General features: G+C 42.1%; 3 protein-coding genes and 1 long non-coding RNA gene across 5 annotated transcripts; 3 read left to right on the forward strand and 1 right to left on the reverse strand.

The window, feature by feature from the left end:
* Nucleotides 1-55,466: 55,466 nt before the first annotated feature.
* On the forward strand, nt 55,467-372,832 carry LOC124790031 (nucleolar protein dao-5-like). Its single transcript, XM_047257586.1, has 3 exons — nt 55,467-55,517; nt 344,052-346,570; nt 370,006-372,832. The coding sequence occupies exons 2-3, from the start codon at nt 344,138-344,140 to the stop codon at nt 370,486-370,488; spliced, it is 2,916 nt and encodes a 971-aa protein (XP_047113542.1). The 5' UTR covers nt 55,467-55,517; nt 344,052-344,137; the 3' UTR covers nt 370,489-372,832.
* A 110,667-nt stretch (nt 372,833-483,499) lies between these two features.
* Nucleotides 483,500-484,642, reverse strand: LOC124789081 (craniofacial development protein 2-like). Its single transcript, XM_047256372.1, has one exon. The coding sequence runs from the start codon at nt 484,640-484,642 to the stop codon at nt 483,500-483,502; it is 1,143 nt and encodes a 380-aa protein (XP_047112328.1).
* A 38,476-nt stretch (nt 484,643-523,118) lies between these two features.
* LOC124789308 (ribonucleoside-diphosphate reductase subunit M2 B-like) lies at nt 523,119-540,264 on the forward strand. Its single transcript, XM_047256620.1, has 7 exons — nt 523,119-523,296; nt 523,387-523,464; nt 523,547-523,732; nt 523,991-524,226; nt 524,312-524,540; nt 524,621-524,839; nt 539,734-540,264. The coding sequence occupies exons 1-7, from the start codon at nt 523,225-523,227 to the stop codon at nt 539,884-539,886; spliced, it is 1,173 nt and encodes a 390-aa protein (XP_047112576.1). The 5' UTR covers nt 523,119-523,224; the 3' UTR covers nt 539,887-540,264.
* A 29,986-nt stretch (nt 540,265-570,250) lies between these two features.
* Nucleotides 570,251-575,174, forward strand: LOC124787620. 2 transcript variants are annotated; one of them, XR_007015976.1, is made up of 3 exons: nt 570,251-570,293; nt 570,824-570,891; nt 574,938-575,174. It is a non-coding gene; the product is annotated as an uncharacterized LOC124787620 (long non-coding RNA). The 2 variants fall into 2 exon arrangements; XR_007015977.1 differs by lacking the exon at nt 570,251-570,293 and adding an exon at nt 570,421-570,718.
* The last annotated feature ends 1,542 nt before the right edge of the window (nt 575,175-576,716 follow it).

The following is a 576,716-nucleotide window of genomic DNA, read 5'->3' on the forward strand; positions in this document are numbered from 1 at the left end:
CGACGCAGCGTCAGGAGACGCTGCCTCTCTTCGTGGGTCCCGACGCCCCGTCGCGTCCAGTACCAGAAGCTGCGCCCGTGGTCACAGGCGTGCACCCTGACCTCGGTTTTCAGTCGGTGTTTCCCGAGGCCCCGCGCAGCCAATGCTGGGGTGCGGACCGGGGACTGCCACCGACAACAGTCTCCGCCCCGGTCTCTTCTGCTACGCCTGCGGCCAGACCCCTCCCCCGCCGTCGACGCTCGCCAAGTCATTATTCAACGACGGTGCGGCGATTTGGGGGGGAGGAGTGTTATATCCTAGCCAGTAATGCCACCCGAGCCCGCTGCCAAAAGGTTGGCAGCATCAAAGTCCGGACGCCGTCCGCATAAGCAGCGCCAGCGAGACAGCAAATCGCCGCAAGTCTGCGCGCGCCACCGCTGGCTTCTGGTTTCTTAAGCGCTGGAGTCGCGAGCGCTAGAACAGTTCTGTATTCGCCGCTCAGTTGTATACTCGCCACCGAATTGTGTACTTGCTAGTCAGTTGTGTGTTCATCGCAGCAGAGTTGTTGTTTGTCGTCAGCCGACGCTGACCTAGCCGCTCCGACTCGAACTAGACAGATCTCTGTAGACACGGAGCTCACTACTGTGTTTCTGTATCTTCGTTAATAAAGATAAGTACCGACTTTTATTTAATCAGAGTGTTTGGGTTTTCATCTTTCTGTTCACTGTTCCAGCGGACCGGTCGGCCCGCTATTAAAAGTGTGGCGGTGACTTCGTAAGCCGTTTCTACAGCGAATTGTTTGTCGCTACGAACGCCGCCACAAAACAGTTGAATTAAAAGTTTGATTTAAACTGTGACGCTGACAGAAGCATAGACGAAAGTCGTTCACTTAATTAAGCTTACTCAGCTCAACAATACAGATGCCACCAGACATGATAAGTCAGCTGCTGCACTTGCTCCTACAGCTGTACTTCTCGTTCATGATCAAGCAACGACCAACAATAACCTACGACTGCTACTAATAGGAATTGTAGGACGTTACTGGGGCATGATTAGGCAGCCCCATATTATTCCTTTGGAAAAGATCAGTGGGAAAGACCCGCACAAGAGGAAGACCATTACATTAGTGAGAGCGCAATTGTGATTACCCTAACTGTGACAAGATTTATTAAAATATTGAACTAGGTGTATGTTTGCACCAGTGGCCTAAGTGTCTCACAGAGAGGGGCATATACACACAACCTCCATCATAGTGATTCTGAGTCTCACAGTACAAAAGTGGTGGCGTTTGTAAAAACATTGTAAGAAGTTTTTGTAGAGGACAACGCGTCTCAAGAATATACGTCATTTTTACCACTACTTAGTTATTTCTTTTTAGTACTGGCAAACCTTCACTTCCCCACATTAGGCCTACTCTTACGATTTTGTTGAGGAACAGAATTCGCAGGTTGGTGAACAACGCACGAGTGGCTGCACTGCAGGTAAAATCAGATAGGTTACATGTCGAGAAAGTGCGGAGGGCTGACTGCTGATAATGTGCATGTAAGTCATAGATATGATCCTCCACGCACCCCTGTAACCTTATCGCATACTATACCAGTCAGCTGTTCCAGGTGTGTTGTTACATAGGGATTGTCGTTCATCACTTCTCCTATTGGAATGTCAATGTTAATTCTTATTTTGTTTTTAGCCAACCACGAGGAGTAGGGTGTTCTACTTCAGAGGCCAGGCCATGATGAAAGTGTGAATGAATGCAGTCCCGGACTTCTCAGGTTATGCAGGAGGGTATATGATGCCTGGTGGTCCCACAGACGCCGGCGTGGCGGTTTTAATGCATGAAGGTATTGAAACCACTCACATCACGTATATCCACTCCGCTTGAAGATTAGCGATCAGAGCGCTCAACACACGATTCATTAATGTTTCTGCACCATTCAGCACCACCAAAAGTCGTGACCAGGCCAGGTTCTACTCCACGGACGTTGTCCCCCCTTTTCCTAGTATAGTATGAACACAGCGTCTTCGCGGGTGATTTTAACTGCGTCCTTCATCCCAAGGACCAAATCCCGCGCTACATGCCTTTTCCGGAACCGCATATGGTGATTCGCGATCTTCATTTGTGCGAGACGTGGGAAAAGTTACACGATAGAAGGTCTCGACACAGGCATCTTACCAGTCATTCGGCAAGCCGACAAGATCGCTTCTATGTGTCACAAGGCCTTGAGTGGTAGCCACTGAACGATGGCCTTTGACCTTCTCTGATCACAGTGCCTATATCTGCAGGATGCATCTTCACCCGCAGCAAGCCTGGCGTGATAACGGCTTTTGGAAGATCAACGCAACTCATTTCCAGGACCCAGACTGCCATTGGCAAGCCGCCGCAACAAGGGCCAACTGCGAACAACGTCACTCCCGATACCACTCGACCCTGGCGCTGTGGCTCCTCTGCGCCAAACCGACAATCCGCAAGACGCTTATGTTGTTTGGCAAGGACATATCTGCATGACACTGGACATTTATCACGTGGTACTCAGGGACCTCGACGATGTACCCCGTCACCAGACAGACAACGAAACAACGCCGAATCAAGGTCCACATAATATCTTTGACGAAGTGTCAGTTAGAAGAAGCAATAGCCCGCCCATAACTGTCGTTGCTGCAGTACTTTCTACCAAGCCACCCCAGCCAAAAAAAAAATAAATAAATTAATTAATTAATTTAAAAAAATCAAGTGGGAAACAACAACCGCAGGCAAAACTAAGAAACAAACCATCATACCATGTCGACATCATTCGACCTGACGGTTGTAATCAGCCTGCTTCGGAGGCAATGGAATGTGACGTCTGTCCAGGGCAACCATCAAGTCCCATTCTTCCCTTGCGGCCTCCCCACCCTGGCAGAGAGACAGGATGAAAGTGCAACCTTCTGTGATAAATGGATCACATACTACGTGGAATATGAATGGGTTCAGAACTCTTCTGCAGGATCTGAAACTCCTAGAACAGGCACACCCCTATCCTTATATTTACAAGAAACACATTTTAAAGCCACTGATGCCCCTGTGCTGCGGAGCTATATCATCCATCACAAGAATGACCTGACTGAGGAAAGAGCCGAGGGAGGGGCTGCTACGTTTGTTAATAATGCACATCACTCCTTTCTCTCTGTGGTTACTAACCTACAAGTAGTAACTGTTGAAGTTCTTATGGGCAAGAAGATTATCATTAGCTCCCTGTATTTACTTTCATTAGACTCTTTACATTAGACTCTAAGGCTTTCACAGGCCCTATAGAAAAACTCCAGCCGGCCGGAGCGGCCGTGCGGTTCTAGGCGCTACAGTCTGGAACCGAGCGACCGCTACGGTCGCAGGATCGAATCCTGCCTCGGGCATGGATGTGTGTGATGTCCTTAGGTTAGTTAGGTTTAATTAGTTCTAAGTTCTAGGCGACTGATGACCTCAGAAGTTAAGTCGCATTGTGGTCAGAGCCATTTAAACCATTTTTTGAAAAACTCTGCAGCCCATTTCTCCTACTGAGTGACTTCACTGCACATAAAGTACTATGAGGCTCAACCTCAACTTGCCCTAGTATTCGAATTCTGGAGAACGTCATAATCTCTTGCAGGATACATACATCCTCAAAACAGGCAATCACCCTCATTTCTCTCTTTTTGCTCTCCAGCCCTTACAGACTCTGCTCAGTGGCAAGCAGCTGATGATCTTCATTCCACTGACCGGATGGAGAACTACTTGAAAGGAAGATACAAACATGGATGGTCAGCAGAGTTAAATGGACGCTGTTCAGCCACCTGGCTGTGTTCAAACACCGAAGCAGCGTCCAGGAATGGGCGGACTACATCACACGAGTGACCCACCAAGCTGCTGCCTTACCTATCCCGAAGTCCTCAGGTCATCTTAGGAGGCAATCTGTAGCTTGGTGGGCCGATGAGTGCCGCTCAGCAATGTGGGTCATGTGTGCGGCACTACGGCGATTTAAATTCCGCCCAGCTGCAGACAACCTCGCAGCCTTTCAAGTAATGAGAGCCAAGCGTCGTCGCTTGATTAAGGAGAGCAAGAAAAGGCTATGCCAAGCATTTTTGGTCTCTATCAACCATTCTACTTGTTCCAAAAAAGTATGGAGGATTTCTGGTAAACACAGTCGTTTACAAAGAGCAGCAGTGCTGAAACAGTGATGTCTCCAAACAATGCCCAGTGAGGTCGCTCAGACGATGACGGAGCATTTTCCAATGACTACTGCCAATGCCAGGCAGGATCCGGCGTTCCGGCGCTACAGTCGACTGTAGACACTGTCATGTTGGACTACAGATCTAAACTACTGAGTCTTAAAACTGGCCTTTCCCCGAGTGGGAGCTGGATACAGCAATGTGCATTTTCAACGTTTCGCGGCGTAATGAATAGTCCATTAAATTTCGGGCATGCAGCCGCGCAAATAAAATTTCTTCCACTGATATTTTTGCCGCGTATCGTCCGGCCATCTTCTGAGTGAGTCGCAAGACTCAAGACTCTTGCGACTCACTCTGAGAATGGCCGGACGATACGCGGCCGAAATATCAGTGGAAGAAACTTAATTTGCGCGGCTGCATGCCCTAAATTTGATAGATTCAGCAATGTCTGGAGCTCGCGATACTGCACCACGCCACGATCAAATCCTGACCTGCATGCTTCGACAGTTGCAAGCAGCGTCAAAGGAAGTCCTCCTCGAATGTTTTAATTGATATGGGAGGCTGGCCACTTTTCCAGCTCGTGGAGAAAGGCCATCTTGGTACGTCTTCTCAAACCAGGAAAGGACCGAACGTGTCCCAGTAGTTAATGGAGTGTCGCCTTAACGGGCTTTGCAAGAAAGATCCTGGAACGAATTGTTAACCGTCGTTTAGTCTAGATGTTAGAGATGTCAAAATTTATTTATTTAATTATTTACACGTCAAGTTCTGTAGGACCAAATTGAGGAGTAAATCTCCAAGGCCATGGAACGTATCAGTACATAAAATTACAACATTAAAGTAACAACAGATAAAAATAAATGTATACGAACCCAAAAAAAGTCAGTTCTTAAGTTTAAGTAAACGCAGTCAACGATACCGTAAAAATCACCTTAATATTTCATTGAACTCCTCGACAGAATAGAAGGAGTGACCCATGAGGAAACTCTTCAGTATCGATTTGAAAGCGCGTGGATTACTGCTAAGATTTTTGAATTGGGGTGGTAGCTCATTGAAAATGGATGCAGCAGTATACTGCACACCTTTTTGCACAAGAGTTAAGGAAGTCCGATCCAAATGCAGGTTTGACTTCTGCAGAGTATTAACCGAGTGAAAGCTGCTTATTCTTGGGAATAAGCTAATACTGTTAACAAGAAATGACAGCAAGGAATATATATATATATATATATATATATATATATATATATATATTGAGAGGCCAATGTCAAAATACCCAGATTCGTGAACAGGGCTCGACAAGAGGTTCGTTAACTTACACCTCTTACTGCCCGAATGCCCGTTTCTGAGCCAAAAATATCCTTTTAGAATGGGAAGAGTTACCCCAAAATATAATACCATACGACATAAGCGAATGAAAATAAGCAAAGTAGACTAATTTTCGTGTAGAACGATCACTCACTTTTGATACCGTTCGAATAGCAAAAATGGCAGTATTAAGTTTTTGAACAAGATCCTGAACCTGGGCTTTCCACGTCAGCTTACTATCTATCCGAACACCTAGAAATTTGAACTTTTCAGTTTCACTAATCATATGCCTGTTCTGTGAAATTAAAACGTCAGGTTTTGTTGAATTGTGTGTTAGAAACTGTAAAACCTGAGTCTTGCTGTGATTTAGCGTTAGTTTATTTTCTACAAGCCATGAACTGAGGTCATGTACTGGACTGATTGAAACCGAGCCATTGTTGCACACAACATCCTTTACTACCAAGCTAGTGTCATCAGTAAACAGAAATATTTGAGAGTTACCATAAGACTAGAGGGCATATCATTTATATAAATAAGGAACAGGAGTGGCCCCAACACTGATCCCCGTGGCACCCCCCACTTGACAGTACCCCACTCAGACCTCACATCACAGCCGTTATCAACATTGTGAATAATGACCAAATGGTTCAAATGGCTCTGAGCACTATGGGACTTAACTGCTGAGGTCATCAGTCCCCTATAACTTAGAACTACTTAAACCTAACAAACCTAATGTCATCACACACATTCATACCCGAGGCAGGATTCGAACCTGCGACCGTAGCGGTGGCGCGGTTCCAGACTGTAGCGCCTAGAACCGCTTGGTCACTTCGGCCAGCGAATAATGTCCTTTTGCTGCCTGTTGCTAAAGTAAGAGGTGAACTAGTTGTAAGCTACTCACATATTCTGTAATGATCCAACTTCTGGAGCAATATTTTGTGATCAACACAATCAAATGCCTTAGTTAAAGTAAAAAATATGCCAAGCGTTCGAAACCTTTTGTTTAGCCCATCCAGTACCTCACAGAGAAAAGAGAATATAGCATTTTCAGTTGTTAAACGACTTCTAAAGCCGAACTACATTTGATAACAAATCGTGTTCTATAAAATGATCAACTGTCCTTACACCTGCAGCCTTTTCAACAATTTTTGCAAACAGTGATGGCATATAAATAGGTCTAAAATTATCTACATTATTCCTTTCTCCCTTTTTATAAAGCGGTTTTACTACTGAGTACTTTAATCGTTAAGAAAACTGACCATTCCTAAAGGAAAAATTACAAATATGGCTAAATACAGGGCTAACATATGCAGCACAGTCCCTTAATATTCTGCTAGACACTCCATCATAACCATGAGAGTCCTTACTCTTCAGTGGTTTAATTATTGACTCAGTCTCCCACTTGTCTGTATCACAGAGGAGTATTTCAGACATCAATCTCCAAAAGGCATTTGCCAAGAAAGCTATATGATTTCCTGCAGAAACTAAATTATTATTTAATTCACCAGCAATGCTCAGAAAATGATTGTTAAATACTGCACATATATCTGATTTATCAGTTACAGAAATATTTTTATTGTCAACTAACTTTATATCGTCGACCTTGTGCTGCTGACCAGACACTTCCTTCACAACTGACCATATGGTTTTAATTTTATCCTGTGAATTAGCTGTTCTATTTGCATACCACATACTCTTTACCTTCCTAATAACATTTTTAAGTACCTTACAGTGCTGTTTGTATTGGGCTACTGAAGCTTGCTTGTGACTACTTCTAACGTTTAGATATGATTCCCACTTTGTTCTACAAGATATCCTTATCCCAGTAGTCAGTACTGCTAGTACTGTACCCCACTTAGAACGTTCTAATGGAAAGTAACTCTCAAATGTTGAAACGTCCCCATAGAAAAATTTATAAATGACTGTGCTGATAAATCTCTTACATCATTTGATTTTCAAACAGCTGAGCAAAACGGAATGTACTCAGACATTTCTTTATTTATTCTGATCATCACTAAACTGCCACACAATATTTTTCTTTTAGCGCAACGCAATCTGACTTTCAATAATCCCCACAAAAGAATGGCCCTGATTGACAACCTATAACTTTCATGAATCACTTACCTCACAAAAATCTTCGTTACTCGAACTGCTGCAATACATTGAGTGCCAATAGCGCCAACTAAGTAAAAGATTCTAACTATTGAAGGCACTAACTACTGATAGGCATAGTTAGCAAATGAAAGATTTTGCTAGAGAACAAACAATGTATTTACCTTAATGATGTTCAAAAGTCATCATATATATCAATTCATGACATCCATCTTTACAAATTTCCTTTTTCTGGCAGACACACGTCCAGATTGTCCGCTCTTAAAACTCTGCCATCTCTCTCCCTACATCCACCACTGCTGGCGGCTCACCTCCAACTGCACAACGCTATGCGCTGTTCCCACCCAACAGCCCAACACTACGCAAGCGAATATTCCAACAATGCCAACCAGCCACAGACTTGGTTCAAATGGCTCTGAGCACTATGCGACTTAACTTCTGAGGTCACCAGTCGCCTAGAACTTAGAACTAATTAAACCTAACTAACCTAAGGACGTCACACACATCCATGCCCGAGGCTGGATTCGAACCTGCGACCGTAGCAGTCCCGCGGTTCCGGACTGCGCGCCTAGAACCACTAGACCACCGCGGCCGGCAGCCACAGACTGCACACAGCACAGTCTGGTTGGCATACAGAGCGCTATGTGGTGTTACCAACATAAAAACCTAAAGAGCCATACTTACATAGCTCCCGTGCTTCCCACAACGAATTTTACAAACTGTTTTGTGCAGTGGCCAATATAAATTTGCTAAATTTATTTTATATTAACGCTAATAAATATATCAAATGCACACAATTATTGATCCACTGTTGGTCAAAAGCAAAAATTGTTCTCATAAAGACAGTCCTTTTCATTTATCACAGCAGTAATCTCAAAGTCTGAGCAGTAAAAGAAAATGCACATGGAAGTAGTGGATTTCCATACAGTCTTGAAGAAGTAGTGTTGTCATTCCAACGGAAAGACAGTGCTGACCCTTGACATACAGACAGGTAATGGACCACAACAGAGCAAACCCACAGAAGAGTCAGTTGAAGTTTTGAAGAATATTGGTAAGTAGGTCATCACAGAGCAGACCCACTGTAGTCCTGGTAGAGATAATGTTATTGGTGGGCCACCAGAGGTGCAGACCCACTGCAGTCCTTGTAGAAATAATGGTATTAGTGGGCCATCAAATGTGTAGACCCACTGTAGTCCTTGTAGAGATGGCCAGCAGTCATCTGTTGCGACTCTGTGAGTGCACAATCACCACAGAAGAGTCTTGTGAATAATGTAGCAAGTCCATAAACCACCACTTGTGCGATCACAAATTTTTTGGAATATCCTTACAACCAGCAGTGCTGTTATCAACACATGTGCGAGCACTAACAGTCCCCCCTTTTTTTTAACTTCTCACTTATTGTGCATATACTATGACCAACAGAAATGTGTGCAGTGAAATGAAACTTAATTTGAAGAACTGGTGTCTTTACAATTACAAATTTACGGCACGAGAATACAATTACAAAGGTACAAAATACATCATTACAGAACATAATAATACAGATAACATCTGTAGTAATACAGGCTTTACAAATGAATAGAAATACACATACACATCAGTGTTACAGGAATTATGACGTAAGTAAATACATAAAAGATGAGAATAGCTTTCGAAACATTTACTTCAAAAATGAGCATTAAAACAGAACGGAATAAATAATGTCTAAACATCTTTACAAAGTGATTAGCATATTATTAATGCAAATTATATTTGAGAATAACACAGTGAATGTAGCTTAGTATTAGAAAAATTCTAAAATAACTCTTATCAGCTAAATACATAAAGATAGGAAGAACACAAATACACAAGGATACAGAAACACATGGGGGGATAACACAAAAGGAAAGGATGGGGTTTGTTTTACTGCAGTACTTATGGTATTTGATTTGCAAACAAAATTTTCTTTATTTCTCCGAGATCTCCCTTAGTTCATCATTTGTTTCCAAGAACATCCTACCTAAACCTGTTGTTCCTAAACCCTACTTTTTTTGTTCGTATCCTCTTTCAAAATAATTTTTCTTCATTGTACACTACTTTTTTGGCCAAACCTTTTTCTGATAGATTCTCAATGCATTTCTCCCAATTCATCACAACTCATTCTCTTATATAGTCTACCCCCTCTTAAGTCAACTTAAATCTACTAAGCTCAGATATATATACTAGAGAACGTGGCAATGCAGCAACACAAAACAATTAACACAAACAGCAATGACAAAAAAATGCAAACTGGCAAAGCAAGCAGTAGTATCTCTAAATTAGCAAAGCAAATGCAACATTACAATTAATATGAGCCAATGTGCAGCAACAATAAAAGTGAATCAGTAGTAAAACTGGCTTAATACAACGTAAAATTCAGTAGAACTATGCCTGGCAACAGCAGCAGCAAATGCAATAACTTATACCTAAATATGACAAAGCTCAAGCAGAAAAAATACTGCAGTAAAGATAGGAAATGTCTAATACTTATGTCAGATTTTAACACTAGAGTGATGCATCATAATAACTTACTCTACCAAACAAGTTACCAAATCGTTGAAAAAATTATGTATGCAATTCCTGTGAAGGGAAATATCTGTTTGTGCTCTCTTTTTTAAGAAAGTAGTTCATAAAATTATTATTAAATTTCATTTTAACCAATCCTGCATTGCAGCTAGAAACTAGATATTAAACAAAATGGGCGAATATATACATAACCAAAGCATGAACCGTCATTCACTAGCCATATGGCGTCTCCTAAGACAGTAAAAAAATCTCTCAGTTAGAAAGACAATAGACGTAAAATTTTTCTCATCATTTCAGTAAATATCAGAAATTTATGAGCTCCAAAGTGTAATCATATGTCTTCAAGTATGAGCGTGTCGTATTTGCGAAGCTTTCTACAAAGACATGTCAACAGCATGGTTAATGGCCTCATTTTTCTCCACCTAATGGCTTTTTTCCAGGCGACTGTCATGCAGCTGGGCACCCACGATACATTGCATGAAGTGCACTTACCTTCCTCACCGAAATACACTCCTGGAAATAGAAATAAGAACACCATGAATTCATTGTCCCAGGAAGGGGAAACTGTATTGACACATTCCTGGGGTCAGATACATCACATGATCACACTGACAGAACCACAGGCACATAGACACAGGCAACAGAGCATGCACAATGTCGGCACTAGTACAGTGTATATCCACCTTTCGCAGCAATGCAGGCTGCTATTCTCCCATGGAGACGATTGTAGAGATGCTGGATGTAGTCCTGTGGAACGGCTTGCCATGCCATTTCCACCTGGCGCCTCAGTTGGACCAGCGTTCGTGCTGGACGTGCAGACCGCGTGAGACGACGCTTCATCCAGTCCCAAACATGCTCAATGGGGGACAGATCCGGAGATCTTGCTGGCCAGGGTAGTTGACTTACACCTTCTAGAGCATGTTAGGTGGCACGGGATACATGCGGACGTGCATTGTCCTGTTGGAACAGCAAGTTCCCTTGCCGGTCTAGGAATGGTAGAACGATGGGTTCGATGACGGTTTGGATGTACCGTGCACTATTCAGTGTCCCCTCGACGATCACCAGTGGTGTACGGCCAGTGTAGGAGATCGCTCCCCACACCATGATGCCGGGTGTTGGCCCTGTGTGCCTAGGTCGTATGCAGTCCTGATTGTGGCGCTCACCTGTATGGCGCCAAACACGCATACGACCATCATTGGCACCAAGGCAGAAGCGACTCTCATCGCTGAAGACGACACGTCTCCATTCGTCCCTCCATTCACGCCTGTCGCGACACCACTGGAGGCGGGCTGCACGATGTTGGGGCGTGAGCGGAAGACGGCCTAACGGTGTGCGGGACCGTAGCCCAGCTTCATGGAGACGGTTGCGAATGGTCCTCGCCGATACCCCAGGAGCAACAGTGTCCCTAATTTGCTGGGAAGTGGCGGTGCGGTCCCCTACGGCACTGCGTAGGATCCTACGGTCTTGGCGTGCATCCGTGCGTCGCTGCGGTCCGGTCCCAGGTCGACGGGCACGTGCACCTTCCGCCGACCACTGGCGACAACATCGATGTACTGTGGAGACCTCACGCCCCACGTGTTGAGCAATTCGGCGGTACGTCCACCCGGCCTCCCGCATGCCCACTATATGCCCTCGCTCAAAGTCCATCAACTGCACATACGGTTCACGTCCACGCTGTCGCGGCATGCTACCAGTGTTAAAGACTGCGATGGAGCTCCGTATGCCACGGCACACTGGCTGACACTGACGGCGGCGGTGCACAAATGCTGCGCAGCTAGCGCCATTCGACGGCCAACACCGCGGTTCCTGGTGTGTCCGCTGTGCCGTGCGTGTGATCATTGCTTGTACAGCCCTCTCGCAGTGTCCGGAGCAAGTATGGTGGGTCTGACACACCGGTGTCAATGTGTTCTTTTTTCCATTTCCAGGAGTGTATTTACGACAGCAGTTTCTGCCACACTGACAGTCTCATATACATACAAAATTCACAGGTTGAAAACGTACGTTACAAACGTGTAGAAACAAAATCCCATAAATATAACAGTGTTCAAAGATTTCTGCTGGCATTGCGATACATTCACAGATGTACACACATATTATGTAGGTAGGCTGTTTAGGTTTTCTTATTGGTAACGCCACGTAGCGCTCTGTATGAAAATCACTGGCTGTGCTGTGTGCAGTCTGTGGCTGGTTTGCATTTTTGTTGGCTATTGTAGTGTTAGGCAGTTGGCTGTTAACAGCGCGTAGCGTTGCGCAGTGGGAGGTGAGCCGCCAGCAGTGGTGGATCTGGGGAGAGAAATGGCGGAGTTTTGAAATTTGTAAGACTGGATGTCATGAACTGCTATATATATTATGACTTTTGAACACTATTAGGGTAAATACATTGTTTGTTCTCTATCAAAATCTTTCATTTGCTAACTATGCATATCAGTAGTTAGTGCCTTCAGTAGTTTGAATCTTTTATTTAGCTGGTAGTAGTGGCGCTAGCTGCATTGCTGTAGTTCGCGTAACGAAGGTTTTTGGTGAGGGAAGTGATTTGTGCAAGGTATAGGTTAATGTTAGTTAGGGCCTTTCTTTTGTAGGGATTTCTGAAAGTCAGATTGCGTTGCGCTAAAAATATTGTGTGTAGTGTTGATCAGAATAGGTAAAGAGCGAAATGTCCGAGTGCGTTCAGTTCTGCTCAGCTGTTTGAAAATCAAATAATGTAAGAGGTTTATCAGCACAGAATTAATCAATTTTTCTAAGGTGATGTTTCATATGTCGCCCCATAGCCGAGGATACCTCACTGGAATCTTCTGATTTTTTCTTGTAGTTTGTGTTATTAGTGCAGCCTTTGTTTATTGCTAGCGCTAGATTGTAGAGAGAATTTCCTTTGTAGTTGTAGTTTTTCATTCACGTACAATTAAATAGCTGTGGCATGCATGTAGATTTGCACCAAGTATTTCGCAGCTGCACTTGCAATTAACGAGACGTTATTTTCAATGGTATGTTAATGTGTCTTCTTATTTTGCTCTTCAAATTGTGGTTTTCTGAGTTGTCGTGTGAAATATTGTGACAATAATGGCGTGTGAAAAACGTAATACTAGGCTCCAAAGTAAACTGAGAAATGACAGTGAAGACGAAAGCAGTGTGTTAGCGCCACCGTGTAATGAATTAATTAATGTTCACAAAAGTAATTTGGTAATTGTGCATAGGGAAACGGAGCGGGCTGCAAGTAATGGTGTAGGCAGTGAAACAATTAGTGAATAGGGAAGCATTATCGATCGATCGGTCGGCAACAGCTTGCCTCAGAAATCCGAAATGACAGGACACAATCTTGCAAATACTGTAGATTCAGGTTTTGCGTCCTCGCCGTTTTCTCAAATAAGTCAAGACACATTTTCTGCTTTTCAAAATGCTAATAATGCCGGTTCAAATGCATTGCCAAATAGCACTGAGGAACATGTTTCAGACACCAGTGCATTGTTATTACGATTAATGCAACAAAAGGGACAAAAGCTTCAAAAGTTAGACACAATGGAACAAAATCTTCAAAAGTTAGACACAATGGAACAACACCAGAGACAAACACAGCAACAGTTAGACACAATGGAACAAAATCAGAGACAAACACAGCAAAAGCTTCAAAAGTTAGACACCACACTTGAACAAACACGTGAAGATTTAACTACTGAGTTACATAACATTGAATCGAAATGTCAAAAAGTCTGTAATGACGTAAAAACACGAATTTGTGAGCATTTTCAACCTATTTTTTCGCGGCATGAAAATGCATTACAGAATCACGAAGCAGCCATAAAAGAACTGCAAACCATTGTTCATGAAAATCATGAGACCTTGCAAGCTAAAATTGACTCAGTTGCATCTACCAATTCGGTTACACAACTTGCAAAAACTCAGGAATCCTTAAAGGACACAGTAGATACGATTTCAACACAAATGGACACTCTGAAACTTGGTTCAGAAAAACACACTGAGGAAATAAGTACACTATCGGAGAAATTAGCCGAACTTTCGGATCAGTTCACTAACTTATCTGCAAAGGTAGATGATGATCTTAATGACACAAGACCTGTAGCCATCTCTGACACAGAATAGTATGAACAAATTAAGCAATTCAAACAAAATCAAAATCAAATTAATACGCAATACAAAAGCGAAATCCGGGAAGTACAAGATCAGTTGCCACAAGTAATACAAAAATTACATATTTCAGAGGACACTCCCGCTCCAACACGGGAAGAGGAACTCAGAAATACGGAAAAGCCACAAAATAATAACACAGGGCATTTCGGAAGTTATGAAAGATATTGGCAATGTGCACCGAATCAAAATTCGGAACCGCCGACACGACGTAAGAATAACCGATATGCGACTCGCCGACACGATGATTTTGACTATAAGCTGTTCATTACTACACGTAAATTCAAAACATTTAAGAATTCTGGCAACGACATTCATCCACAAGCGTGGCTCCATCAATTCTCTCATTGTTTTCCTCCCAACTGCTCATTAGAGCACAGATTAGAATTTATGTGTGGCTACTTAGAGAATAAACCAGCTGAAAGAATACGATCGGTCATTCACGATTGTCACAGTGAAGGAGAATTTTATCATGCCTTCCTCTCAGCATATTGTTCTCAAGCTACACAAGACCGAGTAAAACATAGCATCATAATGATGAAACATATCGAACAATCTGAATTTTCCAGTCTTGTGAAATATTTTGAAGACATGTTGCACAAGAATTAGTACCTGTCAAACCCATACAGCCCCTCAGAACTCATCCGCATTTGCTTAATCAAATTGCCTGAACATTTACGACATATTATTTTGGCAGGACGCTGCAAAGATGACACTGAAGCTTTTCAGGGACTGTTACAAGAATTGGAAATTGACACTGACAATCATGGAACGCGTAAACAGGAACACAACAATTACAGGTCACATCGTCACAATTCCGCGATGAAAGAAATAATAACTGGACACGACAAGGCTATTCTCACAACACAAATCGTGACCAAAACAGACACCTCCCGTATGACAACCGTTGGCAGAGTAGTAATAATTACAGGGAAAGATCACCTCTCTGTGGTAGTGACTATCACAGAGACAATCAGAGAAACAGACAATATGGGAACCAAAATAATTATTATCAAGGGAGACAGAATAACTTTAGACGCAACGGTCCAGCTCGCAGTTACGATTCAGGGAGAAATTCTCCACCACGTGACCGACAAGAAAGAAACTATGGAATCTATCGACATGACGACAGACGATATGATCGTAACGACAGACCTGAATTGCATTAGAACTGGCGGGATTCAAACAGGACAGTGCCCTCTCGACAAGGTGAATTTGTAGAAGTTAGGTCTCCTAATCCTAATAACGACGTGCGCCAACAGAGAAACAGACAATGACTCGCACTGCAGGTAGCCACGTGTGCCGTCTGGGCTTGAGAAAAATAACATAAGCTAACCTTGAGAAAAATTTTAGCATTCCTTACGGAATGCATGATAACTGCTTTGAAGTTGAAACTCTGCGTGCTAGGAAGAGTAAGGCATTGCACCACATTTCACATGTAAAACCGTTTATTGAAAGATAATCTGCTTTTTAACTTTGTCTTTGCCATATAACTTTGTCAGACTTAGAATCTGTTAACATGCAACAATGTTCGAAGTTAAATATCCAGTCAAGAACCAAGAGAACTTATTTAAACAGAAATTACGAATGCATTGTTATTGTGAACAGACGACACAGTGTTATTGTGTGTGTACATTCTTGCTTGTTAGTTGCACGATTATGTAACGTCTATAAGGCTCACATACTTATAACATTTGCCAGTACTGCTAATGAGATTCTAATGCAACATTTTGGTTTACTTGAAAATACATTCTGGATTTAAAGTACTTTCTGTGAGATACCAGATGACGCAGTGGTTAGTTTATTTGACAGCTGCACGATTTTATCACGACGCTACTAATGAGTGACAACTTACAATGTTGCTTTTGCAGTGTTTCTGTTTTATATCTGCACAGTTTTTCTGAATTATTCTGGAAAGTAAAACATGTTTTAATAGTAACTTTTGTGCTATAGCTACAATGAGACAGCGCAACAATACGTTACAGCACAGTACTTTCTTCATCACGGCAATAAGCGTAATAACTAGGATATCTATACACAAAGCATTTCACTTTTGTTTATCATGAGGTAAGTACATTGACTTTTGCAGAACTTAGCTTTCAGAGGACGATAACTACGACACTTCCACAGAGATTATCTTACAACAAGATGCACAGCTTAGCGCTACAGTACACGTATTTGAGTGATTAATTTTGTACTTAAAACATTTATTTTTAAAGACATTTGAAGTACAATGATACAAAGGTTTTCCGTGGTACATTTCATTCCATTGCTGTAATCTGTAACACCTGAGGGTATTTTTACATTAATCCTCAGGGGGTACACGCCTACATTGTGAACTATGTGTTTGGCAAACACAAGGAGCCCTAGCTAATATGGTATTTGCATATACAACTTTACACATCAGTACCATATTTCTCTAACACAGAATTACACAGCTATCTGATCATTTAACTGAGAGACAAACATTTTTTTACTACATCAGTAACACATGTTTACACAATGACACAGTTGGATAACTTCACACTTATGATACTGTATTTTGACTGTACTGTGAGAACTGTTCATATTTTTCGGAACCATTGTGATACTATGAGAGCTTTGAATGTCGTATTTGGTATGGGATCATGATTTTTAAAGTACGTTTGAGGTAGATAACACTTTTGAAATGAACAGAGAATTTTTTTTTTTAGGTTTTAAAATATTGCAGAAAGCTACAACGTTTTTGAGATTTGGCTGAGGTGTTATGGTGTTATTATTACAACGATGATGTGTATTAAGCTGTTGAGGTACGTTTATGATCAATGAGATGCTACATGAGGAATTTGATTATGCTCTGTATTTATTATGAGGAAATTTTGAAGACGTGTTGATGAATATGTATATGTGTAATAAGATAAGGAATAAGGAGTAGTGGTTAGGGACTCTGACTTGTGAAAAAGGATGATGGAAACCAAGAATCGTACTTTAAAGAGTTATGAAATGTGTGAATGTATCACAATGCCACTGAAAATTTTTTGGACACTGTTGTATTTATAGGATTTTGTTTCTACACATTTGTAACGCAAATTCTCGACCTGTGAAATTTTTTATATGAGACTATCACTGTAGCGCAAACTGCTGTCGTAAATATTTCGGTAGGACCTTCACGTAATGCGTGGTGGGCACCCAGCTGCGCGATAGTCGCCTGGGAAAAAGCCATTAGTGTGTGCCTTTCAGAGACACAGGTGGAGAAAAAAAAGAGACCATTAACCTCGCTATTGACATTCCTTTGTAGAAAGCATCGCAAATATGACACGCTCATTACTTGAAAACATATGATTACTCGTACTTTGTGCTACTTACTGAAATGCTTATGAATTGATGGGAAATATTCGTACATCTGCATACCTGATTATGACAAGTGTCTTTCTACAAGAAATACCTCATGACTTCTGAATGATTATTTTATGCTTTGCTTTGTACATAGTTGCTTATTTCATTTGATATCTGGTTTCCAGCTGTGTTGCAGCATTGGTTTTATAAAATAAAATTAAATGCATTTGCTAATGTGAACACTTTCTGTCAACAGATCTATTAATTAATTATTTTATGATCCACATTCTTCGAAAAAGGAGCACTTGGAAAGGAAAGAACAATAAGAAGGGATTAATAACAGTTACTGCATACATAATTTTCTTTTCAACTACTTGGTAATATTTTTGGTAGAATAACTTCTTGTGGTGCACCACTTTAATGACATAGATATTAAGATGTGAATAGACATTTCCCTTATCTGCATTGTTGTCTTTAGTCTACTATTTTTTGTGCTTGAGCTCTGTCATGTTTAGATATAAGTTATAGCATCTGATGCTGCTGTTTGCCAGGCATAGTGCTACTGAATTTCACTTTGTATTACTCTGTTAAGCCAGTTTTACTACTAATTTATTTTTCTTGTTGCTGCACATTGGCTCATATTAGTTGTAATGTTGCATTTTCTCTGTTAATTTAGATTTACTGCTGCTTGCTTTGCCAATTTGCATTTTTTGTCATTGCTGTTTGTGTTAATTGTTTTGTGCTGCTGCATTGCCTCGTTCCTTAGTTAAGCATCTGAGCTCAGTAGATTTAAGTTAGCTTAAGATGGGGTAGGCTATATGAGAGAACGAGTTGTGATGAATTGGAAGAAATACATTGAGATGCTATAAGAAAATGGTTTGGCCAAAAAAGTATTTTGAAAGAGGATATGAACAAAAAAGTAGGATTTAGGGATAACAGGTTTAGGTAGGATTTTCTTGGAAATAAATGATGAGGTAAGATAATGGAAAATAAACAATGAGGTAAGAAATGTGTGAACATATAAATACAGGAAGCAAGCTTGGATTGGATTTTTTTGGTGGAAACAAATGTTGAAACAAGACGGAAGATCTATGAAATGAAGTTTTGGGTTGCACTGCAGTACCAAATGTTACCCTGAAAACGAACTCTGTCTTTCCTTTTGTATTATTCCGCTATGTGTTTATGTATCCCTGTGTATTTGTCTTTTTCGTGTCATTATGTGTTTTGCTAATAAGATTTATGTTGTAGAATTTTTCAAATACTATGTTTTTTCTTGGTAAAGATGTTTAGACATTATTTATTCTGTTCTGTTTTAATGCTCATGTGTGAAATTAATGTTTCGAAAACTATTTTCATTATTTTATATATTCACTTGTGTCATAATTCCTGTAACACTGATGTATCTGTTTATTTCTATTCTTTTGTAAAGCCTGTACTACTACAAATTTATCTGTATTGTTATGTTCTTTAATAATGTATTTTGTATCTTCGTTATTGTATTCTCATGTTATAAAATTGTAATTGACACCAGTTCATCAAATTTCTGATGGTAATAGAATACGCTAAATATGTGAGAAGTTGGGACTGTTAGTGTTTGGGCGAGTGTTAATAATTCAACAAGGGACTGATTAACAGCATTGCTGGTTCTAAGGACAATTCCAAAAACTTTGTGAGTGCACAAGTAGTGGTTTATGGAATTGCTATATTGTCTGCAAGACTTCTAAGGACAATTCCAGAAACTTTGTGAGTGCACAAGTGGTGGTTTATGGACTTGCTATATTGTCCGCAAGACTCTTCGATGGTGATTGTGCACCTGCACAGTCGCAGCAGATGGCTGCTGGCCATCTCTACAAGGACTACAGTGGGTCTGCATCTTTGATGACCCACCAATACCATTATTTCTACAAGGACTACAGTGGGTCTACACCTTTGATGACTCACCAGTACCATTATTTCTACAAGGACTGCAGTGGGTCTGCACCTCTGGTGGCCAACCAATACCATAATCTCTACCAGGACTACAGTAGGTTTACTCTGTGATGACCTACCTATCAATATTTTTCAAAAATTTGACTGACTCTGCTGTGGGTTTGCTCTGTTGTGGCCCATTATCTGTCTGCATGTCAAGATTCAGCACTGTCTTCCCGTTGGAAGCACAACACTACTTCTTCAAGACTGCATGGAAATCCACTACTTCCATGTGCATTTTCGTTAAATGCTCAGACTTTGAGAAGCACACTGCAATTTTACTGTGATGAACGATCAGGACTTTCTTTACGGACTGTGAGAAAATTTTAGCTTTTGACCAACATTGTATCAATAAGTGTGTGCGTTTGATTTCTTTGTTATTGTAATTGTGAAAAAATGTTAACAAATTTGTATTGGCCAGTGCCCAAAACAATTTGTAAAATTTTTTGTGGGGAGCATGGGGGCTATGTAAGTAGGCTGTTTAGGTTTTCTTATTGGTAACGCCACGTAGCGCTCTGTATGAAAATCACTCGCTGTGCTGTGTGCAGTCTGTGGCTGGTTTGCATTGTTGTTGGCTATTGTAGTGTTGGGCAGTTGGCTGATAACAGCACGTAGCGTTGCGCAGTTGGATGTGAGCCGCCAGCAGTGGTGGATGTGGGGAGAGAAATGGCGGAGTTTTTAAATTTGTTGGCTATTGTAAGACTAGATGTCATGAACTGCTATATATATTATGACTTTTGAACACTATTAAGGTAAATACATTGTTTGTTCTCTATCAAAATCTTTCATTTGCTAACTATGCCTATCAGTAGTTAGTGCCTTCAGTAGTTTGAATCTTTTATTTAGGTGGCAGTAGTGGCGCTCGCTGTATTGCAGTAGTTCGAGTAACGAATATTTTTGGTGAGGTAAATGATTTGTACCCGTGGTGTACGGGTTGCGTCTTTGATTCATAATCAAAACGTCTTCGATCCCGGGTTCGATCCCCGCCACTGCCTAAATTTTGATAAATAATCAGCATTGGTGGCCAAAGACTTCCGGCACAAGAAGTCAGCCTCATTCTGCCAACGGCCTTGTCAAAGAGGGTGGAGGAGCGGATAGAGGTTTAGGGCACTCTCTTGTCCTAGGGGTGGGAAATCGCCCCTAAAGGCGGAAGAATCAGCAATGATCAACGACATGGGGATGCAGAAGGCATTGGAAAACATTGCATTAAAGACACGTAACGTGTATCCACAGGACATGTGGCCTGTATTTGAAGAAGTGTCATGATGATCTCTCCATTGGCAAAAGATTTAGGAATAGTCCCCCATTCGGATCCCCGGGAGGGGACTGCCAAGGGGGAGGTTACCATGAGAAAAAGATTGGATAATCAACGAAAGGATAACGTTCTACGAGTCGGGGCGTGGAATGTCAGAAGCTTGAACGTGGTAGGGAAACTAGAAAATCTGGAAAGGGAAATGCAAAGGCTCAATCTTGATATAGTAGGGGTCAGTAAAGTGAAGTGGAAGGAAGACAAGGATTTCTGGTCAGATGAGTGTCGGGTAATATCAACAGCAGCAGAAAATGGTATAACAGGTGTAAGATTCGTTATGAATAGGAAGGTATGGCAGAGGGTGTGTTACTGTGAACAGTTCAGTGACCGGGTTGTTCTAATCAGAATCGACAGCAGACCAACACCGACAACGATAGTTCAGGTATACATGCCGACGTCGCAAGCTGAAGATGAACAGATAGAGAAAGTGTATGAGTATATTGAAAGGGTAATGCAGTATGTAAAGGGGGACGAAAATCTAATAGTCATGGGCGACTGGAATGCAGTTGTAGGGGAAGGAGTAGAAGAAAAGGTTACAGGAGAATATGGGCTTGGGACAAGAAATGAAAGAGGAGAAAGACTAATTGAGTTCTGTAACAAGTTTCAGCTAGTAATAGCGAATACCCTGTTCAAGAATCACAAGAGGAGGAGGTATACTTGGAAAAGGCCGGGAGATACGGGAAGATTTCAATTAGATTACAATATGGTCAGACAGAGATTCTGAAATCAGATACTGGATTGTAAGGCGTACCCAGAAGCAGATATAGACTCAGATCACAATACAGTAGTGATGAAGAGTGGGCTGAAGTTCAAGACATTAGTCAGGAAGAATCAATACGCAAAGAAGTGGGATACGGAAGTACTAAGGAATGACGAGATACGTTTGATGTTCTCTAACGCTATAAATACAGCAATAAGGAATAGCGGAGTAGGCAGTACAGTTGAAGGGGAACGGACATCTCTAAAAAGGGCCATCACAGAAGTTGGGAAGGTAGACATAGGTACAAAGAAGGTAGCTGCGAAGAAACCATGGGTAACAGAGGAAATACTTCAGTTGATTGATGAAAGGAGGAAGTACAAACATGTTCCGGGAAAATCAGGAATACAGAAATACAAGTCGCTGAGGAATGAAATAAATAGGAAGTGCAGGGAAGCTAAGACGAAATGTCTGCAGGAAAAATGTGAAGACATCGAAAAAGATATGATTGTCGGAAGGACAGACTCAGCATACAGGAAAGTCAAAACAAACTTTGGTGACATTAAAAGCAACGGTGGTAACATTAAGAGTGCAACGGGAATTCCACTGTTAATGCAGAGGAGAGAGCAGATAGGTGGAAAGAATACATTGAAAGCCTCTATAAGGGTGAAGATTTGTCTGATGTGATAGAAGAAGAAACAGGAGTCAGTTTAGATGAGATAGGGGATCCAGTATTAGAATCGGAATTTAAAAGAGCTTTGGAGGGCTTACGGTCAAATAAGGTAGAAGGGATAGATAACATTCAATCAGAATTTCTAAAATCATTGGGGGAAGTGGCAACAAAACGACTATTCACGTTGGTGTGTAGAATATATGAGTCTGGCGATATACCATCTGACTTTCGGAAAAGCATCATCCACACAATTCCAAAGACGCCAAGATCTAACAAGTGCGAGAATTATCGCACAATCAGCTTAACAGCTCATGCATCGAAGCTGCTTACAAGAATAATATACAGAAGAATGGAAAAGAAAATTGAGAATGTGCTAGGTGACCATCAGTTTGGCTTTAGGAAAAGTAGAGGGACGAGAGAGGCAATTCTGACGTTACGGCTAATAATGGAAGCAAGGCTAAAGAAAAATCAAGACACTTTCATAGGATTTGTCGACCTGGAAAAAGCGTTCGACAATATAAAATGGTGCAAGCTGTTCGAGATTCTGAAAAAAGTAGGGGTAAGCTATAGGGAGAGACGGGTCATACACAATATGTACAACAACCAAGAGGGAATAATAAGAGTGGGCGATCAAGAACGAAGTGCTCGTATTAAGAAGGGTGTAAGACAAGGCTGTAGCCTTTCGCCCCTACTCTTCAATCTGTACATCGAGGAAGCAATGATGGTTCAGGAGTGGAATTAAAATACAAGGTGAAAGGATATCAATGATACGATTCGCTGATGACACTGCTATCCTGAGTGAAAGTGAAGAAGAATTAAATGATCTGCTGAACGGAATGAACAGTCTAATGAGTACACAGTATGGTTTGAGAGTAAATAGGAGAGAGATGAAGGTAATGAGAAGTAGTAGAAATGAGAACAGCGAGAGACTTAACATCAGGATTGATGGTCACGAAGTCAATGAAGTTAAGGAATTCTGCTACCTAGGCAGTAAAATAATCAGTGACGGACGGAGCAAAGAGGACATCAAAAGCAGACTCGCTATGGCAAAAAAGCTATTTCTGGCCAAGATAAGTCTACTAATATCAAATACCGGCCTTAATTTGAGGAAGAAATTTCTGAGGATGTACGTCTGGAGTACAGCATTGTATGGTAGTGAAACATGGACTGTGGGAAAACCGGAACAGAAGAGAATCGAAGCATTTGAGAAGTGGTGCTATAGACGAATGTTGAAAATTAGGTGGACTGATAAGGTAAGGAATGAAGAGGTTCTACGCAGAATCGGAGAGGAAAGGAATATGTGGAAAACACTGATAAGCAGAAGGGACAGGATGATAGGACATCTGCTAAGACATGAGGGAATGACTTCTATGGTACTAGAGGGAGCTGTAGAGGGCAAAACCTGTAGAGGAAGACAGAGATTGGAATACGTCAAGCAAATAATTGAGGACGTAGGTTGCAAGTGCTACTCTGAGATGAAGAGGTTAGCACAGGAAAGGAATTCGTGGCGGGCCACGCCCAACCAGTCAGTAGATTTGTGCAAGGTATAGGTTAATGTTAGTCAGGGCCATTCTTTTGTAGGGATTTTTGAAAGTCAGATTGCGTTGCGCTAAAAATATTGTGTGTCAGTTTAAGCACAGTCATGTATAATTTTTCTAAGGGGACGTTTCAATTATAACTCTTAAAGTACGATTCCTGGTTTCCAACATCCTTTTCCACAAACCAGTGTCCCTAACCTCTTCTCATTATTCATATACATATACACATAATCACATTCCTCGTATAGCATCATCTTATTGATCATAAACATATGTCAACAGCATAATACACATCGTCGTCGTAATAATATCATCATAGCACATCAATCAAATCTCAAAATCGTCGTAACTTCCTCCAATGATCTCAAAACCTTTAAAAAAATGCTCTCTGCTTGTTTCAGTAAAGTCATCTACCTCAAACGTACTTCAAAAATCATGATCACATACAAAATACGAGGGCCGTTCAAAAAGTAACCTCCGGTTGATTTAAAAAATACACCAAGTTAAATAAAAATATTTTAATATATACATCTTACAACTACATCTTTGCACTATTTTTCTACATAGTCTCCATAGCGATTGAGGCACTTATCGTATCTCTTCACAAGCTTTGAAATTCCTTCTGCATAAAAATCACCCGCTTGTGCCTGGAGCCAGCCTGTGACCGCATCTTTGAGCTCTTCGTCGTCATCAAACCGCTGTGACCCGAGCCATTTCTTCAAATGCATGAAGAGGTGATAATCACTTGGCGCCAGGTCTGGGCTGTAAGATGGATGGTTGATAACGTCCCACTTGAAGAACTCAAGAAGGGCCGTTGTTCTGCGAGCAGAGTGAGGACGGGCGTTATCGTGCAAAAAAACGATACCGGAAGTCAGCATACCACGGCGTTTGTTGTTAAATGATCAGATAGCTGTGTAATTCTGTGTTAGAGAAATATGGTACTGATGTGTAAAGTTGTATAAGCAAATACCGTATTAGCTAGGGGTCCTAGCGCTTGCCACACGCTTAGTACACAAATTAGGTGTGTACCGCCTGAGGATCAGTGTAATTATGCCCTCAGATGTTACAGATTACAGCAATGGAATGAAATGTGTCAGCGAAAACCTTCTTTCTATCATTGTAATTCAAAAATCTTTAAAAATAAATGTTTTAAGTACAAAAATTTATCACTCAAATGCGTGTCCTGTAGCGCTAAACTGTGCATCTTGCTGTAATATAATTTCCGTCATTACTTGACAGTAAAAATATGCCAAGAGTCGTAGTTATCGTCCTTTGTAATCAAAGTTCTATAAAGGTCAATGTACTTACCTTGTCATAAAAAATAGTGTAAAGCCGTGTGTATATATGTCTTACTTATTATGTACATTACTGTGACCAAGAAAGTACTTTCTTGGTACTGTAACATATTGCTGTGCTGCAAAAAATTCCTATCTCATTGTAGCTATATCACCAAAGTTACAACTATAATATCTTTTACTTCCACAATAACAGAGAAAAACTGCGCAGATATAAAACAGATACAGCGCAAAAGCAACAATGTAAATTGTGTCACTCGTTAGTAGTGTCGTGATATAATCATGTAGCTGTCAAATAAACTAACTACTGTGTCATCTGTTATCTCTCAGAAATTACTTTAAACCCAGAATGTCTTTTCAAGTAAACCAAAATGTTGCATTAAAATCTCATTAGCAGTATATGTTTTAAGTATGTAAGCCTTATAGTCGTTAAGTAATCGTGCAATGAACAAACAAGAATGTACACAGAATAACACTGTGTCGTGTGTTCACTACAAAAATGCATTCGTAATTACTGTCTAAATAAGTTCCGTGGGTTCTTGACTGGATAGTTAACTTTAAAACATTGTTGCATGTTAACAGTTTCTAAGTGTGACAAAGTGTACTAGTAACGTGAAGTGAAAAATTTTATGGCGAAGACTAAGTTAAAAAGCAGATTATCTATCAATAAACGGTTTTACATGTGAAATGTGGTCTAAACCTTTACTCTTCCTAGTAGGCGGAGTTTCAACTTCAGCGCAATTATCATGTGGTATATGTCTGTAAACAACACTGCAATTTTTCTAAAGGTTAGCTTATGTTATTTTTCTCAAGCCAACGCACGTGGCTACCCGCAGTGGGGGTCATTGTCTGTTACCTTCGTTGTCGCGCATCGTTACTGGGATTTGGAGATCTAACTTCTACAAATTCACCTTGACGAGAAGGCCCTGCCCTGTTTGAATCTTGCCGGTTCTGATGAAATTCAGGTCCGTCTTTATGATTGTATAGTCTGTCGTCATGTCGGTAGTTTCTGTAATTTCTTTCTTCTCGGTCATGTGGTGGAGAACTTCTCCCTGGGTCGTAACTGCGCAGTGGAGCGTTGTGTCGGAGTTATTCTGTCTCCCTTGATAATAATAATTCTGGTTCCCATATTGTCTGTTTCTGTGACTGTCATTGTCATTACTGCAGAGAGGTGATCTTTCCCTGTAATTGTTACTACTCTGCCAACGGTTGTCATATGGGTGATGTTTGTTTTGGTCATGATGTGCGTTGTAAGAATAGCCTTGTCGTGTCCAGTTATTATTTCTGTCGTCATTGAATTGTGACGGACATGACCTGTAATGATTGTTTTCCTGTTTTCGCATCCCGCGACTGTCTGTGTCAAAAAATGGCGCTGAGCACTATGGGACTTCTGAGGTCATCAGTCCCCTAGAACTTAGAACTATTTAAACCTAACTAACCCAAGGACATCACACACATCCATGCCCAATGCAGGATTTGAACGTGCGATCGTGGCAGTCGCGCAGTTCCAGACTGAAGCGCCCAGAACCGCATGGCCACATCGGCCGGCGACTGTCTGTGTCAATTTCTAATTCTTGTAAGAGTCCCTGAAAAGCTTCAATGTCGTCTTTGCAATGTCCTGCCAAAATAATATGTCGTATATGTTCAGGCAGTGATGAAGCAAATGCGGATGAGTTCTGAGGGGCTGTATGGGATTGACAGGTACCGATTCTTGTGCAACATGTCTTCAAAATATTTGACGAGACTGGAAAATTCAGATTGTTCAAAGTGTTTCATCATTATGATGCTATGTTTTATTCGGTCTTGAATAGCTTGAGAACAATATGTTGAGAGGAAGGTATGATAAAATGCTCCTTCACTGTGACAATCGCGAATGATTGAACGCATTCTTACAGCAGGTTCATTTTCCAAGTAGCCACACATAAATTCCAGTCTGTGCTCTAATGACCAGTTGGGAGGAGAACAATGAGAGAATTGATTGAGCCACGCTTGTGGATGAATTTCGTTTCCAGAATTCTTAAATGTTTTGAATTTACGTGTAGTAATGAACAGCTTATAGTCAAAGTCATCATGTCGGCGACTCGCATATTGGTCATTGTTACGTCATGCTGGCGGTTCCATCTCAAAATTCGGTGCACCTTGCCAATTTCTTTCATAATTTCCGAAATGCCCTGTGTTATTATTTTGTGGCTTTTCCGTATTTGTAAGTCCCTTTTCACGCTTTGGAGCGCCAGTGTCCGCTGAAATATGTAATTCTTGTATTACCTGTGCCAACTTATCTTGTGCTTCCCGAATTTCCCTTTTGTGTTGCGTATTAATTTGATATTGATTTTGTATAAATTTCTTAATATGTTCACAGTCTTGAATATCAGTGAAGACTATGGGTCTTGTGTCATTCAGGTCATCATCTACCTTTGTAGATAAGTTAGTGAACTGATCCGAAAGTTCAGCTACTTTCTCCGATAATAAACTGATTTCCTCAGTGTGTTTTTCTGAACCAAGTTTCAGAGTGTCCATTTGTGTTGAAAGCGTATCTACTTTGTCCTTTAAGATCATTGAGTTTTTGCAAGCTGCGTAAGCGAGTTGGTAGATGCAACTGAGTCATTTTCATGAACAATAGTTTGCAGTTCTTTTATGGCTGCTTCGTGATTCTGTAATGCATTTTCATGACACGAAAAAATAGGTTGAAAATGCCCACAAATTTGTGTTTTTTTTCCGTCATTACCCCCCCACCACATGAACCATGGACCTTGCCATTGGTGGGGAGTCTTGCGTGCCTCAGTGATACAGATAGCCGTACCGTAGGTGCAACGACAATGGAGGGGGTATCCGTTGAGAGGCCAGAAGAGGGGCAGCAGGCTTTTCAGTAGTTGCAGGGGCAACAGTGTGGACGATTGACTGATCTGGCCTTGTAACACTAACCAAAACGGACTTTTTGTGCTGGTACTGCGAACTCAAAAGCTAGGGGAAACTACAGCCGTAATTTTTCCCAAGGGCATGAAGCTTTACTGTATGGTTAAATGATGATGGCGTCCTCTTGGGTAAAATATTCCAGAGGTAAAATAGTCCCCCATTCAGATCTCCGGGCGGAGACTACTCAGGATGACATCGTTATCGGGAGAAAGAAAGCTGGAGTTCTACGGATCAGAGCTTGGAATGTCAGATCCCTTAATTGGGCAGGTAGGTTAGAAAATTTAAAAAGGGTAATGGATAGGTTAAAGTTAGATATAGTGGGAAATAGTGAAGTTCGGTGGCAGTAGGAACAAGACTTCTGGTCAGGCGAATGCTGGTTTATAAATACAAAATCAAATAGAGGTAACGGTGGGGTAGGTATAATAACGAATAAAAAATAAGAGTGCTGGTAAGCTACTACAAACAGCATAGTGAACGCATTATTGTGGCCAAGATAGACATCGCCCACGCCTACCACAGTAGTACAAGTTTATATGCCAACTAGCTCCGCAATTGACGAAGAAATTGATGAAATGTATGATGAGATAAAAGAAATTATTCACCTAGTGAAGGGAGACGAAAATTTAAGTCATGGGTGACTGGAATTCGACAGCAGGAAAAGGAAGAGAAGGAAACGTAGTAGGTGAATATGGATTGGGGGAAGAAATGAAAGAGGAAGCCTCCTGGTAGAATTTTGCACAGAGCACAACTTAATAATAGATAACACTTGGTCCAAGAATCATAAAACAAGGTTGTATACATGGAAGAGGCCTGGAGATACTCGAAGGTTTCAGATAGATTACATAATGGTAAGACAGAGATTTAGGAACCAGGTTTTAAATTGTAAGACATTTCCAGGGGCAGATGTGGACTCTGACCATAATCTAGTGGTTATGAACTGTAGATTATAACTAAAGAAACTACAAAAATGTGGGACTTTAAGGAGATGGGATCTGGATAAACTGACAGAACCAGAGGTTGTAGGGAGTTTCAGGGAAAACATTAGGGAACGATTGACAGGAATGGGGGAAAGAAATACAGCAGAAGAAGAATGGGTAGCTTTGAGGGATGAAATAGTGAAGGCAGCAGAGGATCAAGTAGGTAAAAAGTCGAGGGCTAGTAGATATCCTTGGGTAACAGAAGATATATTGAACTTAATTGATGAACGTATAAAATATAAAAATGCAGTAAATGAAGTAGGCAAAATGGAATACAGACGTCTCAAGAATGAGATCGACAGGAAGTGCAAAATGGCTAAGCAGGGATGGTTAGAGGACAAATGTAGGCCCTAAGGATGTAGAGGCATGTCTCACTAGGGGTAAGATAGATACTGCCTACAGGAAAATTAAAGAGACTTTTGGAGAAAAGAGAACCACTTGTGTGAATATCAAGAGCTCAGATGGAAACCCAGTTCTAATCAAAGAAGAGAAAGCAGAAAGGTGGAAGGAGTATATAGAGGGGCAAAACTCTACCATCTGGGAGCAAGATGTATGAGATAGGTGAAATACCCTCAGACTTTAAGAAGAATATAATAATTCCAATCCCAAAGAAAGAAGGTATTGACAGATGTGAAAAGTCACGGTTGCAAAATACTAAAGCGAATTATTTAGAGACGAATGGAAAAACTGGTAGAAGCTGACCTCGGGGAATATCAGTTTGGATTCCGTAGAAATGCTGGAACACGTAAGGCAATACTGACCCTACGACTTATCTTAGAAAATAGATTATGGAAAGGAAAACCGACATTTCTAGCATTTGTAGACTTAGGGAAAGCTTTTGACAATGTTGACTGGAATACTCTCTTTCAAATTCTGAAGGTGAAAGGGATAAAATACAGGGAGCGAAAGGCTATTAACAATTTGTACAGAAACCAGATGGCAGTTACAAGAGTCGAGGGGCATGAAAGGAAAGTAGCGGTTGGGAAGGGAGTGAGACAGGGTTGTAGCCTATCCCTGATGTTATTCAATCTGTATATTGAGCAAGCAGTAAAGGAAACAAAAGAAAAATTCGGAGTAGCAATTAAAATCCATGGAGAAGAAATAAAAACTTTGAGGTTCGCCGATGACATTGTAATTCTGTCAGATACAGCAATGGACCTGGAAGAGTAGCTGAACGGAATGGACAGTGTCTTGAAAGGAGGATATAAGATGAACATCAAGAAAAGCAAAACGACGATAATGGAATGTATTCGAATTAAATCGGGTGATGCTGAGGGTAACAGATTAGGAAATGAGACACTTAAAGTAGTAAATGAGTTTTGCTATTTGGGGAGCAAAATAACTGATGATGGTCGAAGTAGAGAGGATATAAAATGTTGACTTCCAATGGCAATGAAAGCGTTTCTGAAGAAAAGAAATTTGTTAACATCGAGTATAGATTTAAGTGTCAGGAAGTCGTTTCTGAAAGTATTTGTATGGAGTGTGGCCATGTATGGAAGTGAAACGTGGATGGTAAATAGTTTGGACAAGAAGAGAATAGAAGCTTTCGAAATGTGATGCTACAGAAGAATGCTGAAGATTAGACAGATAGATAATGTAACTCTTGAGGTGATACTGAATAGAATGAGGGAGAAGAGAAATTTTTGGCACACCTTGATTAGAAGAAGGGATCGGTTGGTAGGACATGTTCTGAGGCATCAAGGGATCACCAATTTAGTATTGGAGGGCAGCATGGAGGGTAAAAATCGTAGAGGGAGACCAAGAAAGATTAATACACTAAGCAGATTCAGAAGGGTGTAGGTTGCAGTAGGTACTGGGAGATGAAGAAGCTTGCACTGAATAGAGTAGCATGGAAAGCTGCATCAAACCAGTCTCTTGACTGAAGACCACAACAACAACATCATTACAGACTTTCTGATATTTCGTTTCGATTTTAAGTAACTCAGCAGTTAAGTCTTCACGTGTTTGTTCAATCGTTTGCTCAATTTCGTTTAACTTTTGTAGCTGTTGCTTTGTTCGTTCCTGATTTTGTTCCATTCGTTGCATGAATTGCAATAACAATATATTACTGTCTGTAACTTGTTCCTTTGTGCTTATCGGCAGTGCATAACAGGCAGCATTCGCAGCTTGAAAAGCAGAAAATGTGTCTTGACTTAATAGAGAAACGTGTAATGACGCAAAACCTGAATCGACAGTATTTGCGAGATTGTGTCCTGTCAGTTCGGATTCCTTGGGTGGGCTGTTGCCAACCGATCGACCGACAATACTACCCTGTTCACTAGCTGTTTCACTGTCTATACCATTATTTGCCGTCTGGTCCACTTCCCTATGCACAATTACCAAATTGCTACTCTGAATGTCTGTGCTGATAAGCTACGCTCATCGTCACTATCTTTCCTCAATTTACTTTGGAGCCTAGTGTTACGTTTTCCACACGCCATAATTGTCACAGTATTTCACACGATAACACAGAAAAGCACAGTTTGAAGAGCAAAATAAGAAAACACATTAAAATAGCATTGAAAATAATATCCAATTCATTCGAAGCGCGGCTGCGAAATACTTGGTGCAAATCTACATGCGTTTCACAACTGTTTTACAGTTAAACAATGAAAAACTACAACTACTAAGGAAATCCTCCTGCAATTACGCGTTAGTAATAAACAATTACGACACTAACTACAAGAAAAAATCAGAAGAGCCTAGTGAGATATCCTCGGCTACGGGTCGACGTATGAAACGTCCCCCCAGAAAAATTTATGGATGACTGTGATGATAAACCTCTTACATTATTTGATTTTCAAACAGCTGAACAAAACTGAACGTGCTCAGACATTTCTCTCTTTACTTATTCTGATCATCACTAAACTGTCATACATTTTTTTTTCATTTTTTAATTTTTTTTAGCGCAACGCAATCTGACTTTCAATAATCCCCACGAAAGAATGGCCCTGACTAACAATAACCTACTTTCATGTATCACTTACCTCACAAAAATCTTTGTTACTCGAACTGCAGCGAGCGCCATTACTGCCAGCTAAATAGAAGATTCTAACTACTGAAGGCACTAACTACTGACAGGCATAGTTTGCATTCTAGGCGCGCAGTCCGGAACCGCGTGACTGCTACGGCCGCAGGTTCGAATCCTGCCTCGGGCATGGATGTGTGTGATGTCCTTAGGTTAGTTAGGTTTAATTAGTTCTAAGTTCTAGGGGACTGATGACCACAGATGTTAAGTCCCATAGTTCTCAGAGCCATAGTTTGCAAATGAAAGATTTTGATAGAGAACAAACAATGTATTTACCTTAATAATGTTCAAAAGTCATCATATATATCAATTCATGACATCCATCTTTAGAAATTTCCTTTTTCTGGTGGACACACGGCCAGATCGACCGCTCTCAAAACTCTGGCATCTCTCTCCCAACGTCCACCACTGCTGGCAGCTCACCTCCATCTGCGCAACGCTACGCACTGTTCCCATCCAACAGCCCAACGCTACACAAGGGAATATTCCAACAATGACAAACAGCCACAGACTGCGCACAGCAGTGATTTTCATACAGGGCGCTACGTGGCGTTACCAACATAAAAACCTAAACAGCCTATTTACAATGTTTTAAGGAAAGCACTGTATTTATCATCTATGTTACTGGCACTATAAACATGTTGCCACTCTTTTTCCTTGACAGGTTTTAAAAAACTCTCTGTTGCTGTTGGATTAACTTTTCGACATAGTTTGTAATTAAATGTGACATCGGTTTGAGTACAAAAGACTTTTAGTGTCAAAATTTGTGCATCATGGTCTGAAAAGCCATTCAAGCTTTTACTAACAGAATGCCCATCTAGTAATGAAGAATGAATAAAAATATTGTCTGTTGTTGTGCTACTGTTCCCCTGTACCCTAGTTGGAAAAAACACAGTCTGCATCAGTTCATATGAATTTAGGAGATCTACCAACATGCTTTTTCTTGCACCATCATATACAAAATTAATATTGAAGCCACCACATACAGCTAATTTCTGGTACTTCCTACAAAGTGAGTCAAGAACCTTCTCTAGCTTGAGCAGAAATGCTCTGAAGTCGGAGTTGGGGACCTATAAACAACAAAACTTAGAAGTTTAGTTTCACTAAATTCAACTGCCCCTGCACAACTTTCAAATACCTGTTCAGTTCAGTGTCGTGATAAGTCTATGGACTCAAATGGAATACTGTTTTTTACGTACATAGCCACTCCCCCACCCCAGAAGGAACTCCTTGAGAAACAGCCAGCTAATCTGTATCCTGGTAAAGTAAGCCTCTGAATTGTCAAATTATTTAAGTGGTGGTCTGATAGACAAGTAATCTCAGAGTCTACATCTATAAGCAGTTCACTAACTTTATGTCTAATACCTCTTATATTTTTATGAAATATGCTAATTTCTTCTCTACTTGGAAACATTACATCCTCAGAAGCTGATCCCTTTGTTAGAGGGACTTCCTTAAAGCAGGTATACCTATCAGCTGACTTCAACCTCAAAAAGGTGCAGCTCTAACACCAACTACTACAGGAATTTTTCCATGCGTGACCCCACCACCACCACCACCACCACCACCCACTACACTGTCATCTATAAGTTTAGCCAGCCTTCTGTTCCCATCCTTATTGACGTGCAGGCCATGCCTAGTGAAACCCGATCTACTGATAGACCCAACTGGCACCACAGAGATGTGACCCATGTCCGCTGTCATCAGCATCCTCCCCAGCCCCATCTTAACGCGCTTAACAGCCGCGTTAAGGTGAGGCAGATCATGATGCTGAAACAGTTGCACGAAATGCACATTCGTGCCACTAGTTTGAGTAGCTATCGTTACCAGGTCACCACCTACATCATATTCCCCGTCCCTATCGAGACTGTTCCCTGCTCCACCCTCAACCACTACCTGATCCTCCTTCGTAAAATTCCTACATAACTCCCCTATGCTGTTAGTCACTTTAGCCAACCCTGCACTAGGCTTCACAATGCTGGTGACATGGTACTCACTCCCCAAGACTTCCTGCAACTCCTGGCCCACACTTCTACCGTGAGAACTACCTAGAAGCAGAACCTTCTTCTTTCTGTTAGACTTTGAAACAACCTATGTCTCCTAATTGCTGAGGAATGCTGCATGTTCCCTGCATCTACAGCCACACGAGGCTCCTCTCCACTCAACTTTGACAGTTGGTCAAATCTATTGCATATACGCAAAGTAAAACTGTCTGAATGCCTCCTCTTCATAGCTGCCTTCTTGCCAACTGCCAGTTCCCATTCCACACCACCCTTCACGCTCCTCAACCTATCTAGTTTCTCCTTTGCGCGTTGTAACTGCACCTGAAGGGCACAGATCTTACGTTCTTGGTCCTCCATCAAATTATTTCTATTACAGATTCTGCATTTCCACAGCACTGGCTTCCCCACTGCATTCCCCCCAATGAAAATACTTTGAACAAATCCCACACCGTAACAGACTACTCACAAACCTACGACAGAGCCCACACTTCTCACTCATGGTAAAATTTTACAGTTACTGAGAAAAACTATACGTCTACGTTACCAAAGTTCAGTTACACCAGTAGATCTATTTATAGAACTAACAATAATAACTTTGGAAAAGAAATGGGAATGCAATAAACCAGTTCATCATCTTTTCATAGATTTTACAAAAGTATATCATTCAGTATTTCAATCAAAATTGTACAGAATTCTTTTGTAAGTTGGAATACCAAAGAAGTATGTTAGACTTGTAGAAGCGAGTTTGAAAAACACAAAAGGTAGACTACGCGTGGGGAAATTGGAGTCAGAAGAATTTGTAATAAAGAACGGACTTAAGCAGGGAGATGCGCTGTCTCCGCTACTTTTTAATTTAGTCCTAGTATATACTGTAGGAATGGCAGCAGATAATTCAGAAGGTGTGGAGTTAAATTGAGGTATTAAGATATTAGCGTATGCAGATGATCTAAACTTCATTAGTGATAGGAAAGAATCTGTAACAGCAAATGCTGTTATATGTGTGTGTGTGTGTGTGTGTGTGTGTAGCTTTGTTTCCTGTAGTTGAGTAATGGCGTAAAGTCAAGCGCGTTTAAATAATTCAGGAACCGTATGAGACAGGACGTAGTTCTCTGACGCTCTTGCTCGCTTGGTGTATTCATGTATACGAGGGTCGTTCAATACGTAACGTCCCACCCTTTTTAAAAATAGCCATTAATATATATAGACAAACGTCTTTGTTGGTGGTTCACATTTGATGTTTGTTCTGTGCGCCGGTGAAGTTTCTAACCGACATGCCAGATAGCAGAGCAGTGGTACAGCGTCAAAATGGTGTCTACATACGACTCACGTCACAAGCAGCGTGCTGTTATTGAATTCTTGTGTGCAGAAAAAGAAACCATGGTGAACATCCATAAACGTTTGTTTGCAGTGTATGGTGATGCTGCAGTTTATAGGAATACCTCTGGGCGATGGGTAAAGAAAGTTACAGCCTCAGGAAATGTAGAAACAGAGTTCCATGATCAGCCACGCTCGGGACGTCCTGTCACAGTCACTGCTCCAGACATGCAGAACCGTGCGGATGCCATTATTCGTGCCGACCGGCGCATCACAATTCGACAATTACAGTCGACCAGCGTTGCAAGTGTGTCTGCAATGATCGAGACTCTCGGACATTCAAAGAGGTGCTCACGATGGTTTCCACGAATGTTCACAGCGGACCACAAGATTCAAAGAAATGCAGGGAACACACTTTCAAGATATCCAGTGCGTCAGTCATGCAGTGAAAACATCGTTACGCCCACAGAACAATAGCTTTTAGCAACAGGGAATACATCCTCTTCCACAACGAACGTTGGCGTACGACCATAGAACATGGTGCAGACTACGAAGAAAAATAGGACACGGACAAGACATGTTGATATGTATTGTCACCAAATTCTGACTCTTAACAATAAATATATGTTCTGAGAAGAAATGGTGGGGTATGTGGGGCACTACTTATTGAACGACCCTCGTATATATATATACTTCTGGCCATTAAAATTGCCACACCAACAAGAAATGCAGATGATAAACGGGTATTCAGCCAGATGCTCGGCCACCATTGACCAACCGTTTTCAATTGGTGAGAGATCTGGAGAATGTGCTGGCCAGGGCAGCAGTCGAACATTTTCTGTATCCAGAAAGGCCCGTACAGGACCTCCAACATCCGGTCGTGCATTATCCTGCTGAAATGTAGGGTTTCGCAGGGATCGAATGAACGGTAGAGCCACGTGTCGTAACACATCTGAAATGTAACGTCCACTGTTCAAAGTGCCGTCAATGCGAACAAGAGGGGACCGAGACGTGTAACCAATGACACCCTATACCATCACGCCAGGTGATACGCCAGTATGGCGATGACGATGACGGATGTGACCATCATGATGCTGTAAACAGAACCTGGATCCATCCAAAAAAGTGACGTTTTGCCATTCGTGCACCGAGGTTCGTCGTTGAGTACACCATCGCAGGCGCTCCTGTCTGTGTTGCAGCGTCAAGGGTAACCGCAGCCATGGTCTCCGAGCTGATAGTCGATGCTGCTACAAACGTCGTTGAACTGTTTTTGCAGATGGTTGTTGTCTTGCAAACGTCCCCATCTGTTGACTCAGGGACCGAGACATGGCTGCACGATCCGTTACAGCCATGCGGATAAGATGCCTGTCATCTCGACTGCTAGTGATACGAGGCCGTTGGGATCCAGCACGGCGTTTCGTAATACCCACCTGAACCCACCGATTCCATATTCTGCTAACAGTCATTGGATCTCGATTAACGCGAGCAGCAATGTCGCGATACGATTAACTGCAATCGCGATAGGCTACTATCCGACCTTTATCAAAGTTGGAAACGTGATGGTACGCATATCTCCACCTTACACGAGGCATCACAACAACGTTTCACCAGACAACGCCGGTCAACTGCTGTTTGCGTATGAGAAATCGGTTGGAAACTTTCCTCATGTCAGCACGTTGTAGGTGTCGCCAATGGCGCCAACCTTGTGTGAATGCTCTGAGAAGCTAATCATTTGCATATCACGGTAACTTCTTCCTGTCGGTTAAATTTCGCCTGTGTAGCACGTCATCTTCGTGGTGTAGCAATTTTAATGGATAGTAGTGTATATATACGGACCAATACTGCTGTTAAATATATACACATGTCTCTTGTTTTGCTCTACATTACAATGTAATCAATGCCGGTAAAAATCGAAATGTATCCCATGTCCCTTGGGTAGGTTTACTAGTGAGCAGTGTTGCACGGAGTCGCGGACTGGGAGGCGCCTCCGTCCTTCTTCTCGTGCCTCGGCGGCTCGGCGGCTGAGCCACGGAGCCGATCGACCCCGACCTGACCCGGCGCCTGCGGCCGGCGCCCAGCTCGCCAGGGGGCGCCTGTGACGTGCCTCGGCGCGCAGTCGAGCGGCAGGACGCGGTGCGACGTGTTTACACTCGCGGCGGGCGGGCGCGTCGCTTCACGTCGGCCACTCAGCTCCGCTCAAGCGAGGAAACCGCGGCGGCCTGCCGAAAATTCAGCGATAGCGGCCCGTGAACTACCCGAGACGACGAAATACACTGCAAATTGGCTTTGGGATTGGCTGCTACGAAGCAAGTAGTGAGGTGAGCCTAGCGCGGAAAGCACAGTACGGATTCCACCGATCGCACGAGGCCTGTAGCCGCAGCAATCATCCGTGGTTCCCTAACCGTCAATCCTACCACTACAACACCTGCCGTTTGCTCTGTACTTCAGGCTCAGGCAGCTTCCTGTGCTGTCAAATTCTTCATCGTGCCCAGTGATTTTTTGGTTTATAATGGTTCCAATGAGCTAATATTTTGTAGGCAGTGTAATATCTGAATCAGTTCTGCAAATGTTATAAATGGAAACGTCTGACGTTGTTCGCTCCGTCCACGGATTGGTGTACTAGTCAATCGACAGGAAAGACTTGTGTGTTACGTGTTACTTCGAGAGGAAAGAAAAGAGACAGAGAGAGAAAAAAGGAATGGAAATCCGTGTACGTCTCTTAACAAGGAGATCAGAAGAACTGCTCTGGCCGGCCATTGTGGCCGAGTGGTTCTAGGCACTTCAGTCTGTAACCGCGCTGCTGCTACGGTCGCAGGTTCGAATCCTGCCTCGGGCATGGATGTGTGTGCTGTCCTTAGGTTAGTTAGCTTTAAGTATTTCTAAGTCTAGGGGACTGATGACCTCACATATTAAGTCCCATAGTGCTCAGAGCAATTTGAACCATTTGGACTGCTCTGACTTCATAAACTCCAACACAGTTGTCTCTGGACCAGGAGAACTATGTAAATTCACCCTATTCCGTCATCGATGAAAATATTTACATCATAACATAAACACCTTGAATACATCTTTGTAGAGTGAATAAACAAGCACTCACAACTCCCAAACGCAAATTATATTTACAGTAATCTCAAAGAATAGAATTCTAAAGTAAGACATGGCATTAGACTACGCAAGAACAAGTATATCGACTATGTGCTTCGCCAGCCTGTGTGGCCGAGTGGTTCTAGGCGCTTCAGTCTGGAACCGCGCGACCGCTACTGTGGCAGGTTCGAATCCTGCCCCTGGCATGGATGTGTGTGATGTCCTTAGGTTAGTTAGGTTTAAGTAGATGTAAGTTCTAGGGGAATGATGACCTCAGATGTTAAGTCCCATAGTGCTCAAAGCCATTTGAACCATCTGGCAATTGCTTTATATTGATGATCATCGAATTATCGTTTTCTAAAATGAAGAAGATATTCAAACAACGCTTTAGTAAGAGCGTCTACTGTGTAACGAATGCAACACAAGTCAACAAACCAAAAAAAACTAGAGGCAAACCTTAGTGCAGCTATAAATACAAGCCACTCAGATCCTAGCAGCAGACTGCTATTGCCGATGCCGTGACATACTCCACGGGCAAAATCCTCTCGTTGTACTAAACCGACACAAAAGTTCCTCAGTACAGCCACGATTCCGCAGAAAGTGGAACAGGTGACGTAGAGTACAACGAGGTGACAAAAATTATAGTATAGCGATATCCGCATATACAAAAGGCGGTACCATCGCGTGCACAAGGTATAAATGGGCAATGCATTGGCATAGCTGCCATTTGTCCTCAGGTAATTCTTGTGAAAAGGTGAATTAACAGAACTTGAATCCTAAATGTTGGTTGGAGCTAGACGCACGGGGCATCCCATGCGGCAAATAGTTAGGGAATTCAATATTTCGAGATAAACAGCGTCAAGAGTGTGCCGAGAATACCAAATTTCAGGCATTATCTCTCACCACGGACACAACGCACGGGCCGACGGTCTCCACTTGACGACCGAGAGAAGCGGAAACTGCGTAGAAAAAAGTGGTTCAAATGGCTCTGAGCACTATGGGACTTAACTTCTGTGGTCATCAGTCCCCTAGAACTTAGAACTACTTAAACCTAACTAACCTAAGGACATCACTCACATCCATGCCCGAGGCAGGATTCGAACCTGCGACCTTAGCAGTCCCGCGGTTCCGGACTGCGCGCCTAGAACCACTACACCACCGCGGCCGGCAACTGCGTAGAGTTGTCAGTGCTAACAGACAAGCAACACTGCGTGAAATAACCTTAGAAACCAATGTCGGTCATTCGACAACCAAATCCGTTAGGCCAGTGCGACGAAATTTGGCGTTAATGGGCTGTGACAGCTAAGGACCGACGCGGGTGCCTTTGCTAACTGCAGGGCATAGAATGCAGCGCCTCTGCTGGGCTCGTGACCACATCGGTTAGTTCCGTAGCCTGGTCAGATGAGTCCCGATTTCAGTTGCTAAGATCTAGGGTTCGAGTGTGGTGCAGATCCCACAGAGCCATGGACCCAAGTTGTCAAAAAGGTAGTGTGTGAGCTGATGGGGGCCCCATGATGGTGTGGGCAGTGTGTACATGGGATAGACTGGGTCCTCTGAGCCAACTGAACCGATCATTGACTGGAAATGGTTGTGCTCGACTACATGGAGACCATTTGCAGCTATACATGGATTTCATGTTCCAGAACAACGATGGAATTTTTATGGATGACTATGCGCCAGGTCACCAGGCCAACATTTTTCGTGGTTGGTATGAAGAACGAGCGAATGTTTGGCCATCCAGATCGCCCAACATGAATCCTATCGAACACTTATGGTACATAATCGAGAGGTGAGTTCGTGCACAAAATCCTGCACCGGCAACACTCTCGCAATTATGGACGGCTATAGACACAGCACGGGTCAGTATTTCTGCATCTTACCTCCAAAGACTTGTTGTTGAGTCCATGCTACAGCTAGTCGCTGCACTACGTCGGGCAAAAGGACGTCCGTCACGATATTAGGAGGTATCCCACGACCTTTGTCACCTCAGTGCGTGACTGGTCATGCCTTCCCATTCGAGACTGCGCTAGTTAAGCTAAGCCTTTCGTGGATTATCTTAAAGAACTAACACGTATCATTTCGTCCTACCTGTTTTCTATGAATCTGTCGTAGATGTTGTTTCTTGAAGCAGTTGGTGTAGCGCATAGTATTCTTCAGAGGATGCAAGCAGGCTACCTGTGATTGTAAGTGGACATGCAGATACTTATATACTTGAAACAAGTCCCGGGATGCCATTACGAAGCGTTTATTAGCAAACACATGTTTTCTATGAATCTGTCGTAGATGTTGTTTCTTGAAGCAGTTCGTGTAGCGTATAGTATTCTTCAGAGGATGCAAGCAGGCTACCTGTGATTGTAAGTGGACATGCAGATACTTATATACTTGAAACCTGTCCCGGGATGCCATTACGATGCGTTAATTAGGAAACATCGTAAAACAGTAACAATTTCGAGAGCATGGTAAGATCAACTGTCAGACAACAATAGGCTCCTAATAAATTGTATCGTCGACTGGCGAGACTGGAGCGCGGACGAAATCTGTTGCTTATATCGAAAAACTGTTCGTTCATCTTCGGTAATTTAACATTATTCATTTGTATACTGAATTAACTTGTTTACCGCACAGAGATATCACGGTATTAAAGCTCTGATGACACCTAGGCTTCTCCTAGTGTCTGCTGGGTCAAAGGTGGACTTTAGTAACTAATATTTAATAAAGAAAACACTTGTGGTTTCCCTACGCACTGACTGGCAGACAAGATACGCTCTCAGACCTCACGTACTTCTCCTCACTCCTATGATTCGCTACGTCGCCATATGGTCCAATCGTCACCAATACCGTCACGAGAACCACCTTCCTACTCACCACCATCATATTCTGCAGTGCTGCATAAGGCAGTGAATTATTCATACTATCTGTCGAGTTCTAGTAAAATTTAGAAAATAAGATACTTTCCCAAACAGGAGGGGCCACAGCCATCAGTTCCATACAGCCCACCAGATTCAGCTATGTCTACTGGCATCATCAACTAGCTTCTAGTCTACGAGCCACTGCCGTATTTGATAGATCTGGGCCCCGAGCCAGTGTCACCAAAGGAGAACCTGTTCCATGGTGTACTCAGCTGGCCACTGGACGTCTTCAACGGTCCTGGCTTCGAATCCACGGTGCCAATATGCTTGACTTACTGCCTGCAGCGGCGGGCCGTTCAGTGTAAGCCACCGCCTTCCGAACACTCTGACAACCGTATGCTATGCTGAGGTATCAACTGCTGCCTGGGAGACTACACAAGCCAACGAGCCCTCGTCACGAACACTTGCATTAGCTTCTTGCAAAATAAACATGTGACTATAACGTAATTGAATCTAATCTTGATTAATACATCATTTTGATGCAGCTGTTGCGGTTTTCATCACCTGAAATGTATCGTCACAGTTGCAGTTGTCCCTCATACCAAGTGACTTGTCGAATAAAGAATGTAGCTCCTAATTGAACTCATCTGATTCCACTGCCGCCGAAGTGCTGCTACTACGCAAACATCGGATATGCCATCTGGGACAGAAACGACCATCCTGACAATTAATGGAGTCGGTGCCCTCGATACCATTAATAATTATTATTATTATTATTATTATTATTTACTTGCATGTCTGGATGAACAGACATTAGTGGCAATTGACAACCGCCCGAAATTAATTTGAAATAAATTCGGTGAATGTGAATATCTTGACATTTGTTGTGTCAGGTCTGGATGTACTACCTATAGATATGGAGACGTGCACGGATAGCCGAAGTAGTTAAGTCGACTGCTCGTGATAAGCGGGAAATTCGGGTTCTAGTACCACTCTCGTACAAATTTTCATGTGTCACTAATAGGTAGTACATCTATATCTAACACAACTCACTGCAAGATATCCGCATACGCGAATTTATTTCTAATTTATTGTTATTACGAGAGGCATTCAATAAGTAATGAAAGATATTTTTTCTGAACCTAAGTTGGTTTTAGTCGGGATTCCAATACACCATATTTCTCCTCACTCTTTTGGCTACAAAACCCTATTTTTCAGCTGCTCTCCGTTCAATACGACGACCTCATATCACCTCACTGGGAGAGTCCGTACAGCTGCATGGTACCACTCTTCTGGTCGACGTCGGAGCCAACGTCTTGCTGCATCAATAACCGCCCAACGTCTTTCTGCATCAGTAAGTCGCCATTCATCCATATACTGCTTCCGTCTTTGCACCAAACAGAAGGAAGTCCGAAGGCGTGTAGGCGGCACACATCTTTAAGTGCCCCAACTGGCGGAGAATGTGTCAGTACTGCCAACAGAGACCTCCAGTTGTAGAACAAAGTGTTTGATTGTGGCCTGTCGATGACGTCAAGTGAGAGTGTCCACACGTTCCAACATTGCAGGAGTCACAGCTCTGTGCGGCTGGTCGGCACGCGGAAGAATGGACAGGTCTGCACGATCTTATTGCTGTGATACAGACGCCTCGCCCAAAGACTCAACAAGCCTTTCTTCGCTACCAGGTCTCCGCAGACATTCTCCAAGTGCCTATGACTATCTGCGATGCTCTGATTTTCCGCCAAAAAGAATCAATGACAGCTCTCTACTTGTAACGCATCTCTGTTACAGACGCCATTTTGAAGGGTACGTATAGTGCCGCCACCTATCAGAACTTCATGAGACTATTGGGGGTGAAGCGGGAATATTCCACGATATCCTACAGCAAATACCGCATTTTTCAGCTGAAACTGGCCGAGAAAAAAATGTGTTCCATTGCTTGTTGAACGCCCCTTTTGTTATTATTCATAGTGTTTATAGCAGTAAACACAGCAAATGACTTCACTGCGATGGATTTCGTATTTTGTCGCTAGACGGACACTACCTAAGCGTCTAGGACTGCGTGATGTATCAGTGGATAATTCACACAGTCCCAATAAAGTGGCATTTTGTACTTGGCAAATAGATATTTTATCAGTTATAATAATGATAATAATAACAATAATAATGGCGTTTCAACTTCATACATAACTAATGGTTGCAGATGAACGTTGCGTTGGCGTCGATGGGACAAGGCTGGGGCAGGAAACAGAAGACTACAGCCATTTTGAAGGAACTTTTCTGATCTTGGCTTCGTGTTCTTTACAGATACAACGGGCACCTAAGTCAGTACAGCTTGACGGCGGCTCGAGCACGCCCATCCCGAATATGACTGCTGCAGCTTCTTGATGGCTTTCGAGTGATTTCGTAGTGACATATCCTGTGTTTTAACAGACCTGTTTTAATGTAGATAGGTCGATGCATGTGTTAGGCCATCTGGAGTTTTATTATTCGGTCTTGGAAATCTATACTCACTTCGTTTTTCGTGAAGATATCCATAGCTTACTTAAATTTAGTTTCCCTGTTTATATCTCCGTACTTCGTCGCGGGTTTTGTGGAAGCGTCTTTCATTTTGGTGGTTACTTCAGTTTTCGTAAAGGCTGATTGTCCGGCGATTTATTTCCTTAATTCTATTTGAGTCGTAATACATTCTACGAAATTTCACAATAAGAGGATATTATCATCAACAACTAAATTTGTTGTTCTCCCTTTACATTTGGCTCTTTTTCTCCGTGGCCTTTGGTTGAGTTTCCGTTAACTTCAGTCGTGTGACACAGACGATTTTTCAAAGGCACCCCTAGACACCAACGAAGAAAGCCCGTAGCGTTGTACTGTTCTGATCTCTTATCAGTTTATTTTATATTTTACATTTAGCTCCTCAATGGATTTTGGTGATTTCCGACTAACTTAAGTCGCGTGGCACAGATAATTTTTCAACAGCGCAGTTAGTAATGGTGAAAGCGAGTGACGACGCAGTTTCTAATCTCTTATTGTTGTTGTTGTTGTTGTTGTTGTCGTCGTTATGATCTTCATTCCGAATACTGGCTAGATGCAGCTATTTTAGCCTGTACGAGCCGCACACACACACACACACACACACACACATACATACATACACACACACACACACACACACACACACACACACACACAGGCCCGCGCGCTCAGACGCACAAACACTTTCCTCTGTTACCAACCTGATGATTACTTGATGTCTTAGAATCTGTCCTACAAACTGGTCCCTTCTTTTAGTCAAATCATGCCATAAATTTCTTTCCTCTGCAATTTTATTCAGTAGTTCCTCATTAGTTACGACCTCTATCCATCTAATCTTCAGCATATTCTTCTGCAGCACTACAGTTTAAAAGTTTCTATTGTCTTCTTGTCTGAACTGCTTATAGTCATCATTTCACTCCTGTAGTAGGCTACATTCCCGGCAAATGCCTTCAGAAAAGACATTCTATCACGTTAACTGAATCTTCCATCGATTCTTGGTAGAACAACATTACAATAAATAAAAAACACTAGCTTGCTTTTGATCTACAGTATACTGTAGAAAAAAAGCAAACTAGCGCTCTCCATTTATTACATTCTATCACATTTATATTCGATGTCAACAAGTCTTTCTCCTACAGAAACACTTCGTTACCATTTCTAGTCTACATTTCATATCCCCTCCACTTGTGCGATCATCGCTTATTTTACTGCACAGATAAGAAGGTATCTACTATTTTTGTGCCTCATTTCCTATTTCGATTCCCTCAGCGTTGTCTGATTTAATTCGACAGCATTCCATTACCATTGTTTTTTCTGTTCTTGTCAATCGTCTTATATCCTCCTTTCAAGGCACTGTCCATTCCGTTCAATTATTCTTCCATGTACCTTGTTGTCTCTGAAAACAATTACAATATCATCGGCAGACTTCAAAGTTCTTATTCCTTGCTGCTGAACTTTAATTCTTTCTCCAAATTTTTCTTTGGTTTACTTTACTGCCTGCTCAGTATACTAACTGAATAATGTTGGAGATAGGCTACAATTTTGTCTCAGTTCCTTCTCAATCACTGCTTGTCTTTCGCGCTCTGCTACTTTTGTAACTGACCTCTGGTTTCTGTACAAGTTGTATATAACCTTTTGCTCCAAGTATTTTAATCCCTGCTAGCCGGCCGCGGTGGCCAAGCGGCTCTAGGCGCTTCAGTCCGGAACCGCGCGACTGCTACGGTCGCAGGTTCGAATCCTGCCCCGGGCATGGATATGTGTGATGTCCTTAGGTTAGTTAGGTTTAAGTAGTTCTAAGTTCTAGGGGACTGATGACCTCAGATGTTAAGTCCCATAGTGCTCAGAGCCATTTGAACCAATCCCTGCTACCTTCGAAATTTGTAAGAATGCATTCCAGTCAACACTGCCAAAACCCTTCTCTAAGTCTACAAATTCTGTAAACGTAGCTTTGCTTTCTTCAACCTATCTTCTAGGAGAATGTGTAGGGTCGGCATTGCCTCGCATGTTCCCACATTTCTCCGGCATCAGACTGATCTTCCGAGTTCGGCTCGTACCATTTTTTCCATTCTTCTGTAAATAAATCGTCTCACTATTTTGCAGCCATGACTTATTGCTCTGATATTTCGGTAATATTCACATCTTTCAGTGCCTGCTTTCTTTGGAATTGGGATTATTACAGGGCGTCCACAAAGTCTCTCACCAGTGGCGAGCTCCGCTTGTCTCGCCTTGCGGATCACTTAAGGTTGGCAGCACATTCATGTCGCTGTATAAGCTAGGGACCGGGCTTCACTGCTAGTGGCTAGAGTTGTGTTCGGAAATGGGATTCAACAGTATTACAGTTAACAGAATGAAATTAATTAACTATATTAATTACAATTAAATGCACTGTATTTACCAATGCTGGATGTGTTTTCCCCTTTCTTGAAGGCATGGTTCAATACGTTTCCATTTATTTGCAAACACCTTTGCCATTGTTTCACCTGTAATCGAATGCAGATAATCAATTATCACTGTCTTCAGTTCATCTATTTTCTTTGGGTCATTTTGATACACAAATCTTTTAGCGTCACAGTAAGAGCAAGTGTCGGACGCCGGAAGATCCGGTGAGCGCAGGAGTCAGCGATCTGGAAAAATGAATGATTGATCTCATTTTATTCAGCATGGCAATGAATGGATAACATCGAAGGTGAGGGTGGTATCGAAAATGATCGGCCCTATAATTCGCGCTCACGTAAAGGCAACTCCCACTCCGATTTTCTCTCCATACAATGGCGTTCCTCTTAAGGCATATGGATGTTCTAATGAGAAAATTCGTGAATTTTGGGAATTAATGTAGCCAGATAGGTGAATCTAAGCCTCATCAGCGCAGAAGGTTTGACCTAAAACCCCAACTCCATGTCGGTTAACAGGTATCTGAAACCACTCTCAATATGCTATTTGTTTTGCATTGTTGCACAGCAGTAATTTTATACGGATACGTGCCTAGTTCTTTGGTTACGCCCTTACGTGCTATGGTACGAGAGACCTTAGCCTCTGACGATAATCTCTTCACTGATTTTGTTGGCCTACGCAACATGATATACGAAATGTCGTCAAGCTTCCGTTCTGTTAAAATAGTGGGCCTACCAGTTCGTGGTGCATCATGAACCGAACGTATTGTCTGGAACTTGCGAATTAAATCCCGTACATTGTCACGATGCGGACACCTAGAAGCACGAAAACGCAATCTCAGTTGGCGCTCGTATGCTCCCTGAAGTTTCCTCCTGCACGGAAAACCTCTTTCACTAAAAATGCTCTTTCTGCAACAGTGAGCATTCTCACTACACTCAGCTTACACTCAGAACTAATAACAGCAAGTCTTCTGGTCCAGACTATAAACCAATTAGTTTCCTTTCAGTGTATGCTGATGTAACAGCTCCAAACCTAACAATGATATACAACCGTTTGCTCGACGAAAGATCCGTACCTAAAGACTGGAAAGTTGCACATGTCACAACATCAATATTCAAGACAGGTAGTAAGAGTAATCCATTAAATTACAGGCCCATATCATTAACATCGATATGTAATAGGATTTTGGAACATATATTGTGTTTGAACATTATGAATTACCTCGAAGAAGACGGTCTATTGACACACAGTCAACATGGATTTAGATAACATCTTTCTTGTGAAACACAGATAGCTCTTTATTGGCATGAAGTGTTGAGTGCTATTGACAAGGAAGTTCAGATTGATTCAGTATTTCTGGGTTTCCGGAAGGCTTTTGACACTGTACCACACAAGCGGCTTGTAGTGGCATTGCGTGCTAATGGAATATCGTCTCATTTGTGTGACTAGATACGTGATTTCCTGTCAGAGAGGTCACAGTTCGTATGAAAGAAAGTCATCGAGTAAAACAGAAGTGATTTCTGGCGTTCCCCAAGGTTGTAGGTACTTTGGTGTTCCTTAACTATATAAACTATTTGGGAGACAATCTGAGCCGTCTTCGGTTGTTTGCAGATGACGCTGTCGTTTATCGACTAATAAAGTCATCATAAGATCAGAACAAACTGCAAAACGATTTAGAGAAGATATCTGAATGGTGTGAAAATTGGCAGTTGACCGTAAATAACGAAAAGTGTGACGTCATCCACATGAGTGCCAAAAGGAACTCGTTAAACTTCGGTTACACGATGAATTAGTCTAATCTAAAAGCCGTAAACTCAACTAAATACCTAGATATTACAATTACGAACAACCTAAATTGTGGGGAAGGCAAACCAAAGTCTGCGTTTTATTTGCACGACACTTACAAAATGTACCACATGTACTAAGGAGACTGCCTACACTACTCTTGTCCGTCCTCCTTTAGAATACTGTTGCGCTGTGTGGGATCCTTACAAGACAGGATTGACGGAGTACATCGAAAAAGTTCAAAAAAAGGCAGCGCGTTTAGTATTATCGCGAAATAGGGGAGAAAGTGTCACTGAAATGATACAGAATTTGGGGTGAAGATGACTGAAACAAAGGCGTTTTTCGTTGCGGCGGAATCTTCTCACGAAATTCCAATCACCAACTTTCTCCTCCTAATGCGAAAGTATTTTGTTGATGTCGACCTACATAGGGAGAAACGATGACTGTGATAAAGTAAGGAAAATCAGAGCTCGCACGGAAAGATATGTGTGTTCGTTCTTTACACGTGCTATACGAGATTGGAATGATAGACACTTGTGAACGTAGTTCGATGAACCCTTTGCCAGGCAGAGTATCCATGTAGATTTAGATGTAGAACTAGAGAACGACACAGCTAGCGGCTGCAAAACATACGCATCACTACTACACCCATCCTGCCACTGCAAGTCCACAGAAAAGATGCAGGACCGAGCGAGGAGGCGTAGTGGTCAGCACACTGGACTTTGCCTTCGGGAGGACGACGGTTCAAACCCGTGTCCGGGCATCCTGATTTAGGTTTTCCGTGACGTCCCTAAATCGTATCAGGCAAATGCCGGAAAGGTTCCTTTGAAAGAGCACGGCCGACTTCCTTCCCCATCTTTCCCAACCCGAGGGGACCAACGACTCGCTGCTTGGTCCCCTCCGCCAATCAACCAGCCAACCAACCAAAAGGTGCAGGCGAGACCTGAATGTGCTGCCAACCATACGCACGCCACAAGGCGAGACACATGACGCTCGCCGCGGCGAAGAGACTTTGCAGATGCACGATAGGTTCATTTTGAAGTCTGCTTCATACATCCTGTTCACCACGTACTATAGTTCTGTGCTCGCTGGCTCTCCCAAGGATGTCAGTAGCTCAGAGGGAGCTGTGCTCTTATCTCAACGAACTGTGACTTTTACAATTTTATCGATTAAAGAGTATGTAGCGTTATTATAAAATGTATAAAATTACTTGATAGTTGACATGTGTCACTTGTTTCTACAGTGCTGCCACATCGGCCGCCGGCTGTCACTCAGTTACTGGTAACACACAAACACAGCAAGTGATTTCACAGATGCTGTTAATGTGTAACGAGGAGCAATGTTGGAAGTGGCTGCCCAAGATATCTCGGAAATGCTAGATGCTCTGTCGATAGCTGACTTTAAGACACCAATGACTGAACTGCGACGGAGAACGCCTTTTGTGACCCCGAATTTAAACTCATGACCTAAGCTAACCACGACCTCGCGATGGGCAATATATCCAAGAAAGCGGTGGTCAGCCATCTGTGACAGAACAAAAACCACGATCGCTTTGTTCACAGCTATTAAAGCTAATTTCTTCGAGCAAACCATGATATCAAAAGTTCTGTTTCAGCACTAACCTAACTTCTTGCTATCAATGGTTACCTGGAACTAGCCTCTCACTGACTACACGAGCAGCTGCCTTACTAACCGATGAGCACTTCTCGTTGGCTCTTGGTTTCAGATTATAGACAACATAGACACATTCCAGACGAAAAAAGATTGATAAATAGAAAAACAAGAGGAAATAAAAGAAGTCAACGCGATGATGAAAATTACAAACAATTAATTGAATAAAAATGATAATGAACATCTTTTGATTGGATATGGAAACAAATATCGTGACATCCGAACTACGACCTACAACATTGCAAGTTATTACGACAACCATTGCGCTAAAGTACGATGCCAGCTGTAGCTCTTAAATTTTTGATTGTGTCACCAGTCGTAATGACGAACTGCAGCCTTCAAAAATTCGTTTTCACCTGCGAAACTCATCTAATGTAAACCAGCTTTTTGATTATGATAACCGCACATGTGACGCTGAATCGCATTTCGTGAGAGAGTACCCAGTAGTTTTTAGTTACTGCTGTGTGTAAAACGAGCGTATCTCGTTTGCATCGTTATGTGTGTGTGTGTGTGTTATTTGTGGTGTGGTGCATCTCGTGGTCGTGCGGTAGCGTTCTCGCTTCCCACGCCCGGGTTACCGGGTTCGATTCCCGGCGGGGTCAGGGATTTTCTCTGCCTCGTGATGGCTGGGTGTTGTGTGATGTCCTTAGGTTAGTTAGGTTTAAGTAGTTCTAAGTCCTAGGGGACTGATGACCTAAGATGTTAAGTCCCATAGTGCTCAGAGCCATTTGAACCATTTTTGTGGAGTGGTTGTAATGTATGATGAAATACGAAATAGAAGCCCCGACACATGCTTCGGGATCCAAACACGTCAAGAAAGAATACCGGACAAGGAACTGAAAGCGAACTGACCAACTGTTGTGGCACCGCGCGGGATTAGCCGAGCGGTCTGTGGTGCTGAAAAAAACCGCTCGGCTAATCCCGCGCGGCTAGGGTGCTGCAGTCATGGACTGTGCGGCTGGTCCCGGCGGAGGTTCGAATCCTCCCTCGGGCATGGATGTGTGTGTTTGTCCTTAGGATAATTTAGGTGAAGTAGTGTGTAAGCTTAGGGACTGATGACCTTAGCAGTTAAGTTCCATAAGATTTCACACACATTTGAACATATTTTTGAACTGTTGTGGCAGTTTGACAACGGCGAACTGTTCGGACGTGACGTTCAGCGCGTCGACTGGAGGAAACCAGCTCCAACGCGTGAAGTGGCAACTATCAAGTAATTTTCTACATCTACATCTATACTCCGCGAGCCACCTTACGGTGTGTGGCGGAGGGTACTTATTGTACCACTATCTGATCCCCCCTTCCCTGTCCCATTCACGAATTGTGCGTGGGAAGAACGACTGCTTGTAAGTCTCCGTATTTGCTCTAATTTCTCGGATCTTTTCGTTGTGATCATTACGCGAGATATATGTGGGCGGTAGTAATATGTTGCCCATCTCTTCCCGGAATGTGCTCTCTCGTAATTTCGATAATAAACCTCTCCGTATTGCGTAACGCCTTTCTTGAAGTGTCCGCCACTGGAGCTTGTTCAGAATCTCCGTAACGCTCTCGCGCTGACTAAATGTCCCCATGACGAATCGCGCTGCTTTTCGCTGGATCATGTCTATCTCTTCTATTAATCCAACCTGGTAAGGGTCCCATACTGATGAGCAATACTCAAGAATCGGACGAACAAGCGTTTTGTAAGCTACTTCTTTCGTCGATGAGTCACATTTTCTTAGAATTCTTCCTATGAATCTCAACCTGGCGCCTGCTTTTCCCACTATTTGTTTTATGTGATCATTCCACTTCAGATCGCTCCGGATAGTAACTCCTAAGTATTTTACGGTCGTTACCGCTTCCAATGATTTACCACCTATGGCATAATCGTACTGGAATGGATTTCTGCCCCTATGTATGCGCATTATATTACATTTATCTACGTTTAGGGAAAGCTGCCAGCTGTCGCACCATGCATTAATCCTCTGCAGGTCCTCCTGGAGTACGTACGAGTCTTCTGATGTTGCTACTTTCTTGTAGACAACCGTGTCATCCGCAAATATCCTCACGGAGCTACCGATGTTGTCAACTAAGTCATTTATGTATATTGTAAACAATAAAGGTCCTATCACGCTTCCCTGCGGTACTCCCGAAATTACCTCTACATCTGCAGATTTTGAACCGTTAAGAATGACATGTTGTGTTCTTTCTTCTAGGAAATCCTGAATCCAATCACAAACCTGGTCCGATATTCCGTAAGCTCGTATTTTTTTCACTAAACGTAAGTGCGGAACCGTATCAAATGCCTTCCTGAAGTCCAGGAATACGGCATCAATCTGCTCGCCAGTGTCTACGGCACTGTGAATTTCTTGGGCAAATAGGGCGAGCTGAGTTTCACATGATCTCTGTTTGCGGAATCCATGTTGGTTATGATGAAGGAGATTTGTATTATCTAAGAACGTCATAATACGAGAACACAAAACATGTTCCATTATTCTACAACAGATTGACGTAAGCGAAATAGGCCTATAATTATTCGCATCTGATTTATGACCCTTCTTGAAAATGGGAACGACCTGCGCTTTCTTCCAGTCGCTAGGTACTTTACGTTCTTCCAGCGATCTACGATAAATTGCTGATAGAAAGGGGGCAAGTTCTTTAGCATAATCACTGTAGAATCTTAAGGGTATCTCGTCTGGTCCGGATGCTTTTCCGCTACTAAGTGATAGCAGTTGTTTTTCAATTCTGATATCGTTTATTTCAATATTTTCCATTTTGGCGTCCGTGCGACGGCTGAAGTAAGGGACCGTGTTACGATTTTCCGCAGTGAAACAGTTTCGGAACACTGAATTCAGTATTTCTGCCTTTCTTCGGTCGTCCTCTGTTTCGGTGCCATCGTGGTCAACGAGTGACTGAATAGGGGATTTAGATCCGCTTACCGATTTTACATATGGCCAAAACTTTTTAGGGTTCTTGTTTAGATTGTTTGCCAATGTTTTATGTTCGAATTCGTTGAATGCTTCTCTCATTGCTCTCTTTACGCTCTTTTTCGCTTCGTTCAGCTTTTCCTTATCAGCTATGATTCGACTACTCTTAAACCTATGATGAAGCTTTCTTTGTTTCCGTAGTACCTTTTGTACATGATTGTTATACCACGGTGGATCTTTCCCCTCGCTGTGGACCTTAGTCGGTACGAACTTATCTAAGGCGTACTGGACGATGTTTCTGAATTTTTTCCATTTTTGTTCCACATCCTCTTCCTCAGAAATGAACGTTTGATGGTGGTCACTCAGATATTCTGCGATTTGTGCCCTATCACTCTTGTTAAGCAAATATATTTTCCTTCCTTTCTTGGCATTTCTTATTACACTTGTAGTCATTGATGCAACCACTGACTTATGATCACTGATACCCTCTTCTACATTCACGGCGTCGAAAAGTTCCGGTCTATTTGTTGCTATGAGGTCTAAAACGTTAGCTTCACGAGTTGGTTCTCTAACTATCTGCTCGAAGTAATTCTCGGACAAGGCAGTCAGGATAATGTCACAAGAGTCTCTGTCCCTGGCTCCAGTTCTGATTGTGTGACTATCCCATTCTATACGTGGTAGATTGAAGTCTCCCCCTATTACAATAGTATGATCACGAAACTTCTTCACGACGTTCTGCAGGTTCTCTCTGAGGCGCTCAACTACTACGGTTGCTGATGCAGGTGGTCTATAGAAGCATCCGACTATCATATCTGACCCACCTTTGATACTTAACTTAACCCAGATTATTTCACATTCGCGTTCGCTAATAACTTCACTGGATATTATTGAATTCTTTACTGCTATAAATACTCCTCCACCATTGGCGTTTATCCTATCCTTGCGGTATATATTCCATTCTGTGTCTAGGATTTCGTTACTGTTCACTTCCGGTTTTAACCAACTTTCCGTTCCTAATACTATATGCGCACTATTTCCTTCAATAAGAGATACTAATTCAGGAACCTTGCCCTGGATACTCCTGCAGTTTAGCAATATTACGTTAACTTTTCCTGTTTTTGGTCTCTGAGGACGGACGTTCTTTATCAACGATGATAATGTCCTCTCTGGTAAGCCGTCAGGTATTTTATCGTTTCGCCCAAGGGGGGGTCCCTCTAACCTAAAAAACCCCCGTGTGCACGCCACACGTACTCTGCTACCCTAGTAGCTGCTTCCGGTGTGTAGTGCACGCCTGACCTGTCTAGGGGGGCCCTACAGTTCTCCACCCAATAACGGAGGTCGATGAATTTGCAACCATTATAGTCGCAGAGTCGTCTGAGCCTCTGGTTTAGACCCTCCACACGGCTCCAAACCAGAGGACCGCGATCGACTCTGGGCACTATGCTGCAGATATTAAGCTCAGCTTGCACTCCGCGTGCGATGCTGGTTGTCTTCACCAAATCAGCCAGCCGCCGGAAGGAACCAAGGATGGCCTCAGAACCCAAGCGGCAGGCATCATTCGTTCCGACACTACTACTATCTGCAGCCGGTCACACCCAGTGCGTTCAATAGCTGCCGGAAGGGCCTCCTCCACATTACGGACGAGACCCCCCGGCAAGCACACCGAGTGCACACTGGCATTCTTCCCCGACCTACCCGCTATTTTCCTGAGGGGCTCCATAACCCGCCTAACGTTGGAGCTCCCTATAACTAATAGGCCCGCCCTCTGTGACTGTCGGGACCTTGCCGGAGAATCGGCCACTGGCCCAACAGGCGAGGCATCCTGTGGTGGCTCGGAAACGATGTCATCACCACTAGGAAGCACCCCGTACCTGTTGGAAAGGGGTAAGGCAGCTGCCACGCGGCCAGATCCCACCTTCGCCTTTCGGCCAGGCACGCGCGAGCCCACCACTGTCCGCCATTCACCCTGGAGTGATGGCTGACCGGTAAGATGCTCACTGCCGGAAGACGCAGCGACATCAGGGGTTCCATGTGATTCCAAGGCCACCGAAGTATGCATAGGTCTCACCACAGTTGCCCCAACGCCACTACGAGCCGACGCCGCGCCTCGAGCTCGATGAGCCTAACAGACAAAGCCTCCACCTGCCCCCGAAGAGTGGCCAATTCTCCTTGCGTCCGCTCACAACAACCACAGTCCCTACACATGACTATGTTTACCCTACTCTATACGGTGACAAATTCCCAAGATAATCTTCTGATGAGCTACTCTGATAATCAAGAAACACTCACTGAAATACGAGACGCGAAAACTACGCTAGGTTTTCCCAGAAAAACTATTTAAAAGCTAAGCGCAGCAAATAAGTACAAAAACGCTTTATACAAACAGTACTCGCTGCTGCTGGTGCTCTCGCTCTGGCTGTCACAAGACAACTGCTGATTCTAGTGACTAGTGGCTAACGGTCGCGAAACAAACAAAAGACGGTTTTAGGGCGCTTTCTGTTCTAAACGATCAAGAAAACACTAAGAAATCTAACACGAAAACTACGTAAAGTTTTATCAAGAACTGTTAGTTACTATGCAGAGCAGATAAACACAAATAGAATCCCTTCCTTAGTGGAAGGTCGTAAACAAAATGCAAAATAAACGCTTTATACAAACAGTACTCGCTGCTGCTGGTGCTCTCGCTCTGGCTGTCACAATCAGACTATAGTTTATTAGTACAGCTTTTATCTGTCGAGTGAAATACAGTAGCAATAAATGCTACAGGCACTCGTTTACGCTTCCACGAATGGACGCTCCGTGCTAGCGAGTGTTCTCCGAAGCAGAGTGGTTTGGAACATAGCCGATCCGCAGCCCCTGCGCTCCAGCGCGGCGGCAGGTGGCGCGGCCGGCAGGCAGGGTGTGTGCGCGCAGGCGCCGTGGCGCCGACGCCGACGCCCGTTCGGCCAGTAGCGATGTGATACGCAGACAGGCAGCCCACCACGTCGACTGCAGAGGACGCCCTCCGGAGCAGGTGAGCGCGCGGCCGCCGCCGCCGCCGCCGCTGCTGGCGGCCGGCGCGATGCGTTGCGGGCTGCATACTCGATGGGGGGCCAGCCAGCATTTCGCGCCGTCTCCTACGTTTGCTCGTGATTATTCTATGTACGGCAAGCTTCCGCTCATCCGAGCGATTGCGGACCCGAGACTGCACAGATAACCGGAAAACTCGGATAATTCAAAACACACATGTTTTTACCGGAGACTGCTATTTTTTGTGTTTACAAAACAAGCTATATTTCGCACTCAAAAACCCACTGCATTATTTACTCGCAACTCGCCGGAAAATGTTTTTCGTAAGACGTAACACCGCTTACATTTCGCGAACGGTTCAAGATAACTACTCGAGGTTTTCGGCAAATTATAAAACTTAGAGGATATATAATTTTGTTGCGTGCTCAATCCTCTTACAGAGATTTTGGAGCAAGTATTTTTTAATGGAACTTATTAACGGCATTCTAAAGCTCTTGGAAAGACGAATGCAGTGGTATAACGCCAGTTAAAGTTGGCGTCGAAATTTTTTGCAACAATATTCCTGAAATGTGCCAAAGTTGAAAATCTGTAAGACCCTAGTCGACTGTTGTGATGGAAACACAGCCAACAAGGGCGCCCATTGTCTTTGTTTCAAATCTTTCGACTATTCCCTTGATTTCACAACCGCTCTTCAGCACAACAAACATATCAGAAATAGCCTTCCAAACGCCTTCTGATACACAAGAAGTTAGTACATATTTCTATTTACTAAAATATTGGCTACATCTGTAACTATGTTGTTTGAAGAAGGTCCAAAAAATTATCTTTAATCTTAGTGGGCCTATCTACTTGTCTCAAGAAGAAATATTGCCGCCCCATTTGGTGGTATTTCCACCGCAACAACTGACTACGGCACATTGGCCTTCAGTTTTGACATATTTCACGGGTATCTCTTTGCGGAGTGTTTCAACGCCCTCGTTAACAAATATTATAGCATTGTATTCGTTCTTTTTTTCAAATGTCTTTAAAAGTTCTATCGTTGCATTAAAAAAATATTTCTATAAGTATCTAGACTGAAACAAGAGGTAAGAATATTAAACGTCCAACAAAACCGCGCGCTCTTTTTTTAATATAACTATTTGATGAAAATCTCATTCCGGTATTTTGCACCGTTCACGAAACAAAAGAGGTGAAAGAGGGTTTTACGTCATTCAGCCTGTGTACGGATGGCGGCTAGCATACCTATTACAACTGAAATGCTCCCCTCTAAAGTGTCATTTTCTTTTTTCCTGAAAGCTGAGAGCAGCAACAAAACGTTGTTTTTTTTTTTGTGTGAAAAAACTCACATTTTCTGCCTCGTACCGTCTTTTTGAAATTCGCTGTTACGTAAACATTACCGCCCACCTATTTACAGTCAATAAATATCCGACCAACCGAAAATTAAAGCTATTCGAGCACACTTCGTGACTAATTTAAAATTAATAAATATTCAGCTTGCAGTTCTCAGTCAGTTCGGAGATTCATTATATTCTCAGTGACAAAATTATACTTCTTCTTTGTCTCTGTCTATGTGTGAGTTTATGTGTGTGTGTGTGTGTGTGTGTGTGTGTGTGTGTGTGTGTGTGTGTGTGTGTGTGTTGTTCTCCTCTAGAAGTGTTTCCACCCGATAATTGCTTGCCTGCATTTGTATGCATCATTATGAGAGATTTTCCCAACGAAATCTTTCATTAGGAGATGCCCCGTAACAAGCGAATGGTTACATGTACGGTTTGATCCGATTCGATTGTTATAGACATGTAGCGACAGGCAATCACGAGACTGCTTTTCATAACTGAGTATTCATCACGGAGAAAGCTCAATTCTCAATCTACCGAAACCCTCTTGTACCGTTTAAGTAGTACAACTTTCTGAATCAATACGTTGTCAGACAACGAACGATCAAAAAATAAGCACACGTCCTGGTACGTGTATAAGTTGTGTTTCAATCAGAAACATACAAGACCATTTTTAAAATAAGTTATACTGCTCAGAATTTACATATAATCTGTTACTGCTGGTTACTATATTCTTACAAAAGTAAGTTGCTAACGAAGTGCTATATTCTGAAATATTTTTAATTATTGCCACGCTTGAACAATAAACGTGTCGTCGCCATACAGCAGTTTCTGACTGCAGTAAAATGAACAGTCGAATATTATTCCTTTCTGTAAGTAAATGACTACTCACCCATAACAGAAAGAACCGTTAAGCACTCCCTAGCGTGCTGAATGGAGATTGCCACAAAAGATTTAATGTGAAGCAAAATTCAAATCTTTTAAATTAACAGTACAAAAATTTCTCATTAATCTACGATTAAAATTTGTTAGTAGACATGCTTCAGCTGTTTTCTTCAAAAAGAGATACAAGTTTGTTTTTTATTAAAAATCTTGTTTTATTTGCACTTAAATCCTTAGCATTTGAGTGATGTAGTCATTAGCAACACGCATTTTATCAGTGACGGAGATACACTACATGCATAGTAATCTTCTGTCAAGTAAAATTATGTTTTTCAGGATACCCGTTATGGACGACGAACTGCAACTGTGAGTTCTGTTGGCGATTTATTTGGGCATAAATATGCAAGCAGTTGCTTTTTTTTATTTTTGATGTGATGCACTTTCGAAGCAGTGCAGACCATCATCAGACCGAGGTGTTACAGGAACATCACATTATGGACCCAGTTTGGTGGGACATTGTGGTGACGATACTGGCGGAAACGACGTCTGTTCAGTTATGAAACGTTTATGAAACGGAAAGATTGTTATGTTTTGGGTACTTAGAGTGCACTGCATCATGATATCCATAAAAAATCCGTTCCATGATTTGTATTATCAGGTTCCACATATAAATATACATGTATTACCTGGGAAACGGATTCGCTATGGATAACTCGATCCAGTACACTGTAAGTACCCAAAAAGTAACAAACTCTCCATTTTATAAACGTTTCACTATCGATAAGTAAACTGCCGTCATTTTCGCCAGCACCATGACGACAGCGTATAGCTACACTTGGTGTACGATGTGTTCATGTGACACTTCCATCTCATGATGAGACTACACTGGTTCGAAACCTACCCAGATTTAAAGGATAACTTTTTCGAAACCCTGTAACTGTCTACGATTCTGAAGCATAAGTTTGAAATTTGGCTCATAGATGCCTACAACATTTCTCTGCAATGGTGCAAAACCGTGGCGCCCTGCGTTGTCACCCTTGAGCTCGACGACACTTCAAACGGCGGGGTCTAGACCCATGCAAAACAAAGACCAGAGCTCAGAACTTCATGTGACGTATAAACTGAGTTAATGAGGTCACACTAGCATCAAATTTTACCACAGTTATGGTCAATTACACCGTGTCACACCCCCTCCTACCATTTTTTACCCCTTCTTTTGACGCCTCCACGATGGAAGTCAGAACCGCAACTTCCAGCGTTGAAATCACTCAGCTTTCTCACGGGTGGCCGAAGAAAGCATTTCAGACACACCACCACTCAGCACCGAAACGAAAAAGCCTCAAGATGAGGCATAAATTGCCTCAATGGAACCACACCTTTCCTTGTGACGTTGATTCCCACACATTACGTGTTCGAAAACGACAGTTTACAGAGCGATGTGCGATGGGAAGACGTTGTTGACAACCTCCTGGGTGATTCAACACATCTCTATGGACGTCATGGGGCTGCATCCCGATTGAAGTTGCTCTCCCTCCTTGGGAGAGCAGTATGACTGCAGTTATTGCTCTGGTGTACAGGGTGGAACCACTAGGGAACGTTCAAAACCAGTCGAGCAAATTTGGAATTGATCTGAAGCAGCAAAGGGTTCTTACGCTTTTTCAGTGTTTCTCTTTCTTGCCCTCCCACGACGTGATCATGGAGAGGTGTGTCATTGACACATGCGTAAATAAAATGGCAAAGCGTCTCCCTGAGAACCCTCAGTTTGGTAAAATCTTCGATGGCACCCATCCAGATTTATTGAATATTTTCAGAATGTGCCTTTGCAGAAAAAACCTGGGAAATATTGCTTTACGCTTGCAGGCAGACCACTGGCGTCAGAGGTGTGTCATGTAGTTGCCTACTAGCAGGGCTACTTTGCAAGTTTTGTCTACAAAGGAACATTTTTTAAATTCTCAATAAATGTGCGTGACTGCTGCCTAGAATGTTACAGAACTGGGGTTTCTTAGAGCGACCCTTTTCCATTTTATTCATAAATGTGTCAGTTTTGCACCGCTCTGTGATCCGGAGGGCATGAAAGAGATACACTGAGAAAGCCTAAGGACCCTCTGCTGCTTCAGTTAATGTTCAGATTTAGTCGAAGGGTTTTAAACGGTTCCTAGTGGTTCCACACCACACACCAGAGCAAAAAGTGCCGTTGCAGTGCACTCCAAATGAGTGATATCACGTCCAATGGAACTGCTAGCCTGTGGTGTCTGGCGCATGGGTCGAACCGACCAGAAGGTGTTAACAGTGCCAAATTTTGTCAAAATCGTCTTTCTGTTGCTCACTGCACTGCAAGCTGTCGTTCTCGACCACAGAATGTGTGGGAATCAACGTCCCCAGGAAAGAAGTGGTTTCATTGACCTCTTTATGACACCCCCTTCTTCGTTTCGATTATGAGCAGCGGTATGTCTGAAATGTTTTCCTCTGTAGCCCATAGGAAAACCACGTGACTTCAACACTGGGCGTCGCATTCTGATTTTCATCGCAGAGGCGTCAAAAGAATGCGTGAAAAGTGAAAAGACTGACTATGACTACCTCCCTATCGTTTGACACGCCCACAGTGGCACTGGGCAGAATTGTGGTGAAATCTGATGTCAGTGTGACATCACTAAACCAGATTATACGTCACAAGAACTTCTGAGCTCTGCTTTTTTTCTCTTTGTGTTTACACCATGCTGTTTGAAGCGTCATCAAGACCGATATTGACGGGTCACTATTTTTCCACATTGCAGAGGAAGGTCGTAAGCACCGTTGAGACAAATTTCAAACACTGCGTCCAAAAGTCTCGAAAAGTTCTTGACTGGTTTACTTCCTACTTTTACACGATGCTCTAATAAAAATTCGGATTGACAAAGGCTATATATTTTTCCAACATATATATAAATAAGATACAGGAAGAAACGTTGTTAGCAAAAATCTCGAAAAGTTCTTGACCGATTTACTCCCAATTTTTACACGACGTTCTAATAAATATAGAGAGGCAATAGTCTATATATTTTTCGAATGTATATTATATATAAAGCGTAAACGTTGGTAACAAAAATATCGAATAGTTCTGACCGATTTACTTCAATAAACATTCGGATGGCCATGGGCAATATTTTTTAAACATCAATGCACAGATTACTTGCTAAAACCAACTGCCAGAAATAAAATGCTGTGTTGTTCCGTGCTGTGGAAATGTGTGGTTCCGTTTTTTTCCTCGCAGTCTGTTATAGCTACACTAGCATTGCATTTGCACTATTAGATAAATTGTTTTCCAGTGTATATTATTTTCGTAATACATAATTTTAAACAAATTTTGTACACATAAGAAAGTGCTGTTTTTTCCCTTCCTCACAATCTGTTTTAACAGAAGTGAGAAAGGCTTATTTATGATTTACCGACTTATGATTAGAATACTGCAACGGAATCAGAATCCTCCGAAACTTTGTAATCCTACCTATTCGCAGATAAGAACTATGCGGAATGCTCTCATTGAAGGTATCATGCAGATGCAGCAGCTAGAGAGATCTCTCTCATACCCTCTTCTATACCAACGATACCAACCATATTACCCATTCATGTTAAGTGGCTTCATTTCCCGATCAAGGCTTCATTGCCAGTAAAAATAAACAACGTTCCCCACCAGAGAGAGGTGTAATGAGGAGAAGATGAGATTGACAGGGTTTGGGGGAGGGGTGGAGAAGGTGGACATACCAGGGTGGATGGGGGAGATGCAGAGAGACAGGGTGGACGAGATGACTGACAGGGAGGGGCGGCAGGAGAGAGAGAAGGACAATGCTACGGGCAGGAGGAGATTAAGACGTATATCCAGTTACTATACATATTTAGCAATTGTAAAGCACTACCAGGTTCGCCAGTTGCTAATAAAGTAAGCAAATAACTCGGTAAGTATTAAAAGCAAGGTTGTAATAAAAAAAACAATACAAAATTGATTAAGAAAAAGTTATCATGAACACTGGGGTTGTTGAATACAAATTCGTGGAACAATCGAATTGACGTTCTGAGAATCATTGCCAGTTACATCAAGTACCTCAGTGTGGTGTAAAAGCATTAGTGTGGTGCACAATTTGTCCAACAAAAATTGATGGTAGTGTGAGGATAAACGGTTCATCGGAAATGATCATCAACGCTACCATTTGTGCGCTGTTGGTGCTGCATTCTGCAGGAATACAAGGTCGGTTGACAACCGCCAAGAAAAACAAAACGATTGGGGGAATCTCTCAGACCGCCCTATATCTCTCATCGACAATCGTACCTCAAGATTCATTGGCTAAACGGACCAGAGTCACCTGTGTGTTGTACGGCATTTCGCAATCACCCCATCACACACAACTCGTAAAATAATGCGTACGACAGAAGTACATGGGACAGCAATTTTTTTAACCTGTACTGTGGCGACAACGCTATACCTTTGAAATAAGGGGTATGTAAATGGTGGGACGTACAGCAGCATGAATTGTCAAATGCCACATACACGTCATGTTGAATTACGGTTGTGTTCAGTGAAAATACATTGTTGCGAAGTATGTTATACGTCGCCCACACAAGAAAATGATATCACTGATGTTAAAAATGTGCTTCTCATGTCAATAACATTACAACTCCTGCCCACAGCATTGCTAAATGGATATAGAGCACTCTATCATATGTACTTGCCCACACACAGTGAATCTTTTGAGCACTGTGATACGCTGAGCTGATATGCGATTTCAAAATAAAGATCCTACCGTGTACTCTTTTACAAATCGCATTAAATTTTATAGCACCTCAAAAAGTTAAGTGGCCGTAATGTCATCGAAAGTTCCCCAAATGTTTATTGTTGGACTTCCATTTGATGAATTGAATGTTACACTGCATTTTACTGCTTGGGGATAAAGCTGTATAAAGATCATAAAAAACAACTGATATCTCCGACTATATCAGTAATATACTTCCACATTCTTTAAATACACTGAAGAAATATTACAAAGCGACATTAAACTGTACGATTATGTGAGGAAAGTATTACGGAACGTGCATGAAAGATAGAGTAATAGAAGAAATCTTGAGAAAGTCAAGTGCATCTATTACGGAAATGTCTTCCTAGGTCGACCTATTCTAGAATGTTGTTCTATGTATAGTAGAGAGTCAATCTGACCATAGCCCGCTAGCATACTAGTTGACTATGGTCTAACGAATGGAGGTAGCTATTCGAGAATGACCTCCGTAGCAATTCAACGTCAACAACCAAACATCTCAAATACAGAACAGAGAACTAACATCAGACCTGTCAGGCTGCCTAAGGAAACGTACAGATAGGCATCTGTCGCTAAAGCCATATGCGAGTGTTATTGTGCGAATAATATTTGCAGCGTAAAATAGTTTGCGGAGTGTATGTGTAAATATGGTTTAAGTTTAGCGGCGTGGAATACGAACGTGCTAAACCAAAGCAGCTGATGTTAACAGCGGTCCTAGGACGACGTAGGCACAATAGTCTCTGCTAATCGTTATGGTGGTCATTGGCGTGATTGCGTACTGATCCGTATCGGGGCAATAAACAGCCCCCTGTGTCTCCAGTAAGTGATGTCTTTATAATGTAATTTGTTTTAGAGTCATTAGAACTAAGAACCACCAACCCAACCTCAGGAAAATGTCATGATTGAGCATTACACTTGACACACTTTTTTGAGAAAGAAACGACACTCTGTCTACAGACAGGAATGATTGACATATCACACACTTGTTTTTATTTTAGACACAGTCACATAACGCGTTACCAGTCGCAACCGTTTTCTACCATATATTGACCGTTTCAGATTCTACGAAAACAAAAGAAGAAAAAGTCTACATTAGAATCTTAATATCAGTAATTTTCTTTTTGTCAGTTCTACTTGTAAGTACATAAAGAAAAATCAAAACACATAAGATTCACGCCTATACGCCATAGTCGTTATCTGGCGAATAAATCAGTCGCGACTTGCGTTGTCATACTAAATCTAAGAACAAAAGGGTGGAATTTTATAAGCATAATCAAATGTTATCTCCCTTTCCATACTCTTTGCCACAGACGTGCCCGTTCTCTATGCGACAAAGCAGAACCTCATTATACAAAGAGGCATAAAACAGTTACACGGAAACAGATTTGAAAAACTCATTAGCTTTCATTCTACTAGCCTAGCTTTTGTGCTTCATCTTCAAATAATTTACTATGTTTATTTGCTGCAAGTGTGAACATTTAAATGTTCGTTGCGTATCAGTGAAGAGCGCAAGTAATAGAAGTAATAAAACGATATGTAAAAAGTGCTTCATTTTTAATAAAAGGAAGGTAGGAATGACAGACTTTTTGACAATAGATTAAATCCCCCGACAGAATTTCGGAGCTTGTTCGGGGATATTTTCATTATGCTACAAGGGACTGGTAGTCTCCAGTGGCTCATTATACAGTATTTTCATTTCGTTTGATTCTTTATCTCCATTTATATTTGTACCTGTACTGAACTTAAAATTTCGTCGCAACCGTGCAAATGTCGACAGTAGGCGCTGTGTGTCTTGCTTGGAAACAAACCTGTTCGTTCTATTTTCTCGCGGTATATGCTGTTGACAACACTAATGCCCGTTTTATTCTACACCCTCAGACTTGCATTCAGTACCTCTCGACGCTGTCTAGGATTTCTTTTTCCAGCAGCGTTTGTTGTACGTTAACAGTGATTCACAGCTTTGTGGATAGGCTTATTGATGTAGTGGTGGCTGAATGCACATCATGTACAGGTTCACTAAATGGAACGTAAGAGCTTGGAAACGATGCTATGATGAGCTTGCTCACACAGCAACAGCAACAACACCATAGTGATAAAAGCGTACCGTACGTGTTTTGTCTGAGGACTGTTGGTTTACTCAGTATTTTGTGTTGTTCCTTTTGGTGATCGCACGTTATTACTTTCTCACTGTTGCGAAAGTATTTTCACAAAAACGAAGGTAACTTAGGTAACTAACTGAATAACTGATCATTACAATATTACTCTGCAACGAGTCGCCGGAGATCACAGGTCACTTACAACAAAAAGAAAATATCTTTGAACAAAACATTCTCCAAAATTTCATGGGTGTATTCTCATTTCCTCCTGCATATTATCCACGACTGGTCGCTTTTCCACATCTGGTTGCGAGGTATTCGCATCAATGGTCCGGGCCCCGTCGTCTATTCTGAGCATATGGCCTATTAGCTAAATTTCTCCCTACCTCACAACTGCAAGTGAAGACACCTCAGTCTTCGGGTTGGGTGTGCGTAAGGGTGAGGGGAGGGGAGGTGGTGGGTGAGTGAATTCCTTGTCTCTCCTCACTATAGAATCTGGCGGAAGGAGTTTTTATTAGTTGCGGGATTCTCGTACACCATCAATTCTCTTGGACAAAGTTAGTTCTTTCTGTCAGCTTGTGACGAAGTAGAACCCCCTCAAATATAAATCTAACTAGAAATGACAGTGTTCATCTAATAACTTCGAGGAGAAGTCACTGGAAACTGAAAAAAAAAAAACAGGAAAATTTGTTTCAGCTACGTATATGATAAGTTTTTTTTGTGGAGGCATGGCAGAGAGGAATAAGATTCAGTTTACCATGGAGCAGGAGGTAGATTTGGTGACACAGGTTACCGAAAACCCGCGAGCACAGGCCATTACCTACACCGAATTCGAACCACCACCCATTACAGCGAAGCACCGTAAAAACATTGGTGGATACAGCGGAGAACATTTGAAAATCCGAGATGCTTGACGGGGAATTGAAACACCTTACCAATGCTTTGCTCAAGACTGGTTATTCGTCCGCTGATGTGAAAAGAGCGTCAAGGCCGGCGAGCAAAAATCATAGCAGTGCACAAACGCCTGTGGAAGTCTTCCTCACTTCAGTTAAGGACTGCATAGCAAAAATCTAGACAAAGCGGAACATCCTGGTAATCTACAAACCCTTCCAGAAGATACAGAATTATCTAAAATTGGTAAAGGATGGTGGCAAACCGCTGAAAAAGTAGGAATTCATAGAATTCCGTGTAGTTGTGGGGAGGTTTACGTGATTTACTATATAATGAACGTTCAGAAAACGACTAGAACGGCACAAGGCAAACTGTGGAAGGTGAGGGGCTGACAGATCAGATGTTGCGGAATGTGCTTTGCTGCCAGCAGACCACCACATTAATTTTGATAGGATTCAAATGCTGGCAGCCACATGCGGATATCATGAAAGGCTATACAGAGAGGCCATACACATTATAAAACACCACAGAAATTTCAATAGGAAGGAGGAGGGATCGAAACTAAATAAGATTTGGAACTCAGTGCTGACCTAGATGTGTACGAGTCTTCCACATGAGGTGGTAGCAACAGTAATGGCATTTATTGGCCAGGATTTCCCCTTCGGGGTTCGGCCGCCGTATTGGAAGTCTTTTTCGTTGACGCCACTTCGGCGACTTGCGTGTCAATGATGATGAAGGGCACACAACACCCACCCGCTGAAGGGAATCAAACCCGGGCCCACTTGCGTGGTACGCGGTAACGCTACAGCTGAGTTACGGGGGCGGACATAGCAACAGTGGACGACGGCAACCAACAACGACCATTTGCGCTGAGCGTTCAAAGCATGTGACGTCACTCCACTGCGCGGAAACTCGCAAAAACGAAATTTTGCTGCTTTCAGTAGGGAGCCAGGATGTGAATCGGACGCTCAAAGAAGCTACGATCCCCCTTGAAAATGTACCCCGCAGATGTGGAAGACTCGTAGGGTTCTAATGTGAAATCCATCCGACCACGACATAGCAGTCCGGAACATTTTGTTAATAGTGACCTCTAATAAAAGTGGAGGGGTACCTGATACGTATCACCTAATATCTCGCATACTGAAGTTTGGAAATAACAAAACCAAGAATTTTCCTGTATTAACTGAACATAACGCCCACACAAGGAAGCAAGGCTCAGAAAACTATAACATTCCGGGTATTCACACATCTACCAAAATAAAAAATTTCCCCTCCTACCAAAGTACTTCACTGAACACGGTGGCTATTCGTGGTTGGCTGCTCTGTGCTAACGTACTGGTGGAAATTGCACAACGCACCTATTTGCTCAGCATACGACGATAATTAATATGAAAATTTGCTTCAAAACAAGGCAACAATCAAATGCCGACAATAATACTCGCAAACAACACAGATAAATATGCACTAGCGAATAAAAGTAAATGAAAAATGAAGACTAAATAATGTTAGTGTTACTGATGAAATAGCAGCTACATGCGTCTGTTTCCGCTGCCGTTGTCACTGTCAACTCTGAAGGAGGCAATATTTGCAACAGTAATTGAAACGTCGGAGAATTTTAAATATTGACTATGCCGCCTCTATCTAGAAGAATTTTATTGAGAATAATAGCAGTTATTTGAAATGTGAGGGCAGAGTCGCAAATTAAAGGGTTTGCAACATCATAACGTCTATAATAAAAAGTGGTTTAATGAACGAAACAAATTTTAATTATAATTCTGAAAGTTACTGAAGACTGCTTATCAAAGCAGTTACACGAAAATCCGTGACAGTGTGAAACTAACATGGCCTTTACAAAAATTCTTTGCAACATTATTTATAATAATAGTCCGCGAGAGTTCAGCTTTTTACCATTTTTCAAAGACAGTCCCCACTTAGCTGCTGCTGTCATCGAGTCGTCGACGTCTGCGTTGTATGTCCATAGTTATTGAGCGAGCAATCCAGTAATGATCGTCGTCTTGCTGACCCTCATGATCGTAGCCGTCCGTGGTGGATGCAACAGGAAAGCGCCGTATTTGTAGAATCGTTCCAGTTTATATATCTACATGCAGCAACGTAGGTCAGACATACTTACTCAATTTACACGTGGCTTATCCGGGAGTCATCATATTCGTTAGCCTTTTATTTTCCGTTCGTTCGGGGAACATTTCACAGTACATCAGTCTGCAATACGAAAACACATTAATAAGTTTCTAAGTTGATTTAACAGTCGTGCTACTCGCCAAATACTGCGTACTGTGCACAATAGTCACCTCAACACTAGCATCAAATGCGCAGCGATCGGCACCCCCAACCCCCACCCTACACACACACACACACACACGCACACACACACACACACACACACACACACACACACACAACAAGATTAATGAGTTGAATGTCAGTTCACGACGGGGAAATTCACTACTGAACTTCCAGTTTAATATGACAGTCCGCGGTCTGCACTAGCCAAGTGGTACCCAACCTTTCTTAGATCATTACCCCTGAATGCAATCGGATACTAGCTACGACCCTCTCCCTCCCCCCTTCCCCCATATTATCACCAACTTTAGCACATAACTAAACTGTAGAGTGGAAAGCTTTCCTTGGAACTATTTTTTTTAATGATGAAAAATGAATGATATTTAGTTTGCGTGCGTGTGTGTGTGTGTGTGTGTGTGTGTGTGTGTGTGTGTGTGTGTGTTTTGCAATGAATGACGAAGAAATTCGTGGTGCATCGCAAGTGCTACCCACAACTTCTTCTCAGAAAAGAAATCTAACTGTCCACAGTAAGTGTACACACTTGTTACAAAACACGCTTTCCATGCATTACTCCTCGCCACTGCGGCACTTGCTTGACCTGCACACAGCAACCCCACTCAAAATCAAACAAGTTCAGATGTGCCCATTATACTCACTGTTCATAAATCACTTCAGTGCTGCACTCCTTACTTCTGAACTGCCAGAAACTAGACGACTTCAGGATGTTAATGCTTTGTGTCTAACCACGCTAATAATAATAATAATAATACGAGGGTGGTTTGAAAAGTACTCGGAACGGAATAGAAAAAAAGTACTTACATCACTGAAACTTTTTTTTATTTTTCAATGTAGTCTCCTTGTAGATCAATACATTTGGTCCAACTATGTTCCAGTGCCAGAGTCCCATCTCGAAAATGAGTTTCCTCCAGGCCTGCAAAATAGTTGTCAACACCGGCTATCAATTCTTCGTTTGAAGTGAGTCTTCGCCAATCACGAAAAATTTTCAGTTTTGGGGAAAGATGGAAGTCTGACGGAGCCATATTAGGTGAATAAGGCGGGTGTGGCAACAATTCATACCTTAGATCGTGTAATTTTGCCATGGAGACGGCACGTGTGAGCGGGTGCGCATTGTGTTGATGGACGATGACTTTCTTCCTTGCTAAACCTGGCCTTTTATAGCGAATCTTCTGTTGCAATTTGTCCAGGACGTTAGCATAGTATTCTCTAGTAATTGTTAGCCCAGTTGGGAGATAATCTACTAACAGAATCCCCTTCGCATCCCAGGACACTGATGCCATGACCTTTCCCGGCGAAGGAATTGTCTTTGCTTTCTTTGGTGGCGGAGAGTCAGCTTGTTTCCGCAGCTTTGACTGTTGTTTTATCTATGGGGTATAGTAGTGCACCCAAGTTTCATCTGTGGTCACAAACTGGCACAAAAAATCTTGTTCGTTTCTCCTAAAACAGACCAAACATAGTCCCGATATGTCCATTCTCATGCGTATTTGATCCAGTGGAGTCGCGGCACCTATCCTTCAGATAATTTTTTTCATTTCTAATTCTTCAGTTAAAACTTGATATACCCTTTCAGATGACATCTGGCAAGCGTGAGCAACTTCACGCACTTTCAATCGGCGATCCTCCATGATCATTTTGTGCTCTTTTGCAATGATTTCTGGAGTGGTGACACGTCTTGGCACACCACTGCCCGGAGCATCATCTAAGCTCTCCCAACCAAATTTAAATTCATTTGTCCACTTGGCAACAGTTGAATATGAAGGAGCAGAGGAGCCCCAGTGTATTCTGGAAATTGGCATGAATGTCCTTTGCTTCCGAAGTACTTAATCACTGCTCGAATCTTGATTTTTTTCCGATTTCGCAAATCACTACGTGGGAACAACAACAGAGCGCGTCACAGCCACAGCTCTCTTCCAAGAGCAGTGACGTGGCACGTGTTTACAGGCAACAGTCCAGGGAATATCACGCGAACAACTCGTTGCGCTAGTGCTGACGTCTCGTGGTGATTCCGAAAACCTTTCAAACTACCCTCGTAATAAAACTGTGTACAGCACTATAGTAGCCGTTATGTAGTTACTGCTGTTGGTGCTGTCAATTAATTTATTTATCTTCTTCGAAGCGAGTAATGAAGCAATTTCTGGACTACTGTAGGTAATCTATACAATTTCTATTTAAGATGTCCGACTTTTGTCTTCACATTTGCACGGCACAAAGCACAGCATACGTGTATAGGGCGGACTATGTGAGGAACCTGTAGCCTCCACTGCATTAATGCTACTCACTGAGAAAAGTAATTACTGATAACTTATATAATCAATATTAGAGTCTTACAAAATTGGGGTAATAGTAATGATATCTTGAAATTAATTTAGTTTCATTAGTGAAACGGAATAGAATCGTTTTGCTTTTACCCAGTAGAAAATTTCATTTTACCCTTCAGGGGGTAATTACTCACAGGTTGGGAACCACTGCACTAGACAGTCCGCGCTACCTACAATCAAAACCATACACGTACAAGATACACTCGGTTCGGCGATCTGTATCTCATACGTTTAACATTATGTGTAGAGCAGAAGTTCATTATCCATGGTACACACCTATATCACAAAGAATATCATTCATCAAACAGTTATTTAACATCAGCCAATGACACAGTTCACGACTTACACGCCACGACAATCACATTGTTTTTGCTTCAGACTCTTTGTTGGTGTATTTCTCTGTCGACCCCTCGATATGTTTCTACAGCTCTAAGTATTTCGCTTAACATGGCACTTTCAAATATTCCTGTTGTTGTTGTTGTTGTGGTCTTCAGTCCTGAGACTGGTTTGATGCAGCTCTCCATGCTACTCTATCCTGTGCAAGCTTCTTCATCTACCAGTACCTACTGCAACCTACATCCTTCTGAATCTGCTTAGTGTAATGATCTCTTGGTCTCCCTCTACGATTTTTACCCTCCACGCTGCCCTCCAATGCTAAATTTGTGATCCCTTGATGCCTCAAAACATGTCCTACCAACCGATCCCTTCTTCTAGTCAAGTTGTGCCACAAACTTCTCTTCTCCCCAATCCTATTCAATACCTCCTCATTAGTTACGTGATCTACCCACCTTATCTTCAGCATTCTTCTGTAGCACCACATTTCGAAAGCTTCTATTCTCTTCTTGTCCAAACTGGTTATTGTCCATGTTTCACTTCCATACATCGCTACACTCCATACAAATACTTTCGGAAACGACTTCCTGACACTTAAATCTATACTCGATGTTAACAAATTTCTCTTCTTCAGAAACGATATTCCTAGTACATCGATTTACAGTTTAATAAAAAGCCATAGCTTCACATTATTAGGTTCATGGGAAATAAATTGATAACTAGTAAACGTACAAACACACATCATCAGGATAAATGAAATGATGTAAACAGAAACAATGGTGCACAAAGAAATGTGGTTACAAAACTCATCCTAAAATAAATATTGCAATGTGCCAAGCGAACAGAGCGTAAACCAAGGAAAAATAAATAACAACGTAAAGGGAAGGAAAGAATCTATATCACACTGTAGGGTTATCTTCAAAACCTGTAAAATTTACTTGTTGAGGCATGACACAGCTCTACATTGACCAACTCATTTGTATTTTAAAAAATGGCAATTTTAGATTCTTTCCCCTCCCCCCCCCCCCCCCCCCCCCACCACCAGACAATTTTCTTCACATTTCCACGGTCGTTAGCAGTGTGTATTAAGAAGTACATCGTTCCTGTTTACTTTTTATTGAAAACAAAACGCTTACGCATTTGTTTTTATTTGTTTTACGACTGGTGCTCTTCACTGATGTGCTATGAATGACTAATTTTCAGAACTTAGTTGTAGCAGTAAATAAATGTTTAAGTTATTTTAAACCATTAAAAAAATCAGATAAAAGTGCTAACTTACCGGAACAGAATCCACAAGATGTATGACGACAACACGTGTCAAAAAATATGAGGTATAGGTATGAATTTCACATTTTTGCATTTTTAGTTTTTGCTATTTGTAAGTAGGGCTAGGAACATATTTTACAGATTTAATGTACACCCTGACTTCTTTTCCTACTGTATAACCTGAAGATGGTCAATGTATAGCTGAATTGATTATTACTGTTATCGCACACGATATTGTGTCTAAAACAAAAATAAGTGTATGCCTTACACGTGTCAGACTGGCAACAGCAAATTTGTTGTCCGCGTGAGTTATGGACTGCAACTAAGCGACGATAGCACGAGGACAGCTCCCTCGGCCACGGCCCAATGTTTCCTTGATGTCTCCGGGGAATTTCTGCCCCTCGATCAACTCTGTCAGCAACTCTGTCTCGCGCCCTCAGAGACATTTCCCAATTTTTCACACAGCACACTGGCCACCGCGTTTCCAGGCTTCCCGTTGTTTCTACAGATGACTACGCTACAGGCGCTTTCCGACTTTGGCAATATCGCCCTCTCTACATCGTTAACAGATGGAGCTCTGAAATTTATAAGGTCTTATTGTCAATTTATAGTTCTTGACTTATTCGTGTATCGGACGTTTGAGCGTGTATTGGCAATAAGCTGAATGTCATCTAACAATTCACACTTCGTAAATGGTGCGACCAGCTAGCCTAAGGTTAGTGTGTATCTCTTGTGCTGGAGGTATAAGTTTATACTAATTTGCAACGTTTTTTTTATTTTCAATTCTCTTAATTTGTTATCACATTCCTTTGTAACAACTAAATTATTCTCCATAGACTTTATCTTACTTCTAGGTTCTTTTTACGCCGATTCGTATCGTAAATTGTTCTTCAGTAACTTCTGATAGTTCTCACGAAATTTGTTTCTTAACTTGTTTTGCCTGAAGTTATTTTCATCCCCACCAAACAAACTCAACATCAGCTACTGTTAAATGAAACTTTTCTCAATGGTTTGTGCTATTTCCTAATCAACTGATTCTGTACCTTGATATTTATTAAAATGTAGGTTTTCGTTATCTGGAATAAATGAAGGATATTAATTATCCCGAAATCATGCTAAAGACAGTGTTTTTGGTGTGGACGAGTTGTTTGCTGCGAAAATCTAATACAGTAAATCTCACGTTAAAATTGCTTTCATACATTTTTCAAGTAGTGAAGAGCAGCTTTTCTTGAAGTATTAAGGCAATTTCTGCGTAAAGTAAAATATGTAAAACACTGTCTTTTGATTATATGAAAACCTCTACATTTACTAGTGCGTAGATACATAGTTTACAAGTAATAATGATACCAGAGACTTACGTTGTTCTCCATTATTTATTAAAATTTTATCAATTCTTGTTTTATGTGCGCTTCCTATAATACTAGATTCTCTGTTTAAGTTTTTTGTGGCTTTTATTTTGAGCATTTTTTAATTATTGTCTGATTCACCAGAGGAATTAACGTCAGACCTCCACGAACCAAATACTTAGCATAATCATGCATTTCGCTCGTATCGAAGGAAGTTATGGAGCTCAGTCACAATGATATCTTGATACTGACGTTAGCTAATTTTCAGAATGTACAACATACGACATTTTTTATAAGCACTACAGTTTAAGTTTCAATACACAAAATTTACAGCTACACTAACACATCTTTGGTGACATTTCATGTTCTCTGTAAACAGAGTGTTATCTCCAGATGGCTTTCCTCGAAAGTGATTCTCCACTTGCTCCGAAGCTGTGGTTTGTAATAGCGTTCATACGTATCCTTAACGCTTCTTTTAAATGTTAAGCAGTAGTCTGTCAATCTTACTTACTGATATTCGCTGTAATTCCACTACTATATTGGCTAAAAAGATACGATCACTGGGCAGACATCACATCTGCTGTTAAAATCTGCTGTTAAAATCACATCTGCTGTTAAAATCGGTTCTACTGCAATGTCCGTATGCTTCATAACGAAATTCAGTTAGTGGCTCTGACTTGGTGAACGAGGAATCAACGTATGTATGCTGGAATGCAACTTGTTTACAAACAGTTCAGATTTTCTGGTATAATTAACGAAAGATATGTGTAAATTACCAAAGCGATGGCGTAATTTATCGTCGGCGACAGTATTTGATGCCAGACGAATGTAAACCTTCCACCTAAAAACATCAGCTTGAATTGACTACTTTCTTTACGTTGAAGATATTAACGTAATTTAGAAGTTTATTACTTAACTCGCACATTTGGGATAAATTGTTTATGGGTAAAGTAACAATTTTGTAGAACACCTGTACTATTGTTAACAGTAAATATTGTTTGCTTTATACTGATGTTGACACGCTGGGCCAATATAGTCCTTCCCAAACAAAACTGCTCTTAGCTTTTCAAATCGTGAATTTTGCTTAGTTGATCTTAAAGTATACAAAACTTAGTGAGGTGACATTTGTCTGTTGGATCACAGTGTCATTATTTCCCCCCTACCTATCCGCAGACACTTCGCCCCCACCCCCCTTACCACTCCCTACCTAGCCACTTACCACCACCGCAGAATTACAGACTTCACGAGGGAAGTGATGGTGGAGTCATCACTATGAAGTGTGGTTGCTTCCAAAGATATTCATAAATTGATACTGTGGCGGGGATCTTCTGTTCTCATGAACAATATGGGGCAATTATGACGTCGAAAAACGTATGAAATACGTCGAAAAACATATGAAATCTCGTGGGGATCAATGAATACAAACACTCAATGACATCGAATGGAATGATTTATGTGATTTTTCGTAAAAAGAGGGTTCCAGTCCGTGGAAAGATGCTGGAAAAACGTGATGGGCACTGGACAGTTTTTCTGATCAGAATACATCGACTGTAGTGAAGTATTAAAATTGAGGGCTTGTCGTGGCCAGAGAAGACATATTATTTTACTCTCTTGCTCAACCAACTAAAATGGAGCCGTGTGATTCGTATAGTTGTATTTTTTGAAGACGGGTCCCATGTTGGGGTAGTACAGGTGAATGCACAATAGCCGAGAAAATTCTGGTCGTGCGTATGACCACAAAGCGCGTCGCAGATTTCGATCCAGCCACTCGCTGACCAGTTTGGTGTGGTAATAGAAGATAGTTAAAGAAAAGCTAGAGTATTAAATTTCGCTTTAAAAAAGTAATTCGCGCAGGAGGATATTACTGACGTTCCACCGTTTGACAGTCGCACAGACTCCCATGTGGAGGACGCAGGAAGAGGGATACCTGGCGTTGGAAGGCAACTGTTAGAGGTAAAAACAAATAACTCGACAAGTCCGGATGGAAACTCATTTCAGTTTTACAGCGTGAACTCTCCAGCGTTAGCCTCTTACTAAACTTGCACCTTTGGTTAATCTTTCGGCCAGTACAAGGTCCGAACGATTGGAAAAAAGCGGAGGTGACTCCTGTATACAAGGACAGAAGAGCGGTCCCGTAAAATTACAAACCAGTATCAAAATGGGAGACGAGATACTGGTGCAAGGAAAGCTGTGATTACGGGTTGTGACTGGTGCTCTGGAAGCTCAGTTAGTAGAGCATTTGCCCGCGGAAGGGGAAGGTCCCGAGTTCGAATCCTGGTTTCGCTCATAGTTTTAATCTGCGAGGAAGTTTCAATATCTTTAAAATTGGGTTTTTGTATGTCGATCCTTGTTATTGGAGGTCTGAAGGACTTCAGCCGTTGATATTTGATAGTTGGAGAGACCTCGTCGTTGTTACAGGTAGTCTGCGAAAACCAGTTATTAGATGTTGGCCACTGATGAATCGTGTGTATGGATGGTGTTAACCGCCTCAGCGTCAGACAATGCCTGAAGATGGTGCAGTGAAGCACCGAAACTGGTAGCCATATAATACGAGGGTTGGAAATTTAATAGTGGCAACTATTTATTTAAAGCTCGTACGAAATAGATACGTGGTTCAAAAAATTACTGACCTTCAAAGTAATCACCAACATTGTGTATAACCCGTTGCTAGCGACGTGGAAGTCGTAGGATACTCTTAGCAGTGCCAGTTATGTTGACAGTTCGAGCGGCGCGGTCTATTTCCCGACGAATTTGTAGCACTTCTGAAGCGAATGCCGTGAAATGTTCCCTTCAGTTTAGAAATCGAGTTGAAGAACTTACGAGGGCGTAAGTCAGGGAAGTGCAGTAGGTGGTATAGCACTTAGCAACCCCATCAGTCAAACACATCAGTAACAGCTTGCACTGTACGTGCTTGAGCATTGTCTTGCAAAATGATGGTCAGGTCTGCAGAAAATGTCATCACTTCTGCCTCTATGCTGTTCATTTTTGGAACACAACCTACGACCAGCTTAGAGACAGAAGTGATCACACTTTCTGCAGGACCTGACCATCATTTTGCAGGACAATGGTCAAGCACGTACAGTGCAAGCTGTTACTGATTTGTTCGACTGATGGGGCTGCTAAGTGCTATACCACCTACTGCACTTCCCTGACTTAAGCCGTCGTGAGTTCAACTCGATTTCTAAACTGAAGGAAACACTTCACGGCATTCACTTCAGAAGTTCTACAAATTCATCGGGCAATAGACCGCGCCGCTCGAACTGTCAACACAACTGCCACTGCTAAGAGTATCCTACAACTTCCACATCGCTGGCAACGAGTGATACACAATGCCGGTAACTACTTTGAAGGTCAGTAAAACTTTGAATTAACTATTTATTTTGTACGAGCTGAAAATAAAAAGTTGCCACTATCAAAGTTCCGATCTTTAACATCGGTTTGCTGCAGAAATTTTGTGCATAATCTAAGTTCGAATACAAAACAGTTTCTTGATATGGAAAAGCTGTCCACAAATAAGCACAGATTTAGAAAGCATCCTTCGTGCGGAACTCGGCTAGCCCCGTTCTCATACAATGTGCTGCGATCCTTGGATGAAGGGCAACATGCAGATCCCATATTCATACTTTTCAGAAAGCAGTTGGGGAAGTGCCACACAGCAACCTATTAACGATGGTCCGAGCATACGGAATATGTTTCCAAGTATGTGAGTGGCTCAAAGATTTGTTAAGTAATAGAACTCGAAGTACGATTCCTGGACGGCTAGGATTAGTTACAGACAAGGGTATCACCGGCAGTGCCCCACGGAAGTAAGATAGGATCGGTTTTGTTCTCTATATACGTAAACGATCTGACCCATTGCGTGAACAGCAGTCTGCGACTGTTTGATGACGACGCTTTAATGTATGGGAAAGCGTCGCCGTTGTGCAACTGTAAGGGGCTACGGGATGACTTAGATAAAATTTCTGTTTGATGTGATGAGCGAACAGCTTGCTCAAAATTCAGAAAAATATAAATTAACGAAGATGAGTAGGAAAAGCAAACCCGTAATTTTCGAATACAGCATTAGTAGTATGCTGCTTGACACAGTCATCGATTAAATATGTAGGCGTAACGTTGCAAAGCGATATGAAAAATGGAACGAGGACGTAAGGCTGGTGGTAAGGAAGGCGATCAGTACATTGCGGTTTACTGGAAGGATTTCAGCAAAATGCGATTCATATGTAAAAGAGACCCCTTGTAGAAAGCTAGTGTGGTCCATTCTTGGGTAATGAATCAATTCAGATACGTGCTGCTAGATTTGTTACTGGCAAGTTCCATGAACACGCGATTATTATGGGAATGCTTCGTGAACTCAAATGGAAATCCGCGAGGGAAAGGCGACCTACTTTTCGCGAAACGCTACTGGGAAAAATTAGAGAAGCAGGATTTGAGGCTGCCTGCAAAATTGTTCTACTGCCGCCAAGTACATTACGCGTATGTATCGCGCAGACAAGATTAGGATTTGTAAAGAGGAATACAGACAGTCGTTTCTAGTGGTACCAGGAATCTTCCGCCATGCACCGTATGGTGGCTTGCGGAATATGTATGAAGATGCAGATGTGGGGTGACGGAAGTTAAAACGGTCCCAAATCACTCTTCTTTACTTTGACAGATTCCGATCACCGCTACTGTTCGATTAAGACTGTGTTATGAAAAGCTGAAAGGAAAGTTATTCGTTTAAGTGTTTTATAATGATTTCTAAAGCGTCTTGCAAGCGAGTATGCAGCTGATGCGTTCCCCCCATCTTGACAATTAGCTTGTAATATTAGAGGGTGCCTTACTGAACGTAACAGATCAAGATTCTGTAACAGAACGTTCACCAAAATACCTCCTAAAATGTTGTGATTAAAGCGCCACTCACATGTCAATTTAATCCAACTACTCAGCAGACTGTTTCTATCACAACTAATATGTCTCTGATATAATCTGGTAGACAGCGTCTGTATCTAAGAACAACTGATTGAGATCGCAGATACGGAATACAAGCACACTTCAATCAAATGCTAAAGAAATACATACGAGTAAGACACATTTACAGATAAAATATACACAAATATTATTTAGCAAGTGCTGCTATAACAATAAATAACTTAAGTTACTGTTTCCTAATGAAGGTGGATATGTGGGCTGCCAGTGCACAACTTTGTTATACGAAAAATTCTTTCACCAAGCAAGCAAGTTTGACGCATATTTGCTTATTACTATTAGCAACTTGGATCTGTTAGCATTCAGAACGTCCTTGTGGGAAACTTTAATTATTAAGCAGTGCAATCAATGAACAAGTACATGATACTTGACTGGAATAAAATTAATGTCAACACTAAAGAATGAGTGATGACCTGGCTTGAAATGAAGCAGCTGTAAGCAGTTTCGGCTTCACGTCGTTATTAACTGATTATAAATGCCTCTATTGCTTCACGAGCACCAGGTTTAATTGTTCCGGCGTAACGAAAATGACGGCAAGAAAGAGCAGATACCATCTTCATATATATAAGGCTCACCGGCTATTTGACCATCTTATTCTGTGCAGATGCACAAACAATGCCCGAACTCTTACGGGAATCGGCAAAAAGCCGCGAGTAATGAGTGTAACGGGCAGGAGTACTATGATATAGTGCGGGACAATAAGTTGGGAAAGTAGGTCTGACGGGAGGCGTGCCAGAGATAAACCCCTACAGTCGCACTGTCCTATGTGTCCTCGGTGGCACAGATGGCTATAGCGTCTTGCCATGTATGCAGGAGATCCCGGGTTCGAGACCCAGTCGAGGCACACATTTTCGACTGTCCCCGTTGACGTATATCAATCTCTGTACGCAGCTAAGCGTAGTGATTTCATTGAGATGACGACACGAAGATGAAGAACGCAATAGAAGAGAAGGCTGTGAGACGACGTCACCCAAAAGTGCGCTGACTAGGACCGCACCTCTACAAGAAGAGAATATAAGCGCCGCCCATGCCAACTTCGGCCGGCCAGTAGAAGACGGACACTAATAGACTCGCACTAGAAGAGCTTTTACACGTGATCGCTGTACATTTCTTGCATGGACATTCTATATAGAGTAAGGTATTGATTATTTGCATGCCGCCAATAGCTCGCGACACGACATTGTAAACCAAACCTAAGTATTGTCACTCTACTTTATTGTGATAAAAATCATTAATGTGATTTGCTTCAATTGTTGTATAGCTACCCGAGAAAGCAGCATCCTTTCGGCACCCTACAAGCGACGAGTGGATAGGATCCCACATTAATAACATGAGTACACGGCATCATTATATCAAAATCGTTCAATCTTTATCCCCAGCGTGTTCAAAATATCTTTACTTGAACTATGGCTTTGGAATTTCCACTAATTAACAAAGTAATAGGAGACTAGTGTTCTCAGCGTAAACCATTGACACACTTTGTTATGAGGCAAGTACGTACATCTCTGGCACTCGAAATAGCCTTTTACAACGTAGAATATAATTTTAATTTATGGCGTTACTGGAGGAGAAATGTTGGAAGGTAAATTGATAACTGACTTGAATGTACGTAACGCACTTCAATAATATTTGTGGATGAGAGTTCGTATTGACATTCCGCAGCTATGAAATGTCAGTTGACAGTCGACAGTGTGATTGCAGAGATGTGCACGACGTAGCTTCCTACCTGGGACATTTGCTGTAGAATCTCCGGTGCCGACGTTCTTTTGTCTCATTGATAGATGATCTGTCAAAATACACCATAATAAACATCTCCTGTTTCTGTAAACGGAATGGTTCAAAATGGCTCTGAGCACTATGCGACTTAACTTCTGAGGTCATCAGTCGCCTAGAACTTAGAACTACTTAAACCTAACTAACCTAAGGACATCACACACATCCATGCCCGAGGCAGGATTCAAACCTGTGACCGCAGCGGTCGGTCGGCTCCAGACTGTAGCGCACAGAACCGCACGGCCACCCCGGCCGGCGTAAACGGAATGGGACAGGATTATTAGGGGTAATTTAATACTGAGAGTATCAATTTTCAAAACCGACAGAGGACGGCTGATCGAATATCAATCCTGATGAGCAGTCCTCCTGTTTATTTGCACATCACCAAAATTGAACTGTTCAGAAGCATAGTCCTTGCATAAATTTCGATACAGTCTTGAGCATACCCGAGCACACAATATACAGTTTATTGGCACTCGTACAATACGTTTACATGCGTCATATTTTCCGGAAGACAAAGACCGAATTTCGGAAACCGTTTTTTTGCTGCCGTGTTTACATGTTAAGGCCTGTAGCGGATTTGTTAGCCCAGCCATATTTGGCGTCTGGAAACCAGCTGTTCTAGTCTCTGATTCAGTCGGAACAATCGCTATTTCTCATCAATTAAATATTAAAAGTAGACACCTTCACGCTCAGTGTAATATTTCTGTTTCTGCTTCACAATGCATCGGCACAATCGCTATTTCTCGTCAATTAAATATTAAAAGTAGATACCTTCACGCTCAGTGTAATATTTCTCTTTCTCCTTTACAATGCAAAAAGTCACTGCGTCTATATTAGCCGAAACTTTTTAAAACAAGTCTAACCTCAAGCCCCAAGCACGTTTCAAAAGCTGTTGTGCGTTTACTTGGTAGCGAAAATCGATTGTGGAAGTGGAAAACTGGCAGCAAGAAGCGGATTTACAGAATCGATTTTGGAGTGTTTACATGACCAACCAAAAGCAGTACTGGGAAATCGGTTTACGAAATCCGGTTTTGGCAGCCGCTTGTAAACGGAATGATAGTTGCCACTCCACATCGCTGACCATCGCTCCTCACCTGGTTTTTCGTAACACTATTCACAGCTATTAATATTCCTAACGATCTGAAACTTCTAAAATTACAACAAAGTAACATACATAGAGCCGCGCGGGATTAGCCGAGCGGTCTGAGGCGCTGCAGTCATGGACTGTGCGGCTGATCTCGACGGACGTTCGCGTCCTCCCTCGGGTTTGAGTGTGTGTGTTTGTCCTTAGGATAATTTAGGTTAAGTAGTGTGCAAGCTTAGGGACTGATGACCTTAGCAGTTAAGTCCCATAAGATTTCACACACATTTGAACATTTTTTTGACATACCTATATTGTAATAACATTACCTAATAAATAACTTTATTGATTTTACATTATACATTATATTGCATCTGCACACACAAAGTCGTTATAATCCAAGATACGCAACGTTAAAAAATACTTCACACTTTTTACTATCTTACAGAACTGTAAACGATTAGTAGTAGTAGATGTACTATACAATAATAGATGTCAAATAAGCTCGTTAAAAAGTGAAACGTGGACCAATGGCTATCCAAAATAAAAAAAAATAAAAAACTTAAAGCATTTGATTTTTGTTGTTCTTGAAGAATGTTAAAAAAATCAGGTGAACCTACGTGGTGAGGAAAATAAAACTGGCCCCGAAAATATGTTATGCACCTTAAGATAAGCAACCCAAATCACAGCTGGTGTGGATGATGTAGATTGGATTGCCGATCTTAAGATCTATGAAAAAAATTATCACGAGATAGGAAAAGATGGAGGTCAGCATAAAACAAGTCGAAAGACCCTTAAAAAAATGTTGTTTTTTTCTGATGGCAGTGTGTGGCACCTAGGATAAACGACTTTCCTCCCGACAGCCAGCAGAACAACAACACGAGCAGCAGGGGTTGTTTGTGCGCCGGTGGTGTGGGGTGGGGTGGGTCCCGGCGGGCCGGTGGCCCAGTTTGTTTTGCAGCTGCTGGCGCCGCCCCCAGCCGCCCCCAGCACAAGCATAACAACGGGCTCCGCCTTCCCGCCTCTTCCGGGTTCTCTGCCCTGCCGTCGCTGCGCATGCGTCCGCTCGCCTGAACGCCGACGAGCCAGCGAGCTTATACGCCGACTCTCACAACATCGCTGGCGTCTCTCTAGGGGAGACCGGGTCTCGTTTGCTCAAAGGGCTCGTTTACGCAGAGTAGTCCTCTCGGGAAACATTCCTGCTAGAGTGCTACCGACAGTGGAAGACTAGTACTGCCATCTACTGAGGACTTAACAAACTTCACGGCGTCAGCTGAGTGAACGTCTCAGATTCAGAGTACAAACAACCATCAGCTGTATACGTTAACGGCGACAAAGAAAATTTGTGCCGGACCGGGATTCGAACTCTGGTTTCCCGCTTTACGCGAGCGGCCGCCTTAATCACTTTCGCTATCCGAACACGACTCCATATGTCGTCGTTCCTGAGTAACAAACTGTATTCGTACACACATTACGTAATTCCTGTACTACATGCATGTTCAAAGGGACATTGTCTAGTTCTACGTAACAATACAGGCTGCTATACAGGGTGGTCCATTGATCGTGACCGGGCCACTCATCTCACGAAATAAGCGTCAAACGAAAAAACTTCAAAGAACGAAACTTGTTTAACTTGAAGGGGGAAACCAGATGGCGCTATGTTTGGCCCGCTAGAAGGCGGTGCCATATGTCAAACGGATATCAACTGCGTTTTTTGAAATAGAAACCCCCATTTTTGATTACATATTCGTGTAGTACATAAACAAATATGAATGTTTCAGTTGGACCACTTTTCTCGCTTTGCGATAGATGGCGCTGTAATAGTCACAAACATATGGATCACAATTTTAGACGAACAATTGGTAACAGGTAGACTTTATAAATTAAAATACAGAACGTAGGTACGTTTGAACATATTTCGGTTGTTCCAGTGTGATACATGTACCTTTGTGAACTTAACATTTCTGAGAACGCATGCTGTTACAGCGTGATTACCTATAAATACCACATTAATGCTCAAAATGATGTCCGTCAACCTCAATGCATTTGGTATACGTGTAACGACATTCCTGTCAACAGCGAGTAGTTCGCCTTCCGTAATTTTCGCACGTACATTGACAATACGTTGACGCTTGTTGTCAGGCCTTGTAGGTGGATCACGACAGCAAATATCCTTCGACTTTCCCCACAGAAAGAAATCCGTGGACGTCTGATCCGGTGAACGTCCGGGACATGGTATGGTGCTTCGGCGACCAATCCACCTGTCATGAAATACGCTATTCAGTACCGCTTCAACCGCACTCGAGTTATGTGCCGGACATCCATCATGTTGGAAGTACGTCGCCATTCTGTCATGCAGTGAAACATCTTGTAGTAACATCGGTAGAACATTACGTAGGAAATCACCATACATTGCACCATTTAGATTTCCATCGATAAAATGAGGGCCAATTATCATTCCTCCCATAATGTCACACCATACATTAACCCGCCAAGGTCGCTGATGTTCCACTTGTCGTAGCCATCGTGGATTTTCCGTTGCCCAATAGTACATATTATGCCGGTTTACGTTACCGCTGTTGGTGAATGACGCTTCGTCGCTAAATAGAAAGAGTGCAAAAAATCTGTCATAGTCCGTAATTTCTCTTGTGTCCAGTGGCAGAACCGTACACGACGTTCAAAGTCGTCGCCATGCAATTCCTGGTGCATAGAAATTTGGTAAGGGTGCAATCGATGTTGATGTAGCATTCTTAACACCGACATTTTTGAGATTCCCGATTCTCGCGCAGTTTGTCTGCTACTGATGTGCGGATTAGCCGCGACAGCAGCTTAAACACCTACTTGGGCATCATCATTTGTTGCAGGTCGTGGTTGACGTTTCACATGTGGCTGAACGATTCCTGTTTCGTTAAATAACGTAACTATCCGGATGATGTCGTCCAGGATACCGAGCAGCATACACAGCACACGCCCGTTGGGCATTTTGATCACAATAGCCATACATCAACACGATATCGACCTTTTCCGAAATTGGTAAACGGTCCATTTTAACAGGGGTAATGTATCACTAAGCAAATATCGTCCGCACTGGTGGAATGTTACGTGATAACAGGTACTTATACGTCTGTGACTATTACAGCGCCATCTATCACAAAGCGAAAAAAGTGGTCCAACAAAAACATTCATATTTCTTTACGTACTACAGGAATATGTAATAAAAAATGGGGGTTCGTATTTTAAAAAAAACGCAGTTGATATACATTTGACCCATGTCAGCGCCATCTAGCGGGCCAACCATAGCGACATCTGGTTTCCCCCTTCAAGCTAGACGAGTTTCGTTCTTTGTAGTTTTTTCGTTTGATGCTTATTTCGTGAGATATTTGACCCGGTCACTATCAATGGACCACCGTGTATAGCATTTATCAGCAGATACCAGGCAGCGACTTTCAGTCAAAATGCCCTCCCTCTACGGGACTTACAAAATGTGTGTACGAGTACAGGTTGTTACGCAGGAACGAAGACGAACGAAAGTTTGAATCTGGTGAGTCGTGCACAGATAGCCAAAGCGGTTAAGGCGACCGCTCGCGTAAAGCGGGAAATCCGGCTTCGAGTTCCGGTCCGGCACAAATTTTTACTGTCGTCCCTCCCTTATACAGCTGATGATTGTTCGTATTCGCAACTGCGAATACATTTCATGTATTTCATAATGGCTATAGTCGCCGCAGTTCCTGCTCTTTCGAACGTGCATGCATGTTCGACGGATCATGACATCGTTCTTCTTCTACACAGGCACTGCAATATCGCAAACATATTTGTGTTTTTGTGCATAATCTGAAAGTTACTATTGTAGATTCGAAACTAATTCAAAACATTGCAATGGGGGACGTTTACATAGTTCTATTGGCGCACGTCTACGTGTTATTTTGCACTGTCATTCTGACTGATACTCCAGTCAACTTTAAGACAATAGCAGATGGAAACGCAATGTAGAAAACTGAAGACACAGGAGAATAAAAGGCAGAACTTGCAAAAAGAGCTATTTGAACCCAACGAATCTCAAGTAGAAAAAAAAAAATTCTATGAGAGCAAGGACTGCTGACGGCGAGAAATTGCTAAAAGCAAGAACAAAGAAAAATGTTAGTAGGCATCCTTCTGGTATCAATAATGTTCTGCCAAAAGGCAATATTTCACACGGTACTCTCCATGCTCTCCTGTCTTCTACCATCCTTTGTAATGGTTCACACACAGAAGGCCACTGTAGCCGTACCCGATACGTTGGTATCATTAGTAATACTTTTCTTGACTATATGAGGCGGTAATATACCCAGAAAGCCGGCCGGGGTGGCCGAGCGGTTCTAGGCGCTACAGTCTGGAACCGCGCGACCGCTACGGTCGCAGGTTCGAATCCTGCCTCGGGCATTGATGTGTGTGATGTCCTTAGGTTAGTTAGGTTTAAGTAGTTCTAAGTTCTGGGAGACTGATGACCTCAGAAGTTAAGTCCCATAGTGCTCAGAGCCATTTGAACCATTTTGAACCCAGAAAACTTTCACGTCACTTTTCATCTTTATTTATCATTTGGCTTTGGAGAAAGGTCGACTTGAATTTATTACGCAAATGTGAAATTGAGCAAGTGTTGAGTTATCTACGCCACATATATTCTGCAATCGAGCCATAATCTCGAGAATTGTTAATGTGGAAGAGGGTATTGATCGAGAATACTTGCTGAACGTAATTCCTCAGCAGTTTCTGAAGAAGAATTCTCCTACATACTGCGCAGTTTGAATATGACTCGTGTTTTCTTCTGCGATACCATCATAGTCACCGAACGGCGAATCCATGAGGCGAAGCCTACGAACATGAACTCGAAAGGTGCCATGTCTCTCTCTCTCTTATATCCCTCTCTCTCCCTTTCTTATATCACTCTCTCACTCTCTCTCTCTCTTTCTCTCTCTCTCTCTCTCTCTCTCTCTCTCTCTCTCATACTTTCCGCCAATGAGTACGTTCACACACCGCTTCTCGAACCGTGATCAACGACTGCATTTTTATCGTCGAGGAACTGAGCTTTTGGTAGAGTGCTCAGACCGCTGTTTGCAGAGACTTAGTGACTATATTGAAAAATGGTGTCTTGTATCTGTATCACTTTGAACTGCATTTCAATATTCAATAAAAGTTTCTTGGGGTGCCATAATGTGCAATTTCCGTTTTGAAGCATCCTCGTAAAAGCGAAGTGAAAGCTCTACAGAAGTATGGCAGTGCATGAGAGCCACATAAAGCTGAGAGTATTACCTAATCCTATTTCTTTTGTGTCAGCTCTGATTATCCACTTGATGAATCGTCATTTTATTCTTGCTTGTCGCTGTCAGTTAAGACTGATCTCACATCCAATCTACGTCTTCTGACGTTCATGTACTGCGTACGCTTCATTCCAGACAGGATCGTTTTAGAATGCAATTTCATTAAAGGTCTAATGCCTCTGCTTACTAAATAGCTCAAAGCAAATGCCTGGACGGTTTCTTTGGAAAGGACACAGTTGATTTCCTTCTGCCATTCGAGCGCGTAGGGAATAGGAAGAACTGTTGAAAACACAGGGAGCCACACTGATACCCCACAGTGCCGAGATATATGAAAATACGCTGGAGAACAGGAACCTAACAAGAGTCGAGATCAAATTGTGAGACAAATAGCATGACTTCAGACCTGGGAGGTCGACCGTTGTCCTCATATTTTCAATGCCGCAGCTCCAGGAGAACTATTATGAATTCGGGGAAGATGTTTTGATAGCCTTTCTCTACACAGTAAAGAAATTCGATAGCATCTGTACAAGAAAGTTCTGGGAAGCACTACAAGAGACGGGAGTGGGGAAAGAGACAACAAGCAGAGTGGAGGAGATGTTCTGTGGAAGCCTGTGTTGTATGATAGTGGGAAATGAAAGGACGGATTGGTTCCAGCCAGCAAGTGTAGTGAAACAGGGCTGTTAATTGTTACCCCATCTATTCATTGTGGTCTTCGATGAGATAATGACTATGGCGGCAGAAAAAGCTGGGGAAGGCAAGATGAAAGCAATGGTGTTCACGGATGAATTGATGACCTAGAGAATCAAGGAAGAGGCGATTCAAGAACAGCTGGAAAGATAGACAGCTGGAAAGATAGACCAACTAGCGGAATAAGGAATGGGGGGGTGAACAATTGACGAAAGTGCAAAGTGTCAAGTACTTAGGAAATCTGATAGAGGAACTTCGAAATAATGAGAAAGAGATCAGTGACAGTGGCAGATAGGCAGACGCATTCCTGCTAAGTGTTAGGAACCTGGTTTGGAAGAAAAGACGTTCCACAAAAAAAAAAAAAAAAAAAAAAAAAGGTAGTAATATCATCTCAGTTAGACCAGTGCATCTGAAACTCAGGCAATAAAGAAAAGATATGATCAGATTACAGGCATACGAAATGATGTTCTTCAGAAGCAGGATAGGAGCAAGAAGGAGAGATAGGATGAGGAAGGAAAGGGTGAGGGACATAGTGAAGTAGGAACAATGTAGAGCAACTGATAAAATTTTCTCGGGCTTCTAGCAGCGTCCAGGGTTTAAAATCCACAACTTTCGGCCGAGTTCTCCGAAGCCATTGTCAAGTGGTGACTGTCGAATGGTTGCTGCTGCCGTCCTTATATATCCGCGCTGTCTTCAGTGACGTCACTGGTGCTCGCTCCAGTGCCATGTATGGTAATGTTTTCATTGCGCGCTTGCCGGGCCCTCTTCAACTTTCTGACCGTCGAGTTCCAAGCTGCTCTTAGCTGCAGGCCGCCGTCTTTATTGTGGGTGTTGTCAGAAATTTTTAACTCGATCGCTTCGTTTATAATACTATCCCAAAAACTACTAGTCAGCGTAGTAACAGATATCTCTGTTAATGCAATAAGGTGTCCGTTTTCTAAAGCACCGCTGATTTCTCAGGGTACCGTTAAAAAGAACTGGGTACAATGGTCGAGGGAGTTAAAAATAATGGGGTACATTGGTCGAGGGATTTAAAATGAATTGGATACAATGGTCGAGCAGCTCCTCATAAGCAACACACTTGTGCAGTCAATGTTAACTGTTGCTTGAGGTGGGGTAAAGAACGACGCCATTGGAAAGTAATGGACTGGAAATGAGTGATTTGGATTGATGAATCACACTATATTCTGTGGCAATCCGATGGAACGGTTTGGCATTGGCGAATGCCTGGAAAATGTTACCTGTCATCATTGTGTGGTGCCAACAATGATTTACAGAGGAGGTGGTGTTACAATTTGGGAGTGTCTTCCGTGGTTCGGGTGCGATCTTTGTATTGCACTTAAGAAAACGCGGAAGGATATGAACACAAAATGGTTCAAATGGCTCTGAGCACTATGGGACTTAACATCTGAGGTCATCAGTCCCCTAGAACTTAGAACTACTTAAACCTAACTAACCTAAGGACATCACACACATCCATGCCCGAGGCAGGATTCGAACCTGCGACTGTAGCGGTCACGCGGTGCCATACTGAAGCGCCTAGAGCCGCGCGGCCACATCGGCCGGCGATATGAACACATTTTTAACACTGTATGCTGCATACAGTAGAGGAACAGTTCGAAGACGATAACTGTTTGTACTAGCATGACAATGCACCCTTTCATAAACCAGTACCTGCGAGGCAGCAGTTTACGGGCAGTAACACTCCTGAAATGGACTGGCCTGTCCAGATTCCTGGCCTGAACCCAAAGAAACGCCTATAGGATGATAATTTTAAACTTGTCTGACAGCAGCAACCATAAATGAACTTTCAATAAGTGATGTATACAGCCAAACGGTTGCATAAAGTTTATTGTAATAAACCTTGACCAGTGTTAAATACCGCTAAGTATATCTTCTTCAGAGGGAATCAAGTCACATAACTTAGATTACGTTAAAATTATAAGCATACATTATGAGCTAAGACGCTCAAGTCAAACAGCAGAAATTATGGATAAAGTCCTCCATGAAAAAACAGTAAAAATTATTACAGCTTGTTATAAGAGCACCCAGTGACCGAGTTCAGTCTTCCTTCTGGAGACGATACCCTTAGTGGTATTGAAACCGAGTTAGAACTTTGACGTCTTTTCAGACTCCAGCGTCCAACGTAACCACCTCTGGTTTCGGCTCTTGAAGAAGAATGGGCCACCATTCCTCCACAGACACTTGAAAAACTCACTGAAAGTGTCCCCAGCAGAGCTGAAGCCGTCATAAAGGAAAAGGGCAGACGCACCCCATGTTAATGACCACTAATAGGTGTTCGGACGTTTTTGGTCAGATATTGTATGTTCCAGCGGATAAAACGGATCAGCATATTTAATGATAGATACTAAATGTGTGTGTATAAGCCAAATTCGTGTGCGGCCAGGAGAGACAACTGGGAACTCCAGAGCTTTTCATGTGAATTTCCGGTTTCGCCACACAGTGATCTTCCCAGGCACCTTTTGCTACCACATTACCACATTTCACACAACATGAAAACCAGCTGTGACACCGCAGAGGAACTAGAATTCCAGACTCCGAGGCTACGTGCAAAAGCGCTCTTTTAAAACTGTTTCCATGAACAATTCTGTCATGTGTCATGAACATGTCTCTTCTCCTCTCATACGAAATTTCATTTTCGAGCTTACGAGACAGAGCCGCTGTTGGAATATTCCAAGCTTTTGACAGTTTATTAACACGTCGGAATATATGAATAAACAACTTACATAGAATGAAGACATTAGTGGCATGTGGCATTCATTTCTAGTGACAGGATCATACACTGTATCATCTCCTGTGTTAACCGACAGTTTATTTTGCAGCAATATGTATTCGTCTTATTCGTAATTTCAATCACCCTCAGTGCACTGAACTGCCACGTAACATAATTTCACCTACCAAGACTCTTTCTACAGCTTTGGCTGCGACTGTGGGTTTACGGAATAGTAGGACGAACACGTGACTAAGATATATAACGATATTATGAGAAGGAAAGTTGCTACTCACCATATAGCGGAGATGCTGAGCCGCCGATAGGCACAACAAAAGGACTCTCACAATTACAGCTTTCGGGCGGTACAGCTTCCGTGAACAATAGACACACGTACACACACGCACTCACACTCACCCAAACGCAACTCACACACACGACTGCAGTCACAGGCAACCGAAACGGTCGTTAGCGAGTGTGTATGTGTGTCTATTGTTGACGAAAGCCGTAGTGGCCGAAAGCTGTAATTGTGAGAGTCCTTTTGTTGTGCCTAGGCTTCCACGGCTTCCACAGCCAGTCTCATTTTGATGAAAATCATTTTGGGTATAGGGCTGCTTCATAATGAAGAACTAAAATTACTTTGTATCGATCGTCTTTACAGTGGTCCTAGTCAGGGCGACTAATTGCTGGGTTTTGGTGTGAAGAGTACAGGAGTAATCGCTCTGAAGAGAACCGCTGCAAAGATGGTCGAAACGCCGACATTTTAGTTCTTTTAGTGTTTCCTAACGACGCGGCCTAATATGCAGAACGATTTTATTGAAACACATGATTAAATCTGTAGATGACTTGGGTGTATACATGGTGTGCAACTTAGTATACAGGTCTGCCATCTCTGACAGACACAATGGCTCTAGCTCTATGGGACGTAGAGTCAAATAAAACACTAACATACTGATTGAATGATAAAAAAAAATACGTTAATGAAAATCAGATTTCGAATCGGAGACCTAATTGCATCGGTATATCAGCGTCTTTAAAATTGCTCTTCACATCAATATAAATCTGAAAGAAGGAATTACGACAAGTTATGGGATAAACGTTAACGCATCTAGCAGTAAACTGGACGTAAATACACTGAAACGCCAAAAAAAATGGTACAGGCATGCGTCTTCGAATACACAGATATGTAAACAGGCAGAATACGGCGCTGCGGTCGCCAACACCTATATAACATAAGTGTCTGGCACAGTTGTTAGATTGGTCACTGCTGCTACAATGGCAGGTCATCAAGATTTAAATGAGTTGGAACGTGGTGTTATAGTCGGCGCACGAGCGGTGGGACACAGCATCTCCGAAGTAGCGATGAGGTGGGGATTTTCCCGTACGACCGTTTCACGTGTGCAACGTGAATATCAGTAATCAGATAAAACATCAAACCTGCAACATCGCTGCAACTGGAAAAAGATCGTGCAAGAACGGGACCACCGTCAACTGAAGACAATCGTTCAACGTGACAGAAGCGCAACCCTTCCCCAAATTGCTGCAGATTTCAGTGCTGGGCCATCAACAAGTGTCACCGTGCACACCATTCAACAAAACATCATATCGATATGAACTTTCGAAGCAGAAGGCCCACTCATGTAGCATTGATGACTGCGTGATATCTCGCCTTGGTCCGTCAACACCGACGCTGGACTGCTGATGATTGGAAACATGTTGCCAGGTCGGACGAATCTCGTTTCAAATTGTATCGAGCTGATGGACGTGTACCGCTATGGAGACAATGCGTGGATCCTGCATGTCAGCAGGGGACTGTTCAAGCTAGTGGAAACTATGTAATGGTGTGAGACGTGTGCAGTTGGAGTGATATGGGAGCCTGATATGTCTGATACCACTGTGACAGTTGATACGTACGTAAGCATCATGTCTGATCACCTGCATCCATCCATGTCCATTGTGCATTCCGAAGGACTCGGGCAATTCCAACAGGACAATGCGAACCCCATATGTCCATAATTGCTACAGACTGGCTCTGGGAACACTCTTCTGAGTTTCAACACATCTGTTGGCCACCAAACTCCTGAGACATGAACATTATTGAGTATATCTGGGATATCTTGCAACGTGCTGTTCAGAAGAGCCCTGCAGGATTCATGGCGTCAATTACCTCCAGCGCTACTTCAGACATTATTCTAATCCATGTCACGTCCTGCTGCGGTACTTGTACTCGCTCGGGGGGATACTAGTCTTACCGTTCCTATTAGTGTCATATTGCGAACGCGAGTAAGGAATGAACGGCAAAAGCTACTTTTTCAGGTGATTGTGTAACTCAGGAATACTATACTAGGTGCTAAAATAATATATCTTCCTTTTCTTGGTCTTTCAAAGCAAACCGCGTGTGAACTAACAAGTAAGTTCATATTTGTTTGTCTCCAATATTTCTGTTTAAGCAAAAACACGTTCAGATTTAGAGCTCCAAAATTCTTTTTTCTTTAAAAAAAAAATACAGCAGTTACTTTTCAGAGTTGCCAGTGTCAATATTAAAGGGACAAAAGATTTAATTCTGTTGCAGTAACGTTAAGAGTAGCAGTTGTTGTTTTTGATAATTCTGAATTACTGAAAAGTGTTGCGAAAAGCTTCCCCCACGTTTAAATGTGTTCTTTCGAAATAGCAAATGTCAGTAATAGAATTATTTTTCTCTCGACGTTTCAGTAGGCTACGAAAGTGAATTAAAGTTTCTCTTTCAAAATCTACAACAAAACTGACAGTTTGTTTTCGAGTGAAATAACTGCTCATAACATTGAAAAAAAAACTGTTTCCTTTCCCCACTAGTTTACGATTAAGCTGACGTAGATTAGGCATAAAGCCTACCCTGAAATAAAATAATTAGATCCAGGGATCGTTCATTACTTCTCAGTAATGAATCCCTTCTCAGCGATAAATGATATATAAGATAGCGGAATGTTACAGAACTCTTACTCTTGACAGCCAACGTATCTTGTTCTTCTTCTTAAGTTGCCAATCCTAAGATTGATTTGCAGCAGCTCTCCATTCAGTGCGATTGTCGGCCAGCCTCTTCAATTCCGTGAAACTTCCGCATCCTAGGTCCTGCATTATCTGGCTTATGTACTTTCTTCTAGGTCTGCCTCTTGCCCTTTTGCCCTCCACAAGGCCTTCCGTTATAGTGTGGAGAAGACTTTCATGTCTCAGAATTTGTCCCATCCATATATCTCTCCTCTTCTTGACCGTCTTCCAAAGAACTGGAACTTCCTCCGCTCTCTGCAGGACTTCTTCATTTGTCATCCTGGCCGTCCATGGAATTTTTAACATCCTTCGCAGACACCACATTTCGAATCCTTCAATCCTTCTTCTTTCGTCCTCTCCAAGTGTCCAGGTTTCGCTGCCGTAGAGAAGCACACTCCCAACAAAGGTCTTTATTAACCGCTTCCTTAACGACAGACTTATCATATTTGATGTGAGGAGTCCTTTCCTTTTATAGAATGCAATCTTTGCCTGATTTATTCTACTTATTACATCTTTCCTACTACGACCGTCTGATGTTATTCTGCTTCCCAAGTAGACAAAGTCTTGTATTTCTTTCAGCTTCTCTCCATTCAGCCTTATATTCGTAATTGCTTGATTATTTTGTTTGCTTGCAACTAAGATTTTTGTTTTTGACTTATTAATTTTCATGTTGTACCGTGTAGCAAGAGTGTTTTCCGTTTCCTCCAACACTACTTGTAATTCTTCCTCATTTTCCGCTAGGACAGCAATGTCATCCGCAAAACGCAGCATATCAACTATTTTTCCCTGGATCCTGATTCCATTAGCTTGTCCTAACTTTTCTCTGACCTCGTCCATTGCTTTCTGTATGTTCATATTAAAGAGGACAGGGGAGAGTGCACATCCCTGTCTCACACCCTGTTTAATTTTTGCTTGTTGTTGATGTTCCCCACATCTCACTATTGCCACCTCTTCTTTGTATATGTTCCATATCGTTCTCCTGTCCTTGTACTTAGCTCCAGTTTCCCTCAACATCTGGAATAGTTTTTTCCATTCAACCTTATCAAAGGCTTTTTCGAGGTCAATAAATGCTATGTAGGTGTCCTTTCCTTTTTCCATTCTTTTTTCTATTATGAGCCTTAGGGCCATAATGGCTTCTCGCGTACCTCTCCCTCTTCTAAAGCCAAACTGGTCTTCTGTGAGCATGCATTCCACGTATCTTGTTATGCAGCGGAAAATCTGCGTACTCGCTCTCCATTCCAACTAAAAATTCTTCGTATTGGCGATGATCAAGGGTTTTAAACCGCATGTGGTGTTTCGTGGAAGAGCCACACTCAAGGGGCCGAAGAGCCGCATGTGGTTCGCGTACCGCGGTTTCTCGACCACTGGCCTAGAGGTGTAGGTGTAGGTTTTGCAGATACTACTGCAGTATAGATAACTGCCTCGTCTACAAAAATACGAGATTATTACGTACAATGCATGATAAAAAATGTGTAGCACACAGAAAGAGAGGAGGAAACGAAATGAAACGTCGTGCCATGAAAGTGTACGAGTCAGTATGACGTTGCATCCCCTCCTTCTGGGAAACACGCACTGATTCGACTGGGCGAGGTGTCACAAAACCATAGTATTCTCTCCTGAGATAAGCTGGCCCACAGTTTGTAACTGGTCCTTGATATCCTGGATACTGCAAGTTGAGCGGAGTTGATGTCCCAGCTGGTCCCAAACGTATTGCATTGGGGACAAATCTTTGGATCTTGATAGCCGCGAAAGTACTTCAACACGGTGCAGACAGTCCATAGAGACACGTACCATGTGTGGAAGAGCATTGTCTTGCTTAAGATGACACCACGTCATTGTTGCATGACAGTTAACACATGGGGATGCCGTACCCGTTATGCCGTCAGCGTTCCCTCAATCACTACCAGTCGTGGCCTGAACTCATACTCGATGGTTCCCCACACCACGACGGTAGGAGTAACACCACTGTGGCACTCTAAAACACTGGAAGTATAGGACCTCTCCCCAGATCGTCATCATATTTGCCGACGATGGTCATCCAGGATAGCGCAGGACCTCATTTCAACACTGAGCACATTGCGACGCCATTCGTCAACATTCCATGCTTCCTAGTTACGTCACCCATCTAAAGGCAGCCGTTTGTGTTGTGGTGTCAGCGGCAGCCTATCCATGGGACGTTAATTGTCTAGACCGGCTCTGCTAGTCTGCGATCAGTGATGCGGGATGACACAGAATATTGCAGGGAGTCCATCACTTCTTCACTTATGTCAGGCACATACGTGAACGGTTTACAGTAAGCTTGATGCACCACTACTCTCCCTTGCGGTGCTAGGAAGTAGTTGACCAGAACTTTAACAAGTATGGGATGTCAAATGAAACGTATTTCAGCCGTCTAGTTTCGAAAGTTATTTTATTTGGCTACTAGTTTCGGCTATTTACAACGCCGTCTTCAGGCCTCCGCCCGACGTGTAGGAAGATTCCATCTCGGTTCTGGTCGAGACAGGGGCTACCAGTACTTCTATTAATAGATTTCTGCTTGCTATAGCGATCACTTCAACCATCATCTGCCGACCATCTGCAGATGGCGTAGTAAATCACAGAAAATGGTAGCCAAATAAAATAAGTTTGGAAACCAGCCTGCTGAAAGGTGTTCTATTTGACATCCATTATCGAACAACCGAGTCCTGCAACTATCCCCTACTGTTCCCACGCAGCCCAGCACCAGGCCACTGGCACATCAACTGGAACAGTTAATGGCAACCGTTCCCAAATGCAGCCATTCAAGCTTTCATTAGGATTTCGTGTTTTTGCGACGTGAACATTTTTTTTAAAGGAGTTTAGAATCTGGAAGATCTCTGTATACTGGCTTTAGTTCAACCATAACAATTTCTCGCAGGGGATGTGCGTGTGTATGTTTCTCTTCATTTGTTTCACACCTATTATACTTGCACCAGGAAGTGTTTCCTTTTGGGTAGAGGCCATGGTGTGCTTGCTCATCAGTGTATATTCCGTGAAACGGAGTTGGTCAAATTACTTTTCTGATTTCACTGACGTTTTCGCTGTTTCTCCTAACCTCTAGACCATAATACTTTGTGAGGTATTGGGTAGGTCTGCTTTGTCCACCAATTGCTTTGCTATCAGAGTGTTTTTTTGGTGTCACGTCCTTGTAGAGTTTCCTAAGCCTTGCCCTCACGCTCTTCTGCACATGTCCGATACATTCACTTTTTAAATTTCAGTTTCACCATATAGTTTGGCAGCCACAACACTATTGAAGTCACCATCACCAAGATAGTGAGTGTATCGCACACTACGTCTAGCAGCTGACCTACTGCAAATAGAGACGTCGTGATGACTGGGTGTTGTGTGATGTCCTTAGGTTAGTTAGGTTTAAGTAGTTCTAAGTTCTAGGGGACTGATGACCATAGATGTTAAGTCCCATAGTGCTCAAAGCCATTTGAACCATTTCCCGGCAAATAGAGACGACCCCCTTGCCGTCCATACCACCACGGAAATCTTCAAAGTTATTATCGAATTTGTGTTCGTTTATCTTATTAGCACAATCTTTTCTGTATTTTGTCAAACATTCATAGTCTAGCACCTTGCCTGTATCAACAGAGGTAACTGTGACAACTCCATTCAGCGATGTATGGCCTGTCTTTTGCCAGGAATTGTCGAAGCAGCAGTAGTATCAATACATTGACAATACTTTGAGCTACAGTTTCGTTTGCTGCTCTCTGCATCGATGCTACACTGACTTGTGTTAGGGTTTTATGCAATCGTTTGTAATACTTCTCATATTTGACATGTGGCAGTGGGAGATCCATCATAACACAGAATGTCTGGGTCTCTTTTCTTCTCTTCACAATGCAACCTCACGGAACAAGCAAAGTGAATATTCACTGTATTTTGTGCATGTTACGGGCGATGCCACTGTACATTTCGTTACTTTACACACTACACTGCACTACAATTTTGCTCTTAATTATGTCCTCATGTAAGCGATTTTTCACTCTTACAATATTTAAATTTAGCACCAGGCAAAAGCAATTCTAAAGGCTTGCACTAACTAATTAAAACGTAATCGTTATGTTCACTATTTACAACACCAACATCTTGTTCATTTTCGGTACGTTGTTTCAACTTGCACTGTCTGTGGAAGTTTTATGCCGAACCTCATTTCGCTACGGCGTAACATTTTCTTCATTTTTTTACGACTTCCAACAACATATAACACTCCCCGTCTGCTAACTACTGTACCATAACCTCAATGCCAGAAGCAGGTTGTAACATAAAACAATTTTGTAAAAGTAACTATGGCACAAAGCAACAGAGCAGTGTTACCCTCTGAGAGGAATTTTGTTAAGTTGACCGTATTGTTCCTAATGGAAGTGGCTTATCGGAAATGAAAGTCAGAATTACGTTAATATTGGAATAGTGACAAACAAAATTTTGCCTAGCTATACTGTTTATAGAATAAGGGAAACGGTCGCCAGCCTAATTAGGCAAGAGAAAGATTAACATTCTCATTTATGAAAGTGAGTATAAGTAACTATAATGGACAACACAACAGACACAACCTAGACTTAGCAACACGCGAGTGCAATGAACTCTAACACACATATGTTTTAAGACTGAAGCTAACAGTTAGAGCAGCAGGAACTATTTTCAAAATTATAACAGGTACAGAAAAACACTATCACTTTCAGGGTTTACACAAACTGAGTGGTCTTTATACTGTTAATATGCACACAAGAGAGACAAACACTTGGCATACATGAGAATGTAACGTTTCACAACTGCAGCTTTCTCACTTTTACTACAACGAAACACAATGTTGACAAAATTGCAAGGAACTGACTCTCCTTTTTAGAATTTACTACAGGCAACAACGTGATCATTTACTTTATAAGACTCAGCCTAAAGTTTGAAGTTGGTAACAGCACTTTAAATAACAGTTTCAATAGGAAAATTATTATTGGACAAATAACATTTGCTTTAACTCACTCTGTTACCACATTAGCTTTAACTATCTTTCTAATAAGTTCAAGAGGCATTATTTAACAAAGCTCTAGGCTTGAACGTACTTTCAGTAAGGACACTCGGTAATCACTTTACTTCAAACGGAGAGGACCCTGAGAGGTGTTATGATGAGGAGTAAAATCAAGGTAGGTAAATAAATTCCGATATGAATTACCTTATATTTCAGCACACTAACACATCCATTAGGCTGATCCTTCACTGTACATCAATATAGTATTACGTTACAGTGATTGCGCAATGTGGTGGCAACTGCATGTTGGTAGGTGGAATTACAGGTAGAATTGCCGGACTTTATCGCATCTTCATGGCGATGATTCATACAAATTCCAGAATAGATCCAGCTATTTATCCACCCATCCGAGGCATTGGAAAGAAGCAGTAAAAGCCTCTCTCTGAATCAGCATGATATGCACCTTTACATTGACAGTGCACAGACTGGTAGCTCCTTTCCGACTGGTGGCTCGTCCCCGACTCGTAGCTCGCCTCCGACTGACTATCAGTTCCACCTTTTCCACCTATGCCAACCACAATTTGCGCGTGCTACGCATTTCCGTTCCAGAGGGGAACCACTACACCATTTACATACAAACCAACTAAGAACCCTAAGTGAGGATCAGCAATTTACATAACAGCAAACAAATACATTAAATAAAACAGAACATTTTCACATATTGACACTTCTACAAAAAATTATTCACACAAAATTACAATTACATACAATAAGTTCTGTTCCCTCCAAATGGGACAAAGAATACAAATTGCAGATACACTACTTTGCATAGAATCAAATCACGACATCAAAGGTTTGACAAAGAAAAGAATACACAATTTTATGCTATCGATTTGAACACATTCACAGGCGATCAACAATGTAACATTAAATAAAGCAAAATGAATCCATACAGCATAAGAGCTGTGGTGTTACAAACACACGAATGTTGATTAACTTAAAGTACGACCCTAATTAAACTTCTTCGTCTTTGGCATTTTACAATGTAAAGTGACTGAAATACGCAGTCACAACAAGTTTGCAACGCGAATGCACGCGAGCAATTTAAGTAATCTCAAGTAATCTACTCGTATCGACAGAAAGACCGACTGCAATAAAGACCTGCTCATAGTACAGTTGATTTATTCTTCAATGAGATGGGACAAACGTGTGGCTATTGAAACAGCGGCTCCAGAATTAAATAACGAGACATTGTAGGCAAGGTCTTGCGTTTGGCAGTAGTCTGTCATCTAGGCTTTCAAGCGCCGCACTTGCTTTAGAAAGGTATTGAAAGACCATAATTACAAGGTACTATCCATAAAGCATATTTTTTTAGTAAGAAAGAATCACAGGATTTTGTTAAATAAAAACCTTTCCATTTTTAGCCCTCATGACATCCAGGTCCCCTTATCATTCTACATCTACTCTACATCTACATCCATACTGCGTAAGCCACCTGACGGTGTGTGGCGGAGGGTACCATGAGTACCTCTATCGGTTCTCCCTTCTATTCCAGTCTCGTATTGCTCGTGGAAGGAAAGATTGTCGGTATGCCTCTCTGTGGGCTCTAATTTATCTGATTTTATCCTCATAGTCTCTTCGCGAGATATACGTAGGAGGGAGCAATATACTGCTTGACTCCTCGGTGAAGATATGTTCTCGAAACTTCAACAAAAGCCCGTACAGAGCTACTGAGCGTCTCTCTTGCAGTGCCTTCCACTGGAGTTTATCTATCATCTCCGAAACGCTTTCGCGATTACTAAATGATCCTGTAACGAAGCGCGCTGCTCTCCGTTGGATCTTCTCTATCTCTTCTATCAAACCTATCTGGTACGGATCCCACACCGGTGAGCAGTATTCAAGCAGTGGGCGAACAAGCGTACTGTAACCTACTTCCTTTGTTTTCGGATTGCATTTCCTTAGGATTCTTCCAATGAATCTCAGTCTGGCATCTGCTTTACCGACGATTAATTTTATATGGTCATTCCATTTTAAATCACTCCTAATGCCTACTCCCAGGTAATTTATGGAATCAACTGCTTCCAGTTGCTGACCTGCTATATTGTAGCTAAATGATAAAGGATCTTTCTTTCTATGTATTCGCAGCACATTACACTTGTGTTCATAGAGATTCAATTGCCATTCCCTGCACCATGCGTCAATTCGTTGCAGATCCTCCTACATTTCAGTCCAATTTCCCATTGTTACAACCTCTCGATATACTACAGCATCATCCGCAAAAAGCCTCAGTGAACTTCCGAATTGTGAATAGCAACGGTCCTACGACACTCCCCAGTGGCACACCTGAAATCACTCTTACTTCGGAAGACTTCTCTCCATTGACAATGACATTCTGCGTTCTGTTATCTAGAAACTCTTCAACCCAATAACATAATTGGTCTGATAGTCCATATTCTCTTACTTTGTTCATTAAACGACTGTGGGTAACTGTATCCTACTGAGTAGATTTCTAGTCTCCAGAAAAGTCATTATACTCGAACATAATACGTGTTCCAAAATTCTACAACTGACAGACGTTAGAGATAACATCTGCACATCTGTTCGACGTCCCTTCTTGAAAACGGGGATAACCTGTGCCCTTTTCCAATCTTCGGAACGCTACGCTCTTCTAGAGACCTACGGTACACCGCTGCAAGAAGGGGGGCCAGTTCCTTCGCGTACTCTGTCAAAAATCGATCTGGTATCCCATCAGGTCCAGCGGCCTTTCCTCTTTTGAGCGATTTTAATTGTTTTTCTATCCCTCTGTCATCTGTTTCGATATCTACCACTCTGTCATCTGTGTGACAATCTAGAGAAGGAATTATAGTGCAGTAGTCCTCTGTGGAACAGCTTTGGAAAAAGACATTTAGTATTTCGGTCTTTAGTCTGTCATCCTCTGTTTCAGTACCATTTTGGTCACAGAGTGTCTGGACATTTTGCATACTTGCCGGTGGTCTGTGCATGTACGAAGTTATACTGACATCTGACCGTGCCTTCTGCGTGCGTCACTTGTTTTGCCAGCCAGTGTATATTGTAAGCAACCAATAGACTCGTACACGGGGGTGTAGCAACCAGTGCCGATCACGGGCCTTCACAGAGGCAATTGGCTGATTAGCTGGAAATGCAGGCCGCCGGATAACGGAGCGGCGAGGTACGCTCCGCGAGGCAAAACAGGTTCCCGGCGCGACTAATCCGGCGCTCGACGCGCGGGACGGCGCCGGTCCGAGCGCCCCGCTGTGTGCACAGTGATAAACGAGTCCACTCCCGCATCGACCCGGCGCCGCCCATTTCCGGGCTTAAAACGTATTACACACACTCCCGGCACTCCGCTGGCAGATCGGTAGGCGGGCGCGTGTGCCACTCGCAGCGAAATTGGTCCACGGCTGGGCAATTGGAGGGGGGGGGGGGGGGGGGGGGAGGCGGAGTGGGCAGCGACTCCGAGCGCTGCTGCGCCTTTCACCCTTATTTCGGAAGTTTAACATAGCTTCAATATCGACATGTCGTAAACTCCAACTGTGAGGCATTTAGTAATGGACAAAGTTAATATGCAGAGATCGATACCATATTCGTTTGGTCATATTTGATACATTTTCAGAATTGTTGTTCGCGACACATGTTTACTGATGAATTAAGCGAATGATATGAACGTATACAGAAAGAATATTAGTTCAGTTCGTCAGTAATTAATGTATTCGTGTCAGTCACTTGGTTGTAGGCCGGCCGGAGTGGCCGTGCGGTTCTAGGCGCTGCAGTCTGGAGCCGAGCGACCGCTACGGTCGCAGGTTCGAATCCTGCCTCGGGCATGGATGTGTGTGATGTCCTTAGGTTAGTTAGGTTTAATTAGTCCTAAGTTCTATGCGACTGATGACCTCAGAAGTTAAGTCGCATAGTGCTCAGAGCCACTTGGCTGTATACAGTGAAGAGCCAAAGAAATTGGTACATCTGCATAACATCGTATAGAACGCCCGCGAGCACGCAGAAGTGCCGCAGCACGACGTGGCATGGACTCGACTAATGTCTGAAGTACTGCTGGAGGGAACTGACACCATGAATCCTTCAGGCCTGTCCATAGATCCGTAAGAGTACGAGGGGTGGAGATCTCTTCCGAACAGCACGTTGTAAAGCATTCCAGATATGCTCAATAATGTTCATATCTGGGGAGTGTGGTGGCCAGCGGAAGTGTTTAAACTCAGAAGAGCGGTCCTGGAGCCACTCTGCAGCAATTCTGGGTGTGTGGGGTGTCACATTGTCCCGCTGGGCTTGGTTCAAATGGCTCTGAGCACTATGCGACTTAACTTCTGAGGTCATCAGTCGCCTAGAACTTTGAACTAATTAAACCTGACTAACCTAAGGACATCACACACATCCATGCCCGAGGTAGGATTCGAACCTGCGACAGTAGCGGTCGCTCGGTTCCAGACTGTAGCGCCTAAAACCGCACGGCCACTCCGGCCGGCTGTCCTGCTGGAATTGCCCATGTCCGTCGGAATGCACAATGGATATGAATGGATGCGGATGATCAGACAGGATTCTTACGTGCGTGTCACCTGTCATAGTGGTGTCTAGACTTGTCAGGGGTCCCGTATCACTCCAACTGCACACGCCCCCACCATTACAGATTACAGAGCCTCCATCAGCCTGAAAAGTCCCCCGCTGACATGCAGGGTCCATGGATTCATGAGGTTGCCTCCATACCCACATACGTCGATACAACTTGAAACGAGACTCGCCCGATCAGGCAACATGTTTCCAGTCACCAACAGTCTAATGATGCTGTCGACGGGCCCAGGCGATTACCTGCCATTGTGGAAGCAGTAATCGATCTAACAACTGGGCCAGACACTTGTTGCCTTATAAAGGCGTTGCCGACCGCATCGCCGTATTCTGCCTCCTTACACTCTCTGTATTGGAATACGCATCCCTATACCAATTTCTTCGGCGCTTCAGTGTAATCCATACATACTATAAAAATGTATGAGCGCGCGGTGGGCCTGTGACACATCTCCTCGTAAACCACTGGACTCATTTTAATGAAGCTTGTTGCATATATCTGTACTGTCAGGCAACAATCGCTGTGAGAGTAAAAAATGGTCCAGACAGTATCCGCGTATGCCGCTTAAATCACCTGCAAAAATATATAATGTTACAACACACCGTTCAGGAGATATGACGTTAGAAATACTGAGATGCGTCAAAAACTGCAGTTTCATGCGTGACGCTCACATTTATTATTCCTGTGCTACTAATTCTATTCGCAACGTATTCCTCAGACAGTATCCATATATGCCGCTGAATGTACCTACACAAATATATCCGTGTACGACTCATAGTTCAGGAGATACGCTGTCATGGACACTGAGATGCGTGAAAAATGCAGCATCATGCTTGAAGTTCTAATACGTTTATTCTTTACTGCTAAGACACTCCTACAGTCGAGTTAACTTTAAGGAAATCCCTGATAACTGGCGGCGCTTTTGACAGCTTTCGACTGAGAAACGCAAACGTTGTAGGCGAAAACAATAACCATCTGTAGAGCTACGAAGAGACGTTGCCATAGAAACGTTTACAAAATCGCGTCGTAGACACGTGAAGCAGCTGTGCCCAGTGGACAAAAACTATCCGGGATCTCTTTATGACTGTTTCATATTTCCAGAGGCGTTTTCATGAATACACGGAAATGATTTTTTTTTTTCATTTTGTCAGGAAGTTTAAATTTTTGTTTTCTTTTCTAGTAGAAAATTGGCAAAATGAATTCCCGGGTGTGTAAACAAGTAATTAATATTTCTCAACCATAGTTCGTCATTCTATTATTTCAGTTGGAATAAGTAAGCAGCAACAGGAAGATATAGTTCATAATTGTATAAATTAGTATTAGTTTTCTTTTATAATTACTATTAAATGCAGAATGACCGCCCGTATAGCTGCGCGTTAGCACACCGCTTCCGGGATCTGAGGAGGCGCACAGGTAGGCGAAAACAATAACCATCTGTAGAGCTACGAAGAGACGTTGCCATAGAAACGTTTACAAAATCGCGTCGTAGACACGTGAAGCAGCTGTGCCCAGTGGCCAAAAACTATCCGGGATCTCTGTACGACTGTTTCATAATTCTAGAGGCGTTTTCATGAATACACGGAAATGAAATCCGCCAGATGGATTAACGACGAGGACCAGTGTGCTGCCCAGTCTGGATGTGGTTTTTAGGCGGTTTCCCTCACCCGACTAGGTGAATACTGGGCAGAAATCGACGTCCCACATCAGTTAGGTTATTAGTCAGGTTATTAGAGAAGGAGTACAAGCTCGGACTGTAAAAGGCCGGGAAAGGAAATCGTCCGCTCGCTTCTTACAGGAACCATCCCGCCATTTGCCTGGATCGATGAGGATGCAAATCAGGGTTGCTTTAAATACATGGGCCTTAATAACGGCCTTGATACGCCTGGGCATTGAGTCAAACTGAGCTTGGATGGCGTGTACAGGTACAGCTGCCCATGTAGCTTTAACACGATACCACAGTTCATCAAGATTAGTGACTGGCATATTGTGACGAGCCAGTTGCTCGGCCACCATTGACCAAACGTTTTCAGTTGGTGAGAGATCTCGAGAATGTGCTAGCCAGGGCAGCAGTCGAACATTTTCTGTATCCAGAAAGGCCCGTACAGGGCATGCAACATGTGGTCGTGCATTATCCTGCTGAAATGTAGGGTCTCGCAGGGATCGAATGAAGGGTAGAGCCACGGGTCGTAACACATCTGAAATGTAACGTCCACTGTTCAAAGTGCTGTCAGTGCGAACAAGAGGTGACCGAGACGTGTAACCAATACCATCACGTTGGGTGATAACGCCAGTATGGCGATGACGAATACACGCTTCCAATCTGCGTTCACTGCGATGTCGCCAAACACGGATGCGACCATCATGATGCTGTAAACAGATCCTGGATCCAGAATGAGAATTTCCACACTGCAGCGGAGTGTGCCCTGATATGAAACTTCCTGGCAGATTAAAACGGTGTGCCGGACCGAGACTCGAACTCGGGACCTTTGCCTTTCGCGGGCAAGTATTTTACCAACTAAGCTAGTCAAGCACGACTCACGTCCTGTCCTCAGAGCTTTACTTCCGCCAGTACCTCGACTCCTACCTTCCAAACTTTACAGAACCTCTTCTGCGAACCTTGCAGAACTACCACTCCTGAAAGAAAGGATATTCCGGAGACATGGCTTAGCCACACGCATTATTTCCTTGAGATTTTTTTAAAATTTTGACTATATTTCAGAGAACTATCTCATTGCTTTCGTCGTATAAAAAGTAGGACAACTGCGAGTAGAGCTCGCGGTGTGATGGTTCTGTATAAACTTGATTATCTATATAGATAGTTCATCTACAAGTTTTGATGAGTTTGTGAGCATCAAAACATGTGACATATATGGCTGTATCTTTAGACTGCATTGATTCAGAAGCCTACCTTATTTTTTACACCGCCAAGAGATCGTAGACCTTACTATTTAACATATGTTTCACCTTGATACCTCTAATTGTTCTTGAGAAAAATGGGTCTTAAAAAACGGGAAGTTGGACGGATAACCAATGTCAAAAAAATTATTTTTATGTTATATAATTACAAATAAACTATTACCGGACTTTTCCTTCATTTGTACCGTGAAATTTGCTTTCTACCAAATTTCATGATACTAGATTATCGGGAAGTATCATACTGTACAGGTTTTAATGGGTGAGTTCGCAAGTATCAAAATATGTGATTTAAATGACCGTATCTCTTCACTGAATTGACTTAGGAGCTTACATAGTTAACATCGCCGAGAAACCGTAGACCTTACTATTTGAAATTAATTTCAACTTTATTCCTCCAACCGTCCCTGAGAAAAACGGGTATTAACAGACGGAACCTGCAAGAGCTCCGTTTCCAACGACGGAGCTACGGGACCCTAAAAACATATTAAACATAAGAAGGAGACATACGCATTGCGAAATATAGGCTAAAACATACTCGTACACTGATAAGCCAATCAAACTGGTAAACGTTCCTAATATCTTGTAGCGCCCCCACGAGCACGCAGAAGTGCCGCAACAGGACGTGCCATGGACTCGACTAATGTCTGAAGCAGTGCTGGATGGAATCGACACCATGGATCCTGCAGGGCTGTCCATAAATCCGTGAGAGTATGAGGGGCTAGAAATCTCTTCTCAATAACACGTTGCAAGGCAGTGCTCAATAATGTTCATGTCTGCAGAGTTTGATGGCCAGCGGATGTGTTGAAACTCAGAAGAGTGTACCTGCGCCAATCTGTACCAATTCTGGGCGTGTCGGGTGTCGCATTGTCCTGTTGGAAATGCCCAAGTCCGCTGGAATGCACAATGGACATGAATGGATGCAGGTGATCAGACAGGATGCTTACGTGCGTGTCAACTGTCAGAGTCATATCTAGACGTATCAGGGGCCCCATATCACTCCAACTGCACACGCCCCACACCATTATAGAGCCTCCACCAGCTTGAACAGTTCCCTGCAGACATGTAGGGTCCATAGATTCACGAGGTTGCTTCTGAACCCGTACACGTCCATCCGATTGATACAATCTGATACGAGACTCGTCCGACCACGCAACATGTTTCCAGTCATCAACAGTACAATATCACTGTTGACGGGCCCAAGCGAGGTGTAAAGCTTTGTATCGTGCAGTCACCAAGACTACACGTATGGCCCTTCGGCTCCGAAAAGCCATATCTACGATGTTCCGTTAAATGGTTCGCACGCTGACACTTTCTGACGGCCCAGCATTGAAATCTGCAGGAATTTGAGGAAGGGTTGCAATTCTGTCAAGTTGAACGAGTCTCTTCAGTCGTCGTCGGTCCCATTCTTGCAGGATCTTTTTCCGGCCGCAGCAGTGTCGGAGATATTATGTTTTACCGGATTCCTGATATTTACGGTACATTCGTGATTTGGTCGTATGGGAAAATCCCCACTTCATTGCTACCTCGGAGATGCTGCGTCCCATCGCTTGTGCGCCCACTATAACACGACGTTCAAATTCACTTAAGTCTAGATAACCTGCCATTGCAGCAGCAGTAACCGCTCTAACAACTGAGCCAGACACTTGTTGCCCTATATAGGCGTTGCCGACCGCAGCGCCGTATTCTGCCATGTCCGTACCAGTTTCTTTGGCGCTTCAGTGTAAAATATTACAGATAATAGTCTTATTTATATTGTCGGGAATCCTCAGTCGTTTAAAACATGAGAGAAAAATTTAGTCTCAAAGAACTACTTTCCATATTTCAGTTTCATTATTCTGCCAAACCGCTGTAAAATATAATTATACAAAGTTGAACGAAATCTATAGTGTAAGACGCATTTCCCGGTTGTATCAATGTAAGGGAATGACAAAGCAAGTAACTCACGATAATATACGCTCACCATAAAAAGGCTACTGCCGCAAAACGACATTCATCTCCATTAACCAACAACGATAGAAATCAGAAGCAACCGTTTTCGCAAATTACTGACGTCGTTCCCATATTCATCAAAAGCCGTTGAAATATTTAATAACGGCTTTCGGTGGCGGTGGTTAAACTGTAATAGCAGGCTGACAAACATGGACAGATAATTATACAAAGATAATTATACAAAATTAAAGTACAGAAATCGCAATTTGGTTACATGGCGATTACCGTTCATTAATGCCCGATCAAACGGATGTAGATGTTTGCTCAAAGTTCTAAACACAGCTTTCAATTAGGACCACATAAAAGCGGTTCAATATATATTATCATTAAAGATTTACTCCATGCTAAAAGCACACATAGTAATTAGATAAAGTAGTATTCGCTCCTGGTACAATGATAAGCGAGAAATAGGGCGAATAAAGACATTATATTGATGACATTACCTACTCAACGTTATTTCGTGATAGCAATGCATTCTGCATTTGTTTATGATTTATTATTCTCTTTGTGCGGTGTGGTACTTCTTGTCTAGAGCCATCTCTCTATACAATCTGCAAAAATAACGAAATACATTTGAAAGTCTTTGTAATTTTCTGCGTGTCATACTCATTTAATGTGTTCTTCAAATCGTGAAACATCTATGAAACTGTAGACTCTCGGCGTAATGCTAGTTTCATTTGTAATTATCTATCTTAAGTCGCCACACACGTATGCTCTTTGTAGGAAGCTGCTACTTTATGGTGCCGGTAAATAGCGCTGCTGCCCATACGATACTCGTAGCCGAATAGGTCCGAGATTCTCGATAAGTTTTCAAACACTGCTCGAAAGTCATGTGACAATTGTCTCCAAGTGGCGTGAGAGTATAAATGGTACATCTAAACATCGAACTAGCCACAACAATAAGCTATCACTTCGTTTAAACTTTGACAATATCGTTGAACACAGAAGGAACTAGATTTAAATCCCGACACAGACGTACGCAGTACAAATTCCATTTGTATTTGAACAAACCTGTAGTGAGACATTTCGGGCGGTATTGAAGTGTATATGGTTATCTATCGTGATTTTTAAGTACAGCTAATAGACAAAAAAATATTGACCTACAAAAAGTATTACTTGACTCTGAACAAAGGATGAGTTTATAAAGTCATCTCCTGTCCAGAGTCACGTAATATTTTTTGTAGGTCAACTTGTTATTTGCGGATTAGAGAATACTGCGATTTGCCAAGTGAGTGGCAAATGAACATTTAGATCTCTGATCTTATTTATATTACTAAACGGTAAACTTGGTTCATGGTTCGTGGTGCACATTGCCAGTTGGAGGTTGTCTGCCTAGCCACTTCCATATGTAACAAAAATTTGGTTTTCAGTATTTCATGCAGTTACTGACCGAATAGAAACCTTTAAAATGCTGTCACAATTTGCACATAAGAGCTATAATCTTGTGTTAGGGTTTAATACATTAAACATGTACCACAGATGAGGGGGTCAGAAGCAAAGTGATATAAGTGACATTTTTTAAGAAAATGAGATAAGTACACATATATGTTCTAGAATATTAAGTCTGTTGTGGGGGAAAGTAATATACGTGACGCTCCACTCAGAGCTGCACTCTGACGTCCAAGTACGTGTACTACTTCGACTTTGAGGTTTTGGCTCCAAGGAAAAGTAATACAAGTGCATTATTTACGTTCGTTGTGTTGCTCCTTGTTCTTGTTCGTGCATTTATTTACCATAATGAACCAAGGTGGGTTATTGTTGATTTAATTATTCGAAGTTAGTGTCTTACAGAGTGAACTTAAGTGTCTTACAGAGTGAACTTATTTGGTAAATAGATTGTGAATATGTAGGAAAATCGGTACAATGATGCAAGTTTGTTTTGTGTGGTAGTGTTTGAGGTTATGATTCGATTTTGGACAATGTTTCTTGATGTACTGTGTACATCTGCGTATCCAGTACAAGAAACACGTACTTCTTTTAAAATACTGTGCTGTTATACGGAAAAAGCGTGCTTTTCCTAGGAAGTAAAGATAGTTGTGTCATCTTGTGATGTACGCTAAATTGTCATATTACATGAGTTATTGTGTAATTAAATACCAGATGAAAATGATGCAATGGTGTTTATTTTATTGTAGATAGTCTAGTTCCGATTCTTCGCATGTATCTGCTGATGATAGCGACCTGAGGCCATCGGATTGTGATCGTAGTGATAGTAATGATGAATCACTAATAAAATCAGCATCTTTTCAATCGTCAGATATTGTGCACTCTAAAAGTATGATAAAAGAAGAAACATTTATCGCTTAATATAGTTTTGGTATTCATGTAGTAAAACTGGCACATTTGGCATGATGTTTTAATTTGTTACCTATTTACTACTGATCCTATTCCCAACCAGTTTTGCACACAGGATTCACATACAATGATCACTCAGAACTTTATGACCATCTGCCTAATAGCCTAATCTGCTACCTTTGGCATGGCTAACAGTGGCGATGTGTCATGGCATGGAAGCAATAAGGCGTCGATAGGTCGCTGGAGGCAGTTGACACCACATCTGCACATACCAGTCACCCAGTTCCCGTAAATTCTTGTGAGGGGGTGATGAGCTCTGATGTCAGGGTCAGTCTCACTCCAGATATGTTTGATTGGGTTCAGATCTCACGAAATGGAGGGCCAGCACATCAACTGGAACTCATTAATGTGTTTCTCGAACCACTCTATCACACTTCTGGTTTTGTGACATGGTATTTATCTTGTTGAAAAATGACAATGCCGTCGGGAAATATCATCGTCATGAAGTGTGCAACCTCCCCCTCACTTATCGACCTTAATGACAGTGAAAAATTAAGCCGCGTGTACCTAATGGAAATTTGGGAAAAGCAACCGTCACCGAAGTTAATCTGACGGTAAAGAGGAAGGAAGGGTTATATCTAAATGAAAGGCAAAATGCAAATGAAATTGGTGGAAATTAATTTTGAAAAAGGGTAAAGTTAATGAAGAAAGTAAATGTGCGGTCGCTACATTAACAATTAACTGGCGCTAATTAGATATTTGAGATTTGGGGAAAATTACGGTCGCCAGTCCTATGGACAACTACTATAATAACTGAAAAAGAAAGGTTATTGCACTTGTAATTAGCACTAAAAGCGTGGCAACTGAAGGTTGACACGTGTTGTGTGAAAACTGAATGTTTGTCGGAAGTAATAAATTTCGCTATACTCTGACTTAATTTAGCAAAAGAATTAATAAAACCGGAAAATTGAAAGTTAATTTAGTGACTGAAATTAATAGAGCTATGAATACTTTAACTGAACTTTGAAATTAAAGCAAAGAAATGGAATGATATTACTTTAATGCTGGCATTTGAATTTCAGCGACACTCGGGTTCATTCCAGAAAAGGAAGGGACCCTGCTTGGTAATGCAATTGGGACAATGAGCAACAAAAGTTCATGCTAAGCTGCTGAATTTTTGTGATGCAAATGGAACAGTTTCGAAAGCTGAGGTCTGCCATACAGTTCTAAAACTTAACGTGCTATCAGTCTCCCTTGTTGGTTGATTGAGGGTTTGAATTCGTCGATCGAGGAGGTGGCGACAATCACTTATTGTCTGCCGTCGCTGTTGCAGAAGCTGGATGTTGGCGCGCCTTCTTCTCGACACGGTCACCAGGCAAAACGGGCTCTTGATGTGCGCCAGCTAATGCTTCCCGCCGGGACACCGTGTCAGAAACTATCGTAGCAAGTCGAGCGCAATTACATGCTGCCAAACCCCGAAAGCGCGGTAACTCGCGGGAGTGTCACCACACCTGCTCCACCGCCCTACTCCAGCCAGACTCTGCTCTGCCCGCGCTCCACGCGGCAGAGTGAACACTACCAAAGATCCTAAACACTCCACACGACCTATCGATGTAATCGTTCGATAGCATTGTTTTCCCTAGGTCACACCCAGCGAAAAAATACAAATAATATTTACAAAACAAACCAATTATACATCGACATAAATGCATAAATATATATATATATATATATATATATATATATATATATATACAAATTGTAAAACAATTACAATATACAAAGACACCGAAATGTCATGTCTTCAGGTAATAAAATAAGGAAAAAATTTATAGTACAATGGATGGAAATAGGTGGATGTGCGTTTCTGGCGTTGCAAGTGGTGTACGTGGTCTGCAACCAGCATACGATGCTCTTTGGCCATCATGGTGCCTTGCACAAGCTCCACTGGACCCTTGGATGCTCACGTATATATTCCTCAGAGCACAATGGAGTCGCCACCAGCTTGTCAAGGAGCTGTTCCCCTGAAAGAAGCTGGATCCATGCCCTCCCATCAGCATGATGAAGCAGTTATCTAGATTCATCAGATCATGCAACACTCTGCCCTGCACCGCGGTCCAGAGCTAGTGGCCATATGCACATCTCAGTCGCAGTTGCCGATGTCGTGTTTTTAACACTGGCACATGCATGGGTCGCCAGCCGGGGTGGCCGAGGGGTTCTAGGCGCTACAGTCTGGAACCGCTACGGTCGCAGGTTCAAATTCTGCCTCGGGCATGGATGTATGTGCTGTCCTTAGGTTAGTTAGGTTTAACTAGTTCTAAGTTCTAGGGGACTGATGACCTCAGAAGTTAAGTCCTATAGTGCTCAGAGCCATTTGAACCATGCATGGGTCGCTGGCTGTGGAGGCCAATAGTTAGGAGTGTTCGGTGCACTGTGTGTTCAGACACACCTGCACCCTGTTCAGCATTAAAGCCTAATGTTAGTATCGCCACAGATCACCCTCTGTCCTGTTTTCCCAGTCTGCCCAGCCCACGACGTCCGACATCTGTAATGCAAGGTAGCTGCACAATCCTATGACGTCTGGACGTCGTTTCTCATTGGTTAGGCCACGTGTTGAAGACATTCGCCACAGCATTCCTCGAAGACCTGACAAATTGTGCAGTTTTCGAAATCTCCTGCCGAGCCTCCGGGCCATCACAACCTGCCCTCAGTCAAACTCAGATAGATCGCGAGCCTTCCCCATACTACACATGGACAGCACGCTCCCTGAGACTACGTGCACTGTGCGTGTGTCTGACTAGCAGTCATTCATTGCTAGGCAACGGTGTTACCACCTGGATGGGTTTATATTGACAGTAGCTCAGCGAAACTAAGAAAATGCTTCAGAAAAAACGTATGTAGATTTTAATCTGCAATAAAAAGACGAGGGTTTCCTTTGAAGATTTCGAAGTTGCTCCCCGCGATCCACACACTAGTGGGGTGGTGCGTGGAGTGTGGTATCATTGGATGTCCCCCTCCGAGACTAACAAATTGCAATTATAGCTTTTTTTGATTCTATACGTAGTTTTCTAGCTGTTTCAATGTCTTCGGTTAAAATGAACATCCTGTATGTCGGCGGACGTCCATGGTTAAGCAGTAAAATCATCCCGGTCAGGTAGTGGTCGTCCCTACCCAAATGACATATTTCTTCACTCATAGATAGATAGTGTAAAACCTTATTATATGCAGTAGGGATTGGCTCTGTCATTCTATCGACTGCCTTCATCCTTCATCTCTGTGTTGAACTTTTCATTTCTGTCTATTGCATGCAGATTTCCCAACAATGTGTTTCTCTGAACCGCCAGACAAACAGTTACAGGCATGCATATTCAAATACAGAGTTATGTAAACAGGCAGAATAAGGCGCTGCGGTTGGCAACGCCTATGTAAGACAACAAGTGTCTGGCACAGATGTTACACCGGTTACTGCTCCTGCAATGGCAGGTTAACAAGTGTGAGGATGAGATTTTCACTCTGCAGCGGAGTGTGCGCTGATATTAAACTTCCTGGCAGATTAAAACTGGGTGCCGGACCGAGGCTCGAACTCGGGATCTTTGCCTTTCGCAGGCAAGTGCTCTATCAACTGAGCTACCCAAGCACGACTCACGCCCCGTCCTCACAGCTTTACTTCTTCCAGTATCTCGTCTCCTACCTTCCAAACTTTACAGAAGCTCTCCTGCGAACCTTGCGGGACTAGCACTCCTGAAAGAAAAGATATTGCGGAGACATGGCTTAGCCACAGCATGGGGGATGTTTCCAGAATGAGATTTTCACTCTGCAGAGGAGTGTGCGCTAATATTAAACCTCCTGGCAGATTAAAACTGGGTGCCGGACCGAGACTCGAACTCGGGATCTTTGCCTTTCGCAGGCAAGTGCTCTACCAACTGAGCTACCCAAGCACGACTCACGCCCCGTCCTCACAGCTTTACTTCTTCCAGTATCTCGTCTCCTACCTTCCAAACTTTACAGAAGCTCTCCTGCGAACCTTGCGGGACTAGCACTCCTGAAAGAAAAGATATTGCGGAGACATGGCTTAGCCACAGCATGGGAGATGTTTCCAGAATGAGATTTTCACTCTGCAGCGGAGTGTGCGCTGTTTCTACGGGTGAGTGAGTTTGAAGGTGGTACTATAGTCGGCACATGAGCGATGGAACACAGCATCTCCGAGTCAGCGATAAAGTGGAGATTTCCCGTACGACCATTTCCCGAGTGTACCATGAATTTCGGGAATCCGGTAAAACATCAGATCTCCGACATCGCTGCGGCCAGAAAAAGATCCTGCAAGAACGTGACATACGACGACTGAAGAGAATCGTTCGGCGTGACAGAAATGCAACCCTTCTGCAAATTGGTGCAGATTTCAATGCTGGACTGTCAACAAGTGTCAGCGTGCGAACCATTCACCGAAACATCGTCGATGTGGGCTTTGAGAGCCGAAGGCCTAGTCGTGTACCTCGTGTACCCTTGATGAGTGTACGACACAAAGCTTTGCGCCTCGCCTTGGCCCGTCAACACCGACATTGGAATGTTGGTGACTGGAAACATGTTGCCTGATCGGTCGAGTCTCATTTTAAATTGTATCGAGCAGATGGACATGTACGAGTACGGAGACAACCACACGAATCCATGGACGCTGCATGACAGCAGGGGACTGTTCAAGCTGGTGGAGGCACTCTAATGGTGTGGGGCATATGTAGTTGGAGTGATGTGGGACCACTGATACGTCTAGATACGACTCTGGCAGGTAACACGTACATAAGCGTCCTGTCTGGTCACCTGCACCCATTCATGCCCATTGTGCATTCCGGCTGACTTGGGCAGTTCCAACAGGATAATGCGACACCCTATACGTCCAGAATTGCTACAGAACGGCTCCAGGTACACTATTCTGAGTTTAAACACATCCGCTGGCCACCAAACTCCGCATTGAGCATATCTGGGATGCCTTGCAACATGCTGTTCAGAAGAGATCTCCAGCCCCCCGTACTCTCACAGATTTATGGACAGAACTGCAGGATTCATGACGTCATTTCCCTCCACCTCTACTTCAGACATTAGTCGAGTCCATGGCACGTCGCGTTGCGGCACTTCTGCGAGCTCCCGGGAGCCCTACATGACATTAGGCAGGTGTACCAGTTTCTTTGGCTCTTTAGTCTAGTATACTCTTTTTAGTACGTATACAGTTTTATCCTGTACCGGTCCTTGAAGAATGTAAGATTTACATCCAGAAACGATCTGTGGTTTCTTTTTAAAAGGTTCCATCGCAGCATTTGCCTTTCATAGTTCAGGGAAACTACAGAAAACCTAAGTCTGTATGGCTGAAAGCGGATTTAAACTTCGCTCCTCTACATTTGCATCAACATTTACAAATACATCGATCCTCAGCAATCCACTGTGAAATAAATGACCACATATTAGCGTTTCTTCCTGTTGTACCCGGATACGGAGCGTGTGAAAAAAGGTTTCCTTATATGCCCCTGCGTGCCTTGTAATTAGTCTTTGTCTTGGCGGTACCTGTGGAAGCGATACATAGTGGGCTGAAGTATATTACTACATCACTCATTTAGGTCTATTTCTTGAAACTTCGCAAATAGGCTTTCACGTAATAGTGGACTACCATCCTCAAGCATCTACAAGCTCAAGTTTTTCAGCATCTCCACGATGTTTTCCAATGCGTCCACCAAACCTGTGGCCTATTAAGCTGCCATTCTTTTTGTACAGTCAATATCCCCTGTTAGTCCTATTTGTTTGAATTCCACGCACTTGATCAATGAAGTAGGATTGGCCGCACGAATGTACTGTAAGAAACTTCCTTTGCAGATTGATTTCATTTTCCCAGCGTCACACCAATGAATCGGAGGCTGTCACCTGTTTTACGCATAACTGAACGAACGTGAAACCAGTCAGAAGTCTCATATTGTAATACGATATTATTTCATAACTGAAGTCATTTCATTGTGTTCCACTCCAGTAAAACGAACATACTTGGCTTTATTTCACGCCCTTGGGGATCCTATCTTTTGTGGCGGCGTTCGTAGCGACAAACAATTCGCTGTAGAAACGGCTTACGAAGTCACCGCCACACTTTTAATAGCGGGCCGACCGGTCCGCTGGAACAGTGAACAGAAAGATGAAAACCCAAACACTCTGATTAAATAAAAGTCGGTACTTAACTTTATTAACGAAGATACAGAAACACAGTAGAGAACTCCGTGTCTACAGAAATCGGTCTAGTTCGAGTCGGAGCGGCTAGGTCAGCGTCGGCTGACGACGAACAACAACTCTGCTGCGATGAACACACAACTGACTAGCAAGTACACAATTCGGTGGCGAGTATACAACTGAGCGGCGAATACAGAACTGTCCTAGCGCTCGCGACTCCAGCGCTTAAAGAAGCCAGAAGCCAGCGGTGGCGCGCGCAGACTTGCGGCGATTTCCTGTCTCGCTGGCGCTGCTTATGCGGACGGCGTCCGGACTTTGATGCTGCCAACCTTTTGGCAGCGGGCTCGGGTGGCATTACTGGCTAGGATATAACACTATCCGTGGAAATCACAGAAAACGACTAACGCAACAGAAGAAATGCCGTAATGCTCCAACACTAAAATTAAATGCAAACTGTTTAGCGCTCATCGTGAGATGCACACAACAGCAGGAATCGATAGGAGAACGTATTGGCCTATGTGTTTGAGGGGTTTACTGTTTGTAGTTGCCGTGCAATACTCACCGTGCTGGCACCGCATTATTTACTTAGTGTGTACTTTTTTCTCTTTTAATTAAGAGTGCCCGTTTACGTGGTACTCTCTGCACTGTTACACTGCTTTTAGCGGTTATTTCATGCTCTAGACGGGGCAAGACGGGATGTGCCGGGGGGGGGGGGGGCGGGGGGGGAATGGAATGGTGGGATCGGAGGGGGCGGGAGGTGGAGCTGGAAAAACACTCGTAAAGGAAACCCAGCAGAAGAAGTGGAGAGGGGTCCCAGAGGAAACTAGGTCATACATCCCATTATGGCGCTGGTTCAATAACGGACACGACTATCACAGGTCCTGCTGTTTCCCGCGATCGTAAAAGAAACTTTGCTAGCTGTTAAACAGTGCAGTAGACTTTTTTGTCTGCGTTCCGAGAAATAGCCGACAAATTGCGTCGTATTTTACGATCTGTATTTGCTCACATATATTTCGTAGGTACATGACAAAGGCTAGGTTTATTATTGCTGTACAGGCATAGTCATTATCATTCCATAGTAATCATCACTGCAGTGCCTGCTTGTGGCGCAGTTCTGGATACATTTGAGGTACTATTGTGTGAATAATTATAGTTACCAGTGGAAATAGTAATAGCAGACATTCAGACATAAGCCTTATTCAATATCACGAGAAAGAGAAGGACCAATGACAGAGAAGTCTACAATGAGAGTGATAGTAGACTTAAAAGAAGAGAAAGCCTACTGTGATATTGCTGCACATCTTCAAAAAACTACCGAAACACCCTCTTCTCGAGGACTCTGTAGACGTGAGCGAGAGGTGGTGAGTGGGACGGGAAGCTTTCGAGAAGATGACTGTGTTAGATAGAAAGTATTTTGCTTTGCTGAGAAGAAATAATTCTGATCTGCTTTTCAGATGGAAGTGTTAGAGTTGAAGATAAAGTTAGTTCATATTGCAGAAGGTGCAAATAGCCTGTAGAGTGTAGCAGGCACACAAACGGATGCACAGAAATGCATTCCTGTGTAGTTCACTAGTGCGAAACTAAGTTAGACGTCTCATTGAGCGCCATTTAACTTGTTTAACTCCTGCATTAATATAAACTAACACTTTTGTAGCAACTTACTTGTTAGTATATATATTTCTTCAACACGCCTTCAAAACTACGTGACACTCAGTTTTCCGAAAGTGCGTTGCATGAATAGAACTGGTGACAGCTTGTTTGAGCACTTGTGATGTCCATGACTGTCCTTTTCATGCTGCACAACGTTCTTTAACATCTTTCCATCTCAAGTATTTTTCGGATACCATATGCAGCTATTCCTCACACATTGGCCCTTAACATCTCTACCTCGTGAATTAATATAAATGAACATTTATTCAGTAACTTATGTGCTAGTATGCACAGGCTGGGCCAAAAGTCACGATGAAGTTACAAGTGTGAATGACGTTTTTATTTTATCATTAATTTCCACTGATATTTCACATAATTAAAAGACCAAAGACGGTCACTCTCCCGTCCTTCCTCCGCCAGAATCTGAAATAACTGAAAGGAGAACAGAACAAATAAGAAAGTTATTCACAGGCAAAACCCCTTCGTGACTTTTAGCCCACCCTATACATCCTGACTGACTTCTTCAACACCCTTCAAACATTCATTATGAGCAGTCACACTAGTGCACATAGCTTAGCTTCCACGAGATATGCACACCACCAAGAGACAGGCACGGCTATTTGTGTAAATTTCCTGCTTGTGCTGCATACACCGAGTAATACTGCTGACGGTAGCGAAGGCATGGAAGCTCGCCATTCTGTTCGCGGATGAATATGTGACGAGGATACATAAAGGAATCTGTTATTTTCGTTTAAATTTCAAACCTCACTGAGCTATCGTTTCTACATAAAACTGCGATTTTGATCTATTTCAGCGATTGTCCCAGTCACTGACTATTTTGACAACTTATGAAAAACTTTGGTTTGTTCATACCACGCAGGCTTTCAATTCCAAGATTTATATCTTCGGTGGTATTGGTTTTATGGTCCAGGGTCTAAGTGCCGAACGTTTCGTCTCCCACTGTGGGGACATCCTCAGAAACTATCAAGATGTAGTCTATTTTCAATAGAAAACTTATTTATCATGCCGAAACCGCTGAACTACTGTTAGGCAAACACCCAACGGTCGAGTTGTGACGTCTTCCAATCGCTGCCTAAGATCGCTGAGTAGCGCCGATGTGTGCTGTGGAGTTTGTTCAGCGGAAGATGTTGACGCTCTTTGCTTTATTCAGCACTAGGAACACACTTGTCTAGTTTCAGTCCTCTTTTCTGTTAAAGTTGTTTTTCGTTTTCGTTGGAATTGCACCTAGGACAGTAATAATTGGGCCTTGACAAAACTTTAGTGTTAGAGAATGGAATTCGGACGAGGGCGCAAACGGTGGTGCGAGTCCCCGAATTTAGTCAGCGGTCGGATGACATCACAACACCATCATTGCGCGGTATCAATAAACAGTTCCATAGTTTCAGCTTGCTAAACAGTTTTACATTTGAAGTTTAACTGATCACGTCTCTGAGGATCTCTCCCGTTGTTGGATATGAAACGCTAGGCACAGAGACGTGCCACAGACCACCGCTTACTACCCATACATTTACATCTACATCCACACAGATACTGCGCCAGCCACTATGTGGTGCGTGGCGGAGAGTATCCTGTGTCACTACTAATCATTTCCTTTCCTGTTCCACTCGCAAATAGAACGAGGGAAAAACGACTCTCTATGTGCCACCCTATGAGCCCAAATTTCTCGTCTCTTATCTTCGTTGCCTTTATCCGCAATGTATGTTGGCGGCAGTAAAATCGTTTGGCAGTCAGCTTCAAATGTCGGTTCAATAGTGTCTCTCGAAAAGAATGTAGCCTTCCGTCCAGGTGTTCGCATTTGAGTTCCCGAAGCATCTCCGTAACACTTACGTGTTGTCCGAACCTACCGGCAACAAATTTAGCAGCCTGCCTCTGAACTGCTTCGATGTCTTCCAACAATCCGACCTGATACGGATCCGAAATACTCGAGCAGTGCTCAAGAATGGTCGCGCCAGCGTCCTATATGCGGTCTCCTTTGCAGGTGAACCACTCTTCCCTAAAATTCTCCCAATAAACCGAAGTCGACCATTTGCCTTCCCTCCCACCGTCCTCACATGTCCGTTTAATTTCACCTAGCTTTGCAAAGTTACGCCCAAATACACTCCTGGAAATGGAAAAAAGAACACATTGACACCGGTGTGTCAGACCCACCATACTTGCTCCGGACACTGCGAGAGGGCTGTACAAGCAATGATCACACGCACGGCACAGCGGACACACCAGGAACCCCGGTGTTGGCCGTCGAATGGCGCTATCTGCGCAGCATTTGTGCACCGCCGCCGTCAGTGTCAGCCAGTTTGCCGTGGAATACGGAGCTCCATCGCAGTCTTTAACACTGGTAGCATGCCGCGACAGCGTTTACGTGAACCGTATGTGCAGTTGACGGACTTTGAGCGAGGGCGTATAGTGGGCATGCGGGAGGCCGGGTGGACGTACCGCCGAATTGCTCAACACGTGGGGTGTGAGGTCTCCACAGTACATCGATGTTGTCGCCAGTAGTCGGCGGAAGGTGCACGTGCCCGTCGACCTGGGACCGGACCGCAGCGACGCACGGATGCACGCCAAGACCGTAGGATCCTACGCAGTGCCGTAGGGGACCGCACCGCCACTTCCCAGCAAATTAGGGACACTGTTGCTCCTGGGGTATCGGCGAGGACCATTCGCAACCGTCTCCATGAAGCTGGGCTACGGTCCCGCACACCGTTAGGCCGTCTTCCGCTCACGCCCCAACATCGTGCAGCCCGCCTCCAGTGGTGTCGCGACAGGCGTGAATGGAGGGACGAATGGAGACGTGTCGACTTCAGCGATGAGAGTCGCTTCTGCCTTGGTGCCAATGATGGTCGTATGCGTGTTTGGCGCCGTGCAGGTGAGCGCCACAATCAGGACTGCATACGACCGAGGCACACAGGGCCAACACCCGGCATCATGGTGTGGGGAGCGATCTCCTACACTGGCCGTACACCACTGGTGATCGTCGAGGGGACACTGAATAGTGCACGGTACATCCAAACCGTCATCGAACCCATCGTTCTACCATTCCTAGGCCGGCAAGGGAACTTGCTGTTCCAACAGGACAATGCACGTCCGCATGTATCCCGTGCCACCCAACCTGCTCTAGAAGGTGTAAGTCAACTACCCTGGCCAGCAAGATCTCCGGATCTGTCCCCCATTGAGCATGTTTGGGTCTGGATGAAGCGTCGTCTCACGCGGTCTGCACGTCCAGCACGAACACTGGTCCAACTGAGGCGCCAGGTGGAAATGGCATGGCAAGCCGTTCCACAGGACTACATCCAGCATCTCTACGATCGTTTCCATGGGAGAATAGCAGCCTGCATTGCTGCGAAAGGTGGATATACACTGTACTAGTGCCGACATTGTGCATGCTCTGTTGCCTGTGTCTATGTGCCTGTGGTTCTGTCAGTGTGATCATATGATGTATCTGACCCCAGGAATGTGTCAATAAAGTTTCCCCTTCCTGGGACAATGAATTCACGGTGTTCTTATTTCAATTTCCAGGAGTGTATTTAAACGACTTCCCTGTGTCAAGCAGGACACTAGTAATACTTTGTCCGAACATTACACGTTTGTTCTTCCTACTCATCCGCACTAACTTACATTTTTCTACATTTAGAAGTAGCTGCTGTTCATCACATCGACCGGAAATTTTGTTTAAGTTGTCTTGTATCTTCCTGCAGTCACTCAACTTCGACACCTCACCGTACACTACCGCATCATCATCAAACAACTCCAGATTGCTGACCATCCTGTCCGCCAAGTCATTTATGTATATAGAGATCAACAACGGTCCTACCTCAGTTCCCTGGGGCACTCCTCACGATACCCTTGTCTCTGATGAACACCTGCCATCGAGGACAACATACTGGGTTCTACTATTTAGATAGTCTACGAGCCACTCACATATCTGCGAATTATTCCATAAGCTCGTACCTTCGTTACTAGCCAATAATGGGTCACCGTGACATTTGCTTTCCGGAACTCTAGAAATATGTACTCTGCCAGTTGCCCTTCATACGTTGTTCACAGTATATCATGTGAGAAAAGAGCAAGCTGAGTTTCGCAAGAGCGATGCTTTCTAAAACCATGCTGATTCGTGAACATTAGTTTCCCAGTCTTAAGAAAGTATTACGTTCGAACTGAGTATACGTTCAAGGATTCTGCAACTAACCGAAGCTAGGGATATTGGTCTGTAATTTTTGCGGGTCCTTTCTTCTACCCTTCTTATGTACTGGAGTCAATTGTGCTTTTTTCCAGCCACTTTGGACTCTATGTTGGGCGAGAGATGCACAATAAATGCACCAATATTATAAAGAATATGCCCGCCCCCTCGGTAGCTGAGTGGATGCCGGCACGGTAGCTCAGCGTGTTCGGTCAGAGGGCTAGCTGCCCTCTGTAATAAAAAAAACTGAGTTAATGGATCAACAACGAACTGGAACGGGTGTCCTTCGACGTCCGCCGAGAGCAGATACAAAGAACGAAAACGAACAAAATGAGATTAATAAAAAAAAAGTGGTCAGCGCGACAGAATGTTAATCATAAGGGCCCGGGTTCGATTTCCGGCTGGGTCGGAGATTTTATACACTCAGACAGTGGGATATGTGTTGTCCTAATTATCATCATTTCAACCCCATCGACGGGCAAGTCGCCGAAGTGCCTTCAAATCGAAAGACTTGCAGCCGGTGAACGGCCTACCAGACGGGATGCCATGGTAACACGACATTTACATTTGTTTATTTACAAAGAATATGACTAGGTTTTGTATTAGTAATAGATTACTCTATTAATTTGATATACAGGGTGTCTCACCTACCTCCATCACCTCACCTCAAATATCTCTGCAACAACAATAGATATTCAAAAACGGTTTTTACCAGCATGGCCGTACGGCAGGGGCTTACGAAACCAAATACTATGCGAAATTTTAAAACGTAAACAAATGCTATTTTCAACACAAACTTGTATGTTTTTAAATTGACACCCCGTATTATTTCGTAGGTAATCAATAGCATGAAAAATCACAAAAATAATGGCGTTGGTTGCATCATAATACGTCAATTACATCCCGAGAAATTGCGAAACGAAGTTGACGCTTGAAATAAATGAAGCGCACGTCCTGAGACTCAAGCGTGCACCTCACACTGCCGGTAATCGTGATGTGATTGACATATTGCGTCAGTGGAGTGTTAATGTATGGTGTGGTATGTATGACAACACATCATTGGCCCATATTTCATTGATGGCACTCCTAAAGGGGGATAATTTAGCCCCTTCTTGAGCGGTACTGGTCCACCTCTTATAACGTGTCAAATAATGCGGTATCAGAATGATGGATGTCCTGCGAATAATATTTATTGTTGCGAAATGACAACTAGAGGTACAATTAGTGATAACACACTTGGTTTCAGATTTCTAAACCTCAAAAGTTCTGAAATATGTGACTTGTAAAGGACAGCAACAGCGTCACAGTTTCTCACATAAGGCATCGCATGTAGTACTTTGCTCAGAGCAGGGGTTGCCTGCACTGGCGCTTGTATGCTGCCGTAAACTTACCGGTATCACCACAGCACGCTCTACCTTCAGTGTACAAGCGTCTCCTAATCTGGTCTGCTGAACTGCTCTCATACTGTAACGTAACTCACGTATGTTGCCACATTAAGACCTGTTTTCTTGTGGCTAATTACATTTGCCGTCATCTAGTCGATATACCAGCCTTCAGTAATGAAGAAAAACTAGATATTATTTTAATATATTGCTAATGTCACAGAAATGCAACCGCATCTGTGACACTGTATGCTGAACGCTACCCAAATCGGCCGTTACCGTCGCGTCGAACCATTGGCAACATCTGCAAGACACTCACGGAAACAGGAAGCTGTGCTCCCACAAAACGTCGAAGTACAACGCCAGCGACTGGCAATGTAAACAAAACTGCTGTTCTGGCTGCTATAGCGCACAACCCTCAGGTGGGTGTACGAGAAATTGCACGAGGTGTAGGAATAAGCCACAGAAGCATGTGCAGAATCTTGCATCGGCATCGGTTTCATCCATTCCATGTCTCACTGCACTAAGAACTGTACGGGAATGACTTTGAATCCCGCATTGCATTCTGTCGTTTTGCACTTCAGCAGTTTCAAGGTAATCCAGTATTCCTAAGCAATACGTTGTTTACGGACGAGGCTTCATTTACAAATCATGGTATTGTGAATCTGCGGAACATGGACTACTGGTCCGTGCAAAATCCCCACTGGTTTAGCCAAGATGCTCATCAACGAGAGTGGAGTGTCAATGTTTGGTGCGGTATCATTGCTAACTGTACTGTAGGTACCATTTTTACCGTGGAACGTTGAATGGACAGTGATATGCATCATTTCTTCAACACACACTAGCGCTCTTCATGGAGGATCTAAGATTGGAAACTCGTCTATCAATGTGATTCCAACATGATGGATGTCCCGCACACAATTCAAAATTTACCAGAGACGTTCTAGATCCGACATTTACAAATGGTGGATGGGGCGGGGAGGTACTGTGCGATGGCCAGCACGGTCCCCCGATTTGACGCCACTGGATTTCTTTCTCTGAGGCGCAGTGAGAGGCAGAGTGCATCAAGAACCCCCAACGACAGTAGAGAATATGCAACATCGTATAACTGCGGCGTGTGCGGCCATACCTGTAGAAACCCTACAATCTGTGCAACACTCTCTCGTTACCCGTCTGAAAACGTGTATGAAGGCAAACGGGGGGCACTTCGAACAAATGTTGACGGCACACAGTTTCATTAGTCAAGATATGGGTGTATTTTCTATGCTGGATGTAATGCACAACCGTACAATTTCTGTGGACGACAGAGCACTAGTAAATGTGTTTAGCAAAGTGAATTCAAGTGTGTTATCTCTAATTGTAGTTCTAGTTGTCATTTCGCTAGAATAAACATACATTTACAATTTGAAAAACGTAACTTTGCGTTGGACGTGTCACTTGTTTATTTTTGTGGATTGTGCACATCTTCCCATTGTGTGAGCCCCTGACAGAGGCAGAGTGAGGTGCACGCTTGAATCTCAGGACGTGCGCTAGCTGTGCGCTTCATTTATTTCAAGCATCAACTTCGCTTCGCAATTTCTCGGGATGTAATTGACGTATTGTGATGCAACCAATGCTATTATTTTTTTAATTTTTTATGCTATTGATTGCCTACAAAATAACACGGGGTGTTTACTTAAAATACACAAGTTTGTGTTGAAAATAACATTTGTTTACTTTTTAAAATTTCGCTCAGTATTTGGTTTCCTAAGCCCCTGCCGTATGTTCATGCTGATGAAAACCGTTTTTGAATACCTGCTGTTGTTCCAGAGATATCTGAGGTGGCAGAGTTATATATTATTGGAACACGTGAGGCAATACTGACCTTACGACTTATCTTAGAGGAAAGATTAAGGAAGGGCAAACCTACGTTTCTGGCATTTGTAGACTTGGAGAAGGCTTTTGACAATGTTGACTGGAACACTCTCTTTCAAATTCTAAAGGTGGCAGGGGTAAAATACAGGGAGCGAAAGGCTATTTACAATTTGTACAGAAACCATATGGCAATTATAAGAGTCGAGGGGCATGAAAGGGAAGCAGCGGTTGGGAAGGGAGTGAGACAGGGTTGTAGCCTGTCCCCGAAGTTATTCAATCTGTATATTCAGCAAGCAGTAAATGAAACAAAAGAAAAATTCGGAGTAGGTATTAAAATTCATGGAGAAGAAATAAAAACTTTAAGGTTCGCTGATGACATTGTAATTCTGTGAGAGACAACAAAGGACTTGGAAGAGCAGTTGAACGGAATGGATAGTGTCTTGGAAGGAGGATATAAGATGAACATCAACAAAAGCAAAACGAAGATAATGGAATGTAGTCGAATTAAGTCGAGTGATGCTGAGGGAATTAGATTAGAAAATGAGACACTTAAAGTAGTGAAGGAGTTTTGCTATTTGGGGAGCAAAATAACTGATGATGGTCGAAGTAGAGAAGTATAAAATGTAGACTGGCAATGGCAAGGAAAGCATTTCTGAAGAAGAGAAATTTGTTTACATCGAGTATAGATGTAAGTGTCAAGAAGTCGTTTCTGAAAGTATTCGTATGGAGTGTAGCCTTGTATGGAAGTGAAGTATGGACGATAAATTGTGTGGACAAGAAGAGAATAGAAGCTTTCAAAAATGGTTCAAATGGCTCTGAGCACTATGGGACCTAACATCTGAGGTCATCAGTCCCCGAGAACAAAGAACTACTTAAACCTAACTAACCTAAGGACATCACACACATCCATGCCCGAGGCAGGATTCGAACCTGCGACCATAGCGGTCGCGCAGTCCCAGACTGAAGCGCCTAGAACGGCTCGGCCACCGCGGTCGGCGTAGAACCTTTCCAAATGTGCTGCTACAGAAGAATGCTGAAGATTAGATGGCTAGATCACATAACTAAAGAGGAGGTATTGAATAGAATTGGGGAGAAGAGGCGTTTGTGGCACAACTTGACAAGAAGAAGGGACCGGTTGGTAGGACATGTTCTGAAGCATCAAGGGATCACAAATTTAGCTTTGGAGGGCAGCGTAGAGGGTAAAAAATCGTAGAGGGAGACCAAGAGATGAATACACTAAGTAGATTCAGAAGGATCTATGTTGCAGTAAGTACTGGGAGATGAAGAAGCTTGCACAGGATAGGGTAGCATGGAGAGCTGCATCAAACCTGTCTCAGGACTAAAGACCACAAAAACAACAATATATATATATATATATATATATATATATATATATATATATGTATGTGTGTGTGTGTGTGTGTGTGTGTGTGTGTGTGTGTGTGTGTGTAGACGTTTCCTGTTTAGAAAGTAGTTAATTCTTCCGTATTGTATTACAGTCATAGCACAGGTACTGCAGACAGCGGCTGCCTACACCTAAAATAAAAAGCGGAAACGACCCTGGTTGAGCCCTGTGAGGCAGTTCTAACATGAAGATCAATACGTTAGAAGCTATGCGGGCCACGTATATATGTCAACCTCTTCATTGAGTTGATGTACTTGTTTCAGCCTGAAGCTTATAATTTTGGCACTCGCTTTAGACCGTAATAGTGTCCTAACGGCGTACTTTACGATTTGACGTAGCCCTCAGTAACTCGGACGGAATATGGTCTCAGAACGTCCGAAGCAGATACCATCTTTCATGTCTGAACCGTTGTCGTGAGGTAATTCGTCTGAAATATACATGGTGGCAGAAACTGCAGCTTGTGTTAAGTTTAAAAACTTCCCAGTGTTACGTTGGACTGGTCTGATATTTAACTTTAAATGAAACAACAAGTTTACCGTTACGAGTCACTGTTTATTTATTCCCACGAAGCGTTTCAAAGGTTTAAACCTCCATCATCAGGTGGCTTTACATTTGTTAGTATGACATTTGTGTTTGTGATGTTTTACGATTTTTTGGAGAAACTTGTGGCACTGTCTAAATGTTCGCATTTAAAGTGATATTTAACTTACCTCCTGTGTCCTCATACCGCTGATCATTCTTCCTCTTTTAGGGGCACCTTCCTACCCCAACCACAAGAGTGTGCAGTGAACTTGTGTCCGCTCCTCCACCATCTTTGACAAGGCCAATGGCAGAACGAGGGTGACTCCTTATGCAGCAAGTCTTCAGCTGCTATTGATGAGTTTTACTTAAAAATTCAACAGTTGCTCCTTAGAAGCCGCTACATTTGACGTTCTGGTGACCAGTCATATGTTGCACCGCTAGATCACAGGTTTTAGTTTTCTCTGCATATACTGCGAGAATTAACATATGACGTTCTGATGACCAGTCAAATGTTTTACCGCTAGATCACAGATTAGTTTTCGTTGTTGTTAGGGGCTCTTGATTCATATTCTGCATGAAAGCTATCGGACTTCCATGGAAATAAATTAAATATTTTACCTCTTGCCTCGTTGTCGTCGCTTTCTTGCTGGTAGGAAACATCCGGTCATGCTCTGCTCTATGCTAGTGATAAAACTTTAGGGCTACAGAGTTTTGTTTACTTCATGATTCGTCGTATTCGTAATTAGGAAGTTAAATTTTTATACAACCACCTAGTTTATATAAACAATGATTAAATCTTCACGAGAGCAATAATATACCATCTAGCGTAGAGCACAAAGATATGTCTGTCTACCACAACAACCACTATCTCAGACGGCACTGCAGTCTTGGCACTGTAGACTTATGCAGTACGTTGTTCTGAACCCAGAATGGGCGGGTCGTGCCGCCATCTTAAATACCCCAAAACATGCCAGACTACTGTTTACGAATGATTCTCATTCATTATTTATGTTGTGTGCAAGCAACAGCACTTTAAATATTAACGATTAGAGTACCTACATGAATAACATAGTGTCAGGAAGGCAATTTCGAACATTGTTCTGTTCTTGAATGCATGTTTGCTCTAATAATAGGATACATTTAGCTTCGTTACTGTGACTTTCATTTGTTGTTATTTCGGATAACCCAGGAGAGAAGGTTGTGACGCGAAAATGATGCTTTCGTAATCCATGCAATTCCATTTTTACTGTATTTGTATCGATAACAAATAAAGCTGGAACTCCGAAACCAGTGCTTGTTTGCTTACAGGTACTCCTTGTTCGTTACAGTTTCATCTTTCAGCTGACAGCGACAAAATTTTTAATGTCCACGTTTGCAAAAACGTATCTACGAGTTCTTTGTTAGCCCATAAACGCGTGCAATGAGGAAAGAAGCAAGTCATACTATCGTATCTACGCATGTCAACAAAGTGAACTATTATTGAAACGTCATTTTTTATGAAACAACTACGTATCCACACTATCAAAGCATCAGATGTTATTTGGGATACGACCACAAAAGTCGATAGTTATTCCCAATGGTCAAAACTAGGCATGGTCACGTCAGAGTGACGTCACGGGAAAGCATCACCGCGGCGAACCATGGAAGTACAAATGCGGTGAATCTAACGTTTTTGGGCTACGTACGATGACGGACGTCGACTTCAAGTTTATGACGTAATGACAACTCCCTTCTTTTCTTACCTCCATGCGATATAGTCTGTAACAACGTTAATTCGTTTAAAATTAAAGCCAAGCAAGATAGCGTTGTAAAATATTGATACTGCTGCTGAAGGCTGTTCCATACGTCTTAGCTTTGTTGTGTTTGCGTAACGGAAAAGATTCGCCGCCTGACGACGCTACTGCTTTCCACATAGTGCACCGCGTAAGAAAGTTTCCGTTGTATGTCTTATAATCTTTGTTCAAACCACCAGCGTCCAACAAGAATTCGATCGATTTAGCGTATTATTGATATGGACTGTAAATCGACAGGCGGTAAGAGTGAGATGGAGGTGTGGAAACGACCGTGACAATAAAAGCACGACTCCTTTTAGTGAAACTCGAATGCAGCGATTCTGTAAGTCCTACACCGAACGGCGTAACAAAATTCGGTTCGTGCCTCGCAGGCTGCGGGAGGAATTTGCCGGCACCGCCTTTTAAAGCTTTCGGCCATAATGTTACATATCGTTGACGCGTAAGTGAGCCCCCACAATACTTCAATAAACATTGAATTGATTCATGGCGAACTTTGTGCTGAAAAATGCGCTTCTATATAGGACAGTTTATAAATCACCTAGTACAGTAATGGAGAAGTGCTACGCGAAAACTATGTTACTAATATTCTTTTTGTAAAACTTCATATTAGTCAACAAAGGAGCCAACACCACTGTCAGTACGAAACATTTTCATTCAACAGTTTTTGTCGCTCGTATAATAACTGATGAATTTTTCGGTAGTCAATGCCATTTTCACGTCTATGGGGAATTTAATGTTATAGTAATGGTCTCGAATTCATAAATAAGCATGCAAGGATTATTATTTTGACGGTCAATACTATTTTATGAAGAGTGGTTTTATGCAGTTCATAGCAGCATTAAAAATAATTTGTTTATGGTAGTGAATCTTGCTAACTGATGATTCTACCAAACCGCTTCCTTAAATTCTAGATATTTGTAAAAACATTTTAATAAATACTGAGTACATAATGAACTTACTAAACTTCTTTGACAATTGACACAGCCAGTGAATATTTAAAGACGTAAGCTGAATACGCCACAACAGCTTTATAAATTATCATTTCATTTAAATTAATTGAAACTAATACAAAGCTTATGCGTGAAAACATCATTCAGTTACTCCCACAGGTAATGACTGATTTTGAAATCTTATAACTTTTTTCAAAAATTAGAATCATGTGTAACTAACTTCAGCTTGCAGGCCCCATGAATATTGAAGTACAGGAAAAGTATCTATTACAAACGTTAAATTAGATTTTAATCTAGCAATACAGTAATTTTCAAGCAAGAAAAAAGCATTTTAGAATTTATGTGCTTAGCGATGAAATTTGAAATACCGTTCCATTTTTTAAAATCTCCTCAGAAATATTGTCAAAAGGGTCTTTACACTGCAATCAGCGAATGGTGCAGAATCACATAAATATGACTGGTTTATGTTTGCTCGACAAACCGCAATGTGTGGGCAGTACGCTATCACTAAACAGCTGCCGCACGAGGAACATGTGAACAGCAAGCGAGTAGACGCGGATCGATCATCGAGGCTGCGGCGTGTGCGTTTTACGATCCCTCGAACAAAATACAGGCCACCGCAGTGGTCTGCCCACAAACAGACGAGCGAAACAAAGCCAATGCACACTCATCAAATGTGAATCAATAGCAAACCAGTTCTGATAAATTTCGTGCTTCTCTCATTTCGATTGTATGCTTCCCTACATTTACGCTAAGAGTAATCAGTGCGACTGAAATGTGATTCCTCTAAACTTTAGATTATGATCGGATTGATTAGTACAGCCGTAAACAACGCAGTCTGACATGTTTGACGAAACATCTACGTCTCCACATAATCAAAGCACCCAATACGGTCGATACTGGGCACGGGCACGTCTAAGAGACGTCACAAGGAATTATCAAAGTGGTGAACCTAATGTTTTTGGCTACTTAAGATGGCGGACATTGGATTCAAGTTTGCGACATAATGACAACTCCCTTTTTTTTTACCTCCATGTGAACGTCCCCCGTGACCAATAACATCTCTGAGTCATGACATAGAGTAGAAATATTTCCGGAGGGAGCATTACGTTTTTTGCATCCTGTTCACATTAAACTGGGACTGTCACCTGATCTGGGAATAACGCTGCTTCTTTATACATTCTGCTGAGTTCGAAACTTTAATATTACTCGTAACTGCTCCAGTTGTACCATTTGTTTATTCGTAATAATGGTGAATTACTGTTATTTGAACATATGGAATGAACAGCATTTATTTTGAATTCACGCACGCAGTATGTTTGTGTTGGTCGTATCAGTAATTTGATGTATTCTGCTATTTTGGCTGCATTTTGAATATATGCTTTACATCATTTATTGTACCAATGCAGAGTATGTAGGATTGTCTTTCTCTACCTGCAGCAGTTATTTCTAATGGTGAATTCCGTCTTGCTGTTCACACATGGAATGGGCTGTTGAAGTCCACTATTTGAAAAACATCAGTTTCTTTTGTGGGTGCCGAACACCCAGTGAGAAAAACCATTGTGTTTAATTCTAAAGCAATAACTTTCTGCAATGTTTACGTTTGCCTCAAAGGATGTTTGCACAATAGAAATGAAAAACTGTGCTTGCCTGTGTGTATTCAGCAACAAATCTTTAGATTACAGGAAGTTGCAAGGAAATAAGAAATTAAATATGTGCTGACAGCAGTGTGAAAAACTGTGCTTGCCTGTATGTATTCAGCAACAAATCTTTAGATTACAGGAAGTTGCAAGGAAATAAGAAATTAAATATGTGCTGACAGCAGTATGAAATGAATATTTGTGAAATAAAATGAAAATTGCAAAATATCAAACAGTGTGTTGGATAAAACTTCAGCACGTATCTTAAATATATTTTCCGCAGAAATCTGGCACAGGACACCCGAATTGTTTATTTTCATTACAACATTGACATTCTCAGGCGAAAGCTGTAGATTTCACTTTGCAAATACGCCAACAAGAAATCAACAGATTGAAAATGAATAAAATAATGGGAAACAGAAATGAGACAAACATAACAAGGTCAACACGCATACAGTGTAACCATTTTACTCTAAATTCTGCTGCTTTAGTGGATTTTAGCTTCAGCTTATTATCTTCACCTTTGGATTAACAAGCATAAAATATCAGTACGTGAGATGCCATGTATTTCCTTTATGTGTGTCATAGTGGCCACTTTCCATAACGCTATTACGTTGGCCTATGCCTCAGCAGATGACAATACAGAGCTCTGCATTTGTGTTTCTTTGTGAAAAAGTAGGGAAAAAGTAATGAACAAGCAGGTGGTATAATCGCTAATGTGGTACAAATACGGTGTTTTTCGGGACAGTTTCAAAGACACTGACAAGTGGCAATATCCACCAAAGAAAATTCTACTAGAAAGGACTCAGAAATACTATAAAAGTGTTGTGTAAAACATAAAAACGGCGGTGGCTGTCCCAGAAACCAAAGGAGATACATTTGAACTGTAACATTTGTCGCAAAGAAAATGGAAATGCAACTTCATTTTTCTCTTCAAAGATAAGAACCCAGTTTGTTCCACGACACAAATTGTAAGGTGGCTATAATTTCCCAACTTACAAGCACCCATCCACATACTTTGCCGTGATCTACAAACACAATTAGCTATCATTTAATAGGTTGTACATCGCATATGTGAATACATAAAGGAGACTGACATTGTCACGTACGCCTTGTAAATAATTGTTAGCGCTTATTGCATGATGGGTAGATCACATAACTAATGAGGAGGTATTGAATAGAATTGGGGAGAAGAGGAGTTTGTGTCACAACCTGACAAGAAGAAGGGACCGGATGGTAGGACATGTTCTGAGGCATCAAGGGATCACAAATTTAGCATTGGAGGGCAGCGTGGACGGTAAAAATCGTAGAGGGAGACCGAGAGATGAATACACTAAGCAGATTCAGAAGGATGTAGGTTGCAGTAAGTTCTGGGAGATGAAGAAGCTTGCACAGGGTAGAGTAGCATGGAGAGCTGCATCAAACCAGTCTCAGGACTGAAGACAAACAACAACAACAGTGCACGAAAAGTGACAGAGTGTCTTTATTACCAGAACGGCGTAATGAATGATTGTCTATAGTAGTAGAGGTTGGAACGCCGGTGGAGATGAAACGGCAGGCGGAACTCAAGCCCTGGATGGAAGGCCCACACAGGTATGTTGGTCTTTCTTAAACGCAGGAATTAGTTAGACGGACGTCGTGACAACTGAGCGTGAAGACACAATACAGGGGCGACCGGCCGCTATTATAGTAGGGTCTATCTTGGAAAACGCAAACCTTTACGAGTGCGACGTTACCTAACAGATTTTCAACTGAGTAGTTGCTCTCTAACCAGCATTTCATTCTGGCAATCCAATCTCGACTTAACCTGGTGTTGCTCATATAGTTCGAATAACTCGCCTTCACACTCTTCACGTTATATGATGTCTACGAACGTATACAGCAAATCCACACCACGTACTAGCTATGTACTGACATTCAGACTCTATACTCTGACAACAGTCATAGGACACCTCGTCATTTCGTATGGGACTTCCTTTAGCTCGGCGTAGTGCAGCAACTCGACGTGGATGGACTCAACAAGTCGTTGGAATTCCCCTGCAGAAACATTGAGCCATATTTCCTGTAAATCCGTCCATAATTGCGAAAGTGTTGCCGGTGCAGGACCGACCTCCCGATTACATCCCGTAAATGTTCCACAGGATCCATGTCGAGCAGTCTGGGTCGTCAAACCATTCGCTCGAGTTGTCCAGAATGTTCTTCAAACCAGTCATGAACAATTCTGACCCACTGACATGGCGCACTGTCATCCATATAAATTACGTGGTTGTTTGGGGACATGAATCCCATGAATGGCTGCAAATGGGCTCCAAGTAGCCGAACATCCAGAGGACCCAGTCCATTCCACGTAAACACAGCCTACACCATTACGGAGCCACCAACAGCTTGCGCAGTGCTTTGGGTTCATAGCTGCGACACACTAGAACCCTGCCATCAACACTTACCAAGTGAAATCAGTACTCATCTGACCACGCCCCGATTATCTTCGTCTAGGGTCTAACCAATATGGTCATGAGCCCAGGAGAGGCGCCACAGGCGATGCCACGTTTTTAGCAAAAGCACTCGTGTCCGTCGTCTGCTGAAATAGCCCAATACTGACCCTACGGCTTATCTTAGAAAATAGATTACGGAAAGGCAAACCTATGTTTCTAGCATATGTAGACTTAGAGAAAGCTTTTAACAATGTTGACTGGAATACTCTCTTTCAAATTCTGAAGGTGGCAGGGGTAAAATACAGGGAGCGAAAGGCTATTTACAATTTGTACAGAAACTAGATGGCAGTTATCAGAGTCCAGGAGCATGAAAGGGAAGCAGTGGTTGGGAAGGGAGTGAGACAGGGTTGTAGCCTATCACCGATGTTATTCAATCTGTATATTGAGCAAGCAGTAAAGGAAACAAAAGAAAAATTCGGAGTTGGAATTAAAATCCATGGAGAAGAAATAAAAACTGTGAGGTTCGCCGATGACGTTGTAATTCTGTCAGAGACAGCGAAGGACCTGGAAGAGCAGCTGAACGGAATGGACAGTGTCTTGAAAGGAAGATATAAGATGAACATCAACAAAAGCAAAACGAGGATGATGGAATGTAGTCGAATTAAATCGGGTGATGCTGCGGAAATGAGACTAGGAAATAAGACGCTTAAAGTAGTAAAGGAGTTTTGCTATTTGGGGAGCAAAATAACTGATGATGGTCGAAGTAGAAAGGATATAAAATATAGACTGGCAATGACAAGGAAATCGTTTCTGAAGAAGAGAAATTTGTTAACATCGAGTATAGATTTAAGTGTCAGGAAGTCGTTTCTGAAAGTATTTGTATGGAGTGTAGCCATGCATGGAAGTGAAACGTGGACGATAAATAGTTTAGACAAGAAGAGAATAGAAGCTTTCGAAATGTGGTGCTACAGAAGAATACTGAAGATTAGATGGGTAGATCACATAACAAATGAGGAGGTATTGAAGAGAATTGGAGAGGAGAGAAATTTGTGGCACAACTTGACTAGAAGAAGGGATCGGTTGGTAGGGCATGTTCTGAGGCATCAAGGGATCACGAATTTAGCATTGGAGGGCAGCGTGGACGGTAAAAATCGTAGAGGGAGACCAAGAGATGAATACACTTAGCAGATTCAGAAGGATGTAGGTTGCAGTAGGTACTGGGAGATGAAGAAGCTTGCACAGGATAGAGTAGCATGGAGAGCTGCTTCAAACCAGTCTCTGTACTGAAGACCACAACAACAACAACAACGCCAACTGTCGCCACATTGTCCTAACGGATACTTTCGTCGTACGCCCCACACTAATTTCTGCGGTTATTGCACGCACTGTAGCTTGTATATTAGCACTGATAACTCTACACAAAAGCCGCTGCTCTCTGTCTCGAACTGTATTGTCCGTCGTGAGAGGTAATGCCTGACATTTGGTATTCTCGACATACGCTTGACACTGTGGATCTCGGAATATTGAATTCCCTAACAATTTCTGAAATGGAAAGTCCTATGCATCTAGTTCCAACTACTATTCCGCGTCTGGTAATTCCCGTCGTGTGACCATCATCATGTCGGAAATTTTTTCGCATGAATCACCAGCTCTACCAATGCGCTGCCCTTTTATACCTCCTGTACGTATATATGTGCATATCGTTGCCTATGACTTTTATCGCCTAAGCTTATGGACAAACCTACACCGTCGTGAGGCCATATGACCAGGGTAGCAATAGTGTTGACAACAGAATATTTGTTCTGAGCACTGAATGGTTATTCCACAGATATTTTTATTCTATGAGTCAAGAATAGACTTTTATAGCAAACGCTGCTTCCCATCAGGGGACAGCGAATCCGTAATATCGCACGTATTGAAACTTACTCTGCCTGCAGCGCTTCCTGTGCTGCGACTAAAGCTACAGCCAACCCTCTACGTCTCGACTGTTTGCCGCTGAATCTGTGCCGTGCCTTCCGCGGCGCTCGTAAAGAGGGATTTATGCCTTTGCAGTGAGCCCCAGACGTCCGCCTAAATTCAAAGCAGTCGAAGTCTGTGTCTGCGACGAAGCGTCCACCGGCGGCGATCATAGCCGTCGCCTTTAGGGCACGCAGTGATGCTCACTTGTTCTGCCCGGCGCACATCTTCCTGTTTACGACCTATTAAAACGTCATGTTATGAGTCAGCTACGGCATTAACGACCAGCCACTGCCCCGCGAATTACCAATATGATCTTCTCCGTAGTGGTAACTTAAGGCTCCCTATAATACTAGACCCCGTTCGGTGTTTTGCCGCTCATGTGCCACTTGGCGCACCCACCTCGGTAGCGGATATCGTTAGTGGTGGCGATCGACGTAAAGTTACGCCCTTCGAAGCGCAGTGATAGTTGAAATTTTCAGAACTGGAATTCTGCTGGAAATAGAAGGATAGGTTTTAGCGAACCCTAGTCACTGGTTTGATGTTCCGGCTAATGTATCAAACGTCTCCGCAGCGTATAATGAAATAAAGGCATAAGACACCCTTAATAGTAACCAATACGCCGTATGCTTACATTCAACTCCCCCCTCGCCCCCTCCCCCTGACCCAGTGCTGTTCATGAAGAAGGTTTTAAAGTGTCTCTTCACTCATCCAGTCTATGTTTACAACGACAGAAATGGAAAGTGTTATACCATGAACACAATGACTAGACTCTATGAAACTAATACCACAGTATTCCCATGCCTGCGGGATATGGTGATCAAAATTTCGTCCTTATGCGAGCTTATTCCCAGTGCAGAAAAAACAAACCATTCCTACTGATCAATAACGGGGCGCTCGCATGATATCTTGTAATGACACAATTACGTAAAGACAGCAACATTCCTTTAAATACACTCACTTTTAGGGCATGAAGACACAGCATAAATTTTATTCGAATGTTCGTACATTTCAGCTCATAGCAGAGTTCGAGATATATGAAAGTAGGGGCCATTTTGTGACTTTAACAAATAACGCCATCTGTCAGGAGTGGAAGGGATTATTTGCTCGAATGTTGTCATTTTCCTGTATGGATAAATTTTATTATTTTCCTGATTAATTTTTTCAAAGGATTAGTAATTTAGAAACCATTAATATGTAGTAAAAGGGTGGTACTATTCTGCAGCGCATAAATCACAACCAACGACGGAACTTCTGTCTACTGTACTTTTATTTTCAATCGACAACAATCACAAAAACATTTAAAACATCAAACTTACTCCGACAACGCAAATGAAACGTGACGTCACCGCTTGCAGAATGTGCATTTAGACTGTCTGATGACTACCTGTAAAAATTTATCAGCAGCAATGTTTAAAGGGAACTTATGAAACGGACGTTGGGAAGAAGTTCATAGACAGACCAGTTAAAAAATTTTACACTTTCTAATATGTGTTCCAACAACGCTTTGAATCCTGTTATCCCATGGAACGCATCAAGGTAAATCTAAGCGGAAACAGTGTGCAAGGACAGAAAACACCTGGTGTTAAAATAGTCAATTAGAAAGAGAGTGCTCCTTCTACAACGGTATTGTAATATCTTCCGGTAAGTTTTAGGAAAGCAGGTTCATTATTGTTATACGTGTTCTATGATGAAAACAGCAGACGCTATCATTTTTTTATAGGTACTATTAGGGTACGAAACTCCCCTGTATGTTCTCTTCGCGGCTTATTGTCACCTTTATGCTGCATATACGACAGTCGAAGAACCTGTAAATGATTTTGAAAGTCGCTGGTATTGTAAAGAGCGCGACATATACGAACTACGAAGAATTTGTAAAGGGTAAATGAATATGGAACGAAAATCGCTGTGAACATCAGGCAAAGAATTTTCAGCGTATTTTACATGTTAAGTGAAGCGACAAGAGAGAACATATAAATTTAATGAAATTTTCTATCTAGTTTTATCCCACTCCGCCACAATCCATAAATATCAGCGAAAATTAAAACCCGCATCAGCTCCGCAATACCTGTGAGTGTTTTTATTTACTTCCATAGAAAAAAGAAAAGCTAATTCCGGCCGTTTAAGAGGATCAGCACTGTATTTTATTCTACTCTTTCCGCTCCTCTGAGACCCGATAGAATTTATACTTAGCGAGAACTTAGTCCATAAATTCTGCGCGTCGCTTTCCACAGTATTAAGCACAAAGAGAAAATAAATAAGAATAAAACTTATTCCATTTAACTTTTTCGGCTCCATTTTTCACTGGATAATCTGTGTAAACTGCAGCGTGTGGTGCGGAAGCACAAAAAACAGCTCTTGTCCTGTCTGCCTTCGAATGCAGTTGCGCTCTACTCTGTTAAGAATAAAGTAAGGGTTTAACTGAAACGAAATAAAAGCAGTATCAGTCTGTTCTTTTGTTCGCATCTTTGTTAATATAAGATTACGTAACTAATTGGCGGAACAGGCAGAGCATCTGTATTAGTCCTCAACGCTCGTTGAATGCTTGAAGATAGTGTATTGCACCAGATACACGAAAATAGTACATTCACTTCTTCTTCATTATGGAAATCATTATGGATTTTCAGTCCTTTCCGGATCAGATGGATTAGAAATTTACTATTATTTAATCAAATTTGCATAATCGTCGTTAAGAATTTTATTACTATGGGAAAACCTTAGGAATGACGCTATGATTTGATGGTAGATGATATTAAGTCAGCCATTGCATGACGTTTGGTGAATCTTATTTCCGCTTTCACTCGTTTTTCCTTTAGTATTTATTAACCTGAACATTTTACCTGAAAGAAATAAGTTTCCTGCATAGGCTGTTTTTCATTTCCATTTTATTTTCATTTTGTGTGCTACAACTTTTAGGCTATGTAGTCATTCACAAGTAATCACATACATACAACAAAAAAACATAATTACAGCACAAAGTATAAAAAAGTAACAATTGGTTATATTCGCCAGAATAAAATCAAGCTAAAAACAGATTCAAAAGAGCATTTACAACGTTTAACTCGTTAACTACAGATGTTTTGGATTGCAATAGTATTATTTCGTGAGTAGTCATTGGTTGGGATGCTATACAATAAAGTAAATTAAAAATATCTTGTAAGTACAGGAGAAAAGGTAAGTACGCAGTAGCTGAAACCGTCATGCAACAAGCATTTTGCCACATTACCGGTCTTGAGAGCTGTACGAATGTCACTCGGTTCAGTACAAAAGGTACCGAAAAAAAACAAGTGAATAGGACCAATTTTTAACGTCAGAATTAATTTTCTTCTGTCCTATTAGTCCTAGAGCCGTGGAACAAAATACTCAATCTGGATCTTGAATCAATGATGCTAATGAGAACTTGAACAATCCTACTGTATTACTATTTTTATTGGTAATCTTATTGGTCCGAATGTTGGGATGGAAGGCGTTAGCTCATGTTTTTAGCCGCCTGAACCCAGTAAACCGTCCATGGAACGTGTAGGATCCCTTAAAGTTAAAAAAGAAAAGAATAAGGGATATCAGAAAGAAAGAGTATACCTACAATTTAGAACTAACAAACTTTAATTATCCATTAGCACACAGCCACGCCGTTTACTAGTGTCTGGGAGCACTCAACTGTGCGCAGCTATGCCTCGTGGTAAACAAGTCAAAAATAAACCCATGTGGACAGATACGCTCTATATGTGGTCTATGTTATCTAACGTAAGATATTAACATGAATCTTACGCAGGCAAGGAAACAAGGATTTTTTTCTCACTTTGTTCTGTATACATGGATAGAAACATAAGCTGTTCCAGTAATACCATTTTTGTAACAGCTGTTATACGTAGTATGCCACAGTATAATGAAATAACATAATGTACACATTCCCAGTTTGCTTCTTACACGCACACAGCTACAAGAAACATTAAGATAAAATGATAAACAAGATAACTACACGTGATACTATTTTCGTTACACTTTAGTCTGACATCGTATCTAACATAAATACAGGTTCAGTCCGAGTTCATCCTCCCGCACACTTCTTAAACACAGTAGTCAAGAGAGAACTTCTCGATACAAGTGTCAAAACTATGAAAACAGTAATGCTAATATAGAATATTATAAAACATAAAGATGAGGCCTTATGCCGTAAACCAGTTGGAGTATTTTTTCCGTGTTCTGTTTACAAAGATTGTAGATGATACTGCCGTGCGGTTAAAGGCGCTGCAGTCTGGAACCGCAAGACCGCTACGGTCGCAGGTTCGAATCCTGCCTCGGGGATGGATGTTTGTGATGTCCTTAGGTTAGTTAGGTTTAACTAGTTCTAAGTTCTAGGGGACTAATGACCTCAGCAGTTGAGTCCCATAGTGCTCAGAGCCATTTGAACCATATTTTTTTGTAGATGATACTATCGAAATGTAAGCTGTTCCAATAACACCATTTTTGACAATTTTTATACATAGTTTACAGTAACAAAGTGATGTAAGATAATGCAAAGATTCCCATCTTCCTTCTTAAACACAGGCGCATTACGAACATTAAGATAACATGATAAACAATATAACAACATGTGAAATTATTTTGACACTATTTTGGTAGAATTTTTGTTTGACATCGTATGTAGGCGAAGTCGAGGTTCTTTAACACATCACATTACACACGACCGTATATTGTTTTTCATATCTGAGCCAGTTTACAAACGTGGTTGACATCTATTGCTCATTCAAGATACTTACCTTCTAAAATAGCAATATTCGACCATTGGTTCTTTATCTCAAAATACTCAGCTAAACCACAACGTTTTCTATCATTTTCATCCTCAGGTCTTTTGGCTATTCTGTTTAAGAGCACGTTTGTCGAAAAATAAAAAGAAACGATTGATTTTATCCACGGAGTCTCATCAATAGTGTATAACTAAAAGAAAAATCTCATCTGAAAAGTAGCCGTGAATATTCACGGCGGTAAACTTCTCCGACTGTAAGTTGATCTCGTAGTTCCTGAAATATCTCTTTGTGCTCTTTATCTCCGGTGCTTTGGGCGGTTCGGAACAAAGAAAGTGTTTTCGAAAAAAAAAGACGTACAATGACGTTCAAAGTTGTGCGCTTTCGGGAATGTTATTGCAAGGATGCTGTCTCGTGCGAGTAGCCATTTCCGGTAAAAGCCCTTTTGTTGTTATTAGAAATTTTATATATACTCACGGCGAGATTGGGTACATACTGTATGCCGGCCGAAGTGGCCGTGCGGTTCTGGCGCTGCAGTCTGGAACCGCGAGACCGCTACGGTCGCAGGTTCGAATCCTGCCTCGGGCATGGATGTGTGTGATGTCCTTAGGTTAGTTAGGTTTAACTAGTTCTAAGTTCTAGGGGACTAATGACCTCAGCAGTTGAGTCCCATAGTGCTCAGAGCCATTTGAACCATTTGGTACATACTGTATGCCTGAAACAGTAGCATTATCGAAAGAAAAGTTTAAAATTCCCCTACGACACACTGTCTACAACAGAGTAAAGTTTCGCTCTAAATGCCTCGTTTTAAACCAATCAAAAAATGAATGGAACAAAAGCACCAACATTTTAACTCGATGTTTCCTTGTTCCGTGTCCACAAGATATATTCTGACTGTTGTGAAAAGCCCACTACATACCGTGATACACAAACTCAACGAGGCATTGTAGGAGGAAATTCAACATTCATTTAAGGGAGAATGAAGGATACAGTTTGTATGGAATGTAACCATGTATGGAAGTGAGACATGAACGATAAATAGTTTAGACAAGAAGAAGCTTTCTAAATGTGGTGCTACAGAAGAATACTGAAGATTAGATGGGTAGATCACGTAACTAATGAGGAGGTACTGAATAGAATTGGGGAGAAGAGAAATTTGTGGCACAACTTAACTAGAAGAAGGAATCGGTTGGTAGCACACGTTCTGAGGCATCAAGTGGTCACCAATTTAGTACTGGAGGGCAGTGTGCAGCGTGAGTAGCATGGAGCGCTGCATCAAACCAATCTCTGGACTGAAGACGACAAGAACAACGAGGGATACATTAAGATGTTAATTGTTTCCCTTATTATCAATACAGTGTTACGCTGTTTTATGGTATTGCCTCCCATGATGCCATTACCTGACTACAAACAATCTTAGTTTCTATTCATGTCCTGACCTGTTGCGAATAGCCGGCCACGTACGTAAATCTTTCCGTAATCAGCGAGAGAAGTATTTTAGTTTAACGCCTTTCACTGGTATTCGAAAGTAACGATTTGCCTGAATAACACAGGGCGACTCCCCGTGTGGTTCCTCCTTAAAGTAAGCGACAGTTTTCTTGACTAATCTTTACTAGACTGTTATTGTCCTACAGCTCAGATCCTACAAAATCTCGTTACTGACAGTACGTTAAGTTTCAGGCTTCCTACTTTCCTTAGGTAGCCACTGTCTTTTCCCTATTTCCTTACGCAAAAAATACGTTAGGCGATATGTTCACCATGGTCCTGACTGTCTAGAAAAACATTGCCATCCAGAAAACGTACAATATTTCATCATCAATCGCAAATTCCTTTAGAACAGTTTTAATAGCCATCGCTGGCATTTTCAGTTTTTTCACTTCTTCATTTGTTTACGGTTTAACTGAACGTCGGAAACGAGGCTATGAGAGACGAACTAGTGCACTGAGGAAAAGTTTTTCACCTCCCACAATGATACATTCTCTCCGTGACGCAGTAGACGCTGGACTGTGCCTCCTGGCATATACGCTCCAACAACAGTGTCTTTCAACCGCAATTGTTGATTAGATGGGAGCAGTAATCTTTTAGTTTCCTACTTATAGCTTTGATCTGAGTATCTCACTGAAAAATGTATCGTCTTTGTGTAAGTAGAGTGGATTTATTCTTCTGGCGAGCCACCACAGCGTCTGTGAATTCAAACCATACACAGTAAAGCATGGCATAGATGTCAACAGACGCCGCCTCAGAATACATCATTCGACCACATCAACATGTACATCCACGCCATTACTCTGCTATTCACAATGAAGTGCCGGGCAGAGGGTTCAATGAACCACATTCATGCTGTCTCTGTACCAAAAATGGTTCAAATGGCTCTGAGCACTATGGGACTTAACATCTGAGGTCATCAGTCCCCTAGAACTTAGAACTACTTAAACCTCACTAACCTAAGAACATTACACACATCCATGCCCGAGGCAGGATCCGAACCTGCGACCGTAGCGGTCCCGCGGTTCCAGACTGAAGCGCCTAGAACCGTTCGGCCACAAAAGCCGGCTGTCTCTCTACCGTTCCACTTTCGAACGGCGCGCGGGAAAAACGAGCACTTAAATTTTTCTGTGCAAGGCGTGATTTCTCTTATTTTATCGTAATGATCTTTTCTCCCAATGTAGGTGCGAGCCAACAGAATTTTTCGCAATTGGAGGAGAAAACCGGTGATCGAAATTTCGTGAGACAATCCCGTCGCAACGAAAAACGTCTTTGTTTTCATGATTGCCACTCCACGTATCATGTCTGTGACACTATCCCCACTATTTCGCCATAATACAAAACGAGCTGCCTTTCTTTGTACTTTTTCGATGTCATCCGTCAGTCACAACTGATGCGGATCCCACACCGCACAGCAATACTCCAGGATAGGGCAGACAAGTGTGGTGTAAGCAGACCTGTTGCACCTTCTAAGTGTTCTGCCAGTGAACTGCAGTCTTTGGTTTTCTCTATCCACAACATTATCTATCTGATTGTTCCAGTTTAGGTTATTTGTAATTGTATTCCCTAAGCGGATTTCTTTTAGTGTCCATGTGAACAACGTCACACTTTTCTTTATTCAGGGTAAAATGCCACTTTTCGCACCATACAGATATCTTACCTAAATCATTTTGCAATTCGTTTTGGTCATCTGATGACAAGGCGGCAAATGACAGCATCATCTGAAAACACTCTACACTACTGGCCATTAAAATTGCTGCACCAAGGAGAAATGCAGATAAACGGGTATTCATTGGACAAATATATTATACTACAACTGACATGTGATTACATTTTCACGCAATTTGGGTGCATAGATCCTGAGAAATTAGTACCCAGAGCAACCACCTCTGGCCGTAATAACGACCTTGATACGCCTGGGCATTGAGTCAAACGGAGCTTGGATGGCGTGTACAGGTTCAGCTGCCCATGCAGCTTACACACGATACCACAGTTCATCAAGAGTAGTGACTGGCGTATTGTGACGAGCCAGTTGCTAGGCCACCATTGACCAGACGTTTTCAAGTGGTGAGAGATCTGGAGAATGTGCTGGCCAGGGCAGCAGTCGAACATGTTCTATATTCAGAAAGGCTCGTACAGGACCTGCAATTATCCTACTGAAATGTAGGGCTTCGCAGGGATCGAATGAAGGGTAGAGCCACGGGTCGTAACACATCTGAAATGTAACGTCCACTGTTCAAAGTGCCGTCAATGCGAACAAGAGGTGACCGAGACGCGTAACCAATGGCACCCCATACCATCACGCCAGGTGATAAGCCAGTATGGCGATGACGAATACACGCTTCCAATGTGCGTTCGCTGCGATGTCGCCAAACACGGATGCGACCATCATGATGCTGTAAACAGAACCTGGATTCATCCGAAAAAATTACGTTTTGCCATTCGTACACCCAGGTTCGTCGTTGAGTACACCATCGCAGGCGCTCCTGTTTGTGATGCAGCGTCAAGGGTAACCGCAGCCATGATCTCCGAGCTGATACTCCATGCTGCTGTAAACGTCGTCGAACTGTGCGTACAGATGGTTGTTGTCTTGCAAACGTCCCCATCTGTTGACTCAGGGATCGAGACATGGCTGCACGATCCGTTACAGCCATGCGGATAAGATGCCTGTCATCTCAACTGCTAGTGATATGAGGCCATTGGGATCCAGAACGGCGTTCCGTATTATCCTCCTAAACCCACCGATTCCACATTCTGCTAACAGTCATTCTATCTCGACCAACGCGACCAGCAAGATCGCGATACGATAAACCGTGTAATGTTGCTGCTTTAATTTGTTCTGAAAGCGGTGCTGATGTTCAAGACCATAAAAGTGGGTTAAAAGTTATGAGCTGTCTGGGGAAGTTAACCTTGCATTACTGAGCAACTGTTTCACCAGGTACCCAGTCTAGCTTACCAAATTCCCAACCAGACTAACATTAATTATAATCTCTTAATAGTTATACGACAACCGGTTATATATATATATATATATATATATATATATATATATATATATATATATAACAGAATTTAAATAAAAAGAAATAAATCAGTTTATATTTGCAAATTTATTTTAACATTGATCATTGAAATTTCAGCATATTAAACTTGAGTCATAACTAAGCTGGTGCCTTATTTTGGACTGTGAAAATGTGAGTTTGTAATCTTACAGAACACATCAAATACGGAGCCAAGTTTGGGAGACTGCATACAACACTGCATTCATAAAATAACACACGAAGAACGTTGAAACATATGCAAGAGGAAATTAACCACAACCAACTGATTCAATTATCACCCAAAGAAGTTACGTTCGTAGCGCAATCGTGTCCGTCATGTAATTACCACACACTGGTATACTAAATTCATACTAACTCTCTGTGAAATCTTCCCGAAACGAATAGCTGAGGGCGACTTTGATGATTACACCACATGCTTCACGTGGTCAACTTGGTTTACACAAAGAGTGTAACTCCACAATAATTTTGATAATTAAAATAAATTAGATCGAAAAGCAATTTACAAAAGATAAACCTCGAACTGGTTACTATCGTCTTACTATTAACCTGATGGGTCAAACAATTGTATAAGCACGTGGTACTGGTCTCACAAAGGACACCCCACGTGGGTTGAACATAAAGAAAAGTTGCTATATTGAAAAATATTGTCAAGACGAGACGTTATAATCTCACGCACATTCGCATTTAAGATTGATGAACTTAGTTACAGTTACTGATCAACACGTGGTTCCACTTTACTCACAAAGTAGTGACAAAATAACTACTGGAAGATATTCTGAACTTCACACTGGAAATACACTGCGTTGCAATTTAAGATATTTTAGATCCAAACCTGAAATAAAGGTGATTAAATTTTCAGTTAGGCTGAACTTAAGAAATCCATTGTCCTACGGACTTAGCAGACACGCGCTTAGCCGGAGATCTTACCACTTCAGACGCTCGCCACGGACAGATTGACCTGGGCTCCTACCGAGCGTGCTTCACAAATACAAACGGAAGTGACCAGAGAGGCAGTTCCCTATACCAACATGACAAGGGACGGACAGGACGATACTAAGAATAGAAACCTCTTTGCTTCTAGAAAGCGTAGCTACCTGTTCCGACGTTGGTCCTACTGTTCTCTAGCAGACAGGCTTGTCTGCTACCATCAAGCATGCAACTAGTAATACATTTGCTCATTCATCCTCTCACACAGAAGGGAAGTGGGATGACAGTATCTTATCATATACAGTATATAAAAGAAAGCGGAAGTAGGTTCCGTATGAGACTGTGTGACATGAATTACATATAAACTGTGTTTTAAAGTGTAGTAGTGTGACAGTCGTTCTTGTTTATGTGTAAAAGTAACACATTCCACTGCTCAGTCTCCTCCCACATAGTCAGAAACACCACAGTAAATTTAGAAGAGGAATTTATGCCGTAAATGACAACAGATTTAAGAATTGAACATGAAAGGAATCCAACAGAGACCTTTCAACCGCAATTGCGATAGGCTACAATCCGACCTTTATCAAAGTCGGAAACGTGATGGTACGCATTTCTCCTCCTTACACGAGGCATCACAACAACGTTTCACCAGGCAACGCCGGTAAACTGCTGTTTATGTATGAGAAATCGGTTAGAAACTTTCCTCATGTCAGAACGTCGGTTAGAAACTTTCCTCATGTCAGAACGCTGTAAGTATCGCCACCGGCGCCAACCTTGTGTGAACGCTCTGAAAAGCTAATCATTTGCATATCACAGCATCTTCTTCCTGTCGGTTAAATTTCACGTCTGTAGCACGTCATCTTCGTGGTGCAGCAATTTTAATGGCCAGTAGTGTATTTTAAGACGTTGATGTATTCCGAACTACCACTTATTCCTTTGGCCGTTGTAGATTCTTCGTGGTCAGTAGTGTAAGTGGGCTACTCAGATTGTCTCCTATGTCGTTAATATAGATCAAGAACAATAGCGGGCCTATAACACTTCTCTGGGAAACGCCGTATATTACTTCTGTTTTACTCAATGACTTTCCGTCTATTACTGCGAACTGTGAGCTTTCTGACAGAAAATCAAGAATCCAGTCGCACAACTGAGGCGATGTTCCATAGACATGCAGTTTGGTTAGAAGACGCTTGTGAGGAAAGGTGTCGAAAGCCTTCTGGAAATCTAAAAATATGGAATCAATCTGACGTCCCCTGTCGATAGCACTCATTACTTCATGAGTGCTAGTTGTGTTTCACAAGAACGATATTTTCTGATTCCGTGCGCACCATGTGTCAGCAAATCGTTTTCTTCTAAGTAATTCGTAATGTTCCAAATCCTATTGCAAATCCAAGTTAGCGATACGGGCCTGTAATTCGACGGATTACTCCTACTTTCCTTTTTGGGTACTTGTGTGACTTCAGCATTTTTCCAGTATTTAGGTACGGATCTTTCTATAAGCGAGCGGTTGTTCATAATTACTAAATATGGAACTATTGTATCAGCATACTCTGAAAGGAACCTGACCGGTATACAATCTGGACCGGAGGCCTTGCATTTATTAAGTGAAAAAATGGCTCTGAGCACTATGGGACTTAACATCTGAGGGCATCAGTCTCCTATAACTTATAACTACTTAAACCTAACTAACCTAAGGACATCACACACATCCATGTCCGAGGCAGGATTCGAACCTGCGACCGTTATTAAGTGATTTACGCTGCTTTGCTACACCAAGGATATCTACTTCTATGTTTCTCATCTTGGCAGTTGTTCTTGATTGGAATTCAGGAATATTTACTTCGTCTTCTTTGATGAAGGGGTTTCGAAAAACCGTGTTTGATAACTCTGCTTTAGTGGCACTGTCATCTGTAGTGACTTGACCGTTGTTATCGCGCAGTGAAGGTATTGATTGCGTCTTGCCACTGGTGTGCTTTATGTTTGACAGAAATCTCTTTGGGTTTTCTGCCAGATTTCGAGACAGAGTTTCGTTGTGGAAACTATTGAAAGCATCTCGCATTGAAGTACGCGCTATATTTCGAACTTCTGCAAAACTTTACCAATCTTGGGGATTTTGCGTTCTTTTAAATTTGGCATGTTTTTTTCGTTGCTTCTGCAACAGCGATCTGACCCGTTTTGTGTACCATGGGGGATCAGTACCATCACTTATTTATTTATGTGGTATAATCTCTCAATTGCGTTCGATACTATCTTTTGAAATCATTCCACATCTTTGCTACGCTTACATGATCAGATCGGAAGGAATGGAGACTTTCTCTTAAAAAGTCGTTACGAGCAGTTTTATCAGCTTTTTTAAATAGATGTACTTTGCGTTTCTTTTTGATGGTTGTAGGTGATATGGCATTCAGCCTAGCAGCAACTGCCTTGTGGTCGCTAATCCCTGTATCCGTCATGATACTCCCTATTTGTCCACAATGGTTGGTAAGACTGAAAACGAACTGTGACTGGACTTCAAACAGTCGACTTTGTGAACACCGATTCCGAGGTTGTGCGGTGACGACCGTGCCACGCGTACTTGTGGATGGGATTTTATCACGTCTCTGTCGAAAACGTGATAAATTTGTAACAGTTGCAGAGGTTACGAAGCGCGGTTGCCCATCACAGCAAGGGAAAACGGTGTTTGAGTAACTTGGCGACATTTCTCTGAACTCTGGCCTCTCGCAGTTAGACGTAAATACCAAATCAACACTGTCTCTATTTACACAAGCGATACATGAAATCACACTAGACTCTGCTCAAAAATTTTGATACGTGGGTGCAATTTCTCCTCCTTTTTCCTGGTCTTTATCTAGTATCTTCGTGGGGTCTGCACGTTATTCTGGATTTGGCAATTATAGAGGTAGACAGTAGCCGGATGTCTTCCTTGTAGGTTCCCTTTTTCTTTAGGTGGTGCCCACATACTTTTATTTTTATGAAATGTCATATCGACACCAAAAGCTGCTATGTGAATTACTTTATTTGCTATTATGATAAGTCACACTGAGCCAGAAGATTACCTTATGTGATTGAAACACTACAACCAAAGTGCAGAAGTACCACCTTTCAATGTCGCCAAAACGTTCAGTACGTAACTTTTATACCTCACTCATTCAGTGTAACTTTCCAGCTCTGGATATAGTTGCTAGTGTAAGTTTCCAAATTGTATTAATCTTTTCTTAAGATCTATTCCAGTGAAACTTAATGTAACTTTTATGCTTTAACTCTTTAACCTGTGTAACTGGCTAAATGTAACAGTTTGCTCATTAGTAGCGGTAAGTAACCATTAATTGTACTGCATGCGAAGCTTTTACGTTTAAAGTATCTACGTGCATAATTTTGTACCGTATGAACAATGCGCATCTGATCTATTACATGTGACCACTATGTTGCTGTAAAAACTTAATACGTTATCTCAGTATTTGAATCTTCAATGCAAAACACTTACACAACCACTAAACTAAAAAATATCAAAATGTACATAAAACTAGCTACTGTTTCACTGAATGTAATCTGAATAGACAATCAATGTTCCCTACTACGTGCATAAAACAATGTTTAATCCTGATCCTAATAAGCCTTTTGGCTTGACTTCCTCACAACGGATAATCAGGCAGTTGCAATGCAATAGTATTTCTTAGGAATACGCTGAAAGAAACCACACAGCTTTTGCCTTTACTTGAATACAATTTGCAGAGTGCAATGTAAGTGTGCCAAGTGCCAGCAGATCGCAAGTTAATTCTCGGATTTCGCGAGCTGCAGTGTGAGGCCGAATTGCTGTTTTTTTAAACTTTTAAGTAACAAATGGAATGCAGAGGCTTAATAACGGATAATTCACAAACCGTTTTGCTTTAGCTGTATATTAACTGGCCAAATTAGAAAAGTGTGAACGACAACGCATCAGTGATCATTGTAACTGTAATGTGAATACGCAGCACAAAGTTCTCAAAATTAATTCGTTAGACAAAACTTCTTACAGTCATGAAATTAACTCTTTAGCCAGAACTTAAGACAGTTTTGAAAGGAAAATGTCGAAATAGTGATCAGTTTCTTCCGTGAGTTCATACAATTTCTGGGTATTTGAAACAACAGTATCGTAACAGTCAAGAGTTCAAGCTACGAAATGTATAAACCAAAACGGAAAATGTTCCCTAAAGGCGACATTCCACCTTCTGCGATACTAGCGCACGTACATGCGTAGCCGGATTTTACCTTCCTTAATCTATTCCAAGCTACAGCATTAGCATTTCGAAATCTGGCCTCCACGCCTCCTCACAACCACTTCAGCCAACGTGGAATGTCTACTTGAAAGCAATGTAAACTTTGGAATCCAGAGGATCGCCTTTATACATGTACTGAGGAAACAAAACTGACACTTCTCACAGTGTTACATCCTCTAAATACAGCAAAACTTTTGGTTAAAACCTACAACAAATTCGGCTATATACATCTACAATATATGGTGCATATCACTGATTACTCATATATACACTCCTGGAAATTGAAATAAGAACACCGTGAATTCATTGTCCCAGGAAGGGGAAACTTTATTGACGCATTCCTGGGGTCAGATACATCACATGATCACACTGACAGAACCACAGGCACATAGACACAGGCAACAGAGCATGCACAATGTCGGCACTAGTACAGTGTATATCCACCTTTCGCAGCAATGCAGGCTGCTATTCTCCCATGGAGACGATCGTAGAGATGCTGGATGTAGTCCTGTGGAACGGCTTGCCATGCCATTTCCACCTGGCGCCTCAGTTGGACCAGCGTTCGTGCTGGACGTGCAGACCGCGTGAGACGACGCTTCATCCAGTCCCAAACATGCTCAATGGGGGACAGATCCGGAGATCTTGCTGGCCAGGGTAGTTGACTTACACCTTCTAGAGCACGTTGGGTGGCACGGGATACATGCGGACGTGCATTGTCCTGTTGGAACAGCAAGTTCCCTTGCCGGTCTAGGAATGGTAGAACGATGGGTTCGATGACGGTTTGGATGTACCGTGCACTATTCAGTGTCCCCTCGACGATCACCAGTGGTGTATGGCCAGTGTAGGAGATCGCTCCCCACACCATGATGCCGGGTGTTGGCCCTGTGTGCCTCGGTCGTATGCAGTCCTGATTGTGGCGCTCACCTGCACGGCGCCAAACACGCATACGACCATCATTGGCACCAAGGCAGAAGCGACTCTCATCGCTGAAGACGACACGTCTCCATTCGTCCCTCCATTCACGCCTGTCGCGACACCACTGGAGGCGGGCTGCACGATGTTGGGGCGTGAGCGGAAGACGGCCTAACGGTGTGCGGGACCGTAGCCCAGCTTCATGGAGACGGTTGCGAATGGTCCTCGCCGATACCCCAGGAGCAACAGTGTCCCTAATTTGCTGGGAAGTGGCGGTGCGGTCCCCTACGGCACTGTGTAGGATCCTACGGTCTTGGCGTGCATCCGTGCGTCGCTGCGGTCCGGTCCCAGGTCGACGGGCACGTGCACCTTCCGCCGACCACTGGCGACAACATCGATGTACTGTGGAGACCTCACGCCCCACGTGTTGAGCAATTCGGCGGTACGTCCACCCGGCCTCCCGCATGCCCACTATACGCCCTCGCTCAAAGTCCGTCAACTGCAAATACGGTTCACGTCCACGCTGTCGCGGCATGCTACCAGTGTTAAAGACTGCGATGGAGCTCCGTATGCCACGGCAAACTGGCTGACACTGACGGCGGCGGTGCACAAATGCTGCGCAGCTAGCGCCATTCGACGGCCAACACCGCGGTTCCTGGTGTGTCCGCTGTGCCGTGCGTGTGATCATTGCTTGTACAGCCCTCTCGCAGTGTCCGGAGCAAGTATGATGGGTCTGACACACCGGTGTCAATGTGTTCTTTTTTCCATTTCCAGGAGTGTAGTATGATAGTTGCGTATTTCTACGAATATCTATCCTCAAGTAAAATGTATATCTTATATATTCTCATAGAGTTTTCTATTAACAGTAATTCCAATGCAGTAAATCCGTATGTATTTTTCTGTGTTTATTAATAAGAGTCTCAGTTTATGCGCAATTACATTTTCATCGAGTATCAATTCTATTTCAAATGCATCTTTTCTCGCATTATATGCTAAGTATCAATTTTATTTCAATTGCATCTTTTCTCGCATTATAAGCTAAGTTCGTGTTAAAACTTCATCCAAAATTGAAAGGACTAAAATATTGCACTTCGCGACACAATTCAATGCAAACAGTGTGCGTTCAGCTATAATTAACAAATTTCTCGTACAGATGTGTTCAACTCTTAAGAGGCATTTTTTTTATTATAATTCTAGAAAAATTAAACTACGATTATTCAGAGCTGTCCAATGAGAAGCATATCCTTTGGAATAGTCAGCTTTGTTATCCGTTTGACTTCATCTAAATTCAGTCACAGTAAATGTGATCTTCTATGGATTTCATCGTGTCTAACTTTATTTAATTAAAACATTTCAAGAGGCTTCATTATTAAGTACTGAAATTTTAAATACTGGTCATGAAGTGCAGAGGCGAAGCAGCTACAAGCAACGTCTACGGTCGCTATTACGACGCAGTTTTGTAGCCTGCGCAGTTTGTATAACCGGCACTATGATTTACTACTCGTTATCTTATATTCCCGCCACACGTTATCGTGTCTTTAGCAGGAGATTCCTTATCTCTACAAGTCCTGACTCGCAATCGCGCCTACGTGTACGAGAAGGTGTTGATATCTTTCTGCTGGGTACACAAGGATAAAAAAGAGAAGTGAGCAGTGACGTGAAGAATAAACGTTCAGCGTCTTTGTAGCCTAAATGAAAAGTGAAATGCAAGAAATGTGTGTATGTTCTGATCAACAACGGCGCATTTCGGAGGAAAATGTAGTCGCGGGGTGCGAATCAGCTATGTCAAAGAATTAAAACGTAGCTGAAGAAGGAACAGTCTATCAATGCTGAAGGATTTCATTTTAGTATTACAGTATGAATTTGTTTGCTGTTCATATAGTAATTACGGTTTTCAGTACTGCAAAGTAATTTTTGTACTTTACATAAACCTATTTCTTGTCCGTGAAGTACAAGACATAGATAAAATTTTGTGAATGATAACATCGAAATATCCCTGTATTCTGAATCCGAATAAGATACAAGATAAAGGAATATTTTATTTCAGCCAGTGATAGCCACTTCGGCAGAATGTTATCATTCAGGAAATATTTGGTGGCTATGGACCCTACTGCATGCAAAATAGCCAATTATCAGAAATTATTGTTTGGAAAGGTACATAACAAGTCTTCAAACTGCTGTCATTATAATGTACGCTATTTGTAGACATTTTGTATAACTAATTGAAAAGGACCCTCTTCCCTCGATCCTTTCTTCCATTTGGTTCTGAATTGGAAAGAAATGCAATCAGTAGCGTCATTTGTATAGCATTTAATCCGTTCAAAGTATATTCTTATGAACTACATTTGGTGTTTGCTTTGTAGTGTAACACCTATGCAGGCTACTTTTAGTTGTCCGTGCGGGTAACATGATGCTTTTAAATTCATTCTGAAACAATGGAATGTTTTCCATTGCGCTTTAGAGATTGTTATACCCTACACTAATCTTACCTGAAATTGGTGCCTCTTGCAATTAGAGGGTAAGTAATATAGTTGAAAAGAGTAGTTTATGGTATGAATACTGACATGTCTTTTCCTTTTCTGGTTACTATTTCCCCCTCTATGATGTTATTCAGAAGCTTGTTGCGAGGACATATCGGGAACATTATGCGAATTTAGGAATTCTGCTGGGACGTTTACGCTTTCGTCGCGGTTCACTGCTGTACCAATGGAATTAATTATTTTTTCTTCCCCTGTTCTCATATTCTGTATTTGCTGAGCTTTTTGTTGTTAATCTGTTCGCTCACACAACCATTCTTTTTTATGTAATTTCTCTCTATAAGCGAATAAACATTTTTTGGTGAATTATTCCTTTGTATTTATTACTTTGTATACTTCATCGGTTAAGGCAATTTTGCCAGAGTGTGGACCAATGCGATACGAACTGTTTCGAGAACATTCATTAACATTTGAGATTATTTGTAAAAGTTCGAGAACATTACTGGGCGACCTGGAAGGTTTTCCCCTGAAAAATACATTGATGTGAAAGAGACAAAATTTCCCAGTGACCATCGTCACTGTCCGTCTAGTCGTATATTTCGATTCTGTTGGGGAAGTGTGAGGTCTTCTTGTGTCTGTGTTATACAGTGAGTTTTTTTGTCATTTTCTTGATCTGAAAAAAAGCGATCACTGTTCGATTCGCCGCTCTGAACAATCTTGAATGCTGTTACACTTGTTTCTGTTCTAAATTACATAGTCGATTCGTCTAATTCGCTATTAACTTGTAAGAATACTGAGTACGTCATTAATTCCGGTTAGAATGCAGCGTACGTAATGCAGAAACAACAAGCTGTGCTAAATTTTTAAAAAAATGGAAAATTAGTGTTCACAGTCGACTTCAGAATAGCCGTATATCGCATTTGTTATGCTTTTAATTCCCTGCGGAATAGCTGCAGATGGTCATATCTGTCACTGAACATCTATTTTATTATTATTATTATTATTACTATCATCATTATCATTATGTCATAACAGTAGGCCATGGTTGGCAACTACGATTGGAGAGGCACAACAGATGAATTTTTTCATTTATTGGCATTTGTCTATCATCATACGGCCGTCCATCACATCTAATTATTATTATTCTTAATGATCATTCTGCTATTCTTTTCAGTAACTGCCGTTCACAAAAAAAGGAAGATAGCAAGAAATCATTCAAACAGGACACAAACAAAAAACATCGAATAAAGCAAATCTATGGTAAATAAAAAGGCATATAGTTACCACAGAAAATATCTACTTGTCTTGAACATAGTACCTCCAGATAGGCAGATGGCACACAGTTAAGTGGCTGAACTTCACATTTAATACAACTCCAATCGTTCGGGTTGACACCTAGGCTACCATCGATGTTCGAAGGACAACCTCTGTCACAGACGCTACTCGGATATATATGTTTGTTGTGTTCCGTATCTGGTTCATAAAAATATAGACAGTTCACGTCTTCTTCATTGTATAAAACGAGTATTGCGGATTCCTCAGTAGGATTCGTAAACCAAAACTGGCAATTAAAATTGCAACAAAATTAAAGTGGCGTACAACAAACGTCAAACTGGCATGAAGCGTACTACTAGCACGGATACGCAAATCATCAGCAGTTCCGAGCAGTGATGCCATCTCTTTTCCGCCCTCCGCGTACTAGTATGAGGGAAGATTACGCAGCGCGTCTCCCTTCTAGAAATGGCATCTGAATGGTTTTTATTTGTGAGAAGATAATTTTATTCGTTGTGTAAAATAAATATTCCATGCCTCCTTCGTATTGTACAACTTTAACCGTCAGCTTCGTAACACCGCTCTGAACCATCAAGTTCATTATATTGTATTGTATTGGATGGAACTGGGGACTTAGAAACGACGGAGAGGCTTCGTCCCTGCCGTAGCCCTCAGTGGTTCACAACCTCACAACAGGCTACAACAGTCCACTCACCCCACAGCTACCCCACGCCGGACCCAGAGTTACTGTGCGGTTCGGCCCCCGGTGGACCCCCCAGGGACCGTCTCACCCCAGATGAGTGTAACCCCAATGTCTGCGTGGAAGAGTAACTATGGTGGACCCGTACGTGGAGACAGTGTTTGCGCAACAATCACCGACATAGCGTGACTGAGGCGGAATAAGGGAAACCAGCCCGCATTCGCCGAGGCAGATGGAAAACCGCCTCAAAACCATCCAGACACTGGTCGGCACACCACACTGTTAAGACCATCAAGTTCATACTATTCCTTGATCAATAATAAATTTCTTATATTTCACGTCTGTGGTCACAAACTTGCAGGTCAACGTACTACCGGTTTAGGTCAGCAATGACCATCTGTCTTATAAAACACGTCCTAATATGCTGGATCGTTGACGATATATTTGAATGAAATGTATATGTCGAATTTGAAGTCCGTGTTAACTTCTGGCTCGTAATAGACCTGGGAGCCTCAACTAATTACATTGTTGTACCTGGAACACATTTGTCACTTCTGGAAATGGCCGATTTCTCCACCGGTAACGAGTGCTGTCTTCTTTCCTCTTTGCTCGCACACTTCTGCTTTTCCTTCGTTCTTTGGCAAGTGCACCGCTAATATGTCTCGAGGAACTCTTGTCATTCGTGGAGTGGCCAACTGTTGCAGTCCTTTAGCGTAGCGCTCTGTCAGCTCGCCTTCCCACAGTTTTCTTGGTAACTGCACAACAGCTGCGCCTGTCTGCTGTTGTGCAGAACCATCTCCCCTCTGTCTACTGTTTACTTTGGCGTTCTCCTTTGAACGCGGCTCGCTATTGTGACCGTACGCCAGCACTGCGATAACGCTGGTTTGTGTCCTGGGAGCAGGTGCTTCTGAACGGCAGTTTCACCCAGAGAGAACGACCTCGATCTGTTACTACAACTCTCGCACGTCCAGCGTGCTGTCTGGGCGACCAGGCACATACACACAAGAGGTTCGAATCCGCTGGATTGACGTGTACAGAGATGAGGTAGAGGGCGTTTTTAGCACTGGCTCCCGATGAACATCGCACGTTTGTTATGGTGGCCACAAGGCCTATTTTACTTTTGTTACTGCCCCGTGATTAATATGCATTATTACGTTATAAAATGCTGCAGATTCAGTATATCACAAACACTAATCCGAATGATAATTAAATCAAGACCCTAAGCTGTCGACTGGCGTTGATATACATCAACGGGGACACTTGAAAATGTGTGCACCGACCAGGACTCGAACCCGGGATCTCCTTCTTACATAGCAGACGCTCTATCCATCTGAGCCACCGAGGGCACAAAGGATAGTGCGACTGCAGAGATTTGTCCCTTGCACGCTCCCCGCGAGACCCACATTCCCACCTTAATGTCCACACGCTACATTCGTAGTGCCCCTGCCCATTACACTCATTACTCGCGGCAGACAATCTTACCGAGTCCCGTAAGAGTTCGGGCAATGCGTGTGCATCCAGCACGGAAGAAGAACGTCAATGGCCGGTTACCTTTAACTATATGAAGATGGTATCTGTCCTTTGCGACATGTCCGAAAGAACAGATAGCATGTTCATATAACACTGAACAGTGTCACTTCCCATCCAGCCATCCAGATTTACGTATTTCCGTGACTTTGCTATATCAGTTCGGCCGAATAATGGAATCGTCAGAAATCTACAAGGTCCTGACGCATATTTAAAGGTTTTTAATGGATATGACTGTTTCCAGTGATCGTTCATCAGTCGCGTTACCAAACAGTAACGCGTATTTCCTCCAAATTACGCGCAATTAGAAATGTAGCACTGTTCAGTCTACGTATCGAAGCACTTACAGAAACAGAAGAAAGGTTCAAGAGCAGGATCAAAACTCAAGGTCAAAGAACATGAAGGATAAAACTCGCTGATGACATTGCAGTTCCCGGTGAAAGTGAAGAAGAATTACCCGTTTAATTTAATGAACAGTCTAATGAGTACAGAATATGGATTGAGAGCAATCAGAAGAAAGAGGAGAGTAATGTGGAGTAACAGAAATGGGATTAGCAATAACCGGGGACCACGAAGTAGAGGGAGTTACGGAATTCATCGAAGAGGATATAAAAAGCAGACTAGCACGTGCTAGTATCAAACATCGGCCTTAATCTGAGGAAGAAATTTCTGAGAATGTACATTGAGAACACAGCATTGTACGATAGTGAACCGTGGACTGTGGGAACGCCGGAAAAGACGGAATCGAAGAATTATGACGCGGTGCTATAGAAGTTTGCTCACTAGTTTCTAACGGCTTGAAGGGGCAACTAAAATTGAATTTCAGTGTTTCATATAATTATTGAACTGAATTTAAAAATTTTAAATGCTGTCGTAATCTACTCATTAAGAGGTATAACCTAATGTCAAAGGTTTAACACCGTAGGGCAAGTATTACAGTTATGCATTGTGTTTATTTCTTGAGACAGCATAAGTCACGGCGCGCGAAAGAAATGACTACGTACATTCATCCTGCATTTGAAAATGAAAGCACTCAGCGATTCCCGACAAACTTTGTACATAATTACATAATTCCAAACTACCTCTTGCTGAACCCCCCCCCCCCCCCACCCACGGCCCCCTCCCCCCCTCCACACACACACACACACACACACACACACATACACACACAAAATGGAGGAAAGCAAAAAGTTTATCGATTATTACGTTTTCACTGTTCATGCCGTAAAACTTCAGGATTAGGCATGATGTTTCAATTTATTACTTCTCTACTACTAACCCTATGCGCAACACATTTAGTAGAAGAATCCAGACATACCACTAAAAGGCTGCAAAATTTCATCATTGTACGACACATAGTTCAGGAAATACGAAGTTGTTGTTGTTGTTGTTGTGGTCTTCAGTCCTGAGACTGGTTTGATACAGCTCTCCATGCCACTCTATCCTGTGCAAGCTTTTTCATCTCCCAGTACCTACTGCAACCTACATCCTTCTGAATCTGCTTAGTGTATTCATCTCTTGGTCTCCTTCTACGATTTTTACCCTCCACGCTGCCCTCCAATACTAAATTGGTGATCCCTTGATGCCTCAGAACATGTCCTACAAACCGATCCCTTCTTCTGGTCAAGTTGTGCCACAAACTTCTCTTCTCCCCAATCCTATTCAATACTTCCTCATTAGTTACGTGATCTACCCATCTAATCTTCAGCATTCTTCTGTAGCACCACATTTCGAAAGCTTCTATTCTCTTCTTCTCCAAACTATTTATCGTCCATGTTTCACTTCCATACATGGCTACACTCCATACGAATACTTTCAGAAATGACTTCCTGACACTTAAATCAATACTGGATGTTAACAAATTTCTCTTCTTCAGAAACGCTTTCCTTGCCATTGCCAGCCTACATTTTATATCCTCTCTACTTCGACCATCATCAGTTCTTTTGCTCCCCAAATAGCAAAACTCCTTTACTACTTTAAGTGCCTCATTTCCTAATCTAATTCCCTCAGCATCACCCGACTTAATTAGACTACATTCCATTATCCTTGTTTTGCTTTTGTTGATGTTCATCTTATATCCTCCTTTCAAGACACTGTCCATTCCATTCAACTGCTCTTCCAAGTCCTTTGCTGTCTCTGACAGAATTACAATGTCATCGGCGAACCTCAAAGTTTTTATTTCTTCTCCATGAATTTTAATACCTACCCCGAATTTTTCTTTTGTTTCCTTTACTGCTTGCTCAATATACAGATTGAACAACATCGGGGAGAGGCTACAACCCTGTCTTACTCCCTTCCCAACCACTGCTTCCCTTTCATATCCCTCGACTCTTATAACTGCCATCTGGTTTCTGTACAAATTGTAAATAGCCTTTCGCTCCCTGTATTTTACCCCTGCCACCTTCAGAATTTGAAAGAGAGTATTCCAGTAAACATTGTCAAAAGCTTTCTCTAAGTCTACAAATGCTAGAAACGTAGGTTTGCCTTTCGTTAATCTTTCTTCTAAGATAAGTCGTAAGGTCAGTATTGCCTCACGTGTTCCAGTGTTTCTACGGAATCCAAACTGATATTCCCCGAGGTTGGCTTCTACCAGTTTTTCCATTCGTCTGTAAAGAATTCGTGTTAGTATTTTGCAGCTGTGACTTATTAAGCTGATAGTTCGGTAATTTTCACATCTGTCAACACTTGCTTTCTTTGGGATTGGAATTATTATATTCTTCTTGAAGTCTGAGGGTATTTCGCCTGTTTCATACATCTTGCTCACCAGACGGTAGAGTTTTGTCAGGACTGGCTCTCCCACGGCCGTCAGTAGTTCCAATGGAATATTGTCTACTCCGGGGGCCTTGTTTCGACTCAGGTCTTTCAGTGCTCTGTCAAACTCTTCACGCAGTATCGTATCTCCCATTTCATCTTCATCTACATCCTCTTCCATTTCCATAATATTGTCCTCAAGTACATCGCCCTTGTATAGACCCTCTATATACTCCTTCCACCTTTCTGCTTTCCCTTCTTTGCTTAGAACTGGGTTATTAACAATGAAACATGTGAAGCTCTACCGTTTCTTAAGGCGGAGAGCCAGTTCTCCATACTACCCTTGTCCAGTATCTGAAGATGTTTTACACTTGGGAGTTCGAATCTTTAAATAGTAGGGGTGGGGGTGATTACTGGTCTACACTCAAAAACAACCGTTGGCTCCAAATACAGGACGCTTCCTGTTCGCCGATGACCTATCCCATGCTGCACAGAGCAACAGCTTTTCTGGTAACTACTCTCAGAATTCTACCAGGATACTATAATCATGATTGACCAGACTCTTCTAAGAAACAATTCTGTACATTCCATTAGGAAAAACGGTAGCTCATCGTGAGCTATACATTGTTTGGTCAGGAACCCGATTATAGCCTCGTCACGCTGCAAAATACCTCTGAGTAACGCTTGACAGATTTCTTACATTCAAAAGCCATTGTAAGAACACCAGAATGGAAATCTCCACATGAAACAGTTAGATCCGTAAGCTAGCAAAGTCAAAACTGGGCCCACACTCCCAACAATCCGTGCATCTACGATGGCACTATGTGTCTCTCTTCCACGGAATACACCTTTCCAATTTGGTACAAATAGTCGTATACCAGACAAATGTACACAGGGCTCTGTAGACATTTTGGCTGATTACAGGTTGCCTCGCACCTGTCCAGCAGACGAGCTGCAATAGCGCCACTGTCAGTACGCAGAAAAGCAGTTGATCATTAGGAGAGGCGTAAATCGTAACAGAACTCATCTTTGCAGATGGACCGTAGCAACCGAGTAGCTATCCTCTGGACAGAATGAAAGTTGCAAATTGAATTAACATCCAGAACGATAAAAGTCACGAAAAGTATGAGGGAGTGGAGGTTCAGCGTTGATAAGACAGACTGACTGTGCATAAGAGAAAACCACAAGCCACATTCATCATTGCCTTCTGTGCCCAACATCATGCATGGAAGATGCCACCGCGAGTGCCTTGGAAGGTGGGAAGTTCTCGGTACATGTGTAATGAAGATATTTTTATTTTTCCAGTCCAATTATTCTATTTCCTGGTGCGATTTTCAGCCTGTGTATTTGTATGTTTCTCACTCGAGAACAATTGATTTCATCCCACCGAGGATTGAAATACATGTTAAAAAGGTAAGTCTCACTGTTCGTTCCTAAGCATAATCCTGTTGGAGGCGTCCATTTCTTTCCGCGATCTTTGAACTGAATTACCCAGCTAGTCGTGCGTAGACCTACAGTTTAATGTGAACCACGACGCAACTTGTAATTTTTTCACGTTGTCAAATCAGAGCCAGTCGTCAACGACACGCTAAGTGACAATAAAATGCGAGTACTGATCTCCGGACCTTTCGAATCGTTGTCTAACACGCACGAAGCCATCGATCTAAACAAAATGAATTCTCTAACGTATATTGACGTATAAAGATCAGTAAACAGCCCTCTGCTTCCTTCCGAATAAATATTAAAATGTTCAAAATATGCAAATGTGTGTGAATTGCTAAGGGATCAGACTGCTGAGGTCAACGGTCCCTAGACTTACACACTACTTAAACTAACTTAAACTAACTTATGCTAAGAACAACACACACACCCATGCCCGAGGGAGCACTCGAACCTCCGGCGGGAGGGAATAAATACTCATGACATGTTACGGACACATGTTTTACAAATGTCTCAGCCTTGAATTGAAATTCTTCCCTTGAAGGAAGTCATATTCATGTTTAGATCGTTCTTTCAAAAATGGTTCTGAGCACTATGGGACTTAACATCTGAGGTCATCAATCCCCTTGAACTTAGAACTACTTAAACCTAACTAACCTAAGGACATCACACATATCCATGTCCGAGGCAGGATTCGAACCTGCCACCGTAGCAGTCGCGCGGTTCCGGACTGTAGCGCCTAGAACCGCTCGGCCACCATGGCCGGCGATCGTTCTTTCACTTTCAAACTCAGTTAGCTAATTTCGCATGCTTGTGCTACATCAGATCAGCAATTCTTATGCTTACAGCATGTCTTGTATAGCTGGTACGGTGCCAAAACCTCGCATAACAATTTCACTTTTTCCATATTTATACTGATTGCATATCTGTAATTGTTGTGGTCGCACCTATAACCGCTGTGCGACATTCATGTTAGGGACGCCATCGTATGTTGCTTTCCCAAAATAAGCTATAAGCATAATAATTTTTATTGTAAAGTAGTATGAAATCTTTTCGGTTTATCAGCTCCGCAGTGGTGTCGTATTATCGCAACATTAGGACGAGTTTCGTACTCGTCATCTTCGCCTGAAGATGAAGGGTAGGAATCTGTTCTAAACTTTGTGCCTACACGAGGACAAGACTCAGCTGATAACACGAGAGAATTTCATTGACGAAACAAAGCGTTTCATTGAAAGTGAAAGAACAGTCTAAGCAAGCAAACGACTTATCTTTAAGAACGTTACACTTGCTGTGTACCGTAGATGAACAAAGCTGTTAAAATTAGTGCTTATTGACGATCGCGTACGTCCATCTGTTAATATGTATAAACAGCCGCTCTCATTTAGTGAATGATTCGCCGAATCGTATTAAAACTCATTATAGCTTCATAAAATACACATTACGTGGCAGTAATTTTATTGTATTGTGTTATATTTTAAATATTGACTTGAAGCTTCGTTACTAATGTGCGGTGTCAGTTTTCGTAATAGTAATTAATACCTTCACGGTGTTGCAGATTATACGTTCAGCGCTGTGATGAACATAAACAAAACGTTTCAACTGTCAGTCATTACTGGAAGTGTGTAACTCAAATATTCGGCCACGAGGTACTACAGTCACCCAGTTCATGAACTTTCGTAAAACTAAATACCAGCTTTTCTTTTTTAATGCATCGCCATTTTCCAGAATCTTCGTCACGATTTAATGTTGTCAAATTTTGTAGAAGAGTGTTTGGTCCACTAGAAAACTCATTCACAAAGTACGCGACCCTATGACAATATCTCGGCAAATGCAGGCAATAAAGTAGCAAGCACTTCACCTCCTGATCTCTGCAGGACGTGCTCTCTTCATGTTCGGACATTTTACAGTGCGAGAATGTGTTGTCAGACATTCTTTCTCACTTTTTTTGTTATGCATCTTCAGATTAAAAATGTTGACACAACATTTGTAAGTCACGGTGGCCCTTATTAAGTTGACAAATTTATCGCGCAACGTAATACAGCTGAATGTTAATAAACTAGATATATTTGTCTCCACTAAATCCCTTTCCTTTTCTCATGGAGCGAAAGATATCAAGATTTGAGCGTGCCTATTTTGACTTTTGATATGTACGTCTCACAACCAAATATCAACGCTCGTTCTGTGAAGTGACGATGGAGAACGACGCGACGGATGCTTTCAGAAACTCTGCCCTTCGTGTGGCAGCCTGCAGCGATGTATTTCGGTCGCTTTCAGGCAGTGCGGTACCTGCAGCTTTCTGCAAACATTGTGACGGTTCGCCTTATCTTCCCCCGCCATCGCGGTTCCGAGAATACGTTATACGCTTGCCCCGACAAATCGCGCTCGTGCAAAAGGAACCAGCGATGCAACGGGCGCAACATTGTGAAGAGATAACGACTCCGCCATTCCTTGGAAACCGCTTTTGACGTCGGGACCTAACGACCGCAGAGGCTCGTAAAGCAAACGAGGCATTCCATAAGAAACGTCGAGCATAACGCTGCTGTTGAACCAGGCAGCAGTGACGTGCGGATTCATGCCTGCGTCGAACGAGTTGCCTTTGCAGAAAGCTTGACGACAGGCAGTGATAATTAGTCATCCTGATCATTCAGAATCATCATTCATTTATTAAACAGCTAGCTTAGCACCTGCTGCTTCGCTGGCGCTTGCGTCGTAATTGGAACAAAAATAATTTCACAAACAAAATTAATGTATTAAAAGAACAGCTTTTTTATGCAATTTCTGACAAAGAAGATTTGTCGAGGTGATTGTTAAATAGCTTTCTTTGATTTAGTTCACGAACTACAACAGCTTCTATAGATTTCACCCAAATTAAGGCCATAGTGGCATGGTCTTTTCCGAATGTAGTTCTGAGCAAAATGTAATTTAAATCAGAGGTTTTTGTTTCACTTGCCTTTTGAGTTCTTGTGATATTTACACAGAAACCTTTATCTCCAAACACATATTTCTTTCTTTCGGATCGATAAATCAGATACCAAATCACAGATTTAGCGTTAAAAATGTCTTAAAACAACGAAATATTTTCAGAAAAATTTTTATCCCCCATTTCACACCCTTAGAGGTACAAGTTCCAAAAATATTGAACCACAGTTGTTTTTTTTAATTTCTAAGAGAGAATCGAAATACAAATTTTCATAGATTTAGATTTTAAAATGCTATCGTAATGAAATATTTTCATAGAACTTTTCATTTCTTATATCCCCCCCCCCCCCCCCCCCCCAGGTGCTGAATTTCCAAAAACAATGAAACACCTATTTTTTTATTTTTAACCTAGTAACCAAACACAAATTTCCACGGGTTTACCTTCAAAAATGATTTTAAAATGAAATATTTCCATATAAACTTTCTGCTCTATTTCACCCCCTTAGGGGTTTATTTCCCAAGAACACCGAAACAAAAATTTTTTGTTTACTTCCAACCAAGAGATCAAAGACCACTTTTCACAGATGTAGCTTTAAAAATGTTATAGTAATTCTTTTAAAAAAATGTTTGTGGAATCTTATGAGACTTAACTGCCAAGGTCATCAGTCCCTAAGCTTACACACTACCTACGCAGTCGTAAGTACAAACACACACACACACACACCCATGCCCGAGGGAGGACTCGAACCCCCGCCGGGACCAGCCACACAGTCCATGACTGCAGCACCGCAGACCGCTCGGTTAATCCCGCGTGGCCAATTCTTTAATAATGATTTATTAAGAAAAACTTTCACCCACTATTTCATCCCTGGGGGTTGAATTTCCAAAAAATACTGAAACATGTATTTTTCTTATTTCTTACTTAGAAACCAAATCCTGATTTTCATAGTTCCAACTTCGAAATTGCCTTAATAGCGACATATTTTCAAAAAACTTTTCATTCCCTATTTCGCCCACCCCATGGGGTGGACTTTCAAAACTCCCTTCTTAAGCGATGCCTGCAGCATAAGATCAATATTCTCTCCAAATTTCGAGTTTCTCTCCTTATCGTTTTGGGGTAGGCAGTGATGTATCAGTCAGTCAGTCCGGACATTTACTTTTACATACAGAGATTAAACTTATACAGGGTGATAATATGAATGCATAGTGTCTGTTCTTTCGGACATGTCCGAGAGAACACACACCACACATTCATATAATTGATTCGCGTAGATGGGCTCTGGATCCACCTACACAGTGCGGTTGCATAATTACGACCTACCTCTTGCGCGAGTCTCAGAGTAGCGAACATGAAGGAAATGGATAGGGGCTGCGGACAGATGGCGCTCGGTGGGAATGTGGGTCGGCCGTGAGGCATGCCGAGGTAGTCCGCTCGGTTGCGTAACGCTGTGTCCCGGATGGCTCAGTGGTTAACGCATCTGCCTAGTAAGCAGGATATCCCGGGTTTGAATCCTGGTCCGCCGGCCAGGGTGGCCGAGCGGTTCTAGGCGCTACAGTCTGGAACCGCGCGACCGCTACGGCCGCAGGTTCGAATTCTGCCTCGGGCATGGATGTGTGTGATGTCCTTAGGTTAGTTAGGTTTAAGTAGTTCTAAGTTCTAGGGGTCTGATGACCTCAGAAGTTAAGTCCCGTAGAGCTCAGAGCCATTTGAACCATTTTTTGAATCCTGGTCCAGTACACATATTCACTCGTAGCCGCTGATTCCACATAGTGTCCGATGCACCTGCTATCAGTAATCCCTTCCCTTCCCTTCCCTTCCCTTCCCTTCCCTTCCCTTCCCTTCCCTTCCCTTTCCTTTCCTTTCCTTTCTCCCCATCTCCACCTTGAATTTACACGTAATATAAAGGGGGAATCACTTAAGACGTAACACCCATTTTATTTCGTGAACGGTCAACATATCGAAACGCGGTTTTCGGCAGATGTTAGAGCGTCGAGGGTTGCGTATGTTTTTGTTTGGTTAATGTTTTCAGCTCTGATACTAACTGAGATAGTTAAGTAAGTACTTTTTAAAAATAGAACCGTATACTTTTTTAACCGTTTTCAGTAGCAGTAGAAGGCAATTACAGTGATATGTAGTTTGTCAATGTTGACGTTGAAACATGTCGTAAGAAATTCGAGCAATATCCTAGAATGTGATAGCACAGTGGCCGGAAACGGCCTTTGCGGTGCAGATACTGCCAAGCAGGCGTCTCGGACCTGGCTGTGTGTAGTTATATACTGTAAGGTAGGCCTGCGCTACGAGAATAAAGCTTTATTTCCCCTTGAACCAACTTACGACCTAGATGGAGGTTCACCTACGAATGTTCTATATGAAAAATTATTTCACGTTTCTGTATCCACCCACATTTACGTAAGCTGAAGCAGAGAAATCAACTGTTCTACTTCAAAAATAAAGAGATCTTATACGCTGCTAAAACCAACTAAGGTATTACATATGTAAATATTAGAAGAAATATTTGACCTATCTTTTCTTGTGCGCTGATTAGATGTTAAATACATGCTGTCGGACAACTGTCTCTACTACACTGTTCAAGATTATATCATATGGAATATATTGGTTGAACTAAACATGTTATTAAAAGTACTTTGGTGATCACCTGTACACCGCAAAATAAATATTCTTTTTAAGGAAACGTCGTTTCACGCTGAACGTAAGTGCGTAACGTCAGTGTTACCAGCTACGTGCAGTACACGCTGTCCACTTATTTGACATTACAATGCAATTTCGTACACACGTAGAGGAAATAAACGGTTTACTAACAATGATTTGGTAACCACCCAAATCACATAACATAAATTTTGTCTTCCAAACTATTAACATTATCCTTTATTTGATCATGTGTCCAAATTATTGACCATGGCCTGAAAGGAACATTTGCAATCGTCGTTCGATAGAACGATGAACAGATGTAATTACAGTGGACTGGTGATTCGACGCAGATATCGTATGGCGTAGTTGGGACTTCGTGATAGACTGTATCTTTGAGTGCTGACAGAGGAATTCGCGGCTGCTCACATCGAACAACTATTGTTCTAGGAGGATTAAGTTGTAGCCAAGTTGGAGAACGTTCATGAAACAGTTTTTAATAATCCTCACACCCAAAGATTTCATTCCTGTTGGCGATATATAAATTAAAATGTGTCCATCATAAACTGCACGCTTGTTTAATGGAAAATTGGAAATTTGTGTTAATGTCTTATGGGATCAAACTGCTGAGGTCATCGGTCCCTAAGCTTACGCACTACTTAATCTAACATAAACTAACTTACGCTAAGGACAACACACACACCGATGCCCAAAGGAGGACTCGAACCTCCGACGGTGCTTGGTTAATGTTCTGTTTGTTTTAATGAAAGTCGTTTCGTTTTGTACATTTATTCTAGTCTCACAGTATTAGCGTTTTATAATCGAGTTAAGATCATTAGTATCCCACTTGCATTTATTATTTATAGCGTGGCACTGAACATAAAATCAAGAACTTTTTCCACTGCTTCAAATACAATTTTAGTTTCTAGGAGGTATTCTCTCCACGTTTCTGTCGACTGCTGGAGAACAAGTACATTATTTATGCACCTATGGTTATACCTCTTGTGTTCATATCAGAGATCTTAAACCTTAACCTCGTAGAAAAGTATCTTCGCTTCTTCATAGCGTGTGATTCTATTTTCTCCGGAATCTTGTACGTAATTCTCACCTGCTCTTCCACCTGTGCTTTATTCTTGTGAATTCTTCCTGTTACGATAAGCGAGAGGATCAAGCAACAGGTCCGCAACAGATCGCCTGTTGATCCTCCAGAAAATGGGGTGTCGTAGCCACTTGGGACATCTTGTCACGGCAGCTTCCCGTACAGCTCTTCCCTAGAGCCGGAATTCATTCTCTGCTATTCTGCAGCGTAAGCTTCTGAGCTCTTCTTCCAGCTGTTGGCCGCGTTCACTTGTAAGAGGCTGTATACACTATACATACACAAGTGTTCAGCCATTCTGTCGTTTGACGGTAGATGCACTTTCAATTCTTCTGAAGTAGTGTTGTACGGTATGGAATACTTACGAGTAATAGATAGGACTGACAGAGGATATCGAAAAAGTTCATACAGGGGCAGCTCGTTTTGTACATCGCTCAATAGTCACTGGTTGACCAGTCTGGAGTGGCAGTAGAACATAGCAAAAGTAAAGCCGCAGTTTTAAATTTCACATTTAAGAAATCGATCACGCAGGAGGGTCGTACGAAAATACCGTCGTTTGACCATCGCACAAACTCCCGTAGGAGAACGTAGTAATAGGCATCGCTCACAGACAGAAACGACTGAAAGAATTGAAATCAAATAAGTCATCACGTCTTGATTGAGTCCCAGTTCGGTTTTGCAAACAGTACTCTACAGAATTAGCTTCTTGCTTAGCTTGCATTTATCGCGAATCTTTCGCTCAGCGTAACGTCCCAACCAACTGAAAAAATTGCAGGTGACTCCTGTATGTAATAAGGGTAAAAGAACGGAACTGCAAAATCACAGACCAATATCTTTAACACTGATTTGCTGCAGAATCCTTGAACATATTCTCAGTTCGAATATGTACATCTATATCTACAACATACTCCGCAAGCCACCTAATGGTGTGGGACAGAGGGTACTTTCGGTACCACTATCTGATCCCTCCAACCCTGGTCCATTCGCGAATAGTGCGTGAAAGAATGATTATCGGTGAGCCTCTGTATTGGCTCCAATTTCTCGAATTTTCTCCTCGTGGTCAATACGCGAGATGTATGTGGGGGGAAGTAATATGTTGTCTGACTTCTCCTGAAAAGTGCTGTCCCGAAATTTCAATAGTCAATCTCTCCGTGATGCACAACGCCTCTCTTCTAACGTCCACCAGTGAAGTTTGTTTCGCATTTCCGTAACGCTCTCTCGCCAGCTAAACGATCCCGTGACGAAACGCGCCGCTTTTCGGTGGATCTTCTCTATCTCCTCTATCAGTTCTGGGTGATAGGGGTCCCAGAAAGATGAACAATACTCAAGAATTGGGCGAACAAGCGCTTTATAAACCACTTCCTTCGTGGCTGAGTTACTTTTCCTTAAGATTTTTCCTATGAATTTGAGTCTCATATCTTCCTTTCCCACTGCCTCTTATGTGGTCATTTCACTTAAGACCGCTCTGGATAGTCACGTCTAGATGTTTTACGGCAGACGCTGTCTCCAGCTGTTTGTAATCAATAGTGTAGCTGTACAGTAGTGGATTTCTTTTCCTATTTATGCCCAGTATGTTACATTTATTTACGTTCAGGGTCAACTGCCAGAGCCTGCACCAATCATCAGTTCTCTGCAGGTCGACCTCCAAATTCTTCTGGCGTTGCTACTTTGGTATAGACAACTGCGAATAGCCTTATAGAGCGTCCGACGCTTTCTACTAGATCATTTATACATATTATAAATAGCAATGGCCCTATCAGACTTCCCTGAGGTAATCCGGGTATTATCTTCACATCTGTCGATTTTGTTCCGTTAAGAGCGACGTGTTGTGTTCTATCTGCAACAAAGTCGAATCCAATCGGAAGTCTGCTCCGATACTCCGTAAGCTAGTATTTTTTTCATTAAACGGCAATGCGGGACGGTGTCAGACGCCTTACTGAAAACAAGGAACACGGCATCAACCTGAGCGCCGATATTCACTGTGCTGTTGATCTAGAGAGCCGGCATTTGAGGCTCACTGTAGAACAACTCTGTTGCCGCCACCGTACATTTCGACCTTGAAGGTAAGATTAGAGAGGTGGTGGTGGTAATTTTCTATGGGACCAAACTGCTGAGGTCATCGGTCCCTAGGCTTACACACTACATAATCTAACTTAAACTAACTTGTTGTTCTCAATGGAGAGACGTCTACAGACGTTAAAGTAACCTCTGGCGTGCCACAGGGGAGTGTTATGGGACCAGCCGGCCGAAGTGGCCGTGCGGTTAAAGGCGCTGCAGTCTGGAACCGCAATACCGCTACGGTCGCAGGTTCGAATCCTGCCTCGGGCATGGATGTTTGTGATGTCCTTAGGTTAGTTAGGTTTAACTAGTTCTACGCTCTAGGGGACTAATGACCTCAGCAGTTGAGTCCCATAGTGCTCAGAGCCATTTTTTTGTTATGGGACCATTGCTTTTCACAATATATATAAATGACCTAGTAGATAGTATCGGAAGTTCCATGCGGCTTTTTGCGGATGATGCTGTACTATACAGAGAAGTTGCAGCATTAGAAAATTGCAGCGAAATGCAGGAAGATCTGCAGCGGATAGGCACTTGGTGCAGGGAGTGGCAACTGACCCTTAACATAGACAAATGTAATGTATTGCGAATACATGGAAGGAAGGATCCTTTATTGTATGATTATATGATAGCAGAACAAACACTGAGAGCAGTTACTTCTGTAAAATATCTGGGAGTATGCGTATAGAACGATTTGAAGTGGAATGATCATATAAAATTAATTGTTGGTAAGGCAGGTGCCAGGTTGAGATTCGTTGGGAGAGTCCTTAGAAAATTTAATCCATCAACAAAGGAGGTGGCTTACAAAACACTCGTTCGACCTATACTTGAGTATTGCTCATCAATGTGGGATCCGTACCAGGTCGGGTTGACGGAGGAGATAGAGACATCCAAAGAAGAGCGGCGCGTTTCGTCACAGGGTTATTTGGTAAGCGTGATAGCGTTACGCAGATGTTTAGCAAACTCAAGTGGCAGATTCTGCAAGATAGGCGCTCTGCATCGCGGTGTAGCTTGCTGTCCACGTTTCGAGAGGTTGCGTTTCTGGATGAAGTGACAAATATATTGCTTCCCCCTACTTATACCTCCCGAGGAGATCACGAATGTAAAATTAGAGAGGTTCGAGCGCGCACGGAGGCTTTCCGGCAGTCGTTCTTCCCGCGAACCATACGCGACTGGAATAGGAAAGGGAGGTAATGACAGTGGCACGTAAAGTGCCCTCCACCACACACCGTTAGGTGGCTTGCGGAGTTTAATGTAGATGTAGGAGCCGCGCTAACCGTGTCAAGGCGCCCTACACCAAGCGGCTACCCCGCGCGGCGAAGTTAGAGCGATTAGGGCTTTTACGGAGGCATATGGTCAGTCGTTTTTCCCTCGCTCTATTTGCGAGTGGAATAGGAAAGGAAATGACTAAAACAGTAGTAGTATAGGATGCCCTCCGACCCGCGCTCTATGCAGTGGCTTCTAAAGTATGCAAATAGACGTAGATAATATGCGAGTTGGGGTGGCAATCGCTAACAGAAAGGCATTTTCCCTGGCGGCGAGATCTTTTCGCTACATTTCAATCACTATATCTCTCTTCCAAATGCGAAAATATTTTGTTGACGCTCGTCTGCATAGGGAGAATGATTGTTGTGTTAAAATGAGAGAAATCAGAGTTGATATGGAAACATTTAAGTGTTCCTGTTTCCCGCGAGCTATCGACAGTGGAACGATTGAGTGACAGTCGGAAGGTGAGTCGATGAACACTCTGCCAAGCAATTAAGAGTAACATGTGGAGCAGTCATGTAAATGGAGATACTCCCGGTTCGTTTCGTTAAGAGTTCTCTTATAAACGATATGGTACTTTTGCATATCGAAATACAGAGCAGTTTTTCGGTAGCTTGGGTGATCATTAGTTCTATTCCCTCGCCCCTCCCCACCCCCTCCTCCCCTTCCCCAGGTTTCGTCTGTATCTCCTTCACCATACCCGTCAACTTCTTCCTTCCTCCATCCAAATACATTTAAGAGAGTATCTTTAGCGAAGATAATTTCTCGTCTTGGCTTCAAAACATCTTCAGCTCGAAACAGGCACTTTTTTTAGATGTGAAATCGACAAAATAGCGCAGTGCATCCAGAAGGATTTTAATGAAAAATAACCGAGTGTTGAGAAAAAGCCAAAGAATCAATTTCTAGATACTGTGCACCGAAAAGAAAGATACTTTTCATACATGCTTGACATTGTCGAGCTAAGAGGCGATCTAGATTAATGCAGAAACAGCCATCATCTTTCATGTATAGCCTTCATTGTGAAAACCTGTTTCAGCAAACTACGTTGCCACGTCTTTTGCGCTACATTTCACTGAATCTTGACCAAACACATCTTATATCGCAGCATATCACAGAACGATATTACATGAACATGAGAACAACAGTATATCAGCAAGTAAAGTATAAAATAACTATTACATAAACAACGTACACATTACATTGATTATACAAGCTCATGTTTGTACATTAGTAGAATAGTTATTTTATGCTGGCCTTCTGGTATACTGTTGTTTTTATGTCCATGAAATATCGTTCTGTGATATGATACGATATAAGACGTATTGGGCCAAGATTCGGTGAAATGTAGTGCAGAAGATCTGAAGATGGAAACGTAGTTTTCTGAAACCTGTCGTCACAATAGAGTCCGTGCAAGAGCGATCTTGGCTGTGTGAAGATGCACTTCTGTTTCTGCAAAGATACTTTTATCTCAGAAGACCGTTCCATATTTTTGGGTCAACAGAACGTACGCCTACCGGTGGTGATCCGATTTACCCCAGTTGAACGGAGCTCTGGGTTCGTAAGAGTCTTAAGAGGGACAGGGAGCTACTCCGACGTAAAGCCTTTCGACGTCTCTGGAGATCTCGTAGTGCTCTTGAACCGCGTAAGGTGTAGATGTGTAGCGAAGTATAGAATCCACTTCTCAGCTCATAAACCTCTTCCCGATTTTCGTGGTAATAGCACCTTTCACAAGATATTATGGCGTTTTTCTTCTACTCGCAGAGCTATAAGCTAGTAAACGCTTTGACTCATATTTTCGAAAAATTCTTTTCAGTATTTGGACGTAGAAGTAACGAAAAACGTGTGCCAGATGAAAAGGGATGTAAAATATCAAAGAGTGGCGGCTGTTCACAGATGCTCGAAACTAAGTGCGAGCCTCAGTGCGAGATGCTTTTATTAGTTAGTGTTATAAGCTATAGGGAGAGACGGGTCGTATACAATATGTACAACAACCAAGAGGGAATAATAAGAATGGACGATCAAGAACGAAGTGCTCGTATTAAGAAGGGTGTAAGACAAGGCTGTAGCCTTTCGCCCCTACTCTTCAATCTGTACATCGAGGAAGCAATGATGGAAATAAAAGAAAGGTTCAGGAGTGGAATTAAAATACAAGGTGAAAGTATATCAATGATAAGATTCGCTGATGACATTGCTATCCTGAGTGAAAGTGAAGAAGAATTAAATGATCTGCTGAACGGAATGATCAGTCTAATGAGTACACAGTATGGTTTGAGAGTAAATAGGAGAAAGACGAAGGTAATTAGAAGTAGTAGAAATGAGAACAGCGAGAAACTTAACACGAGGATTGATGGTGACGAAGTCAATGAAGTTAAAGAATTCTGCTACCTAGGCAGTAAAATAACCAATGACGGACGGAGCAAAGAGGACATCAAAAGCAGACTCGCTATGGCAAAAAAGGCATTTCTGGCCAAGAGAAGTCTACTAATATCAAATACCGGCCTTAATTTGAGGAAGAAATTTCTGAGGATGTACGTCTGGAGTACAGCATTGTATGGTAGTGAAACATGGACTGTGGGAAAACCGGAACAGAGGAGAATCGAAGCATTTGAGATGTGGTGCTATAGACGAATGTTGAAAATTAGGTGGACTGATAAGGTAAGGAATGAGGAGGTTCTACGCAGAATCGGAGAGGAAAGGAATATGTGGAAAACTCTGATAAGGAAAAGGGACAGGATGATAGGACATCTGCTAAGACATGAGGGAATGACTTCCATGGTACCAGAGGGAGCTGTAGAGGGCAAAAACTGTAGAGGAAGACAGAGATTGGAATACGTCAAGCAAATAATTGAGGACGTAGGTTGCAAGTGCTACTCTGAGATGAAGAGGTTAGCACAGGAAAGGAATTCGTGGCGGGCCGCATCAAACCAGTCAGTAGACTGATGACCAAAAAAAAAAAAAAAAAATCTTGGGCACATTCTAATTCGGGAGGATTTTCTGAAAGGACGGGTCGTCCTATATGTTTCCAAACTAATGAAAATAGCCTGACTTTTCATTTATTACATTAATGTGTTATTAAAAGGAAACTGAAAATGATTGCCTGCGCCCTAATGAAATTTCAAATGTTTGGTAGAATGAAACTGGTATTTGCAACCAGTGGCTCTAAGACCTGCCTGCGTTGCGTAATTTAGTAAGTCGGGATGTAGTGGCGGCGTTTTCTTCGAGGGTAGCTGGTACGAATCCAGTTTGGTGGAAAGCACCTTTATAATGCCGTTTATCCACCAACGAAGATTATCTCATGGAGCAATCATTTTGATTTGTTTTTCTCTTAATTTCACTCAATCGTTCCAAGTGCACGACGTGAAGATGCAGTGAACGAATAACGATGGATTCGTTTCCCTAGCTTGTTCAAGCGAATTATTGCTTTGTTCCGATGACAAGAATGTCTCTCCGCTGACGTCAGCTTCCCGAACTTTGGAGCCGCTAGTTCTCATTCAAGTATCTTTTTCACTACACTGAGAGTACTCGATTCCAGTTCTCCCACCAGGACAAAGTACGTGAATGTATCCGTGTACTCAACAAAAGGCGTAAACTGCAGTTCACTAGTTTTTCAGCGCTTCGCAGGTGTTATTGTAAAAATAACGACTGCATCATTCCATCTTAAATATAAGTATATTGGATGACCAACTTCGACATAGGTTCGAGTGACACAAATTACACGAAAGTGATTTCTGTGTATTACGGTATTTTATGTAGTATCCACTTTTCTGTAACAGTCTGGTGTTCGAGAAGCAAGTTCCTTCAGTGCTGTTACTAAATAGCGTTACAAATGCTAATACAAACTTACATAACTTTTAAACACTGTACTTAGGCTGTTCCATAAAAACGCGGGAGAACTGTCGGATATCAGTAACGTCCTGCTACGATATTTCGGCGCAGAGTCTTCTGGCCATCTTCAGGTGAGTACCACTGTAGTAGTACTGGCGAGTACGCCTTTTTTTCTTTATTGTGATTTTACATCTTACACAGAAGGTGGGCTGGCAGCGGCAACATTACGCCGCTCTTCAGCCACAGGCAGTACAAAGAGAAACAATGAAGACACAGTAACATAACATAACGGTGGACAAAAAAACAGTAGACACAGTAATTAAAAAACACGAAGCCGTTCACACGCATAGAAAAACAAAAAACTGTCAGCACTGTACATGAACACTGATGATTGAGACGACACACGTGAACGAAGGAGCGTGGGCGGCGAAAAACACTGAAGCACAAAAACGGTGGCACACACAAAAAACCGATGGCGATGATCGGCGCGGGCGAGTTCGCGCAGAGCTCTGCTATTAAAAGCCACACTGAGGTGACATTGCGCATGCTTTGCTCAGCGTGCGCGTTCATAACAACTTCGTGCGCTGCGCCTCGCGCCCTCCACGGTGAAAGCTTGGTGTATCGATATCAGGTCGATTTTCATCTTTATGCAAATAACTACGTCGACTACGAAGTTTCTCTGTAACAGGATTCCAAGCAGAGTTTAGCTGATAACCGCTATCTCGATTGATGAGAGTCTCGTTGTCAGACAATCTTATTTCCACAGATTCACTGATAATCGAGCTCCAAAAGTTTGATGTATGGGCCAAAATTTTTGTGTCGTTGTAATTCGTGGAATGGTCTGTGGAAATACAATGTTCGGCGATTGCGGACTTCATGGGTTGGAGGAGGCGAGTATGCCGTTGGTGTTCCACAATGCGTTCCTGCACAGTTCGTGTTGTTTGCCCTATATATAATTTGCCGCATTCACACGGAATTTTGCAAACATCTGATTTACGCAGGCCCAGGTCGTCTTTAACGGATCCCACCAGTGATAAAATTTTGGAAGGAGAGCGAAAGATGACTCTCACTTGATACTTTCTCAATATTCTGCCTATCTGTGAAGAAATATTCCCAATAAATAGTAGATAAGCAGTCGACCTGAAGGCCTCTTCCTCTTCCTTGTTCCGTCGTTTGTAGGTCAGCATCACTCTATTCATTTGCCTAGTTGTAAAACCATTCTTCAGAAATACTTTTTGCAGGTGTTCCAGTTCCGCTTGAAGACTGTCGGCGTCAGAGATGGTATGGGCACGGTGGATCAAGATTTTGAGAACGACCATTGTTTGTGCTGGATGGTGGCAACTAGTGGCTTGTAGATACAGGTCTGTATGAGTGGGCTTTCTGCACATCGAGTGACCAAGTGTGCCATCACTCTTCTGTCGCACCAAGACGCCTAAAAATGGTAGACAACCGTCTTTCTCTATCTCCATAGTGAACTTTATGTTTTCATGTATGGAGTTTATGTGACGTAAAAATTCTTGGAGACGGTCCAGACCATGAGGCCACACTATAAAAGTATCGTCAACGTATCGCCAAAATACTGTCGGTTCAAAAGTGGCAGAGTCGAGTGCTCTCTTCTCAAAATCTTCCATAAAAAGATTGGCCACCAGGGGAGACAAAGGACTCCCCATGGCGACACCGTCAGATTGATTGTAAAATTCATTGTTATGAACGCGCTCGCTGAGCAGTGCAGGCGCAGTGTCACCTCAGTATGGCTTTAAATAGCAGAGCTCAGCGAGTACTCGCCAGTACTACTACAGTGGTACTCACCTGAAGATGGACAGAAGACTCTGCGCCGAAATATCGTACCAGGACGTTACTGATATCCGGCAGTTCTCCCGTGTTTTTATGGAACAATCACTACTCCGGGAAAGCTTTAAACTTCACACTGTACTTAGGCTGTTTCCCGACTTTTAATCACACCGAGAGGAAGAAAAAAGGATAATATTTCTAAGGAGAAGACACATATTATCGATCAAATGCAAATCCTCGTGAAACTGAATATGAGAATCAACGCCCTAAGAAGTTTTCCTTCGTGCAATAAATCATAACAACTAGCAGCAGAAGCGTTTGCTCGCAACAACGCGGAATTTTGTAAGGTTGACATGCTCATTTTTGTTCTGCGAATTTATAATCTATACGGTAGAGGTTGAACCCTAAAACGGACTGTATTAAAATACCTTCGGAAATGGAAATACGCGCTTGTGAACATTTTACAGTTTCTTCTGTTGTGTTTCTAATACTGGATGAGATTGCGCTACGTGAATGCTCCATCCTTCTTGCGTTCATGAAGCCGCAGATCCGGTTCCCCTTGTGGCATCTCGCCTCAAACGGCGCTAGGCTAGATCTATTACTGAATGGTGGGGGGCGTGTTCCCCAAAAGACCCCGATGGTCTTTCTCATCGCGAGGTCTTCGACATAAACAGATCGATTCTGGAAACAAAGTTAATACGGTTGAAATTTACTGATGTTCGGAGTACACCAGTAGCTTTTACGGTACATCAAAGTTCCAATTACTACTCTTTTGGGTAAATCAGTGGTACATCAATTGGGCTATCCGAAATTGCCTCAGTGTAACTCATGTAATTATTGTTCGTGTGCTAGGTGCCTTCAGAAACATAAAACACATGCACAAAAGCTTAGGAACTTCTTGAAATAAGAATACAGTTTTCTAGCTCGCTTACTTTAGTCTCTGCTATGGAAAAATATGATTTAATTAGCTGTCGAATTTCGACCTCTAATTTATCTGCATTGGACATCGCCATTTTTGTTATATTTCGGCATCAACGTAATACCACTTCTAAGAGTAAATTTGAAAAAGCTTCTTAAAAGAGAAAAATTTCCCTTACTCATATTACTGCGTCTTCACAGTTACGTATATGGTTGCTTGCTAATTATAGGCGAAAGGTCGTTATTGCAGTTTTCTGTAATTCATGCAGTTGCCTTCGTTCCAAACATTGCACTATAAGTATTGTGTGGATGACTACATTAGAATTCATTATAAATAACATTTTTGCTCTGTATTATAAGAAAGTATAAGGTTCGGATCATGTTAGCGAGTAGTTTACAGCGCACTGGAAAATACTCGTGTTGATTATCACCCAACTTTACACACAGTTCGAAAACTATCTATAGTGAAAAGAGTTTGACGTTTAATCACTGAAGACGGTGATCATGTAAACAACACCGACAGAGAAGGACCATAATTAAATGTCTGTTATCCAGAAAACACAGACTTTCGAAAGGTAAAGGAAATTGCCTCCTGTTGTTGAAAACTTGTCACCCGATAATTTTTAAGAAAATCTTATATGTAATTAAGGTAGCATAATTAAGAAGAAAACAGATTTACAATTATATATTAGCATTAATAAGAAGAAAACAGATTTGCAGCTATAGATGAGTAACAGCGTTTAATGTTAATGTTAACCTTCAGAAAAATGTAAATGTCAGTCTATAAAAAGCACTCCCTAACAGTGAGGGAAGTATTAGTACAGAGCGAATTTAGTTCGTAATGGATAAATTCATTATAAATGTTTTCGTTTATACAATAGCTGAGGAATAAGGAATATCGTGTTCACATTGTTAAAGAATTAGTTTGCATATTGTGGTGCGGCGGTCTTGTTCGGCCTCGTACTGCGTCCTTACCCTGAGACACGTGTCATCAAAATTCATCAGTTCAGTGGTAACTGATGGGCTGTTGGTTCGTCTTCAGTAGTGAGTCTATTTGGACCTATACACGTCTCTATTCGTTCGTGTGTCTGATAAAAGCATTTTTGCATTCGTTTGTCAGAATGTTAGAGACTGCTTCGTATTTACCATCCGCCCCAGTTTAAGATCGAAAAACAATTGTGCACGACATGACACACAGTTCCCAGTAATTTGAGTTACCATGCCACTTTCTATAGAATTGTTTATTACTCATTACTATGAATATAAATGCGAGTCTGTCTAGGATCTATTGCATTTCATTAACATGAACCAGCATGCCTGACAAGAACTGTATAGCTGTCTAGTAGTAGCAGGTTATAGTTTCCTAAAGGGCTTTGTATTATCAAAAACATTTACATTTATGTAAAACGTTATTTTAAAAGTCCTTATCCAGCAGCGTTCTGACTCCTTCGCGTTGCCCTTCGATTTAAAAGTAATGTATAATGTTTCGATCCAAAGGCATGTTTTTTATTATCGGCAATGCCGGTTACTGTTGAGCTGTGACAGAATTTTGTATGTGGCGATAGACGTCTGAAATGGAGCATTTGTTTCTATGGGTTTCCTTGCCTGTGCAGCTTTAGCAATGCTAGCGTACCGAAACAGATATATTCAAGCACCGCTTGCTCCTTAGAATTCCCTGCCGCGTTTCTACAATGTTTTGCTCCATCTGGAATGCCTTTGCTTCCCAGTATTAAAAGGTGCTTTGGTTCCACAACGTATCGGTCACATTGATATTGTTAAATTTTATTGCAGATCCCCCACTGCTTCTGCAAAGTCAGCGTCTGAAGTTGCGTGACGCTTCTTCCGTTTATATGCTCTGTATTTCAGAGGGTGGTAGTGTATACTAATTTACATAAAACATTCCATATAATTAGGGCACAATTTTTATTTGTTACAGAGATAGAGCTGGTTACAAAGATAAATTTTAATTTCACGTGTTGGTGCTCCAGATCCCATCGGTTTATTTATCGATTGCAATTTTTGTTTTGAAGTGCAAGTTAGGAAGTTGTGCTCAGGTTATATAACCGAATTTTTGAATTGCAGTTGAGACTTTGATTTGTTGGTCAATTACACTGTACCGTTTAAACATGCTGCCTTATTTGCGAATGTTGAGTCTGCCAAGTGGCACTGGTGCACGAATTTCGTAATGAAACGCTGCCGCTGCAAGTACAGAATATGATAGACGATTTCCTAACCGCAGAGTACCAGATTCAGGACTGTTCATTCAGGTCCGCACTAAACTGCATGAGACTGGTGCAGTGCCTCGCAGTCAAATTTCATCTGGACGTCCAAATGATCAGTGTTGATGAAGTGGAAGACATGCAGTTGGTAGACTGTGTAAGGCAATGGTTCCCAACCTGTCTTAGACCAGTACTCCTGAGTCCAATCAGACATTAGCTAGCGCCACCCCTCCCCACCCCCGGTCGTCTGTTTCCCCCCCCTTTCCCCCTCCTTATCACCTACTTCAGCACCTAACTAAACTGTAGACTGAAAGATTTTTCTTGTAACATTTGTATTTTTAAAATGATGAAAGATAAATGACAGTTTGTGTGTGTGTGTGTGTGTGTGTGTGTGTGTGTGTGTGTATGAATGACAAAGGATTTCGTAGTGTATTGCAAGTGCTACCCACAACTTCTTCTCATGTAAGAGAATTAACTATCCACAACGAGGGTAGACACTTGTAACAAGACATTCTTCCCCAGCATTACTCCTCTCCATTGCGGCACTTGCTTGACCTGCACGCTGAAACCCCATTTAAAGTCAACCAGGTTAAAATGTGTGCTCTATAAATACTGTTCGTAAATCACTTGATTGCTGCACTCCTTACTTCTGAACTGGCATGAATTGGAAGACTTCAGGCTGTTAATGCTGTGTGTCTGACCACAACCACTAATAGTAATAGTAATAGTAATAATAATAACAATAATACTGTGTGCAGCACTGTAGTAGCCCTTACGTTACTTACTGCTGTGTCATGCTGTCAGTTGATTCATTTATCTGTCTCGAAGCGAGAAAGCAATTTCTGGACTACTGTAGGTAATATTTACAACTTGCAGAAGACATTTCGTTGGGGTACTTAGCATTCGCAACGTATATGTCTCAGTTTTATCATGAGTAATGTACGGACAAAGCACAACATATGTGTGTAGTGGATAGGCTAAGTGAGGAACCTGTAACTTCCATAACTTCCACCTCATTAATGTTACTTACTGAGAGAAAGTAATTATTGATGACTCATATAATCGACATTTGATCTTACAGAATTGTGATTATAATAATGAACTTTTGAAAATAATTTACTTTCGTGACTGAAACAGAATCGAAACGTTTAGTTTTTACTCCACAAAAAATTTCAATTTACCACTCAGGGGGTAATCGCCACCAGGCTGGGAACCACTGGTGTAAGGTTCAAAAATGTTCAAATGTGTGTGAAATCTTACGGGACTTAACTGCTAAGGTCATCAGTTCCTAAGCTTACACACTACTTAACCTAAATTATCCTAAGGACAAACACACACACCCATGCCCGAGGGAGGACTCGAACCTCCGCCGGGACCAGCCGCTCAGTCCATGAGTGCAGCGCCTTAGACCGGTGTAAGGTTCCTAGCTTACTTTTGGTACTCAAGGAAAGTGATATAAGCTGTATTTTCATTCAGGATGTCATATTTCATGTCTGTGTACTGAATATTTTTCGAACAAAGGTTTTAGATAGTCGATATGATACGCCACAGAAGTTCTTAGTTCAAGAAATGTATTTTTTGGTTGCTGTAGGATTCTAAGAGAAGCTATAGTCCGATCAGTATTACTCGATTGTTGATGTCTGTCACCTGCAGCTAAAGTGTTGCCGCATGGCTGCCGTCTACCGCTCCGTTACAGGCTACACACAAAAACACAGCGAGTCACTTCACAAATGCTGTTAACGTCTAACACGGAGCAATATTGAAAGAGGCCGTCGCGAGTTACGACCAAAATGCGAGATGCTGTGACGGCAGCTGCTTTTAAGTGACTGAATTGCAGCGACGATGTGTTTTGTAGCCCCACATTTCAATTCATGTCGTAACCTAACCACAGCCCCGAGATGTGCAGTGCATCCGAGAAAACGGCGGTGAACAATCTGTGGCAGGACTAAAATCACGGTCGCTTTGTTCACGGCGATTAAAGCCAACCTCTACGAGCAAACTCAATACAGAAAATTTTCATTTTCAGCTCGCAAAAGCAAAGTGTAATTTCTCTCTGTCATTGGTTATCAGAATCTATCCTCACGCTGGTTAGTGAGTTGCTGTGTTAGCAGCCGATGAGCAGTCCTGTTCGACATTTAGTTGCCAATTATAGGCGGCATAGGCAGATTCCTACAGAAAAAAGAACGATACGAAGAAAAACAAGAGCAAATAAGAAAGTCAATTTCTTTCTTCTTTTCTTTCTTTTGCTTGTGCCTTTGTCCCGCAGTGACGCAGAGTCGGCATGGTTAATCGGAATTGGCAAGGTTAATTTAAGGTGTGGCTGGATGCCCTTCCTGCCGCCACCCCATACCCCCCCCCCCCCCCCCCCCGAGACAGAATTAGTGTACCCCAACTGTCTGCGACTAGTGTAATCCATGGAATAATGCGAATGTGTTCAGATCTCTGCGAGCCGTGGAACTGAGGCGGAACGTGGGGACCAGCCTGGTATTCACTTAGTGAGATGTGGAAAACCGCCTGAAAACCACATCCAGTCTGGTCGGCACATCGGCCTCCGTCGTTAAGCCGCCGGGCGGATTCGATCCGGGACCGGCGCGCCTACCCGAGTCCAGGAAGCAGCGTATTAGCGCTCTCCGCTAACCTGGCGGGTCAAATAAAAAAGTGAATACGGTGACGAAAAGTATGAGAAATAAAAAAACTGCATTTCAGACAGCTGAAAAAATAATACTCCCCTGATTAGATTTAAAAATAAAATTTCATCGCAGTCGACGAGATTCGAACCTAGGATAATCACTGCGCTATTATAGTACACTGCTTTACGGCCTTCTGTTTAAAACTCTGGTGACCCAATCGCAACGATGATTGGAGCCTTCAATAATTCGCCTTCATGCTATGTCGTGCAAAGCTTATCTAATGTAAGCCAATTTCTGCGATTGTAATAACTGTACATGTGACACTGAATCGCGCCTTTTGCGAAAGGATCAGCTTGGTGCTGTGTATAAAACGTATGTATTTCGTTAGTATCATTGTGTGTGTGTGTGTGTGTGTGTGTGTGTGTGTGTGTGTGTGTGACTATCGTCTGTGTTGAAATATGAGAGTTACAGAGCTAGGATTCGAGATCCAGACTCATCAAGAAAGAGGCCGAACAAGGAACTGAAAGTGACCTGAGCAATTGTAGTAGTATGCCAACGGCGTACGCTTCGGGCGTAAAGTTGAGAGCTCTGATTGGATGAAACCAGCTCTAACGCGTAAAGTGACAGCTATCAAGTAATTTTAACCGTACTTTTTTATAGTTAGCGAATAGGGTGATGGTCATGCTAATGAGCGATCTGGAAATTCTCGCAGAGCGCAGAGATAAAGATACAGAGGATGCTGAATTTTGGAAATGCAATTTCCAGGTACTGTTGTTGCATAACTGCTTGCTTGCACGTAATTTATGATGTGTCTGGAAAACGGGAAATTTTAGTGGAATTCTTCTTTATCGGTTTGGGTTAGTTTCATTGCTCAGATGTGGATAAGTAAAGTTATCAGTTCGCGTGACTTCCACTTGAGAAATTACATATTTATCAATCATTTACCATTTTAACAATTAATTTCATGGCAGAGTCATGTTTTTGTAAAGATGATTGTTGTAGGCAGAGAATAAGTCTAAATTGTGCCACAGTCTCCTCGCCAAAGTTCATTTTCTGGTTACGTATGTCCCAGCATTGCACACTGCAAAACACAGTGGCTACAGTCAAAGCTTAATCTACTTAGAATAATCGCACGTCCTCACATTGCACTTCGCAATGTTTGCTTTCTTATTTAGCTGGTTTGCTGCAGCGCTGTACTCAGGTAAGTCACGAAAATTACAGTAAGAGCCAGTTTAACGCAAAAGTCAGAATATAATAAGATCGTTCACAACTAGGATTTGCTTTTCAAAATTATTATCAGGTTCAGATTAGGTAAAGTGTGTTAAGATGTCACTTCTTAGCAGACAACTCCATTATTACAGAGCCGTGTTACATCTGCGTGTGTTTTATTTAATAATCAGAGTTTTCCTTAGTTTCTTTACGTAAAGTCACACGGCTTTTTCTCAGAAACATTTTGGGATATTTATTTCTTCAAAACTGGTTTTATAATTTAATGTAACGCTTTCATTCTGTTACTCTTGACTGTTGAAACTGCAAGTCACGTAGGGCACAATATAGAATTTCATATGACAGTTTCATTAGTACACACTTTTAGGTTTTCTGATTATTTTGGAAAAGGTCTGTTCAAGACTAGTATTGCAATTTCACATAATTTTGGCGACTCATTTAATCAGATAGCGTTGCCGTAATTACACCAATGGTGTTGTACAGGAAGACAACAAGGATACACGAAGTTTAAAAATACGGAACCATTCCAGGTTTTGTTCAAAACATTCAAGTAAACATTTTTATTCAGAAAAGGTTACAAACGTATCACATCAGTAAGCACGTATTGGTCCCAAATACAAAAATATGGCGGACGTAACATACGCGCGGCGTCTTTGGAATTTCGTCCATGGCTAACTGAGAATACTATAGGTAATTCTATTAATACTTTTCACAGATGCTATTTTCATTCTACGTCTACTTCTACGTAGATTCGCCGCAAGCCATCGCATGGTGTGTGGCGGAGGGGACCCTGTACCATTAACAGTCTTTTCTTTCCCTGTTCTACTCGCAAAGAGAGCGAGGGAAAAACGACTATCTATATCCCTCCGGATGACGCCTAAATTTTCGTATCATATCTTCGTGGTCCTTAAGTGCAGTGTATGTAGGCGATAGTGAAATCATTCGGCAGTCAGCTCTGAACTTTCTCCATAGCGTTCTCCGCAAAGAACGTCGACTTCCCTCCAGGGATTTCCGTTTCAGTTGCCAAAGCATCTCCATAACACTAAGGTGTTGCTCGAAACTAGCAGTAACAAATCTGGCAGCCCGCCTCTAAATTGCTTCGATGTCTTCTTTCAATCTGATCTGGTACGGATCCCAAACGCTCGAGGAGTATCCAATTATAGGTCGCATCAGCGACCCTTATGCGGCCGCATTTAAAGATGAACCACTCTTTCCTAACATTCTCCCAATAAACCGAAGTCGACCATTCGCCTTCCCTACCACAGTCCTCACACCTTTGTTCCATTTCATATCGCTTTGCAACGTTACGCCCAGACATTTAAACGACGTGATTGTGTCCAGCAGTGTACTACTAATGCTCTATCTGAACATTACGGGTTTGTTTTTTGATGAATTCTACTCGGGTTATCAGCCGAGTCGTGGCGTCGTTTTGTCGCAACCTTTCAATGAGTTTCGTACCTATCATCTTCTGGCGAAGTGTCGGGATGCTGTGTTTGTTTTTTTGCACTCGTCCGCATTAACTTACATTTTCCCACATTTAGACTTAGCTGCCATTCATCACACCAACTAAAAATTTAGCCCAAGTCAAGTCCTACAGTCACTCGACTTCGACACCTTGCCGTACACCACGACATCAGCACACAACGTTCGTGACGGTACCAGTACCACTTTTAACTCACATGGGCGATCCGACGAAAATCCACGCGCCTTAGTGAACAAACGTTTTGAAAGAACGCTCATCTGTAAATGTGTGTTGTGATGTGGTACGATAGACAATCAGCGGCTATGTTCTTGCAGCATGAAGAGACCCCCGCACATTCTAGTCATCAGGTGACACATGACCTAAACATAACATTCCCCTGCAGAAATGATCACATCTCTTGGTTACCAACATCTCCAAACCCTAGATTTTTGCTATGGGGATTGTTTAAGAGCGAAGTCTACAAAGAAAAAGTAAAGGCAAGGGACGAAATTACCTTTCATATTATTCTTAAAAGAAATGACCTCGGAAGAGTTACACGTCCTATTGTTAAGAGAATTCGAAAGAGCATTGAAGTCAGAAGTGGAATTTGTGAAAATCAACTTCCAATTTCAATCATTTGCCACGCTTGATTCGTTCTGTAAGTAGCTGTTTGGGTAATATCCTAACAGCAGTATCTTGGTAAATAATAAAAATTAGACACGTGTTATACAGAATGTTTTATTCGAATTAGTCTGTACTACCACCTTTTAAAAAATTGCAATACGTCCTGTAATTAATAAAATCTAGACACATGCTATATGGCTTGTTTTATTCGAATTAGTCTACCACCTTTTAGAATATTTACAGTTCGTCCTGGAACACCTCGTGTCACGTGGGCAGAATCGATTTCATCTACAGCATATCACTTCACTGTTTTTTCTAAATAACTATTTTCTGCTAATAATGTGTTTGTGATACGACGAATCCGTATCAACGTACTGCCTCACTAATGGCGGATACTACTTCGAAATTTTGAAAATAGAGCAGATTTAACAGTGCCTGGACCCATTTCCACTACAGATTTTAATTTAGCTTCGATAATTAACGTCTTGCGGGTATCTCACTCCATCCAACAATATCAATGCCTTAAAACGCGGAACAGGTGTTCTGCCGAACGGTTGCGCAACTCTTGCGACACCAACGGACGCAGCGCCGCCCTTGCTTCAGCAACGAGATTTTAATTACTTTTCCTATAGAGCCCTCTGTACTGCAACACTGAGGATATGGCTTTTATTAGCTTGGGTTGTTGAACGAAATACTGGTAGACGCCTGCAGCGCCACAGTCCTTTTGTGTACTGTCCCTCTTTCAGAGTTACTCAGGAGGGAAATTGGAAGTCCTTCAACTGGAAGCGCTATTTTTCTACGGCGCTTTAGTCTGGTCGCCGTAGATTAGCAGTGGCAGTTCGTAATAGAGGGTTAATCCAGTCCTCCTCGCATATGCCTGTGTGCCCAGGAAACCTTTGTGAACTGCATTGCTTGTCGTACTCCCTGCGCGGTTCGCTAAAGGAGAGAGGGAAAATTAACTTTGCCTCCGTAAGCATGCGGATCTTTCTTATTTCGTTCGGATGGTGCTTTAAAAGAAATACATATACTTGACGACACCAAATTTGTTTAACGATCTATGTCGAGTACTGCTTTTCCAACTCGATGATTTCAAGCATAATGTACTCTTTTCTCGGACAATTGTGATACAAGTTACCTCAGCACCTCCATAACAAAGTCATAAACACTGCTTTGATTACAACCCTAAAAGTATGCCTCTGAATCGATTTGTTCCCTCCGTATGACAACAATCCAAATGAATACGCTGTAGATACCTGGAATCTAATCTTGAGATGGCTTTACGCAAGCGATTGGTGGAATGTGTCACTGTAACAACGGTGGCAAGGATGTACGACAGGCGCGTGGCAATTACATAAGGAAAAAGTTTCAACCAAAATAGTTACACAATACTGACAGCAGTATGAAAAAATATTAAGAGATAACGTAAAAGACATTCACATTGGGACAAAAATCTACAGAGGATCGACAGCTTGTGCAGGGATTGGCAGCTTGTTGTTCTGCATATAAAAAAATGGTAGGTATTACACATAAATAACCACGAAGCCAATGATTTTACAAAATTGCAGAAAAGTTACTGGAATCAGCTGCATTCATCAAATATCCGTCAGAACGCTTAGGAGCTATTTAAAATAGAACGACATCGCAAATCCAACTGGAGGGAAGGCAGATGTCATGTCCTACGGAAATGGAGCCTAGTACGATATAGGTGGCTTACAAAACCTTCATGTACTATAATATCACGCGCCAGTCTGGAACCCGTACCACACAGGATTGATAGTCGAAAAGAGAAGATCCAAAAGTAACCGCACGTCTATAAATGGACGTTGAAATGCGCTGTGTCCACCGATCGCCCTTATGATGATTTGAACTCTGCTGGAACACTTTCCTTGAGGTGTACGATTATCTGCAGGAGATGGCAGCTCATTCTTCCTCAGGAACCGAACCCAGAGATAGTAGTCATGTTGGACGCTGCTGTTGTAAGTAGGCTGTTTAGGTTTTTATGCTGGAAACGCCAAGTAGCGCTCCGTATGAAAATCACTGACTGTGCTGTGTGCAGTCTGTGGCTGGTTGGACTCATTGTTGGAGTATTCGCTTGTGTAGTGTTGGGCAGTTGGATGTGAACAGCACGGAGCGTTGCGCAGTTGGAGGTGAGCCGCCAGCAGTGGTGGATTTGGTGAGAGAGATGCCAGAGTTTTGAGAGGTTGCTATAGGCGGACGTTTTGGACGTGTGTCCACTAGAAAAAGGAAATTTGTTAAAACGGTTGTCAGGAATTGATAGATATATGATGACTTTTGAACATTATTAAGCTAAATAAATTGTTTGTTCTCTATCAAAATCGTTCATTTGCTAACTATGCCTATCAGTAGTTAGTGCCACAGTAGTTAGAATCTTTTATTTAACTGGCAGTATTGGCGTTCGCTGTATTGCAGTAGTTCGAGTAACGAAGATTTTTATGACGTAAGTGATTCATGAACGGTATAGGTTATTGTTAGTCAAGGCCATTCTTTTGTAGGGATTATTGAAAGTCAGATTGCGTTGCGCTAAAAACATTGTGTGTCAGTTTTGTGATGATCAGAATAAGTAAAGAGAAAATATTTTGAGTACGTTGAGTTTTGCTCAGCTGTTTGCCCCCCTGCGGGTTCGGGTGTAAGAATAGGCCCGCGGTATTCCTGCCTGTCGTAAGAGGCGACTAAAAGGAGTCTCAACTGTTTCAGCCTTTAATGTGATGGTCCCCTAAGGGGTTTGACCACTACCTTTCTAAATTTGCCGTTAGTGCGTACCATTTGGGAAAGGACCCCTTACGTGGTGCATTCTATATCCATCTTGCCCTAAGATATGGCATATACGTTATTGTCATGGAGTTGGACTTGAACTGAGCTTCCAGTTACATTGGCTGCAGTGTGTTCCGGGTAGCATACATTCCCTCCATTGTGCACTTCCATCTTTGCTCCCTATATACATGGATATTCGACACCCGACAACCAGCACGGTAGCCAGTCTGTAGTGGTGGGGTCGTCATGTACCCTCTGGGTGGTAGCCCCCTGACTACACAGGGATCGCACTGCTGATGCCCGAGCTGCTACGTCCCCACGTATGCCGAAGAGTAGATGCCTATCCCTCTGGGGCATCAGGACTCTCGGCAAAGGCCATCCTGCCAGGTGGTCTTTGCTGTGGCTGGGTGGCACCCGTGGGGAGAGCCCCTGGTCAAAGTGGGTGGCATCAGGGCGGATGACCCGCAATGAAGTGTGGTACATCATCTCTCGCTTGTGGGCCTCCACCAGCAGTCTCTAAGCGATCGAGGTCTAACCTCAACAGGAAGAAATATGATCCGAGATCATTTCCCTCCCTGGCCACTCCATGGGAGGAACGTATGGCTAAAGAAGGCAGTGGAGATTATTCACTCCGGTACCTCGTCTGTACGCGAGTTGATGGTGACTCATTTATGTCGACCAAGCCCCAGTTTTTTGTGGAGCATTTAGAGGACAAGTTTGGGGAGGTGGAGGGCTTGTCCAAAATGCGCTCTGGTTCAGTTCTCATCAAAACAGCATCCTCTGCCCAGTCACGGAGGTTGCTTGCTTGTGACAAGTTGGGGGATGTTTCAGTTCGCATCGTGCCTCATAAGAATCTAAACATGGTCCAGAGTATTATCTTCCACAGAGATCTTCTTCTGCAGTCCGACGATGAACTTCGCGCCAACCTAGAACGACGAGGTGTTCACTTCGCCCGGCACGTCCATCAGGGTCCAAGGGATAATCAGGTAGCCAACGGTGCCTTCATCTTGGCCTTCGAGGGTGATGTCTTACCCGAAGAGGTTAAGGTGATGGTTTACCACTGTGATGTGAAGCCATATATTCCTCCTCCGATGTGGTGTTTTAAATGCTGGAAGTTCGGGCACATGCCATCCACTGTACTTCCGGCATCACATGTCGCGATTGTGGACATCCTTCACATCCCAATACTCCATGTACCCCACCTCCTATCTGTGTTAACTGTGGAGAACACCATTCCCCCTGCTCGCTGGACTGTAGGATATTCCGGAAAGAAAGGAAGATCATGGAATATAAGACCCTGGACCGCCTGACCTACACCGAGGCAAGGCAGAAATATGAGCGGCTACATCCTGTGCCAATGCCATCAACCTATGCCGCTGCTGCAACACCGGTTCGATCCTCTACCGTGTCATCCCATACAGTTGGCTCCCAGCTATGTCAGAATTCACCGGCCCCCTTGGTTGTGGGGGGCACTTCACTCCCTGTTGCTCCTGCTCCTTCTACTTCAGGAGCAACACCACCCCAACCATCGGGGACATTAGTTCCCCCTTCCCAGCCAGAGAAGCGTGAATCTTCTGCAGCTACTCTCGCCAGGAAGGGGTCCCTTGGGGCCCTCGCATCCCAGGCTTTTCCCTGTGCCAAAGCGGACACCCACAAGTTTCTAAACCAACCATCGGTCGCTGGTCATAGGGCGTAACAGTCGTCATCAGTCCCTGAGACTGACCCAGTGAGACCCTCCCAACCAGAACCACCAGGCACAGTGCGCAAAGCAGAAAAAGAAAAAGGCTCCCAAGAATCCTTCCAACTCTGCGTCTGAAGATCAGGAGATTCTGGCGTCTGCTGAGTACCTGGATCTCGCCAGTCCCTCAGAAGCGATGGATAGCTGTTGCACAGATAGTCAATCGGTGGCAGCAGGGGACCAGGAGGGGTAATCTGCCTCCCCAGTCCCTTCCCGCCTTTCTCAGCCATGGACAGTATCATCCTCCAGTGGAACTGCAGCGGTTTCTTCCACCATATAGCTGAGTTTCGACAACTTATCAGCCTTCACCCTTTCTTCTGCATTGCTCTCCAAGAAACTTGGTTTCCGGTAATGCGAACCCCCACCCTCCATGGCTATTGGGGTTATTATAAGAACCGGGCAGCTTATGAAAGGGTGTCTGGTGGCGTCTGCATCTATGTCCTTCATTCTCTTCACTGCGAGCCTGTCCCTCTACAAACACCTTTAGAGGGTGTCGCTGTTCGGGTGTGGATGCCACAGGCTGTTACTGTCTGCAGTCTCTACCTTCCACCGGATGATGATGTCGCGCAGCATGTCCTGGCGGCGCTGATAGCCCAATTGCCGCCACCTTTCCCGTTACTCGCCGACTTCAACGCCCATAACCCTCTGTGGGATGGGTCAGTGGCAACAGGTCGAGGCGCCACCGTAGAGAACGTATTGGCACAGCTCGACCTCTCCCTTTTAAATGATGATGCCTTCAGACTTTTCAGTGTGGCACATGGCACGTACTCCACCATTGACCTTTCGATCTGCAGCCCTAGCCTCTAACCATATGTTCAATGGAGTGTGCATGACGACCTGTGTGGTAGTGACCACTTTCTGATCTTTCTGTCACTGCCACAGCGTCCGTCTTCTGGGCACCCTTGTAGGTGGGCTATGAATAAGGCTGACTGGGACCTGTTCTCCTCCACTGCTGCTCTTGAAACTGTCTCTCATGAAGCCATTGATGTGGTGGTTCACTCAGTCACCACCGCCATCGTTACTGCCGCAGAATCTGCCATTCCCCGTTCTTCTGGGTCCCCTCGGCGGAGGACTGTGCCTTGGTGGTCGCCCGAGATCGCTGAGGCGATTAAAGATCGCCAGCGAGCGCTCCAGCGTCACAAGTGACATCCTATCACAGAACACCTCATCGCCTTCAAACGGCTGTGTGCGCGGGCCCGCTGCCTTATCCGCCAACGCAAGCAGAAGTGCTGGGAACTTTGTTTCCACCATTGGCCTCCATGTCTCTCCATCAGAGGTCTGGGCCAAGATTTGATGCCTCTATGGCTAACAGACCCCTGTCAGTGTCCCTGTGCTCTCACTGAATGGAGCAGTCTTCAGTGACTCCTACGTAATTGCCAACCGCTTGGCAGAGCATTTTGCTCTCAGTTCTGCATCTGTGAATTACCCACTGGCCTTCCGCTCCATTAAAGAGCGGATGGAACGTCAGAGCCTTTCATTTCGCACCCACCATCCTGAATCCTACAATGTTCCATTCAGTGAGGGGGAATTTCACAGTGCTCTAGCCGCTTGCCCTGATACCGCTCCTGGGCTAGATAGCATCCACTGTCAGATGCTGAAACACCTTTCAGTGGACTGCCAGCGACGCCTCCTCGACCTTTACAACCGTCTCTGGGTCGAGGGTGAGTTTCTGTTGCAATGGCGGGAAAGCATTGTCATCCCCGTTTTGAAATCTGGCAAGAACCCTTCGGAGGTGGACAGCTACCGCCCCATTAGCCTCACCAACATTCTTTGCACGTTGCTCGAACGGATGGTGAGCTGGCGATTGAGTTGGGTACTCGAGTCTCGGGGCCTCCTGGCTCCATCTCAGGATGAGTTCCGTGAAGGCCGCTCTGCCGCCGACATTCTGGTGAGCCTGGAGTCCGCCATCCGTACGGCCTTTGCCCGCCGTCAGTACCTCATCGCTGTCATTTTTTACATGCGGAAGGCGTACGATACGACGTGGCGCCATCACAAAAAAATGGCTCTGCTCTGAACACTATGGGGCTTAACTTCTGTGGTTATCAGTCCCCTAGAACTTAGAACTACTTAAACCTAACTAACCTAAGGACATCACACACATCCATGCCCGAGGCAGGATTCGAACCTGCGACCATAGCGGTCGCGCGCCTCCAGACTGTAGCGCCTAGAACCGCTCAGCCACTCCGGCCGGCGGCGCCATCACATCCCCTCTACACTTCATGATTGGGGTCTTTGGGGTCCACTGCCGATGTTCATACGCAATTTTCTGTCGCATCGTACCTTCCGCGTGCAAGTCGCGGCCTCCCATAGTTCCTCCCGAGTTCAGGAGAACAGGGTACCACAGGGGTCTGTTTCAAGTGTCTGCCTGTTTTTAATTGCAATTAACGGGCTCGCTGCGGCGGTGAGAACGTCTGCCTCAGCATCCTTGTATGCTGACGACTTCTGCCTCTACTACAGCTCCGTTGGCATTGCAGCTGCTGAACGTCAGCAGCAGGGCGCTATCCGCAAGACGCAGTCTTGGGCTGTAGCGCATGGCTTCCAGTTTTAGGCTGCCAAGACCTGCATTATGTATTTCTGCCGGTGACGAACAGTTCACCCTGAGCCGCAGCTTTATCTTGCCGGCGAGCTTCTTGCTGTGGTGGACACACATCGCTTTTTGGGTGTCGTTTTTTATGCCCGGTTGACTTGGCACCCACATATTTGGCAGCTTAAACAGATGTGTTACCGGCATCTGCGATGCTTGAGCCACACCAGCTGGGGCGCCGACCGCTCTACCCTCTTACGGCTCTACCAGGAGTTAATCCAGTCCCGTCTGGATTATGGTAGCCTGGTTTATGGTTCAGCATCCCCTTCTGCATTGCGGGTGCTGGACCCAATCCTTTATAGCGGGATCCGACTTGCCACTGGTGCTTTCTGAACCAGTCCTGTGGACAGCATACTTATGGAGGCAGGTGTCCCTCCACTGCGGTTACAGCGCCAATGTTTACTGGCCGCTTATGCTATGCATGTTTGTAGTTTGCCCGGGCATCCTAATTATCGTCTTCTGTTCCCACTGTTGATCGGCCGTCTCCCAGATCGTCGGCCCCGGTTGGGTTGTACAATTACAGTACGCATCAGAGAGCCCCTCTCTGGGCTTGGGGTTTTCCCTCATCCGACTCCTTTCTGGGCCCCTCTGCGTACAGCCCCGTGGTTTGTGCCCCACCCTTGCCTTCGGTTCGAATTGGCACAGGGCCCGAAGGGCTCAGTCCCTCTGGAGGCCTTCCGCCGCCGCTTTTATTCCATCCTAGCCACGTATCAGGGCTCTGGCGTTGTTTACACTGACGGTTTGATGGTTGCTGGTCATGTTGGTTATGCTCTAACACTAGGGGACCACTACGAACAACGTTCCTTGCCGGCTGGCTGCAGCGTTTTCACTGCTGAGCTGGTCGCCATCTTTCATCCCCTAGAGTATATCCGCTCCTGCTCAGGTGAGTCCTTCGTTATCTGTAGCGATTCCCTGAGCTCTCGACCCTAGTTCTCATATGGTGATAGCTCTCCAGGAATCACTGCATACTCTTGGCTGTTGCGGCCGCTCTGTGGTCTTTGTGTGGACACCCGGCCATGTTGGGATACCTGGCAATGAAAATGTTGACCGTCTTGCGAAAGAGGCCACCAGTAAACCACCTCTGGACGTTGGCCTCCCGGAGGCTGATTTGCGAGCCTTCTTACGCCGCTAAGTTTTTGCGCCATGGGACGCTGAATTACGCAATCTTACCGCGCCCAATAAACTCCATGCTATCAAGGAGACGACGACTGTGTGGCGGTCATCCATGCGAGCCAATCGCTGAGACTCAGTTGTCCTTTGTTGGCTCCACATTGGCCACTCCCGGCTGACGTACAGTTATTTACTGCATCGGGAGGACCCTCCTCAATGTCGCTGCAGGGCGGCTTTGACAGTGGCCCACATTTTGTTGGCCTGGCCTGCCCCCTTTTAGCTGTGGTCAGGCAGACATTTGCGCTGCCTGATACGCTCCCTGCCCTTTTAACTGAAGACACTGCCATGGCAGGCTTAGTTTTGCGTTTTATTTGGGCAGGGTTTTTTTATCATTTAATCTGAGTGTTTGTTATGTTCTTTTGTGTCGATTCTGGCCTTTGGCCTACGGTTCTAGACTGAGTTTTTAATATGTGTCTCGGAGGTTGGCTTTTTCTTTTTTTCTCTATGGTCGGCCAACCATTGTCACACACTGTGTGATTTTAATTTGTTTTGTCTGATCTCTGTCTGAGTCTCTCTTGTCCTGTGTCGTCTGCCGTCTTTTCTGTTGTTCTTTTTTTATTCTCTGTGGGTGATTTTAGTTTTTTGGAAAAGGAGACCGATGACCGTCGCAGTCTGGTCCCTTTAACACCCACAAGCCAACCAACCAATCAGCTGTTTGAAAATCAAATAACGTAGAAGTTTATCAGCACAGTCATTCATAAATTTTCTAAGGGGACGTTATACTGTGTGGAGTGAAGTCGGCTTCCTGACGTATTCCAAAGGCTTACTGTTGGATCCAGGCTAGGAATCTGGGCAGGCCAGTCCATTTCGAGAACGTTATTGTCCACAAACTATTGCCTCACAGATGCTAATTTATGACAAGCTGCAATGCCAAACTGGTTCAAAACATCATCGTATCCTAACCGTTCCTCTAGTGTACAGTGTATATAGTTCTGTAAAGTGTGTTCATATCCTTCCGAATTCGCCATTTTCTTAAGTGCAGTACAAGTAACCACAGGGTAAACACGAAAAACACTCCCATGCCGTAACACGAACTCCTGTGCACTTCACTGTTGCCACGACATACAGGGCTATTACAAATGATTGAAGCGATTTCATAAATTCACTGTAGCTTCATTCATTGACATATGGTCACGATACACTACAGATACGTAGAAAAACTCATAAAGTTTTGATCGGCTGAAGCCGCACTTCAGGTTTCTGCCGCCAGAGTGCAGTGAGACAAAATGACGACAGGAGCCGAGAAAGCGTATGTCGTGCTTGAAATGCACTCACATCAGTGAGTCATAACAGTGCAACGACACTTCAGGACGAAGTTCAACAAAGATCCACCAACTGCTAACTCCATTCGGCGATGGTACGCGCGGTTTAAAGCTTCTGGATGCCTCTGTAAGGGGAAATCAACGGGTCGGCCAGCAGTGAGCGAAGAAACGGTTGAACGCGTGCGGGCAAGTTTCACGCATAGCCCGCGGAAGTCGACGAATAAAGCAAGCAGGGAGCTAAACGTACCACAGCCGACGGTTTGGGAAATCTTACGGAAAAGGCATTTCTTAAACAGGAGATTGGAAAACCGATGGATCGGTCGTGGTGGAGATCATGATCAGCAATTCATGTCATGTCCTCCACGCTCTCCCAACTCAACCCCATTCGATTTCTTTCTGTGGGGTTATGTGAAAGATTCAGTGTTTAAACCTCCTCTACCAAGAAACGTGCCAGAACTGCGAGCTCGCATCAACGATGCTTTCGAACTCATTGATGGGGACATGCTGCGCCGAGTGTGGGAGGAACTTGATTATCGGCTTGATGTCTGCCGAATCACTAAAGGGGCACATATCGAACATTTGTGAATTCCTAAAAAAACTTTTTGAGTTTTTGTGTGTGTGTGTGCAAAGCATTGTGACAATATCTCAAATAATAAAGTTATTGTAGAGCTGTGAAATCGCTTCAATCATTTGTAATAACCCTGTATGATGACCGGTAACTTTCTCAAGGCATTCGCCAAACCTGGCCCTTCTCTCTGACTGACACCTGATATAGCGTGTCTCCTCACTCCAGATCACTCGTTTCCAGTCATCCGTGAACCAATGGCGTCGCTCTTTACACCTCTTCAGATGTTGCTTAACACTGACTACAGGAAAAGTGTGGCTCATGAGGAGCTACTGGACCATTTTACCCCCAACTCTTATGCACAGTCACTGAGCTAGATAGAATGCTGTTAGCACTTCGGAACTCACGAGTGATTCCTTCAGCTGATTTCATGTGATTCTTTGCAACCATCCTCCCCAATGGTCGACGGCCCTGTCCATCAGTACGTGAGGCTTGCTTGGTCTTCGTTACTCCCTGGCGTTTCGACTTCCCAATCGCATCACCAACAGCCGATTTGGGCAGCTTTAGAAGGCTTTAAATCTCCCTAATGGACTTGCAATTTAAGTGACATCCGATGACTGGTTCGTGTTCGAAGCCATTGACCACTTCTGACCGACTCGTTCTGTTATTTCTGTTTCTCTACTCACAACACAATACAACACCGGTAGGTTAGTCTCTCGTGACGTATCGTGGTCAATACTGCTTTACGTAGGGCTGTCCGTACACTTTTAATCAGGTAGAGTATCATCGCGTTTGGCCGGCCGGAGTGGCCAAGCGGTTCTAGGCGCTAGAGTTTGGAACCGCGCGACCGCTACGGTCGCAGGTTCGAATCCTGCCTCGGGCATGGATGTGTGTGGTGTCCTTAGGTTAGTTAGGTTTAAGTAGTTCTAAGTTCTAGGGGACTGATGACCTGAGAAGTTAAGTCCCATAGTGCTCACAGCCATTTGAACCATCATCGCGTTTTGCCACAGATTTATTTAGTAAGCGCGAAAGCGTCACGGAAATTGTCGTAAAACTGCGGTGATGGACGCTACGACGGATGTGTGTGCATCACGGTGTAGTTTATTATTAATACGAGGGTAAGTCAATTATTATCCGCAATTTAGTTAGATTTTTGTTTATTTTGGTAGTAATGCTGTGTTTATTTGTTGTTATACCTTTGCAGTTTTCAAGCTGCTAGGTTAGTTTCGTTATTGCTGCCGTGCTGTTAATCATGGCTGCTCCGCTGTCTACTTGCGCCAAAGAAGAGAAGCGTTCAGTGATCCGTTTTCTGTGGTCGGAAGGCGTATAAGGGGCCGAAATTCATTGAAGACTTTCGGTACAGTACGGGAATAGTGTTTTGCCTCAGAGGAGTGCCTACGAATGGATTGAAAAATTCCGAAATGGTCACACAAGTGTTACACGCGATGAAGGAGCCTGACGACCGTTTACCGCCACAAATGAAGAAACCATTGAGCGTTCACGTGAAATGATTCTCTTAGACAGACGATTAACTGTTGACGAAGTGGCACATCGTCTGCAAATTAGTCACGGTTCTGCCTACGAAATCATCCACAACAGACTTGGGTTTCATAAAGTTTGTGCAAGATGGGTCCCGAAACAACTCACACAGTTGCGTAAACAAACGCGCTTGGACATCTGCAAAACACATTTGGATCGCTATGGTAAGGAAGGGAAACAACTTCTTAGACAGGATCAGTAATGGTGACGAAACATGGATACACCATCATGAGCCGGAGAGTAAACGGCAGAGTATGGAATGGAAACATCCAAAATCGCCGTGCAAGAAAAAGTTCAAGTCCCACCCGTCCACAGGAAAACTGATGTTTACGGTTTTTTGCGACACACAAGGTCCAGTACTGGAACATTATGGGGAAAGAGGCACAACAATAAACAGTGTACGTAACAGTGAGATGCTTACTGACAGGCTAAAGCCTGCAATTCGAAGCAAACGCCGAGGATTGCTGTCAAAAGGTGTTGTGCTGTTGCACGATAATGCCCGTCCGCATACTGCTCCAGAAACTCAAATTTGAAGTATTGATTCCCTCGGACTGAGCAGTGAAAGAAGCGATGGATTTCTCGCTCGCTGTTCGACCGAGGATTAGATTAGATTGGATCTACTTTCATTTCAATTGATCCGTAGTGAGGAGGAACATGTCAAATAAACAGCAATACATGAGAAATATTTACAACTAAAACAAATAAGCTAATGTACCATCCCACAGGTCCCAAGTGGAATGATCGTCATTTTTTAATGAACACTAAGAGTCATTTTACAAATACTAACGCACTGAATTTAAAATAAAAAAGTTTTTTATTTATTTATAAGGTAATAAACATGTAATACAACTACTGTAATACTTATTTACAATGAACACATTACTGCACTGAAATGGTGCAGAAGTTAGATTATACATACACACACACACACACACACACACACACACACACACACACACACACACACACACACAGACACACAAATTTTCAATGAACACATTACTGCACTGAAATTGTGCAGAAGTTATGTTGTACTTATATACAAATAAGTTGGTTTTACTAAGAAATTCATCAATGGAGTAGAAGGAGTTGGCCACCAATAAATCCTTTAGGGTTCTCTTAAACTGAATTTCATTGGTTGTTAAGCTTTTTACAGCTGCTGGCAAGTTATTGAAAACGTGTGTTCCTGAACGATGCACACCTTTTTGTACAAGACTAAGTGACTTTAAATCCTTGTGAAGATTATTCTTATTTCTAGTATTGATTCCATGTATTGAGCTGTTGGTTTGAAAAAGTGATATATTTTTAATGACAAATTTCATTAAGGAATAAATATATTGGGAAGCAGTAGTTAGTATCTCTAGTTCCCTAAACAGGCTTCTGCAGGATGTTCTTGAGTTCACACCACATATAACTCTTACTGCACGTTTTTGTGCCCGGAAAACTTTAGCTTGGCTTGATGAATTACCCCAAAAAATAATCCCATATGACATTATGGAATGAAAGTAAGTATAGTATGCCAGCTTTTTCATTTTTATACCCCTATGTCTGACAAAATTCGCATTGCAAACAGAGATTTGTTAAGACGCTTCAGCAGTTCTGTGGTGTGCTTCTCCCAGTTGAATTTATTATCAATCTGTAATCCCAAGAATTTAACACTGTCCACTTCTTCTATCTTCTTGTCATTGTATGTTAGACATATACTTTTGGGACACCCCTTACAAGTTCTGAACTGCATGTAGTGTGTTTTTTCAAAGTTTAGTGACAAAGAATTGGCTAGGAACCAGTGATTAATGTCCACAAATATTTTATTGGCTGATCTTTCTAAGACTACACTTGATTTGCTATTTATTGCAATGTTTGTATCATTGGCAAACAAACCAAACTTGGCATCTGGTAATGTTACTGATGAAAGGTTATTGATATACACAAGAAAAAGGGCCCCAAAATGGAACCTTGTGGGACCCCACATGTAATTAGTTCCCAGTAGGATGATGCCTGATAGCTTGATACATGTCTCTTTCCTAATAACACCCTTTGTTTCCTGCCAGAGATCTAAGATTTGTACCATTTTGCAGCATTTCCTGTTACACTATAATATTCTAGTTTACTTAAAAGGATATTGTGATTTACACAGTCAAATGCCTTTGACAGATCACAAAATATACCAGTTGCCTGCAATTTTTTGTCTAATGAATTAAGCACATTTTCACTATAAGTGTAGATAGTCTTCTCAATATCAGAACCTTTTAGAAATCCAAACTGTGACTTTGACAGTATGTTATTTGAGATAAGATGGTTATAAAGACAACTGTACATTACTTTTTCGAAAATTTTTGAGAATACTGGCAACAGTGAAATTGGACGGAAATTTGATGCTATTTCTTTGTCTCCCTTCTTAAACAGTGGCTTAACTTCAGCATATTTCAGCCATTCAGGAAATATTCCACTGATAAACGACTGGTTACACAGATAGCTTAATATGTTACTTAGCTCAGAATCACATTCTTTAATTAACTTTGTTGATATTTCATCCTACCCACTAGATGTTTTTGATTTTAAAGATTTTATGATGGACATTATTTCTGTTGGGGTAGTGAGGGTAAAATTCATATTATGGAAGTTACTTGAAATGTCTGGTCTAAGGTAATCAATAGCAGCATCTACCGAACCTGACAACCTCATCTTTTCAGTAACAGTTATAAAATGTTTGTTAAAAAGTTCTGCAACACTATACACATCTGTCACCAATGTATCATTTACTCTTAATGCTATTTGTTCCTCTTCATGTCTGGTTCTACCGCACTCCTCCTTCACTATATCCCATATTGTCTTTATTTTGTTATCTGATATGACTATCTTTTCCTTGTAATATATTTGCTTTGACATCCATATTACAGTCTTTAATATTTTGCAGTATTTCTTATAGTGTGCTATAGCATCAACATTGGAAATGTTTCAGATTGACAGATACAGTTTTCTTTTTGTTTTACAAGATACCCCTATTCCTCGAGTAATCCATGGCTTCTTTGTAGACTTTGCTCTAACCTTGGTAAGTTTTGGGGGAAAGCAGTGTTCGAATAAGGTAAGCACTTTATTAGCAAAAATGTTATTTTTTTCATTCATGCCATGAGCACTGTAAACATCAGTACAGTGAATGTCTCTTAGGAGTGTCCTAAAATAATCAATTTTTGGCTTACTGATTACCCTCTTGAGCTCAGATTTAACAGATTTTACATCCTGTTCAGTATTAACATTTAACAGAAGGAACTGCATGTCATGGTCTGAGAGGCCATTGACTATTGGTTTTGTAATATAATTTTGTTCATTGGACTTTTCTATAAAGATATTATCAATGGCTGTTTGTGAGCAAGTGGCTATCCTAGTGGGGAACTTTACAGTGGGATTTAAGTTGAATGATAGTGTTACTAACTCAAATAAGTTCTTATTGGGAGAGTCTTTAAGGAAATCTACATTGAAATCACCAGCAACCACTATTTCTTTGTTTTTGGTTGTTAAATGGGCCAGTACAGCTTCAAAGTGGTTTACAAACAGATTAAAGTTACCTGCAGGTGCTCGATATACATTTAATATTATGAAGGATTTTTTGTGAAATTCTAATTCTGTTGCACATGCTTCCATATGCTGTTCTGGGCAAAAATTATGAATGTCTATGTTCTTAAATTTATGACAGTTCCTGATAAATGTGGCAACTCCTCCTTTCTCCATTTCTGATCTACAAAAGTGAGATGCTAACCTAAACCCTGTAACACTTAAAAGTTCTATACCAGTGGTCACATGATGTTCAGAGAGGCAGATTATGTCAGCTGGGTTTTAAGACTCTAATTCATCTATGCAGATAGTTAATTCATTAATTTTATTTCTCAGTCCTCGAATATTTTGATGCAATAAAGATGGCTGACATTTCACATTGACTGAGTTAAAATTGGATGGAGTTAAAATATCTGCTGACAGTTGAAAATTCTTAACCAATGGCTGTTTATGCTGATGTAATAAGCTGGAATTATGTTTTCAGATTTCCTTCTCAAACTGAAGGTTTGTTTCAGTTCTAACCTCTCTTAAAATTTGCTTTCTTTCTGTCCTCCCTACCCTAAAAAAGGGTCTTTTCTGAATCCTATAACCACTGGTATTTTACCACTCATGACAGTGCCTCCCCCCTTTAACTTTCCTGCTATTTCCCCAGCCAATTTACCCTTCCCCTTCCTGTTGAGGTGAAGGCCATGCCTAGTATAATCCCACCTACTGAGAGAATCAACATGAACCACACCAATGTGTGACCCCGCACCCAACATGAGCAGCCGTTCCAGCTCCAAATTAACTCTCTTGACAGAAGAGTTCAAATGAGGTCGGTCATGGCGCCCAAGAACAGATACAAACTCAACACTAGTATGCTTCGATGCTGATGCAATCTTCGCCAGGTCACACTCTACACTGTACCCAGGATCTCTGTCAATGCTGTTACCTGCCCCACCCACTATAACCACGGTGTCTTCCTTAGTGAAATCTTTGCAAAGTGATCCTAAATCCTCTGTCACCTGCTCCAGACCAGCACTAGGTTTAAAAAAATTGGTGACCTGGTATTCTGATCCCAGTTCATCCTGCAAAAGTTGGCCAACACCTCTTCCATGGGAACTACCTAACAACAACACTTCCTTTCTCTATACTGATTTCCCTACATTCTTACTTTTCAATTTTCTGCCGAAAGTTTGTTGTGCCCTGTCTACACCTGCAACTGCTTGAGGCTCACCAGCTTCTAACTGAAGCAACAAGTCAAATCTATTTTCCACATTCACCATAAAGCTGTCAGACAAAGTTCTAGGCCTGTTCCTCCTGTTGCCTGTTGCCACTTCCCACCTTTCTTTACCCTTATCCCTCCTTAACCTGTCAAGATCTCCCCTGGCCTTGTCTAACTCAGCCTGAAGGGCGGCAATTTTCCCCTCCTGTTCTAGTATCTTCCTATCTCTACTACAAATCCTACAAAACCACTGATGAGTCTCATTTACTTCCCCTATTCCCACGCCACTACAGTCACCCACATGGAAAAAACTACAGCACCCATCACACCAAAGCCCCGACCTAACAATTCTACTGCAAGTCAAGCACTTTTCACTCATGATAAACGTAATAGTTTATTAAGAATAAGTCAGTTAAATTACAGATAAACACGAAAATATGGTTACACAAATTTGGCCTATACGCAACTGTGTGTAAACAAAAACAAAAGTGCAAAGTTTCTGAAACAACAACTTAAACTTTACGCTGCTTTCCGGAAATGCTAGTTAAATAATGAAGAGGTACGCTAAGTTAAATTGCTGGAGAGAGCAAGGAACAACTAAACGAAATTCTATAGATTTGCTGCAGCAGAACGTAAACAGAAAATACGACTGTACGGTCTTTTCGCGTTTTCTGCTATATTACGTAAAGAAAAATGAAACCTTTAATGGTACACTTAAACGGCATACTAATACACGTATTTACCACGTAATCAGTACTAATCTATATGTTTTATAATCTAAAATGACTTATCTTTACGAGAACACCAAAACTCGCGCTAGTCGCCTGGCTGCAGGGCAGGACCTTCTTTTGTGAGGGCATCAGGCAACTTGTACAACGCTGGACCAAGTTTGTCGAAACTCAAGGAGACTATGTCGAAAAATGATGTTCTTGTAAGTTTCCTATTTGATTACAATAAAATATTATAACTACCTTGCGGATAATAATTGACTTACCCTCATATTTCGAGAGCACATATTTCTAATAGAGTCAACCAGTGATCTGTTTCTTTCTACTTACGACTCGAAAATAAACCACCAAGGTAAGACTATAGAGATACGAAATCACACAGAGGATTACAAACAATTATTCTACCTGCGCAGCAATTGGAAGGGGAAGTGACAGAGGTACGCAAAATACCCTCTACCAGACAGCATAACGTACATTGCGGAGCATAGATGTTGAACAGATCCAGTCCTACAGTTTTCCGCGGCGGTTTATCTCTGTCTGTTTACTGTCTCACTGGTGATTACAGAGGAGAGAAAATGATTTTCGAATCTGTCTTAAATTTTCTTTCGTTACCATTAAGGTACATCAGCTAAATATGTACTGCCAGCATTATAGCCGTTTTATACTCTGTTCCAAACATTGGTTCGCGAAATTTACGCACAAGTTTTTAGCCAGAACTATTTAACCAATAACCTACTCATATTACAGTCACAGTTGCGATGTAATACCGTTGTTCATCGTTTTTGGTCATTAGCGACAATCTTCTAATCTTTTTAGTTTGGTTGCAGTTAAATAGTGTCTTACTGTTGAGACAGCCATACATTGCGAATGAAGTGGACGTGCTACACGAAAACCAAGCTGAAGATGTCCGTAAGGTCTAAACCAGTAAACTATTGTACTACATCGAAACAGTGAATGTAATAAAAGATGTTATCAATTTCCAAAGTCTGCTGCATCTCTAGAATGTCATCATGTTTGCTCTTACAAAGCTCCAGATCTTTGTCTTTCGTCCTACGAGTCATACATTTGACTGTGGCCAGAATACGTACATGTAAAGACCGTCTCGGTAATGAAATGATTATTTGCGTTTCACTGTTAGAAGACATTTAAAACTATGCCGCTCTAAAATGCAGTACAGTGAGTTGCGTATTGAGATGGAATGCTCATCTTCAGACGAGTATACATACAGAATCTATACAAAAAGAGCAAGTTACTTTGTAAGTTAAAATAATTACGAGAATATAGTATATGGAACAGTTGGGGGAAAGGGGGGGGGGGTAGTGATGAGGCAGTGTCCTAAAACCAAAATCCATTACTTTTAGCTGATACTGTCGCTTTGGTAACGCAGAGCTCATATTGATGAATGTCAGTATTTGTAATTTAACCACAACGCCGTCTAAGAAGGGCATAAAAACGTATTTTTCTTTGCACCCGTTACTGAATATTTTGTTCTACAGCCCTGGTAAAACCTCCTCGGTGCCACTCCTCCAGCACGCCTCCGAATGTCTTCAATCTCTACCCATATACCACTATGGTGCGGGCCCCTAATTGTCTAGCACTCGTCAAAAAAAGATAGTGCTGGAGTAATGACTGGACTATTTCGAAAGCTGCTCTTTGGCATTATATAAATTTTTTGAGTGAAATATATCGCTCAAAGTGTGAAATTTAAGGCTGCAGACATCTTCTCTTGAATCTTCGTGGCAGATTAAAACTCTGTGCCCGACCGAGGCTCGAACTCGGGACCTTTGCCTTTCGCGGGCAAGTGCTCTACCATCTGAGCTACCGAAGCACGACTCACGCCCGGTCCTCACAGCTTCACTTCTGCCAGTACCTCGTCTCCTACCTTCCAAACTTTACAAAAGCTCTCCTGTGAACCTCGCAGGCCACACGTATTACCAATTAATCGTCGAGCTCACATATTTTAGATCTTGGGGTGGCCTACATCGTCCGGAACCGTGCATAGGAATAAAAATATGAAATTTGGATTGTGCTTGTACTCTGTCCGTAGTAACTAAGTATGCTTACATACACATTTCATACAGATAAAGTACCTGTAGACGTCGTTTCAGACCAGTCAGCTTGTCAAGGGATGCGGAAAAAAATAAGACGAGAAAATTGTCTAGCTCCAACAGTAAGTCCGCCTTAGGATTCCATCTCTTTTTGAAAAAAAAAGTATTTTTTTTATCTGTAAGCTGAGTTTGAATCTGCGCTGGCTTTCAACAAGGCTACTGGTCGATCAACGGACGGCGATCAGCGTACGAAAAAGCTGCAACTGCGGTGCGCGTCAATAAATGTGACAAGTAGCGAGGGAATGCCGCGCATCTCTACGCTCGGCTGGGCAGCTGGAATGAAGGGAGCACATCGTTTCTGCCCCATCGAGTTCATCCGCCTCTCGATTCTCGGCTCTCTGCTCCGCGAACTGTTTTCGCGTATCTGCACGAGGAGTGGTGGCATGGACAGTAATCATCTTTTTTTCGTTTACCGGTCGTGCAAACTGCGAGGAGAACCGATTCGACGAACCACTGCCCGGGGTTTGTTGATGAATTACGTGCTCTTGACAGCACGAACATTCTCCATAGAGAAAATGTTGCCAGCGGGAGTTCGTTTGAGTGGAGCTCTCGTTTCGCTAGCGAGGTACTGCAGACTCTGTTCAGCCTAGACTGCAGAGAAGTAACCGACTTCTGGATTCGTATCTTGCGTGAGAAATTGTTATATTTCTATAGGAATTAGTATTACTAAACGGCTATTCCGGAAGCCAACACCATTTGCCAGTTGCCTATCTCTCGCCTTCCAGAGGAAAAATGTATTTGATTTTCAATATTTCGCGTAATTATTGAACGAATTACAAAATTTAAACTGCTGTCATAAACTACTTATTAAGAGAGATAATCTTATACGACGAAAGATAGGAAAGGGACAACGATAATTTTATTACCAAAAAGTTTAATAGGTAAGAAAAAAATCACGAACGAACATACATCTTTCACCTACTTTTCTACATAGACACCAACATTCTCAACACATTTTGTAACGGCCACCCGGAGTGGCCGAGCGGTTCTAGCCGCTACAGTCTGGAACCGCGCGACCGCTACGGTCGCAGGTTCGAATCCTGCCTCGGGTATGGATGTGTGTGATGTCCTTAGGTTAGTTAGGTTTAAGTAGTTCTAAGTTCTAGGGGACTGATGACCTCAGAAGTTAAGTCCCATAGTGCTCAGAGCCACTTGAATTTTTTGTACCGTCCCCTTAGAAAAATTATGAATGACGGTGCTGGTAAATTTATACGTTATTTGATACAAAGACAGATGGGTAAAACTGAACGTACTCAGACAGTTCTCTCTTTACTTATTCTGATCATCACTAAAACTGACACACAATATTTTTTAGCGCAACGCAGTCTGACTTTCAATAATCCCTAAAATAGAATGGCCCTAACAGTAACCTATACCTTTCATGAATCACTTTACGTCACAAAAATTTTCGTTACTCGAACTACTGCAATACAGCGAGCGAGCGCCATTACTGCGAGCTAAATAAAAGATTCTAACTACTTAAGGCACTAACTACTAATAGGCATAGTTAGCAAATGAAAGATTTTGATCGAGAACAAACAATGGATTTACCTTAATAGTGTTCAAAAGTGATCATATATATATATATATATATATATATATATATATAGGGTGTTTCAAAAATGACCGGTATATTTGAAACGGCAATAAAAACTAAACGAGCAGCGATAGAAATACACCGTTTGTTGCAATATGCTTGGGACAACAGTACATTTTCAGGCAGACAAACTTTCGAAATTACAGTAGTTACAATTTTCAACAACAGATGGCGCTGTGGTCTGGGAAACTCTATAGTACGATATTTTCCACATGTCCACCATGCGTAACAATAGTATGGCGTAGTCTCTGAATGAAATTACCCGAAACCTTTGACAACGTGTCTGGCAGAATGGCTTCACATGCAGATGAGATGTACTGCTTCAGCTGTTCAATTGTTTCTGGATTCTGGCGGTACACCTGGTCTTTCAAGTGTCCCCACAGAAAGAAGTCACAGGGGTTCATGTCTGGCGAATAGGGAGGCCAATCCACGCCGCCTCCTGTATGTTTCGGATAGCCCAAAGCAATCACACGATCATCGAAATATTCATTCAGGAAATTAAAGACGTCGGCCGTGCGATGTGGCCGGGCACCATCTTGCATAAACCACGAGGTGTTCGCAGTGTCGTCTAAGAATGTCCAGATAGCGTGATGCAGTAATCGTTTCGGATCTGAAAAATGGGCCAATGATTCCTTTGGAAGAAATGGCGGCCCAGACCAGTACTTTTTGAGGATGCAGGGACGATGGGACTGCAACATGGGGCTTTTTGGTTCCCCATATGCGCCAGTTCTGTTTATTGACGAAGCCGTCCAGGTAAAAATAAGCTTCGTCAGTAAACCAAATGCTGCCCACATGCACATCGCCGTCATCAATCCTGTGCACTATATCGTTAGCGAATGTCTCTCGTGCAGCAATGGTAGCGGCGCTGAGGGGTTGCCGTGTTTGAATTTTGTATGGATGGAGGTGTAAACTCTGGCGCATGAGACGATACGTGGACGTTGGCGTCATTTGGACCACAGCTGCAACACGGCGAACGGAAACCCGAGGCCGCTGTAGGATCACCTGCTGCACTAGCTGCGTGTTGCCCTCTGTGGTTGCCGTATGCGGTCGCCCTACCTTTCCAGCACGTTCATCCGTCACGTTCCCAGTCTGTTGAAATTTTTCAAACAGATCCTTTATTGTATCGCTTTTCGGTCCTTTGGTTACATTAAACCTCCGTTGAAAACTTCGTCTTGTTACAACAACACTGTGTTCTAGGCGGTGGAATTCCAACACCAGAAAAATCCTCTATTCTAAGGAATAAACCATGTTGTCTACAGCACACTTGCACGTTGTGAACAGCACACGCTTACAGCAGAAAGACGACGTACAGAATGGCGCACCCACAGACTGCGTTGTCTTCTATATCTTTCACATCACTTGCAGCGCCATCTGTTGTTGAAAATTGTAACTACTGTAACTTCGAAAGTTTGTCCGCCTGAAAATGTACTGTTGTCCCAAGCATATTGCAACAAACGGTGTATTTCTATCGCTGCTCGTTTAGTTTTTATTGCCGTTTCAAATATACCGGTCATTTTTGAAACACCCTGTATATATATATCAGTTCATGATATCCATCTTTACAAATTTCCTTTTCCTGGCGGACACACGTCCAGATCGTCCGCTTATAGCAACCTCTCCAAACTCTGGCATCTCTCTCTCCACGTCCACCACTGCTGGCGGCTCACCTCCAACTGCCCAGCGCTACGTGCTGTTCACATCCAACTGCCCAACACCACACAAGCGAATATTCTAACAATGAGTCCAACCAGCCACAGACTGCACACAGCAAGGTCAGTGATTTTCATACAGAGCGCTGCGTGGCGTTACGATCATAACAACCTAAACAGCCTACTTACAATTTCTCCAATCGTGGTAACAGTTTCAATATGCCCTGTTCGTAGAAGACCGTTTGCTTGAAGTACAGCCATCTGCGGATTGCTGATTTCACTTCCACATCTTTCGCAAAGCGTTGGCTGGTCAGGAATTTTTTCGTGGGTCCAAACAGATGAAAGTCCGACAATGCAAGGTTCGGACTGTATGGTGGATGCTGGAGTACTTCCCATCCAGGTATGGCTATTTTCTCACGAACAATAGCAGCAGCATGGGGTCGAGCATTCTCATGACGAAGCCTGACACACTCAGCATTAACATTGTAGCGTTTGTCACGAAGGGAACGACGCAACTTAACCAGAGTTTTAATGTAGGGTGCAGCATTCACAGTGGTCCCATGTTCAGCTAAGACCACTGATAACACAACATGTAGGTGCATAACTTACACGCTGCACGTATGCGCATACCAACCAATAGGCGACAGCACGTCTTAACACATACATTATAGTGTCATCAATGCATTACAAATTCTCATGCCTTGTGTTTGTTACTCGTTTCTGTTGGTATTGTTATTAAAACAGCACTGACGACTTTTCCTATTTTTTTTATACAAACGCAATAGTTTAAGGCAACGAAAATTTTACAAATAAAAATAACTCATTTTAAAAAAAGTTGATTTTAAATTAAAAGACTTGGCGCTACTTCTACGGACTGAAGACCGCAACAACATTAACAACAGTTTATAGTACCCTTTAGTGACAGTATTTTTCTTTTTACATCTAAATATGGCACCCTACCGTGATATCTACTACAAATTTCGTTTTGTACATTGAGAAAGCAAAGTTTCGGGTGTACACTCTTCTGAATTTCGATTGTTTACCATCATCCATACTTTACCAAACAACTTTATGGTTAAAAATTTTAGGTAACTGAAATTCATTCTTCACCTGATTGGGCATGTTGTACCTTTAGATGCACAGAATCTGTGAATCCCTCTCGGGTTTGTGCAAAAGGCTGATACTGTTACCTTTTCTGACTAACAGTTCTTAAGAGGTGCTCACGTTGCACTGTCGACTAGTAACTCTTAAGACGTCCTTGCGTTGCACTGTTTGTCAAATTCTCTCCAATAATTTTGCCACAGAAACTGTTTTTCGTTCTAAAAGCAAATAAAAATGTAAATAACTTAATTACAGGCCACTGATGATGCTTTGCTTCAATAAAGTGAAATGTGTCTGGTGAAAAAAGTCACGCATTTTTGTAGTTGGAGTGAAAGAACAAAAATACCCTCACGAATTATAAAGCAACTACGGACACAATGGTCACATAAATGAAGAAGATATTAATTTTCTTTACATTTTTGAAGACGTATGTAGCATTCTGACATAGTTTCTCCAAATGATATCTCGATTTCATATCAGTAGGAAGATCAGAGTTTGACTTCCCGTGATGAGGGAAGATCTTTCAATCTAAGTCAATTCGTAATTTCAGAAGTTTACAGGAAAATTCACTCATTGCTTCTATTTCTCTACGAAGAATTACGTGGCTTGCAGCATAACAATAACCCGCCAATCGTCAACGGTAATATTTTCACGTTTCTTCGATTGTGTGTTGCCGATTTCTTCGATTGAATTGTTGATGAATACGAGAGCTCTATCGAAAGTACTAGAAATCTTTGCTGATCATAAGAAATTTAGATTTTACGTATGTTGCTTTTTAATTTTACCTCTAAATATTTTTGTAGATTGTATAGCTGTTTTTTTTTTTCTTTTTGAAGTATCAGACGTCACCAAATATATTCGTAACAGTGAACAATCCCTTTATACCTGGCTGCCATTACCCTTATAAGAGGTTATTATGCCAATCATGAATCCTAACGACCGTTTAAATCTGAAGCGTTAAACTGAATGAGAATATTATTAGGCGCTACTATAGCGTTTAATGATACACATACCATTTTACAGTTTGTTTACAGAATTTCTGTCATATTGCTCATCCTTTACTGCTATAGAGAGGGTAGTTAATCGATTGTTTCATGTTTTGTTGCAGTAATAGAGAGATGGTAATTTCTTAGCGAAAATCGTAGTTTTTTGTTCGTGACAAAATTTTAACTCTTACAGTGCTAGAGGGGTTAAATGTTTACAATTTTGTAATATGGGACTGAAATTGAAAACAGTGCAGAAAATACTGGGAATTTCTCCACTGACGCATCAGTAATAATCGAGATACAAATCACACTGGAAGCTTGTATGACTCCTGAAAATATCTTAAGTTCGATAGTACATCATAGTTTTGAACTATGATTGACGAAAATGTTTATGCAAACGTTTCCAGCATTCATATAGAAATTCCTGTAGTCATTCTTGTGTTGCTGCTCGACTTTGCAGTGCAAATACACAAATCAGACAAACATCAGAATTTCAAACAACGTAGTACCCCAGAGGGTTATGCCAATGAACTGAAATCAAAGATCTGTCAGATTCAAGAGCATCACGACTAAGATCAAGAAGCCAGAATTCGAAACAATTTGTGAGCAATTACAGATTGGTTTTATAAATTTAAATGTAACAGTGATCAGTATTTCCCCGGATGGGTAAACAAATAAACTAAACTGTAATGTGAACTGAAAACTGCAAGTAATAAAAAGTAACGTCAGTTTAAAAAAACAGTGTTTTAGGTTTGATTGCAAAATTATTCCAAAAACAATGCAGATCAGCACAATAGAGGCATAATGTGCTACAGCGTAACCGAAAGGCAGGATATTGGCTTTTATTACCTTGTTCCGTGCAGGATAATTCAACTGACGAAGTCTATGCAGGGAAGCAATCACAATATCGCGTTACAGCGAAGTTTCGGATCTCGATAATCACTTTATAAACAACTTAGTTACTAGCTTCGAGAACAGAGTTACGCGGATAATAGGCCCAATAACAAAGATTCTTGTTTTAGACTGATTAGTATTCTCTGTAAGTCCTTTCAATTTCCCATGCTACTCCTGTGAGAGGATTTATTCACAGTCGGAGCAGCTTTTTTCTTCATCCGATTATCACCAGTAGTAGAATTCCCTCTGTTAGTCGCACTACTTTCTCATTTCCTTGTGAAAGATGTTTTTCGTTACTGCTATGTTTTATATGTGTGTGCGTGGTTAATGAGCGTTATCTGTGTGAGGCACTCTACTGCATGTCGAGTAACTCAGCAAATTAATTCGTGGCGACACATACTGATTCTTACAGACGGACTAACCTCACATATTTTGTCTGTGATAGTTTCCCCATCTCTTAATTTAAAAATTTAAATAAGTTACAAGCCTCCCTCCTCCTCCCCCCCCCCCCCACTCCACCACTACTCTAAATGAAAAATACACGCACATCTACTAGGCGTAAATACACTCTAGGAAAAAAAAAAAACTATGCACCACGAAGAAAGTATCCGAATGGGTCGCAAGACGGCAGATGCGATGTTCATTTACAAACAAATGATTACAGTTTTAAAAAATGATGCTTTATTCAAGAGAAAGAGCTTCACAAACTGGGCAAGTCAATAACACGTCATCGTCAAAATATCGAGTTGGTGAGAGGGTCCTGCTCATGATGTTTCAAACGTTCTCATTTGGGGAGGAATCTGGCGACCTTCCTGGCGAAATAGGGTTTGGCAAGCATAAAGACAAGGAGTAGAAACTCTCGTCGTATGGGGGACATTCATTAAACTGCTCAAATGTAAACCTAGATTGTGAATAAATAGTAGCCACTATTTAAGTTCCAACCCTCTTAATATTCTGGAATGGAACAGTAGTACCGAAAGTACCCTTTGCCACACACCATTAGGTTGCTTTCAGAGTATGATGTAGACGTATATGTAGATGTAGCTGTAGATAAATAGAGAAAAAAACCACGGTAATCTTAATTGTGCGAAAAAAGAAAGGTGGGTCCAAGATTTACTGCAGTGTGGCTCAGTGAGAATCTTCAAAGGAGAGGGTTCTGTTCCCTGATGGTAATCAAATATTTTCAGTTTCTTGTTACTTTTACCTCTCACAATGACTTGTTAATCTAAAGAATTAGAAGTTGCACCACATTCAGGAGTTAACATCAAAGAGAAGCTCTCTATACAATTCGTTAGGAGAAACAACTTCAAACGTCGAAGAAAGGCAAAGGCATGTTACCACCCATGAGAACATTCCAAGTGCACCACTTGGGTGTTCACACTAGCTTGCGGGCTTTCAGAGATCTCGCAGGTTTTCGCAATTGTAAATACCTCCACGGGAAGGAGGGGGGGGGGGGAGGGTTGGAGTAGGAAGTGCGCTCCTTGGTCTCACTCCAAGGTCTCTGGAATTTCTTCAGGTTACTTACAGGAATGTTACACACACTGTAAACACCAAGCCCTCCACACAACCAAAGACGAACAACGTCAGAATTTATTGATAGTGAATATTAATAACCAACGGGTGAAAAAAAACCTCTATTTTAATAGTTAGTTCTATTTGTAAGACGGTGTATTTGTTACTGTTAATTAAAAGGTCGATAAATATACGTCGACAATTGTCGTAATACTTTGGCTAGAGAAAATGCAATTTCAATTCGTAATCCTCTGACCAAACGTCACTGTAACACTGTTTCATTTATATTTTGGTATTTTGCTAGTGATTCATGCTTTTGTATGTTTTTGGCACTTGGATCATCATATCAACCCGTTAATAACATTAAACCGTGTGCCTCATGGTTCGTGACATGTCTGTAATCATCTACCAGACAAAATTGAGAATAAAATGCTGACAAGAATCTCCTGTAATAAAAGACGATGTCCATTTACTTACTTCATTATATATTCCTAACATTTCCAGAATGGGGGAGACCTGTAGAATAACGAAGTCCTGAAAAACTGCAAACATCAACATCACTATAAAGCATTAATTCAGAAGAGCGGTTGCGGTAAGACTCTGTTACCATCTTCGAATCTGCAAGGACAAAACCAAACTGGCGAGGTAATAATTTTCCAAAAGATGTAACGAAAAACAATTGGCAGATCCACACAGAGAGAAAAGTTACATACCTTCAACTTTACAATTCATACTATCTCCGCCATCTGAGCTTTGTATTGTGTCGTACATTTATGATAATGATACGCAACCAAGCGAAATATTCTGTCTTCTAGTCTGGTCATCACTTTGGCTTATTTGTCCAGTAGTTGAAAATGAGAACCGCATTGCTTGACGTATCCTCATAACGATATACAAAGGGTGTATCTCGTGTTAAGTTGGCCGGCCGGCGTGACCGTGCGGTTCTAGGCGCTTCAGTCTGGAACCGCGTGACCGCTACGGTCGCAGGTTCGAATCCTGCCTCGGGCATGGATGTGTGTGATGTCCTTACGTTAGTTAAGTTTAAGTAGTTCTAAGTTCTAGGGGACTGATGACCACAGATGTTAAGTCCCATAGTGCTCAGAGTCATTTGAACCATTTTTTTCGTGTTAAGTTATTATCAGGCGACTGCAGCGAAGCACCAATCGCATGCATGCGTTCTAGGGTTTCGTTCCAAGCGATAGTCATTTATACTGTATTCGGAAATAAATGAACTGCAACGATAACATTTCACTATCAGGTCAAACGTTGATAATTGATACCTACACTGCCAGGAAAAAAATTAGTACCCCTTTTAGAGGTTTCCAGATCACTCAAGATTTCTTGGTGCAACAGAGCATTTGGATTACATGAAATGTTTATGTTGTGTTGGCAGAAGAGCCAACACCGTGTTACTAGAGGAGGCCGAAATGCACGCGTTTTAGCTCACGCAGGCTGGCGTGAGGAGTGAAGAACTATACTGACGTGAGGTCTGGAACATGACAAGGAATTAGAATTCAGAAAGCGGACGTAATGAGTTTGATACTTAACTTTAATCCATTAATGATGAACGTCGCTCTTGACGGTACATAAGTCACAATATTAATATCAATAGTAACTGAATATGACGTCTTGCTAGGTCGTAGCAAATGACGTAGCTGAAGGCTATGCTAAACTGGCGTCTCGGCAAATGAGAGCGTATGTAGACAGTGAACCATCGCTACCAAAGTCGGCTGTACAACTGGGCGAGTGCTAGGGAGTCTCTCTAGACTAGATCTGCCGTATGGCGGCGCTCGGTCTGCAATCACTGATAGTGGCGACACGCGGGTCCGACGTATACTAACGGACCGCGGCCGATTTAAAGGCTACCACCTAGCAAGTGTGGTGTCTGGCGGTGACACCATCGTTTACATTAACTTATCAGTAGCACAATCGGTTCTGAGGCACGAGGTATGGACCCATGCTGAAACACCCATATTAAGGATGTAGCGTCCAAAGGCGGCAATATAGACGCCGACTCTGTCATCCAGTCGATCATACAGATGGCGAATACTGGCCTGGGATAAGTTATTCCACGCCTGCTCGACCCGTTCACGTAGTTCGGTAAGAGTTGTTGGTTGACTTGTCGCACGAGTCACTTCTCGTCCCATAACATTCCAAATGGTTCAAATGGCTCTGAGCACTATGGGACACAACTTCTGAGGTCATCAGTCCCCTAGAACTTAGAACTACTTAAACCTAACTAACCTAAGGACATCACACACATCCATGCCCTAGGCAGGATTCGAACCTGCGACCGCAGCGATCGCGCGGTTCCAAACTGTAGCGCCTAGAACCGCTCGGCCACTTCGGCCGGCCCATAACATCCCACACGTGCTCCATTGGAGACACGTTCGGAGATCATATCTTCCAGGGTTCAATATAGCTCTGAGCGCTATGGGACTTAACATCTGTGGTCATCAGTCCCCTAGAACTTAGAACTACTTAAACCTAACTAACCTAAGGACATCACACATATCCGGAAAAAAGCCAACGTCACCTAGGACGGCATTCAGCGCGTAGAGGCAGAACTGCACATGCGCGGCAGCAGAGAGCGGACGAAGTCCGCGTTGCCGAACTGCGTTGCTGCGGACAGCAGTCGTACTCGTTTGCCTACGGTACATTGTTCTATACGTTCAAATCTATGAGGGGAATAATAAATATTAAAACGAATTTCGATCACTCGTCATGAAGGAAATATTAATTCACGTCTTGACGACGTTGCGCCCACTGCTCCACAGATTTACTCTGAGTGACGTCGGGAGGCGGGAACAGCTAACAGCTTTGTGAAGACGTGAAGTACTATTTCTCTCAAAATGTCAATTGTCTAACGACAAGGTCATTGATACTATTGGCAATAGTTATCATTTATTGTGATTTGAACTACACCATACGTAAAAATTTAATACACACCAAAACTAACTGCAAGTACGAATTGAAATTATTATATTTGCTTGACAACTGCTTCTATTCAACAGAATTTTTAAAAATGAGTAAGGTGTGTGTGTGTGTGTGTGTGTGTGTGTGTGTGTGTGTGTGTTTGTGTGTGTGTGGATGTGTTTGACTCTGGTTCAAATGGCTCTGAGCACTATGGGACTTAACATCTGAGGTCATCAGTCCCCTAGAACTTAGAACTACTTAAACCTAACTAACCTAAGGACATCACACACATCCATGCCCGAGGCAGGATTCGAACCTGCGACCGTAGCGGTCGCGCGGTTCCAGACTGAAGAGCCTAGAACCGCTCGGCCACTCCGGTCGGCCCCTGTTTGACTCTAGTTAAGTGTAATCACTGGGTATAAAAATGAATTAGTGGTAGACAAAACTAATGTACGAGACTACCGTAAAATTGGTAAGGAAGTTGTCATAGTTTCGGCTGTTAATGGGCATTGTAAGTGTAAACTAAGGCGTTCGACATTACAGTGACAGACCGCATTTATAATCCATTGAACAAGCAAACAGTTAACCACCATCTGCGAATAACTCTAGGGAATGTTGATCGATAACATCTAAAACCACCGATATCACGACAAGTAACAGTTACTATCATTTTAGGGCCTCATCCAGTTCGTGCCTTGAAAATTACAGAGGTTTATATGTGAAAATATCGCACTATCCAGCCGCATTCTCGCGTGTTATTAGAGCATACAACATGGTGAGAGAAGCATAATTTCTTGGGCAATACGTTGAACATTATAGTCTGCATTATTAAAAAGATACGAAGTCCTAATCAAAAAGGCTAGGAAGTTCTCATTATTACGTATGCAACTGATATGATCACAAACATTTTCTAAGCCACGAGTCTTTAAAACTAAGAAATATTGTTACTTTGTTCCAAAGTCTGCATTGTAATACCATTGCCACTTCTATTTGAGTCTGCTTCCGAACAATCCAATTGTAAATTTACGATGATAGCTTCTTTGTCAAGTTTTTTTTTTCTGCATCTTATCAGCATGCCGCACAGACTGTGCCCACGCTACAGGTAGAATGTTGTCTGTTGCCTTACGCACAAGCGATTTAGTGTATATTATCTTGAATGGTTTTTTGTTCTCCCACATAGCCTTAACCCTTTGAACAAATTAATTCCATGGGGCTACACTGACACATGGTTCAATGGAAAACTGTGTTACCCCATTCACGTGCAAGGAAGTCAAGTTTTTACGTCCTGGCACGTGACTCGTATAAATTAACGACCTGCAGGAGATCGGCACGAGTCTGGATTGTATTGTGCTTAATGTTTTTATTTTTAATCCGGGGAAAAATATCCGCTCTTCTGGTGTTTGCACTTGGTGTTTTCTCTGTAATAGTTGAATTATAACTGGCAATGACCGACTTCGAAGCAAGGTATGACAGGAATTGTGAATCACGTCACAAAACTGGCAGCGTTCATTTCCGAATGGTAGTCACTTTTTTTTTCTTACACGTAAATACAAGTTTATGCTCAGAAACAAAACCAGAAGAGTAGCATACAGAATAATTATCCGAGAACCTATTCCTATGCGTACTTTAAAACCGCCAGTACCATCACTCATTTTCCAGCAGATCTTCCTGGAATGATTCTGGCTGACCCATGTTTCATCAAGGTAATACGCTGTTGAACTACCTCCTTCTCTTGAATCGTGAATCTTTATATGGGATACAGTACGTGCTGCAACTATGCCACTTCTTTGAACTAAAAACTCTCTTCTTAATATATCTGGAACCAACGTCTTAAAATTCTTTACATTGGCGAAGCGCTTGCCATTGAAGCCTGCATAACTGTAACTCGTTTTTGTGATGCCGGGCATTCATGATTCATATGGAACACTTTAAAACATCGGTGTTATAACTATCCATTTATGCTACAGGTTCCTTGCGATTTCTATGCTTTCCAGGCGACACGAAGCCAACTTTTTCTACAGTTCCTACAGCTCTGACACTTTCGTTTACACCACATGGTTCTGGAATCGGTTCTTGTCTTTTCAGATGTCAACAGAAGGAGACCTGCTTTCAAATTCACGTTTTTTAAAGCAAATAATCCCTCTTGCCTGCTTGTGAAGCACTTCACATTTATTGTCGTCGCCTAGCTTTTTTTTTTTTTAATCGCACTTAATAATTTACAGACACACATTCACAGCTATACTGCTGCAAGGAAAAAAAGGAAATAAAAAAGTTGACAGTTGAATTAATAATTCGATTGTCGCGAAGTACGGCAACAGTGGAACATGTACTCGTAGGAGTGAGATTCTCGCTCTCTAGCTGCAACTCTCTGCTGGCCGTTCGGAAAGAGAATGAATATTATTGGCTGCCAGTGGCTAATGGAGGGGGACGCGCAGAACGGCTGAAAATTGGGCCGCCTTCTTACATGACGCGAACTTTCGTACCCAAGTCAACAAATTTTTTACACCAAGGCGCGGGGCGCCGTAATGTGCAGGGCACGTAGCATTTTCTAAATGTTGCTACGTGGCTAATCGGGAACTGAACCTTGCTATCAGTTCCGAGCGAAAGGCGGAGCCACGCAGCAGGGGGAGGGGGGGGGGGGGGTGCGAATCCACCAGCTGCCGCAGTAGTGAGGGACCGCTACAAAGCTCTGGCTGGTGTGATGGTGGTGGTGTTGGTGGCGGTAGCAGCTGGGGGCTTTGCCGATAGCACATACAGACCGGTCGATGGGGCACCAGTCCGTTTCGCCCCATTCTGCGTTCGCCAGACACACTGACGCTCTCGCATATGACGCCTAAAATTATTTATGGTAGCTGAATTTTAGCTACTGTATCCTTCAGTTATCACGACTGTCCAGTATTAAAAGTTACAAACAAACAATTATCAGCGAAAGGACAGCGACCTCTTTTAACCCTTTAGAGTCCTAACAATACGAAAAAAATATTATAAAATTTTCACGCAGTTAAACGGTATTGTCAATGTAAGCAATCAGTACAACAATAAACTGTCAAAAAGTAAACAACAGATTGCTTTGTGAAGGTGGTTTTGCTTTGGAACCACTCAAACATGCAGTTTTGTGTGGGAACAAGCTCAAAAACGCTTCAATGAGAGGTTCACAGCTTACATCAACATTTAGTCCGACCTCTTCCGAGAAGTCATGCACAGTTGCTAATTTTGATAGGTGCCATGTATAATTTTGGTATCTGAATAGATTGTGAGCGTGCAGCGATGTTGTAAAGCTGTATCGCAGAAGGTAGGTTATTATCTTTGTTGTGCGCGAAGCGCAGTGGCAGATAGTGGTTAGCTGTGTTAAAATGAGGAAGCGGTTGTAATGTTATGTTTCAAATGTGAAGCCTCAATTTATCAATGTGTATAATTAAGATGATTATGTAATGGCAACTGATCTGAGAAGAAGGATGTATAATGGAATCTTTTATTTACGTGAAGAGAAATTGTACGGTAAATTTTTTTGAAGACACAAAAAATGTTCAAATGTGTGTGAAATCTTACGGGACTTGCTGAAACTTCGCTATCGAATCCCTTTCCCCTTATATCTCTATTATGCTTTGATATGTCTTTAATCGACGTTTAATATTATTGTTCTGATAGTGTTATAGACAGTTTTTATGATTGGCTATTCTATCCACCGTTCGAATAAGTTTGCAAATATATCGCCAGAGTGCAGTACAGTAGGGTAACGTAAGTATCACCACCTAGCGAGAGTCTAATGAAGGACTGGAGGAAAAAGTGCGCGAAATTATCCTGTACGCGAAATGTGTCTCGTTCTTTTTTAGTTTCCTTGCTTGCAGACTGCGGGTAACGTGCGTTATTAGCAAATTTATTTTACGCGTTTATTATGCATGCGTTTAGTGAGCTTTACTTTCTTGCGAATAACGGCAGCATACCATGAGTTCAAACACAACACACTATGAAGTCAGTGAGAAATTTATCAGGCAGAGTTTTGAAACATGTAGTTAGGATGAAAGTGAAGGAACTTGGTGCTCCCATATGTGACGCAAACATGAGGCAAGAACAAAAAGATTATACATGAAATTTAACAGCTGAGTTGTTGTGTACACTACATCACATAAAATGCATATTTCTGTAAATGCGGCGCGTAAATTACCATGGCGGTTGTTAGGTTTTCTCATGTCAGCCAATCGCAGCACAGGATCCGTGACGTCATGAGTATATCACTGTTTCGTCACGTGAGCTCAAACGCCACGGTTTGAGCGCACAAAACACTGAACATCTGAAGTTTAGAGATGAAAAGACCATGAACACCAAACATGCAGGGAAGCTAACATTCACCACATCAAATATCTCTCCAAGATACGTCTTGTAGTACGATCTGTTGTGGTAAACCGTCGGCAAATGTTTGACGTTGGGGTACAAGCTACCTATGGATTTTATCTTGGAGTTAATTTTTGATGTTATTTAGTAGCTTATTATGTAAACGTCTGGGCAGAAGGTGATATTGTCCTCCTCCCACTTGAAACCTTGTTTGTGGTGACAGACTAATCTGAACGTAGTCTGAGGTCTAGATTAGTTCCGATTAACAAATGTCGTACCTTTACCTACTATTGAAAACAACGAGCCGCGCCTGTTAGTAATTATTAGGTCTTGCTAAAACCGCACTACCAGAGAAACGAATTTGCTGGTTTTCCAGCCCTACTGCATGATTAATCCGCCTTGCGCAGGTGACAATTGGTCTTATGTTCCTCATGGCAGGTTTTAGTGGTTCTTTTTGTAGTTCCCATGTACAATTGGTCGCAAGTGCAGCATAAAAACCGTTACTGGATCCCTAGATTTAGCGTCTGACTGCACTAAAAATGTTTCATCTGTACCAGCGATACTAACTAAACAGTTGAACACAACACGCTAATCCGCGGAATAAATGCTGGTAGCTGGGCGCACGATTAAAAAACTGCAGACTGAGCAAAATTATTTGGAAATAAATCAAATACACTCTCCTGTCACTCCATTTTGTAAAGTAAACTATTTTTCATTGACTTAATAACATAATGCATCCTCCCAATAGAATTAGAGGCTCTGCGCCTCTCAATATTAAGCTTTTGTAACAGCTTTTAAAAACATGAATAATAACTGCAACACCCCAGCCTGACGCAGTTCTATAAACGCGTTAATCCAGAAATAATACAACGCGATGTCTGACTACTTTACAGTCAACTCTTAATTGCTTCAAATTTTTAAAAAATCGGTAGATGGATTATACAGTGCATATCCTCCGCCTCATACACATTAGTTTCCCGGAAACTCAATTCCCCGTATCGCGATGCAGTTTGCCGCTTCGAATGTTCTTTAAAGTGCGCATTCAACTGATTTTCATAACATTATTAACTAAATGTACTTTCCCCACTTGTCGAAAGTTGCCCGCCGTTTATCTGCTTTTATGAATATTAATTTAATACTTTAGTGGGGGGGGGGGATTAAAAAACTGTATGTAACTAGACCGTTACATGCATGATTTCACGTCATACTAGGTAAAACGAAACACACAAATGCCGGCCGAAGTGGCCGTGCGGTTAAAGGCGCTGCAGTCTGAAACCGCAAGACCGCTACGGTCGCAGGTTCGAATCCTGCCTCGGGCATGGATGTTTGTGATGTCCTTAGGTTAGTTAGGTTTAACTAGTTCTAAGTTCTAGGGGACTAATGACCTCAGCAGTTGAGTCTCATAGTGCTCAGAGCCATTTGAGCCAAACACACAAATGCAGAATGAAGTTTAGAACACTGCACTTTTAACCCATGACATAGGCATTTAAATGTTGTGGGTTCGCCTACAATCTAAATATTGCCTGGTTATTCACCTATAGTGGGCGTTGACTCCATTGTCGATGATTGATAGCAGCTGGCCGGAGTGGCCGTGCGGTTCTAGGCGCTACAGTCTGGAGCCGAGCGACCGCTACGGTCGCAGGTTCGAATCCTGCCTCGGGCATGGATGTGTGTGATATCCTTAAGTTAGTTAGGTTTGATTATTTCTAAGTTCTAGGCGACTGATGACCTCAGAAGTTAAGTCGCATAGTGCTCAGAGCCATTTGAACCATTTGATTCACAGCACATAAGGTAAACAGAAAACAAAACCTGTCGCCCGGTTGGCTGCATTTCTTCCAATCGCTCAACTATAGTTCTGCAGTCCAGGTCGGAAGATTATCTTTTCTGTATTTAGCTTCTGTGTTAACTGATCATTAGTCAAATCAGTTAGCGCAGCCACTTCTTCAGACTATCAGAAACCATCACGTACACGCTCTTCTTTATTCACAATCATAACCATTCTGTCCGCGGACACTTAGCTCTCGTCCGTACGCTTGGTTGTTGTTGTTGTGGTCTTCAGTCCTGAGACTGGTTTGATGCAGCTCTCCATGCTACCCTATCCTGTGCAAGCTTCTTCATCTCCCAGTACTTACTGCAACCTACATCCTTCTGAATCTGCTTAGTGTATTCAACTCTTGGTCTCCCTCTACGATTTTTATCCTCCACGCTGCCCTCCAATGCTAAATTGGTGATCCCTTGATGCCTCAGAACATGTCCTACCAACCGGTCCCTTCTTTTTGTCAAATTGTGCCACATACTCCTCTTCTCCCCAATTCTATTCAATACTTCATCATTAGTTATGTGGTCTACCCATCTAATGTTGAGCGTTCTTCTGTAGCACCACATTTCAAAAGCTTCTATTCTCTTCTTGTCCAAACTATTTATCGTCCACGTTTCACTTCCATACATGGCTACACTCCATACAAATACTTTCAGAAACGTCTTCCTGACACTTAAATCTATACACGATGTTAACAAATTTCTCTTCTTCAGAAACGCTTTCCTTGCCATTGCCAGTCTACATTTTATATCTTCACTACTTCGACCATCATCAGTTATTTTGCTCCCCAAATAGCAAAACTCCTTTACTACTTTAAGTGCCTCATTTCTTAATCTAATTCCCTCAGCATCACCCGACATAATTCGACTACATTCCATTACCCTCGGTTTGCTTTTGTTGATGTTCATCTTATATTCTCCTTTCAAGACACTGTCCATTCCGTTCAACTGCTCTTCCAAGTCCTTTGCTGTCTCTGATAGAATTAGAATGTCATCGGCGAACCTCAAAGTTTTTATTTCTTCTCCATGGATTTTAATGCCTATACGAACTTTTCTTTTGTTTCCTTTACTGCTTGCTCAACATACAGATTGAATAACATCGGGGAGAGGCTACAACCCTGTCTCACTCCCTTCCCAACCACTGCTTCCCTTTCGTGCCCCTCGACTCTTATAACTGCCATCTGGTTTCTGTACAAATTGTAAATAGCCTTTCGCTCCCTGTATTTTACCCCTGCCACCTTCAGAATTTGAAAGAGAGAATTCCAGTCAACATTGTCAAAAGCTTTCTCTAAGTCTACAAATGCTAGGAACGTAGGTTTGCCTTTCCTTAATCTTTCTTCTAAGATAAGTCGTAAGGTCAGTATTGCCTCACGTGTTCCAATATTTCTACGGAATCCAAACTGATCTTCCCCGAGGTCGGCTTCTACTAGTTTTTCCATTCGTCTGTAAAGAATTCGCGTTAGTATTTTGCAGCTGTGACTTATTAAACTGATAGTTCAGTAATTTTCACATCTGTCAACACCTGCTTTCTTTGGGATTGGAATTACTATATTCTTCTTGAAGTCTGAGGGTATTTCGCCTGTCTCGTACATCTTGCTCACCAGGTGGTAGAGTTTTGTCAGGACTGGCTCTCCCAAGGCCATCAGTAGTTCTAAGGGAATATTGTCTACTCCAGGGGCCTCGTTTCGACTCAGGTCTTTCAGTGCTCTGTCAAACTCTTCACGCTTGGTACAATATTTTAAAACTAGTTAATTTGCGACGGGATCCACAACAAATGTCCTGAATGACGATAATCTGATGTACTGGCTGTCCGGTGTTAATAAAATATTTTACTACCTTAATGGACTTTAAATTAACAACATGACACAGAGTATTGCGTCAATCGCTGTAACTTAACATATCATGAGTAAGTACAGGGACATAGAGGGCTACTGTAAGTACTGCGACACATCGCTGCCGGCTGGGCAGAGACAAACTTTAGATGCACGATACGAATATAACCTGTACAAGACACTAAAATGAGTACGGTGCAACTAGCGTTCGTCTGAATTGAACAGATTGAATATGGCATCTTCTTTAGGTTTTTGACAAATTAGCTCCAAACTGTTGATTTCTTTTTGATTGCATAAGTTCACGACAAGCTTCTTTTGGAATATGTTCCATTATCAAATACTCCTGTTGGTTTATTATTTTATTCATAGCTGTTATTTTGCAGCAACTGCAGCATATGTTTCAAAATAAAATCCAATCTCAGTTGCACAGATAATTTTTATTTCTATTTACGTTTCCGACAAATTAATTTGTCATATTCAGAAGGCTACAAAATTAGACATATTACAAATCCTTTCCGCTTGGCTACACATTTGTGTAAAGTATATGAAACGTATCACAGAAACTTACCTAGTAATGGTTTAGCAGATGCCAGTATCTTGTTCACAAAATCATAATCTCGTGATATGTCCAAAAATGTATATTAGTGTGTTGTGTGGTTATTATAAACACAAACTGACACATTGATAATTTGCAGTAAATAAGTCACATGTATGTATATACCAAGCCAGGATATCAGCAAGGAACGCATAAGCATGCTTACTGACCACTAGACGTCGCGAGAGATGGACCTGCTAGTGTAAAAGGAGGCAGGGAGCATTGTGTCGTCAGTAGAGAAGTCGTAACAGCAAAATCGGTTGGTCGGGAGAGCTTATACACTACGTTTACATAGGCTTCCGAGAATCGGACTTTGTAAACCGAATTACCAGTACCGATTCTGATTGGTCGTGTAAATAGTTCAATATCGATTCGGAAAATGCGGTTCTGGCTACCGGATTTCTTTTTTCAGAATCGAATTTCGCTCACATGTAAACGCATAACTGTTTTTGAAACGCGCATGGGTCACGGCTTGTTCTTAAAAACTTTCGGCTAACATGGACGGAGTGACACCTTGTGTCGTAAAGGAGAAGTAGAAATATCAGTCTGAGCATTACGTTAACTACCTCCGATGTTTAACTGAAGACACGCAGCCAATGAGAGGACTAAATAAATGAGAAACCGGAATAACTGATCTCCAGACGCCGTTTGCGTAAAACAGCTGACGATCGAAAAACCGATATTTGGCTGTTCTAGCAAATCTGCTCGGGCCTTAACATGTTAACACGACAGCGTAAAAGTGTTACCGCAATTCGGTTTTCGTCCAAAACCCAGGCAATCATCATAGGCCGTACCACTCGCTCCTTTCGCCTCCAAGATTTCTACCTCACCCTTTATGGTCGTCCTATCCAACTCACCCCCACCCTGAAATACCTTGGCCTCACCCTCGACCGACACCTCACCTGGACCCCTCATCTCCTGACCATCCAGCAGAAAGCCCATTCCCGCCTCCGCCTGCTGAAACTCCTGTCCGGCCGGACATGGGGATTGCATCCTTCTACCATCCTCCACACCTACAAATCCCTCATCCGTCCTATCCTCTGTTATGCCAGCGTTGCCTGGATCTCCGCCCCCACCCGCTTTTACAAGGCTCTCCAAATCCTTGAACGCCATGCGCTCCGCCTTGCCTTCCGTATCCGCCTTCCTTCCCCCACACGGCTCCTGTGTGAACTGATCCCCTTCCCCCACCTCCTCCTGTTCCTCCAACATCTCCGCATCCTTTACATTGTTCGCAGGGTTGATCCCCCCCACCCTCTGGTTTCCTCCTTCCTCTCCACCCCTCGCCCGTTGCCGCGCCTCTATCGCTGTATCCCTCCCTCTCTCCACCTCCACACCCTCCATCTCCTTCATCAGGGCAATTTCCAACGCCTCCCCCTCCCGGATGACGAACTTCGCCGTGACATATACCCTTCCTTCCAACTATAACCCGGCCTTGTTCCCCCCCCCCTCCCCAGGGCCCCCTTCTCCTCTTTCCTCCTTCTCCCAGAGCGGATTTTCCTCCATCCCCCCCTCCCCTGAGACCCTGCACCCCATACTTGCCTTTCTCCTTCCCACATCCCTCTCTACCTGGCCCTCTTCCGAGCGCCCCCCATTCCCCTCCCCCATCTCTTCCCCTCCCTCCCTTCTTCAGGTCTCCCTCATCTCCTTGAACCTGGCAGATCCTCTGTGTTGATCATCATCAGTGTGCCATGTCAGTGTTGTGTTTCGTGCTGTTTCTCGTGTGCGTCCAGAGGTGTGATTTTAATTGTGTACTGCCTTGAGGTTCACCGTCAGTGTTACGTTGTGTGCTATGCCATCCGTCAACACCTTTATGCTCCAGTCATACTGTGCCTTGTGTTCTTTTAATCGTCGCAGTGTGTGGCTTTTTGTGTGTGCTACTTTTAAACAGTTTTTTTTTATCTCCACTTTACAGTCACCCCGTTTTTTGTGTATTGCCTTCCATGATGTTCTCCCTTTTTTATATCTATGTTCGCCTTCTTCTCTCCTTTGCTGTTTTTAAATGTCTTCTATTGTTTTGTTCTATGTCTTTCGGCTGAAGAGCAGCGCATATGCTGCTGCCAGCCCGCCCCGATGGGGAATTGAAATACAATAAAGAAAAAAAAAATCGGTTTTCGTTTTCATGCCGATGACACCGCATTCCTTGCCCTCGCTCCTACCCTCCAACGGTCCCAACGCCTTCTCCAGAATCACCTTGACCTTTTTGCCGCTTGGTGTAGCCAGTGGCTCCTGAAAATCAATCCTTCCAAGACCCATTCGCTCCTTCCAGCTCCTGGATTTCTCCCTGTCCACCTCACCCCCACCCTCACCTACCTTGGCCTCACCATTGACCGTCACCTCACCTGGATCCCTCATCTCTGCTCCATCCAATCCAAAGCCCACAACGGCCTCCGACTCCTCAAACTCCTCTCTTGCCGGACATGGGGGTTGCACCCCTCTACCATTCTCCACACCTACAAATCCTTAATCCGTCCCATCCTCTGTTATGCCAGTCCCGCCTGGATGTCTGCCCCCCCCCCCAAATTCTATAAGTCCCTCCAGATCCTTGAGCGTCATGCACTCCGCCTCGCCTTCCATATACGTCTCCCGTCCCCCACGCGAGTCCTCTATGACCTCATTCCTTTCCCCCATCTGCTCTTCTTCCTCGAACATATCCGCATACTCTACACCTCCCGCCGCCTTGATCCCCCTCACCCCCTGGTTGCTCCTCTCCTCTCCCATCCCCGCCCCCTGCCACATCTTCACTGTTGTGTCCCCCCTACTCTCCATCTCTACACCCTTCATCTCCTTTCCCAAGGTGGCTTCCATCAACTCCCCCTCCCGGATGATGCTTTCTCTCCATCCATTTAACCCTCCTATCAACTCTGATCCTCACTCCCCCTCCTTTCCTCTGCCCTTTCCCCAGGCTCCCTGACACCCCCTTCCATCCTCTTTTTTCCCCACCTACCCTCTCTCTGCCCCCCTTCACTCCCCCGAGTCCTTTTGCATTTCCCTCCTCTGCCTTTTCCCATTCCCTCTCGCGTCTGCTCTGCCCCTCTCCCCCCCCTCCCTTATGAGTCCTCTCCCTCCTTTGGTCCCCCCCTTTGGTTTTTTCCTCTCCTCCCTCCTTGTTTTCCCCCTCGTCCCAGTCCCCCCCCCCATCTGCCCTTGGCTAGGGAGTGTCATATTTGTGCCGACATTTTCATGCAGTGTTTTACAGCGAGTGTTTTACAATGAGTGTTACATGTTGTGTGTCTTTTGGGAAGTGTTGCGAACTGCCATCATACTGTCGCTGGGTGAGATTTTTTATCTCTTGCAAACAGAAAACAGACTGTCGCCATGTTTTTTTAATTGTGTATCTACTATATTACTTGTCTGATTCCTGTGTATTTTATTAACATTGCCAACTCCTTTGCTTTATGTTTTAACTTTCCACAATTTTCCGCCGTTTTACAATTAAAGTCACCGTTTTATCGCCCTGTTTTTCTTGTTTCTTTTCTTCTTACGTTTTTAAAAAGGCTGTAGGCTGTGGAGCAGCGTACTAAGCTGCTGCCAGCCCGCCCCCTTCGGGGGGAACTGAAATTCAATAAAGGAAAAAAAAACGCTTTTCGTCTTCCGGAAGTTGTAAACGTAACAGGTGATGACGGACGTGGACTATTACTGGAAGTTACCCCATCCCTTCTAAAGGCGGCCAAGTCAAAGTTAGTTTGGTGCTACGACTGTGAAGCGGAAAAGCAAAGGAGCAAGTTTAACTAAATCAAAACCAGGCGTATCTCATGTACTGAGGGACGGGGATCGTAAACATTGCATGAAGTCAGGGGAAGGAATCTCTTGCGAGTTCTAAACTGCTATCAGCAATCCTGGTAGCATAATGACTGTGTTGTTAGCATAATGACTGTGCGTAGGCAGTTAAATAGAATGGGGTACAACAGTCGAGCAACTTTTCGTAAGCCTCACATTTCCGTAGTTCATGCTAACAAGGGAAACTCCCCATTGTAGCCTCCTCGGATTTAGTGGTAAGATGGCCCAGTGGATAGCCTGTCGGAAGCTGAACACAGATCAAGCATGAAAACTGGAAGAAGGTGTGCTGAATAGAGAAAAAAAAACAAAATAGAAACAGTGGACGGTTTAAGTGTAACTAGTGTAACATTCAGCGGAGGAGAAGGGCCACACGTCGTGGGTAAGTGGTCACGGTGTTGGACTGCAAAGCAGAAGAACCCTGTTCAAAATTCCATCGTACCCTTTTTTTCACAAAATTATGAACTGTCTGTGCTGTCATTGCAGTGTTTGTTCTCTTTCTGAAATCTTGGCAATTGTCATACTATACGTTGGTTATAGAACATGAGTCATGTGGTAAGAGTACGTTCCTGTCACAAGTAAATGTAATGAATAGTGAGAGTAGGCGAGGTACCACGTAGACATCTCACAGAAATGAAAACAACAAATAAACGGGTGTGAACTATGTTATAAAAAAGGAAATCAAGAATTGAAACTTCCAAAACGGAATGCAATTTCAAAAACGTTAAAAACGTATGTTTTGATAATGCACAGGGAAAACTGTGTAATTGTGAAACTGTTCCGTTCATTTGTTGCAGCTTATGTCACAGGCTATTATGTTTTCATCGTTTCTTTGAGAGTGATCATATTCATATTCATACGAACACCTAAATCGAGTAAGGAAGTATACATCACTGACCAAGTTAAGTGAGAGTGAGAGATTCCTATCATATGACACACGTGTGTGACATGCCAGACGTGTTTTCCGGTGGAGGATTCGGTTGACTGTCGCCTTGTCATCAAACGTTTGTGTTCCCATTCGAAAGCCACTTCCAATCGGCTGCTAAGAGAGTAGTTGCAGAAACAACTTTCCTTACAGGTCCCTTCCGTACACCTCGTGGTTGCAAACCTACGGTACACCACGACACCCACATAAATTTGAATACAACGAACACTCGTCAATGACTAGACGGGCAGTTCATAGTTTCGTGAGGAAAAAAAATAATGGCACGAGGGAGCTTGGAATAAGGATCGGCCGCTTTGCAGCCCAACACCGTGAACAATTAACCACGATGCCGTGACTTTTCGACTGCTCTCGCTGTTGCACTTCTTGAGCTTGGACCGCTCACTGTTTCTAATTTGTTTATTCGTTTTTTCACAGTTCGGTACACCTACTTCCTACTTTCGTGCTCGATATGATGGTCTGTCCGCTGGGCCCTCTTACCACTAAATTTGATGGCGTAGCTATAGGGAGTTTCTCCTGTTCAAATGGTTCAAATGGCTCTGAGCACTATGGGACTTAACTTCTGAGGTCATCAGTCCCCTAGAACTTAGAACTACTTAAACCTAACTAACCTAAGGACATCACACACATCCATGCCCAAGGCAGGATTCGAACCTGCGACCGTAGCGGTCGCGCGGTTCCAGACTGTAGCGCCTAGAACCGCTCGGCCACCCCGGCCGGCGGAGTTTCTCCTGTAAGGGAAGTTTGATGTAGCGGTTGCGCGGTTCCAGACTGTAGCGCCTAGAACCGCTCGGCCACCCCGGCCGGCGGAGTTTCTCCTGTAAGGAAAGTTTGATGTGATGTAAAGAGCAAAACAGCTGAATATTAGACGATTGGAAACGAGTACACTGGAGTGATGAATCACGCTATATACTGTAGCAATCCGATGGGTTTAGATTTGCATGCATGACATTACCTGCCATCATGTGTGGCGCCAATAGTGAAGTAAGGAGGTGGTGGTATTACGGTATGGAGGTGTTTCTCGTGGTTAAAATGTGGTCGACATATTGCGCTTGAGGAAACGCTAAGTGCGGAAGGGTGTGAACACACTTTACAGCAGTATGTGCTGCGTACAGTGGAGGAATACTTAGGAGATGGTGGCTGTTTGTATCAGTAGGACAACTGCCCTGCCATAAAGCTTGATCGGTGAGGCAATTATATGAGGACAGTTACATTCCTGACATGGGTTCAACTGCCCAGAATCCCGACCTGAACACAGTGAAACTGCTGTACCTGACGAAAATACAGCCGTCAGTACAACAGTGGGTTCTTTACTTGCTGCGAGAGGAGAACGAGTGTAAACTAGAATATGTAAAATATTAGTTCACATTATTAAAAGACAGATATGAAGATTTACGTAATTTTTATTAATAGTTTCCACAGAAATGTTCTGATTATTTACAGCTGTCCCTGAATATCGAAGTAACACTGGACACTGATAATTTTCAAGACTCTTCACTTCAAATACGTAGACATAATGTTACAGGTAAAGTTTAGCATAAGATATGAAATACGCTACCGCCCCACCTAAGGCAATGCTGTCGTCATAATCGTTGAACACAAACTGAACGTGGCCGTTGTTCTGCTTGGCTGTATATCGGCGACCATGCAGTGGCTCCTCCCAGTCGCCGTTGCGGAATGCAACGAGACATCGTCGACTTCTACACTATCGATGCGAGGTTCCGACTTCGGCAACAGCAACAGGATCTTTGGACGATACCTCTGTAAGACCTTTGGAATTAGTTACAAGTTTGAGCTCGCTCCTGACCCATGAAACATCTTTATGACTACCTTCTCTGGTTTCGGTTCATGAGGAAGAATGGGCTGCTATTCCTGCACAAACTTTCAGACACAATATTGAAAGTATCCATAACAGAGTTCAGGTCGTCAAAAAGGCAAAGGGCGTACACATCTCATTTTCCGATGGACCTCGCGATTTACATTAAGTGATTTATGAAGTCCAAATGATTCTCACACTGAATGTGGATGGATGGACTAAAGTAACGATTTTGACCTCGCTCCAGACCACAGATTCATGTTTATGACCACCTTCTCGGGTTTCCGCTCTTGGGGAAGAATGGGCTGCCATCCCTGTACAGACATTGAGGCACATTATTGAAAGTATCCACACCAGGGTGTGGTTCGTCAAAAACGCGAAGGGTGGACACATTTCATTTTCCGGTGCACCTTAAAAATTACTTTATGCGATTTAGGAAGGTCAAATGATTCTCACACTAAATGTGGATGGATGGGCTCGAGTTACAAGTATGACTACGCTCCAGACCACAAAATCATGTTTAAGACCACCCTTTCTGGTTTCCGCTCTTGGGGACTAATTGTCTGAGATTCCTGCACAGTCATTCACACACATTATTGAAAGTATCCACACCAGAGTTCAGGTCGTAAGAAAGGTGAAGTGTGGACACATCTCATTATACTATGCACCCCGGGATTCTCTTTATGCGACTTTGGAAGTCCAAATGATTCCTACACTAAATATGGATAGATGGACTGGATTTACAAGTTTGACCTCGCTCCAGACCACAGAATCACTTTTATGACCACCTTCTCTGGTTTCGGCTCTTGGGGAAGAATGGGGCGCCATTCCTGCACAGGCATTCAGACACGTTATGGAAAGAATCCACACCAGAGTTCAGGTCGTCAAAAAGGCGAACGGTGGACACATCTCATTTTCCGATGCGCCTCGGAAATTACTTTATGCGATTTACGAAGTCCAAATGATTCTCACACTACATATGGATGGATGGAACGGAGATACAAGTCTGGCTTGCTTCAGACCACAGCATCATGTATATGATTACCTTCTCTGGTTTCGGTTCCTGTTCAATAAGGGGGCTGCCAATTCTCCAAAGACATTTAGACACATTGCTGAAAGTATCCACACCGGAGTTCAGTTCGTCAAAAAGGTGAAGGGTGGCCACATATCATTTTCCGATGCACCTCAGAATTTACTTTATGCGATTTAGGAAGTTCAAATGATTCTCACACCAAATGTGGATGGATGGACCCCGGTAACATGTTTGACACCTCTGCAGACTACAGAATCATGTTTATGACCACCTTCTCTGGTTTTGGCTCTTATGGGGAAGAATGGGCTACAATTCCTGCACAGACACTCAGACATATTACAGAAAGTATCCACATCAGAGCTCAGTTCGTATGAAAGACGAAGAGTGGACACATGTCATTTTCTGATTCACCCCGAGATATACTTTTTGCCATATAGGAATTCCAAATGTTTCCTGCACTAAAGATGGATGGATGGACTGGAGTTACAAGTTTGACCTCGCTCCAGGCCACAGCATCATGTATACGGCCACCTTTTCTGGTTTCGGTTCATGGGGATGAATGGGCAGCCATTCCTGCACAGACATTCAGGCACATTATTGAAAGTATCCATACAAGAGTTCAGGTCGTCAAAAAGGCGAAAGATGGACACAACTCATTTCTCGATGCACACCGGGACTTACTTTATGTGCTTTAGGCAGTCCAAATGATTCTTACATTAAATATTGCTGGGTGGACTGCAGTTAAAACTTTGACCTCGCTCCAGACCACAGCATCATGTTTATGACCACCTTTTCTGGTTTCGGTTGTTAAGGAAGAATGGGCTGCCATTCCTGCACACTCATCAACACACATTATTGAAAGTTTCCACTCCACAGATGTAGATCGTCAAAAAGGAGAAGCGTGGACACAATACGTTTTCCGATGCACTTCGGAAATTGCTTATGCACTTTTGGATGTCCAGATGACTTTCACACTAAATATGGATGGATGGAATGGAAATACATATTTGACCTCGCTCCAGACCACAGCGTCATGTTTAAGACCACCTTTTCCGGTTTCGGTACATGGGGAAGAATGGGCTGCCATTCCTGCAGAGACATTCAGAGACATTATTGAAACTATCCACATCAGAGTTCAGTTCGTCAGAAAGACGAAGTGTGGCCACATCTCATTTTCGATGCATAACGGGATATACTTTATGACCATTTACGAAGTTCAACGTATTGTTACACTGAAGGTGGATGGATGGTCTGAAGTTACAAGTCTGAACTCGCTCCAGGACACAGAATCATGTTTGTGGCCACCTTCTCTGGTTTCTGCTCTTGAGGAAGAATGGGCTGCCATTTCTGCACAGACATTCAGATCCATTATTGAAAGTACCCACATCAGAGTTCAGTTCGTCAGAAAGACGAAGGGTGGACACAGATAATTTTCCGATGCACCCTGGGATTTACTTTTTGCCATTTAGGAAGTCCAAATGATTGTTACACTAATCATGGATGGATGGAATGGAGTTACAAGTTTGACCTCACTACAGACCACAGAATCATGTTTGTGACCACGTTTTCTGGTTTCCATTCTTGGGGAAAAATGGGCTGCAATTCCTGCACAGTCATTCACACACATTATTGAAACTTTCCACACCAGAGTTGCAGATGTTCAAAAAGCCGAAAGGTGGACACATCACATTTTCCGATGCACTTCGGATATTACTTTATAGAATTTTGGAAGTCTAAATGAATCTCACACTAAATATGGATGGATGGAATGGAGATACAGGTTTGACCTCGCTCCAGAACCACAGCATCATGTTTAAGACCACCTTTACAAGTTTCAGTTCATAGGGAAGAATGGGCTGCAATTCCTGCACAGTCATTCACACACATTATTGAAAGTTTCCACACCAGAGTTGCAGATGCTCAAAAAGCCGAAGGGTGGACACATCACATTTTCCGATGCACTTCGGATATTACTTTATAGAATTTTGGAAGTCTAAATGAATCTCACACTAAATATGGATGGATGGAATGGAGATATAGGTTTGACCTCGTTCCAGAACCACAGCATCATGTTTAAGACCACCTTTACAAGTTTCAGTTCATGGGGAAGAATGGGCTGCAATTCCTGCACAGACATTCAGACACATTATTGAAGGTGTCCACACCATAGTTCAGGTCGTCAAAAAGTTGAAGGATGGACACCTCCCATTTTCGATCCACCCCAGTATTTACTTTATGCCATTTAAGGAAGTCCAAATGATTCTTGCACAAAATACGGTTGGATGGGCTGGCGTTACAAGTTTGACCTCGCTCCAGTCCACAGAATCCTGTTTGTGACTACCTTCTCTGGTCTCCGCTCTTGGAGAAGAATGGGCTGCCATTCCTCCACAGACTTTCAGACACATTATTGAAAGTATCCACACCAGAGTTCAGGTCGTAACAAGGTCGAAAGATGGACACATCTCATTTTCTGATGCACCTCAGGTTTACCTTTATGCGATTTGGGGAGTCCAAATATTTCTTACACTAACTATGGATGGATGGACTCGAGTTACAGGTTTCACCTCGTTCCAGACCACAGAATCATATTAATGACCACCCTCTCTGGTTTCGGTTCTTGGGGAAGAATGGGCTGACATTCCTGCACAGGCATTCAGACACATTATTGAAAGTACCCACACCAGAGTTCAGTTCGTCAGAAAGACGAAGGGTGAAACATTTAATTTTCCGATGCACCCTGGGATATACGTTTTGCCACTTAGATAGTCCAAATGATTGTTACACTAAATATGGTTGGATGGACTGGAGTTACAAGTTTGGCTTTACTACAGACCACAGATTCATGTTTGTGACCACGTTTTCTGGTTTACATTCTTGGGGAAAAATGGGCTGCCATTAATGCACAGTCATTCACACACATTATTGAAACTTTCCACACCACAGTTGCAGATGTTCAAAAAGGCGAAGGGTGGACACATCACATTTTCCAATGCACTTCGGAAATTACTTTATGCCATTTAGGAAGTCCAAGTGAATCTTGCACAAAATATGGATGGATGGACTGGCGTTACAAGTTTGACCTCGCTCCAGTCCACAGAATCCTGTTTGTGTCCACCTCTTCGGGTTCGGTTCTTGGGGAAGAAAGGGCTGCCTTTCCTGCACAGACATTCAGACACATTATAGAAAGTATCCACACCTGAATTCAAGTCGTCAAAAGGGTGATGGATGGACCTTCTTTTTTTATGCACCTCACGCTTAACTTTATGCGATTTAGAAATTCAAAATTATTCTTACACTAAGTATGGATGTATGGACTCGAGTTTTAAGTTTGACCTCAGTACCAGACCACAGAATCATGTTTAAGACTACCTTCTCTTGCCTCCGCTGTTGGGGAAGAATGGGCTGCCATTCCTCCACAGACTTCCAGACACATTATTGAAAGTAGCCACATCAGAGTTCAGTTCGTCAGAAAGACGAAGGGTCGACAAATCTAGTTCTCCGATGCACCCAGAGATATACTTTTGCCATTTAGGAAGTCCATATGATCCTTACACTAAATATGGATGGATGGACTCGAATTACAAGTTTGACGTCGTTCCAGAACACAGAATCCTGTGTATGACCACGTTCGCTGGTTTCCGTTCTTGGGGAAAATTTGGGTGCCATTCCTGCACAGTCAATCACACACATTATTGAAAGCTTCCACACCAGAGTTCAGGTCGTCAAAAAGGCGAAGGGTGGACACATCACATTTTCAGATACACTTCTTAAATTACTTTATGCAATTTTGGAAGTCCAAATAATTCTCACACTAAATATGCATGGCTGGAATGGAGTTACAAGTTTGACCTCGTTCCAGACCACAGAATCATGTTTATGACTACCTTCTCTGGTCTCCGCTCTTGGGGAAGAATGGGCTGCCATTCCTGCACAGACATTCAGACACATTATTGAAAGTACCCACATCAGACTTCAGTTCGTCAGAAAGACGAAGGGCGAACCATTTTACTTTCCGATGCACCCTGGGATATACGTTTTGCCATTTAGGTAGTCCAAATGATTGTTACACTAAATATGGATGGTTGGTTGGAATTTCAAGTTTGTCCTCGCTACAGACCACAGATTCATATTTGCGACCACGTTTTCTGGTATGCATTCTTGGGGAAAAATGGGCTGCCATTCCTGCACAGTCATTCACGCACATTATTGAAATTTCCACACCAGAGTTGCAGATATTCAAAAAGGCGAAGGGTGGACACATCACATTTTCCGATGCACTTCGCAAATTACTTTATGCAATTTTGGAAGTCCAAATGATTCTCACACTAAGTATGGATGGATGGAATGGTCATACAACTCTGACGTCGTTCCAGACCACAGAATCTCGTTTAAGACCTTCTTCTCTGGGTTAGATTCATGGGTAAGAATGGGCTTCCATTCCTGCACAGTCCTTCAGACAGATTATTGAAGGTGTCAACACCATAGTTCAGGTCGTCAAATAGGTGAAGGATGGACACATCTCATTGTCTGATGCACCTCAGGATTATATTTATGAGATTTAGGTAGTCCAAATGATTCTTACACTAACTATGGATGGATGGACTCGAGTTACAAGTTTGCCCTCGTTCCTGACCACAGAATCATGTTTATGACCACATTCTCTGATCTCCGCTCATGGGGGAAGAATGGGCTGCCATTCGTTCAGAGACAAGCAGACACATATTGGAAGTAGCCACATCAGAGTATAGTTCGTCAGAAAGACGAAGTGTGGACATATCTCATTTTCGATGCACCCCAGGATATACTTTATGCCATTTCCGAAGTCCAAGTGATTCTTACTCTAAAAAATGGTGGATGGATTGGCATTACAAGTCTGACCTCGGTCCAGACCACAGAATCATGTTCCTGACCAACTTCTCTGGTTTTCACTCTTGGGGAAGAATTGGCAACCATTCCTGCACAGACATTTAGACACATTACTGAAAGTATCCACACCAGAGTTCAGGTCGTCAAAAAGGCGAAGTATGGACACCTCCCTTTTTCAATGCACCCCGAGATTTACTTTATGCGATTTAGGAAGTCCAAAAGCCTGTCACACTAAATATGGATGGATGGACTGGAGATACAAGTTTGAGCTCGCTCCAGACCACAGCATCATGTATATGACCACCTTTTGTGGTTTCGGTTGTTAAGGAAGAATGGGCTGCCTTTCCTGCACAGACATTCAGACACATTATTGAAACTATCCGCACCAGAGTTCAAGACGTCAAAAAGGTGAAGGATGGACATTCATTTTCTGATGCACCTCAGGATTTACTTCATGCGATTTAGGAAGTCCAAATGATTCTCACACTAAATTTGATTGTATGGTTTGCAGTTACCAGTTTGACTTAGCTCCAGACCACAGAATTATGTTTATGAGCACCTTTTCTTGTTTCGGCTCTTGGGGAATAATGGGCTCCCATTCCTGCACAGTCATTCGTACACATTATTGAAAGTATCCACACCAGAGTGCAGGTCGACAAAAAGGCGAAGGGTGGACACATTTCATTTTCCGCTGCACCTCCGAAGTTACTTTATGCGATTTAGGAAGTCCAAATGATTCTAACACTAAATATGGGTTGATGGAATGGCGTTATACATTGTGTTACGAAAAGGTACGGCCAATCTTTCAGGAAACATTCCTCACACAGAAATAAAGAAAAGATGGTTTGTGGACATGCGTCCGGAAACGCCTTATTTCCATGTTAGGGCTCATTTTAGTTTCGTCAGTACGTATTGTACTTCCTCGTTTCCAACGTGATCAGATTGTTAATTTTCACAATCAACATGTGTGGGCTGACGAGAATCCGCAATCACGTCATCAACACAGATTTTCTGTGAACTTTTGGGCAGCCATTGTTGGTGATGTCTTGATTGGGCCACATGTTCTTCCACCTTCGCTCAATGGAGCACGTTATCATGATTTCATACATGTGGTTCATGCACGATGAAGCTCCTGCACATTTCAGTCGAAGTGGTCGTTCGCTTCTCAACAACAGATTCGGTGACCGATGGATTCGTAGAGGCGGACCAATTCCATGAACTCCACGCTCTCCTGACCTCAACCCTCTTGACTTTCATTTATGGGGGCATTTGAAATCTCTTGTCTACGCAACCCAGGTACCAAATGTAGAGACTCTTCGTGCTCGTATTGTGGTCGGCTGTGATACAACACGCCATTCTCCAGGGCTGCATCAGCGCATCAGGGATTCCATGCGACGGAGGGTGGATGCATGTATCCTCGCTAACAGAGGACATTTTGAACATTTCCTGAAGCAAAGTGTTTGAAGTCACGCTGGTACGTTCTGTTGCTGTGTGTTTCCATTCCATAATTAATGTGATTTGAAGAGAAGTAATGAAATGAGCTCTAACATGGAAAGTAAGCGTTTCTGGACACATGTGCACATAACATATATTCTTTCTTTGTGTGTGAGGAGTGTTTCCTGAAAGTTTGGCCGTATCTTTTTGTAACAACCTGTATGTTTAAACTCGCTCCAGACCACAGAATTGTGGTTATGTCCACCTTCTCTGGTTTCCGTTCTTGGGGAGTAATGGGATGCCATTCCTGCACAGTCATTCACACATATTATTGAAAGTATCCACACCGGAGTGCAGGTTGTTCGAAAAGGCAAACGGTGGACACATCTCACTTTCCGATGCACCTCGGATTTACTTTATGTGTTTTAGGAAGTCCATTTGATTATCACACTAAATATTGATGGAATGGAGTTTGAGGTTTGACTTCCCTCCAGACCACAGACAGTATCATCTTTATGAACACCTTTTCCGGTTTCGGTTCTTGGCGAAGAATGGGCTGCCATTCCTGCACAGACACATTATTGAAAGTATTCACACCGGAATTCAGGTCGTCAAAAAGGCAAAGGGTGGACACATCTCTTTTTCCGATGCCCCCTGGATTTACTTTATGCTCTTTAGGAAGTCCAAATGATTCTTCCACTAACTATGGATGGATGGAGGGGAGTTACAAGTCTGCCCCCGATCCAGATCACAGAATCGTGTTAATGACCACCTCCTCTGGTTTCCGCTCTTCGGGGAGAATTAACTGCCATTCCTGCACAGACATTCACACACATTATTAGAAGTATCCACACCAGACTTAACGTCGTCAAAAAGGCGATGAGTGGACACATCTCATTTTCCGATGCATCACGTAATTTATTTTATTCGATTTAGGATGTGCAAATAACTGTCACCTGTCACACTAAATATGGATGGATGGAACTGAGTAACAAGTTCGACCTCGCTCCAGACCACAGTATCATATTTATGACCACCTTTTCTGATTTCGGTTCTTGGGGCTGAATGGGCTGCCATTCCTGTACAGTAAATCAGACACACTATTGAAACTATCCATACCAGAGTTCAATTCTTCAAAAATGCGAAGGGTGGACACATCTCATTTCCCCATGGACCTTAGGATATACTTTATGCGATTAAGGGAATCCAAATGATTCTTACACTATCACTGAATGGATGGACGGGAGTTACAAGTTTGACCTCGCTCCATACCACAGTATCTTGTTTCTGACCATCTCTTCTGGATTCGGTTCTTGAGGAAGAATGGGCTGCCAATCCTGCACTGACATTCGGACACATTATTGAAAGTATCCACGCCAGAGTTCAGGTCGTCAAAAAGGCGAAGTGTGAACACATCTCATTATCCTATGCACCTCGGAATATACTTTATGCGATTTAGGGAGTCCGCATGATTCTAACACCAAATGTGGATGGTTGGAATGGAGATAGTAGTTTAACTTCGCTACAGACCACAGTATCTTGTTTATGACCACCTTTTCTGGTTTCGGTTCTTGGGGAAGAATGGGCTGCAATTCCTGCATAGACATTCACACATATCATAAAGTCGAAGGGTGGACACATCTGATTTACCGACGCACCTCGGAAATGCTTTATGCGATTTAGGATATCGAAAAGATTCTCACACTAAATATGGATGGATGGAGTGGAGTTACAAGTTTGACCTCGCTCCACAGTACAGAAGTTTGTTTATGACCACCTTCTCCAGTTCCCGCTCGTGGGGAAGAATGGGCTGCTATTCCTGCACAGAAATTCACAAACATTATTGAAAGTATCCACACTTTAGTTCAGTTCATCAAAAAGTCGAAGGGTGGACACATTTCATTTTCCAATGCAACTCGGAATTTACTTCATGCAATTTACGATGCCCAAATGATTCTCACACTAAATACCCATGGATGGACTGGAGTTACAAGTTTGAGCTCGCTCAAAACCACAGAATCATGTTTATGACCACCTTCTCTGGTTTCCGCTCTTGGGGATGAATGGGCTGCTATTCCTGCACAGACATTCAGACACATTATTGAAAGTATCCACACCAGAGATCAATTCGTGAAAAAGGCGAAGGGAGGACACATCTCATTTTCCGATGCACCTTAAAAATTACTTTATGCGATTTAGGAAGGGCAAATGATTCTCACACTAAATATTGATGGATGGACTGGAGTTACAAGTCTGACCTCGCTCCAGACCACAGAATCATGTTTATGACCACTTTCTCCTGGTTCTGCTCTTGGGGAATAATGGGCTGCCATTCCTGCACAGACATTGAGACACATTATTGAAAGTATCCACACCAGGGTTCAGGTCGTCAAAAAGGCGAAGGGTGGAAACTTCTCATTTTCCGAAGCACCTTAAAAATTACTTTATGCGATTTAGGAAGGTCAAATGATTCTCACACTAAATATGGATGGATGGACTGGAGTTACAACTATGACTACGCTCCAGACCACAAAATCATGTTTATGACCACCCTTTCTGGTTTCCGCTCTTGGGGACTAACTGTCTGAGATTCCTGCACGGTCATTCACACACATTATTGAAAGTATCCACACCAGAGTTCAGGTCGTAAGAAAGGCGAAGTGTGGACACATCTCATTTTCCGATGCACCTCGGAAATTACTTTATGCGATTTACGAAGTCCAAATGATTCTCACACTACATATGGATGGATGGAGTGGAGATACAAGTCTGGCTTGCTTCAGACCACAGCATCTGCATATGATTACCTTTTCTGGTTTCGGTTCTTGTTGAATATGGGGGCTGCCAATTCTGCACAGACATTTAGACACATCGCTGATAGTATCCACACCGGAGTTCAGTTCGTCAAAAAGGCGAAGGATGGCCACATTTCATTTTCCGATGCAATCCAGGATTTACTTTATGCGATTTAGGAAGTCCAAATGATTCTCACACCAAATGTGGATGGATGGACTAAGGTACCATGTTTGACACCTCTGCAGACTACAGAATCATGTTTATGACCACCTTCTCTGGTTTTGGCTCTTTTGGGGAAGTATGAGCTACCATTCCTGCACAGACATTCAGACATATTAGAGAAAGTATCCACATCAGAGCTCAGTTCGTATGAAAGACAAAGGGTGGACACATGTCATTTTCTGATGCATCCCGGGATATACATTTTGCCATTTAAGAAGTATAAATGATTGCTACGTTTTCTGGTTTCCATTCTTGGGGAAAAATGGGCTGCAATTCCTGCACAGTCATTCACACACATTATTCAAAGTTTCCACACCAGAGTTGCAGATGTTCAAAAAGCCGAAGGGTGGACACATCACATTTTCCGATGCACTTCGGAATTTACTTTATAGAATTTTGAATGTCCAAATGACTCTCGCACTAAATATGGATGGATGGACTGGAGATACAAGTTTGATCTCGCTCCAGAAAACAACATCATATTTATGACCACCTTTTCTGGCTTCGCTTGTTAAGGAAGAATGGGCTGCTGTTGCTGCACAGACATTCAGACACATTATTGAAGGTATCCACACCATAGTTCAGGTCGTCAAAAAGGTGAAGGATGGACACATCTCATTTTCTGATGCACCTCAGGATTATCTTTATGAGATTTACGAAGTCCAAATGATTCTTACACTAACTACGGATGGATGGACTCGAGTTACATGTTTGCCCTCGTTCCAGACCACAGAGTCATGTTTATAACTTCCTTCTCTAACCTCCTCTCTTGGGGAAGAATGGCCTGCCATTCCTACACAGACATTCAGGAACATTATTCAAAATAGCCACATCAGATTTCAGTTCGTCAGAAAAACGCAAAGGGTGGACAAGTCTAATTTTCCAATGCATCCTGGGATATACTTTTTGCCATTTAGGAAGTCCAAATGATTCTTGCACAAAATATGGATGGATGGACTGGCGTTACAAGTTTGACCTCGCTCCAGTCCACAGAATCCTGTTTGTGACCACCTTTTCGGGTTCGGTTCTTGGAGACGAATGGGCTGCCATTCCTGCACAGACATTCAGACACATTATTGGAAGTATCCGCACCAGAGTTTAGGTCGTCAAAAAGGCAAAGGGTGGACACATCACATTTTCCGATGCACTTCGGAAATTACTTTATGCAATTTTGGAAGTCCAAATGACTCTCACACTAATTATCGATTGATGGAATGGAGATACAAATTTGACCTCCCTCCAGACCACAGTATCATGTTTAAGACCACCTTTTCTGGTTTCGGTTCATGGGAATGAATGGCATGCCATTCCTGCACAGACATTCAGACAGATTATTTAAAGTATCTACACCAGAATTCAGGTCATAAAAAAGGCGAAAGGTGGACACATATCATCTTACGATACACCTCACGATTTACTTTATGCGATTTAGCAACACCCAAATGATTCTTACACTAAATATGGATTGATGGCCTGGAGTTACAAGTTCGACTTCGTTCCAGACCACAGGATCATCCTTATTACCACCTCCTCAGGTCTCCGCTCTTGGGGAAGAATGGTCTGCCATTCCTACAGAGACATACAGACACATTATTGAAAGTATCCACATCAGAGTTTAGTTCGTCAGAAAGACGAAGTGTAAACACTCCTCATTTTCCGATGCATACTGGGATATACATTATGACCATTTACGATGTCCAAGTTATTGTTACACTAAAAGTGGATGGATGGACTGGAGTTACAAGTCTGAACTCCCTTCAGACCACAGAATCACGTTTGTGACCACATTCTCTGGTTCTCGCTCTTGGGGAAGAATGGGCTGCCATTTCTGCAGAGACATTCAGACACATTATTGAAAGTATCCACATCAGAATTCAGTGTCTCAAAATGGCGAAGGGTGGACACATCTCATTTTCCGATGCACCCCAGGAATTAATTTTTGTCATTTAGGAATCTCAAGTGTTTAATACACTAAACATGGTTGGATGGGTTGAGACACAAGTTGGACATCGCTCCAGACCACAGCATCATGTATATGGACACCATTTCTGGTTTCGTTTCTTGAGGAGGAATGGGCTGCCATTCTGCACATACATTCCGACACATTATTGAATGTATCCACACTAGAGTTCAGGTCGTCTAAAAGGTGTAGGGTGGACACATTTTCCGATGCACATCAGGATATATTATATGCGATTCAGGACGCTCAAATGATTCCCACACTAAATAAGGATAGATCGACTGGCGTTACAAGTCTGACTTCGATCCAGCCCACAGAATCTTGTTTATGACCACCTCCTCTGGTTTCGGTTCTTGGGGAGGAATGGGCTGACATTCCTGCACAGACATTCAGACACATTCTTAAAAGTATCCAACCAGAGTTCAGGTCGTCAAAAGGTTGAAAGATGGACACATCTCATTTTCTGATGCACCTGAGGATTACCTTTATGCGATTTGAGGAGTTAAATATTTCTTACACTAAGTATGGATGGATGGACTCGAGTTACAAGTTTGACCTCGTTCCAGACCACAGAATCATGTTAATGACTACCTTCTCTGGTCTCCGCTCTTGGGGAAGAATGGGCTGTCATTCCTGCACAGACATTCAGACACATTATTGAAAGTAGCCACATCAGAGTTCAGTTCGTCAGAAAGTCTAAGGGTGGAACATTTAATTTTCCGATGCACCCTGGGATATACGTTTTGTCATTTAGAAAGTCCAAATGATTGTTACACTAAATATGGATGGACGGACTGGAGTTACAAGTTTGACCTCCCTACAGACCACAGATTCATGTTTGTGACCACGTTTTCTGGTTTCCATTCTTGGGGAAAAATGTGCTGCCATTCCTGCACAGTCATTCACACACATTATTGATAGTATCCACACAAGCGTTGCAGATGTTCGAAAAGGCGAAGGGTGGACACATCACGTTTTCCGATGCACTTCGGAAATTACTTTATGCAATTTTGGAAGTCCAAATGATTCTCACACTAAATGAGGATGGATGGAATGGAGATAAAGTTTGACCTCACTCCAGACAACAGCATCATGTTTATGACCACCTTTTCTGGTTTTGCTTGTTAAGGAAGAATGGGCTGCCATTCCTGCACAGACATTCAGACACATTATTGAAGGTGTCCACACCATATTTCAGGTCGTCAAAAGGGTGAAGGATGGACACATCTCATTTTCTGATGCACCTCAGGATTATCTTTATGAGATTTAGGAAGTCCAAATGATTCTTAAACTAACTATGGATGGATGGATTGGAGTTACAAGTTTGCCCTCGTTCCAGACGACAGAATTATGTTTATGACTACCTTCTCTGGTCTCCTCTCTTGGGGAAAAATGGACTGCCATTCCTGCACAGACATTCAGGAACATTATTGAAAATAGCCACATAAGAGTTCGTTCGTCAGAAAGACGAATTGTGGACACATCTCATTTCGATGCACCCCACGATATTTTTTCTGCCATTTAGGAAGTCCAAGTGATTCTTACACTAAAAAATGGTGGATGGATTGGCATTACAAGTCTGACCTCGCTCCAGACCACAGAATCATGTTCCTAACCAACTTCTGTGGTTTTCACTCTTGCTGAAGAATGGGCAACCATTCCTGCACAGATCTTCAGACACATTATTAAAAGTATCCACACCAGAGTTCAGGTCGTCAAAAAGGTGAAGGATGGACACCTCCCTTTTTCGATGCACCCCAGGATTTACTTTATGCCATTTAGGAAGTACAAGTTTATCTTCGTTGCAGACCACAGAATCCTGTGTATGACCACCTTCGCTGCTATCCAATCTTGGGGAAAAGTGGTCTGCCATTCATGCACAGTAACTCACACACATAATTGAAAGCTTCCACACCAGAGTTGCACGTCGTCCAAAAGTCGGAGGGTGGACACATCACATTTTCCGATGCACTTCGGAAATTACCTTATGCAGTTTTGGAAGTCCAAATGATTCTCACATTAAATATGGATGGATGTACTGGAGTTACAATGTTGACGTCGTACCATACCACAGAATAATGTTTATGACCACCTTCTCTGGTCTCCGCTCTTGGGGAAGAATGGGCTGCCATTCCTGCACCGATATTCAGACACATTATCGAAAGTATCCACATCACAGTTCAGGTCGTCAAAAAGGCGAAATGTGGGCACATCTCATCTTCCGATGCACCTCAGGATTTGCTTATTGCGATTTAGGAAGTCCATTTGATTCTCACACCAAATTCTATGGATGGACTAAAGTAACATATTTTACCTCGCTGCAGACCACACAATCATGCTTATGACCACCTTCTCTGGTTTCGGCTATTGGGGAAGGATGGGCTGCCATTCCTACATAGACATTCAGACACATTATTGAAAGTATCCACATCAGAATTCAGTTCGTCAAAATTGCGAAGGGTGGACACATCTCATTTTCCGATGCACCCCGGGATTTAATTTTTGTCATTAAGGAATCCCAAGTGTTACCTATACTAAACATGGATGGATGGGGGAGATACAAGTTCGACATGGGTCCAGACCACAGCATCATGTATATGGACACCATTTCTGGTTTCGTTTCTTGTGGAGGAATGGGCTGCCATTCTGCACATACATTCCGACACATTATTGAAAGTATCCACACCAGAGTTCAGGTAGTCAAAAAGGTCTAGGGTGGACACATCTCATTTTACGATGCACTTCAGGATTTATTTTATGCGATTTAGACGCTCAGATGATTCTCACACTAAATAAGGATAGATGGACTGGCGTTACAAGTCTGACTTCGATCCAGCACACAGAATCATGTTCATGATTCCCTTCTCTTGTTTCGTGTCTTGGGGACTAATGGGCTGCCCTTCCTGAACAGACATTCAGACACATTATTGAAAGTAGCCACACCAGAATTCAGTTCGTCAGAAAGACGAAGGGTGGACACATCTCATTTTCCGATGCTCCCTGGGACATACTTTTTTCCATTTAGGACGTCCAAATGATTGATTCACTATATATGGATGAATGGACTGGCGTTACAAGTCTCACCTCGATCCAGCCCACAGAATCATGTTTATGACCACCTTTTCTGGTTGCGGTTCTTGGAAAAGAATGGGCTGACATTCCTGCACAGACATTCAGACACATTATTGTAAGTATCCACACCAGAGTTCAGGTCGTCAAAAGGTTGAAAGATGGACACATCTCTTTTTCTGATGCACCTCAGGATTACCTTTATGCGATTTGCGGAGTCCAAATATTTCTTACACTAACTACGGATGGATGGACTCGAGTTACATGTTTGCCCTCGTTCCAGACCACAGAATCATGTTAATGACTACGTTCTCTGGTCTCCTCTCTTGGGGAAGAATGGGCTGCCACTCCTACACAGACATTCAGACACATTATTGAAAGTACCTACATAAGAGTTCAGTTCGTCAGAAAGACGAAGGGTGAAACATTTAATTTTCCGATGCACCCTGGGATATACGTTTTGCCACTTAGGTAGTCCAAATGATTGTTACACTAAATATGGATGGATGGACTGGAGTTTCAAGCTTGACTTTACTACAGACCACAGATTCATGTTTGTGACCACGTTTTCTGGTTTCCATTCTTGGGGAAAAATGGGCTGCCATTCCTGCACAGTCATTCAACACATTACTGAAACTTTCCACACCAGAGTTGCAGATGTTCAAAAAGGCGAAGGGTGGACACGTCACATTTTCCAATGCACTTCGGAAATTAATTTATGCAATTTCGGAAGTCCAAATGATTCTCCCACTAAATATGGATGGATGGAATGGACATACAACTTTGATCTCGTTCCAGACCACACCATCATGTTCAAGACCTTCTTCTCTGGTTTAGATTCATGGGTAAGAATGTGCTGCCATTCCTGCACAGACCTTCAGACAGATTATTGAAAGTAGCCATATCAGAGTTCAGTTCATCAAAACCGCAACGGGTGGACGCATCTAATTTTCTCAAGGCGAAGGCTGGACACATCACATTTTCCGATGCACTTCGGAAATTACTTTATGCAATTTTGGAAGTACAAATGACTCTCACACTAAATATGGACCTCGCTCCAGACAACAACATCATGTTTATGACCACCTTTTCTGGTTTTGCTTGTTAAGGAAGAGTGGGATGCCTTTCCTGCACAGACATTCAGACACATTATAGAAAGTATCCACACCAGAGTTCAAGTCGTCAAAAGGGTGAAGGATGGACCTTCTTTTTTGGATGCACCTCACGATTAACTTTATGCGATTTAGTAATTTCAAATGATTCTTACACTAAGTATGGATGTATGGACTCGAGTTTTAAGTTTGACCTCAGTTCCAGACCACAGAATCATGTTTATGACTACCTTCTCTGGTCTCCGCTCTTGGGGAAGTATGGGCTGCCATTCCTCCACAGACTTTCAGACACATTAGTGAAAGTAGCCACATCAAAGTTCAGTTTGTCAGAAAGACGAAGGGTGGACAAATCTGGTTCTCCGATGCACCCTGAGATATACGTTTTGCCATTTAGGAAGTCCAAATGATTCTTACACTAAGTATGGATGGATGGACTCGAGTTACAAGTTTGACCTCGTTCCAGACCACAGAATCCTATCTATGACCACCTTCGTCGGTTTCCATTCTTGCGGAAAAATTGGCTGCCATTTCTGCACAGGCATTCACACACGTTATTGAAAGTTTCCACACCTGAGTTGCTCGTCATCAAAATGGCGGAGGATGGACACATCACATTTTCCGATACACTTCGGAAATAACTGTATGCAATTTTGGAAGTCCAATTGATTCTCACACTAAATATGGGTGGATGGACTGGAGATACAAGTTTGACCTCGCTCCAGACAACAGCATCATGTTTATGACCACCTTTTCTGGTTTTGCTTGTTAAGGAAGAACGGGCTGCCATTCCTGCACAGACATTCAGACAAAGTATTGAAGGTGTCAACACCATAGTTCGGTCGTCAAAAAGGTGAAGGATGTACACATCTCATTGTCTGATGCACCTCAGGATTATCTTTATGAGATTTAGGAAGTCCAAAGGATTCTTACACTAACTATGGATGGATGGACTCGAATTACATGTTTGACCTCGTTCCAGACCACAGAATCATGTTAATGACTACCTTCTCTGGTCTCCTCTCTTGGGGAAGAATGGGCTGCCACTCCTGCACAGACATTCAGACACATTATTGAAAGTACCTACATAAGAGTTCAGTTCGTCAGAAAGACGAAGGGTGAAACATTTAATTTTCCGATGCACCCTGGGATATACGTTTTGCCACTTAGGTAGTCCAAATGATTGTTACACTAAATATGGATGGATGAACTGGAGTTTCAAGCTTGACTTTACTACAGACCACAGATTCATGTTTGTGACCACGTTTTCTGGTTTCCATTCTTGGGGAAAAATGGGCTGCCATTCCTGCACAGTCATTCAACACATTACTGAAACTTTCCACACCAGAGTTGCAGATGTTCAAAAAGGCGAAGGGTGGACACGTCACATTTTCCAATGCACTTCGGAAATTAATTTATGCAATTTCGGAAGTCCAAATGATTCTCCCACTAAATATGGATGGATGGAATGGACATACAACTTTGACCTCGTTCCAGACCACAGCATCATGTTTAAGACCTTCTTCTCTGGTTTAGATTCATGGGTAAGAATGTGCTGCCATTCCTGCACAGACCTTCAGACAGATTATTGAAAGTAGCCATATCAGAGTTCAGTTCATCAAAAACGCAATGGGTGGACGCATCTAATTTTCTCAAGGCGAAGGCTAGACACATCACATTTTCCGATGCACTTCGGAAATTACTTTATGCAATTTTGGAAGTACAAATGACTCTCACACTAAATATGGACCTCGCTCCAGACAACAACATCATGTTTATGACCACCTTTTCTGGTTTTGCTTGTTAAGGAAGAGTGGGATGCCTTTCCTGCACAGACATTCAGACACATTATAGAAAGTATCCACACCAGAGTTCAAGTCGTCAAAAGGGTGAAGGATGGACCTTCTTTTTTGGATGCACCTCACGATTAACTTTATGCGATTTAGTAATTTCAAATGATTCTTACACTAAGTATGGATGTATGGACTCGAGTTTTAAGTTTGACCTCAGTTCCAGACCACAGAATCATGTTTATGACTACCTTCTCTGGTCTCCGCTCTTGGGGAAGTATGGGCTGCCATTCCTCCACAGACTTTCAGACACATTAGTGAAAGTAGCCACATCAAAGTTCAGTTTGTCAGAAAGACGAAGGGTGGACAAATCTGGTTCTCCGATGCACCCTGAGATATACGTTTTGCCATTTAGGAAGTCCAAATGATTCTTACACTAAGTATGGATGGATGGACTCGAGTTACAAGTTTGACCTCGTTCCAGACCACAGAATCCTATCTATGACCACCTTCGTCGGTTTCCATTCTTGCGGAAAAATTGGCTGCCATTTCTGCACAGGCATTCACACACATTATTGAAAGTTTCCACACCTGAGTTGTTCGTCATCAAAATGGCGGAGGATGGACACATCACATTTTCCGATGCACTTCGGAAATAACTGTATGCAATTTTGGAAGTCCAATTGATTCTCACTCTAAATATGGGTGGATGGACTGGAGATACAAGTTTGACCTCGCTCCAGACAACAGCATCATGTTTATGACCACCTTTTCTGGTTTTGCTTGTTAAGGAAGAACGGGCTGCCGTTCCTGCACAGACATTCAGACAAATTATTGAAGGTGTCAACACCATAGTTCGGTCGTCAAAAAGGTGAAGGATGTACACATCTCATTGTCTGATGCACCTCAGGATTATCTTTATGAGATTTAGGAAGTCCAAAGGATTCTTACACTAACTATGGATGGATGGACTCGAATTACATGTTTGACCTCGTTCCAGACCACAGAATCATGTTTATGACCACAATCTCTGATCTCCGTTCATGGGGAATAATGGGCTGCCATTCGTTCAGAGACAAGCAGACACATATTGAAAGTATCCACATCAGAGTTCAGTTCGTCGGAAAGCCGAAGTGTGGATAAGTACCCTCCGCCACACACCGTAAGGTGGCTCGCGGAGTATAGATGTAGATGTAGATCTCATTTTCGTTGCACCCCAGGATATACTTTATGCCATTTGGGAAGTCCAAGTGATTCTCACACTAAATATGGATGTATGGTTTGCAGTTACCAGTTTGACTTAGCTCCAGACCACAGAATTATGTTTATGAGCACCTTCTCTTGTTTCGGCTCTTGGGGAAGAATGGGCTCCCATTCCTGCACAGTCATTCGTACACATTATTGAAAGTATCCACACCAGAGTGCAGGTCGACAAAAAGGCGAAAGGTGGACACATCTCATTTTCCGCTGCACCTCCGACGTTGCTTTACGCGATTTAGGAAGTACAAATGATTCTAACACTAAATATGGGTTGATGGAATGGCGTTATACAGGGTGTTACGAAAAGGTACGGCCAAACTTTCAGGAAACATTCCTCACACACAAATAAAGAAAAGATGGTATGTGGACATGTGTCCGGAAACGCTTAATTTCCATGTTAGAGCTAATTTTAGCTTCGTCAGTATGTATTGTACTTCCTCGATTCTAACGTGATCAGATTGTAAATTTTCACAATCAAAATGTGTGGGCTGACGAGAATCCGCAATCACGTCATCAACACAGATTTTCTGTGAACGTTTGGGTAGGCATTGCTGGTGATGTCTTGATTGGGCCCCATGTTCTTCCACCTACGCTCAATGGAGCACGTTATCATGATTTCATACGGGATACTCTACCTGTGCTGCTAGAACATTTGCCTTTACAAGTACGACACAACATGTGGTTCATGCACGATGGAGCTCCTGCACATTTCAGTCGAAGTGGTCGTTCGCTTCTCAACAACAGATTCGATGACCAATTGATTCGTAGAGGCGGACCAATTCCATGGCCTCCACGCTCTCCTGACCTCAACCCTCTTGACTTTCATTTATGGGGGCATTTGAAATCCCTTGTCTACGCAACCCAGGCACCAAATGTAGAGACTCTTCGTGCTCGTATTGTGGTCGGCTGTGATACAATACGCCATTCTCCAGGGCTGCATCAGCGCATCAGGGATTCAATGCGACGAAGGGTGGATGCATGTATCCTCACTAACAGAGGACATTTTGAACATTTCCTGTAGCAAAGTGTTTGAAGTCACGATGGTACGTTCTGTTGCTGTGTGTTTCCATTCCATAATTAAATTGATTTGAAGAGAAGTAATAAAATGAGCTATAACATGGAAAGTAAGCGTTTCCGGACACATGTCCACATAACATATTTTCTTTCTTTTGTGTGAGGAATGTTTCCTGAAAGTTTGGCCTATCTTTTTGTAACAACCTGTATGTTTAAACTCGCTCCAGACCACAGAATTGTGGTTATGCCCACCTTCTCTGGTTTCTGTTCTTGGGGAAGAATGGGATCTCATTCCTGCACAGTCATTCACACATATTATTGAAAGTATCCACACCGGAGTGCAGGTTGTTCGGAAAGGCAAACGGTGGACACATCTCACTTTCCGATGCACCTCGGAATTTACTTTATGTGTTTTAGGAAGTCCATTTGATTATCACACTAAATATGGATGGATGGAATGGAGTTTGAAGTTTGACCTCGCTCCAGACCACAGACAGTATCATCTTTATGAACACCTTTTCTGGTTTCGGTTCTTGGGGAAGAATGGGCTGCCATTCCTGCACTGACATTCGGACACATTATTGAAAGTATCCACACCGGAGTTCAGGTCGTCAATAAGGCGAAGAGTGGACACATCTCATTTTCCGATCCACCCTGGGATTTACTTCATGCGATTTTGGAAGTCCAAATGATTCTCACACTAAATATGGATGGACGGACTGGAGTTACAAGTTTGACCTCGCTCCAGAGCACAGAAGCTTGTTTATGACCACCTTCTCTAGTTCCCGCTCTTGGGGAAGAATGGGCTGCTATTTCTGCACAGTCATTCACAAACATTATTGAAAGTATCCACACTTTAGTTCAGTTCATCAAAAAGTCGAAGGGTGGACACATCTCATTTTCCGATGCAACTCGGAATTTACTTCATGCGATTCAGAATGTCCAAATGATTCTCACACTAAATATGGATGGATGGACTGGAGTTACAAGTTTGAGCACGCCCCAAAACACAGAATCATGTTTATGACCACCTTCTCTGGTTTCCGCTGTTGGGGATGAATGGGCTGCTATTCCTGCACAGACATTCAGACACATTATTGAAAGTATCCACACCAGAGATCAATTCGTGAAAAAGGCGAAGGGTGGACACATCTCATTTTCCGATGCACCTCGGATTTTACTTTATGCGATTTAGGAAGTCCAAATGATTCTCACACTAAATATGGATGGATGGAATGGAGTTACAAGTCTGACTTCGCTCCAGACCACAGAATCATGTTTATGACCACTTTGTCCTGGTTCTGCTCTTGGGGAATAATGGGCTGCCACTCCTGCACAGACATTGAGACACATTATTGATAGTATCCACACCAGGGTTCAGGTCGTCAAAAAGGCGAAGGGTGGACACATCTCATTTTCTGATGCACCCCGGGATTTGCTTTATGCGATTTAAGAAGTCTAAATGATTCTTACACCATATATGGATGGATGGACTTTCGAACGCGAGTTCATCATCGTCTTTCCACATCGTGACGTAGCACAGTGGATGAAAATAGGAGGGGGGCGGGAGTAATAACGTAAATTTTCGAAATTCTGTAATGTATACGATTTCGTAACTACTCAGTGGCATGATTGTATGTAATACGACTGTCCTGTGACATTGAAAACAGAAAAACGATACATCTACCGAGTTGTACTGAATGTAAACCATTGCTTCAGATGGACACGCCTATGACAATTACGTTAATCACACTCAGCACTTTTTTTTATAAATTAGCGCAGCAAAATTATCACGTATGTTGTTAGTATCGCAGATACTGTACCTCGCCTTGTAGTTCGCGTAATAACGTAGGCGGTTTAGGGTGGGCAGGCCCTCTGCAGTACACTTTCTCTTCTTGTTTGTTAATATGGCGCAACTGAAGTGACAATTTTTGTTGCTTTATAGCTTAATTAAAATTTTACCTAGTTTTAAAGAATATGTTGGGCCTGTATTCTTGATGATCTGTTAGACGACGATCAGTTTCGCTTTAGGAAAAGTAAAGCGCCAGTGAAGTTCTTCTGTCGCTGCACTTGACAACTGAAGAAATATTTAAGAAATATCATGACACCTTCATAGGACTTTATGAAGTAGAAAAGATGTGCAAGATGTTCGAAATTCTCAGGAGAAAATGCAAGACCTACGGGAAAAACGGATTTACAGTATAGCATAGTTGTAACAGTTAAGATAACTGAATACATCAATCACTGAATTTATGAACAGTTTCTGCTGCATCCATAATTATTTATTCCTTTGTTCTTACTGAATCTGATGAACAGTGATGTAATAAATGTAGCTAAATTTTCCGGTAAATTTCTTATTCTGAGATGTATCCCATTGGCGACATTGCGAAGAACGTAAAATGAGCATTTTGAGTTGTTCCAGTAACAATTCCCAGGATCGCAACGATAAATCTAATATCGTTATAATTAAGAATCGACACATAACAGCATGGAGATTTCAGTTGTGTTTCGCGAACACTCATCACAACACTCGACAATATTTGATTTTGTACTAATAACTGAGCTAATGAAAATCTTTCGAAGGAAACGATATGAGCTTGTTTTTTACATTTCAAATTTCCATTTATTTTGTGTGCTCGTCTTTTCTTATTTTTTGTTCAACAACAGATAGTTTCAACTTTAGACAACTTTACTGTTACTGCAGATTTATCTTATTTCATTAAATAATACAATTTAATAATCACCTTTGCAGTCAACACGCGGCTGATTATTACTTAGGAAATTATTTAATAAATGATGCGCCAGTGCAACATAGTGCTGAGAAAGTAGCTGGTGATCAGACACTTGCTTTCCGTACGTGTCCAAAGACTTCAAGGCCCTCTTCTCTGCACCCTCCCCTTCATACCCTCTTCCTCCTCCTCCGGCCACTACACTGGATAGAGTGTATTATCTTTGTGTAAGACTGGAGAACTGTATAGATCAGTCGTATCCAACCTGTGGTCTGCATGCAAAGTATATATCAATGCGGCCCAAGAAGTGAACATCTATCACGCGATCGTAATAAAATAAAATAAAATAATCCGTAAAATTCCGTTTACTTAAAGTTATGATAAATTGAATATTTTCAATTTGAAACTCCCGCCACACTGTATTACTCTTCTCTCATTGACATATGGCACATTTCAATTTTTCTATTTTTTCTATTATTATTAGTGTTAAGTATTGCATGTGCGGCCCAAAAATACTCATTTTCTTCCATTGTAGCTCAGGTAAGCTAAAAGGTTGGACACTCGTACTATAGAAGGAACTAGAAATACTGTAAACTCCCTGTGTTGTTGGATTTCGCTTATTTCCGTTAATGACGAGGTGACTGATATTTCATTGGCCGTATTTATTTACTTATTTATTTATTTAGCATTAGGAAGGTGCCACCTGGAGAAATCATAGGAAAGGACACCTCATCACGAGCTTTGACCTGCTTCCCCCACAAGCGATATTTTGTGTGAACCACGGCTGCAGCGCACATAAATTGTCGAATAAATACTGTACATCCCATATTACTCGTAAACATCAAGTTGACGTAGCTAGAGTAAGTGACTGTTATGATACTTAAATTAATATTTTTGCGTGTTCCTCACAAGTCAGACAAGTCGTAAAACCACAGTCTCCCATGAACATCATCGTCATCGTCTTAAACACTTAGTCCTGTTTTCCGAAAATCATTCACTCTCGTCTAATCCTCGTCTCTTTTTTCAACACACTCCTCCACATCTTTCAGCCCTTGTCTTCCTCTTGGTCGTTTCTTTCGCATCTTTATGTATCTGCGTGGGAATCCTCTTGCTGTCCATTCTTTTTAAGTACCCATCCATCTTAGAATCGATGTTTCTATCCTGCTCTGCAAGTGTTCCTCTTTAACTATTTCCCTCACCCTTTCATTACTCATCCTATAAATCTTTGTTACTCCTATCCTACTTCTGGGTAACTTCATTTCTCATGCCTGTAATCAGTTTACATCTCTTTTCTTCGTTACTCATATTTCAGAGGCATAGGTCAATACTGAGATGCAGTAACCTCTACATATTACTTCTTTGCTTTTTTTTGTGGGGTGTCTTTGTTCCAAACCACGCTCTCAATTCTCCTCAGAAATGCTTGTGCCTGTCTGACAAGTGCACTGATCTCATTCTCATTTCTTCCATTTTCCTCTATCACAATTCCCAAGTACTTGACACTTTTCACTTCCTTCAATTATTGGCCGCCAATTATTACTCTCCTAGTTGGTCTGTCTTTCTTTCTAGATGTAGCCACGCTGTCGCATTTGCTTACAGTCAATTTCGTTCGACACACTCTCACAGTTTCTTCCCAAGCATCCACCTGTTCTTGAGTCTCCTCCTCTCTGTTTCCCCAGACGAACAGACCGCTCTAAATACGTCGTGTACCACATACTGCTCCGCAGATTTAATCAAAAACCATCACTTCTGGTTGTCGGGGCGTCCAGCAACTTTATCAGTCAGTGCCAAGACGAATAACCGTTTGCATAAAGGCTATAGGTGGACCAACACGTTATTGACTTGCTCAATTTGCGGAGCTCTCTATCTTGAATAAATCATCCAATTTTTCTAAAATTGTAATCATTTATTTGTCTGCACGTGCACATCACACCTACCAATTTCTGTCCCATTCGGATAATTCGTTTATAGCGGGTCTTTTTTTTCTTTTTTGTCTTAGAGTGTATATCAAATAAAGAAAAGAATTTTATTCGTATTTCAGTTCTGCAGTACCCCTTTTCCATGCCAAAAGCTATGCAAGGTACGGAAAAGTATACCTTGTTCAGTAGAAGCAAATCCTTGTTTAGAGAATGAACATCCAAAAACTGAAAAAAATGGTTCAAATGGCTCTGAGCACTATGCGACTTAACTTCTGAGGTCATCAGTCGTCTAGAACTTAGAACTACTTAAACCTAACTAACCTAAGAACATCACACACATCCATGCCCGAGGCAGGATTCGAACCTGCGACCGTAGCGGTCGCTCGGCTCCAGACTGTTGCGCCTAGAACCGCACGGCCACTCCGGCCGGCCAAAAAACTGAACTAGGAGTTATCTACAGACGGCAAGAATTGCGAATCATGATTGGCAGAAAAGATCTTCAATTCACAGTGGGGGAACGACCTACATACAATAATTTCAGAAAGATGCAAACTTTTAGGCAGTTGTCTGTACGATAAATGTGGGCTACTGCTGGACCTGAGCGACGCTTCTCATCTCTGAATGAGGTCAAGAATTATTAACAAAGACAAAAATCGAGTCTAGACTGACTGTTTAATCAATGCTCTCCATAGAAAAGGTTACTAACTTATTTGCGTCGAAGAAAGACAGAATAATGGACTTCAAGTACTATAATTGAATACAGGTGTATTCCTCCGTCACGAGCAGAAGTAGCTGAAGATGTTTTAGTCCAATCTATCTTATTTGTAGTTTTTTAGTAAAATTGTATGTGTTTCTTATAAACTTTGTAATGATATTCATACGCATGGACATTTTTGAATTCCCGCGTGAGTCCCCAGTCATATTAGCGTCGTGCCGCCACTGGCTTTCAGTACGGCTTTTGGACTACATTTATGATGTCGGCGTCATTCAGCGTCTTAGCGTTTTCCTTTTTGTTCTAAAGTGTTCTATGTTTCAGAGGTGGTTCAAGCGTATGCTATTACACGAAGAAAGCGCTGTCTCAGCAATGTAGGAATTACGTAAGAGCTGTGATGGAATGAAAACCTTTATGCTGCTGTCGCACCGGGACGCACACAGGAAGGAAACCGACGTCACTTCTCCCGCGATACGGCAGAACAATGAACAAAGTCTGGTTTCAGCGCAGGCTTCTGACATCGGTGCCGGTGCAATATCAGCGAATGTGCACACACGCGTTGCAAATTCCAGGACGGCGAGGACAACAGCTGCTGTTCATGATGAGAGTATCAAGAAAAGTGTGAGTTTCGGTAAGGACATCAAGAAATGAAACCTGCTTTGCGACTGAAGATGACGTCCCCACATTTTCAACAGTGGGTTACCCGAATGAAATTGCAGCTTATTCACTATATTGGAACAATTATCGAAGTTTCTGCGGGCAACGGAGATTACGAAGGAACTGTGTCTATGCAGACATTCCCAGCGTAATAATTTATGCCAATCGTCTTGGATTTGCGTCCGGATGTCAACAGTAACTGGACAAAATATTTCAACTGGCTGCCACCTTCGGATCTGATGCTGTTGCTCAGTCTCACCGAACTAATGTCAACTTTATATCTGAGACTTGGCATCTATTCAGTGAGACTGAGCAAGAGCTTCCACATCGACATCAGTACTCTGCGAACTCCTTCGAGGTACCGAAGGATACTTCCCACTGCACGACATAACGAAGTTCCTGCCGGTTCAATTTGCGTATCGTGTGCTGAAAGAATGAATACTTAGCTGCAGCTGTTCGCGCTGTAATTAGTGTATCATTGTCTTCGCGTACCATGCGTGGGCGATGCGGTGGAGATGGTAATGTAATCTAGATTAATTCTAGTTCTCGAAAAATTTGCCAGTTCAAGCTTTATAGAAGTTCCGAGACACTTTCCCTTGACACTATCCTTGAGAGCAGTCATACTGTCCTTTTTGTAAGTTCAATATCCGCTGCTAGTCCTGCTTGGTATGGTTCCCACAAATTTGAACAATGTACTAGGCTGGGGCGCACGAGTGTTTTTTAAGCAGACTCATTTTTAGATTCCGTTAGCGAGGTACCCTACAAATGCGACGAAGTCTAGCAGCTGCTTTACCTTTGAGCTTATATGATAATTCCAGTTCATTTCCTCACGAACTGTACGAATAGACTGATTCGAAATGTGACTCGTTGTTAATGTAGTCATAGGATACAATTTTTTGTGTTTTACGAAATGATTTAGCTAATCTTTGCAACACTTTGAAATTTTGTCAAGATCTGTATGGATATTCGTGCAGCTGTTTCTAGACAGCTCTTCCTTATAAATAACTGCATCATCTGCAGAAATGTGAGCTTTCTATTAATATGGTCTGCTAGGTCATTAATATACAACATAAACGATAAGGAAGTCAACAGACTTCCCTGAGGCTCCTCTAAAGGTCCTTCTACATTTATACATATATGTAGATCAAAGATATTACGCTGCAAAGTCCCTACCGCGAAATCCTCATTCCAATCACAAATTTCATTTGATACCCCATGTAATCGCAATTCAGATAATAAACGTTATTATGGAACTGAATCAAACGCGTTTTTGAAATAAAGAACATCATATGAATGCCTTGGTGTGTGGTTTCCAGGATGTCATATAAGAAAATGCGTAAATTCAGTTTCACGGGACCAATGTTCGATGATTTCGGAATCCATAATGATTTTTATGGAGTCCATCAATATTGAACTCAATATATTCTATATATCAGTGATACAGAACAGCGGTTTTGTATATCACTTCTGCCACTCTTCTTGTACAAGGATGTAACATGTGTTATGATTCAACCACTTGACGTAAAGGGTTATAGACAGTATATATAGTTAAAGTGTAGGCTAACTAAACAGCAAGTACTGTATAGCATCCGATAAGGAATCAATCGAGCGGTGAAATTGGTACTGGGCAAAATGAAAAAGTGAATCTGTCCACTTACCTTGGAACTATGATACCTACAGACAGTAACATCAAAGGAGAAATACACAGTAAGTACACAAGCAAATAGGTGTTATTTTGAACTGCTGCACGCTATAAAAAGCACAGATATGTGTACATAACCCTCTTCCCATGCTTGTTCTAACTTACAGATGTACGATATGGCCTACGACAAAACCAGGTGAAGAATTCAAGACAAAACCACAAGAAATCTATAATGTGAGTCGAGAACAAGGAACCATATCCGAAATTAAAAATAGAAGACTTCTTTGGAACGGACACACAGTTAGAGCTCGAGAAGAATGTGCAGAACACCTTCTAGGACGAAGAACTCTCTGAAGACCACGAATACGTTTCTTTGACAACATGAGAGAAAGTATGAAACTTCCGCTTGTGCGAAACTAGGAAATTTAAAGCCCAGACAGAACTACCTTCCAAGGTGTTGTGAAATCAGCAGCTAAGAGCTTTCATTAGCTGTTAAGGTTCATAATAACAGTAATAATCGAAGTGCCTTAAGTTCTTTGCTAACTGGTACTGCACCCAATACAGGCAAAGACAACAACACCAGACACGTATTGTTCATGTATAATAGCCACTGCGTGATTTTCTGTTTACTGCATGCAGAGCTCGTAGTCTTACATTTGATGCCTTTAAAGGGATATTGCTGTCGAACTTCCTGTAAAAATAAAGAAAAAAAGAAAAAAAAACATCTATTAATAGCACCGCTGACCGGTTTTGCAAGGCACCAATACCACTTGTTTATGTGAAACATTTGCTATTAGATAATTCCCCACAAATGTGAAACTGTAAAGTTCTTTAGGATTAAAAGTAGGTCACTCTGGTATTAGAAGCAAAATCGTGATTCAGAAAACAATGTAGGTACATACTCAATACTCATGTTACAAATGTGTGAACGTTTGCACGTAACATGAAGAATGCGAAAAGGCAGCACTGTAACGAAACAAACACGGTTTCGGAAGTTCTGGAATATAAAAGATAACGAGGATTCATTACTTAGTACTGTCTGTGAGACTTGTTTCCAGTGTGAGTTCTCAATATGAAAGTAAATAGCGTGATAGAATCTCCAACATAACTGCAGTTTTCTCGAGTTCGTACGTATTTAATTTAGTTACCCAGCTATCTCTTACATTAGTTTTAATTGACAGCTTTAATAAAACAGTTACCTCTGTCTACCACATATAGTAAAATATCTTCCCCAAAGACGTGATGACAGACTGATCTGTATCGTAAGCAGAGGTCCAAGTCAGATTGGGAAGTGGCAGCTTGACTGTGAGTTAGCAAAGCCAGTGAATGTGAATAAGAAATAACTATTCTGGTAAGGAACTGACCTATAGTGTATCCCAAGATCTACGTTCATTGTTAAGAATACTTGCTCACATCATTATAACGACATACTCAGCCTGGCTTGTGATTAATGAAGACATGTCTCGTTGGGAAGGGCATCAATCGTCGTTGCCAGCTTTCGCTCCATATGTAACTTAGTTTTCTTTATAAATAACTAAAATTGGAAAGTAAGTTCAAACAAGTTGTATCATATAGTAGAGAAATTTATGATGCGCCCCAGGATTTGTTTTATGCGATTTAGGAAGTCCAAATGATTCTTACACTAAATATGGATGGATGGACTGTCGAACCGCGAGTTCATCATCGTCTTTACACATCGTCACGTAGCTCAGTGGAAGAAAAAAGGAGGGGGCGGGAGTAATAACGTAAATTATCGAAATTCTGTAATGTATACAATTTCGTAACTACTCAGTGTCATGATTATATGTAATGAGACTGCTCCTGTGATGTTGAAAACAGAAAAACGATACATCTACCGAGCTGTATTGAATGTAAATAGTCGCTTCAGATGGACACGCCTGTGACAGTTACGTTAATCACACATCACACGCAGTGCCTTTTTTTTCTAAATTAGCGCAGCAAAATTATCATGTCCGTTGTTAGTATCGCTGAAACTGTAGTTCGCCTCATACATCGCGTAATAATGTAGGCGGAGTAGGGTGAGCCGGCCCTCTGCAGTACAATTTCTCTTCTTGTTATGTTAATATGGCGCAACTGAAGTGACAATTTTTGCTGCCTTATTGCTTGGTTAAAATTTTACCTGCTTCAAGAAAGGTCGTTTAAAGAATATGTTGGGTCTGTGTTCTTGAGGATATGTTAGACGGCGACCACTTCGGCTTTAGGAAAAGTAAAGCACCAGCGAGGCAGTTCTGTCGCCGCACTTGACAACTGAATAAAGATTTAAGAAAAATCATGACACCTTCATAGGACTTTTTGATGCAGAAAAGACATTCGATAATGTAAAATGTGTAAGATGTTCGAAATTCTCAGGAGAAAATGCAAGGACTACGGGAAAGACGGATTCACAATATGTACAAGAACTAAGGGGAACAATAAGAATGAAAGACAAAGAACAAAGTACTCGGATTTGGGTAGATGAGGGCGAAGTAGTTTACTGCCCCTTACTGTTCAATCTATAAATCGAGGAAGTAATGATGGAAATTGAGGAAAAGTTCAGGAGTGGTATTAAAATTCGGAGTGAGAGGATGACAGTAATAAGATTCGCTGATAACATTGCTATCTTCAGTGGAAGTGAGGAAGAGTTGCGGGTCCTATTCAGTGGGATGAACAGTCTAATGAATACATTTTGCAGATTCAGAGTAAATCAAAGAAAGATGAAAGCCATGTGCAGTGTTGGAAATGAGATCAGCGATGAACTTACCATCAAAACTGGAGACGATGAAACAGATGAAGTGAAGGTATTGTGCGATCTAGGAAGCAAAACCACGAATTAAACAAAGGGGACGTAAATAGAAGATTAGAACAGGTAAAGAGGGGGTACCAAGCCAAACGATGCCCACAATTATCAACAACATCGATTTTAATTTGAGGAAGAAACTTCTGGGAATGTTTGCTTAAGTACGGGATTGTATGGAAGAGAACATAGACTTTGGGAAAATCGGCAGGGAAAAGAGTTGAAGCATTTGAGATGCGGTGCTATAGAAGCACGATAAATTTAGGTAGACTGGTAACATAACAAATGAGGATGTTTTCCGCAGAATCGGCAAAGGGCGTGTAACACAGCAAGTTATTACGAGATAACATCCGCTGCAGTAAGGCATGCAGCCGTCGAGTACTGTGGTTGCAGGATGGTGGCAATGTTTCTTTTTTCGCTCTGCTCACAGCGCAGCTGACGCTGCCTGCCGTGAGAGCTGCATAGCGTAACATTCAGTCGATACGAAGATTCATACCCTCTACAAATCTAAATAATCCATATTAGTTATTATTCGATTTTGTTCAAATTTGGTACACAGCCTTTTGTTATTAATGGAATGATGCTGTCAAAATTACAGATTTTTATTTATTATAGTTCCAGAGATAAAGAGAATTACCTAAAAGTCCTATAACCTACGCTTGTTTTTTAAAACCAAGTTAGAAACAATAACAGATTGACTTTCGCTATCATTTGAAGCCATTGCAAATTGTCAGTGCATAAAAATCAATTAATTAGAATTTTGTTTTTAAAACGTTCGTCTCTCTGCATTATGTAATACAAAAATAGGTCAAAATTATTAGTTGATTATATATTGTCGTGTGAGTGCGTGAAAAAAGTTGAGAGAGTGTATGTGGGGCATACGTTAAAATTTAATATTTCGTTTTACGTAAAACCTTGTACAAACGAACCGTGGGAAAGTTGTTGCATCCATGATTGAGGTGATGTATGTCAGTGTAAACATGCTTTTGTATAAAAGCAGCCAGAATGTCAGTTAGAGGCGGAATAAGTTAATTTATCAATTTGAAGAATAATTCGCACTTTGCTTATCTTGATTAAACATAATACAAGAAATTGAAGTTTTGCTGACATTAATAACTATCAAATTAGTGACTGGATAAGGCAAGATTTGCTGAGAGAACGATCAGGAAGGAACATTCTGATAGGTCGTTTAGATCAACAGCCAATCAGAATTAAGCTGTTCCCGCGGCGTGAATAGAGGAGTGGGCAGAAAGGAGAGTACCTCGAGAGAATCGCTTGCTAGTCGGCCTACGGATAACAAGATGTCAGATCGCTCCTTAAAAATACTCTGAAAGATGAGAAAATTGTGAGCTAATTTCGGTTCGAACATATCGTGACTGAAGCGACTGGAGTTAAGAACATTTTAATGAAAGTTTAGTGTTTTCTAAGTTAAATAGTTTGAGAGATATGAGCGTGTGAACTTTCTGGTCGTAGTAACAAATCCGCATGGAGTGTTCCGTGCGCTGTACAGAATATTTTGGCGAGCACTTCTTACCAAGAAGACCACTGAAACGACCGAATATTTAACTCGCGGACAGTTGTGGGTCTGTGACTGGTAGAACGTGAAAATCAGGCGAATCGGACTTGCTAAAATTCTGGCTGCTTTTTCGAGTGAATATTTGTTATACAGGCAGTGAACTTTCAATGATACCGTTTCACCATATTAAATACGGACTTGATAGCCATTTCATGTGTTTCAACATAAATAAAAAACAGAGTTAATCTAATTTTAAACGCTTTTCCGCATCCCGAACGCTCGATTTTTGCATCATGAACTTTCAGGAACTGACTTTCAACGAGAGTTACGCGGCGTCTGTGTGGTAGGTATTAGGTAGTGGTTTCATAAACGCTGCTTTACGCTGCCTAGCACGTATCTGATACCACAGAGAGAAGGGACATCGGCAAGAATCCTGTCGATGTAGGTGGACTGAACGACAGCATTAACAACAACTCTGACGACCGACCCCGACCCGTCGCAGGCGAAACACATGGAAAATACTGACAAGAAGCACAGGATATGTACATCGGGGAATAACTTTCATAGTAGCAGAGGCAGTGTAGACAGTAAAAAATGTACGGAAAGGCAGAAACTGGAATACACCAATAAATAACTGAGGATGTTGGGTGCAACTGTTATTCTGAGATGAAGAGGTTGGCACAAGAGGAATTCGTGGCAGGTCACATTAAGCCGGTCAGAGGATTTACGACAAAAAAATTAAGAAATGCATGGAAACAAAAATTTCCTATCAAATCAAACTGGCTATCCATTATCTATTGAAAGTTAGCACTTGTAACAACAGTTATCTTAGAACAGTCTTTTCGGCTATGAGTTACCAACAACCTCGCCTCTGATTCGTATCTTTCACGGCTGCCTCTGAAATCGATAGTACTTCTGCGTACACGATTTTTATAGAAAACATTTACAACACAATATTTTGTATTTATAATATTCTTCAATACAGGTTTAAATCCAATGTTGTGAAAAATATAGCTATATTTTAGCAATATACCTTATTTTAAACGGTTTCTTTCACAGATTCAAATGGTTCAAATGGCTCTGAGCACTATGGGACTTAACATCTGTGGTCATCAGTCCCCTAGAACTTAGAACTACTTAAACCTAACTAACCTAAGGACATCACACACATCCATGCCCGAGGCAGGATTCGAAACTGCGACCGTAGCAGCCGCGCGGTTCCGGACTGCGCGCCTAGAACCGCTAGACCACCGCGGCCGGCCTTTCACAGATTCACCACTCGTGCAGAATCCTCTCAAATAATTTGTTTTCCGGTCTCCCTTCGTGTTACTGCTTTTAAATGTTCATTTCATTAATTTCACATCGTTTCATGGTATTACCCTTAAATATTTAAATGGTGTAATGGGCCCTAGCTCACCACTAATCTTATAATCGGATACTAACGGACCCTTTCTCTTTGGTATTAATGCTACCCACATTTAAAGAGAGCTGCCATTCATTGAAGCAAGTGGAAATGCTGTTTAAATAGTACTGTATTTTTTACGATTTTCCAGCAATTATATTTTAATGTAGACAACACATTGTCAGTGATTAATTTGATACTACTTCTAAATCCGTTTAATAAATTTATCAATAATTTTCGAATAAGCCCATTAGAGATACGAAAAGTACTTAGACGTCGGAATTTGCCTTCCTTAGAACCATAGTTATTTCATTATCTTCCTGTGGGCCTCCTTTGTTTCTTTACACTATGTTGTTCCATTCTTTTCCTTTGGATTTTCGTTTTGGTCATCTCAGCAGTTCCGATTTCGGACGTGAAAATTCCTTGGTCTTGGATATCTACTGGTGTAATTACTACCAATTTCGTTTCATTTTAAACCTCGCCAATCTATTTCATCGCGTCCATTTTGGCTTTACCCTTGTTTACAAAGAATTCCACTAATTGTTTATTTAAGTCTGTCTGGGTTCATTATTTTAATGTGTCCACAGAATCTCAACGTGCGTTTCTAATGTTAGTATGGATATTTAAATATTGTTTAACTTCCTATATGACTCTGAGTCGATATTGTTTGTCGACAAATTTTGGGCCTAACATTTTTCTTAATATTTTGCGTTCCTTTTTCCCGATGTTCCCAAAGACTGTTTTCTTGCTCAAAGTGGTGTTTCTGGTACATACAGGCATTCTGTATTTTAGAGTCTTAGTTTTGTGTGCTTGGAGGTACATTTATTATTGCAAATACTTTGGATAAGTCAGTACGCAGGTCTGTATTTTGGCATCTAATTTAATTTGATTTTCTATCGATTTCATTTTCCTGAATGGTTTCAGCGAGATTTTTAAATTGTGATACTCTTTTAATTTTGTTATATTTCGCCTCCATGAATTTTGATGATGCTTGTTTCTTGCAGGTCACATTCTATCTTTTCAGAAGATATTTGGAGACTATCTTTTTCTGCAGGTTTTCTCAAGAGTCAGTTAGCTTTTGAGCTGATTAAATGTCACGAGTTAAGATTACTAAATCGTATGCCAGTGCTAGACCGTCTACAGATAACTTGTCTCTGCCTAAAGTGATCGGTTGGTCAATTCTGATATTTGATTTCTGTTTGCAGCTTTCGTGTATCACTTTCTTAAGGACACAGTTGAAAGCTAGTGGAGACAGACCATCTTTTTGTCTTACTCCCGTTTTGGTTTCGAAAGGATCTGAGATTCACACCAAACCTTATCTTGGATTTTGTCTCTGTCAGTGTCTGTTTTCAGATCTGGACCTCGTTGACAAATCTTTCATATATATGTAACAAATTAGCGGTCAATTACTGTTCCTTGGAGGACACCCAATGTTACCGTGATCCCTAATGAGGATTTGCCGTCCAGTAATCGTAGTGAATTTCATTAGCCAGAATTCACTGCACATGAGTGGAGATATTCATAGGATTAATTCTTGGTTATCAGTCAAGAATATGGAGGAATGTTCCATGTCTTACGTATATGCAGAAAGACAGAATCCACCTATTTAATAGTGTCTACTATTTGCAAAATATATATTGTAAACAGAAAGAACTGTGCATCCAACGAGTTCTAGCGTCCTGCAACGGACGAACGGTCCCGATACTGATTTTAATTTTGTGCGTCATTGCTTTATATAACGGTTATATTTTAAATAGCAGCCAGCCAAAAGTGTGTTTAAAAAAACTTTATTTGATCCAGACCACGACTGGTTTCGCGTTTCGCAAAAAAAAACAACAAAAAAACACATTGCTCGATATTCTCGACTGATAAGAAAGATGGTTGTTACAGGTTTCTTTGCTGCCTTGCTGAGCCTTGTTTTGTATCTGATATTGGTTTGATGTACGATGATAGGCAGAAAGTTTTTTGTTCACAAATCGGTAAAATTTGGGAGAGATTGAGTTCTCTTGACCTCTATCAAAACATTCACGAAAAGCTGGTGTGGAAGTGCGCTATGAGAGCGCTGTCCAAGTCACTGGAAAACTTTTTACACCACATCATGCTCTGTTTAGTGGCAGCACACATGATAAACATTTACAAAGCATGGACCAGTTTCTCATAACTAGCATAAACAATATTTTCGAAGATGTTACAGTGGTGACGATGTTAGGTTTCCGTTGCTGCGAGAGTGTTTGAGCGTAGTAAAATAGGTCTTTGTTAGTCGAATGAAATTAATCTGAAAATCTTTTAAGAATGCATAGTAAATTACTTAAATATTTATTATAAAATTCACATTTAAATTATATTAATAGACTGATGTACTAAAACATTACAACTTATTTGTTATAATTGCAACGAACAATTAATAAAGAATCTATATAACTATGTAAATCTAAAATGCAGCTGTAGCTTCAATGTTCAAACTTAGCTGTAACGCTATGGCAGACAACAACCTCATTGAGGGTATGTACTCTACGCAGTATTTGCTTTTGTTTATATATAATCTTTGTAGGTGTAATCCTAACCATTCAATAGAACATATGTTGGAAATTATTGTAAATAACTTTTCTTTTCTTTTCGATTTTTAAATTAATTTCTTTGCATTGGCAAAGAAATATTTTACTACGTCGTACTCTTTCACAGCATCGGTAGCCTAACATCTTTACCACTATAACATCTTTTAAAATGGTTTATGCTATTCATAGGAAGCTGAACCACGCTTTGTAAATGTTTATCGTGTGTGCTGCCGTTAAATAGAGAATGGTGTGGTGTAAACAATTTTCCAGTGAATTGAATAGCAACTCACACAGTGCACATCCACAAATGTGTTAATTTTAAAATTTAAAAAAAAGAAACGCAGGTTGATTTCGCCCCACTGAATCATACAGCACGTACGTTTCCACCTTACTTCACGTTTCACTAACTTTAAAAGCTTTTCGTGAATGTTTTGATAGAGGTCAAAAGAACTAAATCTCTCGCAAAGTTTACCGAATTGTGAACAAAAAGCTTTCTGTCTATCCTTGTGCGGCAAACCAATAACGAATAAAAAAAGATACTCCAGCAAGGAAGCAGGCAAACCTGTAAAAACCGTCCGAAGATGGATTTGTAAGAAATCCGCAGCCGACCATGATTTGATTCAAATAAAGGTTTTTAAACCATGGTTCAAATGGCTCTAAGCACTATGGGACTTAATATCTGAGGTCATCAGTCCCCTAGACTTAGAATTACTTAAACCTAACTAACCTAAGGACATCACACACATCCATGCCCGAGGCATGATTCGAACCAGCGACCGTATCAGCAGCGCGGTTCCGGACCGAAGCGCCTAGAACCGCTCGGCCACAGCTGCCAGCTTTTAAACCATGCTTGAGGCTGGCTGCTGTTTAAATTATAAACCTTTTAACACTATAACTACGGTTCTCAAAATGTTAGTTTTCGACAAGATAGCCTAGTGCTTTATATGTTTTAATAAACCGAAGTAACCTAACTGTTATCCAGTGACGTTAACTCATAAGAGATTCTGGATAAGTGTGAGCTAAGAAAGGTGCTAATTCCATAGCGTATGCCATGTAAAATGTAATAGGAATTCTGTCACGGCCTAGTGCCTTATTCTTTTTCAGTAGTCTTAATTATTTCGCAGTACCAGCAGTTACTATTCCTTAATATCTTGGTTTGGATGTATGAGGCGGTCAAAAATTGTTAAGTGGCATTCTCGAACGTGGATACGCTTTTAAATTGGGAATTTAATGATTAGGTTCTCTGTTAGCTGTCTTTAGTTTAAGCGCCAGAATAAAAAACTGCGGCTGATGATTCAGTTGGTTTTACCGGACTCTACTGGAGCACACGTGGTCAAAGTGAAATAAGAGTCCGGATATATGGGCTACATCACTGTGTCGTGTTGGGCTCCAGTGAGTGAGTGAATGGGAGCTACTCGGATACTCAGTACAAATTGAAACTAGGAGAATCTGTACTATTCTCTTTCTTGTTTCTGACTAGCGGAAAAGAGTGTCGGGTTCAGCTAAACTGGTGGCTGTCCGACCTTGCTTAACGTGATTCAGAAGAATAAAGACCTTCAGTTCAGCAACAATAACCTTATTGCGAGCGCGTATCTGACGACGCCCGGCATGCATGGACTGATCGGAGTTACAAAATTTACTTCCTGCCTCTACAGAAGGATCCTTAATCCACGGAAAACTTCCGTAGTTAGGAGAGAAAACAGTACCCGTCCACACCAGCCAGAAGGCACGAAACTCCAATAACTCTAAAAACAAGGAATAATAATAATAAACATAACGTATATAAAAGCTAGAAAACACAGCGCCTCTAGAGGCCGGGCGCGGAACTACACAAACGTCGTGTACAGTAATTACGACCGCACAGTACTACATTGACACACGCGCACACACCACACACACACACACACACACACACACACCGGCGAGCTTGAATTAGCGCGCGGCAGCGTCGCTACATCAGCCCCCCGGGCGGAAGTGGAGCGTCGGCGTCGAGATACCGCGTCGGAAAGTGCACCCGACGTCCAGAACGGGTCGTCCTCGTCGGAGGAGGAGGAAGAGCGTCAGGAGGCGGATGTTGTGCTGCGTTGGGCGGCGGATGTTGAAGAGCTGGCGCCGGAGATGTGGCGTCAGTGTCTGGAACAGCGGTAGGTGGATGCCTACGACGAGGTGCCGGTAGTGGGGTGTCAGGAGAAACATACGCAGGTTTAACCCGATTCAATGCAACAGTCGTGGTTTTGCCGTTCACTAGGATATCCATCATATGGGCACTGCGCCGTAGCACTTCATATGGACCAGAACAAGGAGCTTGTAGAGGCGGTTTAACGCCCTCAGTGCGGAGCATGACGTGACGATATTGTTCTAGGTCCTGGTGCACGAAAGTGGGCGGCTTGCCATGACGTGTGGTTTTCGGAGGGCGAAGCTTTGATACATGGTCCCTCAAGCGTCGCAAGAAATCCGGCTGGCCAGTAGCAACTGTCTCTATGGCATCAGCGTCTACAAAGTCATCAGGAAGGCGCAGAGTTTCTCCATAAACCAGTTCTGCCGCTGACGACCCCAGGTCTGGTTTGAAAGTCGTCCGTAAGCCTAACAAGAACACTGGTAGTGCGGTTGTCCAGGTTTCTTCGTGGCACATCAGCGCGGCCTTCAAACAACGGTGCCAACGTTCGATCATTCCGTTGCTTGCTGGGTGATAACTTGTGGTCTTATGGTGGGTTAACCACAGAACTTGGCCAGCTGTGAGAACAGGTCTGATTCAAATTGCCGTCCGCGGTCAGTGGTAATATGTAGTGGGCACCCAAATCTGGCCAACCAAGTCATTGCAAAAGCGGAAGCTAACGTGTCTGCTGTGATATTATCCACCGGCACGTGTAAAACGGTCGATCATTGTAAACAGATATCTTTGTCCGTTCGAAGGTGGAAGTGGTCCGACTACATCCAAATGAACGTGGGCAAAGTGAGCGGTGGTATCAGGAAAATCGCCGATCGGTGCGTGTGCATGGCGGTTAATCTTGCAGCGTTGGCACTGAAGACAAGGTCGGACCCACTCGCGGCAGTCTTTTTGCATGCCCGGCTACACGAAACGTTGCGATACTAGGCGGAATGTCGGGCGTACCTCTGGATGGCACAATCCATGTACTGTATCAAAGGCTTGTCTTCTAAAAGCCGGCGTCAGAAAGGGATGCGGTCGGCCTCGAGAAACGTCGCAGTATAGCTGTGTATCTTCCCACGGAACATCAACGAGTTTCAGTTGCAACGCGGAAGCCGTATCTTTAACATAGGCAAGTAACTAAGTCGGCGAATGTCTGACTAAAATCCAAAGGCGCGGATTTCTAATTCTGACTGGTTCACAAATTTTTTTCTGATATTTAGCAAACTTAACCACTGACAATAATAAAAGATTGTGAACGGAAACTCCGTCCACAGGTCCAGGCAGGCCCATCTGTACCGATCGATTACCGTTATCATCCTATAAAACTGGCGTCATTGGATGCGCTAATTATACAGTCCGGGACAACCGAGAAAAACACGGTAATTTTTTAGAATTCCGGGAATTTTTTTGCAATTCAGGGGATTTTTCATTTAGTTTCAGTTAAATTTCTGTAATTTTGACTGGTACGAACTGATACTCTAATGAAGAATTTTACTTTAAACCTCTACTGCAGAATAATATTGCAGCAATAAAACATAAATGACAGAAAAATGAAACATTAGTTGCAAAGAAAATACGCTATTTACAACAACAAAGCACAGCGCACGTACAAGCGTCTGACGACAGCAAAATGTGTCAAAGGCTTTACGATGAAAACTACACAATACTTATTAACAACAAATTGCTTTCGATGTGCGTGACGTCACAACTGTTTACATTAACAGGTCGCGGGAAAATATTGGGAATGGTGGTTTGAGAAGCGTTCAAATGGTTCAAATGGCTCTGAGCACTATGGGCCTTAATATCTGAGGTTATCAGTCCCCTAGCACTTACAACTACTTAAACCTAACTAACCTAAGGACATCACATACATCCATGCCCGAGGCTGGATTCGAACCTGCGGCCGTAGCGGTCGCGCGGTTCCAGACTGAAGCGCCTAGAACCGCTCGGCCATATCGACCGGCTGAGAAGCGTTACTTTCACAGTAAATTTCCTTTTATGCAAGATGAATTATGTTCTGTGTGAGAATGTGAGATGAATTTTTTTAAGTCACAAAGAGTTAGATTCTCCTTCAAAGTTTAACACTTTGAAGACCAGCCGCTTAGAAAAATATCGGACTCAGAAGACCAACTATTTACGGCATTATTTAAAATTTTACTGGCACATTTGTGTTTGATATATCTTGAAGGTTAACCAGACGCTAAAAAGACCCAGCTTCAAGGTTAGTTTTCATATTTATTTTAGTTCTTTCATAGTGTACAAATTATGCAATAACGATGGCAAAAATTTTAATCAATCTTCAAAAAAGTGCAAGGTGAGTTCTTGAGCAATTTCATATGTAAATGGCTTTTCTATGTAAAAGTATAAGTGCTCGAGTGAACAGGAATTCAGCCAGGTAACCCACGACATGTTCTACATATTATCGCGCCATACATTCCCGAATTCGAAATTCACTGCCGGTCCAGCACGGAGCGCTACAACGGTCTCTGTTTCCGTATAGTAGCATGGGCATCGCGCTGAAGTTATTTTGGTGTTCTGTCTTCTGAAACTACTGTGCTTTATTTGGTGGAATTCGTGTTTATACTTCTGTAATACTAAAATAATAGTGCACATGTTGCTTTGAAGATCTTTCCAAAAAGTGATATTTTTTGCTGGAGGTCTGGGAAGTGCTACGCCGGCGTATAAAACTTTTAAGGCTGAAAACCCAACTCCCGATTAAACCTTGTCGGGATACGTAAAAATCGCGATTTTACCATTCAAAGGATTAATAAGTTTTAGAGGTCCGAGGAAAAATATATCGTCGCTTAACACGGGAAAATGTATTTTCACGCGGAAAATCGTGTATTTTCGCCTAAAAAAGTGGGTTTTTAACCAGGAAATCTGGAAAAATCAGGAATTCTTTTTATCAGCGTATACACCTTGTAAAAGGTTGTGTAACCTCCACTTGGAGGGGCCGTACTAAGTATTACAGCGTTCATTTTTTGCGTTGAGTGCACCTCTACATTATTAAAAATAAAAAAGTTATACCATATCTACAAATAAGGTAGATGTAGAGTATCTGGTACCACAAGAACGCAGTATTTTGGCATTTTGCAGTCCTCTCAAACCGTCGCTTCTCTCGAGCGGCCGCGCCACAGGATCGAAGAGTCCATCCCCGGCAAAGACCAGAGTAAACAGACGACGCAGCAGCTATTGCCAGACTCCGTGCAGTCGCATAACCAAACACAATCTCTGTCAGCTAGGAGCTATTGATTACAGAGCAGACGCGACGCGCATCTCAACAGCTCTCGAATATCGTTCGCATCGGTGACAGCTGCTAAACATGGATTCTTGATTGCGTGGAATGGTAATCTACTTGTTAATAAAGATCATCGTCGGCTTGTTTCTTGATGACAGGTGATTCTTGACTGATTTATCCTTTAACGTTTATATTCTGCCATCGCCATTTCCAGGTTGCTTTGGTAGTTTCCATGCACACGGGTACCTCGACTTAAGGCTGAAAACCCAACTCCCGATTAAACCTTGTCGGGATACGTAAAAATCGCGATTATACCAAAATGATCAATACTTCACTCGATGTAGCCTGTTCACACTCCGACGGCGTAAATTAAGAAGCAGTTTTGTAAGCGCAACTGAAATTAAAAATTCAACTCTTAGCTCGAAGAGAGCTAAGTTGGCAAACTTGCACTCACCAACCGTTACACCACTGTCGTTGCACTGAACTTTACATGAATCGGTAGCGAGTCAGAAATCGATTAAAGCAATTGCTTGTTGCTACCGTGAGTTTGACAACTCGTGAAGCATTTTTTTCTTATGGATTCGTCGCTGTATTGCGAAGGTAGCGAAGCGCCACTTCCGAAAACGAAGCAAAATTTGAAACTGAAATCCAAGTTTAATAACAATGGTGTAAAGTTTACTCGCGGAGTTGTAAAGATTAAGCTGTGTGGTGTTTGTCATTGTTTGTAGAATGAGAAACATGCAAATTTTCACGGCCGGAAAAGTTAAAATTACTCCGAGCTATTATGAAAACCATGGCATAATAGCCCGGAACATTTTATTAATTACACTGCGAGACAGCATACAGAACTCAACACAATAGACTTGTACTTTATAATATTAATTGGTCTAGGTAATTTGCGCATATTGTACTATGGGAGTACACTCTACTAAATGTCAGGGTTAGTGAATTCAAAGAAGCAGAATTGTTCATCGGCACTAAAAACAAGACAGATAAAAAATACTAAACGAACTCTAACATGAAAGACCTTTTTATTACAATTACAAACAACTTCAATTGGTAAAAACACATCGAAAATGTTGTGAGCAAGGCGAACCAAAGACTGTGTTTAATTGACAGGACTCAGAAGATGCAACATTTAAAAATTCAGCCATGTGTGGATGGGGAGCACAGCTGCGACGTTTTAAATAGATGAATATTGAATAAAGAAAGCAGCTTTTTGATTTGTGTAGCCTTCCCTCCTGTCAACAATATCCCTTAAGAAAAAAGAGTCTGCCAGTTCGAACGATGGGATTTTAGTCTTGTAGACGAGAGCATTTCCACAGCTAGAATTACATTTGCTTGTTTTTTCTTAATTCAGTTGAATATGTGCTTCTAATTTAGTAAATGTTGCCCTGCAGCTCATATATTGTTAAACTTTCTGTGTTCTGATCGCACGTGAAGGTCTCAGGAGCAGCAATATGTTGCTTATTTTTGTAATCAGCATCACTGACATCCCACAAACACCTATGCAAAGCATAGATATCCAAAAAGCGAACATTATTCTCCGTTCCTCACTGCATATTTCAGTTTGTCTACACTCTACGAAGAAACATAACCTCAAATTTCATGCAACTAGTGTCGCCAAAGTTGGAACACGCCGAAAGTGTTTAGTTTCACCGACGAGTTGCGCAAACGCGCGGCGCGAATGCGCAGTAGCCGGTAGCGCAGGTGCATGCAACCTAGTGTCGTCGTGTAAACCTGGCTTAATATATACTACTGGTCTCGTTACCTGCTGATCATTTCGACAGCCTGCATGTCTTTCCACTTGTTCCTTCTACAAACTAGTTGTAAGTTATCACAAATTTATCTATTAGAACCATCCTCCACATAATATTACAGAAAAAACTTATGATAACAATAATGAAAACAAGGAGTGAGAGAAGAGCAGAAAGGAGAAAGATAGAAAGAAATTTGCTAATATTTAAAAAAAATATGTAGAGTAGACAACAAGTATTGTAACAGAGCTTCAGTAATAGTTAGTAATTTCGGAGGCTAGAGCACTCATCGTCCAATTTTCTTTTCGCACTAGCCCTAGAAACATCGTTGATCCGAAATTTAGTCGATTTTCCACGTCACCATCTGTACAGTAGGTGGGGTCATACTGAACATCCCGTCCCCTTTTCAGATTCGACTTCGGATCCGAAGATAACTCGGTTCCGGAGAGAAGACAAGCTGATGGACTGATGGGCTAGTAAACCATACTCCACGGAACTTCAGACATTTCTGCCATGGGCACTCTGTTGTTGGCCCGCGTGGTCTCGGTTGTTTGTTAGGAGACGGAAGCTATTTCATTCACGAAACTAAATTTCAGCTCATTCTGCACTGCCTCGTAGACAGGAGTCCCCTGAAGCTGCTGAATTCAAAGGAAGACTACCGGATATTAGGGTGTGTCGTTAATTATGTTGTAAAGGGTGGTGTCGTCCACGTGTTGTGCTCGCTGCGCTCCAGCGACGTTCTGTCGCATGGCGCCAGTTCCCACGTTGCGTCAGCGTTTCATGCAGGGTGACGTGCTGCGCATTATGCTGGCGTCAGGTAGAAGCAGACCTCGTGCTTGCCCCATCAGCTGTTCACAGCAAAGCGATAGCGCAGGGCCATAGTCTCGTCAGCATACGCTCTGAAGTACTCGGACTAACGAAGATGATGTTCCTGCTTTTACTGTATTCGTCATACTGAGTACATTTGACACTACGTAAAGTCTTGATCCCCTCTGTCTTAGAATATGGAAAAACTCCGAAACCTACTTTACAGGAACTAGATGTTCTCCATAATATGGTGGGCCGCCCAGGCCTTGGAGCCATGAAGTCAGCTCTCCACCAGCGCACTGTTATTGGAGGCTTCTAGAAATGCCACTAAAGATACGAAGACAGGTGTTGCCAGGTACATTTCTCTAGAGTCATTTATCGATATCTGATCATAATTTCATAAAGACAGTGACTAAATTCTGGGGGCTAACACAATCACCTAACAGGAAAAGCAAACTCCTCTCCTAATACGTGGTCTCGAGAAATGGCGAAATCTCTCACCAATAACCCTACGGGACACGATATTGGCTGGTTCAAAAATGGCTCTGAGCACTATGGAACTTAACAGCTGTGGTCATCAGTCCCCTAGAACTTAGAACTACTTAAACCTAACTAACCTAAGGACATCACACACATCCATGCCCGAGGCAGGATTCGAACCTGCGACCGTAGCAGTCGCACGGTTCCGGACTGCGCGCCTAGAACCGCGAGACCACCGTGGCCGGCGGACACGATATTACCTCGCTTTCGGTATTCGTTTGACATCTTTGATAATGCCCCTCTGTTATACTAGAAACGTGATTTACGAAAAAGAAGGACATAAGTTACGAACTAGAGTTATTTATTAACGACACTGACCACAGCACGCTTGTACATACACAGATGGCTCTAAAACTTCAGCCACTCTAATGGCAGCTATCAAATCATAGCGGTCCCATCTGGAACTTCTAACTATAAAGCGGCGTTACTGGTCGTAATGGAGGCTATTCATTATGTTATACAGACGTTTAAGCTCATATTGATACTCACGGAGCGCCCAAAGCGTTTTGCAGAAATTACAAAATCCCAAATCCGACAAGCAGACTAACAGATGTGTTCTGGATCCACAACCAAGTAGTCGACCACGTAGCAAAGAGGAACAATACTGAAGGACATTTCCGTCTAACACCAGCCTCTCATACTGTTTTCAAACCTACAAGCAAAAAAGCTGCTTACTGTGACATAATAGCAGACACTTTGCGGTCATATAACCGGACATCTTTCCTCGACCGCGGTTCCGCTATGTGACACTAAACGTCATCTGACGTCCATAATTTGTGTGAAACTGGGACACGGACGTCACTCCGCAAATTTACATCGAATAACAATTCTAGTTTCTAGAGGTAGTGACCCGGATCGTACTGAAGCAGCCGATCTGAATCACATTATAATACTGGCATGCACTAAATGTAAGGAAGTACAAGAGCATAGGGAATCAGTTCCACAGGATTTTCTTCTGCCTGTAAGTGTCACCTGCTTACTATACACATTCGATGTAAGTAAGTACAATTTCATAGCGGAATACTTAAAAGAAGCTGATATACAGATAACTTGGTACTGCAAGTATATGGGGCTCAAATTATATTTCTTAATGAGGACTCAAATTATTGTTCCTTTGTATACTTTTTGAATTACGAACTTGTGCAGGAATATGTAGACTTCAACTGTCTTGAATAAGATAATCCTTACGTAAGAGCAGACTTGTGCGTAATACACTCTCTTTAGTATGTTGTATAATCCACATGGCTAAGATTTCTCTGTCATATTACTTTAACTTAAAGTTTTATGTTAACTCTGTATTTTTATAACTACTCCTGGCTCTATGGTCAAGTAGCATAAATTCAAGATAATAAGAAAAAGGCACCCCGTATTTGTTTGTCTTTACTTCTATCACTCACATGTAATTGTTTCATTTTTGTAGTTAGTGACATACCTGAAACATTTTTTCTACCTTCAAGTCAAATGTAGACCTAAATTACTGGCTACAGACAAGTATTCGTGTTCTCTTCGCAGTATTAACTCTATGTATCAGTTCTCCCATTACATTATTTCTTAATTACTTTAAGAAACTTGATGCTTTCTCATATGCGATTTTCCTTATTATGTAACTGATCCCAGTTTTAAGTTTGGACTGGTTCTAATCTAATTCAGTCCTGAACGATGTTACGTTCTTTTCATTTCTTCCGTGTCGAACATTTCTCCTAATCCGATAAAGTTGGTCTTGTAAACTCGAATACGGAAGACAGAAAATCTTTGCAGAGGTCTGCGACCATGATGCACTAACACACAAAATTTTCAATATAAATCGCATTTTCTTTCTTATAATTACGTGTTTTGGCAGGCTGCTATCAACAAATCAGTAACTTACATAATCAAAACACTGTGTTACGTTAAATAGTACATGACAGTCTCGGGTATAAGCACATACCAAATTCGGTACGACCATATGCTGTTCCACGTAATACATTATTTTGATTCTTTAAGTTATTGATCCGATATTGACAATCTCCTGAGATGCGTAATAAGAAAAAATAAAGTGTAATCTAGACTGAAAATTTGGATATAAGCAAAATTAAAACTTCGCTGCCTCGTGCAGTCGTCCTAGTTGGCTGATGACCCAGTAGTTCATGACCATCATTAACCAGCTATCGCTCTGACACATCGTTCTGCCGAGCAACGGAAGTTTCAAACTTTGCCTAAGACGCCACCGGTCAGCGTTACTGAAGGACGGAAGGTAATACTTTAACGTTCCCCCGACGCTCAACTCTGTAACCAGAGAACACAAGTGCGAACTGGATAAAGATGGAGAACTAAATCGACTGTATCCTTCCCTAAGGAACCAACCCGGAAATTGCCTTTATAGATTTAGAAAAACGACGAGCAACCCTGGGTTTTCGGTCGAGGATTTGAACCCCGCTCCTCCCGAAAGTGAGTCCAGCGTTTCAACTACTCCACCATCTTAATCGACTGGAATTTGGGGCAACACTGAATGTCGTCAGGAAATCACTGTCCTCCACCGTAATCACAGCTTGCAAAACCGCTGGCACTGCTACTTCCCCTTTAAGTAACTTTTGAACCGTGTCCATTAACGGTTTCGCGTGGTGCCAATAGAATAAAATCTTCACGGCTTCCTTGACGCATAAGATCGCATTGTGAGTACGACGTTGCGGAAAGGTTACTCTCTCTTTCCGTCCTCTGACGAACTGCCGTTGTGTCACAGTCCGCTTCCTAATACACACTGTCTAACAAAAAAAAAGTGTAATACCCAGGAGGGAAACTGGAAACGAAACGTAATTTCACAGGTTGAGAGGGTGTGTGATATTATTTCAGTGATCACAATATCTACACAAATTAAAAAAAGGACTTGGCAATGTGAAACTACTTGCACCCCCTCTAGCCCACTTACCAGAATGACTTTACACTCTCTCTAACATCTGGATGCATCTGCTGGTTCGGTTGGGAAGGGTGCCACAAAGCTATTTTATCTTCTTCTGTTGTAACTGGTCCTTGATATCTTGGATACTAGCAGAGGGATAGGGTTCCTGTACGAGCTGGTCTGGAACATGTTTAATTGGGGATAGATCTAGGGACCTTGGCTGCCTACAGGAAAAGCTCAATATCACATACTGTTCATAGACACATGTGCCACGTTTAGACGAGCGTTGTCCTGTTGAAAAGTAGTACCACGATATTGTCGAATGAGAGATAACACAGGACGTCCGTCACATAATGTTGTGTTGTCAGAGTTTCGTCAGTCACTACCAGCCATAGCCAATGGCTCCTCACATCATGACCAAAGAGTAAAACATCTGTCCCTCTCCAAAATACTAGAAGAATGGAACTTTTCCCTGGGTCGCCACCATAGTCTCCTCCGACAATTGTCATTCTGGTTAGTGCGCAACGTCGATTCATTGCTGAACACAATGCAATGCCATTCATCACCAAGCCATACTTTCCAGTCGCAGGCCCACTCCAAATGCAGCCGTTTGTGTTATGGTGTTAGTGGCAGTCTATTCAGTCTATTCATGCGACGATAATTCCCTAGTCTGACTGCTGCTAGTCTCCAACCATTGGTGAAGGATGACACAGAATGTTGCACATAGTCCATTACTTTTTCTCTCTCTGATGGCAATTGTAGGTGTGAAGGGGTTACATTGTGCTTGGTGCCTAATATGGCGATCGTCCCTTGTGGTGATCGAACGTGGACGACTGGAATCTTGACGAAGAGTATGCCTGCTGACTCGTTCCCGTGCGGTCCAAAATCCAGCTACAGTCACACCTGAATGGCCCACAGATCTGGATACTGCACGATTCCACCAGCTGCCCAAATGGAGATCCACAATGAGGCCTCTTTCAAACTTTGTTAGGTGATGAGAACGTTATCTCATACCAGTATGCGGCATCTCCGTGACGTTTTCAGAGAACACTCATAATTTGACACTGTTCACGCTTCTTATATACGCTATGAAGCCTGGTAACAAGAGTGAATACGAACAATACTAATGCACCCTGAAGACCGTTCTACCTGTCACAGATAAGCGCAAATCTAATCACTGACATGATGCTGGTGCTAACTTAAAATCTAACTTATTTCATGAAGTCCTGCAGTATGTGTATTACGTCTGACGTTAGTATCTCTGATTATAAAATTAGAACAATTTGCAATTTTGTTGGAAGGGAAACTAGGCAACTAAGAACCCATCAAAACCGTATTACCATCAAATTGAATGAAAAGTTTATTAACGAAAAGTCAGAAGTTGAAAATATTTTTAATAATCTGTTTTAGAATGTCGTGGAGAAATTAGGCTCCAGATGTTCATTAGGAAAGACAAAGCAATACATGGAAGAGGCAACACCTACGAAATCTGATAAAACTGAAATTCTTCCACCACACCTGAAACAGATAAGCAGAATTCTCATCTAAATGTGTAATATCTCACTGAAACAGGGCATTTTTCCTGATAGACTGAAATAGGCTATTATAAAACCATTGTATGAAAAGGGAGATCTGATGCCAACAACCACTGCCCAATCTCACTTCTGACAGCTTTATCAAAAATTCTTGAAAATGTACTGTATTCAAGGGTAGCTTCACATGTTAGTAAAAATACTCACAAGATGTCAGTTTGGTTTCCATAATGACTTTTCCACAGAAAATGCTATATATCCTTCCACTGATCAATATTAAATGCTCTGAGTAGCCAAAAATCACCCACCGGGAATTTTTATGATCTCTCAAAGGCTTTTGATTATGTAAATCACAGAATTATTCTAGGTAAGCTGGAGTATTGTGGTTTGACTAGGACAGTGCACAAGTGGTTTAATTCATGTTTAACTGGAAGAGTCCAGAAAATTGAAATGACATAATGCAGAAAAGTCAGCAGATTCCTTGTACTGATGAGGTATCTAGAATGAGGTCCCATGAGGTTCAGTGTTGGGTCCCTTATTGGTCTTCATCCATATCAACGACAACTATAGTAATCACACCCAACAAACAAGAATTAGCTGATAAAATTGTTAAATAAAGTCTTTCAGAACATTAAGAGCTTTTCTGCATATGGACTCTGATTAAATTTTAGTAAAACACAGTATATAGTGTGCTGTACAGTAAGTGACATAACGCCATTAATAAATACAGAGTTTGAACGGAAGTCTGTAGCTAAAACAGAACATTGCAAACATTTGGTTGTGTGCATTGATGAGGGATAAAATTGGAAGAAGCACACTGATAATCTAGTAAAATGTCTGAGTTCAGCTACTTATGCTATTAGGGTTACTGCAAATTTTGGAGTTAAATGTATCACTAAAATAGCTTACTATACTTACTTTTATTCACTGCTTTCGTATGGCATCACATTTTGGGGTAATTCATCATTAATGGAAAAGTATTCATTACACTAAAGTGCCCACTCAGCGTCACCTTGCAGACATTTATTTACGGAACTAGGAATATTCAAAGCAGCTTCTCAATAAATTCATTTACTTCAAAAGAAAAAAACTGCTTGAACCTAACTAACCTATGGACATCACACACATCCATTCCCGAGGCAGGATTCGAACCTGCGACCGTAGCGGTCACGCGGTTCCAGACTGAAGCGCCTAGAACCGCACGGCCACACTGGCCGTTCTTTCTAACTTTATTCCTTCTGTGATGTAAAAGCAGCAGAGGCACACTCAGTACCACTAGGTTGCGTTCGTCCATTTTGCAGCAATAGCGTAGCCCAATGTAAAAACTTCTGGCTTATAAAGTTATTGCCGCAAACATTGTTGGGCAACACTGGCTGTCATTGTTGTAGTGCATGTGGCAGCAGTTCATGTTGTCGCAACATTGTCAGGGTTTACAGTCAGCAATATGCAACTTTTATCGCCCATGTTAATGTAGCTTTACGCATGCAGAAGACTGCAGTACATTCGATTTAGCATGAATATTTAGGTATGAAAAAGCTCTATTCCCCATGCTCAAAAACAGGATTGTGTCAATTGCTGTAACGAAATACTGAGAAAATTTGGCCGAGGAAGTGCATAATCTGAATACTACATCATAACAGGAGATGAAACTTAGATGTATTTGCGCAAGCCAGAAACTGAGCAGCGGTCACCTGTGTGCATCGTCTACCATGAACTGAATCCGACTAAAGCGGTTCGTCCACTTAGCGCTTCCAGGATAATAATTGCTGGTGTATTTGGTTACAGCTGTGCAGCGGAAATGTAAGGTACTCTTGAAAGAACCAGGAGGAAGGTTCGTAGTGAAATACATTTAATTACTTGAAACCACTAATTGAAATCATAACGCGCAATTATTATCAAAAGCTGCCGTGGGATTTTAAGGTTCTCTAGAATGAACAAGGAAGAAAGTTCACAGTAACATACATTTAGTTCATTGAAACCACAAACTGAAATCGTAGCATGCAAATCTTATCAAAAGCTAACTCTTAGGATTATCTGTTCCTCTATAGTACCCAGCAGCCCATAAAGGGAAAGAGCATATCTGAGAACAGCTGATCCAGTACATCAAAAACAAAAAAAAACATGTAAAATTCTCCAGACCTTAAATTTCGAAGCCACCTCCCCAGCCGAATTAAAATTAATAAACTGCCAGAGGTAACTCTGTCGTAAAATAACCAACAATAACCTTATTTTATGTAACTGAAACTTCTGTTAACGAATACTTAAGACACAAATACAACAGAGTGTTTACTCAATGTATCTTTAATTGATGAGACGTTGAGTCCATTAGAATTCCATAATTGTGTCTCTGAGTGAGAACATTTCCAAATATGCCATGCATCCAACTAATCAAGAACCAATAGTCCTTCACTCGTAATATTGAGACCTTCTTCCTTCCAGCTTCCTGTTTCAGCAGGGCAGATCGAAGAGTCATACACAAGAACTGATACGACACGTGCTAATTACAGCAACCCCGCCGGGCAGTGTTCTAAAAACCAAGAGGTAATAGGATGCTCAGCAACACAATTCATATCAACCGCTGGCCATAACCAATAGTCTTCATGTTAGTGCCAATTCACCTTCATACTACTTTTCTAAAATACGCAACCCAAAGTATCCACGTTAGTGCCAGTTAACCTTCATATTACTTTTCTATAGTCCGCAAGCAGAAGTATCCACGTTAGTCGGTTCAAATGGTTCAAACGGGTCTGAGCACTATGGGACTGAGGTCATCAGTCCCCTAGAACTTAGCAGGATTCGAACCTGCGACCGTAGCAGGTCACGTGGGTCCAGACTGTAGCGCCTAGAACCGCTCGGCCACTCTGGCCGGCCACGTTAGTAGGAATTCACGTTCATATTACTTACCTAAAATCCACATATGGTTTCTCACAATTTTGCTTCTGTACCATCAGAACATACGGTGAAGCCCATCGACTTGCGGCAGCACAACGTCACGATTTCACTTAGCGAAGTCAACACCTTTCTCCAGTCCACCATTACTCCCCACAGCGCAGCTCGGCAAACACGCTTGCCACTGTTGCCACTTGGCGGCTCTCTCCCTAACCGCCATGCCGCCTCGCGGCTCTGTTCCTGAGGAAAAAGACGCTCGGTACTAATCAATACCAAACGCTAGTCGATACGCAGAATCCTGCCAACCGACACACCCTGGAGATGTCGTTTTAGAGGGTCGAACAACAATTAATGCTGAATGGTATTCAGCAAGTTGTTTACTACAATTCAGCAACGAAAAACAACCGAAAGCTCACGCTTCATCCTCACAGCTCAGCTGTCTCATGGGACGCCAAACAGTTCATTATCTGACGGAGAAAAACATTGAATTAATGTCTCACTACTCGTATTCACCTGATTTATCGTCTAACCACTTTTTTGTTCCATTATCTCCATCAACAAATGCCTGGACAGCTATTTTCATCACTTCAATCCTTCCAAAGCCAAATTTATGAGGTACCAGCGTCAGATGGGAAACAAAAATGTTTCCAGACTTGATTCTAACTTCAGAAGCAAATGAATTTTAAAGGCGAATATTTTGAGAAGCAGTAAACGATTTGTATCAAATAAACATTTTTTCCGCCGGTTTTGTAAAATTTTCAAAAGGCAGTCATCATAGATGTAGAAACAGGTTCGTTTACGTGGCACACAGAGAGGCTTACTGCGTGACCATGGAGAGATTTACTGATATTTTAGTTACGCATGATGATAACATGAAACGCATACTGATGTAATAATAACCCACCATAGCTGCATTTTTTAAATATTTTATTTATCTCTATCGGTTTAGAACGATGGCTCATTCCCACATGGTATCTAGATCCCATCAAGCTATTGCAAGTATACGCTTAATCATCTTGTCAGGGTTGCAGTTCTTACATCTGTGCCTATATGATAAAAACTGAAGAGGAATTCCGCCTTATACAAAACCCTATTTTTTAGTTTTATTTTCACCCAGACAAGTTTCAGCACTTTTTATGCTTCCTTCATTAGCTGCATTTGTTTATTTTCTTTCTGTACATGTTAACCTCTAAAGAAACATTTGGTACAAAATATTTACATTTGTAAAAGAGCTATTACTATTAAATATTTTACGTTAGTTTGCATGCAACGTAGAGGTGATACATGTATCAACGAGTTAAGATATTTTGTGTTGTTCTTCCACGGTATGTCTAAATGTTCCATTTTTATAGTAAAATTCGAAATAAAGTGCATTTATGCATTTGTTTATGTACTTCACATAAATCTATTGGTTGTATATGCTAAAAAAAAGCTTCATGTAGGAAGGAGGCCCAATTTTCAGCCGTTCTGCGCATTCCCTTCCACTAGCTACGAGTAGCCAATAATATTAATTATGTTTCGGAGGGGCTAGTCGAGAGTTACATTTAGAGAGCGAGAATCTCGCTCCTACATACTGCACTGTTGCCGTACTTCGCGACAACTGAATTATACAGTCAACTGTCGATTTCTTTTGTGTTTCAAAGTGCTCCATGTGAATGATGAATGCGCGACACCACAAAAACGTGTTACAGTTATGCAGGAGGAAATTGGCTTCAATCATAAGCGCTTCATCAATGTTAAGAATTTTAAAAGACGTAGGTTCCAGATATGTTAAGAAGAGAGTTGTTCGTTCAAAGAAGCGATATTTGTGCAGAACGAACTACATCCCACACAAATATTCACGATACAAGACAAGGAGGTAGTTCAACAGTGTATTACCTTCATGAAACATGATTCAATTAGAATCATTCCAGGAAGATCTGAGGAAAATGAGTGATGGTTCTGGTGGTTTTAAAGTTCTCATAGGCACAGATTCTCGGATTTATTCTGCATGATGACTCTTCATCTGGTTTTATTTCTGAGAATAATCTTGTATTTGCGTGTAAGAAAAACAGCAGTGGCTACCATTCGGAAACAAACACAGTCAGTTTCATGACGTGATTCACAATTCTTGTCATACCTTGCTTCGAAGTCGGCCATTACCAGTTATAATTCAACTGCTACAGAGAAAACACTGAGTAAAAACACCAGAAAAGCGGATATTTTTCCCTAGCTTAAAAATAAAAATATTAAGCACAGTATAAACCAGACTCGTGCCGATCTCCTGCATCTCGTTAATTTATACAAGTCACGTAACAGAACGTACAAACTTGACTTGCTTGCACGTGAGTGGGGTCACACAGTTTTGCGTTTAACTATGTGTCACTGTCAGTGTAGCTCCATGGAATTAATTTGTTCAAAAGGTTTTGGTTATGTGGGAGAAAAACAAAATATTCAAGATAACATACACTGAATCGCTTGTGCATGAGGCAACAAACATCCCACCTGTAGCTCGGGTACAGTCTATGCGACATGCTGAAGAGCTTCAGAGAGAATAATTTGACAGGGAAGTGATGTTGGATATCAGCCTTGAACCTATCATTGTAAATTTACAGTCAGATTGTTTAAAAACAGACTCACATAGAGGTGACGTGGTTACGATGTAGACTTTGGAACAAAGTAATAATGTTTTGTAGTTTTAAAGACTCGTCGTTTAAAAAATGAGTTTGTCAACATATCAGTTGCATATATAATAATGAGAACTTCTTGGCCTATTTTATTAGGACTTCGTATCCTTTGTATTATGCAGAGCATAATGTTCAACATATGGCCCAATGAGCTTGTCCCACCATGTTGTATGCTCCAATAACACGCGAGAATGCAGCTGGTTAAATTTGTCAGAAGTCCGACATTCCAAGTGTGAACCTGTGTCATTTTCAAGCCACGAACTGGATAAGGCCCTAAAATGACAATAGCTGTTACTTGTCGAGATATCGGTAGTTTTGGATGTTATCGGCCAGCATTTCCAGGAGTTATTTCCGGATGACGGTTAATTGTTTGCTTGTTCAACGGGTTATAAATGCCATCTCTCACTGTAATGTCGAACGCGTTAGTTTATACTCATAATGCCCGTTAACAGCGAAAAATATGACAACTCGCTGACCATTTTGACGATAGTCTTTTTACATTAGTCTTTTCTATCACTAATTCTTGTTTTCGCGCAGTGATTACACGTAACTATAGTCAAACACATCCAGGTACATACCTTACATATTTTTAAAATTTCAGTTGAGTAGAAGCAGTTGTTAAGCAAATATGATTTCGGTTTGTGCTTGAAGTTAATTTTGTTGTCTCTTAAATTTTTACTTATAATGCAGTTCAGATCGCAATAAATGATAATTATTGCAAGCAATTTAAGTGACCTTGTCATCGGGCAATTGTCATTTTGAGAAAAATTGTACTGACACCGAATATTGGTGAATGGATAGTGAGGCATTGCTATCTCATTTGCTAGATATTTTGTCTTTTGTAATGCAGATGCCACAGACGATCGGTATGCATCCGATACTAGTCCGGCGATTAATAAGAAACTAAAAATAATCTCTACTGGGTAACTTTTATATGTTGTCGTCGTTGTTGTTGTTGCGGTCTTCAGTCCTGAGACTGGTTTGATGCAGCTCTCCATGATACTCTATCCTGTGCAAGCTTCTTCATCTCCCAGTACCTACTGCAACCTACATCCTTCTGAATCTGCTAAGTGTATTCATCTCTTGGTCTCCCTCTACGATTTTTACCCTCCACGCTGCCCTCCAGTACTAAATTGGTGATCCCTTGATGCTTCAGAACATGTCCTACCAACCGATCCCTTCTTCTAGTCAAGTTGTGCCACAAGCTCCTCTTCTCCCCAATCCTATTCAATACCTCCTCATTAGTTATATGATCTACCCATCTAATCTTCAGCATTCTTCTGTAGCACCACATTTCGAAAGCTTCTATTCTCTTCTTCTCTATTTATCGTCCAAGATTCACTTCCATACATGGCTACACTCCAGACAAATACTTTAAGAAACGACTTCCTGACACTTAAATCTGTACTCGATCTTAACAAATTTTTCTTCTTCAAAAACGCTTTCCTTGCCATTGCCAGTCTACATTTTATATCCTCTCTACTTCGACCATCATCAGTTATTTCGCTCCCCAAACAGCAAAACTCCTTTACTACTTTAAGTGTCTCATGTCCTAATCTAATTCCCTCAGCATCACCCGAGTTAACTCGACTACATTCCATTATCCTCGTTTTGCTTCTATATAGAGATTACTTTTATTTATTTATTTCTTGCCGGGAGGAATTCATAATAATCAGGCAAACAAAAAAATTATCCAACAGACACTAGCGGTTACAACCTTCAAAGTTAAATTCATGGAAGAACTTCAGAAGCACATTTCAAACTCACTCCGGTGTTCGCCTAGGAGCTGGACTGCCCCGTTCCCCCCGCTGCGCCAATTAACATAATTCTGCGCAAAAATTGTGAAGAGAAATAAAAGGACTCCAGCTCGGGATTAAAAATGAACAGATAATCAACATTAAATGTCTGGCTTTCGCAAACTATCTCGCTATTCTTGCGAACAATAGAGTGTAAGCCGAACTTTTCCTGGAGAAGCTTCACGAACCTCATGGAAAACTGGTCTACAAATCTCTAAGGCAGCCTGCAGATAATCCCTCCATCATAACTCAGTACGGAGATGATGATGATGTTTGGTTTGTGGGGCGCTCAACTGCGCGGTCATCACTGCCCGAACATCTTCCCAATCCGTACACAGTCCAATCTAGCCACTATCACGAATGATGATGACGAAATTATGAGAACAACACAAACACCCAGTCCCCGGGCAGAGAAAATCCCCAACCAGGCCGGGAATCGAACCCGGGACCACGTGATCCAGAGGTAGCAACGCTAGCCACTAGGCCACGAGCTGCGGACTCAGTACGGGAAGTGTCAAAATCTGTGCAATTTAAATATTTAGGTCATCCAACCATGAGGAATGAACACAATAGCCAGTCAAGAAGGAATCTCAAAATTACGAAAATCATATGGGCTCACATGGAGTCATTACAATAAAGAATCTATCTCTGGCAATGGAAAGCAGAGAAATTACAATATAGGTAGCATATACGCTGCAGAAGCTGCGATGATTCATGGCCAAACAAAAACAAGAAAGAAAAAGCAAGAAATGACAATTCTCAGAAAAATATTCAGGACAGGTTTTCTTGAAGGAACTCTGATAAAGAAGCCGTCGATAGACATCTACAAATACATAGAAACAGTTATGGACACGTTTAGAAATATCAGGGTGAAATTTTATGGCCATATCCAAAGGATGAACAAAAACAGGCTCACACGAAATCGTTAAGACATCAAACACTGGCAAAAACAAGAGAAAACTGATAATTGTAACAAGATAAAATTAAAGATTCAATAATCACACAAGATAACATAATCAATCGAGAACAGTTCAGGAATAAAAAAATGGTTCAAATGGCTCTGAGCACTATGGGACTTAACATCTATGGTCATCAGTCCCCTAGAACTTAGAACTACTTAAACCTAACTAACCTAAGGACATCACACAACACTCAGTAGTTCAGGAATATCATTAAAAAGCATACAGTTAACAAAAACACAAGGAAAAGAGAACATGAAACAAATGGTCGGACGAAAGCAAGAGAGAACACAGCGGTCGTATGAAGAGAATTCAGGAAGAAGGAAGGGACAAGAAATAATCATGACTACTCAGGCTCAGACACTCTTTTAAAAAGGAGTGTTTGAAAGTGGTATATTTAGTTCAGATTTCTTTTCACGAAAGGTAGTACGTACTGAGCTGCACTGGTGGACGATTTCAGCACAGGAGACGATATGCACCAAATGGAGTGGCGAGCGTGGCCTCCAGCTCGCAGACATATTGTGCGTGTCTGAGATATAGCAGTTGGAAGACGAACTGCGGCCAGTCGGTCACCACTAGTGACTTCAACAGCTGCTCAAAGCTCTTTCTAAAAAGTAGGACTGGCGACAGTATTCTACGACCACCTGATAGAGGATATGCTACGTCGTCATCAAGCATGTTTCACGAGTACTGAAACTATATACCCTGTTAACTATTTTTTGTTGTGCAAGTGGTTTCCACTTTTGTTACATGTTTTGCAATATGTATGGGACGGCTATCGAGGCACACGAACCACTGAAGATATCTGCTCCGTAGTGGTCGCTCGCGGTCGACAATACGACCTGATGACCGTTATTTACACTGCCAGACAAAAAAGTTATGCACCTACAAGGGAAGGAGGAAACGAAATTTCCCGGGTGAGAGAGTATGTGATGTTGGTTTCAGGGGTTACAAAATCGAGTCAGATTTACAAATATGAGTCTACGTATCAATATGATTTTGTAACTCCCCCCCCCCGGCCTTGATGCATGCGCTAAGTAGGCAGTGAGGCAAGCTGATCCTCAACTATTGTAACTGGTTCTTGATATCCTGGACGGTGGTTCTAGAACGAAGATGAAGTCCGAGTTGGTCCCACACCTGTTCTGTCGGGGACAACTCTCGGGACCTTCTACCACTTCAGTACCTAAACATCATGCACACAGTTCGTAGACTCATGAGCCATATGTGGACTGGCATTGTCCTGTTGAAGAATGGCACCACAACACTGTCGCATCAGACGTAACACATGAGCACGCAGGATGTCCGTGACGTATCATTTCGCCGTCACAGTTTCTTCAGTCACTACCAACCAAAACATGAAGTTACACCCGACGGCTCCCCTCTCCATAACTCTTGGAGTAACACAGAGGTGCGTCTCCAAAACACTGAAAGAATCCCCAGGTAGCCGCTGTACTCGCCAACAATGGTCGTTATTCTTCGCTGAACACAATGAGACTCCATTCGTTAGCAGCCCATGCTTTCTGATCACGGCATCACTCCAAACGATACTGCTTGTGTTGTAGTGCAGCTTACGTATGACACGATAATTCTCTATTCCAGCTGTCGCTAGTGTTCAACTAATTTTGTGAGACTCCGCAGGATGTTGCAGGCAGTCCATTATTTGTTCCCTGATGGCAGGCGAAGGTGTGAAGAGTTTATAATGTGCTTGGTGAGCAATGCGGCGATTCTCCGCTGTGGTGGTCAGACTTGGTCCACAAGAACCTTGACGACGATTCTCTATTCTCGCGCTCCATGCACTCCAATGTCGGGCCACTGTCACATCCGAATGCCCAAGAAATCTCGAAATTAGACGCTATGACCAGCCAACCAAATGGAGACCCAGATGAGCCCACTTTCAGACTCTGTCGGGTGCTAATCACGTTGTCTCACACGAACACATGGCATCTCCGTGTCATTCGCTGTGTGCCATGCGCTGTGGTGGCGGTTCTACCTATCGTAGAGAATTGCAACTCTAGTCATTACATCCCCCCCCCCTCTCTCTCCACCTCCGAAGATGTGTACATGTAAGAAGTTACATTGACGTCCGACCATGTCTTCTGGGTGCTTCACTTTTTTGGCTGGCAGTGTATAAATTACAGTTCATAGAGACTCCCAGGAGAATGCGCCGGAACCGCCAGCTGCCTGTTTGGAGGCAATTAGGAGGTCAACGTATCGAGTGCTCAAAAGTATCCATTTCATCAATGTGACCTATAGGCGTCCATAATGAACATTACTACAAACCCTGCAGCACCAAGGTGCTCCAAGAAGGTTGGCAAGGGAAAATCTGCACTGGGACCCTGGTTGACGGTGTTAGGTGCTCTTCCACAACGAGAGCAGGGTTTGTCGGGCCCTGATAACCGTCGTAGAAGTGTGTGGAGATGGCCAAGTACGAAGGCACGTCTCAAGGCAATCGGTCACGTTTCGAGCCGGTGTCACGTTGGATGTATAATGCCTCTCATCACTACACTAGAGAAACTCTCGCGACTCACCCATGCATCAGAATGAGTGGGGCAGCTTTTCTTTATACTTTTCTTAGAAACCTGTTTTAAAAATCACAATGCAGAACTAGTCTTGTTTCTCCGTGAGTACTATTTCCAAACGAAATTAGTTACCTTTTGGCTTAGCAGCGGAACTGCACAAAGCCAAATCATATATGCTAGCCTCCTGAATCTTACAGGAAATGCTGGCAACGTAAAATGGTCAGAACGTCAACGCACACTATTACTTGAAAGGAATCGCAACTTGGTAATTGTAACTTCGTTATGAATAGGAAAGTGGGACAGAGAGTGAGCTGCTGTGAACAGTTCAGTGAAAAGGGTGGTTCTCAACAGATTCGACAGCAAACCATGGTCAACAACGATATTTCAGGTATACATGCCAATGTCGAAAGCAGAATACGAAGAGATGAAGCAAGTACCTGTGCATATTATCGCAGAAGACACAAAGTAACGCCGCCGCCGCCGCCGCAGTGTAGTGGTCATGATACTAGATTACTACATGACGGGTTGTGAGTTCAAAACTCACCTGCACTGAAAGATTTCGATTTCTATTTTCGGTTCGAGTACATTCTAGAAGTATCCACAAATAGCACGAATAATTGTACTGGAATGTTCTGTAACTGTATCTATACCGTATGTGTTCTGGCCAGAGGCAGCTCGCTCCGCGCTCTTGTATGTGAAAGTGCTGAATAAACCTTCATTAATTGAAGTTAGTGTTCGTCATTCATCTACTTACACCTTCCTCTACGTGACATTATTCTGGTGGAGACGCTGGGTATTGGAACTTGTCATACCGCACATTATCGACGACACAGTGACTCCCATCAGGCCACGACAGAGTCGCCGTTTACGTGTCGAGAAACCCGACTCGAGCCATATTCAACAGATCGCAGTCTATCGGAGACAGAAGAAGAAGAGGACGTCACGATGACAGCAACTGTGTGCCACCACATGAGACATCCTACCGGGTTCTCTGGTGACGATGGCCAAGATCCAGACAAGTGTCTGAAGGTATATGAGCGTATAGCCAAATTTAACAAATGGGATGACACCGTGTGTTTGACTAATGTATTTTTCTACTTGGAGGGCACTGCCAACCAATAATTGAGAACAACGAATAGAAGTTCACAAGCTGGGAAGTATTCTAGGCGGAACTGCGCAAGTATTTCGGTGACACACAACAACAGAAGTGCAAGGCCGAAGAAAAATTAAAGTGCAGGACACAGCGTCCAGGAGAAACTGCAGCATCCTACATTCAAGACGTCTTGGGACTGTGTAAAATAGTGGAAGATAAGGTTGCACATCTCATGAAGGGTGTTGCTGAGGACATGTATCAAGCCCTACTCCTGAAGGAGGTTTCGCCAGCAGACGACTTCCTAAAATGGTGCCAGTATATCGAGACAATTCATCAAAAAAGAGTGACACGTAAGAAGTTTGAACGGCTTCCAAACGTCGTAGCGATGTCTGTGATGGAGGAAGAAACTGATCTCACAAGTATTCTTCGTCAGATAGTGAGAAAGGAAGTTCAGAACACACTTGGATTTCAAGGCGAGCAGAAAACCGAGACGCTTCAAGAGGTCATAAGGGAAGAAGTGGAACAGACATTGAACCCATTCTCACGTCCTTCATTTTCCTTTAAAACGGTAAAAAAGTCGAGACCAAGGCGAAGTTACGTTCCTGCAATGACGCATGAGGAACCTGTTTGGGCACCAAGGGAGACTGACGTCTGGAGGACCCAGGATAACCAACCAGTATGTTTCTACTGTGGACGACCGGGACATGTGGTGCGCTATTGTCGAGAAAGGCGGTGAATATTTGATGACGCCCGCTCCAGAAGACAGCAGACCTATCTTAGCTGACGCCAACTCCGGGGCGACGAAGATGAGGAAAGATGAGGGTGCAGGACGATGTAGGTCACCATCGCCGCAAGCTAACCGCGGGAGAGGACGCTCCCCAAAACGCCGATCAAGGTCTCCATCACTGTTTAGAAGCTCCAGCCGATCATCTAGCCGCCGAAACCTGGAAAACTAAAGGTACGACCTTCCTTGGAAGTGCGGCCGCTGAAGGAAAAAATCCTCCGCCGTCGATCACTACAAAAATGATACGAAACAACGTCGATATCCTCATGGATGGCCGACCAGCCCAAGCTCTTGTGGACTCTGGAGCATCATATTCAGTCATGTCGGAGAAGTACCGTGGCCAGTTGCAGAAAACCGTATTCGTCGACAACAAAACATCTCTGTTGAAGGTGGTTAATGGGAAATATGTAAAACCTACAGGAAGATGTGTCATTCGTGTGGGTATGTGTTCATACACAGCCCTTAGAATTCATCATCTTACAAGAGTGTAGTCATGACGCCATTCTCGGATGGGACTTTTCGAAAGCTTCGTAAGCAATTACAGATTATGGTCGCTCGAAGATCACGCTAGACGAGATGAGATACTGTGGACAGGAAGATACGCATCAGCGTGTGTGGAGACTGTGTGTGCTGGATGAAGTGATCATTCCTGCAGTCAGCGCTAGAAAGGTGACTGTCATGTGTCATGCCATGCATCAACCCGTGGATCTTGTAGTGGAATGTAAGAGAAGCATACCACTGAAGAATAACTTGGTCACCCCAGCCTCTGTCGTCTCGTTTAAGAACGGGTTGGGTGAATTGTGGATAGTTAACTGTCGCCGAGAACCGCAGTTCAAGATGCATGTGCGTAGCAAATGCTGAGCCGTTCATTGCAGAACAGCTAAGCGTCATAGAAACCTCCCAGGCCGAGTCTGTGGGCAAAGTTAGCGCTACCACGAGGAGACGAGATCTTCTAGTTCGACTATCACCAGATCTCACTAAGGAACAATAGAAGAAGCTACTTACCATTCTTCAAGAGTTCTCTGAATGCTTCAATCTACAGGTGAAGAGAAAATTAGTCAAATCGACCATGAAGCAGCGAATCAGGACTGGAGTCCATCAACCAATAAGCCAGAAAGCATACCGTGTGTCAGCAATGGAACGTCGAATAATACGAGACGAGGTAGAGAAAATGACGAAGAATGACATCATTCAGCCTTCGCAGAGCCCATGGTCGTCACCAGTGGTTCTCGTCAGGTTAGAAGGATGGCAGTTGGCGGTTTTTTGTTGATTACAGGAAGCTTAATAAGATAACTAGAAAGGGCGTTTACCCTCTTCCACGAATTGACGATACACTAGATTGTCTGAAGGGGGCTAAGTTTTTCTCAACCATGGACATGTACTCGAGATACTGGCAGATCGAAGTAGATGGGGCTGATCGTGAGAAAACTGCATTCATCACTCCTGAGAACCCGTATGAGTTTAAGGTAATGCCGTTTGGTTTGTGTAATGCACCAACAAACTTTGGACATATGATGGATAATTTTCTAAGGCACTTGAAGCGGACGGTGTGTCTTTGTTATTTAGATGACATTATAGTGTTCTCAGAGACATTTGATGAACACATACAAAGAGTGAGGGCCGTTCTTAAGTGTCCCCAACAAACTGGACCGAAACTTAATCCAAGAACATGTCTCTTTGGAGCAAAAGAAATCAAAATACTTGGGCACCTTGTACCAAACGAAGGTGTGCGGCCAGACCCACAAAAGGTGAGAGCTATAACGGAGTTCCGTATTTCTAAAAGTATCAGAGATGTGAGTAGCTTCCTCAGATTGTGTTCTTATTACCGTCATTTTATCAAAAACTTTTGTATCAAAGCCAGGCCACTCCAAGAGTTGTTAAAAGCCAATGCTATATTTATCTGGGGTGGTGCTCAACAAGATTCTTTCGATATGCTACGAAAAGCTCTGACGACTGACCCTGTACTTGGTCTGTATGATGAGAGAGCACCTACAGAATTACACACAGATGCCAGTTAGTATGGGATCGGTGCTGTTCAAAAATGGCTCTGAGCACTATGGGACTCAACTTCTGAGGTCATCAGTCCCCTAGAACTCAGAACTACTTAAACCTAACTAACCGAAGGACATCACACACATCCATGCCCGAGGCAGGATTCGAACATGCGACCGTAGCGCTCTCGCGGTTCCAGACTGGATAGGTGCTGTTCTGGCGAAGATTTCGGATGGAAAAGAGAAGGTTATAGCCTATGCTTCTAGGACACTTACAAAAGCCGTGAGAAACTGTTCAACTACAGAAAGAGAATGTCTTGCTGTGATCTGCGACATGTGCCAATTTCGACAGTATCTCTATGGAAGGCCATTCACAGCTGTTACAGACAAATCATTCACTTCGTTGGATCCAACAGGATGACTCGCCAGGTGGGCACTACGTCTTCGAGAGTATGACATTACCATAGTGCACAAAAGTGGAAGAAAACACCAAGATGCCGACTGTCTCTCAAGAAACCCTGTGCAAGACCATCAAGACTTTGATGAAGATAGTGACTGTCTCGCTGCACTTCAGGATCTCTCTTCTGAGCAGAAGAAGGACGCCAAGATATCTCAAATTATCGGTCAGAGGATTACTTTGCAAGAAAAACTTTGATCCGTTTGGAAAGAGGTGGCTACCAGTGATTCCTAAACACATTCGTTTAGATGTTCTACAGATATTCAACGATACACCTGAGGCCGGACATTTAGAATTTATTACGACATACGATAGGATCCGCAAGAGATTTTTCTGGCCAGGTTTATTTAGGAGTGTCCGTCACTATGTGTCGCACTGTCGAGAGTGACGGAGGAGAAAGGCAGTTCCTCAGAAACCACCTGGCCGACTCATACCAATTCCACCAGCCGAAACGCCTTTCCAGCGTGTTGGGATTGATATCCTCGGACGATTTCCAACGTCTGCTAGTGGCAATAGATGGATTATTGTTTGCACTGCTTATCTGACACGCTACACCATTACAAAAGCCGTGAAAACAGCCGAAGCATTCGAGGTAGCCAAATTCATCGTAGAAGACATTGTATTAAAACACGGTGCAACAAGGTAATTAATTATGGTTCGAGGGAAAGTTTTTCAATCGAATATTGTGACAGAGATAAAACGTCGGTGCAGCATTACTCATCACATGACGACTGCCTACCATCCGCAAATTAATGGGCTTACTGAATGCCTTAATAAGATCTTGGCCAACATGCTATCAATGTTGAGCAGAGCAACTGGCATGAGATGCTACCTTTCGTGACGTTTGCCTACAACACCGCCAAACAAGACACCACAGGATTTACGCCATTTTTCCAGGTGCATGGAAGTGAGGCGACTACGTCGATGGACACTGTGTTTGCGTTAGATCCTGATGACGTGGACGACGACTACATCGGACAGGTGTTAACCAGAGCTGAGGAAGCTCGGCAGATAGCTCGACTCCACACGCTGCAGGCTCAAGAAAACGATCGCCAAAGGTATAACGCAGCCACTGCCCTGTTGTCTACCAGCCTGGTGATCTCGTCTGGATCTTCACTCCTCTTCGGTCTCTCTGAGAAGCTCCTCAGGCGGTACTTTGGACCCTATAAGGTTGTAAGACGGCTGTCTGATGTCACTTACGGCGTTGAAGATTTCGACCCCACACAAGACGACGAAAGATCAGAGATACCGTCCACGTCCTTTGAATGAATCCCTATAAGGATCCTGCAACTCAGGGTAAATTCGAAGTTCCAGTGACAGGGAACAAGCGGAAAGTCAACGAAGAATGTAGCGGCAAGGGAAGTTCTAAGAAGATCACCGCCAGGGCGAACATTAGTCATCGGGAGTCGGAGTATGCAGGACCTACGACTCGTTCCCGGACTAGGAGGTTGTAACAACGAGATGCTGTTCTTTTAAGGAGGGAGCAATGTCGCAGAAGCAACCAAGCAGCGCCGTTGCCGTAGTGTAGTGCTTATAATATTAGATTGTTGCATAGAAGGTTGTGAGTTCAAAACTCACGTGAGCTGAAAAGTTTTAATTTCTATTTTCGGTTCGAGTACATTCTAGAAGTATGCAGAAATGGCAAGAATAATTGTACTGGAATGTTCTTTAACTGTATATATAGTGTTCTGGCCGGAGGCAGTTCGCTCCGCTCTCTTGAATGTGCAAGTGCTGAATAAACCTTCGTTAACTGACTTTAGTGTTCGTCATTCATCTACTTACGCCTTCGTCTAAGTGAAGGGTAATTCAATATCTAAAGAGAGATGAGATTCTAAGACTGGAGGACTGTTGTAGTGGACGGCTACGGGAGAATATGGTCTAGGACGTACCAATGAGAAAGGAGAGGGACTAAGTGTGTTCTGCAGTAAATGTCAGATGGTAATAACAAATACTCTGTTAAAGAATCACAAAAGGAGGAGGTATACATGGAAACACTGGAAGATTCCACCTGGATTACATCATGGTCAGACCGAGATTCCGAAATCGGATATTAGATTGTAAGACGCACCAGGGAGCAGATATAGACTCAGATCACAATTTAGAAACGAAGAAGAGTAAACTGCAGTATAAGACAACTGTCCAGAAGATCTAGTGTGGGTGGAAGTCTGATGCTGAAGTACTGAAGAATGACGAGGGGGTTTGAAGCTGAATGAACATCTCTAAAAAGGACAGTCACAGATGTCGGGCAGATGGACATAGGTAAAGGGCAGGTAACTATAAAGAAACCTTTGGTAACAGAAGAAATATTTCAATTGATCGACAAAAGGAGGAAGTATAAAAATATCCATGGAAAGACAGGAATACAGCAATATAAATCACTTAGGAATGAAATAAATAGGACGTCAGGGCATTCAAGACGAAATGGCTGCGTAAAAAATGTGAACAAATCGAAAAAGAAATGATAGTGGTAAGGACTGACTCAGCATATAGAAAAGTCAAAACAACTTTCGGTGAAATTAAAATCAAGGGTGGTAATGTTAAGAGTGCCGCAGGAATTCCAATGCCAAACACAGAGGAAAGAGCGGATAGTTGGGAAGAATGCACTGAAAGTGTCTATGAGGGAAAGGACTTATCTGATGACTCGATAGAAGAAGAGACTGGAGTCGATAAGGAAGAAATAGGGGAGCCATTGTTAAAGTGACGATTTGGAAGACCTGTCGAAGACTTGAGATCAAATAAAGCAGAAGGGATACACAACATTCCATTGGAATTTCGAAAAACATTGGGGGATATGGCAACCGAACGACTATTGAAGGTGGTGTATAGAATCCGTGAAACCGACGTCGTACTCTCAGACGTTTGGAAATAAATCAACTCCTAAGACAGCAAGGGCAGACAGGTACGAAAATTATAGCACAATCAGCTTAACATATCATATATCCAAGCTACTGGCAAGAATGATATGCTAAAGAATGGGTAAGAAAATTCAGGATCTGTTAGCTGACGATCAGTTTGGCGGATGGAAAGGTAAAGGCACCAGAGAGGCAGTTGTCACTTGGTGCCCTTTGGATGTCTGTGGATGAGTATCCATTTCTGCTGAACACCAGCTGTACATGTTCTATTTCTGTGGCCAGACTTTCTGTATCGGACAGAGCCCGAGCCCTGTGAACTAATGTTTTCAAGACTCCATTCTTCTGTGCATGGTGGTGGCAGCTACTGGCTTTGAGGTATAAATCAGTGTTGGTGGGCTTACAATACACACTTTGCCCCAGAGTACCATCTGCCTTCCTCTTGACTAGGACATCCAAGAATGGGAGCTGTTCATCCTTCTCTAGCTCCATAGTAAATTTTATACTTGGGTGGCGTGAATTTAGATGTTCAAAAAAGTCATCTAGCTTCTCCCTGCCAAGGGGCCAAATGACAAAAGTGTCATCGACATACCTAAGAAAGCACTTGGGTTGGTAAGTGGCTGATGCAAGTGCCTCCTCTTCGTACCTTTCCATGAAAAGGTTGGCTACCACTGGTGATAAAGGGCTGCCCATTGCCACTCCTTCCGTTTGCTCATAGAATCAACAGCATGTCAACAGGCCAAGTTTGAGCGCCTTAACAAGAAGGTACAACAGGATGGGGACATGGACAGTGGTGAACTTGAGCGACAAGCAGCTCGATGAGGCCACCTCAAAAGCACTCAGCAAGGGCCTCAACTTTGCAGTGACCCCAGAAGCGTACCTGTTGCTTCCTTCATCAGTTTGGTTGAGGAAGTCGTCAACACGCTACCTTCCAACGTGTCTGAAGAGATCCTCAGGGAGACATGCAGGGCACTCACCAGGACGAAGCCCCCCAAATCCAACATCTCGAGTGAGGAGAGGGTGGCACTCAGGCAGCTACGGGAGGATGACAGCGTTGTACTTCTGCCAGCTGATAAGAGTAACTCCACAGTCATCTTAAACAAGTTGGAGTATGATAGGAAGGTGCAACAACTCCTAGAAGACACTGCTTACAAACCACTAGATGGCGACCCCACTGACAAGAAGTCCTGGAAGTTGCTGAAGGAGACAAGTCTACCTGAACAGGTCATCAAGAAGCTTCATCCCAAAGCGCCTGTACCACCCAGACTCTATGGACTCCCCAAGGTCCACAAGGAGGGGCTCCTGCTTCGACCAATTGTCACTAACATTGGTGCAGCGACATACCTCACTGCACAATACCTGAAGAAGATATTGGCACCATATGTGGGCAAATGTGCACACCACATTCGGAACTCGGAGGACTTCCTACAACGGCTGAGGCAGCTACACACCGTGGACTCTGACATCATGGTCACTTTCGATGTGGTGTCGCTCTTCACACGAGCGCCACTCACCGATTCACTCAATATCATTGGATGAAGAGAAGTTCGATGGTGCCCTGCTCGACCTGTTCAAGCATGTACTGACCTCGACATATTTTCTTTACAGGGGTCAATTTTATGAGCAAACGGAAGGAGTGGTAATGGGCAGCCCTTTATCACCAGTGGTAGCCAACTTTTCATGGAAAGGTACGAAGAGGAGGCACTTGCATCAGCCACTTACCAACCCAAGTGCTTTCTTAGGTATGTAGATGACACTTTTGTCATTTGGCCCCATGGCAGGGAGAAGCTAGATGACTTTCTGGAACATCTAAATTCACGCCGCCCAAGTATAACATTTACTTTGGAGCTAGAGAAGGATGGACAGCTCCCATTCTTGGATGTCCTAGCCAAGAGGAAGGCAGATGGCACTCTGGAGAGTAGTATTGTAAGCCCACCAACACTGACTTATACCTTCAAGCCAGCAGCTACCACCACCCGGCACAGAAGAATGGAGTCTTGAAAACATTAGTTCACAGGGCTCGGGCTCTGTCAGATACAGAAAGTCTGGCCACAGAAATAGAACATGTACAGCTGGTGTTCAGCAGAAATGGATACTCATGCACAGACATCCAAAGCGCACTTTGTGCTACTAGCCAACCACAGGGTACAGAAGAGGAGCCAGATAAGGTGAACAAGGTGGCATACCTGCCATATACTGGACCTATTTCTGCAAAGAGCAGCAGAATTCTTTCAAAATATGATATAAAGAGTATTTTCTGCCCAACCTCCAAAATTGGGACAATGATAGGGAGCGTGAAGGACGACCTGGGGCTACGTAAGCCGGGCATTTACAACATCCCTTGCCAGTGTGGAAAGTCATACATTGTCCAGACAACCAGGACGGTGGACTTCAGGTGCAAAGAACACCATAGGCACACCAGACTCGGACAGGCAACCAAATCTGCCATAGCGAAGCACTGTCTGGAGCTCGGTCACTCAATGGACTACAACAACACCAAAATTGTGACACAGACGCCAAGATTTTGGGACAGTGTCATAAAGGAGGTCATCGAGATCCAGGTCACAGACAACCTAATAAACCGAGACAGCGGTTACCAGCTCAGCTCGTCATGGAGTCCGGCTCTGGAGCTTATCAGGGCCCAACGAAAGGAACCAAGAAACTCCTCAAGAAGTAGTACCACCACAGGAGCAGCGCCAGGAGGGCGCGGACCGCGAACGCAACTCCCGGCGCAGGACGGGCCAATGACAGCCGCCACAACCGCAGATGATAGACGAGCCGAGCGCGGACGACCGTTGTAGCACCAGGGAATTGCCAACACCTCAGACGCAGCGCCAGGCGGGCGCAGACCGCGAATGGAACGCCCGCCAAAGGACGGGCCTCAGAGAGCTGCCACAGATGGGGACCAAGTCGGGCGCGGACGTCTGAGGGAGCACCGGGGAAGAGACAACACATCACATGCAGCACCAGGCGGGCGCGGACCGCGAACGCAGCGCCCGACGCGAGACGGGCCTCAGACAGCTGCCACAACTGCAGATGGTAGACGAGGCGGGCGCAGACGTGCATCGGAGCACCAGGGAAGTGCCAACACCTCAGGGGCAGCGCCAAGCGGGCGCGGACCACGAACGGAACGCCAAATGCGGGTCCGGCCCCAGACAGCTGCCACGACCACAGATGGTGGACGAGCCGGGCGCGGACGTCCGTGGGAGCACTAGGGGAGCGTCAAAGCCTCAGGAGCAGCACCAGGCGGACACCGCGTGTAGAACTGGCTCTATATGCGGATGACACAGCGGTCTACACCCGGAGCAGATGGGCCATAATTATGCACCACCGACTACGAGACGCCTGCCGAAACATCGAGAACTGGTCCCGCAAATGGAGAATGAAATTTAATGCACAGAAGATCCAAGCTATCATCTTCACACGGAAGAGACCCACACAGATACCTGCCCTCCAGCTGTTTGGAGAGGAGATGGAATGGCAACCTACGGTCACATATCTAGGAGTCATAATGGACGCAAAACTTACTTGGCAACACCACATCACTGCCGTCCGAAGGAAAGTTGACCAGCGCCTGGGGGCTCTCTACCCCCTCCTCAACGAGCACTCAACTCTCTCCAGCGACCATGGGCTGCTCATATATCGAATGTTTATCCGCCCCATCATGGAATATGCCTGCACCGTGTGGGGAAATGCTGCCACCAAACATCTATCCAGACTGCAAGCCTTGCAAAACAAGGCACTCAGAAGAATCCTGCACGTAAACTCGCAGTTCCCGACGAGATTCCTACGAGAACTCACGCCTGAACCAGAAGTCCTCCAACGTATCAAAGAAGTAACAAGAAGATTCTATGACAGCAAGGAACAAGCAGGAAATCCACTGATCAGGAACCTTGGAGCCCCTGATGATGACAGGGCCACGTATAAACGCCCCGTAGCCCTGCTGCAAAGATGAAAGGCCCAGCAGAACTAAATGATGACAAACTAATTCCACGCTAGATGACAGATACACGCCACTAATAAAGATGACACACATCCAACCCTGATGTTCCTCTCCCGTAAATACACAAAGATGAAGTAGGAAATGCCTACCGGTAAACCCTACATTTCCCTCAACTGCAGATAAGTTAAGAAGAAGTGGGTAGGAGGCGGGCGCGGACCGCGATCGGAACGCCCGACACAGGCCGGGCCTCAGAGAGCTGCCAGAGATGGCGGCCAAGTCGGGCGCGGACGTCAGAGGGAGCACTGGGCAAGAAACACACTAGAAGCAGCGCCAGGCGGGCGCGGACAGCAAAGAGAGCACCCAGCGCCCTCTGGGCATAAATACTGGACAAGATCCTCCAATACGGCAGTCTCAGGTAGCACATGAAGAAGGAAACGAGCTACGTGGCCGAAATATTGTGCCAGAGTGACACAAACATCCGGCAGTAGTCCCTTTATTCCACATGTCAAGATCTCGCCGGGAAAGCTTGAACAGTTACACTATGGGACTTAACTTCTGAGGTCATCAGTCCCCTAGAACTTAGAACTACTTAAACCTAACTAACCTAAGGACGTCACACACATCCATGCTCATGGCAGGATTCGAACCTGCGACCGTAGTGGTCGCGCGGTTCCAGACTGTAGCGCTTAGAACCGCTCTGTCACACCGGCCGGCCCCCCCAAGAACTGCAGCAGTAGTCATTGTGCTCTCCACAGATACGCTTTAGCTACGAAACAAATGCCTCTTTCGTTCAAGAAAGTTTTAGACGAATCCATTCAAATCATTAACTACATAAAATCAAGGCCGTTGAAGTCAAGACTTTTCACAATACTGTGTGAAGATATGGGAAGCCTTCATCGTTCCCTGCTTCTCCACACAGAAGTAACGTGGCTCTCACGTGGGATTGCACTCTCTCGGTTGCACGAATTAAGATTGGAAGTCTCAGTTTTCCTTTTGGAGCATAACACCAAATTAGCAGACCTTATTAATGACGAAAATTGGCAGTGTATACTTGCCTATTTGTCAGATATTTTCTCCAAAATGAACGAAATGAATATTTCACTCGAAAACAAAGGTCACTGCTATCGACGAAGTTCGAGCATTCAAGAGGAAAATCAATTTTTGGGCAGAGAGTGTCGAGGAGACGGTGGTCGAGTTTTTGAAGAACAAAACACTGGCCCTTGGGAATAATTTGTTTCATCAAATCCTGGAGTATCTCCGAAGCTTGATGTCATTGTTGAAGCATTATTTCCCAACAGCTGAAGATGAGAAGCTACAGAAATACGAATGGGTGGTCAACCCATTCACTGTATCCAAAATGCCGAACATTCTGTCATCAAATGAATATGAGTTGTTAATAGAAATTGGCACAGACCCTACTTTGAAATCAAGTTTTGACATTGACAGTTACATTTTGGATCCGTTTGGATAACAAGAAATACTACCCCGTTGTTGAAAATGCAAAACTTGTACGTCTTTCGTTTGCCACAACATATTTGTGTGAATCTGAATTCTCTATCTATGCTGCCCACAAAACTAAGTACCGAAGCTGTCTAGATGCCGAACCAGACATCAGTCTACAGTTGTCAAGAATTGAACCCAACTTTTCAAAATTGTGTCAGCAGAAGCACCCTCAACCATCACATTAGGATTCCACTTGCATTAAGAAGCTTTAAGTTTTCGTTGACTTTATATAAGATCCTTGCTGTGTAGCAACATCGTCTGAAGGTAAACACTGTACAAGTAGTTCAACTTGTCTCTACCAGATGACACTAGAGCAACGCGTCTCTCTCCACAAATGCAATATTTCAAATGGAAAGAAGCACTCGCGCTCTGAAGGTTCCGTACAGATTTCATCATGTATAGAGACTTTTCATCCATCTCGTGAATGGAGAATATCGACGATTTTTGCCAGTTATCGACATTGATATTGGCAAGATCTCTGTCCCGGAGATTCCAAGACTTTCGAGAAAGTTTGAAATCGATAACAAATTGCAAAAGAAATTTTTCCCTATGATATAATTGCAATTTAGCCAACGGCCTTGCCACAGTGGTAACATCGGTTCCCGTTAACTCACCGAAGTTACCCGCTGTCGGGCTGGGCTGGCACTTGGATGGGTGACCATCTTGTCTACCGAGCGCTGTTGGCAAGCGGGGTGCACTCAGCCCTTGTGAGGCAAACTGAGGAGCTACTTAACTGAGAAGTAGCGGCTCCGGACTCGGAAACTGACATACGAAGGGAGAGCGGTGTGCTGACCACATGCCCCTCCATATCCGCTTGCAGCAACGCCTTTGGGCTGAGGATAACACGGCGGCCGGGCGGTCCGTTGGGCCTTCATGGCCTGTTCGGGAGGAGTTTAGTTTTTAGTTTATAGTTGCAATTTAACAATTTTCTGATTTTTCCTTTTACTTGTGCTGTGAAACGTTGCTTACTGCTAAGTCAAGATTCTATGTGAATGAGATGTACCTTGTAGATTTTGATGTGTGAATTTGCGAGTATCAAATACGTGACACAAATGGCCGTATCTTTTCACTGCATTGACTTAGAAGCTAACGTTTATTAAATCGCCAAGGGACCGTAGACCTTACTATGTGAGATCAATTTCAACTTTTTACGCATATCCTTTCCTGAGCAAAAAGGAGGCTTAACAGACGGATGGATGACAAACAGTCGGATAACAGAAGACAAAAATATTTTTTTCGTGTGATATAATTACAATTTAGCAATGTTCGGATTATTCCTTTGGTTTTTCTGTGAAAACTTTGCTTCTTGCCAAATTTCAAGATTCTGGGTCAACGGGAAGTATCCTATAGGTTTTGATTAGTGAGTTTGAAAGTATCAAAATATGGGGCATAAATGGCTTTATCTTCCGATTTCATTGGCTTAGACGCGTCAGTTCTTTACATCACCAAGAGTCCGCCGGACTTTGTTATAAAAATACATTGCAACATGATATGAGTATCCGTTCCTGAGAAAAAGGGTTTATAACAGTCGGGCAGACAGACAGAGAGACGGACAACAAATTGATCCTATAAGGGGCCCGTTTTTATCGATTGTCTTGTTGGCTTGAATGCGCAGTAAATTAATAGCAACCTTACAAAATAAAGCTATAGAGACGTTGATGCTTACCTCCCAAATGTATTCGAAGCGTGAGAGAAAAGGAAATGATAATAGTGGACTGAATACACACCCGCCGCTCCTGGAGAACGTCTGCTTGAACTAATTCTCTCCCGCAGACCGGTTCATTACAAGGTTAATTTGAGGCTTGGACAGTATCAGGACAGGATCTTCCAGCTTACTTACCACACCTACAGTCAACATTTCGGCGGTGGGTGCCTCTTTGAAGACGATAATGCGCGAGCGCACCAATCCCCTTTCGTAAACTCCTTACAACAGTTGAAATCAGAAGTGCTTCGTCACAGGAACTTTCCTCATACACCAGAACCAGCGTCGAAGATTGAGGCAGACTTGAAAAGCAACGTGTCGACGTCATTGTGAAGAGCATACCAAGAGGATTCAAGGGTGTTACAAAGAAATAGATGGAGCAATGTGGTACTCGATGTTACCCAGCCACAGATGTTGATATCATAAATTTGCAAAGGGGTCCACTTTTGAACAGACTGCCCTTACTTTTGTTAGTAGAAATTCATGCGTCTATAAAAAGATCGAAGCATTCAACAACTTCCACCGTGATGTCTTAGCGAAAGATCTCGCCAAGAACCCGATAAAATTCTGGGCCTACGTAAAATCACGGATCGAAGGCTTCTGTCCAGACACTCGTTGACCAGTCTGGTGCGGTAACAGAAGACATCAAAAGCAAAGCTGAAGTTTTAAATTCGGCGTTTAAAAAATCATTCGTGCACGAGAATCCACGAGACATTCAATCGTTTGACGATCGCACAGACTCCCGTATGGAGGACATAGCTATGGGCACCCCTGGCGGTGAGAAGCAACTCAAAGAGTTGAAAACAAATACATCGCCAGGTGCGCATGGAATCGGATGGAATTCGGTTTTATAGAGAGTACTCTTCGGCAGTAGCCCCTTATTCAGCTTACATTTACCCTGAATCTCTCGAGCAGCGCAAATCCCAACCGACTGGAAAGAAGTGCAGGTAAATCCTGTATATAATACCCATAAAAGAACGGAGCGTATCCTAAGTTCGAATACAATATATTCCCTTGAGGCAGAAAAACTTCCTCTCAGAAATTATAACGGATTTAGAAAACATCGCTTGTGCGAAATTCAGCTTGCCCTTTTCTCACACGATATCCTGCGAATCGTGGTTGAAGGGCAACAGGCAGATTTTGAAAACAAAAGCCAGTACATTGTCCTCGACTGTGGGTGTTCAGCCGGCCGGTGTGGCCGAGCGGTTCCAGGCGCTTCGTCTGGAACCGCGCGACCACTACGGTCGCAGGTTCGAATCCTGCCTCGGGTATGGATGTGTGTGATGTCCTTAGATTAGTTAGGTTTAAGTAGTTCTAAGTCTAGGGGACTGATGACCTCAGATTTTAAGTCCCATAGTACTTGGAGCCATTTGCATTTTTGAAGAGGACGTTCTTTTCACGGTTGACTGCACAACGATCCTACTGGTAAATTTCGCGTAAGGACCGTGAAGCCAAGGGAAGAGAAATTAGGTTTCGTATGGAGGTATATAAACATTTGTGAGTCAAAGAGCAAAGCGAATGACTGGCAGTGGTACAAGGTTCCCTGCGCCATGCATCGTATGGTGTCGTAGGAAGTATGTATGTGGATGGAGATATACTGTATTGTTTTCCTTTCATTTCACGCTAAGGTCTTTTTTTTTCAGAAGTGTTATTCTTTCATTCCCTGTTCGTGTTGAATGTTTGCCCGTCCTACACATTTCCCAGGTGGTCCAAAATGTATTTGAGCAATGTACATGTTGTGGACAGTGTGGTATCGAAATGAATTATGTGTTCGAAGGCCACTTGCACTTCCTGCAGCCATCCGAGACTGAGTTTTGCGAAGTTTCCCCGTACCAAACAAAAGAAAATTTCCTAAAGTAATACCATTTCGGAAACTTTTCTCCAAATATCGTAAAGCTACATACTCCTTTAAATATTATTTGTTATCAGTGATGTCAGTTGTAAGAGAGAGAATTGTGTGTTCAAGGCCATAAAACTATAGCACATATCAAAAAATTTTATTGCTCTAGGGTCACCACATCTCTTTCTTCGTGCGGTTTTCATTGTTCTGTTGATTTTAGCGCACCATGTACATCTCACTTCGAAACTCGAAACCTCTATCCATTACGCTACTATGAAGACACAAAATCCGTGCATGTGTTTTTTAATTACACCTCCTGAACGCTCTTAACCGCCGATGCATTATTACCTTACGTTTAATTGTAAGAAATCATATCCATAGCAATGCGTTTTAGAGAGATGCTCAGTATTTGAAAGAGCCTACATTTCAAGATTTTAAACATGGCTGAAACAGCAACTGTTGAAATTCTTCACGGTAAATGATGACAGCCAAATAGTTGCAGGATAAAGATTTATTAAAATTCTTTACCACCGTTTCGGTATATATAAATATACCTTCATCAGAAGTAAAATGCCGTGAACAGGAAGACACGTTCGTTAGCAAAAACTTAGCATCGGAAATGAGAAAGAATTTTTTTTTCTTCTTTATTGTATTTCAATTCCCCATCGGGGCGGGCTGGCAGCAGCATAGGCGCTGCTCTTCAGCCGAAAGACATAGAACAAAACAATAGAAGACATTTAAAAACAGCAAAGGAGAGAATAAGGTGAACATAGATATATAAAAGGGGGAACATCATGGAAGGCAATAGACAAAAAACGGGGTGACTGTAAAATGGAGATAAAAAACTGTTTAAAAGTAGCACACACAAAAAGCCACACACTGCAACGGTTCAAAGAACACAAGGCACAGTACGACAGGAGCATAAAGGTAGCGACGGATGGCATAGCACATAACGTAACACTGACGGCGAACCTCAAGGCAGTTCACAATTAAAATCACACCTCTAGACGCACGCGAGAAACAGCACTAAACACAACACTGATGTGGCACACTGATGATGATCAATACAGAGGATCTGCCAGGCGCTAGGAGATGAGGGAGACCTGAAGAAGGGAGGGAGGGGAAGAGATGGGGGAGGTGAGCAGGGGGCGCGTGGAAGAGGGCCAGGTAGGGAGGGATGTGGGAAGGAGAGAGGCAAGTATGGGGTGCAGGGTCTCAGGGGAGGGGGGGACGGAGGAAAATCCGCTCTGGGGGAAGGAGGAAAGAGGAAAAGGGGGCCCTGGGGAGGGGGGGGGGGGTGAACAAGGCCAGGTTATAGTTGGAAGGAAGGGTAGATGTCACGGCGAAGTTCGTCATCCCGGAGGGGGAGGCGTTGGAAATTGCCCTGATGAAGGAGATGGTGGGTGTGGAGGTGGGGAGAGGGAGGGATACAGCGATAGAGGCGCGGCAACGGGCGGGGGGTGGAGAGGAAGGAGGAAACCAGAGGGTGGGGGGGATCAAGCCTGCGAACAATGTAAAGGATGCGGAGATGTTGGAGGAACAGGAGGAGGTGGGGGAAGGGGATCAGTTCATACAGGAGCTGTGTGGGGGAAGGAAGGCGGATACGGAAGGCAAGGCGGAGCGCATGGCGTTCAAGGATTTGGAGGGCCTTGTAAAAGCGGGTGGGGGCAGAGATCCAGGCGATGCTGGCACAACAGAGGATAGGACGGATGAGGGATTTGTATGTGTGGAGAATGGTAGAAGGATGCAATCCCCATGTCCGGCCAGACAGGAGTTTCAGCAATGAGAAAGGAAAAACACTATAGCTTAAGTAACCGTAAAATTACCAGAGTATTACAGGCACAAAAACTTTTAGTCACTTACTAAAATTACGTCCTGCAATGGAGATTAATAAAACAATTGTGTCAAAGGCGTCGTCAGTGGTTAAAATATCATCTCCATTTATACTACATGATTATGGACAGAGGGCCGATGCGAACACAGCTTAGCATCAGTACTTTGCCTATGAACTATCGTGACGAGGGTGTGAACGCACTAGGGCAGATAGTTCCCCCGAGAGAGGGCACTTGTGGTATGTGCCAGACACTCGCGCAGATTAAAATCCGTGGATACATACACATGCACATCAAAATTGTTAAAACGTATTTTTTATGTTTGCTGTTTGTGGTTTTCGATGTGTATGTGTGGTTAATTGACTGTTATGTTTTTATTCACAACGACAAATGGTTTCGTTTTACTTTAACACTTTGGTTGTTTTCGCTAGTATGTATTTTACCGTTTAAGTTACGCGAGATTCGCGCTCATAACACTAGTGCCCTCTCTCGTTAGATGTGTCCCGTAGCGCAAGCTTCATCTGCTTGACACTAGGACACAGGTAAATTGGCTTCATATTTTCTATTTTACGTAGATGTTTTTAAATGGTTCTGATATGTTTTATTTTTTAAGACAGAAGGTTCAAATTAGCACAACTTTTAACAATTTTGATGCGCATGTGTATGTATCCATGGATTTTAATGTGCGCGAGTGTCTGGCACATACCACAAGTGCCCTCTCTCGGCGAAACTATCTGCCCTAGGGCTTTCACACCCTCGTCACGATAGTTCATAGGCGAAGTACTGATGCTAAGCTGTGCTCGCATCGACCATCTGTCCATAATAATATTGTATAAATGGAAATGATGTTTTAACTATTGACGACGCCTTTGACACAATTCTTTTACTAATCTCCATTGCAGGATGTAATTTTAGTAAGTGAGTAAAAGTTTTTGTGCCTGTAGTACTCTGGTAATTTGTCTCTCTCTCTCTCTCTCTCTCTCTCTCTCTCTCTCATTTCCGATGCTAAGTTTTTGCTAATGAAAGTGTCTTCCTGTTGAGGGTATTTTACTTCTGATGAAGGTATATTTATATATACCGAAACCGTGGTAAAGAATTTTAATAAATCTTTATCCTGCAACTGTTTTGGCTGTCATCATTTACCGTGATGAGCCTATATTCATAGGACATATAATACAAAACAATCAAATACAAGCTTCAGCTAAATTGGCGAAATCCAATATGGCATCTCCTCAGAATTCGATGCGGCCACGAAAGTCGAAACTGGGCATGGCACGCCATAGTAAATTCACGGAAAGGAATCACTGCGGTGAGCGTAACGTCTCCCACAAATGGAAAGGTGTATCTATTGATTTGGAAAGAGTGCTAGTCGATACATAGAAAACTAAGTATAGGTTGTTAAACTGAAATATCAGAGATTTCATTAGTGGTAATGCTTCACAGATAAAATACTTCTCCAATTTCGTCAGTACCAAATTGTTCTTCCCCAAAAATTTCATCAAGGTTACCGCGTCCCCAAGTGTTCTCTCAAAATGTTTTCCTCAAAATGTGGCGTCACTGAATCCTGTTCAGAAAATACATTGTTATTTCTCGAGTCTGCTTCATTGTTGGACACCTGTAGTTTAGTTTTGGAGAGTTGCCTGCGGCGAACGGGCGGTGTGGGGGAACGGCCGCTAGGTGGACGACCAATGCTACGGAAGCTGACGCCGGCGCCACTGGCGTTGTCTGCGTCGACCGCCGAGAGACGTGTGCAGCCCCCAGTCGCTTTGTTTCTCTGAGGACGTATCGATCTCGAGCCACCGCTGGCCTTTCAAAAGAGAGTAGAGCGCCAGCAGATTTCTGCCGCCCTGGAGCAGGAAAGCTCACTGCTCGCTGAATAATACAAGCGTCCTCCGAGGACAACGAAATTCTGGAAACCGCCTGCTCTTAGAATTTCTAACGTAAGATGAAAACGTGCACACGTGCGTGTCTCAATTCCCCCGTGTGCACAGTTCGAAGCTAAAACAGTAGCACCAATGTTTTCGGTAAAATAAATTTGTAACAAAAAATATTTACACTAATGCAAATGACCAGGAGACATGCGATCTGCTGAAAAATTTTATTTACGTTAGGTATTGAAAACCCATGAAGTCAAGATCGCACATGAACTCTTCTTTATTTGGATTGCGTACAAGTTTCGGCTAACAATCTAGCCACCTTCAAAGCCGGCCGTTGTAGCCGAGCGGTTCTAGGCGCTTAAGCCCGGAACCGAGCAGCTGCTACGGTCGCAGGTTCGAATCCTGTCTCGGGCATGGGTGTCTGTGATGTCCTTAGGTTAGTTACAGGGGACGACCTCAGATGTTAAGTCCCATAGTGCTCAGAGCCATTTGAACCACTTTGAACCACCTTCAGATCATAAAACATTCTTGATTAGTGTTGCTGCCATTACAGCTCCACACATAGTTAAAATCTTTCTTAAAATGACAACATTCATGCGTGACATAATTAGAAACAGCTTTTCATCGTTTGTGGCCAGTATAATTGAACGATGGTTATAAAACAAAGGCGTTATGCCGTTAAAACTTGTTATTAACTGACAATCAGTTTTTACATCAATTCGTAACAGATATCATCATATGTATTTTGCTATGACGTGCTTCAAAAATTGTTCAAATGGCTCTGAGCACTACGGGACCTAACTTCTGAGGTCATCAGTCCCCTAGAACTTAAAACTACTTAAACCTAACTAACCTAAGGACATCACACACATCCATGCCCCGAGGCAGGATTCGAAACTGCGACCGTAGCGGTCGCGCGGTTCCAGACTGTTGCGCCTAGAACCACTCGGCCATATGACGTGGTAAATGTGAATAGTGTGGCGGCTGATGTCCAGTACAACGTTCAATAAACACAACATTCGGTATATACATAGTATACACATGTGTTGCCTGTAATGTGGCGAAATGATGTAAATACTGATTGTCAGTTATTAAGCTGTAATGGCGTAACGCCTTTGTTTTATGACCGTCGTTTAGTTACTCTGGCCGCGAACGATGAAAAGCTCTTTTTATTTATGTTACGTATGAATGTTGTCATTTTAAGAAAGGTTTTAACGGTGTATGAAGCCGTAATGTGATAAACACTAATCAAGAATGTTTTATATACTGAAGATAGGTGGCTTGTTAGGCAGAACTACTAATCAAGCCAGATAATGAATATTTCATGTAATAAAAACCTGTTTTTGTTGTTATGTGGCCTTATGAAATCCATTTTTTCGTGTGTATAGTCTTACGATAGTCTTTTGGTGTTTTGTATAGAAGGTAAATTCCTTTTTGCAGTCTTTCTCTTTCCTTGTTAAATTTGTGATATAGTTAGATTAAAGCTACTCTAGTACCTACATCAAGCTAGTTTTCCACTCACGTAGCAAAATGTGGGCGCAAATGTGCATACTTCTCTAACCCCTCTCTCCTCTTAGTGATGAAAGATGCAGCCAGTACTCCACTTTCGCTCACGCTTCTTATGATTTTTTTTATGAAGTAGTGCCTTTTTCTTCATTACGCCCCACATTTTTTCATTGTTAACTTTATAAAAGGCTATTTTTCAAATTGGCAAGTGCTAAGTCACTCTCTCCATTAAACTGAACATGTTTTCCAATGACTTCTTGCACAAATTAGTAAAGTAATAAATATAAGGGGCGATCAAATTTTTCGTTTGAGCGCGTTGCTGCAACGTACAAGCAACGTCGCGCGAATTCGATGCGAGTATGTAACCACCGACATGTAGGCAGGGGATTAGTACCGTATTCCTGTCTTTCCGATATGCGTGCGGTATATGCGGAAGGCATGTTATTACCAAATGCATCCAAAAGGACCAACACGCTGTTATTGGCTGCCGAAGGAGAAACAGCGGTAGATATCCATCGGAGAGTGAAGAATGTGTGTGGGGCAACACATCTGTCGAAAACTGCCGTTATGGAATGGTGCGCCAAGTTCCGTGATGGTCGGGATTCGACAAAAGATTCCCGTCGGTCTGGCAGGCCAACCTAAACTGGGAGACTCTAGTGTGGGACACGAGCATCTTCAACCTGGTGCTTCAGTGGGATGGTACCTCTGTGCTCACGGCGATTTTGCCTGATTGGCATACCGATTCTTGACTGTACGGCCTTCGAACGGAAACTTTTCCATCCTCCCTTAGTAAACATGAATGTCAGGTAAGTAATCGCTTTGCGCCGTTTTTTCATTTCGTTTTCGACGCTGCCGTAGCTCTCACTTTCACTCGTTACTGGGCTTTTTAAGCCTTTTGGCTTCCGTTCGACTCGACCTTTCCTCTGACTAGCGTTTTCCATAATTCCAAGCGTATTTACGAGTCAAAAAAATGGCTCTGAGCACTATGGGACTTAACATCTACTGTCATCAGTCCCCTAGTAATTAGAACTATTTAAACCTAACTAACCTAAGGACATCACACAACACCCAGTTATCACGAGGCAGAGAAAATCCCTGATCCCGCCGGGAATCGAACCCGGGAACTCGGGCGTGGGAAGCGAGAACGTTACCACACGACCACGAGCTGCGGACAACGAGTCAGATGAGATGAATATTTTATTATTTTGTGACTTTCACCTTAATACCGATTTTCCGTTATAGTCCTGCGAATATTTTCAATGCTCTTCACAATGACTTCAGAATCAACTCATTCGTTAAACGCGTTTCCACGCTACACCAATTTATAACTTTACACTAAGTTATTCGTAACATTCACCCGCATGCGCCTACACTGGCACGATGAAGTCACAGTCCAAACAGGTAGGGATATGATCTATCCGTTGTGGGCTCAACCATTGTTTACGCAATATTAATCTCGTAGTTATTAACGATTCAAATCTGACGGTATTTCGTTCGACGGGTAGCGAACAGACGTTTTCACGTCGAATCTACAAAATGAAAAATCAGAAGACTCAAATAGTCCACGAGTTGCATGATCGTGTTTGCAAAATATCATCCGCAAGAAATCAGACCTTAACCGTACGGTGACGCCACTATCACGCGCCGGGTCAGTGTGAATATACCCAGTCAGGCGCCAGGTGTTCGGACTTTAGCCGAACTGTTCCACTGATCTCACCTATTTAAGTACTTTATACGAAGAGATCCGTATACTAAATGAAACTTTGGAACTATTACGAAGCACGCTTCTACGTCCATTAACTCGTTTTCGTGGAAAACCTTTTTAAACGCAGAAGAAACCCTAACACAAAGAACATGTCAAAAGTATAAGGCGGTTCCATGAAGCAATGACTGGGTGGAAAGAGTCTTCAGTCACAATAATTATTTAAGGCCTGAGGCTAGAAACAAATTGAGTGGCCCTATGGTAAATGCAGAGTGGCGCATTCGTAGTCAGTTTAGTTTACAACATAAACGATTTTCGCCAAAAATTAAAGGTGTTTTATTGTGTTCACACTCAGCACAGCATATCTTTTCGCCAGGCATAATGTTCGGTAATTTTGTCAATTTAATCTGCCAACCATAATCACGGCACCGGCTTGAGTGAATCGATACTAAAACGCCGGCCGGTGTGACCGAGAGGTTCTAGGCGCTTCAGTCTGGAACCGCGCGACTGCTACGGTCGCAGGTTCGAATCCTGCCTCGGGCATGGATGTGTGTGATATCCTTAGGTTAGTTAGGTTTAAGTAGTTCTAAGTGCTAGGGGACTGATGATCTCAGATGTTAAGTCCCATAGTGCTCAGTGCCATTTGAACTATTCGATACTAAAACGTGTACGTCGGCAGCATGCAATTGCGCTTAAGTCCAAACCGACCAACGAAATGTCCTGAAATGACATTCACAAAATATAGAATTTTATACAGTTGCGTGACATGTGGCTCTTATCCAAAATACACTCCTGGAAATTGAAATAAGAACACCGTGAATTCATTGTCCCAGGAAGGGGAAACTTTATTGACACATTCCTGGGGTCAGATACATCACATGATCACACTGACAGAACCACAGGCACATAGACACAGGCAACAGAGCATGCACAATGTCGGCACTAGTACAGCGTATATCCATCTTTCGCAGCAATGCAGGCTGCTATTCTCCCATGGAGACGATCGTAGAGATGCTGGATGTAGTGCTGTGGAACGGCTTGCCATGCCATTTCCACCTGGCGCCTCAGTTGGACCAGCGTTCGTGCTGGACGTGCAGACCGCGTGAGACGACGCTTCATCCAGTCCCAAACATGCTCAATGGGGGACAGATCCGGAGATCTTGCTGGCCAGGGTAGTTGACTTACACCTTCTAGAGCACGTTGGGTGGCACGGGATACGTGCGGACGTGCATTGTCCTGTTGGAACAGCAAGTTCCCTTGCCGGTCTAGGAATGGTAGAACGATGGGTTCGATGACGGTTTGGATGTACCGTGCACTATTCAGTGTCCCCTCGACGATCACCAGTGGTGTACGGCCAGTGTAGGAGATCGCTCCCCACACCATGATGCCGGGTGTTGGCCCTGTGTGCCTCGGTCGTATGCAGTCCTGATTGTGGCGCTCACCTGCACGGCGCCAAACACGCATACGACCATCATTGGCACCAAGGCAGAAGCGACTCTCATCGCTGAAGACGACACGTCTCCATTCGTCCCTCCATTCACGCCTGTCGCGACACCACTGGAGGCGGGCTGCACGATGTTGGGGCGTGAGCGGAAGACGGCCTAACGGTGTGCGGGACCGTAGCCCAGCTTCATGGAGACGGTTGCGAATGGTCCTCGCCGATACCCCAGGAGCAACAGTGTCCCTAATTTGCTGGGAAGTGGCGGTGCGGTCCCCTACGGCACTGCGTAGGATCCTACGGTCTTGGCGTGCATCCGTGCGTCGCTGCGGTCCGGTCCCAGGTCGACGGGCACGTGCACCTTCCGCCGACCACTGGCGACAACATCGATGTACTGTGGAGACCTCACGCCCCACGTGTTGAGCAATTCGGCGGTACGTCCACCCGGCCTCCCGCATGCCCACTATACGCCCTCGCTCAAAGTCCGTCAACTGCACATACGGTTCACGTCCACGCTGTCGCGGCATGCTACCAGTGTTAAAGACTGCGATGGAGCTCCGTATGCCACGGCAAACTGGCTGACACTGACGGCGGCGGTGCACAAATGCTGCGCAGCTAGCGCCATTCGACGGCCAACACCGCGGTTCCTGGTGTGTCCGCTGTGCCGTTCGTGTGATCATTGCTTGTACAGCCCTCTCGCAGTGTCCGGAGCAAGTATGGTGGGTCTGACACACCGGTGTCAATGTGTTCTTTTTTCCATTTCCAGGAGTGTAGATTGTTTACGTCAATTCGCACAGCATCACACGATAACACAATACTTATTATTCGTCTTGCTTATCGCCTAGAATCCTGGATATGGTCAGAAGTGTTCTCTAGGCGCAAAAAAGGGTACCTAACAAAACTTTGTCATAACGTGACAAATGCTGGTGATATCATTACGCCGGCCGCTGTGACCGAGCGGCTCTAGGCACTTCAGTCTGGAACCGCGCGACCGCTACGGTCGCAGGTTCGAATCCTGCCTCTGGCATGGATATGTGCGATGTCCTTAGGTCAGTTAGGTTTAAGTAGTACTGAGTTCTAGGGGACTGATGACCTCAGATGTTAAGTCCCATAGTGCCCAGAGCCATTTGAACCATTTTTGATATCGTTACTTAGGTCCCTTTTGACAAAACCAAACAATATAACTACTCACCTTTTTTTAATGTTTTCATATTCTGATAAATCAAATGAAAGTCTTCCCAAGTGCTAAATATTTGCAAATGAATAAGCTAACATCGCTACACATGTCAACAAGGTAATTTGAGACTTGTATTACAAATAATCAGATATAAAAGCTATAAATAAAACTGTGTGCAGCCATGGCCGTGGGAAATGAGAATCATGGTATGTAAATACTCCATACTTAACACGTGACGAGGCGCAATATCTTTCTGCAATTACAAATTCTGCGTTTTCTTCAGTGAAGTTAGTGCTGGACAACGATACTTATGTTCGAACGGGTTCGAGATTTATCCCGATACACCGTTACGTTCTATACAGTATCGAACCAGTACGAACAACCACGTGACATTTGACTAGAGCAGCGCGAATACAACAGATACGCGAGAAACTATGAACTAGCCGCAACAATCAGCTGTGGCTCTGCTTAAAATTTGATAATTTCGTGAAACTCAGGAAGAAATTAACTTAAATCTTATCACTGCACAGACTCGTCTTGTATTTGAGTATACTCGTAATCGCAGTTACAGGTCTCATACAGTACGGGTATGTATGCATATATAAACAGTTATAATGATTTTAAGTAAAGTTAACAGGGAAAGGCGAAAATATAGTCCATAAAAGTTACATGGCTGAACCCAGTACAATATTTTACTTGTTTATGGGGTACTAATGATTTACGAAGTAGGTTGCAAAATATCATTCAAATTTTTACATAAATACCATTATATCTGCATGTAAAAACGTTACAAAACAGTTTGAAAACAAGATGGCATCATTCGGATGAAATAAGAAAGAAAATTATTCAAAAATTAGAAGCCTAAAAAATGAAATATAAAGTGATAAACTGGCTGCAATTGCTACCGGTATCGTCAGAATAATTTATAAGACCAGTCTTGGAGATAGTACCACGAGACGCCACCAAATCGCGGAACGAGCGAAAGCTCGAGAAATGGACGGAATCATGATTGCAATCTCTTCTTTATTTATTAGTTGCTGTTGTTACATATGATCTGCAGTCTAGAAGACATTTTAGTCCGCATTTCACAGTTTTTTACTATTAAAATATTAGTCACGCCGCGGTTGTTTTCGAGGGATAGAGCTGGTGTAGCACTGACGCCAGGCGGTGACGTAATGCTCCAACGTTGACGTAAGCGATGGCAGTGAAGTCTAGCGCCAGTCGGTTGTACAGAATCAATGCAGTAAGTGGCTCGACGTGGGGACATGACAGAATAGGAAAAAGGAGCTATCGTGTTTGGACCTGCCGATGAGCACGCCGTGAATTAAGTTGCCTGTGTTGGTGCATCAACGCGTCTTTACTGTGTTCATCATAGGAATAAACCCGACGTAAACATTGCACCATGTATTGTGTGTATTGAACCGCGAACCTAGAAACGACGGAGAGGCTTCGTCCCGCCGTAGCCCTCAGTGGTTCACAACCCCACAACAGGCCACAGCAGTCCACCCCGGTGGTCCCCTCCCCCCCCCCCTCCCCCTCCACTCCGCCCGGAACGTCTCGTATCAGACGAGTGTACCTCCAAATGTTTGCGTGGTAATTATGGTGTACGCGTAGGTGGAGACAGTGTTTGCACAGCAATTGCCGTCACGTGCTGCGAAGAAACGCACCATATACAGGAAAACACACCCACACAAGAACCCCCCGAACCCCAAGCCCAGAGGAGGAATAGACGTACACGCAAACACAGGGCGGGGAACACGAAATCACCACAACAGGCCACACAGCAACAACAGAACAGCAACACACAGGAAAACAGTCAACAAGACACCGAGACTGTAACTCACACTACCATCCCCCTCACCACAGAAGTAACACAGACGCCACAACCTCTGTCACAAAGCACAAATGCCGCTCCTAACAACACACTAATACCCGCACAAGCGGCCGCTAACTCCACAACAGCACCTCAGTCTGCCACACCCAACACCAACACACCACCTGGGGGAATACTGGAAACACTATTCCCCCGACACACGACCGTTCAAATCCTTACCAAGGTGCTGACGGCCGTCACTACACTCCTCACCCAGCTCTTGAGCGCCGAACCCGGGCAATACTGGGCTGTCATACACACTGCCATCACAACACTCTTTCACACTCTTATATGAATAATATGCCACACCCAGCCTATAACGCAGACCCGCATACACTATCACAGATCCTGTTCTGAAATGCAGTCTCGATCCACAACAAAAGGGCAGAATTTGACGCGTTCATGGAGCGCAAGGGAATCCTTGTCGCGCAACTGAGCGAGACTAAACTTAAACCGCACAAACAATTAAACTTTCCTGGCTATTGTGTCTATCATACCGACCGACGCCGTGGCAGGTGGAACTGCAATCGTCATACACAAAGACATTGAGCACAGAAACATAGAGATCTCTGAACTGGAAAAAATCGAGGCTACGGCCGTCAGAGTGAAGTTTAACGGAGCCTACACCCCACTGATATCGGTATACAACAGCCCTGTAGGCATCTCAACACGCGATATCAGCACATTACTCAACATTTCACCGCGAGTAATAGTCGCTGGATATCTGAACGCAAAACACCCAGAATGGAATTCACGCATACGAAATCCCAACGGCAAAAAACTGTACGAACATTCGCTAGGCAGAAACTACATTATACTAGCGCCGACTGAACCGACGCACATTCCCTATCAGAGGGGACACAGGCCAGACGTGATAGACATGGCCCTCATCAAGGGCATTACAGCGACACTCAACGTTGCCGTTGAAAACGATCTGCCCTCAAACCACCAACCTGTAATACTATACGTTGAGGAAACACTGCAGCACACGGAACAACGCAAGATGTTGGACTACGGGCGTGCGAATTGGACATTGTTCAAGCAAACGCTTGATAGCCACATCCCACCTATACACGAAATTAACGAAACAGCACAAATTGACGAGGCAGTAGAAACCCTCACTAACGCCGTCCAGGACGCAATGGCAGGCACCATACCTGATCGCACCTCACAATAACCCAGTGCGGCCCTCCCCCAGGAAATCCTGGGCCTAATCTCAATGAGGAATCGCCTCAGGAGACAATGGCAGCGTACCAGGCGTCCGTACTTCAAACGGCACATTAACAGACTACAGGGCATCATACACGATAAAATACAAACACATAGAACACAACAGTGGAACCAAAAACTCGAAGGGCTGGACACCGCACGACCTGGCGTGTGGCAACTAGCCCGACAATTCACCAGGGAGAAAATATACACCCCAACGCTTCAAGGGCCTGACGAACCTGCATACTCAGCGGAAGAGAAAGCAGAACTAATAGCCCGAACACTCGCAGCGTCATTCACACTGAACCTGGTACCATCAGATCCAGTGTTCACACTTGCTACTGACCAAGAGGTTACACGCATTCTAGCCCAACCATCGCGCGACGACATTCGACATGCTAGCACAGCCGAAGTCTCCTGGGCTATAATGCATTCCGCTGCTAGGAAAGCCCCTGGTCATAATGGCATTCAAAACCGTGTCCTCCAGGAGTTCACGGATAAAGCAACTGAGTACCTAACACACATAACGAATGCCATACTAAAACACCAACACTTCCCCGCCTTTTGGAAGACGGCCAAGGTCCTGATGTTCAGGAAGCCGGGGAAAGACCACAGCCTCCCACAAAATTACCGACCCATCAGCCTTCTGAGGTCGCTCAGTAAGATTGTTGAGAAGGTGATTCTCAAACGCATCACTAGGCACTGCATAACAAATGACATCCTGAGACCGGAGCAATTCGGCTTCAGGAATCACCACTCCACAACACAACAACTCCTACGGGTCGTTGAACATATAACACATGGCTTCAACATAAACAAAGCTACAGGGGCAGTGTTCCTGGACATCGAAAAGGCTTTCGACCGTCTATGGCACAACGGCCTCATCCGCAAACTCAGCGACGCGGGATTCCCCGACGAGCTGCTGCGTCTAATACACTCATACCTCACAGACAGGAGTTTCAACACTGACGTGCAGGGAAAACAATCAACACGACACGGTATACACGCGGGAGTATCCCAGGGAAGCATCCTAGGGCCCCTACTGTTTAACCTCTACATAAACGATCTCCCAACCACACACAACACAATGATGGCAATCTACGCGGATGACACAGCCATCCTTGCGCAAGATTGGAAACCATCAAACATTACGTCGCGCCTACAGACTGCACTCAGAGTGGCCGAGCCTTGGTTGGAGAAATGGCGTGTTAGAGTAAACGTCGACAAGTGCGAAGCCGTTCTGTTCACTAGAAGACCGAAGCAACTGCGCAAACACCGCTACTGCAGACCCATAACTCTACATGCACGTCCAATACGTTTCCGCGAGAAAGTCAAATACCTCGGTGTCTGGCTGGACCGGAAATTACTCTGGGGGGACCACATACAACACATGACCAACCGAGCTAGCGCGAGGCTCAAACAGCTCTATCCTATGCTCAACAGGCGTAGCACACTGAACAGAAGGGTGTCGAGGTCCATGTACATGACACTTATCCGACCCCTGATGACGTACGCAGCTCCTGTCTGGGGATACGCTGCGCCTACACGCCAGCGTCGTCTGCAGCTCATACAAAACAAAGTACTCAAAATCATAAGCAATGCTCCACGATACACACGCATCGCGGACCTTCACCGGGAATACCGACTTGAGACTCTCACGGAGGTAATCCACAAACTCACCACAAGACTATACAGAAACTCCAGACATTCGCAGAACCCGTTTATTCTGAATCTGGGGAACTACGACCACAACCATAGATGGAAACATAAAAGACCAAAAGACATACATGTAAGGACATAACATCTATGGCCAAGCATACGCAAACATAACGGCACACGCGAGCCCCTGTTAATCAGACGCCATTACTGGATATCCAGCTGAAATACACTGTCGAATAACTGACACCACACAGGGAAGCCGTACCGTACACTGCATGCAAACAAGCTCCACACATCCCCCACACAGTGAGATGATCTATGACCGATCTCCCACTACTGTATAACGATCTTGATTGTTCCAGGAATGTAGCAGCTGCAGCAACCGTCGCCATCGCTTGTCACGGTAATGATGCATGATACCTATACTAACAAATCCAACCTTGCATGAGCTATCGCAGCTAGTAAGCCACTACGCTCTTACTACCCATCCCACTGTCGCAGAGGTTTTTTTCCCACGGCACGAGCCATGGCACTTTTTTCCCTCTGCTCTTCAAATCGCTACCCTCACTCGCGTTTCGTCCACTATCTATCACCTGATGGACCGTGTTAATGCGTAGCCTTACCCAGACGCACGGACAACATCACAGCCCAGCATCCTGTGATCCACTTACTAGATGACTAATATGTTTACGGAGGTGACAGTAGAACTTTTGGTCTGGTCACCACGTTGGTGCGGGCGTGGAGGGGCCCCATCTCTTTTTAAGAAATGCCGACATAGTGTAACTGAGGCGGAAAGAGCGGAACCAGCCCGTATTCGCCAAGGCGCACGGAAAACCGCCTTAAAAACCATCCTCAGGATGGCTGACACACAAGACCTCGACACTAATCCGCCGGGCAGATTCGTGCCGGGGACCGGCACGTCTTCTCTCTCGGGAAGCAGAGCGTTAAGACCGCGCGGCTAACCGAGCGGGCGCACCATGTATTCCTCCGCGTTTGCTGGAACCTCAATGGATTTCGTCTCACGCGGAGTAGAAACCAAGCTGCCTCGAGTACAGTCTGGCACGATAGTAAGGATACGGTTTACTGAACGATAACACGGGACAACAGCTTTACTGGCGCATTTAACTTGGACAGCAGGTTGGTAAACTAACATGCAGTGATGCGAGCAGTGAACACGTAAAAAGAGATGAGCAGAGAAAAATTATACACCTTCGAATGTCATTTACTTTATTAAGAGAATGTAATAATATTCTGCAGAACTCCAGTAATACCGCATGCTTCTTAGGCAACCAGACGATAAGCGTAACATGCTCTTGTTCATAGCTAGCAAAGTATTGTACGGCAATTACAAACAAGAGCGACGAAAATTCCTAACTTAAACACAGGGTATTTTTCTGAACAAGTTATGTGTGGCGCAAAAACGTACTGCGGGAATTTCGCCAATTGCAGCCACTGAAGGCATTACTTAAGTCATTCCTCTGATAATCTATGAACTCCATATCTGAATCCGAGAAATACATTTCAGTACTGGAAGTGTCATCTGCTACGTTGATAAGGACTCGATCAAAAACAGAATCCACGAAGCCACCCGTGTACCACATTTTCTCTTATTCTTTTGACGTACCGCTCTGTATCCCGCCAGCAATTGGCAGCGACGTGTGACAAAGCTTCGTGCATTAGCTCCAGTACGTCTGGCAGCTTAAATGTCGTATTTCCCGCGACAGATCCCTTTACTTGGCTCCAGATCAGTTCTGTTGGGTGTATACTACAACAGTACAGTGGCAGCTATAGAAATGCAACATTTATAAGGTGTGCTCGATGTTGTGAAAGTCGTTTTCCATGTTTCTACGATGCTCACCACTGTGGCTGATGTGACACCACATCTGTGGTATAAAACAAGACATAATCCAAATAATGGTATTTGAATTTTCGTTTTTGTCCTAAAAATTTAATTTTTTGTGTTTTCTTAATTTGCAAAACTTTTATTAACAATCTTTTATAAAATATCTATAACTGAGAATTTAGATTTTCAATGAAAACTGGAATTCTGCGTGCAACTTGTAATGAGAAACAAGAAGGCATTCATTTTTCATAAAAATGATGATTAAATAAGTGTTAATTAGCATAAAGTAGATGAATTTTACATTTAAAAGATGTAAGTTTTCCAAATGGAACGAAAAAAGGAAAGACCAACGCAAGGTCTGAACCATCGAGCGATAAACACGAGATTTCCATTCTACAACGCTACCTACTGAACTATCCACCCCACTTCAAAAGCGCTTTAACTGTAGAAAATACTGTTCCTCGGAAGACTTCAAAGCTCATTTTTTTTCCTGTAAACTTGTGAAAAACCTTGAGAAGTATCTGTTTCTCGCCACTTGTTGACTGTTTCACGAGCGAGTTTTACTACAGAGCAGAAAGCAGTAACAGGCTTTTTCAACCTGTGTATCAACAGCACGACGATCAGAGCACAACAGTACAGAGACTGCGCCTGCACACGAGTTTTTAAATAAAAACTACACAGCTAAAATACGATTAAGAGAAACGTTGATGGCTGTTAATACATTAGAATATCATAAAATTTCATTTAATCTAACTTAGTAATAAGATATCTAATACAAAAGTACAACCTACTTTCAAGAGCGTAACAATACCAGTGTACTCACATTACGGCGTCTGATCAGTTATCGCGTTTGTATTGGTATACAACATGTTTATTCTCATGATGCATGAAGTATACAAGGAATGGCACTCCGATAACAGCCACGCAACTGTACCTAACAGTCAAGATAACCGTAGAAAAAGTGATCTGCTAGAACAATTAGAAATACTGTTACACAGTGAAAAATTGTCTGAAAAAATGTTAAACAAACAGAGTTTCGCTAAGTTTTTTCAGCAGTTTCAAAATACTGTTTTTCCTATAGAAAACAAAATGTAATGGTTGGAGCCATTATACAATGTAAGATCACATCTGATATCTGCACAAATAATTTGTTATACAAATGACATCTAGGTATATAAATAATAATGTAACATCTTTGAATCATCTTAGAAATAACTACACTCCTGAATATGTGAAAAAGTAGCGTCTTTACATTTGGATATTTTTTGACTTGCTTGAATTTTATTTACAAATGTGATGTGAAGAAACTAAAGGTATGTGTTGTATATACAGGGTGAGTCACATAACGTTACCGCTGGATATATTTCGTAAACCACATCAAATATTGACGAACCGAGTCCACAGACCGAACGTGAGGAGAGGGGCTAGTGTAATTGGTTAATACAAACCATACAAAAATGCACGGAAGTATGCTTTTTTAACACAAACCTACTTTTTTTAAATGGAACCCCGTAAGTTTTGTTAGCACATCTGAACAAATAAACAAATACGTAATCAGAGCCGTTTGTTGCATTGCAAAATGTTAATTACATCCGGAGATATTGTAACCTAAAGTTGACGCTTGAGTAACGTTAGGATTATTAAGCAACTCTTAGAATGGTGGTATGAAAACAAGAAAATATTAGGGGATAAAGAATTTGGTTTTCGAAAAGCAAAAAGGAGAGCTGAAATCCTTCTATGGTTAGTTACTAATATACTGCTGAATTTTTCTCGGAATAATTATATGATTGTTGCGTTCATTGTCTTGACGAAAGCATATGACAACGTCGTCTTGTCAATCTTAGGGAAAAAACTGGAGCTTCAGATTCCTAACCCACTCGTGTGTAACATTGTCAGCTTTCACAGCAGCAAGAAAACAATCATTTTCAACATGGAGCTACACTGGGACCCACGATATTAGCAGAACACTCCCACAGGGATCAGTGTTGGCTCCCTAATTATTCAGTCTCTATACTGCAGACCACCATGACCTCTTTGCCAATACATCCATCTATTACGCTGACGACGAATGCGTATGCTCCTTCAGTCCTACCATCTGAAAATGCACACTGCTCACATACATCTGCATGAATGCCGCACACAGAGTGGCCTCGAAATCTCTAATGGCAAATCTACTGTACTGATATTTACTCGCCACAACATTCAACTTTCCCAAAAAATGCAACTGGGGCAACATAATTTTCCAGGTGCGTAAACAACATAATATCTTGGGCAGATTATCGACAATAAACTAAGATGGACTCATCATATCCAACATATCGTTACTAGATATGAAAAAGCATGTGATCTCATCAGAGCTACGACTGGAGTATGGTGGGCTTCTGATTAGCACGCTCAAAGAGAGCGGTAGTCTGCAGTACAAAGCCTAGAACACAGTTACTGGACCGTTCATGTCAATCAGAATCAACGCATTACTTTTTGAAGTAAATGAAGCACCGTTAAAGCTGCGACGAATACTCCTCTGTAAGAAATTCCTCTTGCGGCTTGACGAAAACATCCGGGAATTAACATGCTACTGTGCGGGCGGAAGATAGTAGATAAGTAAGCAACTTCAATTAGTCGCGGCTGACTACATAGAGTTGCAGGCATTAAGGCACCAGGTATGAGAAAGTCCTCTTATACGGAATTACAACACTCTACTCTGCAAATTTACGCCAGAACCAGTTTAACGTTTAAAAACGAGGACCCAGCTAACACAACGGCAATGATTTCGTGACTCACTATTACGATGCGTGCATTGTGTATACAGATAGGTCCAAGTGTAGTGAAGGCGCTGGTTGTGCTTATTGGGAATCCCGAAGCATACGACAAGGCCTGTACAAGCTGGAGCCACATTCCACTATTATGACAGCTGAAATGATTGGCATTTTGGAAGCCATGATACTCGCACATATGACCACAGCAGAATCAATTACCATAATCTCTGATAGTGTGTCTGCTCTGCAACTGATTCGAAACTACCATAATAGTTGTGCCAAACCCACAGTTGCTGCAATTCTCGACGATTAGTTTCGGGTGCAGGGGAACTGTCGCAAGGTAGTGATAGTATGGATAAAAGGCCGCTCTGGAATATTTGGAAATGAGCAAGAAGGCATCTCTGCGTGGAGTATTTAATATGATAACTCCCTATCGCAGATATAATACCAATGTCCAGAAAGCGTTTGTCCAGCGGACTGGCGGTCGAGGATATCTAAAATCAAAGGCGGGCACTACACACTAATAGATCCCATAAATCCAGAAGTACCAAGGTATGACAAGGCACATACACCAAGGAGCTTGACGACAGTTATAGCTCGGCTGAAATTTAATGGTTGGAAGTTTAACAAACACCTCTATCGACTCGACCTAAGCACCACCTCTCTATGTGATTGCGCAGAGGAAGACGATCCAAACCATATATTCTTACAATGTCTTCGGAACACGGATCTCAGAAATTTACTGGCAAGTAATCTTCGGACTCTTGGTCATCAGTTCCCATGCAGCTTCCAACCCTTGTTAGCATCCAACAATAAAGCAACGTACAAACTACTGTACGAGTTTGTCAACAGTGCCAACATCAAGATATGCTCACTGCGCTGCTAATCTAATGCTTGGTACTTGGTAATGTCAGGGCAGGACCAGGAAGTCAATTAGTTACTATATTCCGACTTACTACTCAGTAATGTACGGAACGCCCAGCGTCTAAAACTATGTCGCTATTTACCTCCTATACGTACGTGTCTGAATACTGGTGTATCTATAAGTGTGGCTATAATACACAAATCTGGTTCTTGTAGACTGTCCTATTCTGTCTAGATGGTACTTATAGACCGGCACAAATCTTCAATTCTCTATCCATAGCTTTTGAACAATTCTTACAGGACATATAAAGAAAATTTTGTTGTTAATTTAGTTATATAGTCATTAATATGGACCCAACTGGGAATATTCCATATGTGTACCAACACCGATTTACCATTTCTTATTAAGTTACCAGAAGGATTTTTATAGCTTTCTACCACTGTGTATCCTGTGTTACAGTTTTGTCTTGTTTACTCATTTTAGTAAACTCTGATTGTAAAACTTGCCTTATGTCGAATCAGTTCTTTGTGAAGCCTATGTAACTTCGTACCACGGTACGGCTTAAAGTAACGTCTACTATGAAAGGCAATAAAACGAAAAAAAACTTTGATTCCCTTCCCAAATTTCGTCTTGGTTTCTAATACTGGTTGCTCGGTGTTCAGACTGCATAGCCGGCCGCTGTGGCCGAACGGTTCTAGGCATTTCAGTCCGGAACCGCGTTGCTGCTACGGTCGCAGGTTCGAATCCTGCCTCGGGCATTGGTGTGTGGGACGTCCTTGGGTTAGTTAGGTTTAAGTAGTTCTAAGTCTAGCGGACTAATGACCTCAGATGTTAAGTCCCATAGTGCTTAGAGCCATTTGAAGCAGACTGCATAATATCGGGGATAGCTTACACTCGTTTCTCACTCCCGTCTTAACCAGAGCTTCCTTTTAACGCCCTTCGAGTCTCCTAACTGCACTCTCGTTTCTCTACAACTTGAAGACAACCTTTTACTGCCTGTATTTTGTTCTCATCACCTTTAGAATTTTAAAGAAGTATATTCCAGTCAACTTTGTTGTGTTTATGTGACACACTATAATTTGTTACAACGGATGCCGTAATAATAATAATAATAATTTCGTGTGGCTCAATGATCTGGTGCAAGTCTCAATTGTACGCCACTTCGCCGACTTGCGTGCCCCTAACCTACCCCCAGTTAGCCAAGGTCGGAAAGGAGACAGTTTACCGTGGAATCTGAACCATGTGTTGTTTCTCGCGACTCCATCACATGGTACTAGCTTTTCCAGAAAATAATACTTGGTAAGACGTAAATTCCACAGTTCCGGAACTCAAAAGAAAATTGTTTTTTTTCTCTAGGAAGAACGCAATGAGGTAAGTCTCCAGAACAAGGAGGAAAAAAACAAAAAGCATCCGATACCGTGACAATTACAGACAAGGAGCAACATATTCGCAAATAAAGCACGCGCGTTTACCATATATTGGCGAAGAACACGGCGACTGTGATCGTTGTCACAACCGACTATGCAGTGGTCGTAGTGTCCGGGGAGCCATACGATCATATTAGCCTTCATGCGAGGGAAATCAGCCTAGAAAGCAGCTTCAGCTGATCGGGTAAGTAAAGCTAGTTGTTGGCGAAACCAGGGCCAATTGTGAGGCTACATACGTTCGTTTTTTTTTTAAAAAAAACATATACGAGCCTTTGGGTAGTACTTGTACCCTGAGCAGTCTTATATGATTGAGCAAGTAAGTATATTTTGCTCTAGGTTCGGCCAATGTACCCGTTGATCTATTAGCGTGATGCTGGAGAAGTTCTTTGGTAAGTGGCTTCTCAACAATCAAAGAACAGATGGAAGATTCAATGTAAACGTTTCAGTTAGTTCACAACTGATGTTGTTTCCGACTTGAGAACATCTCGCTTTTGTTAACGAGATAATTTGATGTTCAAAAGCTGGTATATATATATAATAAAGAAAGTCGTTGTTCAGCATACAGACTTTCTGTCAGTACTTTGTAAACATCGCAAGAAGAGTTTTTTGACATTTTGCAGAGTTCTCGTCGGACCAACGCCACGGTCTATCTGCAAGACGTTTTACTTCGTCGGTATAAACCTTCGTAGATGGCGACCCAGCCAGACGGTCCTACCAAGAGTCAAGTTACGATGTCGTGAAAGTAGCGGATTCTCAACTTAAAATACAACTAAAAGAAGATAATAACTCGTTTGGCGACAGCCCTGCGGGTGGCGACCGTTATTTATGTATGGGAAATTTGCTGCATTTAAACGATATCAGAAGTTCACATTGAATACGATGAATTTTTTTCTGGTGGCGCGTTCGTAGTACGGCGCTACCAGCCGTCAGGATGTGCAGCCGTATAAAGTTGCACACACACAATTCAGTGTGATCGCAGTAGAAGACTGTCGACCGTGAAGTGTCTTAAAAAGAATTAAAAAGTGTTACTCTAAAACGTGAAGATTTTTTCATCAAATACAAGCGATATGAGTTTGACAACACCGGTCAGTAAGGGGTTGCTGCGTGAATCAACTAGATTGAATAAGATGTCACTTTAATGCGTCGTAAATAACTAATCTGTGTTGAGTGCCCCGACTGCGATAAGTGGATGCTGTTCTACTTTATTGGCAACCGCTGAGTCGTCAGTATCTTCACAACAAAAGTGACTGGCACTAAGAAGACCCGGTGTCAACAATAACGTTCACCCGCCACTGAAGTCAGCGACTATATCAGCGGCAGCTGGCAGCATGACCAGCGGCAGTATAAACCCGTCGGGACCTCGGGAAGCTGTGCTCATCTCTATGCAAGGGGTGCCACCTTCATCAGCAGTTACTGCGAATCACCAGTAATTAACAGCTATCCGGTGGCTCCGTCATGTTGTTTATATCATTTTGTAGCTTGGACTATCGTTTACTGTGTATTCAACATTCATTACAGGTTAGTTGGTTAGATGATTTTTGCAGAGGGGACTAAACAGCGAGGTTATCGGTCCCATTGGAGCCATTCCGGCATTAGCTGTAAGTTATTTAGGGAAATCACAGAAAGTCTTAACCAGGATGACCGGACGCGGTTTTGAACCGTCGTCCTCCTGAATGCGAGTCCAGTGTGCTAACCACTGCGCCACCTATCAGAAGAGAGTTTACAATGAAATCACCACAGATTTATAACTTCTTCTTTTTGTCTGACGGACAGCTTAACAGGGAGTCAAACTTTTTTTATGAATAGCTCCCAGTCTCTTAATGGGGACCTGTACACTGTTGCTAATATCAATACTACATTACCTACTTGAAGTTCACATGCACAAACCTCAAAGGGCTGATCAACACAATAGTGTTGATTATTTCCAGAACACAGAAGTTGGAATATAAAAGTGGACGTGCGACTAACAGTACGCATTCTAATCCTAACGTCAGCATAAAAGCTTCAGCAGATCCACCTTTTAAAGCGCTACCTACGGGAATCCAAATGATCTCGACCGACTCGAAAGAGACAACACTAACCCGCATACAAATAACGCAAGTAACGGCATACTGAATTCTGGTTTTTTACGTCAAGAGGAAAGAAAAAGCCGCGATGTTGGTTTAAATAAGGTAAGTCACAGTTTAATACAGATAATGATTTTTCCGCTGTGTTGTGCAGGGGGTTGAACCGTAAGTTTCAGAAGTTTTACCACACCTGGTGATATCACCTGGTGGTTTTTGTGGAAGCTTTCCAAGGAATACTAGCTGAAACGTGGAATGAGCATAATAAGACAGAATTTGGGCATGCTCAGATTAGATTAATTTAGAACCTACCGGACTTTGAACATGAGTTTAAATCGAAATATTGGAGCAATGGAGCTCAGAAGAAATTACTTTTAGAAATATTAGGGTCAAAACTGTGTAATAATAGTAACTGGAAATGCTACTGACACTTTTTGGAGCACCAGTTACATAAAGCTCAGTATGCAGATGACCCTATTAAAGAAGAACATTTGCTCGGAGCAATTATAAGTTGGCTACCTTGGCGAGTAAGGCATAAACTCCCGGACAGAGACTGGGGAAAAGTAAATAGTCTTTCAGAGTACCTCGAACATTCAGATAGTATAGAATCTCAGAGTGGAACTCCGACATCCTGTAAGATAGGTGACCTGGTTCCAGTGACAAATCATAAATGTAGTTCTCAGAGTGAGAAGTTAATTAGTAAGTTTTATCTATTGTATCTAGGACCATTTGCAATTACAAGAGTGCCACACGCCAAAGCATCAATACTGACCGACCCACCTACAAAAAAGGTGGAAGGTGTGTATGAAACTCTAGACTTGTGACCTTTCATAACAAATTGCAACTAAATGCTTATAAATAATGTCTGTATTCAAAATGAACCACATTGTTCCACTGCCTTGAGGTTGGGGGGACTGGAAGACACGCCCACTGACAAATATACACATACACATTCACACAAACACACAGATGCACACAAACACACACACACACACACACACACACACATACATACGTACGCAAACACAAAAAACGAAGAGGTACAAAATGAATTGAAAATTCTGTTAACCTTAATATAAGCTTAGGTAAACGTTGGTGAATGGATGGTGGTGATAGTGTATAATGAGTTTTAGAGTCTGAGGACCCAGGTGCCTAATCGGACAGGGAGGGGGGGAGGGGGGGGGAGTGGGGCAGGAGGTGGGCAGTCGAAATAAGTAACAGTAAGGAAGGAAGTGATGAGGGTAAACTGTAGAGACGAGTGTTTGACGCAAGAGGCTGTCTCTATAGTAATTTGTGCGTCAGGAAGGTATAGGATAAAGTGATTGAATGTGGTTGTGGAAGTAAATGCAGTGGTACGTAATAAGTACTACTTGTATAATGATTACTGTATAAGAGAATTACTTTTTTGCTTCATGTGAAGAGTACAACGTAACTCAGCAAAATTAAAATTTTCTGTGCTGTAGTTAATGTAGTGCTGTGGAATGATTGAGCTTATTAATACTTACAGTTCCACGAGTTCCTAAGTTATGTTGCATTGTAAGAGTTATCCAGGGTAAATGAGACGTTTGCCTTCAAACTACTAATCATCTTTCAAAATTTCACCGCACTTTTAAACGAAACAGTAATAATGACACATAGGTTAATAACCTTGACCATTATTTATTTATTTAGTAACAAGCAATCCTTTTTAAGGGGGTAAGAAGTTACTAGATTTTTTGGGGAAATAAGTTTTGGCTGTGTAATTGGTTCTATAATTTTCTATGGGAAAGAAGTTACAAGTGGACTAGTTGGTCTTGATTGCCTATTCTGATCAGTGAGCAAGAATAATTTCCAGTCAAATAATGTTACTGACAGAGGCAGTGGAGGCTTCAGTAAACTCCTGATCAGTTTAACGTAAGTCAGTTCTTAGGATATAATTGATGGTGAAAACAAGGCCCTCCCTCCTGTAAAGACAAGAAACTATTCTCTGTTATTGACAATTGAAGTAAAGGGATAAGTGAACAAGACTTTCACATCTGGGAACACAGTTACAAATATTTAGTTATGGTCGGATACCATAACGAAAGGGATTTATTAGACACTAGAAACAGAGTGTAAGTTGTCCCACTGGATAATGTTGTACACTGTATTGAACTGATTAGTGGCAAAGGTCTTTAAAGGATATTAATCAATGTTTCAAGAAAGCTAATTAAGAGGCTAATTTACACACAATAATTTAGAATCACAAGAAAATGAAAGTAACAGTATTTAAACATTGAACTCTGCTGAACCTCAAATGTAATACAAATTGATATTTGATGGATACTCGATAATTACTACATGTAAGTTTAAACATATTGTTCGTAAAAAAACTGTTATGATGTAAACGCCATCAATAACGCAATGGTTAGTTGAAAAGAACTATATGTACACAGAACGGACAAATTAGAGATGCTCTGTTACAAATCTTTGTTTCTGTGATGATTTAGTTTAGTGTTTCCCACGCTTACTCAATCATGGGGGTGATATACAGGCATGCGAGGCTACACGATTTTTTTTAACGTATACGAGCCTTTGAATAGCATTTGTACCCTCAGTGGTCTTGTATGATTGAGCAAGTGCGGATATTTTGAACTAGGTTCGACCAACATATAACTGGCGTTTGTTAGTTGATATATTAGTGTGATGCTGTTTTCGTTTGGTGGGAACTTCTACGTTTGAGGGACTCCCGGACCGTCGTGCTGCGACGCGGAGGATCCATACGAAGTGTTTGCGTCGTATACAGTGCTTCTTCGGAGTCTGCAACGTCGTGCGTCGCGCCATGGAACCCTCCTGGGGAAGTTCTTTGCCTAGGGGCTTCTCAATAATCAGTAATAGATGAAAGGTTCAATGTAAAACGTTTCAGTTACTTCACAATTGATGTTTTTCCGACCTCAGAACATCTCACAATTGTTAATGGAGTAAGTTGATGTTCAATGATTGATACATGTATAATAAAGAAAGTCTTTGTTCAGTATACGAACTTTCTATCTGTAGCTTGGAAACATCACAAGAAGAGTTTTTTGAACTTTTGCAGGGTTGACGTCCGACCACCGCCTGAGCCTAACTACAAGAAGTCGCGCTTCTTCGGCATGAACTCTCGCACAGTATTTTCTTTCGCAAGAGGCGATCCTGAGTGGTAATGTATCAGCTTCTTGACATATGTCGCAAAGGCCAGTCGAACGAAGACCAATGCGATGGAGGCAGTGGATGGTCGGGATCAGATTATGAATGACTGTCTACCACGAGGAGGCGACTTCCATCGGAAGGATAAGAAGACCAGCGTGAAACCACAATGTTTTTCAGGATATCAATGACGCGGCAATTTCAGCAGGTGGCTGGTGGTAAGGTGTGTCACTGATAAAACTCCCAGAAAACTTTTTATAATATAAAATTCTTGTATGTGCCGCAGTTTAGGATTGATCCGGCCAACGTCTGCAGGAGGAGTCAGTGGCCGGTCGATGATATGTAAATAAGCGAGATGTAATGGAATGAGTAGCTCGAGTGCATGTTAAGGCGTTACGTCATATAAGCAATATGGAAACCTTTACTTTGATATCTGAAAATCTCAATCCTTCAAGGGGACAGGACCTCGCTTCCAGTTCGTACCGGAGTCGAAAAATATGACTTTTCCATAGGAAACGATCGCATAGTTATATCAATTTGCGTGCTATCATCACGAGGAGCGGGAATATTTCTGTAACATAATGCACTTTACTAAAAACGTACGCATCTTAGACCGATGCTTTGTGAAGAAGACTAATGAAACGGGGTTCGTGTTCACGAATTGCCCCTTGAATGCGATCCGTTACCTTTCGCCAGTTAAGTGCACCCATGTTCATCAGGCAACGATCCACAGCAGTCCCCTACGACTTGCGGCAATCAACCGCCGTTGCTCATGGAATGACAGCTTGATGAAAAGCACGCAGTGGTAACGGTGTATTTCCGTTCATTAATGCGGTCCCCAGAGAGAGAACAAAAGGACTCCAATCTGACCTTGAGTAACGATATATCGTTAATATGACGTAGCAATACCATAACATCATCCGCAAACCCTCGCATCGAGAAGGTTTCTCCCAATATCTTCCACCCAGATAACTGAACAGCATTACGGCGAAACAGAGGTTCTAAAGAAAAGAACAAAAAAACGACATGGAGAGGGGGCTTCTCTAATTAAGTCCCGTCGGACTGTAATCTGGGGAGGCGCTTGAATACCAGTAAAAAGACTGAATAATATGATATGATTTACACTGGTCACCACCAACATCTGCATCAAAAAACTGTGACTGTCCCGTCAAATGCCTTATTAAAATCAATAAAAGGTAAGGCTCCGAGACGATGTTCCGGCAGTTGATTACAGAAGATAGGATCGTGCGCCCAGGCACACAGCTTTGCTTAACTGCAAGAATTTTGTCTATCATTGTCGACGAGCGGCTATTAACAGTCCGTGCGACATTTTTATACTCAAAATTAAGAAATGTGATCGGGCGGAATTCATCAGTCCGGTTATCTTCGGAATTGGAACAAATTCACCAATCTTGGAAGGGGCAGGAATCAAACCCTCCCGTATCACCTCATTTGTCAGTGACGTAATGGTATCTCCTATAAGAGGCCGAAATGTACATAAAATTCGTTAGGAATACCACCGAGACAATATATATGATCTTGAGTAAAGTCACTTAGAAACTCATCATTTAATGCTGAAGTACCATGTGAAACGTAACCTCAGAAAAATTAATGAATTACTGTGCTGAAAAACCTCTACATTATTTGATTTTCAAACAGCTGAGCAAAAATTAACGTACTCAGACATTTCTCTCTTTACTTATTGTGATCAACAAAATGGTTCAAATGGCTCTGAGCACTATGGGACTCAACTGCTGAGGTCATTAGTCCCCTAGAACTTAGAACTAGTTAAACCTAACTAACCTAAGGACATCACAAACATCCATGCCCGAGACAGGATTCGAACCTGCGACCGTAGCGGTCTTGCGGTTCCAGACTGCAGCGCCTTTAACCGCACGGCCACATCGGCTGGCTGTGATCAACAGTAAACTGACACACAATATTTTTTTTTAGAGAACAAACAATGTATTTACCTTAATAATGTTCAAAAGTCATCATATATATATCAGTTCATGATATACAGTATTACAAATTTACTCTTTCTGGCGGACACACGTCCAGATCGCCCGCTCTTAAAATTCTGCCGTCTCTCTCTCTCTACATCCACCACTGCTGGCGGCTCACCTCCAACTGCGCAACGCTACGCGCTGTTCACATCCAGCTGCCCAACACTACAATAGCAAATATTCCAACAATGCAAACCAGCCACAGACTTCCCACAGCACAGTCAGCGATTTTCATATAGAGCGCTACGTGGCGTTACCAACATAAAAACCTAAACTGCCTACTTACACATGCAATCCAGGATAGGAGTGAATGCATCAGGGGAAATCATTTCAGTAACACGGACTGTTGTTCTTTAACTGAAGAAGCTTCGCCTTAACACGGTGGACATCTATAATCCGTGAGGGAGCTTATCAGGCACCTTCATAATGTTGTCGTAAGACAGAATAATAAAATTCCTGGGTCTGCCGCAGATCCGTCGCCCTCTCGGCGCCATAACGAATTCACGCTTTCCGGAGCAGTGATTTGTCACGCCCTAACCGCCATTCCATAAGAAAATGGTAACGGTTCTGGAAACGCTAGCAACGGGTTCAAACCTCTCATATGATAATCTCGACGGGAGGGTCCATTAAGAGCGCTCTGTTCAACATTCATGAGAGACGAAACAGTTTTACTAGTTGCGGCACATGATTTAAGTTTACAACTGCGGCACAGTGATCAGTTAAACAAGTGGGTATGACGTCTGCCGCTAACAGTTGCCCACATAAAGAATCAGAAAGACAAAAACGATTAAGTCTGCTGCGCGAAGTACCTGCAAAATGCGTATACGTGATGAGATTGGGACAGTCACAGTCTCATCCACAGGACGGAAACCACAGATAAAATCGCCGCCTGACAGAAGTTTCTGCCGAGTTTTACGCAGTAAACTACATCCTCTTTTTAAAAAAGCGCTCGTCCGATCCACAGGATGCAAAACACAGTTAAAATCTCCACCTGACAGGGGTTTCTACCGAGCTTTACGCAGTAAACTATATCCTCTTTTTAAAAACACGCTCGTTGTGGAATAGCCTGATCCTGATGGGGCATAAAGAAGATTAAAAACAAGGTCACAAAAAGTGCAGCCTATCTCTCGCCCGTTATCAATCGGTCTGTGATATTCCCTCTCTGTAAAATAACGCAGTACCAATAGATAGTTCGGGAGCCGCATTTAATAAGGGAGGAAACCTCGGATATAAAAATGATCAGATAACACTTCTTGCAAAAATGTCACGGGTGCTCTTGAATCGTAAATCAATTGTCGCAGCGTCACAAGTCTAATATCGGAACTAATTCTGTCCACATTCAAAGTAAGGAGAGTATAGGCCAGCTTCCAGTTAGTACGACAGCAATTCAGATGACTACTTGTGACTTTTAAGTTCGTGTATGACAGATGAATTTCAACGTAAGGTGCTGCATCCCTCTCCTCCACACTCTGTATATGTTTTTTCTTTCCCCTTTCTTTTTTCGCGACGCCGCACGCTCAGATTGAAAATGCTGTTTATTGTGGCTTTGAGGGGACGCGACTTCCGCATGCGGAGATTCAGTATCAGGCGCAGAGGACGAAGTCAGCACACCACAATCCTCCATTTGTGGGCAGTGTGGCTGCTGAGAATCGGCGGAAATGAAAGCTAATGGTATGTCTTTTACCGTCACCACGTGTTCCACTGACATACTTGTGCCCATCTGGGTCTGATCAGCAGCGGCCTGTGGCATGCTTTCCCCATTCTGGAGCCCAGAAGAAGGGTGGACATACCTTACAGAATCAGGGATGCCCGGCAAGATCGTCAATATAGTAAGGAGCTCTGGAATAGGTCCATCCTCCTGTAATCCTGAAGAGTCATTATCGATCACGGGAGACGTATCGGAGGAGTTGCTGGGGGCTTTCGGATCTTGAACAGCAGCTGACATGTTATCACCCAGTCTGAACTAGGCGAGGGGAGAGGGGAAGAGAAATCGTCTGACTCCTCACTGCTTTCCACTAAGCAATGATTCGGGTTGCCCTCAGGAACTTGGTTAGCACAATGGCCGTCACTTGGGGAACGAGATCCGCTAAAGTTAGCCTTTACGGTATTCATAAGCGCATCCTGAGACCATAACAGGACGCGAGCAATTTTTACGGAAGTGTCGACACTCATTACATATAAAATAGGTTCCTATTTGTCTTGTGTAAATTATATGTACTCTGTTGTGGGTTGGCAGGAGAGCCAACACCGTATTATTAGAGGAAGCCAAAAGGCACGCGTTTTAGCTCACGCAGGCTGGCGTGAGGTCTGGAACAGGACAAGGAAATTAGACTTTAGAAAAACGGACGTAGCTGGTGGAATACTTAACTTTAATCCATTAATGATGAGCGTCGCTCTTGACTGTACATGACTCAGTATCAATAGTAACTGGTAATGGCGCCTTGCTAGGTCGTAGCAAATGACGTAGCTGAAGGCTATGCTAACTACCGTCTCGGCAAATGAGAGCGTATTTTGTCAGTGAACCATCGCTAGCAAAGTCGGTTGTACAACTGGGGCGAGTGCTAGGAAGTCTCTCTAGGCCTGCCGTGTGGCGGCGCTCGGTCTGCAATCACTGATAGTGGCGACACGCGGGTCCGACGTATACTAACGGACCGCGGCCGATTTAAAGGCTACCACCTAGCAAGTGTGGTGTCTGGCGGTGACACCACATTCCTCCCCCGCAAGTCGGCGCACGGTTGTGGCATAAGGTTTCCGCCCGCCGTGGGGAGGACCCCATGTTGACGTATGCGACGAGGTGGGGAGCCTAACAACAGGCGAGGCTGTGCCACCCGCACCCTGCCATTCGGACCTCGGGGAGCTAGGAAACGCCTGAAAACCTGCTCCAGGGTGCACGCCAACATGCGGTGTATGCGCCCGCAGAGAGACAGGAGGGGCCGAAGGGTCGACCTCCATCGCGCCGGGGCACCCGACGGGCGAAGACGACATATGGTCCGGAGCGGGCAAAAGTTCCATGTCGGAGGACAACTGGTCACGGGAAACGATAGACGGCGCGTGACCCAGGGAGGCGCCCGGCAGTTGCAGCGACGCGTCCACTGCAGGCGTCGCTGGCGGGAGAACAGGCGGCGGCGGCGGCGGCGGCGGCGCGACGCCATGGGGCAAAATGGAAGGCAGCGTCAGTAACACCTGGGGCTGAGGCGAGCCACTAGATGGGTCCCCAGGGCGCTGACCGGACGGCACCGTCGCTGAAAGCAGACGGCGAGCGGCAGATCCCATGCGACGACAGAGGCGCAGCTGATTGAGATGCCGACACACCTCACCAGAGGCCCCCAAAACCAGATACATAGCGCGGCCTAGGCAGCGAAGAATGCGCCCTTCGACCCAACGCCTTGAACCTCGATAGTTGCGGTAGTAGACAACGTCGCCTGGGGCAAAAGCAGGTGTCTGCCGCTGCACCGAAACCTGATGCGGCGGATGTAGCAAAGACATCAAGGTTCGATGAGGGCGACCGTGGAGTAACTCAACCGGCGAGCGACCATCTCGGGGCTGAGAGCGATACGAGGACAAAAAGAGCAATAACGCGTCCTCCCGAGAATGCGACTCTTTCAACTTCAACATCTGTGACTCGAAAGTCCTGACCAATCGTTCAGCAGCACCGTTTGACTGTGGCGAAAACGGCGCGGACGTCAGATGTTGAATACCATTGGCCTTGCAGAATGACTGAAACTCTGCAGACACGAATTGTGGGCCATTGTCGGAAACAATAGTCTGTGGAAGACCTTCAATGCAAAAGATAGCAGATAACGCTTGGATGGTGGCAGATGACGTTGTGGAAGATATCCGGACAACAAAAGGAAAATTACTGAATGAATCTACCACAACCAACCATCGAGCATTCCAGAATGGACCAGCAAAAGCGATGTGTAAGCGTTGCCAAGGGGAAGTGGCTTTTGGCCATGCAAAGAATTCCCGCGGTGGTGCAGATTGTTGTTCAGCACACACCATGCAAGAAGAGCACATATTCGTAATCGCGGCATCGAGTCCGAACCAAGTACAGTGCTGACGAGCAAGTTGTTTCGTTCTCACTATACCCCAATGTCCTTGGTGGAGAAGCCGTAAGACAGAGGACTGTAACGAACGTGGGACCACGACCCTGGACTGATCATTATCAGAACGCAACAGCAAAACACCACGTTGTACAAAAAGTCTCTCCCGGTGACCAAAAAATCGGCGAACCAACGGATCCCCGATCCGTGACTTTGACAAGGGCCATTGCGTAGCAACAAAACAGAGAACGGTAGCAAGGACAGGGTCGGCAGCTGTGGCTGGAGCTACACGACGAAAATCAATCGGAAACGATTCGACCACGTCGTCGGTTTCCGAATCAATGAACATGCAAGCAAGTTCGGAGGAATCGAATGCTCTATCCTCAGCAACAGGCAAACGGGGCAACGCATCGGCGTTTCTGTGCTTAGCAGTGGACCGATACAAGATATCGTAGCGGTACTGCGAGAGGAAAATAGACCAGCGAATGAATTTCTGCGCTGTACGTGGAGGTACAGGCTTGGTCGGATGAAAAAGCGATGTCAAAGGTTTGTGGTCTGCGATGATGGTAAAGTGATGACCATACAAGATATCATGAAACTTTGTAACACCAAATACGAGAGCCAATGCTTCTTCCTCGATCTGTGAATAATTTCTTTGAGCAGACGAGAGCAATTTTGACGCAAAGGCAAGAGGGCGATCGTGCGATCCATCTTTGCGCGCAGGCACAGCACCGATCCCGAAATCCGATGCATCCACCATCAACAAAAGGGGCTTCTGGGGATCGAATGGCGTAAGGCAAGCATTGGAAAGCAACGCCGATTTCAACTGGCGAAAGACGCGTTCGCATTCCGTCGTCCAGACGAACGGAACACCTTTACGGCGTAAGCGATGAAGTGGAGCTGAAATGGAAGAGGCGTGTGGGATATAACTGTTATAGTAATTTATTTTTCCCAGCACACTCTGTAGCTGCTGCAAATTCTGCGGCGAAGGCAAGTCTTGTATGGCACAAAGGTGCTCTGGACTGGGATGTATGCCTTAGGCATTGAGTACATGTCCCAGATAGGGTAAGTCACGAGCAAAAAACACACATTTGTCCTTCCGAAAGCAAAGACCATTTTGTCGCAAGACCTGAAATAATGTTCTGAGATTGGCTAAATGTTCTTCTTCCGTCTTTCCGGAGATCACAATATCGTCCAGATAGTTTGCTGCAGTAGGGGCCGACGCACAAACAGTTTGTAGATATTGCTGAAACAATGCAGGGGCGGATGCACACTCGAATGGCAGTCGTTTGAATCGATACAAACCAAGATGCGTGTTAACCACCAAAACGCGCTGGGATTCTTCGTCCACCGGTATTTGCAAGTACGCATCTGCTAGCTCCAACTTCGAAAAATATTTACCCGGGAACAGTTTGTCAGAAGGCTCTTCCGGGAGGGGTAAAGGAAAAGTTGCAGTCACTAGTTGTGGATTCACTGTTGCCTTGAAGTCCACACAAAGTCTCAATTTTCCAGAAGGTTTTGGCAAAATTACTAAGGGTGGTGCCCAGAGAGAAGCCTGCACACGTTCAATTACACCTTGTGATTCCAAATCGTGTAATGTGTTTGCGACCTCATCATGCAATGCATGGGGAACATTGCGCGCTCTGAAAAACTTTGGTTGCGCGTTTACTTTCAGTTCCAAATGTGCTTTATAGTTCTTAGCGCAACCGAGGCCCGGTGCAAAAATGTCTGCAAATTCTTCACATAGACGAGAAACACTGTCTGAAGGCACAGTCTGGTTCACTGATAGGACCTGATTTACTATAGACAAGTTAAACAACTGAAATAAATCGAAATCAAACAAGTTCACTGCAGAAGAAGAACGAAGGACGTAAACTGACACTAGTTTTGTTTGTTCCTTGTATGTTGCAAGAAGGCTGCACTGTCCTACCACAGGGATCTTGTGAGCCGAATAGGTAGTTAACTGAACAGTTGTGGCACGCAACGGAGGTGTGCCCAGCAGTTTGTAAGTGTCTTGATTGATCAGTGAAACTGCAGCCCCGGTATCGAGCTGGAATGGTATCACTTTGCCATTAATGTCCAAGTCCACAAAAAGTTTATTGTCCTGCTGACGACAAGAGTGACTGTCTCATGCAACGTGATCTGACACTGGTATAAAATCACTTGCGACTTGACGGGAGTGCCGGCGACGTCGACGCACACTATTTGTGGGACGAACACAGTCGCTGTTAGAGAGAGTGGCACTGGGCGGAGTGGCATGAACTATATGAATTTCCATGGGCGAAGTGTCGCGAGCCGGAGTATCCTTGGTTCGATTCCGATTCCGGCGCGAAGCAAAGGGCCTGGAATGGTTTTGAGCTTCCGATCTGAGGTTTTTCTGGCAAACACTTTGAACATGTCCTTTTTTATTACAGTAAAAGCAAATAGCTTGGCGTGATGGGCAATTCTCACGCGAATGTCTAGTAGCACACCGCGGGCATGATTTTAGCACTGCATTTGCTTTCCAGCGTGGTACACGTGGCTGAGAGCCTGGCGGCAGCGGCGCAGTTGGGCGCGAGGACTGTTTACTGTTCCTTGCAGCTCGCCCGGCGGGCCGGTTAACCTGACACATGGCTGGCGAAGTTTCAAATGATTCCTGAGCAAAGTCAAGTGTGTCCTGCCGATCCAATATGTCCATCACTTGTTGAAAGGAAGGATTGGCTAGTTTCAAAATCTGTTCCCGTATGCGAACATCAGAAACGTTCTGTGCAGTTGCATCACGCACCATAGTATCTGAATAAGGGAGTCCACATTGACACTCAAAAGCACAATCCCTAGTAAGGCCTTGCAAGGTTGCAACCCACTCCCGATTAGTCTGACCTGCCGTACGTTTTGTACGAAAGAAGGTATACCGTTTAGCAACTACATTGACTGATTCTTTGAAATATGCATCTAATGCAGACAAAATTTCGTCGTAGGACAGAGCTGCTACGTCACATCGGGGAAATAATTTGACTATCACACGGTATGTGTGCACCCCGACGGAGGACAATAAAAAAGGCTGCCGCTCGTTACCTTGAATTCTGTAGGAGGCGAGATGGAATCCAAATTGGCGTGACCACTCCGTCCCGCTTTCCAGTGCAGCATCAAAAGGACAAAAAGTTGGTGCAACTGCGTGTTGTGGCTGCGTTAGCGGTGGAGCGGCGGCTGCCACATCGTATTGCATTGCACGTTGACCCTGGATGAGCTGTCCAAGGGCATCCAGTAAGGCCTGCGTCTGCTGATTCTGTAAGCGATAAAATTCGGACAGTACATCTGGAGATGGTGGCGAAGCCATTTCACAAGTAAATCAGGGCAGTATAGTTACGAACGCGGTGTTGCCTCATCGCCAATGTTGTGGGTTGGCAGGAGAGCCAACACTGTATTATTAGAGGAAGCCAAAAGGCACGCGTTTTAGCTCACGCAGGCTGGCGTGAGGTCTGGAACAGGACAAGGAAATTAGACTTTAGAAAAACGGATGTAGCTGGTGGAATTAATGATGAGCGTCGCTCTTGACTGTACATGACTCAGTATCAATAGTAACTGGTAATGGCGCCTTGCTAGGTCGTAGCAAATGACGTAGCTGAAGGCTATGCTAACTATCGTCTCGGCAAATGAGAGCGTATTTTGTCAGTGAACCATCGCTAGCAAAGTCGGTTGTACAACTGGGGCGAGTGCTAGGAAGTCTCTCTAGACCTGCCGTGTGGCGGCGCTCGGTCTGCAATCACTGATAGTGGTGACACGCGGGTCCGACGTATACTAACGGACCGCGGCCGATTTAAAGGCTACCACCTAGCAAGTGTGGTGTCTGATGGTGACACCACATACTCGGTATCCACACGTTTGCAAATGAGAGTAGATACTGCGTTTTACCACCATGTCCACGGATCGAACACCACTATACACGTGTAAACGATGTTGAGTGGACCAGCATTCCTGGCTGTATATTCCGTATGTTCCCAACCGGAAGCAGGATGGTCTTGAGGAAACTGTCATCAGTTTTGGGTGGATGGTAAAACACCCAGCATTCGTATATTCCATCTCCACGCTTGTCGGAATAGCCAAGCTATTAGAACCATCGTAATAGTAAAAGGGACTTGCTGTCTGTGGTGCAAAAGAAGGCTGTCCACCTGAAGTGGATCTAGAAACTTGACATCAGACACATACGATTCAGAATAGAAGTAAGCCATATGAACATGTTCCGAAGTTATCTTGAACGTGTCTACAAGCTAATCATGAATTTCCAATGAACCTGGCGGACTTGTCAAAACTAAAACTGATGGTACTTGTACGTGGAATTTTCCTGGGTGCCATGGACCACATCACGGCGCAAGGCAACGCCACCTCAAAATTGATTCACAAACATGAGAGGGAGAAACAACGATGCAGAGCGCACAAGGACTCTTACGACATTAAAGGAAGCTCTCGCAGCTCTGCAATAGAGACATAACCAGTGGAACCTACTGGCCCGACGCGCGAAGCGGGAATGTGCCCCTAGACCACCAGGCCTGACATAATGTAATGCTGTGTGACGAACCTTGTGCCAAACATACATATCTCCCTGACTGGTTGGAATTAAGCAGCAAAATCCTGGCAGTAACATTATTTTGGTAATTTTATGTTTCAGACTCCGAGCGAAGGCAGCTATGTCTGAATGCGTTCCGACGCATTTGGCTGTTTGAGGAAGATGACGACCGCCGCTCAGTAGCTGCGATGGACAGCGATAAGGAGAGAACAGATGGTGCAGAAGAGGAAGACGACGACAAAAAGCAGAAGAGCGTGGAGGCAGGGGCGCCATCTGCCGGTGGAGCGGCTGTCCGCAAGGAAGACGCTGTAGCGGTCAAGAAAGAATCCTCCGCGAAGGAACAGAAACCGGGCGGTGGTCGCGCGCCACCTCCGGTTCGGCTGCGGGTGAGCGCCCAGAAGCCCAAGGACCTGCCGCTGAAAGAGGCAGCGCCGACGCCGTCCGCCGAGCGTGGCGGAGAGCAGGTGGAGAAGACCAAAGCCAGCAGGCCGACACAGAGGGATCCAGCGAAGGCGGTGATGAAGCCGGGGAGGAGCGCGGAGCAGAGCGACACGCGTGCGGCGTCCAAGTCGCCGTGCAGGAAGAGAGAGACTTCACCCAGGTTGACCACTAGGAAGGAGCCGTCGCCGAAGAGGGTCACGGCCGAGCCAAAGTCTCCCCTCTCGCAGAGGCGGGCAGAAGCGAGTGCGAGGCACGGGGCTTGTCAGGAAGCTGCCACCGGGAGGGATGAAGGGCGCGGCGCCAGGTCGCCACGCGACGACAAAGCCAGCACGCCATCTCCTGGTGGCTCGCCCAAGAGACTCCAGCAGACATCTGGTTCGAGGAGAACGAGCGGAGCCGGCCCTGATGCCAGACGCTCGGAGGAACAGCTGAAAGTGTCGCCTCAGCGGAAAGCCAGGTCTCCAACAGAGATGAAAACTGCGAGCCCTTCTTCCCGGGGCTCTCCCGGCACGAAAAAAAAGATCACGTCGCCAAGACAGGGAGAAACCTCTCCAAAGCGAGTGCCAAAGTCGAAGACCAGTTCATATCGTCAGAAGGACAGAGAATCATCGGAGAGCCTCCAAGAGGAGCATGTTAAGGAAGCCGTGCCTAAAACCAAGTGTAGGCCACCCGAAGATGTCGGCGCTCCTAAGATCTCAGAAGATGCTTCTGATTACAGCAAACAGGAAGCAAAGACGACCGATTCTGGAGGGAGTTCCGAAGCGGGTAAATCAGAGGATCACAGTTCTAAACCAACAGTACGTCAGACAATGTTTACAGCAGAACATCGACATGATCAACCAACGCTACAAACGAACGGAAATGGCAACGTACCACTTGCTAGAGAAAGTACTGCAAGACCGCAGTTCGAGAGAGAGCCACAACATATCAGCGAGACAAACCAGCAACGAAAGGATGATGGAAATACTGCAAAAACGACAGAAACTAAAGAGACTCCGAAGGTGAACAGCGTTCCGGAGCAGAGTCCAAGCTTTCATGAGCAGAGTCACCCAGAATATGGCAAGAAGACACAAAACATGGCCGAGACGTCTCTCTCCGAAATAAAACTATCTTCCGATAAACGCCCAGCATCTATCTGTGTTAGTGGCGAGATAGGAGGCAACGCTTCTGCTGGGGAAACTGAATTGTCTACAAAAGAAGCACTCACTTTGCGAAATAACGCGATACAGACATATTTCAGTGATCCACAGAATCAGTCAGATAAACTACAAAGTGTTACAGGAGCCTCTCATCCAGACGATACCAAAGAAGATGTAACAGAAGAGGAGTGTAACACCAGCGAACTGTTGACCTTGGAGAGGAAGAAAAAGGATGAGAAGAACAGCACGATTAAAGGATTACCTGAGGCACGAAATGCTAATCAGCCAGAAAATATGCACAAACCGACAGTCACTAGCGGCCTGAGGAGATCCGAGAGCGAAAAATGCCCGTCTGAGAAGAAAAAGAGAGTACACTCCGACAGCAGTGTGAGAAACAAGAGAGACAAATCTGCAGGCAGAATATTTGAAGAAACAGAGGAAAAGAGAAAGACCAAGAACAAATCTGAAAAAACACAGGAGGACAAATTTCATGTCGACTCGCTCCACGAAAAACTCTTGCAAGGAGAAGGAACTATAAGGAAAATAGCAAAAGCGGACACGATGAAGAGTGACATAAATTTGTCCTCTCCCACTCGGAAGACGTTAAGAACAAAGATACCAGATGGGTACCAGGAACTGGTTAATAAAGAGAAAGTAAGAGATGAGAAACTTCAGAGACTGGAGAATCGCAATGTTTTTCCCGACAATGATGCGAAATGCTTCAGTAAGCTTACAAACAAACATCTAAAGAATGTGAACGGAGCGAATATTACGTTAACGTCTTCTCCTCAAAATAAATACTCCGCAACCGATGAACCTCGAATTAATCATTTAAATGGTCAAGAACAGCCACAGAAACTTGATACACATGGACAAGCTCAGATTTCAAGGGCTAAGGAAGCACAGGTGGAAGATGAATCTTCTGGATGTGGGGGACTTCAAGGGAGAAAATGTCCAGTTTATTTTGGTGTCAAAAGCTATCTGCATCAGTTCTATGACTCAGATCCGTCAGGACTACAATCATACGAAGCTTACTTAGAGGTACATAACTATTTTCCAGTTCATGTAATTTCTTCTGGTCTAATCCCCTAATTAGCAACCCAGTACAGTTTTGTAGCATGTTTTCTGCTTCTAGAGGTTACTGCAAGCAGCACACAAATAACATAAACAATACTGTTTGTTTACTCTCGCCATTACGTATGTCATAGTGAAACAGTAGAAACCTTTCCTGTAAAAATAAATAAAAAAAACACTTCTGGGAAACAGAAGCACATAGGTACTTAAACTGCATGGTAGTTGCTGTCTGACAGACAACATGGCAGCGTAGATTTTCTGAAACGTATCAGATCCCAACTTTCACAGCATCACCGCACAGTGTGACCGCTTGTAGGCGTTAGTAAGTCAGGCAGTGAGTAGCCGACCGCGGCAGTCGCAGCAACACATAAGTAATCCGCTTTTGTGACATTCACGAGTTCCTAACCAGGAGCGAATTTTATTATATCATCTGTGTGCTTTAATAGTTTAGTTTCTTGAGTTTCTGCGTGTAAATTTAAAATCTAATAGCCACAGTTCTCACGTTTCGTTTGCATCAGAAAGTAAACCGATTTTGTGATATATTACAAGTTCCTTATCAGGGGCAAATTATTTAGTTTCACCTTAGTGCTTCGGTAGTTAGGTTCTTGAACATCTGCGTATTACTAGACACAGTTCGTGCGTTTTCGTCAGGGTCTACATTAGAGATGCGCAGCACGTGCCGATCGTCCGTTTATCTGCATAGTTTAGTTTTCCACAGTCTTTGGTATGGACAGGGACTGCAAGTGTTGTTTGCGGATGCGAGCTGAGTTGGTGACACTTCGCTCTCAGCTTCAGGCTGTGATGGCTTCGGTTACACAGCCGGAGGCTGCAGTGGATGGGCACCACTGTTGTGGGCCGGCCGTGGGGATCCAACGGACGTCCAGCGCGTCAGAGTCCTCCGATCGGTCCTCACCGGTGGCCAACCCAGTCACTGCTTGCAGTGAGGCTGACCCCTCACCTGTGGTCGAGGGGGAGGTCGCCCCAGGGCGAAGCAGGCGGCGAAAGACTTCCCAGGCGGCCGCACGTAAGGCCTCCCCAGTTTGTCTGACAAACAGGTTCCAGGTGCTGTCTGTGGCTGACACTGTCGCTGAGCCGTATGCTGTCGCCTGTCCTGTTTCAGGGGAAACAACTCAGCCTGCAAGATCCAGGTAATCGCAGAGGGTGGGACTATTGGTAGTTGGGAGCTCCAACGTTAGGCGCGTTATGGGGCCCCTTAGGGACTTGTCTAACAAGGAGGGTGAGAAAACCAATGTGCACTCCGTTTGCATACCGGGGTGGAGTCATTCCAGATGTGGAAAGGGTCCTCCCGGATGCCACTAAGAGCACAGGGTGCAGCCAACTGCAGGTGGTTGCTCACATCGGTACCAGTGATGTGTGTCGCTTTGGATCAGAAGAGATTCTCTCTGGTTTCGAGCGGCTAACAGAAGTGGTAAAGGCTGCCAGTCTTGATTGCAAATTGAAAGCAGAGCTGACCATTTGCAGTATAGTCGACAGGACCGATTGCGGACCTCTGGTACAGAGCCGAGTGGAGGGTCTGAATCAGAGGCTCAGACGGTTCCGCGACCGTGTAGGCTGCAGATTCCTCCACTTGCGCCAAAGGGTGGTTGGGTTTCGGGTTCCGCTGAATAGGTCAGGTGTCCACTATACGCAGAAGGCGGCTACACGGGTATCAGGGGCTGTGTGGCGTGAACTGGGAGGTTTTTTAGGTTAGAGGGTCTCGGGAAAACACAAGATGGGCTTCAGTCACAAAGGGTGCAGGCCGAACACAGGAAGAACATAGATACAGGAACCATTGGTGTAACAGTTGTAAATTGTCGTAGCTGTGTTGGGAAAGTGCCAGAGCTCCAAGCGCTAATAGAAAGCACTGATGCTCAAATCGTTATAGGCACTGAAAGCTAGCTAAAGCCGGATATAAGCTCAGCCGAAATTTTTGCGAAGAACCTAATGGTGTTCCGAAAAGATAGGCTAAACACGGTTGGCGGTGGCGTGTTTGTTACTGTTAGAAGTAGTTTAACTTGTCACGAAATTAAAGTAGGTACTTCCTGTGAGATAGAATGGGCAGAGGTCATTGTTGGCAATCGGAATAAAATAATAATTGGATCCTTTTACCGACCTCCCAGTTCAGATGATGTAGTTGCTGAAAGGTCAAAGAAAACTTGAGTTTGATTTCAAACACGTACCCGACTCATACGGTAATAGTTGGTGACTTTAATTTACCTTCGATATGTTGGCGAAAATACATGTTTAATTCCGGAGGTACGCATAAAATATCATCCGAAATCGTGCTAAACGCATTCTCTGAAAATTATTTCGAGCAGTTAGTTCATGAGCCCATACGAATAGTAAACGGCTGTGAAAACACACTTGACCTCTTAGCAACAAATAATCCTGAGTTAATAACCAGCATCAAAACCGGTATAGGGATTAGTGAACATAGGGTTGTCATAGCGAGACTGAATATTGTGATCCCCAAATCCTCGAAAAATAAGCGAAAAATATACCTACTTAAAAAATCAGATAGAAATTCACCTGACGCCCTCCTAAGAGACAATCTCCACTCATTCCAAATTAATAAGTGCTGACCAGATGTGGCAATTGAGAGGTTTATACCAAATAAACTAACAAACGACGGAGCTGATCCTCCTTGGTACACAGAACAGGTTAGATCACTGTTGCAGAAACAACGAAACAAACATGCCAAATATAAACAGACGCAAAATCCCCAAGATTGGCGATCCTTTACAGAAGCTCGAAACGTAGCGCGGAGTTCAATGCGAGACGCCTATAACGGTTTCCACAACGAAACTTTGTCTCGAAACCTGGCAGAAAATCCAAAGAGATTCTGGTCGTACGTGAAGTATGTTAGCGGCAAGAAACAATCAATGCCTTCTCTGCGCGATAACAATGGAGATACTTTAGAAGACAGTGCTGCCAAAGCAGATTTGCTAAACACAGCCTTCCGAAATGCCTTCGCAGAAGAAGATGAAGTAAATATTCCAGAATTCGAATCGAGAACAGATGCCAACATGAGTAACGTAGAAGTAATTATTCTCCGAGTAGTGAAGCAACTCAAATCACTTAATAAAAGCATGTCTTCTGGTCCAGACTGTATACCAGTTACGTTCCTTTCGGAGTATGCTGATGCATTAGCTCCATACTTTACAATCATATACAACCGTTCGCTCGAAGAAAGATCCGTACCCAAAGACTGGAAAGTTGCACAGGTCACACCAATATTCAAGAAAGGTAGTAGGAGTAATCCACTAAATTACAGGCCCATATCGTTAACGTCGATATGCAGCAGGATTTTAGAACATATATTGTGTTCAAACGAAATGAATTACCTCGAAGGAAACGGTCTATTGACACACAGTTAACATGGGTTTAGAAAACATCGTTCCTGTGAAACACAACTAGCTCTTTAACACATGAAGTGCCAAGTGCTATTGACAAGGGATTTCAGATCGATTCCGTGTTCCTGGGTTTCCGGAAGGCTTTTGTAACTGTACCACACAAGCGGCTAGTAGTAAAATTGCGTGCTTATGGAATATCGTCTCAGTTATGTGACGGGATTTGCGATTTCCTGTCAGAGAGGTCACAGTTCGTAGTAATTGACGGAAAGTCATCGAGTAAAACAGAAGTCATTTCAGGCGTTCCCCAAGGTAGTGTTGTAGGCCCTTTGCTGTTTCTTTTATATATAAACGATTTGGGAGACAATCAGCAGCCGTCTTCGGTTGTTTGCAGATGACGCTGTCCTTTATCGACTAATAAAGTCATCAGAAGATCTGCAAAACGATTTCGAAAAAATAACTGAATGGTGCGAAAAGTGGCAGTTGACCCTAAATAACGAAAAGTGTGAGGTCATCCACATGAGTACCAAAATGAACTCGTTACACGATAAATCAGTCTAATCTAAAAGCCGTAAATTCAACTAAATATCTAGGTATTACAATTACGAACAACTTAAATTGGAAAGCACACATAGAAAATGTTGTGGGGAAGGCCAACCAAAGGCTGCGTTTTATTGGCAGGACACTTAGAAAATGTAACAGACCTACTAAGGAGACTGCCTACACTATGCTTGTCCGTCCTCTTTCAGAATACTGCTGCGCGGTGTGGGATCCTTACCAGGTAGGACTGACGGAGTACATCGAAAAAGTTCAAAGAAAGGCAGCACGTTTCTATTATCTCGAAATATTGGTGAGAGTGTCACAGAAATGATACAGGATTTGGGCTGGAAATCATTAAAAGAAAGGCGTTTTTCGTTGCGACGGAATCTTCTCACGAAATTCAAATCACCAACTTTCTCCTCCGAATGCAAAAATATTTTGTTGACACCGCCCTACATAGGGCGGAACGATCACCACGATAAAATAAGGGAAATCAGAGCTCGTACAGAAAGATATAGGTGTTCGTTCTTTCCGCGCGCTATACAAGATTGTAGTAATAGAGAATCGTGAAGGTGTTTCGATGAACCCTCTGCCAGGCACTTAAATGGGATTTGCAGAGTATCCATGTAGATGTAGATGTAGATGTAGACCATGATGTATATCGAACTTTAGACTGACGTAATGACCACTAATTGTGTATTTCGCAACGCCAACACACTTTACATACTTCTGAGATCTAATATGCAAATAAAGTCACTGGCATAAAAGTCGCGAGACGTTACAAATGTGACTTATAACTATCATATCTAGAATGAAAATGCCAAAAAAAGTAAACAGAATGTCGATATTAAACCAATTGTATCAGTACCACCAACATGTTCAAGGATTTTCATTAGTTTTGATTGGGACGGTAACAACAGTTCGTTGATTTCTTAACAACTATTTGGCTTTTTTAAAAAAAATGCGATTTCTTCATTTCCTCAAAACTCCTATTGTCTTCCCGACAACAGAAAAGTGCTCGAAAATAGACAAATTGTAGGGTGTCTTCCGAGCTTCACGACCGCTAATATATTGGCTGATCTTTCAGATCTCTCTCGCAGCTATCGTTATTATTATTATTATTATTATTATTATTATTATTATAATTAGTTTGGTTTACTCAGTCTTCTTTTTAAAGCTGTCTCTTGTACGAGATCTTTCTTCTTTGTTACATCTTCTATAGATTCAGCTAGTGACGACAAGATTATCTGCGAAAGACAAACAATCATTTCTCCTATCTTTTCTCCCAGATATGACTTTCTTACTTCCTTATTCCGTTCTTTTCCTCCATTTCCTGATTGCATTTTCTAATACACAATTTAACACCATTTGGGACGATCCATCTCCTTGTATCACACCAATTTTGATCTCAAAAGCCTTGGAACTTTCATCTAAAAATTTAATTTTGCATTTTGTTTTTGTTCTCCTTTTTCTGGCTCTAACAGCCCTTGGTGGGCCTTGATCTACTCTATGACATCATTCTGTTCTTTCCTGTTCAGTGCCTTGCATCTCCATCCTCTGACACCAATAGTTTTTAGATTTTCTTATATGTCATTCCAGTATCGAAGTCTTGTTCTTACACTGCTTCTTCGTCCCGATGAGTTTTGGAGCAGCGCTGCTTTTGTTGGCTTCTTAAGTACCATTCGAAAACAGTGGCCGATCCATTTCAGCTGGTTTTGTTTTGATGAACTTCACGATTTCAAGATATTTACATAGTTTGTACAATTCAAAATTATATCGTCCTAGCCACGCTCTACTTTCATTACTCGCTCCATAGATTTCGCGTAACACCCTGCGTTCAAATCATTCAAAACATTCTATTAGCTCTTCACACTGTTGTGTCAGTGTCCACGTTTTCGAGCCATATGTTAATACTGGAAGTATTAAAGTTTTATACAGTTGACACTTTGTTCTTCTGGACAAATTTCTGGACATAAGTTGTGGGGTCAGCCCATAATAGCATTTATTAGTTAGGTAGGTGCGCCGCTTTAATTGCATCTAATATCGTTTTGTGATGTTAACAGTGTTTTCAAGTAGACAAATTCGCAAACAGATTCTATTTGAACCTGGTCAGTTGCTAACATTGTGTTTAGTTCTGGCCGTATTATTCTCATGTATTTGGTTTTATTGATGTTCACTTCCGGTCCCATTTCTGTCGCTGCTGCTGCGGTACCCAATATGTTCCTTTAGCAGCTATTTCTGCTCTTGCACTAATATCCACATCATCTGCACGGTCAGAACCTGCATCATTCTATTGTATATTGTCCTTGTAGTGTTGATTTCAGCTGTCCTCATTACCTTCTCTAGTGCTGTGTTAAAAAGCATATAAGAGAGTGCATCCTCTTGCCTCAGCCTACAGTTAGTTTCAGAATTTGGTATTAAATTTCCTTGTACCTGTTCTTTACGTACCAGTTTTCCCATCGTAAAACTTACAAGGCGTATTAACTGTTGTATAAAGTTCAATCGTGGCTACAGTTAGCTTGCTTCTTTTTATGGTTTCATATGCTGCTTTAAAATCAACAAATGTATGACATATTTCTATATTTATTCCTTTGTTGTTTTTTTTCAGTAACTGCCTCACGGTGGATGTTTGGTCAGCAGCTGATTTTCCAGGTCTAAAGCCCGCCTGTTATCTCCTAATTGTTTTTTCTGCTAAAGTTTATACAGGGCTACAAAGCAGGGGGGAGAATTTTTTTATATACTTAGAAGGAGAGACAGCATTGGTCGTATTTTTGTTTTTGTTTTATTAACCGCAAAATCGATTTTCGGTCACTTAGTGACCATCCTCAGTGCTGTAATATACAGCATGTAAACAGCGGTCTCAGTTTATGTGATCCCTCTAAGCTTGTTGACACCAGTGCCTACCAATTTAAACTGTATATTACAGCACTGAGGATGGTCACTAAGTGACCGAAAATCGATTTTGCGGTTAATAAAACAAAAAAATAAGACCAGTGCTGTCTCTCCTTCTAAGTATATCCATTATCTGGTCGTGGTGCACAGGACACTCCATGGAGTTGCCAATCAATAAGGGGGGAGAATATTTTATATTCGGTGTTCAGTAACATAATTCCTCTATTTTTTTACATTTCAGGAGGCCTTCTTTTTTTAGTACTGCACATATTACTCCCATATTCCAATCGTTTGGGATGACTTTTTGCGGCCATGTATCTGAGATTAGGGTGTACATGCATCTAACTCGAGCACACTCAATAATCTCAGATGGCAGGCTATCATTGCCAGGTGACTAATTGTCGTCTAGTTCCTTTACTACTAGCCGAATCTCTTGCATCGATGGCATCCCATTTTCCTCTTCTTCCACAGGTTGGGTTTCAGTTAGTTCCCATACTTCTGCATTCCAAAGTGCTTTGCCCAACGATGTAAGATACATTCCTGTTATGCTGTTAGTTCACGATATCTTCCTTTACATTGTGTAGTTTTTGGTTGAAATCCCTTTCTAATGTTACTGACCTTTCCATAGAATTTCCTGCTTTTACTAGCGTTATTCAGTGATTCAGTATCCTGCAGCTGCCTTCCGAAAAAGCTTCCCTTTTTGCTTTTAGAATCTGTTTTTCTGCACGCCTTTTTTCTCTATAGTTATCTACTAGCATTCTTGTTCTTCTGGCCTGCAACTTTTTGTATGCTTCATTCTTTGTCATTGTTGCCATCTAATACTCTTCATCATACCATTCATTCCATCTGGTCTGTTGTTCCGTACCTGTCAGTTCCCCTGCAGCAGCCTGTATTTCATTTCTGATTTTATTCCACTGCCTATTATGTTATGATTATGGTTCCGAAGGATTCCTGTCAATTTATTTTCCAAATTAATAGCTGGGTGTTCAGCCTTCCTTGTGATCTTAAGTTCTAAGATACTGCACTTATTTTGTCTTTATCCTTTAACTTTATGTGCATCTGAAATCCTCCCTGTAGTTTTTGCTCTGATGAGAGTTCATATTAGCACCTCTGAAACTACGGCAGCCTAGTACATCAGAGCCATAGCTGGTATCTATTAATGTATGATCAATTTGGTTCCTAGTATTACCTGGTGACACCCAGGCCATTTTACGTGTATTCTTATGCTGGAACCACGTGCTAGAAATTGTCATGTTAAGTGATTCTGCAAAATTTTTCAGCAGGAGTCCATTGTTATTACTGTCTTTATGGAGGATGTATTCACCAATGGTAGGTTATAGGACACTCTCCTCTCTACCTTAGTATTCATATGAAGGGCTTATTTCAATTATGGTACAAGTTCATTTTTGAGATACAGAGTCCTAAAATTAAATGCGCGCTGAAAAATTTACTGTTGAGATATCAGAAATATTCAAGCATGTGGCTTCTTGCTAGAGATGAACCTTTCTTTCTGTTTGTTTGGATCATTAACTTCAGAAGCATTATAGGCAGAAAACTTTAGGTAATGGACTTGTACCGCTATTGAAATAAGTCCTTCATATAGCCTGTCACCATTTTTATACAATGTTTTAGACACAAACGCTAAGCTTGCCCCATTTCATCATAGCAGATATCCTTCTCTTCTGCTGTCTTCTCCTCAATAGGAGCATTCGCATTTAGGAGACTCTAGTCGAAGAATTGCGCCTTTATTCGCATATAACATATCCTTCTACTTACAGCTTCGAATCCTATCAGTAGTTGTTCAATGCGCTGATTGACTTTAAATCCCACATCAAATATGTGCTCACTGTTGTGTAGTACATAGTACACTGCTGTAGTACACAGTACACCGCTGATCCTGGAAGGTACCTTGTACATTCCCTCGAGTCTCTTTCAAGGACATGATATCCACCTTTCTTGCCTTCATTATTCCAATCAGGATTCCAAGGGCTCCAATTCTATATAATGTCTGTACATTCCATGATCCAGTTCTCATATTCTTTGTTACTTTGCCATTTCTTTGCCTTAGGGTCCGTCCGTCTGTATTTTCTTGAGATTTCGTAATAAAACTTTTTTCAGGGTATGAGTTATCGGACGATACATACCCCAACCCCCTATTCTTCGGAGGACCGTTTCTCCTGCTCCTGTCTGCCCTGACCCTGTTTCGCACTGGGACTGGGTACCCCATCTTCCACAGTGCTCCTCAGCTTCCCAGAGGTCATCAAGTTGGAGATGAGAGACGGAATTGAGTAAGAGCGGCTAAGTGATCTTCACTTACTAAAAGTCATATTTTACACATTACTACCACATCTGAAACTCGTATTGTATTTGTCATTGCCACTGATTCGCGTTAGCTCCATACCGTTTTAAGGTGTTGAACAAAGTTGCCCTGTCAATCGACTCATACGCGTTTTTGAAGTCTACAAACGTTATATAAATGCATCTCGTTATAAAGTGCTGATCATTATTTTCATCAACTGCAATTTTCTTTTATGTTTTTGTGTGTCTGAAAAGAAACTGTTATGTTCTTTGGGCACGGGACATATGCTTATCTCATCGCCCTATGTGGTCATCTTGTGGTGCTGTGAACTTTGGTGCTGCCCTTATTTGTATACGTTCACTATTCCTTATTAGTCCCATTTGGTATGGGTGTCTCATACAAAAGTAATTTTCTAAGAAGGGTGCAAGGAAGCTTAATGCGTAGTGTCATTTGTAGACTCGTTGTATTTTACCAGTATCGCACCAACGAACAGAAGTCTGTCTGCCGGTTTACCTACCATTGAGCCTGTGCCATCATTTCGTTTCATATTCCCCCAGATTGCAAAATTTATGTACTTCTATGAGTTGACCGATACTAAGCGTAACTCTTTGATATTGTAATCACATAATACTACTCTTCTACCTATTGAGGAGCATACAATTTTACATTTTTGTAGATTTCTACATCTGCAGTTCACAATTAAGTGCATGGTAGAAGCTTCATCGAACCACCTTTAAACTACTTCTCTACCGTTCCACTCACGAACAGCGGGCGTTGGAAAAACAAACATTTAAATCTTTCCGTGAGAGGTCTGCTTTCTCTTCTTTTATTATGATATAATTATGATTTCTCCCTACGTTGGTAGGCGCCAATAAAATATTTTCACACTCTGAGGAGAAAGTTGGTGATTCAGATTTCATGATAAGGTCCTGCTGCGGCGAAAAACATCTTTGTTTTAATTCCTGTATTACATCCATGGCACTATCTCCTCCATTTCGCGATGATAAAATCGACCCGCCCTTCCTTGAAATTTTTCAATGTCCTCCGTCAATCTGTTTGATGTGGATCCCACACCGCACAACAGTTCTTCAGAAGAGGGCGGACAAGCGTAGTGTAAGCAGATTCTTTAGTAAACCTGTTACATTTTCTAAGTGTTCTGTCAATAAATTGCAGTCTTTGTTTTGCTTTCCCCACAACATTATGTGATCGTTCCAGTTTAAGTTATTAGTAGTTGTAATCCCTAAGTGTTAACTGAGTTCAGAGCTTCCAGGTTTTTGTTATTTATCGTGTAACTGAAATTTAGAGAATTCTTTTTACAAAGTGTTCATGCGGATGACTTCAAACTTTTCAAGATTTAGAGTCAATTGCCACTTTTTGCACCATACAGATATCTTGGCTAAATCATTTTACAATTCGTTTTGATCATCTGATGACATTGCATTACGATAAATAACAGCATCATCTGTAAATAATCTAAGAGGACTGCTCAAATTGTCTCCTAAATCCTGTATGTAGATCAGGAACAACAGAGGGCCTGTAACACTTCTTTGGGGAATGCCAGATATTGCTTCTGTTTTACTCGATGGCTTTCTGTCAGTTATTGCGGACTGTGACCTTTCTGACCGGAAACCACGAATCCAGTCACACAACCGGCCGGGACCGTAGCTCAGCGTGTTCGGTCAGAGGGTTTAACTCCCCTCTGTAATAAAAAATCTGAGTGAACAGATCAACGAACAACCTGAACGGGTGTCATTGGACATCCGCCACGAACAAATTCAACGAGCAATATAGAACAAAATGAGATTTTAAAAAAAGTGGTCAGCGCGGCGGTCTGTCACGCCAAGGGGCCCGGGTTCGATTTCCGGCTGAGTCGGAGATTTTCTCCTCCCAGGGACTGGGTGTTGTGTTGTCCTCATTATCATTTCATCCTCATCAGTGGAAGGCAACGGGAAACCACCACTGGAATCACTTCCCTAGACGCTCATGCGGTGGACCTCTTTGACGACGCTTCCCCCATGACAAGATCCGCCGTAAGGCAGAACACAAAGTTTTTTATGAGGAATGGTGTCAAAAGCCTCCTGGAAATCTAAAAATATGAAACCAATTTGACACCCCCTGTCGATAGCACTCATTGCTTCGTGAGAATAGAGATAGTTGTGTTTCATAAGAAAGATATTTTCTAAATCCGTGCTGGCTGTTTGTCAATAAGTCGTTTTCTTCGAGGTGATTCATAGAGTTCGAGCACAGCATACGTTCCCAAAATCCTACTGCAAATCGACGTTAGTGTTATTTGTCTGTAATAAAGGACATTACTCCTATTTCCTTTCTTGAGTACTTGTGGGACTTGTTAAACTTTCCAGTCTCTGGGTACGGACCTATCTACGAGCGAGCGGTTGTATTTGACTGGTAAGTATGGAACTGAATACTATACAATCTGTACCCGAAGCCTTGCCGTTCTTAAGTGTTTTAGTTGCTTTGCTGTGCTAAGAATATCTTTTTCTAAGTTATTCATGTTGGCAGTTGTTATTGATTGTAATTCCGGAATATTACTTTTTCTTCTTTCGTGAAAGAATTTCGAAAAGTTGTGTTTAGTAACTCTGCTATAGAGGTGCCGTCTTTAATAACATCACCACTGTTATGACGCAGTGAAGGTATTGATTGCGTCTTACCACTGGTGTACTTTTTATACGAGCAGAATCTCTTTGGTTTTTCTGCCAGATTTCGAGGCATAGTTTCGTTGCGGAAACCATTAAAAGCATCTCGCGTTGAAGTCTGCGCTAAATTTAGACCTTCTGTAAAATTTCGCCAATCTTGGGGACTATGCGTTCTTTTAAATATGACGTGCTTTTTTCGTTGCTTCTACAATGGCGTCATGATCTGTTTTGTGTGCCATATGGGATCAGTGCCATCTCTTAATAGTTTGTTTGGTATATATCCCTCACTTGCTGTCGATACTATTTCTTTGAATTTAAAGCACATCCGGTCTACGCTTACATCGTCAGATTGGAAGGACTGGAGACTGTATCTTAGGAAGGTGTCAAGAGAATTTTTATCTGCTTTTTTAAATAGATGTATTTTCGGTTTCTTTTTGATGGGCTTGGATGTTACGGAATTCAATCTAGATACGATAGCCTCATGGTCACTAAACCCTGTACCTGTCATGATGCTGCTTATCTGATCAGCAAGTTGCAAATCTTTGCACCACTGTGAAATTTTATCGAAATTTGACTGAATATCTGTCAAGCTGATAGTCTTGATCCATAGCTTTCAGGACACCCTGTTTGGCCACTATCTCTGGATCGCTGCAGAACGTATGCTTCCTCCTTCCTTGGTTCTACTGAGTATCTGGTTCAGTTGTCATCAAATAGCATGAACTTAATAGGAGGCAGTCTACGTAGCAGCATTTCGAATATCAAACAGTGTGGGATGCCTTCTTGGAAAAGCCTCAGTGAACTGTCCATCCTATTAGCTCACAAAGCGGGTTGTACTCACTAGTTAGAACATAGAACACGATGAGCGAAGGTACTTCCGGAACACGGAGCTCATTCAGAATTTCGCCGTGCCTTATAGAGTGAAAAGAGCTTGACACGCCAAGGAGCATTATTATGAAGTACACTCAACGCTCAGTAACCCTTACCAATTCCTCAAGTAGTCGCAGAAGTTAACTACTCTGGTGTTTACTTTCTTGAAACCAAACAGCTCCACTGGGAGCAGGTTTTTTTTTTTTTTTTTTTTTCTTCTTAGCTGTTACAGAAGGGGTAGCGGTACATCCTCACCTGATAGATTTGCTGTGAACTATGGATGAAGGGCAACAGGCAGATTCCATATTCTTAGATTTCGGAAAAACATTTGACACGGTACTCCTCTCCCGGCTGTTAACGAAAGTACGAGCAAAAGGGATAGATTTCCAGATATGGGTGGCTCGAAGACTTCTTACGCAATAGAACCCAATATACTGTCCTCCACTGCGAGTGTTCATCAGAGGCAAGGGTATCGTCAGGAGCGCCCAAGGGAAGTGTGACAAGACTACTGTTATTTTCTACATATATAAATGATCTGGCGGACAGTGTGGGCAGCAATATGCTGTTGTTTGTTGACGATGCTGTGGTGTGCGGGAAGGTGACGGAACTGAGTGACTGTAGGATGACACAAGACAACTCAGACAAAATTTCTCGTTGGCGTGATGAATGCCAGCTAGCTCGAAATGTGGAAAAATGTAAGTTAATGTGGATGAGCAGGAAGATCAAACCTGTAATGTTCGGATACAGTATTACTAGTGTCCTGCTTCACACAGTAAAGTCGTTTAAATATCTGGTCGTAACGTTGTAAAGCGATATGAGGTGGAACGAGCATGTGATAACTTAGGTAGGGAAGACGAATGGTCTTCTTCGTTTTATTGGGAGAAATTTAGGAAAGTGTGGTTCGTCTGTAAAGGAGACCGCACCTATTCTTGAGTACAGCGCGAGTTTTTGGGCTTAGAGGAAGACATCGTAGTAATACAGAAGGGAGCTCCAGATTTTTTTACCGAAGGTTTCGAACAACACTCAAGTGTTACGTAGATAGTTTGGGGACGGAAATGGAAATCCCTGGAGGTAAGGCGACGGTCTTTTCGAGGAATACTGTTGACAGAATTTAGAGAAACGGCATTTGAAGCTGACTGCAGAACGATCCTACTGCCGTCAACACACATTTCGCCTAAGGAACACCAAAATAAGTTACGAGAAATTAGAGCTCATACGGAGGCATAGATACAGTTTCCCGTCGAGCTGTTTGCTAGGAAATGACTAATAGATGTACAGGGTACCTTCCGCCACACACCGTACGGTGGCTTGCGGAGTATGTATGTAGATGTAAATATAGAAACAACTGGGACTGCTGGCACCGTTCTGATAGTTCCATACACTGCCTGGCAAAAAAAGCGAAGCACCCTGGATGCATACACTGATTCGGTTGGGAGGGGTGTTTACGGCCGTTGTGTCCCCTTCCGAGCCAATCTGGCCCGGAACTGTTGCAACTGGACCTTCATATCCTTGATACTGGCGCTGTGACAGACGTCCGAGCTCGCCTCACACACGTTCTATCAGGGACAGATTTGGGGATCTTGCTGGCCACGGGAGAATCTCAACATCGCTCACACAGCGTGCAGAGACACGTGCCACTTGTGATCGAGCTTTGTCCCTGTTGAAAAATTGCACCACGATACTGTCGGATGAGAGGTTAGATCCCTACGTGAGGGAGTGCCGCAGGGGTGTGTACTGGGCCCGCTGCTGTACTTCCTGTATTGTATAGCCAATGTACCGCACTCATAGTATTCCTGGCGTTATATGCTGATGACACCTCACGCTACGCGTCCCCAAAGAATCGACATCGTTTACCGTTTACAGGCGGCATGCGACGTCCTTGGAGGCTGGGCTAGTAAGTGACGCATCAAGTTCAGTGGCGCGAAAAGCCAGGCTGTCGTATTAACGCGACATAGAGTGTCCATGGATCTTCAGCCGTTGCGAATCATGGGAAGTTCCATCCCCTGGTCTCGCAGGGCTAAGTATCTAGGAGTAACTCTTGGTAGGCGTCTGACCCAGAACCCACACATTCGAGTTGCCTGGGGTATGCCCCTTTTAAGGATCTTTAACCCGTATTAAATATGGAATCAACGCTTTCTCAACACCGTGGAATTACGCTGCATCCAGCACTGATCCGACCAGTGCTAGAATGCTCGTCCGCAGTGTGGGGAAACGTAGCCGATGCCCACATATGTCGGCTCCAAGGGGTGCAAGGGGAGCTTTGCGACTCGCCTTACACTTACCGCGAGACTACCCGACCACGACCTTGCATGAAGAATCAGGAATCCCCATGGTAAGGGATCGCATAAAGCAGACTGCCCGGAGGTTCTATGAAACGTCGCGGCAGACTGACAACCGGCTAGTTTCAAATCTGGGAAACCAGCAGCACAGATGACGGACCACCAGGTGGCCCAACCTGCTTCGGCAGTGAGCTAGACTCAAAACACACGTGTTAATATTCAAGACGCAGATATGAGAAAACAAAACATTTAGGTGCAAACTAAACACACTTCGAGGGAATGCAGGAACAGTTTCACAAAATTTGCCTCTGCAAGACTGACAGGTGTGTCTTTTAGGAAAAGAGCAGGTAGACGTGAGACATGAGAACGCACAATGTTTGTGACATACAGTTCTGCCATCAGAGCTCTCTCAGTCATTACCAGCCTTGACCTGAAGTCATACCCGACGGCTATCCGCGCCATGACGTCAGGAATAACGCAGCTATGCCTCTGCTAAACACTGGAAAACAGCACCTTTCGGTGGCCGCCATACTCACTGACGATCGTCGTGTGGGATAGTGCAGAACCGCGATTGGTCGCTGAACGCAATGCGACGCCATTCATCAGCAGTTCATGCTTCCTGGTCACACTCACAGCGCATCTCTAAACGCAGTCGTTCGTGTCGTGCTGTTAACGGCAGCTTACGCATGGGACGGTAATTTCCGGCTGCTGCTGATCGCCTACCAGTGGCGTGGCATGACACGAAATGTTGCAAGGAGTCCTTTACTTGTTCTCAGATATTAGCCATAGACATGAAAAGGTTACTTATATTCTTGGTGCACAACACTGCGAGGCGACCCCTCCCTGTGGTGGTCAGACGTGGTTGGCCGGAATCTTGATGATGGATATGTCTGCCCTCTCGTTCCCATACGGGGCACCTTCGGGCCAGTGCCTCTCTGTTCTGCATGTTGTACGGTCTGACCAAGTGTACACCCACAGTCAGACCCCTTTCAAACATGGTTAAGTCCTGATAACGCTGTCTCACATGACTACGCTATATGTCTGTGTTCTTCACAGTGATCACTCAACATCTGACGCTGTCGTCGCCCCTTATTTTCCTTCCAGGCCAGCTAACAACCCTAAAAGCGAACGACACTAATACAATCTGGTGACGGTTCAACCTGCCACAGAGAATTGAAACGCTAATCATTTACTAACCCGGTGATGGTGTGTATGTGTATGAAGGTGCATTGACCTCCGACCTTATCTTCTGGGCACTTTGCTTTTTTACAGGCATTGTATATGCAATTACTGAGTAAACTTTACATTCAAATGCTCTTCACCACTGACAGATCAGAGGCTGTTCAGAAAACGTACTATCAGTGATCAGGTTGACAAAAGCCCCATGATACCAGATATACGTAACGAAGGGTAAAGCATTCTCATTAATAATTTACGTTGAGTCATTTACAAATATATGGAGCTTAGGTTTGTTTGAATCACTGTCTCCGACTAACTTGTAGTTTTGCCGTCACAGATTCACTGTTCGTTAAAGGAGTAATCATCAGATTGCAAGTACGCAAACAAACTGTCTTAAACTACATATTTAGTTTCGACCCTTGTTCGTTTGTCACCCTTAGATAAGCAATTACTTTTAGTTGAACTTACTTTGCCGCTTATACACAGATATTAATACACTACTGGCCATTAAAATTGCTACACCACGAAGATGAAGTGCTACAGACGCGAAATTTAGCCGACAGGAAGAAGATGCTGTGATACGCAAATGATCAGCTTTTCAGAGCATTCACACAAGGTTGGCGCCGGTGGCGACACCTACAACGTGCTGACATGAGGAAAGTTTCCAACCGATTTCTCATACACAAACAACATTTGACCGGTGAAACTGGTGAAACGTTGTTGTGATGCCTCGTGTAAGGAGGAGAAATGCGTACCATCACGTTTCCGACTTTGATAAAGGTCGGATTGTAGCCTATCGCGATTGCGGTTTATTGTATCGCGACATTGCTGCTCGCGTTGGTCGAGATCCTATGACTGCTAGCAGAATATGGAATCGGTGGGTTCAGGAGGGTAATACGGATCGCCGTGCTGGATCCCAGCCGCCTCGTATCACTAGTAGTCGAGATGACAGGCATCTTATCCGCATCGCTGTAACGGATCTTGCAGCCACGTCTCGATCCCTGAGTCAACAGATGGGGACGTTTGCAAGACAAAAACCATCTGCACCAACAGTTCGACGACGTTTGCAGAGCATGGACTATCAGCTCGGAGACCGTGGCTGCGGTTACCCATGACGCTGCATCACAGACAGGAGCGCCTGCGATGGTGTACTCAACGACGAACCTGGGAGCACGAATGGCAAAACGTCATTTTTTCGGATGAATCCAGGTTCTGTTTACAGCATCATGATGGTCGCGTCCGTGCTTGGCGACATCACGGTGAATGCACATTGGAAGTGTGTATTCGTCATCGCCATACTGGAGTATCACCCGGCGTGATGGTATGGGGTGCCATTGGTTACACGTCTCGGTCACCTCTTGTTCGCATTGACGGCACTTTCTACAGTGGACGTTACATTTCAGATGTGTTACGACCCGTGGCTCTACCCTTCATTCGATCCCTGCGAAAGCCTACATTTGAGCAGGATAATGCACGACCGCATGTTGCAGGTCCTGTACGGGCCTTTCTGGATACCGAAAATGTTCGACTGCTGCCCTGGCCAGCACTTTCTCCAGATCTCCCACCAATTGAAAACGTCTGGTCAATGGTGGACGAGCAACTGGCTCGTCACAATACGCCAGTCACTACTCTTGATGAACTGTGGTATCGTGTTGAAGCTGCATGGGCAGCTGTACCTGTACACGCCATCCAAGCTCTGTTTGACTCAATGCCCAGGCGCATCAAGGCCGTTATTACGTCTAGTGGTGGTTGTTCTGGGTACTGATTTCTCAGGATCTATGCACCCATATTGGGTGAAAATGTAATCACATGTCAGTTCTAGTATAATATATTTGTCCAATGAATACCCGTTTATCATCTGCATTTCTTCTTGGTGTAGCAATTTTAATGGCCAGTAGTGTATGTAGACAATATTTAGGGTTAATAAAGAATTCCAAGTCTTAGACTCTTTACTCTACATTTATACATTTACTATGATTCATGCCAGAAATATCAAAAATCGGAAACAGCCACAGATGTGAGGAACAGTAGAGTTCTTCTCTTTGTGAAAACCGAGGATTAGTATTAGAGGGTTTTTCTGTGGACTTAACAAAAAAAAAGTGTGTGAAATCTTATGGGACTTAACTGCTAAGGTCATCAGTCCCTAAGGTTACACACTATTTAATCTAAATTATCCTAAGGACAAACACACACAGCCATGCCCGAGGGAGGACTCGAACCTCCGCCGCGACCAGCTGCAGAGTCCATGACTGCAGCGCCCCAGACCGCTTGGCTAATCCCGCGCGGCTGTGGACTTAACAGAAGGGAGAGATTGGAGCATAGATCATCCACACCTGAAAGTCGTTATTGTATGGCTAAGGGAAGAAAGTGTTGACAAAAGAGCTCTGGTCCGTTGAAAGCTTACTTCAAAATGCATTTAGCACGATAATCTCACTATTTTATATTTTCACTGGCCAGCCCTTTGAGGCGTCAACGAAATCAAGAAGTTAGAAGATACCTGCACACAAGTCAATATCGTCGTCCTTGACTTCCGGAAGGTATTAGACACAGCTGCGCTCTGTCAGACAAAACACATGTCGTATTTAACGGAGACAAATTTTCTGATATGTCGATAAGAATATAAGCATGCTTGCCCCAGTGGAGTGTTACAGTACCAGTGCCGTTCACAATATACACGAATTACCTAGACGACAACTTCAGAGGTTCCATGAAACTGTTTACAGTTGATACTTTTGTATACAGAGAAATCATCGCTAGAAAACTGTACTGAAATGCAGGAAGAGCTCCTGCAGATCAACTCTTTGTGCAAGGCAGTTGACCATCAACACAAACAAATGTAACGTACTTGACATACATAGGCAGAACGAGTAATTGTGATTTGATTACACTATTGCTGAACGATCACTAGAAGCAAACGCGCGCATTAAATATCAAAGGACACGCATATGGAGCTATTTAGTGGAACGGTAACATAAAACTAATCGTAGGAAAGGCAGAGGCCTGATTGAGGCTCATTCGAACAACCTTCCACCACTGTCAGAGCTTACGAAAACTTCGTTTGACCAGTATCTGAGAATTGCGCCTGAGTCTGGGACCCATAACAATTGCGACCGACAGAGGAAATAGAGAATTTACAGAAAACAGAAGTACGTTTTTTCATGGGTTCGTTTAGAAAGAGAGAAAGAGAGAGGCTGTCATGCAGTTTCAGCGGAAGACTCTAAGAGACAGGCTGTGTAGTTAGGGATAAAATTCCAATAACGTACGTTCCTAGAAGAATTACGGAACCTTTTACATTCTTCTAGATATATCTCACGAAAAGACCACGAAGACAAAATTAGAAGGATCCGAACGCTTTCGTTGCTTACTAACAGTCGTTCTCCATCTACATCTACGTGATTACTCTGCTATTCACAGTAAAGTGCCTCGCAGAGGGTTCAATGAACCACCTTCAAGCTGTCTCTCAACCGTTCCACTCTTGAAGGCACGCGCGAAAAACGAGCACTTAATTTTTCTGTGCGATCCCTGATTTCTCTTACTTTGTCGTGATGATGAAATGAAATGAAATGTCGTGTGGCTAGGGCCTCCCGTCGGGTAGACCGTTCGCCTGGTGCAGGTCTTTCGAGTTGACGCCACTTCGGCGACCTGCGCGTCGATGGGGATGAAATGATGATGATTAGGACAACACAACACCTAGTCCCTGAGCAGAGAAAATCTCCGTCCCAGCCGGGAATCGAACCCGGGCCCTTAGGATTGACATGCCGTCACGCTGACCACTCAGCTACCGGGGGCGGACCGATCATTTCTCCCTATGTAGGTGGACGCCAACAGAATGTTTTCGCAATCGGAGGAAATTTCATAAGAAGATCCCGTCGCAACGGAAAACGCCTTTGTTTTAATGATTGCCACTCCAATTCACGTATCATGTCTCTGACACTATCTCCCCTATTTCGCGATAATACAAAACGAGCTGCCCTTTTTTGTACTCTTTCGATGTCATCCGTCAGTCCCACCTGATGCGAATCCCATACGGCACAACAATACTCCAGAATAGGGCGGACAAGCGTGGTGTAAGCAGTCTCTTCAGTAGACCTGTTGCACCTTCTAAGTGTTCTGTCCATGAATCGCAGTCTTTGGTTTGTTCTACCCACAATATTATCTATGCGATCGTACCAATTTAGGTTATCTGTAATTGTAATCCCTAAATATTTAGTTGAATTTACAGCCTTCAGATTTGTGTGACTTATCGCGTAATCGAAATTTAGCTGATTTCTTTTAGTACTCATGTGAATAGCTTCACACCTTTCCTTATTTAGGGTCAATTGCCACTTTTCGCACCATACAGATATCTTATCTAAATCATTTTGCAAGTCGTGTTGATCATCTGATGACTTCACAAGACGGTAAATGACAGCATCATCTGCAACCAATCTAAGACGGCTTCTTAGTTTGTCTCCTATGTCGTTAATATAGATCAGGAACAATAGAGGGCCTACAACACTTCCTTGGGGAACGCCGGATATTACTTCTGTTTTACTCTATGACTTTCCGTCTATTACTACGAACTGTGGCCTTTCTCACAGGAAATCACGAATCCAGTCGCACAACTGAGGCGATACTCCGTAGGCACGCAGTTTGGTTGGAAGACACTTGAGAGGAATGGTGTCGAAAGCCTTCTGGAAATCTAAAAATATGGAATCAATTTGCGGCTGGGAAGGAAAAAGAGGAAGAGACAGTGGAGCATGTGAGGTGGCTTGTTGAGTTTAGATGTAGATGCATGTAGATACATATGTATGACAGTACCACTCAACTCCCTCACTTGATTTTTCTCTAAATGTAAAGCCGTTCTTTAGACGTTGCCGCGTGACAACAGACTGATACACAGAGCTCTTTTATCTAGGACTTCTTCGCATTGAGAAACAGAGGGAATGGAATTGGATAGTAAAGAAATCTTAAAGTGTTTCAGGACAGCCACAAGTCGCACTCAGTATTTTTTTACTGGCCGTTTTCGCTCAGTTTCACAGGAGCGCGTCAGAAACTGTGGAATTTACAGTTCAGAGTAGCTGGCTGATAACATCGCCAATGTAAGAGACGAAGCTGTTGGTATAACAGTGTTTGTACGCATGACCACAGACGCTACAAACACTGTTATAGAATCAACTTAATCTCTGACATCAGTAATGTAATCAGCCGACTGTTTGGAACTGTGAGACGCTCTTTTTAAACTGTGAGAAGCAGGATGATAAAAAATATTTGGTGCCACTTGCTGCTGTCCTGAAAAAATTGATTTCAGCAATTTCTGTTCCCCCTGCTGGCAATGCTCGCTCTCGCTAAAGTCATCAGAGAAGTTATTCAAGCTCTTAGATGAAAACAGTGTCTAGATAGAATGACAGGGAAATAAATTACGCAATTATAGCAGCAAACGAGATTCTGTTTTTCAGATAGTGGACCCTTAATTTCCTTAAGCTTGTATTTATCTTTTTAAAAAGTTCATTCTAAATATTCGACAAATGTCAACCAGAAGTCTCTCTCTCTCTCTCTCTCTCTCTCTCTCTCTCTCTCTCTATCTATCTATCTATCTATCTATCATTTCCCTTATTACAACTTCCACATAAGATTTTCATAGCACATATAGCACAATGCCTACACAGATTGTGCTTTTGGTATTTAGTGCAACAAAAGCAGTTAACCAGATACTAAGTAACTGTTTCAAATAAAAATTATGGTAACTTTCAATAACTCCTGTGTGTATCCTAACATGTAACAAATTGTTAATACAGGCTACTGGTGTTTTTCTGAAGGATGGTGGAATTTATAAAAATGAAACGTAGGAGAACATAAAAAATTAAATTTAAAAATTTGCGGTGGGGATATAAATTGAAGATATTTAGAATATATTTTTGATAGTTTCATTAAGTAGTTAATTGATTTTGTCGTAGAAGGTGACTCAAAAGAACAGAAAATTTCGGAAAGTTTTGTGGCAATGCTGCGAGGTAGGTGGCTGCGAATGACATATACATTCTACTACTTGCACTGTCTTGCCATTTAGTAAACAGTAAACATGGAGCAAGGGAACGGTGTGCGGCATGCCTTTGTGGTAAAAGCTTATGACAAAAATGGAAATGTGGAGGCCAAACGTCGAGAATTTTGGCGTCATTTCATCGTCGGATGCCATGGCTGTTTCCCTCAATGCATACAATCAATACCTGGGTCCGCAGTTTTGAAGCAGCTGGTTATGCATTGAAGAACCTTTTTGAACGGAGAGCCAGAACCACTCGTACGGGAGACAGTATCGAGGCTGTACGAAGTGCTTTCGTAAGAAACCCACAGCGCTCTGTTCGACGTCACGCAGAGTCTCTACAGTTGCGTCGTTCGAGTGTTCAACGAATACTGAAAATGCATATGAAGTTCCATCCGTAGAAGCTGCAGATCGTTCAGCAGCGCCAACCTAGCAATCTGCTAATGCCTATAAAATATGCTGAACGCTTGATAGGAAAAGTGCATGGCGGCAACAATTTCATTACCATCCTACGGACCTCAGACGAAGCTCAGGCTTTGTCAATAGGCATAATTTTCGTTATTATCTTGAGCAAAATCCACATCAGCTACACGAGCGTGCATTGCACTGCAGCGAGGTTACTGCATGGTGCACGATGTCATCGAGTGGCATTACAAACCACTACTTTTTTATGATGACGTGGGTGCATAATCACTGCAACGTCTATTCATTGTGTTGCGATGATGGAAAACTTTATTCGCATGAAATGCCAGATTTTCCTGCCAACAGGTGGTTGCAACATGACGGAGCAGTGGCACATACGGCACGGACATCGATGGGAGCTGTGTGACTGTTGTTTGCTAACCGTGTCACTTGAAGGTTCGGTATGACATTGCATGACCCCGAAGATCGCCTGACCTGATAGCGTGCAATTTATTTTTTTTTTTCTTGTGGGACACGCTTAAGAGCGCGGTTTACCCTAGTCGACCTGCTACCACCGAAGATCTTGAATCAAGAATACGAGAGGAAATCTCCAGGATTCCTACTGAAATGTTAGGTTGATTCATGTATAACGTTTCTATCAGACTACAGGAATGTGTGCGCCGAGGGGGACCTCATCTATCAGATATGATATTCAAGAAATAAAAATGCTTGTGACATTCAATAATGGCATACTCTGTACTATACTTTGATATAAATAAATATATGCGAAGTAATTGTACTCGTCCATTAATCTCCATTCCAAAATTTCCCGTTCTTTTGAGTCGCCCTGTATTATATCACTAAGAGTTGATCATGATAATGTCACCTACAACTTATTACAAATGAATGTGCATTATTTTGCAGGATGAAGATGATTTCGAATATATGGTGGATCCCGCTAAGAGAAGGAAATCCTGTTGCTCCCAAGGTCTTTGGTTTCGCGCTGGTATTTGGGGAGGCGCCAACTTACTCTTAATTGGCATGATTGCCATGCTGGTGGGCCACCTGACACCACCTCGTCAGGTTGTGCTGGAGACAGGCTACGACCTGGAAGTACTTGATCGCACCGCTATTGCGTTCAACCACCGTCTAGAGCTCTGCCGTTTGGTTGGTCTGGGCGTGTTTTGCTGCGGTGGGATGGTTCTTCTGATAACATTACTTGTGTCTACAATCAAACACGCCCAGAGAGAACCAACAATTCCCGCTGCTCCTCTTGTTGAGCCTTTTGAGGCCTCTCCTTCAGCTACAAAGATACCTATCACAGAGAGAATCAAGCCTGTACAACCCAGTATCTGGCCACAGTCAGCTACTGTGCGAGATGGAAGCCTTGTAGTGCAGATGCCTTAATCTTAGAGTTTATATTTTACATAGTTCATTATTTATTTCGTCAGACACAAGTGCACAAATTCTTTTGAAGTATGACATGGTGTACACAGTATGGAAATACTAGAAAATCGGTAAGTAAATGAGTTTTAACAATAGTAATGAATTATATGTTTGCATTCAATGGCAGTGTAGTTATTAATAATCCACTCTTTTTTATACTTGAAACTGAAACATGGTCATGGCACTGCGTTCAGTTCTGAGAGAAAAAATGGGTTAACTGCTAAAGTGGCTAGTATTTAAGTACTTACAAAAAGGTAATACAATGAATTGCAATGAACAACAAAAGTGTCAGCTCGTGGAACGAAAATTCATTCCCCTTTGTGAATACTCAATTCGCTACAATAAAAAATATTAACTGATGTTACATAAATTGTCTAACAGATGATTAATATGATCGATATTTTAGTTCGGTTTCAACAATATTCATCATGAAAAAAATTGCTTCATTTGAATAAAAATAGTAATTTTCTTCCAAAAAACGGGTAATTTTTCTAACAGGGGCCAAATGGAAAAGTTGTCTTTATGCTGAATATATTAACTATTTGCAACTTTAGACACAAGTCTATGTTGTAGCTATCATACATGAAGTTGAGACAAACTAAGATAAAAATGGTTCCTTAGTTTTTTTGCAGTACAGTAAGTAAAGAAAAGATTCAAAAGTTTCTATCCGGCAACAACTTGTATACATGTGGATAACTTTAAATGTATCCTATCTGACTGAACACAGGGTTTAAATATACAAATTAAATTATGACAAAAAGCTGATCTCTGAGAAGCCTACTGGAATATCCATACAGCCTTCTCCACATCATGACATCTGATAAAGGCTGAACCACTAACAATATGCTTTAATTTAAACTAGAACAGTGGATCTACAGCACATCAGATAAGTCACAGAACAAGAAAAAATGTGAACGTAAGCTACTCTTAGATTTGAAGTACTGTTTAGTATTTGATCACAATTTAATAAAAGTCTTGCTGAACATCTGGACCATGATTATTAATTCAAAACGATTTCAAACTAACAGACTGTAAAAATTACAAATTGTACAATGTAGATAAATATAATGTTACTGTGAAATCAAAGTAATGTCTATATGTAATATGAAATGTGTAGAAACATCTGTCTATTATTTATATTCACAACAAAAATAAAATGCAACGAAATCACAAAAAAATAATAATCCTATGAAGTTTATTTTTAATCTGCTGATACTGATAGAAACCAATGATCCTCATATTTTTGTATGAATTGGTATAGGTACAGCATATCTAATTTGATCATCATTTCAGCAAAGATCAGAGGAAGCAAAATCCCATTATTTGAAATCCTAAATATACTCACCCTCAACACACAAGTTCAATAGAATTCTTCCTTTTTTGTATGATAATACACTCTGTTGAATTTTTCAAATAATACTAATTGGAATCAGCATATTTTTCTTATTTTTTAAAAGTAACATATTTCATTACTTGGAGTAATTGTAGTGCTGGTGCCCTATTTACAAGTGATGAAATCTTCATTAGTACTAACTGATGATTTTAGTTACTCTCATTATGTGAGTCAGTATCAGAGAAGTCTGACAGTACAACAGATGCAAAATATTTCTTTTACACATTTACTCTACACAATTTTTGTACTGCAGTGTAAGTAAAATTGTGGTAATTACAGAATAACTATCTATATGTGAACCATAACTCCAATATAGTGAAAATATTGTGGGCAAATATTTAGACTGAAGTTTATGTCAAACCTAAGTCGTCAGGTGTATTCATTACACACCTTCTCTCTTCTGTAGTGCAGAAGAGCCTGACTATCTCGGTATTTTAATTAATTATTATCTTATACTCAAATTTCTCATGATTGTAACACAAATAAAAATATGTATTAAAATGAGTAATATGTGTAACAAATTTCAATGTCAACTTCACAGAAATTCAATATAAAACATAATACGCTGTTCTTCAAATAAATAAACTGAATATATTTTCTTCATCTTCTACTGAAGGCCAGAGAATAGAGAATCTTCAATAAATAGGTAATCTACTAATCTATTTTCTCTCAATGTTCAATATAATAATACTAATGATATCAACAAAGTGGGAGTAATTGTTTCCTTAATCTGTCCAACTTGAAAACATAGGCCTACATGTCGATACTAATGCTGTGTGTTTCACTAAGACAATACATGTTTGTTGTTGTTAATAAATCAACATATATATGTATATACAAAAATCATAATGGAGCTATTTTGATGTGACTGAATATAACTGTATTCAGTAATAAAGATTAACCTGAAGTTAACAGTGCCTCTATATTATTATATTCTATCTTCTGCAGTTCCCATAAACACTTCTGTGTGACATTGTTTATTAAAATTTGCAAGCATTTCTTTTGATAAAAGTATACCATCTACGAAATAAATATACTTTGAGAATTATGAGCTTAGGTTTACTGTTTGACTCAGTTTTGATGCTGTCATTTTCGGTGCACCTACTTAAGAATTCACAGGTGAGTGAGAAATGGCTACACACTAAAATTTCAGATCTACAAGTTTTGAAAACTCAAGTGACAGAAGCAGATGTGTGAACATATTTCATCATTCCAATTCACCAAAAGCTAAACGAACCAGAATGAACACAAAGATGGCACTTTTCATGAATGTTTGCAATAGGTACCTCAAGCTGTAAACTCTGCATCATGTGCACTTGAAATTATTTCTTCTTTTTTTACAACTTCCAACAAACTAATAACTCATTAAACTCTACCCATACAAGCCTGTTGTTTATTTTTATGTGTAGCATCACCACTTCTCTGTTGCCCACAGCTGGTGTTAATATTTAGACTCTCTAGAGCAGGTTTTCGAATCACATACTGTGCTTCTCATTAATTTCATTATTGTACATCTAACGTTTATTTTCGTTTTCAGTGATCTCAGCAATGATTTTAACTTGAGAACACTTGCATCTGCTTTACCATACTGCTCATAGAATTGATGTGACTGAATATAGCTGCATTTATCTCATCTTAATTTCCTCTTCTGACTCTTGCTCGATTTACTAAATCGTTGAAGCTTTCATAGCCAATTGTCGACGCATTCTCTGGTTGATTCCGTACTGGGATTGTCGACCAATGATTATTTAATGAATTTTCAGATGTTTCCCCAGCATTTTCAAGGTTCACTCGCCATTGCTTGTGGCTTTTCCCAGGTCGGTACCGTTGCCTGTAACAGTTCTTCACTGCAGCATGGGAGTAGGTTGTCAGTGTTTCTTCTGGCAGAGCATGTGTTGATGTCAGCATCAGTGCTTTCTCATCTCTGGTGTCACATTACAGGTGAGACAACTGTGCATGTTTTATTTCGCTGACAGCAGCATCGCTCATCCTTACCTTCAAGGTCATTCCAGGAATCATGACATCCTGGCACATGGCAAGATCAAGGAGGGGAGGGGATGGGAGGGACTTTCCACCCCCACCTGCTCTTCTGCAAATTTTGCGTGATGCACCCCCATCGCATGGGCCCCCACTCTGTAGCCAAATACGACAAAGTATTTGAACTTGCAAACAATTCGTCTGCTACGTCTGCTTTACTGACTTCCAAAAAATTGTACAAGGACAGTTACATTGGTAAATTTTTCTTTATTGTTTTTCATCCCCCTCACCCCATATGAGTGGAGGGAGGGCTGTTAGTGGTCCAGTTCTCCACTCTTCAACCAAACTAATTAAAAAAAACTTAGTGAGAAACACAAACAAAAATTGTAGTTTTTTGATTTTAAATCAAAAATCAAAGATGGAGAGTTAAAAAACGGACGTATATAAACTTCAACAATACATCACAGGAAGGTGAATTCTTCTGATAAAAACATCGAATCTGGGGGACCTGCACTAGGGTGACAAGTATTGTCTGAGGACAGTGTATGTTCCATAGGGTCGAAGGAGTGTGAGTAGGAAGATAGCGATCTGTTAGATAGGAAAATTATGGAGATGAGAGTGGGAGATGATGTGGACGGTGGAAAATACAGTCGGGGGAAAGACAGAGGGTGAGGAGTAGTGTGTCATGTGAGTATGGCAGTGATTGCCAGAGGAAAGGGATGGAGAGGGAAAGGAGAGAAGAGCTCTGATGTGGAGAGGGATAGCGGAGGAAGAGCTAAATTTGGTAGGAGGAATAGATATTGAGACAGATCTCACTGTCTAGGAGAGGGAGTTGGCTGAAATTGTGTTCTGATAAGATATGGAGGTATGTGTAGGTAAAGGCACAGCAGCATACCGAGGTTGATGATCAGAGGGGAGACAATGGAGTGATTAGAATGTAGCTTGCAGTCAGTACAGGAGATGTGGATGTGTTTGATGTTGCTGAGGAGCAGTGGGAATTTGATGAAATGATAGAGGACCCAGGTGAGGGAAGGTAAACGGCTGTGGAAAGCAAGATGAAGTGTAAGGCGTTCAAAGATTTGGAGGGACTTACAGAACTTTGGTGCAGTGGAGATGCATGCAACATTTGCATAGTGGAGGATGGGTCAGATCATGATTTTGCAGGTGTAGAGAATAATGGTGGTGTCTAATCTCCAAGTCTGGCCTGTTAGTAGTTTTAGTCTCTTGTGGACTTTCTGTTGGATGGTCAGTAGGTGTGGTTTCCACTTTAGCTGGCAATCTGGGGTTAGTCCAAGATACTTTAGTGTGTTGGTCAACTGGATAACATGGTTGTAAATGGTAAGGTAGAAGTCATGGAGTCGAAAGGTGCGGGTGGTTCATCCTATAATTATTACCAGGGTTTTGAAGGGGTTAATCTTGAGCATCCATTGGTTACAGCAGGAGGTAAACTGATTGAGGCGCATTTGGAGGGATTGGTGGGATTTCTGGAGTGTAGGGTAGAGGGCAAGGAAAGGAGTGTCTGGTATCGTTAACAGTGACAAAGGATGGACAAACCAACATTTGCTTTTAGGATATAAATAACAAATCAGAAATTCAAATTTGTTGGAAACGAATTTTACCTTCAATACTAACCCACACACCTTGAAAACGCAAATAAAAGCAAGTCCACTTTCACATCCTGGCTACTTTTGTCTCCATCAGATGGTTGTACTGTAAAATCGAGGAAGTTCTATCTATATACTAAAATTTCGTAAATTAAATAGTTTTCACATACAAGAAGTTGAAAACATTCTAAAAGTCTGAAAAATTCATCAGCAGTTCGAAAACTGCGATGTTTAAATAGCTCATTGAGACTAATACACAAAAACTGCTGTACGACACAAATAAGTTAATGTGATATTACAGTATTTCAGAAGATGTCTGTAATGTAGAAAAAGTGCTAGTTTATTTCCCAATATAAACATTATCGCCAAATTAGTGTCCAAAATATTGAAGTATGTACCCCAAGAGTAGATTTCAAGGCCCAATAAAAGTTGACTTTTGAGAATATAGATAAAAATTCGATGTCGGAAAAATACACACATCAGTCTCATAGCTGGAGTAAAATAAGTGTTAGCCAACAAAGCAAATAGACAGACTGAATGTAGCTAATGAGACCTGCTCAAAACAGATCCTCAAATAAAATATTTCCGCATTTTTAAATTGTTCTGGAGCACCTCTTTTAGGAGGGACAATGATATATCACGGTGTTATTCTCTAGAAACAATATAAACGATGCTATTCGTTGCTAAGTATTGCTATAATTAAGGATGACACAACCATACTGAAGGCTAAGCACAACGTGCTTTACCTGGGAATATGTAAAAAGTTTTCTATATACACATGTCTGCATACTATGAAAGGGATTGGCGTAGAGTGGAATGGAGAACAACGTAAATACTGTTGGATGTAGTCTTGCACAATGCCAAAGCCAATGGTTCGTTCTGTTCTCAGAGGAAGATTGTGTTGTACCCTTTATTTAGATTCTGAATGTAGTAAGGTTCTATCCCAACGCATATGAACTGCAAGTAAAGTTCTCGCGATAACAGCATAACAACCATGTGCAGAGTTTAAAACTGATGGAATACCACTTACAATGGTAACTCAGGAGCGCTCCATAGCTACCTGCTGTCATTTTCCACTAGCGAACCTTTCTCCATACAGAAGAAAATGTTAGTGTATGTGTGGTGTTCCGCATTTTCTATACTGGAGTAATAAGCCTCTAAGCACGTTTAGTGTGTTACGAATACGAAAGAAAAGAAAACCAGAAAATTAGGGGCTCGAAGTCATCTAGATACCAAGTTTCAGCTGCTTTTCAAGCTCATAGAACTAGCCACATCCAACATACATAAATCATTGTAAATGGGAGATTTTTTAGGATTCTGCGAGGGCAGCGAATAAGAAAGGATAATACATTATCAAACTTTATTAATTCTTTCATGTACATTCACACACAAAAATCAACTCGCTCTTTCTTTTTATTTGGTGTCGGTTTGATAACATCGAGGTTAATTTTTAACTTATGAATTAAATCTACATTGGACTCTTCTAATTTCTTCTCCAGCCAGTAATTTGATTGGATACAAAGAAGGAATTCCAATACATATCTAACGTTTTGCTGTTATCTACCTCTTTTCTGGCTTTGACAATTAGCTCTGTTCTTTCCAGCAGTTCTTCTAAGCGAGAGCATTCCAAGATTTTGATTTTACCTGTTATTTCCTGCAAAACACTATTTTTATAACACTTCACATCTTCCTGGGTGTGTACTACCAGCTCTTTGTTGCTCATTCTTGTGGAATTTTCATACAGAACTTTATGCTTACAATTTTTGGAAACGAGTGTTCATTAGTTAGTATTCCGTTGGTTTCAAGCTCTGTGAACGATTGTTCTGTTATTAGGTGCATAATATCCAGTCAAGCATTTTTACAGACAAAATAATCATCCCTTGTAAGCAGATCCAGGTGGAATTAGAGCCTCATAAAAAGATTTTTCGTGGGTCATTTAAAGTGATAAACATGCTCCATGCATAATTTTCTGCCAGGACTCCAACATACGATCACATACCAGTGCTGGTAACAATAAATGTAGATATTTAACATTCTCCAGTCATTGCAAGATTTCGGCATAAACAGTATTTAAAGCAGTTGCTTGCATATTTGCAGTGGCTTTCCTTTTCCCAATTGTAATTTATATTCTTTCTTCATGGGAGTTATCTTCGCTGTATACTCCAGTTTCTTTTTTTTGCGACGATCTCTTCCATTTCTAGTTTTGTTTTTCGTACACACGCCACAGTAACTACATGTAAAGGCATAATTTCTATAATAGGGAATGGTTTAAGTCTGTGTGATACATTTCCTGATTTTCTTAGGTCTTATGGGATAACTTTATTTGTGGGTACCAGTCCTAATTTGGCGATATCTATCGATAGGTGGATAACAATGTCCTGGATTGAAACAAATACGTTTCTCTTACCTTAATACAGCTGTTCTTTGTAATACTTATGTTGTCTTTGTTGGAGTCAGTGTTAACAATCTCCACATAGTTTACAGATAGATAATCAAACCTATACGCAGACAAAACATAATCTGCAAACTTTTCTCTCTCTTGAGTGTCAGAAAGAGATATTTGTACATCAATTAATGTTCCTGGGTCCTTATTACTCCAGTACACGAACTGCAGAACGTTGTTAAACACCACACAGCAGCTACCCAACAATTTATTCGGTAACTGACACCACATGGACGTGATTGTCATGGAGTGCATTGGAGCACATTGCAAATACTGTTAGTTAGACTTTAAAACACTTGAACAGTTTTGCATAGGATCAAAGACACGATCCATATAGCTTAAAACACTTGAACAGTCTTGCACAGAATCAGACACGATCCATTCTGTAGTTGTATATTTTAATCTCCGGCCTTGGTAAAACCATATTATTTAGCCAGAGTGGGCATAAAAGTTCCTTGTAGTCGCTTGTCTGAACGTGTTATAAAATCTATATGGTGGTTACTCATAAATTTGTTCACGCCTGGGCTTGTGATTCGACATATATATTTATTATATATCCTTATTTTACAACCGAGGGACATCCTCATTAAACTGTTAATCCTAACTGTTTTATCATTGTCAACTGTCACATTGCTGTTTACCTGCCAGTCTCCTTTAAAGCAGAAATCATGGTTTGATACTAGGTAATCACATATCTCCATTTTATTAAAAATTTCGACTAAATCTTGAGTTATGTCCAAATCCAAAAGATAATAGTCATTCACACAAAACTGCTGCAATATTCCAGGCAGCTCTTTCATTAGAACATTCGATTTAACGTCAGTTAATACTACTTCGTCTGTTATCGACACAGCGTATTTGTATTTCTTCAAAATGGTTTCCATTGCTTTCCTTCCGATTTTTTGTAACATTCATCTTGCTGTCGCACAGTTGTTACTGTGTTGGGAAAAAAGGCAGCTTCGCCTTGATACGAAGTCTTTCAGTGACTAACTTTGACTAACTTGGATAATTTACTATGCAGATAATAGTTAAATGATCCACATATTTCCTTCTTTAACATTACAGACCGCCCCTTTTATATGTGCTCCTGACAGTCCACTTGATCACATGTATCTGCAATGTTACTACAAAACGCTTCTGTAATGGGTAGAAGCACACTTAAATTCTTCCTGCTGAGAAGAGTGCCATTTTTTGTGTAATTTATTCTACAAATATCAGTAGCAAGATTATCCAAGTTCTCCAGTAATAAACACAAACCAAATCGTTCGTTATTTGGTCACAATCTGCTCTCTATTAGCTGAGGGATGTTTGGCACGTTGGGGGAAGGCATTTTGATACTTTCCACTAACACAGAAAGCTGCTGAGTTGCGACTATTGCGCCTCCTTTTGCACTCTAAGGATCAAAGATGGTGGTACTTCTGATTAAGTAATCCTCCGCTCATTCTTGCTCAGTTTAACTGTACCTGCAGTAAACTCCTAGATCAACAGCACTGTTGTGTGTGCAGGTGTGTCAGTTTCTTGAGGGCTGTCAGGTGTTGCGCATTAGGCATCAGGAATGGGGGGGTCGGGCTTCAGGTATCAGACGGCAGACTTCGAGCGTCAGGGAGGAGGGCATCGACCATCAGATGTCGGGCACCAGGTGTGAGATGTTAGGTGTCTGGCAATCAGCACACCTCTTAGAATATGTGTTCTGTTAATTATAGGTATTAACGCAACGCCCCATCCTGGCATGCTGGTGCAACACGTTATAACCAATGGTGCAGCAACATGGGCGTAAAGTGGCCAGAGAAGCAAAGCATCCGATGTCACTCACAGGTGGGCATAAGCAAGTAGGGAATTTCAAGTTAATGATCACATGATCAACGCAGCAGCAGACACATCCCAGTTCGTAAGGCTCGAGATACAGATGTAGGCATCTGTCTGTAACATATGCTTATACCACAATATCCATGTAATTTGTAGTGTTCTCAATTAATATGGCATAGAGAGCAGCTATACATTTAGATGTTAATCTAAACGGGTCACTAGCTAATCAATGATTTGCAAGACAACCGTAAGTTAAAGATCATGTGATCAACACAGCAGTAGATAAATTGCAGTTTGTGAGGCTGTAGATGCTTGCAACTGCCTTTAACTAATGTTTATACCACAGTCCCCATGCAATCCGTAGTTTTCTCGATGAGTACAGAGGTAGGAGTGCTTTGACATTCTGTTCCCCGATTCCAGAGCTGTCATCAGAGGCAGTGGCGGCGGCGACGGTGGCGGAGGCTGTTGCAGCCACAGACATAAAGCAGGTAGATCCACCTTTCACGTGTTACCCCAGATCATACATGCGTGGATCCATACTGAACATTATTGCATACTGCATAGATGGATTCATCCCAAGAATTACTATGGACTTTGCACAAGTGGATCCACACCAAACAGTATCCACGGATGTACCACGTGCTGTTCTAGCCTGAACAATATTCTGTGATGTACCACTTGATGGATCTAGCCCGAACAATATTCCTGGACGTAGTACTGGTGGATCCAAGTTTTGGACGACACATCGGATGGTCATGTATGGGTGGATCCATACAAAACACTACCCAAGAATTTTCTTTGTGTAGATGGATCCACCCAATCATTATCCCAGCCTTTGCACTGATAGATCTACCCCAAACAATATCCCTGGATGTCGCTCGTGCTGGTTCCAGCTTGAACGACATACCATGATGTACTGCATGCTCGATTAAGTACTGCCGCCGCTGCCATGTGGTGTCAATTAATGAGTAAGTTGCTGAAAAGCTGCTGTGTGGCGTTTAACAACGTTCTGCTGTTCGTATACTGGGGTAATAACAACACATAAAAATCAAACAACCCTTCCTGACAATCAAGAGAGAAAAAAGCTTACAAATTATGTTCTGCCTCCATATAGTTTTAATTACCTACCCATAAACTACGTGGAGATTCTTAACGTTGACTTCAGCACAGACATCATATGTATTACAAAGAAATGTTATGTTAAAGGAGGAAAAATGTATTTGTTTCCATCCAGGACATTGTTCTCCACAATACCGATAGATATCGCTAAATTAGGACTGGTACCCACAAACGAAATTGTCGCATAAGAACTAAGAGAGTGAATAAATATATTGCACAGACTTAAACTGTTCCCTATTGTATAAATTATGCCTTTGCCTGTAGATACTGCGTTGTGTGTACCGAAAAGAAAATTGTAAATGGAAGAGATCGTCGCAGAAAAAGGGAAAGTGGAGTATACAGCGAAGATAACTGCCATGAAGGAAGAATATAAACTACAATAGGAAGAAGAGGAAGCTATTGCAGATGTGCAGGAAAGGTTTACAAATCGCTTTAAACACAGTTTACTTCGAAATCTAGTAATAGGTGGGGAACAGCAAATATCTACATTTTACATTAAAAGCACTGGTAAGAGATCATATATTGCAGTCCTGGCCGAAAATAATGGATTGGAGCATATTTACTACATCGAACGACACACGAAAACTCCGTTTATTAAGCTCCATTCCCATCTGGTCCTGATTACAGGGACTGGTTATACTGTATCTAAATGTGCTGCACTGGATGTTGTGCATGCAGTAACCGAACGACCGATTTCAGAGCTTAAAGCCAACGGCATAGCAGAATTAATGACCACTCGTTTGCAAAAATTATAAGCATTAAGTTCTACACAGAAATTCCACCAGGATGTGCAACAGAAGAACTCGTAGCGTACAACGAGAAAGATGAGGAGTATTATAAATCAGTAATAGGTAAAATTAAAATCCCCGAACATTCTCGCCGAGAAGACTGCTGGAAGGAACAGAGCCTATTGGTATATGTAAGAATTAATAAAGTTTGATTATGTATTATGCTTTCTTATTCTCTGTGCTCGCAAAAAATTAAAATTTTAAAAATTCTTCAATTTTAGATAATATATGTGTGTGGAATGTGGGCATGTACACTACTGGCCGTTAAAACTGCTATACCAAGAAGAAATGCAGATGATAAACGGTTATTCATTGGACAAATATATTATACTAGAACTGACATGTGATTACATTGTCACCCAGTTTGGGTCATAGATCCTTAGAAATCAGTACCCAGAACAACGGCCTTGATACGCCTGGGCATTGAGTCAAACAGAGCTACAGACTTGGATGGCGTGTACAGGTACAGCTGCCCATGCAGCTTCAACATGATACTACAGTTCATCAAGAGTAGTGACTGGCGTATTGTGACGAGCCAGTTGCTCGGCCACCATTGACCAGACGTTTTCAATTGGTGAGAGATGTGGAGAATGTGTTGGCCAGGGCAGCAGTCGAACATTTTCGGTATCCAGAAAGGCCCGTACAGGACCTGCAACATGCGGTCGTGCATTATCCTGCTCAAATGTAGGCTTTCGCAGGGATCGAATGAAGGGTAGAGCCACGGGTCGTAACACATCTGAAATGTAACGTCCACTGTTCAAAGTGCCGTCAATGCGAACAAGAGGTGACCGAGACGTGTAACCAATGGCACCCCATACCATCACGCCGGGTGATACGCCAGTATGGCGATGACGAATACACACTTCCAATGGGCATTCACCGAGATGTCGCCAAGCACGGATGCGACCATCATGATGCTGTAAACAGAACCTGGATTCATCCGAAAAAATGACGTTTTGCCATTCGTGCACCCAGGTTCGTCGTTGAGTACACCATCGCAGGCGCTCCTGTCTGTGATGCAGCGTCAAGGGTAACCGCAGCCATGGTATCCGAGCTGATAGATCATGCTGCTGCAAACGTCGTCGAACTGTTGGTGCAGATGGTTGTTGCCTCGCAAACGTCCCCATCTGCTGACTCAGGGATCGAGACATCGCTGCACGATCCGTTACAGCGATGCGGATAAGATGCCTGTCATCTCGACTGCTAGTGATACAAAGCCGTTGGAATCCAGCACGGCGTTCCATATTACCCTCCTGAACCCACCGAATCCATATTCTGCAAACAGTCATTGGATCTCGACCAACGCGAGCAGCAATGTCGCGATACGATAAACCGCAATCACAATAGGATACAATCCGACCTTTATCAAAGTCGGAAACGTGCTGGTACGCATTTCTTTTCCGTACACGATGCATCACAACAACGTTTCACCAGGCATCGCCGGTCAACTGTTGTTTGTGTATGAGAAATCAGTTGGAAACTTTTTTCATGTCAGCACGTTGTAGGTGTCACCACCGGCGCCAACCTTGTGTGAATGCTCTGAAAAGCTAATCATTTGCATATCACAGCATCTTCTTCCTCGGTTAAATTCTGCGTCTGTAGCACGTCATCTTCGTGGTGTAGCAATTTTAATGGCCAGTAGTGTACTTGTATGACCTTGAAAAGCAGCTGATACTAGGTATAAGGGGCGTCCAAAAAGAAACGAGCCACGATATGATACACGAATTGGGATGGAAGTCATTAAAGCAAAGACGTTTTTCGTCGCGGCGAGATCTATTTACGAAATTTCAGTCACCAACTTTCTCTTCCGAATGCGAAAATATTTTGTTGAGCCCAACCTACATAGATAGGAATGATCATCAAAATAAAATAAGGGAAATCAGAGCTCGAACAGAAATGTTTAGGTGTTCGTTTTTCCCGCGCGCTGTTCGGGAGTGGAATGGTAGAGATATAGTATGATTGTGGTTCGATGAACCCTCTGCTAAGCACTTAAATGTGAATTGCAGAGTAGTCATGTAGATGTAGATGTAGAGAAACCAGTACCTGTATGTTAGAAGTATTGACCCTGGCTGTTGAGACACTTGTTCCACTGTGACACAAGGCAGTGAATGACTGTCTCATAAAATTCCCGGGGCTGCGATATCAACCAGTTCTGCACGTGCAGCTGGACGTCGCCGTCCAAGGTGAATCATTTGCCGTCAGAGCCTTTTTGTTGTTGTTGTTGTTGTGGTCTTCAGTCCTGAGACTGGTTTGATGCAGCTCTCCATGCTACTCTATCCTGTGCAAGCTTCTTCATCTCCCAGTAACTACTGCAACCTACATCCTTCTGAACCTGCTTAGTGTATTCATCTCTTGGTCTCCCTCTACGATTTTTACCCTCCACGCTGCCCTCCAATACTAAATTGGCGATCCCTTGATGCCTCAGAACATGTCCTACCAACCCATCCCTTCTTCTAGTCAAGTTGTGCCACAAATTTCTCTTCTCCCCAATCCTATTCAGTACCTCCTTATTAGTTGTGTGATCTACCCACCTAATCTTCAGCATTCTTCTGTAGCACCACATTTCGAAAGCTTCTATTCTCTTCTTGTCCAAACTATTTATCATCCATGTTTCACTTTCATACATGGCTACACTCCATACAAATACTTTCAGAAACGACTTCCTGACACTTAAATCTATACTCGATGTTAACAAATTTCTCTTCTTCAGAAATGCCTTCCTTGCCGTTGCCAGTCTACATTTTATATCCTCTCTACTTCGACCATCATCAGTTATTTTGCTCCCCAAATAGCAAAATTCCTTTACTACTTTAAGTGTCTCATTTCCTAATCTAATTCCCTGAGCATCACCCGGCTTAATTCGATTACCTTCCATTATCCTCGTTTTGCTTTTGTTGATGTTCATCTTATATCCTCCTTTCAAGACACTATCCATTCCGTTCAACTACTCTTCCAAGTCCGTTGCTGTCTCTGAGAGAATTACAATGTCATCGGCGAACCTCAAAGTTTTTATTTCTTCTCCATAGATTTTAATACCTACTCCAAATTTTTCTTTGGTTTCCTTTACTGCTTGCTCAATATACAGATTGAATAACACCGGGGAGAGGATACAACCCTGTCTCACTCCCTTGCCAACGACTGCTTCCCTCTTTAAGGGGACCAAAAATGACACAGTCACAGTGAGAGAAGTCCGGACTGTATGGAGTGTGTCCGAGAACCTCCCGTTTGAATTCCGGCAGGAGTGCCGAGACTGTGTTGGCCGTATGAGGCTTTGCATTGTCGTGGAGCAGAATGACGCCACAGGTGAGATTGCCTGGTCGTTTTGATATGATCACTTGGCGAAGGGTGGTCAAGGTTTGGGAGTAACGCTGGGCATTCACTTTTGTCCCGTGCTGCAGGAAGTGAATCAGAAGGGGGCCATCTTGGTCAAAGAAGAACGTCAATATAACCTTTCCTGCACTCATGTAGATGGCCTTGGTTTAATTTGGTGGTGGTGGTGACCCTTGATGCTTCCACTGGTGGCTTTGATGTTTTGATCCTGGCTCGTACTGACGACACCATGACTCATCTCCAGCCACCACTCGTACCAAGAACGTATTCCCTTCCCCAGCTTAGTGCTGCAGATGAGCAAGACACTGGGCCATTCGACATGCTTCCTGATGTGGTTGAAGACTGTGGGGCACCCATTGGGCACACACTCTGCTCATGTGCAGTCGCTCCTTCATGATGGTGTGAACACTTACGACGCTCAATCCGACCATGGCGGCTATGGCTTTCACTGTCACTCGGCAGTCCTGGGTAATGATAGCATCCACTAGCTCGACTACGTCATAGGTAATGCAGTGTGGTGCTCCAGACCGTGCATCATCGGCTAACGACACCTGTCCTTCCCTCGAAGCGCTTATGCCACGCCTTGACCCTAGCAAGGAACATACAGCAGTCACCGTACACTTGTGACATTCGTTGATGAATGTCTGTTCTTCCTACTCCTTCCGCTGTCACAAAACGAACAACACCTCTTTGCTTTTATTCTGACCCCTCCATGTCACCGTTTGCAATGTGAGTGGCAGTGTTGGACGGTTCATGCGTGCTTCTGCTAGCTCTGTGTAGTCACGTGACGTGTACACGTGCCTTCTAGCGGCGGGCTGTGAACTTCCACGCTCTAGTAGGAACCACACCTCGTTACACACGCCACGATTTTAACTTCCTGCCACCGGTTTGCGCATTCTAGACTCCGGCTCGTTTCTTTTGGAACGCCGCTTGTAGTTGAACGTGTAGTAACATCCTATATGACTCTGAGTCCCTACATCTCTGGTTTTCTTTTCTTTCATAAACGTGTTACTCTAACTGTGGTTAGGGGCTTATTACTCCAGTATAGAAAGTGCGGAACACCACACATGGACTTACGTTTTCTTCTGTATGGAGAGCGATTCGCTATTGGGAAATGACAGCAGGCAGCTATGAAACTCTGCTGAATTACCATTGTAAGCGGTATTTCATCAGTTTTAAACTATGCAAACGGTTTTTATATTAAACTTCCTGGCAGATTAAAACTGTGTGCCGGACCGAGACTCGAACTCGGGACCTTTGCCTTTCGCGGGCAAGTGCTCTACCAACTGAGCTACCCAAGCATGACTCACGCCACATCCTCACAGCTTTAATTCTGCCAGTGCCTCGTCTCCTACCTTCCAAACTTTACAGAAGTTCTCCTGCGAACCTGAAAACCTAGAAACAACCTCCAGGTTGTGGCTAAGCCATGTCTCCGCAATATCCTTTCTTGCAGGAGTGCTAGTTCTGCAGGTTCGCAGGAGAGCTTCTGTAAAGTTTGGAAGGTAGGAGACGAGGTACTGGCGGAATTAAAGTTGTGAGGACGGGGCGTGAGTCGTGCTTGGGTAGCTCAGTTGGTAGAGCACTTGCCCGCGAAAGGAAAAGGTCCCGAGTTCGAGTCTCGGTCCGGCTGACAGTTTTAATCTGCCAGGAAGTTTCATATCATCGCACACTCCGCTGTAGAGTAAAAATTTCATTCTAGGTTGTTTTATTGTTATCGCCAGAACTTTACTCACAGCTCGTATGTATTGTGATAGAACCTTACTGCATTCAGAATCTAAATAAAGGGTAAAATGGAATCTTATAGATGGAAACAGGATGGATATTCTGCTTTGGCCCTGTGCAAGACACCTTAAGTGAATTAAATACCACGTAACAGTATTCACATTGTACTTCAATCCACTCTATGCTAACTGTTTTTTATAAAGTATCCAGACACGTGACTACAGAAAACTTCCTTGGCTAAAGAACACGGTGTTACCAGGCTGGAGACCGCTGCTGAATGTATTGTGAGTTCCATCTCTGTTTAAGGCTGGTATGTACATAATGACTTGCATCTTTCTTTCCAACTATTCTGTTATGGTAGTCAATTATGTCACTTTGGCAGTAATTGGTAATTCCACCCTGCTGTTGCCACTACAATCACATTATTTCACCTCTGTTTTTCCGTGTATTATGAGGTCGATATTTTCGTCTTTGCAAATTGGCACTGTCATGCCGTCACGTTGCAATGTTGAGGTACCATAACTCGTAATATTTAGAGCCATTTTGTTTGAGATTTGTTTATTGGAAGACCTAAGATGGGTGATGTGGTTTAGAACTTGATATCAAGCGTATATTTTAACTGCGGCATTATCATGGGTTGGTACAACCTCTAACGTCATTTTCGTTTACGATTCACTAATTTTTTAGAACAAAACGACTCCACATCTGCGTCTCGATGTCTATACGTTACAGAGAATAACATCACTTTAATTCATGTTGCCGCATTTTTTCCAAATTTATAGCAATGGAGTGTGGTCATACAACGTCTTGCGTTGGGTGTTAGACGCTTTATGGTGGGTCTTTGTGACTGCAAGGCGTATGAAATTGAACGATCATAGCGATTTAGCTTCAATTACAATAATCATATATTTTAATGAGTTAAACAGGCAATTTAGATGTGGTGATAAATAATTTGTGGTTGCAAATGGGAGACATCTCGCAGCACATGATAAGTTTTTCTGAGATATCGACTCTGACATTGTCTTTGGAAACGTCACATATCTCGCTGTTACCATCTTTGATTGTTTGTTTACAAGCAGTACTGTTCTTTTACAGTCTGTGTTTCGTGTGTGTTTGTGGTGGTGTAGTTGGTTATGGGTTTTTATTTGCTCGATCCATAGTTCTTAAGAATGCAACTGCACAGATTGAATACACGCTTAACATATTTAGATACCGCTGCCACCTGAACATGACTCTTTTCGCGTATTTTTTGTAATATTGTGAGCTATAACAATGGCAATGAATATCATGGTTATTTTCTCTAGTGAATAACATGATGTGTTATCTTTCTCCCTCCAAAAACGGTGCTTGACAACTTTTTTAAATGCGGGAATATATATTTTGAGGTGATGTTGTGACTTACATCAAGAATGGGCCGAATTAGTTACATTGAATCTATCTGTTTGCCTGCTTAGCTAACAAGTATTTTTGTGCAACTGCAAGCCATCTCAGCACCGCTTTAAGACAACAAATTATTAGGCCCATCTTCTAAAAAATCAACGCTAGTACGTGTTGAAATCTTCCATTAGGGCACGTATACTAGAATTTTGGGGGACTAATTTGACAAATGTGTGTATCTGTGGAAATTAATTAACATTTTCTTTTGCATTGCACATGTGTGCGACAGCACATTAATTGATTTCAATCTTACAGTGTTTGTACATGTGATAACCTCAACTAACATGTAAAACATCAAGCTTTTTGTGCAGCCTATGCATTTTACAGACATCTTAGATGTGAGATATAATTGATTTACAATTTTTTTGTGTTTTACCACCAATGATCTGACTGCAAAAGTGCTGTTATTGTACTAAGCCTTCAGTAGGCATGTGTTATTTGTAATAAGAGCAATAACTAACCGCCGGCCGGTGTGGCCTTGCGGTTCTAGGCGCTTCAGTCTGGAACCGCGTGACCGCTCCGGTCGCAGGTTCGAATCCTGCCTCGGGCATGGATGTGTGTGATGTCCTTAGGTTAGTTAGGCTTAAGTAGTTCTAAGTTCTAGGGGACTGATGACCTCAAATATTAAGTCCCATAGAGCTCAGAGCCATTTGAACCATTTGAACCTATAAATGACCATCTGTACCACTGTTTGTACTGTTTACAGAGAACAACATGATATTTTATCTTTGTTCTTGCTAAAAATGGTGCTTGAGAACAATTTAAAAATGCGCAAACATTTTATTTCAGGGCGTGTTCTAAGTAGGCCTTATTGGCTATATTCAGTCTGTCTGTTTGCCTGCTCAGCTAACCTTTATTTTTCTGCACCTATAAGCCTGTCTGGGATAGTTTTATGACATCGAATTTTTAGCTATACGTTTTCAAATGTCATCTGTTATTAGGTGTTGACGTATACCATAGAGAATTTGGAACGTTGGTCACTAATTTGGCAGTTTCGTGTATATGTCGAACTTAATGTGAACTTTTTTTACATTATCGACGTTTTCGCAATACCGTGGAATTATATGAATTGATTTGTGTCCAACAGTAGTTTTCGCATATTAACTCAACAAGCCATGTAAACATCGGATTTTTCGTGCTGCTGATGACTTTTGCAGACTTGAACATTTTTTCAACATCTTAGATGTGAGAAAGTATTAAATTTATGACTTTGTTGCATTTTTTAACTGTACAATCTGTTGACAGCTGTGCGAAATTGTGGTACGTAGATCAAACTTCCTCGATTTTACAGTGCAGCCATCTGCTGGTGGTGCTAATCACTCATTGTCTACAGTGCAGCCATTTGCTGGTAACAGAAGCAAACAGGATACGGATTTGCGGTTTTGGGGGTTTGTGGGATAGTGCTTAAGATAAAACTCATTTTCAACAAATTCGAATTACTAATTAGTTGTTAGTATGTTATAAGAAAATATTGGTTTTTAATTATTTATAGAGAAATATGCTGTCTATCGTTTTGACATTCCATGGCGAATGATACATTGCTTTAGATCAAAGATACCAATGTGGCTGGTGAGCCAGTCCTTAAACGAATTTTTGGAAGTCAGTTGGCCAAATTTACGGCAGTTCAGGTACTTTGTCGTATCTAGCTGCAGAATGGGGGCGCATGGGGATGGTGGTACTTCACACAAAATTTGCAGAACTGCAGGGGGTAGGAGGGCCCTCTTCGCCTCTCCCCTCTTTGATGTCGGCACAAGGCAGGATGTCATGATTCCTGGAATGACCTTGCTGATGCTACTTTCAGCTAAATTCAGTATAACATGCATAGTTGTCTCATCTGTAGCCCCAGATAAGAACGGGCTCATGTCAGAAAATTCTCTGCCAGAACACACATTGCTATCCTACCCACAGAAATTCTGGATCTCTTTATCTTAAGGCTCTCTTCTTTCCTGTTAGAACTATCATCAAATTCCCGAATTTCAACGACTTCCCTTAAAAAGCGTCATGGAAGCTCTTCTTCTTTCTCTGCCTCGTGATGACTGGGTGTTGTGTGCTGTCCTTAGGTTACTTAGGTTTAAGTAGTTCTAAGTTCTAGGGGACTGATGACCATAGATGTTAAGTCGCATAGCGCTCAGGGCCATTTGAACCAAGCTCTTCTTCACAGCGGGACTCACGTCCTCATTGTGGAGAAGAATCTGAGCAAACCTCCGTTTGTCCAGGGAAAGCATTGAGATTGATGAACAAAGCAACAGAAGAAAGGAGCAAGCCTCAAGATATACGGAGCTTGAATTCCAATGCTGCAACGAACCGTTGCAAGTAACAGTGGAGAAGTGTCACCGATAGCAACCAGAAAAATGCCCCAGTGGACTTCAGCTCGGAGAGTAAATAATATTAGGCTACTCAAAAAGACAAAGAGGTTGTAAAATGAGAAAGTGCTGAAGGGCCCTTAATGCCATTGTCAACGGAAGAAGGTGAGGTCCATATAAGAGTGCTGAGGCCTCATACTCGCCACTGGATCAGCTTTCTTTTTAAATGATGCTCTGCGGAACGCTTGTTTTCCACAGGAAATGAATAAGTGCTCCACAAAAAGCTGTTTATAACATGGCGGATTTTTCGACATTTTGATGATACCCGTCATATACAGTTATATATTTCAAATTGAAGTACTCCCTGAATAAAACAACTTTTCCTCATTTCTTAAAAGTTTTATTAATTTTCAAAATAGAAAAAGTGTTCCAACAAAGTACCAGAATTCTCAAACTCTTCTCTCAGATGGAAAGTTTGGGAGCCACTGTGCTATGGGGATCTGGTTGCACACACACATGATGACAGAGCGAGAACGTGCTCAAATCGACTACTCACTGCACACAGTAGTGCTGAAAAGTAAGAAATCGACGCTTCAGAAAAGGGGCTAAAAGGTGTAGTGCCTTTCCTTTCAGTGGAAGGTGTCCCGGGTACAGAAAGTCATCGAAAAATGGCACACGTGAACAGAGTGCACTGATTGTCCGTAGCTCTTCTGACGCTCAAACTGAATTCCGGAGCAATGGCTGCCACCGTAGTTCGTTGGTCTTCCAGAATGGGCACACCACCTGCTGGACAAAGGCTTCGGTAATGCGGTGTGACGTTCCAGATCGTGTATCATTAGTGAACAACATCCAGCCTTCCTTGAATCGCTTCTGTCACGCCCTGACACATTCTTCATCCACCTGCACCATTATTTGACGAATTTCTGTTCCCTGCGCTCCTTCCGCTGTAAGGAAACGCACTATACCTCTTTTCTCTTCTTTTGAAGCTCATGTTTTCATTACTGCTGAGTACAGTGGACGCTCGACGCATACACGTGTTCGCTCTGTCATCCTGTGGGTGTGCGTCCATGTTCCTGCTGTAGCGATTTTGGAGCCTTTTGGCATTACGACCCCTTCAGTGGTTTTCATTTCACAGCCATCGGCTCGCTTCTTCTTGGACGATCCTAGCGTCTGTTGCAGCCTCGACTCAAGTCCGCCATCATCAGTGGAGTGTGGATCTTTGAGAATGCCAGCCACTCATACTGGCGAAACGTCGGGAAAATCACCGAAAAATTGTTGGCCGAAGTTCCATGTACGAAAGACAGTAGGCTGTAAGTAAGTCATTTTACTTCTCGGAATTAATCAGGCTGTAATTAAGTCAGTTATCCTGTTGTAATTAATCTAAAACAAGTAACTTGTTCAAGCGTTATAGCAAGGAAGTGTTTTGCCTCCTCAACGTTTCTGTGAGTTTACAGTCACATTCTCGCAATTTTCAAGCATATCCACCGCTAAAGAATTGAAGACATTTTCTTCAGCAGTGCTGTTTTAAAGACGACTGTTTTTTCGATGTGACATTTAAAATGCATCTGTTTACAAATGTTCTACTTGATGAGGAGGTAGGACAGCTGCTGACATGCTGTTGAATATAGGGCTTGCACTCACTACTCGGAATTCTGCTCTGGGAAAACTCAATCGGATGCCGAAAAACTTATCAAAAGTACATTAATTACTGAAAATCAAAACGACTGACTATTCAGAATTTGATTTATACCTAGTCTGATGATAAGTAACCTTACATGTTACACTACTTTGGGCGTCATCATGTAAATATCAAACTATAATTAGCAGGTAAACAACAGATACTTTATGCAACCAAGGAAACAGTAGCGTTCCTTTCTGCTAGTAGCATTGTATTAAATTTAGCCAGAGCAAGCACAAGTCGTTTACAGAAATTTGATAATAATTAATTTTTAAGGTACTTTGTAACTGCAATTCATTGCTAAAACTGTTATGTTCACTTGCGATGTAATAATTCAATTTAATAAGAAAAAAGTTATTTCCTGGAGATCTGACTTTTTATGGGATGATTCATAAATCCATCACGTTCGCGAAGGGGGTGTAACGAAAGAAGAACTTTCTGAGACGTCTAATGTGTCACGTTAAATTTTAACAAAGACCAGTAGCTGATAAAAATTGCTATGTTTGAAATCTTTGCTGTGTACCGAGTATGCCATGTGGTTTCACTCTAGGAACCAAGTGCTGTCCAGATTTTTCCATGGTTGACAACCATTCAGCCAACTTCAGCTGAATTTCACGCTTTAAACCTCCCCTGAAGATGGCTGCATGATTGTTAGCCGAAATAATGTGGAAAGATCTCGATGTCATACGGCTGCAAAACTAGAACAAGAGCTGCAGCTTTTTTACTCACTACTTGTTCTCTCTTCCACTGCTTGGAGACGTGAATGACCTAACTGACACTTGTGACCAAGATACATGCCTGTACCCCAAAAATGTAAAATAATAATAATGTTGCAAGTCTTTCATTTGGATGCCAGCTCGGTAACTTGCATGTCTCCCAACTAGTGACGCCTGGTATTCCTCAAGCAGTCGTGCATCCATTTGATTATGTATATACATATATTAAAAGAATATGTGGTCTACGTCTATTTAAACGTTTATTAGAGAATTGTGTAAAAATGTAAAGTTATTCAGTCGAGGAAATTTCGAGATTTTTGTTAACAACGTAGCTCTCTTATATGATTTATATATTACACATGGTGAAAAGGGTATAGTCTGTGTGCGTCCAAATTTAAAAATCTGGCGTAAATTTGTCATGAACTTTTCCAGCTTTTTGTCAGCAACATGTCCCCTTTAAAAAGTTTATAGATATTCACGTTACAATACATTAAACATGTGTAAGCTGTGCCTGTCTGAAAGTTTTTTAGAGTAACGTGCAAAACCTTGAAGCAAAGTGGTCAAGAACTTTTGGAGATTCTTTGTTAACAGCATTAAACTACAACATATCTCTATTTAGAAGTATGATACATTAAAATACGTTAATTCTATGTCTATCGGAATGTTTGTTAGAGTATCACATAAAAATCTGAAGCAAATCAGTCAAGAACTTTTCGAAATTTTGCCAACAAAGTTTCTCTTTTTTATAGTGTATACATTATATATTGTCAACTCCCTCTTTTTATAGTATATATATATATATATATATATATATATATATATATATATATATATATATATATATATATATATATAAGTGTTGCCTATGTCCATCTGAATGTTTATTCGAATATAATGTAAAACTTAAAAATAAATCGATCAAGAACTTTTCGAGATTTTTGGCGACATTAAACTACAACTTGTCTCCACTTAGGAGATAAGATTTTATATATGTATTTAATACTGGATATATTAAAAGATTTGAATGTTACATCTACCTAAACATTTATTAGACTATTGTATAATAACCTGAAGTAAATTCGTCAACTATATATATATATATATATATATATATATATATATATATATGTGTGTGTGTGTGTGTGTGTGTGTGTGTGTGTGTGTGTGTGTAATAGAAAATTTGTAGCTTATGTATATCCAAACATTTATTAGAGTAATGTGCAAAAACCTGAAATAAATCAGTCAAGAACGTTTTGAGATTTCTGGCAACAACATTAAACTATGACTCGTCTTTATATATTAGTATGAAATAGATATGTAACTATTAAATGAATTTTAAGTTCAAAATGGTTTCAGCCGCAAACTGATCAGATACTATTCACGAAACGTATGCTATCAGTCATGACGTTGGCGAGAAATCCATAATAGCAAATACACATAAAGCAAGGAAAAGAATCCTCTAGAAGTTAACACAGTAACTCAGAAGTATATGCGGCTTTGGTTTGTTTGAATCACTGTCTCTATGAGTAGTAGAGCTACCTGTGTGCCACCCAACATTCCATTGTTGCCAAATTTATTTAAGATGGCGGTGATGACGTCATGAAATATGGGGGCATGTAGACTTGGCAACAGTGCATGACGTCATCCAAGGTGGCGGATTTTGGCGGGAAGTTTAAATTTTGGCAGGAAGATAGGGCAATTGGGCTACCTCCACTAACCTAACCCACCAGAACAAAATTTGCCGGAAATTCAAGTTCCAGCACAACAACGCATCACACCAGGAAAATGGCGGGAAAATATATCAATCAGGCTACGTCCACTAACCTAATCCCCTAGAAAATGGCGGCAAGTTCACATTCCAGCACGATAAAGGCGGGAAAGCCGGACTTATCTTTACTATTATTTAAACAATATCATGCAGGTGTGTTGCCAAGAGGTCTGGACTCCAACTGGCTTAGTTCATATTCTCGTCAGCAGAGGGTGCCACCCTTACATCAGATCATCACGCTGATGGCTGTACGCAGTCTGTGTTCTCCACTGGATCTATAACTCCAACTGACTTAGTTCATATCGCTGCCACATGACAGCGCCACCGCGACGTCAGATCATGATGCAAGTTCACTTATTCAAGATGGTTGCACCCACAGTGTCCACCATCATGAGGTCCAGAGTCTATTACATATTGCTGACACCAGAGAGTATCACCTTTACGTCAGAACATGACGCATGTACTGTTATTCAAGATGGCTCCACCCAGTGTATCCACCACGTGATGTAAGATTGTACACTTGGCCTACCTCCACTAGCCTAACCCCCTCCCCAATAAAAATCGCGCAATGTTCAAATTCCAACATGATAATGCGGCACGCCTACGATAATGGCGGGAAAAATGGACGTGTCTTTATTGTTTAACCAATTTCAAGCAGTTGTGTTCTCAACTGGGTCTGGACTCCAACCGGCTTAGTTCATAGGGTGCTCTCCTGATGTCAGATCATGACACAAGTATCGTTATTCAAGATGGCTGCAACCGATGTATCCACCACGAGCTCCAGAGCTCAAGTGGCTTAGTTCATATCGTGACCACCAGAGGACGCTACTGTGACGTCGCATGATGACACAAGATCGTCTGCTCACTCTCACGTGCGCACATTATAACCGGACATGCATCCTGCCACCGGCCCGAGGGTGTCTGACCGCTTACGTCACACACCCTCAGCTGCCACCTCCATACATGTACCAGACATAGTCTTCTGTAAATATGCTAACACCCACATCCTGCATCTAACCTATCAATTACCTAAGTACTTAATTGCATTTCAGTTTTAATCATATTGAATAATTCAATTTACAATTTCATATAGGTAAAAAAAGGTGTTTACTATGCTTTCATCTACCTAGTTTCAACTACTTTTCAAGGACCAGACCGCCACCTCGTCCTAGGAACCGTCGCCATGTTTGAATTCTGGCAATAAAGAAAGGTCACTTGCGCTTTCGTTACCAACCTAAGAAAATTGGGTGGGGGGGATGGGGGGGGGGGGGGGGGGGAAGAAAGGACACTTGTACTAACCTTCTGGTACCGCGCGCCGCAGAATTTGAATCTCCACCAGACGTCATGGAAGTAGAGGTCTCTGTACCATCGCGCCGTAAGCTGTGGCGGCGTGCGCCTCCTGGCCCGCAGCAGCCAATAGCGGCGTCCCCGATCGAGTACTTAAGCGCCTGCCAGTCTGACCTCGCGTGCGTCTCAGGATGTATCGCCTCGCAACGTATTGACTTTCTTGTTGCTTTACGAGTGGATGTGGTTGTCTTGTTTGGTTCGTGACTCTGTTGTCTGTTCTTGTTGTGTCATCAGGTCCTTCGTTGGTCGTGTCCATCCTCTGCCGTTGTGTTGTTGTTTGCAGGCCGCTCCACGGGTCCCACCGCGTTTCCGTCACTACAACCCCGCGACCGTTCCGGTCGCCGTTGCAACAAACCTCATCCACCCGACTGCCACTTCCTCCTAGGATCCAGCACCAAGAGTGAAATCTGCCAGTAAACAAAGCTCACTTGCGTATTCGCTACCAATGTAAGAAAATTGCTGCAAACGAAGCTCACCACCAACACTAACTTAAGTCGCCAGACCGCCACCTCTTCCTAGGGTGGGTGGTAAAAGGACTCAGCCCGCACTAGGCTGATGGAGAGAGGAAGGAGTGCACTTTATTTATTTGGGAGAAATTTATTTAGGGATGGAGTATATGTATCACAGAACACACGCTCTGACATATCCCACAGCATACAGACCTGTAAACTACTCCTACATAACTCATGTATAAAGCTCTACACACACTCTTGCTAATTATAAACCGTCAAAAATAACACATTGCACAACCTATAGACATGTGAGTCACCCACAAACAACGCACAGCATTTACGTCCAGATAGCCAAACAACTCGTAAATTGTCAAAATAATAATCCATGTAAAAGACCCTGCTTGCTAATTGTCAAGTGCCGAAATCATAGACCAGCCTTTATTTAAACAATTAGAGACAGCACCACCACCAAGTGCATTCTCCACTGAGTCCATTGCCGAACTGACTTAGTTCATATCAATGCCACGAGAGGACGCTGTAGTGACGCAAGTACCGTAATCTAAGATGGCGCCATGTAGTGGGTTCACCACAAGCTCCAGATCCGAACTGGCTTAGTACATTTCCTCGTCATCGGAGGACGCCACAGTGACACCAACTGATGACCCAAGTACAGTTATCCATGATGGCGGCAAACAGTGTGTTCTCCACGAGGTCTAATAGTACCACCAGCAGAGGACGCTGTCGTCCTTTTCATGATGTAAACCCAGATGGTTAGAGAAAATGGTGGCAAAAGGACTCAGTCTCCTCTGGGCTGCTGGGGAGAGTAAGGATTGACAGCACTCTATTTATTTAGAAATAACTTATTTAACAATAGAGTATATCTATCACACTATCACAAAACACTCACCCAGATGTGCCTGGGCCATGTCACACAGCCCACAGTCACGCAACCAATTCATAATCTCAGTACACAATAGCAAACTGCTCCTAAATAATGCAGTACACATATCTGCAAACACGCTCAGTACTCGTAAACTGTCCAAATAACGCATAGTGCTGACTACAGGGCCGCTCACAAAATAATGCAATCAACGCGTGAAAGCATCTTCCTCCACGTCCTGTCCACAGGATTGGCAAGTCACACGCCCGTCAGCTGTCAAACCGCTCACAGCTCACTACTCGGCTTCTGCAAACATGAGGTGGCGACAGCCGCATTCATACTCCACACCCATGAAATTCCTATCCAAATAAGTGTTCACCTAGACGCCGACGATGACGCGAGCGAAGCTGGTCCGCGCAGTGAGGCAGCCGCAGCTCGGGTCTAGCCCGCTCCATCGCACCCGCCAGCCGCCGCCACCGAACACCAGTGAAAGTTGCACGTTTCTATATAGTCATCGTTATACTGTCATAGCATTCCAAAGTGCGTTCACGCCGGTCTCATATTCAAGGCATCTCCAGGCACCACTTGTCTTTACCATTGAAGGCAGAATAGCACAAAGCGTGTTGACACACGCGCTCAACCGCACAACTGCATGTAACCCCCCCCCCCTCCCCCCCCCCCCCCCCCCAGCGTGACCGACACAACGCCGCCAAGTGCACGCGCATAATTACAAACTCATCCAACAACTTTCCCAATCTCATTCTTATGTCACATCGCTTTGTAAAAAAATTAGAGCCAAGTCAACCTCTCGGGAGTTTATAGTGCCCCAGTAATAGTTAACGCTTGCTTTCTTGATGCCTCAGCTTGTATGCACCGAAATTCTTACCCTAACAGAACCTGTTTACCAAAATATCGCCGAATCCAGCCTTCCTCCCGGACATAGCGTGATAGCCTTCCTGCTCAAAACATATGAAAATGTTCTCACTGCTCCTGTATACCACCACAATCAATCGAGCATTCTCATTCGCTCTTATCGAATTTACCAGTCGAATTACTAACGAGGTCGGTATCGAAGCACCATCCACCTTTTCTTTCTGGGGCTTTCTGTCGTTATTTTGCAAAGATTACTAAATTGCACATACAGTTCCCTCAATCTATACACCCCCAACCTGTTCTTTCTTTCTACAGACGCTACACTCAGTGGTAATAAACCAATTTACACTGATCACCATTTAGAACCGAAAACTAAACATCGCAAACTTGTCTATAAGTCATCAAATACATACCATACTTACAAGAATATTGGAGAGTCAAACCAATCTCCATCAAGGTAAAATACCACTGAGTACTGTCTCGATCTCGTAAACATGCAATTCATATCCCTCACCATACCAAATCATCCCCTTTACATCAGCGAACCGAAGTCACTCTCTCAGAACTGATGTGCAAAGAGAGGCTAGTTTCACCCTAGCACAAGTGCGTTACTCTTTCCGCTTTCTTGCTCACATTTCTACAGGCATCTCCATATTCCTCTATTAAAAGAACCGAAACTTTAGCTAGGTGGAGCCTGCTCTAGACAGCTCAATAACTAGAAACAAACAGACGAAAAACGATATTTGCACTCTCGAATACCATTGTCGGTGATGTAACATATTCCAAATCATCCCTATAATTTACAAGCCAACTAAGGTCTTTCCCAGGTCTAGAGAACAGGCAAACATGAGTCCAACACACACCACAATCCCACAATCGATATTCCCTCAACTAAATAAAGGCACCAAATGTGCAGAAGCAGTCGACCAAACAATTTACATGGGAGGGAATAATGCTCCACCGCAAACGCATCATCTTCTCAAAGCTACACCTGATCACTAAAGCCGCCCAGCACATACTAAGTGTTAGTTCGCTATTCGGTCGTGTAGAAGATGGTAAAGTTAACTATGATACATTCCTACACCCCAACAGGCCTCTGCATTTGGAAGACTGCTACCATTATCATGGGAACGTGAATCTATACTATCACAGACTTTGCATACAATGACACATTCCAGAAAACCGGTCTCATATTTCTTTATTATTATTCTTACAATTAAATGTTACAATAGCGTTCTCAATTGAGCAGCATTCAACAATGGGCGAAATAGAAATATCACTACCATTCTTATGACTTGACGTACTCTTTCCTTTCCTATCACAGTACTCCAAGTTAAATCCATACCATCCCTACAGCAGCACATAGTCATTTCCTTTACACAAACACATATGCTTTATAAACCTGATGCTCAAATGCGAACATATCACACACCCAGCACTAATACTAAGTATAATATTACATCATCAATAACTGAATGCATACGATACCAAATAATACTGACCGAAAATCAACGATGCGTGTGCATGTCTCTTAGTTCTTCCTGCGAGTAATAGACGTAATCGAGCAGATGTTAAAGAAAAAAATACCGATCCCAACAACTACTGCATGTTACTCTCACAAGCGCTCATCGTTCTACAGGTGCACCCAAGTATCCATGTTAAAACCTATAATTGCTTTACGAATCGAGGTACGACATTACCTCCGAATGAGGTGGTGTTTTCTAGACAAATACTGTGACGTTGATCGTAGAAATGTATTAAGAGCCAACGATACAAGCTCGCGATATACTCAATGAATTTCGGAAGTCATTCAGCTAAGGAACGCGGTATGTGACCGGTATTTGCAGCTCCCTCACACTGCACCCAACTGCATAATTCATTACTTTTTGGAACACATTCTGTCTCGAGACCATATCAGACGTTCCGCGATATATCCGCTGAGTTAAGGCGATGACAGACAGTAGTAGTAGATGATTTGCTGATTGAGGTCCTAAGAAGAAAAATATGCACTAACTTCACAGATCTCTAGCCTTAACCCTATATATTAGAAATTACGTCCATTCAGACAGATACTTTTATAGGCTCATACCCACAAGTCAATCATATTTCACGCCCCCTCGTGTCTCTAAACAAATCACCTTCCTCGAATCTGTCTGCTACAGTAAAATTACAACCTCGTTTAATCACACCCTATACATCCTCCAGTTGCAGCCATTTCTACAGCTTTCCACAACTGCTAGTTCCAATTTAAGTCAGAGGAAGACATATCCAACACATTCTGCAACCCTTTTAGAAACAGATCGAGCTGAGTTGCTGCAACAGAACCATGTTTTGAGCATTCAGTGCAAAGGCGCGCAATGTGGTGTGTACCCAAACTAAATACAAGTACTACAGAACCCAAACATGCTATCTTCGTCATTCTATACCCACCCAAACACAGAAAAAGTACAAACTATAAAAGCTCATCCTATTTACATGTCACCTAGGCATCATCGTGGGTGCAATGACGTATAGCTACGGTGGGCCTCCAGCGCGAAGAAAACCATTTCACAATACTTCCTCAGAATAGCTTAGCGTGCAGCCACCCCAGCATTCCTAATGGTTCACCAAGTCCGACACATCAAACCGCAGCTGCCTATGTGGAGATGAGCATATTAAATGTACAAACACCACATAGATAACTTTAAACTTTCATCACCTATACTCTATGCGAATTATCGTATCAGAAGCTCCCTCTGCTGCTGTTTCAAACACTGTTTTCTAACACGCTTTTGTACATTGCCAAACAATTCGTTTTCTGCCACGACTTCGATGTAATGACATAACATCTCGTTCTGTGTTCTAAAATTGATTGTAATTGTAGCACAGCTGCCACCACCTAGCCCAAATGCCTTGATCAGGATGTGTAATATAGCACTGCACTCGACTGAATCCAGTCACATCCACATTTGGAGAGCATGTAGGTCAGTGGAGCGGCGCATGTCCAGTTATAATGTGTGCGTGAGAGAGAGAGCAGACGATCTTGTGTCACCACATGATGTCTCGGTAACGTCCTCTGGCAGTCACGATATGAACTAAGCCACCTGAGCTCTGGAGCTCGTGGTGGATACATCGGGTGCTGCCATCTTCAATAACGATACCTGCGTCATGACCTGATGTCAGGAGAGTGCCCTCTGGTGGCCCCAATATGAACTAAGCCAGTTGGAGTCCAGACACAATGGAGAACATATCTGCTTGAAATTAGTTGAATAATAAAGACAAGTCCGTTTTTCGCGCCATTATCGTAGGTGTGCCACATTATCGTGTTGGAATTTGAACTTTGCGCGTTTTTTATTGGGGGGGGGGGGGGGGGGGTTTAGGTTAGTGGAGGTGCAGCCATCTTGAATAACGGTACATGCGTCATGTTCTGACGTAAAGGTGGTGCTCTCTGGTGTCAGTGATATGAAGTAGACACTGGGCCTCGTGGTTGTGGACCAGTGGGTGCAGCCATCTTCAATAACTGTACTTGCGTCTTGATCTGACGTCGCTGTGGCGCTGTCTGGTGGCAGTGATATGAACTAAGTCAGTTGGAGTCCAGACCCAATGGAGAACACAGACTGGGTTCAGCCGTCTTGAATAACAGTAGTTGCATGATGATCTGATGTAAGGGTGGCACCCTCTGCTGACGAGAATATGAACTAAGCCAGTTGGAGTCTGGACCTCGTGGCAAACACACCTGCATCATATTGTTTAAATAATAATAAAGACAAGTCCGGTTTTCTCGCCGTTATCGTGCTGGGAATTGAACGTTCCGCCATTTTCTAGAGGATTAGGTTAGCGGACATAGCCCAGTTGGTCTATTTACCCACCATTTTCGTAGTGTGATGCATTATCGTGTTGGAATTTGAATTTCCAGCGAATTTTTTTCTGGAGAGTTAGGTTAGTGGAGGTAGCCCTATCTTCCTGCCAAAATTCAAACTTCCCACCAAAATCCGCTATCTTGGATGACGTCATCGCTGCCATCTTCAATAAATTTGGCAACAATGGAATGTTGGGTGGCACACAGGTAGCTCTACTACTTCCATGGATTTTATATCGTCTTGTTGTCTCTTGCAGGTTTGTACCAAGGGAAGCAAGGAGAGGCTGATGATTGGTGGATGGTATCCTCTTTCTATAACACAGATTGCACGGATATATTAACTGGGTTCTTTATTCATAAAAACAGGAAGTTACTTCACCCAAGATAGTCGTTGTGGTACAAGCTCTCTGCAATAGTCCACATTAACCATACTGCTGGTGAATTACTAAGTCCATTATGTTCACTACTCTGGTAGCTATGTGCTGCCTGATTCTGAGCATGAGGCTGTGACTGCGACTCCAACTGGAATGTGACTGACGACAGACTGGAGCTAACTCGGTGCGGTAGACTGTGACAGACTGGCTTCCAGTTTATATCTGCAATCTAAATACTGGCAGCTGACAGGGCATTGGTGGCACATTTCCTGTGAGTGTGCCATTGGCCTCTGTCGATCTTCTCGCAACCTCTATGGTGCACGGTGTGCTGGTGCCAGCTTACACTAGCACATTCCTCCACCCCGCCACCCCCCGAAATTCTGCACTGTTGTCACATAGTGAGGTTGTGAACGACAATGGGGAGGGAGGCAGGATGCTGGAGGTAGAGATGTGCTGGGAGCTGTAGCTGTGAAGGACGGCACACTCCTGACTGCACCCCACCATCTGGCTTGCGAGTCAACAGGAACGTCCTCCAGAGAACTGCTGCCAGGGCACGCGTTCAGGCTGGATGGTTTGTCCTGGTGCGATGATAGCGACGGCGACGATGATGGCTGTTCCAGGTCCATGATGTCAGCGAGCGGGGACGGTGGGGGCGAGGGAGCATCGTCCATCCACTCCTCCTGGGCTGCCCTTGTGGCAACAGCAGGCGGCTGCAAAGGCAAATGACATGCGCGAATTTGGTTCTGGTGGTGGCGCTGCAAATCATCGGGACCTGCAATCAAATACATAGAAGAGTCGGTGTGTTCCTGGATCGTGCCTCTTTCCCAGCTCCCACAGTTGCCATAAACCCTGAAAAGAACAAGATAGTGTAGTGAAAAGCAATACTTGCGGACCTATGGCGGCGCTGGATGCTGCGGTGGGTGCAGCAAGTGTTGCAGCATCCGATGGCGGCAGCCGTGCAAAAGTTTCGCCGGTGAAGGTCGGTCTCGTGGATGGGAGCGATAGGAGGCGAGAAAGAGTTGCAGCGCCTGTTCTAGTGTGTGAGTGGTGCGAAGCTTGGACATCTCTAGCTTGAAAGTGTGTACGAAGCATTCTGCTTCTCTGTTGGACTGCGGGTAAAATGGAGCACTTGTTAGATGACGCATGCCACTGCATTCACAAAACTTTTCAAAGCCACGTGAAGTGAACTGTGGTCCATTGCCCAACACAAGTACTTCTGGTAAATCTTTGATGCAAAATATGCAGGACAAAATGGTGCTACGTCATGTGGTAGAATTCATAGACACTGCGAACGGAAAGAGAGTCTACCACTGTGAGCCAATGAGTGTTCCAAAATGGTCCTGCAAAGTCTATGTACACTCGTTGCCATGGCGATTGAGTCTTAGGCCAAGCTGCGAATGTCTGTGGCGGAGCTGATTGGTTCTTCGCGCATGTGCGACACTGTGGCGTCATCTGCTCTATGTGGGCGTCCATGCCCTGCAGCTACGGTGCCGGCGCGCTAACTGTTTAGTGCGAACAGTTTCCTAATGTCCTTGGTGGAACAACCGCAACAAATCCTTTTGCAACACTTTGGAAATAAACACACAGGATTGTCCACTGTCATTTTGAACTATAATCACACCCCGCTGAACTGAAAGGCTATGCCGACGTGCAAAATATCGGCACACAACCAAGTTCTGGATATTGTTCAATGAACGAGGCCAAGAAGTCCGAATGTAATGTAACAAAATCTTGAGATGTGGGTATGCTTCCATGACCTGTGCAATTTTTCTGTAGTGCAAGGCAAAAGACTCCAGTGATTCAGAGTCCTGTGCGTCGATTTGGCAACAAGATGCAGCAGATACACCAAAATCAGAGATTGGGCCTATCGGAAGGCGAGTTAGGGCATCTGCCTTGCCATGCTTTGCCGTAGGTCTGTACACAATTTAATACTGATACTGCGAAAGCAACGAAGCCCATCGTGGCAATTTTTAACAGTGTTTGTAGGAACTGGCTTTGACGGATGAAACAAGGATTACAAAGGCTTGTGATCTGTCACTAAATAGAACTTGCGACCATACAAATAGTGATGGGATTTTGTCACACCATACGCAATAGAGAGAGCCTCTTTTTCATTTGAAAATAATTGCACTGAGTTTGAGCAAACAACTTTGAGGCAAAAGATATATGTCTGTCTTGTGCACCAATTCTGTGTGACAGCACAGCGCCGGTTCCGTAGGAAGAAGCGTCGACTTGCAAAACAGCCAGCTCGGCAGGGTCAAAATTCACTAAACATGTCAAAGCAAAGCATTTTTGAGTTTCTGAAAGGCGGCTTGGCAGTCTTTACTCCACACGAAACGCATATTTTTGCGACGCCAACGATGCAATGGAGCCGCGATCTGGGCGGCAATCGGTATGCACCGAATGTAGTACGTCATCTTGTCTAGTACTAACTGCAGTTCAGACACATTGCGAAGAACAGACAGGTCACGATTTGCAAGCAAATGAGGTTGGGGGGGGGGGGGGGTAGGGGTAGGGGGGGGGTGCACACCTGGACTGTTACCACATGACCTAAGTACTGTAGTTCATTTTGAAGAAAAGTCACACTTTTCGAGACGACACTTGAGTCCTGCTTCTGACAACACTCGAAAAAGAGTACGCAAATTGGCAGTGTGCTCCTCTGGAGTACAACCAGTATCGTAAAGGTAATTTGAAAAAAATGGCACTTTTGCAGTCAGCTGTTCCAAGTAACGTTGAAAAATGGCGGGTGACGAAGGACTGCCGAAGGGCAAACGCAAATAATTGAACAGTCCTAAGTGTGTATTTACAACAAACACTTTCTGTGATTCTTCATCCAATAGAATTTGCAAGTACGCATCGCGAAAATGTATCTTAAAAAATTAACGTCCTGCACCAAGCCGTCCATGAGTTCCTCAGGGCGAGGTAAGGGATATGTATCAACTACTGTCTGTGTGTTGACTTAGACTTGAAGTCAACACAATTTGAATGCGACCAGAAGGCTTAGGCAACAAAACTAGCGGACTTGCCCACTGACTCGCTTGAATGGGAGGAATTACGCCATTATATTGCAATTCGTTCAGTTCACTGACTACTTTGTCTCGTAAAGGAATTGGAACGGAGTGGGCCCGGAAAAACTGAGACTGTGAATTGTCTTTCAATGTAACATGCGCTGCAAAGGTATTGGCTTTCCCATTCTTTCTGAAAATAGTTGAGGAAATTCGTTATGCAAGCTAGCGACACTGTCTTTTGGATCAGAAGCCGATATGAAAAGTACGTTATTTTGGATGCTAAGGCCGAACAAATCAAAGCCATCTAAACTGAAGATGTTCTCACTGTCTCTTCATTTCAACACAGTAAAACTCACTGTCCTAGTGTGAGATTTGCAAGTGGCAGGCTAACTACACTGTCCAAGCACTGGAATTTCCTGTCCGTTGTAAGCGGCTGATTTCCACAGTTGGTGCATTAGAACACTGTTCCACATCCGCGCATTAGTTATAGGTTTGAATTAATATTCATGAGTACGGTTTATGATAGGGAACAAAAATTAGCAAAATCAGTTTTTCACGACACAGTTCAATTACTATTTATTGGCATTGTCCTTTTCTTTAACACAATGACATTAGCACAGGTGAGACGGTTTACTGTTTTACTTTAATAATAAGTTGACTCCGAGCCCCCAATAGCAGTAATGTAAGCTGCTATAAACGAAATTTACTCAATCAGTTCGAACAGACCCACAAATCTCACTGTCCTCTTTGTTCTAGCAGTTTTGGCGCGAAATCACAGATCACCACAAGTTCACTTCGTAAATCGTACTCACACAAATAATCGTAGCACTTCCAGTTCACCAAATATATGCTTTCACACTTGCACTGTTAAAAAATAGTCTTTGTCGAAATAAATCGGCGCGAAAAAGAATTCTCAAACGACCACATGGGCCACCCTCAAGTGGGGCTTTCTCGCCACCCACCCTCCAAAACGACTGACCAACGACTGACCTGTGGCCAAGATGGCCGCTCGCTTATACAGGCTCGGATGTCCACCCCCTGGCTCTGCAAGTACCAATCTCACCAGTTAAGGTTACAAATTTTGATACATACATCCCTCGACAGAAATAATTACACCATTGGAACCGCGCTAAAAAGTACATCTCATGTTACATTAATTTCTAGGATTATTCTATCGCCCATAAATCAAGATTTAGTTTTTGAAAAATTTCGCCACATAGCGCAAATTTGTTTGTTTACATCCGTGCTGCGAAGTTTCACCATAGAACTGCATATAGCACCGTTTTTAGACGTAATCTATAGCAATCTGCACATTGCACTGATCAAAATGTTCATATCTATAATAATTAATTAATTATGGGCGATAAATGTTAATAATAATTTGCAAACAATGAAAACTATTGCAAGTTAAGTGTATAGTGTAACTTAACTAGTCCAAAATACGTGTGATGCCACCCAAAATATTATGTAGTGCCGAGCTTTACGTCATGAATTTTCTATTGAATTTTATAAACAGTTTTCCCTCAAACTTCGTTTACTGCTCTTTATGGGCTTAATTATTTATGAATCTTAACATATGACTACAGCACTCGATCCGCTTTGACGAAACGTTTTTAATGAGTGCTCCCTCATCCCTGTAAGTTGTCATTTACTATTTTTATAAATCTTTCAGTATTCGTGATATTAACCGATTTTGAGGTTGCTATAACTTTTGCGTGTCGTGATTTGAAATGAAGATCGATCTTTCAGTAGGTGTATATTGCTGACCACAATTCACTGCCGCATCGCTCTTCACCATAAGTTACACAGTTTCCGCGTAATGCGCGAAAAACCAAACAATGCCCCAAGCAGCGGGCCACGTGGCCGCCCGGCGGCGGAGACCATCCCACCGACCGTTGTAAATCTCGCGCTGGCGCGCCACGCGCTTTCGCGAATCGCGCGCCATGTAGAGCGCTCGCTCTCCAAAAAGTAATACTTGCATACTAGAAATATTCATCTAGTAACGGGGGTTTGTAGCGTCACAATACCCCACTTGCCAGCACATGCATGCAGTAAATTAGGTAGCAAGTAGCACCAACAAAAAACAAAAACACAGAAAGAGTGACCGACCAGTCAAATTAAATCAGAAGCCGATATGGAAAGTACGTTATTTTGGATGCTAAGGCCATACAAATCAAAGGCATCTTAACTGAAGATGTTCTCACTGTCTCTTCATTTCAACACAGTAAAACTCACTGTCCTAGTGTGAGATTTGCAAGTGGCAGGCTAACTACACTGTCCAAGCACTGGAATTTCCTGTCCGTTGTAAGCAGTAGGCGCTTGCTAGACTTAGACAGGCGTGGTGAGCCTAACTATTCGTACGTCGCACGATTAAGCGGAGTTACTGAGGCACCTGTGTCTAACTGAAAGTTCACGCGATGGCCAGCAATTCATGATGAGACAAATAGTTTGTAAGAGCGTGGTTGCACAGCACTAGGGCGGGAAGGAGACACAACCTTAGTCTTACTTTTGCCAGAACCTGTTTTGGGCTTAGAAAACACAACGTTCACTGCATGTGCATGAGCTTGTTTTCTCTGAGAGTGGGGAAAAGTGGCGTTTTTGTGCCGTTGCAAACCAACTGCTTGGACATGGCTTTTTTTTCCGCACGTGTAACACGTTGCATTACATGATGGGCAATCCGGTCTTTTATGGCGAGCAAAACATCTAGGGCAAGACTGCACTAAGTTCACAGGTCCGTTTACCTGTCTACGTGGCTGCCCGCGCGGCTGTGTATGTGCTCGGTAGTGTGGCAGCTTGGGGTGGTCACAAGCAAGGGGCGACTCAACCCCACAAATAGAGGCCTGGTCAAACTTATCGGCCGCTATGGCATCCCAATCATATTGCTCTAGGATCTGCAGTACTTGAGGAAGTGATGGATCAGAGTACTTTAGGATCTGTTCTCGTATTCTACTATCTGGGACACTGAAAGATAAACATCTCTAATCATTAAGTCACGGTAAAAGTTGCCACAGCTACTCTTAAATTTACACTTCCTATCCATGACCGTTTATTCTGTGTGCCACTGACGGTACGTCTGATCCGGCTTTTTCTGCAAACGAAAGAACTTATATCTAGCTGCAGCTACTTGGACTTGCTGGTCATAGTACTTGGTTAATGCAGCGATTACTTCGTCATGACTGAGTTCGTCAGGAGACGCAGTTGGGAATAGTTTTTATATTAACCTGAACACTGGGGACCCCGCAATTGAAAGAAAATATTGTAGCTTCACAGCACCTTGAACTCAATGAACTGCACAATGAGCTAGCAACTATGTCAAGTATTCAAGCCATTCCTCTTCTGTGTCGTTAAATAGCCGGAACGATGGTATGCTGGTTGGCGGCACTTGTTGGATTTGTCTGTCGATCCGTTGTGAGGAGGACGCGACTTGTGCAGGCAGAAGTTGTTGTACCGTCGTCAGCAAGGCATCAATTTGTTGGTTCTGAAACTGAAAAGCTCGTGATAGATCCATTACAGTGGCTGAGGCGCGGGGCAAGGGGTGGAGGAGGCGAGGTAGCCATGGTTTACACAAATATGTTACAGCAAAAAAGGAAGTAAAGCCTCTGAAAAGAGAAAGTTGTTTAGTTCTGTGGCTCCCCTCCGGGAATACACGTAAGAACACAACAGGAAATTAGCAATGAGCATCTCTGCAGGCTAAAACACAAGAGAAGCAAGCAAAATCTTCTGAATTACACTAGTCGTCATCTTTTATGTCGTCTCGTTGTCTCTTGTAGGCTTCTACCAAGAGAAGCAAGGAGAGGCTGTTGATTGGTGGCTGGTATCCTCTTTCTGTAACACAAACTGCATGCATATATTAACTGGGTTCTTTATTCATAAAAATAGAAATTTACTTAACTCAAGATAGTCGTTGTTGTACAAGCTCTCTGTAATAGTCCTTGTTAGCCTCACTGCTGGTCAAGTATAAAGTCCGGTATGTTCGGTATCCCCCCCACGAACCATGGACCTTGCCGTTGGTGGGGAGGCTTGCGTGCCTCAGCGATACAGATGGCCGTACCGTAGGTGCAACCACAACGGAGGGGTATCTATTGAGAGGTCAGACAAACATGTGGTTCCTGAAGAGGGGCAGCAGCCTTTTCAGTAGTTGCAGGGGCAACAGTCTGGATGATTGACTGATCTGGCCTTGTAACATTAACCAAAACGGCCTTGCTGTGCTGGTACTGCGAACGGCTGAAAGCAAGGGGAAACTACAGCCGTAATTTTTCCCAAGGACATGCAGCTTTACTGTATGATTAAATGATGATGGCGTCCTCTTGGGTAAAATATTCCGGAGCCAAAATAGTCCCCCATTCGGATCTCCGAGCGGGGACTACTCAAGAGAACGTCATTATCAGGAGAAAGAAAAGTGGCATTCTACGGATCGGAGAGTGGAATGTCAGATCCCTTAATCGGGCAGGTAGGTTAGAAAATTTAAAAAGGGAAATGGATAGGTTAAAGTTAGATATAGTGGGAATTAGTGAAGTTCGGTGGCAGGAGGAACAAGACTTTTGGTCAGGTAATTACAGGGTTATAAATACAAAATCAAATAGGGGTAATGCAGGAGTAGGTTTAATAATGAATAAAAAAATAGGAGTGCGGGTTAGCTACTACAAACAGCATAGTGAACGCATTATTGTGGCCAAGATAGACACAAAGCCCATGCCTACTACAGTAGTACAAGTTTATATGCCAACTAGCTCTGCAGATGATGAAGAAATTGATGAAATGTATGACGAGATAAAAGAAATTATTCAGGTAGTGAAGGGAGACGAAAATTTAATAGTCATGGGTGACTGGAATTCGTCAGTAGGAAAAGGGAGAGAAGGAAACATAGTAGGTGAATATGGATTGGGGGGAAGAAATGAAAGAGGAAGCCGCCTTGTAGAATTTTGCACAGAGCATAACTTAATCATAGCTAACACTTGGTTCAAGAATCATAAAAGCAGGTTGTATACCTGGAAGAATCCTGGAGATCCTAAAAGGTATCCGATAGATTATATAATGGTAAGACAGAGATTTAGGAACCAGGTTCTAAATTGTAAGACATTTCCAGGGGCAGATGTGGATTCTGACCACAATCTATTGGTTATGACCTGTAGATTGAAACTGAAGAAACTGCAAAAAGGTGGGAATTTAAGGAGATGGGACCTGGATAAACTGAAAGAACCAGAGGTTGTAGAGAGTTTCAGGGAGAGCATAAGGGAACAATTGACAGAAATGGGGGAAAGAAATACAGTAGAAGAAGAATGGGTAGCGCTGAGGGATGAAGTAGTGAAGGCAGCAGAGGATCAAGAAGGTAAAAAGACGAGGGCTAATAGAAATCCTTGGGTAACGGAAGAAATATTGAATTTAATTGATGAAAGGAGAAAATACAAAAATGCAGTAAATGAAGCAGGCAAAAAGGAATACAAACGTCTCAAAAATGAGATCGACAGGAAGTGCAAAATGGCTAAGCAGGGATGGCTAGAGGACAAATGTAAGGATGTAGAGGCTTATCTCACTAGGGGTAAGATAGATACTGCCTACAGGAAAATTAAAGAGACTTTTGGAGATAAGAGAACGACTTGTATGAATATCAAGAGCTCAGATGGAAACCCAGTTCTAAGCAAAGAAGGGAAAGCAGAAAGGTGGAAGGAGTATATAGAGGGTCTATACAAGGACGATGTGCTTGAGGACAATATTATGGAAATGGAAGAGGATGTAGATGAAGATGAAATGGGAGATAAGATATTGCGTGAAGAGTTTGACAGAGCACTGAAAGACCTGAGTCGAAACAAGGCCCCGGGAGTAGACAACATTCCATTAGAACTACTGATGGCCTTGGAAGAGCCAGTCATGACAAAACTCTACCATCTGGTGAGCAAGATGTATGAGACAGGCGAAATACCCACAGACTTCAAGAAGAATATAATAATTCCAATCCCAAAGAAAGCAAGTCTTGACAGATGTGAAAATTACCGAACTATCAGTTTAATAAGTCACAGCTGCAAAATACTAACGCGAATTCTTTACAGACGAATGGAAAAACTGGTAGAAGTGGACCTCGGGGAAGATCAGTTTGGATTCCGTAGAAATATTGGAACACGTGAGGCAATACTAACCTTACGACTTATCTTAGAAGAAAGATTAAGAAAAGGCAAACCTACGTTTCTAGCATTTGTAGACTTAGAGAAAGCTTTTGACAACGTTAACTGGAATACTCTCTTTCAAATTCTGAAGGTGGCAGGGGTAAAATACAGGGAGCGAAAGGCTATTTACAGTTTGTACAGAAACCAGATGGCAGTTATAAGAGTGGAGGGGCATGAAAGGGAAGCAGTGGTTGGTAAAGGAGTGAGACAGGGTTGTAGCCTCTCCCCGATGTTATTCAATCTGTATATTGAGCAAGCAGTAAAGGAAACAAAAGAAAAATTCGGAGTAGGTATTAAAATTCATGGAGAAGAAGTAAAAACTTTGAGGTTCACCGATGATATTGTAATTCTGTCAGAGACAGCAAAGGACTTGGAAGAGCAGTTGAACGGAATGGACAGTGTCTTGAAAGGAGGGTATAAGATGAACATCAACAAAAGCAAAACGAGGATAATGGAATGTTGTCAAATTAAATCGGGTGATGCTGAGGGGATTAGATTAGGACATGAGACACTTAAAGTGGTAAAGGAGTTTTGCTATTTAGGGAGTAAAATAACTGATGATGGTCGAAGTAGAGAGGATATAAAATGTAGACTGGCAATGGCAAGGAAATCGTTTCTGAAGAAGAGAAATTTGTTAACATCGAGTATAGATTTAAGTGTGAGGAAGTCGTTTCTGAAAGTATTTGTATGGAGCGTAGCCATGTATGGAAGTGAAACATGGACGATAACCAGTTTGGACAAGAAGAGAATAGAAGCTTTCGAAATGTGGTGCTACAGAAGAATGCTGAAGATAAGGTGGGTAGATCACGTAACTAATGAGGAGGTATTGAATAGGATTGGGGAGAAGAGAAGTTTGTGGCACAACTTGACTAGAAGAAGGGATCGGTTGGTAGGACATGTTTTGAGGCATCGAGGAATTACAAATTTAGCATTGGAGGGCAGCGTGGAGGGTAAAAATCGTAGAGGGAGACCAAGAGATCAATACACTAAGCAGATTCAGAAGGATGTAGGTTGCAGTAGGTACTGGGAGCTGAAGAAGCTTGCACAGGGTAGAGTAGCATGGAAAGCTGCATCAAACCATTCTCAGGACTGAAGACCACAACGACAACAACAACAACATGTTCAGTATTCTGATCCAGTCAGCCCCTCGTAGCTGAATGGTCAGTATGACGGGTTGTCAATCCTCTGGGCACGGGTGCGTTTCCCGGCTGGGTCAGGGAATTTTCTCCGCCCAGGGACTGAGTGTTTTGCTGTCCTCATCATCATCCTGTCATCCTCATAGACTGTAGGTCGCTGACCACTGTGACCGAGCGGTTCTAGGCGCTTCAATCTGGAACCGCGCTGCTGCTACGGTCGCAGGTTCAAATCCTGCCTCGGGCATGGGTGTATGTTATGTCCTTAGGTTAGTTAGGTTTAAGTAGTTCTAAGTTCTAGGGGACTGATGGCCTCAGATGTTAAGTCCCATAGTGCTTAGAGCCATTTGAACCATTTTTGACTGCAGGTCGACGAAGTGGCGTAAACTTGAAAGACCAGCACCAGGCGAACAGTCTACCTGACGGGGGGCCCCTAGCCATACGATTAAATAAATAAATAAAAACTATTCTGATCTCTATATGCTGCCTGATTCTGAGCTAGAGGCTGAGACTCTGACTCCGACTGGGCTATGACTGATGACAGACTGGAACATACTCGGTGAGACAGACTGACCCTTCAGTTCATGGTGGCGCTCTAAATACTCTCAGGCTATAGGACATTGGTGGCACATTTGCTGTGAGTCTGTCATTGGCCTCTATCGATCTTCCCACAACCTCTATGTCACAGGGTGTGCACGCACGACTTTACGCCAGCACAATGGAGCTTGAAGTTTTGTCCCCACAGGCTCACTGTTCTTTGACAGCACTATCACCAGGTTGCAAGTATGCAAATAAACAATACTGAACAACGTATTTTGTTGGGATTCTTATTCTTGGGGCGTTTTAGATAAACAACTAATGTATTTTGAGTTCCTTCCAACTTTTCTGCAGTAATTAACATGTAGGTAAAACTAACTGACACAATAAAAAAAATCAAGCCTTTAGAACTCTGTACTACACATCGTTTTGACGCATTTTGGAAACACCAAAATTCAGAAATATCTGTAGATATGAGGTGTGGTGTCCTGCCAACTCGTCTCTTATAGGATGCCTAAAGGATTCTGCCTTCTCAGATAGCTATACAACAATTAAATTTTTATTACAATGAAGTAAATTGACAATACTTAACTTTGGATCACAAGCAAATGACGACATGCAAATAATCAAAGTTCTTCACTAATTACAATGTCCATGCAGGTTATTCACACTCACTCATAAGTCACTGCTATCGTTATTATCACTGCTCTTCTAGTCCTCTCTGTTAGTGTTCTTCTGTTACTGTCCTGGTCTGCTAGTGCTGGTCCACTACTATCCAGCCGAGGCCGGCAGGAGCGGCACTTATATTCTCTTTGGCTAGGGACCACTACTGTCGTGGAGCGGTCCTAGTCAGCATGCTATTGGCTGACGTTGTCTCACAGCCTTCTCTGCTCTTTTGTTCTTCATCTTCATGCCGTCACTTATCGTTACACTGGAACATGAGGGATTAGGATTCTTCTCTTTCAGAAAACCGAGGATTAGTATTTGGTCTACAACTCTGCTTCCTCCACTTTTTCTCGAACTTCGAGGCTTTATTGTGATAATCTTACAAAATATATACGATTCAAAGTACTGGCCAGTTATGGCCACTACTTTTTCCCATCTTTTAAGCAGCGTGTGAGGAAGAGGAGGAGGAGATTCGTATTCAACATCCCATTGACATTGCGATGGGGCAGTAAATAAAGAAGTGCGGTTGAAGAGTTCTCACAAATGTGCATATACGAATGTTGGCTAAAAAATGTTATTGCAAATTTTGGCTCTCACATAAGTCTCAGGGGCTGATTTCCACAGTTGGTGCATTAGCACACTGTTCCACACCTGTGCATTAGTTATAGTTTTCAATTAATATTCATGAGTACAGTTTATGCTAGGGAACAAAAATTAGGCGCTTATTGTATCAAAATCAGTTTTTCACAATACAGATCAATTACTATTTATTGGCGTTGTCCTTTTCATTCACACAATGAAACTAGCACTGGTGAGATGGTTTACAGTTTTACTTTAATAATAATTTGACTCCGAGCCCCCAATAGCAGTAATGTAGGCTGCTATAAACGAAAATTACTCTTTCAATTCGAACAGAACCACAAGTCCCACTGTCCTCTTTGTTGTAGCAGTTTTGGCGCGAAATCACAGAACGGCACAAGTTCACTTACGACGATGTATACCTTGTAAATCGTACTCACACGAATAATCGTAGCACTTCCAGTTCACCAAATATATGCTTGCACACTAGTATTATTAACCAATACTCTTTGTCGAAATAAACCTGCGCGAAAAAGAATTCTCAAACGACCACATGGGCCACCCTGACTTGCGCGCCACCCATCCTCCAAAACGACTGACCAACTACTGACCCGTAGCGAAGATGGCCGCTCGCTTATATAGACTTGGATGTCTACCCACTGGCTCTGCAAGTACCAATCTCACCAGTTAAGGTTACAAATTTTGATATATACATCCCTTGACAGAAATAAGTACACCATCGGAACTGCACTAAAAAGTACATCTCATTTACTATGTTACATTAATTTCTAGGACTATTTTATCGCCCATAAATCAAGTTTTAGTTTTTGCAAAATATCGCCACTTAGCGCAAATTTGTTTGCTTACATCTGTGCTGCGAAGTTTTAACATAGAACTGAATACAGCACCGTTTTTAGACGTAATCTACAGCTCTCTACACAATGCACTGCTCAATATCTTCATATATATATACATATATATATATATAAACTTAATTAATTATGGGCGATAAATGTTAATTAATAACATGCAAACAATGAAAACTACTGCATGTTAAGTGTATAGTATAACTTAACAAGTCTAAAATACATGTGATGCCACCCAAAATATTATACAGTGCCATTCTTTACGTCATGAATTTTCTATTGAATTTTATAAACAATTTGCCCTCAAACTTTGTTTATTGTTCTTTACGGGCTTAATTATTTATGAATCTTAACATATAACTATGGCACTCTATCCGCTATGACGAAACGTTTTTAATGAGTGCTCGCTCATCCCTGTAAGTTGTTATTTACTATTTTTATTAATCTTTCAATATTAGTGATATTAACCGATTTTGAGGTTACTATAACTTCTGCGTCTCGTGACTTGAACTAAAGATCGATCTCTCAGAAGGTGCGTATTGCTGACCACAATCCACTGCAGCATCGCTCTTCACAGTAAGTTACACAGTTTCCGCGTAATGCGCGAAAAACCAAACAATGCCCCAAGCTGCGGGCCACGTGGCCGCCCGGCAGCGGAGACCATCCCACCGACCATCGTAAATGTCGTTTCCGCGAATCGCGCGCCATGTAGCGCGCTCGCTCTCCACAAAGCAATCATTGCATACTAGAAATATTCATCTAGTAACGGGGGTTTGTAGCGTCACAATACCCCCACTTGCTAGCCCATGCACGCAGTATATGATGTAGCAAGTAGCACCAAAAAAAAAAAAAAAAAAAAAAAAAACGCACAGAAAGGGTGACCGACCAGTCATGTTAAATTAGTCTTAGAATGTTAACAGTCTACTTGGCAATCTGGTCGGCGGTGGCATCACCCTAAACTAACTAAAATTCGCTATGTATTTTGTGCCCAACAAAAAGAAATTTGTAACGTATCTGTTAATAACCCCAATCCAAAAAATATAATTTTCCTTAATCATTATTCTAAATTCGTGTCTTCTATGTGTGTTTGCATAGCACAACAGGCCTGGCAAAGCAAAACAAACACAAACAAATTTATAAAATCACAATAACTTTTATCAATTTTTTAACTTCCTTATTTTAGGCAGCATATTATGCACACCACATTGTTGCCAATCAATCTATTCACTTTGGAACACATATCATTGATCAATTTGTTTCACAAGCACTATCACATCTAACTGCCTAAAATGTCTTCCAGGGATGCCCCCAGACTAGATGTAGTGTCACAGCTCCCTACTCTGGCGCTATTTCCTGTCCTCCCACTTGCCAGTTTATGGAGCACTACCAGGGAACACACAAAATCCCCAATGGAAATCTCATATACACGAAAGTTTTCCCCGTTTACCATAGAGTGGTCCAGCCTAGACCCATCCTCATGCAATCCAGAGCTGACACAGCTAAGACAGAATTTCAGGGCAAACCATCACTAAGAAACAGGCTAGAACAACAGCTGGGTACTTGTGTCCAACAATCTGTTCAATACTAGATTAGAAATGCCCACGTCATTAAGGCAGTACTGCTTGGCGATAAAGCCTCCCTAATCAAAATGATACTGATAATGTGGCAGGAATCAAACAGACTTTAAATAATATCTAACTGTTGTCATGGCTTGACAGCAGAAAATAAAAAATTAAAAAATTTACTTGATTATTACAGACCATGAATTAAATTCCAGGGTTTGGCAATATTTCCTCAAATAAAAAAAGAAAAGAAAAGAAAAAAAACTTCATCTACTTTTAAAAATCTCTATTAAAATTCACCTATACACTTTGTTAAAATATCCTCTATGCATATCATCTAGCCCAGACTGAGATTACAAGCAGCAAAATGAACTAACTTTAATTTTACAATCCTCATGCTGTGTTGCTTACCCTAATATTCAGTCCACCAACTTGAACCCCATGCACCAAAGGAAGTTTGGTGTGTCTACATACAGAACGCAGTGCAAAATACGTTCAAGTTAACAATTACGCCCCCAAGTTTCTCAAACAACATAAAATCTTGTGCTGGACCCCCCATGAACAAATATATATATATATATATATATATATATATATATATATATATATATATAAGCCCAACCGTTATTCAGACACCACAGCACATAACTTTTACTTCTCCAAAAATTCGTATTGCTAATGTACCTAAGATCTCTTCAAGTATATGTACATATAATTCTTTCTTAGGCTGCCAATGCCCATATGTTTCTCATACCGGTGGTTTATACAACTGCAGCTCAATTACATTTCTAAGCCATAGTGGCTTTTTTTATTTTTGGTACTCCAACCGATATGCATTTGGGTGTGGGCAACTTCCTACCAAACTTGGCCCATGGTACAATTCAAATAGTTTCTTTATTTCCCCATCAACGTCACTTGAGCGTTCCTTCGTCTTCACCAACACAAGGTCATTTACCTTGTACTTAACTGGCTTGTAGCGACTATCTTGCCTGTGTTTCCTTTGTGTAGCCACTCTGGCCATTCTTTCTATAACCAGCCTTTGCCGATGCTGCTTGGTGATGGGAGATTCTGGAGGAAAGTCTACCGTTTCACCTACCAAGTTTGCTGCCCTGTTGTTCAACATCACCTCACATAGAGGAAACCCAGTAGCACTGCTTTTGACACTGTTCATGAGATCTTCAAATGATGCAATATGTTCAGCCTATGATGTATGCTTATGGCTACAATAGGTCCAGCACAAGTGACCAAGCCATGCACATAGCGTGCAGCCGGGTTACCTGCTGGGTGGAAGACGGAGGTCTTCATATGTTTCACACCTACTTGTTTCATGTAGTCCTCCCATAACTTCGAAGTAAATTGTGATCCATTATCAGTCAACATCATCTTTGGCTTCCCCAAGTTCTTAAAGTAATCTACTTGCAGTTTCCAAATCATTACTTTGCTGGTGGTCCTCTTCATACCATATAGTTTTACATATTTGGAGAACATATCCACAGCCAGCATCACATGCTTTTGTCCCGCTCTACTGCCTGGTAACAGACCAAAAATATCAATTGCCAGTAATCCTCCCACTCCCCTGGGAAGGATGTTTTGCATTTCCCCTTGGCTGGCAATGATACTATGTTTGACATGTGACACCTGTCACAAGCACTCAACTGTTTCCTGACTCTTCGTTCCATATTATTAAAGATTACGTAGTCCTGCAGTACCCCCAAACACTTTTGTGCCCCTTAATGGCCATACCGTAGATGTGCATAGTTTATTAATGATTGAACATGTTCCTCTGGCCAACACAAACGCCACTCCTGCTCCACGTCTCTCCTTCTAAACAGTACCCCTTTGTAAATTTTATAATACTTCTCCAGTTTTTCATGCCCCTTTGTACCAAAGTTTGTTTTCACCAGTTTCAAAACTGGGTCAGTATTCTCCACCCGCCTCATGTCTTTACATATTCCCCGGATCTGCTTTTCTCCTTCCACTCCCTTCATATACATCCTCACAAATCTGGCTGTGCTCCCCTCTTCCTCAACTTCTTCCTCACCTTGATTTGGCAAATGCGAGAGCACGTCAGCAACTACATTGGCAGTTCCTTTAATGTACTCAATCTCATATTGGAATTGCTGTAGAATGAGTGCCCACTGTGCCAGCCTACGGTTCAACAGCTTTCAATCCTGCAAATAACTTAGAGCCTTATGGTCAGTCATGACTATGGTCTCATGTCATTCTAAGTACACTCTAAATTTCAGGAAACCCCATACCACTGCTAACAGTTCCTTCTCTGAGATCCCATATCCTCACTCATGCTTAGATAGCACTCTGCTAGCAAAAGCTATGCTACAGTGCTCAGGCCTCCCATCTACTAGTTGTCATTGGGACAGTTCAACACCTATGCCATAGTCTGAGGTATCTGTCGCTAGATAGAATCGAAGTGAAAGGTCAGGATGATACAATATCTTGCTGTTACACAAACTGCTTTTTATCTTTTTGAAATCCCTATTACATTCCTCGTTCCATAGCCATGCCACATTCTTTTTCAGTAACCATGATAGATTTGGTGAATTCAAACTCAAGTCATTTACAAACCTCCGATAGAAACTGGCCATGCCAAGGAATGACTTTAACTGTTTCCAATTCCTGGGTCTGGCACTCTCAGCTATTGCTCTGATCTTATCTCCAATGGGTATTATTCCCTCTGAAGACAGTACATGGCCCAAACAATTTATTTTTGCTTTTACAAATTCACACTTCTTTAGTTTCTGTTTCACCCCCCCCTTTTTGCAAAGTTGTTAACACCTCTCTCAATAGCAAATAATGTTTCCTCCAATTAGTAGTAGCCACAAGAATGTCATCCACACAGATGCTTAGCCTCACCATCAACTCATCCCCAAGTACATAATTCAGTGCTCTAACAAAGACAGCAACTGATATGCAGAGGCCGAATGGGACTACCCTATATTAGTAAGCTCTACCTTCAAACAGGAAAGCAGTGTATTTCCTGCTTTGTTCTGCCAAAGGAACTTGACAGAGCCCTTCTGTCAGGTCCATACTGGTCATTATCCTTACGTTTTTGTAGCCTTGGACTAGTTCGTCCATATTTTCAGGGTGGTCAGTTTCTAGTATTATAATTTTATTTAATTTACTAGCATCTAGAACTAGTCGAACTGACTTGTCTCTCTTTTTGACCGCCACTATTGGGTTACAGTACTCACTCCTGCATTTTTCAATCACCCCCCCAAGCCTCCATGCATTTTACTTCTGACATAATAGCATCTTTGTCTATTATGGCAATAGGATATGGCCTAACCTTAATAGGCTCATGAGGCTTCACCCTGACTATATTCAAAATTTACCAGTCGCCCAAGTCTCTCTGAGAACACATCTTTATTCCCTACCAGTAAATTATACAGTTCTTCCCTCTCACTGTCACCAATACCCTCTATCTCATAGACCTTCCTTTTTATCGCCTCCTCAATCCCTACTTCATCCAACATGCACTGGGCCATGTGCTAGCTTGCCAGTAAATCATCACCTGTTGCATTTACAAATTTTGTCTCCTTTATACATCCCCCAACATTCAGTTCCAATACCTGTCCCCATAGTTAATATTTGCCCCATTCTTATTTAAAAAATCTGTAACCAGATTTAAATTTTGAATCACCAGGAATGGGTGACTAAACAATTCTCCACCAATCTTTACATCTAACACAGCCTCCTTCCTCACTGTCTTGCTGTAATTATCAGCAGCATTTTTTATTCTAACCCCTGTGACCAGGAATTCTACCATTTTGTCATTGCTTATATAATTGTAGAAACCCTCTGCTATCCCACTGACTGTACTACCTGTGTGCACCAAGGCTTCTTCACTGACTTTACCTATCTTAACTTTAACTATTGCTTGCACCTTCCTAAAATGTTTCTGCTTGAGCTCTACTTCTGCTAAAAGATCCTCCTCCACTTCATTAGCACAGTACTTTTCCATAGTGCATACCTGGCCCCCATTGAATGATTCTGTTTCCTTATTCCCTTCAAATATTATTTCAAAAGCATCTTTGGGTTGTTTATTTTCTAAGCCCAACCATCCCAATTATCTGGCAAAACTAAACTTTTCCTTCTCCGATACCTTTGGTCCGAACTTGCGTATATACTTAGAAAAATCCACACAATCACTTGCATCAAAATCACATTCACTCTTCCCCATCCAACCAGTATTCCATTCAGCCTCTTCCATACCTCCATACTGCTCATCCTCAAACACTACATAATTATTCACCTCTTCAACTTCATCTCCCTCATCATACACTAATTTTCCACAATCTGTAACCCTGCAGTTACTCTCCACAGCACATCCTACCATTTCATTTATAAAATCCACTGTTAAACCATCAGACTCCTTATCCCCATCAAATATTTTCTTGATTACATCAAAATATGCCTCATCTTCAACATTTAACTGCTTTAAACTGTTCACAAAATTATATTTCCCTACTGTCCAATTTTCTGGAGTACATTTTTGCAACCATTTTGCCCTTGCTACCCAATCATTTAAGTTCAATTCAGATTCCCCCTTAGTTCTCCACTGTTCATCATTCTTAGTTTGCTGTTTAACCCCATGCATGTAAACACTAGCACAATTTGTTTCATCATGTTTCATGGATTCAGATACAGCTTTCCCCACCAAAACATCACTTGCATTACCATCCTGCACATTACAAACACTTTCACCAGAACATCTCTGGCTGCTCACAGCTAACCTCATAAATTTCACCAGAGACACTCTCTGGTACATATTCATTTATCACTACATCAACAATAGGTACTATGGCCCCAAAATCATTACCATCATCTACAAAACCATTAGTTTTAGGCACCTTGGCCCTCTCAGAATGAACGTTATCATCCACTGTATCTGCTTCCATTACACACAACTCAACAAATTTCTTACTATTACTTTCATACACACTTTGGTCATCACAACATCCATCTATACCTTCAGACAGCGCCTTAGTCCCTGACCTGTTAATAATGCTCACCAAACCAATACTATCTTTCTCAGAATTCACATCGCTGAACTCTGTACGAAAAACATTCTCAGCATCGATTTCTACCATTTGGGCCTTTAAACCCCTAACATTCTTCCTCTTAAAAGCTCTCCTTTTGCCATGCTCCATGCACCAGTTCCCCAATTCATTTCCATCATTTAAAACAGCCTCCATACAACAAATTCTTACCTCTCTCCTACTTCTATCATTATTTTCGCACCCTCCTTTAGAATAACCAACACTAGTCTGATTATAATTATTATCATTCCATCTCTTGACCCTATTGTTTGCAACTTGTCTTGTCCCAAAGTGAACCCCATGTGAGACAACTCCTAGTTTAAAGGATGCTGTCCCTGTTGTGTGCTGTTGTTCTGTCCCCCTCTTCCACCTCCATTTCCCAACATTGGCCTTGGTTCATTTCTCACATCACTGCCCCTAAAATCCCTTTGACTGTGGCTCCCTTCATTATATCTTCCCCCATTTCCTCTTCAATATTCATTTATATTTCTGTCCCCATGATGGCTCTGATTATTTTCTCAATTCCTATTTCTGCGACCATTTTGATGATTGTTACCCCAATTCATATTTCTTCTCTCCCTCAGATCCCTATGGTTATTCCCTGGATTGTTTCCCTTTGAGCTAGGCCTATAGCACATAGCCTGCTCCATCCTCTCAACAAAGTCTAAAACTTCTCCACAGGATCAGTGGGGCAATGTATGAGTTCCCATTGTAACTCCTCAGGTAGTCTCCTCCTTAAAGTAGTTATTTCTGTTGACACACCTAAAGGCTGATCCAGATGTACTAATTTATTCAACTCTTCCTGCTGAAATTCCCTCATAGTTTGTCTGCCTCCTCTGTACACAAGTCCATTCAAAAACTCATTTTGCAACCTACACTGCTTATTTTTACTCCAGTATTTGCCTAGAAACATTTGTTCAAATATTTCAAATGAAATGAACTGATCCTTAAAATTGTTGGCCCATGTCTGAGCTGAACCTCCCAGTATTCTCTTTACAAATTTTACTTTTGTCTCATCTGACATCCCAGGCAGAAAATAGTTCTTGCAATTGGCCAAAAAATCCACGGCATGATATTTGTTTTCGCCTGAAAATGGCTTTCCACTAGGTGCCTGCATTCCTGGACAACCAACATGACCTGAAACATTATACAATTCTATCTGGGTAATTTTTTCATTTGCTTTTGAGGTGTCAGTTGCCATTTCCTTTCTGAGATCACCAGCTGTACTGTCTAATTTATTTTTCAGCACAGCTTTTATCTCATCATTGCTAGCCACTATTTTCGCATTCACTTCATCCAAAGATTGTCTTGTCGCCTCTTCTCTATCATCACACATCTGCCTTCCCAAAACAATTTCACCCTTCAGCTCAGCCTCAACCGTTTCAACCTTGGAATGCCAGCTCTCGTCTATTTTTTCTAATCTATTACCTAATTCGGTCACAATTTCTTGTTTCATTGACCCCAATTGACTATTTATTTCGCCCACATTAGTCTTCTGAGAACTTAATTTGGAATTTAATTTAGTTCCAAAAATTAGTGTCTAAAGTACTTAATTTATCATCCATATCTGTTTTAAATGAATCTATTTGGCTACTCATATTTTGGAGAAGAGCAATTAATTCTTTAGACATTACAGAGATACCGATTTCCTCCTGTCTCTGAGGACTTTGTGGTTCACTACCACTCCCTGACGACCCGCAATCACTAAGTGATATTTTTAATTTTGTGCCTCATTGCCCTGGCTAGCACAGGAACTGAAAACAAGGAAACCAAAAACAAAAATTGCGTCTGCTGTGACCACTTATCTTTTTGGAGGGGCTGCGTCGGTCTCGGCGCTGCTGAAGAGGCTGCGTTGCGCATCGTAGTTATGGCCGCTGGCAGCCCGTCGCACGGTTGAGAATCGGCCGCGCCCGCACTCTGCTGGCGCTCGCTGCACGTCCGATGGTCGCTCGATCCGCGCTGCATGGCGTCGTCGAACGGCGATAGTAGGTGCGCACTCGATTAACCGAAACACACGTTTCCGAGAATGTTCATGCTTTGCCTGGTTCCACTAGCCTTCGGGCCTAGTTGCCTAGCACACTAGTATCCCGGACGAGCCCCCAATTGCGATGGGGCGGTAAATAAAGAAGTGCGGTTGATTGATTGATTTTTATTACCCAAAAACAAAACATTTACAGGGATGTAAAGATTATATAAGCAACGTCAATAAACGTACAAACAACAACAGGAGATAGAGAAGATCCAAAGAAGGGTTATTTGGTAACCGTGATAGCGTTACGGAGATGTTTAACAAACTCAAGTGGCAGACTCTGCAAGAGAGGCGCTCTTCCACGCGGTGTAGCTTGCTCGCCAGGTTTCGAGAGGGTGCGTTTCTGGTTGAGGTATCGAATATATTGCTTCCCCCTACTTATACCTCCAGAGGAGATCACGAATGTAAAATTAGAGAGATTAGAGCGCGCACGGAGGCTTTCAGGCAGTCGTTCTTCCCGCGAACCATACGCGACTGGAACAGGAAAGGGAGCTAATGACAGTGGCACGTAAAGTGCCCTCCGCCACACACCGTTGGGTGGCTTGCGGAGTATAAATGTAGATGTAGATGAATGACAATAAATACACGAATAATTAATCTATGTTAGAAATTATGCTCACAGAAATCTTCCATTGTATAATAACAATTTTGAATTAATAAAGTTCTTACAAATATCTTAAATTTTTTCAGCTCCAGACTTAACTGACTCTGGTTGTTTATTAAATAGCTTTACAGATGTGTGTTTGAAGCTGTTTAGAGTTTTGGTATATGAGCATTAATCTTTTCTTACATCATTACAGGGTTGTGTGTTATAACTATGTACATCAGAATTCAGATCAAAACTAGACAAATTATTTTTAATGTGCAAGAGACACTGAAATATGTATATACATGGCAAGGTCATAATACTGAGTTTAATAAATAATCTCTACAGTGAGTTCTAGGTGGTATTTTACAAATCAGTCTGACAGCTTTTTTCTGGGCTGTAAATAAGCATTTTGAGTAGCAATTATTTCCCCACAAGATTGTCCCATACTTCAAATGAGAGTGAATGTAACTATAATAGACAGAAAGCAAAATTTTCTCATCTACTGTTGCTTGTAATTTTCTGAGCATAAATATTCCTTTAGAAATTTTTGGTGTTAAATAATTCACATGTGCCTGCCAGCCTAAATTATTTTTCAAAACAATGCCAAGAAACGTTACAGGAACTGTCTCTAAGGTGATTCTATTGTTATAAGAAATGTTTAATTCCTGTGTTTTACTTATGTTCATAGACAGGCTATTGGCATTGCACCAGTCAGAAAGTATATCTACCCTGAGTGAGGTAGAGTTACTTATGTTATTGTTTGTAGGCACTGTAACACTTAAACTGATATCATCTGCATACAAGTAACAGTTTGTAGTACCATCTATTACATTGCTAGGTAGGTCATTCATATATAATATGAACAAGAAAGGGCCCAAGATTGTCCCTTGAGGAACACCATGGTTAACGGGGAAAGAAACTAGAATATTTGTTATTGAAGTAAACAGTTTGAGATCTATTAGATAAGTATGACTGAATAATTTTAACAGCAGAGACTGAGAAACCTACAGTTTTTAATTTCAGCGGCAGAGTGTTGTGGCACACAGTGTCAAATGCTTTTGATAAATCAAAAAACTTTGTACTTACAATAAATTTTTCTTCTTTTGCTTCAAGGCAGTTTCATATGTCCATATATAAATGTTGGTTAAAAAATGTTATTGCAAATTTTGGCTCTCATGTAAGTCTCAGGGGACGATTTACACACTTGGTGCATTAGTACACTGTTCCATACCCACGCATTAGTTAAAGTTTTGAATTAATATTCATGAGTACAGTTTATGCTAGGGATCAAAAGTTAGGCGATTATTCTAGCAAAATAAGTTTTTCATGACACAGTTCAATTACTATTTATTGACGTTGTCCTTTTCCTTCACACAATGAAATTAGCACTGGTGAGATGGTTCACAGTTTTACTTTAATAATAATTTGACTCCGAGCCCCCAATAGCAGTAATGTAGGCTGCTATAAACGAAAATTACTCTTTCAATTCGAATAGAACCACAAGTCCCACTGTCCTCTTTGTTGTAGCAGTTTTGACGTGAAATCACAGATCACCACAAGTTCACTTACGACGATGTATACCTTGTAAATCGTACTCACACAAATAATCGTAGCACTTCCAGTTCACCAAATATACGCTTGCACACTTATGCTATTAAACAGTACTCTTTGTCGAAATAAACCGGCGCGAAAAGGAATTCTCAAACGACCACATGAGCCACCCTGGCTTGCTCGCCACCTACCCTCCAGAACGACTGACCAACTACTGACCCGTAGCGAAGATGGCCGCTCGCTTATATTGGCTTGGATGTCCACCCCCTGGTTATGCAAGTACCAATCTCACCAGTCAAGGTTACAAATTTTGATACATACATCCCTCGACAGAAATAAGTACACCATCGGAACCACGCTAAAAAGTACATCTCATTTACAATGTTACATTGATTTCTAGGATTATTCTGTCGTCCATAAATCAAGTTTTAGTTTTTGCAGAATTTCCCAACTTAGCTCAGATTTGTTTGTTTGCATCTGTGCTGCAAAGTTTTAACATAGAACTGCATATTTCAGAGGATCAATTCTTGATGCAAGGATTGGCAGTTGACCCTCAGCATTATCAAACGAAACATATTGGACACAAATATGAGAAATGAACTATTGTGTTTTGATTACAGTATTGTTGAACAGTCACTGGAAGCCCTCATGTCCACTAAATATCAAAGACGCACGCCTACAGAGCGATTTGAAGAAGAATGACGACGTACACCGAGTAACAAAAGTCATGGGATATCTATTAATATCGTGTCACACACCCTTTCACCCGGCGTAACGTAGTAACCCGACGTTCCATGAACTCAACAAGTTCCCTGCAGAAATTTTGAGCCACGCTACCTCTACAACCGTCCGTAATTGTGAAAGTGTTTCCGGTGCAGGATTTTGTGCACAAAGTGACCTCTCGATTATGGTGCATAAGTGTTCGATGGAACTGACAGAGGGCGATCTAGGTTGCCCGATCATCCACTAGAATTGTCCAGAATGTTCTTCAAAACAGTCGTGAGCAACTGTGACCTGGTGACATGGTGCATCGTTCTTTGGCAACATGAAGTACCTGTATGGCTGCAAATGGTCTTCAAGTAACCAAATATAACCATTTCCTGTCAATGATTGTTCAGCTGGAGCAGAGGGCTCAGTGCATTCCATGTAAACACGGCCCACACCATTATGAAGCCACCACCAGGTTTCACAGTGCCTTTTGACAACGTAGGGCCATGGCGTCATGGGGTCCGTGCCACACTCGAATCCTACCATTAGCTTTTACCAGCTGAAATCGAGACTCATCTGAGCACGCCACTGTTTTGCAGTCGTCTAAGGTCCAACTGATATGATCATGGACTCAGGAAACGCGCTGCACCTATGTCGTGCTGTTAGCAAACGCACTCGCATCGTTCATCTCCTGCAATAGCCCATTATCGCCAATTTTCCCCGCACAGCCCTAACGGATACGTTCGTCGTAAGTCCTGCATTAATTTCTGCGGTTATTTCATGTAGTGTTGCTTGTCTGTTAGCCCTGACAACTCTACGCAAACGCTGCTGCTCTCGGTAATTAAGTGAAGGCCGTCGACTACTGCGTTGTCAGTGGTGAGGAGGTAGTCCCTGAAATATGGTATTCTCGGCACACTCTTGACACGGTGGACCTCGGAATAGTGAATTCCGAAATGAAATCTCCCATGCGTCTAGCTCAAACTCACTCCGCCTTCAGAGTCTATTAATTCCCGTCGTGCAGTAACAACAACGTCAGAAAACGTTTGAGTACAAATACCACTTCCTGCAACGCACCACCCCTTTATACCTCGTGCACACGATGCTACCGCCATCTGTATGTGTGAGTATCGCTATTCTAAGATTTTCGTCACCTCGGTATATAAGTAAACCTAGGAACGGCAGAGGCTATACAGAGATTGATTATAACAACCGTCAGAAAGTGTCCCTGTTGATCCGTTGTGGATGTGGGACAGCGGCTGGTCAAATATTTAACAAAGAAATTCTCCAGACAGCCGTGCAAATTGGGAAGATGTTTTATTATATTTTCCCTACCAGTATCGGCGGTTCAATATGCCATCTTCAGGCCCCATGTGCACCTCTAAAAAATTATCGATATTCACATAATGAGGCCGTCTGTTTCTCGATGTCGTGAATTCTCAAGTGCTTCCTTCGATGAGTTGATTGCAACTCTAAGTGCGAGACTCTACAAGATAGACATTGTAATCAGGATATGGTTTACTGTTAAAATTCCGAGAACATACTTTCCTAGAAGAGTTAGGGTACCTATTTTATTCTTCTAGTTATACCTTGCGAGAAGACTATGAAGGCAAAATTAGAGAAATCCGCGCACATTCGCGACTGGAGCAGGAACAGAAAAAAGAAGAAGAGACAGTGGTGCATATCAGGTGGCTTGCGAACTTCAGATGAATCTGCATGCAGGTAGACATACATGACAATATTACCCAACTCCCTCATTCGATTTTTCTCTAAATACAAAGCTGTTCTTTAGATGTCTCCAGGTGACAGCAGACTGATACACATCTAAAAGATGTACAGATGATGAACTCCTTTTCATTGAGTAATGGAGGGAAAAGAATTGAACGAAAAGGAAATCTTAATGATTACTGGGGAATTCAGTTTTTCAGGGCAGCCACAAGCCGCACTCAATATTTTTTATTGGCCGCTTTCGCTCAATTTAACAAGACCGCTCTCAGATTTACAGTACAAAGTAATTGGCCGATTACATCCCTGATGTCAGAGAAGTAAGCTGGCTGTATAGCTGTGTTTGTAATAAATGACCATAGACAGTATAAACACTGTTATACACTAACTTAGCCTCTGACATCGGCATTGTAATCAACCGACTACTCTGAACAGTAAGTTTTATGGCTTCTGACGATACCCTTCTTAAATTGAACGAAACCGGGCGAAAAATACTGTGTGCGACTTGTGGCTGCCCTGAAAAACGTAATTTCAGCAGTCGCTGTTTCCTCTGCGGGCAGTGCCTGCTCTCGCTAAAACTGTAAGCGAAGCTATACAGGCTTTCAGATGAAAATGTGTCTAGACAGAAAGAGATGAAAATGAACTATGAAATTCTAGCAACAAACGAGATTCTGTTTTTCAGGTGGTGGACTCTTAGATTCCACAAAATTTTTGTTTATTTTTTTTTAAAATGTTCCACCATTCCATCTCTAAAAATGTTCGACCATTCTGTCACTCTCTCTGCCTCTCTCTCTGTTTTCTCTTATTCCAACTTCCACTTAATACTGTCATAACACATGTAGCGGAACATTTTCTCGGACTGTGCGCCTGATATTTATTGTAATAGACGCAGCTGGCCAAATACCAAAGAACTGTTTCAGATAAAATTGCTGGTAACTTTCAATAACTTCTGCATGTACCCAAACACCCAACTAATTGTTAGTAAGAGACCTACTAGAGTATCTATGAAGGATGGTGGAATTTATCAAAGATAAAAAGAAGAAACACGTACAAAAAAATTTAAGATTAAAAATTTTTAGTGGGAATAAAAGTGCATACGTTTTAGGAAATATTTTTTTTCATAATTCCATTAAGTTGTTGATTGATTTCATTGTGTTATATCACTTACAGTTGATCATAGTAATTATTAATGGGACCTACAACTTACTACAAAAGAATGTGCATTTTTTACAGGATGAAGATGATTGTGGTGCGTCACGCTACGAAAAATAAGTGGGATTTCAAAAAGCTTTGGTTCCGAGCTTTCTTGATGGATAGTATCAACATGATGACAATAGGCACGATTACCATGATGGTGGGCCATCTTACTCCGCCCCGCCAGGCTGTGCTGGACACACAAAATGACGTGGAAGTACTTGATCCCTCAGCAAGTGCGTTCAACTATCGTTTAGAGCTCTGCCGTTGGATTGGCCTAGGCGTTTTTTGCTGTGGTGTGATGGTTCTTCTGGCAATATTAATTCTCCGTGCAATCCTACGTGCCAAGAAAAAGCCAAGTATCCCTGTTGCTCCTCAAGCTAAGCCTATTGATACCTCTCCTCCAGCTACAAAGATGCCTATCACAGAGAGCATCATGCCTGTACAACCTAATACCTTGCCACAGTCAGCTACTGAATAAGAAAGAAGCCTTTTAAAGCAAACACCTTAAACTAAGAGTTTTTGTTTTTATGTAGTTCATTATTTATTTGGTCAGTCACAAGTGCATAAATTCTTTTTAAGAATGGCACGCAGTACACAATATGGTCATACCAGAAAATGGATAAATGAATAAGTTTTACCAGTAGTAATAAATTACATTCTTTCTTTCAGTGGCAGTATGGTTGCATTAATAATATATTGATTTTTGTAGTTTAAACTGAACCGTAATCACTGAACTGCATTCATTTCTGAAAGGAAAAACCTGTTGACTGCTGAAGTGTCTAGTATTTAAGCACTTACAAAAAAGGAAGACATTGTTCGGCAATTAACAACAAAAGTGTCAGCATGTGGGATGAAAATTCATTCTCCCTGTGAGTACACCATTCTATACAATTAAAAACATTAACTGGTATTACATAAATTGTCTATTTGATCGATATTTTATTTTGGTTTTAACAATTCATCACGAAAAAATAGCTTGATTTAGGTAAAGACACGAAGTTACTGCCAAAAACGAGTATTTTTTCCAGTTGATGAAAAATGGAAAAGTTGTATTTATGCTGAATGTATTAAGTATTTACAACTGTAGACACAAGTCTATATTGCAGATATTGTACATTAAGTTGAAACAAGCTGAGATAACAATGGTTCCTTAGCTTTTCCTCCAGTAAGTAAAGAAAAGTTTCAAAAGTTTCTGTCTAGTAACAACTTTTTTTATTTGAATAACCTTAAGTACATCTGACATAATTGAACACAAGGTTTAAATATGCACATTAAATTATGATCAAAATGCTGATCTCAGACAAGCCTACCAAAAAAGTAACCTGTAATACCCATACACTCTCCCCCACGTCATGACCTCCATCATTGGCTGAACCGCTAAAAATATGCTTCAGTTTAAACTACAACAATGGATCTACAGCACAACAGATAAGCCACAGAAAAAGCAAAAATGTGAACATAAGTTACTGTCTTAGATTTAATATATTGTATAGTATCTTATCACAGCTTGTCGGCGATACTGGTCCATGATTATGAATTCAAAACAATTTCAACATAATAATCAGCAAAAATCACAAATAGCATAATGTAGGCAAATATAATGTTATTTTGAAATCAAATTAATGTCTATATGTAATATGAAATGTGTAGAAATGTCTATTATTTAAATTCACAATAAAAATAAAATGCACCAAAATCACAAAAAATAATAAACCATATTAAGTTTCTGTTTTAGACTGATAGAAATCAATAATTCTTGCAGTTTTGTATGAACTGGTGTAGGTAAAGCATGTCTAACTTGATCGTCCTTTCCACATGGAACAGACAAAGTAAAATCCCATATTTTAAATCGTGGATGTAATCAGTTTCTGCACACAACTTCAATAGAATTGTTCCTTTTTTATATCATGATTTACAGTGTTGAATTTTTCAAATTATACTAGTCCAAAATCAACATACTTATCTTACTGTTAAAAATGTAGCTAATTTCATGTCTTAGGATGATTGTAGTGTCAGTAAGCTATTCACAAATGAAGAAATGTCATGTTGATTAGTACTAACTGCAGATCTTAGTTACTCTGACTGTCTGAGTCAGTATCAAAGCTGTCTGACTGTATAATGAATGCAAAACATTTCTTTCACACACTTACTCCACACAGTTATTGTACTTAGATGTAAGTAAACTTATGGTAATTACAGAATAACTATCTATGTGTGAGTCATAATTTCAATAAGGTTAAAAATTTTGTGAGTGAAAATTTAGATTGATGTTTATATCTAATCAAATCATCTGGTGTATTAATTAAATGGTCTCCCTCTGCTGTAGAACAGAAAAACCTGATTATCTCATTATATCAATTAATTAATAGCTGATACTCAAAATTTCTCGTGGTTGTAACATAAACAAAAAGATCATTCAACTGTGTAATATGTATAACAAACTTCAGTGTTGGATTCACAGAAATTCAATATAAAACATAATATGCTGTTCTTCAAACAATTAAAATTAGTATATTTCCTTCATCATCTACTGAAGTCCAGATAATGGAAATCCCTCAATAAATAGTAATCCACTAATCTATTTCTTCTCAGTGATCAGTGTAATAATATTAATGATATCAACAATGTAGGATTAATTGTTTCCTTAATCTATCCTGCTTGAAAACATAGGCCTACATGTCTATATGTAATGTGAAATGTGTGGAAATGTTTATTATCTAAATTTACAATAAAAATAAAATGCACCAAAATCACAAAAAATAATAAACCATATTAAGTTTCTGTTTTAGACTGATAGAAATCAATAATTCTTGCAGTTTTGTATGAACTGGTGTAGGTAAAGCATGTCTAACTTAATCGTCCTTTCCACATGGAACAGACAAAGTAAAATCCCATATTTTAAATCGTGGATGTAATCAGTTTCTGCACACAACTTCAACAGAATTGTTCCTTTTTTATATCATGATTTACAGTGTTGAATTTTTCAAATTATACTAGTCCAAAATCAACATACTTACCTTATTGTTAAAAATGTAGCTAATTTCATGTCTTAGGATGATTGTAGTGGCAGTAAGCTATTCACAAATGAAGAAATGTCATGTTGATTAGTACTAACTGCAGATTTTAGTTACTCTGACTGTCTGAGTCAGTATCAAAGCTGTCTGACTGTATAATGAATGCAAAACATTTCTTTCACACTTTTACTCCACACAGTTATTGTACTTAGATGTAAGTAAACTTGTGGTAATTACAGAATAACTATCTATATGTGAATCATAATTTCAATATGGTGAAATATTGTGAACAAAAATTTTGATTGATGTTTATATCTAATCAAATCATCTGGTGTATTAATTAAATGGTCTCCCTCTGCTGTAGAACAGAAAAACCTGATTATCTCATTATATCAATTAATTAATAGCTGATACTCAAAATTTCTCGTGGTTGTAACATAAACAAAAAGATCATTCAACTGTGTAATATGTATAACAAACTTCAGTGTTAGATTCACAGAAATTCAGTATAAAACATAATATGCTGTTCTTCAAACGATTAAAGTGAGTATATTTCCTTCATCATCTACTGAAGTCCAGATAATGGAAATCCTTCAATAAATAGGTAATCCACTAATCTATTTCTTCTCAGTGTTCAGTGTAATAATACTAACGATATCAACAATGTATGGTTAATTGTTTTCTAAACCTATCTTGCTTGAAAACATAGGCCTATATGTCAGTATTAATACTCTGTGTTCCTCTAAGACAATTCATGTTTGTTGTCATTAACACAACAACTTACATGTATGTGTATACAAAGATCATAAACGAGTATTTCAATGTGACTTAATGTAACTGTATTCAATAATAAAGAGTAGCGTGAAGTTAAAAATGACTCGACATTATTATTTCCTGTCTTCCACAGTTCGTATAAACTCTTCTGTGCCACACTATTTATTAAAAATTGGCAGCAATTATTTTGATAAAAATGTACCACCTAAGAAACAAACGTACTTCGAGAATTATGAGTTGAGGTTTACAGTCTGACTCAGCTGTGCTGCAGTCACATTCGGTACATGCCCTTAGAATACTCAGGTGACTGGCAAATGCTTACATGATAAAGATATCAGTTCGACAAGTTTTGAAAATTTAAGTGACAGAAATAGACTGTAGTGAACTGATAATTTCTACTCTCTGCTGTCGGAAATGAACGACAAGTAGATGACTCATGAGATTATCGCACACTAGTAGACAATAAGTGGTTGATATATGAATCGAACAGGTTGCTCGCTGATTAAAACATTAAAGAAATATTTTTATTTCATTGCTGTTTAGACAAACCAAAGAAAAATTATGGAAGAGACCTCATGTCCTCTCGCTTCTGCGCCGTCTCGCTGACTCTCCTCTTCTCTCCTTCGTCCGTTATTGTGCCAATTCTGCCTGTCATTGCGTTGCACAAACCCTAGTGGCGCTCCATTTTCTGTCGTCACTGTGTTAACATGTGCGGTCCTTCGCTTCTCCTGCTCTTCGATGCCGTCCAAGGACCTTAAGATATTGAGGAATTGTTCTCTTGACAGCTCCCAATGAGTGCACGTTGTAGGGTAGATTGGGTACGGTTGAAACGATGTGGCTTTTGTCGCTCATGTTATTGTTGTTTACAAACCAATCGACAATAACGATATGTCAAATTAAAGAGCTTGTTTCAATTGCGAAACGGCTTTTGTTCCTGGGGTACAATTTATACAAGATTCAAAATTTTAAAAAAAGTCCGTTTTGTTTCAATCGTCCCCGTATTAGGGGCGGTTGAAACAGTGATTGGGGTCAGTTGAAACACTTGTAAATAATACAAAATACAGTACTGCAACATGTTTTATTTACCATTCATTCTAGTTACATGCATAATTATGGCACTCTATGGCAAAATTAATGTCGTAATGGTATTAATACTCGAAAAGATATTTCCAAATAATAAAATAAAACATTTCTTCAATCAAATAAATATTGCCTACAGGACAAACTAAAAGCGAACATTTCTTCAGTCAATCAAACATATAGCTTATGGATCAATCTGAGTCACAGTTGTTTCAAAGATAACTAAGACCACCTTCTGTGCATTCTTCGTGAGCTGACTGTTTACAAGTGGTGCACTGAATCCACTTTCTTCTGGGTCTGCTCTCTGAATATTGTGATATGTCTTCTGATGACATTTCCTGTTGATTATTATTTTTTTCGTTTTGATATATTTTCTTACCTTTTCTTCTATCCAATATAGTCTTAACTTACTTAGCCCTGGTCCATTTCAATCTTGCTTCATGTTCTTTTCTCTTCTTTCTCTAGTGTAAATTGCAGACTTTCTAGATTTTCGCCCTTTTTCTTGGGTGACCTTTCGTAATGGGTGTACTGCTTCCGTTGTAAATACAATAGCTTCATTAAAAATGGCTTGTAGACTGTTTCAGTGAAGTTTCCTGGATGATAATGCTGCTGCGAAGTCTAGATGGTGTAGCCCTATTCGAAGTTTCTTGCCGTTCATCAACGCTTTGTTGCTGGATTGTTGGAACAGATGAGTTATTGATAGCCAATTGTTGAACCGTTGTCCCTGCTACTGCCATCTCAGCTGTATTTTCATGATTAGGTCTATCCGTTACAATAGCAGAAGCAAAATCAAGATCAGTAAACAGCTGCCGGTTATATGGGTAAATACCCGTTTTGCGAAAGTCGTCGACATTGTTTTTCCTGGACGGCTTCGCATCCATGCATCACAGGTCTAGTTGACAGCTTTCCTTAAAAGGCCTTATGCCGGCTGATCAAGTGGCTGTATTTCGTGAAAGCAGTGGGGAGGGAAGGACAGTAAGACAATGCCATTGTTCTTGAAGAAGTCCAGTGCGTCAATATGAACATGTGAGGAGTGATTATCGAGTATGAGTACGACTTTATGAGACGGGGATACGTTTGCGTGCTTCTTGAAGTGTTCCAGGAAATTCATGTACCATTCATCCTGAATCCAACCAGTGGGATTTGCAGTTCCAGCAGACTCTACTGGCCCATCCCTAACAAAATGGTTTTGGAAACGCACTCGTGGAATTATGGAGGAATAACATTGCCAACGGCATTTGCTGCAAAAGTTACTGTAACTAAAGTACTCCTTTCAGCTGAAGATATTGAACCTACTTGACGAGTACCACGTCTAGCTACAGCTTTATCTGGTTTTTGAACGGTCTTCATGCTTGTTTCGTTGGTGTTATATATGTATTGGGGTTCAAAGTTATGGCGGTCCATGGCGATAGCAAAATTGTCATAGAAAGCATCAAGGTTAGTTTTATTAAACCTAGTCACCCTGGATAGGCTTGTAGCTTGTGCAGCGCATACGGAGACTTCAGGGTCTCATAAATATCCGAAACCATTCCTCACCAGCCATTTCGTTGTCGTCCCAAGTTCGAGGTCGTGATAAATTATACTTAATGCCAAGTTCGTCCCCCCATTTTGTCACCTCTTTCTTAGTAGTCCAAAATATATATCTGCACATCGGATCAAATATTTTGATAATTCTAGCTCTTGTTCTTCATAGAAAACTCTGTTGTATGCTCTATATCCCATACCTTCATTGTCCTCATCTGTCGCATATCACTTTCGTATATATTTCAACAGAGAACAGTAAATTATTCCACGCATGTTTTTCATAGTGAGTGTCCAGCTTTTACCTCTTCAAACGCGTCTTTATAACTCGACAAATCAATCTGCCTTTTGGATATCTTTCTCGCCCGAACTCTAGGCATCTACAACAAAACAAAAATAATATATTGACTGTTTCAACCGTACCCAAAAAAATTGTTTCAACCGTCCCCAACCCCACCTTTGGTAAAATACAGTTTATAGTATTGGTAGTAATAATAACACTACACATAATTCCGAACTCTACATAAGTCACAGGCGGACACGGATTATTTTGAGTCAAATAAAATACAAGACATTAGCAAAAAAGTAAGAAGCAAATATTTACTTTTGCTCTTAAAACACAATAGTGCCTCCTGTATGTGACGACAATGTGCAGTCAGCGGGGCAACAATGAAATTCGTGTTCAGACTTGTCGCCCTCTTCGTTGTCCCATTACACCCTACACCCTACACCCTACAGCGTTCTTGAGCTATTTACTTTGTTTCAACCGTATCCATTCTACCCTCCGTGAGAAGGAAAATGTGAGCGCATCGCGCTGCACCATTCCTCATCTGTCATTTTGTTGAAGAAGTATCCCGCCAGAACGACAAAGCGAGCAACGTATGTTGCCATGGATTGGCGTGAATGTGGTGCATACTGCCCAGATATATGCTGATCTTTGCACCTGCCTGTGCAGCCAGGTTCCAGTACCTTGCCAGAAACGAAGTGCAAAAATCCTTGTAACTATTGTAACTAGTGTTCTCGCAAATTGTGACGTCAAACGCAGCCTCCTCCTTGGTCGAGCGCCTACTGTGGAACGAGTAAAGCATTACATTCTGCCACTCCTTTCACAAGCAGATACGCGTCTTATGTTCCTTAACTATGCCTTCGAGTGCATACTGCGCATTCGACAGAACTTTGGCAGAGGTATATCCACCCTGTGCATCGGGAATGCGGCCTGCAAATTCGTCTGCGTGACCTGGTCTACAGACACTGTCTCGTCGCATGCAGACACTTCTTGCTCCAGGACTGACACTCGTGTTTGTTTCCTCGGATGATTACTTTTCTCATCTATGCGCACAGAGATACCAGTTATATTCACGTTTACCCGCGTTTCTAAGCTGCCAATCTTCGTTTCACACTCTTTCTTCACCTCGTTCACGCTGTTGGTGACCTCCGTCCATATCTTGCAGCCGTTCCGTCTCCAGTTCGTGCCTAACTAAAATTTTAGCTCAGTCTCCAGTCTGTCAAACCGTGTTTTGTTCGTCTCCTTCATTAGTGTTAACTGTGATACGTGGTGTTCTAATATCGCGAGAATCTGATCCAGTGGACGCTGACTTTGCGTATCCCTCACAGACGTGCCTTGTGGTTTACTCACTAGGCCCCTAACATTCCTCAACTACCCTGGATGTTTCAATATTTATCAGACTCCCAGATCTCAGTTGCATAGAATAACGAAACTAAAAAGTAAAAGCACTCCACAGAACAAACAGACAGAGAATAGCAACGTTTGTATCCGCAAACAGAACAATGTAATCATGGAACAGAATATTCACAATAACAAACCAGACGTTCTAAAAATGTATAACAAAATACAGGGGAAGCTGTGGGAACGGAAACTATATACACTAGCTGTCACTGTATCTACTTTATATCTTCGTTTGCAACACATCCAAAACACACAAACACACAATCCGTGCGCCTGACATCACACACACTGAGGTTAACATATGCGAATAAAAGAACTGGAATTCTTCCTGTGTCGTGTCTGAAAATTTAGAAGCTCTCACACACGTGAGAATGAAGTCAGATAGAAGCCGCACATTGGGCGTCACAATATGTAGTGAACTGATAATTTCTACTCTCTGCTATCGGACATGAAATGATGAGTATATGACTAATGAGTTTGCCCCACATTAGGAGCCAGCAATTAATTGATATCAATAATTGAATGAAATCAGACACGAAGGGCACGGATTAAAAGTTTCATGTATGAATGTGAAAGATTGCTTATACAATCAAAACATGAAAGAAATGTATTTCAGTGCTGTTTACACGAAGCAAAACAAAGTTATAAATATGAAGGTACATGACTCAGTTATTAAGGGGCTGGAGGGGGAAGGGGGGTCGACTCCTCTCACCGTTATTTGTGATTACGCGTCGTGGAGCTGGACAGTTCTGGGGCAATGCGCCGTACCGACGCAGTGCCTGCCGCCGACAGCACCACACGACAAATAATCACGAATAATGGTGAGACGATTCGTCCCTTGTAAATGGTACTGAAATAAATGTTTTTCTTTCATGTTTTGATCATATAAGCAATCTTTTACATTCATACACTAACTCCTTAATTTCGTGCCCTTCGTGTTTGGTTTCATTTAATTATTGATATCAATTAATTGTCGGCTCGTATCGTGGGGCTGTCTCGTTAGTCATTTACTCGTCATTTCATGTCCGACCACAGACGAGAATTATCAGTTCACCAGATTTTATGGTTCCCAGCGTGGGGCAATCTAATTAGTCATTTATTCGTCATTTCATGTCCGACAGCAGGGAAGAATTCTCAGTTCACAACAACATCATTCTAGTTCATTCCATCATTCTAGTTCACCAAAAGCTAAACGAACCAGAATGAAGTCACAGATTACACATGTTTGCAATAAAAACCTCAAGCTGTAATATCTGAATCATACGCACTTGCAATTATTTCTTCTTTTTTTTAACACTTTCGAGTACATCAGTGTCATATCAAACTGTACATATGCAAGACTAATGTTTATTTTTATGTGTACCATTACCATGCCCCTGTTGCAAGCAATTGGAGATGATATTTACGCTCTCTACAGCAGGTTTTGGAATTATGTACTGTGCCTCTCATTAATTTCGTGATTGTTACTCTAGTGGTTAATTCTTTTTGGTGGGCTCAACGTTGACTTACACTTTTAAACTTTTGCATCTGATATACCATAATGCTTACAAAACTGAATTTAACAGCACCAGTTGCATTTTTGTCGCCTTAATTTTCTCTTCGTAATCTTGCTCTGTTCACTAAATTCTTTAGGCTTTCGGGACCAATTGTTGACGTATTGTATGTCGCCTTTCGTACTGGGATTGACAGGCGATGATTATTTAATGATTTTATAACGTTTCGCCAGTACGAGTGTCTAGCATTCTCAAAGGTTCACTCTTCATTGTTGGTGACGTTTCCCTGGTCGTTAACACCGTAGCTTATCTGTTGTTACATTAAGATAAATACAGCCTGAATTCCTGAGCTGTAACAAATCGTTGTAAGTAACAGTGGAGGAGTGTCACCCGTAACAACCACGAAAACGCCCCCAGCGGTCGTTAGCGCGGAGAGTACATACTATAAAGGTCACTCAAAAAGACAAACAGGCTGCAAAATGAAAACTGCTGAAGAAGGGATCGTAATGCCACTGTGTGATCTCTAAACGAGTGCTGAGTACACAAACTCGCCACTACAGTATGGTGTCCCAAACCGATGTTCCACGGGAACTGAATAAATGCTCCGTGGAAAAACTATTAAAAACATGGTGTTTATTCGACTCTTTCTTTAGACTAATTATTTTTCTTAAAATTATTATTTCTGTATTATTAGTAATGATTGAAGTAATCACTGAATAAAATCAAGTGCTTTCTGAAGCTTCCTGGCAGATTAAAACTGTATGCCGGACCGAGACTCGAACTCGGGACCTTTGCCTTTCGCGGGCAAGTGCTCTACCAACTTCCATTAACTCAGTTTTTTAATTACAGAGGGCAGCTAATCCTCTGACTGAACACGCCGATTTACCGTGCTGGCTTTCAACTGAGCTACCCAAGCACGACTCACGCCCCGTCCTCACAGCCTTACTTCTGCCAGTACCTCGTCTCTACCTTCCTACTGGCAGAAGTAAAGCTGTGAGGACGCGGCGTCAGTCGTGCTTGGGTAGCTCAGTTGGTAGAGCACTTGCCCCCGAAACTCATAGATCCCGAGTTCGAGCCTCTGTCCGGCACGCAGTTTTAATCTGCCAGGAAGTTTCATATCAGCGCACACTCTGCTGCAGAGTGAAAATCTCATTCTGGAAAGTGCTCTCTATTTTCTAAAATTTTACTAACCTTCAAAATAAACATGGTCTTCCATGAGAGTACCAGGATTTTCAAAGTGCTATGTAGAGGAAGAGTTTGGGAACCCCAACACTAAAGGGACATGGGAGCACATCCGCCTGATGACACAGATAGCACGTGCTCGCGTCCATCACACACTGCTCTCAGTAGTGGTGAAAACCGTGAAATGGAGGCTTCAAAAGAGGAGCCAAAAGATGTAGTGCCTTTCCTTTCAGCGGAAGGTGTCCGGGATACAGAAATTCAGCGAAAAATAGCACAAGTGAACAGAGAGCACTGATTGTCCATAGCCCTTCCGACCTTCAAGCCGACTTCTGGAGCAATGGCTGTCATCGTAGCTCGTCGGTCTCCAAGAATGGGCACATCCACCTGCTGGATAAAGGCATCGGTAATGCGGTTTGACGTTCCAGATCGCGCATTACCAGTGAACGACATCCAGCCTTCCTTGAATCGGTTGTGCCACGCCCTGACCCTTGCAACGGACATGCAGAAATCTTCATCCACTTGCACTATTATTTGATGCATTTCTCTTCCCCGCCATCCTTCTGCAATAAAGAAACGCACTACTACCTTTTGTTCTTCATTTGAAGACTCCATTTTTGTTTTTAGGACTTCTGAGTGCAGCAAATAGTTGACCATACATGTGCTCGCTCTGTTTCCAAGTGGGTGTGTGCCCATGTTGTCCCTGCAAAAGCGAGTTTGGGGCCTCTGCGCTCTTGCAGGAGTCACACATTCTTCCACATATTCTTTCAGTATTTTTCATTTACAGCCACCGGTTCGCTTCTTCTTCAAAGATCCTAAGATAAGCTCCAGCCACGGGCTCGACTCCAATCCTCCATCACGAATGGTGAGTCAGTTTTTGAGAAAGCCATTCGCTTTTCCTAGCGAAAGATCAGGGAACTCATCAAACAATCGTCGGCCGCAGATCCTAATAAGAAGGGCATCACGCAATACTTTAGTCAATTTTCTTATCTGAAGTAATCAAAAACGATTTACCTGCTTCATGCATTATAGCAACGAAATGTTTTGCCCATCAACTTTTCTGTAAGTGTAATAGTCTCACTCCTGTGAGCTTCGACTGTATCAACCACAAAAGATCAGTTGATACCTTTTTCAGCAATTCTGTTTTCAAGAGCTCTGTTTTTTCTTCGATGCGACATTTAAAGTGTATATGTTTACACATGTTCTACTTGGTTGAAGAATTGATTACTGATGAATATGATTGCGAGGTGAAAATTAATTCCTCCGTATTTTTTATGTTAAAACTCTTAAAGTTTTTTAAACCAAACAAACTTTATTAACATTCTACATTTTTTCCTCCATGCCTACATAGCTACCCTGGCGACTAACACATGTCTGCCAACGAGAGACCAGTTTGTTTAAACTTTCACTGTAGAGCGTTTGACTTTGTTGATGGAGGTACAGCCTCGACTCTGCTCGCACCATTTCATCTATATCAAAGTGAAGTCTTCGAAGTTTTCTGCACGTTTTAGAAACAGATGAAAACAGGATGAGGCCAAGTCGGTACTTTATGGAAGATGATCGAAGGCGTCGGAGTTTTGCTGATGCTGCACATAACTGATGTCGATACCATAGCCGTAAACAGCTTTCATTCTTTTATGGATTTCAATTGGAAGCACGTTTTCTCGCGAACAACAAAGAAGCCTGTTCATTGAGAACTGGGACGAAACAGAAACAATTTCATGTGACCGACCACCTTCTGTTCCAGTAAACACAGGATGTCGAAAGTCCTTCCAGTGAAAGCAGGGGTGTCGAAAGTCCTTCGTGCACACTATGTAGTTGGCTGCCGGTGAAACGTGGATCGCTCATTAGAAACCCTGTATTAGAAACCTGGGCTACAATGTGCTGAAAGAGAGTGTAAAACAACCGACACATGGCATAACAGATTCAAAGATAAGCGATTTTACGCGCGACTGCCCCCGTCGGAGGTTTGAGTCCTCCCTTTGGCATGGGTGTGTGTGCTGTCCTTAGCATAAGTTAGTTTAAGTTAGATTAAGTAGTGTGTAAACCTAGGGACCGATGACCTCAGCAATTTGGTGACATAGAACTTATCACAAATTTGCAAGCAATTTTAATAACGAGCTCCTTTCATACAATTTATGAAAAAATGCTCTTCTCTTTTCTCTATAATGCAGTTTAATTTTTACATTTGACTTTCAAGTGTTCCCACTCTTCTGCAGTCACTGTTCCTACTGCTTGTTCTGATAGTTCTTTAATTTCCGATATTTTGTATGTTCTGTTTTTTGCTGCAACATGAGCTTTAATTCTAGCCCAAACTAACCTAATGGCGTTTAATTCGCAGTGGTATTTGCCATTTCTTCCACTATAATTTCGTTGTGCGCTACTCCGTTTTTTTATTTTTTTTAACGATTTCCAGTAGTTCTCTCTTCAACATACTACTTTCAAAACTGATATCTTTAGATTTTAGCTATTCTGATACATCTTTGTTATTCGAATTCGCATTACGAACTTTTGCTTTCCGACGAGAATGGTATGGTGCGTTTTCCTGAAGCCGAGAAAGAACATCTTGAACCTTTTGTCGCAAGTATCGGCGCACATTTCGTCCTTGTAGTCTCCACTCTTTTCAGATTCAAAAGTCCACAAACAGCCTCTGACGAAGCCTGCATTGGTTCAAATGGCTCTGAGCACTACGGGACTTAACTTCTAAGGTCATCAGTCTCCCAGAACTTAGAACTACTTAAACCTAACTAACCTAAGGACATCACTCACATCCATGCCCGAGGCAGGATTCGAACCTGCGACCGTAGCGGTCGCGCGGTTCCAGACCGTAGCGCCTAGAATAGCTCGGCCACCCTGGCCGGCGCTGCATTGGTCCTAATGTGTGTGACAATAAGGCGTTTCCGCGTTACTTGGTGGGCTCATTGTCTCCAGTGGATGATTGGTTGATTTGGCGGAGGGGACGAAACAGCCAGTTCATCGGTCTGTCCAGCAGATGATACGGACATAACGCGTGTTTAGAGGATTTTATGGCATTTTCTAGCCATACGTTACTCCGGGTATGTTCTTCGTTCAACCATGTCTCGTCCAAATGGTAAATTGATCTTCCTTCACCTGTCAACAATTTAATGGTTCGAGATACGCCGCCTCCATAAAATCATCATTCCTGTCTATTAGCACGCAATGGTTTCCATGCCAAATATATTTAAAATTCATTTCTTTTAATAATTTATAAAATGTAGTTCTCCAGAAATTGCTCAAATCTGGATGTTCGTTCACAGCAGCAACCACTTTGTGAATTGCTGGCAGTTTTTGCGAAAAATGATCATGATGCTACTTCCCTACGTGTCGCATTTCTATCAAGGTCATCAACAGTTTCTGAAAGCTTCTATAGTGATTTTTCTTTCTTTGGCGATTTCAAAGATTGTGTGGCCTCATACTCACTTGCCACACGACACATTTAATAACGACCAACACCTGTAGATGCAGCTATGTTCAAAGAAAATCGGTCATTGACTGCTCTGGGTACAATAGCACCGTTTTGTACACATTAAGAACCATGTGTTTCTCTGCAGAACTTAATGATTTCTCCTTTGATCACTTCTTGGGTGGACTCAAAATTGAGACCTGACACGTTGTATCTGTGGATGATGACATAATAAGTTTATTCGAAAGTGACACTAATGGAAAAGAAGGAACAGCAGTTGGATGGGCACAGAATCAAAGAATGCTGAAATGTAATTACAGACACTGATACACTAACAATCAAATCGTTGTCTTTCAAAATCGATGAACTTTACAATCAGATTCGAAGATCATCACTGTATAACAGCGCACACTAACGACTTACACTGGCAACAGATGCCGCCACACTGAGCGAGCACTCCCTGTATTGTTCACTCCTCGACATCAGCGCTGTGTTCACGCACCTTGGTGTGTTTACAGGCCTTCTCAACTTTCAGTCGAGTATAGCTACTTTACATGCCGCCATGTTACGCGCTACAAATCGGAATCCTCTAGTGGCAGAGACTTGTAACCTGCGTCATCGAAGCGGTTTTTCGTGTTTTCCTTTATTGTACTTCAGTGTCCCATCCGGGGCGGGATGGCAGCAGCAAATGCGCTGCTCTTCAACCGAAAGACAATGATTATACAAAAGAAGACATTTAAAATAACACAAAGGAGAAAATATGGTATACAGGGATATAAAAAGTGGGACAGTACGGAAGAGAACAGACAAAAATGGGGCGACTGTAAAATGGAGATAAAAGCCATAAGAAAGTAGTGCTCACAGAAAACCACACACTGTGACAATTAAAGAACACAAGGCGAAGTATGAGCAGATCCTAAAAGTATCGACAGACGACATAGCACATAACAGTCACTGATAGTAACACTATGCACAAGTCCAGCACAATGAAAATCATAGCTCTTGACACACGGGAGAACAGCACCAAGCACAACACAGATGGAGCACACTGATTACGATGCGCAAACGGAGAGGATCTGCCAGGGACATGGAGACAAGGGAGAAGACAAGAAGGGAGGGAGGAGAGGAGGGGTGGGAGACGGGCGGGAGGTGCACCGAAGAGGGCTGGCGAGGGAAGGACGTGGGAGGGAAACAGTCGAGGAGGGGTGCAGGGACTTGGGGGGGGGGGGGGGGGGGGTAGGTGGAAAATACACTGTGGCAGAAGGAGGGGAGACGAAAAGGGGAGCCCTTGGGGGAGGGGGGGGGGGGGAACAAGACCAGATTACAGTTGGAAGGAAGGGTAGATATCACGGCGAAGAGCGAAGCAGGAAAGTCGACCAGGTAATATGCAAGACACATAATACCTCAACCGAGAACAACATAAAAAATTCGGAGTCATCACTTTTCAGCACCATGTCCTGGGCTTGCACTCATGACATTGAATTTTACTCTCGCTAAACTCAGTCAAATGTCAAATGGTGTAGTTTTCTTTGGTTCAGGGAAAGAGAGAAATCAAAAGTCCATCAATTTCTGAGAACCAGGATGACCAACACTTAGAAACTTGATTTATACCTACTCTGATGATTGAAATCTCATATACTGCTTTGCTTTGGACGTGGCCATGTGAATATTAAACTAATATCAATAGATAAACACCAGATGCTTTATACAAGCAAGCAAACAGAGCATTTTTACCCGCTAATACTGCTGCATTCAACTGAAATTTAGTAAGCACAAGTAGTTTACTGATATTTAATAACAGTTGATTTTTAAGGTAGTTTTTAACCGTTATTCCATTAAGTTTCAAGCTCGCAGCCGGATAACGTCGACATCTTGCCGCATTATTTCGGCTGACAACAATGCAGCCATCTTTAGGTGAGTTTTACTCTTTGAAAACGGCTGAATGATTGTCAGCCGTGGCAAAATATCGACGTCTCTCGGCTGACAGTCTCAAACCACATGGATTATTCTTCACGCCGGGATAACTTCTAGCATCTCAGCATTTAACTGTTGCTAGTGTTTATTGATACTTAAAGCGACTCATTAGACATCTCAGAAAGCTTTCTTTCTTTAAATGTTTTCCAGAACATGATAAAATTATGAATATTCTACCAAAAAGAAAAAAAGTCGCACAAGATTTTCTGGAATGAGCTCTTTTAGTTCAGTCGAATTATTATGGACGAAGAAAACAGGGCTAACAGTTTTATAACTATTAGACATGTCTGTGGTAAATTAAGATCAGCGATTATTTTGTATAGTCCAAACCCGTTCTGACGACGATTTTAACTGAAACCAGTTACTAATCACAAAGTGGTGATCTTAATTGTTTTAAATACATGTTTTATTAACAGACGCACACATTTAGCGATAATCCCCACCATACTCTCAAAGCCGGCCGTTGTAGTCGAGCGATTCTAGGCGCTTCAGTCTGGAACCGTGCGACCGCTGCGGTCGCAGGTTCGAATCCTGCCTCGGGCATGGATGTCTGTGATGTCCTTAGGTTAGTTAGGTTAAGTAGTTCTAAGGGACTGATGACCTCAGATGTTAAGTCCCATAGTGCTCAGAGCCATTTGAACCATACTCTCAAAGGGGTATATAAGTTTTGCAATTGTTCTCTGAACAATTTCAACATATATTGTCACATAGAAGAAGGTGTAATTAGATGAATGACGAACACTAACTTTACTTAACGAAGGTTTATTCACCACTTGCAGATACAAGAGCGCGGAGTGAACTGCCACATACAGTATATATACAGCTACAGGACATTCCTGTACAATGATTGGTGAATGTAGTCGAACTGCATATAGAAATTAAAATTGCACAGTCCAGGTGAGTCTTGAAGTCATGACCCTCCGTGCAAGAGTTTAGTGTCACAACCACTACACCACGGTGCTACTCAGCTTCTGCTGCGGCACTGCTTCCTCCTTAAGAGAACAGCGTCTCGGTGTTACGTCGTCCTAGTCCGGGAACGAGTCATTTGTCAAGCATACTCCGACCCTTGATGACTGATTCTCGCCCTGAAGGTGATCTTCTTAGAACTTCTTTTGTCGCTGCGCACTTCATCACCTTTCTGCTTGTTGCCTGTCGCTGGAACTTCGAATTTATCCTGGGTTGCAGGATCCTTATAGGGCTTCATTTGAAGGACGTGGACCGTATCTCTGATCTTTCGTCTTCTTGTGTCGGGGTCGAAATCTTCAACTTCATAAGTAACGTCAGACAACTGTCTTACAACCTTATAAGGTCCAAAGTAGTGCCTGAGGAGCTTCTCAAAGACACCAACAGGAGTGAAGACCCAGACGAGGTCACCAGGCTGGTAGACAACAGGGCAGTGGCTCGCGTCATACCTTCGGCGATCGTTTTCTTGAGCCTTCAGCGTGTGGAGTCAAGCTAACTGCCGAGCTTCCTCAGCTCTGGTTAACACCTGGCCGATGTAGTCATCGTCCACATCATCAGGATGTAACGGAAACACAGTATCCATCGTCGTAGTTGCCTCACGCCCATGCACCATGAAAAATGGTGTAAATCCTGTGGTGTCTTGTTTGTCCGTCTTGTAGGCAAACGTCACGAAAGGTAGCACCTTATCCCCTGTTTCTCTCCTCAACATTGACGAACATTGATAGCTTGTCGGCCAAGGTTTTATTAAGGCATTCAGTAAGCCCGTTAGTTTGCGGATGGTAGGCAGTCGTCATGTGATGAGTAATGTTGCACCGACGGTTTGTCTCTGTCACAAGATTCGATTGAAAAACTTTCCCTCGATCCGTAACTAACGACCTTGTGGCTCCGTGTTTTAATACAATGTCTGCAACGATGAATTTGGCTACCTCGGACGCTTCGGCTGTTATCGCGGCTTTTGTAATGGCATAGCGTGTCAGATAATCAGTGCAAACACTAATCCATCTATTGCCACTAGCAGACGTTGGAAATCGTCCGAGGAGGTCAATCCCAACACGCTAGAAAGGAGTTTCGGCTGGTGGAGTTGGTATCAGTCGACCAGGCGGTCTCTGAGGAACTGCCTTTCTCCTCTGGCACTATCGACAGTGCGACACGTAGTGTCGGACACTCCTCAACAAGCCTGGGCAGAAAAATCTTTTGCGGATTCTATTGTATGTCTTAATAAATTCTAGATGTCCGGTCTCAGGTGTGTCATGGAATTTCTGTAGCACATCTAAGAGCATTTGTTTAGGAATCACTGACAGCCACCTCTTTCTAAACGGATCAAAATCTTTCTTGCAAAGTAATCCATTATCTACCTTAAATTGTCCTTTCACATCCTCTGACCGATTTAAGGCAAGCATTATTTGAGATATCTCGGCGTCCTTCTTCTGCTCAGCAGAGAGATCCTGGAGTGCAGCGAAACAGTCACTATCTTCATCAAAGTCATGATGGTGTTGCACAGGGTTTCTTGAGAGACAATCGGCATTTTGGTGTTTTCTTCCACTTTTGTGCACTATGGTAATGTCATACTCTCGAAGACGTAGTGCCCACCTGGCGAGTCATCCTGTTGGATCCTTACGACCTGTCAACCTAAGAAGTGAATGATGGTCTGTAACAGCTGTGAATGGCCTTCCATAGAGATACTGTCGAAAATTGCACATGGCCCAGATCACAGCGAGACATTCTCTTTCTGTAGTTGAGTAGTTTCTCTCGGCTTTTGTAAGTGTCCTAGAAGCATAGGCTATAACCTTCTCTTTTCCATCCGTAATTTTCACCAGAACAGCACCGATCCCATACCCGCTGGCATCTGTGTGTAGTTCTGTAGGTGCTCTCTCATCATAAAGACCATGTACAGGATCGGTCGTCAGAGCTTTTCGCAGCACATCGAAAGAATCTTGTTGAGAAACAATCCAGATAAATTTAGCATTGGCCTTTAACAACTCTTGGAGTGGCCTGGTTTTGATACAAAAGTCTTTGATAAAACGACGGTAATAAGAACACAAACCGAGGAAGCTACTCACATCTCTAATACTATGAGGAATACGAAACTCCGTTATAGCTCTCACCTTTTCTGGGTCTGGCCACACACCTTCGTTTGGCACAAGGTGCCCAAGTATTTTGTTTTCTTTTGCTCCAAAGAGACATGTTCTTGGATTAAGTTTCGGTCCAGTTTGTTGGAGACACTTAAGAATGGCCCTCAGTCTTTGTATGTGTTCATCAAATGTCTCTGAGAACACTATAATGTCATCTAAATAACAAAGACACATCGTTCACTTCAGGTGCCTTAGAAGATTATCCATCATCCATTCAAAAGTTGCTGGTGCATTACACAAACCAAACGGCATTACCTTAAACTCATACAGGCCCTCGGGGGTGATGAATGCAGTTTTCTCACGATCAGCCTCATCTACTTCGATTTGCCAATATCCCGAGTACATCTCCATGGTTGAGAAAAACTTAGCCCCCTTCAGAGAATTTAGTGTATCGTCAGTTCGTGGAAGAGGGTAAACGTCCTTTTCAGTTACTTTATTAAGCTTCCTGTAATCAACACAAAAGCGTCAACTGCCATCCTTCTTCCTGACGAGGACCACTGGTGATGACCATGGGCTCTGCAAAGGCTGAATGATGTCATTCTTCATCATTTTCTCTAGCTCGTCACAAATTATTCGACGTTCCGTTGCTGAGACACGGTATGCTCTTTGGCTTATTGGTTGATGGTCTCCAGTGCTAATCCGGTGCTTCACCGTTGATTTGTCTAATTTGCTCTTCATCTGTGGAATGAAGCATTCAGAGAACTGTTGAATAAAGGCAAGTAGCGTCTTCTGTTGTTCCTTAGTGAGATCTGGTGATAGTCGAGCTAGAAGACCTTGTCTCGTAGTGGTAGCGCTAATTTCGCCCACAGACTCGGCATGGGAGGTTTCTATGACGGTCAGCTGTTCTTCAATTAACGGCTCAGCGTTTGCTACGCTTATGCGCCTTGGAAGGATCTGCGGTTCTCGGCGACAGTTAATTATCCACAATTCACTGAATCTGTTCTTAAACGAGACGACAGGGGCTGGGATGACCAAGTTATTCTCCAGTGGTATGCTTCTCTTACATTCCACTACAAGATCCATGGGCTGATGCATGACATTACACATGTCAGCTACCTTTCTAGCGCTGACTGCAGGAATGATCATTTCATCCAGCACACATAGTCTCCACAGACGCATCTTCCTGTCTTCAGTATCTTATCTCGTCTAGCATAATCTTCGAACGACCGCAATCTACAATTGCCTGAGAAGCATTCAAAAAGTCCCATCCGAGAACGACGTCATGACTACACTCTTGTAAGACGATGAATTCTACTATGTATGGCCACTTATACCCATATGAATGGTGCATCTTCCTGTAGGTTTTACATATTTCCCATTAGCCACCTTCAGCAGAGATGTTTTGTTGTCGACGAATACGGTTTTCTGCAACTGGCCACGGTACTTCTCCGACATGACTGAATATGATGCTCCAGAGTCCACAAGACCTTGGGCTGGTCGGCCATCCATGAGGATATCGACGTAGTTTCGTATCATTTTTGTAGTGATCGACGGCGGAGGATTTTTTCCTTCAGCGGCCGCACTTCCAAGGAAGGTCGTACCTTTAGTTTTCCAGGTTTCGGTGGCTAGATGATCGGTTGGAGCTTCTAAACAGTGATGGAGACCTTGATCGGCGTTTTGGGGGGCGTCCTCTCCCGCGGTTAGCTTGCGGCGATGGTGACCTACATCGTCCTGCACCCTCATCTTTCCTCATCTTCGTCGCCCCGGAGTTGGCGTCAGCTAAGATAGGTCTGCTGTCTTCTGGAGCGGGCGTCATCAAATATTCACCGCCTTTCTCGACAATAGCACACCCCATGTCCCGGTCGTCCACAGTGGAAACATACTGGTTGATTATCCTGGGTCCTCCAGACGTCAGTCTTCCTTGGTGTCCAAACAGGTTCCTCATGCGGCATTGCAGGAACGTAACTCCGCCTGGGTCTCGACTTTTTCACCGTTATAAAGGGAAATGAAGGACGATTTATTGGGTTCAATGCCTGTACCGCTTCCTCCCTTATGACCTCTTGAAGTGTCTCGGTTTTCTGGTCGTCGTGCAATCCAAGTGCCTTCTGAACTTCCTGTCTCACTATCTGACGAAGAACACTTGTGAAATCAGTTGCCTCCTCCATCACAGACATCGATACGGCGTTTGGAACCCGTTCAAACTTCTTGCGTGTAATTCTTTTTTGATGCATTGGCTCGATATACTGGCACCATTTTAGGAAGTCGTCTGCTGTCGAAACCTCCTTCAGGAGTAGGGCTTCATACATGTCCTCAGCAACACTCTTCATGAGATGTGCAACCTTATCTTCCACTATTTTACACAGCCCCAAGACGTTTTGAATGTAGGATGCTGTAGTTTCTCCTGGACGCTGTGCCCTGCACTTTAATTTATCTTCAGCTTTTTTGCACTTCTGTCGTTGTGTGTCACCGAAATACTTCCTCAGTTCCGCCTGGAATACTTCCCAGTTTGTGAACTTCTCCTCATTGTTCTCATACTATTGCTTGGCAGTGCCCTCCAAGTGGAAAAATACGTTAGCCGAACACACGGCGTCATCCCATTTGTCAAATTTGGCTATACGCTCATACACCTTTAGCCACTTGTTTGGATCTTCGCCATCGTCACCAGAGAACCCGGAAGGATATCTCATGTGGTGGCACACAGTTGCTGTCATCGTAACGTTTTCTTCTTTTTCTGTCTCCGATAGACTGCGATCTGTTGAATATGGCTCGAGTCGGGTTTCTCGACACGTAAACGGCGACTCTGTCGTGGCCTGATGGGAGCCACTGTGTCGTAGATAATGTGCGCTATCACAAGTTCCAATACCCAGCGTCTCCACCAGAATAATGTCACGTGGAAGAAGGTGTAATTAGATGAATGACGAACACTAACTTCACTTAACGAAGATTTATTCAGCAGTTGCACATACAAGAGCGCGGAGCGAACTGCCTCCAGGCAGAACACATACAGTGTATATACAGCTACAGAACATTCGTGACATTTGTGGATACTTCTAGAATGTACTCCAACCTAATATAAAAATTAAAATTGTACAGTCCACCTGAGTCTTGAAATCACGACCCTCCATGCAACAGTTTAGTGTCATAACCACTACACCACGGTGCTACTCAGTTTCTGCTGCGACAAAATGAACCTTCATCCAGGTACATTGAGTTTTCTTCTAACAAAAAAGGAAATATGTCATGGTTCATTTCTTTTATTCTTGCTCGAAGACTAACGCATTGTTTGTTGTGAGTTGGATTCTGCCCAACTTACCCACTATTGAATTCTGAACATCACATAAGATAGTGTCTACTAGAACAAGAGCAGTAATTTAACTCACATGTCTACATCTACATTTTAAACCACACATAGCAAACCAGTGTGAAGGGTACAGCTGAGAGTAGGTCCTATTACACCTATTATTAGCGTTTCTTCCTGTACCATTCACGTATTGAGCACTACAAAAATGACAGCTTAAATGCCTCTGAGCATGCTGCAATTAATCTAATCTTGTCCTCACGATTCCTGTTTGAGCGATTCATAGAAAGTTGTAGTACATTCCTAGAGTCATGAATTAAAGCCGGTTCTTGAAACTTTGTAAGTTGCCTTCTCGGGAAGGTTTACATCTATCTTCAATGGTTTGCCAGCTCAGTTTCTTCAGCATCTCTGTGACACATTCCCACAGGTCAAACAAACCTCTGACCATTCATGCTGACCTTTTCAATATACGTTCAATATCCCTGTTAGGTCTATTTGGTATGGTTTCCACGCAGACTGTTCTCACTTCTGCTGCTTGGAGACATGAATGACCTAAATAACACTTGCGACATGGAACTAAAACCAGCACAGCATGACAAGTCTTGTCCTATTGCATTTACGCAGAGTCTGTCTAGGAGCCCACACTACAAAAATTTAAAGTAATAATAATATCTTATGCTTCAATGGCTAAGTGCAAGTCTTTCTTTTGGATGCCTCTTCGGGGACTTGCTTGTCCCTGAGCTAATGGCACCCAGAGTTCCCCAGGCAGTTATCCACCCCATTCTTTCATACCTCATTCTTTTCAAGCTAGGACTCATAAAACTTTTTGCTTCCTGTCGCCAGACGCGTTTCTTTTGACTCTTGACACACTGGACAAGCATTCACGGATAAATTTCGCTAATGAGATATTGTGGGAAATTATTGTACTTGAAACAAATATACGAGGGCGGTTCAGAAAGTAACCTCCGATTGGTCACAGTGCGGGTTGTGGGGGGAGTAGCGACGCCATCTGTGCGTTCACGCACTCAACAGGTCAGTCGGCATCAAGCCGTGGTCGAGTGCAGCAGCTATTCATCGTGAGCTTTGTGCCGTGTACGGACCAAGAGTTATGAGTGAAGGAGTTGTCCGTGAATGGGTACGTTTATTTAAAAGTGGACGAGAAAACGTTCATGATGAAGAGAGGAGTGGTAGACCATCATTGGTGACTGACGAACTCGTTCAGACAGTTGATGCAAAAGTTCGTGAAAATCGACGTTTCTCAATGTCGGAGTTGTCTACTGGTTTTCCACAGATTTCTAAGACTCTCTTGTACGAGATAGTGACAGCAAGATTGGGTTACCGTAAGTTCTGTGCACGATGGGTGCCCAAAATTCTTACCGACCACCACAAAACTCAAAGAATGGCCTCTGCATTAGACTTTCTGTCACGTTATGAGGACGAAGGAGAACCATTGTTAAACAGAATCGTGACCGGTGACGAAACCTGGATTAAGTACGTGAACCCTGAGACAAAAGAACAATCAAAGATGTGGGCACATTCAAATTCGCATACCAAACCAAGAAAAGCCTCGCAAGATTTTTCTGCCAGAAAACTGATGGCAACGGTGTTTTGGGATGCCAAAGGGGTGTTGTTGGTTGAATTCATGGAACGTGGTACGACCATTAATCAAGACGTGTACTGTGAAACAATAAAAAAGTTACGACGGGCTATACAGAACAAACGCCGTGGTATGCTGACTTCCGGTATCGTTTTTTTGCACGATAACGCCCGTCCTCACTCTGCTCGCAGAACAACGGCCCTTCTTGAGTCCTTCAAGTGGGACGTTATCAACCATCCACCTTACAGCCCAGACCTGGCGCCGACGTTATCAACCATCCACCTTACAGCCCAGACCTGGCGCCAAGTGATTATCACCTCTTCATGCATTTGAAGAAATGGCTCGGGTCACAGCGGTTTGATGACGATGAAGAGCTCAAAGATGCGGTCACAGGCTGGCTCCAGGCACAAGCGGGTGATTTTTATGCAGAAGGAATTTCAAAGCTTGTGAAGAGATACGATAAGTGCCTCAATCGCTATGGAGACTATGTAGAAAAATAGTGCAAAGATGTAGTTGTAAGATGTATATATTAAAATATTTTTATTTAACTTGGTGTATTTTTTTAAATCAACCGGAGGTTACTTTCTGAACGGCCCTCGTATTTCAATTTTGCTTTGATGTTACATTCCCTTTGTTACCTCGCAGTTGCTTAACAAACATGATTGCTTACAGTTACATGTAGCTATTCTTAAAATTGAAACACCGATTTTTGTACGAACATGAATCTGAAGTTTTTCTTCTCTTCTTTAATAGAGCTTATCATATTATGTTAATAAATCTCATTGAATATCTTAATGATTATCAATATTTTAATCTCATCAATTCATTAAACCATATATTTTATAGTAAAATTTTATACAATTACATGTTGTTGTTGTTGTTGTTGTTGTTGTGGTCTTCGGCCAAACACTAGTTTGGTGCTGCTCTCCATGCTACCCTATCCTGTGCAAACCTCTTCATCTCTGAATAACTACTGCAATGTACATTTTTTAAAACCTTCTTTCTGTATCCATCTCTTGATCTCCTACAATTTTTACCCATCACACTTCCCAAAAATACTAAACCAGCGATATTTTGATTTCTCAGGATGAGTCCCATCTACCAATCTCTTCTCTTAGTCAAATTATGCCAGATATTCTTTTATCCCCAGTTCTGTTCAGTACTTCCTCATTGTTTACATGATATACCCACATAATATTCAGCATTCTTCTATAGCTCTACATTTCAAAAGCGAATCACAAATGGGTTTCCCCAAGGTTCAGTCTTTGATTCACTGTTGTTCCTCATATGTGTAAATGATCGTCCATCTTCTATGCAAACAAGTAGAATTAGTTCCTTTTGTAGATGACACTGTTTTATTGTAGTCAATCCACGCATGTATATATATAGAAACAGAAGAAATAGCAAATGATGTTCTTAAAAGTATCGTTGACAGGTTTCCAGTTTTACAGAGACACAACATATTCATTTCTGTACATCTAGAGGTACTACACCAATGATAAGTGTTACACATCAGGAGGAAACTTCAAAATTCTTAGGTGTTCATGTTGATGAGCATTTAAACTGGAAAAAGAATATTTTGGGACTTCTAAAAGAAGTTAGTTGAACCCCATTTGCACTTAAAATCACTGCAAATCATGAGAAGAGGCAGATCAGTGAGTTGACGTATTTTGCATATTTGAGTTAAATAATGTCATGGAACAACGTTCTTGGGCAACTCTCCTCTAAGAAAGAAAATCTCCATTGCTCAAGAACATGCTGTACGTGTAGCAGATGGTGCACACCCACAATCATCATGGAAACATCTGTTTTAAAGAGTTGGCTTTCTAACTACTGCTTCACAATATTGTTATTCCCAGATGAAGTTCGTTGTAAATAATCCACTGCAGTTTAAAAGGAACCATAACATAGGTCTACTATGTGTAATTCCAATACCAGAAGGAAAAATGACATTTATTCCTTCTCATTTATGTTATCTTTAGCACAGAAAAGGTTTCATAGTCAAACAAAAATTTTTGATAACTTAGCGAGGAAAATAAAATTTCTCACAGATAGCGAAGTAATATTTGAAAACAAACTAAAAAAAGTTTCTCTTTGACAATTCCTTCTATTCTGTTGAAGAATTTGTATTACAGTAATGTGTAAAAGGTGGTGGGTTGGAATTAGTAACTCACACCTGTAGATACATTTAAAAAAAAACTTTTTGAATGTTCACTATGTATTTGAAAAGTAAATTGTGATGCTATGTAAAATGACTTGTCCCACATCACTATTGTTTATCATGCAAATATACAAGGAACATGAAATCAACTCAGTAACTAACTAGCCTCCATTCTCTTCTTGTCTGAACTGATTATCATGCATTTGAAAATTAAATTGTGATGTTATGTAAAGTGACTTATCCCACGTCATTATTGTTTATCATGCAAATGTACAAGGAACATGAAATCAACCCAGTAACTAAATAGCCTCCTTTCTCTTCTAGTCTGAATTGATTATCATGCACTTTTCACTTATTCCTAACACTTAAACTATATTCACTGTTAACAAAGTTCTCTCCTTCAGAAACGCTTTTCTTCCTGTTGACAGACTGTACTTTATACCCTTTCTATTTCTGTTATCATTAGTTATTTTGCTGACCAAATAGCAAAACTCATCTACTTCATTTAGTCTCCCATTTCCTAACTCTCAGCACTGCCTGCATTAGTTTTACTAATTACCATTAACCATCTTTTGCTTTTGTTGATGTTCATCTGACATCCTCCTTCCAAGGCGCTTCCCATTCTGTAAAAATCCTTCCCCAAGTCCTTTGCTATCTCTAACAGAATTGCAATGTCACTGGCAAAACTCAGAGTTTTTATTTCTTCTGTCTTAACTTTAAATCCTCCTTCTAATTTTTCTTTGGTTTCCTTTACTGTTTGCTCAATATACAGATTGAACAGTATATGAAGATGGTATCTGTTCTTGTCTGAAAGAACAGATACCATCAGTTGCCATAGAGATCGTTAGAATTAAATTACAATGAAATGAATACCCCTAGCTGCATACAGGCGTTGATGTAAGTCAATGGGGACAGTTGGAAATGTGTGCCCCGACTGGGACTCGAACACAGGATCTCCTGCTTACATGCCAAATGCTCTATCCATTTGAGCCACCAAGGGCACAGAGGACAGGGCGACTGCAGGGACTTATCTCTGGCACGCCTCCCACAAGACCCACATTATATTCATAGTGCCCCTGCCCATTATACTTATTACTCGTGGCTTTTTGCCGATTCCCGTAAGAATGGTCAAATGGCTGTTGAGCCTTTATATATATATATATATATATATATATATATATATATATATATATATATATATATATATGGCTGGTGAGCCAAAATTACAGGAATCGGCAAAAAGCCGCGAATAATAAGTATAATGGGCAGGAACACTATGAATATAGTGCAGGACACTAAGTTGGGAATGTGGGTCTCACGGGAGGCGTTCCAGAGATAAACCCCTGCAGTCGCAATATGCTCTGTGTCCTCGGTGGTTCAGATGGCGGCCGGCACAGTAGCTCAGTGTGTTCGGTCAGAGGATTAGCTACTCCTGTTATAAAAAACTGAGTGAACGAATCAATGAAGAACCTAAACGGGTGTCATCGGACGTCCTCCTCGAACAAATTCAATGAAGAAAATAGAACAAAATGATATCAACAAAAAAAAAAAGAAGAAAGATGGATAGAGGGTCTGCCATGTAAGCAGGAGATCCTAGGTTCAAGTCCTGGTCGGGGCACACATTTTCAACAGTCCCCATTGAATTATATCAACGCCTGTATGCACTAGGGGTATTCATTTCATTGTAAGATTGAATAGTGTTGGGGTCAGGCGACAACCCTGTCTAAATCTCTTATCAACCATTTCTTCCCTTTCGTGCCCATCGACTCTTACAACTACTGTCTGTTTTCTGTACAAGTTGTACACAATCTTTTGCTTCCTGTATTTTACCCTTGTTACCTTCAGAATTTCAAAGGGTATGTTCCAACCAGCATTGCCCACAGCGTTTTCCAAATCTACGGAAGACATCAACGAAGGTTTGCTTTTCCTTAACCTATCTTCCAAGCTAATTCATAGGGTCAGTGTAGCATTGTGTGTTCCTACATTTCTCTAGAATCCAAATTTATTTTCCCGAGGTCGGCCACTACCAGTTTTTTCCATTCCCCTGTAAATAATTCGTGGTAGCAGCCATGACTTATTAACCTGACAGTTCAGTAATATTCACACCTGTCAGTACCTGCTTCTTCTGGAATTGAAATTATTATATTCTTCTCAAAGACTGAGGGTATGTCGCCTGTCTCATAGATCTTGCACATCAGGTAGAATAGTTTTGTTACGTCTGTCTCTCCCAAGGGTGTCAGTAGTTCTGAGCGAATGTTGTCCATTCCAGCAGGCTTGTTTTGACTTACGTCTTTCAGTGCTCTATCAAATCCTGCTCGTGGTATCATATCCCCTATCTCATCTTCGTCTATGCACTCTTCTCTTTCTATAATATTACCTTCACTTTAATTTCCTTTTTATAGACTCTCTATACACTCCTTACACCTTTCAGCTTTCTCTTTGCTTAGTACTGCTTTTGCGTCTGAAACCTTTATATTCATACAGCTGTTTTTCTTCCCTCCAAACGTCTCTTTAATTTTCCTGTGGAGGATATCTATCTCTCTCCTCGTTGCATGTGCTTCTGTATCCCTACATTTGTCATCTAGCCATTCCAGTTTAGCCATTCTGCACTTGCTTTCAATTTCATGCCTTAGACACCTGTGTTTCCTTTCCCTATTTCGTCTGCTGCATTTTGATATTTTCTCCTTCCATCAATTAAATTCAATATCTACTCTCATATCCAAGGATTTCTAATAGCTCTTGACTTTTTACCTTTTCGACCTTCTGCTGCCTTCACTATTTCATCTCTCAAAGTCACCCATTCAACTTTTACTGTACTCCTTTCCCCCTTTTTAGTCAACAGTTGCCTAATGCTCCCTCCGAAACTCTCAGAGACTTGTGTTTCTTTTACCTTAGTTATGTCCCACCTCCTTAATTTCTTACCTTTTCCCAATTTCTTCAGTTTTGATATTCATAACAAACAAATTGCAGGCAGAATCCACGTCTGCCCCTATGTATGTCTTAGAGCTTAAAACCTGGTTCCAAAATCTCTGTTTTTACAATTTTTTATCAAACCTCAACTGCTACCTTCAAGGTTTTTAATTCAACAATTGCTCTAAAATGCTGTTTTTATTCTACAGTTACCACAAAATTATCCCTGGTGGAACCACACAACAGGTTCAATCATAGAAGTTTGTAGATCCTGAATGCGGTCCTGTCTATAAGTATTATCACCACAGACCCATACTCTGCCGGGATGTCTTTTTCAATGTGCTAAATCTATTTTTAATTTGAATGTGAATCTGTACAATACACATCTTTGTGACTGAAATACAGCGGTTTTATATTACCTTCTTCTACGTTTTATGCATAAATATCTAACTGCCTTTCGTTGCCTTTTTGGTGGTTACTTACTCCTTTATTATTAAAAACAACAATGAGTGTCTCCGTAAAAAGGAGGTAACAGTAGGCAAAAATTTTAACCATCGTTTGTGATTTGTTGGCTTCCTATGGGATCATACCTCCTTCAAAAGAAAAGAATGTCGCAGCTAAAATGCGGCTTCATTTTCAATTTCCCTTTCAGATAGTTGTCATTGTTACGATGTTGAATGCTGAAATTCAGACTTCCTTTACGCAGAAAATTACGAAGTTACATCAACGCTTTCGGATCCGTCGTAATTTCTACTGACGGCAAAATACTTTTCTGCAAAATATGTGAGTAGTCAGCGAACTGCGGAAAGAAATATTTCATTTCTCAACATATCAGTACAACCAAACACAAAAATGCACTTTCCAAGGCTATTCGGATGAAGATTTCTTTGCTGCCAACGGCAGTTGCAATATCGAGTCGAATAAATAATAATTTGCATTCGATTTAATGTAATGCTCTTATTCATGCCAGAATCCCTTTGTGGAAACTACTGAATCCTGCATTAAGACAGTTTTTGGAGAAGTATACGGACCAATCTGTGCCCAGTAAATCAAACTTCCGAAAATATTACTTAAGTGAATGCTACTGTGACGTAATTAATAAAAATCATTAAAGATGTTCTTCAATCGTCGAGTCATCTCCGAAAATGAATCAATAAAAGCACCCCTCCGTTTATCCATGCCGCTGAAACTTCGCACTTGAAGTTTGCATTTCAAGTTGGCAGCGTACCTTAACAATTTGTAGTAGACAGAAGTGAAGTTCCTGTTCAGTGCACGTTGCGTGGAGGTAAAAGAAGAAAGGCGATGGCGCTATGGACTTGGAGTGCACGTTGTTTTGAAGCCAGAGTGGGCGGGGCCTGCCGACATCTTAAATAGCCCAAAGCATTAGAAGACTGCTATTTATCATTGCTTCTTGTTCATTATTTCGGTCGTGTGCACATAACAGCTGTATTAATTACCAAAAATTACAATGCCTACATGACTAACACATTGTAAGAAAGGCAATTTCTAGCGTTTTCTGTTCTTGAATGCATATTTGCTCTAGTAATACGACACATTTGGCTTCGTTAATGTAACTTGTTTTTTGCTGACATATGTCGAATACCCAAGAACATAAGGCTGTGGTGTGAAAATTATGCTTACGTAATCCAGTTAGTTCCACTTTTACTGTATTTGTATCGATAGCAAATGAACCTGGAACTCCGAAATCAATGCTTGGTTGCTTACTGGTAGCCTACTACTTAGTGTTCGTTACATTTTCATCTTTCAACTCGTATGCACAACATTTTTAACCTTCACGTGTGCAAGATACTTAACCTACGTGTCCTTTGTTATCCCGTGTGTAATGAGGAAAGAAGTAAGGCATGCTGTCCTGTCTTTTACATGTCAATAAATTGAACGATTATCGAAATGTCTAAAACAAGAGATGGGTAGAGGTTACCTCCATGATGAATCGAGTTTTTGTGTTATTAGACTATCAATGCTTTAGTCTCACTGTAGTTTCAAATCTTGCCTATGATGCAACATTCAATGTGTGGCCAATGATAGCAGTTCACAAGGAAGAAAAAAAACTACAATACACTACTGGCCATTAAAATTTCTACACTACGAAGATGACGTGATACAGACGCGAAGTTTAACCGACAGGAAGAGGATGCTGTGATATACAAATGATTAACTTTTCAGAGCATTCACACAAGGTTGGCGCCGGTGGCGACACCTACAACGTGCTGACATGAGGAAAGTTTCCAACCGATTTCTCATACATAAACAGCAGTTGACAGGCGTTGCCTGGTGAAACGTTATAGTGATGCCTCGTGTAAGGAGGAGAAATGCGTACCATCACGTTTCCGAGTTTGATAAAGGTCGGATTGTAGCCTATCACGATTGCGGTTTATCGTATCGCGACATTGCTGCTCGCGTTTGCCGAGATCCAATACCTGTTAGCAGAATATGGAATCGGTGGGTTCAGGAGGGTAAGGCGGAACGCTATGCTGCATCCCAACGGCCTCGTATCACTAGCTGGCATCTTATCCACATGCTGTAACGGATCGTGCAGCCACGTCTCGATCCCTGAGTCAACAGATGGGGACGTTTGCAAGACAACAATCATCTGCACGAACAGTTCGTCGACGTTTGCAGCAGCATGGACTATCAGCTCGGGGACCGTGGCAGCGGTTACCCTTGACGCTACATCACAGACAGGAGCGCCTGCGATGGTGTACTCAACGACGAACCTGAGTGCACGAGTGGCAAAACGTCATTTTTTCGGATGAATGCAGGTTCTGTTTCCAGCATCATGATGGTCGCATCCGTGTTTGGCGACATCGCGGTGAACCCACATTGGAAGCGTGTATTCATCATTGCCATACTGGCGTATCACCCGGCGTGATGGTTTGGGGTGCCATTGGTTACACGTCTCTGTCACCTCTTGTTCACATTGACGGCACTTTTAACAGTGGACGTTACATTTCAGATGTGTTACGACCCGTGATTCTACCCTTCATTCAATCCCTGTGAAACCCTACATTTCAGCAGGATAATGCACGACCGCATGTTGCAGGTCCTGTACGGGCCTTTCTGGATACAGAAAATGTTCGACTGCTGCCCTGGCCAGCACATTCTCCAGATCTCTCACCAACTGAAAAGTCTGGTCAATGGTGGCCTAGCAACTGGCTAGTCACAATACGCCAGTCACTACTCTTGATGAACTGTGGTATCGTGTTGAAGCTGCATGGGCAGCTGTACCTGTACACGCCATCCAAGCTCTGTTTCACTCAATGCCCAGGCGTATCGAGGCCATTATTACGGCCAGAGGTGGTTGTTCTGGGTACTGATTTCTCAGGATCTATGCACCCAAATTGCGTGAAAATGTAATCACATGTCAGTTCTAGTATAACATATTTGCCCAATGAATACCCGTTTATCATCTGCATTTCTTCTTGGTGTAGCAATTTTAATGGCCAGTAGTGTAAAAGTAAACAGCGGAACCATAATTCATGTTACAAAAGACAATATCGCCTGAACGGCTCCGCTTACGAATGAAACAGGATTCCTTTAAACTACAGAATACGGTCGGATCGATTAGTACAGTCGTAAATGATGCAAGTTGGTATTTTTTATGAAAGAGCTACGTCTTCACCAACCAAAGCACTAGATGATATTTCAGATACGATCGTGAAAGCTGGTAGATACCCCAACGGGCGAAACTGAGCACAGGCATATAAGGGTGACGTTACAGTGAAGTATCACTGGAGTGAACCATGGAGATATAAATGTGGCGAACCTAATGTTTTGGGCTATCTAAGATGGCGGACGTCAGCTTCAAATTTCTGACATAATGGCAACTCCCTTCTTTTTTTACCTTCATGGCAAGTTGTGTGGGTTTCACGCGTAAATTTGTGACGCTGCCAAAGTGCTTCCGCGCCAGGACCAAAGGCGCTGCTAACTCTTTCTAAGTTTTTTATTTCTTTGTTAATTAGTTACACTGATTTTTAGTGCTGAATGTTCTAGTTCTCACGTTGGTTCTATTTCATCGTGAACTAGCTACCTGTGCAACAGAGTAAAATATTTATTCATTCTGATATGAATTGGCGACTAATAGTGCGTACGCAGTAATTTGTATGGACGGCGTCAGACACAAGATCACTCCGACACTGGTGACCCCGATGTGATAGAATTAGCGTCATTGCACAGCAGGAAGGACCCACGTTCTACATGACGAAGGCATTGTAGTAGCCTGTGCCTCCAGCCTCACGACTCGTCCTGAGTTTGCTGCCCTTCTGGCCGCATAACGAGGTGTTATGGTTTGCGCAGGTGGAAGCAAGCTTTCCCTATGGTGGAATTATGGCGGATGCATCCAGGTTCGTAATCGTTGTGAGCCAAGAGCATCATAAATATGCAGTGGAGGTTGAGGTTGTGATCACCACTTCTCCTACGATGAACGCATACTAGATGTTAAAAACAGAGGTGGTACGACTGATTTCCACTTCACAGGAAGAACCCATCAGACAATTCCTAGCCCAAGAAGACACTGGGGACAGAAGACCCTCACAGTATTTGTGACACCTGCAGAGTAAAGTGTGGATATGGGAATCGTGCCTGATAGTCTTTTGCGCACTCTTTGGAGTAATCGTTTGCCACCCCAAGTGAAAGCCTTTATTGCATCACAAACTGGCGTATCCTTAGACGCTGTGGCGGAGGTAGCTGACAGATTATTTGATACTATAACGCCTTCGCCACTGAGTAGAGTGCACATGGACCATTGTGGCTGGTAGAGTCGTAGTCGGGAGGACATGTGTTGGGGAGAGCAATACTGCTTGGGGTTACAGGCAGGCCCTGCCGAGAGCAGGAGAGGAAGTGCCATTGTAAACTGTGTGTGTGTGTGTGTGTGTGTGTGTGTGTGTGTGTGTGTGTGTGTGTGTGTTTTGGTTATTACAGGCGCTCAACAGCGAGGTTACGAGCGCCCTTACACACATTAAAAGAAACGAATGTGGATAAATTTACTAAAATGTGATCATACACGCTCAGACAATAAGAAAGGATAAAAGATGCTATGCAGGAGAGTAAAACACAGGTAAAACGACAATGGAGCTAAAAGGAGGGCACAGGGAAATGCCACTGGCTGACCACTTACGTAAAATATGGGTGACCCAGTCACCCAGTTAACTCATTAAAACTATCTCCCTAATATCTTGCCGGCCGGAGTGGCCGTGCGGTTCTAGGCGCTGCAGTCTGGTGCCGAGCGACCGCTACGGTCGCAGGTTCGAATCCTGTCTCGGGCATGGATGTGTGTGATGTCCTTAGGTTAGTTAGATTTAATTAGTTCTAAGTTCTAGGCGACTGATGACCTCAGAAGTTAAGTCGCATAGTGCTCAGAGCCATTTGAACCTAATATCTTGAAAAAAACATTTGGACAATCCACAAAAGTTTAAAACTCTAACCAAATTTGTTTGAAGGTTACCTAAAATAGATTGCAGATCTGTCAGCAATTCAGCCACGGTCGGCTGGTTGGAAATTAAAACACAGTCCAATAAAATGTAGCGCACAGTGATCTGTACGCCGCAAGCGCCACGCACTGGATGGTCCTCTCGCTGGAGCAATAAGCCATCCATCAAAGTGCTATGGCCTATGCAAAGATGAGTGAGGAGAAACCTCATGCCATCTATGTGGCTGGAATGCAGTACACCACGGCCGCAGTTCGGCTTTGCTAGATGGGGCATATTGTCTGTCACTTCCACCCGCTCATACTCCCACTGACGCAAGACTCTGGAGCTCAACAACGAGGTTTTCGCATGCAGGGGGATGGCACTCTTAACTACCTGAGGATCATGATGCGCCTCCTTGGCTGCTGGATAGACCCTTTCATTCCCCACAATTCCCATGTACCCTGATACCCAGCAAAACACACCTCTTTTCTCTTTCGTTGTAGTTGGAGGAGGGCATCCTGGACAGTCTGGACTACTTTATCTGCTGTGTGCAAACGTTCCGGAGAGTGAAGTGCACTCAGAGAATAGGAATAGACAAGGAATGTAGCACTGGAGAAACGACTCATCAGCAAAACCGCATATAATCCTGCATCAAAGCCATTAAAGTCATGCGGCAGTCGAACCTTGAGGACACGATCCAAGGAAACAGCAAAGCAATCAACATAGTCCCCTGGTTCAACCCATCCAGAAAAGCAGCTACAGAGTTGTGCTGCTCAGATAAAATGTCAGAAATATCGCATTAAAAACGGAAGCTGTAGTACAATTTCTCCTCTACTGCTCCAGATCTAAAAGTAGTCTGGTCCATTGCAGTAACCAGGGCAGCAGACGGTTAAAACCCTGGATTTGGAGCTGTACTTGCTCCGCACCGAGTGATCCCAGCACACGCTACATGCGGATCCCAAACAGCATTTGGTTCATTTGTGCAGGTGAAGTCAGAGCTGTAAGAAACCTACACACCTGCTACACCATGACGAGCTGCCGCCTAGTGGTAGTGGTGGTTCCTTGGCCTCATCACAGAGGCTGGGTATGGGACTGGTCCCAAGCCAACTGAATCCCCTCATGGCGGACAGCGACAATTATCTTCAAATAAAAAGGCCACGCTGATCCATACACTGTGCTGCGAATGCATGAAAGCCCTATAGAACCGGAGGAGATTCTCCCCAAGAGCTGTTGCTAAGGCACTTTATGATGTTTAGTGCCGTGAGAGATCTGGCTTTTAGGTCTCTTACGCATGGCAACTACAACAGTTTGGAGGAAAAATGAGGCCCAGGAACCTCACTGAGTCTCTGAAATGTAGGACGATGTCCATCACATGCAAGACACGAAATTAAAAATACGACGAGAACGATTAAAATGAACAGATACACACACACAATATATATATTTCAGTTTTCTGTATATATATATATATATATATATATATATATATATATATATATATATATATATACAGAAAACTGAAAACTCGACTTTGCAGCCTACTCCTTTAAACTCCACGCTGTAAGCTGCGACTGATGGCTCGCTACTGCAATATTAGAGGAGGAACAAAAAACAGCAAAACCGTCCACAAATAAGGAGTGCTGTAGAGAATGAATTACTGTAGATGTGCAACTGTTTACGGTCATGGCAAAAACGATAACACTTAAAACACTGCCCTGAGGAGCACCATTCTCCTGCTCAAAACGATCTGACAGTGAGTCACCAAAAATGGGTCCTAAGAAACCGCTGAAACAGGAAAGACTGTGTGAAGATGAGGAGGTGGCAATGAAAGTCCAACTGATGTAGTTATGTGGCAATATAGTATCTACAAGTAGTATCATACGCCTTACTGATATCAAAGAATATATCGATGCACTGATGTTTATGTAGGAATGCGTGCTGAATGGCTGCCACTAGCAAGGTCAGGTTGTCGATAGTGGACCGAAATCTCTGGAATCCACACTGAGAGCAGCTAAGGAGTTACCATTCGCTCCAGGGTCTTTCCTACACAGCTCGGTAAGGGGATACTCTGGTAACTACTACGATATGTGCAGTCCTTTCCTAGTTTCAGGAGATATATCAAAAGTGCCCCTCTCCACAAGGTGGGGTAGGTACCTGTCTGCTATGTAAGATTAAAAAATTCGAGGAGTGTTTCCTTTGACACTGCTGGAAAATGTCGAAACATACAGTACCGGATCTGGTCATGACTGCGTACATGTCACAAGTCTCAGACAGTGCCAATTCCAGTTCTCACATGCAGAAAGGAGAGTTGTTGGCCTCAGAACTATTGGATCTAAAATCCAACTTGCCCCTCTCTACAGACGCACAGTAGCGACGAAACGCCAGATCCTGGATGGCACTGACAGTAGTCTGTGAAAAATTCCCTGCCAGCGTCTGAGCGATGTCTCTGGCTGCTGTTTGGAGACATCCCTGTTTCAGCACTGCTGCTATCGGTGAACGACTGCGATTACCAGGAATGCTCCTGATGGTTTCCCATACTTTCGTAGAATAAGGGGAATGGTTGACAGAGTCCAGGAACACTTGCCATGATCTTTTCTTACTCTTCTTAACTACGCGTTGAGCCTTCGCTCTCGCAACTCAATAGCCTGCTGTAGGGCAGCACTTAATCATCGGAGAGCTTCATGACTGTCCTGGATGGCTGAATGGCACTCATCTGTCCACCAAGGTATAGGTCACCTCCTAACATGACCTGAGGACTTCGTGATGGGTAAGTCAGTGACATGATGGATCTCTCATGTGATATGATCCACAAAATCCTTGACACTGATGTGATGTTCAAACACAGCCAGCTGGTTGAATAGCGTCCAGTTAGCCCTGCTGACCATTTTTAATATTTTTTGTGGTATTCAAAACATTTAAAAACCTCTCTCACACCGGCCTGATTTAGCTTCACTGATCAGGATAGTAAAAACATGCGTATGTTAAGGGAATTTTCATTCACAAAGCAGGCTTATCACATTCACACATTTCAATACTGTTCTAACCTGATTAAATTGAGCTTAACTTAAATTCCATAAGGCAGTGAAGCAATTTCGAAGTCTCGGTGCGACGAAAATTGTCAGTCGATCTCCTGAAAACATTTGGTAATAACTATTAACTTTCGGTGATCACATGGGCAAGACCAGGATCTGCTGGTAAGACCGTGTTAGCCTATTTATTTGAAGTAACTGGATATCTTGAGCATACAAAACGGCAGGTTCGTCCAGTGTAAATCAGACGTTCCCCACTGATTCCGTGCAACACAGCGTAGTAAGCAGACACTGTCAATAATAATCAGTTAAATAATACGCGAACACACTTACTTTAGTTTAGTTCATGTATTAAATTCCTTCTCATACAGAATCTCATCAAGATGGCGACTAGCTCAACAATACATACATATACAGCCTCCTCCTTTCACGACTAATCGGCAAGCATTCCTTCATTCTTTTCATAAGAGAAAACATAGATAGCAGAGAAGCTATTCCAATGGAGTAAATGGACGCTCCAAGGAATAATTGGGCTTGAAACTACTTTGCATTGATAATCGGTAAGATAAGAAGAGATATTTCGAGATATGTACTGAGTTATATAATTTATAAAATTTCTGAAAATATCGCGGAGAGACCGCTGCAAGAGACATTACAATGGGCTCTTTATCAAACCCCTCTACAACTCCTACACGAATAAAACAGTAATTGTGAAACATCCTGTATGTACGATCAGAATCAGTTGCCAGCCATCCTACAATACCCACAAATGAAGGCAATAACTCAGTCCTATCTGATTTGTTACAACATTAGTGCTATACATCAGGTTCAAACCACATCGTTTATACAGCAGGAATACTAACGCGAAACACATGAAATGGAGTAAACACATTGTAGCGTTGAAAGGGTAGAAACAATTGATAGTGTCACAGCTACATTAACACATCGCACATTTGTTAATATTCTCACAGTCTTAACAAGTTCACAACCAGTGTCTGTACGGTTATTTCTCTTAAAATACGAACAAATAGCCAATTAATAAAGCTGAACAATGATAAATATTCTGTACAAGAATCCAGAAGTAAGCGGACTTTTAATATTTCTCAAATAACCAAACCTGCAAATTAATTACTCTGGAACCTAGCAGATCTACACAAAGTAAAATGGACTTAAATCACCTAAAGCGGCACAAGAATTATTCACCAGCTCATGCGCTTGCCAACCCTGAGACGACTTGCAACGCTACTCTCGCATTCTCGTCAATACGGTACCAGAACGTTTAATTGTCCATTGTGTAGATGTGCTATTAAAATAAATATTGAGCAGAGCAATACAACTTAAATTGATTATGATTTAGTATCTGCCTACGATGCTTATGGTGATGATGATGATGTATTTTGAGTGTATATAAATGAAAATACTTCTACTACTGTTGTTTGTAATCTGCTGAAAAGGATGAAGCTACAAATTATTGTATGATATTGGTTACTTAAATATTCATGATGATACATAACTTACTCAAATGAGTGATGACGTATTCTGAGAATCATTAATGTTATTTCAACTAACACACAATCTTGAAATAACTGGCGAGTTAAGTGAAATACTTTAAATTTTATGAATCGCCCTAGATCTGGTGTAAAAGATACTTTTGGTAGTTATAGAACTAGTATGTATAAATGGAATAAAACGAATATAAAATGGTTCCATAAAGAAGCAACTAAGAAAGTATTAGAAATAACAGATAAAGCATTTAATTTATGGCAAAAATATACCAATATTAAATATCACCTCATTAACAATAACCCCAATATTGTAATTTCAAATAAAAGACGATTATATAAAAATGAAATATATAGTTATCGTTGCCCAAAGGATCTAGGTGTAAAACGAAATGTGTTAGGTCATGCATTTTTTCCAAATAAGAATAATTATCCAATAGAAATACATATGGATGAAGATGAGTTATGGTACTTAGAAACTGACAAAATACATCTGACAAATTTATTAGAAGTTTTAGTTCATGAAATTGGTCACTCATTAGGTATATATCATTCAGATGTTTATAAATCAATTGTGTATCCTTACTATAATGGTTCACATTTAGAATTTATATGTTGGAATAGTGTTAACAATATATTTCGTGTGAAACGGTGGCAAAGTGCATCATGTGGAATATAATAGCTCTCTCTGGTGCTATTGTATACTCCGAGTTTTAAGTATGTAATTGAATGTTCCTTGGTTGTTGTGTTCAATGTATTTTCCCTGGAAGTGCAAATATAGTTACTGGCACTATATGCGTTTTACTCACTATTATTTATTCAGCTGTGTCGACTCTAACAGGTTATGGGCCCAGCAATGCATTTGGAATAAGTAAATATACAATATAATAGTGAGAAAGTATTGGAAAAGTTCCAAGTAGTGCACTTGCATGAAGTATGAGTTCTCCTTACAAGACAAACTCAACTCCTTTGTATTATTCTTCGGTATTATTCTTTTCGTCAAGGAAGTTCAAAGTTACCATTAAAGTGAGCACAGCCCAAGTTCCGCAGATTGAGAGACTTATGGGTTGTGAAATCTATGTAACGTGGAATTTTGCAGTAGAAGCATATTTACGTTTAGACTTTAGATGACCTATGAGATGTGGTGCATGGGACAATGAAATCCATAGATCAGAATTATACAGGTAAGGATAGTATATCAAAATCAAAGTTGATATTACTAGTTGAGCCAGTGAATTATGTTCACTGAAAAAGCTGCAACAGCAAATGAAGTCGGACAAATTATGAAGTGCATTTGAGAATGGAGATCTTACAAGGGTAGTAGGATTGTTATGTAAGTGTAGACAAATACATCAACAAAATAATAGCCCTGTCGAACCGACTGAGAAACATTGGGTTTGAGATCACTGACGAATGGATAGGGACACTACTGTTGGCAGGACTGCCTGAAAGATATGCGCCTATGATTATGGGGCTGGAAAGCTCAGGTATACCGATCATGGGTGACAGTGTTAGAGTGAAAATCCTACAGGATGTAAAGAGTACTTCAGGCTGTCATTACTGGAGAAAGAAACTTTATCTGCTCTTTATTCAAAAAACAGAAAGAAGAAATCAGTGAGGTGCTATAGATGTCAGAAGAAGGCGCATATTGCATCACAGCGCAGAGAAAAAGTAAACCCAAGGTCAGACATGCAGCAAAAGAGGTATGTTGATGACAGCTCTGAGAGATGGACCAATAATAAAGGTAAGGCACTCTCATGTTTTTATTCTTTTGGAGATGTGTGTAGTCGTCGAGTGGAATCGATTTTAGACTCAGGTGTATTTGTGCATATTGTTAAAGACAAATCTCTTCTTCATGATGTTAAAGATAAGACTCATAAATCTACTGTTGATGGCAGCAAGCTTCAGCGTCATTTGGCTAGGAAATTAGACCTGCATGTAAATGTAAATGGTGAATCCGATATGGTTATGGCACATGATGTTCATTATGTAAAAAATGTTGCGACTAACCTACTGTCTGCAGGGGAACTTGTCAAGAAGTGAAATACAGTCATTTTTGACATGCACAGTGCAGGAGTAATCAACTAAAATTGTGAACTTATAACTACAGTAAGTAACGAAAGGGGTATTTTAAAATTGGATACCATTAACAGTAAATATAGAAATCTTAGACATTCAGTATATTAAGTGGCAGGTTTTTATGGCACCACACACTTGGACACCTAAATAGAAAGACTATGTCTTTAATTAGGGATATGGTGAAGGGAATACATAGTTATAGTGTAACCAAGGACCCTTGCGAGATATGCATAAAAGGAAAACAAGCGAGACTACCTTCTAAGACCAGTGAAAGTACTCTACAGATGTCTTACAGTTAATCCATACAGTTGTATGTGGTCTGATGGAGTGTGAATCCGTAGATGGGAGCCGTTATTTTCTTATGTTTATTGATGATTATTCAAGATATACTGATGTTTACTTTCTTAGTTCCAAAGACCAAGTGAGTGACATTTTTGAGGAATATTGTGATATGGTCGAAAGATGGGCAGGAAAGAAGATTAAGATTATCAGGTCTGATAACAGGAGAGAATATATTAACCAGAAATTGAAGATACTTCTCGCAAAAATGGGAATCAGGCATCAAACTACTATAAGGTACAGTCCATCTCAAAATGGGGTTGCTGAGAGGGCTAATAGGACCATCGTCAAAAAAGCAAGAAGCATGATAACTGATGCTGGATTATGAAAAGATTTTGGGCAAAGGCGGCATCAATGGTCTTACATTTGAACAATAGATCACCTACAGAGATATGAGATATGGGTAGGAAGGAAACCTGACCTAAGCAATATAAGGTGTTTTGGGTGTGATGCAATGGCGCACATTCCAAAACAGCTAAGAGGAAAATGGGTCCTGATAGCTGAAAAGTATATTTTTGTAGGCTGTTGTGAGAATTCAAAGGGCTACAGAGTAATGGATCCATTGAATAAAACGATTGTTACAAAATGGGATGTAGTATTCTTTGAAAATAGAAAGGACTCTGAAGAGGGCAAGACTACTAAGTTAACTGCACCTAGTTCAAGACTGAAACCTTATGTGAAGAAAGAGAAAGTGAAGAACAGGAAGAGGAGAGTCAAAGGTAAATGGAGACTATTTATGATGACAATGAGTTTTAGGATGAACAAAATGAAGAGAACAATGTAAGGCTTTCTTCTCGCTTACCAAAAACGAAAGAACATCCAGATTTTGAAATGTATACAGCCCAGTATTTTAATGATGAGCCAGCAACAGCAGAAGAAGCAATGAGCGCCCCAAACTTTCAAGAATGCAAAGAATCAATAGAGAGAGAACTGCAATCTGTATGTCAGAACGAAACCTTTGAATGGGAAAATATGACAGTATTCACTTTGAAGAGTTCCAAAAATTCATCACCATGAAGCATGACTTGTAACAAAAGGATATTCACAAAAACAAGGGGTAGATTACAAAGAAACTTTTTCACCTGTAGCCAAGTATGCCTCATTGAGATATATTTTACCCTTGGCAACAAAACGAAATTTAGCAATTCATGGTATGGATGTAAAAACAGCAAATTTAAATGGGAAACTGGAAGAAGAGATATGTGTCATTCCACCAAGAGAAGCTATGAAAACCAGATCGAAAAGGGAAAAAGTTTGGTGTTTGCAAAAAAGTATTTATGGATTTAAACAGAGTGGACAGTGCTGGAATCGATGTCTACATAAAACTCTAATAAACATTAATATGAAGTAATCTAAGGCAGATCCCAGTATATACTATAAAAGTGAAAGAGAAGGGATAGTAATAAGGGCAATATGGTTGGACAACTTCTTTATCCTGGCTGAAAACGAAAGTCAAATGAGAATTTTTAAGACAAAGCTGCAGACCAAGTTTGGGATAAGTTAAACGTTATTTAGGTATGCAGATTACTAAGGATGAAGAGAGACCAGAACTGAGAATAAATCAATCATCATATACAGAAAAAATCTTGAAGAAATTTGGCATGACTGATTGTAAACACTAACTACTCCAATGGAAGTAGGAGTGAAGTTAAATATAAATGAGACAGATGTGGAATGTGATAAGAATGTTCCATATTTATAAGCAGTAGGGAGTCCGTTATATTTGTCTCAAATGTAACGACCTGACATTGCTTTCGCCACTAATGCAGTGAGCAGATATTGCAGAGACCCAAAGGAAAAGCTGTGAAAAGGATATTCTGATACCTAGGAGGAACTTCAAACAACCATAGAGAAGGTAATGTAAAACTAGAAGGCTACAGCGATGCAGACTGGGGGAGTGAACTGGGAGATAGGCACTCCACTAATGGCTGCTGGTTTAAGTTAATGGGAGGCCTCATTTCATGGTCCTGCCAAAAGCAAAAAACTGTTGCACTGAGTACCTTAGAGGCTGAGTATATGGCGCTGTCTTACACCAGACAGGAAACATTGTGCCTAAGAACATTAATATGTGAAATAGAACGCAATTTAATAGTGGAACATAAACGATCATCTGTGACAATAAAGGAGCCATTAACCTGGATAAAAATGATGTCACTAGTGCTAGAACAAAACATATTGATCCAAGGCATCATTCTATTCCAGACCACATAGAGTGATAGAACATCGCCGTGGAATACCTGTGAAGCAGAAGACATGTTGGCTGATTTTCTGACAAAACCCTTGTGCAAAGAAAAGTTTCAAAAGACTGTGGGACTATTTGGTTTATCTTGTGAAGGACAGCCACAAAATAAATGTTCAAAGGGGGGTGTCGGAATTGTGTGAACAATATATTTCGTGTGAAATGATGGCAAAGTACATCATGTGGATTATAATATATCTCTCTGGTTGCTGTTGTATGCTCTGAGTTCTATGTATGTAATTGAGTGTTCCTTAGTTATTGTGTCGAATGTATTTTACCTGGAAGTACAAATATAGTTACTGGCACTAAACGTGTTTTACTCGCTATTACTTATTCAGCTGTGTCCACTCTAACATAATGCAAGATTATATTGATGCTATTCAAAGTTTTTATGGTAAAAAATAATAATGCAACCAAGTATAGCACTTAAGCCATCATCAACACAACCTTACATACCAAATGAATGAATTGAGTCGTTATGTCAAATGAAAAAGTTCAATCACTTACTTTTGTAAATGGGGTTTTATAGTATTTTCATAAGAATGGGATCTCAATAGGCGATAGTAAGCCACAATTGATAATCAGTTGGTTAACATTCTTACCTCAAAGTTTCCATAAAATAGATGGCATATATCAAAGGTGAAGTGGTACAGTTACTTTATTTGTTGACAATATGGTATATGTGATGAATTTACACACATTACAGTTAATTCCGGGATATCCAAACTCAATATCTACTACAGGATTATGTACAAACTTTTTGTTAAATGGAGTAGTTAACACTTATTCAGGTAGAACATTTTTATTCTTTAATGAACTTTTCTATGTAGAATTAGATGAATATAAGTTTACATTTAATTACAAGGAATTATAACTAGAGAATTTCCTGGCTTACCTACCAGAATAAATTCGTCATTTAGATATATTAATGAATTATTGTATTTTTTAAGGATGATACATTCTATGAATACAGTGAATTTACAAAAAAAGTACTTAGACCTGGTACAACTGATTTATCTTTATTTGGTATTGATTGTAATAAACCATCTGCTTTAGATCCTGAACTAATAACTATTTTGAAAGACGCATTGGAAAAATTAGAAAAATATTTCTTTCCCACAAATCTAATAAATTATTTTCTATTTAAATTGAGTCACTGACAGCTGAAAGCTGCCTTTTGAAACTGTGTCTGATTAAATCCAATTTCTTCAAATATTGTAACACTGAGAAGTCAATTGAAAATTTCACATTACAGAAATACACAAACGGTGGTTATAGAACATGTGTAGACCACGTGTAAATAAATAGCATGTAAAAAATTACAATGACAATCGAATTCCTTGTATATGTGGAAAAAATATTGCTAAATATTGTTACATAGAACGTTTATGGTGGATTCAAAGTGAAGAACATTCGAAAATATTACTGTCAATGGAAAATGTTCAAAAGCAGGACACTGACTCATCTAAATAGAAATGTGAAAGTTGTCGAGAGATTAAAAATTTGAATTGTTTTTACATAAATCCTTCACATAAAGATAAACATGATAATAAATGTAAGAAGTGTACTTTAGAATATATGAAGAATAAGAAAGAAAAATAATGTTGTACTAAATTTTAAATATCTCTTAAATAACAAAGCAGATGTGTTAAATTTTGGAAATCTGATTTTTTTTACAAAGCTAATATTTCTTATTTCCTATAAATAAAAGGGCCAAATGGAGTTGCTAAACCTCACAACTATTGGAGAGACCAAACGGAGAACTTCACAGTTGTATTACTTCGTGATTACTGTAAGAGAAAGAAATTAGGAGGGTATAGTAAATTAAGGAAAGCTGACCTAATTGCACTTATTGCTAGACATCACACACTGAAAGTGGGTTCCCCCTAAGACCAATCTTTGGAAAAAATTACCTTATCATAACACTGATAATGGTGAAGAAATTTTCAAAACTAAAGCAGATAAACCATTGAAAGAAATATTTCCATTTTCTACCGATGTGTTTGCAAAACAGATAATTGAAGCTAAACCATTGAAAAAAATATTTCCGATTTCTACTGATGTGTTTACAAAACCAAAAACTAGAACTAATGAAGAAAAACTACTCCCCTTTTACACTAATTTATTTCAGAAACGAAGAGACAAGAAAATGGTTAGAGATTAAGTAGTTCAAAAAATGGTTCAAATGGCTCTGAGCACTATGAGACTTAACATCTGAGGTCATATCAAGTGTATCAATTAAAAATTACGAAATGTAAGAAATAGCAACATGTAAATCTCCTTTATTTCAAGGAAGGAAGTAATTCACACTATTGTCATACGATAAATTTATCTGGGCTTGTTTCGAGTCAAATTAATAAATGTGAAGGAGTAAAGTTTATTTGTGATATGTGTTTGTTTCACTTCACTAGTACAGAAAAACTAGATAATCTACACCAAGTTGTTCGACTAAAAAACCATTAAAAGTAGAAATGCCAAGGAAAGGGTTATACGTTAATTTTAAAAATTATCAACATACACAAAAAGTTCCATTTCTTATTTATGCTGATTTTGAAAGTTTACTATTGAAGCTCGACAACTGTCAACCAAATCTAGAAAATTCATATACAATGAAATATCAACAATATGAGCAAAGTGGATTATGTTACTACATTTAATATATAAATGGGCATTATGAAAATCCTGTTGTTTAGAGGGGTCCAAACTGCCATAAAAAATTTATAGAATTTATCACACAAGAAGCTGAAGAAATTGGAAGAATTTATTCTGAAATTAAAGAAATAAGACCATTAACTCCTGAAGAACAATCAAGACATAACAAATCTAAACTTTGTACACTGTGTAAATGTCATTACTCACAGAAAAATAAAAAGGTTCAACATCACGATCATTTGACTGGAAAATATATAAATCCATGATGCAATAAATGTAATTTAAAGTTGAAACATTCATGCTTTCTACCAATTTATTTACATAATTTATCTGGATATGATTCTCATTTGTTTGTGAAAGAACTTGGTTATGATAAGAAAGAGATAGATTTAATACCCAAAAATGAAGACAGATATATTAGTTTTGGTAAAAGGACAGAAAGTTTGAAAATGAGATTCATTGATCCATTTAAATTTATGGCTTCTTCACTTGACAAACTTTCCCCAAATTTGAAGAGACAACAAATGAAGGACATTAGGAAATTTTTCTCTTCAGAAGAGTTATTCAATTTAGTGATGAGAAGAGGTGTCTCTCCATATGATTACATGGATTCTTGGAAGAAATTTGAAGAGACACTGTTACCAGCAAAAGAAGAAATTTATAATAAACTGAATGACTGTGAAATTAGTGATGGAGATTACAAACAGGCAAAATTGGTTTGGAAAAAATTAAATATGAAAAATCTTGGTGAACATCATTATTTGTATCTGAAAACTGATGTTTTGTTATTTGGTGATATGTTTGAAAATTTTAGAAAAACTTGTATACAAGATCCTTCTTGGTATTTTACAGCTCCTAGTTTGTATTGGTTTGTGATGTTGAAAATGACTCAACATGATTATGGTATGATTCTCATGGTTGAAAAGGGTCTAAGAGGAGGAATATCAGAATCTTGCAAGAGATATGTAAAGGCAAACAACAAATATCTGAGTAATTATGATGTTACTAAGGTATCAAATTATTTAGCTTATTTAGATGCTGACAATTTATATGGTCACGGTATGAGTCAATATTTACCATATTGAGGATTTGAATGGCGTGAACCAGATTCTTTCTATTGTAAAAGAATAAGTGATATGTCAGATACTGCTAAAAATTGATATATTTTTTAAGTAGAATATCCAAAAGAATTACATGATTTACATCAAGATTTACAACTTGCACCTGAAAATAAAATTGTGCTTAACACTAAAGGAAGCAAGTTGTTGACTACTCTGCTTGACAAGCATAATTACATAGTTCATTGTAGAAACCCCAAACAGTGTCTGTCTCTTGGAATGAAACTCACAAAAATACAGAGTCATAATTTAAGCAATCTAATTGGTTGAAATATATAGACTTCAATAAACAAATGAGAACTAAAGCCAAAAACCATTTTGAAAAAAATTTCTACAAATTAATGAACAATTCTGTTTGATAAGATGGTGGAAAACATAAGAAACAGAGTGGACATAATCTTAGTTTCAGATGGAGAAAAATGTGATGATCTTATTGCAAACCCAAACTTTAAAGGAAGAACTATTTTTTGTGAACATCTTGTGGCCATTCATATGAAAAAGACAAAAATCACATTTAATAATCCTGTCTATGTCAGAATGAGCATACTTGATTTATCTAAAGAACTGATGTATGATTCTCACTATAGAGTAATGAAAAAGAAATATTGAGAAAATATGGAGTTGTGTTATCAAGATACACATGGTTGTATCTACAATATACAGACTGAAGAATTTTATGAAGACAGAAAACCGCGATTGATTACTTTATTACAAGTGATTATCCAACAGGTAATATTTATGGAATTCTACAAGTAAACAAGAAAGTTTTAGGAAAAATGAAAGATGAATGTAATGCGAAAATAATCGAAGAATTCAGCAGTTTAAGAGCAAAAATGTATTCTTATAAAGTTGGTGATAAAATACAGAAAAATCAAAAAGGGTTAAGAAATGTGTTGTTAAAAACAGACTAAACTTAGAAGTTTACAAAGATTGTTTGTTTAACAGTAGAGAACAGTATAGAAGTGTTAAGCTGATTCCAAGTGACAGATATGAAATTTACAGAGTTGAAGTAAGCAAGAAAGCATTGCGCCCTCATTACAAAAGATATGTTTTGAAAAATAACATAGATACACTACGCTATGGACATTACAAATTATAAAAAAATCAAAATAAAATTTTTTTCTATATAAATGGAGACTCCAATCAAGAAGCTCAACAATATAATTTCCCCAAAAGAGATTAAAAATCTTAAAAATCTAAGTGAGCTAGAGGTAAACATTCTATATGATGTTACTGGATGTGAATATGTAAATACTACATATGGAGAAAAAACTTGTATAGAGCTTAATAATGATTTTAATTTTTTTAACAGATAGATATTATAAATTAATTACTGACTGGTATGTTCAGTTTTTTTAAGATAGACAGATGAAATTGAAATATAAGTGGATGAAGAAACTCAATAATAAAAATATTGAACTGCATGATATAGAATACACAATGTTAAATTTTTTCCCCTTAGTGCTACCAAAATTTTCAAATGATTTACAATGCTTTGGTTTAACATGGTCTTGATTCTTAATTAATTTATTCATTTTCTTACATGTGCCATTTATTTTCTTACATCCACTAATTGCTTTCTTACATGCACCTTTTATAAAAAATAATAAAATAAAATTAATTTTTCTTACATGGATCTTTGTACAAAATATATTCTTTTAAGTGCAAATGGTGGATTTAGACCTAAACTTCTGGAAATATAGTAGAATGATTTGGTAGGTTTTGGCTAAATGGCAAAGTATTTGGCAAAATCGAGGAGAACTCCGAGATGAGCCAAAACTGAGGTAATGAGCCAAAACCTACCAAATCATTAGACTGAGACTACATTGAAAAATAAAAAAAAGTTTCAGTGATGTAAGTAATTTTTTTCTATTCCGTTCCAAGAACTTTTCAAACCACCCTCGTGATTGGCAGACTACTGTTTATGACTGCTTCTTGTTCGTTATTTGTGTCGCGTGGCCCAAATGCAGTTTTAAATACTAACAATTACAGTGATTACATGAATAACATAGTGTCAAGAAGGTAAGTTTGAACGTTCATCTGTTCTTAAATGCTTGTTTGTTCTAGTAATACGACACATTTTGCCACATTAATGGAACTCTGTTTTTGTTGATGTATTTCCAATAACCGAGAAGCAAAGGAAGTGACTGGAAAAGCAAGCTTTCGTAATCCATGTAATGCCACTTTCACCGTCTTTGTATGGATAGAAATGAAGCTGGAACTCCAGAATTAATGCTTGTTTGCTTACTCACACTATTTCTTGTTCGTTACATTTTCATATGCACAACATATACAGTGTTCACGTTTGGAAAAAACGTAACTACGTGTTCTTCGTTAGCCCATGAAAGTGTGCACTGAGAATAGAAGCATGGCATGCTCTCGTATCTTGTACATGTCAACGAAGTGACAATTATTGAAATGTGAAAGAAACATTACTGTTTAGAGGTATACCTCCATACTCTTGTTTTATTCGATTGTCAGTGCATTGGTCTCACTGTGGTTTACATATCTTCTCACTTTCGAATGTTACCTATGATGCATGTATGGCATGTATGCCCAATAGTAGCAATTCACAGCATAAAAACGCGATATGATTTTTTAAATATATTCCAACATTGTGCAATGCTATAAAAGTAATTAAAGGAATAGTCTCAAACATGCAGAGCCCATAAATTGATGTTTTGCTTTAGCAAGTGTGTAAGTCATTTTTCTAGTAATGCAACATGTAGGCCTGTTTCCAAGAATAACCCATTTGTTCTTTTCCCGCCAGTAACTCCGTCGATTTTTTCAGGAGTAACCAAACCAATATCACAATTGCAATGTATGTCTAGTTTGATCATCTGCTTGATTTTACTTTTGAATTTAATTTTGAGGTTTTTGAAGTATATAAGGCTATACCATACTTTGTGAGATACCAGCAGTTTGTTAGTTTCCTATCCCATCTATCTTTGTGCGATAAACCGTAATGATGTGGAATGAGTCATTTTGCATTAATATTATTTTTTGTAAAGCTTTCATTCATATCATTTATCTGTTTTTGTTTTTAATTAAAGACAGATGTTAGTAATTCCTACCTGTCACCGTTTACACATTACAATAATAAATAGTTTTCTGTGCAATAGGAGGAGCTGTCAAAGAGAAATATTTTCCGTTTAGTTTCAGATTTTACTTTGCTGTCTGTCTGGCATTTTATATCAATGGGTAAGCAATCAAAACTTTTAGTTGAAGCATTGTAGATCCCTGTTTGTGCTACAGACAACCTTAATGTTGCGTAATGAATGTCATTTTTTTCTTCTGGTACTGTAATCGTGTGCATTGTTGCTCCTGCTGAAGTGCAGTCGATTATTTACAACAAACTTCATAAGAGAATAACTATACTGTGAAACGGACAGATTGCTTCTCACAAACCGAGCAGCAGGCAAGAAAAGAGTTTTCACGTAAGTTTTCAGCCATAGCCTTCTTCAGAAAGGAAGCAAAGCATACACACATATTCATGCAATCATACAAACAAAACTCACTCAAAAACGACTGCTGTCTCCGGCTGTTCTAGCCAGAATCTTTTTTAAAGGAAATGTGAACAACGAATAAATATCGTGGAGAGGAATTTAATGTTTGAGATGTTGCTCCAACAATCAGCATGGTTGTGTTGGGACGAGACTTGATACAGTGTGGCTTGGATGTCGGAACGTTTGCGATTTGGAAGGCAGTGGAAAACACAGGCTTGAAGAGGAAGAACGGCTGCTGAGTAAAGTAGGGCACACCTAAAGTAAAATGGCAAAAATAAAGCCACTACAATAAAAGTAAACAGTTTAACTGTTTCTTCTGTATATAGATGTATACAAAAGAAAATATTGCTTGAACGGCTTCACTTATGAATGAAATGTGATTCCTGTAAACTTTAGATTGTTGTGTTGTACTGTTCTGTGTTTTACTATGCTTTATAAAGTTCTGATATTTTTAAAATACCACTGACAATACTTCATTGCCTAGTGACAATCATCTGCATCGAGGTGTGCCACTAAAAGAGCCAACCACAGGAGGTACTATGGAGAACTCATGAGTTTCACGAGCAGGGGGAAGAGTATGTTTGTATTCATGGACAGCCATCAAATCCTACCGAAAAACTGTTGGAATCAATGCAAGATGATGTCCTCCTCGCCGTGTCCGGCGACAGCGACTCCGTCAGTCTTCTCTGTCCTTGTTGTGGTAGGCTCGGATGTGGCTCGCGAATCCGAATTTCGTTTTGAATATCCTGTTGCATGAAGCACAGTGAAGTTGACCAGCAGAGTTGTAAGTATACGTGTAGATAGGCTTGAGCTGAGATTTTCGGAGCTCTCTTTTAGCATCCAGGTTCATTAGACACTTTTGCTCGAACTGTTCGATGCTCTTATGTACAGTTGATCGCCACTCCGATCGGCGCAATGCTAGCTCCTCCCAACGGTTGCTTGGAATGCCACAGGCTGCAAGGTGGCGTTTCATGGTGTCTTTATATCGCAGGTGTTGACCACCTTTCCTCCTCTCCCCGCACGAGAGCTGCGAGTAGAACACCGCTTTAGGTAGCCTACTGTCATCCATGCGTACTATGTGACCACTCCATCTCAGCTGATGTTTCATTATTAAAGCTTCAATACCAGCCAGTTTCACGCGGCGCAAAATCTCCGTGTTTAGGACACGGTCTTCCCATTTGATGTGCAGAATTGATCTCAGACATCGAAGATGAAATTTATCTAGCTTCTTAATGTCAGCTTTGTAACAGCACCAGGTTTCCGAGGCATAGAGTAAGGTGAATAATACTACTGCTTTGTAGACTGCAATTTTTGTTTGTAGTTTGAGATCATGTGATTTCCATACTCGATCATTAAGCTTACCGAAGGCTGAGGCTGCGCTGGGTATACGCGCTGCGATTTCTGTTGTCAGGCTGTTGTCACTTCTAATTTGGCTTCCCAGGTATTTGAAATTTGACACATTTTGCAAGGGTTTTCTATTTATCTCAATACTGGAGTCATCTGCATTAAGACCTCTAAGTGGCTGTTTGAGAACTTGCGTCTTAGTGATGCTAATGGCTACGCCAAATCTTCTGCAGGAGGCATTTAGCAGATTTATGTAGGTCTGAAGAGTTTCGCAAGAATTAGGCATCATGCATACATCATCCACGTAGAGAATCTCTAAGATGGATAGTTTGGTTACGTGACTTTTTGTTCTGAGGCGAGAGATGTTGAAGCCACTTTTGTCTGTCCTTGTGTTGAGACTAATTTGATTACTACAGGCTTTGGTCGCGTCTCTCATAACAACTGCGAAGTAAAGTGAGAAGAGTGTGGGAGCCAGAACACAGCCTTGTTTTACACCACATGTCACAGGAAACTGTTCTGAGAGCTTGTGCTCATGGCGGATTTTTGCCATCATGTTTTCATGAAACAGTCGAATCAAACTGACAATTTTGTCAGGGCACCCAGTTTTCTTTAGTATGATCCAGAGAGCTTCCCGTGGGACACGATCAAAAGCTTTTTCCAGGTCTACAAAGCACATGAACAAAGGCCGATGTTGCTCTAAGCTTTTCTCTTGCATTTGTTTGACAACAAATATGGCATCCACTGTGCCTCTGTTTGGGCGAAAGCCACACTGGGTCTCTGGTAGCAGTTTTTCTGCAAAGTGTGTTAACTGGGTGTTAATTATGTGGGCAAGGACTTTTTCCGCTGCTGAGAGAAGAGAAATGCCCCTGTGGGAGCTGCAGTCTGATATGTCACCCTTGCCTTTATAGATCTTGGAAATACAAGCATCTTTCCAGTCTTGTGGAATCATTTCATACTCCCAAATCCTTAAGATCAGAGCAAACAATGGTTTCTTGATGTTTGGCCCCCCATATTTATATAGCTCTGATGGCAAGTTATCTAATCCTGCTCTTTTGTCATTTTTCAGCTTAGCCAGTGCTGAAATGAATTCATCGTAGGAAGGGGCATCCGCAAGTTGTTCCTCAACTGGCAGGTCTTCAAGTGCTTCTATGTATGGAATATCGGTTGTCTGATGGTCGGGATTAAGAACGTCATTAAAATGTTCTGCCCACAGAGACAGGATGTCACTCTGTTGTGTCAGCCGACAACTTTTATCTTTGTTATAGACTGGTGCTATCTCCCCAAGTCTTGGACCAAAGATAGTTTTCAGGGACTCAAAGAATCTGCCTGTTTGGTGTGTGTCGGCATATAACTGTATTTCATTTGCTTTATTTGCCCATCAACTGTCTTTGAGAGCACGTACCTTCACTTTCAGATTGTAATGCGCTGCTCTATGCTTGTTATCATCAGGGGTGCGAAGAGAGGTTGTTCTGAGATCATTAATTAGCTTTCTGATCTCTGGATCTGAGTCGTCAAACCAGTCCTGGTGCTTCTTCTGAGGCTTTCCCAAGACTTCTGAAGCACAGCCACGCAGTCTGCTAGCGTATGCACTCCACTGTTCATCTACAGTGGCAGATTCAGATGTCAAAAGGCCATCGACACCAAATTTTTCATCCTGTTTTGCTCTCATAGTCTGATCATTGGCCAAGATTTTGCAGGACAATTTTGTTGGTATTTTGTGTGAAGCTCGGCGTGGTGTCTTCAAAGTTATCTTTAATTTGGACCTCACGAGTCGATGGTCTGTCCAACCCTGAGCGCCTCTCATTGCACGTGTGACCAGTACGTCACCAAGATCTTTTTTCCGTACTATCACATAATCCAGAAGGTGCCAGTGTTTCGATCGCGGATGCATCCATGTCGTTTTATATTTTTCAGGCAGACGAAAATATGTATTTGTCAGACAGAGTTCAAACTCGGCACATAGAGTTAGAAGATCCAAACCATTCGAGTTGCATTTTCCAATCCCATGGCGACCGAGGACTCCATTCCAAGCACTGAAATCATTCCCAACACGAACATTAAAATCACCAAGTAACAGAAGTTTATCTGCAGAAGGAATATCCCTAAGGACACGTCGGAGGTCTTGGTAGAACTTGTTCTTCTCTTCATCCGGAGATGGCAATGTAGGTGCGTATACATTGATCAAGTGAAGATATTTCTTGGATGCCAGGTGAAGTCTGAGTGTTATTATTCTGTCACTGATACCTTTTGGGAGTTCTGTTAGTGAACATGCCAATTTATTGCGTATGGCAAAGCCTACCCCACTTTCCGCCCTTTCAGTGGATGATTTTCCACTCCAGTAGTAGGTATAACCTCCGAGCGGTTCACATAACTGTCCAGAGTCACTAAGATGTGTTTCACTTATGGCGGTAATGTCGATGTTATATCTAGCCAATTCCCTTGAATTAAGTCCTGTCTTTCTCTCTGGGCACTGATTATGGTCGTTATCCTGTAAAGTACGGACGTTCCAGACTCCAATCATTAGATATTTAAGGTAACTGTTTATTTTATTATTTTTTTGAGAACAGTAGTAGGCAAAGGAGTGTTACTGCATAATTTGACAGATGTTCTCATGTTGTTCTTGTGGTCTACAGTCCAGAGACTGGTTTGATGCAGCTCTACATGCTACTCTATCCTGTGCAAGCTTCTTCCTCTCTGAGTAACTGCTGCAGTCCACCTGGTTAGCCATGCAGTCTAATGCACCGCTTTCCAGGTGGGAATGCGTGCTGCTCACCATCACGAATCCACCCAGCAGATTACTGTTAGTGTCCAGGTCCGGTGTGCTGGCCAGTCTGTGGATGGTTTTTAAGGCGGTTTTCCATCTACCTCAGTGAATGTGAGATGGTTCTCCTTATTCCACCTCTGTTACATTATGTCGGCAACTTCTACACAAACATATATGTGTATACCAAAATTATTCTACCACACAAACATTGGGGTTACACTCGTCTGGTTTGAGATGGTCCCAGGGCAGGGGGGGGCACTGGGGGCCGAACCACATAATAATCCTGGGTTCGGTGTGGGGCAGAGGTGTGGTGAGTGGACTACTGCAGCCTAATGTGGGGTTGTCTACCACTGCGGACTACGGCGGGGATGAAGCCTCTGTCATTTCTAGGTCCCTGGTTCCATACAATACAATGCAACTACTGCAACCTACATTCTTCTGTATCTGCTTAGTGTATTCATCTGTTGGTCTATCTCTACTATTTTTACCCTCCACAATACCCTCCAGTACTAAAGTGGTGATCCCCTGATGCCCTAGAATGTGTCCTACCTACCAGTCCCTTCTTTTAGTCAGGTTGTGCCACAATTTCCTCTTCTCCCCAATTCTGTTCAGTACCTCTTCATTACTTACATGACCTACTCACCTATCTTCATAATTCTTCTGTAGCATCAAATTTCGAAAGCTTCTATTCTCTCCTTGTCTAAACTATTTATCATCCATGTTTCACTTCCATGCAAGACTACACTCCATACAAATACTTTCAGAAACGACTTCCTGACACTTAAATCTATATTCAATGTTAACAAATGTTTCTTCTTCAGAAACACTTTCCTTGCCATTGCTAGTCTCCATATCCTTTGCTGTCTCTGACAGAATTGCAATGTCATCGGCAAACCTCAAAGTTTTTATTTCTTCTCCATAGATTTTAATTCCCACTCCAAATTTCTCTTTTGTTGCCTTTACTGCATGCTCAGTAAACAGACTGAATAACATTAGAGATAGGAAGGGCACTGATGGTTGTGCAGTTGAGCGCCCCACAAACCAACCATCATCATCATCATCAGCGGCTACAATCCTGTCTGACTCCCTTCTCAGGCATTGCTTCCCTTTTATGCCCTTCTACTCTTACAACTGTCATTTGGTTTCATATGAATTACATATAGCCTCTCGATCCCTGATGTTACCCCTGCCACCTTTAGAAACAAGGCAAATCATTAGCTGTTCATGGCCAATGATGATAGCTTCCACTGTCTATGCAGCTTGAGTAGGTTTTTCGACGTGTTAAACCTTTCCCCTCCACGAGGCTGCATCCACAGTACAAGACCTTCACAGAACAGCCTTTCTACCTCTTTTATTGCAAAGGCCTTGTCTTTATTCCTTACGCTCATCTTCACATCTCACCAAACTAACTCATTTGGGCTGAAATGGCAGTGATACGTTGACAGCCTTGTTGTAGTATGATGTTGCTCCTTGGCAGTTGTGTCTAATATATATGTAAGCTTATTTTCTTTAAGAAGTGAATGTAGACATAAGTGAATGCAGTCGTAAGCCATAACAATTCCGATCCGTCTGAATCAAACAACATATTTTTACCCAGACGATGCAGACTACAAACGGTATACTGAGTCACTTAGGAACCTTTTAAAACAGTTTCCTTCTTTTATATCCACTTGTGCTGAAAACAGTGTCTCACATAAGCGTGTAACATGTCCACATCCTTCACAATGATCAATCAACAGCTGACGCCGTTAATGCCCCTTTTATACCATACCTAAGATGACCATATTTTTGAAACAAGAAAAGCAGACGTTTTATATTTCCCAATGAAAGAAGGGTCAAAAGAGAATGTGTAAAATTGTTTCGTCATAAATGCGATGGTTTTGAAACCAATAATAAGTAAATACATAAATAATATATAACTTAACATATACAGTAGCTCTGAAAGCACTCCAGCCAAACAGTCCTGTAGAATTATTAGTGCAGGAGTCATTCCTAATTGATATTTTGCTAATGAACGGATCTTCTTCATTAAGATCTCTTTACCACACAGCATTATGTAAAAATTTACTAAATGAGTCTAAAGTTCACCTAATTAATCAACATGACTTTGAAACTCTGCACTGAAGGGATCATTTGACCACAAACCATTCACATGAGAAAACACTCATTCAGTGGTGGTGTTAGTAAAACAAAGAATAAGTTCCAATATTTCAAGAAAATTTGTATAAGGCACATTGTCCATATTATTCGTACAATGTAAAATAATTTCTACACAGCAATCGCTAGGTGGTGTTTTATCCCAGTTTCAATTTTTTAAATACTTTCCATGATATACATTTTTAATATACTCTTTATACACTTACTAATTATGCAGACCAGTATCGTCTGTTGTAGTTGAAGGAGCCATTTTACGAATGAAATCCTTAGTCTTTGTATATCCTTCCATTGGAGCACTCCTGCCTTAAGTGTTAACCAACTGCAGTCCCACAAACTGTCAATAGGGTCAAGCCACGCATTTAAATATTCAGCAGTGATTTGATGAAATGTATGGACAATCTGTTCAAATTCTGTAATCTTGATGATAAACCCTCATTTCCCAATTTACTAAAAACTGACCTATCAGCTGATATTGTGGAACAATCGTCACCTTTGGAAGCTGAATTACCTTTTAATTGTTTAACACAAAAATTACTTCAAAAACTGTAATTGTTTCAGCCTCTACTCTTTGAATTGCCATGTGAGAAGTTGATATTTGGTTGTGTAGCCAGTACAGTTTCTCATAAAGGTTTTTCAAAGAGTTATTTGATAACCAATGAACATTTGTTTTCAGATTCGAAATATGACTTCAGAGGAACAAACATAGTCTGGAGGGAGTAAAGCAAACCATCTTGTTCCACATGATTTCACAAATGTGAAAAACAGTACTATCTTCTACCAAAGTCACAACTGTAATAAATTTCTTTTGATTCACATTCAGGTACATGCGTTTACAGTTTTCGTTATTGTTGGCAGCATTCACATTAAACGGAAGTGCAAAGTTTACCCGTCTGCCTTTTGCTAAAGGAGTGCAGCAAGTTCATCTGAGAATGAGCTTCTTCTGTTTGATTGGTTGTGGAGGAAGTAACAGGAGTGGGATCGTTTAAGGCACTAAGCAGTAGGGTTATATCAGCCCCTCGCTCAAGATATAATCCATACAGAGTTAGCGACCTCACCTGGAAATTTTATCTAATTTTGATCAACGTAGAAGTGATAAAATCGAAACACTCAAAACAATATTGATACAAGAGATGAGAAATAATTTAAAAGGAGGTAAAATTACAAGATTATTCGTAAGTACTTCCATGGTTTTAGAACATGACCACATGAAAACTGCCATCATCATTATCTTGGACAGCTTCCAGCCTCCGGCCGGGTCTGTATGGAACATGGCCTCTGCATCGTCTTCTGTCTTGCCACCATCTCTCCGTTTTCACCTTGGTCCAGACTTCTCCTTTCTTCTGGGCGCACTCCTCTAATCCTTTCAGCCATCTGTCTCTCGGTCTTCCTCTTGGTCTCTTTCCTTCCAGTTTCATCTCATGTATCCTCCTGGGTACTGTCTTCCCTTCCATTCTCTTAACATGTCCATACCATCTCCGTCTTGATTTCTCTATCTCCTCCTGTAAAGGTTCCACTTCCTTAACTCTCTGATCCTCTCATTTCTTAACCTGTCTGTCTTTGTCACTCCAATACTGTTTCTCAAGAATTTCATCTCAGTAGCTTTTGCTTTGCTTTTCTCTCTTCCTTTCATAACTCAGGTTTCTGATGCATATGTCAGGATCGGGACATAGTATGACCGGTATATAACCTTTTTACTGATTTGGGCTACATTCATTCTCCATATCAGGCTTCTGACACACTTCCGAAATGCTTCCGCTTTTCTCCCCCGCTCGTTTATTTCTCTGTTGTTTTTTCCGTCTTCCTGTATCAGGCTTCCTAGGTACTTGAAACTCTCCACTCTCCTCAATCGTTCTCCACCAATTGTTATTCCAGTTGTTCCTCTCTCCTTCTTTCTTGGTGTGATAATCATCTCACTCTTACTTATACTAAATTTCATCCCATATTCTTGTACTTCTCGTTCCCATACGTCAAACTGCTCTTGTACTTCCTCCTCCTTATTCCTCCAAATCATTAAATCATCTGCAAACACCATAGCTTTCATCTTCCTTTCACTAATTACTTGTGCTACTGTACCTAGTATACCATCCATCACTACAGTGAAGAGTAACGGTGAAAGTGCACTTCCCTGCCTCAAGCCATTCTTCTGTTCTATTCAAGCTGATCTTTCTCCTCCCACTTCCACACAGCTCTCAGTTCCATGGTACATTTCCCTTATCCTCCAAATAATCTGTTTTGCTGCTTCTCTGGCCTCCAGGGCTTTCCACATCTTGCTTCTACCTACACTATCCTACGCTTTTTCAATGTCCAGGAAGGTCAATAATAGATCTATTCCATATTCATAGTGCTGTTCCTACAGTTGTCTTACAGCAAAAATTAGATCCACCATGGACCTTCCTGTTCTGAAGCCATGTTGCTCTTCTCCCATTCGTCCTTCTAATGAAAACTACGATACTTGCAGAAAATAGATATCTATCAGTGGATAGGGCAGCTATGCAAGTTTTTAATTCACATTACACATACTCAGTACTGGCGCAATACTGCTGCTATGCCATGGCGTTTACTACGAATCCAAACTTAGAGACATGCTCTATCCACTGGTGAATCTCATTTTTCTGTATGTCTAGCAGTTTTGACACAGTCATCTTCTGAAACCCAGGATGTATTTACGAGTAACCCTGCGTATAGGTTGGGCCAGAATGCAGGTCAAAGAGCAGACGAGATCTCCCACAGGACTCACCTGTGGCAAGAAAAACACATATGTCTCCCCTGCCAGCAATGGAATAACCAATGCCTTCTAGCTGGGAAAGTGGAAGTGAGAAGGCTAAGAACGTAACGAAATCAGCTGGAGTGATAATGGTAAAATAAGCTCAGAAAAATAATCAGGCCAGTAGGTTGGCAGATACAGTCAGTATTCCCCCGAGGCTCCCATGTACGACTGGGGCTGCTCCTGAGACCACCGTCCAACCGCCGATCTTTTGAACGAACGCATTAAATATAGGAGTAGACTCATCTCCCTCAGAAGAAGCTTAAAAGCCTGTTCAAGTATTCTTTTGCCGTCAGCCAGTATAGAGGACGCTGAAAGCCGAAATGGCGGGTATTGAGACAACCGATCGCTGAACAGAAAAGCAATTACAATCGCTTGCTATTGGAGGCATCACGACCAGATGAGAAACCAATAGGATTCTATGAAGATTATGTGAAAGAACTTGCTTCCCTTCTAGCAGCAGTTTAAGGCAGACCACAGGAACAACGAAAGCTACCTAGCGACGGGAAAAAGCACAGGTCATTCCCGTTTTCAAGAAGGGTTTAAGACAGATGCACATAATTATACGCCTATTCGTTCATGTCATTCTGTTTTAGAATTATGGAACATATTTTATGTCCAAGAATTATGACGTTTTTGGAGAACAACAAAAATCTCCTCTATAAAAATCAACATCAATTCAGCAGACAGTGATCTTGCGAAAGTCAGCTAACTCCATTCCTCTATAAGAAATGAAATGTCGTGTGGCTAGGGCCTCCCGTCGAGTAGACCGTTCGCCTGGTGCAGGTCTTTCGATTTGACGCCACTTCGGCGACCTGCGCGTCGATGGGGATGAAATGATCATGATTAGGACAACACAACACCCAGTCCCTGAGCGGAGAAAATCTCCGACCCAGCCGGGAATAGAACCCGGGCCCTTAGGACTGACAGTCTGTCTTGCTGACCACTCAGCTACCGGGGGCGGACCCTCTATAAGATATGTAGCGCGTTAGACAATAGTGCTCATCTTGATGCCATGTTCCTTGACTTACAGTATGCGTTTCACACTGCCCAGCACTGCCGTTTGGTAAAAATAAATACGAGCTTACCAAATACTTGTGACTAGATTCAAGACTTCCTTGCAGACAGAACTCAACATGTCGCTCCTTAAGGAACAAAATCGACAGATGCAAATACAATTTCCCCAAGGGAGTGTGATAAGACTATTACTGTTTGCCATGTGTACTGTTTACCATGTATATAAATGATCTAGTAGAAAGCATCAGAAGCTCATTAAAGCTGTTTGCAGAAGATGCGGTTGTCTACAAGAAAACAGACACGCCAGAAGGGAGTATCGATTTTCAGAATGACCTGCATAGGACTGATGAATGGTGCAGGCTCTGGCAATTGACCCCGAACGTCAATAAATGTAACATAATGCGCATACATACAAAAAGAAATCTACTACTGCAAAAATGCATTACTGATGACAAACTGATGGAAACAGCTTCTACCATAAAACATCTATGACTAATTATCCACAGCGATCTTGAGTGGAATCATCACACACACAGCAAATGATATTTATAGGAAGAATCCTAGGGAAATATAACTTATCCACGAAGGTAGTGGCATAAAAGGCGCTTGTTCGACCAATTCTTGAGTATTGTTCATCCATTTGGGACCTTTACCAGGTAGGACTGGTAGGTAGGTAGAGTGTGTGAGTTAGAGAGAGAGAGAGAGAGAGAGAAAGAGAGAGAGAGAGCGGCGTGTTTAGTCATGGAATAGTTTAGTTGGAGCAAGAGAGTTACAAAGATGGTCAACAAACTCCAGTGGCAGATGTTACAAGAGAGGCGTTGTGCATCACAGAGACGTTTACTACTAAAACTTCGAGGAAGCACTCTCCAGGAAGAGTCAGATAACATATTGCCTCCTCCCACGTACAACTCACAAAAAGAAAATTCGAAACATTAGAACTAATAGAGAGGCTTACTAACAATCATTCTCCCCCGGCACCACAAGCGAGTGGAAAAGGGAAGAGGCGATCAGTGAGTGGTACCAGATGCACCCTCTGCCATTCATTGTCAGGTGGCTTGCAGAGTATGATGAAGGTATAGATGAAAGGATAAAGAATCCTTCAGATATTGCCTTCATCAGAAAGCTATTCCTAAAAAGCAAGAGAGGGTGTGACAGAAAAAACTACTAACCACACCTAAAAGCAATTAGATCTAAAACAGCAAGAAGGATGACTACAGTGACTGGCAGAGTTGATACAGTGCAGAGGCCCACCCAAAGGTCCAGCAAGTGGTGTGAGACATACCAACCCTAATAACCCTGCCCCCATCCCAATAGCAATTTACACTCTGTATCTTAGAATATAAACCATTTTCTTTGAGGAAACGAAGAAACAGTTCAGTTGTTTTTATTTCATCTGTCAATAGTAAAGACAAATAACACTGCAGATCATGCTTAGCATGTAGAGCCAGACGGAGGTTGCATTCCACCAGGATGTGAGCTGCTCTCTATTATGTTTCACAGACAACTTGTGGAGTGGCTCGTTACATAAGATAAAACTGTGGGTCAATCTGGTATGACTGATGTAGAAGCGATGTGGGACAGTGGAGTATTTCTGGGAGGAACAGGAGGAGGAGTTCCATGAAGTCATTGTCTCCTTGACAGTTCTCTGTTTAGTACAAGTACAGTAGCCCATCAAAGGTGGTTGTAACTCTCAGTAAGCAGAGGTCTTATTTACACCCACAAATCCGCACCTGAGTTCATCAAAGTGAATGCTGGATGAGTACTCATTTCTCTAGCCAAACGATTGTCAGTTCATTTCCCAGGAAACACACGTGACTTCAGACCCACAGAAAGACAACTGAGCAGGTAGGATGACTAAGATAAGAGCGAAAACAGTGTATAGAAGACTAAAACAACACAACAGTGCGGAGGCTGCTCACTGTGTCACTACAGATTAAAATACCATCGAGGGAGATCCCTTTAATAAAATATAGGACGCTGTTGGTGGCTTTAAGCTCTGCCATGAAAACACTGCACGTGATTATGAAGCAAACATGTAGTGCTGTGTGAGTGAGCAAGAGTTGGTTAGAACTGAAGAGGTAAGATCCCCATCTGAGCGAGGAGACTGTCTACAGGACTAGACTGAGAGGTGTCAACAACCAGCCCCTGTTCTTATTTTGCAGCTCCTGAAAATACTTCATGCAAATAAACACAGCAAACAGTACGGATTTTTTTTAATTTTCTTGTCACACTTTAAACCAAACGCTTTTTCCATGCTGTAAATTCAGCTAGTAAGGAATTCGAGTCTATAGGAGCGCTAACAGACTAATACATACCACTCTCTCTCTCTCTCTCTCTCTCTCTCTCTCTCTCTCTCTCTCTCTCTCTCTCAAGCGCTGGTCTAATGATTCCTCCTCCTGAACGTAATGCTTCGTCCCATACTACACAAAATCGTTGAACTTGTGGCAGCCAACGACTCAATCTGCCTCAAGTAACATATAATGCAAGGCACAAACTACGTAAGTTCACAACACTAGGAAGCTACAGATAGATGCACTGTGTACAGCTTCCTGTTTTTGGTGCTATCTTCAGAGTACTAACACCTCACATACTAAGGAGAGATAATGTGTGATAAAAGATATTAACTATTGGAGGAAATTGAATTTATTCCATGGTCAAAGATGCAACGTACCCTAATTTGCTAAACAACTGGTCTCACTCCCATTCACTGAACAGCACCTTTATATTCCACAGACGATTCTTTGTTTCAGTTATGACCTCACATTCCTTATGTAGTGCCAGGCCTACAGTCACATGTTTGGAACCACTGGAGGTCAAATTTCTAAAGAACTGGTCCCACTCCACCTCAGTGAACGGTATCTTCATATTCCGCCGACGATTCTCATTTCAGTTACAACTTTTATCAGATGCCAAGGTGACAGTCACATGTTTTGAGCCACTGGAGGTCAACCTGTACGTTATAGTGGTGTGGTGGTGGTGGTGGTGTGTTGGGACTTATGGGGGCTCAACATCGAGGTCATCAGCGCCATGACACACATTAAAAGGAACGAATGTGGACAGACCTAAGAAAACTAAAGCACACGCTCAAAGAAAGCAGGAAAAGAAGGAAAATACTACGTAAGAAAGTAAAACCTAAGGAAAGGGGGAAACATAGCAACAAGAATGTCACAGGAAATTGTTATTGGCTGGCCACTTACATAAAATATGGGCGAGCTTGTCACACAGTGAGCAAATTAAAATCCTCTCCCTAAAATCTTTGTAAAAACATTTGACAGGGCACAGAACTTTAAAGCTTTAGCCACATTCGTCCGAGTGTTGCCTAAAAGAGACGGCAGGTCCGCTGGCAAGTCAGCCGCGACCCGCTGGTCAGAAAATAAAACGCAATCCAATAAAACATGGCGCACAGTGACCTGGACGCCGCAAGCACCACACATTGGAGGGTCCTATCGCCGGGGAAGGAAGCCATGCGTCATATGGCTGTCGCCTATTCGAAGCCGAGTGAGGAGAGCCTCGTCCCGTCGATGGGGCTGAAAGGAAGTACACCACACACGCGTTGTGGGCTTGACTATACGGAGCTTATTGTCAGTCACTTCCAGCCACTCATCCTCCCACCGACGCATGACCCGTGAGCTCAACAGCGAGGTGAGTGCGTGCAAGGGGATAGCACACTGAGATACTTGTGGGGCGAGACACGCCTCCTTGGCTGCGAGATCTGCCCTTTCATTCCCAGCAATGCCGACATGCCCCGGAACCCAGCAGAAAGCTACAACCTTCCCCAGTCGCTGTAGTCGGAGGAGGGCATCCTGGATGGTCTGGACAATTTTGTCTGCCGGATACAAACGTTGCAATGAGTGAAGGGCACTGAGTGAATCGGAACAGACAAGAAATTTAGGAGAGGAACAATCTCTCATGTGCTCCAGTGCCCGCAAGATCGCAAACAATTCTGCATCAAAGACAATAAAAGTCTGAGGCAGTCGGACCTTGAGGACACGATATGGAAAAACAACTGAGCAACCAACAGAATCCCTTTGTTTCGACCCATCCGTAAAAGCAGCTACATAGTCGTGGTGCTCAGATAAAATGGCAGAAAATGCTGCATTAAAAACGGTGGCAGGAGTGCAATCTCTCTTGTACTGCAATAAATCTAAAATCACTCCGGGCCTCTTCAACAACCAGGGTGGCAGGCGGTTAAAACCTTGGATTTGAGGTTGTATAGACTCCACACCGAGAGACTCTAGTACACGTTGCACACGGATCCCAAAGGGCAACGTATACCGGGGACGGCGGGAAAAAAGGCGGTCCAGAGGTGGATGGGCAACAAGACAGTGAGCAAGCGAGCTGGGAGCTGCAAGAAACTTACAAGCCTGGCGCACCAGCAGGAGCTGCCGCCGGATGGTAAGTGGCGGTTCGCCAGACTCAGCACAGAGGCTGGGTACGAGACTGGTCCGATAAGCACCCGTGGCCAGTCGGATCCCAGCATGGTGAACAGCATCAAGGATCCGCAAATAAGATGGCCTCGCTGACCCATATACTGTGCAGCCATAGTCCAGCCGTGAACGCACAAAAGCTCCATAAAACTGAAGGAGACGCGCCCTGTCCGCGCCCCAAGACCCGTGGCTGAGGCACTTGAGAATGTTCAGTGCCTTCAGCGTTCTGGCTTTCAAGTCACGTAGGTGTGGCAGCCATGACAACCTGGAGTTAAAAATTAGGCCCAGAAACCGCACTGTGTCTCTAAAATGTAGGACAGTATCCCCCACATGCAAGGTAGGCAAAGTAAAAAGATGACGAGGACGATTAAAATGAACACAAACACACTTATCGGCAGAAAACCGAAAACCCGTCTTTGCAGCCCACTCCTCTAACCGCCGCACTGTTAGCTGCAACTGACGGCTCACGGTTGCAACACTGGAGGAGGAACAGAAAACAGCAAAGTCGTCCACAAATAAGGAGCACTGTACTGGACCCCTCACTGTAGACGTTATACTGTTGATGGCTATGGCAAAGAGGGTAACGCTTAAAACACTGCCCTGGGGGACACCGTTCTCTTGCTCAAAGCGATCAGACAGTGTGTTACCAACGCGGGTCCGAAAAAACCGCTGAGACAGGAAAGACCGAATGAAAATGGGGAGGCGGCCGCGAAAGCCCCATTGATGCATTTGTGCAAGAATACAGTGTCTCCAAGTAGTATCATATGCCTTACTGATATCAAAGAAGATACCGATACAGTGATGCTGACGGAGAAAAGCCTGCTGAATAGCCGCCTCTAGGAGGGTCAGGTTGTCGACCGTGGACCGAAATTTTCGGAATCGACACTGAAAGCGGCTAAGGAGCTGTCTGGTCTCTAACAGCCAGACCAGACGCCGGTTAACCATCCGTTCCAGGGTCTTTCCGACACAGCTTGTCAAGGCGATACTACAATAACTACCGGGACATGTGCGGTCCTTTCCTGGTTTGAGGAGAGGGATGAGGATTGCCTCCCTCCACGAGGTGGGGAACACTCCTGTCTGCCATATGAGATTAAAACATTCGAGGAGGATTTCCTTTGACGCCGCTGGCAGATGTCGAAGCATGGAGTACCGGATGCGGTCGTAACCTGGTGCAGTGTCAGAAGTCTCAGTAAGTGCCGATTCAAGTTCCCACACGGAGAAAGGGGAATTGTAGGCCTCAGAATTGTTCGACCGAAAGTCCAAGGTCGCTCTTTCGACAGTCGCACGGTAGCGACGTAACGCTGGATCCTGATTTGCAGTGGCAGTACTTTGTGCAAAATGCTCTGCCAGCGTCTGAGCAATGGCTCTGGGTGTTGTTTGGGGGCATCCCTGGTTCAGGACAGCAGCTATTGGTAAACGGCTATGGTTACCGGAAATCCTCCGGATGGCTTCCCATACTCTTGTGGAACAAGTGGAACGGCTGATGGAGTCCAGGAACTCCTGCAATGACCTTTTCTTGCTCTCTTTAATGACGCGGCGTGCCCTGGCTCTCGCGATTCGAAAGGCGGTAAGATTGACCGCTGTTGGGCGGCATTTAAATCGGCGAAGAGCCGCACGCCTGTCCCGGATGGCTGAACGGCAGTCTTCTGTCCACCAAGGCACAAGGCGCCGCTTAAGAGTGCCAGAAGACTGTGGTATGGACAGGTCAGCAGCATGATGGACCACAAGCGTGATGTGATCCACCCATTCCTGTACGTTATTGCGGCGGTCAAAGACAGCCAACCGAGTGAACAGTGGCCAGTTAGCCCTGCCAATCATCCACGATGGTGGCCGCTGCTCCATCAATACACCATCCAGGAGATGAATGCGGATAGGGAAGTGATCGCTGGAATGAAGGTCGTCAATGACCTCCCAGTGAACAGAGTCGGTGAGTGTTGGAGAGCAGAAAGATAGGTCAATGGCTGAGAATGACCCTGTAGCAGTAGAGAAATGAGTCGGAGTACCTGTGTTGAGGATGCACAACACTTGAGATGTTAGGAGGCTCTCCAAAATTCGACCTCGAGCGCAGAGAGAAGTGGAGCCCCACAGGACATGATGGGCATTGAAGTCTCCCAGCAGGAGAAATGGGCGGGGGAGTTGGTCGATAAGATCTGTGAGAGCGTCTAAGGTCATTGCATCCAGAGGGGGTAAATAAAGGGAGCAAACGGTAAGCCTCCGAGGTGAATGAATTTCAACTGCAATTGCTTGCAGGTCAGTATCCAGGGGGAGAGCAGAGGAGTGGTGGTCATTATTGACAAACACAGCGACTCCGCCTTTGCCCTTTCTCCAGTCAGGTCATCTTTGCGATATGATGTATAGCCCCTTAGTACAGGAGCATCAGATGGTTTTAAATGCGTTTCCTGTAAACACAAGCACAGGGGCCGTTGCCGTGCTAGGAGGTTCAGTTCCTCCACATGTGCCCGGAATCCATTCATGTTCCACTGTATAATGGGAGCCATCTATCACGGTGGGAGTACCTTCATCCTCACTTTCTGTCGGGGAAGAGAGCCCACAACAGGTGGAGGCTCAGTTTTGGGGCGAGATGATTGCCCCAGTCGGACATCAACCTCCATCGCCTCAGAAGAGGAGTCGAGAGAGACGTCAGAGAGAATGACATCCACATCAGGAGACTGTATAACTGCAGTCTCCTTTAGTGGGCGAGTCTTCACCTTTGTCTTTGGCTTCGATGTTCTGGCCTGAGGTGGCATTGGAGCCAAAACCTCAGAAGCACTATGGGGTGTAGCAGCACTGGGCAGTGCACAAGACTGGACCCAGGAAGGGGCGGGAAGTTCCATGATGTCAGCTACCACGGCCTGGTCAGAAGGCCGGGGAGGAGCAGCAGGCTTCACAGGAACAGCAGCAGCACACGTACATTGACAAGCGCAGGTGCTAGTGCTAACAGTAGCAACCTCCGTTTGTGTAGCGGCATCGGTTTTCAAGACTGGCTGTTTGAGAACGGAAGAAAAGGAAGCAGCGAACGTGGGCGGTTGCATGGACTTGTAAATTTTCTTCGCCTCGCCATATGGGATGCGTTTTGTAGTTTTTAGTTCCTGGATCTTCCGTTCCTCAAGGAAAACTCTGCATTCCCTACTCCACACATGGTGATCCCCAGAGCAGTTGACACACTTGGGAGGAGAGAAGCAACCAACTCACTCATGGGCGGCTTTACTACAATTCTCGCAAGTGGCTTCCCCTTTACAGCCGAGAGTAGTGTGTCCAAAGTGTTGGCATTTAAAACACCGCATGGGGTTGGGGTAATAAGGCCGTACACTGAGACGTAGGAAACGTGCCTTCATATTCTCTGGCAATTTGGTGCTGTTAAATGTAAGGATAAATGAGTCAGTCTTTATGAGAGCACCATCCACCCGTTTCATGTGTTGCACGTCGACAATTCCTTCCTGGGACCATTCAGCCTTCAGTTCGTCTTGGGGAATGTCAACGAGATCTCTGCAAGTCACAACACCCTTGCTGTAGTTCAAGGTGTTGTAAAATTCAGTCTCTATCACAAACTCCCCAAGAAATTGTGCCTTCTGAAGGTTCTGGACTTGCTGGAAGCTAGAAGTTTCAACCAACAAGGTGCCATTTCGCAAGCGCTTTACAGATTTTAATGTGCCAGCAATACCTTCTAAGCCCTTCTGTATATAAAATGGCGAAACTTTTTCAAAACTCCCATCTTTTCTTTTAATTATGAAAAACACATTCTGCGAAGCAGCATGCATTCTGTTACTACTACCTGAATCAGGAGGACTGGCTACATGAGCCCTCTTGTTGGATTGGGTGTTAGAACCCACCCGCGGTCCACCCTTTCCGCTGGCAGGAGAAGAATAAAAGTTCGAGGGTTCCATGTCGGTCCCACGAGCAGCTAGGGAACTAGAAGTCCACCTAGACAGAGCCCCGCGTGCCAAGGTAAGCCTTATACAACTGGGGTGCGGCAGGTGCCCCAGAGGTTGCCCGCTTGCGACTGTTCCACCCCAACAACCATGCATCTTATAGGCGCGCAGCACACCGTAAGATTGAGGGGTTTTTATAGAGGTTTACCTTCCTCGCAATCCAGGCGGTCAAGCCAAGATTACCATTCCCCACAGCACACAACATTACACCGCCGTGCCATGCGGTGGTCGCTGAACCATGTCCGGGGGTTACGGTGACAGGAGACTGGCGGCGCTGACCAGTCCCCAGCTCAGGACCCCGGGGTCGCCAAGCCCGTACTCAGCAAATGAATGCTGAGCCCCTGGGGGGCTGTACGTTATAGCAGAAAGCAGACGTGAAACTGCTCTAAAACGAGTAGTTTAGATGGAATAGCTGGTTCCCTGCAGATGAGCCTTATATATATTCACACAATCCCACAGATAAATCTTATATACCAAATTGCCAAAGAAACTGGTAAAGGCATGCGTACTCCAACGCAGATATATGTAAATAGGCAGAATACGGTGCTGCGGTCGACAACGCCTATGTAAGACAACAAGAGTTTGGCGCAGTTGTTAGATCGGTTACCGCTGATACAGTGGCAGGTTATCAAGATTTAAGTAGGTCTGAACATGGTTTTATAGTCGGTGCACAAGCGATAGGACACAGTGTTTCCCAGGTAGCAATGAAATGGGCACTTTCCCGTACTACCATTTCATGAGTGTACCATGAATATCAGGAATCTACTAAAACATCAAATCTCCAACATCGCCGTGGCCGGAGAAAGATCCTGCAAAAACGGGACCAACGACAACTGTAAAGATTTGTTCAGCGTGACAGAAGTGCAACCCCTCTGCAAATTGCTGCAGATTTCAATGCTGGGCCATCAATAAGTGTCAGCGTGTGAACCAGTCAATGAAACATCATCGATATGGGCTTTCAGAGCAGAAGGCTCACTTGCATACCCTTGATGATTGCACAACACACAGCTTTACACCTCGCCTGGGCCCAGCAACACCGGCATGAGGCTGTTGATGACTGGAATCATTTTGCCTGGTTGGAACAAGTCTAATCTCAAACTGTATCGAGCGGATGGACATGTACAGGTATGGGTACAGCCTCACAAGTCCATGGACCCCGCAAGTCAGCAGGGGACTGTTCAAGCTGGTGGAGGCTCTTTAATGGTGTGGAGCATGTGCAGTTGGAATGATATGGGACCCCCTGAATCACCTATATACATCTCTGAGAGGTGACACATACGTAAGCATCTTGTCTGATCACCTGTATCCATTCTTGTCCAGCGTGCATTCCAACGGACTTGGGCAATTCCAGCACGACAATGCGACACTCTACACATCCAGAATTGCTGCAGAGCGGCTCCAGGAACACTCTTCTGAGTTTAAACACTTCCACTGGCCACGCAGCTCCCCAAACAAGAACATTATCGAGCATATCTGGGATGCCTTGCATCACGCTGATCAGAGATCTCCACCCCCTTCTACTCTTGCGGATTTATGGACAGTCTGCAAGATTCAAGGTGTCAGTTCCCTCCAGTACTATTTAAAGCATTAGTCAAGTCCGTGCCATGTCGTATTGCAGCACTTCTGTGTGCTCGTAGGAACCCTAACGATATTAGGCAGGTGTATCAGTTTCTTTGGCTTTTCAGTGTATATGCACACACACAATCCCATTCCCCTGTTGTCATGGCTATGGGGGTTGGGATGAGTTGCACACACAGGAGAAGGATGGGTGGAGTGGAATGTCCGTCCCTCATGACACTCACAGATCAGCCAAAATGGCCTCAGAAACAACACAAGTCCAGGCACACTTCAGAAGGTTGTTCACACGGTCTGTCTTAATGCTGCACTCTTGTATAATTTCGACAAGTTGGTTCACTTACGCAGTGCACATTCTGAAATGCTTGCACTGGTGACGTATCATTGCAGATACATAGGGTCTGACACTGCATTTGTAGACCATGACTTTAACCTTTCTGGGTAGAAGGGTCTCTTCAAATGCAGACACCATTTTCCGATCGTCCTTTGGACCTCTATGCACTCCTCATTGTTCTAGTAGTACACATTATTCGTCATCAGTTTGAATGGTAAGATCTATGCAGAATATGATATCTTAATCACAATGAAGAATTTAAGCAGAGTGATATAGTTTCGTGTCCTGGCATAGGATACATGAAGTGTATGAGGACTTAAAGATGATTTCAGGTGTTTGCAACAGTGATGGGATGGCGACGCGCGGCGACTCGAGCGCACCGAGAATTCCTCGATCCTCTAGTTCTCAAGCAATTCTCGAGAAGCTCACGAGACACGGCTCGGCGGCGTGTGCCGCTGCGCGCCAGTTGGCTGTGACAACATACGCCGCGCCGCTGTTGTTTTATGAATTGAATGCCGCCGCTAGACAAACACGCTCGCTGTGCTCGTAACTAGTATGTCTCAGGTTTCATTCGACTAAAGTTGTTATTCAAATCAATATGGACACTCGAAAACGAACGTCATCGTGCTGGCAATACTTTACAGAGGATGGAGATACGTTACTTGCAACATTTCTCGTAAAAATCTCCGTAATGTATCACAAAATACAATGGGCATGATTAGACATCTTAAACTGCACAATTTATCGAGCAATAAAACAGCGACGTCCGTGGGTACAAAGGCTAGTTCTTCCAATAATGCGAGGCAGACAAAATATCCAGGTACGTATGGTACAAAAGGTGAATTCCGTGCAAAAAATTTCGGATAGTGTCCGAAGCGGTCCGCCACGCTTAAAAAACACTGATTTTTTAATCGTATTCCAATAACATACAACATACCCCTAAATCAAACCTATACTATTCTAGCTTTTGCACGATACGATATGTAATTTTATTGGACTAGTTGTTGAGCATAACGTATCCCCTTGCTGGAGCACTGAACTAAATCTTACGTTTCTCTCCATAGAGGGAAGTAAACGGCAACAGCTAGATGAAGCACTAGTCGCCATGATGACAGACGATTTTCAACCGCTTTCAATCGTCGAGGACACTGGTTTTCGACATCTTGTTTCACTGTTGGACCCACAATATTCGATACCAAATCGAAAAAAGTTGCGCCTCATGATTGAGGACGATTACCATAAACAGAAAGAGACTGTAAACTTGGCCGTGGAAGACTCTACTTGAGTTTCTTTAACGACCGATATTTGGACCTCACTCAATAGTGAGGCATAATTGCTGTAATTAGTCATTTCATTAACACTAATTGGTGCCTGAAAGCTTTAACTCTCGAGACATCCCGTTTCCCGGAAAAGCATACAGCGCTAAATATGAGTGAGGCGTTAGATAAAGTGATTTCAAAATGGAACATTGAAAACACAGTTGTAAGCATCACAACTGACAACGCCAGTAACATGACGGCAGCAGTACAACTTATTCACAGTGGCAACATAGATTAGCAACATGTGCCTTGTTTAGCACACACCATCAATTTAGTTGTGAAAAGTTCTTTGAACAGCGAGCTCTGCATAATGCGGGAAAAGGCCAGAAAAATTGTTAGCTATTTTAAAACAAGTTGCAATGCTAATGAAAAACTCCATGAGATCCAGGATCTAATGAAAAAACCTGTTCAAAATCGATTGAGGAAACCGAAACCCGATGGAACAGTACGTTTTATATGCTACAACGTCTAGTGGAGGAAAAGGAATGCATTGCAGCCTGTTTATCATCTTTGTATTCAGGTGTAGAGAACCTCACAGCTGACGAATGGCGAATTTTGAGCGAAGATTTATGTGTACTGGAGCCATTTGAAGTGGTAACAAGTGAATCTCAACTAAAAACTATACCTCTCTTTCGAAAGCTATTCCGATAATCAGACAGCTAATCCTAACCTATGCAATGGGAAGTGGGCTACCACGACAGCGCAATAGCTACAGCATCTGCACAACTCACTAATAGCCCGGCTAGGATTAATAGAAACAGACAAAGTACATGCCGTTGCCACAGTTCTCGACCCAATATTCAAAACGTTACCATTTACGAATCCCATTCATTCAACACATGCCATTGCAAGCCTAATAGCAGAGTGCACAAACGTGGTAGAGACCGTACGATCTACTCATTCGGTTGCTGACGACACTAGCCATGAGTACCATTTCGTACAAAACGCCAGTAGTTCCTTATGGGCTTCTTTCGATGAAGAGGTTTCCAATAAAAATCTAATGAAAAGCAGTTGTGATATCATAGACCTGCAGGTACGACGATATTTGGAAGAACCGTACCTACAAACGCATGGATAATCCTTTACACTACTGGAAAAAAAATGAAAACAGTTAAGAATGTCTAGCTGTCGTGGCAAAAAAATATCTTGCAATACATGCAACTTCTGTTCCCCGTGAAAGAATATTTTCGAAAACAGCACTTCTTATAAACAAACAAAGAATCAGACTAAAAGGCCAATTGGTTAATAAAATCATATTTCTAAACAAAAATCGACGGCAGTGCAGCAATGGGATGTAAAAATGCCTTCTGCTGCACAACTTTTGTTTCCTTTCTTTCTTCAGTAAGTAAACGCATGTACGCAGTCTCTGTATATAAAAGGCTATAGCACTTCTCTTTTACGTTTAAGCATGCATGCATACATGCAGAATGTACAAGGTAATTTATTTTGTAAGAATAAAGCTTCTGTTTCATGCGAATTCTGTGCTTTGTTTTAACAACAATTCTATGATTTTTGTCTTATGAGACATATACTAATACTTCTGTACACATTAATAACACTAGTAAAGTTGATATCAATCATAGAATTTCAAAGTTTTCCGTGCACGTACGTACGACGAGTACGACCACTGCGGCTCAGTGCATCGTGTGCTGAAGGTTTTCGCAATTTCGCAGAGAGCGCAGCACTGTCAACTCCTCAAGCGTACCCGAGACATTCTTGAGAAATTGCCTGCACGTCGCGCATTTCTCGAGCGCGATCATAGCCCATCCCTAGTTTGCAATTTATGAGCCACTGGGAGCAAATGGAGAAAGACAAACTTCCAGTGATGGCAGGTGATTTCTTGGATCAGCACCAAACACTGCCACACAGCACCTATGAAATGTGCGGATTTTGGGACTTACTTTTAGGAGACCCAAGGCTCTCAAGGGTCTGAATAACACTATTGCATTCAGACTAACCATTACACTGAATGCTACTGCACCTGCATATATGGAGTTGAGAAGTAACAGAAGCAGCAGTCTGCAGCAGCTTTTTAAAGTACAGATGTTCGAGAGCAGCATTCCACGTCAGAAAACAGATGTGAATTGGAGCCCACCTGAGACGGGTTTTGACCAATACGGAGTAGGCATCCTGACTGAGAACACTCTTAAATATGAAAGTTCTGGGTTTTTTCAAGGACTGTGGTGGTGCACTGTTTCTTCCTGTCTGTAGTCACTCAACCAATCCACTGCCACTTTACAGGCATCAGCTACTCTGATATGTCGCTCTGCACCTCCAAGATATCTATGACCAATCACACTAAGGTCCTTCCCCTTCTCCTACTGTAACAGGTAGGGGCGTTCGTGGGTTTTACACGAACAAACTCCATATTTCATAGCAACAGCGTTCAGATGAAAGTCATCACCCTTCTACTACAGCCAGCAGGAAAAGTGTTTTGCGTCACTATGCCCAACCCTAAGGGTAGAGACTTCTTTCTTGGAAGTGTGGACCACTGCTCTAGCCCTTTTACTCATTTCCTGTCTAGATCTAACCTGTGTGAATCCACTCATATTGCTGTTCTAAGGAGCAGCGATCGTGCATGCTGTATATGCTAAGACGATCATATCTGTGACCAATGTCTGCTGTGACACCTTACAACAGTGCCTAAGGCACTGTACGAAGTTATCAGTTGGTTCTCTGAACTGACACTCCTACCCTGGAAGCACTGCCCATATGTTTGCAAGCATCTTTTGTTACTGTTTACCTTGTGTAACTTATACGCCACCACCTATGGCAGCCGCCTGCACTGTGTCTCTGGTTTCCTGTATTGCAGTCTTCTAGTTGGCTATCAACAACCACAGGCTTAACAATGGATAACTCATTAAGTTATCAATACATGACAATTGACTGGTATTTCTACATCTACACACTGCGAAATAGTGTTATGTGCATGACAGAGTGTACATCCCATGGTACTGATTATTAGGACTTTTCCTGTTCCACTCACATATGGAGCATAAGCATTTATTTTTTGAATCATCCTCCTCTGAAAATGGTGGACTGCGGGAGGGTGGAGCTCTTTGCCGCCAATTGCTGTTATGCTGTGGTGGCACTTTTTATTTTCAAATATGGGTACTCATTTGATTTGATTAATTTTAAATTAAGGTGGTCTTATTCTATTACTACTGAATCCTGGAATTCGCCTTAAGACAGTAAACCCCCACTGGAGTAAAAAACCTCAGATTATTTACCTGGTGTTCTGACAATTTGTAGAATGTTATCTTCCTGCTGCAGTCAACAGTATTGTTGAGAATCTCTGTAATGATGCAATTTACATCCTCTTCTGTTATATATAGTCCACAATTTTGCTATGTTTGCTAGATCATCCCACATCCAGGTGGATGTAATGTTACAAGAAGCACCTTATTGGCTTCTTCTTAGTTTGAGAACAAATGGTTGATTAGTTCCGATGTGGCTTCTACATTGATGTGTCAAGAACGTATGTATTTGAAATGTGCAAAGACAAAAACTGTGGGTTCATGCTGAAAGGAAGATTCTGTGGATCTGGCATGCATCAGTCTATTGAGTTCATATTGGGTTCATTGTTCCTTAATTCTATTTTATGTTTTTCTTATGTTGTGAGCTTCATGGAGTGATTCAGCAGGGGAGTCATGTCCTAAGCTGCTGGCTGTTTTCTGAATGTCTCTATGTGGACTGTAATTAATCTAATCTTGTCCCCATGATCCTATGAGAGGGATAAGTGGGGATTGTAATACTGTCCTCTATTATCCTGTGTGATACTTGTCCCACAAACTTGAGATATATTCTAGGATATGTCGTACAAATACACTACTGCCCTATAAAATTGCTTCACCAAGAAGAAATGCAGATGATAAACCGGTATTCATTGGACAAATATATTATACTAGAACTGACATGTGATTACATTTTCATGAAATTTGGGTGCATAGATCCTGAGAAATCAGTACCCAGAACAGCCACCTCTGGCCGTAATAATGGCCTTGATAAGCCTGGGCATTGAGTCAAACAGAGCTTGGCTGGCGTGTACAGGTACAGCTGCCCATGCAGCTTCAACACGATACCACAGTTCATCAAGGATAGTGACTGGCGTATTGTGACGAGCCAGTTGCTCGGCCACCATTGACCAGACATTTTCAATTGGTGAGAGATCTGGAGAATGTGCTGGCCAGGGTAGCAGTTGAACATTTTCTGTATCCAGAAAGACCCGTAGAGGACCTGCAACATGCGGTCGTGCATTATCCTGCTGAAATGTAGGGTTTCGCAGGGATCAAATGAAGGGTAGAGCCATGGGCCGTAACACATCTAAAATGCAATGTCCACTGTTCAAAGTGCCGTCAATGCGAACAAGAGGTGACCGAGACGTGTAACCAATGGCACCCCATACCATCACGCCGAGTGATATGCCAGTATGGTGACGACGAATACATGCTTCCAATGTGCATTCACGATGATATCGCCAAACACGGATGCAACCATCATGATGCTGTAAACACCACCTGGATTCATCCAAAAAATGACATTTTGCCATTCGTGCACCCAGGTTTGTCGTTGAGTACACCATCGCAGGCACTCCTGTCTGTGATCCAGTGTCAAGGGTAACCGCAGCCATGGTCTCCGAGCTGATAGTCCATGCTGCTGCAAACGTCGTCGAACTGTTCGTGCAGATGGTTGCTGTCTTGCAAACATCCCCATCTGTTGATTCAGGGATTGAGACGTGGTTGCACGATCCGTTACAGCCATGCGGATAAGATGCCTCTCATCTCGACCGCTAGTGATACGAGGCTGTTGGGATCCAGCACAGTGTTCCATATTATCCTGAACCCACCGATTCCATATTCTGCTAACAGTCATTGGATCTCGAACAACGCAAGCAGCAATGTCATGATACAATAAACCGCAATCGCGATAGGCTACAATCCAACCTTTATCAAAGTCGGAAACGTGATGGTACGAATTTCTCCTCCTTACACAAGGCATGAAAACAACGTTTCACCAGGAAACGCTGGTCAACTGCTGTTTGTGTATGAAAAAACGGTTGGAAAGTTTCCTCATGTTAGCACGTTGTAGGTGTCGCCACCGGCGCCAACCTTCTGTGAATGCTCTGAAAAGCTAATCATTTGCTGATCGCAGCATCTTCTTCCTGTCGGTTAAATTTCGCGTCTGTAGCACATCATCTTTGTGGAGTAGCAATTTTAATGGCCTGTAGTGTAATTTGTAACCAATCTCCTTTGCAGACAGATTGAATTTCCCGAGAATTCTACCAATAAACCAAAGTCTGCCACCAGCTTCGCCTACAACTTAAGCTACGTGCTTGTTCCATTTCATACACATTTAAAGTGTTATGCCCAGGAATTTGTTTGAATTGACCAATTCCAACTGTGAATCACTGATACTGTAGTCACAGGAGAGTACTTGTTTTTATTTTTTTATTACAGAAGTGCACAGATTTATATTTCTGAACATTTAAAGCAAGTTTCCAATCATGTTTGCACCACTTTGAAATCTTATCAACATCTGACTCACTATTTGTACTGCTACTTTCAGGCAGTAGCCTACTTCATTATAGATGGTTGCATCGTTTGTAAAAAGTCTGGGGCTACTATTAATAAATACTGTTCCAACACATTTCACAGGGGCACTCCCGAAGTTACCTCTAAAAGTGGTGATGACTCTTTTTCCAAGACCATATGCTGTGTTTTCCCTCTCAAGAAATATTCATTCAAATCACAGATTTTGCTCGATATTCCATACTTCAGATAATAAGAGTAGAAGTGGTACTGGGTTGAATGTTTTTCGAAAATCGAGGAACACCTACCTGACTCACTGCCAGGACGTATGCCTTCCAGTACTTTATGTGAGAGTTGGATTTCACACACCGATGTTTTCGGAGGTCATTCCGTTGGCTGGTTGATTGATTTGGGGGAGGGGACCAAATAGTGAGGTCATCTGTCCCATCAGTTTAGGGGAAGATAGGGGAGGAAGTTGGCCATGCCCTTTCAAAGGAACCATTCGGTCATTTGCCTGAAGCGATTTAGGGAATCACAGAAATGAGGATGGTCGTACATGGGTTTGAACCGTCGTCCTCCCAAATGTGAGTCCAGCGTGCTAACCACTGCGCCACCTCACTCAGTACGTCATGCTGTTCAAGATAGCACATCTCACTATGTTTGAACTGTGAATATGTTGTATGGATGTCAAGATTATTGGACAGTAGTTTCGTGGATCGCTTCTGCTACTCTTGTTGCAGGCTTTCTTCCAGTTACTGGGCACAGTTTTTGTTCATAGGATCTATGAAAGATTGCAGCTAGAAGAAGGGCTAACTTGGCCACAAATTCAATGTAGAACCTCTTAGGAATTACATTAGGACTCTGATCTGTTTTAATGATTTCTGCTGTTTCTCCACACCACCACCACTAATACCTATTTCACTTATCTTTCCTGCGGTATGAGAATTAGGCTAGAGCAACACCTCTGGTTTTTCGTTGTAAAGGAACATTTGAAAACAGAGCTAAGCATTTCTGTTTTTGCTTTGCTGTCCTCAACTTCAGTTCCTGTTTCATCTGTGAATGACTGGACATTAATTTTGATGCCATACGGCTATCATTTCATTGGGTTTTGTGAGAGATCTTCCAGCACCATTCTGCTGCTGTTGTCACTAATGGCAGTCAAACATGTTTCATTCAGCATCTCTCTGTCTATAGCCTTATGCTTAGTTTTATACCTATTATACAGTAGCCTCTGTTTATTCAGAAGTTTCTTTCTCGTACAGTCATTTGTTTGCGTAAGTTTGATACATCCTATTGCTCTCATGCCACTCCAGTTGGAGGCTCTCCCCACTTGTGTTACCCAGCCATGACAATGGTTACTTGACACAGATGTCACTGCCCTGGGTCTCAGTGTCCAAGGAAAGATGAGCACTTGCTTCATGGCTTGTACGGAAAGTTTACAGCTCAAGTATCAGTAATATGATGCCTGCATGATCACGGGGGCTGTAGCTGAGAGAGTACATGATGATCCTTCCCTGTCACATGGGCTACTGCATTGGATTTTCAATGTGTATGTAAGTCCACAAGACTAAGGTGTGCTTCAGATCTTCTTAACAAGAGATCTTACTGCTAGGTACTACTCACAGGACAGGAATGTCAAAATTGGCACACAATTGTGTGGGGAGTGATTATCATATAACTAAAATTTTTAAGACAAGTGTAGGGCTCAGCAATGTCACATCTGATTAGGCTCTTTGGGGAAACATCTTGGAAAAAAAGGTCATTTTACAATTCATTTGGATTGTAAATTTAATAACACAACTGAGGATGACATCAGGCACACTAGTGAGAATGCCCAGTCTTTGGAAGCAGTAATATCTGTCAAGTATCTGGGTGTGACTATTCGAAATGATCTCAAATGGAATTATCAGATTACACAAATAACGGGCAAGGTGAACTTTAGATTGCGGTTTATTGGTAGAATCTTGAAGCGATGCAGTCCTTCAACAAAGGAAATTGATTACAATACGTTAGTTCATCCAGTCTTAGAGTATTGTTCGTCTGTATGGGACCCTTACCAGTTGGGTCTGATTCAAGAGATTGAGAAGGTCCAAAGAAGAGTGGCACAATTAGTGACTGGTACATTTAGCCATCGCGAGAGCATTACAAATCTCATAGAAAGTTTGAAGTGGGGCACACTTGCAGATAGATGACGCGCTAAACGGAAGGGACTGCTCACTAAATTCCGAAATCCTATCTTCGCCGAGGATGTAGTGCATATATTATTACCACAAACTTTCAAATCGCGCAATAATCACCATTCAAAGATAAGGGAAATATAGGGCTCGTACTGAGGAGTTCAGACAGTTGTTTTTTTCCTTCGCGAGTGAAACAGAGGGGGGGGAATTATGACTTTGGCGCGAACTGTGCCCTCCACTACATACTGCTTGGTGGCTAGTGGAGTATATACAGGGTGTTTCAAAAATGACCGGTATATTTGAAACGGCAATAAAAACTAAACGAGCAGCGATAGAAATACACCGTTTGTTGCAATATGTTTGGGACAACAGTACATTTTCAGGCGGACAAACTTTCAAAATTACAGTAGTTACAATTTTCAACAACAGATGGCGCTGCAAGTGAAGTGAAAGATATAGAAGACAACGCAGTCTGTGGGTGCGCCATTCTGTACGTCGTCTTTCTGCTGTAAGCGTGTGCTGTTCACAATGTGCAAGTGTGCTGTAGACAACATGGTTTATTCCTTAGAACAGAGGATTTTTCTGGTGTTGGAATTCCACCGCCTAGAACACAGTGTTGTTGCAACAAGACGAAGTTTTCAACGGAGGTTTAATGTAACCAAAGGACCAAAAAGTGATACAATAAAGGATCTGTTTCAAAAATTTCAACGGACTGGGAACGTGACGGATGAACGTGCTGGAAGGGTAGGGCGACCGCGTACGGCAACCACAGAGGGCAACGCGCAGCTAGTGCAGCAGGTGATCCAACAGCGGCCTCGGGTTTCCGTTCGCCGTGTTGCAGCTGCGGTCCAAATGACGCCAACGTCCACGTATCGTCTCCTGCACCAGAGTTTACACCTCTATCCATACAAAATTCAAACGCGGCAACCCCTCAGCGCCGCTACCATTGCTGCACGAGAGACATTCGCCAACGATATAGTGCACAGGATTGATGACGGTGATATGCATGTGGGCAGCATTTGGTTTACTGACGAAGCTTATTTTTACCTGGACGGCTTCGTCAATAAACAAAACTGGCGCATATGGGGAACCGAAAAGCCCCATGTTGCAGTCCCATCGTCCCTGCATCCTCAAAAAGTACTGGTCTGGGCCGCCATTTCTTCCAAAGGAATCATTGGCCCATTTTTCAGATCCGAAACAATTACTGCATCACGCTATCTGGACATTCTTCGTGAATTTGTGGCTGTACAAACTGCCTTAGACGACACTGCGAACACCTCGTGGTTTATGCAAGATGGTGCCCGGCCACATCGCACGGCCGACGTCTTAAATTTCCTGAATAAATATTTCGATGATCGTGTGATTGCTTTGGGCTATCCGAAACATACAGGAGGCGGCGTGGATTGGCCTCCCTATTCGCCAGACATGAACCCCTGTGACTTCTTTCTGTGGGGACACCTGAAAGACCAGGTGTACCGCCAGAATCCAGAAACAATTGAACAACTGAAGCAGTACATCTCATCTGCATGTGAAGCCATTCCGCCAGACACATTGTCAAAGGTTTCGGGTAATTTCATTCAGAGACTACACCATATTATTGCTATGCATGGTGGATATGTGGAAAATATCGTACTATAGAGTTTCCCAGACCGCAGCACCATCTGTTGTTGAAAATTGTAACTACTGTAATTTCGAAAGTTTGTCTGCCTGAAAATGTACTGTTGTCCCAAGCATATTGCAACAAATGGTGTATTTCTATCGCTGCTCATTTAGTTTTTATTGCCGTTTCAAATATACCGGTCATTTTTGAAACACCCTGTATGTAGATGTAGACACTAGTGAGAAGATTGTGTCACTCTTTGGGCAGCATGATCTGTTTAAAATGCTCTGTGGAAGAAGAGCTTTAAAAATTGCTCAGGGAGAGAAGGATGTTCCCATACTGTTGAGAGTGATGCACAACCCCTCCCTTGGTGCACCATACAAACCGTGCTTTGCACCTGAACGCTACTGGGAACAGGCTATTTGTACAGCTAATTGCCAGACACATTCAATCTGACCAAAGCAGTATCCAACCTATCCCACAGCTCCCAATGTGTTATCTAGCCCTTGTTTGGAAGTAAACTCATGCAAAAGACAGAGCTGCAGAATAAATGTAACCACAATTTATACAGATACCAGCACAACAAAATACTGCAGCTTGGACCAAGGCCAGGGTATTAGTGTCTTACATCAAAATATCAGAAGCCTCAAAAAAGACTAACTTCTCATATCAATACACCGAAAAGAAAAGATGGAATTTCAAAACACTTCTTGTGCATGTCAGAACTTCGTGTTGTGTGAAGAGCTTTCAGAATGCAAAGCCTAATAGTGTATCAGGATAAACACCACACTGAAGTACTAACATGTACTTCAACCAGCACGAAGCATTTTAAGTTTCAAAAAGCAGCTATAAACAGTTTTAACATGGTTATTCTGACTTAACTGGAAAATCATTATGTGTGGAGATTGTAATGCTGAGTTTCTCTCCGATATTACCCAGAGGCCCTAGAGTAGTTGATATCCAGCTTTGCACATTTTCCACACTAATATTCCATATGAGGATAGATGGACAAAGTGTAGCAGTTATTTAGCATTTGGTTTTAGACACAAAAATCTTCAGTGATTTAGCTGTAAAACCACCAGCCAATGGTTTATCTGCCAATGGTAGACAAATGACAACTATAAAATATACTGATCATTTAGGTACAGACCACAGAAGAAAGTATTGTATCATAAAATCAAAAACGAAGACTTATCACCTGAAGAATGTTGGAGAGAAAATTATAAAGTAGAGAGTATTGACTAACCGAAGAAACTAAAACACTCTGAGAGTAAGGTAAAAACAATTTGAAACATTATTAAACAAGACAGAAACAAAAATACTGACCCTAATGGATTTGAGACCCTAGAATATAGTTTTGGAACACATGGCAACACTTTCAAATTTTGGACCACTACATTCAATGATTACCACTTCATAGTGGCAGCAAGCGCTGCACCTCCTCATGAACAACAAAATATAAATGCATGAGATTTACTTGGGCAGATACTTCGTGGACAAAAATTAGTTGAAAAGACAAAACACCAAAGGAGATTAAAAAAAGGTGAGCACATAAAAACTGGTCATTTGTAAGAGATACATGTAACTTAGTAACCAGATGTTAAAAGCATTTCTGTGTATGGACAATCTTTAAATTTTCCAAAGATGTAGACAATAGATGAATACGATGACTCGCCACGTGGTTGCCAAATGCAACATTTATCGTAATAAAATGAAACAGGTCAAAGCATGTCTATACTAATGCACATTAAATTGTCACACAAAGACAGGAACATCAATTCTAATTGTATTAGTTATTTTTGACAAAATGTTTAGTCTTAGCAGAACCACAGTTTTAACTTTTAAAGCATTTACAGCTGCTATGAAAACTGGCATAAATATACCACTCTCATATTCTACAGTAAATTACCAGCATTAGTTATTAATATTCCATTTTTATGCTATGAAACAAACACTATACGAGTCTTAGCCACTCCCCCTGATCCTTCCTTGTCTACTACAGCTCAACTAAAACTGACCTCTAATAAACTACAACTATGCAGACTAATTCTTGGTGTGACATACAACCAATTGTCATTAATTTTAACCCACACTCAGAACAATACTTACATCCAAAATACTCTATTTGTGGTATGCATTTTAAACTATCTCTCCCTCTCCAGTTTTTGTCCTCTATAACTGTGAGCATTATTCCCTGAAGTCTTAACACATTCCATCATCATCATATCTCTTTTTCGAGGTAGTGTTTCCCATATGATCACTTCCTTGCCAGTTCTGGGAAGAACCTCATTTCTAAGCTTACCTAGCTCCTCATTCATGCTGCGAAGGTCCAAGGAATGTCGATCAGCCACCATGTCATCCTCTACCTTGTGACACTGTGCAGATGGCGTATGCGATAAGCACACTGCTCTCTCTCCATCTTACAGACTTCCTAGAACGTGGAACCACTACAGTTCAGTATAGATACATACAGCATTATCTTTTTCCACCATTTGCAAACTCCAGGGATTGATTGATGAGAGGATATGGAAGAAAAAAGGTCTAATGAACTTATGTTTGAAAAAGCATGGTTTCCATGCTAGAGACCATTTATTCAATCATATCTCGTTACTGAGGCTGTGGTCCAATACACACTGTACCATGCAGCCACGCATGGTTTCCTCCTCAATGGTGGTACTGTCACTTGTACATCATGCCCTGGTGCCCTCCCCTGCCATAGTCATTGGTAATGTTGTGTCTGCTTCACTTCTCTTGCTGACTCACCTTGTAGTTGATGTGGTATAGCACTGTACACAGCAAGAGTCTGCAGACATGGTGTTTACTTACGGACAGGCAAATGGCAACCAGCGGAAGGAAGTAAGGTTGTATCAGGAGACCTATACCTGCCGACGACAACCACAGCATTCAATGTTTGAAACAGTGTTTTCCTGTTTTAAATATGGAGTTTCAGGAAGCAGAAAAATCATGAAGGACCTACCCGAAATGTTCAAACACTAGACCTGAATGAAAATGTGATTAACATGATGAAAGGAGAGCACTATGTCAATACCAGGCAGTTGACCTGCCAGTAGAAGGTAAGACAGACAACTGTGTGGAACATTCTCAATAGCTACTGTTACTATCCTTATCATTTACAGTTGTGCAGGGCTTACTAGCAACAGGCTTTCCATATCGGTAGCAGTTTTGTCACTGGCTTCTTCACCAGGCAACCACGATTCTGGGATTTCTGTCATCCATCTTTATGTGGAGTGGTATCTTCAACCTTCATTAAATTTATCTGTGGGATAGTATGCAGAACCCCCATGATATGGTGGCAGCGAATCATCAGCATCAGTGCAGATGGAATGTGTGGGCCAGTATAATTGGCAACCGTATATTGGGACCAGTCTTGCCTCCACATTGCCTAAAGGCTGGAACTATCAGTGTCTCTTGCGGGTGACTTTGCCTACCCTGCTAGAAGTGCCATTGATGATTCGAAGGATTATGTGGCTACTACATGATGGTGGTCCAGCCCACTTCGCCATTAATGTCTGGATGCATCTCAATCATGTCTGCCCTGGTCAACGAGTCAGACGAGGGGGTCCAGTTGCTTGGCCTGCTCGTTCACTGGATCCCAACGCATGCAATTTCTGGTTATGGGGCCATCTCAAAAGTATCATGCATGCAGAGCCAATTCCAGACGTGGAGACACTGGAGCAGCGTATACAAGCTGCCTTTGACACTATTCAGATCAGCCTGGGTGATGTGAACATCTGAGACAGAATATGCTAAGGCACATACACGGATGCGTTGAGGGACATGGAAATCATTTTCAAAACATATTGTAACTGTAGCTGCATGGTACAGTGTGTGTTAGACCGCAACCTCTGTAACAACATATGACTGAATAAATGGTCTCTAGCATGGAAACTGTACGTTTCTGGACCTAAGTTCAATATACCTTTTTTGCTCTGTACCTTCTCATCCAAACAGTCACCGCGCCACGCACAGAGTGACTGTTTTCACAAACTCTAGGGACTGATGGATGAGAAGATGGCGTGGCGCGGTGGTGGGCATACATACAGTGGCCACCACATCTTGTGACTAAGCAATCTGGGACAGCAATTGTTCTATGACTTAGATTCTATTACTGACTTATAAACAAATATAAATTCTGTACTAATTATAAACATTTGGAAGACGAACCACTAGCATTCTGTATATATTTATTTGGCTCTATTCAAAAACATGTTAGCAAAGCCGGCCCTTAATTCCTAAATAATTAACAGGTTTGTCCAAAGTATTGCTTGTATAGCTATATGTGTTAATTTCATTATTTAAACAAATAATTCAGCCTAACTGATCTAGTAGAAGAGTGTTAAAAAGAAGGTATTTTTCTGTTTATTCGGTTAACTGAATGAGTTATGTTTTAATTGTACTTTCTGTAAATTAAACATTGAACAATGTATAGTTTTAGTTCCTATTATTGTGAGGATGTATAAAGGCCTGATTTTTGGTCCAAAGACAAGTCAGTCCACGGCCGATTTTCAGATGAGGAACCTGTATTCGTTAGGCCAACAACAATGCATCAACTTAACCGTGATATAAGTATAACACAAATAGGCCGGATATTAAAAATAATGACAGTGTCTGTTCACTAGTGCCACATGTACCGTATTATTCTGCAAGAACTGTGTGGTTAGGTTTTTACTGCTCATGGATGTTCAATGGTGAACTATTGTAGCAGTATGCTGACGTTTGCCTGCAAACTGTTAATGAGGGCTATCAAGTTAATCAGTAGTGAACTGTCCATATAGCTGTGTAGTATTGTGGGGTTGTGAACAATGAAAATAAAGAACTGTGAAAAGCAGCAACTGTGCAACTGTCGGCTACATCATTTACAGTAGTCAGTGTTGAACTTCCACTCTCCATTTTTCAGCCAGTATAAAAATGCAGTACATCAACACTGAGGACTATCAACGAAGATATAAAGCAGGTGAATGTCACAATCTTTACATGATCTCTCATGGAATTTGTGGATTTTCTCATTTAAGGATTTTGTGTACTTGCATCTAAGAACTCCCTTACACTGAAGTGACAGGGTGAGATGAGGTGACATCTTAGTTTTTGTTTGAATGTAGACAGAGCTTTCAAGTGGGATTTTCAGTTTCTCTGTCACTTGAATTAAGTCTATTTGTGTACACCTAATGTTGTAATTATGTATATTTTTGTTGTGACAGGAGACGAGATGAATATTCACTCCCCAGTATTTCACCTACAAATACTTCTATAGTTATTGCTACTCACTGCTTCACACCAATGTAAGTTGTCAGAGTTACGCAGTTTAAAAGTCACGCAGCTCTATTTGTGCTAGCCTTCCATAAAGCCTATTGTTTTCATATGCTACATTTCAGCCCTTCTGAAAGTTGGTGAAAGTCATGGTGGCATGCAGCTGTAGTGTTTGATTTATTACACAACCAGTTTCAGTTGTGAACAGACCATATTCAGGCGTACTGTGACATCATAATCAGATGTGTATCAACCGATAACCACTGGCAAGCTTCATGTTACAAACAAACGCATCCATTAAACAGATGCACTGTAAAGAAACTTCTAATGTGACAGAGACTACTGCATAACAGATGTAAAACAAACCATAGGGCTACAGATACGGAGATGCTGAATGAAACGTGTTTGGCTGTAAAGACAGCAATGTAAGATGCTCTCAATGACTACCGTAGCAGAATATTGTTAAATGATATTTTACACACCAAAGAAATTATTTTCGTGTGTAAAGGCACCAAAGTTGGGGCCCATCCATAGTGAATGAGACAGGAACTGAAATTGAGGGTAGCAGAGCAAAAGATGAAATGCTTAACAATGTTTTCAAATGTTTCTTTAGAAAGGAAAATCCAGAAAAACTGCCCTAATTTAATCCTAATACCACTGAAAAGAAGACTGAAATAAGTATTAGTGGCAGTGGTGTTGAGAAAAAGCTGACATTGTTAAAATTGAACAAAGCTCCAGGACCCAATGGAATTCCTGTCAGATTCTATATTAAATTTGTGGCTCAGTTATCCCCTTTTCTATCTATAATCTATCACAAATCCCTCAAACATAAAACCATGCCCAGTTCTTGGAGAAAAGTACAGGTCACACCTGTCTACGAGGAGGGTAGTAGAAGGGGTCCACAAAACTAGTGTATAATATCCCCGATGTCAATTTGTTGTAAAATCTTAGAATATATTCTGAGCTCAAACAAAATAAGGTACCTTGAACAGAATGACTTCCTCAATGCCAACCGGCAATGATTCCAAAAACATCAATTATGTGAAACCCATCTTATTCTTTTTTCATATGACGTACTGAAAGCTTTGGATCAAGGCAGTCAGTTAGGTGCAGTATTTCTTGATTTCTGAAAAGGATTTGACTCAGTACATTTATGCTTGTGGTCAAAAGTACAATCATACAGGGTATCAAGTGAAATTTTTGACTTGACTGAGGACTTTTAAGTGGGGAGAACACATTATGGTACCTTGGATGGAGAGTCACTGTGAGATATGGAAGCCTTCAGGCGTACCCCACGGTAGTGTGTTGGGACACTTGCTGTTCATATTGTATATTAATGACCTTGCAGACAATATTAAAAGTAACTGGACTTTTTGCAAATGATGCAGTTATATACAATGAAATATTATTGAAAAAAGCTGCACACATATTATGTTAGATCTATTGATTTGAAAGTGATGCAAACAGTGTACAGAAATGTGAAACTGTGTACTTCACAAAATGGGGGAAAAATAGTCCTATGACTATAATATCAATGATTCACTGCTGGAATCACCCAACTCATAGAAACACCTGGCTGTAACACTTTATAGGGATATGGCTAAAGCAGGTGGTAAACTTTGGTTCATTAGTAGAACACTGGGGAAGTCAATCAGACTACGGAGGAGATGTCTTGCAAATAACTCATGTGGCTGGTTCTAGAATAATGCTTAAGCATGTGGGAACCATACTGAATAGGACCAACAGGGGATACTGAACATATACAGAGAAGGGCACCATGAATGGTCACAGATTTGTTTGATCCACAGAAGTGTGTCACAGAGATACTGAAGAAACTGAACTGGAAGACTCTTGTAGTCAGATGTAGACTATCCCAATAAAGTCTATCAATAAGACCCACCTTTAAATGATGACTCTAGCAATATACCACAACCCCCTATGTTTCACTCACGTAGGAATTGTGAGGATACGATTAGAACAATTACTGCATGCACGGAGGCACTCAAACAATCAATCTTCCTGCACTCCATAAGTTAATGGAACGGGCAGAAAGCCTAATAATTGGTACAAGAGGATATATGCACTTCACACTGGTTTGCAGAGTACAGCGGTGGATGTAGATATAGCATACTGTAGATCTGAGGTGAAACACTTGACAGTGCCCAGTAAGTATGATAGGTGAAAGATTCTGCCTGTATAACAATAGAGTAAGTGTTAAAGTGTTATGGTAAAAGCAAAAGAAAAGGGGGACTTGCTGTTTAAACAAAAATTACAGTTAAAATGTAGGTCCTAGATGTCAACAAACACCGAACAGCCTTTTGAATGATGTGCTACATGAGTGGCTGTGGGAACACCCAAGTGAATAATATTATATGTGTACAAGCCACTGACAATATTTAAAGCTTCATAAGACAGTTGGAATCATTCTAATAAGATTTACCAAACATAATATGAGAATACATAAAATAAAGGAAAGGTAAACACTAACAGTGGACCAATGTACAGAGCACACAGCCATGCATCCACACTAACTTTTGAGCTCTCTCTCTTTTCCTAGCAAAAGTACACACAACCACACAGCTACAAAATCCACACTCTCATTGTGTCAAATGGCACAGCCATTTTGTTGTCTTTTTGATTGTGTGTGTGAATACGAGTGCTTTTGCTAGTTTGCTAGCGAAAGACAGAGCTCCAAAGCTCTGTATCTCCAATGCTAGATTGAAAGTATGTCACTGACCACTCTTACTACAAATTATCTTAACATTTTCAATCTCCGTTTTTATTTAGGCCTATACATTATTTTTCATATTTCCCATCATGAATGGAAGCCTTTAGGGATATGGAACATGTGAAGTTAATCAAATCCCTATGGTTACTGTGGTCAGATGAGACATTGACACTTTTGATCAAATTCAGAAATGCAGTGTTAAAGGAAATTAAATTGACAAGAGTCTTCCAGTTGAACTTACAATAATAGAGTGAAAAGCACAACCAACATATTTCAACACAGTATTAGGAGGATAAAAAATGAAGTAAATGAGCCGTTAATTTGTTTGCAAGATTTTAGCAGTTGGAAAGAAACGGATGTCATTTGTCTGTCTGAACATCATACAACCACAGAGATAAAAAATGTTAACGGAAGTTGTTATATATTTGCTGCATATTCATGCAGAACTATTATAGATAAAGGAGAAGTTGTCACATTCATAAAAGTGGAAAATACAAAAATGTAAAAATAACCACATTATATTCTATATACATTACAATATTGAAGCATGGGCTTGCAGGTTAATACTGGGACATGGAAGACTTGTGCTTGTTACAATAGCAGGTCTATAATAGAAATTTTCATGAAAAGAATTAAGGGGACATTGTGCTGTCACACATAAAGGATTATTATTTTTTGGTTACTGTAACTTTCTTGAAGCAATTGGACAGGAAAATTTATCTAGATGTGCTGTCAGCCACTTATAATTAAGTATCAATTACAAATTTCTCTACCAGTGTTGCTGAAGATACAGCCGGTAGAAGCTAAAGAGATGCATGCCTATCCTGTACGAAACTGATTAGCAGATCATAATGCACAGTCACTCACATTGCAGATTAGCTCCATGTAAAGTCAGAAAAACTAAGAATGCAGTGATGCTGATAAATGGCAAAACTACTGAGGAATTTAAAGAAAGTTTAAAACTGTTGACTACGGTGAAGTTTACAATGAGCCTAAGCTAGCTCCACTTTCAACATATTTCTAAATGAGATTGTGTCTATTCTTGAAAACAATTTTTTTAAAAAGAATATTAAATGAGAAAGATTATTAAATGGGAACTCATTACAGAAAGCCATTGATCACTACAGATATCAGAGACTCTCCACAATAGAAAAGGACTTCTACAGAATAACCAGAACAAGTAAATATTCAGAAGTACTTTCATATCATGTACATTACTGTAGCATGTTAGAAAAAAAAATTTAAAAATTGTGGTTTGCACACAGCTATTTTGTCACTGTATTAATCAACCAGCTTAAGTCAGAAAAGGACCATCTTCAGGTGTAATGTGATATCATCAATCAGGTGCACAAAAATAATAATCATTAGCTATCATCACACCATAAACCAATATATCAAATAAAACTATAATACTAGAGTACATATAGCACAAAGTAGGTAATGTAGTGAAGCAAGTAGCAAGACTGAAATGGTATGTGATGATGTAAAGGTTTTTGGTGTGCATATTGATGAAAACATATGGTGGCCATATTATACGCTAGGTCTGCTAAAACACTTAGAGAGCTACATTTGCCCTTAGAATAACTGCCAACTTCAAGGGTACATAAGTCAGTAAGTTCGCACATTTCCATTCACTGCTCTCTAATTCTGGGATATTTCCTCAGTTAAGCAATGAGTATTCATTCCACCAAAGAGAGTAATTAGAATTAGGTTTCGTATTCACTCGTTTAAATCTTGCAGGCATCTCTGTAATCAGCTAGTAATATTAACCACAGCCTTAGAGTACATTTAGTCATGACTGACAATTCTGAGTGTGAGATTAACAGAGGTGATCGCAAGTACGACACTAGAATGAAAAATGATTTGGGTTACCCTTTAACTCATAATTATGGGAATTACTTTTAAATTACTTGATACTAAAAGAAAAACGGATACTTTCAAAAAGGAAATCATTCCTGCTCCACATATATTACTGTTTTTATCTAGTAATACTTCTAACAAAGCATTTGGTAATATAACACAGGCACCTATCAATATACTATTGATGTCATGATCTAGTTGACGTAAGCATTATTGTTAAATTCACATCCCTGGGTTTAAATATTCTGATACAATATGTACATTATCATTTGCCATAAGAACCACAACGTCACTGTAGATTAGCCCAACATAATTCTGCAACAATCAGTACCGGTATATTACTGTACTGTACTACACAAGCAACAGCATTTTTAATTAAGTGACATGTTCTGTAACGGACACTCGTTGAAAGCGCTTTTCCTCAAGGCTAAACACAAAAGTTAAGTTCTATATTACAGTGGGGCACCATTGTGGTAATATCCTTCCACTGGTGTGTATGGCGTTGTATTTGGTATAGAATATGTAATTTTATTTTCTGTTTGTGTTACGCGCCAGTAGATTACAATAATAACTGTTATAAAGGGTAAATGCTACACATCGTGTAGTATTTACCCTTTATAACAGTTATTATTGTAATCTTCCAATCAAACGTATTTGTGTCTACCCGTTCGTACTGGTTCGCTAGCAACACTCGCGCTCTGGCGCGTAACAGAAACAGAAAATAAAATTACATATCCTATACCAAATACGTCAACGACGGGCATTCCTTTTATTAACAGCACTGACTTCAAGTAATGCAGTTGTCTACTGTTTTCTTGCCGTTTTTATTATGCGGGATGCATAAACCAACAGCGCAATCATTACGAACTTACGAAGTCATGAGCCCTCTATGGCAGCGATCAAAGATACGATTCGTAGGCAATTACTGTCGTTAACTCGTGTTTAAACATTCATTAACGACTAGTAAATGCATGTGGAAAAAAACTAAGGTTAAGTGTGACATTCGAAATGACACGTAAAAAATGAACTAATGAATCAAATCGTACTTCGCATATTCACCAAGAAGTCCTACTTGTCTTGAAATATCATTAATTATAATCGGTATTATGTGTACTTTATAACAAATTCTAGAAATATCAATTATGTGGCGATATATTTTATAATATAATTTGAACTAGTTACAAGGGAAATCCACACTTCGAGTAACAACATGGGAGAACTGTTCTAGCTTTCAGGTACTCTTTGACACTGTGACGTCTTCGAAACAACAATTCGGCGGGAACATCGTTAACTGGTTCCCGGAAAAATTTATAAAGTGGCGGGACTGAACGTTGCCAAATTATGATGGTCAGTGTGAGATTGTGCATTGGATTAAATGATGCATTGTTTCTTTATGATTGTAGTTCCCTATGATAAAAAGTAATTTTACATGTAATGGGCAAAGGTTATTGCATAAGGTTTTTGTTGATGCTATGAAGCGCAGTGTTTGGGAAAATTGGCTTCTCTGTACTAACACCAGCTGAGACCTTAAGCTCCTATTGGTAGGCATGCTTGTTTCCCGCCTTTTTCGTGTTTATAACTAGGGAGCATGAACTAACTTGGTCAGTTTGGCTTGGGTTTCTGCTGTAGTGCAGTCGAAGTGTAAGCGTCGTTAAGATGCCTTTTCAAGCGGTTGGTGATAAAGAAAATGTGCCGCTTACTCTGTCTCCGTTAAAGCTTAATCCTAATGTAAGTATTGTATTCATTTTATTATTCTGAAGGGAGTTTCTATATGTTGTGCTGACTTGTTTTCCTGCGACTAATTACTTCATTTTTTAGGTGAATTCGAGCGGAAAGCATCGAAATGCAGTTTTGGATGTGACAACGCGGCACAATATAGCCCAACAAATCAGCTTCGTAAGGAAGACAATTTTATTTCAATGCTTAGTTATGTTTTGAATATTGTTGTTTAGAGTATTTCAGAGTATATGTTTTACAGGGCGACGAGAATTTCATTGAGAAAGACAAGAAATCTTTCAGAAAATTCGATATTCAGCTGGAACCCTTATTGAGGGAGAACCCAAGAAGATTTGTCATCTTCCCGATTCAGTATCATGATATCTGGGCTATGTACAAAAAAGCAGAAGCATCGTTCTGGACGGCTGAAGAAGTAGACTTATCGAAGGTACATCTCTTAAAGTATCAGTTCGGTGTTTTTTGTTACAAGGCATAGTGTGAATGATTCCCGTTTTCCACATTAAAGCTGAAGATGAACTGTAACATAGTACTCTTAGCTACGTTGAACTAACTTAAATTAACGTATCATACTCGAACATTCGCTATAATCTTCCTCGTTATGGTTAGCTTGTAGCTGTTAAGCCATGGTCGCCCCGTAATATTTCAAACAGGAACATTCTATTTAATTTGCATGTTTATTTCATAGGACTTGGTTCACTGGCAGCAGCTTAAACCTGAAGAAAGGCATTTTATTTCCCACGTCCTTGCTTTCTTTGCTGCTAGTGATGGCATTGTTAATGAAAATCTAGTTGAAAGATTTAGCCAAGAAGTGCAAGTAACAGAAGCAAGATGTTTTTATGGTTTCCAAATTGCTATGGAAAATGTGCATTCTGAAATGTATAGTCTTCTCATTGATACATATATAAAGGATTCTGCTGAAAGGTTTGTGATAAAATTCCATTATCACTGGAGCATATATATGAATCAATGAATGAACAGTTTTGAGTATCCTATGTTTCTTTTCCAGAGAGTTTCTTTTCAATGCAATTGAAACGCTACCATGTGTAAAGAAGAAAGCTGATTGGGCACTCAGGTGGATTGCTGATGAATCTGCAACATTTGCAGAACGTGTAATTGCATTTGCTGCTGTGGAAGGCATATTCTTTTCTGGCAGTTTTGCAGCTATTTTCTGGCTCAAGAAGAGAGGTTTAATGCCAGGCCTTACATTTAGCAATGAACTTATTTCAAGGGATGAGGTAAATTTTACAAATAAATGAGTGTTTAAGTATATGTAAAATGTTAGTTTTTGTTACTTATAAGTATTTCGTATTGGCAGGGCCTGCATTGTGACTTTGCATGCCTCATGTTTAAGCATGTTGTGCAGAAGCCCACAGAAGTGGAAATAACTAATATTATTAAGGATGCTGTTCAAATAGAACAAGAATTTTTAACAGAGGCATTGCCTGTAGCAATGATAGGCATGAACTGTGACCTTATGAAGAAGTACATTGAATTTGTTGCGGACAGACTTCTTGTGGAGTTAGGCTGTTCAAAGGTAAGTTTGCCCTTCTAGTTAAAGAACTTTATGGTAGTCCTTCCACCTTGGTTAAGCTGATGTTTCATTAACAATGAGTGTAACCCTTTGCTCTGCTGTCACGTTTTATATAGTAGTGCAGCTCTGAAAACTAAGGTGGTTTTAAATTAATACAAAATTGTAATGTAATGTTTATTATAGTCTTCCAGTAAAACCTACTGAGTGCTTGTTGTGAAAATGGGAGATACTTAGAGATGATGTTTCTATGTTGACTCTTGGAATTAGTGCTAACCATGACTCATTAGGCCAACAGATTGGCTGCCTTGTTGCGTGTGATGACTTAATGGCAGTTAGTGTTAAATACTGTGACATAGTTATGATGGTGTGTGAGGGTAGGGGCAGAACTCTTTCATCATTTCTAGTTTTGGCTCGGAAGACAGTGTGAACTCAGATTTATCTTTGTTTCTTCTAGTTTTACTCAGTCAAGTGTTTCCATTCTTGAAATTGTCGATTTTATAACCCGTCACTCTGTAAAAAAAATTTTCCCCCCTTCCCCTTCTTTATATTTCAGTCGATTCAAAAGTCTCATTGTGATGAACTGACTCCAGTTCTATTTCAACAGCTTCTCTCCATTGTTGAGAATTCAGGCCACTCATAGGATCTTCATCTGTTGTAGGTTAATTATTAAAAGAATGTGCTACAAAAATTTCATAACGGTATTCCTTAGGTTTAGGTCTATAAGAAGAATGGTTTCTTCACATTCCGGAATTTCTATGTTCATAGAATTGTTTGTTGCCGTCTTACACACACGACCAGTCTCTGGCAGCTGAAGCCAGACTAATCATATTTTGACTTTCTAGTTGCTTAGCTTTGGGTTCTTCCCTCTCCACCCTCCATAGGGATTTCTATTTTCTACAGCTATAGGAAGCAATAGATTGGTCAAATACATAGTTGTCAAAATGGCATCCAGCCAAAAACATGTTGATAACAAAGTATCAGTTAACATACTTCTTGCTTTTCAGCAGAGTCCTATTTCTCTGCAACCCCATCCTAGTGTGGACTGGATAGTGTTCATCTTCTTTCCAACTTCTCTTCCTAACATATTGCAATTAAGTTCTCAAAAACATCACAGACCTGATCTTTAGAACTTAGAAAAATTTAACTGTGTCTTCTAGTCATCTATTGAGGTTAAAAATAAAAAGACAGCTTCCTCCTATAAACTCACATTCAGATTGTACAATGTGTATTAACTGCAAGGTGTCTGTGGTTTTGCTTTTATTACATTTAAAAGTGTAATCTAGACTTTCCATTGTACACATGCTTAAGAGTTCCACAGTTCTTTGCATTTACTTCAATCTTCCATTTATTACTGTACCATTTAATAGTGACATGCTGTTCCTGTTCAGTTGTCAAAGTCTGTGGCATAAGAAATATTTTCCAGAGTACACAGAACGATTTACATCTTTCTGTGTCTAGCAGCATTTGACTTTCAAGTTCACCTAATATGTCTCTGTAGCTGTAATGAATCAGCGGAACTGTCAGATTCCACCCGTCTGCTTTGACCTGTTATGTAATGGTGTTGTGTACTATGTCCCCCTGGTAGCAGAGTGGTCAGCGCGACACTGTCAATCTAAAAGGGCCCGGGTTCGATTCCCAGCTGGGTCGGAGATTTTCTCCGCTCAGGGACTGGGTTTTGTGTTGTCCTAATCATCATTTCATCCCCATTGACGCGCAAGTGGCCAAAGTGGCGTCAAATCGAAAGACTTGCACCAGGCGAACGGTCTACCCGACGGGAGGCCCTCGTCACACTAAATTTCATTTCATTACAGCTCAAGAGTTCTCGTGTTGGTTGTGTTGTAGATGTTGCGTTGTTTTTGTTTGATTGTGCCTTTTGATGGTGTACATTTATTTGCTGAATGTAATGTGTCATATTGGATTCATTTGATTCTTTATGACAGTTGTAATGTTGCTGTGAATGTACATAGTTGGTGGATAATGGAGTTTGAAAGTGTTTCCACCGAAATTAAGACAATAACAGTCTAGGTCACAAAAATTTAATTTCAGTGAAATGCACTGGCACAATGTGTGGGCATTCTTAAAGAAGTAATGTCTGTGCAGTTATTTGGGTTCCTTACGGAATGTCAGGTGCAACATTTATGGCAACAACGAGTCTTCAGAGTTCCCGGCATCTCGGACCAGGGTCGCATTTATGTAGCAGTGTTACGGGGATAACATCTGGAAGTCGATTAAACACAGTACCTGGTTCGAGAAATCTAGGTTGGCCATGTTGTTTGTTTTGCTGACGTACTATTTTTGTTATAGGTCTTCTATCAGTTTTTTGTCCACGGGTTGGATTGGTTTTCGTTTTATCGAGAGGTTTGTTCTGAGCATGTTAAGTACAGGATGAAGTTGGGTGGGGAGGGGATGGTTGTTGATGTTGATAAATTAACACTTCCTAAGAAGTATGGGAGTGGTAGTTATCAGGTTGGTTTGGAGGAGGGGGCGGCGGGCGTTGTTTTGGGAACTGGGTATGCTGATTGTGTTTTTTAGGGTTTTGGAGGACTGTACTGAGAGGGAATTTGTGGATTTGATTGAATATATTCAGAAGGCGAGCACTTCAGTTTTGAATGCATTTTCGTCCTACCGGGGTTTGGGGAAGAGGGGTTATGACCGATTAATTCTTAATTACTCTATGGAGTTCAAGGATTGTGACACTGTGGCTTGTACTAACAAGACAGATGTTTTGGGGGGGGGGGGGTGGAAGAGGTGATCTTCCAACCTGCAGTATCATTTTGATGATGATGGCAGAAGAGGGTCCCTGTGAAATAATTTTTTTTTTTCTTTTGGGGGGGGGGGGGGGGGAGAGGTCTGTGGGGTTTTGAGAGTTAAGGGGCGGGGGGGAGAGGTTGTTGGTATTGGTTGTTGTTGAGTTAATGAGGTGGGTTGTGGGTGGTGTGAAAGTGTCTGTTTTTGTTGCGTTCACGTGTGGTGGCAAACTTATATCATGTTGCTGGATGTTGTTGTCGGTAAGTAATTTTTGTTTTGGGTTTATTTTATAGTAATTGTGGTGCTTGTGTGTATTTATGGCAGGTTGATTGTCTTTTGATTGCTGTGGTGTTGTCAGATTTTTTGATGAGATGTTGGTGTTTTGGTCCCACTTTCTGTAGTTGTAGATGTTGGGGGTTTGTAGGAATAGAAAGATGAGTTTGAGCTATATAGGTTGAGGGAAATGTCGCATACCCATGATTTTCATTGGTGTAGTGGAATGCTGTAGTTCTGGCTTTCTTTTTGGGATAATGTTTGCTTTAGGATTCAGTTTTAGTGTCCGTTGGCACATATATGCACTGACATCATTGTCACAGTATTGGATACACTGAAAGTAGCAGTTTCAGCCATATTGGTGACGTGGGTCAGAGCAGTTTGATGGAATCGGATACTTCTGTAATGCTGTTATAATTACCCCATACTGGTCAACTATTTATTACTCCATTCATATCAAAGGTTACTCTGCTGTTCTCACTTACAAATAACACTTTCAGAGGGTATTTTTGCTTTGTAATGGCCAGTTTAAGAAAATGAAAGTTTTTCTCAGCAGGTACTTTCTGCTTTATTGAAGTAGTGATATTGTTAGCCTGTAATTAAATATATTTACATTGAGAAACGGTCTACTAGCACATTTTTGGTTCCAACCTTCATTAGGCACTGATATTGCTGTCTAATGTTATACTGCATTGCAGAACTATACTCCTCTCATATGCTGACATCTGCACATGTTGTTCACACGCCTGCCTAAAACTGTAGTTGCTGTCTTGAGTAAATGGAATGAAATTCGTGAAGATTTTACACCCTGTTGTCAACAAACCCCTGTTTACATTTTTCTGACTGCATGGTGAGATTATAGGTTCGTATGAGCAGTTGCCAGCGGGCTCGTGCGCAGAGCTGAATTCGCGTATGAGCAGTGCCTTCCTCCCGCTTCTGACTACTTGGAGCGTGGCTGTTTGGTGTACGAGCAGTAGCGGCACGTAGCCAGAAGCTACCCGGAAAAATTTTCTTGGCGCGCCCAAGCTGCCAGATTCGCGCATGCGCAGTGCGAGCTGAGTTATGGTGTGGGGGGGGTCCTTCCTCACGTGACCCGTGGCCGTGTCTTCGTTTACAGCTCCCACGTCAAACAGAAAACAAAACAGGTTTCTGTGGCCGGGAGCCATCAAGTGAATTAATATACATTCTCATAACCATGAAAGACAAAAATAAGTTAGTGGTTTCAATTTTCTGATTTTATATTATTTCCACGTTATTAGCAATCAACCATTAATGTCTTGATGAAGCTATTTCTGTCTGTTTTATAGAGAAATTTGCTTCAGTTAATTTTTTTTTTCCGCTGAGGCAGTTACTTTATTTGAAACGAAACGAAGTGTTTCATTCCGCGCTGTTGGCTACTTTCAACCTCGTTCAATATAAAGTGCAAATTTTCATTTTCTGGGACAAATGGTGATATACCATAATAAAGAACCAAATATGAGAATACAGTACTGGACCTCCAAGAAAATTTGTATCACGAGAACCACATGAAAAGCTGAATATCAGGAACTTCAGAGTCCATCTGGACATAGAAATGTGCAATTAGAGCGGAATGAAGCATTTAGTATGGTTTATGAAATTCCGATGCTGCTGGAGTAGTCTCTGATGTCCTGTTCCTTGTATGACACTGTAAGATCTCTTAATGCTATATACGTACGAACATACGTAAACATTGACGTGAAGCTAAGTAGGCAAATGTGGCCAGTGTTTTTGAACTATATATTTTGTTTCAAATATAATGACAGCTGTAGCAGAATTTTATAGATCTGCCTTCTGTGAAAGTGTTTTTCGATCACAAGACACTTGTCTCGTACTTCCTCTGGGCCTGAAGTTATTTCTTAATTTGTGTTTACGTCTTAAATTTATAGAATGCCACTCTATGCTAAATTTTAGACTGGCAGCATACCATGTTTTATCGTTTTAAACTCCCCACATGGCTTCATATTTATTCCTAGAGTAGAATATAAACTGTCAGTTGTACAGTTTCTATGCCTCATAGACAACCATGTTAATTTTTTCACATTTTGAAATAGTCATGAAATTTATTGTCCTTTATTCCGGTATAAGCTACACAAGAAACTCTCTCTTTTTTGTTGCAAGTAATTTGTATTACATCCTAGTAGCTTTTTGCAGTGATGTGTAGATGTAAACGTGTTGGAAATGCTACATAACAACATTGCAGAGCACGAATTAAAAAAAAAAACCTGTCAAAAATTTTATGGTACTTCGAGCTGTGGAGTCTAATTTTGAAATGACTCAAAAGCCAAGAATTGCTTCCTTATTTGCATCCTTTATCTGTGTGGGATATGATAAAACAATTGCTCTAAGTACAATTCAGTATGTCCTCTCAATAACATGCCGCACGGGTGGCACGGCTACACATGGTCACGTGATGCCCCACCAGAAATACGACGAAAAGCGTATGAGCAGAGCAAGCACCAAGCACGGGCTGCCTACGTCATCGTAGCTGCGCATGCGCAGTACAGCCTGTTGTCTGGCGCATTCTGGTAACTGCTCAAACGAACCTTATGGTAACAGTGCCATACATTCGTCCATTGGCTACCAAAGTTTACAGTTTTAGCATTTCCATATGAATATTAATTTGTGACCAATGTGCATAACTGCTTCACATCCTTTGTGACGCATTTCCTTTTAATGTATATTGACGATTGATATCGGTCATGATTGATATGTCCTCCCATTGGTGCCTTGTTATGTATGATATGGTCTTCAGCTCTGATTGCAGTAATAAGCTCTTCTCAAAATTGCCATATTAAGCAGTAGTTTTTCTCCAGTCACTGCGTATTCTGTTATATTTAATGTCAGGATGTCCTTTCACCTACATAAATTTTAACAGAGATTTTCATTTTCCTTTTTACCCCGTATGAATTATTTTTATTTGCTCCTGTGTCATTTTCTGTACTCTACAGCACAAGCCAAAATACAATGCAGACATAAAATGATGCACATTTTTCACATTGGAATGATACAGAAATTAATCATAGTTACACATTCAATCTAGGTAATTTTGTAATTTGAGAAAAGGAAATTGGCTGCTCATCATGTGGCAAGAGATGCTGAGCCACAGATACACAGCAAAATGATTCTCACAATACAAGCTTTCGGCCATAGCCATAATGTTACATTCCATGAATAATTCCTATAGACAATACATATGTATTATCACATTTATGCAGTTTATTTACTATGTGCATGTTTGGTATTTTACGTTAGTCAGATAAAGGTAATATTTGCTATGATCTGTAATTTTACTTTAGAGTAGTATACAGTGTTCACTTAACTTGCTGAAAAATTCATTAACACAGTAGAAATTGTGGTTCATCACAAATAAGACACTTTCCTTGTAGGCAGACATTCTGGTATGAGATAAGAATATTGCACTTTCTTGTTTCATGGTGATTTACAGAGCTGTTTAATTTAGAAGCATTGGGTGGTTTAAATCTTCTTATGAAGAAAATTATTACATGAAAATCAAAGAGCAGAAGGTTGAGGATTTTAAATCTTTCAAAAAGAGAATGACAATCTTTGTTGCAAATAATGCTAACAGCTCTGTTTTGCATTTCGGATATAGTTTGCCTACCTGGTGAATTTCTCCAGAATGAGTCCATATCTGATTGCAGACTGGAAACTCACATGATACACCTGTGGTACTGTTTTTCTATTTCCACTTGAGTTCAGTATCGGCAGCATATAGCAAATAGGTGACAGCTCACCTGTTAGGCTGGATGTGTGTGTGTGTGTGTTCCGTTTGAGATCATCCTGAAGAGGTGGTCCCAAAAATTTCATGTCAGTTGCATTTAAGCTTTCCTTGTTTATTTTTCAAGTTCAGGTCAATCTGTTGTTTTTTATGGGATATGTTAAAGTTCATGGCTAGTTTTTCAAGTGGTTTATAATGAGATTATTTGTTTCAAACCAATCTGACAGTTACACCAATACGTTACCTGCTGGTAGCTGAGTCTGTTGGTGCGCATAGTTCCTAAGCATGTCCTGATGCAGCGGAACTACAGGTTTTTCTAGATTACTAGACCCTACTATATTCACAGTACAATGAAAATCGCCTATTTGCACTATTGTTCAAAGTGTTACTGACACATCTGTGTTAGAGTTAATCTTAAGGGGTTACACACATTAAAGACAAAGTTTCAAGGTTATTTTTCATCTTTTAGATTATAAATTTTATGATAGTGCTGCTAGGAGTAATTGCCCTTTATAAAAGTGAGATAAAATCTTGAGTGATTTTACATGTTGTTGACTTCTGTATGGAAAAGTCTGAAGTATTCTGTTGTGCAGAGATACATTGCCATCAGAGCTGACACCAGTTTCTTTCTTTCTTGCTTGTTTTGACATAAATTCTCAAGTCTCGGAATCCTGTGTTGGATGCTGCTTCATCACGATATTGACCTGTGAAAAAATCACATAAAGACAAAGATACAACTAAATTTCAATTACAGCAGCAGTATCTGTAGCAATGTTATTAAAATGGAAAGATTTTTACCAGGTTGCAGATTACCTGAATAGTTGTCTTCCTCAGGCTGTACCACTCGGATATTTCTCCCTGTGATAAAGAATAATTTTGTTCTTCCCCTTGAGCTTCCACAATGTCTTGCGTGCTCTACAAATGTGACCTATTAGTAACAGAATTACAAGAAACTGCAGAATGTAAAGAATACACTGTAGACTTCGTGAGGACACATTGGCTGTTATACTTTCGGTGCTGTCTTATATAAAGATCAGTGGGCAACGGGTCAAGGTTTCAGAATATTGTAATACTTTTGCACTGAGTTTTTCACCTGCACTTTTTAGGACAACTTCATTTCTTGTTACGTGATAAAGATCTTCTAAGGCACCAGGTGTTCAGGCATCAGTCCTGTGAAGGTGTGCAGTCTTCATAGTTGAAGATTCTGCTCCATAGGTCATAGTAGGGAAAATAGTTTGGATGAGGATGAGCTTTGGCTCAACAGTGAAGAGGTATCCTTGCAGATGTGAGCAAGTTTTGCTGTGCAGTTCCTCAAAATTGAAATACAAAAGTGTGGATTTCATTAAGGGTGCTCCCTAGAGAGTGCAATATTCACTCTCACAAAATAAATACGAGATGAACTGCAATGTTGGTCTCTCTTCCCACAAGATACCTTCAACATCTCAGGTTTGTGTGCGTGGTTGTTTCTTGTGTGAATGTTGCTTCTCTGTGGGGTGCCCCTTAGCTTAAGTAATTATTTAAGTTATCATTGGATGTTAAAGCTTGAGTAACTTAAAGTTATTATGTTTTGGCTTCTCACTGCTGTTGTTTCTTGGAGATAAAAAAAAAAAAAAAACTGGGCACCACTTGCTTTTGCAGTAATATCCTGAGGTTTGGTAACATCTGTGATAGGCCGACCGTTTTATACTTAACGTTTGAACAAAGCATGTATCCTGTAATAATGATCTCTCTCCCTTGTTTATATAGAATCTGTCACTCACCAACATTAACAAGCCATAAGCACTCGTACCAAATGGGGAAAGTCACTAAGTAACTACCTAAGATGACATTTAATGGTCACACTGGCTAAAACATTCACAGCAGGAATGCTCAGACAATTACTGAATGGTTGTTGGAGAATGTGTGGCATCAGGTGCACACAAGAAGCCTAAACCAAAGCAGTCATTTGTGACTACTGTTAGTATAGCGTTTCATCTGCTCTTACCAAGTCAGTTACTCCGTCAGCTATTGTAGGGTATTACCATTATGTTCTGTGGGTCAGTAATTATTATAAGCAATTGCTTATGTGTTATACAAGTGTGAGGTCTTGGCAATTGCTGACAATTAAATACTACAATTACATTGTAGTGGGAGGGGGGTTGGGTGGGTGTTGTGAGTGTGTTTCAAATCGTTTCCAGTTAAAAATGATGTGATTCAGGGTGATCGGGAGCTGCCCTAACCACTATGAACAGTGGAAAATAATTAGGAATTTTTGTCTACTCAGTACATTCTTATGATTCAGCTTACGGAAAAGCTTCATGAGTTAACTGTAAAATCTTCCTCTGAAATGAAAATCATAGGCTGATGCTGTTACATCTCGTTATATCCCAGATTGATCTGAGAGATTGTAATGAGTGTGGGTACTTGCTGTATACTCATATGAAGTAAAAGCACAATGTAGAGTTTGAAGAACACCGAACAAGACATATGTGTACCAGAGCATACACACAGGATCTAATACAAGTAATACAAAACAGACAATATATTACATGTAACAAGTCTTCTCTCTCATTGGTCCATTGCATCACCATTGTCGCCACACCACCCACCGCTGTCCTGTTTCTATAATGATACGAGGGCGTAGCACTGCAGTTCAAAACAGTTGGTGTACTATAACCTGGAGTTCCTTAAATGGCACTTATTCTGCCTACTGGTTCATGTAGGTGGTGGTGGTGGTGGTGGTGGTGGTGGTGGTGGTGGTGGTGGTGGGACACACATACTGTAACAGGCTGTGGTACCTGTGACTGTTGAGGGCTTACATTATTCATACTGAAATCCTCTATGTGCTGACTTATTGTGGTCAGTGGAAACTGTATCCTTTTGCCCATTAATGTCACGGACAAAGGTTTTGTTTGAACCACGCAGTACTTTTAAGTGGACGCTTGTATACAGGGGAGACTGGTGGCTTAACTGCCTTTCACAGGCCCGGAATAAAAGTACTAACAAAAGTCTTTGCAACAACGGACAGGCTTTGAATTGCGATGCACAGGGGTGTGGAGGCGTGTTTGTATAAGATTGCAATTCGTGTAGGAAAAATTTTGTCACCAAATTGTATGTGGGGCATGGGGCAAGGAGAAAAGAAATTGCCCGAACTTCCTGAGCTTTGCCATAAACATGTTCGTGAGGAACAGCTGCTGCCTTCCTTTTAGGTTGTATGCGGGCAAAGAAAACCCTGTGGAGGAAATCAGGCTAAGATTCAGTGACAGTCCAGGGTGGACTTCAAGGTACAGTGTAGGTGCTGTACCATTTCATTACTCACGGGATAGTCATTAGTAGTGCGGGTGAGGCGACACCCACACAAATAAAATACCTTTGCAAATATTTGTCTTAAATTGTTTGCCCCGGTCTGCAGTAATAGCATGAGGATGCCAAAACATGAAAACCATGTAGCGATGAAAGCCCAAGTAATGAAAGTAGAAATATGAGGGCGGTTCAGAAAGTAACCTCCGATTGGTCACAGTGCGGGTTGTGGGGGGGAGTAGCGACGCCATCTGTGCGTTCACGCACTCAACAGGTCAGTCGGCATCAAGCCGTGGTCGAGTGAACGTCGTACCTGTGCTAGTTTAGTTTTTGTGGCAGCTTGAAATGTGTGCTGCAATAGAAAACCCCGCCAAATGTGAAGTGCGTGCTGTCATAAGGTTTTTTACAGCCAAAGGATATTCTGCAGCAGCTATTCATCGTGAGCTTTGTGCCGTGTACGGACCAAGAGTTATGAGTGAAGGAGTTGACCGTGAATGGGTACGTTTATTTAAAAGTAGACGAGAAAACGTTCATGATGAAAAGAGGAGTGGTAGACCATCATTGGTGACTGACGAACTCGTTCAGACAGTTGATGCAAAAGTTCGTGTAAATCGACGTTTCTCAATGTCGGAGTTGTCTACTGGTTTTCCACAGATTTCTAAGACTCTCTTGTACGAGATAGTGACAGCAAGATTGGGTTACCGTAAGTTCTGTGCACGACGTGTGCCCAAAATTCTTACCGACCACCACAAAACTCAAAGAATGGCCTCTGCATTAGACTTTCTGTCACGTTATGAGGACGAAGGAGAACCATTGTTAAACAGAATCGTGACCGGTGACGAAACCTGGATTAAGTACGTGAACCCTGAGACAAAAGAACAATAAAAGATGTGGGCACATTCAAATTCGCCTACCAAACCAAGAAAAGCCTCGCAAGATTTTTCTGCCAGAAAACTGATGGCAACGGTGTTTTGGGATGCCAAAGGGGTGTTGTTGGTTGAATTCATGGAACGTGGTACGACCATTAATCAAGACGTGTACTGTGAAACAATAAAAAAGTTACGACGGGCTATACAGAACAAACGCCGTGGTATGCTGACTTCCGGTATCGTTTTTTTGCACGATAACGCCTGTCCTCACTGCTCGCAGAACAACGGCCCTTCTTGAGTCCTTCAAGTGGGACGTTATCAACCATCCACCTTACAGCCCAGACCTGGCGCCAAGTGATTATCACCTCTTCATGCATTTGAAGAAATAGCTCGGGTCACAGCGGTTTGATGACGACGAAGAGCTCAAAGATGCGGTCACAGGCTGGCTCCAGGCACAAGCGGGTGATTTTTATGCAGAAGGAATTTCAAAGCTTGTGAAGAGATACGATAAGTGCCTCAATCGCTATGGAGACTATGTAGAAAAATAGTGCAAAGATGTAGTTGTAAGACGTATATATTAAAATATTTTTATTTAACTTTGTGTATTTTTTTAAATCAACCGGAGGTTACTTTCTGAACGACCCTCGTATTCACAATTTGACTAGCTTCAGGTCAATGTGTAACTCTGTCGATAACTGTTAAAAAGTAACGCAAACACTGTGAAGCAAGAAGAGGGCCTAAAATCTAAAAGTTGATATGGTTAAGAAACAGGAACAGGTACATGGTATGATCTTCGAAAGCTTGGCAGGTTACACATCAGCTTGCCCATTGGCAACAGTTGCGCTGCAAACCATGTCAGACTACTTTACCAGCAAGCAATTTTGTGGTAGCTTTGATTCCTGGGTGAGCTAGGTCATGATGTGTGTTAAAAATTGGGTGGCACCATCAAATAGGGATGAGGAGGAATTCCCTGTTGCAAGATCTAGCACACCACACATTTCGTTTAGATCCTTGCAGAGGGAGGAGCTGCAGATGCAATCTTGTGGATGATGGACCTTGAAGACGCTGCAGGAGGAGGGGGTTGGATTCTTTATCGGTGGCCACAGCATCCCAATTGATAGCTGTGAGCAGTGCACAATCCCGTGACACAGTCAGCCATGACATAGGTATGGCAGGTGATGTGCCTGATGGTGGTGAACTGCACAATGTAATCATTGTGGTGGTATGGATGAGGCGAATTGAACTCTGTAATTCGGTGAAATAAGGATGTTAGTGGCTTATGTTCTGTGAACATTGTAAAAATGTACCCTTCAAGCCATTGTCTGAAATAATTGGTCAGAAAAATTGCAAGCTGTTGTCTGTTTAAGGTATTCCAATGCTATTCTTATTGCAACATATGTATGAAAGAGTGAACCATTAAAGCCAGAGGTGCCCCTTGGATAAGGATGTACCAGTAAGGTAGCATTGTCAAGTGCCAGTTTTATAATGTCAGTGGCAGAGGTCTCCACAGGAGTCCACGGAACACCTGTTTCCACAGGTGCATTTGCCAGCAAGCAAAAGGTTGAGAATGCCATCCATGTAACAGCATAAATAGTTGCTATGTTTGTGCTGCACTGGGGAGGCTGAAATGCGTTGTTTTGTGTTGAGGAGCCCAGTTGGCGTAGTTATGGCAGTTATATGCTTACCTTCTCTGCCATTAGTATGTCAAAGCTTTTGCAGAGTCAGTACCACTGAAGATGCACGAGCCCACTACATTTGAGGAGTTCGTTCCCATTACATTCAAAAGTGGGTAATCACCCGGAATTGTACAGAAATTAAGGCCCGTATACTTGACACCCAAGTGCCATGTCCCATCCCCCCCCCCCCCCCCCTTCCTCATTCACCATGTGCAAAGAATCAGGCCATGAGATGAGAGATAAAGATCGCGAACATTCTGAAACATCTTAGTGAGATACTTGCGTCACAAGCATGAGACAACTCTCCTGCAGCTGACTTATCTGAGCAGAGGAAACAGTCGGCGTCTTCTCGTGTGCAGTCAGCATGGATATGGATGCAGGAACGGTAACAAATTCTACTGTTGCGATAACATTGGTGTGGTCGTTGCAGGTATCCTAGTGATGGAGCCCCATGGTATCACTCGTAAAGAACAGTGTAATTGATAATCCGAAGATATTGAAAGGGCTGCAAATTTATTTTGTGTACCATAGTGAGGCTTTTTTTCCAAGAGTGTACTTCAATTGCTTCTTCCTAAAGCAGTTACTATTAAAATAAGTCTGTGGAACTTCAGTATTCCACCAGGTTTTGTTGATTTAAGATTTAATATTATGAAACACAGTCAAACTTAACTAACTCTCAAGGTCAAAAGTACAGTAAACTGTTTTGCGCACGTAGAGGTGATTCACAGAAGACTCCCACAAGTGGAAGTTATGGCCATCAGAAATTTAGCAGGAAAAGTGACATAACCTGTATATTACAACTTTGATTTGGTTGTATGCATTAAAGTTGTTAGGAATCGTGTGGTTTCACAATTGAAGTTAAATAAAATCTGCTAGTTTGCTCACTCAAGAAGTGGTTGTAAAGTTGATCGAAGTTCCATATTTACAGTATGCTTCTGGACAGACCATTAACCATTGGTTTTTTCCTGGTAAGAAAGACTTTATAAATATTAATAAAGGGGTTGGGCTGTTCCCTCTGAGTGTAGGGCAAGTCATCTACTGGGAACTTTAGGGTATTAAGTTAATTATAGAACTTAAATTAATGGTTATAAATGTAAAAATGGATATGGTATAACATCAGTAACATGGTACTAACCCTCAGCCGACTGTTGGTCTCTGGTTGTTTTTCAGCTGTTACTGGATTTGATGGGCATATGTGAATTAAGGTACACTGGCCTACAGGGACTAATTTTCTATCACTTCATATTTATTTACACACAATGTTGCCTGTCTAATGTTTTGTAACACATGTCCAAATATTAGACCCATACATTACACCAATAAGCACCATATCGTTAAATTCTCTGGTGGCGAACTTAACATGTTTAATTAAGCAGTTTAGGTATGGATCGCACATTCATGTAGCTAAAGACAGACAGCATAATGCAATGATCACGTAACACTAATTGCAGATTATGCAGTCCTTCACTGTTTGATACCTAACCACAGACTGACTCACTACAGGGGTAATACGCCTAATTGTATGCATGCATAACATCACAGATTACCTTTCGTTAAAATTTGTGCTTATTTCATGTTAGTTATTGCTAAAACACAAGAAAATTAAGAAACAGCTGTAATAAATGATGGCCTTTTAACTAAGATGCCCTGTGCTTGTAAGCTATGCAATGAGGAAGGGCAGTGTCGGCAGTGACATCAAAGCCTGTATGTGCGTCGTACCTCTGTTCATTGTAGCATCCACGAGTGTAGTAAACACAATGTGGCTTGTAAATGTGGAAGCTCGAGAAAATACTTCTTTCTTGCATCTGTTTTAGTTAATTGTAATCTTGCTGCTGCTCTCGCTGCCTAAGGAATTTTTGTGTATTGATTCAGTTATTGTTTATTGTACAATTAGGTTATTTTTGCCCAAAATTGTACAATGCCTTCGTTCATTTGGTTTACACTGTTGACAAAGAACAGTTCAGTTACATCGGCTGCACCTGATAACAGCAGTTATCAGACACAGCTCTCTCAACAGTGTAAATCCATTACATCATTCACTCATTTGCAAGATGGTGGACTATCATGTTGTACTTAAAGTGAATCTATAAATACTTCGTGCATAGTGTTACTAGAATTCCGTGTACTTATATTGTGTGTCGCGCATATAATACAATTTTGTGGTATTTATGAACTCATTAAATATGCTCCCTTTCTGTCAGTAGCATAAATCTTTCTATAGAGGCATACTTTTACATACCTGAGGTCTTTTGAGACCCATTGCCAATAAAATAATGTTCACTCTTTGTCTTTTAGGTATACTTCTCAGAAAACCCATTTGACTTCATGGAGCACATTTCCTTGGAGGGAAAGACTAATTTCTTTGAGAAGAAAGTAGGAGAGTACCAGAAGTGTGGTGTAATGGCGAGCAAAGAAGAAAATGTCTTCACACTAGACGCTGATTTCTGAAAAGTGATACTCTTTCCTTGTCCACCTGTGGTCCTTTGTGAATTTGTATATTTTATTATGTGTTTGTCTTTGCCATTGTTCTTGTGTCATTTCTGTAGTATTCATCAATCGCCATTTCCACTGGTGTAACTTTACTTCCATACTGTCACTTTATGCATGTGTTTATTTATTTGTGGCTATAATTGAACAGACTGTATCTAAAGAGTTTGCATATGGAAAATTACTTCTCAAATGCCTCCTTATGGCTGGGACTTCTTATATGCAATTACCCAATTAACTGTCTAGACAGGCTATAAGTGGCTTGTGTGAAAATGACTGTGCAATACTTTTTTACTTGTATATATTTCTATGAAATAAAATACAAAGATTTCAGTATTATGGACTTGTATTATTTAAATTTTATGTCATAGCTCTGTAACTAGATGGCAACAACATTGAAATTGCAACATGAATGCTGTGATTTTAATACAGAAATGGTGTGCAGGGTAAATTTGCCATTTATGCTTCGGAGCCCAACTAGGCACTAAACTATTTCAGCAATTTATTGGTCTGCCAGCCTGTAACAGGTGGGACCACAGGGAGAATATCACAACAGTTCTAAGACGTCATCCGGATGACCACACTAGTGTAAGGCACGGCAGGTAAGCCTTGGGTCGTTCATTGTGATAACTGGTGAAAATTTTGGGTTACAGATATGGCGTCTCCATAGTAAAGTAATTTTGCATGCAACTTAATTTTCAATTGTGTATAAATGACTGAAGACTGGTGCAAATGATAGTAACTCAAGAGTAAATCGTAGGTGATTGGAGAGTTGACATTTCCAGTCAATATAAAATACTACCTCTATTAGGTACTATTTCTACCATTGCAATAAGTTTCTGATATTGCACAGGATGGAGAAATTCCGTTGTAGGATTAAATTTTTATTGCAGTGAAATTTTGAGATGCTGTTTTTCTTCCTTTAACTTGAACAATTATTTCATGGCTTCTGAGATACTTGGTGTAATGTGGGAAGCTCTTAACTCCAGACATATCTATAATTATATTTCTATCTTTTTAACTTTGTAATAATACAGCACCTCGTCGGTGAATTCTTGCATTGAATAATGTTTAGTGAATTCATTTTCAATTGTGCAATTGATTGGAGCTGTATTTTTATTTTGTTAAACATCAGACTGAGTTATTCTGCAAGGTCATTTGCAATGGCAAACTTCTTAGTCTACCTGTTATTATTCTACTTCTTTTCAGTACTAAGTTTTTTTCTTTGTCTTTAAACTGTGACCAAATAAACATGCAATATGTGTATAAATTATACCCAAGACTATTGCATAATCTGAATTGTTCATGAAGTTTCCAGCTTGCTGAGTGTAGTGGCATATTTAATTTCGCTTAATACTTGTTGATAAGAAGTGATTTGCAACTGAAATTATCTTGGTGCCATGTGGCCAGAATTCATGATCTAATCAGTAAGTTCAAGGGGATTGGGACACCTAGTTTTATACCCTTAACTTCAACCTATGCAGTAACCAGTCCCCCCCCCTTTTCCCTCTGAAGACACTCATCGTCTTAGGAAATAGCTGGAATTAAAGTTTGGCTAGACCCATTAAGTGCTTCATGGATTTAAGCTTATAAATATGCTTAGTTTATAGGCTTGACTTACTTACGTTGCATTAATATATCTGAATCAAATGGTGCCTTTATTTTTCCATATAATTCACTAATTAAGAATTCAGTTAAATTAGCAAAATTATGAACCTGGATGTTGTACATCAAAATTTAAGTTTTTTATAAAAAGGAGAGAGGGAGAGGTACATTGTAACAAGTGATGGATATAATCTTTGCTATGATGATAATGTAACTTCCAAATTCACAAAGTATATAGGCTGTGGGTAAGGCAGCAGTTAAAGTTCAAATTGGCACATGCAAACACCAGTCTGTTGAGGTCCATGTCACGTGTGACTGTACACGAATCTTGAGCTGAAATGTCGACATTGTTACTGCTGTGGGTAATATTGGTCCTAATCAATGGTTTAACTGCTATCTTGTAACACTTTGGTGTTGTGAACACGTCGGGTTTGTAGCAAGCTTTTTAATGTCTTCCACAGAGAGAACATGTACAGCATAAAATTGTCTATTAAAGAGTCTTAATTGTAAAATTTACATCTTGTAGTAATTCCATAATAATTGCCTCTAGGAAAAAAATCTCATGTAGGGGTGTATTGAAAGTTCGAAACATTCATGTGTACATTAGAGATCATTTGGATGGGAAGTGAAGATGTATTTGTAATTCAGTGATTCCTTAACTGTAGTTTTCCTGATCAATTGCTGTTTGAGAAAGAGGTTCCCAAATAGCATCATGTTGGACAATAACTTGTTTGTGCATGAGTTTATTGCAGGAAAGGAATGTGTGCTTGGAAATCACATGACGGAGCTTGCAGATCTGTAAATGAAGATATTGTGTAAAATAAGATGCTTCAATAATACTGTTTGATGTGTCAATAAAGAATTCGCGTAGCAATTGATGTCTGCCTCTAGACTTGTGTTGAAATCTTTGAAGGCTGTTGGAAGGCCTAGTGAAACAACATGTAGGCTGTCAGTCTGATGAGACTTGAATTGCTTGGCCTGATCAGTAGTGACACAGAGAGGAATGCGGTAGTGTGGGATCCACTCCATACAGGATAACTCGCCTACAGTTGCTGCCATTGTCTTGTATATGATACACTTCAGGCCAATGAGAGAAAGTCTGTTGCTGTCGGGCAATATTTGTAACCTTCTGGCCATGGCAAAGGTCCAATGATGTGGATGTGGACATGAACAGTGTTGACTTGGTGGGGCGAAGGTACCTAGCAGAGCCATTATGTGCCAAGTTACTTCGTTGCACTAACAAGCAGTGCATTGGTGAACAAATGCCTTACAGTCCTCTCCAATATTTGCGAAAATAAATGCCTGCACCAGTCGCACAGCAGCCCATACTTACGGATGGGAGAGGCTACGAATAGACTAAATCACTTGGTTGGTAAAATCTGCCGTAGAAAACGGTTGCGCTTGTGACATTGATACATCACAGTATAGTGCTACGTTCAAGCTCGGTATTTGGATGTGTTGGAGCTGTAAGCCTGATGCTTCGAGGCATGCCTTCAGCTTGTCTCTTTCCTGGGTGTTTGCAAGTGCTACAATTTAAAGTTACTTTGCGGTGGCATTGGTGCAAAAATAGTGCATCTGCAGCTCCATTCTGCTCACACGAACATGCCTTCACTGTGCAATACCAATGGAAATACTATTGACAGTGCTGCTAAAGCAGAGCTGATAAAACACAGCCCTCTGAAATTCTGTGGGGCGAAAAGAAAACGAAGTATTGGAATCAAGAGTACCTGCCACATCAGTAACTTATCCGTGGTATAGTGAAGCAACTTAAATTGCTGAATGAAAGCAAGTCTTCTGGTTCAGATCACACATCTATTAAGTTTCTTTCTAAGTATGCTGATGCAGTAGCCCAATACTTGACAATAGTGCAAAATTGCTCACTTGATAGAAGATACATATCCAAAAACAGGAAAGTCTTGCAGACCACACAAATATTCAAGAAAGGTAGTAGGGGTAATGTAATAAATCACAGGTCCATATCATTAACGTTGACACGGCACAGGAGTTTGGAATGTCTATTGACATGTACTCAACGGCTTTAGAAAACATTTTTGTGAAACAACTAGCTCCTTACTCAATGTTGAGTGCTATTGACAAAGAATTTCAGATTGATTCTGTATTTATAGATTTCCAGAAGGCTTTTGACACCATACCTCACAAATGACTTGTAACCAAATTGCATGATTATGGAATATTATCTCAGTTACACGACTTGGTTTGTTATTTATTGTCAGAGAAGTACGTTCGTGGTAACACAGGAAGTCATTGAGTAAAACAGATGAGATTTCTCGCATTACCTGAGGTAGTGTATAGGCACTAGGTGCTATGGTGTTTGTTACCAATATAATTGATTTAGAAGAAAATGTGAGCAGCCCTTTTAGGTTGTTGCAGATTCCGTTATCAACTAGTAAAGTCATCACAAGATCAAAACTATTTAGAAAAGATGTCTGTGTAGTGCAAGATATTACCAATTGACCTGGAATAATGAAAAGTGTGAAGTCATCACATGAGTGATAAAAGGAATCCATTTATCAGTTACGTTGTAAGTCAGTCAAATCTGAAGGCTGTAAATTCAACTAAATACCTAGGCATTACAATTGTGAACAACTTAAATTGAAAAGAAAACAGAAAATGTGGGGAAAGCTGATCAAAGACTGTTTTATTGGCAGTAACTCCAGAGGATGCAACAGATCAAGCAAAGAGACTGCCAACACTACTCTTGTTTGCCCTCTTTTGAACCACTGCTGCAGAGTGTGGAATCCTTTCCAGGTAGGGTTAACGGAATATATCAAAGGACGTTCAGAGACGAGCAGCATGTTTTGTATTATTGCGAAATAGGTGAGTGTGTATCATGAACGTGACAAAGGATTTGAGGTGGACATCATTAAAATGGGCATTTTTCGTTGTGGCAGGATCTTCTCATGAAATTTCAATCACCAACTTTCTCCTCTAAAAGTGAAAATTTTTTGTTGATGCAGACTTACCTAGGGGGAAGCTATCATAAATTAGGGAAATCAGAGCTTGCACAGCAAGGTACAGGTGCTCGTCTTTTTTTCCATGTGCTGTTAGAGAGTGGGATAATACAAACCATCTGCCAGGCCTTAAGTGTGATTTGCTGAGTAGCCAAGTAAATGTAGATGAATGCCTGCAGTAAATTTTGCAATGAAGTCCAGATGTGGTAACTGGTGCAGCAACCCTTAGTCTGGCTTCTGACTGAAAGCGAACAACACATTTAGATAGTGGTCTGTGAGAAGTGTAAAAGTGTACCTTTAAGCGTACGCCTGAATCTTTGGATTGAGGCATACATGACAGTGCTTCCATTTCTACATTGACCGACTTGCATGAGGTGACAATGTACATTGACTGAGTGCTACAAATCCATGTTTGTTTTGGGGCATTTTTTGTGTTTTTGGACAGGGAATAAAATACACATTGTTTTATTTTATTGTATAGAATAGAAATAAAACTTCAAAGATGTATAAGTTACGTTAGGCAGTCATCGTAACTAGGTACATACTAAAATATAACAACACTTTTTGTATTAAATGAGCATTTTTTGGTGGTAGGTTCATTATCCTCAATATTTGATGCAATTTTGTGAACACACTTTCTTTTCATCAATTCAGGTTTGACTTCTTATTCAATCTATCTGGTGCAGCATAGTAGATACCTTTTTTTTGCTGAGTGTCACCGATGGTAGGTTATACTTCAATTGTTTGAGATTTTTTTTACAGTAAATGATATAGTACTTAGAATTTGTAGCTTCCACAAATCAGACCCAAACTTGGTGAGAATTTTTGTGTGTTCAGCATCTGAATTCCTTTGCAATATAACAGCAATACTTTGCCAGTAGGCTTTACTATTTTGAGCAGTACTGTAGGTTTTTATTGACAGTTATGCTGCTGTCTTCTTGATTTATTGGAAGTTTAAGTGTGTGGTACTTCACCTTATATAATGGTTTGGCTTGCTTTCATTATTTGCACTTGATTTTCCTGTGATATTTTCAAGAATGGTGCTGAAAATTGGCCACCCAAAGCGTATTTTGCAGTGGTGTCAATAAGAATCACTTAAATATAGCGATGCCCTCCCCTCCCCCTGCATAGATGTTTACAATGTTGGCCCAAGCTTCATATGGATGAAATCACCTGTTGCCAATCTGCAAGCGACGACGTATTGATGAGGCTTTTCTTTTACAAAGTAAGTATTGTCATCCATACATTCAACATCTCTAATACTGCTCCTTCCTTGGTATTTGTTTTCCCCCCATATGCTAAAATAAGACTTCTCGCATTCCCATTGGCAACTGAAATAAATCTTTCCTTGTGGTATGCTTCTAAGGTCTTTGCAGTGAAGTATACTAATGCACACATTTTAAAACCTTCACAGTGCCATAGTTCTATGTCTAAAAATTCATATTTACGATTCACAGAAATATTTGATCTCTATGTGACAGTGGTAAACACCATTCAAACTGTCCCCACAAATTTGTTAGGTGTTTCTCGGACTTTTTACTTATCTGCACTTTCTCCTCATTTAATAAATCACACACACACTCAAACTTGTTGCATTGCATTGGCACACAGTACAGTTTGGAATTTGCTCATAGCTGGTTATTGGTAGTCTTAAATAATGTCATAGCTATGGAGGTAATTTCCTCCATGGTCCTAACACAGCCTAATAAATTAGACTGTGGTCATAATCACTTTGCAATAACTGATGCCAAAGATCTTGATTAATGTGAAATATGCAGATAAGTTCATGGTGTGGGTTCCTGTAGTCATGTCCTAGTTCATGAACCACGGGCAACGTATGAGTGGCCAAGTAAGTGGTCCCGACAGTCGGGGTACCAGTTACTTTGGAAGAAGGCTGGGCATCTCGGACATATTCTGAGTCGTGGTCACCTTTTTGCTCATACGGCAAAGGCTACCAAATCCACCGGTTAGTCCCTCAACTGTTAGGGGTAAAACCCAATGGGACTCGGGGCAAGTAAGGCTAGCAACCTGCTTCCCTGGTACTTTAAATATGATGCTGGCAACAATCAGAGCAAAATGCCTTGGACCTTTGGAGGTGGCGGAGTCCCACCTCTAACTGACAAACCAGGGACTCCTAAGATACGACTTGGCAAACAAATGGTAATGAGATGGGGGAGCTATTAATATCAATGGGGGCTACTCTGGGAAGAAGGTAGAGCTGGCAGAGGCTGCAAGTAAGATGGGGCTGGACGTTTTATCTGTTAGTGACATTCGGGTAAGGGGTGAGAAAGAAGAGGAAGTGGGAGAAAAGGTCTACCTGTCAGGAGTCAAAAGCAGGAATAGCACAATGGGATGTAGGGCCTTACAACAGGAAAGAAATGGAACCCAGCGTAGTTGCAATAATGTATGTAAACGAACGACTGATGTGGATAGATTTGACAGTGTCTAGCAAGAAAATTAGGATTGTGTCAGTATATTCGCATTGTGAAGGGACAGATCAAGATAATATGGATAGTTTTTATGAGGCACTCAGTGACGTAGTTGTTAGAGTAAAGGACAAGGACAGTGTTCTGCTCATGGGTGATTTTAACGCCAGGATTGGAAATCGAACAGAAGGGTATGAAAAGGTTATGGGTAAATTTGAAGAGGATATAGAGGCCAACAGGAACGGGAAACAACTCTTGGATTTCTGTGCCAGTATGGGCTTAGTAATCACAAACTCCCTTTTTAAACAGAAGAACATTCACCGGTATACTTGGGAAGGCGGGGGAATCACATCTGTCATTGACTATATAATAACAGATCAGGAATTAAGGAAGGATGTGAGGGACACACGTGTATTCAGGGGATTCTTTGATGACACTGATCATTATTTAATCTGCAGTGAAAATGGGATTGAGAGGCCGAAAGTGCAGGAGGTCAGGTCCGTATGTAGGAGGATAAGAGTGGAGAAACTTCAAGATAAGGAAATCAGGCACAAGTACACAACAGTGATCTCAGAAAGGTACCAGTTAGTTGAATGTAGTCAATTACAGTCATTGGAAAAGGAATGGACAAGGTACAGGGACACAGTACTAGAAGTGGCTAAAGAATGTCTTGGAACAGTAGTGTGTAAAAGTAGGATGAAGCAAACAGCTTGGTGGAATGACACAGTCAAGGCAGCCTGTAAAAGGAAAAAGAAGGCGTATCAAAAATGGCTACATACTAGAACTCAGGTAGACAGAGAAAGTTATGTTGAAGAAAGAAACAAAGCCAAACAGATAATTGCAGCATCCAAGAAGAAATCTTGGGAAGACTTTGGAAACAGGTTGGAGACTGGGTCAAGCTGCTGGAAAACCATTCTGGAGTGTAATTAGCAGTCTTCGAAAGGGAGGTAAGAAGGAAATGACAAGTATTTTGGACTGGTTAGGAAAACTGCTGGTGAATCCGGTGGATGCCTTGGGCAGATGGAGGGAATATTTTGAAGAGTTGCTCAATGTAGGTGAAAATACGATCAGTTATGTTTCAGATTTCGAGGTAGAATGGGATAGGAATGATGATGGAAATAGGATCACATTTGAGGAAGTGGAGAAAATGGTCAATAGATTGCAGTGCAATAAAGCAGCTGGGGTGGATGAAATTAAGTCGCAACTCATTAAATACCTGGGAATGTCAGGTCTTAAATGGCTACACAGGGTAATTGAAATGGCCTGGGAGTCGGGACTGGTTCCATCAGACTGGAAAAAAGCAGTAATCACACCAATCTTTAAACATGGAAACAGAAAAGATTGTAACAACTACAGAGGTATCTCTTTAATCAGCACTGTGGGTAAAATCTTCTCAGGTATTGTTGAAAGGAAAGTGCAAGTATTAGTTGAGGACTAATTGGATGAAAATCAGTGTGGGTTTATGCCTCTTAGATGTTGTCAGGACCAGATCTTTAGCTTACGGCAAATAATGGAGAAGTGTTATGAGTGGAACAGGGAATTGTATCTATGCTTTATAGATCTAGAAAAGGCATATGACCGGGTTCCTAGGAGGAAGTTATTGTCTGTTCTACGAAATTATGGAATAGGAGGCAAACTTTTGCAAGCAATTAAAGGTCTTTACATGGATAGTCAGGCAGCAGTTAGAGTTGACGGTAAATTGAGTTCATGGTTCAGAGTAGTTTCAGGGGTAAGACAAGGCTGCAACCTGTCTCCACTGTTGTTCATATTATTTATGGATCATATGTTGAAAACAATAGACTGGCTGGGTGAGATTAAGATATGTGAACACAAAATAAGCAGTCTTGCATATGCGGATGACTTAGTTGTGATGGCAGATTCGATTGAAAGTTTGCAAAGTAATATTTCGGAGCTAGTTCAGAAATGTAAGGACTATGGTATGAAGATTAGCATCTCCAAAATGAAAGTAATGTCAGTGGGAAAGAAATATAAACGGATTGAGTGCCAAATAGGAGGAACAAAGTTAGAATAGGTGGACGGTTTCAAGTACTTAGGATGCATATTCTCACAGGATAGCAACATAGTGAAAGAACTGGAAGCGAGGTGTAGCAAAGCTAATGCAGTGAACACTCAGCTACGATCTACTCCCTTCTGCAAGAAGGAAGTCAGTACCAAGACTAAGTTATCTGTGCACCGTTCAATCTTTCGACCAACTTTGTTGTATGGGAGCGAAAGCTGGGTGGATTCAGGTTACCTTATCAACAAGGTTGACGTTACGGATATGAAAGTAGCTAGGATGATTGCGGGCACTAGTAGATGGGAACAATGGCAGGAGGGTGTCCACAATGAGGAAATCAAAGAAAAACTGGGAATGAACTCTATAGATGTAGCAGTCAGGGCGAACAGGCTTAGATGGTGGGGTCATGTTACATGCATGGGAGAAGCAAAGTTACCCAAAAGACTCATGGGTTCAGCAGTAGAGGGTAGGAGGAGTCGGGGCAGACCAAGGAGAAGGTACCTGGATTCGGTTAAGAATGATTTTGAAGTAATAGGTTTAACATCAGAAGAGGCACCAATGTTAGCACTGAATAGGGGACCATGGAGGAATTTTATAAGGGGGCTATGCTCCAGACTGAATGCTGAAAGGCATAATCAGTCTTAAATGATGATGATGATGATGATGATGATGATGATGATGATGATGATGCAGATAAGTTGTTCAGCATTTCTTTGTGTGCTGCTGTCATCTGACATAAATATTTATAGTTGAAAAAGCTTCTGATAAGCCCCCTCTGAATACTCTCTTGCAGAATGAAAGGTGTGTGTGTAATATTCTTGAGACTGACTTGTGCAAAATGACAACAAGTAAAGCACCAATTTTTGTAGCACCAAATGCAAATGTGACAGACATTTGTTTGAACACAGGATCCACTTGTGTCAATAAACACTATATCAGCATCAAAACCAGCGACAAACACTTGACATAGTAGGCACACAGTTGGTTCTTTCTTTACAAATACAGGAGTGTCCAAAATTTTGAGAAGCATATCTGTTCCTCTTCAATACTATGAAACACTTCTATTCTACTGAAGAAGTGTTGATACCTCTTAAGGTATGTATTTTAGAGACCATGTATACTGGGCTTATGAGTACTACCACCCCCTCAAAATATATGACACCTTTTTTTCAACACCCTGTATATATACAATTATGTCAGATAACTACACTTATGTCAGATAACTCAATCTTCTTTTGCTTTAAAACATCGATAATGTCATTAAACCATGTTATAGTCGAGTGAATATTTGGTGTAGATGTGCTACATGCTCTCTCGCTAGATGATCGTGGAGAAAACAATCTTACCATGGATGCGCGTACCAGGTTTCAGGAACTATATGCGGTGGAAAAGCCCAGAGCGTTTGATCCCTTGTGCTAACATGAAAGAGAACTCTTGCTTTATGATCTTTAGTTTTTCCAGACACAGCTGAAGAGGCCATGTGTGAACTGGCAATCCTGAATAGTGTGATGTACCGTTGAATTGTCTTAGTGGTGCTGGAGTGGGTGATGGACAGGGAACTGACAAAGCACGTCATTGTATGGTGAATAACCTGGAGTCCCTCTGATACCTGCTGGTTGGTATGGTGAGGGTGACCACGAGTAGACAATTTTTGTCGTAGAATCAAGCAGGCATGGATAGTGAAGGTCTGAGAGGAGACACTAAAAAGATAAGTCCATACCAATGATCAGGTACAGCACCCTGGCAACAAAGTGCCCAATTATAAGCAGTCAATGGCTGTCCAGTTTGAAATCTGTCGCATTCATTACCAGTTTCTGGTGGTGTTTCCCTTGTAGTGTGGCCAACTCTCCCGAGCTTCAGCTCCAAATTTTTTTGTGATATCAGCTGATGTTCTCCCCGGTGAACACTTGTTTCTGATGGTAGTATGTCACTGTCCCTGTTCTGGCAGAGATAGTTGCAACATTCATTGATGGATACGTCTTGACTGTTAGGTCAGCAGTTTGAGTTAAAGTATCAAGGTCACCAGTGCAAATTGTATTTTCTGTGTATCCACAGGTAAGTATGACAGCCAAATATTCCTCATAATACTGTTGTTAATTGCACTGCCTGCCACTGTGCGAAGACAGCAAAGTGGTTGAGATAGTGTGCAGTCGCCAAGTTCTTCAGTGCAGAGCAATTTCTCAAGTGTCCTAGCTTCTGGCTGAGACAAGTGTGTGGTTGATAGAGGCACATCTTCCAGTGTTTGACGGCAAAGCTAGAATGTCTTGTAGTTCTATAGCCATTTGCTCATTAAATGCAGGCACCACAGAACTGTGTTTAGTTTTGTCTGAGGAGATGTGGACCAAGATAAATCGGCTGTAAAGTTGGGCGAAATGTAGTACTGAATTTTCCCACTAGAAGGGTGGGGAATTCACTGCAATTGGACTAAGGTTTGTGTTTATCGCTGGTAAGTCATTGCTAGTCATGGTACGCATTGATTACATGACACGGTTTGCTCTCGAGTGATTTTGCATGGGGCAGATGATGTGAAACTTACGTACAGTGCATTAAACCGTTCCCTGCGCGCGACATAGTTTTTCTGGTGTGCAATGCAATCATTATGGTGTGATTCGGAAACATGAGGTCACTAAATGTCATGTGTAATTACAATTACATAATGTAACAGTTAATTATGAATAATCGTACTTGCAATTGCTAAGAATGACAATTTCTATACTAAAGTCAGAAATGTTGAAGGGGAAGGAAGAGGAATGAAAGAAAAGGACTAGAGAAATCTAGGAAAAAGGGATAGATTTCAGAAGAGTCATCCAGAACTGCGGATCATGGGAGACTTACCTAACTGGGTGAGAAGAAAAGACTGATTGTTGGCGACTGCACTGGACGAGGTTTGAAAACCTGAGAGCTTCTGTCACCAAGCTGTTCCTTGTGGATGATATGATGAATTGCCTCTGGACTGCTCTAAATCAGGTCACTAATGAGGTTGGTATGGTCATGAAGGTGGCTTACCAACCATATGGATTGAGTGTATGTGGAGAATGTTATCCATAGGGCCTAACAATGCCTTGGGATTTTCCTTCTGGAGCTGTGGTAACCAGGGGAATTTGCCGGCTGAGAAATGTTGCATAGAGGTTGGTTGGCTCAGTTTATGATGGAAGAGGGCTGGCGATCTGGTTGGTTGCAATGGTTGCTTCACAGCATGTGGGAGTGAATCCGACAGACACAGGTGGGATGACCATGGTTGTCAGAAGGCAAGACGGAAAGTTTGTGAGAAACTACTTGTGCAGCTGAATGGAACGCTGCACATGTGTGTAATGAGTGTCCACTACCTGTTGTAGGTGACAAACTGACGAAGGCGGTGGATACATAGAACCAAGAGGTTGCAAGGTGAATTCTTGCTTCAAATGATGCAGACCTCAATCAATGCTGGTAAACATAGCTTGGCAGCCAGCATACGTTGCTTTGTGCAATGACAGCACTGTATGAGGCTCCCACCATGCCGGTGCAGTCACAGTTAAGTTAGGCACATACGGGCCAATATCAAAAGACTGTACGTGAGCAGCTGAAACTGGCACTTTCTTTGTTGCATGTGTGCTTTACAGTCACCCAATCACTGTCTTGACCATAGCAAGAAGAGTGGGATCCAAAGTATTCCACATAACAGATCCATTATCTACATAATGTGACATTGAATAGTGGTAACACATGAAAATAGTTAATTGTGAACAAAAAAGAATCCAGGGTTACCAATGTGGGTATTTATCCCTATACTCATTGGAGGTAAGAGAAGCCACTCAGTTATAAGAAACAATGTGAACTTTATTGTCTGGATAAACTGTATATACAAGAGCACAAGTGTACATCACATCTAATACAGACTGAACTCCAAAGTTTTTGGCTTGGTAGACTATTGATAGTTACCACATGTAAATAAATAAATAAATAAATAAGTCCAAAATTGTTTAAATAAAACACTTGGGCAGAGACAGACAGGGGCAGGGAAATGGAAAGGGATGGGGGAATTGCACTAGAATCTACTTCTACATTCTGAAAGGTACCCTTGTGACTTTTTTCTTTTGCTTTGTGAAGCCTCCATTATTCCTTTGCCCTTCATTTTAACTCTGCATATCAGTTTCCTCTTTTTATCATCTTCTGATATGCTAATGGATCCTAACATCATTGCCCAATGATTTACTATGCCTATTTTAATCCTTAATACATCTATTTCACAGTTTAATGTGCTTCTTTTACTGCCTCTGCAGCCAAGGTTGCTAATGCATGACTGTATGGTGGCACTTGATGTGGAAGTAATCCTGTTGAAACACTGGTGGTGGAAAATCTTTCACTGCCATATTTTGCGGGCAAGGCAAATGCCAGGAGATGGCATAAAGTTGCTGATCAACAGTTTTTGCACCACTGTCCTGGATCAAATTCCAACCCTCTCCACAGTGAGAATGAAGCGAGGGCATGTGGCAATGTTGATGGTAATCGAGCTGTCAGTAGGGACATTAAATTCATTGATCCCCTTGGTGTTATTCAAGAGGAGTAAGCTGTGCGCCGACAGTGGGTTGCCTCTTCTCTCTTGCCTTCATCTATAACGACACAAAACCTAGACTACACCACACGAGCAATCATCGCAATCATACATACAGTACAGATACACACTTGACACTTCCTAACAGATCACAGGAAGGCAATTAATAATCATTTCCACTGGGATCTTGCCTTGAATGGCAATACAAGATTCCTCCATCTGCTCCCATACATCCATCTCCAGAGTATTGGACTACTTTGACTTTGATGCCTTTTTTAGACTTTACTTCTCTCTTCTTTTTAATTCATCAGTCATTCCTAATCTTCCGTTTCCTCCTTTTTTCCTCTCTTATTCTCCTCTATAATTTCATTTCTCCTCTTCTTTGTTACATCATTATTTTCTAAGTTCCTTTGACTTTCCTGAGGTCATACTACTTTTCATCTCAATGCTAACATTGATCTACATTTTTCACTATTGTTTTCCTTCAAGATTTCTCTTATTAATAAGTGTCCTTGTATATTCTTTCATAACGTCCTTATCAATGTTTACTTTTCTTTTTTCTTACTACAAACTATGTAGCCATTATGTGATCTTTTTTTCACTCTTTCTAACACACCTTTTTCTCTCTCCAGCCCAGATCTTGTTGATCTAATTTCCTCTACCAAACAATCTCCTTTGTATTTTGCTTGCTTATTTACATCCCAATTGACTTCCAGTATTACTTATACTCTCTTCCTGGTTACTTTTATGTCAATTGCTGTGATAGATTCTACAGTCAAATGTTGCTAATGGACTTACAGAATAGAACTAAAGTTAAGAGATTACAATTTGACAAATAAGAGTGAATTGCAAAAATCTGGAGGAGCCATGTATGCCACACACATGCCTGCTTAAGGGGTGAATTCAGTGATCCTTTTGTTTTATGCTTCTTAGGTGACTCACTACTTTCCAATGTCATTAGAAACCTTTTGTATGGTGACTTTTCCCTCCTTCCCTCCATAACATCTGAAGGCTCAATCAAACAGAGCAGGCCACCCACTCAGTCAGAATATGCTGTTCTCCACCGCAGTCAGCTGCAGTCAAACAGAGCATGCACAAGATGCTGCAGTTCAGTTGTCAAATGTTGATTGTTGTGAGTGAGTCAGCTGCTGTGCACTAAACATGACCAGCAGTTCTGCAGGCAAATGACTGCTGCTTTTATTTGCACTTTTACTGAGGAAGCCAAGAAATTGGGTATGTGATTTCAACAATCTTTGCAAGGAACTGTGGTCTCATGAAGACCACTTCTTCAGTTACTTTTGAATAGCTCATAAACAGTTCAAAACATTATATGAGCTCATTCAAAGTGAACTGGAGAAAGTTCACAGGAAAGAATGTAAATTTATTTGAGGTATATTGTCTATGATAGCTTATTCTTCTATTGCTATTACTATTTTTCATTATTTACTGTAACATAATGAGATTTAATTCACTACTTACATATTTTCAAAACTATTAATAATCATAAAAATGCAGTTGCACTGTGTGTCGAGGAAAGTGCAGTAACAGAAGACATGGTTGGATGTCAGTGGAACTTGGAGCTTTGTACACTTATATGCCATTGGAGGATTCCAAATGAGTAGAGTTGCAGTTCTCTGTGATACATAGAACAGCTCTACCAGCATGCAGTAGTCATGTTCATTTTTAATGTTGTTACCAGCCCTGGTAGGGAATACGAGGGGCATGAACAGTGTCAGATGTTATGATCACTGTGAAGAACATACTTGTGTGAGACAGCGTTATCAGCACATGGTAGAGCTCGAAAGGGGCCTAATTGTGGGTCTTCATTGGATGGTCAAATCATGTAATATCCAGATTTTTGGGACATTCAGATGTGACAGTTGTCTGATGTTGGACTAAAAGGGAACATGAGTGCAGGCATACTCGTCATGAAAACACCTTACTGCCATGTGCGAGGAATGTCATACTTTGCACCAAGTGTGTCATAACCACTTCACATCTGTGCCTGCCAACCATGAAGAAGTAATGGACTCCCTACAACCTTCTGTGTCATCCTGAACCATTAGTTGGAGACTATCAATAGGTGGGCTAGCGAATTTCTGTGTCACTCGTAGGCTGCTATCACGACACAGATGGCTGCATTTTGAGTGAGGCCCTGACTGCTGATGAATGGTGTTTCCTTGTGTTCAGAGACAAATCATGGTTCTGAACTGCTCACCACTTTGAAATGTTATAAAGGACTGAATGAATACTTACACAGCTTCATTAAGATAGTGCTTTGATGTGGATAACTGCATCAACTGTGTAAAGTCCGAGGTTACTATTAATACCACCTGCAAGATCATTAATGTACAACATTCAATGACTCTCCATTCAAGATAACATGCTGTGCTCTCCCTACCTAGGAATCCTCGATCCAGTTGCATATTTTGTCTGATACCAGCCACAGCTTCTTTTTTTTTTTTTTTTTTTTTCACTAGAGGAGCTGACATTGCAGATTCATTTGACAACTCTTCTCTCAAGCCACATAATCAGGCAGTGGTTACACTAGCTTTTTACCATTCTATGATGGAAGATGTGGTGACAGTGTAGCAGAAAGAAACTCCAGCTGACTTACCAATGCCCAATTTTGGTATCACTTTGGCTGAACCTGTGCCTCCCTTAATGAATTTAAGATATTTGCTACAGCAGTCTTGTAAGTTCTACCATTTTACTTATATGGCCTTACTGTCAATCAAACCATGTGCAAATTACTGATTTTATTTCATGTGCTGCATTTATTACTAACATATAGTACAGCTACATTAGCAAAAGCATAAATTGCTACTCACTGTAAAGACGACCAAAGTGTAACTGTCACATTGAATGGTAATCTGGAGTGGGGCAGGGAATGAGGAGGGATACCAGGGTATGGGTGCAGGGAGAGAAAAGCATTGTTTGGCATAACTAGCAGGGACATATAGTACATTTTGTTACTGTTATAACTTCCTTTGCATGCTATGGGATTCTTTATTGGATACAGGAGCAAGGAACAGATACTGTTCATGAACAGAGAATTCAGATTGTGAGGAAGCAAGCTGGGATATTTTTACTTCCCTTCTTGTTTTGCCATCTGCCTCCTTAAATTAGTTTTTTCATGTTGACTAATTACCATTAACATACACAAGTATAATCTGCATTTTCACAAAAGAAAAAGGTTGGCCCTTAGTCTTAAAGAATGTAACACCAGATCTAATTTTGTGCTTAGTTTTATGCAAGTAATTGATTTTTTAATTTATCTTGATTATTACTTAGTATCTTTCATTATACGGTAAAATCAGTAACTGTTTTGTAAGTTAAATCCTATTGTTGACATATAAACAAATATAAATTCTGTGATAGTCGTAAACATTTGGAAAACTAAATGCTAGTATTCTTAAAGTATCTATTTGGCTTCAGTCGGAAACATGTCAGCAAAGACAGGCCTTAATTAATTCATAATTAATTAACAGTTTGGTCAAAAGTATTGTTTGAGTGCTTATATTTGATAATTCTAGCATTTAAACAAATAATTCTGCCTAAACCTTGTGGTAGGAAAAACTGCTAAAAAGGCAGAAGTTTTTGATGTATTCAGTTAATTTAATGAGTAAAGTTTTAATTGTAATTTCTATAAATTTAACTTTGAACAATGTGTAGTTTCGGCCTGTATTATTGTGAGGATATACGAGGGTCGCTCCAAAAGAAATGTACACTATTTTTGTAAATATACAGTTTTCATTCTGCATGTGTGAAAGTTTTACAGTGTGTAGATACATCCTTCCCGCTTGTTTTCAAATTTAGTTCAACCTGTTCCTGTGAGTGGCACCATCACAGCACTTCTTCAAGGTGGCTGCTACATTTGACATTCGTCAGAAGCAACGTGCTGTCATAGAATTCCTGTGCTGTGAAAACGAGACAGTGGGAAACATCCACAAGAGGTTGAAAAAGGTGTATGGAGATGCTGCTGTCAATCGCAGTACAGTTAGTCGTTGGGCAAGCAGGTTACATGATGAAAGCGGGCACGGCAATATTGAGGATTGTCCTCACAGTGGCAGGCCTCGTACTGCACACACTCCAGACAATGTGCAGAGAGTTAATGAATTGGTGACTGCTGACAGACGCATCACAGTGATCAAATTGTCACACTACGTTGGGATAGGGGAAGGAAGTGTTTGCAGAATACTGAAAGTGTTGGCGTTAAAAAAGATTTGTGCCAGGTGGGTTCCAAGGATGTTGACAGTGGCTCACAAAGAACGGTATGCAGTGAACTTTTGGAACAGTACAAGAATGGTGGAGATGAATTTCTTGGAAGAATTGTGACAGGTGATGAAACATGGCTCCATCATTTTTCACCAGAGACGAAGAGGCAATCAGTGGAGTGGCATCATGCAAATTCACCCAAGGAAAAAAAATTCATAACCACACCTTCTGCTGGAAAAGTCATGGCTACAGTGTTTTTTGATTCCGAAGGACTTTTGCTTGTGGAGATCATGCCAAGTGCAACCACCATAAATTCTGATGCATATGTGACGAACTGAAGAAACTTCAAGCTCGACTGAGTCGTGTTTATCACATTGGCAAAAGCAGGATGTTTTGCTGTTGCACAACAATGCACGGCCACATGTCAGTCAAAAAACCATGGAAGCAATCACAAAACTTGGATGGACAACACTGAAACACCTGCCTTACAGTCCTGACTTGGCCCCATGTGACTATCATCACTTTGGGAACCTGAAAGACTCTCTTCTTGGAACAAGGTTTGAAGATGGTGACTCCCTTGTGCACGCTGTGAAACAGTGGCTCCAACAGGTTGGTCCAGAATTTTACCATGCGGGTATACAGGAGCTGGTTCCAAGATGGTGTTAGGCAGTTGAGAGGGATGGAAATTATGTGGAGAAATGAAAATATTGTTCCTAAAGGATGTATCTACACACTGTAAAACTTTCAAACATGTACAATAAAAGATGGATTTTAAAAAAAGTAGTGTGAATTTTTTTTTGAGTGACCCTCGTATAAGGGCCTGATTTTTTGTTGTGAGACAGTCAGTCCACGGCCGAGTTTCAGATGAGGAACCTGTGTTGGTTAGAATGACAACACTGCATCAACTTAACAGTGAAATAAGTTTACACCAATAGGCTGTGTGTGAAAGAAATGATGGTGTCTGTTCAATATATTTGAAAGACTGTGAACTGTGTGGTTAGGCTTTCACTGCTCATAGATTTATTGTAGCAGTATGTGGCTGTTCAACTGCAAACTATTAATGAGACTTACGGAGAGTTAAAACAATATAGCACTGGCCATATAACTGTGTAATATTGGGGGGTTGTGAACAGTGAAAGTAAAAAACTGTGAAATGCAAATGTGCATCTGTTGGATACATCATTTACAGTAGACAGTAGTTGCCCTTCTACCCCTTTTTTTCAGCCAATACTTCAAGACCAAGGACAATCAATGAAGAGATAAAGCAGGCAACATCATCACAAGATATTAATTATTTCTATATCTAATATCAAATAGTAAAAATAATGCATAACTTTGTTCTGTAGTTGCAGCGTCAGTTGCTAACAGTAGATTTGAATGTAGAAATATGTACAGATACAAAAGATTTCAAAATCTGTCACTCTTCAATACAGTTGCTATTTAGAAGATGATGCACCCTGGCCACTATGAAAGTCTGTAAGTGTTACTCAACTGACAAACACACAAAATAGGCTCAATGAACGAATGGTCTAATTTAAGTACACCCGCCGCTATGGTCCACAGAGAGTAGTATGCTTGCATCTCACTGGCAGTGGCGTAATCATTAGTGGCAGTGTCATCATGCTGCAGTGATGGCAGTAGGAAATGCAGCAGCATAGCTAGTGGTGTGTGTATTTGAAAATGCAGCTGACCAGTTAGCTGCTGGTACTGCAGTTACAGCCGCGCGGGATTAGCCGAGCGGTCTGAGGCGCTGCAGTCATGGACTGTGCACCTGGTCCCGGCAGAGGTTCGAGTCCTCCCTCGGGCATGGGTGTGTGTGTTTGTCTTTAGGATAATTTAGGTTAAGTAGTGTGTAAGCTTAGGGACTGATGACCTTAGCAGTTAAGTCCCATAAGATTTCACACACTTTTGAACATTTGAACTGCAGTTACAAATATTTAGCCACCGTTGAATCACACCACACCACTGCATTTTCACTCTACATGGGAAGAACAACTGTCTACATGTAGCCAAATATGTTCGTCAAGAATTGCACAATGTTTTATGATGACCATAATTACCTCAACCAATGGAGGAAATTTGGAAGAAAATTGAGATTGGCTTCATGGAATGGAGGCAATTTCCTAACTCCATTGGTAACATAGATGGGATCTCCCATATGCTGATAGATGATGAAAGGTTTAAATTACAAAAGGGAAGATCCTTCAAAGAAATTTTCAATAAACAAATATGCAGGGCACATCATGTGGTGGAAAATACTTTCAATATACTCACCTAGAAGTGGAGAATCTGTTTAAGGTGGATACACTTACAAGTTAATATGGTGAAAGTTGTTTCCAAAGCTTCGTGTAACTTATGTAACTTCCCTTGAAATGGTAAAAAGTATATGCCTACTGACTAACAGGAACAGCTTGATGATAGACCAGCCAATACTTTTTCAAACACATAAAGGTTAAAGGAAAGATTTTGTGGTCCTTCTTGTGCTGTACAAGACCAGTTTCTGAAATATTTCATTAATAATAAGTTGCAAAGTAACAAGGTATTCACACTTGGAATGTCCAGGGTGAAATAACAACAACGTTATGAAAAAGGATAGATTGCTAATGTCCATAAAGAGGAGACACTGAGTCGCAGACAAGTATAACAAAAAGTCTTTTCATTGTGCCCGTCTAAGAATCTGTGTCTCCTCTATATAATGAGTAGAAGTCTATCCTTTCATCTTTATAGACAATTCTATGCAACTAAGCCACATTACAAAACCAGAAGTAAATGGGCTACCTTACCATGACATGCAACACCTAACATTAAATTTTGAAAATTGTCGCCCGCATCTCGTGGTCGTGCGGTAGCGTTCTCGCTTCCCATGCCCGGGTTCCCGGGTTCGATTCCCGGCGGGGTCAGGGATTTTCTCTGCCTCGTGATGGCTGGGTGTTGTGTGATGTCCTTAGGTTAGTTAGGTTTAAGTAGTTCTAAGTTCTAGGGGACTGGTGACCATAGATGTTAAGTCCCATAGTGCTCAGAGCCATTTGAACCATTTGAATTTTGAAAATTGTCAGGGTAAAACATCTATCACAATGGAGTACAGAAGGCCAATAAAACAGTCAAAAACTGAGAAATTTAGGAGATTGCTCAAAGAAATTAATTGGATGGATGTTGTAAACAAGACACAAATGAAAAATACAAAACATTCATTAATAAAGTTAGCACCTTATTTGAAAATTGTTTTCCCCTGAAGGTAACTTAAATTAAGCAGAAGTCTAATAAGAAACCATGGATCACACAAGGGATAAAGATATCATGTGAGACCAAAAGGAAACTCTCTCTGATATGTAGGGACACCTTTGACACTAGCATTATAGCTCATTACAAAAATTACTGCAAAATATTGAAGAAGGTTATCCAGAAATCTAAACACCTGCATTATGAGAAAAGATAAATACATCCAGCAATAAAATAAAAAATAATATGGGATATAGTTAAGCCAGAGACAGGTAGGACCAGAAATGAAGAGGAACAAATAGCTCTAAAAATAAATGAAATCCTGGTAACAAATGCATGTTGTGTTGCAAACCACTTAAATAAGTATTTTGTCTCTGTTACTGATAGCATGGCGTTGTCAGGTTCAGAAGATAATGCAATGGAATATCTGAGACCAGTGCACACAAGCAATCTCAGTAAAATGGAATTGACACTTACTTCACCCAAAGAAATAGAATCCATCATAAAGTCCTTGAAATCAAAGCATTCTAGTGGTTATGGTAACATATCAACAAAGTTAATAAAAGAGTGTTCATGTGAGTTTAGTCATACCTTAAGTTATTTGTGTAATCAATCACTTATCACAGAAACATCCCCGGACTGGCAAGAAAGGGGACAAAGAAATGCCGCCAAATTACTGACCGATCTCACCTTTTCCAGATTTCTCAAAAATCTCTGAAAAGGTTCTGTTCAAGTGACTACTTAAGCACCTTAGTGAAAATAACATACTGCTAAAGCCACAGTTTGGGCTTCTTAAGGGTTCTAAGGCTATTTACACTTACAGTAAAAATGTCCTTTATTCATTAGACAACAAGTTAGAGGCAATTGGCATATTCTGTGACTTGTCAAAGGCTTTTGACTGTGTGAATCACAGCATGCTTTTAAGTAAATTAAAATATTATGGCATCACTGGTAGTGAGGCAAAGTGGTTTCAGCCATAACTTACTAATAGAAAACAAAGGGTGTCATTATGTAACACTTCAGCAGTAAGCAATCAGACATCATCTAACTGGGAAGAAATTACATGTGGTGTTCCCCGAGGTTCCATACAAGGCCCAATACTTTTTCTTGTATATATTAATGACCTGTCATCTGTTACATTACCAGATGCCAAGTTTGTCTTATTTGCAGATGATAGAAACATTGCAATACAAAGTAAATGAAATATAAATTTAGAAAGGGCAGCTAATCAAATTTTTACTGACATTAATAAGTGGTTCATAGCCAATTCACTGTCATTAAACTTTGAAAAGACCCACAATATGCACTTCAGAACTTCCAAGAGATTTCCTTCTAGTGTGTGTATAAAATATGATGACATGGAAATAGGAGAAGTTGAGAGTGTAAAATTTTGGGATTACAACTGGATAATAAATTCAGTTGGGAGTGACATACTAATGAACCGCTAAAGCACCTAAACCAATCAGTGTTTGCAATGTGAATGATGTCAGACATAGGAGATATACATATAAAAAACTGGCATATTTTGCTTATTTTCACTCCATTATGTCATATAGTGGCATATTTTGGCGGAACTTCACAAACTGAGTAAAAATTTTTAGAGAACAGAAGTGTATAATAAGAGTAATGTGTAGTGTAAATCCAAGAACATCATGTTGAAACCTATTCAAAGAATTGGGCATACTAACCACAGCTTCTCAGTATATTTATTCCTTAATGAAGATTGTTGTAAATAATGCATCTCTTTTTCCAACTAACTGCTTAGTACACAGTATCAATAATAGAAATAAGAACAACATACATAAAGATTTAAAATCACTTACTCTTGCCCAGAAAGGAGTCCAGTATCCAGCAACATATATTTTCAATAAGTTACCAGCAAACATTAAGAGTTTAGTTTCAGACAAGGCACAATTTAAACATAGTTTAAAAGAATGTTTGGTGGCCAACTCCTTCTATTCCATCCATGAATTTCTCAAGTGCAGTAGACCATTTTAATGAAAATTTATTATACTTTAGTTTTTGACAGTACTTGGTTGTAATAGCCAAGTAACTAGCTACTGTGGAATGATGGATTTAATGAAAGCAGATGTAAGTATTAAACTTGTAAATATTAGAAGTTTAATTTCAATTCATGTACATAATTTTACTGTTTATTGACAGGATCATTAAAATTAATGAAACTCAAGTTTTTTTAATTACATTTTTGTAATGTGTTTATCTGACATGTTCCATACCCAGGAGGATCCCCTCTTTTTTGGGTCTATGAAATGAATAATTAATCTAATCTAATCAAATCAAACAACCTTTGGGGAAAATCACAACCTGCCAGCTGCCCATCGTGGGCAAGGGCGGGCTACTGCTGGCTACCACCTCCTGTTTGGCTGGGCTGATGCTACTGCATGCAACAAAGAGACAGCAGCATGTGGTAGGTGCTGCTCAAGAGGGCTGCTTGCTCCTTCTTTTACCAAGACTTAACTCAGTACCTTTTCTCCATAAGACCCTGTTTCTCCTTGTCATTGTTTCAATCTGTAGCATATTACGTTTATATATATTCTAATGGCTTTTTCCTCATCTGAATTAATCACATCGGTTGCTGCTCATTTCTTTCCTTTCTAACTTTACTCTTTGATACTATAATCTTTTCTGCCACCTTCGTTAGATTCATCACCTGATTCTATCTCATCTGACTCACTTCAACTGTCATAATCACTATCTTTCTTGTTTCCCTCCTGCTCTATTTTCCTTGCCAATGTTTCATCATATTCATTATCCTTTTCTTACATATTTCTTCTGGACAATAATTTTCTGAACTACAAGACGCAATCAAATGACTACCAAACACCTGCCACAATGGGACCATGGAATGGTTCCAGTCAAAAGTAATCACCATATGCATTAAGACATTTATCCCCCTAGGAGCTGGAGATGATCAATTTGTGTTTCAGAGAATGCCGTCAGCTGCTGACGGGTCCACTACTACACCCAATCTTGCACTTCCTCATCCAACTGAAACCAATATCCATCTGCAGGTCACCAAAGATGTGAAAATCACACAGTGAAAAAACTGGGCTCTACAGAGAATGTTGCAGTGTTTTCCAACCAATTAACAGTGTAGGGGTAGTCCTTATCGTGCAACAGAATGATTGTGTCTAACAGCATTCCTGGGTGTTTTGACTTTATGACCCATAACAGTTTCTGCCAAGTGTCCTCATAGCACTGTGCACTGATTGTGGTTCCACGTTTCATGCCTCCACTTCAGTGATTTGGTTGGGAAACACTACAACATACTCCATACAGCCTGGATCTTTCACTGTATGATTTTCACATTTTTGACAACCTGTAGAAAGACATGTGGATGTTATTTTCAGTTGGACAAGGAAGTGCAAGAGTGGGTGCGGTTGTGGATTTGTCAGTAGCTGACTGTGTCCTAAGAAACAGCAACTGATTGTTAGATTAGATTAGATTAATACTAGTTCCATGGATCATGAATACGATATTTCGTAATGATGTGGAACGAGTCGAATTTTCTAATACATGACATAATTAGGTTAATTTAACAACATACTTAAGTTAATATAACAACTTTATTTTTTTGTGTTTTTTGTTTTTCTTTATTTTTATTTTTATTTTTTTTTTATATTTTAAATATTTTTTTATTTTTTTTTCTTAATTTATATCTAAAAATTCCTCTATGGAGTAGAAGGAGTTGTCATTCAAAAATTCTTTTAATTTCTTCTTAAATACTTGTTGGTTATCTGTCAGACTTTTGATACTATTTGGTAAGTGACCAAAGACTTTAGTGCCAGTATAATTCACCCCTTTCTGTGCCAAAGTTAGATTTAATCTTGAATAGTGAAGATCATCCTTTCTCCTAGTACTGTAGTTATGCACACTGCTATTACTTTTGAATTGGGTTTGGTTGTTAATAACAAATTTCATAAGAGAGTATATATACTGAGAAGCTACTGTGAATATCCCTAGATCCTTAAATAAATGTCTGCAGGATGATCTTGGGTGGACTCCAGCTATTATTCTGATTACACGCTTTTGTGCAATAAATAATTTATTCCTCAGTGATGAATTCCCCCAAAATATGATGCCATATGAAAGCAATGAGTGAAAATAGGCGTAGTAAGCTAATTTACTAAGATGTTTATCACCAAAATTTGCAATGACCCTTATTGCGTAAGTAGCTGAACTCAAACGTTTCAGCAGATCATCAATGTGTTTCTTCCAATTTAATCTCTCATCAATGGACACACCTAAAAATTTGGAATATTCTACCTTAGCTATATGCTTCTGATTAAGGTCTATTATTTATTAATGGCGTCATACCATTCCCTGTACGGAACTGTATGTACTGTGTCTTATCAAAATTCAGTGAGAGTCCATTTACAAGGAACCACTTAGTAATTTTCTGAAAGACAGTATTGACAATTTCATCAGTTAATTCTTGTTTGTCAGGTGTGTTTACTATACTTGTATCATCAGCAAAGAGAACTAACTTTGCCTCTTCATGAATATAGAATGGTAAGTCATTAATATATAATAAGAACAACAAAGGACCCAAGACTGACCTTTGTGGAACCCCATTCTTGATAGTTCCCCAGTTTGAGGAATGTGCTGATCTTTGCATGTTACGAGAACTACTTATTTCAACTTTCTGCACTCTTCCAGTTAGGTATGAATTAAACCATTTGTGCACTGTCCCACTCATGCCACAATACTTGAGCTTGTCTAGCAGAATTTCATGATTTACACAATCAAAAGCCTTTGAGAGATCACAAAAAATCCCAATGGGTGGTGTTCGGTTATTCAGATCATTCAAAATTTGACTGGTGAATGCATATATGGCATTTTCTGTTGAAAAACCTTTCTGGAAACCAATCTGACATTTTGTTAGTACTTCATTTTTACAGATATGTGAAGCTACTCTTGAATACATTACTTTCTCAAAAATTTTGGATAAAGCTGTTAGAAGGGAGATTGGATGGTAATTGTTGACATCAGATCTATCCCCCTTTTTATGCAAAGGTATAACAATAGCATATTTCAGTCTATCAGGGAAAATGCCCTGTTCCAGAGAGCTATTACACAGGTGGCTGAGAATCTTACTTATCTGTTGAGAACAAGCTTTTAGTATTTTGCTGGAAATGCCATCAATTCCATGTGAGTTTTTGCTTTTAAGCAAGTTTATTATTTTCCTAATTTCAGAGGGAGAAGTGGGTGAGATTTCAATTGTATCAAATTGCATAGGTATGGCCTCTTCCATTAAAAGCCTAGCATCTTCTAATGAACACCTGGATCCTACTATATCCACAACATTTAGAAAATGATTATTAAAAATATTTTCAACTTCTGACTTTTTGTTCGTAAAGTTTTCATTCAATTTGATGGTAATACTGTCTTCCTCTGCTCTTGGTTGACCTGTTTCTCTTTTAATAATATTCCAAATTGTTTTAATTTTATTATCAGAGTTGCTGATTTCAGACATGATACACATACTCCTGGATTTTTTAATAACTTTTCTTAATATAACACAGTAGTTTTTATAATTTTTGATAGTTTCTGGGTCACTACTCTTTCTTGCTGTCAGATACATTTCCCTTTTCCGGTTACAAGATATTTTTATACCCCTAGTAAGCCATGGTTTGTTACAAGGTTTCGTATGAGTATATTTAACAATTTTCTTGGGGAAGCAGTTTTCAAATGCATTTACAAAAATGTCATGAAATAAATTATATTTTAAATTGGCATCAGGTTCATGGTACACGTCATCCCAGTCTAACTGCTGTAGGCTTTCCCTGAAATTTGCAATTGTTAAATCGTTGACTGAACGTACTACTTTGGAGGACTGTTTAGTATTGCTGAATGGAGCTATGTCATATATTGTAACTAGCTGTGCATCATGATCAGAAAGACCATTCTCAACAGGCTGAGCATTTATCTGGTTAAACTTATCTTGGTCTATAAAGAAGTTATCTATCAGTGAGCTGCTGTCCTTTACCACCCGAGTAGGAAAATCAATAACGGGTGTCAAATTGAAAGAACCGAGCAATACTTCAAGGTCATTTTTCCTATTACCCTCTTTCAGAGAATCTACATTGAAGTCCCCACAAATAATAATTTGCTTCCCCCTGTCTGACAGATAGCACAACAAGGAGTCCAAATTTTTCAGAAATAGATGAAAATTTCCTGATGGGGACCTATATACAGTTACAATTATAAATGTGCCTTTATTTAATTTAAGCTCACAGGCACATGCTTCTGTATGTTTCTCTACACAAAACTTTTTTGTTTCTATACTTTTTACACAATGATAACTTTTGACATATATGGCAACTCCTCCTTTCTCCATATTTTCTCTCATTACATGTGCAGAGAGCTTATATCCACTTACATTTACCTTATCCATATCAGTAACAATGTGATGCTCAGACAGGCATAGTATATCTATTTCATTCTCAGCTTCTAAATCTTCTAAACAAACCAGAAGCTCATCTACTTTATTCTTTAAACTCCCAATATTTTGATGAAATATACTTACATAATTTTTAATTATACTTTTATGAGAACCTTTCCTTATTCTAACATTTGCAGTACTCTCCTGTCTGAGTTTCTCATTGTGCTTAGGCCTAGTTCCTATACCAGTGGTCACATGGTGTTCAGAGAGGCAGATTATGTCAACTGGGTTGGGCGACTTTAATTCATCAATGGAATTACCTAGGACTGAGATACAACTTGGTGGAGATAAAATTTCTGGTGATTGGTGAAAATTTATAATTGATAGCTGTGATTGGTGATCAAATGTGCTAGAATTGTGCTGTTTAATTTCTTTCCTAAACTGAAGATTTGTTTCAATCTTGACCTCTCGTAGAACTTGACATCTTTCTGTCTTACCTATCCTAAAAAAGGTGCTGCTCCAACACCTGTAACCACTGGTATTTTACCATTCATGGCAGTGCCTCCCCCCCCCCCCCCCCCTTAAATTTCCTGCTATTACCCCAGCCAGTTTCCCCTTCCCTTTCCTGTTGAGATGTAGGCCGTGCCTGGTATAGTCCCACCTACTGAGATAATCAACAGGAACCACACCAATATGAGCCCCCGCACCCGACCCAAGCAGCCGTTCCAACTCCAAATTAACTCTCCCAACAGAAGAGTTCAAATGAGGCTGGTCATGGCGTCTCAGGACAGATACAAATTCAACATTGGTGTGTCTCAATGCCGACGCAATCTTTACCAGGTCACACTCTATACTGTACCCAGGATCTCTGTCGATGCTGTTCCCTGGCCCTCCCACAATAACCACGGTGTCTTCCCTGGTAAATCCTTTACAGAGTGAACCTAAATCCTCTGTCACCTGATCCAGACTCGCACTTGGTTTGAAAAAAATTGTGACCTGGTATTCTGGTCCTAATTCCTCCTGCAGAAGTTGGCCTACACCTCTGGCATGAGAACTGCCTAACAACAAAACTTTCTTCCTTTTCGATGACTTTCCTACATTCTTTTTCAATTTCCTATTGAAAGTTTGTTGTGTCCTGTCTACACCTACCTCTGCTTGAGGCTCATCAGTTTCTAACTGAAGCAACAGGTCAAACTTATTTTTGACATTCACCACAAAACTGTCAGACTTAGTTCTAAGCCTGTTCCTTCTGCTACCTGTTGCCACTTCCCACCTCTCTTTGCCCTTCTCCCTCCTTAACCTGTCCAGATCTTCCCTAGCCTGATCTAGCTCACCCTGAAGAGCAGCAATTTTCCCCTCCTGTTCCACTATCTTCCTATCTCTGCTGCAAATCCTACATAGCCACTGATGAGCCTGATCCACTTTCCCAACACCCACGCCACTGCAGTCACCCCAGTGAAAAAAACTACTACATCCATCACACCAAACCCCGGAACTAACAATTCTACGGCAAGTCAGGCACTTCTCACTCATGGCAAAAATAATACTTTAGCTAGAATAAATCAATTAAATTACCGAAAATCAAAAAAGACGTTACAAGAATTAAGCCTATTCACAAATGTATATAAGCAAGTTTCTGATTTAAAATTCCGCTGTTTTTCTGAGATCTGTATTTAAAAAATGAAGGTACACGCTATTTATTATATATTTCACTCGATGGAATGAAAAAAAAGGACAATTAAACGAGATACTTTAACTTTGATTCTCCAAAAACGTTACGAGAATTAGGCCTATAAACAAATGTATATTGGCAAGTTTCTGATATAAAGTTACGCTGTTTTTCTGAAATCTGTATTACAACAATGAAGTTATACGCTATTTACGGTAGTTTACTTATTTGCTACCGAGAAACTAGTTAAATTACCGTGAAACAAGAAACAAACACGTTTACAAAATTTAAGCCTAAGCGCGACTTCGCGAAGTTACGATCTTTTCGTGTTTTCTGAAAAAATACGCAAAGAAAAGTCAAACCTTTAATGGCAAGACTAAACGATACACTAATGCACGTATTTAATTTGTTGTCGGCGTTAACCTAAATTATATTCCTGTCTAAATCACTTAACTTTCTGGAAATGATTTCTGGCGTCGCTTACTCGGCGGCCATCTTGGCCATGTCCCTTGTCTCCCAGTGGGATAAATGTCTTTAACACGTGTGGTGGTTACTTTTGAATGGAACCATTTCATTGTCCTGTTGTGGTGGGTGTTTGGTTTTCATTTGACTGAACCCTTATAATAACAGTATTGATATCTACTCTATTTTTCTGTCAATTCAATTCACCTGCTGATATACTGATGCATTCATAAACCTCCCTCTTAGTAGGATTATGGTCCCTCCCAACTAACTCCAGTTTGAACCTAAATCTGTTCTGATGTCTATTCTGTCCTTCCTCAAAGAATCTACACTAATATTCCTGGGCTTTATTTCTGATTGCAAAAATTTGGTTGTTGCTTTCCGAGGTTCTGAAATTGCTTTCCCTTCTGATTTCATAGATTCTGTGTCTGTTTTCTTTATTTCTAAGAGTAGCTGGGTTTTTTTCTATGGAGATCTGAAAACCATTGACACCTGTTCTTGCTCTTTAATGTTCAATTTGATCTCACCTTTATACTCAATGTAATTTTAATAAGCCTCTTCCAATCACTCAAGGTCACTAGATATGTTACACTTACTGGTGACTTCTAGTTTAAACAGAATATGTTTATACAGGTATGTGGTTTAATTACTAGACTGTCCTTTCACATAGGTCGCTGAGCTGTTGCAGCTTCTGTGAGGGCACATGCGCGATCCTACTGGCGCCACTTGTGTGCATGTCCTATCGATTCTGGCCCTTGTTGTACCATCTTTGCTTGGTTATGTGTTCCCTCTGGGACAATGTGGTAGTGAGTGGCATGTGGGACATGGAGCTGGACAGGTGGGGTGAGTACTCGGCGTCCCGGTAATTGCAGTGAGATGAAACTATTGACTGTAGGGCTATGGGGGAATGCATTTTCCTGCAGTATTGCCCATTGATACCAGTGAGTTAGCAGGCAAGGAGCAGCTCTTATCGAATGTAACATGGTTATGAAGTGCATCAGTCGGTTGTGGTCTACTCCATATGCCGAGATGTACTAAACAACTTGTTAGCAGATATGAGCAGGAAGGCACTATTATCCGGTGCCTACCTGGAGTCCTGAAGCTATTAGCCTCCTTGGCATTTATTTGAAATTATATATGAAGACTGTTCAGTAGGTACTGTACTTAAAGAATGTTAATTCTGCCCTGGTGTGAGGTGACTAGGAATTTGGTTCCTTTATGCCTTTCAGCAACTCCTTTGGGGCTGTGTGTGCCAATCCGAGGTTTCTGTAAGTGCCAAGCTAATATTTTGCAATGTTAATCTGGTACTTGAAATCATTATTTGTTATCATAGAGTATTTTATACTACTGATCATGACTTCTGTTTGTTGTAGACCTCATGGCCCTTCCTGGGGCGAGTTATTGGATTTGACCTGTAACTAAAGCTGCGCTAAGCCTAAAGGTATGTACATGCAGGTAATGTGTGTGTGCGTGCTTGTATTTGCACACTCGCTTGCTCCATGTTGAGCAGGCCTTTGGGTTACACATGTACATTTTAACTGGCCTTCTGCCATTTGGTGCATATCCAAATTACAGTGTCTACTAGTCCCTAAGAGGCCCCAGTAATGGTATACCTTGACTTATTTGATTTTGTTTGATTATTATGTGATTATTTTCTTTAAAATGACTTTGTACATTGTTTCTTGTTATTGCTAGGAAGGTTAACCTGTAATGTTTATGAGTGGACCACTCCTATATTGAAGTTTTAATGGTTGGTTTCCTTGAAAATAAACTTTAATTCTCCATTTAAGTATTGCTATGTATGTTAATTTCCATCAAACTGGTGGACAAAGAGATTAACACAATTATAGCTTTCAGCCATTAAGGCCTTTGTCAGCAGTAGACACACATCCACACATGCGCGCGCGCACACACACACACACACACACACACACACACACACACACACACACACACATGCAAACGCAACTCGCACACGCGTCTGCAGTCTCAGAGAACTGAAACCACACTGTGAGCAGGAGCACCAGTGCATGATGGGAGTGGCAACTGGGTGGAGGTAAGGAGGAGGCTGGGGCAGGGAGGGGGAGGGATAGTATGGTGGGAGTGGTGGACAGTGAAGTGTTGCAGTTAAGACGGAGGGCACCACTCATCCGTTTGTTCCCATGGTACCTACCGTGCCTGACGTGTCGTGCTTACGTGACTCATCAGGGACATTGCAACTGGCCATTGTTCCGGACATGTTTACTAGTAACACGCCCATGCCAGTAGTGTAGTGCCGGGTTACAGGACAGCCAATCCTACCGTGAGACAGTAGGACTTCCAAGATACGCGGAAGCACCCGCCACACGCCCGCTACGTGCAGTGCCATATGTTTCAAACAGTGCTTCTAATGACGGTCGCGCGCACGATGTGAACACACCCACCATGCAGGCAGCCGCCCCACATGCTGGTAAACATTCCCCCTCTCTTGCGCGCCAGCCACGTGATTCAGTGGCCATTGCTGCTCCCCGCATGATGCCAATGCCTCTCTTGCCCACGCCGGTTACTCAAGGTAAAGCTAACAACAGACAGTCGCTGCACGCCCCGATCCGCTCCATGCTGCACGCGCAACCGACCTCTCCAAACAAGCGCATGCCACGTTCATGTAATAGGCATGTGACTTTCATGCTGCCTTTTCCCACTTGTGCTAATGGCTACGCCTAATCGAACCCCACTCGTCCCAAAACCTGACGTCAGGATGTTACTCAACCTCGTGTGCTGTTCTGTCTCTTCCATCACTGACGGAATGACACACAAGATAATTACCACTGCTGGCCCTCCTATTAGGCACAAGATTAGATGCCTCAACCCCATTAAATTGCGCGCGCGGCCCAGCAGCAAATTAACAAACTTCTGGAGGCAGACATTCTGCAGCCATCGGACAGCAATTGGTCTTCACCGATTTACCTTGTCACCAAACACAATGGTTCTTTTCGAATGTGTGGTGATTACAGATGCTTAAATGCTCGTACCATCATGGACAATTACCCAGTGCCAAACATAAACGATTCCACCCATATGTTATCGAGCACCACAATCTTCAGTGTGATTGACTGTAAACGTGCCTGTCACCAGATTCCCGTAGCGCTGGAAGGCATTCCAAAGACTGCTATCATCACGCAGCTCGGTTTGTTCCAATACAACTTCATGCCATTCAGCTTAAGGAATGCAGCAGAAATGTGGCAATGTTTCATTGACTCAATCTTATGACAGTTCTAGTTGTGCTTTGCATGCCTGGATGACACCCTCATTTTCGGCAAGTCGACTGAGGACCACGAAGATCATTTATCCCAGGTCCACCAGGCCTTAAACTCCAATGGTGTCAAGGTCAACAAAGATAAATTCCATTTGCGTCAGTCTTCTGTGACATTTTTGGGTTACACCACCTCCACAGACGGAATACAGCCTCCCAAATCACGTCATTGCCACCCCTAGCTACATACAAAGAACTCTGATGTTTCCTGGGTACTATAAATTACTACCGTAGACATCTACCTTCTGCCACTGCCGTGCAGGCCCCACTGATGGACTCGCTGTCCGGCAAACAGACTTTGGGCCTTAAGCCAGTCTGTTGGACTGAACCTACGCTAGAGGCCTTCGGCTCTAAAGACAGCATTAGCTCATGCCGTCGTACTCGCCCACCCCGATCCGTCTGCCAAAATGTTCATCACTACGGATGCCAGAGACCTCACGGTCAGGTCAGTATTACAGAAACACCCCTTCATTTCTTCTCTAAAAAACTGTCTACGCACAGAAGACATATTCCCCTTATGATAGAGAATTTCTGGTGGTCTATGAAGCCGTCAAACACTTTCAACCTGACATCGAGGGCCATTCTGTCTTCATCCTTACTGACCACAAACCACTGGCAGACGCTTTCTGCAACCCTCTCGAGGATCCACCCCCTGGGCATTTCCACCACTTCAACCTGGTCTCTCAATTTACTATGGACGTACGCTATCTCAAAGGCACGGAAAACATCCCTGCTGATTTCTTTTCATGGATCAATACTGTCTCACGCATCATCAATTTATCCAACCTAGCTGCTCTCCAGGCCTCTGACGAGGAATCTCAAGCTCTCCTCACGGATCCTCAGACATCACTTGTGTTTACCAAAGCCAAGTTCCCCGGCATTTCGGATGAAGTGTGGTGCGACTCTTTTACCGGCACTCTGCAGCTGTTGCTCCCTCCCATGTTGTGCTGACAAGCTTTCCACGCCTTGCATAACCTCACCCACCCTGGCATCTGCACCACCACATGCCTCGTTATCGAGCATTTTGTTTGGAAAAATGTTAAGCAGGACTGTCAAACCTGGGCACACAGGTGCATTTCCTGCCAATGCAAAAAAATCAGACGCCACACCTCTCCCCCCCTTGGCAAGTTTTGTCATGTACGTATTGGCCTTATTGGCCCTCTGCCACCGTTAGAGGGCCACAGATATATCCTCTCCGCAATCGACTGCATGTCTCGTTGGTGGAAGCTGTTCCTTTACCCAACATCACAGCAGAAACTGTGGCCAAGGGATTCGTCTCATCATGGATTGCTAGGTTCAGTTGCTCGTCCACCATCACCAATGACCAGCGTCGACAGTTTGAGTCTGCTCTTTTCACAATTCTATGTAACCTTTGCAGTATTAAAAAAAATTTATACAACAGCCTACCACCCACAAAGCAATGGTTCAGTGGAATGATAGGACCACACCCTTAAAACAGCACTTGGGTGCCATGACTGCCTCTGGTCTGAGGCGCTTCCTTGGGTGTTACACGGTCTCCATTCGACCTTTGAACCTGATTTACGGGGAACCACCTCCGAATTCGTTTTTGGCAAGAACCTGGTTCTGCATGGGGAACTTATCCTGCCTCAAGCACCCAAGGATTTCCCCACCTCCCCAGACTTTATTTGTAGAATAGGCACCCACTTTAGACATGCACAGATACACCTGCCTGTCAGTCCTTTCCCGCCGGACACTTACATGCCAACCTCATGCAACACATGCTCCCACGTTATGCTCAGGGACGATTCCATTAGACAACCCCTGCTACCCCCATACCTCGGCCCCTTTGAAGTATTCCGGAGGGGCGAGATGACGTTCGACATTATGGTTAAAGATCGCCCGCAGACTGTTTCACTACACAGGCTCAAGCCTGCTTTTGTAGACTCTGACACCCCTCTGCTGTCCCAGTCGAACCATCTGGACAAATTTTCCATTGCCGAGCCCGATAATGAGTTATCCCGTGGTAGGGTCTTCTCTTTCTGATGATTTGTCACCGCAGTTTGCGGGTTTCCCAAGCATGTCGTCATCAATCCCATGCGCAGGTTTTGATGATGTTTCATCTACTGCAGAGACTTGCTCCCCGACTTTCAACTTGCGCTGCAATTTACCACCTAACTGCATTGAAAACATGTTGATTGTCACTTTTGATGACTGTGTGCTCCTGCTCCTCACAGATGCTGCAGACTCGACACTCAACGAGGAACTGGATGTCAAGATAGTGCATAGCCTGTCCCTCCCCCGAGAGTGCGATCCATCAAGAGTTCGTGCGTTCATCTCCTCGGATGGCTTGACCTGCATTAGGAGCAGGCACGCTCGCATGCTGCACCCCTCCACACACCTCTGCTCCCAGGCCAGCCAACACATCATCCACCTCCGCTGGCTGTCTGATTACGAAGTGGACCTGCAGCCTGTCACTGTGCCTTCAAACTCTGCCCTGACTGAGATGGAGCTTCCAGTCGTGCGCCTGCCACCTCACACTACTCATTCTGATGCTGACGCCCACACTACCTCCCTTCAGGAGTCACAGTGTACTCATGTATCTTTCTTTGTGCTGAAATATATGTATGTATAAACAAATATGGGAACAGTTTGTTGCGTATTCAGTTATCCGTTTTCCTGTTTCCCATACTATTGTACAGCAGATGCTATTAATTTCACACTCTCAAATTTATCTAAATCTATAAATTTGTGAACACCAGAATGTAGACTCATGAGCAGCCACTGCCTAAAGCAGGAGTGCAGCATTCTTCCATGAGGCAGTAAATATGTAATACACTCCTGGAAATGGAAAAAAGAACACATTGACTCCGGTGTGTCAGACCCACCATACTTGCTCCGGACACTGCGAGAGGGCTGTACAAGCAATGATCACACGCACGGCACAGCAGACACACCAGGAACCGCGGTGTTGGCTGTCGAATGGCGCTAGCTGCGCAGCATTTGTGCACCGCCGCCGTCAGTGTCAGCCAGTTTGCCGTGGCATACGGAGCTCCATCGCAGTCTTTAACACTGGTAGCATGCCGCGACAGCGTGGACGTGAACCGTATGTGCAGTTGACGGACTTTGAGCGAGGGCGTATAGTAGGCATGCGGGAGGCCGGGTGGACGTACCGCCGAATTGCTCAACACGTGGGGCGTGAGGTCTCCACAGTACATCGATGTTGTCGCCAGTGGTCGGCGGAAGGTGCACGTGCCCGTCGACCTGGGACCGGACCGCAGCGACGCACGGATGCACGCCAAGACCGTAGGATCCTACGCAGTGCCGTAGGGGACCGCACCGCCACTTCCCAGCAAATTAGGGACACTGTTGCTCCTGGGGTATCGGCGAGGACCATTCGCAACCGTCTCCATGAAGCTGGGCTATGGTCCCGCACACCGTTAGGCCGTCTTCCGCTCACGCCCCAACATCGTGCAGCCCGCCTCCAGTGGTGTCGCGACAGGCGTGAATGGAGGGACGAATGGAGACGTGTCGTCTCCAGCGATGAGAGACGCTTCTGCCTTGGTGCCAATGATGGTCGTATGCGTGTTTGGCGCCGTGCAGGTGAGCGCCACAATCAGGACTGCATACGACCGAGGCACACAGGGCCAACACCCGGCATCATGGTGTGGGGAGCGATCTCCTACACTGGCCGTACACCACTGGTGATCGTCGAGGGGACACTGAATAGTGCACGGTACATCCAAACCGTCATCGAACCCATCGTTCTACCATTCCTAGACCGGCAAGGGAACTTGCTGTTCCAACAGGACAATGCACGTCCGCATGTATCCCGTGCCACCCAACGTGCTCTAGAAGGTGTAAGTCAACTACCCTGGCCAGCAAGATCTCCGGATCTGTCCCCCATTGAGCATGTTTGGGACTGGATGAAGCGTCGTCTCACGCAGTCTGCACGTCCAGCACGAACGCTGGTCCAACTGAGGCGCCAGGTGGAAATGGCATGGCAAGCCGTTCCA

This window comes from Schistocerca piceifrons, chromosome 3 (assembly GCF_021461385.2).
Source record: "Schistocerca piceifrons isolate TAMUIC-IGC-003096 chromosome 3, iqSchPice1.1, whole genome shotgun sequence".
In the NCBI taxonomy this organism is placed as follows: domain Eukaryota; kingdom Metazoa; phylum Arthropoda; class Insecta; order Orthoptera; family Acrididae; genus Schistocerca; species Schistocerca piceifrons.

Excerpts from the sequence above, each read along its gene's own strand:
- LOC124790031 (XM_047257586.1), top strand. The coding sequence starts at position 344,138 with ATGGACAGCGATAAGGAGAGAACAGATGGTGCAGAAGAGGAAGACGAC. Across the intron at positions 346,571-370,005 it reads CATACGAAGCTTACTTAGAG|GATGAAGATGATTTCGAATA; the intron begins GTACATAACTAT and ends ATTATTTTGCAG.
- LOC124789081 (XM_047256372.1), bottom strand. The coding sequence starts at position 484,642 with ATGATTGGAGTCTGGAACGTCCGTACTTTACAGGATAACGACCATAAT.
- LOC124789308 (XM_047256620.1), top strand. The coding sequence starts at position 523,225 with ATGCCTTTTCAAGCGGTTGGTGATAAAGAAAATGTGCCGCTTACTCTG. Across the intron at positions 524,227-524,311 it reads ATAAAGGATTCTGCTGAAAG|AGAGTTTCTTTTCAATGCAA; the intron begins GTTTGTGATAAA and ends TTTCTTTTCCAG. Across the intron at positions 524,840-539,733 it reads TGGAGTTAGGCTGTTCAAAG|GTATACTTCTCAGAAAACCC; the intron begins GTAAGTTTGCCC and ends TTTGTCTTTTAG.